Source organism: Passer domesticus, chromosome 10 (assembly GCF_036417665.1).
Source record: "Passer domesticus isolate bPasDom1 chromosome 10, bPasDom1.hap1, whole genome shotgun sequence".
Classification (NCBI taxonomy): Eukaryota; Metazoa; Chordata; class Aves; order Passeriformes; family Passeridae; genus Passer; species Passer domesticus.
Window position 1 is genome coordinate 26,094,626 of NC_087483.1, and position 530,241 is coordinate 26,624,866.

Consider the following 530,241-nt stretch of genomic DNA (forward strand, 5'->3'; position numbering starts at 1 on the left):
TGGGCTTTTGATGCTGACTGTGTCTGCTTGGACACCTGAGGTTTTCACCCATCTGGGTGGTTACATTTGTCACTAGGTGGGAATCTGTACTCATCTAAACTAAGTTTCCCACTTCTCATTTGAATTTCATCTCCCTAGGTGATTGCTGAAGGTGTTTTCCCCTGCCAAGCTTTGTTCTTGTCCAAGTGTTTTGGGGGGGGTGTCAGGGGAGGAGAATTCATGAGCATGGAATTTGACTCAAAACCTGTCTTTACTTTCTTGTCCTTTGTGCATTTGGACCACTATGACTTTTCTGCTAAAAATATTAAGCAGAGAGGGCCACTGAATGGTCTTTCTTTCATACGACTTGTTTTCTCTTCCCTAGACTCATACGATGCCAAGCCCAGTGGCTCACCTGTCTGACATGGACTCACACGTGTGGCAGGAATATGAAGACTAATAACTACACAATCCTGTTCTGAAATTTATTCAGAGTTGCAACTAGATGCATGTGATCTGGGGGAAATGACTTCACGACATGCTGTGATACAGCCTTATCACAGCCCACAGAACCTTGTGTGAAAGCATTTGTCAATAACCTGTAGAAGGTAAAATCTAGTTGCTTGCAAAAATTTCTAAGGTCAGTAGAGATTCTGTGCTCAAGCTACAGGACCTCTGTCTAATGGTGTTGCCAGGCAAGTTAAATTTTTTAAGAAGAGGTCTCAGCATCAGCAAGGGAAGATGTTGGAAAAATTCTTTTAACTTTAGCTCAATAGTGTATGATCCCTATATTCACAGTTAATGCCTGGTTTTGTACCATACAGTGTTTATTACAAACAAACCTGAGATTTATGTGGCCTTGTTTTAACTCCCTACATCTAAGATTAGTAAGTCTTGTGCCAGCTAATACTTCCTTATTACTTATTTTAGTGATTAATATGTGCTAGCAGATATCTTTTGTTTTGAGAATGAGAATTGTGTGTCAGATCAAAGAATGATAAGAGCAGTACATTGTGACCTGACCACATATTTGAGGTACTCTCAAGGAGAAAAGATTCATCAGAAGATCGAGAACCATACCTGAATAGGTCCATGGAAACAATCAGCATAAATGCATGTATTCAGGAATTGTGATGCATATGTATTAGGTTGAAGAATATAACCTGGTCTTTTAGGCTACTGGGCATGCATGCTTTAAGGAGAATTCTCCATGCATCCAGTGCTGCTAATAAAGTAATGTCAACTTTCTAACCCAGCAAATTGGTTGGAGGGCTTGTTTCACTGTTTTCAGTGACAGTGGCATCTGCCCATGTGTACAAATTTTGGGTAACAGCAACTTTCAGATACACTTTCCCTACTAGACAGAGATACTGGCTAAAAATTCAGAAGTTTTCTGCTACTGATTGTTAAGTTTTCTGGTGATTGTAAGTATCTAAAATAACTCTTAACCTGCTGGAAAGAGCTGGTGACTGCTCATTATTGTTCAAACTGAACTTCCTTGCACCATGTAGAAGTTTTTTCATCTCAGAAAATAGTGCAAGGATTGTCTTCACAGGCACAAATATAAACTAACAAAAGAGAAATCAGGGAAATGTTTAAAAATCTTTTTACTCCCTTGACTACTTATGCCTTCTCTTCAGTCTACACTAGGTCTTTTTTCCATGATACACAATACATCCAATTTTCTCTCTTCACTCACTGGTTAACACATGTGAGAATTATTGTGTGGGAAGGAAAAGAAAATCTGCTATTTGAATGACAAGTCACAGTAGACAAAATCTACACTCTGAGTATCTACTCAGGGGACAGGTACTTTCTCCACCTTTCAGAGGTCAGCAATCAATGGTGTAAGTTTTAGGAGTATAAATGATTATGTATAAAAAAATCTTCCTTTATTAATTATTTTCCTTTTGTTTCAATTTCCCTGCAGAAATTGATCTGGGTTGCAATTTTAATTTCAGCAGGGCTGCTTGGAAAAGCAAACCTGAAAAAGAGGCTGTCATAAGCTGCATATCATTATTACAAATTCATATGAGCAAGATTGGGGTTTGGAATTCTGGCTTCTGCAGACTGCAGAATTGGTATTATTAGCTGCAATAATACCAAAGTGAGTTGTAGCCTGTGGAGGAAACATGTCAGGCATGTAATCCTGTTCTTAATTTAAAGTTTCTTTCTTCAGGAATATTAAATAAATAGATTGTAAACAGTTGAAATTACCACTCACACTTGGACAGCATCCTATATGCAAAACAAGCACTGAAGGACATATAAGTGACCCCACAATCTCTAAAGTTGCTTTCTAAGGAACCCTGAGACATTTGAATCAGCTCCATTAAAAACAGAAAGCATAAGAAGGATAGGAGAACACATCAATACATACCATTTTCAATTAATTTTTTTCCAAACAGAATTTGTTTGTATTCTTGCTAGCCTGTCATGGTAACCAGCATGCTACCAGTTGTTATAAAAATGATAACTTGATAAGCTATTGAAACCTTATGGTCCTGTACCAGGGAGTTTTAAGTTTCAGGGTACTCCTCTCTATTAAGGCAAAGAATCATAATCAGCCAAAGTCCAGTTACAGCTTCCCCTGATACCCAGTGTAGTGTGATTTTGCTCCATGGTGATGCAGCGTTGCAATGATTTATATCAAAGCAAGCAAACTTCAAGCTGAATCTGCAAAAAATATAGGGAATGTCAGCAATAGGAACTGCTAACATGTTTCAGTTTCTATGAAGCTGCAGAGAAGCCCACTATGAACATTACAAAGCTGAGAACATTTCCCTAGTCTTTGATTTCTTACTTTTGAAAAGTTGTAATGGAGCCAGCAGGTAGCATAAGACAATCAGGAAATGTTTTAGCAGAAAATACCACATATCTAAATATCTTCTATAGCTTTGTACTATCTATACATTCCTTTGCTTTGTGGAAAGACAGAGAGCTGCTGCAAATAAAACTAAGGTCTCTAGAGGATAATCATGTAAGACAGCGATTATGCTCTGCAGCATTTATTTACCTGTCCACAATCATAGGCAGGTATTAATGACAATGGAAAAAGCAGTCAATGATAACACCAGATGAAGAAAGTATATCAGCATAAATATTAAAATACCTGACTAGAGTCAATCAGTTTTGTGTCAATTAGCAGAGGTGAAAGGGAAAGACATGCTCTTTTCTTCCTTATTTTTCCATGCTTTAAAAGTAGGACAAGTAAAACACTGTCCAGTCGCCTGATCTTCTTAGATGAATTCTGTTGTTGTATAGTTACACATTTGTGCCTGAAGACCAAAACGACCCTTAGTGCTGTGGATTAAAAGACACAAGACCAAAAACATTTTCTGAGTGCAGTTTCATGACATGGGGTTCTTATTTCTGGTCTCTGCCTTAACTGAATCAGACCAGAAAAATGTGATGTTCCAAATACAGCAGGCAGGAAAAGGACAGGAGTTTTGTGGCCTCCATTTCTTCCAGTCTACCCATGTGGACCAGTTCAGCTGTCAGGGACAGCCTCTCTACATCAATCCTCATTAGTTCCTTGACAATTTGAGATGTCAAGTTCCTTTTTACATTGCCTCAGTTTCCACATTTTCTGTGATTTACTATTCAGTCGTTCTCTTTCTAACTTCATTTCAAGGCAATATGTCTGAAACTCCTCTGACTTTGTCTTCTTGGAGCTATCTGAAACTTAGGGAAGCTCCAGTTTTATTTCTTGCCTAGATGATCCAGTCCAGAGCTGTCATCTGTTAGCTTTTTCCCCCTCTGAAATGATTCACTTAAAAACTTCTTTCTCTCTGAATCAGCCATCAGACACTTGAGAGCTCACGAAGTAGCAGAAAGCTGCTTTTTCTCATTCTTGTACCACTATCTCTGTGGTGTAAAATCAGATAGTAAAAAGGGGTGAGGCAGTCGAGGAGACCTTCATCATGTGCCCTAAAAATCTTTATACCAGAAAACAGTATGAGACTGCAGCACATATTTATTTACACCTTGACTAACTGAATTTATGTTAAAAGTGGATTTTTTACAATGATTCCTCCATAATCAGTTTTTTTTTAAAATGCTGATTTCATCTTTTCTTTTGCATTCAAAGGCATAAGAGAGAATTTTGTTGCACTCTAATAAAAAACATTCTTAGGGCTTGGTATTGCAATTATTGGAAACTGGGGCTGTTAAAAATGAAATGACAGCTCTGTATTAGCTAATGGCATATTTTAGGAATAATTCCTTTTTATTCCATAAAAATCTCAATATTTACCTCTATTCAGTCTTTTAAATGACATGATAAATTATTGAAGCTGTGTTTTTAAAATATGAGAATTTTTCATACCTTTTATCCTCTGTGGAGTCATTTGCCTTACAGGATTCTTATTGTGACTTCTTATATCTTCAATATAAACTGTTTCTACCAAGTTTCAAGCATTATTGGTCTTGTCAATATTATTTCAGGGTTTGTTGATTTCAGGAAACAGAGTTATCACTGTGAAAGCATTATTGGTATGCTCATTAGGAGAAAAAAAATGTGCTTTACATCTGTATTTATAAATTATTCCTTGATCAGACTGTCAGTACTGTACACTTAGAACAGCATCAGAGCACTGAAATAGTAATAATAAGGGGAAACAGCAGTATCACCTTTATCCCTTCTAAAAATGGTGCTGCCACAAATGTTAGGAAGGCAGGGCATGGGAAATACTGCTCGTGCTGCAGCATCACAGCTCTTAGGAGAGGGGCTCCAGAGTTCCTGGGAGAGCAGAGCAACAGCCAGGCTGGAAACACTGGGCTCAGGTTTGCAGTGCTCCTGCCTACAGTTACCTGGAAAAATAAATAGGCCAGCTCAAAATCTGGTTCAAAAAGTCTGTGTTTAAAAACCAGTGAGAACAGGTCCAGTATCAGCACTGAAAAAAGTTTGAAAAGGCAGCAAAGTCAGCATAAGCAGATGAAAGGTTTCTGAAGGAGCCAGCAAACTGAGAAGTACATTTACCAACTCTTGACAGTTCTAACTAGGGAGATTTGGAGCAGATAACAAGGAGATATTTTTAATATTATTGAAATATATCACAACAGGAAGGATATGTTGGGAAATTGGACTCTCCATGCGTCTTTGTCATGCAGGTTTGTCATCACGTCAGGTTGACATCCTGGGGATAAAGGATGCTGATGAGCTGGGGAAAGGGTGGGGAATCAGTAATGTTCCTTCCTGGTGGAAAAGCAGGCAAAAGCAGTGCCACAGCCAGCCCATGTGATGCTCTCAGTCCACACCCCAGGCAACACCTGCTGAGCAAAGCAGGACCTTCAGGGAGCAGCATTTGCACTGGGCAGCTCATGAGCTGATTGCTTTTGTGATGGGAGCATGTGGGGGTTTTAATCACATCTAATAACAACCCAGCTGCCAAAGGCAAGCAAGGGGATGGAATCTGATTCTTCTCCACCCAGCATTGTTGTGAAACTAGCTGTTGACTTCCATGCTAATAGAGCCAAAACCAGCAGACCCAGGTTTAAAATGTAGTTCTAAGATATAATAGCATGTTTGGTTTTAGTTTCTTTAATAGCACAGCCAGGAAAGTTGATCCTTCATGGAATACTTTGCTAAAATGAAAAGAACATCAATATTTTTCTTCCAAATAAATACATATTTGAATTTCATCAAACAGGATCCTTGTAAAAATAATTACGAAAATAGATATTAGCTGAGCATGAACAAAACTACCCCTTGTTTACCTGAATTAGAAAAAGGATGATTAATGGTAATGAACGTGTTACATTACTCATTTGTCAAAAAAGATCAATAATGTTAAATACCCCAAGAATGTCACAAAGCTGCCTCCAGTGCTGTGCAAGTTTTGTGAACAATTCTTGTGGAAAGCTGTCTGTCGAAGGGGCCACTCCTCCACACACAGAGTTCTGCCTCCTGCTTCTCTCCTACCTCCTGCTTGGTGCTGAGGAATGACCCCTGCTAACAGGGGGAAAAATAAATCTAGAAAATAAGTATGGTAATTTTTTTGCTTTTATTTGGTTATTTTGCAATTCAGATAATTTCATGGGGGCAGGAATAGCTACAATTAGGCAGAGCATTAATCCCCAGAAGGGGGATGGGGGAGGATGGGGGAACTCATCAGCGCTGCCCCTGTGCAGTGGAAGGGGCTGGGGGTTCCTGCTGGCCGCCCCTGCCGGCCCTGCTGCTGCTTGAGAAGAGCATGACACAGCCCAGGAGGAGAGGCCAGAGCATTGCTTGTGGCAACACTCTCTCCCTGTAGCTCTTCTGTAATTATTTCACAGTTTTTATGTTCCTGTGTGATGCAATGCAAATTCCTGGAGGCAGCAATGCTTGCCATGAAGGACCAATTAGTGGTCATCTCAGGAGAACTCACGTGGTTGTATCCAGTTGTCACTGAGTCACATCCAGAAGTGGTTTATGTGGTGAGCAGGGATTACTTTTCTCATTAAGAGTCTTGCAATACTGGGAAACAGCAATATGATAGAGCCTACATAGTAGTTTGAAGTCAGATACTTAGAATTCATAGTAATTAAATGTACTCTGACAAGTAATCATCTGACAATCTTTTTAAAGTTACTATAGCACTCACTCTGCAGATTTGAGGGCAGATGCCCTTAGTTTGTATAGAGGAGTGGGATAGAGATACATATCATCTTCCTGATTTTTCACTGTTTCCCCTTCTCATCCTGAGTGAGTTAATTTAACCTTCCCTTGGCTCACTTTTCCCACCTACAAATTATGTACATTGTTGTTTAAGTACCTCAGAGAGATATTTCAAATTTTAATTAGTGTTTGTAAAATGCTTTGGGTTATTTGGATCAAAATGTGATTTATTATTCAGTAATGTATGTTATTGTGTGGTAGGTGTACACTGCGTGTGCTGCAAAGTAGAGTGGCAGCAAATACACTCATTTTTACTTTGTTATCTGTTTATATAATGTGGGCCGCAAGATTCCCTTTCTTTGGTTTCATTTCCAACAAGTTTGATCAAAGTTGTTTTGATTTTTCACAGCCTTGCCCTTAATAGGTGTTCTAGTGCTTTTTATGTGAAAAAGACCTAATCATACGAAGGGAAGGGACTACTAATAACCTGATACAGTAATACTAATTGGACTCCTCCATATATTTTTACTGAGGTCTTGTTCTATATGGACATGAATGTATGCATATCATATTGCCTAAATGTCATGCTAGTATGTGAGGTCTGAGTTCTAGATTGTGATTTCAGGACAATCCAGTTAGAATCCCGTCCAAAAACATGCCAAAAAACTCTCTTCCCATACACCAGGTCCCAGGAACATGGAGCACACAGGGAACCTAGGACTGTGCAGGAATGGGAAATGAATCCTTCTAGTGAGATTTGCTTTAACTCATCCTTGTAAGGAAGACCCTGCAGACTGGAACAAACTGGAGATTGTATCTGTATTCTCAGAGAGATAATTTGCCAGTTGCAGTATCTCCAGATGAGGATATGAGCTCTGAATCAATCAACTTTGTTTACATTTTTATTGATATGAGTAGATTTCTCTGCAAGTTGTTTCAGCTAGGAATGACAGACCAAGCCAGAAAGCCTTTTTGAAGTTCACTGCAGTACAAACCTACGCTTCCAAAGATATCCTACCAACAGCATCACTCAGGTCCATCTTATGCACTTGCGCATTGATTTGTTTTCATCTCTGCCCTGTCCATTTGCAGGTTTATTTCCGTGATAATCCTTCTGAGCCCGCTCTGTCCTTGTTGGGCAACCAGCAAGAGAGAACTAGGGGAAGATGATCCTGTGCTTTTAGCTCTTAAAGAAAACAAGCTGTTAGAAATGTGCATATTAAGGGCAGAATAGGATATCCAGTTGTGGAAAATACACAGCACAATCCCTCCTGGAGGGAACAGAAAACGGGCTGCTAAGAGTGAAATCTTCAGGAGAAAACCCAGGGCTTAGGGAAGATGAGCAAAACCAAGTGGTGAGGGAAAGAGCACTTCTGCTTTGCATGATACTGTGGGTGGATTTGCCTTCAGTTATGCTGAGGCATCAAACACCAAGTTCAGAAAAGGAAAAATAGTATCAAACTGGCAGGGTGCAAATATAAACTCTTTATAAGATCAAGTGGAAAGATGAGAATATGACAGGCAGAGGGAAGCTATGGAGAGGCCACAGAGACTTGTGGTGATGCTTGCTGGGGCTGCAACACCATACCCCCGCCCCCCATATTTTAAAGTGTTTAAAGTCTGTAGCAAACAATTATAGCAAACTAAAATTCAAAGTAACTGCTTTGATTATGAGGAATTAGATCAAATGCACTGTTTTTGGCAGAATTTTAACAGAATGGATGACCTGCATAAAGAAAGAAAAGGAAAAGGACAAAATTACTGGGTGGTGTTGACCACAAGATGGATTGGAACTCAAACACAATTTCTTACAGATGAATTTTAATAACTATGAATTTATTGAAATACATATGTGTAAGTATGTACGATGTACCCTCATGTGCCCCACAATACATTCAGAAAGATCTGTCTCAACTTTGTAAAACACACAAAACTAAATGATTAACAGTGGTTTGAAACAGAGCTGACACTGGCAAATTAGAACAGTAATTCACTATGTCTTAAGACTTGAACTCAATTCTTCTACAAAGAGCTAATTCACTATATGGAGAGAAGGAAGAATCACTCAGGACAGCAGTGAGGTCTGTAATAACCTGTTGTCTCTTTCTTTCCTGCCTCCAAGGTTTCACTTTTCCATGTAACCCTAAAGAGTGGACACAAAAGACATGTATTTGCTTGAAAGGTGAGAAATAAAATATATGTCTGGACTTTAAGTGGCTCCACACAGCACTGGTTCTTGAGTTTGATTTTCTTACCTGTCTACATACAGCCCTCACTCAGTTCCTCTGCTATTGTGCTCAGTGTCACTTTTGCTGAAGGAAAGTGGCTGAAATGTCGCTTTAACCAAACATCTTGAGATTTTGGAGACAGGTCTGAAACTGAAAAGAGATTGATTCTCACGGGAAAATCCTGTTGTTGGACAAGGAGATGTAAATCACAACTGGCTTACAAAACTAGTGAGAAAACAGATATTTTTCTTGCTAAATTGGCAAAGGGGGGAGGCTAGGCTGTCAGGCTAAGGAATCCAGCTTTTCCAGGGCCTGGGCTCCTCTGCTCACCTGAATGCATCTGGGAGAAACTCTACTGCTAGTACTGAAGCTGTCATGTGGTTTTTTTCTCACAAGCATCTTCCCAAGGTGTCTTTGACATCACTCAGTTCCCACCAGTAGTGTACAACAACTCTCATCATTCTTATCATTGCTTATTTTAAGCTTCTAAATAGTTTTCTTTTCCATTGGAGGAATTTTCCTGAGTGCAGCAAGGAAACCATTCTACACATCTTATAAGAGGGCTAATGCCAAGCTGAGCCCACCAGGACCCATGTGCAGAAATGGAACTGCCCGAGTGGCTGCCTGCCATTTCCCATTGTTTCAGTGGCTCCCTCTGGAGCCATTCACTGCCCCTGTGAATGGAATTACTGATTTATATTTAGGGAGCTGGGTATAAAACTCTGGGAGAGAGCTGGGGGTACTAACGTGGTGTAGAAACCTAGTGCTCAGGAGAAGAATCAGAGGCATGCAGAGACAGCCCTTCCAGACAATCAGGGAATACAGGGTATCAGGCAAGGGGAAATGTAAGGTCGCTGGTCTGGGGACCAGCTGTGACTGCCAGCAGCAGTGTGCTGTCCTCACAAGTCCTATTTCCACCTGAGCAGGAACCAGTGGAGGAGGAGGCTGGATCTCTGTGCCCTCTGGCCAGCTGAGCAGAGGAGTATACCAGATATACACACCAGAGGACAGAGTGTCCAGTGCCTGTACCTCCTCTTGGCTCACTCTTCAGTTTATATTATAGCTCTTTTTCTACGACTTGCCCACTTTAAGCAGTCATTACTCTTTTTTTAATCTCCTAACAATACAGAAAATTTCACCTTCTGCATTTTATATGGCTCTGTCACTACCCTCTAATATTTTTGATTTCAAGAGCTTTTTCTGAACCTTTTAATTCTCAAGACTGGAAATCTTTTTCAGATAGTAATTCAGTCTTCTTTAAAAATCTCTACCTATATATTCACTGCTGTGATCCAGAATGGTTCATTCTTCCATTTCTGCCTAAATCTTCCTTTAGAGTTCATTTATTTTTAGTTTTGCCAATAGTAATTTTCTTCAATAGGAAGTTTTTGTATGCTGGAGAATAATCTGAATGATTTTTTTCCTTTCAGGTTTTAGCAAGTTTCTTTTTGTTTTTCCTTCAAAAGATGGTGGATAGATTTGCCATGAGATGATTCCTAGAGAATATGTGAGAGCATGCTAACATCATCTGACACCTGTCAAACCAGCCATCTTCCCCCATGTCTCGTGCTAGAAATCGAAGCCCAAAGGTAGGTGTCCTCTGAGATGGTGGTAATTTCCAGTAAGCAGATTTAGAGGAAAATGCTTTTTTTTTTCTTCTTCTTTCAGGGCTTTCCTGAAGAAATGAAAACATTCTCTCTTTATTTTTATAGCTCACTGTTAGCAGTTCTTCTCATTTACACTTACATACTCATACATGCATACAAATGTACGTATGCATACACTTATTTACAGTAAGAAATAACTGTACTAAAATCTTTAATGATACTGAGGAAGCAGTCACCTGTTACTCTGCTCTGGCAGTTTCAGCTGTCTAGTGAACTTGAGTTATTGTGGTGATTTATCATAACTGCTTTAAGCCATATGCTATATTCTGCACCTATATTTTATATTTATAGCTTCCTGTATTGCATACTTAAATTTTCATCTTCTTTTCACAATGAAAGAATTTTTAATGTGAAAAGCACTAACTAAAATTAGGTAATGATTACTCCTTGTCTCATCCTTGATACCTGTTACCTTTTTTTCAAGTAGTTGACCAAATTTGTACCCATTTTACCTGCATTCAAAAATTTGGGTCACAGGGGTGAATAATGTTAAGGTCAGCAACTGTTGGTAGTTTCCTACAGATTTCTGTATTAGATGTGTAAACAATCTTGGCTGAGGCTGAAGGTCTTTGCCTAAAGTCCCTGAGAAATGGAGCTGTTGATGATGGAGCTGCTGGAGCATGTGCCCTGCCTGCAATGCCTTCCCAGGACATGGCTCACTTCCCTTGGCTGTGTATTCTCACCTGATCAGGGCAGCTCTTTTCTCTCTTGGCTGCCCTGGAGGAATAGTTTCAGGGGTGGTTCTGCAAACCAGATCACCAAAATGAGCCAGGCAGAGGAGCTGAGAGGTCTCTGGTAACACAACATCCTTTCACCAGTCTGGTTTCATGGGCCATGATCTGCAGAAGCAGAATGGGGAGGGCTGGGGATTGGCAGCCACAAGCTCTTCCCTACTGGAAAAAATATCTTCACCACTGAAGGAAATATCAGTAACTACAGAGAGCATAAAAATAATGTAGGAACGTCAAGACCTTTATTAATTAATATAATTGATCTTGATAACTACTGTATCTGTGCCTTGAGGTCAGTTTAGGGTTTTGCCTAACTTTCTGCCTCTTGTTTTGCACAGAGTTACCAAATAATTTGCACTACCTATGCCATAGTTACCAATTCTTCCTTCCCCTGGTTACAATACTTGAATATACTGTAGTAGTTACTCAGATAGTTTAGTTTTCTTGTTGTTTCTATTGGAGGAGAGACAGCAGAAAGGAGGAGGTAAATAGCAGATTTGATCTTTAAATTGAACTCTGCAGGATAGGAGATGTTACAATGCTTGGTAGATGGCAGAGCCTGAAATGCAAGACAACTCTCTGCCCCTGAAATGCTACCAGCCTTCTTTACTTCGCCTTCCAAAATAAAACACAAAATAAATAAAGCTTCCAGCATCAGTAAACTTCCCACTGTTTGAACTGGCAGCTGGCCAACTCATTTGGACTGTTCTCCCCACTGGTATAAAACACGCATGCAAGGAGGGAAAAAAAGGTGAGGAGGCCCCTATGATGGCATATAAAAGAATGCCTTGCCAATTTTCTTATTTGAACAATATAACAGAAAATCTTGGACTCAGTGTTTAAAAACAAGCTTACTCACACTCTTTTATAACTCTAATTTTTTTTTTTTGAGCATTTATCACTTAAAAACATGCAATTGTTCATCTGAGTGAATAAATATACAAAACCCATTCCTCTTTGAAGTTTTAGCTGGGATTCAGGAAAATAGGGAGAAAAAAATATCTGCAAATAGATGCAGCAGTTTTCTGGGAGTTTAGTCTCCCTCCTGGACAGCAGTGGCACACGTGTTTGGATTCTCTGGTGTATGTGTTGGGGTTCCATGGCTGAATGCATGAATTGCACAGGCAGTGGACTGAGCTGCATTTTCAGCATGGTTTCTGCTCAGTCACTTATAGGTATTTATGATTTGGTTTTAGAAACATCCAGACTCTGCCCCACATGTTCTAGAAATTTAAAACCAGAAAGGTCCTGCACAAGTACTGGCTGCACATGGGTTATTTTTTGAATGCTGATGTATATGCAGAGATTATTGATATATGTTGATAACAATTGACAATTAAAAAGTATTTGATATAAGTGATGAAAACATCTACCTGGGAGGTTTGCTCAGTGTCAGCTACCTTGAGATCTGAACCCGGGTTACTGTCTGTACATTTCAGTCTGTGTTTCTGGATTTACACAGGTGAAATGTTGACCTAGAGGAATATGGAACAAACCACTACAGCTTTAAGCTGCAGAGGTTTATAAAAAAAAAAAAAAAAAAAAAAAGAAAAAAGAAAAAAAAGGGCAGAAACAAAGGCAAGCAGATGGCTAAAGATGAAGGTCACATCAGATTGAGAAGTTTGTCAAAATGTGATGACATAGGTAATCTGTAAACTGTTATTGCACCTAGCTGGAGGTGCTGAAAAACATTTTGAAATTACAAAAAACACTGGAGTCACCAGCACACAGGCAGGAATGATAGCCTGGAGTGGTTCTGCTCTATGGATGAATGCCAGATGTGGAAAGCGACATATCTGGAATTAATGATATTAAACATGCTTTTCTTTTATGCTCAATAATAACTCTATTATGATTGATACAAACCGCAGACACTTTATCTAGTACAAATGGAATCGTCTGTCATTGACTATATTAAATCATCAATTTCTGCATGATGAGAATCGTTTAGGGTAACTAATCATCTGTCTCGTTCTGAAGTCTTTAAGGCTGATCAGATAACGTTTTGAATACTGCCTGAGCAACCATGACAATCTAACCCTTCCATGTAAGGATTGAGAGGGGCCCATTATGCCGTCAAAGCCTGTGGAAATATCACAGCTCTTTCTCTACATAATACCCTGCTGTAAATAAATCACTCTCCACCGCAAACTTTATTGATCACAAGCACTTCCATGCTTGTGTCTAGTGAAGTCTCTACAGAATAAAATGCTGCTTTATATTTTGTCTTGTCAAAATATTAAACGGCTCTGTCAAGCGGAGTCAGGCTAGCAGTGATGGTGTAATTCTGCTGTAGCCCTTCTCATTCCCTCTTTCTATCTCAGCTGCCAAGCTTACAAAGCAGGATTTTTTTTATAAACTTTCCAATTATAGTCTCGTAAGATTATGAAGCCTTAAGATAAAGTGTCCTAATTTAGAGTGGTGGAGTACTGGAACCACTAGACAAGACCCTGCTAGATAAAATATTTCTCACAAGAAAAAGATAACCTGGCTTATTTATATACACAACATTAATGGGCAATAGGAGATAGCCTGGAATATCCCTATTATTTTAGCAAGTGAGATAGAAATATTTGAATTAATTCAAGCTCAAAGTGTTTATTATTCACAGACAAAAAACATCCCTCTTATTACGAGACAAATGTACCAAAGGAGGAAACTGAGAGGCTCCAGGTTAGCACAGAGCTTTGTATTTCCATACCCTATCGTTAGTTTGTAATTGTGTAAATAAGATAATATATCTGAAGTGATACTAAGCACCGTCAGGGTTTGGGGGGGAGGGAGGACTGCTCCTGCCTCCGACTTCAGCTCACGTTGTGTTTGTCGTTGGATGGTCTCACTTCAACACTGCTTAGCCACACAGAGCGCTGCTCTTCTTTAACACCCCGCGAATCTCCGGGGGAAAAACCTGGGGTCTTGCAGAGCTTTGCTGAGAACAGCCCGGGCAGATTGTAAGGAGATTTGGGGCTGTCCTTGGGAAGAAGCCGGAGTGCTTTCAGGGCTGCTTGACGTTGTAATAGTATTCACTACCTCAGGACTGCAGAATCTTAAGCTCTGTCAAGCATTCCCATATGCTTCGCTCTCCAGGAAAGGCGAATAAGAGCCAAAAGTGGTGGCAAAAAATTCTAACCTGTGCTGAAAATAAGGCTGAAACACAGAAACCGGGAACTGACAATGACTTCCTGACTTCTGGGCTTCTCAGGGAATCGGAGAAAATCCGGTCTCAAAATCACCATGTTTTATTCCCTTTCCCTGTTTGATTTTCATGCAGGTAGAGTTTCTGTTCAGGGAGCATAAATGTGGAGTTCACAACCAACCTTCTTTCTCTTGGTTGTCTTTTTTTTTTTTTTTTTTTTTCCCTGTGACAAATCAAAATCCATATTAGGTGAGAGAACAGCAGAGAGACCATCTGCAGAGGAAGATGGGCAATTGTGAAAAGAGGTCGAGAACAGAATAGGGAAGAAGGAGCAGCAGAGCCAGGGGTCAGCGGAAGGACAGAGGCCGTGAGATGGAGGTGTACCCACTCATCCCACACGTAAGCTCCTTTCTCTGAGGCAGCGGGGAGCGATCGCTCTGAAAAGCACCTACCGCAAGGAAGTCCTGACTCTGCTGTGCCTTACAGATATGACTCAAACAGAGATACTCAGTCTCAAAATGAAAGCAGGCAGAGTGAAGTTACTGATGTGTCGGACACTTGACAGTGAGGGCTCCTGAGCAGCGGAGTGCTGGCTGTCCCCATGAGTGACAGGCGCACCGTCAGGTTTTCCAAACTGCGTATGCAATCACCCCAAATAGTTCTTTTGTGTCATCAAGAAAATTTACTTTTTAAGCTATGCTAGCCAAAAAGTGTTGCAGTGACCTAAAGCAGACATGGGCAATCTCTGAGCCAAGTAACTGCAGGAGTATTTAGAAGTCCTAAAATGTTCTGGCCACTCTCCTTTGTCCTTGCTTTTCCTGGTCTATGAATTGTTCCCCTCCAAAAAGGACTTAAAGATTCCCTTACAAGACTTCAACAACTTCATTTTCTCCTTTTTTATTACCTTTAGTTTTGTCCAATTAGGGGAAAAGTGAGGAGCCTCTTACATCAGTAATGGCAATAGTTAATGACAGGAATACAGGCTGTGAAAAAGCAGTTTTTAGTAAAAAACTTCATTAAATATTTTTGAATAATACAAATTTATAAAATTAATTTTTTTGGAAATCTTGCAAAACACAGAAAGCTGCAAAATTCAGTAATTACTGCATTAGTAATTATTATTGCTCTGAATTAAAGAAAAAGTGAAAGGCATCAGTGGTTGAGAACTCTGTACCCTTCCAGTGCTTTATTATCTAAAGAAAAATTATTTTAAAATTACTAAATGAAATACTAGATTGCTCTTTCCCTAACTTTTTGTGTTCATGTCTCATCTACATTCTTAAGAAATTATGTTTACCTGGAATACCATTGCTTGCTTCCTTTGGTTTCATTATACAGTTTTGACAAATTGCAGTCTACCATCCAAACTTTCTTTTGAGATTTTCAAAGAAATCAACTTTAATAATAAGAATGGCTTGTGTTATGGAAGAGTATAAATACATCCATAACTAATAAACTGATTTATCTGTTTGTAGACATTATAGGACAGTTCTAGGTCATAGTTAAAAATGCATAGCAAAGAACCTAAAAAAGAAAATAAGTGCAGTGTTCTCATTATTTAAAATGATCGTTTTTATAAGTATAAAAAGAAGTCCAACAGTAAGCAGCAGAGTTTGCATGAAATGTGATAAAACATTTTTGTTATGCAAATAGAGTTAATGTAATTAAGAAAATGCACTGTGACTGTCTTCAAGTTAGAACTAAGCTGCAGAGCTCAGAAACAATGGATAAAAAAAACGAAAAAGGTATTACTCAAAAAAGGTAACTATTAGTGACAAGTCAGTCTATAGCAACACCAGAGATTACTCTGGTGTCAAAGAACTGCTTTTCATGGCTGAACAACTTCAGGATCAAACACCTGGAACAAGATAAACAGCCTTACTTAAAACATACTTCCATGAAGTAGTTTGCTGTCCTTTAACTTTCACTACTTTTGTGGGCATGGTTTGTAGGAGGAAAAAAGGAGGGAGGGGAAGGGAGAGAGAGAACAGATCCTTCAAGAGTGGTGTGGTTTGGTCAAAACCTCCAGACCTTGAAAATCTTTGCATACTAACATCTGAAACAGGTGGTCCTGGGCTCATTTTGTGAGCAGAAGTTGCTGTGTGTCGACCTTATGCTCCTGAGCCTTCTCAGATGTGTAGCCAGGAGGGATCTGTCTGACTGCGTGTGATTTTTTTATATCTTTCAGCTGAATCACAGGTCTTAATGCAAAATGCACTCAGGGACAGCACAGGGAATTGTGACACTCCCTATAGGACTTTTTCACTATAAACCAATAAATGGATTACACTGATCTCTGTAGTTTTTTCATCTATGATTGCTAAAATGTGGTTAAAGTCTTCATTTTAATATTTAACAGTAATAATCTTCATTTAATCAGCAATACAAGCATAATTTATTGGAAACCTCATAGACTCTCGTGAGTGGAGATTTTCTGTGGTAGTTACTAAGGGCTGGGAATAGGGCAGGCACATAAGAAAAGAAAATAAAATTCCCCTCAATGGCACGCAGAAAGCTGGAGATGTAAAGAGAGAAGGGAAGATGCAAATAGCAATAGTGGGTGAAAGCATGGGTATTGCTTCACATTTAATGACTGACTGCGTTAAGGACCCATGTCGTCTCCTCTGGCCAATCATTAACTGCTTGGAAATGTCCTCCCATTAGCTCTTATTGTTAACAACAAGTTACTAATACATATTTAACAGCATTCATTATTTTTTTAGCTGCCTCATAGCAGCCTCAGTGAGCGAGTGTGAGCAAATGGAAACTGCATCCCCCAAGCTCTGAGAGGCAGAGGAGAGGAGCAGAGCAGAGCTCCATTTTCCCCGGAGCAGCCGCGCTGCTGCCCTGCTCAGAGCCTGGGCTTTGTTACAGGAGCCCTCTCGAGTGCGTGTGCCCAGGCAGATGCAGTAGAAGCCTGGTTTTCTGAAACATGAGTAGTAGTGCAGATTTAAAACAGTGTTGAGCATGCAAACTGTCTTTTTTTCCTTTTTTTTTATTTTTCTTTTTTTTTTTTTTTTTTTAAATAACAACAAAAAAGAAAGTAGATAATTATGTTGCAAGTATATGACCATGAACAATTCTGTTGGTTTTTTTTCTTCCTTGGGATTTTCTTTAAAATTTTTTCTTCCAAAGTCTCTCCTTTCAGTTGGTCTGTATCATGTTTTTTTAAACAGTAGGAATTTAGAAAAACAACTAAACTACTGATGTGGTATTAAAATGCATTATTTTAAACACAGAGAGTAATGACTTTAGAAGTTATAAGTCTTCAAAATTCTATTAACTCATTTCCAGCTGGATAAACAGAAATGCGCAAACCAGACTAACTTGTAGGGAGTAACAAACAGGCCATGAGCCTGAAGGCCTGCCCTGTATGTGTGTCTCACATTGACTCAAAAGATCCCTAGGCAGAATTTGTTATCTGAGGAAGTGAAAGTAGACAATTTATTGCAGCTAGATCCTCAAAAACAGATTCACAATTATCAAATAACAGAATCTGTTAGTTCTGCTGCCTTCAGTAAAATATCAGATCTCCATGGAAATAGGATTACAGGAGAAACCATATTAGATTAGGGTTCATCTGGCTCAATTTCCTGTCTCTGACAATAGCCAGTACTTCAGAGCAGGGTGGCACAAATACAGTATTAAATATACATAATTTTTCAGTCTAACTGTATATAATCTGACTGTAAAATCATCCTTTCTCCTGCTCTATGCTTTGTCCTTTCACTTTCCTCTTATATGTCTTTGGCCCTTTGTCTCCTGAAGTGTGATGCTTTCTACATTTTGGGCTTTTCTGGGAAAATTATTGAATATTTGAACTATCTCTAAGTCATATGACATTGGTTAAATGCTGTCTGGAGTATAAAAACTTGACAGAGTGCATTTTTTGATGCTTGAGCTTTGTCTACTCACTTGGTGTGCTGTTGTGGCTACAATACCAATGCAATGTAATATTACTATTTTGGATCTGTAGACTAGTAACTCATAAAATCCCAGTAAAAATTCCACTACATTTAAAGAGTCAATAATCTTACATTGAACTAAATCCAGGACAGATAAATAATGCTGAACACATTTCCTGAACACAGCATCTAGTGCTGCCTGATAACCCATATCTCAAAACTTCCCTCAAAGTCCTTTTTATATCTGGGCCCTGTTGTTTGGTAGTGACTGATGGTTGTAAACTAATCAGTGTGAGGTGCCAGTGAGGAGGTCAGAAATCTGCTACAGATATTGTTTGCAATGCAAAGATCTGCTTGACTCAACTTTGGACGACAAGTTATGCTGGAACCCAAAACTCCCATTGTTCCCACAGCTCCAGGCATACCTCCTCCCCAAGGAACTAAAGGTAATATTTGTGGGTTTTACCATAATTATTTTTCTTCAGTGGGAAACCCAAGTGAAACAGATTGTGGCTTAAGATGCACTAAAATGTTCTCACTTTTGGAAACTCTTTGATACCCTTTTCTTTTGGGTATTTTAGGTTTTATGGGCTGGGTGCAGAAAGTTGCTTTTTTTTTTTATTGTAGGCTCCTATAGCAAGCATTTGACCCAAAGCATATGGAAGAACTGCCCCTGTGTTTGCATTGAGACCTCATTGATCAGTAGTTTAACAAAGAACAAAGACACCATGGTGCACACACTGGGAGCTGTAGTACCACTTGCCCGAGCAGCACACTGGTTAATTGTACGCAGCAGGACATCTTATGTGCTGCCAAAAGATGTTGGAGTAGCTATGAAATAGTGTCTTGAAGGGTTAGTAACAAATCAGTATTACCTTCTGGGCTTAGGCTGAGGAGAAAGGGCAGCTCCTTATGGATTTTGTTTTGTTCTCCCTAAATAAAACCTCTAGATCCAACAGGGTAATGTTTTGTCTTACCAATGCATCTGTTTCTTTCTTGGTAAATAATATTTTAATTCCATGTGTGGCTAATGTTTTAAAGATAAGTCATTAAAGAAACAAATTTTAATTCTAGATTTCCACAGACTTATTAGGATTATAATGAATTAAAACATAATGAAAAATAGCCTGATTAAGGTTATTAAGAGGTTATATCATCTTTAAGCCGTACCTCTGTAGAAAGAGGCTCATGAAAGGAGGAGTTTCTGTCAGCTGAGACATCTGCAATTTGATTAAAAGCACGGAAAAAGGTGCAAATACTTCTCCACCTGGAAGGATAAAAGACAAAGATTTACTGTCACTGAATACGCCAAAAAGTCCTTGTCTTCTGTGCCACTCAGTCTTGACAATGTTCAATTCATTTTTCATGTCCAGCTACAAATGAAATAGGGAGAAATTACTGTGATTTCTTCAGATGTTTGAATATTAACAAATGCTTGGAATGAAAACTATTAACACATCAGAAATGAGAGGCTTTTAAAATGGAGAACAGGAAGCTGCTTATTGTCTGATAGATTTTTCCAGGATCCTTATATTGTGCTGAAGCAATGGGAAATTAGTGAAAATCCACTAAACCAGCCATTCTGCTGTGCATGCAGAAAGCCGGAATTCCTTATCAAGCCTCATAATACCTCATCCATATATTAGAACTTGCCAAATAAACTAACAGTTACATCAGTCCTGCAGCTGTTTTCAGGAGGCCACAGCTCCCTGAACCTGAAACTTTGACTGCTGACAGCAAAGTTGCTTGAAGCAGAAATGTTATTGAGAAGCCACCTTCCCTGTAGCATCCCTGCTCCTGCTGCCACCTCCAGCTTGGTGCCTCCATCTGCCCGGTGTTCCGTGGGGCAGCAGTGCCAGCAGGCTCTGTCCACGAGGTCCAGGATGCTGCTGAGTTTCTCATCAAACACCCTGTGCTGCAGGGACTCTTTCCTCCAAGTGCTGCAGACAGCCCTGACTGTGAGTTTGACAGGCGTGCACTTGCCTATGTTTATAATGAAGATGCTATTGGCAGACCCTCCACAGGTTGGGTAAGGTGATTTCTTTAGTCAGAGATTTACAAGATTTTGCAAGAAAGCCTTCTCAGTTTTTTCAGCATTTTTTTAAGATGATGCCACAATGCAGCCATTGCCAATATTCAGCTTTGCGAAAGGTTCTTGAAATATTTTTAGCCTCTGACTCTTCTCTCTGCACTTATAAATATCCTTGATAAAGTACTAGAAAACTAGATATTTACTGGACCCCATACACTGCCAAATCTATCTTTCTCTGTTTACATTTCCTTATCTAATTGTGTATTTCTTACCCTAGGCTACCAATTGCAAGAGTTGCATGTTGTGAGATAGAGATACAATGCATTCCCTCGAGGGACAGAGTACAAAAGTAAGTTGCTTACTTTTTTTACTCCATTTGTGAACTATTTTCTTCTGTAAATAATTACTATTGAAGCAGTTCATTCTTTCCCTTTGTAGCTGTGCCTGGTGTTTACTGAAGCTGAAATGCAAACACAGTATTCATACCCCTTCCTAAAGTCTTCATGCATTCATCCTAGTATCCTAGCACTTAGTTGGACTAGGATATCAGACCATGTTTGAAAGTGTTTTTAATGCTGATTTTTCAGTGTATGTCCAAAAAAGGTAACTACCTTTTACCCACATTAATGTAAGATGTCGAGGCAGGATGCAGAGAAGCTGCCATACAGGAAGAGCTGTGACTTAAATGCAATATCTTATACCTTATGCACTGTAGGTAAATCATTCAGAGTTGTGCTTGGCCAGTTGTGCAACATCTTATCTGAAGGAGAAAAATTACCTTCTGACTCCCACAGAGTATCATTTTCTGCCCTAATGCATGAGAAAACTCTACTGCTCTTTGCTTAAAGAAATAACTTTTTCCTTCCAATCTTCTACTTTACTCAATTGGAATTAAGTATTTTCTGGAGTGCCCAGCAATTCAAGGGTGCACTTTTACCTGGCCTTGGATATGGCACTTTCAGTGCATTCTGTGCAATTGCAGCACTTTACCTTGTTTATGAAAATGTTGTTTGCTTTTATCTACCAAAGGTGGCATCCAGGAATGCTACATTTATGCTTTAAACACCAAAAGACTTTGAAATGCTAAAGATGAGAGTACGTTTTATTGTAAGCATGACAGTAGCAAGTTAAAAAACTTTTTCATCTTTAGCCCTCAATAGTGGCATGCTGCTCTAGCTATAGGATAGGCTGTGCAGGAGTAGGGAGCTGTGATGCTCCAGCTGTGCTCCTGTAACTCAGATATTTGCAGCTGAGATAACTAGTCCTCTCAGCTATTCTGTGCTGTAGGAAAAACAGTCAAGATCACTGCTGTCTAGGCACCATGACTGACTGCCATGGATTGATCACATAGCATCTCTTTTTTAGCAGCATTATTCACATGAATTACTAACTTCAGCCATCAAGCCATGCAGTGGATTGCAAAAGTCTGTTATCTCACATAATAAATTAGGTTTAGTAAACCAAGCCTTAAAATAAATGTCTCATTTGAAACTCAGTCTCAGGTTTTCAGGTCATATTTTTTTACAAATTAATCTGAATATACTTCTGGCATGAGTAATGTTGAGAATGATGTATATTTTCCTTGCTATGGGCTAAATCTTCCATCCTGCCATCTGTGCCTGTGAGGGCTGTGTGTGCAGAGGTAAGGCAGAAATGCCTGGCACCCATAGCTCCCAGCCTAGTGTGCACTGCAAAGCCTTGGTGCCAGGACAGAGGGCACGTGCTCAAGCTCATGGAGCATCCCAGGTTTCTGTCTCTTCATCTCCCCTCGACTGGGTGAAGGGTGGAGACACAGACACTTCTTTATCCTCAACATCTTTGAAGTGATGCAAATCTGGAGTGTATCTAAGCTGTCTTTTTTTCTTCCAGCTGATGGGTTTGCTCTGAATGCACCAGTCCAGAGCAATCTGCAGAGGAGAATGAAGGCAGGGACTTCGTCTGAAGCTGCTGCCTCCAAGGGGCCTTTGGGTCTACACAGCCAGAACAGCACACTCCTGGTAGGTCCTGGATTACAGAGTTTTGTTTTACAAAAGAAACAAACACAAAGCATTTTAGATAATGTTAGACACAGAGTGGCATTAAAAAGCTTTCCACCTGCAGTCCAGTTAACGTACTTAGTGTCACACCATTATGCTTCTTGTTAAGAATATTTAAAAGCCTGGAAGACTCAGCACTTCTGCTTCCTCGCAGAGGAAAGCACTCAGAAGAAAAAAGGCAAAATATTTTGTTTAGCATGAGATAAAAACTCCTTAATTCTAATATCAAAGGACCAGATACCCCTTCAGTGAAAGAGTTGCTCATTTTTTTGTACTGCTTGTGCAGACTATATTTGCTCAGGATACCAATGAGGTATTCTCTTTGAGTTTTTGCTTGCATTTCATTAAGACCTGAATCAAGACCACTGACTTACTTTACTCAGATCGGCAAGGACAACTGCCTTCATAATTGTACTGGTTGATAAATGAGACTTGGAGCAGTATTTAGGAAAAATTGTTTGAGATTATATCCCATTAAACACAGCCATTATTGATAAAATTGCAAATATGGAATTTGATTTTGTTGGATTCAGGAATGTTTCTAGAAAAGCCAATTCAGTATGTCTCTTTCTAATCTAAAATTAGGACCAGGATGATAATATCGTGATTTTCCTGTTATGTAATAGTGACATAACAGTGTGACAGAAAGTGACATAGACACATAAAGAAAGCCCATTTTTTTTTCCTAATCTACCAGAATGTGTTATGTCAACCAAAACAAATGTATTTTAACTAAATTTCTGAGAAAAAATCTCCTTGGAAAATATTCCAGGATATAGCCTTGAGAGAAAAACATAAGAAGGGACTAGAAGCTGTTTAAGTAAAGGAGAATAATAAAAAAGAAATGCATTGTGAACCTATAGAGGGTTAATGTATGCATGTATATACATGTGGGTGGATTTTCAAACTTCATAGCAGAAATTGGTTTACTTTTCCTGTACTTTAGTTAAGGAAAATACATGAAAATGCATGTGATACTTGTAAGCACCAAAAAAAAAGACTGTAAAGAAAACTCAAATATTTCAGAAAATTCAAGATCAAAATATAGAGCAAGGAAACTGGTAAAATTTAACAAATTTAGCTGAATGGTGAAGATAATGGTTCAGTGTTGACAAATGTAACATAAGAAGGAATAATTTAAGCCATCCAAATACATCATTATTGTCACTCAAGAGGAGACCTGTGCCTTCTACTGGATGGTTCAATGAAAGTCTCTGCTCTGTATAGAGTAAGGGTCAAAGAAGCAAGCAAACTGTTAGGATACAAAAGGGTTGGGAGAGAAATAATGCCCAAAATCTTATAATGTCATTAAATAAATCAGTGGTATGCCCTGACCTGGAGTACTGTATTCAGTTGTGGTTATCGTGCCTTGAAGAGAATGTATCATAAATAGATGAAATATAGAGATGAGCAGTGTAATTGATTAGACACATGAAAAGCCCTTCATTTCAAGACAAATTTAAAAGTTTCATTTTTTTTTTAAATGAGAGGGAAGATGAACTATATGGGTCACTAATAATAACAGGTACACAGTGTATAGAAGAGGTTATTTATTTAATAAGATAACAAGTTAAGAAGAAGTGCAATGAAGTTATTAATTATTGAAATTAATAAGTAATTATTAATTTTTTTCTGGAACTCAGTGCAACGTGGTGGCCAAGACTTCAGCTGAATGCAGGCTTCAGTTGGATATGTATTTAAATAAATATATCACCCATGCTGCAGCCCACAAGATGTAAAAGTTTTTTTGAGTTACAGACTACCCTAAGGGTGAACATTAGTGAAATTGTAAAGAGAGTTAAGAAACCTTTGCTGTGGGCAGGTTATTGCATAAATGCTTACTGCAGGGTTTCTGACACCTCTCCCTGAAACACACCTGGTACAGCCACTGTCAGGGAGCATATCAGAGGAGATGGACCACTGCTCTGATCCAGTGTGTCAATTCCTATGTTGAATCAATGATACAGAGATGAAAGGTTCGATATCCTATTATCAGTCTCTTGAACCGTCAAATTCTCCTCCTCTTCCCCATTCAGCTATTGATTAAATTAAATGCAGCAAGGTAAATGGGGACAGGAAAGAAATTCCTTATCTTAGCAGAGCTCTTTGTCTATGTGCTTTGGTCTGCATTGTAAGGAGATGGTAACCCCAAACTACTGGGCAATGCGTATACTAGATTTTTTCACAGCAGCCTTTCCACACAAAGATCCCACTATTTGGCTATTATTTTTAAGGCCATTTAAATTTGTATTATTTTTAGATATGTAAGTATGCATTTTCTGCTCATTACATGCTGCAGTTCTGGAGCAAAAAAGAGGTACAAAGAGTCTGTGAAGGACAAACCCCCACCATTCATCTGTACACATGTGCCATGCTGACTGCTGTATGTTTTGGAAAGATCCTCTGTAGATTCACCAATCTAAAGAAATAATGAGCTTAAAGCAGTGGAACCTCTGAAAACAGTTGGCAGTTAGATAATGATGGATATGCTACAGAACCCAGAGATCTTGGTGGTGGAGGATGAATGATGCATATAATGAAAAGGAGGCTGAAGCCGATCACCTTCCCTGTTAGTATAAACACGTAAAATGCAATTCACTGTGATGATGGTGGTGGTGCATTGCATAATAAATTATGTGTCTGGATCATAAAGGCAATATTTCATGATAGAAAAGTTTAATAGAAAATGTATGTAAATGAGTGTAACTTGCCAAATGATGCTTTTTGACTCGAGTGTAAGAGGAGAAAATAATTTCTTCTCCGGCACATTTGCAAGTCGAGCTAAAAAATGCCTGTGAGTTCCACTTTCCAATTTCACTCACATTTTCTGACATAGAAGGGTAATAGATTAGTTAAGAGTTGTGTTTTATTGCTGTAAAACTGCTCAGCATTCTGCAAAATTTTTGAAAGTGCTATGAGTGAAAGTTAGTGGTGAGGAAAATGTGGAAATTGCTGATTAATAGAGGAGCAGGACCCAGCCAAATCCTGTTCCAAAATTTCCAGGGCTTTGCATGGGCTCAAAATTAAACTGGAGGGCTATAAATGAAGATTATCCTTGCAGAGAAGGTTTAATAAGCAGAGAGCTCTAGTCGGGGAAAAAAAATACCCAGCCAGATAAATAAACCAGCCAGATAAATAAACAAAGTGCTGGACACTGGTGGGAGACAGGAATGCTGCTGTGTTTCCCCAGCCTGCAGAGGTGCTCTGCGAGGGTGCAGCCAGGCTTTAACAGCACCCTCAGGCTCCTGGTGGGATTCCCAGAGTTGTCCTGGGCAGGACCAGGAGCAGGACTTTGAGAATCCTTGTTGGGTCTCTTCCAGCTCATGGTAGGACTCTTCCTAAGGACCTCCTCTTCTTAAGATGAGTATGAGAGTTTTGAGACATGTTGTCCAGAAAAGAAATATCATTATTTAGCTAGGTTTAACTACTAATAAAAAGGGGGTTGGATATTTTGCTGAGAGTATAGGATTGGGTTGTTTTTTTGGGTTTTTTTTTTTTGGTGATGTTGACTACATTTCTAGTGAATTCATAGTGTTCAGGTTTTTTATAATTTTAGTGAAAAATGCTTTATTTTATATATTTATATATTTTAAAAGTATATATATACATACACAAAAAAGCCTGTGAGGAACTTTTTACAAAAAATTCTGTTATTATTCCAACAAAAAATTGTGATCTACTATAGAAAAGTAAAATTCAATAAAATTTCCTAAAATAAATTCTAAGCAAAATTTACACATCATAGACAGCCAAAATACTGATAAAAGCACCAAGTTGACATTTTGAAACACAGAAGCCTAAATCATTGTTTTGTTTTGACATTTTGAGGCAAAAAGTAGATATTTTTGTGTGACATTTCCAAAGCAAGTTGGGATTTTTGTGGTAACTGTCCTGCAGAAATGTTTTATGATTCAACAAGCAAATGTCAAATTTTCAGAATTCCCATGTAACATGAATTCCATTGGCTGATCAGCTCTTGTTCATGCCCTTTGAGGAAGAGCTGAGCCTATCAACATAATAGAAATCTGTATTTCCACACAAGAAGTTTCAGTTCAAATTTGAATTCTTGCATTCTCACATAATTATCCTTTTTGGCAAATTCTGTTGAGAAAGAGTGGGTGCAATATTTTGTCACTTTGAAATTTTTTTGAGGTAACAGCAAATCAGAGCAGAAAAGCATAAAAATCATATTTCAAGAGGATTTGAGGGAATTATTTCATTAGCTGAAACTGGAAGTAATTGTCTTTATTTAGTCAAACACTGTACTGCCCCCACCTAGACACAAGGTAAATAAATCATCACAGAAGGATTTTATCTTTGTCTCAGCAAAGCAGCATTCAGTTCTGGCTAGTGAGTAGGTGTCCCAGATGTGGAAGATGTATAAGGCTCTCTTGTTACTAAATGCCAAAGCTGAAGCACTGGTTTTCTAGAACTGCACATAGGTCATTTTAAACAGCTATAAACAACGGAAAAGCACCACATTTTTGCAGAAAGGATGGGTTGCCCATTTGTAAATCTTCCTAGGTAGGGTTAAAGCAATCTATACCTTTAAGGATGTGAAGAGAGTAGAACATGCTGCTTAGTACTGGGAACTCACAGGATTGGAGAAAGAGTTAGAATTTGGTTCTAGTAATAACAAGGACCTATGTGAAACTGGACCTTCCAGCCATTAGCAGTTGCTGACCTGAGAAGGAATTTGATTGTCTAAACTGAATCACTCTGACACAGATTGGGTTTCATTCATTTCTTCTGTAGAGTCACCTAAATTCACATAAATTAATGGAAAAAAATAAATTAAAAAATCATAATATCAATATTTATTTATCAAAGAGTAGCAAAAATAAGCCATTATTTCCAGTTTTATTTTCAGATAATCTCACCAGATTGAATTATTTTTGTATCTAGATCCACAGTATGTTTATTAAAAAAAAATGAACATGAGACAACAACAACAACTCTACTTGAAATTCCCTAGTAACACAAAAAGCAGTACAGCTGTGCCCTGCTGAAATGGTTAATAAGAAAAGGAAAAAAAGGAAATTAGACCCTTTATATTAGAGAGCATGCATTTATGCAAAGAGGATGTTTAGCTGGGGGTGAAGAGATGAGGACTTGGCCAGTTATGAACTTGTAGAATAATCATGGGAAAAATGATGAAGTGTTCATAGTGGTATAGTAATGACATACATAAAGCAAATGTGTTATGATTAGATCAAATTGCAAAGAGAAATGAGTAAATGTTGAGAACAATGTCGTGTTCAATGTGTAAACAACTCATCTCTCTCCTTAGCTGGGGTTGTTGTAAGCAAGCAAGAGTTAAAAATACAAGAGCAATTTTTAGAGGCAACCTCATGACTGGCAATCAGTGCTAATAAGATTCTTTTCCTCTTGCAAGATTCACAGAAAGCCCTCAATCCATGCCGAGCACATTCAAAGGCAAGGGACTAAGCGCTCCCCTTACAGGTTCATTATCATTCGCAGGTTATCCCAAGCCAAGTGAATCAGGAAAGCAAATGAATTAGTGAGAATTAAGGAGCCTCTGTGGTCTGAACCCTCTCCAAATCTCAGCTAAGATGAAAGGTAGACGCTGATGTCTTGTGTCCCGGGGTTTTCAGAATTGGAGCCCCAGTGCCGAGCCGCTTCCTCCAGAGCCTTGCAGAAATGTGCAGGCAGTTAATGTTGCCTAACGTCTCCTGACCGTGGGTTCAGCCATGTGGGAAAAGTTTTACGAGGCTGCAAAAACCAAACCCCCTTTCACTCACAATTAATTACAGGAGAGTTGTTATAGCACCTCGCTGTCAATGAGTCCGGTGAAAGCGCGCGTTCCTCTCATCTCGCTCAGTAATAATCAAAGATACTCAGGTAATGTCTCAGCGCATAACAATATCAAATGGGGTACTTAAAGGCACCTCTAAAGCACATTGAACCACTAACAGTATTGTTTCATTGGAAGTGATACCTTAAATGATAGGATTTGTACATGACATGAATTCAGGATATGAATTGGGATCTCCAGTGTTTACCTTCCCTATTTTCATCTGTCTGAAATGAAGCAGCAGCTGACTGTCTTTTAATCATATACTTGTTTTTAGTTGTTGTGATACAGTGATCTACTGGGGGAAGCTATGGCCTTAAAGTACAATGGATTAGAAAAATTTGAAAGGAAAGCAGTTTGTTTTAATTAAATACTTGTTACTGCTAATTATATTTGATCATTATAAATAATATAGTTTAATTAAAGAACCATGTCACCTAGAAAAAATATTTGTTTTCTGAAGGATAGCAGTATATCTTTGCACTTGCAAGTAGGGGGTGGAAATATCAAGTGAAAAATGTGCAGATGTATTTGTTTGTGTGTCTGTGTGTGTTTGCACGTAGGTATAAACAAAACAGTATTGTTTTGGGGAGACTACATGTTTGGTGGAAAAAATAAATGCATTCAAAAGAATTTTTCCAGTTCTGATAATGAAATTATATTTAAAGAGCTGTATTGCATCATATCAGATGATATCTTTATGTGTGTTTCAAATTATTTAACATAAGTAATTATCTACAATAAGATGACATTTGTCAAATGACATTAACTAATGTTTTCACAGCCTAGGTTTGTATCAATGTTCTCATCAGATATATATTTCTCTGCCATGATTTTTAATGCCAGCTGTTTCATGAATGTGAAGAGTTCAGTATGAAATTACATGTTTGTCATAATAAATGTATGGATTTAATTTTATTTTTTTGCAAATGATACTTTTTCAAGGTTAATTTAAAGGAAATTAATAGAAAATGAAGGCTAATAACTCTGCATGTAACTGAAGTCTTGAATTCATGTACCAATGTACATAATTGTTCCTTTAAACAATCATGTTGGAAAATTTTCTAGTTTTTACTTCCCCTCTTCATATAATTCCTGACTCATGACCTTCTATCTACCAGTCAGGCTTGATGTGCATGACTGTATCTCATTTATAATAATCATGATCTTTACAGAGAGATCGATTAAAATATTATGGTTCTTTTAAAATCAGAATGCATATCAAACGAAGCCTCACTTATAAAACAGCGAAAAAGCCCAGGCTTTTGCAGCCTCCTCAGTGTGAATAAGATGTTTTAAAAATCTCTTAATATTCAAAGACAGTTAATCATTAAAGAGGCAAATATGTTAATACGGTTTTATCACAATTGAAAATGCTGTTAGTGGTTCTATGGATTACACTGTTCTATATACACTACATTTAACACAGTTAGCAAAATGAGTCCTGAAACTCAAAAATCACCCCCTTTAACATCATATGTAGTTTAAATTAAAAGCTAAATAATTTAAAGAATTGTTTTCTTTTTGGTATGCACTCCTGTTTGTACTATAAGTATTTTAGAAAATACTGAATATTTTAATCCCTTCCCCCTTTTTTTTTTCCACATTGCTGAATTGAAAAAAAACGCCAACATTATTTAAACTGAGGTTGAAAATATCTAGAGGCTTCAACAGTGGACAATTTCTTTTCCTTGTAGTTATAATTAAATGTCTTTTTTTTTGGGGGGGGGGACGACAGGGGGGGCTTGGGGGAAGGAGGAGGAGGATGGTGTTAGTAATCCCGGCCACTATATTGCTTGCAAAGAAAATGCTCTAAGACTTAAAAGAAAGATAAATGTGAACTGCAGGATAGTGTTAAAATACAAAAATTCTCATTCTTAATTCCTTAACACTGCAGTGATGTTCATTTCCTTATATCTTTTTTATTTTCACCAAGCTTTGTGCATCTGTGCTTGGAATTTGAACATTTTTCTATTTTTTTAAATTAGATGAAAGAAACGTTTCAATTGATATAATTCTACCCACTCTCTTCCTATACCGCTGTATCACAAGAGGATTTTATTAATTGCATTTTTAAATGCTGCTCTTGTTTTTAATCAGTTTCCTCTAGGTTAGCTTATGTATCACTTTTACTAAATTCTATTTATGTTATCCAAAGAATTAAAGATAGCAGATGCAGGTAAAATCCTTTTCAAGAAGGCTTGAGCATAGGACAGAAAAAAAAAAAAAAAAAAAAACACAAAACAATTAGAACAATCTACCAGCCAGTATCAGCCTAGAAAAAAAGCAAAGCACACACAATACCCTCAAGTGTGTGTGTGTGTGTGTGGGAAGGGCTTCATAATACCAATATTATTTAAAATGGTGTGGATCTGCGGCAGCCTGCAGCAACAGCAGCTTCAGCCAGTGCTGCGCCAGCGAGGCAGCGGGCCCTGCCCTTGTGCTGGCCACAAATGACCACTGAAATCCCAGAGGCACTCTTGAATTTCTGCATTCTCATTTCATCAGCTGCAAAATATCTGTCACTCATGTCCCACACTGGGCAAAGTGACACCTGCCAGTCTCAAGAACAAGGACAAATTAATGTTCCTCCACCAACTGTGTCTCAGAGACGAGTGGCGAGCGGCAGCGCGAGCAATCAACAGCTCGAGTACATTGTTAAAGTTTGCAATGCATTGCTGGGGGTTCCTTTCAGACAAGGTAATTTGCAGCAGCTGTTGTCGGTTTGTGCTGTTATTGAACATGTGTTCTGCTGATTTCCCTCCTAATGAATCTTTTAAAAATATTTGCAAAATACGTGTAAAATTGCAAAGCTGAGGTTTCATGAAACTGCAAAACAAGGTGGCTCCTTTTAAACAATGCTTGGGAGAGACAGTGCAGCAGCTGCCAGACAAACATGTAAGCCAGGATTAAACCTTATCCACTCCATCTTCCTAGAAATCACTCTGAAATATTTTGGATAGTAGGTATAAAATCTCCAAAAAACCCAAAACAACAAAAAACATTTCTGATGTCTGTCATCATGTCACATCATGTTATGCGATATTATATCTTCTTGTGATGAGATGCAACATGACAGGATGTAATGCAATGTAACATATAAAAAAATGTAAATAATCCACTTTTGGGGATTAGATATCTGCTGTCAATTCCTATAGCAGGAACCTGAACTGAATTTATTGAGGCGGATGGGAGCTCAGCAAACACCAAACTGTGCAGTGGTGTTTGCAAACCAGCACACATCACAGTTCACTGCCTCTCCCAATTGCTTTTGGGTAGTTTGGCTCTTATATGACTGTATTACAATGTTAAATAGAAGTTCTTGTGGTGAACAGTCTTGTGACTCAATAATTTCGTTAATTATCACTGCCTACAGCAATCACTCCAATGATGACTTGCCATGAGTAGCTTTTTGTACATTTTAAAATATACTTGTTGGAAATAACTGTAGTGTTTTTCACAGCAAAACACACAGTGTGAACAGAAAATCATGTAGTAAATAGGACATAACTGGGGAGGAAAACCAGTGCTTTGGGCCAAATAAGAGACTGCTCAGGACAGTGTAACCTCCAGAGTTCTCCCTGAGGCTGGAGACCTTCCTTCCTTTGTTGGCACAGCTGTATCTCTCTGTAAGTTACTGATCAAAAAGCACCTACATTTTAGGATTGGACAGGCTCTGCACCCTTTTATCACAGTGGCAGCTCACCAGTGCTTTCAACCACTTCTGGAGGAGCAGGCTTGGGCACAGAGCAGGGCTGTGGGCAGACTGTGCCTGTGGTTGCCTGTGGAGCCAGAGGACTGTGCCATGGAGAGAGGGCATTTGAAATGTCGGTGAATGTGGCCTGGATGCTCTGGGGTGTTCTGTAACAGTGGGGAGATGGCTTTTGAAGTATTGCATAAGTTACTGATGATTTGGGGAAATTAAAAGATCTAGATTTGTCTTCACATAGCCATGGGTAGGGAAAAGGGCTTATCACCAGCAGTGGGAGGAATGCAGAGGGGAGCACCCTGACCTTCTCCCAGCATAGCCAGGGTCTCTCTTTGCCTCTGCCCCTGCCTTCCTTCTGACTCACTGTTGCAGCTGATTCCAGCCCAGATATCACCTATTTTTGTGTCCAGTGCCTGGGAAAAAAATCCAAGCCATTGTATTTCATCAGTAATTAAGTGCTAATGGATGTCTTAGAACATGCTTTTAATTTTCTTTCAACAGAAGACAAAATGCCGTGTTGTCTGAAGCTTTGACTGCACCACAGGCACTCTGCAAAAATATTTTACAGCTACAAGGGTTTCACCCCCACTATGTTTGACTGTGTTTGGAGCTCAAGCACAGGTGAGTGGACAGCATTTTAAGTACTATTTTTATTTAATGTTCTCTAATCAGAGTTAGACAATATGATATTTACAAAGCCCCATTCTCTGTACCTGTGAAGGTTGCCCACCTTGGTAGCACCGATGCCATTGAACTGGTGCTAGCAGCAGTGAGGGGTGGCTGTAAATTTTGCCTCGTGTGGACAAGGCTTACAAGGTAAGCAGGCAGACCCCCAGCTGCAACTGCGTGCCTGGGAATGGAACCTTTTATTTGCTGTCATAGTGATGACTTTTAATTGTCCCAATAAACAAGCTTTTAAAAAGCTTCTAAAATGTTCTCTAATAACACACTTTGGTCTTTAGCCATAGAAATGCAGAAATAATTAGAAGTGCCATTGTGTACAGTGCCTTCTGGACTGGGCTGAAGGTGAAGGAGAAAGTATCATGCTATCCTTGTCAGCTGCAAGGGTAATTACTGCTGGCTGAAATTACTCAACATTTGTTTATAAGCTCCCCAGAGCATGCTGTAAATAGATTGTCTGTTATAGTCCAATCACATTAAAACGCTGCTCCTTGCAAACTGCTACCTCCTGTTTTCTGTAAGCTAGACAGAGAAAGCCTGCTGCTCACTTATTGAGCACCAAGCACTGAAGAGCTATGTTTAATGTGATTGTTTTCATTAGCTCTTCTCCATCTGATATTACATTTATAGTTTGTTGGGCTTGAAGACTGGCATGTTGCATTGCTTTCATTTACTGTAGTAAACTGAATAGCTTTATTTCTGGAAGCTGTATGCAACAGTTGATGGGAATTTTGGAATAGCAAAAGCATGGGAATATCTACATGCAACTTGCTCTCTTCTTGAGCAATGTTGTTTTTCTCTTTGCCTTCTAAATGCTCCTGCACTGGTTCCAGCAGTGGTCACATTGCCTGAATTGTCCTTTAAAGGATGAGGAGTATTTTCATAAAAGGTTAGAAAGAATGTGTTTTCCTTAGCAGTGAATTTCACACTACAGCATTGTCCTGTCCATTATGACCTGAGTTGTATGAAATAGTGATGCAGCCACAGCCTGTCTGTTTGATTTGCTCTCAGCATGATTTACCACATCACATCACAGCAGCTCAGGTATTTCCAATAAATATGGGGACAAATTCATCGCTGACATATGCAGAGAGAATTCCAGTGCTATCAATAGAGTTGCATTTGCTCCCACCAAGGTGAATTTGGCCACTAAACTGAAGATTTAGGGGAAACAATTAGAATTTTGTAGAAAATCTCTAAATCCCAAAACAAAACAACAGATAAAAAAAAAAAAATCCTCACACCTTCTATCTCCATATATAGAAAAAAAAAAAAAAAAAAAAAGCAGTACATCTCCAATACTGGGTATCAGAGGCAGAAATTTGTAACCCCTGTTTCATGAGTAATTCATGAGAACACACACAAAGGGTATTTCAACAGCACTCAATTTATTTACCACTGATTATTCCCCAAAATCAGTACTGATTATATATAGAGCAAAGTGTGGACTCGTCATGTCACATTTATTTGAAAAGGTTAGTAACAACATGCTGCCTTGCATACTTCTATAGCTGAAAAAAAATCTAGTCATTACTGAATTTAACCTGATTTTCTTAAAACACAGGCACTTCATTGGTGTAAATCCTCATGGAAGATATTGCAGCTATGACAGTTTACACCAACACCTAAGCTTCCCTGGAAATAACACAACAAAGCAGCAATGTTAGTGACCAGTAGAGAATTATTAAAGGAACACAGATAATTGGAAGAAAATAAATGACCTGGGTAGAAGAGCTACTATAAAATGAAGTGCAGGTAAATCACTATACTGGACATCTTCCAGCCTCATGTCCTGGGTGCCTTTCTCCCTAATTTTAACATCTGCTTAAAGCTTCTGTTCTCTGCAAACCAATCAGAAAGAGAAAAGAATTGAAGTTTGGATATTCACATTTGTTTCTAACTGGAATCATTGCCTGTGGAAAACTGTCCTTCTGGGAAAGATGCTGGAGTGCTAGAAATGATGATTCAATTGCCCATTAAGATAATTCCAGGAAGTACTACTTTCTTGAGGCTGTATTTCCAGGAATGGCAATCATGGCATCACTGCTCTGACAGTGCTTTAGGTATCTCCAGAAGTGGACACAGCAGGTGAATATTTCCAGTTACTACAAGTAATACACTACAGGTTAGATCTCGTGGTTATCTTTATTTGCAAAAGCTGGCTAGTGCAGCATATTGCAGTCCTTTGATGATGAACTATACCAATTGTTTTGCAATAAGTGGAATCTTCTTTGCAATCCAGGTAACATTTTTTTATGTTCCTATTCCTGCTTTTTCGTGCTATTAGAGAAGCAGTGAATCTTTAAAGAGAAACTTCCTACAGCTAAAAAAGACATTAAGGGGGAAAAAAGCTGGGAGCCATAGTGACAGGTACAACTAAGGCTGTATCCTTCGGTTCCCTGGAAACCAGTCAAACACTATCTCATCTTGCAATGGTTGTGTCTGATCCTCTGCTTCAGACATCTTCCTAATAATGGCAACTACAGAGGTGACTCTCTGCAAATAAGGGCTTACAGCAACTGGACATCCATCATATATCTCCAGAGCAACATTAGACCACCCTAATGGGTACTCCCGTCTTCATTATGATATTAATTCTCTAAATTTCCAAAGTGATTTCATTTGTAAAATGACAAAGGCTGGCTGCTCAGGAGACAAAGTGTTTTCATCCCCCTCCTGCATGCTTACAAAGGCTTGCTCTCTTTGGTCTTTGGGGGAAAAGAAATTTGATAGCATTAGATCTCTTGTGATACACAAGGCTGCCTAACAGCTACACCACCTGCCAGCACCGCATGCCTGCCCATCCAGCCTGAAGATTCTAAAGCAATGGTTGATGAGTAGAACATAGAAATTGGGGGGGGTGGGGGCAGCGGGGGGCTGGTAGAAGCAATGCAGGGAGAAAATAGAAGCTGTATAAAATACTCAGTGTGAAAGTGAGGCAGGATTGAGGGTAAGGGTGAGGTCAGAGCCAAGGCTGGAAACTGAATCAATCTGACCAAGGTTGGTTTGGTTAGATTAGGTAAAAGCATGATTTTCTCCCTGGTGTATCAGAGCCTTTGCTGTGGCTACAAATTCACTGACAGCCAACCAAAGTAAGCTTTTCACAAAGAGACAATTCTTTGCATAGCTCCTGATCTCCAAACTTTTGAGGATTAAATAAAACAGAGATGGAATTAAAAAGAAAATCAGTAAACCTGTGACATCACTAAATGTTTTGTCCCACATAGTGACTAACTGAAGTGCCTGGCTGAATAATAGTGAGAAATTAGGAAGGCAGTGATGGTTGTAACCTGGCTTGTGAATGAATCTGGAAAGCAAAACAGTATTTTAATACACTGAAAAGCGTACAAAATACCAGTCTCACAAGGCTTTAGGCTGCTTTAAGAAACTAGACAATCCTTTAATTGGTCTGTTTCAGATTTATTCTGGTTTCCATTTCTTCCCCCCTTGCTGTCCGCTGTCGAGCTTGTGGAGGCAGCAGTGTGTGAGGAAACCATCAAGGAGCCCAGCTCCTCTTCCCAGCAAAGACTGCCTGCAGCAAGCTGCTGATTTTAGTGCTCCACCTACAATTTCATTCCCTTTGTCCATGCTCCAATGGTGGATTTCTATTGTACCACACCCCCTTTAGTGATGAATCTCAGTAATCAGGACCAGCACCTGGTACTGGTGTAGCTGCATGCCCCCAGTTTTGGGGCTTCCTCTATCCCAGGTGTCCTTCAGCTGGCAGGAAGAGAGCAGAGAGCCTGTTGGGGACTGCAGCCCAAGGCCACCTCCCATTTCTCATACTCACTCCCCAGGCACATGGGCCAGCTCTTGGGGTGACTGTGCTGGGCAGTGTGACACTCAGAGTGGCATGTGGCTCTGCATCCCACCACTGCCTTTCATCAGGTGTTTACTGCAAATGGAAATTTTCATTAAATTTTATAATTGTATAAAAGTGTTTCCATCTCACAAATTTGGAAACATCACTGTAAAATCTTGTTTAAAATTAAATTAATTAACAACATTAAAAACATTGAAGAGGATGACTTTTTTTCTTCCCAAAGGAAGCCTTCATGTTTAGTCTACAGTAAAGCTCTTTTTTTTTCCATTTCTCTTTCTTTCTGACCCAATAAATCTTGCATTCTTTGCTGAACAGCCATGCAGCTTCAGCAGGAAGCAGACTGCCCCCCTCTTTTCCCTTCTTTGCCCTCATTCCCCAAATCTCCAACAACTGAGGCTTAACTTGGTTGTCAGAGCCTAGGCTGGAACTGTAGATTTGAACCCCCTCACACTGAGGTGGTCACTGAACCGTAGTCAGCTCACCAGTTTCTGGGTGAGTGCTTTAACCACTGCTATAAAAGATGAGCAGCAGCATCACCACCATCCATCTTTAAAAATAAAGAGTAATCCAGTTGTCCAGCCCTCAAGGAACAAAGCTCCTATGAGTCAAAGCATTTTGCTGAATGTGAATGAGGGTTACATCTTAATACTTACGTGGAGGCTTGGTGTGCACAGGTTAGTTCTATAGGAAATATTATTTTGGATTATTAGCCTCTCTTCATAACTCCCTAGAAGATTTGTACATCACCTCAACTCCACATACTTTCTGATAAAAATCCTTGTTTCTAGTAGTAAGAATGTACCAGGAGTCTGTATTGTCAACTTGGATGCCTAAATTTTCCTCAGAAATCACATCTTTGAATGTGTTGTTTTAGACACCAGGGCTAAATTTTAATGCTCTAATGATCCTGCCAGATGATGACTGTGTTGTTTCTGTGTCATCTTTCTGTGTCATAGATGGGAGATGGAGATGCTCAGAACCTCCTGGTAGTATGCTACTTTCCAGTTCCACAGCTTCATTTTTCTGCACTTCTACTGTTCAGCATAAAATCGTAATGGTTTGAGGTAGGTTGGCAGTTGTCCCTATCAGTTATTTATGGGGTGTTTTTTAAATTTTGAATTCCATAGAGTCAAATTCAAACATGCTGTAAAAAACTCTACAGTGATTGCTTATCTCAGGGATAAACTTGTCTCCATGTTATATGCTTATGATGTTATTGAGGGCCCTTTGGCCCCCAAATTAAATTATTAATGGAAAATTCTTTGTCATTTGTTTCTCAATGTCACATGAATGTAAAAGTATTTTTCAGTGCTGCTTCATGGAGGAGACATTCTGCTTTTGCATTTAACTTCACCTATTCTGAAAGAGGTGCTAAATTATTATTACTTTCCATCCTTAGCTAAATACTGTAGTTCCCTGTCTAAGATTAATCCATTGCAGCTGCTAGTAATGAAAGCTCTGCTAACATCCCAAAGTCTTGCTTCTTATTTTTTTGCAAAAATCACAGGCTAATATTTGGAGGCTTGTGCCAGTCTCATGTAAGTTAACAAGTATAAATCCGCTCTGGCATCATATGGTTTCTGTCTTCCATGGCTGCCTTCCAAAAGCTTGAAACTCCAACCTAATGTGTCACTTCAGTATGGACAACATACCGAACAATTTGTTAGGGGAAAAAACATCCCATTTCCTGAGCATTTTGGATGCTTTGTATTAATCTAGTGTAGACCTGGAGCAATCATTATATTGTGTTCAGGAAGCCTAAACTTTACTATGGAAAGAATTTTTCCAAGGGTGTCTGTAAGAACCATAGTATTTTGGGTTGGAGGTCTGTGCTCAGGAGCAAGAGAAGCATTGCTTTGCTGTAATTCAGTGGATGAAAGCCCCTGTAAAAGGTGGCTCACCACCTTATTTGTGGTGAGGAAAGCCCAGATCCATAAGGAGTGGTGGCATAGAGATTTTGCTGTTAACCCCACATGTCCTTTCTGCTCTCATGTTAGGGGACAGCACAGCTATGACCACTTGATGTGGTCCATACTGGCAGTTAGGCATGGAAGGGTTGAACAGATTTTTTCTCTTTACATGCCCGGGGAAAGTTAAAACCTGGTGCAAATGATGTCTGGTCTTTTGCCAGGCTCAGATTCATAAAGACAAAAATGTGCCTGGAAGCCACTTTTATTTGCTCTCTCCACCCAAACTGTACTTTTATTGCTGAGCCTCCAGAAGGCACAATACAGCACCTGACCGCTTCTCTGCTCTCAGATGCCTCTCAAGGAGAAAACAAGTTGTTTGCCATTTTCTTCCCTTGTCAGATCAAGCTAATACACATACTCAATATACCTATCTTGAGAAGTTTTCTTTATTGATGACTCTCACTTTCTCTGCAAACAATATATTTTCTGTCGTACCCGTCCAGGTAAATAGGGTTCACTCTGGAAATAGAAGGAGCAGAACCATATGGGAGAGTATAAAAATGAACTGACCTGAACTACAGTTCTGAAAACACTGTAAATTGTTTCCATTCCTTGACAAAGTGTTCACTCTGGGTAGGAACACCTTTGTTGCTGTGACTTGTCCTCTAATTGTCTGGCACCTTCCAGGGAATAGTTTTCCTCATTTGCTAAATTATGACACGGGGAGATGATTTGCCAGCTTGATCTGGTCTTTTCTCATTACCAAGACTTTTTCATTGCATTCCAATAGAATCCAATACAAGAAAAAGCTCAAAGTTTGCTCAACTTTTTTTTATGTTTATACAACATCTGTTTTCAGTGGTATTTGCACCAGTGGTAGTAGAGAGATGCCCCAGGTTCACTGAACTCTGCAGCATGACTCCACATATATGTTGCTGGTTTGATACAAACTGTTTCAGGGATTCGGGGTGTAGAGTTTTCTGCACCGACTTATGCTTTCCCAGGCAGCTCTGAAGCAATTTGGCACCCCTTCCATGCAGGTATATTTTAAGAAGTCTCAAGCCTATCGCATATATAATAGCTGTGTAGTCTAAATATTATACATCAATATGATAAGTCTCTTCAGCACTGCCCTTTCAGAAAATTGTCATTCAGGAACATAGGTACACTCAGAAAAATTCTGTTAGCATATATAATTTACCATGAAAAATAGTGGTCCCACATTAAAAAAAAAGTGTGTAGAGTACAAATATATTCCAAGCTTGCTGCTCTCATCTTGTGTTCTTATTACTCTGTAGAAAATATTTGGTTTTTGCTATTTGGAATGGTAATAACAGGAATTATGTCTCCTTCACTAAGCAAGCTTTTTTAATATAAATAGGATTTGTATATGCTAATTAATAATGCATTGTATCTACATTGACTACTGGATACTGTAACCCTTAAAAGGAAAGGATGCACATAGGCTGGTCACTTCAAATCCAAGCTTGTCAGGTGTTCTCTGTGCACCAGAGTAATGCTGCCTTTTGAAGAACATGTCTTCATTATGCACTTCAAGATGGCCAACACCCAGGCCTGATATTCTGCTTCTGACCTTGTAAAAATCATTTGCTGTTCTGAAAGCAGGAACACCTCATGATAAAACCATATTAGGTGATAATGATATTTTGCCAGATTGTGCTGAGAATTGCTCTGAGAGGGAGGAAGACGTTTCCATTGATTGTTCATCAATCTTCAGATATGATAATGATAAACAGCTCAGGATTTCAGCCCTGCATATCCGTGGTGTGAACATACCCCAAAACCATGGGAGAGCGGGGGGATGTGGCAAGGCAGAAAGGGTGAGCCCCAGCCATGCAGACCCACACACAGCATGACAGGCAGAGGACAGAGGGCAGCCTTCAGCTTTGTCCTGAGGAGCAGCATTATCAGTGCTTGCTCTGCGGAGCCTTTTGCGCTGGTTTCCAGCGCAGGAAGAGGAGGTTGATAGTGATACTATTTACAATTCATTATGACAAGATTGCAGAAGATTGTTGAAGACAGGAACCACTGACCTCCCATTTCTCTTTCATCTGTAGGAGTACATTCATAAATGATAGCCCACTTTAAGGACACTGGAGTGGAGAATTATACTGGGCTGCTTCTTCTACAATCTTCTTTACCTTTTGGGTTAGCAACATCACTAATTGGCACTTGACAGCACTTCCAGATACTCCTTGTGAATCTCATAGTGTGACTGATGGTTGATTACATAAAGAGAAGAATTGTCTGTTCCATTTTAGTCTGTCAAAAACTAGATGCTGCATAGCATGTACCACATCTGGCAATTGATAGCACCATGTTTGTTAAGGTTATCTGATTGGAAGAGCTGCAAGCAATGAATAAGGCAGCAAAGCTGCATGTGATAACCTCTCCACATTGAAACTGCATGGCCTGACAGTTAGTTTCATGCTTGCCATTTCAGTATTCTGCATTTTTAAAGTGCAATAGGGAGCTAAAGAAATGCTCCCTATTTCTGAATGCACTTGCAGGAACAGACAGCCTTTAATGTGCTTAACAGATTCTTTTTTTATACTGCTGAATTTTTCAAAACAATTTTTCACATCCTAAAACAGTAGGAATTATTTTGATGCCTGAAAGCATTTGAGGGACTAATTCATTTTGCAGTAGAACTGCTGCAACTTTTCTCTTGATGATCAAAGAAGAATAATAGAAGTTTCATACCCTTTGTTATTACATTTCTAAGCCATAGCTCTTTCTATATATTTTATAAACCAATCTTTTCAAATGCTTGTTCAATACAGGAGAGTTAGTAACCCTACTTTTCTAATTTTCTCAAGATGTGTAGGCTGGTATATACAAAGAAGAAATTGCTATCAGCTCTAATGAATGAAAACTGTTTCAGTGTGCTTAGTAATGTGCACCTTCTTTGGCTCATTTTACATAGTTTCCTCTGGTGTGGACATCATGCTAGTTAACAGCATCTTCAACAGAAAACAAAAGCCGTACTAGTGCATGCAGTGGACTGGATAGCTCTGACCTGCCATTGAGTGATGGATGCTCTCACAGGAGCTGGGGAAAACAGCATAACAGAGAGAAATATTAGTGTTGCATTGCATATTTTTGGGCAATATTGGCTTTGAATCTCAAATGCCCCAACACTTGCATGCATTTCAGCACCAGGTCCCTATGAGTGCATTACATAAATCTGAATTCTGGGCAGCACAATGCAGACTTGCAAACCCTTCTTCTCTGAACTCTATTATTTATAAGATTGAAGCCCCCGAGGTTTCAAATGGCAGGTTTATTGTCAAGTACAATGTACATTTCATTCTGAATGGACAAAAGCCTTTGAGCTTACCTGAGTCTGCCTGGCTGTCCTCAGTTGCTACCACGTGTATCACTGGAGGCCAGTCTTTTCTCCAGGGGTGTGAGACAGGCATCCTGTAGGGCTCTCCACCCAGACCACTGGCACATGTAGCAGGACTCTTCCTCTGCAAGCACTGGGTGCATTGCCTCCATCCAGGGCTGCCTTAGATTTAGAAGCACTCAGAAAATGTAGAAAACAGATCCCCACTTGGTTCAGATTCTGGATTTCTTCACTCTACACTCAAAACCAGATTTTGAACCTCATAGATGTGTTCATTCTTAACAGCCATTCAATGAATATGGCATGGGATGGCCACAAAGTATTTGCTTTGTGGTTTTCTGTTGTTTGATATGCAAAGGATGTGGTGGTCATTAATGTCATAAATAGAAAAAAGAACAGAAATGGTGGATTTCAGAAAGGCTTTTTAAATCTTGCTGGTGCAGATCTCACAACTCCTCATGCAAGTATAGTTCCAGATTTCTTAGCAAAATAAACATTTAGACTGGGGTCAAGTATAATCAGAAGTTAAGGTTTTATAACTTTTTAAATAGAGAAGGCACCAGAGGCTCCTAGGATGGCCATTAATAATCATATTATGAGGTATTTCATCTGGGGCATTTTAAAGAACCATAGTTGGTTTTCCAAAGTGTCAAATGTCTTTCAGATGTGCTGGTGTTAATGAAACATATTCATCAATCTTTAGGGTGGGAGGTTTTTACAGCTGCTTGCCATTGCTACATATGCACATAAAAATCTCCTCTCTTCTTCTCAAATCACAGGCAAGGGAAAAAAAGAAATATTTTTTTTACCTAAAAAAAAGAGATATGTTCGCTTCTTTGACTTGTACTGCTCCAGCTAGTGATCTCAAAAAATTGCTGACCACCCTGCTTGCCACATTGGGTTTTTTTATGCCCAGACTTTTAGTATAAATGAAGGCATACAAATAGAAAGCAGTTGAAGTTTTGTAAGATCTAGGTAACTCTTTGTTAGTTTTTGTAACAAAGATAAGAGCTTTTGGACTTTGGACATAAGAATGAAATAAGTAAATAATGGTTAATATAAGAAAGGGCATACAGTTCTTATTTAATGGATTAATAGGAGCAGTTAACCTTGTAGTGCATTAACATTTTAGAACTGAAATGTTTGTAAGCGAGTTAGTTTTACATAAAGTGTCCTTGTAAAGGTCGAAGTCAAACTGTATTTTAAAAGAAACTTTAAGCTCAAAAGTTTGTATTTGCTGACATTGTCTGTCCAGTAACACTAGGAATGGCCTAAATTTAATACTAGAAGAAATAAGTGTTGTATGAGATACATAGTTGATCAATACAATTTGCAAGTCCCTATCTAAATTGTACTATGTAGTACTTCCAGAATTTATTCCAGAATTAAGGGAGGAATTCTAATCTAATTTTTATTTTGTGCTTCTAAGTCACAGGTATTTTGAGCCAGGTGTATGATGATTATGCCAACAGACCACTGGAATCTCTGTGTTATTTACCAGTAGCAGAAATCATGCTGATTTTAACATTCAAGCACACAGCATGTCCTAAGTGAATTTTGGTCACTTCCATGTGCCTGTTCACAGGGAAAAACTAATTAAAAGAACTGTCTGTGTTTATTGAATAACCAAGACCTTGATATAGCTAGGGTTTACAGATGCTTTGTATGGGCAGAGGAGAAATGATGCATGACCCACATGCTGAATCAGAGACTGTTGTGAGAATTTGTCCTCAGAAGTTTGGCTTGAAAAAAGAGTTTTTAGAGGTAATGAGCATTGATGTAATGATTTTAGAGAGTGAGTACTGCAGGGAGATAACCATGGAAGTTCTCTGTTTTTATAAGCAATTGTTTGGGCTGGGTTTTTTTCTGAACTCATACTCAGGTTTCAGCATAAGGCTTTCCTCCTCAGAAACATAGCAGGACACTTTAATAAAGTGTCAAATAAATTTTTACTTTGTTTTTCCTGTCTTTTCCATCTTCTGGTATACATTTTAACCTGTCTGTTGAGATTTTACCTTTTAAGCCTTCGTCTTGTTGGACATGGCTCCTGAAGGCTTGGGCAGTTTCTGTGGACCCTTCACTGCTGAGGTGGCAGTGATGACTTTATGGCTCATTTGTCTTCCTTACCTCCTCTGCCTCTATGGGGTCGAGCTCTTGGCTTTAATGGATGTTTCCTCACTGAGGCCCAGGAACAAAAGATGACAGTCCTTACTTAGCCTGCAAGTTCTCTGACTCTTCCATATCTGATGAGGAAAGAGGAGAACCCAGCAATAATTCTGGGATGAGCAGAATGTGCATAAGAGTCTGCTTTTTCCCCCAAATATTTTCAGCTTTCTCTTTACTTACTTGAATTCTCCTGTTTTCTACAGAAATTAAAAACCTTGGGGGCAGAAGCTGTGCCTTATATGGCTACAGTGACAGCATAGAAAGCAAAGAAGGAATTAGGATGCTATTTGTTAAGTGGGTAGCTTGCTGACATTTAGTTTCAAGTTCTTTAACCAGTGTTTCCCTCTCTTTTCCATAAGGCTAGTCCACAGTGGTCATAAGGCATTTTTTACTGTTTAAATTGTTAATTATTTTTCTATATGCTTATGATACTTGCATCTACTGAGCTAGATGATTTAGGAGAAAATTCTCCCTATTATGTGTCTCAAGCAATCTATGATATCCCTGCCTAGCCCTTGACTGCCAGCACTAAAATTAGAGGGCGACCAAAAGAAGACCAATTTGTAGGATTTGTGTAGGATAAGGAAAACACCTGGACACATTATTTACCATTTAATTATATATGACTGATGTGACAAGAGGTGGTGTAAAAAGTCTTGGCTCTTGCACAACAAATGTTCAGATTTGTAATATTAATTACAGCAATTGTTACAGGAAATCTACAAATGAAGAAGAGCCCAAACTAGACTAGAGAATACAATTTTTAAAGCCAAATGAAATAGTAAGAGAGAATTTCAGGTTCCTAGTGGGTAGAGGGGCATGGGGCTGGTGGCTTTCATGCTGAGTTTTGGGCAAAAGGGACAACTGAATCCTGCAGCAAAGTTTAATTCCCTAGTGTCATTTTTAGAGGGCTTGTCTAATTTTTAGCATTGGGATCTGCTTATAAAAGGGGGAAGAATCTTTTGTAGATAGGTACAGCTTTCTCATGTACTTTGCTACATCCAAAATATGAGAAGAGGAAAATTACAGATGCCTTTGAAGGGTCTCAGTGGCTGCCCCATAATGTCAAGGAAACAGCTTTGGTCCACTGCCATCAGAATCTCCCAGCTGTGGGGAACACAGCACTTGTGGTGCACTTGGCACCACAAAGGAGGGAGTCTTGGCTCTGAGCTCAGTATTATCTGTGCATTCTAAACAGAAAACTCAGATATTAGGAGATGATTCAGAAATATGAAGTTAAGATTACTGCAGTGTTACATCAAATTTCTAGTTTTTTCTTCAATCAGCATTTATTGTATGAATACACCATAGTAAAAATTTCAGAAATATGATGAAGCTGTACATTTGGAGAAAACTAAGCATCTGTGTTTATCACAAATCTTGCACAGGTTTGTGCAAGTTTAGTGAGTTCTGTCTGCATATTAATGTCCTTGTAAAGGTTGAAGTCTCTATATTAATTCTCTTTTTCTAATTGGGGAATGGAGGTGAGATGGTATTTATATCATTATTGTTATATGGCTGACATATGTCTAGATTGAAGAGGAAGCATAACACACACCTTTTGTAAAGAGAAAACAAACCAGTAAAAAAGCTGTCACATGAGCCTCTGCTTGTTCTTTTAAAGAACACCAAGTGCAAAATTTGTGCAACACAACCAGTTGTGTTGAAGACCTAATTATGGGAAAACTCTTTTCCTTACTTTGGATAAAATTTGTGCACTTCTACACTGGCCTGTTGTTGTATGTAAATACTTATATGGGTCTGGAATATATAGGGTATATGATTTCAGTCATTATTCTCTGCTTTTAGCTTTAACATTTTATTTAAAATTTCCTTACATCAAGAAAGTATCTTCCACAGTAAATTAATATCTGTATATAGATTCATAGAAAATGGCAAAGAAACACATATTTAATGCAAAAACTAAATCAAATGTTGAACTTACAAAAAGGAAGTGCATTAATAAATTGTATCCAGGTTTTTTTCTCAGCATTGAAGGTCTGTCTGGAATCTGAGCCTTTTTGAAAATGTCCTGTTTTTATACAGCTAACCAAAACAAGCCCACTCAAGCCCATTTTTAAACTGGACTTCTATGAATAATACAGTAATTATAAAATGAAAGTGATATTTTTATCCACTCAGCTTCTTAATTTCATTGAATTTTCTCAATTTTTAAAATGTTGCTGTGTCTTTTAAATAATGAACCAAACAATTTCATATATGGAAGTGTTCCACAAATTTCACAAATTATATAGATATTGCCACATAAATTTCAAGCCTTTGCTTTGGTAGAAATTAACTGGTAGCAGGAAAAATTGCAGCAGGTTGTCAATGCCTGCTAAGGATAAGAATAGCTTTATAATTACACATTTTCTTCTATCCAGATAAAGAGGGGTTTGAATTATCCATTTTTTTCCAGGGTGCTGTATATTTAAAAAGTATAGGAATTAAAACATGAAAACATTCTGCCTTTTGAAGCAAATTAGCAGTAAAAATGAAGTAGAAAAACATTTCTCTTTTCCTGACTAGCTTGCAACTAATGTGGGTTTCTTGAAGTTGTACATGCCCACAGCAAACAATAAATATATTGGAAAAAGGAAGGGAAAAATGAAAGAGTAAGCTGGCCACACGAAGCAGCTGATGTAAAGATGGAGAGACATAGCCATAGAAACTAGTCACATAAATAGTCATGAAATGAAAAGTTTCAGATTTGTATTGAAGTAAAAAAAAACTACTTAGAGAAAGGCCAACAGGCCAGACTAAATAATCCTCGACTTAACGTCCAATTCTGAATCACATATTAGCTGCAGAGATTTTAATGTAAATATGCCATTACACTGTCATTACAGTGATCAGGCTGCATGGCTCACAGGTCACATCTCAGCCACTGTTAATTTTGCAGGCAAAAGCTTTTTTTCTCTTGAAATGTTAATAACTTTCTATTAGTTAATGTAGCGTGACTAAAATTCAGATTAGATATAATTCATTTTAATATCTGTGACTGGCTATCCCGATCATTTAGCAATGGTTTCCAGCTGAATACAAGATGCTAAATTGGACTCATTTGCATAGCCCTGTTAAAGCAATGCCATTCTCTAAATGTAGGCATCTTCAAATTAATTTAAAAGATTTTTTTCCTGGTTTTGCTACCAGGATAAAATCTTTTGCTAACAACTAATTGAAGCTACTATGAGCCTAAGACACATCCTTTTCCTTCTTTTCTTAGGAACAAATCACTAGTTAAGATCATTAACCAGCAGAGGGGAAAAATCCACAGTGCTTTTGAGTGCTAAAATGGCCTAATTTGGAGCTGCAGACAGACCAACCACCACTATTTGCCAGCATTGAAATAAATACCCTTTCTCACTCTTGAGCATACTTAGCCTCCTTCCTGTGTGTCAAAAGTTAACATCAGACTAGCTTTGACATGATCACCAAATCCATTTGGTTTGTTTAAAGATCTGCTACAAAACATATATTCATTTAAGGTACAGTTGAGCTAAACTAGGCAGATCTCACTGGTCTTCCTAACTTATGACTTCAGCATGCTGGAAAACATGGGTCTTTATTAATCACTGATATTCTTCCCTGAATATGCACATATAACACCATTTAGTGGTAATGGGAGATACATTCACTGCACAAGGAGAGAATGGCCCTCCAACCTATCAAATCCTATCTTTCAATTCATTTCAACAAACTCCTGTTTGAGTTTTTTCTGGGACACTGGTCTGATGTAATCTTGAAGAAGTATGATCACGATTCTTTCTTTTAAATTACATGCAAATAAATAAATGACTTGATCACTTATATTGTATTAGTCAGTATGAATCACAAATTTGGCATACAATATATATTCCTGCATCCAGCTGTGAGTAATGCCTCTTGAATACTAATTAGACACTCACATATACAAGGACATAAACCAAGTCTGATTTTTTCTAGTATTTGTGTTGCCTCAGCACCTAAAAGTTCTCACAACCAAGGCAGGAGCCCCATCATTCCAGTGTGTGTACAAACACATGCAGTCACACTCTGAGGAGAATCTAGACAACTTGAAAACTTTCTCCTCATTTACATACATGTAGCCAAGAACAAGGTCAGAAACAAATAGAATATTGAAAATGTCATGGACTGACACTGCATCAGCTTATGTAACTGTAAAATTCTACATGCTTCTTGGTGAAAGAATTTACTAATCTTTAATTTAAAATGCTGGAGGAATGTAGAAGAAATAGTTGAGAGTGAGAATAGTGGTTAAATAGTGGTCCTTTGTTGCCACTAAGATCCCAAGATTGTGGTAGCTCTGTGTAAAAATAATGAAGCAAATATTTTTGATAACACATTCATTCACCTGCAGGACAGGACATTATTGCTCTTGTTTTCCTCTTGTTGTTAAAAACACAATGGCTATTTATTTAGGAATGTAGATACAAATTATGAAAAATCATGATCTCTCTGTCAGTTTTGGAGCTTGATGGCTCTGGGAGAAAAGGCCCCACCTGAGTACCAGGTATATGACAATTGTATGTATAGTAGGGAAGTGATATGTGACACTGTCAAATCTGTTGATTTGCTAATATTTATATACATGTTTTTATATATGTAATATCTCTTTACCTTTCTTTCAGCCACAGGCTTGTTCAGACAATGTAAAGGTGATTTTCTCTATGTATCATCTCCTCTACTTTCATTTAAGAGCTGCTGCATGTTCTGGAATGCTTTGGTTTCTGGAGTTATAAATGATTTCCAATGTTTTCATTGGGAATCTTTTCCGATCTCCAGCTCACTTGGTCATAAAAATGACCCTTCAAGCTCATGCAAATGGTTATGTGCAGGAATGTTGGACAGATGTGCTTTTGCAATTAAAATTAATTTGCACCCTGTTTTGCATGGGGGGTGAAAATTTCATATACAGGATTAATAGACAAAAATGTGCAACTTTACTAATTAACCAGCCACTTCAACAGCCTTGGTTCTGGGGCTCCTTTTTTGAATTTCCCCTGTAAAAATCAGACAGTTTTCTTGCTTTTTAGGAAGAACATCTATAGTCATGGATAGAATATTAACAATCATAAATTGGCTTCTGCTGGAGTAAATATTAAGTTTTATGTAAATGATGACTAATATTGCAACAGCAGAAATAAGGAATCTTAAATTACACATTTTGGTATTCATTTCAGAGGCAAGATAAGGTAAAACTGAGACCTGAATACCACAAACATTGAGAAAGTTTAAACTTTTTTGATAGTCTAGAAGGATTCAAGTGATTATTGACATTAGACAAGCCTGGCCTTTTGAGAATAGTTAGTTTTGAATTGGAAATATTGTTTTCAGATGTATTCCTAACTTAATCCTTCCATAAACTTTTTTTCTACTGTTATAACTCTGAGAAAAATAAGGTGTTGTAGGAAGCGGAAATGAACAAAACCACTACCAAATCTATGAAAACAGGTAAACCAAAAGCAACAATACTCCTTTCTGAACCTGTTGGGCAGCCAGCAATAGCACAGAGGATACCACACCTATTAGCTGTACTCCTCCAACTTGAGGTTTTCCACGATTGTGCTGGTTCTGGTCTGTCTGTCTCTCCAGAAATGTGGCAGGTAGGATTACTGCTAAGAAAGCCCAGATGAGCCTCATGTTGGAAGGGGAGAAGAAGGCTACTTCTAAATATTTTAATTGCTTCACTTTGGCTGGGAGTAAAAGGCTTACAAATGACATTTCTTATCAGCAACTACAGCCTCAAAGCATGTCAATCTGTTTTACCTTGTCAGTGAGCGAAAGGGCTTATGCACAACCCAATTTTACATTGACTAAGTCCATTGTTCTGTTCCAATGTTGCCATTTCTATTTTTCTCTGAGGTTATACAATTTCAAAATTATTTTGTATATATTTGATCTCTTCTATTTTCCATAGACCAGCCAGGTGATTTGTCAGCAATTCACTAGGAAGAAGGAAGGTAACAGTAACTGCTCTCTAGGGTGGGCTGTGATAAGAAGCAAGGGTTGGATTAAATTCTGCAGTGATTGACCCCAGAAAGTTCAGCCTCTTGCTTCAAGACCATTTCTTTCACACAGTCAGAAAGACACCACCCTTTCAAAACAGCAGAAAAATGCAGAGCTTGTAGTTGTGTTTGTTTACTCGTGCCAGGTATTTCCATATAGGAAATGCTTTGGGGCACAGGAGTCTTGGTTGAGTGGTTGATTTTCCTAATCAGGATAGTGAAATAAAACCACTTAAATTATCCAGTCAGAATTATCTTCATATAGCTCAAATAGCTCCAAATATTAAGAGAGAACTTTTATCAGTCGCTTCGCTTAAAAATAACATGTAAGGCAACCATGACTAGTTTATGGATATTTTGTTAGTAGGAGAAACTAAATTCAGCAGATAAATTATGCATTACAAATTATTCCCCCAGGATTCAATTCAGAATGCTATTATATTTCAAAATTCTGGACTGCATTTATATCTTTGTTTGGCTGATCATGAGACAGACACATAACAAAGCACTGTGTGTAAGCACGTTCCTAGAGCTTGGCCCGTGTAAGTCCAATGGTTAGCAGCTGTTCTTTCATGTTGTTTCCAGCCAACCTGATACAACTTACTTTTCCTCAAAAAGGTGGCTTCTTTCATAATGCATAAGGCATAAAGACTTTTGTGGCTCTCTTCTGGACTCAAGAGGGAGATTATTCCAGCTGCCTATATCTAAAGTCTGTGCTCAAGTGCAGAGGTCAGAAAATTCTCCAGCCAAGAGCTAATACAGCTTGTTGTGCCTTCTGAGATTTCTGGTTTAAGAATACTTCTTGCAATGTGACTGTCTGACTATAGAAATAAATAGGCCTATTCTACCACATTTGAAACTGTGCATCCTTTGTCTAGCTCCTAAATTGTAACATGAATATATAGTTAAGTGCTCAGCTTGTCCTTTTTTCTAGATCTATATCCTGTAGGGCATTGAACTGAAGTTACTTGTGTCTCAGATCAAAGTCATTTCACTTAGAAATTCAGGTTGAGCTTGAAGGCACAGTCTCTTAAGTGAAGGTCAATGGTTTCTCCATTATAGCACCCAACCTCAAATTATTTTTGCAATTAGTAATATTTATATCTGTTTTTATAGTGTAAAAGAATAAAGAAAGGATAGTCAGCATTTTCAAGAAATACAAGTTAAAGGTGTCCTATCATTTAAAATGATATATCATGTTAGAGAGGAAACTTAAAAGCTGGCATATGCAATCTAAAATTAAATACAGATTTTGAATTTCAGGCTGCGAAGCTAAAAAGATCAAAGGAAACTCTTTACAGTTCTTCAGAATTTGGTATTATACTTCCCAGGAGGTCATTTACTCCCATAATTTAGTCTGACTTATTTTGGCTTGAGTTCCATTAAAAGTATGTAGGAAAGTGAGGGTCTCTTTTTACTTTAATTTTTAACTGCAACCTGTCAGTTAAAGGAGAAAAAAAAAAGAGAGAGAAAAAAGAGTGTCTGGAAGAGGATGATCTACAGAAGTACTAATAGCTTTCAAATCTTTTGACTTTTTGAGCCTCATATGGCTAGAAACTTATCTGGAAAGATTGTATTTTAACCCTTTTGACTGTTCTTGGACATAATGTGTGCTTTTATTGAAAGGGAATATTATTCACTGCCCTTGAACATATTCTGTCATTTCCACAATAACATCTCCCTTGACAGCAATGCCTTGACTTGGACAAAATAATAGAAGGACCCAAAGTTTAAGGTTCCTAAAGGCAAACATCAAAAGAACACCTTTGTTAAGTCAGACAGGTATCCAGAAGTTTACCTACTGTCTGGAGAAACCCAAAAAATGAGCAGGATACCTGCTGGGATGTGAAGACAGTGCTGATAGGGCTGAATAGACTAAAACAGAGTTTCACTTCACTGCATTTTGGGAGCAAGAAAAGCAAGAGTAGTTTGGAAAAGATGAGAAAAATTGAAATAGCAATAGCTTTTGCCTTTTAAAAAAGATGTGATATAGTCCTGAGGTCACTATTTATTTTACTTATACCAGTTTCCACAAACAAGACGTCAAAAAATAAGATATAAGAGACACAAGTACTTTATCTTCTAAAAACAGATTAAGACTGCCTGGTGGAAGCAGTAGAGTTTGTATTCAGCAAGATTCCCTATGCTGAAGTAGGAAGTCATCTTTCCCCTCACTACCACCCCTTTTTCCACTGAGGAATGTGAAGAGGCTGAATTTTCCAACAACAGCTGAATTTTCCATCTGCAGGAGGTTGGCATTGGCCAGGCTTAAGGCTGGAGAATGAGGCAGTGGGATCCAGACTGTGAAAAGGTTTTCCCTCTGTTTGACTTTCAGACTTTGCACTGGTCCTGAAGAGTCCCACCAAAACTACCCAAAAGCTGTACAATCTCTTTACTTTTCTATATTATAGGATTTGTTTGCAGGAGTAAGTTTTATTTTAAGATTTATATTCAGTCACACTATATGTTTGTGTGTGTGTGTGTGTATATATATATATATATGTTTTTCTTCTCTTTTTTTGACCACATGATTTCATTATTTTGTCATTTTACACTTCAGCAGCTATATTGTACCCAGTTCAGTGAGATTCATGCATTGGTTGGTGACTCTTTTATTCACCCCTTCTCTCCTTGTTGGTTTTCATTTACCTTCTAAATTGTTACAACTAGAAGTTTTTGAGTAGGTTTTTTTTTTCCATCTCTTAAATGCATTATGGCAAATAAAACTACAAAAAAAAAAGTCATCTTGGACTGTAAAGAACATGATGGACTAGTCTTGTCTCTGGCACTTGGGAAATGTGGGGCTCTTGCTGTTCCATTAGAGTAGACTAATGACGGTCTAGTGTATACTAATAATTTCCCAGCAAGATACGTGCTTGAAAATATCTTCCCATATGATTAATACTTCTGAAAAATAGCTGTTTCCTTTTGACAGAACCAAATGGATTAGAAATGTTACAAATGCTCCTTTTTTTTTTTTTTTGCAGTAAAAAGGAGTAGTGGCAGCAAAGAGGTTAATTCTCATCTTTTCATGAAGGTATCTGCTTAGAAGAGAAGTGATTAAAGGAGGGTTTTTTGGCATAAAAGTGTTTTTTCTAATCTTGTTGAAGTGCCTAAAATGTGTTTGAAGAGCCAGATAAAAGCATGGACTTCTTTTTTAATGAGTTACCAGTTATATGTACCAGTGTTTTATTTTGCTTCTGTCATTGAAACATGTTTTCTTAAAATGTTTTCTCCTTTACCACAGTCAATAAGTAATAATGATACAAATTATTTAGAATAAATTTCAGCATTAAGTACAAAAGAACAGCTCTCTCCTAAACTTGTACAACTGCATAAACCAAGCCAGAAATAAACTCTCAATTTAAAGAATTCTGGGCATAACTTCAGAACATTCTGACAAAATCAGAATTTGAGTTGCAATTTCTCAGCAAGGTATCTACTAGACTGAGGGTATCCAGAAAAAAAAATAATCAACATATTCCTGCTAACTGTGGTGCCCAAAATGGTTATACTGATGTAATGCCAGAAATCTGATCCCCAGTTTCCTTTCCTTTCCTTTCCTTTCCTTTCCTTTTCCTTTCCTTTCTTTCCTTTCCTTTCCTTTCCTTTCCTTTTCCTTTCCTTTCCTTTCTTTCCTTTCCTTTCCTTTCCTTTCCTTTCCTTTCCTTTCCTTCCTTTCCTTTCTTTCCTTTCTCTTTCCTTTCCTTTCCTTCCTTTCCTTTCCTTTCCTTTCCTTCCTTTCCTTTCTTTCCTTTCCTTTCCTTTCCTTTCTGCTTCCTTTCCTTTCCTTTCCTTTCCTCTTTAATGGGGGGGTAAATTATTTTCTTTATTTAGATATCAAATAATTGAGCCTGGTAGAAAATTATTTACATTAAAAGAGCCATCACTTAATTTAAATCACAGATGATAGAATCCCCCTGCCTTCCACACTAGAAGGAAGAAAAAACCTCACTGTAGTCAAGGAACAGTCTAGCTAAAAAGACTAGCATTGTCCCATACTGCAAATGTTCTCTGCTGGTATTAGATCATTCAGTGGAAAATTAGGTGCAAACCTAGGTTGTTTATTGAACTTAAGGCATACATGTGTAAAGACAGCTCTCTGTTCTTACAAAGGTATCGACTGCTTCTATCATCATAGGACTTCCCACTATGCTTTACCACTGGGGAAGGAAGAGATCCAAAGCAGAGAAAGAAAAGCTGTCTGAGCACATGCAGAACTTCCCTGAACAGCAGTGGTTTTTTGTGCTTCTACCATGTATTAGAAAAACTATTATGACTAAAAAAATCATCTAAAGGCAGAGCTGATATAAGCAAAATGAGTCTTACCTGTGACCTCCGAGGACCCAGCTCTCTGCTAAGCAGCATCATTCCCTTGAACCCTATGTCTGCAAAGTCCTGTCTACATCAGGGCATCTAAACAGGCTGACCTTCATGGAGCACACAATAGATTGATGGATTAAAATGGCCGTGAGGAAACTTCACTGCACCATGGAATCTGGGGGACTTGAAAATAAATTAGTCAGTGTGGCATGTTAGGAAAAGTTCTAATTGTACATAGTTCCCAGAGAAGTAGTTAGGCCTTACATTAAATCTGTTCCTCTCAGTGATTGAGATTCTTCTCCATGTAAAATATTTCTTTTTTACTATTCCTCTGTCCTCTTCATCTAAACCTGTCTGCCCTCTCTTTCCCCAGAAATTGCAAGAATTGGAAGGCGCAGCGGTCCAGCTTCAGTATCCATTGAGATCAAACCTAAAGAAATGGACCCATCTCTATTCAAAATGAATTTCCTTTATACAAAAACCACAAAGGAAACTGAAGCTACATTTCTAAATACTGAAAAGCAAAGAATAAAAGGTGACTTTTCCCTTAAAGTGTTCTATGTCAACGTCATTTAGTGCTTTGGCAAATCCCAGGATATTCTAGGAGGACTAGTTTAGGCTAGCAAGCCATGCATGTACCTTTTCATTAGCCCCTTATTTTCAAACAGAGGCCTGCAGAAATTCCAGTGCTCTGAACCCTCACAGGGGGATGGAGCAAACAGAAAAGATCTTGTTAAAACTGTCCTTCTCCAAAGACTACCTTTTTTGCTTTTTTTTTTTTTTTACTTCTTTTTAAGTACTCTTCTGTGGGGAAAGTGAAATTAAGTTTAGCTGAATATGTCCTCACCATGCCAGCTTCCAGTATTTTTCTGTGTTGGGCAGTGGCACCAGTCAGTCGTGGCATTGCCTCCTGTTTGTCTCTGGTAGGGTGCATGAAAGGCTGCTGAAATGCCAGCTGAAATGACCTATGTACATGGACAGATTTTGTGAGATCAGACTCTGTATGTGCTAAGGCTTCTTCTCTTCCTGTGTAAACCCATGATTAGCTATCATGGCAATACAGTTACACAGAAACAGTGCTTACCCAAGGCCAGTGCTCTGCTCTGGCATGCTGCTTTCTGTCAGTCATGCCTCAATGTGGAATCTTTTACTTCACTTAGGAGCATCTGGAATATAACTCTGTCATCCCTAGCAATTCCTCTCTGCTTTGCACTATTGCCTTTCTTTTCAAGTGTCTCTGATAATTGACATTTTTCCTCTTTTCTCACTTTTTAATTCTTTATTAAAACAGTCTTTTTAATTCTTTATTTTCTGCCTTACAAACAGTGGCTTTTTTGTTTTGTAGTTTTCCCTTCTGGACTTTTCCCTTTTAAACTTTTGCTTATCTCTGGGTAAGCTAATAGATCTTTAGGTTATGGGCTTTCTCTTCACCACATTGGATCCTCTTCTTTGCTCTTAAATTTCTACCAAAAACTGTTTCAATATATTTTTTAAAATATTTGGTTGTATTTGGAACTCCATGTGGATGATTTCATGCAGAAATTACAGGCAAATTATAGTGATATTGAGATTGCAACATTATGCAATATATATATGCATAATTCAAGCCAATCAATAAGGGTTAATGAAAGCTAGATCTCATCAGAATAACTTGATATCTTTTGATGACAACCTTAGGATGTTACACATATATAGGGAGAAATTATATTTTTTATGTGCAGTGTTCTGATTTGATTTCACCCAGCAGTTTATTACAAAATGTGAATATTACAAAATCAATGTATAGTACTTATTAAGTTGGTTAAACCTGATGCTGGTTTCAAAATGTAGTTGGAAATGCTGGATCATCCACTGAATATGAACATTTCTAGTGTGTTATGTTACTGTATTTGATCTCTTAATTCATGACGTAGGAGAAAAGAATCACTATAAGTTGCAGAAAACACTGGGGCTGTGAATAGAGCATATAAATAAGAGATGAAGGAATAATGAAAACTGTTATGGGCTACTTTGGTCGCAATTAAGTTGGGCACAATGAAACCATGCATTTCAATGAATGTAAGACCATATACTGAGACAAAAGGAAGTGGGGGGCACTTAAAGGTGATTGAATTTATCATAGAAAATAATTACACTGAAAGGACTGGCAGCGAAGAATGTTTTGTGTAAAATTTCAGTGTGACCATGAAGGCCTTAACCTGGCGAGGAAAAGAAAGGACTATAAGTAGGAAACTCCTTTGCTTCTACGGTCAGTAGTGATGTCTCCTGAAATTCTGTGTGTTATTCCAGAAACCATGCTTGCAGAGATGTAGAATAATAACACAGGAGTCTAAGAAGAGACAGGAATCTCCTTAAAGGCCAAACAATCTGTCTAGAAATCTGGAAAGAACTGCCTGTCAATTTGTCAACCTAAAATTTAAGCGCTGATTTATTTGCAGTCTATAAGCACTTACACAAAAAGAGAGATGTGATAATATGTGCCTCTTCATTCCAGTTAATTAAAACCAACAATATTTAGTGAATCCAAAGGACCTCATAAACTCATGATTGAAAAAATGTATATATATTGTCCTGTTGAGGATCTTTAATCATTGGAACAATTTATGCAAAATATAATTTTTCCATCACTGAAAATTTAGACATTAGAGCTGGCTGTTTTCCTCTGAGAGAAAGGAAAGACTGAGCAAAACTGTATTTGAAGAACTCCTGTGGTATACAGGAGGTCAGACAAGATGTTTAGATGTTCCCTTCTGTTTTCACAGTCTATGAATCTAAGCAGGTACTAGCTCAGAGAATTTATCATCCTGTCTTCTATGGGATTACTCATATACCTTGAGTTGAACAGGTGTTTAAGTGCTTTGCTGGATCAGGGCCAAACAGAGCTGGTTTTGTGCCATTTCTGTGCCCCTTTTGCAGCTGTGGCAGAACAGGACCTGAGGCTGGTGTGGTACCAGCGGTCACGCTGCTCCAAGTAATTGGCTTACAAAATGGTGCAGATTAAATGCTGCAACCTGGAATAATTTTGAAAAGAAGGCAATACTGGAGTACATGTGGAACTCTTAATACATAAAAATTACATCTGTGTGGCTCAAGTGCTGCATAGAAGGGGTTTTTGGAGTCCTGTTGCAATATTAGTCTGGGATATTGTTATAAATGTATCAGTTTTGCAGGGACATGCCACTCCAAGGTTAGAGTTACTCATTATTCAAATAAATGGTATACACAGTAGAAGACTCTTCTAATCACTTTCTTAACTGGTGTAGCTGCTGTAATATTACATAGCTGTGTAGGCAAGCTCATAGTAATCTACACTAGTGATTGTGCCTTTATTTTGTTTGCTAGCTTTCTCAATCCCTATTCTATGTAATAACTAATTTAATGATCTGGATTATGTCCAGAGATGTAGGATTATGTCTGGGCAAAGGATGCCTGAGTATTTTTCACAATTGATCTGATTTTGATGTATAGCAGATCAAAGCTGAGTTATGAAAGGAACAGCTGTATGGAATGTACCTACTTAAAGACATAATCTTACTGCACCAAGTGATTGTTTTTTTCATCTGACAACTTTTTTACTACTCTCTTTATGCTCATAATTGCTACTGCCTGAAAAATGTTATCTTTTTCTTGTATCTCTCCATATTTCTCCATCTATCTATTTATTTTTGGACAATATGCTAATGCAGAAGATCTGGTCCCCATGTCCTGCAACTTTTCTATTACAGCTCTCTGTTCACTATGTGTTTTATTTGGCTAGACCTTCCCAAAATATAATATACATAAATTTGTACAAAAGATACATCAAAGTGATATGTTAAAACTGTGTGAGGAGATGTCTTCTCCTCCTGTCATCACCATTTCTATTGACAGTAGCAGCTAATTTAAATATATTTGGAAATTAAATTTGGAACTGTTACAGTTCCAACTTTTCCCAGCTTTCTCAAAATATGTTTGGGAATTGCTGGTTCAATTCAAAATGCTGTAAGGTATGGCTTGGCCAAAATGCTGATATTGAAATTCTTGCACAAAATTATGGCAGGCACACCAACCCCAATGGTACTGCTTGGTACCTCTGGGGTACCAAGCCAGCAGGATTGGGTCACATTCTCTGTGTTTTGTTCCTCCAGGTGAAGTTGGGGAGCTAGAAATGTACAGTCCAGAAAGTTTCTTAAGTGAGTGGGACATTTATACTGTGTTCTTCAAAAGGTGCCAATCTGAGCACACACAGCATGTTCTGGGGTTTAGGAAGCCTGTCTAACACACACCATGCTCTAACAATGCTGCCCTTCCACATCTCCTTGGAGGAGCAGAGGAAGCCAGCTTGTCTCAGGGCAGTCTGATCCAGCATCACCTCGGGCATGAGGCTCAGAGCTGAAAGGCCAGAAACAAGTTTGCCTCTTCAAAGTGCCCATCTCTTTCAGAGCCATGTCAAGCACAGCCTTACAGGACACAGCAGTCTGTGATTTTAAAACGGGCACACATTCTTATGCATATCCCACTCTGGAAAATCTTTGGATATTGTTATTTGTGTTTAAAAGCCCTCAAGCATCTTCCTTGATAGGTCTGTATGTACACTGCAATTATGCATGCATACATTAAGCCCTAAATGAAAACAAAAGGCATTTAACGTTAATTACTCTAGAAAGTCACCATATTGTGATCACACACAGCACCACTATTGCTGCCCAGCTAGATATCCCACTTTCCTGCAAACAACAGAACCAAATTGAATTACATAAAAAGAAGCTACATACTGACTCCCAGCAGTATGTTTTGACAAAACACTTTGTCTACTTAAATGATTTCAGAAGCTGTAGTCAAAAGCCTTGACTGCAAATAATGGGTTCATAAAACCTATCTTTAAAATTTTACCTGACAGTAATGCTGTGCAAATACCTGCACTTCTAGTTCACCTTCTCCACTTGTTTACATCAGGATTTTAATAGAGTGGCTGTCACAGAACAACAGCTAAAGGCCACTGTTTGATAAGTTACTGTAAAAATAGACTGCTTAAAATGAGAATTTCCTCCTAAATTCAGTCATCACAAAAAGGTGGTGGGTAGGAAAACAATGAAGAGAGACAATTTCTAGGAGGACTGCAATAAAGTCTTTTCAAGTTCAGTGACATTCTAACCTGCAATGACTTTGCAAGAAACTACATTTCCCACCTGTCTTCAGTTTTACTGAGAAGTGACAAAAATAAAAGGAGAACAGGAAAAGTCAGGAGAGACAGACAGATAGATAGATAGATAGATAGATAGATAGATAGATAGATAGATAGATAGAAAAATAGATTTTTTTTCAGATTAGCTCATTTAACATAATATTTGAAGAATATATTGACTAGGTCTCCTTAACCACCTGGAGAAAGAAACTAAAAACCCAGAGAAGTCTCAATGTTTACCTGAAGAGCAAAGAACTAATGAAAGACCTTCTTTGGCCCCTCTTTTTCCAATATTTTGGGGCACTAAATTAAAGGGCAGAAGCCATTTATTTGCAATGGTATCAGTTTAAGTGGAGGTAACTTCCCCATTCCATCATTTTAAGGGGTTCACTTGAAGTAAGCTCTCCCTTTTCCAGCATTTTAAGGGTTTAAATCTGCATTTCAGGGTGCTTCTACCCATGCCCTGGTACCAAATATCTTGTATAGGAGCAACTCTGGCACATACATAATCCTAACACCACCCAAGAGTCAATTATTTTTCTTATTTTTATTTATATGACCCTAATTAGAGATCCCAATGAGAGTTACGCTATTCATATAATTTTTATTATTCTCTACCAAACTGTAAGAAGGGTTAGGGTTAGGGTTTAGGGTTAGGGTAAGGGTTAGGCCCTTTTGGGTTAGGGTTAGGTGTGGCAGAAGCTCTCTGGCTACAGAGAGCAGCACATAACTTTCCCAGGCATCATCATGGGAAAGGCTCTGAGAAGATCAGAGAAAAGAATGAGAAAAAATTCTTATCTTCACTTGCTGCACCTGTTATTTTGAACATGTGGAATGTGTTATAGAGATTTGTTTACCAAAGGGTGGTTTCTTAATTAGCCAGTTGTGATTGTGTTTGACTGGAGGACCAGTTAGGTCCACCTTTATTGTCTATAAAAGCAATGGGTTTCTTAACAAGTTTAGTATAATAAAGTGATTGATCAGGGTTAGGGTTATTCATTGTTAGCTTGAACAAGTCAGTATATAACACTGCAAAGGCTTTAAACATTTATTTACATCTAAACCAATAATAATAGCTTCATAGCTTGGGGTTTTTTCCTCCCCTACTTTTGTTTTCTATGAGCCCATGCAGTTGCTGCATGGATTGGACCCACGCCCAGAGCTTTGGGTAGTACTGACCTTGCTGTGCAAAAAGCACAGAACTGGTTTGACAAACCCCTTGTGCACTGGGGTCCCTAAAGCTACGAGCCCCTTCTCCTGTCCTCTTGGCTCTGCAGGCTGCAGAATGCCCCTGTCAAGGAGATAGACACCTGTGTTCACCTTCCTCTCTCTACCTTATCAATACCTAGTGCTAACAGCACAAAATAGCTCTGCTTTTTTCTTTCATTCTAAGAAATGCTGAAGACATGCATTGGATACTGTGCTTACATCATGCCCTCAAATTCCTTTCTGGGCAATGCTAAAATGCTATAAATTCTCACCACAGTTATTATTAAATAATTTGTACCTTTTTTGACTTTTTGACTTCCAGCTAAGACAGTAAAACACTTTGGTGTTAAGAGAACACTCAATGTTTGCAGAAGAAAGAATTATTTCTGGTTAGGACCCTATGGGGAGATATTGCTGCCTTTTGGGTTTCTGTTGTCTTGCTTCAATTCCCTGTCACACTTTTTTGTCTTTTATTGTTATAATTATTACTTTTTATCACAGTAAAAACACAGCAAAAAGTCTGGACTATTTTTGAGACACTCTTCTGCCCACTATTTTCAAGGTTCCAGAGTATAAGAGCATAACTTTTCCTCATTTGCTGAATGTAAGACATCTTCATGGGAAAGGGGATTTTAGGTATAGATCTGAAATATAGATCTGATTTTTTTCTTTTTTTTCTTTTTATTTTCCTCCTAAAAGTGCTTTTCAAAAAACAGGAATGATTAAGTACATTCATACTCAAAGATCCTGAGAAATTGACTCATCTTATATGCTATGGGAAGGAATTTAAGGGTATGGCCCCAAAACCTGTGCTCTGATCATCAGTCAAAAGCTCTGCTTCTTATGGTAAGTTGTTTTTAAACCAACAGTACCTGAGAGATGTGTAAGGAAAATTAAGATTGCATATTGATGGAAAAAATGTAAAATACTCTAAAATATAGGAGATAGGGTGATGGAAACTGACCCCAGTCACCTATTATTTGTGTAATTTTAATTACTCTCTCTTTAATTTAAGCAGCTGACACACACTTTCAGTGGTGTTCAGAAAGTTAATAGGGCAGCTGAGTAAGGATTTTAAGGTCATATTCTTGTCCTTTGGTGCTTATTTTATTTATTAGCTGCTGCATTAATATTCTTATGATTACAGAAATGATCATTTATGTATATAATGCATCTTACAATAGTATACAATTATGAATATTGTAATATATATTTCTTAATATATTTTCTCATCCTTTATTCTTTAGTACTAAACTCACAAAACACAACAGCATTTAGATCAAGCTGCTTCTTTCCTTACAGTATTTCTTAATTACGGTATGTAGTCATCAGTTTGCTGACAACCATTTTCCTGGATGTCACTCTTTCTCTGATTCCACCCCTCCTGACTGAAATTAAAATATCGACATAAATAATTTTGCATGAGCAGTGGAAAATTCAAAGAGGCATTTAAAGCAGAGGAGCTTCTACATTTATTGTTTCTATATACATGCATTTGTCTGTGTTTTCCAGATATATAAATGGTAATTTAAGCAAAATTAGTGTGCTGTCTCATCCATGCCTTGCATGTAGATAAATGATGACTTACCTGCAGTTAATTTTTTTTTTTTAATAAAAAAACCCCCATGATTTGCATTACAAAACTAGAGGGAATCTGATGGTTCTGGGCCTTTTTTATCTTTATGGGTGAAAGGAATGGGGATTGTTAGACTACCAGTGTACATAGAGTGGTCTGCTCGTTTCTGTAAATACTTCACCCATTTTTCTGCTCCCTTCTTTATACAGCTCTGTCCCTCTTGATCAGTGAGAAAAGAGAGGCAAAAGAGGAGCATGGAAGTGGCTGGGGACCTAGCTGCAAGTCACAGCAAGGGCATTTAAAAATTAAAGGCAGGCAAGGAAAGCATCCTCCAAGCACTTGGTTGTCAAGCTGGAGATGGTGATGTTCTATAACCAGGAAGAAATGATGGTGATGTGCAGTTCTGGGGCAGCTCTGCTGAGCCCATTGCAGAAGGGACAGGGGGAGCTGCCAAGTAGCTGCCTAAGTAATTTTTCTTATGGAGACATCTCTGCACATTTCTGCCCCTCCAGACAGGTCCTGCTCACCCTCTACTTGGCCAGGTATGCAACCTGCAAAGGGAACCCCCGGCTCCCAGCCCTCAGCAGAGATGTGCCTCCATACAACGCCAGGCCTCTCACCCCTCAGGTTGGTGATCACAATATAAGGTACAGTAGTGAAATTGGTCAGAAATATTTAAACTGGACTCATGACTGTTAAAGTATTTCTCATAATTCATTGTGTTTTCATGGGAATTGGTTTTTTTACTGAATAGGCACAAATCATTGCTTCTCTGTTCAAGAGGTTATCTTATGATAGACCTTGCCAAACCTTGCAAGTTTTATAAATAACAGCGTGTATGTGATGTAGTGACGCACACCAGTAAGTATTCTCTGTTTTAAATTCATTGCAGTGAATCGATCTCATAATGTTAACAAATCTTTTTACATATCCTCCTGAAATGTCTATTCAACTTAAACAGCAAGGTTTAGACATTGAGCAATGGCTAATGAGATCATGGTCACCATTAGGATCTGAAGAGTTATTGAGATATGAGGGGGAGTATGTTTTCCTGCTGTCAATAAATGTTGTAAATCCTAAATCAGACAACACTGCAGTAATATCAAGGCCCAGAAATCTAAAGGTGGCATAAAAATTCAAGAGCAGGAAAGATTCAAGAGCTACTAAGAGCCAGAACTGTTTAGTACTTCACAGAATGTGCATGTATGGTCAAGGCAAGTTTCAAATATGATGCATTGTCATCCATCTATGTTTACTTCTACAACTGAGTGAAAATTCAGTCTTCGGTGCATAATACAGATAGGCCTGTGGAAACACTCATCATTTTAATCCCAGCATGCTAATGCCCCCGGTGTAAATACAGATTTCTCAATTAAATTGAAGTAATTTGATCCAAGAACAAGTCTCACAGGTGAAAGTAAAGGTTTCAGTAACAACAGCCTCAGCTATTCATTGTTGGAGAAATCTTTTCCACTGAAGGGTGTGTGGCTCAGGCTTAGAGCTGTACAGGACTTTGGACTCAGAAACACTCCAAAATGTACATGTTTTAGTGGGAAAACTATGAAATAGGCCACAGCTTGGCTATGCTATTGAGAGTGCACCTCTATATCCCATAGAGTTAAATTCCTGAGGCACCCTTGGATCTAGCACAGTGATATGAAGCTCTGATGCTTTTTCTGGAATCTCCTTTGATGAAGCTTGTGCCAATTTCTTTCTAAGAAATTTCCAGACCCACAGACTATTTTAAGGGATAGGACAAAACGTGAGTCTTCAGCCAAAGAATAGGAATCATAAATGAGTGAAAGGACCACACATTAATACAACCCATGTAGCCTTATTTACAGTATTTTGTATTTTTAACTGCTGGATATTTGTAAAAAGTCACCATCTCTATTGGCATTTGACAAAGGACACAGTTAAATGGACCTGGCATTTTCTTATTCATGTTGTTGATCTACTTGAATTAAGGTTCAGTCACCATATGATACCATGCATTTTATGGATTAAAAAGAGACCTTGTTCCCATGTAGACAAAAAGATCTAATATTTCTTCCTGAAAAGTTTGACTTAATTCTTTTTATAATTAGAAAAATATTTTTCCTAACTCTTCAGTGATGACCTCAATTTGTGTGCTTTGTTTCACACAGGTATGTGCCTTGCTTGTACATATCTTTATAGATGCACTTTCTGGAATACATGAAAATTTTATCTCAATCACATTTTTCTCTGAATTGTACCACATAATTTACTCACTTTCTTTAGTTTGTTCATTTTTAGGCCACAAATATTATTAACCCACAGAGATTTGTTTCTGCTTCCTTTAGTTAATTAAACACACCATTGGATTTATCTTGTGCTACCACCAGGAGGGCACAAAAATGAAATACTGTATCACTAGATGATTCATTCATTAGCATAAAATAATCAGGGCTTTTGAATATCTGCGCTTCTATGTCTCAGGTTTGGTCTTTTGTGATTGCATCTAAGAAGCAGCAGCATCAGTAAAGGGATAAAGAAGAGAGAGAGAGAAAGAATTACAGAGAAGGAAGGAAGGAAGGAAGGAAGGAAGGAAGGAAGGAAGGAAGGAAGGAAGGAAGGAAGGAAGGAAGGAAGGAAGGAAGGAAGGAAGGAAGGAAGGAAGGAAGGAAGGAAGGAAGGAAGGAAGGAAGGAAGGAAGGAAGGAAGGAAGGAAGGAAGGAAGGAAGGAAGGAAGGAAGGAAGGAAGGAAGGAAGGAAGGAAGGAAGGAAGGAAGGAAGGAAGGAAGGAAGGAAGGAAGGAAGGAAGGGAGGGAGGGAGGGAGGGAGGGAGGGAGGGAGGGAGGGAGGGAGGGAGGGAGGGAGGGAGGGAGGGCACAGCCATTAAAATTAGCAGGTTTCCTTAAGAAAAGAAACATGGAATTTGACAAAAAAGGAAAGTCCACAAGCTTGCCAGGAGGCAGATCTAATTGGCACCTGGAACATAACATGGGAGTAATCTAAAGTAATTCCCTACTCTGCTACTAACAGAGATTGAATAATTACAAACCCATTCTTTCTCTAAAATGACTTCTTCCTTTGGGTGACAAAAATCCTGGACTACCATATGGTCCTGACAAATATTTCTACTGATTCTACCTAATGTTTATCAATGCAAAGTAATATTATTTAAAAAAAAAAAAAAAAAAAAAAAAAAAAAAAAAAAAAAAAAGAACAATGCCCCAGGATAACATACATAAATATATAATGACACATGCAGATATTTAATGCATCTTGCACCTGCTTGGAGAGACCTTACCACAGAATGTCAGAGAACACAGATTTCTTCAGAGGCTGCTCACTGTCCCCCTTACTCCTCTGGGATCACAGTCTGATTTGCCTTCATCCTGGGACGTAAGGCTGCTGTTTGCTCAGACTTGGTGGAAGAATTTGGATCACCTGTAGAGAGAGCACACACCTAGGCATTACCTTGGGCCCCCTTCAAACCCTTCTCCCTAGGTATTTCTCCACCCTTCCTCTCAGTTTTTCATGATTGTATAAAAAATTAATAGGACTCTGATCCATATTGCCTTTTCTCCCTAATTGCATCAGAATGTAGGAAGGTGAAGCAATGATATAAGAAGGGAGGCTGAGGCTCCCTGCCCAAAGTAGGGAAATCCACTTACAGAGAGGACCCCTCTGTGTACAGACAGAGTTGGTGTGACCTACTTCTGGGACCTTTTTTCCCATTTTTGGGAGAGACACTATTAATTCATTCTTTCTTTCTGAGGAATAAAATAAGAACCCAGACACATTGATTATTAATCATTCATCTGGGGACTCTCCTCCCTCTTGACCAATGACATAATCTTCAGTGAACAATATGTATACTGCAATTGACATTTGCACAAAAAAAATCAGGTTATATTGTATGCATCTGCACTAATAAAAATAGTCATCTTTCAAATCCTCCTTTTCAAAGTCTCACTGAACAGACTTCGATATCTATATAGTATTTATTCTGACCTTCACCTCTCTGATCTTCCTGCACTGGAGAACTGTACAGCAATACAATAAAAAAGAAGCATACTTTATTAAAATACACATTTAGACTGCAGTCTTCAGAAGCTCCAAAGTTAGGTGTACAGGAACCATTGCATCCATTTGGAGGTTCAGCCTCTTTAAGCCTCACAGGAATGTTGAGCATAATTGTCACTCTGAAAGTCTGCTGCATAATTATCTTCCAAGCAGCACCACTGATGTGTTGTGTGATTGCAGTAACTCAACAATTCACCCCAAACTGAGGCTACGCTTCTGCTTGTTTAAGATCCTTATTTTTGATATCATAGGTGATTTAATTCTATCTGTTGTGGTGTCAAGAGTCATAGACAAAGATCAGTCACTCCTACTTGCAGATGAGTCACTCTTTCAGCATGTCCTACTTCCATAATTTCTTTTTTTTTTCTTTTTTTTTTTCCCTTTGCTTTGCTTTGGTTTGAGGGAGAATGAGGATGTATAACAGTTTCCAGTTCAATTGCATAAGCTCTAGTTTTCAATCATAAAAAACATCCAGATGCATATGAACATTTGAGCAATTAGGAGGCAGATATGTTCACTATTGTTGTATTAGCTTATGTAGAGATTCTGTTTTGGTTTTAGCAATTGCAATGAAAAACATCCAGGCTTAAAGCAAGCAATTAGCTCATGGAAATTCAGGTTTTTGTGAAAAAAAAAACCTGGATGTAAACCTCAGTATTCATGTTAAAATTATAATATTTAATTTGTGTGCTAAATAAAGCAATGATCTTTGATGCTGCTGGAGTAATCATGGAGAAAGCCACATGAGCCATGGCAAGATGAAGGGCAGTGGGAAATAGAACACTTCTGACACTAGGAAGGGCTCTGTGCCATTAGTATGGTTTTTTGTGAGTGTGGTAACTGCAGGAATCACAATAGAAAGTGCTGCATTTGTTTTTAAAATAGTATCTTTAAAAGAATGTTGCAGAAATTAACTCTATTTTAAAGATATTCTCTTGGATGATTAATCATCATGTGCTGTTGCTTTAACCAGTGACTCCCTGCAGAAACAAATGTTTAAATGTATGAGAAAATATTAGTCCTAATGATTTTTCTTGGAAAATATTGCTCATATAGTAATTTTAATTAAGGAATAATTTAGAACTTTTATATTTGTATTCCTAATGTCAAACTCTTTTGTTCTCACACTTACACCTCTGTTATTAATGTTAGCCATGGTTTGCAAAAGAGGAAAAGCTAGTTATCAATGAATAATTCAGGCTCCATAGCTGTCAGACCTCATTATTTTAAATAAGGCCTGGTAGTTCCAGTTGTAACTGGCTAATTGCATCATTTAAACTTAAACTGTTAGAATATTTCATATAATTAACAATTTTTAAAACTTTTAATACATTCAAAACTACTGTAGTACATAGGGCAATTTCCTTTAAATCAGGCTGAAAGAACAAAGAGAAATTTGAGTTGTGATACGAGTCCTCAAGTTGTTAAAATAAAAAGAAGAAAAACTGTGGTGAAATTGATGTATCCAGTAGTTAAAACAAAACCCTATCGGCAGAATAAAATGATGTAAAATGCTTTAAGAAGGGGAAGGTGAAAAAATTAAAACACCTGAAACTAATTAAAGTTTAAAAATTTAAACACCTGAAACTTATGAACGAAGTTGTAACCTGATACCGATGGAGTTCTTGGTGGCAAGATTGCTCCAGCGCTGTCAGTGAAAATGTTTTCTTTTGTGTGGCCATATTCTCTGCTCTGACAGTAAACATGTAATTCCCAAAGCTGCTACAAAGAGATGACATTATGAACTTCTTAAAAAACTGAACCAATATTTTTCCAAAAGAATCCAGGGAGTTATTTTAATTAATTAATAATTTTAATTTGTTTTTCGAAATTTGGAACAATATTTTAATTTTGAATCAATATTTACCCTTAATAATAAAGACTTGATAAATTGAGATGGAAATATACTTTACATCACATTTCTTCAGAGTGTATGGCAAGAAGGAAGAGTCAAGGGCCATTTATAAATTAAACTAATGTTAAAATGTTGTTTTATTTTTCTCCTTTAGCCTCATTCTCAGATTAAATCCAACAGACTTTTATATGTATCCAGCAATTGTAAAATGAGGGAGGTTAATATATACTTTTAAATAGAGCTATTAATAAAGACAATACAACTCAGGCTTTTCCTGAAAAGTACCTGCATGTAGTACATTAAGACTTGCAGAGTAAAGATTATCCCAACTATTTTTCAGTTGACATACTCAAGTTCCAGGCAAGGTATATATAATTTCTGCAGTCTCTGCCTTCCCTTCCCCTTACATCTGAAACAAGGTGAGTTTGTCTGGGGTTCAGAGTCTGGTTTACAGCTTTAATGGGAGGCTGTAAGAGAAAACATGGTAGAAAACCTGACTGCTGTAAAAAATAAAAAAACCTGTATCTGCTGTCTCTGGAATCACTCCAGCATATTGTTTCTTTCTTTATCTAATGAAACAAAAAATTAAGAAACACTACAACTTTCAGCTCTCACATTGAAACTATAAATTTCAGCCCACATAGCCATTAAGAACATCATTAAGGCTGTGGAAGTTACACAGCAAGGGCTTGGATCTTATCCGACATGGAGCAGCCTTGCATTGCTGGATATCTTGTAAAAGCCACCCCTACATTTCTGCATCATACTGGAGGTCATTACAGAATACATACAGAAACTGTGTGTGTTCTTGTGCCTCAGAGCAGAGCTGGTGCACCACACAGATTAGTTTCCTAGGTTTTCCACATGCTGAAACTGAGCCATTTTTATTTGTGCAAAAACCACATCTAGCAATAATTGGTCCCCACAGAGATACAGACTATCATATTTTCACATTCTTCTGAGATCTTAATGTTGAGGTTTCTTGGGAGATGTATCTCTTAAGAAGACACGCAGCATCAGGTTGAGTTTTGCAAATCTTTGCTTAAGGCAGATTTGAGGACTAAAATGATTTTTTCCCCACCCCTCAATTCTAAATCTCCCTCTTGGGAGATTTTCACCCCCGCACAGGAATCAGTACAAGGTTTCTGAAGGCAAGTCAATTAGAATTGAAATTTTCCATGTTACCTATATTTGGATAGGAAACATAAGCAAACTACCAAAATTGCAGGCTTGGAATGCCTTATTTTGACAGTTGTTACATTTTTGGGGGATATTCACAAAGACAATGGTTATCCCTTCTCAGAATGTAAGAAGTGATATGAAATAAAATGCTAAATGATTTCTGCACTTAATACTTTGAGTACCAAAGAGAAGTCATGCAATATCTGCTATGGTCAGGTAATATAACTTAAAGAAGGAGGTAGGAGAGACCAAAGATGATTAATTACACAAAATCTGGAGGTATAAAGTTGGTTGTAAACCTTTATCATATCCTTATGGATACTTCAACACCATCAGCTACAAAGTCCAAAGCTGCCCATGGTGAGGGAGCACTTTGTGGTGCAGGTGGTTAAGGGTAGTACTTTATCTGTCAGATTTGAAGTTGGCATTCTGAGGTGGAGGTGCCCCAACAGGGTCACAGCCTTGGCACTCTATGCCTGCAAACCCCTTTCGTTTCTGTTTTTTTATCACCTTAGCTCTGGTTTGATTAATTGAAGAATTTTTATTGGGTGAGTGCCTCATATTTAACAGTTTGGGAAGCCACATAGTCAAGACATGGAGACAACAGAGTTGTAGAAGCAATTAACTGGTAAAAAATGGAGCTCAGATGATATACATTTTGGATCATAGTGTGCCATTACATAGAAGAATATTCACAACTCTCTATTGGCGAGACAAAATAATCTAACAATACTCAAGCAAACCAAATTTGTAAGGTTCAATAAGAAGACCATTAAAATCATAATAATTTTGGAAGTTATGATGTTACAATGATATTACAATTTTAAATCTATACTGATACCCCTTCATAGCCTTAGTGTATTTTTTCCCTGTATAATTTCATATCATTGGGATACAGTCAAATAAAAATTAGTAAAACAAGTTGCATTTCAGAGGAAGAAAATATTTGCTCATCTTGTCTTGCAGTGTCTGGAGACTTCTGCAATTGTTTACTTGTTCACTTTCTGTAAGCTGTTGTCAGCTCAGCTGTCTGAACTACAGCTTCATTTTTAAATATTTTTCACTGAAAAAATAGCGACTAAGTCTCTGAATGTTTTATGTCTACAGCCACAGCAGATATCATGAAAAAAGAAGGCTTATGTCTTGAAATTACTCAGTGTTGGCTTCACCCTTGTCAAGGGCTGGCTCCCCATACGGAAGCTGACAGGTTTAGGGTACACTAGATATGTTTCATCAGTGAGAGGAATCAAGTTCTGTGTGTGTACAGAGCATGGTCTTAAAGTCAGTGATTTCACTGATAAAAAACAAAAGACATCTTTTTCCTTCAGAGCTGTAGACACCTGACTGAAAACCCAGGGTAACCAGACACACTGTAAGCGGGAGGTGCAAAGACAGCGGGTAGAGTGTTCCTACTGAGCACATCCACTCTGAAGGGTCATTCAAATGCCTCTCTGCAAAAAAGCCTGAATGTAAATAATGTCAACCGTCTATGAAAGCAGGGGATTTAGGTCACTGAGCAGTGTACCTTGGTTAAATTATGTTATTCTTTCAAATACTTAATGTACATCTGAGCTATCCACTTTGCTTGTCTATAAAACCTTCTCTAAGGAGAACTATCCACTGATTTAGAAGGGAAAGCAAACAAATGGAGGCTTGCAGTGCCATTGAGTATTGGAAAAAATGTTGGGTAAGGAAGACCACACATGATTTAGCCAAAGGAGAGCCAAAACTAACTGCAGGTGGTGAGAAGAAAGTGAAATGCATGTGAGCATCCCTGAGAACTGTGAAAGAGTGGGGCAAGTTTTTATTATTGGCATAAAAATATCACCAAATGTCTCATCATTCTTAGATCCATTCTCATTGCAGGAAAAGAAAGACTGAGGGGATGGTGGGTGCTGGAAGAAGCAAAACCTAATTTTTTAAAGAGTGCATAAAGGCTGGAAATTCAGTTAAATTTCAGGCTTATATTCCACTCTTTGGATTGAAATAAGACAAAAGTTTTGCTCAAGGATCTTGAAAATCCCATCTCCTTTCTCCACAGTGACTGGCAGTTAGACCTGCACAACTGGGCCAAGGAAGCTTCTGAAATTTTGACTTTTGCCAGTCTTTGAAGGAGAGAGTAATGTGGAACAAACAATCTCCTCCTCCTTCTATGTTTTGAATTTGACAGTTGCAGACTGTCCTCAGGGACTGTGACCTTAGCTCTTTTAGGAGGTCTGCATTGGAAACAGGTCCCCAGAACCAAACTGACCCACTAGTTGACAGAATCTTGCACAGCACCCAGGTTTGCCGTGGAGGAAGTCTTTCGTCTTTACAGACAGCTGCTTGGGGCATCAAGGTAGGGCAGCAGCTACCATTCAGTGTGGCATCTGTTGTGCAATGTGGCTGCTTATGAGCTTAGAAATCCTGTAATCAAATGTATTTCAGTATGGCAAGATGCTGTTACTTTTCTCTGTTTTAGTGCAAATTAGAGAGAACTCAGCTGTGGCTAAATACTTACTGCTTTTTGCTGTGTTTTCAACACAATCCTTTTATGTGTATGTACATCTTGCCTGCAAACATTCCTACACACTCAACAACAGATGCATTGAGGATAATTCTGCCAATTACAAAGCTACTAGGAGTGCTGTAGTTGAACTCTGAGTATAGAGCAGCCAGTAGTAGACAACAACAATTTTTGACACAGCCGGTCACAGCTGACATCTCTGCTCTTGATCCACTGGGTCACCTCAATCCTGTAAGAACACTCATCATGGAAATAGTCTGAAACAGACAAATAGTCTGAGCTCTCCTACAGAATATATTCTTGACCCAATCTGCAATGTTAAGAAAGGGCTCTGATAGCTGCATATATTCTCTTCACTCATAAGTAATAGGGGTGCACTGCTTACTGGTCCTAGTCCTTGTGGTCACAGTGGGATTGTCACTGTTTTATTAGTTACTTTTACACTTTCTGATGTTCCTGTAAAACAACATTCTGTTTCAGGAGATGTGCCTGTCAAGGAAGAAGGGAGAAGGTGGATGACATGATGAGTGGCTTCCAACACTTTGTTTATTTCTCCACGGGGTGGAAGCATTTTGTTAACTCTGCACTCTCAATGTGGATTAGTCACTGCTGCCAACATAAATAATTTCAAATATTTCACTGAGAATTGCTGCAAAGCTACAGGAGATTTTCTGCCTATATGACTGAGATTGTGTCTTCTTTGATTTCAACTTGATTTAATTTTGTAGAAGGAGAGGCAAATACAGGATGAGTGTTAGTGCAGCCCTGCAACTTGCATTATTGATACTTCCAAAGTGTCCAGTTCAAATGGGGGCAGAATGTTAACAGAACTGAGAGTATCAGTCTAGTGGCTGAAGGACAAAAATAAGCTGCCTTTTTGATCTTTGCTGGTCAACAAAAGCATGCTTTGCTAGCTCCAGAAGTCTTTCATGTGAGAGAAAATGGACAGAGATGAAAACTCGTGTCTGATCTAACACTTTGGCAAGCTTTATTTTCTTACACCCACAGGAGAAGATTTCTGGCTTTTCAAAAAAATGGACAGAAGTAAATCAGAAGTCCCTTTCTGCAATGCAGAAAGTGATTGTTAAAGTTTATTCTGTGTATAAAACCTGCTCTGTATGCAGAATTATAAACCTTAAAACTCTACCCTCCACTGAAATTAGATTGGTCAGAAAACCAGAGCCTCTGGGCATAAACCAGACCCTCAGTTCTCTGAATGGAATACAGTGTAAGATTTAGAAAAATATTTACTATTCTTGTCATCACTTTTCTGGCATATTTTTTTTGGAGAAGCTGGATCAGGCAGAGCTCAAAGCCTGATAAGTTTCTCTAACCACCGACTCAGAGTACCTATACCTGAAACTGAGCAAGTAATTCAAAATAATTTTCAGATAAATTAATTTTCTAATTTATTTTTTGCATGTAGAATACCTGTGAGCAAGTAATGAGTTCCATTAATTCACTAATTGTTTGAACATACTCCACATATTCTAAGTGATATTTCTATTACTTAGAATGGAGTGATTGGAAATTATTTGTTGAGTTATTTGCATTAAATATCTGTCCCTGCTTCGATGAGCTTTGCTGTCATTGTAAAGATAAGAAGATGAGAAATCTCTGAGGCTTTTGTATTTTCAGACAATGGGAACAGATTAGGGACAAGGAAGACAAAATGAAGATTAGGGGATTTTAGAAAAATAAACCTGTGTATTGCTGTTGGTTTTCATGTCAGAAAAAATGGATTTTTTTTGATTGCGGTACATTCATTTCTGTAGTGTTTAGAACCCTGTCTTGGTCTATTATTCTCTTTGGGTCACTCAGGTAAGGCAAAGACAAACCCTGATGCCCTGGACTGTAGCACAGTGCAAAGCAAAGAGCAAGTGAGAGAGTTTCATGGGAGAGGGGATGTCCAACTCAAGTTTCTCCTCTGTGAATGTTGCTGTTTTCATCCTGCTTGACATTTCTCAGAGTAAGCTGTATTTCAGATTAGTAGCCCTTGGCAGTAGGCTGGAGAAAGATGAGATTTTAGTGTGATATGTACACAGGCATGGGGGAAAGCAAAGAATATGTGCGAAAAATTGAAATGACAAGGTCACGTTGATAGCTTGGTTGTGGGAGCTGCCACGGTAGTTTGTTGCATTATGATTAGAGATGGGCCAACTAGCATGAATGAGATGAGAGCTGGTTTCAACCTTCATCCACTCCTCTAACCAGACTGAAGTGGAGCCCATGGTGAGGCTAAAACACATCTAGCACAGGTACATTTGGTTTCTCAACAGTATTTAATGAGCTTCTGCTTCTGATAATTTAGCTCTGAATAGGAAACATGAATCTAGAAAAATATTCAGGACATTAATCCAGTCTAAAATCCTTCAGTCTGGAAAATCTGATTGTATAAAACTATATAAAGACAATTTCATACCATTCCCAGCCTTCCATCTGTAACAAAGAGCTCCCACATCCTTGTTAATAACCATCCTGTTAACAACATGAAACAAAGTCTGCAAAGCTTTCAAATTTCAACACAGGATCTTTTTAATTATGAAGCCCTCAGATGAGATGCCAAGCTTCTGTCAAAGGGCTGAGTGTGAGAGTAGTCTGCGTACGAGGACTTGCAGTGGGAACTGCACTGAGCTAAGCGTACGATCCTTCTGTCAGCCCTTTCTCTTCTCTTTGGCTTTATCCTGTGGGAAGTAGCTTTACATTCCGCTTCAGACTACAAGGGATTCTGCGAAAGCTGAATTTCTGCACTGGCCGTGCTTATTCTGCAGTGTGTGTCACACTCCCTGTGGTGAGGGCTAAGTTCTCCCTATTTTGTGCAGCCTCTGTCTAATGCAGACAAAATTCCTCCTTCCCACAAGGATTCCAGGAGAAAGCAAAGGCAGAGAGCAAGGGCAAGTAGAGACAAGCAATGCAGTTTACCTTGGACTCCCTGTTTTGAAACACTTACTAAGCTCACTGAAGTAATAGTTGTGATTTGGTTGAATAACAAAATCCATATCCAGCCCATTTCTCAAAAGTGCAGTCAGTCAGCAGTGCAGGATTCTTCTCTTCCTTTTGCCTTAATAATGTCACTGCTTAGTTCTTGGTTACAGGTATTCATGATGATACGGTGGGGCAGAAATACACAGGAGTCCAGAGTGTTTTGAAGTGGCTCTAGGAGTCACTGAAATAATGACCTATATTGGTACAGGAAACTTTTTTCCTGACCATTTTCATCCTCAGTGTGCTTTACAGACCTGAGAACTGCATTTCTTTGAACTGTGGCAATGCAGAGCAGAAAGCAGCTTCTCCAGCTGAGGCTGCAGGGAACACTCTGCTGCGTGAGGACTGGAAGGATAAGCAGAGCTTCTCACCCATATCTGGATAAAGAATTGCACGTTAACATGCTTTCCCTTTCTTCCCCTCCCTTCCACTCCCCTCCCAAAAGTATACAGCAGTGAAAGAAGGTAACCAAAGACTCCTTTTCTCTTTTACTTGGAGGTAAATCAATCTGACCTACCACTTAATGAAATCTCCTTTTTACAGGATGAAGACAGCAGCTGGGAAAAACAGAAAAAGAAAAGAAAAAGGAGATTTTCTTCTTCATTTGTAAATTTTCTGTAAGGAAAATAATACTTGAAGTTAACTTTACCTGTGATTTTGAAACATATAGTTTGTTATTTACCCCCACTTATTTTCTTAATGGCTGGGCTTCCGTAGTCTAGTAAGTCACTGCACTTAAAAGGACCCTCTAGGAAAGGTGCTTGGATTTTTTAACCAATTATCATCCATTTCTGCAGATTTAATAATGCTCCTGCAGATTAAAAAATACTTCTGAAAACATGATGTAAGGCCTCAGAATACTGTCCATTGATACCTGCAAACAAAGTCCAATTTGCTCCTTGCTCAATACTTTTTTGACTATTGCAGTCTGATTTGTTACTGTAACAACTTTACTTAAATGGAAAAATAACAGGCATTATATGGCTGTCTATATAATACATAAATCATGCTTTCTTTTTCAAGGAGTTTAAAGACACATGACTTCGATGTTACTGAAGATTGTGTCATAATCATCAAACGGAGCTGGTGCCAAATAAACCAGATGGAGCTTTCAATCAACAAACTGCATTTATTATTGATATCTGTGTCTTATTTGTTATCCATGCACCTTTTAACAGGATAAGGTAAGAAAAAAGCTCTGCTCCCTGAGAAAAAAGAGAGCTATTAGAAGCTCTCACCTTATTATTTGACCTGACAGCACAAATAGATGATGGGAAAAAGTCAAAGTACAATACCCAACTCCAAGTGGAAGGGATTTGTTTGATGCTTTCTGCTGGAGCAGCTGATGGCATGAATGATTATTTCATCCACCCATACTATGAAAAATTTCAGAGCAATTTTATTTATCTGTGCACATATTACTCCTTAATTATTGTTGATTACATTGCTATTAGTATAGCACATTTCTTTTTTTTTGTCTCTTTGCAAGAAATTATATAATTTTATTAAATATATAGATTTTTTGTGTCTATATAATATTGCTTTTACATATGTCTTTGTACATACTGTATTACATTTTGCCTGTAGTAGGAAAGAGACAAAAGTAAGGAGTTTGATAGGTAACCAATACGTGTCACTTTTTTGTATGAGGCATGGCATAAAACAGCCCTATAGCTATGACTCACTTTGGCCTTCTAGAGACATGGAGAGACATAGGGAATACATATATAAAGAAAAAATAAACTCTCATTTAATTGCTTTTGTTTTGATGTTTTTCCTAATGCTTTTTTTCGTCTTCTTTTTTTTTTTTAGTGGTAGTCCCTGTCTTTTTTGCTAAATAAAGATGGATCATCCAAAATAATACTACCCCAAGTTTCTTTTAGCATTTGAATATATGAAGACTATTGTATGAAAAATTATGTTATTTCTCTGAAAGCTGTTCAGCCTCGCGTGTAACTTCCTCTTCTCTTTATTCACATGTGTTCTCCTAAGAGAAGAAAAATATCTGTTTGTGGCCTAGGATGTATTTTTGTTACTGAGACAGATAAAAATTCTGTATGCCAAATGTTCTCATGTTTATAGAGAACAAACAATCCTACACTTTCCTTCCCAGTGCCTGTACAACTCCCTTTCAGTCAGATCTCTGCACTCCTATAACTTTGGAGACTTTCTGCCCCACTTGCATGAGGCTGCAGGCATAGAGTGGAGCCACTTCCTTTGCCCTTCTGAATATAAAGAAGTTAGAGATTTCTATTTCTATTAGAGATGGAAACAAGGATTTTTCCATTTAATTTTTTAAATTTTGATTTCCTAGACAAAACTTTTGAACAAGATCTGAATTTTGCCTTACGGTGTGGAATGGTAACAGGATTTCATGGTAATGAGCTGAATGAATTGTAAAGGGAGGTTTTCATATTTGATGCTGTAAATAGATTTAATATATCAGTGCAATTCATATGATATGTGATTTTCCAATGAAATTTCTAACAGATTAAAGACAGAGTTTAAGACTGACGTATGAAGACTATTCCACAGAATTCAGATTCTGCATGGGGAGTTAATATCTGAGTATGGGCGAGTCACCTCTGTGGACTGATCTGGTGGGCCCAGGCCAGTGCCACTCACCTCTCCACACCCAGCACTGTAATCAGCAAGTCTCTACACAGAGCAGAAGAGTTAAGCAATCAGGATGACTTAACTATCAACTTGACCTTTGAGATCCCTTCAGAACAGGTTTGATCCACACTGATTTACTTTATCCTTCAAACCATCAGATCTGTATTAAAACCCTGATTGACCAGAAGTAATTATTTGATGCCTTATGTTAGCAATGTCCCAAGGCCCAGCATGAAAACTGGGGATGAAAGTCACACCTTACTGAAGTCAAAGGGAGAATTACTTTCAGAGGAACTGAAATTTCACCCAAAAAAATCATACCAACAGTGTTTGGGTCCTATCTATGTCTGAAGGCATGTGAATCTTTCTATGGTGCCCATCATATTATGTGAAAGGTATCTCACAAGCTACTCTGATGTATTTAAAAATAGGAGAATTTACTGAAAAAAAAAGTAGAGTGATAAATTATGTACTGTTTTACTACAAAATACTGTGCCACCTGATATGATAATTGTACTGTTCTGTCATTCCTTTGGTAATGAAAGTCTTCATTTATTTGTATGTTATTTTTTTACTGAACATGAGGAGTACATAGGGGGAAAAATGCAAAATCAACATTAGACATTTGTGATAATGGCATTTGTTATCATGCAGGCTTAGGAGCAATTAACATAGACATTTGTGATAATGACCAACATATATCCTTGGATTTCCATAACTACTTAGTAACTTTAGTAATTTATTTTCCTCCCTTAAAATTCCTTCAAAGGTCATTTCCATAACCCGCCACTTTCTGGGGCAGGTGAATCAGCTGCCTTTTTAACTCCCTGTTTTTTCTCTAGGGATAGTTTTCTACCTATATCTTGATCCAAGCAGGTTGGATTCTTTCCAAAAACTGCTGAAAAACTAGACCTCTCTGTCATGTAGGTGAAGCACTGATATGCAGTTAACTCAGTATAGTTCAAGTATCAGGTAACCAGATTTCTAGACCCGTGTTAAAATATATTTTGCTTATTCTGATTTGATTCTAATGATGTCATTTGCTTAGGAGACAGTTTGTAAACAATTTTAACCACTGTGTCCTGTATACCTACCCAAGCCATTGAGGATGGGTTACTGCAGAGTACTAGGACAAGTATATATATAAATTCCTAAAAGTCACAGAATAGTACCCAAGTCAATAAAATTATAGAAAACAAAGTTCTGAGAACACCTTCCCCAAAGCATTGGCATGTCCCATGTATAACTTTGTTACTGAATTTTATGCTATCATGGTGCTCCAAGTATGACATTAAGTGTGTACATTCACAGACAAGGCACTTCCTCCAAAGCCAGTTTCTATTTGTGACAGGTAAAACCAGAGAGGCTTCTTCATGTATGATTTTTTCCTATCCACCCAGAAACAAAAAGAAGTACAATGTAATATTTGCTGGGAAAAAGAGAATGATTTAAAATTTAAATAGACAGTTTGAAATAGTAGAAAACTTACAATTGGTCTTAAAAAAAAAAAAGATATTTTATAATTTATTATTTTCAATACTAGGCATATAAACATATACACTACTGCATATCATAACACATTGCATTGTATTAATACAATATACAATATATTAATTTACATGTTTTTTCTATACTATACTATAAGAATAATATATAGAAAATATTTCATATCCATTTATATATATTTTAAAGGGTATGTTATACAAACTAGAAATAAGTTATTAACTATAGTTATATATACGAATATGGTATATTCATTTATGTAATATATTTCCACACTCCCTGATGAATGATTCCCTCTCCTGGGCAGGATTTCTAGGATAATATCACATGATTCTAGGATGGATACATTCTGCAGGCACCAGTTTGTCGCTGAAGATACTAATCACAGAAGAAAGTGGTATAGAAACTCATATTGATGTTTTGCCTTTCCAAAGGAAGTGGATGACAGCAAAGCATAATTCAAGGTCTGGTTGCCAACATACTCAATTAAGCAGAATTTGGAGGAGGAGGAGAAGGAGGAGGGGATGGCTGGAAACTCCCAGTCATACTACAAATGTCAGCTATCTGCTGTCAGAGAAATGGTGACGTTGAACCAAACTGTGAAATATGAGTAATTCTTCAAATATTGCTGATGATGTAGCACCAGATTTTTATTTTTTTCCATGTGCATGTGACTGCTTTTGACCATGACAGGTTTTCATAAATCTGGTGTCATTATAGAACACATGACTTGTGTCACCACTGCTACAACAAGACAAATCCATCACAGATCAAAGTGCCAGGAAAAGTCCTATTCACAATATAAGCCCCACTTAAGCTTTCCAAATACAGCTTGAGTGGAATTTAAGTGGGCCATAGGCCATGTTTTTGCTCCTATACATAGGCATGAATTTTACAATGTGAAAATACATTAAAATACAATGCATTTTCTAATGTAACACAAAGCTATCTGAAGTCACAAGGCCATTCAGACCTCAATATCTTTGCCAGTATTTCACCTTGAATGCCATATTAATTTTTGTGGAATATGAACCTAAAATAATAAAACTGTCCAATATTATTTTAATATTAGACTTTCAACCTACATACTATACTAGATATATCTGAACAGCGCTCTCTGTAGCCTTCTCAGACCACAAGCTCTCTGAGCAAGGATCGTGTTCTTCTCTTTGTTTATGTGTTTCCTAAACTGTTGCAGTCTACAAAAAAACTTTTCTACTGTAAGACATTTGTTGAACTCTGAAAAACCCTCATTTATTTTATCTCAATATGTAGTATATATATATAAAAACTGATAAATATATATATTTGCTCACATGAAGAGATTGTGCTACTTCATGGTAATTCTTCCTGACTTAGTCAGACTCTCCATATAATACTACATTCTTTTTTCTCTTCCCAACATTTAAATGTAATGCTAACTGCTATTTTTAATGTACTTTTTATAATAAGAAAAAGCCTAGGACATTTTAAAATAATTATAGAATAATAATTTAAAAAAGTAACAACTAATTTAAACCCTATAGAGACATTTATGTCATCCCATTCTTTGCAATGAGAAAAATCCTTTTTGTGATTGATTTCAGTAGATTCCAGCATCTGCTTTCTTTCCCAAAATTAAAACATGTTGATTTTACTAAGCATTGCAACCTATTATACCTACTTCTTTTAATGCAGTAAAGTAGGAAGCTCTGTACCTATATAACCCAACAATCCCCAATGAGGTGCTTTGAGTTGACTGTGTGATCCTAACGATCATTTTTATTCCACTGCTATTAATTTCTCCTTATTTCAATAAAACAATGGAAAATAAAATATTCTGTTAATCAAGGCACATGTATCTAATTTCGTATAATATTTCACTTCAAAATGTCTCATATTATTCTCTCTGATTCGGTTAAAAAATCACTACAGTGGGAGAAAGTCAAACTAGAGATTATATTAGGCTCAGGCAAATGGTATTCACCTTTTATAGTCCCTATGTTTTATAATGAAGATACTTCATTGAAACAATGATGCATACTTCAACAGTTCCCTGGAGAGCAGTGAATCCTGTTTGGAGAGATTCATGAATATGTGCATTAGCACAATCCAACTGGAACTCGCCCTTAAAAACGAACCACGAGAGAAGCTGATCAGTTCCCGCTTATGTATATAATCAGAAGGTTATCATATTATCTCCCCCTCCACAGGGAAAAGCAGATGCATATTCTTCTATCACTATAAGAAGAGAAATGCCAAAGGAAACAACAATACCCCCCTTCTCTGCTTTCAGCAACGTTTACTCTATGAAGCCAGAAAGACCATTTACAACAAGAGAAGGAGCTTCTCTAAATGAGGATTTATTTTGCATACAATTAGTCAGAGTGTAAACATTTTTTAAAAATTACATCTGCATTAATTTAGTCAAGGCCATCAATAAACCAGAAGTGAGTTCAAATACTGCTATAAATGGCAGAGAGATGAGACAAACATTTCACAGAGTCAAGGTTTGCGAAGATATACATGAAGCTCTGTGTCCTGAAGATGAATGAGGAACACTTGGCAGTTCTTGAAGCAGTAGTTTATTTAAAGTACAAAAAATTCAGTGAAAAATACTTCTGGCCAGCAGTTGGTGCCCAGCTTTCAAGAAAAATGGCAGACCACCACCAAGCTAGTGACAATGATAAAGAATAGTCACACAGATTTGCAGATTTATCTTTAGGTTTGTAGCAACCTCAGCTCCGTGAAAAAGCATGTAGCAGTGAGGCTCCTTACCACCTTTGAAAACAAACTAAAAAGAGCTACTGCCTTATCATGGTGCATATTATTAAGTAGTCATTACACATACCAGACAGTAGCAATAAACTTTATCATCCAAAATGAGCAATCATTTGATCTAAGCTTGGAAAGATTAAATAGTGCAATGAAACCGGAAAGAAAAAACGTAATTGATCACCTTCTGGATAAAACATACCACTGCCTTATTACCACCTCTTCTATGGCCTCTCAATCTGTATCCATTATATTGGTAGGTAATTGTCCGAAATACAAAATAGATTTTGCTTAAAAAGATGCCTTCAATTTTATTATGGTTAAGAAAAAAGCTGATGCCACTGACTGACAAGTTTAATTTAAGTTGTCCAGAAGTCATTACTAAGACATCAGTGAAATATTTGGAGAAACTCTTGCAAGACATAGCTTCATATCACCAAAGGCCACAGAGACTGTAGCTTTTTATTTTTAGGAATTTTTTCAGGTATGTATCAGGAGTCCAGCCTTGTGTTTTGCAGCCCAAAGATCCTGCATTCAAAAGCTTTCTATGTCTATAGTATTTTGTGTGCTGGAAACAAAAAACCACCGCATCTCTATGTACTAGCTTGTCTGCTATTAGGGGAGAGGCATTATGCTTTCTAAACAAGATATATAGAGAAAGCATAATTATACCCTCTAAAGAGGATATAATCTCATAATTGTGCAGCAGAGTTATCCTCAGATTGCACCACAAACCATTCTCGTATGCCTGATAGACTGACACTGGGCTCAGCTACTAGTCTGAGGGAATTATTTTTCCTTAAAAGCTGGTCTCATATTGAACACATGTGTAGTCATATGTTGGTTCATGTGTATGGAGTACCCTATTTACTAAAACAGATCTGCCTAGCTGGTTAGTTTTTATTCACATGCACGTGAATATAGAGAAACCAAGCACTTGAAACACTCAACTGTAATTTTTTTTTTTTTCCCCAGCTAATAATGGCTCTTCATCACAAAAAAGAAAAACACTTTTTTTAAATGCAGTGCTGGGGGGAAAGGCTAGCAGGTTTATTTTGCTTAAGTTGCTGTGGTGTGTCACATTCAGCTCTAAACACTGCAGCTATTACCATATGTCATCAAATAACCAGCATAAGCAGCTGTGTTGTTCCTCCACAGTGACCCCATCTAGAAGTTTAGAGACCAGGAGCAGGATGGTACCTATTCCTAGCCCCACACAGCCATGCACATACCTATGCACAGTTCAAGAAAGTTTTTAAATGAAAAGAAATATTTCACCCTACTGAATACTTCACTGCTCCTATGTCTTGCTTTTGCAGGATGCATCATTGCACAGAAACATTTGCCAAATATATGGCAAAACCCATTAAATTCTGATGTTTCTCTGGGTGTAGTAAAGATACAAGACAATAACTACATATATATATTTATATCTATATATCCTTTTGTTCCTGCTGTTTGCTGAGTTTTTGAACTTGTGCAAAAAGCAGTTTTCACCAGTGTAACAGGGGTGTTTAGTGGAGACAAAGCTTGTTCATCACAGCAGGGGGACAAAGGGGAGGGGAACGAAGGTCAAAGGGTAAATTCCAATTGCTAAGACATGTTTTTATGAGTTGAATCTTAACCATGTGATAAGCAGCATTCAGAGTCTGAGCAAATGGAGTAAGGAATCTTACTTATCAGGGAGAACATTCACGAACCACTGTAGCAGTTTGATACCTGGCTGAAAAATGCTGGGTTCTTGCTTTCCTGTGGTTGCTTTCTCCTTTTGTTCTAGTTGTCAAATGGAGTGTTCTTAGGTAATTAACATGTTCCTTCAGCCTTTGGAAATGGAGAGGAAAATAAGTGTTTGGTTTCTGCTGTATGCATGGCAATTACTTCTGCTTCACAGGGTGCCTTTGATTCCCAAGATACACAAAAGGTGCTGGTGCTATCTTTTTGGTAGAATCAACATGCAAGAAGAAAGAGGCTCCCCTTAGATACAAAAACACCTTGGGCAGGAACTGCAAACACTCTGTGTGAAGGGGCAACAGCAGCAGCTGCTCCGAGGACAGGTGTAGCAGATTTTCCACTACCTCTTACACAAATAAGATAGGATAAACTTTTGCCCTCTTGGCAGATCCTTTCCCTGGTGGTGAGCAACCCCACTTCACATCTTAGTCTGTTTTCCGGCTAGCTACATGGTAGGAGTGCAGGAATCCCGCATCCAGTTAGATGGTGTTGGAAATATCCTCTGGTAAGATGGATACATTAAATGTAGCTGTGCTGCGACTGAACTGAGGAAGATCTGCTAACCACTGTCTCTGCACTATCTATGGTAGCTGAGCCAAAGGACCACAAAGATGGGATTTTGGTAAGCACAGACCCCATCCCTGCTGAAACTCCCTAAAAATGTGTCATTAGAAGAATTTAATTAACTGACTGTTAAAAGTAAGCTGGTTGCTCTATATCTGGCCTTGCTAAATCAATTTTTCAGCTGATATTATTGTTACAAATAAATGAGTGCATCTACATCAGTTTATGCTTGCAAAAATATTAATCTGTTGGTTTTGTACAAGTTGTAGGAGTACTGCCAGTGATACCACAAATTAGGCCAAACAAAAATAATGAGCCACTTAAATGTTGTGTTACTATATATGAAAGAAGATTTAGAAAACAAGGTCCGCTCCTTGTCCTGTTCTTAAAGCTCTGTGAACACTGACAGTAATTTAATATAACCAGAACCCACCCACACTGTTTGATTCCTGTGTTTTGACAGACAATTTACCAGTTCCTCAGTTGCTCTAAATCTGCAGTTTCATTTCAGTCACTGGAGCTACATCAGTTTATTCCACTTATGGACCTGATCCAACACCTTCAAATAGCTACAGGAGGAGAAGATTTCTGCCTATTTTGTCCTGCTTTACAGGATCTGCTCCCTATGTTTTCTCCTATAACAGATATGACATAATTTTCCCACCAATTACTGTTACAACTACCATAAGTGGCGGAAAACATGTCCTGCAAGCCTGATCCTAAAATAAGCACCTAAAATCAGTAAATGTTACTGACTTTTAAGGACAATTCTCTTGAGTTTAAGTTTATAGGATTATTGCTGAAGTTTGTGCAGTGGTGCAATACAGTCTATTTCACTTCAACAGTACAATTTATTAATGGGAATAATTGAAATGTATCTTTTGCCTTTATATGAGCAGAGCTGTAATATTCACATCCAAATATTGATGATGTCACATGTCCCCTGAAGGTCCAAATCTTTCTGAGTGCTTCAGGGGAGATAAGAGAGATTAACAGCCTGAAGAAATAGTCCTACTATGAGCTCTCATGTAAGCTTCATATTTGTCCTAGAAGAATTAAAGTATAGTAACAGGGCATATTTTTCCACTTCTTAGGTTTTCATTGCAGTATCTTTCTTCTGTACCACTTCTATAATTGAGTTTCCCTATTTTGGAATGGGTTCACTTCACCCCAGAATAACCTAAAATATTACTAAATTATTTTCACCATTTTCTAAGGAAAAAAATTATTTCCTTTACTCCTAGTGTCAGCAAATAATAAAATATTGTTGCTTTGCTGATAGCACAGCAGACAAAACCCATAAAGCTAAATAGACTTTTTTCCAATGCTAAAAATTGACTCGAACAGAAAGCAAAATTAACTTTTTAGTTTTATTTAAAGCAGAGATATTAAATAATCTCCAAAGTCAAACACTACTAAAAATCTTATTTTAAACTGGGAGCATTTGACAGCATTGAAGGTTTCACACAGCTAAACAAAAGCTTTCTGAGGGAAGTTTCAGCAGGCATTTTTTTATGCTTTGTCCATATTCTAAGTGCCCTCTACTGCCAGAGGAGCCGTACTACAGAGAAAGCCTGCGAGAGCGAGTAGGAATCCACCCAGGGACTGCTGGAAAGGGAGAATTGGATACTTCCCGCTACTGCTTTTCAGCCTATATGTAGCTGGACTTGAAAGCTATCAGCAATAAGATGTTGCGTTTTTTATAAGAAGAAAAAGGGAAATTAACCCAGTGGTGAATGGAAATATGTAATAATTTATTTCTCCTGGCAATGTGAGTTCCTTTCTGCAGCTTGCTGTCCTCCATTGATTTCTCTACCTATTTGTGATGTCTATTTCGGCATTCGAGAGAAATATTTCCCAAGTCCAGCCGGGATGTGCCCAGCGTGCGGGGGAGTTTTACACTTGTGCCCAAGTACAAAGCCCAGTCAGGGAGAAGAGCGAGGGAAGAAGCCCTTCCCGATGGAGCTGATGGGGCGCAGTGGCTGGGGAAGTGGAAGAAATGTAATCAACACGTGCACTTTCCCCCAGAAGAAATTCTTTCTGGGGCACAGGGAGGTGTCTGGGCCAGGACCTGCTTCCCTGGGAAGGAGCTCTCCTCCTTCTGAGTAAGAGCTGCTGGCCACGCACAGCCCAGCCCTCCGTGAGCTGCTGTGCACTCCGTTTGCACTGCATTTCTCAGCAGAATGACTTTCATTTTTTTGCCAAGCTTATACTGTTCAACAGGGACCAAAAGTGACTTAGGAGTTTCTGGGTGTTATTTCCATGTAAAGCAGTCAGACACAGAAAATGCAGGTCTGTACTATGAGGAGCTGCAGATCTGATTGTGAAAATCAGTTCTGAAAGCAGTGGGGAAAAAACGACTCACCTATGACTCAGCTTTGGCCCTTTATAAGTTAGAAGTGGATGTTTATGTATTCTAGATTGTCTACATTTAAAAATCTGTAGTGTGCATAGTGTAAGAACACGTACACGTATTAGTGCTTGTATATACAAACACATATATATACAAATATATATATATATATATATATATGTGTGTGTGTGTTTGTGTCTGTATTTACTGTGTATTTGTGGTGATGGATAGTCCAATCACTCTGGCCAAGCTGTGAACAAACATAAACTGCAATACTGAAGTCCCTGGTCTCTGATCAGATTAACCCTTCATCTCCCAGCACACCTGGCAGTGCACTGAAATTCCCTGACCGTTTCCTGTCTCCTGCAGAGGTCATTATGAGTTCAGGTACAGTCTCGGCATTTGAAAGATACAGGAATCCTTGAAAAGTGGGAATTATGGCTGTTTGTAGGTGATGTGGAGGCCTTGCTGGTTACTGAAGTGACCAATGCTGTGGGTGCAGCTCCATCGTGGGGACTATTGGAAGCTGTTGGGAGTTCCCAGTGCTCCAACAGCCAGTGTTTCATTATAAAGAGGTATTTGAGAAATTACACTTTTGGTGCTTTTTTCCTCCTTTTCTGATTTACAATATGAAAGACATTCCATAGACCTGTGTGACCTCAGGGTGATATTGGAAAACTTTAAAAGCAAGAACTCAGCTATATTCTCTGCTCTTCCTCATGAATGTATGAGATTATTTTTTACAGGATATTCTGAACAGGACAGCCATGTCCAACCTGGTTTAAATAAGGCAAACTACAGGAATGAGTTTGCTACTTTTGGGAAAGGCTTTGCAACCAGTTTCCCTTGCAAAATATGGGGTAGCAATTTTTAATGATTTTTGCTAGAATTTAAGACAGAATTCTGAAAAACGAAAAAAAATTAAAGTCAAGTAAGTCTATAGATTCATCAGATTATGAAGTCAGTTCTTGGACTTGCTAGCTGAGGTTCCTCAATAAGCAGTTCATATTGAAAGTGAACAAATTTATACACTGAACATAAGGAGGCAGGTGTTCTCAAGAATCTTTTGCTTCTAGAAATACTCTCATGTTTTACCATGCAATTAAAATTATACCGGCCATATGAGATAGAGCTGAATTATCTTCCACTCTATATATAATATACACACACATATATATATTTATATGACGCTTCTGTGCATGTAAGACTTCTGAGGCCGGCTGCACTTGAAAGTGAGGCACTTTGTTTCAATAAGAGTAACTTTCAGCATGACAGTGATCCTTCAATATTTCCAAGGGCAGGACATCAGCCCTTATCTCAGTGCAGAACTCCAAATGCTCAACAGATTTTATTGTTTGAATCTCCATGCTTTGAATCTCTCAATTCGTCTTTTGTCCTCTGTTGAGAGTGGAGACAAAGGTGTTGATCATTTCCTGCCTCTATTGATGGATTTTGTTCTGCATGCAATAGTTTGAGGTGACAAATTTTACTACAGGAAGAAAGCCAGACACTAAAGAGCTCTTTAATATAGTGTAGGCAGACTGAACAAGAAACTGTGATTTCAACTGGAAGTGGACAAATTCAACTAAGCAAGAAATTATGTATAAAACCAAAACCCATAGCTCTTCTCCAAGTTATACAAACTCCTAGTATCTTCAGATAAAAACTCGATACTTTTAAGGAAGTTACACTCTAGTCAAGCAGAAATTGTTTGGTTTACTACAGAGGTAACTGGGTAGAATTTGGTGGCTTCTGATGTCCCTGAAGTATGTTGGATTACACTGACCAATGGCAAAAGATCAGCACTGATGATATTCAGCACACTCCTCTAGCCAGAGCTCCATGAAACCTTGCACATGTAGATGCACTAGATATGAATGACATTGGCTGCTCACATTGGCTGTGTGAGATTTGATTCAGATATGAAAGATACGTGTAATGAGATACAAAAGTGACTGCAAGCAATTTACTTCATTTTGAATTCTGGTCGTTTAAGCGGGTCACTCTCCAGTGATGGATTTGATTTTCCAAGAATGGTACAGTTCCTGTCCTAGAGTGCTGGCCAAACCACCACAGGTGGCTGAAGAAATCCAGGACTGGACAAACTAGTCAGCAGTAGACTGAGGCCACTGCTAAAAAGTAGAACGAAACCATACAGCATACATCTAGCACTATGAGTGGAGTGGAAAAGGGTCAGACTGGTACTCCTGAGCTATTGCCTCAATGTTTCTCAGCTGCTCAGGTCAAGCATTCACAGCAAAGAGTTCAGAAGACGAGGATGAATGGTCAGAAATGCCATATCATTTGCCTTTTCCATGACTGGCTCACCACCCTCACTTGGGAGCTCCCACCCTTACAGCTCCCTAGTGAAAAAGGGGCACAGTGCGCATGCTGTTCATGGCAGCTCTCTCCTGGAAGACCATGAAGTTTTATAAGCTCCAGCTGTTTGAATCAAAGACACCACATTCCCTACTCTTCTATGCCAGTGACCAGCACTTCCCAGAGACTCAGCCTCACTAACAGAGAATGGCCCAGCCCCTCTGTCCTGGCTGAGGACAGTACTGTGCTTTGCCTCCCTCTTTGGCTTATGCCCACGGCTCTCAAGCTGGGTCTTGCTCATACACAGGCACACACTCTCACTCTCTCCCCATGTGTATCACCATGTTATGGATACATATGGTAAGTCATATGCATTCCAGTAATATGAATTCCTTTGGGTATTATTGCGCTCATAAATATTCTCTACATGCAAATACACAGCTAATGCTAATATTCCCTTGCACCCCTCTCCCTTCCACTTAAGACCTCAACCTTCAAGCCACTAAGAAAATCTCAGCAAAGGATAAGGAATGAAGCAATTTTATTTAAAAGATACACTACTTTCACTATACTGGACTGAGCCATAAAAACCTTAAAGTCAGATTATTAAAAAGTGATTAATAAGCCAAGTATTTAGAAGCTTCTTCTCAGTCTGGTTGCAGAAAATCTCAATAATTCCTAGCTTAGACTTAAATAAGTGCTAGTAAACCTTGACATTACTACGATGGAAAATCATACACAATATACTAAAGTGACAGTTCTGATTATATAAAGCAGTAATGGGGTGAACCTTCTCTTTCTGAAGAATTAAACAAGATAATTTAACGACCATTGATCAACTGCAGTTATTGACAGAAAGATATTTATTATCAAACTACCTGATGAAAATAAAATTTTGCTTTGCAACAGTACTGTTGATGCAATAAATCTATGAAGCATTCAATGTGCTTTTTGAAGGTTTGAATTGGGGATCTAGATCAGTATAAAATAAATGTTTTGCATATTATGTAAGTTAACCCTCAGCTCATGGCTCTTGAAGTCTAATTATAAGTGGGAAATTATCACTGAGTAGGATGACACTGGAATTTTCTCCAACTTTGTCATATTTTAATTATAACACATAGAAATCACCTAATCATATTACTTCTGATGAAGTTTTCATATAAAGAAAAGACTGAAGAGTGACAAATAAGAATAAAAGCAGATCACTTGTATAAAAAGATCTGCACTGCACAGAGATCTAGAACAGTCAAACACATGCTTCAGTATCAATGCCAAGACTGCAGCTGTTTCCCCCTTGCCTTCAGAAACATGTCCATACACAAGTCTGTCTCTGTGCATACATCCCTGGTGTGGGAAGGGACAGCTGGACAGCTCCAGGCTTGTGCTTGCCTCTGCCACAATGAAGTATGGAGGTAAGAGATGAAGGACAGAGGCAAAGAAAGGTCTTGTGCAGCACTACCAGCTTGGCTTGAGCTACTTGCTCCAATCTGAACCTGGGCATTGCTACCAAGAGCAGAGGTAAGCCTTTGAACTCATCAGAAAGAAGGTCAAAAGAGCAGATTTTCTTAAATCTGTAGTTATCTACATGGGGAGGAATGCACGGTTGTTCAGGCTAGCAGAAAGATATTATAAGATCCAACACCTGGAAACAGAAGTGAGAATAATTCAGACTAGAAATAAAGTCTGTATTTTTAACATTGTGGGTAATTAGGTATTGTGAATTAGCAAGTCAGGACTGGAATGTATTTTTCATCATGAGAAAATGCTGAGATTGTGTATTTCTCTAAAAGGTATATTCAGCTCAACCATTGCTGTAAGACTAGAAAAAGGAATTAATTCAAGGATGTTCTTTGACTTATGTTATGTGGAAAAGGAGGAGAATAGAATAGATAATCATAGCATGGCATTTTGCCTTAAAATGGGGATAATTGTGAGTTTGAAAAGAGAAGAGAAAATGCAAAAGATTTGTAGAAAAGATAGTTCAATTAAGTAGACGTACTGAGAAATTCTAATCTCTGTATGCACTTCTCTCTCTTTTGTGCAGCTGAGACTCCACCCAGTATATCTGAGCAGTCTTGCACTAGTACTGACCAGATTTATTCGGAAGCTGGAAGATAATGCCTCAGTTCAGCTTCCACTGTGGATCCACTGCACTTCCCTGAGTGACTGCACAAAGCTTCAAGTACGAAAAAACTCTCCAGGACTAGCAATAAAACACAAAATAACTGAGAATGAAAACATTCATTTAGGTAGATGGGAGAGAACTAAACATCTACTTAGACCTATAAGCTGAAGTTGTGGATGGCTCCACACTTCAAAGCAATAATTTAACCCATGACTCTGACAAGTCTGTCTGCTCTATTCTCTGCTTGCCCAAGTACTGAAATGCCAGTTCAGCAGGTGACCTGAACCACCCATTCCTATTCCCTGTTGACCAAAATCTAAATGATATTTCCAGAAATGTCATATTCTTTGCGTCATTTTCCGCCTTTCCACAGCTCTTGCAAATCTCTCAGACACCTGGAACTCTTGACCAAGGACCAAATCCTTCATCTCCCACAATGGCAATAAACGATCAGAATTTAGGAATAGAAATAGGTTGCAGCTGCCACATATAATGCCACAGATAACACAGAATGGAAAAAGTCAGCTTTTACTGCTTCCCTAAGAAAAGAAAAATTAACCCTTGCCTTGCAGTTCTACAGTCACCTCTTATTTGAAGCATTTTTTCTTCCAGTTTTTCCAGGAATAAAAGCTCAGAATTAGAGCCTGCTCTCACTTGCTGCCAGTTAAACTTTTAGGGGTAGTTTTAGAAGTTCTGAAAAAGAAAAGTTCATCTTCCCTGAACCTGTGCATTGCCTAACAATGCCCATAATAATTTGCTCCTCATTTCATCAATTTCTACATTTATTACATTTTTTATCACATGTTAGAGATAGCTAAGATTTTTTTGCATGGTTGCTAGACCCTCTCTAATGTTGGAATGAAGCTGGGTATATAAAGATTTCACAGATTAGGATCACTGCATGGCTAGTACAGTCCTATTTATTTCTAAGATATTGTAGCAGCTGAGATCAGATGAGGTATTTGGGCCAGAAGGTCAAGTTTCACTGGGAAAGAAGATGGTACTGTCTGTCAGGGAGCCTAAGCCCAAGCAAACAAGGCAGTATATAACACTGCAAAGTCTGCCAAATGTTTTTCATGAGAGACAGAGGTGGCCATCAGAAATCTTGGTTCTAGCAGAGCTGGCTTTTAAAAAGAGAAATATTAAATTGTACTGCAGTTCCAAATGTGCATACAGACAAGCTGAAATAATAAATTTCATCAAGACCCCCCAGGTGTTATTAACATCCTTATTAAGCTTCAGATAACGTTCTGTTTGGAAAATGCTCTATCAGTTACATGTATTCACATGTGGAATGGCAAAAGATGGAAAAATACATTACGCCACAACTCACAATAATGTTTTTCTGAATCACTGACTTCATCAGCAGTTTGGAGTAGGTGCTTTGAAGAGCCTTCTCTAGCAAGTCCCTGTTTTTCCCAGCTCTGTCTTTTGGGGACTCATGCCCACACACTGCACTTTTTTCAGCCACTGCCAACAATGGCTCCATTCTATGACACAGGAAGACCACTCACACACTGAAATGGCAGCTGTCTGTACAGCATCCTCTGGGGCAACTCCATGAATGTCAGCCTTGTCTTGGGCTCTGCTTCTCATATAATTTCTGCTTTATTTTAATTGTACCTTAGCTACATGTACATAACTCTTTGAAACACCACACTCTAATTCTGGTTTTGGACCCTCTTTCTGGAGCCATGCAGTTGATTCCTCATGTAGACTTGCCCAGCTTGTGAGTTAATTTAACCAAGGAAGCTTCCCAAGCTATAGAGACATGCAGAGAGCAGTCACAACTTGGTGCACTGCAAATCTTCCTGGCACATCTATATTTTTTATGTGCCCTTTGCTCAAATTCCTGCTGTACCAAACAATGTGATAAGGTCATCACCAAAAAGTAAAGCAGTTTGTGAGATTACAAGATTGGGTTATGGCATAGAGAGGATGCCATCTGAGAAAAAAGTACTAAGAAAAAAAAGCCACAGCTTCCACGAGGAAAGCACAAACAACCCTTAAAACTTGAAAAGAGTGCAAGAATATCACTGTCAGTTGCTGTCCCACTTATTTTGGGTGTCAAGGATGGAGCTGGTCTGAGTTCCTCACCAGAGAAGAGTGAGAAAACTGCAGACCAGTACCGGAGATGTAGCTGCAGAGATGAATTGCTAAGACAGCAGAAAAGAATAAGTCAAAACAAGATAATTTGGGAGTTTAAAAACATACATTTCCTCACTTTAACAAACCTTTTTATGCCAGAGCACCTAGACAACAAATTTTATCCTGGAGAAATCTTTCTCCAACTTCTCACTGATTTTTTTTTTCTTCTTGCCCTTTTTTCCCAAATAAGAGACCTTATATTCAACAGTATCTTGGTACATACTGGTGCATATTAAAGAAAGACCAGATTCAGTTCAAATTTTTCTTGTTTACAATTTCAGGCTGAATTCTGCCCTCCAGTCCTGACTCCAATGGGAGTAACACTTGTGTAATTGAATACAGAATGCAACCCTTACGGTTTTGGTCTGACCACTAACAGAACTTTATGTGTGTTTAATTCATTTTTAGGTTTAGGCATTTTTTCAAATTGGGGCATAAGTTCTGCTCTCGTGTGAGGAATTAAAATAATAAAAAAAAGGCAGAAACTTATATTTGGTTTCAGTAGAGTCGTGCATCCATGCATCCATCCATATATAACATGTAGAAAGAGAGGAAGGAACGTCTGGAAGATATTATTTTTAGAGGTATATAACCATTAGAACAGCCTTCCTTGCTGTTGAAAAATCTTCAAATCACTGCAGTAACAAAACATTCACTTGTTGTTTATTGATGAGGATGTTCCTGTGCCCAGCTGTACCAGGGTCCTGTTCTGAGGGAGAGAGCCTGCAGCAAACTCCCTCAGCGGCACTGGGAGCAGGATCAGGCCTTGCTGGTTTGAAGGTCACTGCATAATACATTCATATTTACAGTACTGAGCACAGAATGGCCCTTTTGGTAGATGTTTTGCTTTCCTGTAAGTTTTATATTGTGAAAATATTACAATATATAGGGTGGGGTAAAATACATCTGAAGAAGGAAATTAATGTGGTCATAAGGAAGGATATTTTCAGTAAGGAACTTGGCCTACTTAAATCTGTGCATGGATCAGTAATAATCAACCTCCTCCTGGAATGCTGAATTAATTCCCAAAGCTATAGTAAACCCTAAATTATCAAACTTTTGCCAGGCCAAGAGAAAGTGGGTACTGTACAAAATCTGAAAGCAAAATTGAGGGAGAGTGATAGAAAGGGCAGAGATAATGTAAAAAGAGACCTCAGAGACAAACATTAATTTAAAACAAAAACCAAAATAACACTACTTTGATTTATACTCTAAAAAACACCAGAAGTCTTGCACCAGTGCCAGTCTGGAAAAACAAGGAAATGGGAGGTTTTTTGCAAATTATAGCATCAGTACAACAGACAAAATGTTGGGACTTTTTAGCAGATAGAGATGAGAGGAAATTTCAAAGGCCAGATGACGTTTAACCAAGTTTTCTGAGAACTGATATATGAAGCACAGTAATGGTACTTTGGTTTAAAGCATCCACAGAGCGAGAGAAACAAAGTATGATTAATGCAACATTGATCTTCACTAAAGTTCCTGCAGTGCTAGTTATTGCAGGCCTGAAAATTTATTTTTGTGTCAGGTAAAAAAGTAGAGACTGTAACAAAACATCAGTATCATATGGGAAGAAGATCAAGATTAACTTTTGTGCAGCAGACATGCCCCAAAATCTTTTACAGTTGTTAGATCACATCAATGTGTGTATGGATAACACAGCCAGTTGATACAGTGTGACTGGATTTTCAACAGACTTTCAACAAAATCCCTCACCAAAGGCTCTTAGAGAAACAAAAACTTGAAGATTAGTCATGGGCTAAATGGAAGGTATTCCTCAGGATTAGCAACTGGTGAAAAGAAGGGAAACAAAGGGAAACAGTAAGTGGTCAGTTTTCACAGAGAAGGACAATTACTGACAGAATTCCACTGGAGAGCTCTCTTGGGATTCTGCTGTTCAATGGATTCATAAATTATCTGGAAAATGTTAAGTAGCGAGTTATCACTTTACAGTTTATGAGAATGGTTCAGGATTAAATCTATGATGCAAAGTGTTATGGAAATGACTCAACAATAAAAATAACAAATGGAATAAAGGGTAAAACCTTTGAGGTAAACAGCCTTAATATATACAGGAGGAGACATTCTCATCTCAGGAGATTTTAGATGACTGTGAGACTATTTGCAGGGCCAGAGCAATGTTATTGGCTACAAAAGGCAAGAAGAGAGTTAGGACCTACCAGAAGAAGAATAAAAGAAAGAAAATATGATTGTGGTTGTATATAGGTCTCTGGTACATGCATAACCAGAGCTCCATGTGCAGCTGGGATGAACAGCATTAAGGAACACCAAGTGGTTTCTGAGAGAGAAAGACTGAACATATCTTTGAGAGTCTCAAATGTGTCTTTTGTGCAACTGTTGATAACTCCACAGGCTGCAAATTGAGCCTATTGTAAAGCCACCCATCTTATTCTTCCTGTAGAGATTCTGAGCAGCACAGCCAACATGATGTGCTCAGGATGTATCTGTTCCCATGAGGAATACCCATCAAGTGTGTGCTCTATCAGCTAATCCTTTCTGGGAAGAGCTGCTTTACCATGTGTGTGTTGTATGGGTGGTTTGTGTAAGCAGAGCTATGCTTTGTTGAGCAGTGTGTAACTACACACTGCTGTCCAGGAAAATTATGCTGTCAGCATGGTGATCCTACCAAGTTCCTAGGGGGATTCCCTTGAATCTCCTCATGCTTCCAGGACATCCTTATGGTTCCATGTCAGGAAAATTTAGAGTGGCTGGAGTGGACTAAGATCTGTTTGCTCAAGGCAGGAATTGCTTAAAGGCTTTTCTGCAGCAGATGCTGTCCAGTTTTACAGAATCCACTTCTACATATCCCTACATGTATGTGAGCACGTCCAGCTAGCTGTGCTCACATAGCACACATTTGTGTTGATTCTCCTACGTGGCTGATAGAGACGTTCGATATAGATAGATTTATAGTTGTCTAATTGTGAAAATCATACCATGAGCAGTAAATCCTTTTGCTAAGTCAGATTAAAAGTGCTGTTACTCATGGCAATGTAATACTATCTATAATTTCTGTGTTAAACTTGACATTATAAATCCTTTAATCTGAGTATTTAAAAGCTGTTCTATGGCTCATTTTTCAAACGGCATTCCAGTTAACACATTTACTGCTAATGAACCACTAACTTGTTCTTTCTTTCTTGGATAAATACTGTTGACCAACATTATTATTTGCTCGTCAAATAATTATTTCTTTTTTTTTTTTTGCTTTTTAATTTAATTGCTTCAATAAAAATATACACCAATAATGCATTTTTAATTACACTTCCCAGGTGACCTATGCAAAAAGAGGTTTTATAATGAAGCCACAATAATTAGCCTGTCACAGTCCAGTTTGGGGCTATTGTGTAGTTGTCCTTTCCATGGTTCACCTTAGCCTGACTGGAATTCTAAAAGCCTTATATATTATCTCCCATAACACTTAGAAAGGTATTAAAAATGTGCTCAGTACTGGCAGAAGCAGGCTTTCTAATTATTGTCAACCATTTCCAGTATGACGTGTTAGATTCCCTTGAGAACTGAAACAACAGCCCACTCCAGGATTTGTAATAGGCCCTAGAGCCTAAGTAGTTGTAGACAGAGCTGTTTCCCTCAGGATAGATAATTGGTTTACATAGCAGCTCCACATCTGAACTAAATCTGTTTTTTCCTATTGTCATTTCCCTGTTAAATATACATAACTATTTGGGGGTATTAAATACAATGTGGCTGACTACTTAATAGCAGAATAATTTGCATGAGCTACTTTACCTGGGATGCTAATAACTGTTATCACCCTACATTTCCATGCATAAATGATAAATATTATTAAGGTGAAATTCTGTAGTCCTTAATCAAGAACACCTTTCACTGAAGCCACTGGGAGTTTTGCTCAATTAAATATTGCAAAACATATCTCTCAGTTTGTTGAAAGTAAGATATCATCATTAAGATATTCTACCTAATGTTTTTATTGGTCAGCTTATTAAATGAGTATTAATGTTAGGTACAGGTATAACCAACACTGTAGGGTGCTGATCTCTTATCATCAGTTTATAAACCACTTTTATGAAATGCTCAATTAGCAGAATTAATGGTTAAGAGACAAATATATTTACTGTCAGTGGGAATAACCTGATTCTAGCAACTAAATGTCCTGAGTTGCTATAAAGAGAAGAGAGACAGCGTAATGTATTTTTAAAATACATTTTACTTTAAGCTTGCAAATCTAGGAGCAGTATGTACTAAACAATTGTAAAAGGAATTAAGGCACCACAATAGTCATGGTCTCTTCCTTTAACAAAGGATGTCTCACTATTTCATGTAAGGAAGAAAACAATTGTAGATCATTTGAATAAAACTTATCTGCTCACTGCTTTTCAAGGAACATAAAATCCTGAGTCTGCAAGTATGAAGTACTTCAGAAATTCAGGATGTTCAGAAATCACAGGATTACATCCTAATCCTTGTGGTTAAATGTGATACCCAGCTGTGCAATGCAGTTAGAGATTTCATGTCTTTGACACTAAATGTGGTCATGTTGGAGTTGAAGGACCCTAACAACAAGATTCATCCTGCATTTCCTATTTGTCCCCTCATTTCAGTCAATATCCTGGGTGCATAAAAATTATTATAGTGCCTGTAGCTTTTTATCTGATGTACACAAGAACTTAAAATACCACATATATTTCTAGTGTCCATCATTCAGCACCAGCTCAAAAATCACATGGATGTTATGATTTCAAAAGCACTGCTTTGTCACTCTTTTTGTCTGATATTAAAATGTTGTTGCTAGACATTTTCTGTCCCTGAAAGGAAAAATTTCAGAAAAAGAAACAGTGGGAAATCAATTCACAAGAGTGGTCAAAATGTGATACCCTGAAGTTTACAATTCTTTGTAGAAATACCTAGGGATATTTCGTCTCATAAGAGGTACAGGTCAGACCCTGCACACCATGACCATTGCCATTGATTTCAGTGTATAGAGCCAGTGGCTCCAATTCTACAAAATACTCAAGCCCTTGTAAAAAGCTACTAAAGCATAGCAAAACCATTAAGCATGGGCTTAGCTTTAAATTTATGCTTAAGTTAAATAGGAGGCAAAAGGATCTAAGTTTGCATTTGCCTACTGCCAAGGAGTTCTTGTGCCCGAAACAAAGCACTGCATTGTGCTGGGAGAGGCAGCTCCTCTCCACCAAAACTGGTGAGGCTTGTTCCAGAGATATAGCTGTCAAACCTAAGTATTTTAATGAACAGTAAGCAATATTGCTAAAACAAATCTTAGACTAAAACTAATATGCCTAACATGCACAAATATGACATGGCATATGTTTTGTGTGTAAGAAGACTGAATTTCTTAGAGGAGGAGAAAAGATGTGTAAAAAAAATCAGTCATGTGAGTTGTCAAATATAACCTTTTGGCATTCTAATAAACTGTTGCTTGGATAGAAATATCAAGCTATTACTAATGGCTATTAATGTGTACATGCTTCATGTAATTTTATAGTATCTTATTTTAATATCTGTAATTGTAATGAATTGCAATTTAGGAAGGAAACAATTTTCATTTACTTTATATAACATAATTATGGACCAAATTAACCCCACACTAGTCTTAATTACATTTAGTTTCATTTGGCTGATCAAGCAATTAATGTGCCACTGTATTTTGGAAGTAAAAACCAAGTTGTTATGGTCTGTCTTCAAAAAACATGTACTCATCTCAAATGTAGCCACTGTGTAAAACTGTCCTTTGGAATATTTTTTTTTTCTTGGTTTACTGTACATCCGTATGTTGCAGCACAAGAATGTGAGTATAATGAGGCCCTTCTGCACCTGGGGTCCTGTTATACTATGCTGCTTAATAATCTTCTCTTCATGGCACCCTTTATCTTCTGTTCTCAGATTGTACTTGTACTTTTCTCTTTTAATTGGGAACTAATTTTAATTTTGCCATTAGATACGATAAAAAAGCCCACATATAAACTTGTGATTTCCTCAAGCCTCTGTACTGTCACTCAGCCTTTTTTTTTGAAGTCAGGGCTGGAACTAGCTCTTTTTGCTCTTCTGGCTAAAGAATAGCAGAGGGAGAATATTTTTAAAAGCCAAGACAAGAAAACCCATAAAATATTGAGCTGCATACTGATGTTCATATTCGGGTTTTCCTCAGCACTCCAGTGAAATCAATGCCAGCAGAATGCAACATGAAAACAGTGTAATGGCTTTAGGATCTGACCCATTAGCATTTAGCACTATCTATCAGTGTGTCTAATCCTTTTCAACTAATTGAGAGAGAAAACAGCCTTTTGCAATATAGGTATGTTGTGAATCTAATTGGGGTAGTACAAGGTAATTTAAGCACAACAACATAGGCACTGTATTATCTATTTATGAGGATTTGGAGGTGCTTTCAGAAATCAAGTGACTCATGTCATACCAATAGCTTTATGTTATTTTCAAAATTTGAAAAAGAAATTACTATTCCCATAACCTTCACGTTTCTCAAAAAACAGCAGTGCATTTAATAAAACAGCATTTTATTTATGCCGCTTTTTTTAGAGATAATTTGTGTAGTTTGGTGACTTAGACAGAGGTAATTTTCAGCAGCTTTCTTCCATTTAGAGGGTGGATGAAGCACCAGACCACACTATTTGCCTTGAGAGTGCATGGTGTTCTACTGGGATTAAGTCTTTGCTGGACCTCAGGAAAATCTGGGTCTTAATGTACTCTTCAGCTACTTCAGTCAAACTCTAGCAGTTTTTTAACTGAAGCAATTCAAAGTCATTTTTAAAGCTTTTTTTAGTGTCCTTAACAGCAATTCTGAGAAAGCAATGGCTTTACACTTCCTTTTGCTCCAGATAATGCTCAAAGCTAAATTTCTCTCCCTGAAGAACATTAGTCAAACTGACTTTGTAGAGTTCTTTACATGACTAAAATGAATTGGATTTGACCTTTCATTTTTGACTGGTCTGGATGACAATCATCAAGAATATCATATTATATTCATGTCAAAATCTAAAAGATATTCCCCCCACCTCACTCTTAGTAGTAGGAAAGACAGCTCTCTTTATTTTCCCCCTATGTGTCCACTGTAAATTTTCACCTTAGCAGTTGCAAAGAGACAATGAAAATTTGGATACAAGGAATGTCAAAGCATCTGTAGCCATGTGTTTCATCAAGATTTTCCTGCATTTTCCCTACTGGAACCAGCCCATCAGTCACTGCTTCTACTCAAGTGTGCCCAAAGCTGCTCCCAGTGGATGTGGGTCACCTCCCACCCAGACAGGGCAACGGGCTGCACACAGCACAGCTTGCAGCAGTTTGTCCTGCTCACACAAATAGTCTAACCAGGGTCACCTCGTTGGTGCTTAGCTGATAAAGCTCAAAGGCTGATGTAGACAATGCTTAGCAAATGATAAAAGTAAATCTGGCATAAAGTCACTCATGACTTCTCAACTGTAGGAGAAACCAATCTCTCCAAGACAGAGATAAACTCTGTATCAAGTGGATGACACAGTAGATTTTTGAGAATCAGGGGTCAGAGTGAAGTATATCTTCCTGCCTGTTGATTTGGGTCAGATCACGTGGAGTGTGGATCATGATCAAGTGAAGGTGGAGAAGCCTGGTCCTACGGGAATAGCCTGATCAATTGGGATAAACTCAAAAGGAATTTTGCTGTTGCTTTCACCAGTATAGGAATTTTACTCGCACACAAAGCTTCATGCAGTTAGAAACAGATGTTAAAGATGGAATTGATTATACCTAGTTTTCCCCTAAATTCTCTCTAGCAATATTTCAAAACTAAAAGAAGGCAGCATTTCCTAATGCTGCTATATACTAAATTTAAGGGAAATTTATATGGCAAAGTGATACAGTCTGAGGTCTAAGCACACTCATTATCAGAGAAAAACACAGTAAAATGAATTGCAATTGCTGTCGTATATTTTTTCTATGAAAAGAAAATGTACTGACTACTGAGAAAAGAACATTTCTTTTCATTTCTAATGCAAAAAGCTGAACTACTGTCCCATACCTCTTACTGAAGTAAGCAGTCCAGATGTGGAAATAGACAGGATTTTTAGCTGCATTTTTCAGCTGGTTACACTTAGGCATGTTTACAGTGATTTTATTTTCAAGGCACTACTCTATAGTTTTTAAAATATTGTCTGCCATGAAGCACAGTCTTGGCACGTCCTGGAAAACCTGTTGGACATAGAGATCATTTCTGAAGAGGAAACAACAGAGTGGTGGGTGAACAGTCCAAGTGCAACCTAGCCTTGAGTGTGAAAATGGGGTTATGGCTCCACGTGGCAGATGGAATATGACACCCCAGTTGTTCCACAGCATGTAGAACATACATCAGTAACTACTCAAACTTTTAATAAACTAATCCAGTTTTCTTTGTAACAATTGGTGAACTTGCAATACCCCTCCTGCACTACCCCTACGTGGAGTGATGGCGATGGGAATGCCACAATGCCACACTGCTTTCAGGCTCTCTTTGCTATCCAGAGCTATCAGGGAAATGCCACTTAGGGGTTGGATTGACTCCTCTGTATTGTACAAAAAAAAAAACCCACTGGAGGTAATAAAGGACAAAAACTAACAGAGAACAATAAAGCCATTCAGAAAAATTGCTGTTAACATCCTAAAAAAAGATAGCACAATGAAATTCTGAATTACAACTAAATTTAGACTCCTAATATTCTTCCAAGCTAGAAAGGCTCTTTAGGTCTGTTAGGGAAAACTAACGTGATGTCAACTACCTTCTCTTATTTGCAAGATGTCATTCTAATACAGCCTCCTACTGTTTATTTCAGAGGAGATTGAAGAACATCCTAAATAATATTAAATTACAACTGACAAAACAAGGATTATACATTTAATTTTACATTATTCTCGATTTTTTAAAATTTGGTTTTAGATTACACACTGTACATCATACATTTGTTCATTAGTTTGCAGAAGTAAGTCATTCAGTTTGATTCCTCCAGTCAGTCGTTGGTGAAAATTATCCAATGTTCTACTCTATTTCACACTCAAAGCACTTCCATTATGGTTGGATAATGGTTGTACCATCAATAAAGAGTATGAATCCAGTTATGTGGAGACCTCGGCTTAACCTTTCCATATGCTATTGATATTTATAGAGCTTCTGACATAATCAATTAGTCTGAAAACTGGCACTTGTGGAAGGTAAACCCATATAAAGGAACCATTGCATCTGCATTTTCATTAACCTTTCAGATAAGTACGTGGAAAATAAAGACAAATATATACCATATGTAATGAACACTAATCCCCCAAATTTTCTAATGATATTGCAGATCAAGAATAAACTTGTTTAGTGCTATTGTGATTGCTTAATTCTGCAGCTGCTTTCATGAGTGTTTTAATCTTCAGCCAGACATCTAGAAACATTGTGAGAGTGAAATGAGATTAGCTGACTCTCATATGATACTCCTCTGAAACTAGTGCTGAATTTAAAGTCAGATGCAAATCCCAGTTTCATGTGGTAGAAAATCGTATTTGAAGTCGGTTGCTAAGAGCTGACATAGCATAGACATGATCTAGGAAATATTAGACACACTACATACGAGTTTCAGGGGAATATGTAAGCAAGCCAGTTTTGATATCTGGAGGTATCTGGCCCTGGAAGAGAAGCTGGAACAACTGAGCCGGCCTTATTGTGGTTCATGAGAATTTGTACTCCCTTTCCACTGACACACTGCAGAACTACACTTTTGCTTTGTTGGAAGACTTACTCTGTTAAACACCTGATTTTTGTACTCTCTTGATGGTTCAGAACACAAATCATGATATTTTAGTCCTTCTCTAGAATAAAGATTTAGTCATAATGGATATATTTTCATCTTGAGAGAACAAGCTGTATCTAATTATTAATTAAAACATTATTACAGTAGATTAGTTTTCCTGGTCTGTATGTTTCACTCTATTAGCAAGTCAGAAGGAAGACATTTCAGAAGAAATTAGTAGAAGAGTTGAAAAGGAAAGCAAATCCTTGGTGTTGTCAGTGTTAAATCCACAGGACAGGTTCTGGGTACCTCAGTATTGACAGCCATGCCTGGCTGGGCTAGTCTTGAAAGGAGTCAAAAAGATTGCTTCCTCAAATAATGAAAATTCTTCCCTACTTCAAGAAGAGTGTGGGAGGTACAGCAGAAGAGAAATACAGAGGTCTCTAGGCAGGCTCAGGAAAGGACCATATGAGAAGCTACGACCATATTGACCTTTTGGGATTTACAGCTGGATCCAGTTATAGTAACCGGTGAGGTTGCCATTCACTGTTGAGAACAGTGCTCACCTCTTTTTGGACTCAAGCCATGTGAATTACTTAGGGAGACTTAGACAGATGGGGTGAGGTTCCCCCTGCTGCAGCTGAAAAAGAAAATTCACATAGACTTCAAAGGGGGCAGATTTTCCTCAGTCATCAAAGGATGTTGGGTCCTTCGTAATAATACCTTTACATATGCATAAGTACCAGCTAAAGAAAAATGGAATAGATTATATGTAAGGAAGAAAATGTCCTCAGAGCCTGATTATTGAGTACAAATTGTTTGGTGTGAGTGGGATATTTGGAACAGCAATAACTTTGGTTGCAGAACTACATGGCAAGACATTCTGGTGAAAGGAGTGAAATTTGTTCATTAGTTAAATAGATATATGGCTTTTACATTTGAATAGTAGGGCTAGAAAATGTAGTAGATGGAAGGCTTTTTAACTCATAAGATGGTGTTGTAGAAATGAAGGCCTTGTAACCTTATTTTTGCAGTCTGATGGGTTTTTGTTTCACATCCCATCTTATGCATTTAGTGCAGCTCTACCCTTTTATTAAAATGGGAAAATATATTGTTTATAAAGGGTACTCTTGACAAATAGTAACCAAAGGAAGGTGCAAAAAATGTATTGTTTCCATAATCAGAGATACACTGTAAAACAGAATAAAGTGATAAATACAGAGCGCCATTGCTTGTTGTTGTTATCTGTCTGTGCCCAGTGGCAAGAAAGTCTAAATGAATTACAAAGAAATTTTTAATAAAAGAAAAAAAAATAATGGGCTCCATAACCTGGAAGAACTTTGAATAAAAAATGTCCCCTGAAACCAAAAGTCCCTTTAAAATCTCCACATTTTCTCACCCTTTTCTGGGTTTTTTCTTTCCCCTGCTCTTACTTAAAAGCCTCTGGGTGATTTGTCCTATTCCCTGCCCAATAACAGCCAAACCATTGTTTTAGGGAAGATATTTTTAATGTTGTATATTTTAGGTTTTTGTTGCTTTTATTTCTTTTCCTTGGAAATTTCATCCACACACTGCAGAAAATGTGAACATAAGCAGCTGCAATATGAGATGAACTCTGAACACCAAATAGGTAGGCCCTAGAGGGGAGGAACTGAAATATGAGCTGCTTATTCTTGGAGCCCTTTAAACCCTCCAATCTGTTTTAAATTATTTTGGTGCCTCTATTTAAAGGTTAAATTTTTGTTGTTGTTGTGAGCCATAGTTTAGTAATACAAAACCTGGGCAACATCAGCATAGAGTCAATTCAGAGATTACACACCCAGGGTCTTTCCTGATCCTGCCTAAAGTGAAGCAGCATGTTTATACTTAGCAACACATTTTGACATGAATGAACTTTTCACGTCTCTGCTCATAAAATAAACACGTACATTCAGCAGGAAAAAAATCATCTCACTCAACGATCCAGCTTACATATGTTATTTACAGACCATATGTCGAAATCTAAATATGGTTATGTATATGCAAAAATTATAGATATAAAGCACTGACTTCAGAGCTGCGCATAAAACATCAAAACTTTTATATCTATCGTTAAATCCTTTTTTGGTGCTAAGTCTTTAGTACATTTGGTTTCACTAAAAAACCCAAAACTTATTTTCCTCTCTCCCCTTTTCAAGCGAAATCTTGGCACCTAGAGCATTTATGCTTTATTTTTCCTTCTACAGTATTTTGTTTCAAGGCACTCATAATTTGAACACTAGAGCTTAGATGTCAGCATGAACACAGTTTTGATGGCTGTTTTTTGCCATTGCCACTTTGAGCTCAGCTCTACTAAGTGCCAATGGGAAATTCCTAAAGGCCAAGGCATTTTCAATAAATTAGCATCAAGACACTGAGTCTTTGTATAGCACTTAGGTGAAACTTGATTCAAAATGCATATTTGGGGATTTCTGACAATACTTTCTTTGTTTTTTATGCAAATTGAAAAAGCCTTGGAATTTCTTGAATTTATATGATCAAAGATGACCACCGTGAATGTGTCTGGAAGCATTACCAAATTACAGAAATACCAGAGACAGTTATATTATGAAGATTAAAATAGACATCTTTTTAAAACTGTGCCTTCTAAAGAACATTGGGTTTTTGACAATTCATTAACTTTACGTATTTTTAATCAAACTAATTTTGAAGCATCACATTTGACATGATACACATCAAATGGTTACTGCTGGCTGGGGACTCAGAGGCTTCTAGAATGTAGCAATTAAAGGGTTTATGCTCCTCTCAATGGGCAAACTAAACTCCGTTACAATTAATTAGAGAGAGATTTACACATTCTTTTAAAGATGTGAGTATGGTTTAAAATATATTAAGTAGCATGGCATATACTCCTTCCACTACAGCCACCATGATACAAACTTGGTGCATGGATTTTTTTATTCAATGATAGGAATGTTTTGTGTTCTAATGGGCTATTTTATTTCAAAAACTGTAACCAGTTAATGAAGAAAGGTTTTCCTACAAAGATATTTCAGTTACACAGGTCCACTTCTCTATTTAAAGACCAAAAATACATTATAAAAATGCTAAATAACTGACTGGTTTGGTAGTCCAGATGAATAACAAAGTACATTTTGTCACTGGAAGAAAAAATGGGACGGTGACTCAATCACTTCCCTGGGAAGTCTGTTCCAATAACTGAAATGGGACTTTCAAAGAAGGCTGCCAATCTATGAAAGGTTTAAAGGACAGCAACAGCATTTTCAATCAAATATTATGAGGTTTAGCTGCAAAGAGAGCCATTGTGAGGAGTCAGAAAATCTCTATTGCAAGAAGAATTGAAAATACTGTAAACAGCTACCAATTTTTTGCTTGGTAGGCTGAATTTTTTAAGTTCTGATGATGCCATGAGAAGGATTTAAGGGCTTCTACTGCCCAAATAGAGCTATGCAAAGGTCAAATATATAGTTTACCTTCTTGTTTTTGGCCATGTGTTTAACACAGTGCTAAGAATAAAAAATTGTCTTCTTGTCATATGGCAACACCCCTCAGGCAGAATAATACAAATAGGACTGAATCTTCTACAATGTCTGGAAAGAGCTACCAAGAAGAAGTGAAGATGTTGCTCAGCTCATTTGCAGGATGTATTCCAAAATTCTAATCCTCATGAGGTTTCTACTAAATGCATATGTTTTTGCTGTTTTTTAGGAAGAAATTCTCTGTTTCACTATTGATGGGTCTCCATAAAAAAACAGAAATAATTCTTTTCTATATAATAACACAAAGGAATTTTTTCCTACAGATTATTGCAAAAAGTGTTCTTGAAGAATATTGAAATTATACAAATTGGAATTACAGTGAACAAGGATTGAGACAATGGGTCATTCACTACTGCTGGATCAATTTTTTAATAGATATTAAGCTCTGTGAGGAATGTTTCTGAGAATCTCACCAAAAATACATCATGGCTGATCTAAGTCTTAGGGCTTATATTGCTCATCCCTTGGCTGATTCTGATAAGGAGAGGTTATCATCTAAGCAGACTTTACTGCAAGCTCCTGAAGAAACTTTGAAAAATTGAAGGTTTTCAATTAAATTTGATTTCCTTTTATTTAGTTATTTCACAGAAATAATTTCACAGAAATTGAATAACTAAATAAAAGGAAATCAAATTTAATTGAAAACCTTCAATTTTTCAATTACGTTTTATTTCCTTTTATTTAGTTATTCAATATCTGTGAAAAAAAAGTTTTCCACACTCTAATCATAAGACTCAATGCTTTGTGGAATTTTGAAGGTACAAATTGCCACATTCTTGCTACATTATTTGTGGTCTCAGCTTGGACACTGTGGGTGAAAATGGAATTTTTTTCTTTTGACTTCACTGGGCCATGGAACAAGCTCAATATCCACAGCAGCTAGAGAAAAGTTTGCTTAATCAAAGTTTTTCCATTTCTTTTTATACGCAGATACATGGTGTCATTTTTTTTATTGTTTACCATAATTATGTCTTTACTTGAAATTCATATTTAAACCAATGCATAGTTGTCATGGATTTGTTGGTAATGTGTGACTACATTATGCTGTCTTTTGCCAGGACACTTGTAAATGAGACATTATCCTTGGAGATTTTCTTGGCTGAAAATGTGAGTAATTAAAAATGTAAACAAATATTATCCATTACATATGCCACAATAATAAATACTTCAATATAATGCAAGTTAATGACTCTTTAGGGATTCAGCCTAATCCCATTACAGAGTGTTTCATAGGTGTACAAACAAACAGTTAATCATTTAATATTTTGCCATGCTCATTATATTTAAATAATATAGTTCTCAATTGCAAAAAAAAAAAAAAAAGGCAAGCAAAAAGCAGCATTAATGCCTAATAATTATAGACCATGAAATGTAAGGGAGGTAAATGGAGATGGAAACCCAGAAGGTGTTCAGGACAGCTCTTGGTCTGCTTTTCAAAAAGACTTTGGGTAAGGAGGATGGATATGAAGATTGGGCATTTCTTTTGCTTTCTCTCCAGTAGAGAAGTTACTAAACCTCTAGTAGAGAAATTTATATCCAGGGTCTGAAGGGACATGACCCAGGAGGGATGTGTCAGTCACAGCCAGCCCTGCTCAGGCTGCTGCTGAGAGCTGGATGCAAGGAGCAGAGCACCCCTCTGGCCACACAGCAGCATGGGAGAGGGGCATGGATCTGTGGGAAAGGGAGGTAGGATACACTCAACCTTTTTGAAAGAAGCTTTTGGGTTTTTTTTTCTGTCTTTTAGATCTTGCTCTCAGAGTTAAAAAGAAAACTAAGCCATATGAAAATCCTCCAAGCACTGGGAGGACATTTACAAATGAGATAAATGAGAGCTGGTGTTGGCAGCACGTGCTGCGCTCAGGGCAGAGGAATGGTGCAGCTCAGAATGGTCCCATCAGTGATGGAGTTACAGGGGAGCCAGAGAGCTGGGATGTGCAGGGAGGTCCTGGAGGAGAAGCAGTGGATCCAGGCTGGGTGCTGGCTCTCGAGGGTGCACAGAGCTGTGTGTGGTCTTTGGCCCACCATGGCCCCCATGGACACCATGGCATGCTGTGGGCACCGTGGCTCACACTTGAAGCATGGATGAGCTGCTGAGTCCCTGGGCAGCTTCACTCAGTCTCCTCTTGGAGCTCCTTGTTTCCAGTGGAGTGACCCACACCATCCGTGTGCAGGGGGACCAGCTGATCATGCAGGTTCCCTGTATCCTGGCATCAGGGACTTGGCTTTACTGGGGTGCCAAATAGCACAGTGCCTTTCCTGTTAAGGTAATGCTTTACAGATGGCAACCAGCACATCGCATTTCCCTGGGAGATAAGCTGGCAGATGCTATGATGGGCTGGCAGCAGCAGACAAGCTGCCATGGTGTCCACAGCCATGGTGGGCCACAAGGGCCACGGGGTGTGTTAATTGATTAGCTAATTCCTATTGAAATGAATATCATTTCATGTCAAATTCCCCCTGGCTACGAATCCTCATCCTGCTAGTAACTTCATTTTTCACCTCAGTGAAATCACTAAAATTATTTGCTTCTTTTCCCCCATTTGTAAAATAGGAGTTAAAGTTCTCATTTCAACATATTTCAACCTAATCCGCTTCCAAACTTGGTGTTCACCAGTTTCTCACTAATTTTCATGCCTTTTCTAATGCTTTAATTTGCTTGGCCAAATTACCCCTTTGAATGGATACTGAAAACTCCTAAACACTCAGTAAATCTCAGAAATTTTCCATAATTATTTGCTGTAAAAGGACAGTGATCCTAGGAATCTACATAAGAACACTGCTGAGTCATTCTTACACCAGGCTCTTAAACCTTGCACAGAAATGCTCTTTAACAACTTTGAAGTCATATTAGCAGGGAGGTCTTATTAACTGCTCTATGGATTTGAAGGATCTTCTGGAGGACAAAGTTTATAGCAAAAGTCCAGGAATCAATTTTGGAGAAGAAATAAAGGCTCTTGTTTATTTGATTCCCCTTTCCCCCCACCCTTTCTTATCTGGAATGAGTATCTAATAAAGGCAAACCACCCGAGAACAGGAAAGAGAAAATAGCCTGTGTTCATGTTGTGGCCTTTCTCAGACGGCCAAGATCAGCTCTCTGACAGCTGAAGCCATTGTAGGTACTTTGTAGCTATCTTCTGCTTACATTGCTCTGAGTACCCTCTGACACAGAAAAGATGATTTGAGGACAGGCAGGCAGAAATCCCACCTGCACACTTTAGCAATGAAGAGTTTTAGTCAAATTAAGCCAAATAATCCCAAAATTACATGACCATGCCTAACCAGCATAGCTCCTCTATATTGTCACAGAAAATCCTGTCTCCAGTTTTATTTGAATGTCTCCTAAATAGAACCTCTTTTCCATCTAAGTTTCATCATTCCAAATTTGGGTTTACCATTGCCTTTGATAAGGTACTTCGGTTTATCTATTGGAATATGTCAGGTTTTCTTAAGGTTCACAGTAAATTCACAATTTTACAATCAAGGATTTACTAATCTCTAGGTTTGAGGTGTTTTCACTCTGATTCTTTGATTTACAGGATGGCCCTCCTCTCACAAAATGTAAAGAAAGACTTGGTACAGATGGTAATTGATAACACCACCCTGAATCTCATTACATCTGCATAGCCACATAGAGATTCCACAAATTCTAACCAATAAAACCAAAGATAAGCTATTCCCTTTTTCTAATCAGTAGTTTACCAATAAGACATACTTCAAAATACTGTTCAGACTCCTGAAGATATGGGAGTACAACCCACAGTGTGCCTTGCAGAGTGTGGTAAATGGAATTCCTGAAGACAGTTAGTATGCTGCAGTCTGAAGTCAGCTAATATCAGATGTTTGCTGCCTCATTTATTTTGATTAATTGCTTCAGTGGGGGTAGACCAAAGGGTAAACCAAAAATCCACGTCAGGGAAAGAAGATCTGTGTTTCACCCTCTCAGTTTTTAAAAAGTAAACATGCTAAGAAATGTTGTTCTCTTGACTCCCTTTAACTTCCACAATTTATTGTTAAGAGTAACAGGTGAAACCTGAAAGAACCATGGCCATGTTAGTTTTCTCCTGCTTTGGAGAAAGGCTTGGAACTTCTGTCTCCAGTGATCTGGGATCACTTGGTTGTTTCAGAGATGTGTGATCATCCCTAGTCTGTTTGGTTTTTTCCTCCCAGACCTTTTCTTTTGCTGCCAACTCTACCACCTCAGAGTTCCTGTAGCTATTTTCAGCATCATGTCAATCACAACTTCTCTTCCTACCACCAATACTTTAATTTCATCTTCAGTCCCCTCCTGCTACCTGCCATGAGTGACATGGCTGCACAGGTGGAGGCAGGGGCTGGTGGGAAAGACACATGCCTCCCTCTCAGCAGAAATCATGGATCTTTCCAATTCAGACATAGGTGATTACACCACCTGCAAAATGCAAAGCCTGTGGACATGGAGCCCTGGGTAGTGATTTCAGCCATAAACTTTCTGGTTTGTGGTGTTTACCTTTGCTATCCCCCATGACAGGTTTCTCTTCTGAGCAGTAGCCTATGGCACTTGGCTGGGGCAACGAGACTCCTGTGCGATGCACCACACAAAGAGTGACAAATTAAAATGACAGAGCTGTCTTACAAGATTGGGATCTAGTGAAACAAAATATTTCTCGTCCAGGTAACAGAGACAGAGCTACATGGTAATAAGTGGAAAAAGCCAGTGTGATTTTCAAATGTCTGTGACATAACTGAGTTTGTCACTGTCCCAGCACTATTGTGTTGCATCTTCCCCAGGTGTGGCTGAAAGTGTGGCTGGGGGGGAATGTGTTTGCAAAAATAACTCTATTTATAACAGGAACCTTTTTCATTTTTTTCACCTCTAGCTGTATTAATGGCAGCAGTAAAATGAATCCAAAGAGCCATCATGAGCTTAGAAAATCATACGGTACAAACTTCTTTACAATGAAATTCAGCATATTATCTGACACCATTTTCGCCTCTTTATTTCAAACTGAATAAGCTAAACATGCAAACATACATACAATGCTGCACTCTGATTTTTTGATTCCTATTGTCCTATTTAACTAACAGAAAATGTTGATCTTCTGCTATCAGCATTTCAAAATCCTGAATTTTAAATTAATTGTTCTGCATTTTAAATAAAGGCTTGAAAATTACTTTGAAGAGCTCTTTTCTCCCAATGGATCTTCAGTGAATACACACAAATATTTTGTATTCTTAAACATAGCACTGATGTACACAAATGGATAATTGCCTCTACAACTTAGGTATCTAAATCTCTGCCTTTCAAGTGACATTTTGCATGCTCATTTGTGTGTAAGATTACAATGAGGCTTCAAGTGTCCAGACTGCATCAAAATTATTCCTGAAATGCTTATGCCTCTGTTTAATTAAGTTGAAGTGAAATTCATGTTATTCAAGCACTGTTAAATCAGGCTGAAGTTAGTGAATCTGAATTACATGCTGTAGCATGATTTTAAATAACTAAATATGTGGCATTTATGGTGCTTTCTTTTTGTTTGAGAAACAAACCCCACATGTTTTGCAGAGCAACCCATGAAAAATTAAAGCCTATTTTTCATGTATCTGAAAAGCAGGAAAGTCTGTGTTCATCAAAGAAACAGAAATCCCTCTCAGAAATAAAGAAAATTCATGCCTTGCACTAAACTGGTAAGTAGAATTCCTAATTTCTGAAACACTGCAGTACTGAAAGATGTTTCTTGAATGAAGTAATACCTAACCAGAAGTGCAATGGTAGCTAAGTAGGATACAATTTGTAGCCCCCATCATTTAATTTCAACTTTAGAATGATTTCAGTCCATCACTGAACATGTTGAAAGGGATCTCATTATTAAGAATTCAAAATATATTTTCCATGATCTTTTATTCTAAGAACTCCCAAATGCCTCAATGTACAGAAACACACATTTTTAATGAACCAAATGGACTTGTTTTTATAACTGACAGGAGGTGCTGGGAATTAGAATTGGAGGGGGGGAATCAGCTAATTAAATCTAAATCACCAGCAGTGAACATAATTTCCTTGTCCAGTCACTTCCAGTTTCACCAGCTTCCTCATACCAGTCTCATACTTTATTTCCTTCTCTGGTTTGGCTTTGTTACCTTTGAATTTTAATTAGACAGCTTCCTCCGTGCTGCCCGGGTGCCACTCAGTGCTGCATGTCATGGTGTGTGAACGCGGCCCTGACAGGCTCCTGGCTGCCTTCCCCGGGCCGGGAGCTGCCTTCTCCCTTCCCTGGGCCAGGAGCTGCCTTCTCCCTTCCCCGGGCCGGGAGCCGCCTTTCCCGCAGCCCCGCGCTCCCGCGGGGACACCGCGGCACCTGCCATGCCACAGGACCCGCCAGGACTTAGCGGCTACAGTGGAAGAAGTCTCCCACCATGTGCAGCTGTAGCTCTTCGAGGCTTACAGCACGGCCAGATTTTTCACAGGGATAGGGAAGGCTGCCTCCCTGCCAAATTTCAAGTTGCTATTCTGAAATATGAGGTTGATGGATCTGCTAGGAAAGGAACTTGCCAGATTTCACCAGCATTTTTGTTCTTTTTTTTTTCTCCTAACAATATTCTTGAAACATCCAAATCTTCTGAGATGTTGTCATAGCTAAATGCACCTCAGATGGTTCAAATTTGGCAAACACTTGGGAAACAGAGTTTTAGAAAGGGACTTGCTGGGAAACCTTAATAAGAAACAGAGCTAACAACCCAGTCAATGTTTATACTGAAAGAACAAACAAATAAACAATTGTGCACTTTAGTTGCCTTGACAGTAAATCTAATCAACATAACAGATTGCAATAGATCTTTTTCCCATTAAAATGGGAGCTCCGAGTAAGAGTTAAGAAAGGTAAACATTAATTTTCTACTGGCTGAAGACAAATAGTGCATACAGCAATATTCCAATTTTAAATGGAGAGTAAAAAACTGTCTCACAGAACACACAAATGTGCTAGGGTATGTCATTCTTTGGAGAGAATCACTTTCAAATTGGACTCCTATTTTTCACTATGCCATGATCCACCCTGGCACCTGCATGACAAGAAACCTGCTTGTTAGATCTGCAGAAACTCTGCTCCTGCCCAGGTTTTCCCAGATTAGGAACTTTAGCTATAACATTTAGGCAGTTGCTGTAAATACACTTCAGGTTGCATTGCCAGAGGAATCCTGTGCTGGGAGGATAGGAGAGACACAGGGAAAACCTGGGGGGAAGCTTTTATGTAGTTCCACTGCTCAGCATAAATAGAAAAGGGGCGTTGCTGCAGCTGTAATCACTGAGCTGCAGAGTCATTTTTCAGTGGGATGGAAAATTTAGGGGCTATTCCTCCTTTCTCCAGCTTAACCCAGTGGGCAGGATACCAAAAATTACTTCCACATTTCCCTTCGACATCACACACGCTAAACCAACCTGGCCTTTTGAGTTTACTATAAGCTATCTGGAGCATGAGGCATATTTTCATTTTTTGTAAGAACTGGGGCAAATATGCAACAATGCATACACTGTAGTACAACAATGAAACTGAGAAGCCACTGCTTAAGTTAATTCAATATGGCCACAATATAGCTCAATCTAATTAAAATTGAATAAACATTTTTATATAAATTCAATTAATTGGTGTGGTCCTACGTGTGCATTCTATGTTGTGAAATTGTGACCAAGAACTCATTCTTCCAGCACTCCTAAATAATTGCCTGAAGTCAGAGGATAAAGAATAGAGAAAGCTGAAAATCCATTACGCTCTGTAACAGTCTGACTAAAACTAATCAGCTGCTATCTAAATTTTCACACCTCTGTTTCATGATCATCTTCTCTTGTAAAAATAAACACATGAACTCTGAAATGAGGTAAACATAAATGCTATTCAAAATATGAACATAGCAGGTCCAATTTTGAACTCTACTCTGGCTCCCTGATATGTGGCAGAGACAGTGGAGGGGTCAGGGGTTTTAGGAGGGGGATCCTCCCTGAAGGAAGACAAGAAGGGGAGTCCCCAAATAGCCCACCCTATTGGTGGACCAAATGTTCCCTCAGAGCCTCATAATTTCACAAATACAATGACTGTTTTAAAATCCCCTGACCAATGTGTATTGCATGTTGAAAATGTATGGATTGTTGCTAAGTTTAAATAGGTGTTGAAAGTTTGGATGATGTCATGCTGGTGCACCAGAGCACCTAATAGTTATGACTCCTATTGCTGTGGGTTGCATAAAGCATTTGAATAATTTGGGAAGTGTAGTACTTGCAGGGAGATGAAACCATATTCCTCTTTAAAATTAGTTCAGATTATCTCCAATTTTTGTAAACTCACATAGGGTCAGGAATCTACAGAGACACTTATTGTGGAACAATTATTAACATAATAAAACACTCATCTTTTTGCATGAAATTTTAATCTCTTCAGGAAGCAAACTCTTACACATTATCAACTGGGTAGACTTGGGATGCTATAACTCCATGTGCCTGTCAGAAAATGCCTTCTATTATGACAAGACAAAAAAGAATTGCTTATTTTGGTTTTGTATGCTGACACAGCCAGGTTTCATCAAGTTTTTCTCTAGTACTGTTATTCATAAGACCACATAAGCAGAGGTTTTAACATACATTGGTTTATCCACCAAAACTCAAAAGCAACTCATTCAGCTGGTTGTGCTTGATAAGATGGGGAAACAGAAGACCACTCTATGGCTAAATTCTTTATTATTTGCACTATGAAATTCCTAATGTGAAACTCAGAAGCATTTAGAACAACAATGCCTTATAGAGAGAGGAGAATACAGATTGTGAACTTGCTAAAAGGTAGGCCTTTAGGGTATTTACATTGGACACATTACTCCCAGGAGATCTGAATGAAGAGCTCTACCTAAACTATTTTTATTTAAGAATCATTTGTACAAGAGAGTTTATCTCACTGGCCTTCTTCAGCTCATTATAAATGAAAGTCTTAAAGTGCTTTCAAAAACCTGCGCATTTTCTTGGAAGCAATCAGTGAGACAGTAGTAGAACAGAGGAAAGCAACATTTTATCTTTCAGCAAGATTAAGAACTACCTTGCTTATTTATCATCTGAATAGCACTTTGGCTGCCCTTGAGACTGAGATGGAGTCACTATATTGGTAATTACTAGACCAGGGCATCTCCAGCTCTTTTGGCAAAGGTTTGGCCTTTATTGGCTCACTTTGCAGACCATGAAACTCAATGTAAAATAGAGTAATAATCAGTTTGACTGGGACATGATCCTGTTGAATCCCCTTTAGAGCTGCCTTTACAGAATGTTGTACATTACTTCTTTTGTCTTGCAACATATACATTTTGTATTACAGTAGCATAGGTACAGCACTGTCCAGGTTCAGCCTTGCCTATAATGCAGAAGTGAAGAGATCCATGCTGAAATACATTCATATCCCATCTTAGGCAATCTAACCCCAATGAGGCTCTGCAACCTAAAAATTCCACAAAGCAAGTGTTCCCCAACCTCTGCATTATTCTTTGGGCGGTAGGTACTATCTTCCCTTCCAGCAGTGCTGTGTCCTAGGGCTATGTCCTCCAGAGAGGGGCACAGCCCTAGCACAGCGTTTCCCTTCACTCCTAGCCAGCAAGGGAGGGACGTGCCGACGTGCCAGTGAGGAAACTCGCAGTCACTCCTCAGAGGGTGCTGTTGAGAGAGGAGCGATTTCTCCCTGTGGGACTACTTCTGTAACATTTTGCTCTATCCTTCCAACAATCAAGCCAGTGGCTTGTTGCCAAGCCAAGAGCCTGCCTTGACTATCAGATTTCATTTATGTCAGTGAGAAATGGCCTCAGTAAAAGAAAATGTTCTCAGTCAAAACTATTCTCAGTGAAATCAAAATAGTCAATGCATTGTCAGGGAAGAGTGGTGCTGCCCTACCAAATAAATGTCACTTTGGAAGCAAGTATATTAACAAAAAATATATGTGTAGGCAAAGTCCAGACACTTGTTTTGACAGTGTATGATTTTGCTCCCTTGTCAAACTTCTCTTATTACACATGGAATCACACACTCATTTTCAACAAGTACATGACGATGCAGGAGATTACCAGTACATCACAGCATGTATTTGCCTTTGGATTGGCTTAATGTATTTCTAGGCTTATCCAGCTGGCTTGGAGAATACACATGAACCAAATTCAAGCAGTGCTTATGCTTTAATTACAAAGGTTTACACTGGACCTACATTCTGCATCACCTCTTTCCACCGAGATACATTTCTGTAGAGTGATTTAGATACTTTATGTGCCTCAGTGGATCTCCTTGTTGTAAACATGCAACTTTATTTAAAATATAAATTCCTGAATTAGATGCAAATAAAATGTTAAATATTTTCATCAGTAATTATCTACCAATAAAAATAGTTTTATATGCTTAATAATGAATATAATTGGAATTTTTTATGCACATTACTGTGTAAGTATTTGCAATTATTGGTTTACATTATTTTTCTATCAATCTTTATATCTCTATGGAATAAAAAAGCAGAACATTTTTAACCTAAGCATATACATTTGTAAACCGGATAAATGTTGTGATTATCTCTTCCTGTATATAATTCCTCATGAGGGACTCAGTTAATTGAACATACCTTTCAAAACATAATCTATGGGTTAATTAAGCTCAGCAAATATAAAATTTGAAACCACATACCCTCTATTGGCAGCAAAGTTAGGGACTTTTTTTTGTTCCTTTTTATCCAACGCTACTAATGATTGCTTTGCACAGGCATATAATACATGCAGGTAGCGTGACTATATTCAAAACAGAAGTTAAGTTTTTGATTTCACTGTCAGGGATCAAAAGTCTTTTTTTTTTTATACATACATCAAGCCTTTCAATAACAAAATAAGAACTTATTGACGTTGAGTAGATTTCATAGCTTGTAGAAAAGACACATATCATTGTAATGTGTGAAATTTTAATCAGAAATGTTGTGAAGGATAAAGGTAAACTGACTGCTATAATTAATGTGTTCTGCCACAGATATTTAGCTGACACATTTGAGAAGTGTGGTTTATGTTAACTATTCCACTGCTTGAATTCTGTCCTTGCTAAATGATGGTACTGTTTGACAGTTTTAAGTTACGATGCTTTCCTGTCTTCAGTAAAGTTTTTCTTCATCTAGCATATGATCCTGTAAAACAGAAACTTGCAGTACTGCAGTGGTAGGTGGACAATAGACATGCTGATGTAAATGTACTTGGTAATATGTGTTGTGTGTAAGCCTGCTAGCAAAAGTTGTCAGGCTTGAACCACTTGAATATTGCCTTTCCTTTCCCTCCCTTTTTTAGCATTTCAAATATTCTATTTATTTAATCATTCAGTTTATGAAGCCATAGTCTCTTGAATCATAAAAGGTTATCTTACCCATGGAATGAAAATTACTAAAATCTATTACCACAACAATAACAAGGATAGAGTTATAAGAAGATTATTGTTCTCAAAACAAAATGCCTGCTAAATTTAAGGCATTTTTGGAAAAAGCCCAAGGCCCTGATTTTGCCACTGTTCCTTGCATTGAGTAGAACCATATGGTCCCATTGGAGTTGATCTAACTGCCTTTGGAGTATGCTACCACTCAAAATAAATAAGACTGGCAGGATCTGGCCCCGAATGAGCACATGGGCTCTGCACCCTGCCCTAGAGGTTAACAAACTGGGTAAGAAAATTCCAGGGCTGAAGGGGATTCAGCTGAGAAGGCCCTCTCTGATACAGGCTCCCACCCCTCCAGATGTAGGGCCTCTTAAGGGAAATGCTCATTCAACATTCACTTTAGAGGGTTTTAGAAGATATATTTTTTTATGTATAATTTCTATATTGTCCTATTTCCAGAAGCAATGAGCAGCTTGTGTAACTAATTGTTTTAAAGAAGGAATGTCAAACCTGGGACAGACAGAATTGCATTTGTCATTCTGAAGCAAGAGAAAGGATTTTCTGGTGCAGGTGATATTTGGTCTGACAACCAACAGAACTCATTTGCAGTCCTTAGGCACCCAGCTTCTCTCTGCCCAGTAAAGACTACCCTAAATGCATATTTCATTTTCCAAGCAAATAACATTAAAAAGTTGCTCTTGCAAATAGAAAAAAATTGTTCTACTTTTGCTGCATCATATACCCCCCTATCAGTACAGCACGTTACTGGGCATATTTTCAAAAGGTACTGAGTTATGAGTGTATGCGAAATAAATCCCTATGATCTGTCTGAAATAGATTATTAAAGTGATTTCTTCAGAGTACAAATAGAGAGAAAAATATCATTTACAAAAAATCCCATACTAAAAGTCAGGGATTCTGATTCTTTACTTTGCTTCTGCCTCAGATATATCAGTCTTACCTGAAAAGATCTACTGCAGGCGCCTCTTGCCATGCCAGTATGGGTGTGCAGCAGACAAAAGACATACCAGAAAGGGGAAGACAGATATGCCACTTAAATTAAATAGGAAATGAATTGGCCAGCAAGTTGGCATGTCTGCTGAGACAAATCATAGACAACATGTCTCTCAACAACAGAACTTATTTGTTTTCTCTTGCCAACAGATTCATCACTGCCCAGGCAAAACAGGCAAAATACATTAGTGTCATGGTAAACTGATAAAGAGAAGTGCCTCAATCTAGCATCCTCAATGGCGAAAGTCTTAGGGCTGTATTGATCTGTGTTATATAAATCTTGTTTTCTGTCTGCAGAAGTGAATCAGGAATGACCCTTAAGGTTAACAAACATTGTAATGTCTTTCAGCTGGGGCAGATGCCTATGCGCTCCACACATTGTATTTGGTCAAGTCCCATCTTGTCATTTTACTGCCAAGGAGCTTAACTAATTGCTGGCAATCATAAGACAGTTTGATGGAAGCAAAGAATTCCTACAATTGTTGCCCCTCTCCCTTTTTTCCCTCAGCCTTAACAAGCACTCAAAGCCATGTAGCGGAAAACAATCAACACTGAATTAGTCAGCAGGAGTCTTAGCTGAGCTGGAACTTTATGTAATTGGCATGTCATGTCCATACATAGCCAGAAGCAGGCCTGATTAAGCTGATGTATTTTGTTTCAGTAAACTTACAAAAGCCACTTTACCTCCTCTTCTTTGGTTGTACGTCATAGCATGTACTTAACATGACATTTTTCTGCAGAGCAAAGGCACTAGACAGTCACCACAGGCATTTGGGATTGGAGAAGTATTATCATACTGGAATGTGTAATATTACATAACAATCGAGCCTCTAGAAAGGGGCAGTAACCAAAGTTCATTATCAAAGCATAACTCTTACACCAAACTTCTTTGGTTTCTGTTCACAACTTCGTTTTCTACCGCCTATTTAAGCAGGTTTGAGAAAACAAGATGCTAGTTAAAGTTTTGTTAGAACTATTTCCAGTTAAACTTGCATAGTTTTCTTGGGGTTTGGTAAAATTATTCCCATGCAACAAGGAATCCTTCCAGCAGAGATACTACTCAGAGCACTTAAGCAGTCCACCCTATCCGATCCAATAAAATTTTACTGCGCGTTTTACTTTGCCCTACAGATAGATTTAGTCTTAAAATGCTAAAAATGCCAGTATGCACGGAAAAAAAGTATCTAACGCTTATTGCTAAAAGTAAATCATAAAGTTTAAGGCATGCCAGCTGTATTCTTTCGTAGTAGTATCCTTTTTGTCATAACCTTAAATCAAACGCTAGAGTTGAACTTGGCATAGATTATTAAAGCTAAAAGAGTGAGTATTCCATGCTTCTATTACGTCATAGTTGACAATATAAAGACAAGATTCAGGGAACTAATGGAGCTTTTTTCCTTTTGTCATAGAAAGGTCAAGCTAGTTTTCCACATTTTATATGTGTGTCATTCTCAATATAGCAACAGAATCTCATATAGAAAACAATGTAAGTAAATGTCTCTACGAAGCTACTAGTCACCTGATCAAAAGCCAATGTTGAAAAACACTTCTAATGACTTTCTCTTATGCATCAGTGCACCTACTAATGAGCTGCCAGAAAAGGCTTTCCAAAGCTTTGCTGAGATAGAGCAGGAATGTGAGAAGCCTGAGATCTAACTTCCCTGCTGTGATCCCTGCCTTTCTACTAACAGGGAGCCCAGGCGCGGAGCTGCTAATGAGCATGCTGGAGAGAGTGTCCAGCCCAGCTCTGGCTAGAGACAATCCACCTGTCTGCTCTCCAGTGCAGGGTATGGTGCATGACAGTAAGACACCCCGTTGTATTTTTTCCTTAAATAATTTAGGTATTTATTGATTTTCTTCACATTTTTATTTTGGGGCTTTTTTCTTATTGTTTTGGTTTGGTTTGGCTTATTTTTTTTTTTGCATTGACCTTGCTCTCAGTAGCAACTCTCACTGTCTTTGGAAGAAAGTAGCAAGTTTCAAATGCAGGTTTTCCCTCCATAACTATTATTTGATTTGATCTAAGGAAAACAGTGTTGTTATAGCACATATTGCTCTCCAGAATTTCAAGTTTATTCCTCCTATAACATAATCATGCATCCTTAGCTTGATATTACAAAAATGGTAAACCAATATTAACAACTTGTAAAAAAAAAACCCAAATGCCCTTTATTTGAAGAGGAAAAAACAAAAAAGATATAACAGCTGCCAGACACTAAAAATAATGCAAATTGCATAAATTAGAGCCCACATTTCAAAGGCACCACACTCAACATCTTTATCTACAGTCAAAAGCCAGCAGGATACTGGTATGAAACATTTACTTAACTCTGTTTGCAGAAATTCTGTATGAATGGAATAGTTACCACAGGATACCTTTCAACTCCAAGCTGCTCATGTAACACATGACCATACCTAGCTCCCTTTGGGCTTTTCTTGAGGTTGCCCTGCCATTTAATATTTTGTTAGCCAAAGAGACAGGTTTGCAGAACAGACACTAGTTAACATTGCCAGTTAGCAGGAGGATGTCACAATTACTCTGAAAGAAATACAAAAATGTAGCAATGGGAATCAGTGATAAATTTCCTGCATTATGTTCCAGACTGTCAATAGGAAAAGCTATTCAAGCCAGCCAAGTGATTTGCTATTTCCACTTCTTGTTTGCTTCTGCTTCCTATCTGAGTTTTGACATTAAAAAACCTCTAGTATGCTGCACCTAGGAAAAAAATGTGTCCTCAGTGCATTATTGATCTGCCATAGTTTCTTCAACTAGGTCTTCACCATTATAAAAAAGTATCTCAGGGATCTATAGTCTCCTGTTGATACAAATTCTCACTGACATTAATGGGATTTGAGTGTGCACACTGCATAGGGAAAAGAAAACACACTACTGATGTTCAGATCTAATACTTGGAAAATCTAGTATTAAAATACAATAGTATTATAAGCACACTCACCTCCACACTTGTAGGCTAGTCATTCTGAGTAGGACCTTTAATTTCCAACTCAGTGAGTTCTCTTTCTGACAATATTTTAGAAATATTTAATTTTTAAAAATTTTTTTTCCTAACACCTCAGCTTTCACCTCAGCTTTCCATTCTTAGAAGATTGCCACTTCTTTGCTGAAAAGAGAATTTAACAATTTACAAAACTTTCCTGATTTCTACCATTTCAGCTGAATTTACAGGAACATGTTGAATATGAAGCCTTGAAAAAATAAATGTTGGAAGTACATTTCATGCATGAAGAAATAAATTATTCTGGTGCATAAAAGTCTGAAAATGCCAGTAAACTTGCTTGGGCCAGACTTTTCTGAATATAGCACGTTTAATAAACGTATAGCACATTTAATGAAAAATCTCATATAAATGCTTCACTATTCTTATATTTGGCCTTAATAAATACCTAAATGGTGCCTGGTAAGGCCGTCCCTTAAAGATGCTGGAGAGAGTCACCAGATTTATGGAAGAAAAAAATACTGAAGAGGGTCCTGAGCAGCAAAACCCCATCTTCTAGGGGAAAATGCTGGGTCTCCAGTGCTTCTGTAAACACTCTTTTGCTGCTAAGAAATCTTTCTGCATGGAATTCTCATCTTGATGTTTCTACCATACTGCAAACTCCTCTCAGATCAGTGAGAAACAGTGACCTTGTTATGCTGAACTGGTAATGTTGGCTTGGTACTATCACCCCTCTCGTTGGGGGTTCTTTAACACTTGGTATCATTCAGCTTTGCACACTGAATGAGCCTGAGACAGATCTGCTCTGTGGGGTGGCACAGCTTACAGACCAGAACAACGCAGTGGAAGGAAATCAGGCACATAAAGGAAATTGGGTGCAGTTTCTGGCAACACACACCTTCAGACAAGGTCCAGGGAAGGGAGGAACATTCCTACACCTCTGTTCTTCTCCTATCCTATTCTGGTCTTCCAAACTCCCAGGATGAACAAAGTTGCCCGTATCTAACACAACTCATTTCATTTCCTAGGAACATTAGGTTACAAAGAACATGTAAAATCTACCCCTCTTATTAAACTGCAAAGCCTAGCTCTTACATGAGACAACGCATATAAACTCTTTTGCCATATTTTTCTGTAAAATGTTCTGTGCCCATTAGTGCATCAGCCTTATTCTCTGAGGATATACTGTACAATAGAATTAAAAGTGCTTTGACATTTCCAATCATCTTTCAGTCTGTGCAGTGAAGGAGACAGGTGAAAGAATGTAGCTTTTCTAGCTCTATCTCCTCAAAAATTAGTTTATCAAAAAATTTTGAAATATTTTCCCTGTGAATGCCCAGATTTTTCAGAATTCCAAGTGGGAAAACTTCAAAGAGTGTTGATAAAAATCTATTATTATCCTTTTGTAAATATTTTTTTATTTATTTGAATAAAAAAATACAATAACATCACAAATAAAGAACAGAGTATGTTATCAGAAAAAATTACCTTTCAAAATATTTCTTTTATCTCCCTAAGTTTTTAGCTACAGGGAAGACTTTTTAAAAAAGGATTTCTTACTTCTTCAGAATGAATGAAAATTTTAAAATTCAAGAATTGATATTGTTTGATAAACTCTGATTTATCATAAGCTCACACTTTTGCTGGTGGTTTGACAATTGAGTTTTCCTTCTCACATAATCCTGGCATGAAATAAATACTGCTTTTAATAATTTTGATTCATTAGCGGCAAAGGTTGGTTTCCCCAAAGTAGCTGAAATATATGTGGATTTATGAGTCAGAGCAGGAGACCTCTGTAAAAGATAGCAACAATTTACAGAGTGTTCCGAGAAGACTAATAGAAATGGTTATGAGGCTGGAAGACATGTATACATATAATTTCACAGAGTCATAAGTAAGACATATGGGGAGAATGATAACAGTCTAAATTTTTAAAGCATATTAGCAAGAGCGATAGAGAAAAAATTAGACTGAATATTAAAAAAAATTTCCTGAAAATGAGCTGAGTTAGGCAGTTGAATAGTCTCCAAAGGACTGATGGGAACCCAACGGCAAGATACATTACAACTAGACTAAGAGGGCCTTTGGGGTGACCTGCCAGGTTTTACTTTTTTCCATGCTGGTCTTCAAAGAACTGAAGTACTAGAAAGTCAGAAGAAAACAGAATGGAGAAGTTTCAGATCCAAGGCTGCCTTGATATTATTATTTTATATCTTAACTGAGATTTGCAATTTCCTGTCATATTATCTGGGTTCCTTGGTCAACTCTGGGTGTTAAGTCAATGAGATGCTGAATGACTTACCTTGGCTGCTGGTAAAGTTAATGTGTTATAACAGATTTTATATGTGATGATTTATGTATTTAGGATTTTTATGTCAATAATTACTGTACATGTTATACGACCATTTCATAAAATTACACATCACCATAAAATAACTGTATATGGCATATTTAATTTTGAACTTCCAAAGACAAAAAATGGAAGTAGTTACAATAATCATTATTTTCAATTTTATGTAGTTAAGTGGTTTTACAAAAAAAAATTAGCCTTCCAAATTACATAGTTATAATGTGTTAATGGTAGCATAACATGTCATTACATTATGCAGCTTAATTTCATAGATATTATATATAGTTGGATATTTTAGACTCTTTTATCCTTACAGTTATTACAAGACACTGATTTCTTTCAAACCATATTCTGCTTAACGCTTACGCAGTATAACCTTTGATGATCCAATTCATTTGGACACTTGGATCACAAAAGAAATTGGTGCTATTGCATTTATTTCTTATTATGAAATGGGAGCAGTGCTCCCATTCCTTGCAGTTTTCTCAGTGAACCCTTCCTTTTTTATTTTTCCCTACTTATAAAACATGTTCTTCCAAGACAGCTGATGGGACAAGAGTACTACTTAGAGAGAAGATGATGATGAAAGTCACCTTGTCTGTGCTCTTCTAATGGTCACCTGTGAGGCTTGGATGCATCCTACCTAACTATAATGGGATACCTAACCTAGGTACTTCAGTTAAGTTCCTGTAGTCAGGTGGGATGGATCTGGGAGTAAAAATCCCTAGACACCCCTAAGGTGTCTTGGCTACTCAGACCTTTATGCCATTGCACCCTATTGTCCTATTGTTCTATGTGTGACTTTAGGGGACTCAAGGGCAAAGAGGGTTTTTGTGTCAAAAAAATGAAAGAACAGATGGTGCAAAAATTCACCAAAACTCTCTGATGCTTACAACAAAAAAGAACTTCAAATATGTCTTCTGATGTTTTGCCTCAATTTCTTTACATAAATTTCATCTCTTTTTGATCCACCCTCAAAGCATTCAGACCCGTTTGGATTTTAATTTTCCATCTTCTCTATTTACTCTTCCTTTAAGGCATGTTGTCTAAAAATTTTAATTTGTATGGAATTCATTTTACCCTCAAGGTTATTAATGAATATACTGAATAATGCTGATTCCAGTTCCTGACCCCTAAGCATTCCCATCAACACAGCCTCCCAGTCACTTGCAGCTACATTTGCAATATCTCTTTACCCACTATTTGTAATTTCTTTCATCAGCCATATATAATTATGCTCTACAGGAGCATCCCTCATCAGCGTTTAAAAGAATTCTCCTTGACCAACCTGCACTACTGAAAAGGTAACTTCATGTCTGCTGCCTCTCATCTCTGTCTAGCCAGCTGGGCTGGAAGATGGTGTACAGAGAAGGGAGGCTATTCTGCTCCCCACACCTCCCATTTGGAATGATTTATAACACATCAAGTCCCTCAAACATTGCTCAGATATTTTCTTGGAAAGGTAAATCAGCATAGTCCATAAGTGGGCTGGGAATTCCACAGGGTAGCCAGCAGTCTCTCCCATGCCTGGCCTTTACTTCAGTTAGCACAGGGTAACTGAAACATACATATAACATAGACACAGACTGCTTCTTCTTGAAATAAAATGTGACTGGAAATGCTGGGCCACAGACAGTAACATAATCCATAGTACTGTAGATTTTTTAATCTTTCTCTTTTTTTTTTCTTTTTTTGAGAATTAGCAGCCTCTTTCACAAAAGCACCAGGTTTAGAAGAGACTACAGTTACAAGAAATCAATTATTTCAAACCCGTAAAGACAAGTGTTTCTCAGTATAAAAAGGAAGCAGAGGAGAGTAAAGCATCACACAGTACAGATAAGGAAACAAGATCTTTGCCCAAGGACCTTCCCCTTGCAGCATAGTACGACAGGTGTCATTGTGCTGTGGTTCTTTCACATGTAATCTCAGTCTTTTCTGCATGCTCTTCTTGTACTGTAGTTAAAAGCTTATAAATCCAGGATACCTATATACCCTTTCGATTATAAAGTAATTGTTTATATCTAAGTTATTCGACTATGCCCTCTTGGATGGCCAGAATTTGCAAACAATAATCAGTTATGATTTGACACTTTCCTTACAATTTCCTTCTCTGCCTTAAGAAGAAACTATTGTAACAACCTCTGCTGAAGGCTACTGTAGTCCCTTCTTGGGTTTCGGCAGTACTGAATTTCCTATGTCTGCTTCACACCTTAACCACGATGTCTGCAGAGTCAAACTGATCCATAAATCCCTCACCAAGTTGTAGAGTCACTCTGCTAATGGACTCTAATAGCAGAGCCTTATGCAGGACAGCAACAATTAAGACATAAAAAGAAATCTAGTCAAGTACGTCTCTTTTTTATCAAAATGCATTTCTTTGATTTGCTGGTATAAAGCAATACTTGTTAAACACATCATCTAAACAATAAAATACACACAAGAATTCTGTTGTCTGTCTTCAGACTGGGACTGTGCATAGTCTGCTATGTGATATATAATATCAAAGGAACAAACTAATCTTAAATTCATTATTAGAGCCCTGTTAATATTCTCTGTCTTTCCATCATCTGAAAAGCTGGCAAATTTATGCTCTGCATCATTAGTGTAACAATCTCCATATAACATTGCAATACATATTTCTGTAGCATTTGTACTACACACCAGCAAAAATTGTTCCACTCAGCACTCAGCAGTGTACATATTTTTTTAACAACTCTAACTAATCCCAACATTTCTGCAAGTGATTTTAACATAGATCACAAATGAAAAAAAAAAAAATGCAGAACTGAACGTGCACACAGCCACATTTTGAAGAAATATATTCTTTAAATCAACTAGGATTGATAAAAATTGTTCTTCCAAAATAGAAGGTGTACTCTGATTAATTTGACTATGAAGTTCTAAATGGGAAAGTTTTATTACTGAGTTTTTTTATATTGACATTTTTTGTTTTGCATTTTAGGGATTTGCACAATAGATTACAAAGCAATCCAAATGAACAATACCTTTCAATTTTCCTTAAAATCTTTGCTGACTCAGAGGACAGATCTACTGCTTTCCCATTCTATTTAATATGTCCCAGGAAATATGAAAGTCAAGATACAGCCAATTCAATAGAAGTACTGCCAAAGCAACAAAAATGTCTCTCTAACTGAACCAAGCTGAATGTTCCATAGAGATCCTTGCCACAGGCCCCTCTTTTTCTCAACATCTTCTTCTGAGATAACTAAGTATTAATAACTCATTATTCTGTTCAAATGGATGTTCAGACATCTTCAGTTAGGACTTATCTGATTCTCATACAGGTTAGTCTGCAACACCCACAGATTCTCCTCTTCCCAAATTCCACTCTTATACTTCCTCCCAGAAAGGATTCTTTGCTCACCAGGGTCACATGATGCACTTGTTTTCAGTGATAGAGCTCTGTGCCAGGCTATTACACATCACAAATATTTCCAGCTACTTAAATTCATGGAAATCAGCACTCCAGGAATTGTCTAAGATTTTGGGTATCTGCTGGGGTGTTGTACTAATAATTTTCACACTTCAAGGTCTACTGCTACCATGGCTAAATCAATGCAGCTGTTGATTAATTGAAGATCATGACTGGTACTTGAAAAAATTGTTTGCAAAAACCACACGTTGCCTTAGCCATCATAGTGGAAGACATAAAAGGTAAATGTTCAACTGAAAAGAAAGTTTGCAAGCATTTGTGACCAATACATTTTTTTTCCTGATGTGGTGCAGGAACACTAGCCTGCTGTCTCCCCTACAAGGCAATGTGCACCCTCTGGATGCTGCTGTGCATACAACTGCAGAATTCTATATTCAAGAAGTGCTAGACAGAGGCTTTCAGCTACAGCTCTGAAGATAATCTTAACAACAACAAACCCAGAAAGGTTTGTACAAAACCAGCAGAGATTATCTTTCCATGGTTTTGCTCCACAAAATTACGTGACCTATGGGTTTATGAGTATCAGCACGTTCAATTACTTTCCTTTGGAAAAGTTTTTCCCTCTTACTCTAAACTGCATATGAAGCTGCATCTTCTGATATGTGTTTATACATCATACATTTCCCTTCAACACTAACTCTTCTAAGGGAGATTTGAATTACACAATTCAAATCTTCAGAATAAGCCAGAAATTCCAGGCTTTAGTCATTTGCCAGTCAGCAAAAGTTGCTGTGATTATGAATGTCAACTACTCAGTTCATTTTCTTAGTTCAGCCACTTTTCTTGCAAGGCCATTCAAATGTTATTAGTACCTATCTTTCCCATAACATTTTTCATCAAAACTCATGTGTGAACACTTCATAGAGGAGGTAAATGTCTTGCCACATTTAAGAAAGAGAGAAAAATGAAGATATAAGGAGGCTGAGTATTTTCCCCAAAGTCTTTCAGTGGATGAGCAGCAGCAGTGCAGCCTAGCTTTCTTGGTGGTCTGCCCAAATAATGCCACATGATGATATTCATGCCTTACTCCTTGCTAAGAAACCAGTAAAACTATAATACCATCAGAGCTGCAGAGGCAATCAACACTTTCTTGAGACAGGTTTTAAGTATTAGTTCCTAACATCTTGCTTGGTTGGTTCATTTTTCATACAGTGACAACACATCACCTAAAGCACACAAGCACCCATTGGTACTATTTTCTAGCACTGGCCCTAAAAGCAGGACAAACATCAGTAAAACAGTGAACATCAGTAGCTCAGGAGCAATGTTCCACTAAATAGGATTTTACCCTTTCAAGTGAGCAGCAAGCTTAGTTTTACAACAGCTTAGGAAAAAAATAAAAGGTATTTTATTGAATATTTTAGATGTGAAACCAAAGAATGCAGCAGTGGAAATAGCTGCTATATGTGTTAGCTCTTATAGGAACATAGGAGGGTATTATGGCCCATTCATTTTAAATGGTGATCAATATTCTTCCACAACCATTGAATTGGAAGAAACAATTTAAACAAAGCTAGACCATGTGTCAGATGGGTCATTTAATTTTTTGCTGTGAAAGACATTAATAATATTCCTATTTCAGTAATCATCTGTGAGTTTTAGAATTTACAAGCCAATGAGGAAAAAAAGGGCCATTCAGAGTTTCCAGGTTTTCTTTTGGCTAATGAAATGCAACAGTGTTAATTTACACTTGGAACACATAGGCAAGGTTTTACGTCTGTTTCAAAACAAAGAGTATCATCTTAGAAAAAATTTTAAAAGGTAATAAAATGTGAATCATGCATATCCTATAGAGATAAGACTCTACTTTTCAGTGATTGGCAAGAGTGCATTCAATAGAAAGATTTTACTCAGATATTTTATCTCCATTCAGCATTTAAAAAAGAAGCTCTGGTATATCCAGCACACCAATTCTTCCAGTTCTTCAGGGCAAACTCATCTAAGTCTAAACAGTCATAACTTAAACATTCAATCACATCAAATTAAGCAATAGAAATAAAGAATTAACCCATTTTAGCAAGATTACCAGAATTCTTTTAAGTACTGCATTTTTTTAAATAGCACCTAATAGGTCTTTCATTTTATTATAATCACATGCTAAAACACTTTTGAAAAGAGTCCTACAAAAATTTCCTCTTTTAAACTGAAATAAACTCAAGCCTTGCATGCTTACAGGGATAACCTGGCTTTTTTGGTTTTTTACCTTTAAATATAAATGCTTTCCTATAACCACAGCCTCGCAGGGAGGCAATGCCTCTTGGCAAAAAAAGTTATATTAAGTGCACTTGCTGGAACTGTTTATACTTTGTTCCTGAGAAATAGATTGAGTACTTGATAGTATAACACAATGAGAGGTACGGGTGGTGGAGATCGGATCGGATGCTTGGGCGGGGGGAGCGGGGAAGTGTTGCTACCCCAGGAATTTATTTTTAAAGTGTCTGCTATTTCATGCAATCTGGTCTATTTCAAAGGCAAACAATTTGCTCTTCAGAAGTATCTTTATGAGCCCCAAGGGATGAAACTCATCCCTGGCAGAAATGATTTAGCAGTATCCAGAGAGGGGGTGAACTCCTTGAGAGGCAAGGGAATAATTTTTTGAAGGGTGGCAGAATTTTAACAAGGGCCTCTAGTGAGTTCTTGTGAACCCCTTTCAGCACATCACTGTTTTATTAAAATATTCTTCTCAAAATACTGAAACACTGACAGCTCCTGTAAGCTTGCCAAAAATTGAGTAAGGAATAAAAATAAAATGTTAACTTGACATGTGTGAATAATTTTGATTTGATGATAACACCTTTTGGAATCGAGGCCATATTCAAAGCTGACTCGTAACACATTCACATTTCTAACTTCCATGAAATAACTCAAACTTTTCAGGCATTGTTATGGTGCGGTGAAAGGAGGAGATGGTAGGAGCTGAGCTCAAGCTTCCCTCTAAGTGAAGATTAAAAATATCTTAGGTCTTTCTATCTGAACCTAGAGGGACCCAGGTCGTATTTGGTATGCAGAAAACAGGCTGGTTAATACACGCTGGCTGGTTAAAGTAACAAACTGCAACCAAACTGAGTAAACACCAAAAGAAGGAGGTAATTTTGAGATAATTGATTTCCGAATCTGGACAAAGTACTGAGCAGATATTGTAAGGAACATCCATATTCTGAGAGGATCCAGCATTGCACTGTCTTGTGTGGGTCTGTTCTGTCTCTGGGTCTCACCTGGGCCTCTTCACACAGTGAGAAGTCAGGCAAAGAGGAAGTTCAAATGAACTATAAGAACCTCTTTGGACAAACCCTTGATGTAATGATTTCTCTAAGACTAGCACCATGCATTATTTTCGACTCCCTACCACATTAGAACCTCGGATGGTCTACTTGAGCAGGGTGGCACTGAACTGACTTTATTTTTCCCTCTCTCCCAACACACTGCTGTCTCTGTTCCTGAACTCTTAACAAGTAGCCGCCACTTAATGACAGCAAGGATGGCCAGGGAATGGCTGTCAGTAGTGTTAATTTATATAAATCTCTGATCAAATGTTGTGGTGAGGAAACAAGGGAAGGAAAGTTGAAGTTGAAAAGAAACAATTTAAATGGATGAACTATGAATAAGTCCTACCAGAGTCAGATGTACCTCCCCACAGCTGTAATGACAGAAACAGACCTCTTACAGAAAAAGGGCTGCAGGTTTCTACTAGGTACAAGAGTACTTGTACCCAAAAGTCATTCTCCATTTTCTTAGTGAGAAAAGAGTGTGCTTAGGCATTATATTTTTAGACACTCCTAAGGGCTTTTCAAGGGACTCTGACCTCCTTTGGGACAGTTCCTCAGCTAGACAAGGCTGCTGCATGGTGTCTTGGGGTGTAATAGCATTTATCTCTAACTCATGTGACTTTCCCTTGTCTCCAGTTTATAAGTCAAAATGATTAGTCAAGTTCTCAGAGCTCAATCGATTGTGTAAAAACATACACGACATAAACCCCCCTCCCTTATTTGCTACTGACTCAGCCAGCCTGTAGATCCCTCAGCATGGCTGAATTATGCAGTCTGTCTTGTGTTTATGAACAGATTTAAATGCCACTCAGGACAAAACCACAGGTGAACATGGCGTATGTCTTTTGACTTGACATATAACTCTGTCTCCTGTATGTATTTAATTCATTGTGGATCTGAAGTGCAACATTAAGGTGTATAGTATTACTAATATAGCACAGACTATTTTCAGGTCCTACCCAAAGGCATGAGATAACATTGATAAAGACTGGCAAACATAATGGGCAAGCAATGACTGAAATGTGAACCACCATTCAATGAGTTCAGAAAAGTTTAATTGCCAGAAACCAAATTCAAGTGCTTTGTTTTTGGAAAGAGCATTAGGTCAGACTGGTAAAAGTTAGAAAACGGGTAAATGACATGCTCTGGACCCCACTTTTCTGCCATTTGGTGAACACACAAGATCAATGTAAATGTGTTTTAAATAGAGCCGGCTTGTACTTTACGAGGTTTCTACTTAGATATTCTCCTCATTCATATAAGTGCAGATTTTATATTTATCCTGTAGAGAGCATAGAACATGCAAAACAGTTGAGGAGTGAATGAGGAAGATTTAGGTGGATTCAATGAACAAGTTATGACACCTCTCTTTTCCCAAGTATAGAAAGTTTCTTTACACTATATGCATAAAAGCAGGTTAACAACATATTATGGCTGAAATGCTGGTGTCAACTAGTTAGCAAATTGGAGTTCAGACTCCACTGCATGTTAGACTCAGTCCTGTTAGATTAACAAAGGGTCTTCAAATCTATGAAGGCATAATTTGCAGACATTAGAGAAATAGATGTCATATGACTGTATATTTAGAAAGTATGTGCTAGAAAATGTGTATGCTGAGGAAATATTTAAAATCTCTGTTAGGATGTTTTTTGTCAGGAATTCTGATGACAGGAATATTTGCCCTGATTTGTATTATATAATCTCTTAATTTATCACCTAATTAGCTTTCCCAAATGCTGTATTTATCTGAAGTTCTCTCATCAAGTAATCCATCCTGATTAGATTTTCCTTCTCACTGGCTATAATAAACACTGGTTTTTTTCTTCCTGAATGTGTCCTCTCAACTGCTAATTTATAACTTCTGTTTTTTCTTTTTCTGTGATAAGTTTCCCTTTTGTCTTTTTTTCCATATATTCTGGCACAGCCTTTTCTCAACTGCAGCCTTCCAACTAGCTGTCTCTGTGTAATCACCATGACTCTCCAAAATCCTTTCTCTTAAAATGGAGCAACTAGTCCTGATCAGCTCTTCCCTAGTAATACGAAGTCCAAAATGCAGCAAAATGCCACACATAGGACTAATTTCAGTGCACAACAGTCATCTTGATGGGCTTGCCTAAAGACAAAACCAAATGCAGAACCATGGACAGGCATGGCTCAGAACTTGGCCAGGTAGTCCTCGAACCACAGACCACTGCACAGAGAGCTCTTGTGTTGTTTCCAACACAGATTAGAGGAGGCATTCACATAAAGAAATCCACTTTCAGCCCTTGGGAATGAAGCACACACAATGGTAACAGGAGCAAGGACAGAGGGGATGAAAGACAATAGTCAGCTGGTAGCAGGAGGGCACGAATTTGAGTCTGCTATGGTATTATGGCAAAGTTGCAATGTCTTGGTAGGATGGTGAATGACAGACTTGGGCAATGCTTCCTGCTTTTTACCAGAAAACAGTGTCTTAAATGTACTTCCTGTACCTTCTCAGAAGATTGGGACACATCTCTCATTTTACCTGAAGAATAAAGATGTGCTAGGTTCCCAATCTGCCCTTGAAACCTCTCCAGATTTTGACCATAAATAAAGGATATTAAAGATATTGAAATAAAAAGCTGCAGTGAGCCAGCACACCAGGACAGAGAGGAACCTGGTCCCAATAAAGGGTCACTGCACAAACCCAGCTCCGTTTCGCTGCCACAGGACATCTTTGGTCTACCAGCAGAGCTGCATGACTGCCTTGTGAATTTGCCATGTGGTTGCTCAGATCATGGCAACCTGTGATCTCCCAGCAGTCTGACACTCAGGACAGAACAGCCAAGTCTTTTTTCATCCCAAGTGTTGACCCCTAAAGGGCACCTAGAAAAGCAGTAGCATGTTTATGGGCTAGGGAGAGTGAGATGTGTATCTTGTTTCCACCTGCTCAGACTTGGAAGACATCACCTCCCTTTAACAGCTCATCTGGCTGCTTCAGGCTCTGGCTCCAGGCCACCTCATGATGGTACATGCGCACAATTATGTTATCATTTCAAATGACAATTCATGACAAGCTGCTAGTAGGGTGATAGTCCTTCTTGCATGGTCCGCGTCTGCAGATTATTATAAACACTGACTGTGAGACAGGGCTCAGTGCTTCTCTCAGTCTTATCTGTCCAAATGTACCGACTTCTATGGTCTTTATCAGTGTAACTCACAGATTTTGACCCATTGCTTTTAGCCACCAGAAAAACAAAATTAGATGCTATGGTATAATGCATTTCAGTTAAAAGTACTCTTTACTCTGCCTCGCCTTAAAGTGAATTTGCCAAGGCAAGTATCTCTGAAAGATCTATTTGTGAAATATCTTCTAGCTTGACATACTATATGAGACTAATTGAGCAATAGTGTTGCCAGTCATTGCTACTTAATTGTGTGATTGCTGTGGAACGCACAGCCCTGCAGCAAGGTTACACTGCCAGACAGCTAAGTGGGGATCCCACACACACCTGGACTGCAGGCCAGGGAATAATGAAGGGACCATTTTTAAACTGTGATCCTTCTTGTTTACATTCCCTTGTCAGTGTTTCCAACAGTTATTCACATAGAAGAAATTAGTTAGGGAAACTATGGATTTTTAGTACCCTTTCTGAAGTGAATTTTAACAGTTGAACCTTGCCCATTTTTTTTTTCCAGTGCATGATTTTTTTTCTACAGAACAGTGAATATGAACAAAGCTTCTAAAAAACATGCTTGCCCTTCATGCTGGAACATCCAAATTTCCATTTTAAGTTAATTTAGTTTCTAAAAGGCAGTAACAGAAAGAAAAATTATTTTTACAGTGAGGTCTTATACACTGTTGTGTACTCTCATAATCATTACAACACATATTTAAGTAAAATACACTCCCAGCCTCTGCACTGGAAATCAGACACTCTAGCCCCATTTTAGACACAAAAAGCTAAAAAATGTTGCAGTTTTGGTAGAAAGTCTGTAAGATTAAAAAAGGATATCTTAAGGTTTAGAGCAAAATGAAAGGCTCTCACATTGGTGTTTAAAGAGGCTGTAAGATGCAGGACTTCCTCTGAGAGCATTTCTTTAGGAGAAGAGCCAGTGTCGTGGTACAAAACAAGGAGCCCTTCTTAGCAGAGTGTGCTCACAGGCACAACCAGGGCTGGCAGTATCACTGAGACAGAAATCTTGTTCATCTGAAAATATGTTTCACTAACTATTTTTGGTAGGTCGAAGAAAAGAACAGATTTGTAACACCTGTGCTTGCTGCAGGCCGTGAGGCAAAAGGTCTGCTAGGCTTCCCTGAGAGGCTGGTCCCTGGTGCCATCTTGTGTCGAGACCGTATCTATCCCCACCGTGAGAGGCTGGTGGCAAAGCTCTGGCTCCGCTGCAGCCGCATCTCCTCCTCTCTAAACCCAAAATATCTCCATGCCTTCAAGTGTTAATACTGACTGGTTTGTTGATACAGGATGTAGCTCTGCTGCCACAGTCCTGTGAGACCTATTGCTGAACTCAAGGTTCAGGGATAAAAATCAGCTTTTTAAAAAATTTTAAATTAAATGACAGCCAATGTGAATATTCACTTTCCCTAAATTACTCTGGTAATATCATCAAAGTGATATTGGCTCAAGTGACAAGCCCCAGTTTGTAGAATTCCTTTCAGTCAGTGGTCAGTTGAATTCTTATCATTGTCCTTTGAGGCTGTTTAGAGGACAAGGTTTGAGAGCCCACTACTATATAATACAGGTCACAACTGAGAAATATATATCCTTTCTGTAACAAAAATGCACAGCAGGAAAAAAATCAATGCTGCACACCTGCCAATCACTTGAAATTTGATGTATTTAAAAACCAGTTATTTAATTTGCTTGCTTGCAAAGGTGCTGAGTGTTTCCTGGGAGCATTCTGAGTGCCATGATGCTAAAAAACCTCCGAGCATACTTATATAAAAATACCAAAACTTATTTAGGTTTTATGAATTTAGATACCTAACTTTGGCCACATGCTTTTTAAGGCATGGAGCTTTCCATGAAAATGGGCCTCTGCCTGACCCAGTTAGGAACCAGTAAAATGATAAAAGAGTGTGTCTGGACTTTCTTTGTGTACTGAAACTGATTATACTGTATGCAGCACTATTCTAAAGCATAAAAATGTGCCTTTGAGTATTTTATGTCTATGTGTTTTTAATATCTGTGTATCTCCTAGTTTTAACTAGGCTAGCAAGCAGAAACACTGTAGTGCCAGCAGAGCTGTTCTTCTTGTCTTTAATCTGACCCAGATGAGAAACTACTAAAGATCTCACAAGAAAATCCAATTTTTGGAAATTACCAGCATGAATTCTCAATCAAATAGGCCAAGGTAACTTATGATAAGCTTCTGAACCCAGCCTCCAAGGCTTTTGATGTTTGTTCACAGGATATAGTATCATCTATAACATTTGCTACTTCTACTCCCTGCAAGCATGGTTCACCTCTCTCACTACATCAGTTATTAATCCTATTTTTTTCCTTTTTTGAACACATAGCTGTGGTTCACTATGGCCCCCCGGGGCAGATGCCCAGCGGGGAGGCCGGTTGTCCAGGATAGCTCACGGAGGGTCCAGGATCGCCCAGCGGGGGTTCAGGCAGCCCAGGCAGCTATAGTGATTTGCAGCTCAGCTCTTTAGTGATTTCAGCTCTTTTAGCATGCCTGGGGCCGTCACCCTGGGTATAGCCGCAGCAGACGCAGAGAGAGAGGAGCAGCGCTGTATGGGTTCCGCAGGGTTCTTTATTGGGGTCCCCGCGAAGGTTCCAGGGACAGCTCTCCTCTGCCGAACCGGGCAGAGTTAGGGGTTTTTATACCTTATAGGGGGATTGAAAACTGTCCAATAGTAAGGGTCAGGGGAAAAAGTGGCCTATGGATCTACAGAGAGATAACAGGGTCCGAAGGCGGAAGAGGGGGGCTTCTAAACCCTTAGTCATGCTGACTTTGGTATTTCCTAGCTCAGGCCTCTGACCTCCAGGGCCTTGCAGGCCCTGTGCCTGCTACAACTCCACTTTCTGTATTTAGAAAAAAGGCGTTCCCTATGGTTCTTTTAAAACAGTGGACAAGGCATGAGAACATAAGTAACACGATGACAATTACAAGAAAAATCCACAACATTCCCTTAACCAAAGATGCAACCCATCCCGTTAATCCCCATTGACCGAAGAGATCATTGACCCAGTCTGGGGTCTGTTCTACTTTTAAGTCCTTCACAAGTCCCTTCAGTTTCTGGATGTTGGCGTGGATGGATTCCGAGCGTGAAGAGAGATTGAAGCAGCACATCCCTTCGAAGTCCTCGCAGCCATGTCCGTGGGCAAGCAGCAGGAAGTCAATCGCTGCTCGATTTTGGAGTGAGGCGTGTCTTGTGGTTTCTTCTTCCTTTAAGAGATCGCTCAGGGCAGCAGAAGTAGCGTTAGCTTGCTTACTGAGCCAGCACCCAAGGTGATTTATGTCACCCAGGGCCTTAGCTGCAGCTACCCATGGTAGGAATATAGAGACCGCTATCTTTTTAGGTTTGTTCCAATCGTATAATTTGGGATCGCAATTTTCATCAAATGCTGTGTAGGACCTTTTGTGGCGTTTTAACTCGCTCTCTTTTTTCCAATTGTGCAACAAGGTGATATTTGGAGTAAGGGTGGAAAGTTTTCCTAGGGTACAGGGACCTCCCTGGAGTCGGGAGGGGATCCCAGCCCATACTCTGTCACCACAGATGAGAAACGTTCCCTTGGGTAGAACTTTGGGATGGAGAGAGGACACAGAGATCACACGAGCAGTGTAATTACACCAATCGTGAGGGTTGTAGGCTTTGTTAATTGGCGATATATCTTTTCGGTATGTGTTTTTGTTCAGATCAATTTCAGGCAAATTATTCTTTGGACGTCTAAAGTAAAATTTGACACAGAAGGTGGCCTTAGAGGACCCCAACAGATCCAATTCCTGGGGTTCCTCAAGAGCATTGGGCAGTATTTTTGTCCACTGGTCCCAAGTTTCTACCTGGTGGGGTCGCTTACCTGTGGTGCGGAGAAGCTCTGAATTATAGGCGGGCCAATCATCGGCTACAAAAGGAATTCCTACTAGACATGTGGAAAGTGGGTTATCAACGCTCCCCATGGATAAGCACATGTTATCCTGTTTTAATGTTCTTGCTAAGGTTACCCAGACATTATGGCTCGGCTGTGGGCCGATCCAACCGACGGCACATGGCACGGTGAGGAACATCCAGGCAGCAGTGAGGACAGCACCAACGGAGATATTTTTCATCTTTGGGCAGGAATGGGGCTTCTGATAAGGAATATAAGCAAAACTTGTTATTTTTATGGTAGGAGGGGAGGGTTAGGGTTCCTTTCTTGTTCCTTTCCTCTGTTCCTTCCACCTCCCCCCTTTTATTTTTAGTTTTTTACTGTTTTTTGTTTTTGTTTTTTTCTATGGTGCTAAGGGTGGGGGAGTGGGTAAAAGTTAGAGGCTTTTGGTAAGGGTAGATAAAAGGGATAATAGGGTTTTTTAGGGTAAAAAGGGTAATAACATCTAATTCAAAGAACAGTTTTGTTTTCAGGCTGTGCCTGGTCTAGGGCTTGATGCCACAGAATGTTGTTCAGCTTTCTGGTTTGTCTGCTGCTGTGTGATGGGACAGTCGTCTCCTCCACTTGTGGATGTTTGGCGACGTCTTCGTCTCCAGGCCGAGCTGGTCTGGTTTTGAGGAGGTCTTGTGTTTGACTCAGGAGGATTCTTGTCACTGCTTGTGGAAGTGGTATTTGCAGTGCCTAGGTATGGTTTTATGTTTTTCCCTGGGTACCATCTTGGACCAGATGGTAGCAGAACACACGCGTATCCTCTTCCCCACGTGATGAGTTCGAAAGGTCCAGAGACTTTATGTGTTTCTGGGTCCTTCACCAGCACAGGTGGTTTCTCTGTGAGCTTTGCTTGGGTGGTATTTGCAAAGTGGCGAAGTATTGGTGGATCAGGCTCTGAGGTTGTACAGTTCAGGAAGTTGATGACATAGAGAGCCTTGCAAAGTCTTTCAACTGGAGAGGTGATTTTTGTTCCTCTCTGTTGCTGATTGAGGACTCTTTTGAGAGTTTGATGTGTCCTTTCCACGATGGATTGTCCTGTGGGGTTTGCAGGTATACCTGTCTTGTGTTGTATTCCCCACTCACTGAAGAACTCTTTTAGCTTACGAGAGGTATAGGCAGGTCCATTGTCTGTTTTGATCTCCTTTGGTACTCCCAGGGTGGCAAATGCGAGGAGAAAATGTTTTATGGTGTGCTGCGCAGTTTCTCCTGTATGTGTTGATGCAAATACTGCTCCTGAGAATGTATCAACCGATACATGCACGTACTTTGACCTTCCAAAAGGTGCAAAGTGGGTTACATCTGTCTGCCACAGCTGGCAGCTGTTTAAACCTCGGGGATTGACTCCCGTCCCCATAGATGGTATCTGGTAGTTTTGACAGTTCGGGCATGTAGCAACAATAGCTTTTGCCTGATCTTTTGAAAGCTTGAACATTCTGATAAGGGCAGGCACATTTTGATGAAAAAATGAGTGTGACAACTTTGCCTGGGCAAAGATGTTAGGGACATTAGCAGTCTCTATTGCCATGGCTAAGGTGTCTGCTTTCCTGTTCCCTTCTGCAATGAAACCTGGGAGGTCAGTGTGTGACCTCACATGCATTATATAGTAAGGTTGTTTTCTGTGGGAAATTAAGCGTGTTAATGTGGAGATCAATTGGTATAACTTTGGATTGGAAACCTCTTTGAGAAGAGCATGTTCTGCTCTCATAGCTATGCCAGCAACATAAGCTGAATCTGTGACCAGATTAAAAGGTTCGTCTTTGAATTTCTCAAAGGCTCTGACAACAGCTGCTAACTCCGCAATCTGTGGAGATCCCTCCACTATTTTTATGTCAGATTCCCAATTTTGGGTTTTAGGGTCCCTCCATGTCATCACCGACTTGTGGGATGACCCTGAGCCATCTGTAAAGACAGTTAGAGCTTTGAGAGGTGTCCTACTTTGGACTAATTTTGGAGTCAGATGAAATGTCACATCACGATTAAAAAGCTTATGTTTTGGGATATGCACTGAAATTTGGCCTGTATAGCTGTCTAAGGCATACTGGAGACTCTCATTGGTCTGGAGCAAATGCTCCAGGTCCCCAGTGGTCATTGGCAAATATATGCATGTGAACTCACACCCTGCAAGGGAACGGAGGCGAGTTCTAGCCTTTTTTATTAAATGTGCCATAATTTCTTGGAAGGTGGTAATGGTCTTTGTGGGTTGGTTATTTGTAAAGATCCACTCCAGGATTAGTAAAGGGTCTCGAAGTTGAGTGTCCCATTGGAAAATCAGTCCATAGAACCTAGGTGCTTTTCCCAGAATGACGAACTGGAAAGGCAGGCTGGGCTCAAAGCGATGGGCTTTGCGTGAAGACAGGGCTTCTTGGACCTTGGTGATGGCATCTCGGGCCTCTGGTGTTAGAGTGCATGGAGAGTCCAGATTCTCCTTGCCCCGAAGAAGGCTGAACAGTGGAGCGAGGTCCTCTGTTGTAATTCCTAGCAGTGGACGTACCCAGTTGATGGATCCGCACAGACTGTGTAAGTCTCTCAGGGTTTTTGGGTCGTCTCGGATGGCGAGCTGCTGGGGTACGATGGTCCTTTCCCGGATCTGGAGTCCAAGGTAAGTCCATGGATTGGTGTACTGTATTTTGTCCTCACGGATCTCAAATCCTGCCTTTTCTATGGTTTCAATAGTCCTTTTAACCGCTTTGTCCAAGTACGTTTTTTCTGGTGCACAGACCAGGATATCGTCCATATAGTGATGGATGATCGCACCTGGGAATAGGTCCCGAACAGGAGACAGGATGTGAGCAACATACCATTGGCATAGACTGGGATTGCATCTAAGTCCTTGAGGAAGAAAACACCAATGATATCTCTTGAGTGGAGCCTCTCTGTTAAGAGAGGGAACGGAGAAGGCAAACCGTGGAGCGTCCTGGGGATGCAGCGGGATGCTGAAGAAACAGTCTTTAATATCAATGATAGCAAGTGTCCAGTCTCTAGGCAGCATCGATGGTGAGGGCAGGCCAGGCTGAAGGGGACCCATGTCCTCGATGACCTCGTTGATTTTGCGAAGATCGTGGAGGAGCCTCCACCTGTCCGTTCCAGGCTTTTGTAGTACAAAGACTGGAGAATTCCAAGGGCTGGTGGTCTCTACGATGTGGCCTTTGGCGAGCTGTTCATCCACAAGGGCATGTAGTGCGCGCAGTTTGACTTTAGAGAGGGGCCACTGCTCGATCCAGATCGGGTCATGGCATTTCCAGGTGAGACGAGGAGTGTCTGGCAGTGCGCGCTCCTCAGTGGCCCCAATTAGAAATCCGGACTGGGAATACGTAGGGAGGCTCCCCACTGACATAAAATGTCCCGTCCATACAAGGTGATGGGGGCCCTTACCACAAATGGGCGGATGGTAGCCAACTTGCCTTCAGGCCCTTCGACGAGGATGTTGTTCTTGCTCCGCATGGAAACTGTAGCTCCACCGATCCCTGTAATCATGCCTGTCACAGGTTGTAGCTCCCAGTGTGCTGGCCATTCTGAGCGGGCGATGATGGTCACGTCTGCACCGGTGTCCAGCATCCCTGGTAGGTGGAACTTCTCTCCTCTGCAGGTAAGACCGCACTCGATGACAGGCTTACTCGGTCCCACAACTTGTATCCACATTGCTGTGGGGTTGAGAGGAAGCTGTTCCCTGTGATTCTTAGGGAGTAGAAAGGCCTGTGCAAATGGGGTACCCTTTGGAAGAAAATATGGTAAGTCTGTGCAGTACACCTGGACAAAGATTTCTTGTCCCGGGTGCACTGTTTGTACTTCTGGAACAACAAATATTTCCTTTGGGCTATGGAGAGAATCACCTATAATTAGGATGTTAGAAGGACCTCCTTTTGGTCCACGTTTGCCTGTGGGAACACGATAAACATTGTTATTTTTAAAGTCAATGGACAGTGCAGTTACCAGCTGACGGCGCGTTCCCTTTGGTATTGCTCCGTGTGTTGGATCCTCCTCATGTGGTCTGGAATCTCCTGAGATGGTGCGTGACTGGGTCTGGATGGCCTTTGATTTGGTGTCCTTGCGTGGGGCCCCACCACGCTCCGATGGAAGTTTCCCGGACGCGGCTGATAGTACTGCTGATTCTGGGGCCTTTGGTGGAAATTGCGAGGGTGCCTGGGAGGTGACCTCTCTGGACAGTCCTTTATAAAATGTCCAAAATCTCCGCAGTGGTAGCAGCGGACCTGATCTTTAGAAGCTATTACTGCATATGCACTAGAAACTCCTTCTGCAACACCCTTAGTAACTGCTTGGGCCACTGTGTCTTCAGTGGACAGGTGGCGTGTGCAGCTTTCCAGCATTTGCTCTATGGTAGGTTCTGTGTCCATGGGTAAGGCTCTCAGAATTGTTTTACATTTTTCATTCGCATTACTCATGGCAAGTTTACACAACAGTTCTTTTCTTGCCTCTGTGCTCTCTATCTGTTTTTCCAGAGCATCCTTAATTCTATCCACAAATTTGATAAAGCTTTCATCTATTCCTTGTTTGATAGTAGAAAAATATTGGGTGGGGGTAGAATCATCAGGGGTAAGAAGTAAAGAGGTTTTTGCTGCTATAGCCACGTCTTGTAATGTTGCCTTAGGTAAAGTATCAGCTTGGTCAGAGGGTTTCTGCAAATCCCCTTCACCAGCCAGCTGTTCGAGTGTAAAATTTGGCTTATCAGCATCTGCAGCATAGTTATCTGATAATGTTTTTAATTGCTTTTTCCAATGCCTTTCCCAAAGCATGTACTCGGCGGGAGAAAGGAGGCACTGGGCAATATTTTTAATATCGTGGGGTACCAGAACATGTGCTGAGAACGTAGCTTCTAGGAAATTTTTAAAAATATGTGAACTTCTACCATGTTCTGTGGCTGTATTTCTTAATTGCACAAGTTCTTTATTTGTAATAGGTTCCCATGTCTTTCTATTAGTGGCACCTCCTTTTTTTCCCTTCTTATATTCTACTGGAAAGGCAGTAATTCTCTGAGCTAATTGCCAGTCCCCTGCCTGTGTGGCTTCCATTTTTATTTTTGCCCAAGGATCTACATATTCTATTTCCAAATCAGAATCGCTGTCACTGCTGTCATCAGATGACGAGAAGTGAGAGCTATCAGGTCGTGCATTATGTTTCTTATGGCTGGCTGGAGCTGCATTTGGCAGAGGTGCATGTGGCTGGGCAGGGTATAAGGCAGCACATGGCAGGACGTGGCTACACGTGGCACATGGCGGGGTGGCCGTGCAATGCGTGATACAGCATGCACAGGACTGGGGGGCGTGGGGAGGGGGGGCAGAACTGAGGGAAGTCTGGGGGGTCCCGACCGGGGGCTGCGGAGCGTGGGTATGGGGTTGCGCAGCGAGGGTATGGGGGCAGGGGGGGTGCGGGATGGAAGGGGCGGCGGGACTGAGGGAGGGTGCGGCGGGCACGATCCCGGCGGCAGGCAAAAGCGCGGTGGTGGGGGGGGGCGCGGGTACCCAGGCGGGCTGATCCCGTGCCGCAGCAGGGATGATGCCGGGGGCAGGGAAAGACGCGATGGTAGCGGGGGGGGCGAGGGCGGGGGAGGGAGGGGGGGCGGGCGCGGCAGGGAGAGGAGGGACGGCAAGGGGGGTGGGGGTGGCCCCAGTAGGGTCGGGGGGAGCAGGGGGAGGGGTGGGGTTTGGGTCAGTCCCGGCGGGAACTGGCGCAGATGCTCTCGGAGATAACGCAGAGCAAGGAGGCGCGCAGGATGTGGCTCCCGAGGGGAAGGCGGGGGGGAAGAGGGGGTGGGCAGGGGCCGTGGGCGCCCTGGGGTCGGGTGGTTGCGGCGCAGATGGCGGGACCCTAGGACCCAGAGGAATGCTGGATTCCAGGGTGGAGGGGGTGTTATCTCCTCCATTAGCATTTGAAATAGGCGCTTCTGTTAAGTGAGATAAGAACTCTTCGTTTCGTTCGACAGAAGTTAGCCCTGAAGCTAAAATCTTTTTGTTAGTTTTTTCTACAGCTTTAGTGATAGCGTGGAACATAGGTACAAACTGAGTTACCGAAAAGTCTTGGTTAGTTTGAAACTTATATATCGTGGTCCCAATTGTATCCCAAAAGGAGTCTAAGGTAATAGTCTGTGTATTAGTATCTGGGAAGTGGCAGAGAATCCATTTTATAAAACGTTTCAGGTTAGTTTTTGAAAGATTACCTTTAGAAAAAGAAAAGTTGTTAGAAGATAGGATTTCTAGGATTAGGGAATATAAATCTCTCTCGTTCTGGGATCGCTTACTAAGCTTTGATCCCATTTTTCAGTTCCCGCCAGCAGAAAAAAGAGAAAAAAAAGAAAAAACCCAAAAAAAAAAAGGACCCAAGGAAAAATATTTTTGCGCGCAAGAGAGGCTGTGTTAAACTTACACTTTTCAGCCTGTTGTGGGTCAAAGTTCTGCTGGGGGTCGTCTGCTCATCAGCCTCCGCGGACACTCGCGTGCCCAGGTGTCGTTGTTGCGGGTCGGCTGACCTCCTGTCCAGAAGAGTCCTTCTAAAACGAAGAGCTTCTCCTTCCAGGATCTCTGGCGAGCGGAGGCAGTGACAATTTCACGAAGAAGTGCTGCTCCTCTGAAATGCCAGGTCCGGCATTCAGTTCCGCGGCCAGGCTATCACGGCGGTTCAGATGTTGGCCCAGGGGCCCCCCGCTGTTCGGGCGTCGTCCCTGTTCGGGCGCCAGCTATGGCCCCCCGGGGCAGATGCCCAGCGGGGAGGCCGGTTGTCCAGGATAGCTCACGGAGGGTCCAGGATCGCCCAGCGGGGGTTCAGGCAGCCCAGGCAGCTATAGTGATTTGCAGCTCAGCTCTTTAGTGATTTCAGCTCTTTTAGCATGCCTGGGGCCGTCACCCTGGGTATAGCCGCAGCAGACGCAGAGAGAGAGGAGCAGCGCTGTATGGGTTCCGCAGGGTTCTTTATTGGGGTCCCCGCGAAGGTTCCAGGGACAGCTCTCCTCTGCCGAACCGGGCAGAGTTAGGGGTTTTTATACCTTATAGGGGGATTGAAAACTGTCCAATAGTAAGGGTCAGGGGAAAAAGTGGCCTATGGATCTACAGAGAGATAACAGGGTCCGAAGGCGGAAGAGGGGGGCTTCTAAACCCTTAGTCATGCTGACTTTGGTATTTCCTAGCTCAGGCCTCTGACCTCCAGGGCCTTGCAGGCCCTGTGCCTGCTACAGTTCACTTCTAATTTTGTTGCATTGCTTTGTTTTTAATCACATTTACTGTTCATGGTGTTACATTGATGGGGCAGGAAACTAAGTCCTCCCTTTATTGAAAGGACAAGTGCAATACATGCATCAATGGAATAAATGAGTCCCTAAACTACCTCACCTGCAGCAAGCTTAGTGCAAACCAGAGACTGTACTGTTCAGACATAGGTGCCTTTAGTATAGGAAAATCAGTGTCAAATAATACAGTGAAAATTAAACTGCTGCCTCGGAATATGAGAAAAAATACTCAGATCCTAACTGCCTGTGCATCAACTCCAGGATTTAATATATTGACTTCTCCCCTAATGCTGGAAGAAAAGATGTGCTCACTCCTGCCTACTTTGCTGTGACTGTAAGCATGTACTCATTCACCTCAGCTACAGCATTTGGGGTGAACAGCTTCATACCACATCCACCCTGCATTTCACTGAGGTTTTATAATAAGCACTTTCTTTATGTGAGGGTGTATCTAGCAAGTTTTGGCATATTAACCTAGAGAAGTTTTCTGAATTATTCTTTATCTTTCCACGCTCTTTGCTGCACACTTTGGAAGCTGTTACATACACGTACACACTTAAGTGCAGCTGGGATTGAATGTAAAGAGTCATTATGGTGTTCTTCACAATCCCATTGCTGCAGAAGGCAGTAAGTACACCCTTGTGCCTAGTGCATCCCAGTGGCCTGATTCTTCACTGTCTTGCACCTGCAGGAGTTATTTAAACCACTACAAAATGGGCATAAATCATGACTGAGTCTGAATGGCAGGATTTCACACTCTGCAGAGGCAATAATGACTAGATGAAAGGGTAAAGCAGTGGAAGTATCAGAGAGGATTTTCTCCCCTTTCTGTTCCTGCCATTTGAGTGACTAACTCAGGGGAATTTCTCTAGTCTTGTAAAATATATCCTAACCCTGTGGGTGGGCAGGTGAGAAGAAAGGCCTAGGGCAGCCCTGGGGCACAGCTCTAAGTCCAGGTGTGCAGCACTGCAGTGAGGTGCTGCCACTCTGCCCCAAGTCTGAGTTTATCCGGAAGGGTCCGAGAACTCCAACACTACATTGCTGCAAATAGTTCAGTTTAACTGAAAAGTGGCATTCAGCCACACACAGTATTTGTATACTGGAGCTGGCACCAGTACTTATGCCACCAAGAGACAACATCAGATCCAGCAGAGCCTCTGATTCTCACAGCAGATCACAAATATGCAAAGACAGATACACAAGGAGACAGGGGTACCTTAACACTACTCCTAGACAGAAAGTTCTGAGAAAAACCCATTATGTTTAAGACAATTAAATTTGTATGAGGTGGTATAGACTGTGCTTTTTGCCCCTGTAGCCTGAGGAGCCCTTTAGGGCCTGATTCAAACCAAACCAAAATCACCATAATCTCTCTGTTTGCTTTAGTGTACTTTGGATCAGTCCCTGAAGCTGTCCAACAATAACTGACACATAGGGAAAGCATCTTTCTAATGAGGAATATCACTAGGATTTACGTATAGAGAGATTTCTAGCCTTGCACATAAACCTGTGCTTTTCTCCTTTAACTAAGCTAAGAAAACATGCATTCTGCATTTTGTGAAAAGTAATTAGCATTTCATACACTTAGAAGAAACTGAAAGTACGTTTCATTATAATCACTTACAAGATGTTATTCACCAAGTGTTTCCATGTTTTTATTCATCTTTCAAGCATAGCAAACAAGAAATTAATTACTAAAGGTCTTTCAACTATTCCAAGCTATATCTTAAATCATAGTAAAGAATATAACATTCCTCTGATTTCAAATATATCATTTCTGGTGAAATACTGGAATACGGACTGAGCTGGCCAGCAATGGAAGTCCTTCACTCTAAGCCAGCCACATCTAATTATAAAAGATGAAGGCTTTGAAAATTTACATAATTGCTGGCTCTGGTAGGGGTCGGTAACATATTTGCATTAGCTACTTATGCTTCATACCAACACTTTTAAGCACCACTTATCAAAAATAAGTCTACCAAGTCAGAGGTGCGTAGGTGGCTAAATAAAACCTGCTAAATATGGGTAGCACCACCTCTTTACGTCATGAAGAGATATATAGGCTTTGACACACAGGGTCTTTTCTTTGTCTTGTTTGTCACTTACACATTAGAGTAATAGGTACATTAGAAATGTTCTTGATAAGAATTAATACCTTCTGCTCCTTTAGTGTGCATTTGTTATAGCTATTTACTGTGTTTTTATATACAGAATTTATTTGGTTTAATTTGCACTCCAGAATTTCCCTCTGTTCCCCTCTCTGGCTCATTTTTCAAGCCATCAATTCTAGATGGTAGCATGGCACCTTAACACAGCAGGATAAAACCCTGGTAGTCTAAATAGATCTCTCTAATTCTTCCATGATTATTTCTCTTTTTCATATCATATAAAAATTCTGCCAGACATATATGATGCAAGAACTATACAACAAAAATGACAGACCAGTACATACATTTCAAAGGCTCTGTTTAGAAAAGAGTCACATTATGTTACAAACAGGTCTTTATCTTATTATGTTTGATGTCAGCAAGTGAGCTTTAAGGAACCTGACACTGTTTGAACTTCTTTTTTAATTTATTTTATTGTATACGTTGATTTGATGGTTTTTGAACTCTGGATCAATTTGGTGACATTGTGGCTGATCCATTTTATCCTTGCTTTGCTGGGCCACTGTTTCGTTCTGAGGCTCCAGTCTCCCATTTTCCTCGAAAGGCTCATTAGGCCTGATCTCTTTTAGCCTTTTTGCTTTTTTTCCTTTCTTCCTCACACTGGACTCTGGTTTGCTTTATTCCTTAGGTCCCCCTATAGGTTAAGCCTAAGCTCGTATCCCCTATTCTCTTTAACTCACAGCCAGCATTTGATTCTGATTTTTTAACCCTCTCCATGAATTACCCAGCCTGGGCACAGCCCCATCATGTTGGAGGTTCTGTCTGTGTGAGTCACAGCTTAATTTACACAATGAAGGGTAATGATTTTACCCAGAGATGCTTGACACAGAAACAAAATTGAGCAACTTCCAGAGAGGCTGTTGAACAAAAAATAATCTTCTGGGTTGATACAGGCTTCTATACAGTGAATAAAATGCCTACGGTCAAAAGTTTAAGTAGTTAAGTATTTTAAAGAATTATGTGCAGAAAGACTACAAATAAATCACTCTAGCACGAATCTGGGGACATAGACTTGGCTATTTGTTCTAGCACATTGTCTTGTTTTCTAACTACATCTCACGTAGAGAAGATGAAGTTCCTGCATTATTTGTGCTGTGCTGATGAATACGCAGACATAAGGCCATACTTTTAAGAGCACACAGATGAAATACAAACAAGAATATGCTGTTCCTCAAGCAATGATAAAAAGATGCAGAGAAATGAATCCATTTACCTGATTTTGGAGAAAAACAAAACATTTTAAGTTTTGTTACTGCTTTGATGTGAGGTAAAATACAAATTTAAAACTCTGTCTGCTTTATATTTGGTAAGGTCTCTTTGAAATGTGGCCAAAGAGCAAAGTAGATTCAGCAATCACCTTCATCTTCTCATCTATGGTCTTAAAACGGTGAAAGTACCTATACTTTATTCCCAGGTATATTACTTGCTGAATTTAGTAGAATTCCATGTAGAACGAAGTAAAATGCAAAATATTTGGTGACAACTCTGCATCAAGAGGGAGAAATTATTAGCATGGTCTCTTGACACTTCACTAAGAAACTTGATCCATCTCGCTCAATTCCACATATAAAAGAAATAATTAGTTATTTAGAAGATAATGAAATTATTGGTAATTTGGGAGACATTTTCACTTTTAAGGAAGTTAAGAATTTAACCACGTCTGAGATTGTTTTTTAAGATTTGCCTGTGTGGTTTTTTGGCTTTTTGTTCATTTTTTTTTTCCCTTGAAAAACCCCATTTACTGTGGGAGATCAAACTATCCCCTTCATGCTGACCTATGAAAAAATGTTAAATTCCTTGTGATCAAATAGAGTAATAAGATTAATAGATTAGATTAACAGAATGAAACAGAAATGTTCAGAAAAAAAATCTGGAAATAATTTACAAATAAAAATCTGATGTTTCCATGTAGAGATGTGAAGAATGCTTACAAAAATTTCATCTAAAGGACATGCAAAAGATCTCTGAAGATACCTTAAATAATCTTGTATTTCACTGACTTTTACAGTACATTTCCAATCAGTGTCCAGTGTTGCAAAGTTCATGAAGTTAAATGTAGGTTTGTGGGTTTCTATGATCTCTTGTCTTTACACAGCACAGTCTTTACAGAAGAGGATCACAATATAAAATTCCTGGTTAGGTAGCTCAGAGGGTGCAAAAACTCACATTTGCTTCTCTTAGATTCTGGTAGCAGTACAACAATGACCCTTAGATATACATTTTTCAAAAGAGATACAAGATTACTGATAGAAGTTCCAGACTAAAATAGAAGAAATCTTTCTTATTTTTAATAATGGAACAATTAATGAGGATCCCAAATTATGAGAATTTTCAGTCAAATATAACTGATTCCTTGGAAGGCTTAACCTGCTTTTCATTCTCTGGGCAACCACTTGTGTGTGTTTATACATACACACGGAAGAATCTGCCAAAAGCAAATACAGGGGAAGACTTCACAAACATCTTCAAAAAAACTTACATTTGAGACATTTATTTATAAAGGTTTCTATTGCTCAACACAGCAGATACCAGAGATGGAAAGTCTCTCCCTTGGAGAGCAGATAATGAAGAATGAGCCACCCTCAGAGTTCAAGTTTTTTAAGCTTAGCTCTCTTATTTAATGAGATTTTTTTTTTTTATTCTCTAGAAATATTGTTTTCTTTTCCTGCTATTGCAATTTTTCTGTCACTTTGACAGGAAATTATTCGTTTAACCTCTTTTCATGAAGTAATTCTGAAGAATTTCAATTGAAACAATCCCTCTTTACCTATATCTTTATATTGCTCTTTATTTTAACTGAAATTCTTTATTTCATGGCAAACTCCTAACACAGGAAATAATTTACAAAGGAAGTGACAGTACATCCTACGAATATAATTCCTTGTCTTTGAAAGTTTGCAAAGAAGGAGGAACTCCAGTGTTACTAAATACAAGACTGAATTTGGGGAAAAAATAACACTGTGGTGGCTCTCCACAGACTGTGTGATACTCACTGTAGTAATAAAATATATCTTTTAAAGCTATGTCAGAGACACCTTTGTGCACCTCGATCTCCCAGAATCTGTAGATGAGAGACCCTTTTTCCTCACAGAAATTATTGGAAAGCTCTGGTTAACTTTAACAGGGAGAGGATTCTCCCCACCATAGATGAATAGCTGCTACTACTGGGCCCTTTGTGGGGTCCCAGGCTGCCTGTTAACTGCACAGCAGCCACTTCAGCATTCCCAGCCCCACAGCCCTGAAGGATGATGTGGCTCTTGTGCTGGGAATGCCACGCAGGTTGAGGCTGGAAGAAAAGGAGGAGAGCAGAGGGACGAAGAATAGACATAGGAGGAATTCAGGTGTTTTGTGCTTCTCTTAAATTCAAATTGACTGTCTATATGATGGGGACAGTAGCCTCAACTTAAGTCTTAATTAATGTTTATGATCTTCAGATGAAAGGCTTTTCAAAATGACAAGGGATTTGTATAACTCACAGAGTGATAGAAGCTTGCGTTTCTGTAATACCAACTCTAAAACCAGAGGTCAGAAGTTGATCCTAGAATAACTTCATTTTCCATTCACAACTAAACAGGAAAATGTATTTTGGCAGGAGCGTGTCCCTTCTCCAGAGTCCCATTCTCAGGCTGCTCTCACCATCACCCCTCTGCCCACGCAGCTCAGCATCACCACAGAGCTACCCTGAGTGACAGCAGTGAGACTGCAAGTAAAATCAGGCCTTATTGTCCATCTAAAACATTTTTTACAGTTTTGTTTAGTGGTATCAGTCTTTATCTGCCACACAGTGCAAACCATAGAATGCATCGATCACAGCAGCTTCTCCCTGCACAAAACAATCTATTTTCAGCTGTTGCTTTGTGGCTCAGGACTAAGCTCCAGGTACTTTAAATCTCTTTTATTGAGTAAGCTTGTGTTGCTATGATTTAGCCAGGGTGTATTATTGCATGTGAATGATAAACTGTAGTTCATGACCTGAGTCTAATGGTTACTTTATCAGTTGCAGTGGACAATTAAGTGACTGAGTAGCGCAACTGACGGAGAAGAACAGATTTTGCCTCCGAGCTGCTTTCAGGAGTTAGATTTCGCTGTATCATGTTCAGAAAGGTCAGAGCTCTGGCCAGATGACCAGTCTAGCAGTGCAGATGGCACTGTATGTCACCTGGCCACTCTGGGCCTCTGCAACCTGCTGCACAGGGCTGGGGTCCAGGGAAAGGTTATGGCCATATGCAACTGCAGCACATTAGCAGCTCATGAAGAAAATGGTCTTTTTTTGCAAAGCAGATGAAAAATCAGTTCAACAGCTATGTCCACAACATCACAGCAGATCATGGCCATTTTCAGCTGCTATAGAAGCAAACACAAAATATTTGAATCCTTAATTGTGATCACCTCGGGAAATGTGACAGAGATATTAATAAAAATATTCACATAATAAATAACAATGCTCTCTTATACTGTGGCACCATTGACCTACTTTTTCCATTCTTTAAGCACGCAAAATATTAAGGCTCAAATTTAAATGGTAAATTAAGGAAGCATGTTTGTACTACAAGTCCCTGGTTAATACACATGGTTCTGGATTTTCATGTCCAAAACAAGTTACAGAAAATGCTTGGCCAGTGCTCTTTTTCCTTAGGAATTACCTAACCTGAATTTGTGTCTCAGCTTTGGTGTAAGTTTTGCAAATTAAAGCTGGTGTGTGGACAGGGAAACAAAAGGAAGTATGTTATTACTGACTTGGCTTCCAAGAAAGTTTGGTGCAGTATAGCCTATTCCATTCTGAAAAGGGATTCAGGTGTTCCCTAACCAAAAGGAAAAGTCACTCTTGGCTGTAATTGTTTCTACAAAGAACCTGAAGAGGAGAGAAGACCATCTTTTGGAAATTTTCTATACTGTAACATCTTAAAACTGTTCATTATTGTATTACAGATGGTTTAGATGTCATGGTGTTTGCATGCAAAAAACAATCTGAATTAAAAAGAAATCAAAAGAAGAATAAGGGACTGTTGCAACTAAAATAGATTATTCAGAAGCATGCTTTTGATGTGGCAGAAGTGTGGAACCAATGGTATTTAACTGATGATAGTCAGACTAGACAACCAAAAAACCAATTCTTTTTGTTGAGCAATGATGGAGAATTATTATTTCTAATAACAAAATAAAAGTCTCTAAAATACAATTCAGATTGTTGTTCTCAAATTAATTCTCCTAAAATGCATTTTTTCCAAGATGAAAGGTGCTATTTACCAAAGCTACACCTTTCTCCTCTAATTGATAGCTTATTTTATCAGGGTTTTAGATTCGAGGTCAAAAGAACAATGCAAATTGTTAATATAGGATTCAACTCTGTGTTCCTCAAGCCAAGCAAAAAAACCTACTGAAATTCTCAGGTGTTTTGGTCTATAAAAGCAAGGCCACGAACTACCCATCAATAATTTTTAGATTCTTTTGATACTATCAATGACCTATTAATAGATTCTTCTGGTTCCCTCATTCATGATGAGGATGACTTTCCTCAAGGGTGAAATCTTATTTTCAGCAAGACAGCTTGCTCTGGAAGACATACTAGTTATCACGACTGTCAGTTAGAAAAACTACTTTCACATTTTACAGCAAGTTGTAGTTTTTCTCAATTAAATGCATGGAGTATGGTGACATCTATAGGAGGTTCCAAGTCCCTACATTTAAGTTGCCTTTCCATGCTAACCTCTGTGTGTGTGTGTGTGTGTATTATATATATATACACGCACACCTCAGAGATCATTGTGATAATTTGTATAAAATATCAGAAATTAAATTAATTATCAAGATTTTAACTTAGTTGCTGTCTCTCCAGAGAATTAAACAGAAATAAAATGATTCTGAAAAATAAATGCTCTCAAATGCAGCTGCGAAAGCTGAGAGGAGCAGGAACAATTGCTATGGTAACCATGTTATGGGATTAAAAAAATCATGGAAAGTAGGAAGACAGTGAGAACAAGAGCATGGGAAATTTGTAATAGTAAACAAATTTTGAAATCGTCACTGAAACTTCTGTATTAAACATTTTTTACTTCAATAAATAAGAAAGTCATAAACATAAAGCACAACAAATTATGACAGAATCTCATGTATGACAACACATTGCTCCTTCCTCTACATGCACTGCATGATCCAATAATGTCCCACTGCAGCAAACAAAGCAACAAAAGCCAAAGGAGAGAACATCCCAAATGTTCCCCTCCCCAGAAAGAGCCTTGCTGGAAACATGAGAAGTAGTGTGACCCTCAAACCTCATGGATCAGGATAAGTAACTGGGAGACCCTGGCTCATGCAATCATGCAATAATGCCCCTCCAAACACCAACTGAATGGCATTGAGGGCTTCCTTAAGCTAACAGGACTCTTGCATTTGGTGATGGCCTCAAGGCTATTTGATTCAATGGAACTTATTCTGTATTTTCACTTGTGTAATTGAATACAGAAAATAACTGCAGATCTTTTTTAATTTCAGAAAAAAAATAAAGATATTTCTATTCTGCTTAAATAAGATGATCATTTTTATCCCTGAGAAATTCTTTTGTTTCTGGTTATATTTCATCTTTTGTTAATGTCTTTCAATTTTTCAAATTTCGGTGGACTGGTTTCAAATAGCTCTAAATTACAGTAGAAGTATTCCATACAAATGCTTGGTTCTGACAGCAAAATTAATCTTGATATAAAAGAACACCATTGACAAAGTTTTTTAAGTTCTATATAAAGATCTTTCATCATAAAAATGTAATAATATTTCAGATTTTTTAAAAAACAAACAGTGGTAAAAAAAGCATACCTGAAATATGGTTAAACACTGGCAAAAAAAAAAAAAATCTAGGCAAAAAACTCTCCTGGTCTGACAGTTTCATCCAACACTTCATGTCCAATGCCAGAGTGGAACTGGGACCACAGCTTATTCCTTTAAAAGTAGGAACCCCCATATCTCCTGGTATTTGTCATCCATTTATCTCAAAGCAGGCTGCAGTAAGGGTACTTAATTGTGGTCTCCCTACTACAAACATGAATAACTTTTTTCAGTTCTTCCTACTCAAATGAAGCCTTAGTCATATTTCCACCAATTTTCTACACTGCTTTTCATTTTGGAGATTCCCAAATCTCTACTCAAATGATTGCTCTAGGCCACACATTCCTCCTCCATTGTCTGATACATAAAATAGCAAAGACATCCTTTAGACCTCTGTGAAACTGCATGTCTATGTAACTCCTTTCCAAACACACCTCAAACTGGAGGCACATCACTGCCATTTCTGTCATACTGTGGCATCTCTTAAACTGCTATTCCTACCTTCCACCGTCAGGTCAGTACTAAATGTAACAGGGGTACATGAGGCAACAGAGAAGTAAGAAAATAAACATAATTATTGTTCAAAAAGAAAAGAGAATGGTTCAAATATATATAAGCAAGAAATTGATGTGAAAGACTGAGACATAATGGAGAATCTCAAGGATATTTCCTTTTGATGAAGGCACTTGTTCCTTCACTGGACTAGCAGATTTCACAAAAACCAAAATTTTAGTAGGCTTTGTTCTCTTATATTACTCATTAATAAAGTGGTAAAGACCTGTAATTCTCACCTCAGAGAAATCCTATGTTTCAGTCAGGCTTGGAATTAAAACATTCTTACATTTCCCCTCAAAAAAAATTATTTCAGTTAATTTGAAAATATTTTTACTTTTTTTTTTCAAGAATCCAACCCAACACTCTAAGTTTCAATGTTGCTTTGGTTGACAGCTAAATTGAAAAAAAAAAAAAAGACACTATGAGAATTGGAACTTCCAGCAGTGACTGAGTGGATTCTGAGTGTCTGCTTCTTACTTCCCACCAAAGGTTCCAAGTAAGTTGACACAAGTTTGATTTAATCAAGTCAGTGTGCTCTGACAGAAGAATCTCCTGTGATACACCTTGACACACCAGGGAAATGCTGTCTCACTGAAATTACTGTCATGTGGGTCCTCAGCTGGTTGGAAAAACTTCAATCAAAATGTTATCATCACTGCATCTACTCTGTCTCTAGCACTGCAAGGAATCCTTGTAAATTACACTCAGCAAATACTGAAGGAAACGCCAACAGGATGGGCTGTCACTACTTGGAGGATGTAACTAGAATGAAAGATCATGTTGAGAAATTGAAGAAATTATTTGAAATGCATGAGATAATTTAGTAAAGATTGATGCAAAATGCTGCGCTGAAGAAAAATAAATTGAATGACTGCAGCAGACCACAAAATGAATGGAAACCCAGAAAGAAAATGTAATTAGGAGAAGGATTAGTCAGACTGCTAGAAACAAGACTGAGTGGGTGATTATTCAAATCTATTCACCACTGGGAGGTCACAGCTGGAATCCTGTGTCCAGTTTTGGACACTACACTTGAAAGAAAATGTTAAGGAGGGTAGAGATAATCCACAAGGAAACTGTAACAATAGGTTGTTTAGAGGAATGACTGAAAGGATTAGCTCTGATGACCCAAGGTGTGACAGAAGGGCTGGTAACAGCCATCTCCAGGTAAACTAAGTAGGGTTGAGGATGATGGCTTAATGAGATTAATTTACAGATATATTAGTTAGTGTGCAACATTAAATTATATTTACACAGAGATGAGAAAACTGATTTTAACATCCTTTTTATGGGAGCTATACAAGAATGCCATAAAATTATATATGAGCAATGACCATCAAGTACCCTAGTTCATCTCAAGAAGTGTTTTAGATTAGCTAAAGTCTCCTGCTTACTCTCAACAAATTTTCTTTGATTTGTATGAATATTTTCAGCACACTGCACTGCTACTGGTTATTACATGTCATGTTGCATGCAATGAATTTCTTCTGTGTAGGAAAAGAAGCAGTAATCTCTGTATAACTGCATCTCACTGCGCAGCCAGACCAGTTCAACAAAAAAGCACTATCATTAGCTCTCCTGACTGCAATAAGACTCAAGTTTGTTAAAGAGCTGAAGGTTCTGGCCATAAGTCTATACCAGTTTGATTTTAGTTTTAGAATATGTACTCAAGAAATACTAAATCCATTAGAGACAAGAAATGAATTATAACAGACAAAAGCATTTTTGCTCCAGAGATCTCACCTTAGTATTTGTATGAAAATGCATAGGCTACATAGAATGCTGTTCTTTTGCATTGTCTAAATGGTGGGCAAAATAATGTATTGGAGATCATTTACCCTCTTTCAGCATTCATCCATATTCAAACTCTGGAATGTTCATAAAACTAGTCTACCCAGTCTATCACAAAAAGAGGACATTTTAGTTTCTGCTTCACTGGAGTCATGGCTTTACCCCAGGGAAGCCAAAGGAAGCAGGTGGGAGTGGAGCAATCGTACCTTATGCCAGCTACTGTTTCTCCATGTTTGATATTCAAATATGTTCCCACTCCTCAGACATCCAATTTTCTTTTTTTCCATTGTGCACATAAGCCTTTTTGTCTGAGAAATTACTTTCCACCCTGTATCTTTGCCCTGCTGAAGTTCTTGGAAGACTTTATATAAACTTTATTTAAAAGGAAGAAGACAAACTGCATCTTGATACCCAAATGAAACAGTCACTGCAAGAGAGATATAAAGGTATATAATTTTGTGCTACAAAATAAAAGAAAACTGCACAATGTGCAACAGTTTTAAGAATCTTGTTATTAAAAGGAAATGCAACTAAATCCCATGGCAATAAGTACAATGTGAGTGGTAGTTGCCATGGTAACCTATTAAGTAGAAAAAAACCTAAAAGAAATACACTTCCTTGGTAAGTAAGTTAAGGATGCCTCAAGGCAGCCGAAAGAATATCTATGGGCCAGCAAAAAAATATTTTAAAAAATCAAAAACAAGAGAAATATGATGATATCAGGTCATGTACATTTTAGATTTACACTTTAAAATAAGAGAAGGGGGTATAGGACAGAACAGCTGCTTAAGCCATTGTAGGTTTCAATTATTATGAAAGAAATCTGGGTTTAAATCTTTAGAAGAGTTCGAGAATGAGAAAATTGCAGTATCTTGCTCTTCCCTGAAGTTAAACTGGCATTAAGGTAACAGTAAAGTGGAACTGACTTTCTTGTTGTAGAGCCTTATTAAAGCACTTAATACCCAGCCTCCATCCCTTAGGTCCTTCACCCCAAAATCCTTGACAACAAGTCTGGCAAGAATGAACTCTCCTCTACCCCAAAGAAAATACCTCACAGAAATTTTATCATTGCCTCTCATACCTGCAGAAGATACATATGTATTATTAAAGCAACCAGCCACTGGATGTCATTGTTATTCCACAGAAACCTAATGAAGAAAAATCTCTTTAGCTGCAAAAATCTTTCAAGCCACTAAAAATGAGAGGTAACATACAACCTAGCTTCAATCATGTTCAAGCTAGTCTCAGCATCCTGCTTCCCAAACACAGTTTAACTATTTTTAAATGGATGAATAAGCCATGTGTCCTATATATGGGATTTAAAATAAACATCACATGAAAGTACAGTCAGTGGGTCCTGTATATTATATGCACGTCAAAGCCTCTTCACTTAATTTCATAAAGCATTTTGCATTGATTTGGATTTGAAGTTTTAGGAAGAGGGTATACTTGCTGCAGAGAATTTCTGCCCCACTTTGGGATGCAGGAAAGGACAATTTTTGCCCATGCTTATATATGTTGACTTGCTACATCTGCTACATCTCCATCTCTATGCCCAAGACTGAGAATGCACATTTCTCATCCCATTTTCAGAGAGGATTCTCAGCACATTAGTTGGAATTACTCATTATTTTAACTCATATGTCCCTTCTTTCAGAGTGTGAACAAAACCAGCAGCCCTATATCTGCATGTCTCTGTGCAGACCTGGATTTGTATCCCTGTCCTACACTGCCAGCGTTTGGCAGCAAATGGCTTTTTGTACTGTGAGAAAGGTTGAAAACTCCTTCCTCTAATGAATTGGGACCCTGTTATCTTCATTTCTACACCATTCTCCACCACCTCCAGGATAAGTCTGTGCAATGCCCATGTGTCTCAGGGTATGATCAAACCACAGAGCCATGCAGGTGAAGAGAGGTTTGGGAATCAGTGACTATGCGGACACCAGTTCCCATCTTCAGACAGCTCCAGTTACAACATCTCACACCAGTTTGCAGCCATGCTCTGCACTGAACAGGCACATCTAACTACTTACAGGATTCCTACCAGACTGTCTTCCTAGTAGACCTGAGCCTATTTGCATCCTGTATCTCATTGACTAGCCTGATTCTGTGATGTGTCCAACTCTTAAATTGGTCTCAGTGTCATGCTGTATTGCTTAGAGTTGCAGGTGTGCTCAAATTATTGACAGATGAACTGAAATGAGAAGGGAATTAAGTCTGGAATGAGTGAACACTTACTCCTCTTTTTGAGTTTCTCTATGGGATCTTCGGGTTCAATTCACTACTCTGTTTCTCATTGCACTTAGAACATGTTATTAAGGATCTGCTTCCTCGTTCTTTTCTGTACCAGTAGTGTTTCCCTGAGATGTATCAGAGGCGATGTAAAGAATCTCTAGGTCAAAAAGCAGGTACCCTCTTCAGCTGTTTGTCTAGTAACTAAGCAATTGCTGACAGATTTCTGCAAGTGGTGGTATAAACTCCCACAGAATTTGCAAAAAAGAGGAGTCCCTTAACCCTTGGCTTTTTTCTTTGCTCTTCCTAGTACTCAGAAGGGTAACTTATAGGCAGATGTGAAAGCTAGGAAGCTTTTCAATTTCCTCTTTTAGTAAGAAGTGCTTTTCACTGTGGGCAGTCAGATCTTTTCAGTCTTTCTCACAGCCACAGGAAATACCACAAGAAACTCACTGGGTGGTTAAGTAACTCGGTTTACTAGGGCTTGTGTCTCAGCTAGATCTAACAGACATATGCTCAGTGAAGCCCACTCAAATTCTCCTGCAATAAAAGTAGGCTTGGATAGGAGAAGATTAGTCTGAAGGCTAGGATACATTTGGAAGTTGGCAGGAAAGCGTTGATTTCTGTAAGCTAGTACTCAGCTTCATGAATAAAAATAGGAGATAAAGAGAGATTTCATGCCTGACAGATAAAAGGTTAAAGGACTAGTTTCTCAGAAATCAGCAGGAAAAATATATACAAGAAAAATAAGAGCACACATTATGGTCTCATACCCACATAGATGAACCATAGCTGACCCAATCCTAGTAATTACACCAGATTTGAGGGGTTTGAATACTCTAAAATCACACCCAAAAAAATTTGTAAATCATGAGTTCCTTTCTAGTGGCTTAGGTTTGCTGCCAGTGAAAGTGTGGCACGTTTGCTGTCCTGTAGAAATCATTAAAAATTTACCCTCAAGTAACTTCTCATGTAGATCAGTGGCATTTAACTTTGCACTTATACATCTGCTTTTTTTTTTGTGTGTGTGCACATGTGTGCGTATGTTGGAACTTCTTTTTCCACTATTCTTACTTTTTGCTACTAGAGATCTGACCTGCAATCTAGAGTATGTGAGAAAAATGTTTAGTGTCCCCTAATATGTATCCAGTGGAAGAAGGTTGTCTCCACTTGATATTTCCTAGGTAATTTGCACTGAAAGGAGCTGTCTTTAGCTTCTCTTCCAATTAATAGAAAACAGCACCTCAAGGAATTTCTAGTACCATTGAATAAAACAAATAAACAAACAAAAAACCTTGAGCACTGAAAGTCTTAAAAAATGAACAGTAAGATGTTATTATACGAGCTGCTTCCAGAAAGACTAGAAGGATCTGCTTGGACGACTTTTAAGGCCTTCAAGTTTAGCAGCACTGTCTTCCTCTGAATCAACTGACTTCATGAAGAGATGAAAGCTTGAATTTATGCTATGTCAAAAATGTATAAAACAATTCACCCTTAAAAATACATGGGTCATCAAATTAAACTATGCAGTGTACACTGAGGCTTTGAGATGAGAGTCAGATTTGCCATTCAGAAGTAACAGGCCTCTCCTGACACATGTAATGAAATCTGGGTACTCTACCCCATCATCATCTAGTGTTTTATCTAGCAATTTAGGATATCCTGTCCTTTACATCAATTCATTAATACTGCAGGCCACCATACCATGTAATGACCTTTGGAAGGTTATAGTTCTTAATTTGAAAACCATTTTCTGTTTTGCTCCCACTACGGATAATGCACAGCTACCTACTGTATTTTGACTTCATATTCTCTTCCAGTGAAATTCATCTTCTAGTTTCTAGTTTGTGTGCAGGTTCTATATCCATCCTTAGTCCCTGTTACACGTACAGAGATACACAATTTACCCAAGCTGTAAAGTGACTAAAATCCTGATGTCAAATACTACAGCTGAGCAGGAGCAGCAGTGAATTGCTGCAGTTGTTAGATGAGGTGGTCATACATAAGTGATAAATATGTGTATGACTGAATATATACATCCATTTATGCTGGATGTTCTCAACCCAGTCTCAAATTGCAGGGCCAGTTTCCAGTTTTGATAGTGACTTCCTGTGCTATTTTTGACAACTTTTACACTGAGAACTGCACAGCAGAAAGTTAGACCCAAGCATATCAGTCTCAAAAAGAAAAGACTTTGTAATTTGCTTCTCACTCTAGAAAATACTCATGTATTTTAAAAATGAAAACTGAAATCCCTGGTGAAAAAAACCCATGAAGTTAGGTTTATTTTGATTTGGTTCTTAGATTTTTTTTTCTTTTCTTTTTATTTGACTTCTAATTGGTCAGACTAGAAATAATTGGAATTTGGCATATTTCAGCAAGGAGAGAGGCAGTCCCTCTCAGAAGCTGCTGCTTGATTTAGCACTATTCCCTTTAACAATGTCTGGAGGTCTTTAGGCTGAATTCATAGTAAAAATGAATTAAGGCTCCTTTGAAATTGGGCTGTGACACTCTAGAAAGACAGTTCCATATAAAGACCCTAAAACAGCACATAGTGAAGTGCAATAATTCTTTAGCACTCTCTCCCTGCCATTCACACACACACATGAGGTTTGATACTGGCAGTGGTTGGTGGTTTGTATGTGGTGACTTCACACTTGGCTGCAGGAGAAGCTATTACTCAATTTGCACTAGAAATTGTAAAATTTGATGTTACCTTTTTTCCAAGGAACATACATGACTTACAAACAGAAATGTTCAATAGGCTCATAGCACTCTATCACATAGAAAAAATGGTCAATGTCACCTTCTTTGACTATTATACTAGTATTTTATCCTGAAAAAGGCAATTTATATTATTAATACTTAATTGGTCTAATTCATTTAAATGTATAGATTTAATCTAATTTTCAGTAAGTGTGGTGAGGCTTATCAGAGTCACTTCCTGACTTCAAATTACTTGGTACTTTCACCTACTGATATTTTATGTAATTCTTAAACCTAGAAATTTTGCAGGTTTACTAGGAGTCTAAACCACAATCTAAATTAGAATTATTACTACTTGTGGCAGGCCTGGGGCAAAATGGTCAAGAAGGTAAAAATATTGAAAAAACCCCCAATTTACATTCAATCAGAGCAGTCAGGAAATTAAAGCGCGGAGTTTCCTTAATAGTGCTGCTGTAGTTAGAGTTCCTCGTGAGGTCAGGGATGGACTGGAGGGTTAAGGACACAATGTACACTGGCCACTTACAGGTTCTGGCTCTTCCAAAGCGGCTTTCCGCAGTGCCACTAGATGGCATCAAATATCCTTTATTGTGTGCCAGGGCTGTTTACACCTCGTGTGCGCTGCTGGGTCGTGTTCTTTTGGCCGCAGCGATGGGCTTAGACATAGGTTTCTAGCTAATGGATTTTATGATAATATTTTCTCGTGTTGATTAAAAATGTTACCTTGGAAGTGGAAAAAAAAGTTCAGTTATCCTTCAGATATGCTTGTATTTTATGTACTTTTGTTACCAGAGTGACTGCTTTTGAATTCATAAATCTTTTGAGAATTATGAAGCCTTTAAAAGAGAAGCAGATCCCCACTACTTACACTGAATACCACTGCACTGAAAAAAAATACTCTACATTTACCCTGGTGTTTAATTCTGTAACTGTTTCAGGATACACCTCCTCCATAATGAAAATGTCAAGTTCCCTAAAATAAACTGTCTTTAAAGTGTCTGCTTTCCCCACTATGTATTTATGCATTTGATCAACCTGATTTACAAAATAGGTACACTTAAACCACGCCAATTTTCTTATGGCCTATCTGGTGGGGATAGAGGGTACCAACAAAAAAAAAAAAAAAAAAAAAACAAAAAAAAAAAACAAAAGAAAACAAACAAACAAAAAAAAAAACCCCACCAAACCCCAAAAAAAACCCTACCATAGTCAATAAATCACTAGAAGTGCAGGAACTTATAATAACAAAATTAAGCACAAATGTGTGGAAAAATATTAACTGAATAGATTTAATTTTAAATAAACCAGTATTCTTTTGAAACTATTATTTTCTGTCATTAGGAAGAAGGATACACTCACACTGAGAAATGTCCATTCCCAAATTATTCTATAACTTTATGCCTGTGTGCTAAGGATAACGCTCCCTTTGAACACATTAGTTTGTAAGAAGCAGAGCAGTACCACTGTGCCATCAAGCATGAGTCTCCAAAGCCATTATCTCTGTTAACACAGCTCTAGGCTTGGGGCTTCAGAGCTAGCTTGTTTGAAACAGGGCACCACACCCTAGGAACCTCTGTAGCAGATACAGAGGAAGAGTTGGTGCAAATGGTTTCTAGAGAAACTGGTGACTTTAACAACTCATATAACTGATGGAGCTAATTATTATTGAAAATTGGTAAGTTTGAACAAAGCTGTATTCTCCAAACCTCAGAGAGCACTGGCAGAGACAGCTTGAGACCTGCAATGCTATCCAGGCTGCAGGAGGGCTCAGAGCTCCAGAGAACACTGAACACACCTGCATCTGTCTGGAGAGGAGCCATTCTTGTAAACAGCTGATCAAAGATGACCTGAGTGGGGCTGCCCAGTCCACGTGAAGGAAACTCTGCACCTTGGCAGGGTTAATCCATTCTGCAGCATCATGCCTGGAAACTTGGCCCACTGATCATGTAGAATTGACTCTACCTGAATGCATATTCCTACTCTGATTATTTTGATAATTTTTCCTTTCCCTTCTCTATTTAATCTGTACAGAATCAAATACTGAAGTACAAATAATGAATTACATTAAATGAAGTTCAAATAATGAAGTACACCTATAAACACTTGCCAAGAAAAATATTTTCTCTTTCTGTCTTCTTCTTATGTGGTTATAAAAGAAATCGCTTAACTACTTTACAAAGTTTGATTCTACTACATAGTCTACTTATTAGGTATTAATTGAGAGAATTAACTGGTTTGAAGACATCCTTTCAAGTGGCTAAGTAGAGAGATTTTTGTCCTGTTCAAATTAAGTCGCAAACAGGAGCAGGAATTAGGAATTCAGAAGGTGAGAAAAATCACTTCTCTTATTCCTATTCCCTTCAAAATGGGAAATTCAGGATTGGGACCAAGTAGAAATGCCACAGGACATTTCCTCAAAGTCTCCTAATAACAAAGCATGCCTAAGTAAAAATTGCTCTCGTTCTACCTGTTATCATCCCACTATTAAAGGAAACGCTTTCCCTGAGTTTGCTCTTAAACCATTCCTCTCTTAGTTGTTACAAGTTATTGCAGCTTGGAAAACCTTTAGTAACCTCCTTCTTCTCTGTTATCCTGAAAGTGTTTTGCACAGTAGCATATCAAGAGATACTGCCACTCTCCTCAGACTAAGTTTTCACAGTAATAGAAATATGCTAAAGCAAATTTAAAAGTCAGTGGATCTGAAGATATCTAGCACCATGTTTAAGCCTTTTCTACCATTATTCACCAGTGTAAAAGGTAACACCTATCTTCTTCTAGTCACTGGGGAAGAAAGTGATATTTCTAGAACAGGGAAATAAAAATTATTGTTTTCCCTTTTTTGAGCTTTAGAATATGTATCAGAACCAGCTGGCCAGCTTCATTCTCTGGTTTATTGTCCAGAAAAAGGTTGTCAAGATAGTGTTATATATAGATGTACAAACACCTTTATTTTTAATTGTCTTATTTCAGCCAATATATATGATGAGTACATGGCCTGGAAACACTCACTTTCACCCTTAAAATCTTATCACTCTTTCAAGTACCTGGTACTTAAGAAAATGTGTCTTCCCTCTCCTGACATCCACTGATTCCACCATAGTTCTGATTCAGCTGACTTGCTCTTAGTATCCTGCTCCATTTGCAGAATTTATACTTTCTGCTTGGCCTCATTAATTTATTTACTTTTGCATTTTCTTTCATCATCTGGAAGTACCTTTAAATTCTGAGTTTTGCAGTCTAGATGTCAGACTTTTTTTACCCATTTCTCTTGTATGTTTTTTTTCCAAATATCTATCATTGCCTGCCTTAATTTCTGAGTAAACTATTGTGTCACTTTTTATCTTTCAGTTACAAATGACTTTGTTTGACTGCTTGCTTGAAAACTACACACAGCATGAACACACACATACAGAACCAAAGCAACCATAGAAATGTGCCAGAGGAAAAACATATCACAAGTCACAGAACTGTACCTAAAAGCAGGTATTAGTAAAGAAGTTAAGGTAAAATTGGACCTTGTTTCAAACCAACATCTTTTCTCTGTGCAGCACTGAATGTAGAAACAGCTTGGAGCTCCAACTGAATTTTACCTTCTTCCTGTAAAGAGTCAAATTCAAAACCAAAATGTTTGATGTGCCTTTTTTAATTATTATTTTTACACTTCGATCTTGCTCTTCATTTCATAGTTTTGACTAAAATCAAGGAACTCTGAGCCACAAAAATGTGTGTCCCACCAGTATTAGGTTGTTTTGGTTTTCTTTTTGTGAAAAGTCTCCTTTATAAATCCATAAGAATGCAAGGACTAAGGATCTATGTCATCTATTCAAAAAGCCTGAGGATTAAAATATTAATATGGAGGATCCTTGTCCTTGAGAGAATCCAGAAAACGCAGCCTTTCTGCATCATTTTATTCTCTTTGCTTCAGTTTCAGCTCTGCCAGTGAAACATACACTATTTCCTCTCATCGTTTCAAGTATAACTTCTGCCTTCAATGAACTAAAGACTTGCTGACATTTGCTGTCACGAGTAGAGCACCAAGTACACTGATGATCTCAGCTGTGGCCTGCAGTTGAAATAATAATAGTAGCTATGGCAATGTTAGCATATGACCAAGAACAAAGACATCCCACAAAACACACTAGCCAAATTGGGGGAACATACCAAAGAACAGTAAATGCTAACTCAGAAAGAGACAATTAATTATTCACTTTGTCATTCAAATATTTCAAAAAATTAGTGACGTTTGCCAAACATATGTCTTACATTTCCCTAAGATAGCAAGCTTATGTACAGTAGGAATTCAAATGACTCATATGCTATGATGTGACTGCTTAACATGGCTTATTAAATCAGCTCTCTGAAGTGTCCAGTACAATGACTATCAAATATCAAAGCATAGGAAATAGGGTCCTATTTTTTTCATTGGTGTGTGCACAAGCAGAAAGCAAATTAATTGGAATTCACGCAACTCACCTAAGACATTTCTTACAGAATCTCTGCTGAGAATACCATTAAGCGCAGCACTTAGTTCAGTAATACTTCATTGCTATGACAAAACACAGAGCCATTACCACAGTGAAGTAAAGATGCAGAACCTTCAAAACAAAACCAAAAACAAAGCTCTTGGGATAGAGCACTTTAATCTCTACATCAGATTATTCAGCAGGAGGCCTGAAAAGATCCCGGTGATTTTGACAATAGAATCAGCAAGAGGGCCACTTACTGCCTCATAGACTTTGAAGTTCCTTTGGACTTTTAATTAAACAAATATAAAACAAGGCAGAAGTAAATGTTCAAATTCAATTTGTATCTATTCATTGAAGCATTTATGTCCTTTGTTACCTTAGTACTCATACAGACTGCAAATATCTGGAAATTTTGTTTTACTTTTAGGTTAGGGAACCATTATAACTCCATTTTATGGGTAAGAGTGACATTCAGACTGAATGCCTTCCCACAGTAAGTAAGGACTGTAACCCAGTCCTCTCTAGACCATATATTAGTTTTCAGTAGTTTTGAATATATAAACAAAAAGACAAATTATGGAAAACTGTAAGCCCTCCTAGGAACATCTAGAACAAGTAAGTGTAATGACCCAGATAGAGGATATAAAAAGAAAATTTGGTCTTGTGCAGATTGCACCTTGGCATAACTATATCAGACCAAAACTTAAGTTGACAATTTTGAACAGCAGGTCGATATGGCACAATGCAGAAAACCATGAAAAAAAACCTAAACAAAACAGTGGCAATACCAAACAACCTTTCCACATCTCTGTTAACGTGTACAGAAATAGAATAAAGTGAGAATGGCTCCACATTTAAGATGAAGTCTGTAACTGTTTTTAAAATCAAAGTCCCAGATATCTTGATAAAGCCACTTTTGGGTCAAGTTATGTTCTTAATATAAATCATATAAATTGCCTTAAATAAGGGGTTTCTCAGCCCTCAGTTACACAATTCTTGGGTATCTTCCATTAGCCCTCTGATCTTGATTCCTAGAATACCTTTCCTGGAATCAGACTGGACCCAGGGCACTGTCCATTTGGTCCTTCAAATAACACAAAGCTCTTACAAAAAACCCAGGAGAGCTTCATTTCACAGAATTACTAAGTTGGAGGAGACTTTCAAGATCATGGAGTCCAACCTGTTCCCTGGCACCTCAACCATGGCACTGAGTGCCACATCCAGTCTTTTTTTAAACACATACTGGTGACTCCACCATCTCCCCAGGCAGACCATTCCAGTACTTTATCACTCTTTCCATAAAAAACTTTTTCCTAACATCCGACCTATATTTCCTTTGGTGCAGCTTAAGACTGTGTCCTCTCTTTCTGTCACTTGCTGCCTGGAGGAAGAGATCAACCCCCACCTGACTACAGCCATCTTTCAGGAAGTTGTAGAGAGTGATAAGGTCACCTCTGAGTCTCCTTTTCTCCAGGCTAAACAACCTCATCTCCCTCAGCTGTTCCTCAGAGGGCTGTGTTCCAAGCCCCTCACCAGCCTCATTGCTTTCCTCTGGATGTGCTCAAGTACCTCAACATCCTTGCTAAACTTGGGCTTGAGGGGCCCAGAACTGGACGCAGCACCCCAGGTGTGGCCTCACCTGTGCTGAGTGCAGGGGGAGAATGACCTCCCTGCTCCTGCTGGCCACACTATTCCTGATACAGGCCAGGATTCCATTGGCCTTCTTGGCCACCAGAACACAGTGCAGGCTCATGTTCAGTCTGTTTTGACCAGCACCCCCAGGTCCCTTTATGCCTGGGCACTGTCCAGCCACGCTGTCCCCAGCCTAAAGTATTGAGTGGGTTATTGTGGCCAAAATGCAGGACTGGGCGCTTGGATTTATTAAACTTCATCCTGTTGTACTCTGCCCACCCATCCAACCATTCCAGGTCTCTCTGCAGAGCCATCCTACCATCCAACAGATTGACACACGCTCCCAGCTTAGTGTTGTACTCAAATTTACTAGTGAAAGACTCAATCCCCCCATCCATGTCATCAATAAAAATATTGAACAGAACTGGTCCCAGCACAGATCCCTGAGGACACCCCTGGTGACTGGCCCCCAGCTAGATGCTGCACCATTCACCAGCACTCTCTGGGCCTGGCCATGCAGCCAGTTCCTAACCCAGCAAAGAGTGCTCCTGTCCAACCCTGGGCTGCAGCTTTTCCAGGAGAGTTCTGTGGGAGACAGTGTCAAAGGCCTTGATGAAGTTCAAATAGACACATCCACAGCCTTTCCTGCACCCACCAGGCGGGTCACCTGGTTATAGTTGGAGACCAGGTTGGTCAAACACGACCTAACCCTCCTAAACCCCTGCTGGCTGGGTCTGATACCCTGGCCATCCTGTAAGTGCTGCGTGATATTTGCAAAGTGATTCATACGCATGGGAACATGCATATGTCAGTCAGAAGAAGCTAAATTAGAAAATCCCTACATGTGCAAGCATATACTCAGTAAAAACAGATTTTTACTGCGTTCATGCACATTAAGTATAATCATGCTGTCTCAGCAGTTGGGAGTGAGACCACAGCCCCAGGAAACAGGGCCAGATAACTTTCTGAGACCACATCTCAAGGAAACAACCCTGTGATGGTAGTTGGATTGCTTAAGTGACTGAACAGGTCTTCACATCCCAGATTTTGTGGTACAAAATAGTTACAAATGCATATTTTAAGACTATTTTAGCTCATAGTTAACACTTTACCTGTCAGGGAAGTTTAATGTGGGGATGGAGCAAGAAGTATGAGCTATCATAAATGTGTCTTCTGTGGCTCTGCAATTTGAAGAGCTCACTTTTTCTGCAATAACACAATCCACCCCACACAAACAAAAATGTCTAACAGGATATTTTTGACATAATTCTTTTGTATAGTTTCCATCAACTTTATTTTTTTTTTATTATTATTATTATTATTTGCATTGAAATTTTACATCTTTTCTTTATGAACATTTTTTTAAAAATTGAGAAATTTGAGCAAGTAAAATGCCAGGCATAATGTTACTTATTACATTTATCAATGGCACATCATAATATTTTCAGAGCTATTTCTCCTTGAACCAATAGCCATTAATACAGTTCCATTATTCAGGTAATAACATTAGAAGGTATTTCTCTATTGCTGAAGTAAAAGATGAATAATTTTTGTCTTGAACAATACATGCAAAGGAGATATAAAGTGAATTTGAAGTCTCAGAAATAAATCTCTTAAAAACCTTGATAGTAAAGTACAGTTAACCATGGACAGGGAAAGCCAAACACATTTGCACTATTTCCAACATTAATTCCTTGAAATGTGCTCAATAATAACAATAATTTTATTCCAGACAGCAGTCAAAGTCTTTGGGAAAGAAAGAGGTAGATCAAATTCTGAAAAAGGAAAAGCTAGGAATCACCAGAAATAGCTTTCCAGAAAGCGATGTTCAGTGAAAAATAAAAACACTCACTGAAAAAACTCTTGGATAATGACTACACATAGTATGGGGGGAAGAGGGGTCAGAGAGTTGATGCACAATATCTATTTATACTGTCCCTTCCCTTTTGTGCAAATGTCCAGGAGGAACAAATGAAAAAGGGAAAAAATAGAAGGGGTGGTCACACAGACAACCTGAGTTTAATACACTAGATCAAGGAATTGAATATTTTCAAGCTATGGATAAATAAAATGAGGCTTGGCATGATTTGGTTGCTTGAGATGCAGCTGGGAGCTGGATCTCTGCAGCTCAGGCAAGCCCTGCCAAGGTTTGCCTGAGGAGCAGGAAATCAGAGATAACTCCAGGTACCTTCAAGCTTCATCAGACTCCTACTGTCTCCCTAGGGAGAATGGAAAACAACAGATACAGCTCTGCAAAGAGAAAACATTTCAAGAAGTAACATTCTGAGGTGGAAATTCACCACCAGCTGAGAGCAAGAAAGGAGCAAAGAGCAAAAGAGAAAACGTGGTTTCAAATAGCATGTGTCTGAAAATAGAGCAAATGTGTGCAAGAACAACGAGCTTTCTGCGAGTTGTGCTGGAAGCACAGCCCAGGGCCAGTGCATCTCTACTCATGTTTGGGCAGCTGGCCAGAGACTACACAAGTGACTTTCCTCCCATTATTTTCTCATTTTCATTAAACTGCATTTTAGGGCACCACAAAACAAGTCTACTTTCTCTACATTTTTCTCAGGCACATACCCTTTGCTCCCCGCATAAGAATAATCTCTCCTGGCAAATAAAGCAGATCCCCATTAATTATATCTCTCTCTCCACTTTTGCAGCTTTATTTGTAGGAATACTGCCACGACTATGGACTGTTTGCCAAGAGGCCTTACACATGCTTTTTTCATTATTAGACTACTATAAAATTTAACCATATAAGTCTCCTGTGCTGTACCCTCCTGACAATGCCAACAGCCATTCTAAAATAGTCTACTTCAGAGAGCGAAGAGACCAGGCCTTTTGCAACTCATTAAACTGAGGTTTATTTTTGCCTTGTTAGTAGATGTGATTCTGCTCCTGCTGATGGGCACTGCAGCAGCCTCAGCTCTCATATGAGCATTTTAAAAAACATCAGACCTTGTCATGCTCAGCAGTTACACAAAACTTCATTTAACTAAGTGGGAAGTTTTCATGTCAGGGCTAAAAACACAGCAAGAGCCGGATTTTACCATTTGGCATTAAAATTTTTTTTTCTAAATTGCTGGGGAAATAATGGTGTACAAAGATAGAGCTTGTTTTTTATTTTCTCTTCAGATCACAGAGCTTAATTGATTCTACAAATACAGAACTGTAACCAAAAACAAATGGATTCTGAAATAGGAGGTTTTATCAATAGGTAGCAGAGTACTTTGCAGTGGAACACGATACCATGTTCCCCTTGTAAAATGACCTCTTGAAGTAAAAAGAAATTATTTGCTTATCCAGAAGCTCACAACAGACTAGAAATATGGGACCAAACAACATTCAGGCTTTGATCGCTTTAGTTAATCCTAACAAGCAATAGTTCACTTGCTATCATTAATTTCCCATCAATGGTAAAGAATCTGTCTCAGAAGGACACAGCCTCTTTTTCCAGTGTGTGAAGACAACACACATGGTAGAGACTCTGGAATTTATTCTCTCAGTGCAGCAAAAGATAGAGTAAATAACACTGTCCCTAATTCAACTTTCAGGAATGTCAGCCAGAGCAGTCAGGGAAGGGCACCAGCTGCCTGTCCTCTCATTCTGATCTATTGCAGCAGCAAGGCAACAGTATCTGACACAAAGGGAAAACCCAAAACTCTCACACACCACTTTGCGCCAATTATAAAAAAAACCCCAAATAGTAACAATGTAAACTGGACTGATGAAATCAGAAGAGTGATGCCTCACACACGCTTGCTAACAGGTCACTCCTTTATTTTCATGTAACTTAATAGCTAAGATATGCGTTTAACAGCTTTGAAAGTATGATCAAGAGTCACCATCCTTGTTTCAAGAAGCTTACATCTATAGCAAGCCCTGAGCAATGTATAAATACCAGGGGAGCCATAAGTACCAGGGAAGAAAGGAAGAAACACAAGCCAGCGCCCATTTAGCAGACCAGCAGTGTCGGCACTATCCTGAGCATCACGCAGAAGCTGAGCACAGCACCCTTCATTAAACAGAATGTTTTCTGGTGGAATGAAGCAAAATAACTTGTAGCATTGTTTGTTCCCTGGCTTGTTGGAAGTGATACAAGAACCTGGTAACTTTAGGTTGAAGAGAGCATAAAGAGACCATAACTGCACAAGGGCAGACACCCTGTGCCCGATCCCTGCGCTCCCCCATCATGCTCACATTGCCTAAGGATGTAAAGCCCAGCACAGATGGCCCTGCATGAGTGTCTGAACATGCTGATAGAGTCATTCTTTCAATGTCACGGAGATTTATTTCTCTGTCTTAAATCTCTGCTGAAAAATACCCCCAGTTCCATGAAGTTGCCCACAGCTTCCCACAAATTCCAGCCCAGCTGAGCAAAGCAGGAAATAGCTCAGTGCTGGAGGCTTGTGAGGAAGGCAGCCAAGCCCCAGATTCCCTAAAATACTTTGAAGTTAGTGATTTCTTTCTCCCAAGGTGTTCTATCCTTAAAAAACAAGCAAAGACCGTTCTAAAACAAAAAGCAGAGAGATGGGGATTTTTTTTCCCATTCCACCAATTAAAACAATGAATCCCTTATAATTTTCATCATGGCTCCACTCCAGTGCCTCCAGCACTCCACAGGTGAGATGGTATACCCTGCATGACCAAGCCAGAACTTTTCCACTGAGAAAAATGACTGCAGCACTGTACCCATCATGGTCACAGTGAGATGATGTCCTTGCTGCACTAACAGAAAAGGATTGCTGGTGGCTGTCATACCCCCATAACTCTTCCCATCTCTCTATGAAAAAAAAAAGAAAGTACTGGAAGACTTCAAAAGATATTGTAGGGGCCTACAAAACTCATGCAGGTTGTTAACAGAACTGTAGATTGAGAGGAGAAGCAAAGAACAGTCCAGACTGGCCCTCACTCTGCGAGCAGCCAGCAGCACTGGGGGTGCCACACCCCGGGCTCTTTACTGGGCCACGCTCCCTCTGAGCTCACGCACCTGGCAGGGACCTGTGACAGCTTCCAACACCTCCCACTGCCCCTGTCACCTCTCACCAGCAGCAGGGCCTCTGAGAGCAGCCCCCCCACAGCTCCCCACGAGGGACAGCAGGGCCAGGGCCAGCCTTGACGGGCACATCTGCCCTCTCTGGGTGACACAAATTATTCCCCTGCTAAAGGGCTGGGACGACAGGAGCAGCATGTGACCTGGTTTTCTCTTTAGGCTTGTAGGAAGACTCTGTCTATCTCAACAGGGCAGTCTAACAGACAGCATCACTGATTAGGAATGACTCCCCCAACAATATTTTATAATTCCAAAGCTACATAAGTACACACAGTAGCCCTACTTATCCAGCTACGCAGCTCCACGCTAGTTAATGGGTAGATGGGGATTGGACTGAATTCTTCCACTGAATGTTGGTGACATTTCAAGACACAAATAACCTGTTTAAATTCACAGTAGAAGAGTCAGCTTGGCTACTAGCTCACAGTATGCTGCACCATCTACACAGACAGACACACATCAAAGAAATATTTTTCCCTTGTTGATTTACCAGCAACAGATTTATTTGCATCTAGAAAAAAAAAACAAAACAAAAATCTCCCCGAAAAAAAAAAAAACCAAAACACACCCAAAAAAAAAACCAAACAACAACAAAAAAAAAAAAACCCAAACAAAAACAAAGCTCTTGCTCCACCAAGAAATCACCTGTGCAAATTCTGCCACAATATCTCAAGCAGCATATTTCCATAAGAATTTAGGGAAAAAACCAATACTGTTACCCTTACATCCCTTGAGCCAAATCTGTTATGTGAGAAGGACCATTAATGTCAGCAGGGATTCATAGTGAGGAGGATTGGCTCCATGCTCAGTAATAAAGCCTTCTCAAGGAGATGAAATCAGACTCAGTGTAATGTAACAGGAGTGACTGGAAGACACAGTGGCACTGTGTGGACAGTCTGTACCACACTACTATTTGAGGACTATAAAGCAGGTAGTAGATCTGTTGTATGATTTTTCTGGAGATGATATTAATGAGCAGTGACTGTCTGGTGCCAGTGCTACTTCAAATTGCTATTTTAATACAGCTCACATCAACAGTAGCACTGACAAACATAATCAAAATGGCAGTACATTCAAATACAAGATAGGAGTATTGTCCTCATTTGAAAATGAAAAATAAAGCAAAGAGATGGAACACTGAAAAAGGAGGAAAAATGCTAAAGGAACAAAGAACCAGTATCATTTGGAGCTGAATCACAATGAACAGCTACAGTCTGACAATCCAAACATGGACTTCATGGGCAATAACATGGATACAGTGATTAGAATGTTATTTTTTATTTTTGTATAGCAATGAGATCAATGTATGCCACAACATAGGGAAAATGCTGCCACAAATGGATTCCTACTCTATATTTTTGAAGAGCACGGGCTTGATTTTGAGCACAGCATTTATTCAGCTTCCCCCTCCTTCCCAATCAGGTTCTTATTATGTCGTCTAAAACCTTGATTCAGCCAAGCACTTCTGTATGTGCATTGTTGGAACATGTAATTACTTCCCATTAAAGTCAAGGGGACTAAGTAGCATGGTTAAGTGCTTTGCTGAATCAGAGCCTAAATGACATCAGCTGTGCCAGTAAGTTACAGGTGTAAAAAAAAAAACAGAAACAAACAAACCCTCCCCAACCAACAATAACAAAAAAAACCCCAAAATCAAAGCAAACCAAAAAAACCCAGCCCTATGTTTTAAAAATTTAACCTTTTTTCAGCAAACTTTTATGATAGGCACATTTGTGATTTTTTTGTGGATTTTGCTTAGTTGACTGATGATATACTGCCTTTTACCTCTCTCAAATTTTGCCTTGCTGAATCTCTAGAAAACACGGTAATTTTTAGAGAAGAGAAAAAACAGTACTGAGGTGGCAAACATTGTTCTGGCTTGTCAAAAATGAAGAGAGAAATAGAAGGAAAATACATAGAGTTATTTGCCCTTGAACTATCTTAATGTGATGTATTTAGACAAAGATGCATTAGCCTTTTTTTTAAAAAAGACACCAAACACAAACACACAAAATCAAAACCCACAATAGCCCACAAAAAGCTTCCTGAGCCAGCTTATTCAGGAAAAGATTATGCAGGGTTTGCACCAGTTATAGGTATAAAGATAGCTGCATGCAGCCTGTACAGCAGTGAGAAGCACTTAACTGCCCAATCTTGGCCGCAAACAATGCAGATCTGTCCCAAAGTCCCCACACACAATCCTTAAAACTGTTCACCCAAATGACTTTACCAGGGACAGACTCACAATGTCATGATATCTGAAGCAAAGGTACCTTAGACACACATCTAAGGATGCTCTTACTCAGAGTTCTGATTAAAATCTTGTTTTGTGACTCTCAGCATGTCTGCCCGCATTTGCAGCAGCCCTTCTGAAGCATAGCAAAAACACAGCCACAAGTCAGTTGGGCAGAACTCATATCAGAGAAAAATGTATTTAACTGGGAGAAAAGTTCTACTAACAGCACCTGAAAGACTTTGAGAAGTTGTGGGAAAAGTACATCAAAGGCACAAATTTATACAAATTCATCATTTGTAACTGTCATCAAAACCAGGTTTACTTTGTTCTATTTGAGTCCCGATGCTGTGAACACAGCTTTGATATCTGAATACCTAGATGTCATATTCAGGAGTCTAGCATGGAAAATCTTATCTATGAGGAAGCAACGTCATGAGTTCCACATGACACAAAGCTGATGGATGCACCCACATCACAGAGGTGACACAGGGGACACACGGAAACACAAAGGAGTGGATCAATGGGAGCAAAATGGCATGTTTCAAAGTGGACAAATAGCTCTTGGCAAATAGCCAGGAGTGGCATAACAATAGGAATGCCTATAAGAAACCAACTATCAACCAAAAATTTCAGTCGCAAGCTGTGTAGGCACAAGACACCCATAATAGACACCAAGAGAATTTGTACCCTAAAAATACCAAACCAAAAGCAAAAGTACTATTACAACAGAGTTTAACCTTTAATCACTGTTTCCAGAAAAAAATATGTTAAGTGGTTTCTCTAAAAAAGCCTCCAGTTGAAGAATTTAACATATATTCTATTTATTCTATTTATTTCTTTAGATTTTAAAATGTGCCTCTCCTAAGGTCTAGGGAAAATATACAGATCATTTAAAATTACACAAAACATTCCAGCTAAACCAATGGTCAAAATAAAAAAACCTTCCCAGAACCCTGACCCTAACCCTTCTCAAAAAGGAATCCCACCTTTTGAACCCAGGAACTATCACATAGTCATTTTCCAAAGAAAATTCTTGGGAAAATAGTTGGGTTTTCCCACTACCAACCAGGAGGTTAGCAATTGGCCCATGTCTAACATCTAAGGCCATGACATGCAGTGACAAAAATTATTCCTGACACTCAACTTTCCCTTCTCATCCTCTTTTTGGTATTTCTGCTGCATCTGCAAGATTATTTTAACAAATTATTTTTATCAGCTGTTTATCTTCACCCATTGGTATTCTTTGAGACCTCCAAAATATGTCCCTGGAGACAACCATCATCCTTTTACCATCTCTACTCCTCCCCTTTTTTTCAGTTTTATCCCCAGAGATAGTCACTTGACATGATGAACTAAGCAGAAGTACGGAATACCAGTGTTTCTCAAAACTGTGATTAAAATTGCTCTGTTCCTTTCAGCTTGCAGTGTGCCATTTTGTAGATGCATAGAGACAGAATAAGAGTCAGACAGAAATAGAGTCAGCAGAAGAACTGGGAACATAATGCAGATCTCATTTCCCTTCGCCTTGGTTGAGGAGTTGAACTAAACAATAGGGACAGTCTATTTCAGCCTATTTTCAGGTACAGTTTCTTCAAGAGCTATTTTCATACTAGAGGTAAAACCAGGTCTAAAAATCTCAAGAATTTTTTTTTTGTCCTTCAGTCAGTGAAAAAGAGACAGGAACACTTAAGTCATAACACGTTAAAATGAAGGGGGAGGGTCAGCTTTTTTCTGTGCTGAGCAGCAGAAATGTTGCTGTTACGCTCAGATGAGCTATCATAGACTTTTTGGATGACAAGTTGCAGATACTTAGGAAAAAACCCTTCAACTGAATATATAATTCCACTATTAGTTTATAATTAATAATCTGTACTTTACTGAACAGAGCAGCCCTGCTATAAATTTAAAACACATTGCATGATAGCCCACTCTTTCCAAAACTTCATTTGTAATGGGATATGCAGTTCCCAGCTGCAGTAATTTATAACAATTACCAATATATATTGCACGTAGTTTAGGCTATTTGCTGTGTGCAAAACGGGAGTCAGAAGTGTCATACTTTAAACCAGAATTAGTTACCCATTTCACAGAAAATTATTTGTTCTTCAAACAAAACTGATAGGAGTAGAAAGATACTAAAGGCAAAATTTCATCACAAAAGGCAGCAGGTTGGTCTGTGTATTGATGGAAGTGTTAACTTACTTCAGGCAGAAGTTCAAGGTCTGCGCATTGCCTTGAGGAGAGAAAACTAATTCAAGACTTCCCTATTCTCATCTCTAAAGTTAGATCTTTTTCCACCCTATTTCTACAGATTCACTGAAGCAAATTACCAGCTGGTTATTTTCACTTTTACATGTTTATTATGCCCTTACTGATGATGGTTTTGATTTCACAGGAAGTTGATTTTTTTCCTGAATGCACAATTCTACCACCTAAGAATGAATGCAAATGTCTCCCACTCGATCTTATAATGAGTGCAATTAATTTTATTGGATTTATTGAAATATATATAAAGAATAGACCTGCAATTGGGAACAGTAGTCCTCAATTCCACCAACAGATGAGCCAAGAAATGCTGGAGCATCAAGGAATTGACAGTCAAATATTCTAAAGAAGTTAATTGTTTTGTATGTCTACCACAGACTATGTAGAGCAAGAGTTGTAATTATGTTTCCTTTTACCAGCTGCAATTCAAGCTTAGACACTCAAATCTATTTTCCAATATTATTCAAATCACAGTGATAGCAACTGTGTGTTGGTATAGGAGAGCCCAAGGATCATAAGAAAACTGTTCTTCAGCACTCAGAATTTGTTGCACTGATGAAAAAAAAAAACAAAGATGTGTCAACCCAGTGTCAAATGAAAAGACTTGGCAATCTGACCCAGGGAGTCCTTAGAGCTGAGTGCATTTCCTCGTAAACAGGGACAGAAATACATAATTTTCATGTTTAAAATTACTGGCACACATCTTCCAAGGACAAAACAAACAAAATCATGCAACTACATGAGATATGTCACAGCAAGAGATATTCCCATGGCAATTTATTTGACCCCTCAAAATAGAGCTGCCACAGCTCAGCTTGGAAACCACCTCACTGATTTGGAGAGATTCTAGTAGACAAGTACTTGCTGCAAGTCAATGGTTACAACTCACAGGAACAATGAATGCCCTTCCAGCCTGCATGGAGTTGGAGTAGGGCTGTATTTCTCTGTCTTCTCCAAATCCTTTCTAAACACATCAAAGACACATACAGCATAGGCTGTAAATTCAGTTAATGCATGCTCATTTTCTGCAGTTTATTCCAAATTCTTTAACACTTCAAAATGTGCACCCAGCATTGTTAAAGGCACCAAAAAAATCTGCTACTAACTTTTGCAGATGTCTACAGATCTCTTGTGATTTACAGAGCACAATTTACTTTTCCTCTTTCTTCAGAGGTCTTCCAAGAACTAACTTTGAGCCTGAAACACATCAATTACATGTATTTTCTTTTGGTTCAGTTTCCATTGCAACGAATCCTAAAGATTTTGGTTCCAAGGCAGCAGATTCATGTTGTCATTCTTCTGCCATTGAGATTGGCTGCACCCTGCATTGATAAGTACTTATATCTGATTCAAGGAGCAATCACAGTCCTTAGGAAATATTAAATTTTACATGTATTTTGTAGTAAACCATCAGCTAAAAACCAGAAGACTTTGGAAGAGTGTTTCTTCTGCCTGTGAAATACTTTAAGCAATAGGGTAGAAAGCCATGTGTTTGTTCATTTTATCTCGCTCTCTCTCTCTTTCTTGCTACACTTTAACTGTTTTTCAATTTTTGGAAATTCCTCCATTTTTATTGCCCAGAGTTCAGGGCAAATTAAAGCAGACTTTCTGTTTTCTCAGCACATTCTCTGAATGTCACTGGGCTATGACAAAGGTAGAAGCAAATTCTCTTCCACTCTCCCATGTTTATTGCTAAGACCAGGTATAAATAGGGAATTTGGTTGATGCTTCTAGAACTTAGAAGTATCTGTTTCATCCCTATTTGCAAAAGGGTCTCACTCTCCTTTCTAAGTCAGCGTGCACATACGCGCAACCTCTAGTGTCAGTGGAAGGCAATGCTTGCGGTTCAGTTACAGAGCTCCCCGTAATTTAGGAGCTTAAACTTTACCCAATCCTCAAGTTGCACAGACATGAATGTCTCTGGATCTTGTCCTGAGATCTTGAATTGCAAGTTCAGCAGATGCAACAGCAGTGGCTAATGCTAACTGTGAGGCACCATGGTTTCAACAGTCAAGTCATAGACAAATAGCTGTAGAAACCTGAACTAAAATGAAGTAATCTCCAGTCCATAGGGATTATACAAAGCAAATGTTGCACTATTCTCTGTAGCTTCCTAGAGGATAGGTGCAGTTTGTAAAAGTGCATTAAGATCTTGCCATTAAAGGGGTGGTGTAAATAGAAGGAGTATTTTTTCAATACGAGCCAAAGTCCTGTACTTCCCAGATGGAAGCATTGCTACATTTAATAGTTTAGACAGAGATCTTCATTAAGGGGGTTAATGCATTTATTATGGATATCCCAAGGGGTTCTCTTCTACTAAATTAACCACATTTTAAGCTTTCTAGATAAAGAATTCATTTTCTAAATGCCTAGAAATTAAGATCTTCTAATGTTATACTTGAGGTTATTGGCATTTTGTCATCTGAAAAGTGTTTTAGAAAGATACAGCAATGAATTTCCTGAATCCACAAAAACTTCAGTCCATACCTTATGAACTGCTGCATACAGCATATTTATCTGCAAACCCGAGGTGGGTTCCCATGGTCGCTGTATATGACATTCAGACATTCAGATTTGCTGCCTTTATGCCTCCCAGTTAAGCCTTTTAGACTTGGTTAAGCATCCAAACAAGATTGACTTAGCTTTTGGCACCATAAGCACTGCTTACGAGCCTTAATGCTCACTCAGTTTGGCCACATACTCCTGCATGGACTAGGGTTGTTCATCCCAATTTGGGGTCTTTAATAACTGACAGAAGCTGCTGCTGCCCCTACTTCCACCCTGTGTCACGGGTGAGAAGTTGCATGGGGCTTTTTCCAGAAATGTAGATAAATTTCATATTTGTAGGATCCTTCACAGTGACCCTGGGCAAGGTAAGCTACAGAATTACAAGGTTGGAAGAAACCTTCAAGATCATTGAGTCCAACCTGTTCCCTGACACCTCAATTAAACCATGGCACTGAGTGCCACATCCAGTCTTTTTTTAAACACAACCAGGGATGGTGACTCCAGCACCTCCCCGGGCAGACCATTCCAGTACTTTATCACTCTTTCCATTAAAAACTTTTTCCTAATATCTGTCAAAACAACAAATATCCAACCTATATTTCCCTTGGTGCAGCTTGAGACTGTGACCTCTGCTGGAGCAGTGCAGGATTCCCAGGATGCCCACATCTTTACACTGGCTAGCACTAAGAGCTCCCTGTCTCCCATGCTGAAGGTTTTCAGGCTCAATTTCTAAGTATGCATTACAACCTCACACAGACAGGAGGTTATCTGAAATCCCCCATCCTGGCTAACTGCTGTGCTGGATGCAAGGCAGCTGTTGTGGTCTGTGCTTGAGATAATGTGACCTGGCAGCAGCAATATGGCCATAGCTCAACACAGGGCAGTGCTCTCTCCTAAATCAAGCTTAGGAGGGGACTTCTCCCTGAGCTAGATGATATATTTTGCTTCTTCCCATATACTTTGTGAAGTTTGCTGCACCATGTAATTTAGATGTTTAAATCCTTCCTTACATCTCTTTCTACAAGCCTAAAATTTTTTTTCCACAAATGTGTCCTGACTAACACTTTGTTATAGAAGTTCTCACACTGGTGACTTTTAAAAGTGTTTAAGTTACTAGGTTCAAATTCAGTGTCTAATCAGGCACAGATTACTTTGTCCATCTGAGTAAAAAGTACAAGCAAAGAGAGGAAAACTATACACTAAATACTTTAATTCCACCTGAAGAATGATGCTAGGAGGGCCAAAAAGCCCAACATAGCAGTAACATTTACAGTAATACCATTCTGTATGTGCTGAAAGGTGTTCCAGATATCCCAAATTATAGAAATATAAAGCCTGAAAATATTTTTCTTGAAAAGTACAAGGGATTCCTTAGGAGCAGAAAAGTTTGCACTTTCTCCCAAAATTTACAGCGGCTGAAGTCTTTCCAGCACCTGGTCAATGTCTAGGTGCAGTTTCAAATACCTATCTCACAGTGAGTGATTTTGGATTAAAGTACTCAGTTTATCATTACAGCACATGAACACAAGAAAAGTAAATATTATTTCTCCTCACTGCAGATAGAAATGAGATTACAGAGCTGGTAGAGTGCTACTGCAAAACAGCTTCCTGAGGATTCTTTACTGTCAAATAAAGACAGCAAGTGCACCTAAAAGAATGAATGCTTCCCATGAAGACACAGTACTTTATAAGAACAAATTTTCAAAGTGCAGGACAGTGTGTATTTGCACTTGTTAGAATAAAAAACTGATTAAACAGATCAACTGCAGCAGAAACATCAAAATAGGTTCATTTCTCACTCTCTCATTATAGTCAGTAATTATTTATTAGCTAATGATTTGCATAGTGTTTTATCTCTCCAATTATCAAAGGACAGTGAAATTAAAGTGATGCACAAAGTCTTTACAAACTGTCTTCATCAAAGAGCTCTGTCCCTCAAGATTTACCATCCCCAGAGGAAGACCATAAGCCTCATGACATGATCAAGCTGTGTCAGACCTAAAGTCCATCTAGCTCAGCTTTAATTGCTCCTACTGGCTAGGAGCAGATGCTCAAGGAGTGTAAAAACAATCAATTAGTGCTTCAGTACATTGAATGCAAGAATCACATCTAAACCATCATTTTAACAGCCACTAATACATATATCCTTTATGAATTCATCCAAATTCTTTTTCAACCCACTAACGCTCTTGGCTATCACAGCTTCCTGTAAAAGGATATTCCAATTTGATTCCATATAGAGTGACAAGTACTGAAATTAGTTTTAAAGTTGTTGCTGGATACTTTTATTCTGTTTCTGTCAAAAAACAAGTGAACATAGCCTTCCTCATCCCCAGTGCCCGATCTTCTCTAGGGCATTCACAGTTTTAAACTCCACTCTCCTCCTTCAATCATCTCTTTTTAAAGGTGAAATTCTTATTTAGCATTTCCTTACACAAGTTTCATTCCACATCTTTTATCAACAATGTTTGGGTGTTTTTTTTTAAATTCAGCTCTGTTTAGCTTTTTCAGATATGGACATCAGAATTGTTTGTAGTTATCAAGATGTGGGAGCACCATAGATTTATTCTGCTGCATAATGGTCCTTCTATATTTTGTTATCAACCCCTTTTCTAATAATTTTTGGTATTCTTTTTTTTTTCTGCTATGAACAATGACCTAATTTCTATTAAGAAATAGCCACATTAACACTAAAATATTTCCTGCAATGCCAGGTTAGAACACATCACTCCTATACATTCATAAACGTTATTTTCCATGTGTCTTACAATTTACCAAAATTGATCTCTCCCCCCAGTTTATCATCAATTATGATACTTTTCTGCAATACTTTAGAGTTAGTTCTCCTATTAGACTTCTTATTCTTTTCATATTGTAAGTGGACTGTATGAAACACTGAACACAACACAATTTTCAATGGGATCACCTAGCTAATCTCTCTTTGAGAAAAAACCTAACAATTTATTCCCGTCTTCTATTTTCTAGCTTTTATATGGAAATAAATCTACAAAATCATCTTTCCTCTTATCCTACAATTCTTCAAATGCCTGAAAAGCCTGTTTTTGTTGAATCTTCATGTACCATTTTGGATAGATGATCCACAAGACAATTGATTAGGACATTAAGAGGAGCTGATTTCACACAAAAATCCCAAAATTAAATTGCAAGGAATTATATAGATTTTGTTCTGAAACTCAAATTCTCCATCAATGTGCTATCAGGAACACTAAGAAAGGTTCATTGGCATCAACAGGAGCTGCACAGATAACCGGAATGGGGGAAAAGGCAGCAGTGCTTTCACTCATTAACACTCATTATAGGCTTGCTAGGCACGGGCTAGGAGTCAAACTCTCGTGGGCAATATCTGAAAAACTTCTTGGCATGTTTCTGCTGTGAATGGAAAAGGAAATAGCTCAGCTCTGTGCCTGATAGCTCAACCACCACTGCCAATGACTGATGCAAGTGTAAATGGAACTTCATTGTCCTCCACACTCAATTAAATTAGGTGTGCACTGCATTCTTCAACACACTTATTTTTGATCAGCTCTCCAGTAAGTTATGAGTCCCTGAACCACATTTTTCACTGCAGAAGAATGAAAACAAGCACAAGCATACACCTAAGTACTGATGGCATAAAGTGTTGTTTAACATATTGACATTTTTAGTGGACTTCCTAATATCTCCATGCATGTTTTGCCCTATATCAAGATTCCTCATCACTCAAATTCTCTTTTTACATAGCCTAAACTCTTACTTAGATAGCAAATCTCAGAGAACACACATAATTCAAAATACAAAGGAAAGCAAAAATACAACTATTATGAAAAAAGATCTATGCTGTGAACAACACCATCTACAAAACAAAAGCCACAAATAAACAGCAAAAAGTGTTGAACTCCAGCTGAACAGTGACCCAATTTTTTTTTCAATATTTGTATAATAGCAGCAACTAAAAATCTTCTGTGCAAAATGGGGGAAGGGGATTTTGATATAAAGACAAACATGGAGGGGCAGTATGGAAATATATCTCTCTTAAGGTTATTCATTTTATTACAAAGAAATTCATCTGTAGAAGAAAAGCAATGGAACTGGTTGACCTAGTACTCACAAATATGTTTCTCCTGTAGCCTTATATCTGAGTGTTTTAACACTGTGGTTGGAGTCTTGGTTCTAACTATATGTTAGAAAAAAGCCCCAAAAACTAAGGATAGCAAGTTATTAAAATTAGAAAATGTTCAAGTGCCTGCTTGTACACCTCAAAAAAATAAAATGAAGTATTATTTCTTGGCCTGCTTTTCCTCACCATAGGCTAATCTGAATATGTTCAAAACTCACTGTGGATCAGTCAGTAAGGTATTTTATTCACACTTCTGGGCCTAAAATATAGATTTCTTCTTTAAGGGACACCACCTAAAACCAGGAAAAAAATCCCATCCAAACCCTCAAACTTTTCTTTATTTCTAGCAAATAAATAGCATTTTTCAGGGGCTTGTTCTGTCCTTGGCATGCGGAACAGAGCTCTAGCTATATTTACCACATTAATATATAAAACTATTCTGTCATCACTCTCCTTTTATGCTTTTAAATAAAGCTTACATAAAGTACTGCCACTTTATAATTTTGGCAGATCAATAAAGTCAAGAAAACAGCAGCCACATCTTTCTGGTAGCAATTACTAAGATTATATTAGTGGTATTTAGTGCATTTAGGCTATTAGAACAGCAATACTTATATTTTATATAGGTGGGGCTGGTAATATCAGCTATTAGTAAGATTGCTTAACAGTTCCTATTTTAAGATCCTGTCTTTAATGTTTTAGTTGCTCACAACTCTGAAAGTTTTCTGTAGACTGAACTGGAATTTTCCATCCTAAGTACTCTGCAGAAATATCACAATCATTTTCCTGCCTCAAAAAGCAAGGTAAACTCTTCTGTCCATGTTTAAAAAATTAACTCATCCTCCCCCTACTTGATGTACTTGTCTAAGAAATGTTCTGGTGCCTCCAAGATTTTGAAGAGTGACTTGAAATTTCCTAAGAAAAGGCTTGATAAATTCTGCTCCTGCTCAGCAGAATTTTTTTCAGTTTTGGTAGAAGTTGTCCGTGGAAGATGCCTCCTGCAAAACTACATGCCAGATGTAGGAATTTAGGAGGACGTGCCCTATGTCTTCATGGATCTCAGTGAGCTATTGTTATAATCAGATACAGAAAAGACAAGAGAAAGGGGAAAGAAGATGAGATTACAGAGAAATGGGATAAAAATCCATTAAAAAGAAAATTGCGGTTGATGTCCAGCACACAAACTGAGACTAGCCCTGGGAGAAGAGGAGGAAAAGGCCAAGAATGGAAAAAGCAGGAGGCATTAAAGGAGATATATCAGATAAGACACTAATGTGCAAAAGAACTGAAAGTTACTGGGGAAAAAAAAAATGGTACCAGAGAAAGGACCAGAGTTCCGGGGGCAGAAGGAGAGTCCTCAGGCAAATTTAAGTTTATCTGAGGAATCAGCTGTGATTTGGAACTAGAATTTAAAATGTATTGAATAACACAGTCATCAAAGCAGGGTTTGAGATCACAAAGAATGCCGACACAGGGTGGACAGCGTGGGAGGAAACAAAATACCATTTAGCAGCTGCCTTCACAGGCACCATCCAGCCTGTGGCCTGGCTGATGTCAGATACCCATAAAATTAGAGGTCAGATCAAAACAGCATAGGATGCTCCCAGAGATCAGTTTTGCATTCTTATGATTGTTCTTTGATTAGAACTTATGTGAGTGCACATGTATGTATGCTGTTAAATGCACCCACTTAAGAATAGTTTTTTTTTCTCTCTTACAAAGGGAGTAAAATAAACCCCATAATATTCCTCTTTCTGATAGAAAGATATTTTCCTCCACAACATCCTTGAAACCTCACTTGAAATATCAGAAACAAAAAAAAATATACCAAATCAATCTGGCAAAATTTTCCATCCATATTGCTGATTCAAGACCCCTTCCCAACACATTATATTAATGCCACTCACTTTTCAGAACACAAAGATGGAAAATATCTGAGATTATTTTCCTGTGCAACCTTTTTTGAGATTTGGTCAAGAATGTGGATAAAGAAAGAGATCAATTCATGTCCTAGGCTGTATAGATCCTAGTTATACAGCAGCTCAGTAAATACCACTGATAAAAAACATCAACATTTGCTTTGACAATGAGTTAAAAGCATCTTGTTGCAAAGCTGATCCATTACTGAGATATGCCAAGAGAAAGGAGAAATTTTAAATTTTTCTTTTATTGGTTTCCCTTCTCTGTCTACTCTCTGATACAAAATGAAAACACACCCTTTTTACCTTAGGAGTATTACTGTTACCCATAGCCCATGATACATGAAAACCTCAGACTGCAGGGTCAAATTGACACATTTAAGCAAGCCAGAGGTTACTCTTAGAGGCTTTGTACAGATCATCCATACTTCATCAATTCTGCAAGTCAGTATGCACAGACAGGGATTTATATTCTACTACCTTCAGTACAACCAAAAGTGAATAAAAAGAAAGCCCTTAGTTATCACTATTATTTTGTTTCTCATTTCTTAGCTGAGATCACATGCCACATTTGGTATTTTATCCTTGATTTTTCCTTTAACTTTCTGTCCCAGGGGCAAGAAAGGTAAGGGTGAGACTCAGTAAGTGTGTTCTGGAGCTTATAAGATTTGACCACTACAATTCAATTTAGGAAAAGTACACTTAAATAAAATAGCAATAGCATTTGCATTAAATAACATAATACAGCACCAAGGCTTAATTTTCTTATACTAAATATCAGTATTGCTTTTAGTTAATGCTGCATAAAATCGGTACCTATCACATTTCAAACATTACATTATTTGTCAATAACTAAAGGAAATACATGGAGCTAATTTCCAAAGGAATCCATAATCTATGGGTTTTAGAATCAAACGGATAGGTGCTGAAATAAGCAAGGAATTTTTAGCTCATAGACAAATTAAAGATTCATAAGGGATATCAACCCTTATTTTTTGAAGGTAGAGACTGGTTTCTAATGTCAGAAGAAAAATAAGAGCTACTTTGAGATAACTCTATGAGAGTGACTGGCACAAAGCTACATTATAAAACCAGTGTAACTTTGTCAGAAGGAAATTATCAGATAACTGCCAGTTTTGGGGAGGTAAAGTGCTATTTAATTTTTTTCTTCCCTTAAAGATAAGGCACATATACAAGAAGAACATCAGCTTATACGCACCACAAATCTCCACTTCAAAAAATCCAATGTCTTTCAGAACTTAAATAGATATTCTTGTCTGTACCTTTGAGGTTTTAAGGACAATGTGTTTGAGGACTTTACTTGGAAAGATATCTAGTTCTTCATTATTTTCTCTAAAATTTTGAAGAGTTTGAATGCCATATAAGAAAGTTTAAAACAAACAAACAAACAAACAGTTAACCAACCAACCAAACTAGTAAGAGAGCCATGATCATCAGATATCAAAATCTTTGTGTTTAACTTCCTGCCTTCTAGAGATAATGGAGAGAATAATGTATTTCTGTTCAAGATTTTTGAGACAGCCACCTGCATTAGAAGGGAAACTCAGAACAATGTATTGCACAAGGACAGTGAATCCACACCATGCAGCAAAAACCACTGATGTGTAGAAGCAGTCATTTGACCTTGTGCTCCAAATTTCTGGAGGTACCAAACAAACGGACTAAGTCCTCTGTTTCCAAAATACCTTCACGCAGAAGGAGACTTGCAGAACTACTCGTATATGACTATTTACTAAGCAAATCCATCCCTTATTTCTCCCATGGTGATTTTTTCCTTAGTTGCCTGGGTTCAGGGTTTTAGGTGGGTTATTTTTTTCCTCTCCTCCCTTTTGAGGCAAAAAAGAATAGAGTTGGGACAAGGTTGAATTTTGCAATCAATAGGCCCAGTGTGCAGGTATCCTCTTTACTAGTAGTGTTTGGGGAGTATTAGCATTTGTCTAATACTATTAGCAGAGAAGCACCCAGTCCCTTTCCAGGCAGCATATCTACATTTTTAAACTATGTGAGGGTGAGATGAGAGTCTGAAAATCATGAATTTAGAGAGATTCCAGCATGCAGAAGACAATATGGTTCAAGAATTCTCATAGTTTTGAATCAGCCACCTAAACTCCATTTGCATCTTGTTTTAAGGGCCTATGACCTTTTCAGACACTGAAATCATTTAAAAAATACTTATGTTTTCAGCATTAAGAAATATGATTTAAAATCCAGATCCTGAAACCATCTTAATGGATGTCTTAAACTTAATCTAGATTTGGAAATTCCTCCTTGACTTATGCCTTCTTCACTCTTCTCTAATTAGCAGTGCAGTCATGCTATTAATGAAAAGCAGGTTGTTTCTTCATGTGAAGACCATCTGCCAGCACATCACTGCTCCTACCCCAGATGGCAACTTCTTGGTAAAGCTAAGAGGTGCAATTATTCAATTGTTTTATATTCAGACACACACTTCAATTAGCTACTGATTATTACAATTCCACAGTATTTCTGCTACTTACTGTTCCATTTGCCAAGATATTATGTGTGACTTTTGCAGTATTCTGATTCAACAAGTTTACCATGTTGTTTAAGTATTTTAAAAGACAAAGTACTTAAAGGGTTTATCAACTCAAAAAGCAAAAATAATTTAATTTTGCCTAAACACTAACTAGTTCCAGTATAATGGCAAGCACTTGATTGTCTCTAAGTAATATTAGGGCCAGGATTCTCTGTTTGAAAGGATGTGTGTCCTGAGAAGAGAGATATAATGAAGCTTAGCAAACATTTTTGCAAGTCACACAATTGAGAAAATGAAGCAGGCAAAGAATATCTAAAAGTAATAAAACTATTTCTAATTCAAATTTAATCAACTCGAGCATCACTGTCAGCCAGTCACATATTTAGCTGTTGTATTTATGAGAGGGGGAAAGTAGCCTTTGTGTTTTTAGCTGTAACATTCTCCTCTATGTCCTCTCTTTGCAGTCATCCTGAACTGCCCTTGGGACTGTTCTGTGAGAGTGGCAGAGACAGCCACATCCCTGCTCCTGGCTGCAGCAAAGGGCCACGTGGGCACAAGGAATCTGTAACGCATTTAAACTCTGATGCAGAAAAGAGAGAAAAAACCCCGAAAGCCTAGAAAGTTAGTGCACTGCCACAAGTTTGTAGGTTTGTAACTGAGCAGAGGTGAACAGCATTGCTGTTTGCCACCTCACAACACAGAGTAAGACAGAAAAGCACAGAAGCATTTGAGAGAGGTTTCAAAGTTCTGGTGAAGACAGATGATTCCACCTCCTACAAAGAACTGCCACAAAAATACAGATGCAGCTCCAAGGAATTTCTCCCATTATGGTAGGTTAGGGTATTTTGTGCCACTTATTGTAACATGTATTTTTTTCCACCTTTTATAATTACCATTCTTTTATTCTAAAAATTGATAGTATTCCTATTTTGAGGCTAAATATGTTTTCCATCAGTATCATTTTTGTGGAGTAACAAAGAGAATGCAACTTTAGGTGTCAAATTAGATCTCAGCCCATACAGTCTGTGCTCAGAGATCTGCAGTGCTATAATGGATTTTAGTGAAGACCACTGGGTGTAACTGAAGATAAAACCAGGTCATGTGAACAACATGAAAAGCTTAAGATTACCTTGTACAGATTTGCTGAGATGTGAGAGTAGAGAGCTGAGATCTCCACCAGTCCTCTCATCAGCTACCCAGCATGTGTGGTCACACTGGGTGACACAGTAGTATAGCTCATTTGTTCACACTGGAACTGAATTTTTCCTAGCAGCTATGAGAAGTGTAGCATTTTTCATACTTTTCAGCCTTTTATATACTAAAACAAATCCCAACAATTTCATTGTAATAATAATTATACAGTATATTAACCTTGCTGTAGATTTCCATATAAAATATAGGTGAATTTATAGCTACATATTCATTTATTCAAACACAGAATAAAGACTAATGAGGCTGAGGTATATTGAGTCACAGTGCCCCAAAGGAGAGATTGGCAAACCTGAAGTTACCAACATAACCTTAATTCTTGTGCTTCTCTTTATGATACAGTCTCTAACTGAGAGCGTGCTGGTTTTACAACAGTTTTAGAGTACAAAGTACTTTATTCAGGTCATCACTGTTCACCATTTCTTTCAGTTCCACTGTGGGCTGAGTGTTACTCATTGCATACTACCCAAAAAACAGTTGGGCTAAAAAATGTGGGAGTTTCTCCTGGCTTTCCACAGGAAACATAGCCCCTGAGAGAAGAGACTAGATCAGACAAGAATCACATTTCTAGGCTTATTCTCAAAATCCAAACAAAAAAGCCCCACAAAACCCAATACTATTTCTTTGTGTGGTTAAAGATCATGTTAGAAAGATAACCTTAAATTTTAAACCTGGGACTTATTATTTTTTTTTATATGCAGGTGGTGGATTATAGACAAATTAGAAAGAAAATAAACTTAAAAGTGAACTGTAGTTTTATCCCACAAAAGAATACACAAAACCTAAACAATCTTAAGTGCAGTTATTAAAATCTACCTCAAAGATATACATACAAATAATGCATCTAGATTTACAGCGGTGACTTTGTGTTTTAAAACTATATATAGACAGCCATATAATTTACATTGTGAAAGCCAGATTGTCCCTCAGTAGTATCTCAAAGTCTTAAATCAATAAACATTATATCCATTTTTAGGAGCTACTAAATACTTATTCCAATACTACTTCCAATACTTATTAAGCCTCCCAGTGGGAGAGAATATTTGTGATGGCTCCTATCAGTCTGTGCACTATTTATACTGCTAATGGACACTGAAGACTGGCAGAAATTTCAGTCAGCTGAAACAAGTTTTCTTTTTACTCTCTGTTGATTACCCTCAACCAAGTCTGCAATTTGTTTTTTTAGCTGCTAGTCCCCCATGGACAGCCTCTGGGTCTTGTGGCACAATTTTGCTTGCTTCTTCTAAGTCATCACTTATTACTTGCATGGGCTGCTGGCTACAATAGGGTTTGTCCCCTTCTTCTCTAAAAGAGTTTGTCCTGATGACTGTCATGAGACAAGCTCTCTTACATTATTTTTGGCATAGGGGCTACATAACACCAGTGCTTTAGGAGAAACCACCAGAGAAACCTCAAGGACAGATCACTGAATCCAAATTCCTTCTATTGTTGTTTAGACTTCTCAAGTGAGTATATGTAATCCAGCTGATCCCTGAGTTCTTTTCCAGGTGTTCTCCTGGAAAGAAATTTTATCTGTATGAATGTGAGCTTTCTGTAGAGATATTTGCTTGCCAGATACCCTTGTTACAATTTGGTATCCACATATACTCAAGTTTATAGCCTGGGGACTTACAATGCTCAGTCCTTGGACCTTGGTATTATAAAGATACAACTGGCCCATGAGGACAGATTTGCTGATCTCTTATAATAATGAAGTCTGACTTATACTTGTGATAATTTTAAACTAATATTTCCTGCATAGAGTTGCCTTTCAAATCCACCAGGCAATGTTAGAAACTGTTTCATACTTTTGCAAGATGGAATTTCAGTGGTAGTTAAGAAGATGCTCAACAATGCTTTAGGAATTTAATTCCACAGTGCTGTTCAGTTACTGGTAAGGAATAGCCTAAATCTACTGCAAAGTCAAAGTTTTCAAAAAAATTATCTTAATATAATGATAGTACCATATTCTTAATATTTGAAGGCTTCTGAGAGTAATAATTATAATAATAAACAATAAGTATTCAGTGAACGGCTGAGCACCCTTTCCTTCAAGAAGCAGAGTTCAAAGGAACAGAGCTCTGCACAGCTCATGGGCTCCTCTTCCCTAAACCCAGTAACTCCAGTCATTAAATAGCTAGGCCCAACTGCAAAGTAGAGATAAAAGGACAAAAAACCCACTGTTCATTGCCAGAACTCCACTAAATCATGATGGCAGATGAAATAGAAACAAGACAATCACTGGAATTCTCATCTATAAATGTAAACATATGATAAAATATTTGTTTTAAATTAATCACTTGGTCATCACCTAGAAATGCAGCCCAGAAAATTGCAGACTGTGTCCTGCTGCAGTGTGTTGATGGGAAGGAGGGAGAAAGCAGTCTCCCTGCTCTGTGAATTTGGACTTGGAGATAAAAAAGCAGCTTCCATCCTGCTGAGCTCAGCTGCTGCAACAGCAGAAAGTTGTTCTAGACAGAGTGTGCACTCATAATTTATTGTTTCTGTCTCCTAAATGCATTACTTGTTGCTCTTTCAATTTTTCTTTTTATAATCCTTTCAGTTATTGACCTTCCCTCCAGCAACCATGATTTTGTGTGATCATCCTCACTTGTGTAGACTGAGTATAGAACACTGTTCCATGAGATTGGCAGCATATATCAGTCCTTATTGTTGGGTACCAGAGTAAAGATAGAGACAAATGAAGATTTTTATAATATTTTTAAAGCAACAACACAGCAAGATGAAAAAATGAAAAGACAGCAAAACTCCTGCTGCCCCAGCATGTCATGAGTTTATGAGGAAAACCAGAGCTTTGGGGCTGTCAGGTGGGAGAGGTATTATATAGAACACTTCATTCTTGCTTCTGCAATGCATCTCTGAAAGCCTGCACTATCAGGATAATTCCTATTGCCAAAATCCATAACAAGATCAGTAAAACAGATTTTCAGCCTCTCTTTTCCTCCACCAAAGCCAGAGACCTACAATCTAAGGCTGAGATTAGGCCGGATTTAGACAAGTGTAAACAATTCCAGGGAAAACAGCCTCCATCAAAAAGTCCAAGCAGAATTAAGGGTCCTAATTTAAATAACTTCAACTGCTGTTTTTCCACACAGTGCTATTTTTTAATTCTTCCTTCCTTTAATAGATGCCTAGTGGCTTGTAGCAGGTAGATGAGTCTGAACACTTTGTTTTTGAAGTGTGTTTACTGCAATGAAGCTGAATAACCAGCAAAAGCTGTTCTTTACCCACCTACAGCAGTTGTGTATCTGTCCCAGTACACTTATACTTTTACCCCCATCCCCAACAATCACTGCCAAGTGCATATCTCTGAAAAGCCAACCTTGTTCTATATTTGTCTGTATTGAAGTGTCATTGTCCTCTATTGATTTTAACTAAGTCTGTAAATAGCTAGCAATTGTGTTCTTCATTACTTACAGTTTCATCCATTTATAGTATCATCCATCTGTGATTTTTGTTTTTCCCTTACTTTCTTTCCTATTTTTTACTTCCCTGAGCCAATTTTCTTCTTGTTCTATAAACCCACAGAACTCTCCTAAAACAACGATCTGAAGTCAAAATAGCATCAACAAATTTGCACTCAGTGTTTGAAGCATTCCTTATGCACTCTCTACAGTTGCAGAAACTGCAAAAAAACCCTAGAAGAACTTTCTACAGATCATATAGAGTATTCATTGTTAAGTATAGTAACAAGACAGACACACTGTTTTTCTTTTGCTCAAGTCACAAAGTCATCATGATGAGAGACAGAAATCAAAATAGTTTGCCTCAAGCATAGATTTAGTCCTTGACTTACCCCATGCAGGTCTGACAGGCAGTACTCTGAGGTATTAATCAGATTTTTTTCACCTGTAAAATAAGGAAGACAGAATTTTGAAATTTTCCCAGTTTTTAAAACTAAAGATGCATTAGTTATTTTCATCTAAAAAGTTATAAAAAACCAAATTTACACCTATAGTTTTTACAGACATGATGAGAGGATCAAAAATTTATCAGTGGTGTTGCAAAATATCTATCTTGACCTACTTTTCAAGGAGCTCCCCAATAAGATCAAGAAGCCGAAAATCAAAAAAAAAGAAACTAAGAAATCAGGTTCTTCAGAGTAGGAGATGTAATTGCTTCATTATTAGAAAAAGGAGCTATTGAGCAATGACAAACACCTGTCTGACACTCCCTCACATGCTGTCCTGGCCTCTCAACCGAGTTTTGTCCTGCCAGTGACTGTAGGGATCTAAACAAATCTTCCAAGGCTCCAGGTGGCTTCCCCTCCACCACACCTGGGACTTTGACTTCATGTTTCCATGTACTGCCTGCAAAGGGAGCCCTCAGCCCTGGCTGCTCCTGGCCATATAGCAGGTGCTCTCCAGCACCACTTCAGCCTTAGAGCAGAACAACAAAGTTGCAACTATAAAAGGAAAAAAAAATTCCATCTCTCCAAAAGGAGAGAGATGGCTTCATTGTTTTGAAAATGAAACATTTCTTTTCTTTTTCCTTCAAGAGATTTTTTTCATTTTCTTTTACACAAACCTTGAGTATATTAGAATGCCTTGAAAGGAAAAACGATACAGTTTTGCCACTTGTACAAATATTAATGCATTTCAATCTAAGCAAGGTATAAAATAAAATTCTTCTATGATCTAGAGCTTAAATGAGGAAGAGGAAGGAAAAATGGGAAAAGAAATTTCAACTTCTCAAGATATTCAATAGAATCTTCAGTAAAAAATCAGTTGCAAAAAATTGAATTTGTACATTAAAGACTCACAGGAGAAGATCTATAGATACCAGGAGGTGTGCAGGATGGCTGTGCAGGATGGCTGACCCATTCACTGATTACATACATGACAAAACAGAAACATTTGCCCATGCTTTCTCTGGAGGATGCCTTGCCTCTGCCCAAGACACACACAGAAATATTTTGACACTGGGGTTACAGATAATGAGGCCCATGTCCTTCACCTCCTGTTTGAACCAGGCAGGCTCTGCAGATCAGCTTTTCTTCACCCTGCAAAGACTAACACCTGAGCAGAGGCACAGCACTGAGCACAGCCTTGACCTATTTTCAAGGGCAGCTAAGCTTGTTTGAAAATCATGTGAAGAATAGGGGGAAAGGCATAGTTCATGTAGGCTTTACAATAAGTAGTTTCATATACAGGAATGTAAAATGCTAAAAATTATTTATATGGTCTTACTAACAAGATACAGGTTTGGAGGCTGAATGAAGTCTTTTCTTTGCTGGAATAAACCCCTTATGATTATAGAAAATAGAGAACAAGAAAATAAACTAATATCAATGTGTGGGTGAATAAAAATGGAAAATAAAACACACCAAAAGCATGCCTCAGAAATTTCTTTTTTCTCATTATATGCAAAGCAGGTTAATCTGGTTAATCTCTCCCACATATTTTATAAAAGCCATAAGTTTTTCCAAGCTTCCACAAGTGCTGTGGAACAATTTTCTGGAAACCAAATAAATCAGTCCAATCAGTAACAAATAAGTTCCTCAGTTTTCCATGATCAGGGACAAGGAGAGAATGATGACTTGATGGGCAGGCCTGGCAGCGTGGGCTTCCCAAGGCTTGGAGTCTGGTGAGTAACACTGGCCCTCCCAAGCCAGTTCTGTGCTTCCCCTAATGCTGGTAGGTGTCCCTGTGCTGGGATAAGCAGAGAAACGTGGCTCAGAGATTGCTCTGCAGAAGCTGCTTCCAGTCTGGAAGGAGCAGTCCTATCTATTATGCAGATAATGGGCAGCCTGCTAAAGAATAGAGCAACCAGAAGAGGATTGGTCCGTCAGCATTTTGTATTGGTTTTTCACTGTTGAGCTGTAACAAAAAGTTATTTTTGGAAGCCAGAATTTTACTCCTTACCTTTACTTGAAATGAATTTTCTCTGCTGTGCTGTTACAAAAAGTTATTTTTGGAAGCAAGAACTTTACTGCTTACCTTTACCTGTTGGTTTTAAGGAATGTGCAGCACAGTTTATTTTGTTTGTACTGACCCCAAACTGTCTTCTATTTAAAAAGAATGATATTTTAATAGATATTTATATAATAGTTATATAAAACAAAATGGCAGTAAACAGATAAATTATAAATGAATTTTAATCATTAATATTCACTCAACTAAATGGATCAGTATCCCGAGAATGTCGTTATTTTGTGTTCAGCATTTGTATATGACAGGTTTTATTTACTTGTGTACTTGTGTCTACAAACCCCAGCTGAGTCATGGGGTTTTTATTACCCTGGGGAATGAATAAACATAGAAAAAGATGGTCTCTCAGGAACGGTATAGTCTGAGAAAACACATCAAGTGCAGAGCAGAGATGCTAGTGCACTCTCATGCCTTTCCAGCAAATGAAGAGTAGCTAGAAGTTCAGCTAAAATGTAGCATGAATCCTCAAAACACACCCAGTATACCATGGGGTACATTTCTGCAAAACACCTGCCCAACAAAAACTCATCACAACCAGTCCCTTATGATTATAATTGCAATATCTCTGTATATCTGTCCCATGTTCCTTGTCCAGGAGCTTTGTCTGGGACCCACCTGGATCTATGGCCAGATCAAAGTGTGGAGGATGTTGCAATAGTTGCATCTCCAATGGAGATGGAATTTCTCACAGAAGTCATGGTTGCTGATGTAATTTATAATACATCAATAGTTATCCTGCAGGAATTTTGAGGAAGTGACTCAGATGATTTCATGTTCCTGAAATTACCTTTCTCATCTCAAATAAATATCCTTTTATATACTTAACCAGTACTTTTATTATATCTGTTACATATTATTCCATTCAAGGCCTTACCTTTAGAATGAAATCCATATTTTCCTTTCTAAACCATAGTTTACACATTTCTGTATTTATATTTACTTCTAGTTGTCCTGGAATTCTAGTAAATGCATCATGAAATTAATATTATTAAGAGTCAACATCAGAGTGTTTTCTTGATAATTTATACAATATTTAAAGGTATCTTTGCTAATATTGTTAGCAATTCCCTATTCAGTAACACTTAAATTGCAAAAGTATCATAAAGGCATTAGCAGAGACATAAATGGTCTCAAAAAGGGCACTGTATAGAAAAAAATCTATTTGCAACTCCAAATTTCTTGAGGCCTGCGCATTCAAACACCAAAAGTCCAAACACTCAAAAGCTGATGCTAGTATCTATATTCAGAATGCTAACCAAGAGAATAATACTCTTCTTCTATGCCTTTACTTGCACAGACGTTTTTTGAATATAAACCAGTTTTCCAATTTTTCCACATCTATGTTTTTAGCATTATTTTTTAAAACAAAATGGAAGGTAAAAATAACTTTGCTTACATTATGCTGCAAATGTGGGCAGACCTCTAGCTTCAGCACAGCTCCATAACTGAAGCTGTCCACTGGTGTCCCTACAAAGACCTTTTTGCACAGTCAGCTTAAATTAATAAAGACATATGATGCATTAAGCCATGCACATTACACTGAACAGTGGTTCAGGCTTGAAAGTGCCTAATGTTGAAGAAAGTTTCCCACCAGCTGTTTTTGTGTTGTTTTGTGCTCTCATTTGAACTATTACATAATGTGTTGAGATAAAAAATTGGCTTATAGAGGTACAATGGTTTGTTTTCTAGAGGCCAATTAGTTTATAATTTTAGTTTATACTCACAAAATAAAGCAGACTTTTAAATCAAATAGAAAAAAAACAAAAGGAAGATATGGCAAATGACATCACAGACCATCACTTTCAGGAAGTATTCTCAAAATATGAAGGCCTATCTTCATCATGTCAGAGTCATAATTTATGATAGATTGAAATCAACATTCTTCTGCCTGAATTATCATAGTCTAAAGCCATTATGCACATTGACTTACTGTAACACAGGAAAAGAAGAGAAGAAAAAATAATAACTGATATGTTGCACACCATTTTTAATTCCAAAAATATCCAGTGAATGATACAAAGTGTATGCAATATTGAATCAGATAAAATAATGAGTGTGAAGGCACACACACACAAGATTTATTGCAACAGCACTAATGTTTTGTCCATGATATACTTGTGCACATACAAATGCAATCTACTCTGAAGTGGAAAAAGGAAACACAACAATTAATAGGTATGGCAAGTGCCCCAATGAATAGAATCTCAGAGTTACTAAATAAATGGGTTGCAGTACCACCAGCTGGTTTGTAAAAGCTTTGCTACTACTTAGGAAAAAGGCTGAATGTCTTCTTTCAGGAGAAAAGCTGGGGATAGGATAGCATCAGTAATCCCATCTTTGGGATCTTCTAGAAAGCATGAAGTCCTACCTCTCCTTTCCATGAACTACCTCAAGTTGTTTCCTCCTTGCTATGCAAGATTCTGTGGATCCCACTGCTTTCTCCACAGTAGAAAGGGAAGATGAGTGTCTGATTTTGATGGTAGGACTTCCTGATCTTAAAGGACTTTTACAACCTTAAGAACTCCATTATTCCATGATCTAACTTTAGTGTTGCAAAATTTGCTAGTGGCCCAACTTTATGAGTTCTATCATGGGTTAACTCCACGTGGCAATTAAGCGCCACACAGGAACTCACTCATTCCCACCACACCAGGATGGGGGAGTCAATCAGAAGTGAGAAAACTTGTGGGTTGAGGTGAAGGCAGTTCAGTAGGTAAAGGGGAAGCTGTGCACACAAGCAAAGCCAAACAAGGCATCCATCCAGCAGTTCCCATGGGCAGGCTGGTGTTCAGCCATCCCCAGGACAGCCAGGGCTGCACCACACGCAACAGTGACTTGGGAAGACAAACACTGTCACTCCAAACAAGTCCCCTTCCCCCTTCTTCCCCCAGGTTTGTATGCTGAGCATGGCACCATATGGGGTGGGATATCCCTGTGCTCAGCTGGGGGCAGGATATCCCTGTCCTGGCTGTGTCCCCTCCCAGCTCCTTGTGCACCCCCATTCTCCTCACTGGTGGGGCCGTGTGAGGTGCTGGAAAGGCTTTGACTGTATGTGAGTACTGCTCAGCAATAAAGAAAATAATCCAGAATTACCAACACTGTTTCCAGAAAAATCAAAAGCATAGCCCCATGATACATACTGTGAAGAACATTAACTCTATCCCAGGCATATATAACTAGAACATAGTAGCAGATTTTCATATCAGAAAGTTTTGGCTGCACAACTCATTCACAACATAAAGTGCTCAACTTCCACAGAAGTAAAACCATAAAAGATGAAAACAAAATCTTCAATGGGCATTACTTGAGACTTTAATTGGGAAGACATAAGAGATTTCAGCCTTTGGTTATTGCAGTGGGGCTTTACCACCATATACTTTCATTACTGTAATGTCCACGGGAGACATATTACATTCAGATTGAAAACCAAATCTATTTTTGATAAGAGGTAAGTCCAAAAGCTGGAACCATTAGTAGAAAGGCCCAAGAGGATGGAACTGCCGTGATAAATTAACCTTAGCACGAGGCAAGTGAAAAACTTATTCTTAATGCTGCCCAATCTTATATATATGTGTTTTGCCTAGAGACGATTTTGGGTTCAGTGTCAGAGTTTGTTAGGGAACATGCATAACACAGGCTTTTGAGACAGGGAGATGAAGAGTTGTCCAGAATTTATACAGAGATTTAAATTTATCACAAAGCAATTTTAATGGGACCCTTGGAACCAGTTATGTCTTTGGCAAAATACCAGCAACAGGAAAGATAAATTCGCCACCCATTCATGCTCACCTAAAGATAGATTTTAAGGTGAAGCAAAACCAGTGATTCAATTTCTCTTCCTCACAGGTGCGAAGCCCAAATGATCTGCGCGGTCTGTGTTCATGCATAAGTGGTACCAATTTTCAATATAGCTAAAAGTTACTACTGGCAGAAAGCTTGCATCCAGAATCAATGGAGAAATACTATCCAAGTAGAGATTATCTGTAACCTCATTTCCACAGAGTTATAATTTGTTTCAAATCTTTGAATACTGATAAGGGTGAGAACACCCAGAGTCAGGCAGAGTGAGATGACACTCTTTCAAAAAAAAAAGAGGTCAGAAATTCTTCAACATCAATTTCTATGTACTCAACACCCTCTTTTCTATTTTCAAGCACCAGGCAGGCAGGCACTTTTACTGGTAACACATCCACACAGGTTTTCTTGGCATCCCTCAAATCCTCCCAGCACTATTATATGTGAATGCTGCAATTTTCCATCAATGGAGAAACTACTGTTTCCACTCCCTGTAATTTTACACCCTCAGAAGACACTTCTGTTGACTGACAGACATCACCTTCTTCTTCCTTTTGCTGCACTGGGATTGGAAGCCTGTTCCTCATAACAGTTAATATTCCTGACTTTCCTTCTTACACAATTAAAAAGCAGTCACATGGAAGAACAACTTTGTTCAAGGCAGGTCGGGTTTTAAAATACAAAATCCCAGGAAAGAGGAATATGGAGAAGCACTTCAGCATCTTAGTTTAAATTCAGCCCTGTAAAAGCTCACATGAAATATTCATACTTTAATGTCCACAAAGTAGTTTAATCTGATCTGCAGAATCACAACACTGGCAGTATAATATGTCCCATGGCCATACAAAATGCTGAAGTGAGCAGAATACGCCCATTTTCCTCGGCCAGAAAAACTCTGACCTGAAGGCTCTGGTACAAAGCACTCACTAAACACCCTGTATAACTATTTAATATATGTGCCCTCTGGAAATGCTGAAGGCCTTTCTCCTTAGGTGTCTGCCTCTGATCCTAGCAACGGACACTGTTTCTTTGTTCACTGACCTTATGAATAAAAGTACTAGGAGCCAGATAAATTGCTAGCAGCATCACAGTCTTTAGTGAAGGCCAGTGATCCTTCAAATTTCATCCTAAACATAATTATGTGGAGAAATCCATCTACAGAACTTACGGGTTCCTCAAAACACTTCATCTGTCATCACCCCATTGAACCAACACTATTTATTTGCTTTCTAAAGGAAAGCTAATTGATTTATCTGTTACTTGAAATAACACCACGATAAATAAATTATCACTTAAACACAATGGATTACTAACATTTCCTTTTCTAATTATATTTATGACATATTACCATGTCTTGTTTTTTTTTTAAAGCTTGCATATGTTTTCTTTATCCTTATAATCTAATCTAAGGTGCAAAACCTGGACTTGTGCCAGCGAGCCCCTTTGTTAATATACTGCTGCACTACCAGAGTCCATCTGGAGTTACTGTTCTGCTTGATGTCACACGGCAGATCCTACCTGCACGGAGGATGAAAGGACATTCAAGGCACGTATCAAGGGATGACAGTTTTCTTTGTGATGAACCACAGAGTCACAGCTTGTTAAGTAAGACTGTGACAGTGATAAAAGACAAAGCCATCATTTTATAGCAGAATATGGCCTATCGGTACATGACAAGCCATACTATCTCTGCTCACACATGCTGACATCTCATAATGCATTCTCCCAAGTGCCGGACAGAAATAGTCCCTGAAGACAGCACCACTAGAGAGTAATAGCATACTGCTTATCTGGGAGCAAATGAATGGAAAAAACCTGAAGTGTGCAATGTGTCCCTACTAAAATCACAGATAAAGTGAGCTTTCAGCTGAAAGAATTTTCTAATTTCATTAGAAGTTCAATTGCTTTCAAATCAAAAAATAAGACAGTTATATTATCTTCATTGTCAACAATTTAGCCCCATTTCACTATGATATTTTTTAAATGTTGAAAGTAAATTTACAAAAATCTGTTGGGAGACTTCCTTTTTGAGAGCTGTGCATCCATACTGTGCAAACAGTCTTGCACTGTACTTAACATTCTTCACACTCGACATCTTCCCAGCCTGTCCAAATATCACTAGCTGGTGCTTACAGGCTCCCAAGCTGCCCTGCAGGGTGAAAGCCCATGGGAATGTAGGTTATGGTGAGAGGCTAACAGCCAGACACCTCCCAGAGCAGGCAGCATAGAGGGACAGGGAAAGGACACTGTCAGCAGAGGTGGCAGTAAGGAACTTGAGGCTGGTACCTTGCTGGAAGGAATGGGAAGACTTAGTGGCTTCCTGGGGAGAAAAAAAACCTGAAAGGAGCATCAAGAAGGAAAATATTTAGCTTGAAAGAATAGGAAAATATTCAAAAGGCTACCAGCCAGCAGGGGAATATAAGGAAAAGTCAGGCTCTCCTCTTGGTTTTAGCCCAAGCCTTTTGATTGCCCGCCATGCAAAATTCTTTATGATATATTGATGTTGCTATTGGAAGCAACTGCAATCCACCTGAATGGAAGAAACAAATCTATCTGCTCTAGTGATTCCTATGAAACCTCTGTCTCCCTACACTCCCACAGGGACACAGCAACTCTCCTGCAAGTGCAGCTCATGGGGAGGGACAAGGAACAGCAGTGCAATAAAAACATAAAGTGATGTTCACAGAGATAACCCTGTTTGACTGCAAAATTAGTGGTGACATGATGATGTAAGTGCTGTTTATCAGCAAGAAGCTGTCAGTGTGGTTAACAGGGGCTTTCAGGCTGAGCATTAATCAAATGGGCTTAACCGAGAAGTTCTCTTGGTGCTGCTGTACATTTGAGATGCACTGGCTGCATTGGCTGGGGATTGTAAATCTTCAAAAGTGCCAGTGAAAAGCTGTCAGGTACTCTCCTCTTTGGTTGCATAGTGCATAGATCTTCCCTTCCTACTGTACCTGCAGCTATCACCTCACAGAAACTGTCCATCTAGCGGAGCCAAGAATCCTGCTCTCACTTGCCCTGTAACTCACCCATAAATACCTGCAAAATTCATTGGTTAATCACCTGCAAATTTTTCCCTTGTGACACCTGGAAAATATTAGTCACAAAGGTGAAGTAGCCCATGTCTTGTGTGGTGCTTGCCATACTGATCAGCATTTACTGTTTGCTTGTGCCCCTCCCATCTGTTGACTGAATGGCTCTTATCTTCACAAATAAATATTAAATTCTTTGGTATAGTCGTAATACAATAAGCACAATAAATAGCAGTAAAGTTAACTACTGTATTTAACAGTAAGACTCTTGATGACCATTTATATTGCTGTTCTAGTTAGCCCAGCATTTCTGATTCATGTCACAGCTTTTGTTATATAGATTAATTGATTTTTTTGTTTGTTTGTTTGTTTTCAGTAGTTGTTGACAAGATCAAATAAGTACTTTTTAAATTTCTTCTCTTCTTGGTTCTGGACTTTAAAATCTATATAGGCACTCAGGTCTCAGTACCTTTATCTCCATTTCTATATTTAGAGTACCTTCCTCACTTATCCTTCTTCCATTCTCATTTTCATGTCTTCCTTTTATGGTGATTCTCAGACCTGAAACTGCTTTCTCCCCCTCCACTGATGTTGTTTTGCAGGAAGCCGTCTCTGCTAGATGGAACAGAACAATTATATTCAAAGACAAAATATTTCAGAATTAAACCCTGAAAACATTTCAGGCACTACATCTGATATTTGACTGTCACAGACAAGTACCAGGCTGGAAGGAATCTTAAGCAGAAACTCGTCCAATCTTTCTTGGCAAAAGCTTAGTCCATACAAGATGGCTCTGCATTCGGTTCAGCTGAATCTTAGAAGTGTCCAGTGTTGGGAAAGGTGTCCAGTGTTGGGGAAGAATCAGTATTTGAGTAATACAGAACATATATGCATGACCAAAATGGGGTACATAGAACTGTCTTGATAACAGATTAGAAAGATCCCATAATACACTGCTTTTGAGTAGGGGGTCCCCCCCCTCTGCTACACCTCAGTTAATAAATCCTGTCTCAGCTTCATATGAGCTTAGACAGATTGTTTCCCTTTCCAGACCAGCCACCACTCACAGCTTCACTGCTGCAGTACAGACAGTCACAGTTAGTCTGAGGCAGGTCTCCATCCTCTATAGTCTTAGATATGCATTTATCTGGCTATGAAGGATACTCAATGTCTTATCTCTTCTAATTTTACCGTGGTCATGTGTTTGAAAGCTCTTAATCCTGAAGTGGTGTAATTAGGTGACAATTCTAGTTTTCATTTGAAGAAAAATTCTTTAAAATTTAAAGAAGTATGTCCAAAAAATCTGAATTCATATAGAGGGGAAATCGCCTTTTCTTGTTTTTAACTTTTTCCTGATTTTTCAGCCAATCTAACAATTTTGGCATATTCTGTTCTTGATGATTTGCAATTGGAATTAGCTCTACTAAAACACTTCATTGAGTTGAACCAGGCTGAATTTTTAATTTGTAAGCTCATGACAAAGATCACACTTTTTCACGCATTCTGACATATACATAAATTAAAAAAGCCTATCAACATTAAATTCTCAAGAAATGTTATAGCTTCTTCTGTTTTCTTCTAGTCAACCCACCACACAATTTTGAAATTTTGGAAGGACAAGTTGTTTTATGAAGACAATCATCATTTCACCTGAAAAAGACTATTTTTAGAAATTCATAAAGCATAGCTAGCTTTTTGCTAGAGTTTTTAAGCTTTATGCACACTGTGGTTCCAACTACAAGTGCCAAAATGTCACAAAAAAGACTATTTCCTCAATACTGTCAGCTTAGTGAGAGACAGAAAGTGCTGGAAATTTTATAAAAAGAGACCTCATAGTGAGAATTACCACTCAGCTTTTAGACCAAAAAGGCTAACCAAGCACTGGAGGTTTTGGGAAGATTTTCAAACAGAATTGATGCCATAAATAATCAGAATTTTGCTGATCAACTTGGCAAACTTATTGAATATTGTCTTGCATGTGATCTTTTAATATACAGGTGGGCTTCATATATATTTAGAAAGAGATAGCCTAAAGCCTAGACCTGCCTAAACCTGACCATTGCTGCTGGGTAAATATGAAAATACAGAGAATGTGCATGTTGATGACTGAACCATGCTATTATTCAGGTTAGCTCTTCATTTTTTATCTTATTAAGAAACTCCTAGAATTAAACTGGAGATTGCCAACAATTTGAGATATTTTCCACGCAGAGCAGGAGCTCTTGCCTCTCTCTGTAGCTCCTGAGGGAGCAGAGGCTGCCAGAGTGGTCAGGCTTCACTCTGTCTGCTGTACCTTAGGACCTAGGCACCTGCATTCTAGGCCAGGTTGCAAAGAAGAAACCTGTAATACCAGAACACTTCCTCTACAGAGCCATGGGATGGAAGAAAAGCACATACCAGAAGCAGTGGAGGACTTGGGTTAGATGTCAAAAGACTAAAATTTCCCTATTTTCTGTTGTTTCTCTGTGGAAGTTGCTTTAGGTTCACTGATGTCTTGGAGCAGGAGCAATAATGAATGTTAGGAAGACTTGCTTCATGTCTCAGGAACGACTGGAATATATTTGAGACGCTTGGTCATTCCTTTACCTTGGCCCTGATCATATCTGAATATTCAAAAATGCACATGAGGGCGTTTTCATGCAGCAACTCTGATCAGAGTTTTTGGATTTGCAATGCACAAGTTACTCATGAAAGGCATGCAATGCACAGTGAATATGAGATAACCTCCTCCTTGTCAAAGATAAGGTGTGAACTTACTGATGCTTTTCGGAAGTGGAGTAAATTACTTCACACATTGCTAGCTAAGAGAATTTGCAAAAGGAGCTAGTGTGCAGTAGTTTATGAGTTTGAATTCACACTTCAATTTTTTTTTTTCTTTATGGTAACTTTTAATGCAGAGAAGCATTCAGACATCTTAATTCTGAGAGTCTTAGTTCAAAAAGTGACCAGAGTTATAAAAAAATGCAGTGTAACATTCCTGTCTTTTTTCTGAAATGCCACTTCTCCATAAGCTCAATTATACACTTTTTAGTTAATTCTGATTTCAAGGGTAATGGTATGAGATATTTTTCTTGAAAAATAAATATAGTGTTAACATGGGCTGTTGAAATATGTTACAGACAGCTGAAGTATGAAGAAATTCTAGGAAATTAGTATACAAATTAGCATATTAATAGTACTGAAGGTCTTATGTAACTTATAGTTTAGGTCTTGCATCTTCCCTGGCATCTTGCCTTGCTTAATAAGTTCAAAACCAAGAGACTCCTGCCTCTTGTAAATCTGGAATTTATGAATCCAGACCTCTTCGGCACATGAGGAAGAACCCAGCAAGACAAGCACTTCCCACCAAATCCTGCTGTCATTCCAGATGCACAAAGACTTTTAAAAGCAAGAATCTTGCTCTGGGCTTTATGCAGTCTGGTTTTGACATTCTCCAAGGATGGCAACTGCACAAAATCATCTCCAAAGAAGCAGGCTTTTAACCATATTTTTAATTGTTTTGTTCAAATTCACACTTCATTTAAAATGCTCATGGAGGTGGAGTGCTAGTGAACTTGTCAACTTTTTTGAAATGTGCTGAATCACACGAAAAGTGAGGAGGCTTACTTACAAATGATGTCCTGGGCTAGAAAGCTTGAGTAATATTTAACTTAGTAAAACCAGATTCTTTAAGAGTCCTCACAGGATCAACATCATCACTTTCCACAAGGTCCTAATACAAAGCATTTTATGCAAAATTCTAGGCCTTTCAACCTACTAATAACCTACCTGTAAAAACTAATTTGTATGACCCCAGACTCTGGTTAAAGATAAAAGGTCAGTCAATTAGATAGAGTTCAGTGACTGTAAGCAGAAAATGAGAAATAAAAAAACAGTAAAAAATAATACCTTGAATTTGCTTCTTTAAGTTTCAGTGCTCTATTAGATTGTTTTAGGTATTACTTTACTTAAATATCTCATAGAGCACAATTTTAGGTGCTTAGCTGAATATTCATCAATCAGTATTCTTCTTAAAATACATTCTTTGCAAGTTCAGCTTTGTTACTTGACATCTGATTTTCCAAAACGCTGAGCACCTGCAGCTCCCAGTGGCTTCATTTTCACCACAGTTACTCGGGAAATCAGTTCAGGGCGCACTTGTACTCACGTGGCACGGCCCCAGTTTTCAGTGGAAAACTATGCTTTTTGAAGACTAGGGGATTTTTTATTTTGTTACACCTTCAACTAAGAAGTGTCTATTTTTCCACAGCAGATGCTGGAGCCCTGTCCTTTTAAGCTGCCAACATCCCAGATTCTGTTTCTAAGCTTATCTATTTAAAGAGCAAGGATTGTCATGCTGGAAATTACCTTAAAAATAGGGGTCTTGTGCAGGGCCTAGACCCAGCTCCCTACTTATTCTGTTCTGTATGCCAATAGCAAGGAGAAATAAATTATGAACAGATGCTTGCTTCTGCCCTGCTCTGGATTCTGGCCAGACAGACAATCTGAAAAGGTGTAATACAAGCAGCTGCTGCTTTCTAAAGGTACAGATATTTATTCACAGGAACAAGAGAACTGAGATGTAAAAGGTAAAAGAATTAGGACTCTGAAAAGAACAATTTCTTAGAGCTGCCAACAAGGTGACAGAGCTTTCCACCTCTCCATATGCAGAGGCACCTTCTATAAATCCATAGTTGTGCTACATAATCCGAGGCACTTGGACAAATCAGGCTAATGCAGAGTTCCTTGTTTCAGTGACTCTGTAGAACACAACTGGAGATTAGGAAAATAATTATTCACTGCAAAAAAAGAGTGTATATGACATTAATCGAGATTATAAAAAGCTAACTACATCTGGGGCTAAAAAATTGTGCTATCCCAGATTCTCATTAATAGCATCCAATTACCGTCTGTGGTTATGTAACTGTTCATCTCACTATGTGGCCACTTACTGCTGGAGTCTGTTGCTGCTCAGCATAAATTGCATGGAGCACAGTGTGTAAAGGGATTAATGGCATTTACTTTACATTTTGCAATACAAGGATAAACAAAAATATATTCTGAAACAAAATTCCAAGTTGCAGGGAGAGGTCATTCCAAGCAAATTTTTAAAATTCTTTATTTTTAAAAATTATTTCAGTTGGGAGGGATGAGAATTTTGGTTGGTTGGTTTGGGGTTTTTGCAGCAAAAACATATGATCGTTATGGGGTATAAAAGAAAGTAAATGTTTTCTGTTTCAAATATGTAGTAAAAACTAGTACACTATCACATAAAACAAACCATTAATTTTAGAGGGTTTATTCCTCTGAATGCTATACAGATATTTCAGATCTCAAAGTGCACATCATTCGAATAGGGGAACTTTTACTGAGCAGTCTGCATGTGGGCACTGACCAAATAAAATGTCAATGAGCCTCTACTGATAAGAACAAGCAGAGATAAAATGGACAGAAAGATCTGTGAGTCAGTAAATACTGCAAACAACAATCATAGCAGGTCAGGCAATTATCACAAGAAGAAAAAACACTGATAAGTCCAGCAAATAAAATGTGATCCCCTCATAAACCACGAACATCAGAGAGAATGACAGCAGACTAAAGCTGGGGCTCACAGGACATTAACCTTTCTGAATGGAGGGCTGACTATTGCTTTGGAACCTAATCCAACAACCAATCTGTTTGCACAGCAAATTACTTATTTCCTTTGTAGAAGGGAAAACAGTGTTTGAGTAGTAAAGCTGCTGTGAGAACCAAGGAAACAAAATCAATGAGCTAAAACATCAGGGAACAGTTGCAAACTGAAACAATGAACAAAAGAGTTATGAAAGATAAAAGCCAAAGACTGGAGAAGCAAGAGAAAAAAAAAGAACAGGCTGTAATGATTTCTGAGAGGATGGTTTTTCATTTTCTTCATGGTTAATGGCAAGATTTCATTGACCTCTGCTGAAGTCAGACAAGGATTTTTAAGATGAGAACAAAAATGGCTGAGAAAGGACCAAAAGCAGAACAAGTAGTGAAAGGATTCAGTGTGAAAAAAAACCAACAAATCCTAATTCTTCCCCCATTATAAGCATAATTTCTGCCTCTGTTCTAATGGAGATTTCAATTTTCTGCTATCTACTAAAAAAATAATAATTTAGCAAGAGGTCACCACAGGGGTTTTTTGCCATAAAGTAAAAAACCTTCAATAACCCATACTCACAATAATAACATTTCTTCATCTTCAGCATGTTATCTGGGGTCTGAAAGCACAGAGCTGAACCTCAGCTCCTTCAGAAGTGCCTGCAAAATTCCCTTTCTAGAATGTAGTGTGTAAGGTATTCTTAAGGAAATAGACATTATACTTTAATGGTGCTATCTGCCACTATTGAGCTTAGCTTCTGACATTTTCTACGTAAGGAAAAATGCCTCCTGCTTTATATAAATGAGCATATATCATGAGTTACAATATGAGTTGACAGATATAATCATGAGTTGACAGATAGTCAAACTTATTTCTGGAAATAATACAGACACTCTGTTTTATTCAAGATTTTTTTCAAGAATTTTTTTTTTTAACTAGCCCTGACAAGTTTTCTGGGATAAAAGCAGTATTGTAAAATCAGGTTCAGACTTGTCAGTTATCTAGTACTCTGCTCTATCCAGCAGAGCCCCAAAGCATACGTGTATCATCAGCTATTCAATACATTTCTTTCAAAACACGTTAGCTTAACAAGAATCTATGTTATAAACCGTATTAATCATGTGTTTGCAAACAACAGGTTTCATCAACATTGATTATTTTCTTGATAGAATTACAAAATCAATAGGCAAAAGTTAGACAGTAGATGCGATATATTTAAATTTATAACGTATTTATATCTAAATTTTAAAATTAAACTTTAAAGAGTGGCTTTCATGAAAGGGTTTTGACAGATTAAAATCATAACTGAGGGGTGTCAATACGTGTCAATGCATCAGAATAGAGTAAGAGGCTAGCTAGAAAGAGGAATTTTTAATAGTAAAACATTTATGGTGAAATTAAAAAATGTAAAGATCATAGGTTCAAGAAAAAACAGTTTCATATATACATATACATAAGAAAAGGCAGAAATCCTTGACAGCAGACATTTTTGACAAAACTAAATAACAATTCAAATATAAATATTTAGTGTAATATAAGGACAAATTAAACGGGTGTGTGTTGCTCAGTTTCTCAAACAATGTTAAAACTCAGTACTAGATAGATGTACAAAACAAGAACTGCCTCAGAAAAAGATCTATGCCATGACCAAAGGCTCAGAAACAAATAACAAATGTGTAACTGAAATGTTCAGGGAAAGAAATAAATGCAGAGAAGAAATAAAAAGAAAAGAACAAGACTGTTTCTCATATGAATTTCCCCCCAGCGTTGCCAATAACTTTTTAGAATCTGAGATATTTCCAGAGGAAAAGTAAAATAAGTATGGGTAAGGAGATAGACTAACATGAGTGCAGAGACTGACCACATGAGTATCAAATACACATTTTGAATACCTGAAACTAACAATGGACCTCCAAATACTATATTGCATCCCTTAACTTCTGCACTTAATCAGGTCAGGATGATTTGTAGATGCTTCATCTGGAACACTGCAAGCTACAGCACGGCAGGGCCTCTGTGGCCAGAGACCCTGGCACTCCCTGCCATGGGGGAAGCACAAGTGCAACCAAAGGTTTTCACCTCTATTTCTCAAAAATGCACCTGAAGGCATGAAGGGTGGTGAAAGCACTTTCCTTTGATACACAGTCTGTGTGTTTAATGCTTCCTGAGGAAGAAACTGAACTCAGATCCTAATTTGTGAGCTGGTGAACTCTAGAATGTGGTAGAAAAGGTGAACATTGTCATTTTCTCCATTATCTTAAAGAAAGGGAGACTGCAGAAAAATGCAGCATGTTTCTGCAGATATGCTTTTGGTACACTGCAAAAAGTCTTCTTAGGGTAAGTCTCGGAGTCAGTTAAGGGGAAGGAATGTCTGCTTCTGGGGTTCCAGCCATATTTAGAAGGAAAATAAGTAATAAGATGGCTACATCGACATCATTTGCTCTGAGCATCTACAGAAGTACAAGTTTATCTGTTTAGGGATTTTAAGGTAGAACAGGGAGCTCCTTATTGAATTTAGGCTTCACAAACGTTAAATTGTGACTGAATTGATTTAGATAATTTGTATCTACTCAGCTGTTGTCTTGGGTGCCTAAATCCTTTCCTGGAACTGGACCAAGAGAGAGCAGAGCATTGTGCTGTTAAGTGCTCTGCTTTTACAGAAAATCAATGCCAATCTACCATATTTTCATTTAGAAGATCCTCCCCCAGCATTTGTATAGCTTGCCATTATACAACTAATTGGACACATTATAAATGCTTAAAGATATCAAAGCGCCTTAACAAGGAGGAAAACACAATTATTTAGTGTAGTAGAAGAGTATGAAAATCAGAAGAAAATTCATGTATGTAGGAACTACTGGGAATTTATTGTACTCAGATGAAGAACTACTGTGGACTTATAAAAATGGCAGAAACTTCATAATTTCGATTATTTTAAAAGAGAATAAACATACCACTAATGAGTAGAAGGAACATGATATTGCTAAGCAGCTGATGTTGTGTGTCATCTCTTCCTCTTAATGATGTGACCTGATGGAATCATCTCTCTTTTCCATTTTGAATATGTGATTTTTGAAGCAATTAGTGATTATCAGAGAAACCTGTGGGAACATGACCTGTCATGGGGCTGCTATTTTCTTGCTAACAACTTCAGAATTATCAGGTTTTACTCATTTGATCCAGGATGGTAAATCCCTGCCTGGGACTTTCTGAAGATAATATTTTTCTCAGAAGTAAATAATGAACATAGAACTAGGTGAGATAACACTTTTCGTAAAAGTGATAAAGCCACAAAATCAATAGCACAAATACTTTAAAAGAAAACATCCATTATCCTCTCTTAAGATCCAAGGGAGAGGAAATGTTGAGCTCCATTGTTCTTCAGATATGTTTCTCCATACTTTGGGAACATTTTACAATATAGAAGGTTGACCTATAAGTACTAAACTCTGAGCACTGATCTTTGCTCAGAAGGTGAGGATCAGAGCCACACCTCATGAAAAGCAAATCACTGAAGTCTGGTCCAGTGTAGAATCTCATTTTCCTTATTTCTCTGTAAGATGATTGGGTTGGCCCCAAAAGCCAATCATATTCTGGGCTGCGTCCAAATCAGAATAGGCAGTAGGACAAGGGAAGTGATTCTGCCCCTCTAATCTGCTCTGGTGAGACCCCACCTGTATCACTGCATCCAGCTCTGGGGTCCCCAACATAAGGACACAGAACTGTTGGAGCAAGTCCAGAGGAGGTCATGACGATGAGCAGGACTCTAGAACACCTCTCCTGTGAAGACAGGCTGAGAGAGTTGGGATTTTTCAGCCTGGAGAAGAGAAGGCTCTAGCAGATCTTATTCACCTTCCAATACCTGAAGGGAACTTACAAGAAAGATGGAGAGGTGCATTTGGCAAGGATATGTGATAACAGGACAAGGGAGAGTGAGTTTACGCCGCAGGAGGGTAAGTTCCAGAGAAGATGTGGATGCCCCATCCCTGGAAGTGTTCAAGACCAGGTTGGATGGGGCTCTGAGAAACCTGGCCTGGTGGAAGACATCCTTGTCCTCGGAAGAGGGGTTGGAAATGGCTAATTTTTAAGGTGCCTTGCAACACAAAACATTCTATAGAAAAAAAAAAGACAGAAAAATTATCATGCAAATAAAGCCACTGACCTCTGGAGATACATAGTCTTTTCTTCAAGGTAACTTCTTTGATTAAGGGAGTTATCCATTGGCCAGTTTGTCCAGCAAAGCACACAAATTTTCAAAAATATATTCATATCTTTCAGTAAATTAGTAAAAAAATAATTAAAAAACCACATAATTGGCAGGCATGACACACAAACTTGGATAAGCTATGTCACACAAAATATGTTCCCTAACAAATAATGCTAAAAAACCCAACAAAACCAAACCAGTTTTAGGAGTTATTCTGTTTTTAATATTTTCCTATTCACCCCTTTTTCCTACATTTTCTTCAACACACTATCTATAAAATTTTTATTTATTAAAACCTTATCTTTTTACTGAAATACACAGATTTTATAAAATGAAAAATGTGAAATCCGTATTGATAAAATATAAAATGGAAATAAAAATGGGAAATGGGTCAATCTTGAACTCTATTAAATGGAAAGAGCTTTAAAATTTCAGAACACCAGATGCATTTTGACAGGTAAATGTAGATAAACATATCAATAGTGAAAAGTTCACTGTATAGACTTCCAAAAAGATTAGCAAACAAAAGAAACAATAACCTTTTTTTCTCTGAATTTCTTTTTTTTTTTAAGCCAAACTTACCTTTTCTTGCCTCTTGAGTAAGTAGTTTTGAATGCTTACAGATGGGCAAGCTGTAGTCACTTTGCATTTAAGTTGTAGAGTGCACTATGAATCTGATAATAAATTATTTAAATGAAAATTGCTTGCATTTCCAGGAGATCTTGGGAATCTGGTGAATATAAACCTACACAGGAGCATTTTAAAGTCTCTGTTTATTCACAGCAAAGGCTTTAAAAAACACTGAATAAGAGTAAAAATGTTGATTCTCTGTCCTTTTATATCTATTCTATTAATGTTTTACTAAGCAGTGTAAAGGAAGGCATTTTCATTTTTAGAGCCCACTCAAATCAGAATAACTTCCTGAAGGCAATACACATTCCTGTTCAAACAGGGAATATTTCCCTTAAAAGATACTTTAATAATTTTCCTAGTAATTACCAAGCTTTGAGGAAAAAATATTCAAATAATCCCCAGGGTTCACATAGCCTTTTTAACAGGGATATCTGGATGCCTCCTTATTTTTCAATACTTCTATTTTACTAAGAGGAAATAGAGTCTCACAGAAACATAAGTGGCTTTTGTCTTCATTGGCTGCAGACTGCCAAGTGCATTTCAAATCCAAGCCAACATCTTAAAAGGCCAGGAAAAAGCTGCAATGCAAGTGTGAGGATGCACAGCAACAGAGCCACTCTCCCCACATTCTACGTTGTGGGCTCTGTTAGTAAACTTCTCTCCCCACATTCTACGTTGTGGGCTCTGTTAGTAAACTTCTCTCCCCACATTCTACGTTGTGGGCTCTGCGGGTAAACTTTAGGCATGAGGGGCCTTCTTCACCCATGCCACAGCATCTTTCTGCTTCTGAAGGCAGTGGTTGTCCTAAGCAGTGTCCTGCTCCACAGAGGCAGAAGAGCTTTTGACACAAAGGTGACAGGGACCTCACAGTAAATACACGAGTTGCATATAAAGGAATTAACTCAGCCTGTTTCTTGTCTTCATAACATTTCTTTTTCAGTAATAACAGGAGGAAGACTCAGATCAGTGCCTACAGTGTTTTCTGTTCTGCCATGCTATTCAGAAATAACAATTTCCCAACAAAATATTGGATGACAAAGTCCTGGTATAGCTAACTTTATATTATCCCTCCTTCACTCTTAAAATACAATAAAATAGAGCAAGCTTGTTATGAACTATCAGAACATACATGGCTACAGAACCTCTGCTCAGGTGCTTCTGTGCTCAGAGGCCCAGGGCAGTTGGAATTAGAACAGTCCCAGGCAATGAAAACATAAACTTCCACCAGGAGAACAATTTATGTCTTCTAGAGGACTGTTGTCATCAAAAACATAACACATTCAACTTCATTGCTGAATAAATGTGATTTCTAATCAGTTTTGCATGTATTGCATAATTTTACATGAACTCTGGCAAATCTTGGGGCTTTCTGCTCACTTTATCATCACACATCTCATGACATATAATATTCTGCCTAAAACTTACATTTTTTTGAACTAGTGCCCTATGAAGAAAGAGTCAGTCACAGCCTTCTTTATATTAAAACCTAAAAAACTGGGGTTACGCCTGTATGCATGTTTTTTATTTTTGTTTTCAATGCTACAAGTGGTTAATTCTATGTTAGTGATAACCAAGACCACTGAATGATTATTCATTATCTTTCAGAAGTAGACAAATAAAAGATGTCCATTATTATAATCAGTAATTATATTCCACATCAATCACCAAGCAAACTACTCAGCATTTGTCCCTGTTCCATAAATTTTCTTTACGTAATAGTTGTCAAACAAAAAAAGAATCAAGATGTGTTTCTAAATATCCCAGATAAATTATCCATATTTGGTTTATTAACCAGCTCTACTACCTCTCATGTCTCCAAGCAGATGTTAAGTATTCTCCTAACACCTTTCCTAAGCAAATTAATATTTGGTTACATATTTTTGTGTGTGTGTGTGCCACAGTAATATGATTTTAACTTCACTTTCTTACCTGTGGTCAGGTACCACTTCAGAGCAAATGATATCCAGTCAAGAGTCTTTATTGTCATCCAAATAAAATTTCTCCAAAAATGACCAAAGAATGGGTTTTTTTCCGTTCCTTAGTTCTCTTCCAGGTTCATTCAGATTAAAATACTGCTGTATATATAATTTGTAAGGTAAGGTAAAAAAAAAAAAAAAAGCCAGAAAATGCCCAATCTGTTTAATTAGTTTCTAATAACTCGTTCTGTCTGATGAGCTATTCACTTTCTCTGCTCAAAAGTGTTTAAATGTGTTTTCTAAACAGTAGTATGGGTTTCTTATATGCTGATCTTAAAAGAGAATATCCTAAAATCTATTTCCAAGTTGAAGACAATCAGGGCTGGGTCGAGTTAGCTCAGGATATTTCCAACTCCTAAACTTGGTAGCATCTCTTTGCCCTATTGGAGTGATACAGGCAGAAAGACTTCATCATTTCCCATAAATACATAGGTATTTTTACTCCTTCTAAAATAATATGAAATATTCTTTTTTAAGTAATTGGGAGAAACAAATGTTTCTAGTTTCAACACTAACCCTAAGCAGCTACAGCAGCTCAGGGACTCAGAGAAACAGGAGGGCAGGTGATGAGACATTTCCTGTTCTTGAAATGCAGCAGAGGAGACCCTTTGTTGGGCTGGTAATAGCAGGGTTCCCCCCAGTGCCCCTCAGATTTCTTAAGTAGCATCATCATTTTAAGCGTACATAATTTGGAGTTCCTGCTAAAAGAGAAAGTTTTATCCTCTACCAATTCTTTTTCTAGGTTGATTTGAACCTGAACTGTGAGTACATGAACACTTGCTCTGGCATACGGGAGTAGGCGGCACAGGAGCAAAACAAGAAGACAGAGATGGGAAAGGAGGGAAAGGATGGACTTTTTGGAAACATATATAATTAGTGCCAGCTTCTGAAGCTGTGATGTTAAAGTCAGCACCCCAAGACAGTGGTGCTCTGGAATCATCTCTCTTAGAACTACTAGGTAAGATGTGAACAAACTCAAACACTGAGATTTGTTTAGCTAGCACAATGAAGAAATACTTCTGCTGAATTATGAAGGATGAGGCACTTAAGTCCTATTACATAATTACATGCATGCAAAAAGTCTAAACTTCTTTTGCCTTAATAAAAAACTCGGTATTATGATGGGACTGTTCTAATGATATAAGTGGAATGACTTATAGAATCACATAATCATTAAGTTTGAAAAGACTAGTAAGATCATTGAATCCAAACAACATAGAAACTGCTGTTTCAGTATCATAGATTTCTATCTTCTGATGCTTTATATGGGGAGTGTATTCCTATGTATTTTAGTCCACCAACTTGTTTTAGTGTCTTTCTTAAGGTCAACATGAGCTTTCATGTGGTCATATTTCCAAATATTTATTTTTCAATAAAAATTAAAGAATTTAGCCAGATATCTGAATAACACAACATGGTACAGCCCTGATGAAATCAGCACATTTTTGATCTTTTCTTCCAGAAACAGATGCACTTTATAAAAATATTCTTTAAATATCTTGTGACACTTAGGGATTTAACATAGAAAGAAATAAATTTTCCATCAAATTGAGGGGTCATTGAAGAAAAAAAAGCATGCAAAATGCTTATAATCCCTTCATATCCTCAATGGGTCACAATTTTCAATTGATGTTTTTATTCTTGAATGTTTCATTGATATCTGATACCAATGAATAACACTGCATTGCTCAGAACTTATGCCAAGCTGATATAAAATGTCGTTAAATTGCTTACCTGACTATGTACTGAGCTTCTTTCTGGCAATTTTTTTCCTTTTTTCCCCATAGTCTGTGCATGGATCCAGAGAATTACCATTTTGTCAATTGTTACCCATTGTTTCTATGCTTCCTCTGTGTAAAACAGTTTAATTGCATGGTTTAGATTTCACTTATTCAATTGCCCCATTTTGTGACCGAAGTTGAAGTTTATTTGTTTTGACTATATTTTTAACCTAAAGCTAGCTAATATTTAACTCTACAGGTCAGATAAAACTTTCATGTTTAATGTTGTCTCGCATGACAAAGTTCAGATGATAATTAGTGAATAGGCATTTATAAGGAGTATCATATTTATAGTCCACTTTGTAATTTGCCATACTATTCTCATAATGGTTGGCATGATTTAACTGACAGCTCTTTGTGAACTCATAGTTACCTAACTGAAACTGAGTATTTGATCCATTTCTTTAAAAATAAAGCATAATTGATGTCACAGAGTATTTTCATAGATATAATGCTACTCTTTACCTAAAAATGTGTAACAGTACTTTTCCAAATTCTTGCCTATTTAAGTACCAAATTGTTTCTTTATTCTGAAATAATTTTTAAAAAAGAAAAATTACTATTTTCTCATTTGCTCTATGATAATGTGACTCAAGAACCAAAGGAATACTAGCATAAAGAGAAGAAATTTGGGTCATACATAAATATACAGCAACAAGTACCTGAAAAATTTAATTTATGTCCATCCAAGTAAATAACCTGGCTATCCCTATCAGTTTGCTGTTTTTTTTTTCTTCACTGGCAGTTTACATAATGAAAATAATGACATTAAATCAAACTGTACAAAATCTTACAGCGCCACAACTTTTTTCTTGCTGCCATTTCACAGAATCACAAAATATGCTAATTTTGAATGGATCCATATGGATCATCGGTTCATATTCCCTGCCCTGCACAGCACCATTCCCAAGAATCACACCATGTGCCCAAGAGCATTGTCCAAACGTTTCCTGAACTCTGTCAGGCTGGTGCTGTGGCCACTTCCTAGGGAACCTGTTCCAGTGCCCCGTCACACTCTGGGTGAAGAAGCTGAGCCTCTTCCAAGCAAGATATCAGAAATAGTGTAGCCATCAGGACTATGGCAGTGACTGTCCCTCTGTACTTAAAACTGGTGGGGCCACACCTTGAATCCTGTGCCAGTTTTTGGCCCTCTCTCCTAGACAGATACTGAGATGATGAAGCTTGTCCAGAAAAAGCCAACAAAGCTGGTGAAGAGTCTGGAGCACAAGTCACATGAGGTACAGCTGAGAGAGCTGGAATTGTTTAGCATGGAAAAAAAATATAGGCTTGAGGGGCCTTATGGTTCTCCGCAATTCCCTGAAAGGAGGTGGTACCAAGGTGAGGGTCAGCCTCTTCTCATGGGTAACCAACAATAGGACAAGAGGGAATGGAAACAAGTTGCTCCAGAAGAAGTTAAACCTCGATATTGGGAACAATTTCTTCATTGAAGAAATTGTCAGGCATTGGAATGGGCTGGCAAGGGATATGGCTGAGTCACCATCCCTGGAGGCATTTAAAGCACATGTGGTTGTACCACTTAGAGACATGATTTAATAGTGAACTTGTCAGGTTAACAGCTGGACTCCATGATCTTAAAGGTTTGTTTTTTTTCCAAACTAAATGATTCTATGATTTTAAGACTAATTTAAAATCAAATTCTTCACGTATGTTATTTATTCATTCCTATTTCGTTCTAATGCCTTTGGTTGGTGACTGACTGAATTGCAGTAGCCTTGCTACTGCAATGAAGTGTAGCTGTTACGTACTTCATTTCAGAGTGCTAAATTATCACTGCTTGGTTTCTTTTCAGCTTCCTGTGTATGCGCCATTTAAAAATGTAAACACCCTGCAAACATGATGTAAACATGCAAAGATTTTAGCTAACACACTGGTTGGGATTCCTCTCACATTAGCAAGGACAGCACAGACAACTACCAGCTCCAGGTGTTTAGATCTTTTAAAATCTGTAACACATATGCAGGAAAACTATGCCTCTCTTTAAATAAACATTTTCTATTAGAGATTTCTTACCCAGACTTGCATAACACATTTATTTCCCTGGGTCATTTTCCATTTTACAGCAAATAGATTATAGACAGAACATAGCAATCTGACAGCAGCTTTTCCCTCCATCAATAGCATTTCTATTTAAAGAAGAGGATTCAAAATCAGTATTGAAGGTACATGCTCTCTTTTTTAAAGGCAGTCAGTGTACCTGTACATAATTCATCACTTCTGTTAGTTTAGTAAGGCCAAGTTTAAAAATCAAGGAAAACCTGACACTAAGTCTCTTCATTTAAATGTCCATTGCTCTGCAGGTGTGAGTCCATATCTTCATCTAAAGCCACCTCTATTCTCTGAGCATATTACTTGTCTACAGGAATGCTGTTGGCACCAGCACTGTTGTTTTAACTGGTACCCAAGGAGAGAGTCATCTCCATTGTACCTTGAGAATACAAGGATCTTCCATTACATTCCACTTTCTTATTCTCCCACTTTGTCCTTGTGTTCTCTGATAAAAAAAAAAAAGACAAAACAGAACTCAGACCGATTAACAGGTATGGTCACATATATAACAGTGTGATAGCAAATTAGTCAAGCATGAGCTGGTATCAAATTCAGAAAACGAAGGAAACTTTTATGAGAAAATAAATTTTCACCCAATGAAATTAGAGTACATGAATCCCAAAAAAGCTACCATCACACCTGGCTAATGCTATTATGCGGTTTTCTGCTGCTTCTCAGTGTGAGAATACAGAAACCTGCTACAGTTACTTCTTGACATGCTTCCTGACATGCCGACTGATTGATTTAAACAATGCAGCCTTCACACTATTTTAAGAGTTAAGCTTAAATGAACAGCCTGGCAGAGCCATGATCCCCTCATGGATGATTTCTGATGAGCACAGCCCAGAGTAAACACACTCTTGTAGATTGCTTGTTCCTGTGATCATAATTATAGGTACACTCTCTTTCAAGGATTAACTACTGTGTAACTTGCAGATTTTTTGCTTTCATAACATAGTTAGCTTGGAAGAAAATACAAATATGAAAGTGGAATTGTGGTCACAGACACATTGAAGAGCCATGTGACTCTATGTCCAAAAGTTGGCACTATTTTCACAAAAAATACTGTCCTTGAGGCAGACATCTGTATCTAATTATAAAGTTAATGGTTTGGGCTATGAAGGTAGGAGACCACCACTGCTCCCAATAACCTACTTATTGGTGTAAAGTATTCATGGAAGAAACTATCCCAATAGCAGCAAGTGGAACTTATACCTAATTTATAAGAAAAAAATCCCAGAATTTTCAAGTCCTATTACACATTTTAATGAGCCTCTTACTGGATTCTTTCACTTTTTCCTCCATCTCATTTTAAAGACAGAAATAGAATTCCCTTGGAAGTTTTAATTTTAAAGCTAGAAATAGAATTCAATTTGATTTTGCTTAATTTGCTCAGCACCTAACAAACAGGTATCTAAATCTGGTGACAAAAATGGATAAAACAGTCTGGTGCTTTACCTTTAAAAGGCAAAGTTTTTAGAAACTGGGCTGGATATCAGAAATCTCACTTTGTGTAAACTCAGCTGCCTAATTACAGCTGTAGACCGAAAGAAAATATTTTTGCTATCTTTTTATTAACTTGGTATGCATATGTATAAACCAGTTAGTTTCTAATCCCATGGCACCTTTTTTTTTCCTTTTCACCAGAGGATCAGGAAACAACTGTTTGCCTTTATGACTCTAATTCTGTATTATATGGCAGTACTGACTTCAGTGGAATAACCCTTCATTCAGAAAATTCTCTGGAGAGAAAGAGTATAATTAGATCCCTTAAAATTATTAGAAGTGGGAGAGTAAAACAAGCCTTAAAGTAGCTGTGTTTCCATATTGAAATGCTTTAGTAGCAGTAGGTTGCAGGGACATCTATTGTCATTTGCTGCCTATGTTTTAGGCTAAAAATGCATATTTGCTGGGGATATTGTTACTAGGGAAGTATAAGTTACTAAATATATATATAAATGTATAAAAAACAGGATAGTGTTTAATAAAAAGAATGAGAAAAAATGGTTGTCAAGAAAATAACGTAAATGCCTCCAACCTAAAACACAGTCTGCAAAATGTTTCATGAACACAAGCTGGAATGGTGCCTATTAGAATGTGACTGATACATCAACCAATGGGAAGAGGGGGAGGGAGGGGCAGTTGTCCATGGAAAGTTAAGAATTCTGGAGAGATCTATAATAAACTAAGACCCCCTAAAAAAAGTATCTCTTTCCTCTTCTTTTATAAAACTCCAACCCTATAATTTTCTTTTGTTTTACTTAATCACTCTCATAGTAATTTGCCTAATCGAAACAAAATAAAAAATCTTCCTTCAAAACTGAATCCCTCGCTACCTCTCAGAAATTTCCTACTATTGAAGAATATCCCAAGTATACACATCTGAATCCCAGCTATCCAAACAAATAGGAAACATAGCAACTATACAGAGACATGATATAGCTTAGAGAGCAAACTATAGGTAAAATAAATTGGCTAGCATTTGTTAAAGACAGCAGATGTTAAGAAAGTCTTTTAATCACTAAACACAGAAGTGATTTGTTATTTATCCAGAAATGTCAATTTTTAAAAACTAAATAAGGTGCAAAATACAATTATTGACATAATTGTTTATAAATAATGCTAGACATTTTAAATTCTATATGTATTTTAGGCAAAAAAAAATATTATTTCCCCCCCTAATCTAACTTCCTCTTGGCTTGAACTAGATGTGCTTTTAGGTAGTGATTGTCACATATCACTATAATGCTCCCAACCTTCCTGAGGTATTTTCACATAGGAAAAGAGGATGGCATTATAGCCAGGCTCTGCTACCAGATTATCATATGCCATGATCTGTCTCAAGTGTGAACTATTTTGGAGGGATTTCAACGCTCTATAGTTTCTTAGATTCATAAATTGATAGTGTTCCAAGACCCACAGCTGTTCACATTCTTGTGGGTTAAAAATAATGCAATATTTTTGGCTTATCATGTATGTTCTACCTACTGATACCTACTGGCTTGTCTGAAATTCACCCATAAATGTGTGTGTGTGTGTGTGTGTGTGTGTGTTCAAGCAGCAGCTTGTAATTCTATTTATATTAAACAGAATATTGAAAATTCCTATATTTCTTTTCCTTTTCCTTTTTCACTTTCAGGAATCCTTTCTGGCAGTAAAATGTTCACTTAGAAGATCAACAGGAGAGACTAAAACACAAAACAGAGTCCTGAGGTTATTGATGTCTAAAGCAAATGACACAAATGGGACACCAATCTCAGACTCTTCTGGATGACAAAACATGGATCCCAAGTTAGTTTATGAGAACTGAGATGAATAAATTGTTCTCTTATAACTACGCATTCTTTTGAACATGACTATTCGAACCCAAATTATTCTGACTTGCACACTTTGGCTAATGCTTATCCACACACCCATCTCCTTTGAGCATTGGTTGGTGCACCTGCCTTCACTACTTCTCATGGAAACTGAACTAGAACTATGTTAGTTTACGGTCCTTTTTTAGAATTCATCAAGAGCAGTGCATATTTTTTTTAAACTCTTAGATGAGGAAGGCCAAGCAAAACTACAGAAAGCAGACAGTTTTCAATTATTCCAGGTAATAAGATCTGTCTGACTCTTGTCATCTGCACAGTGATTCTACTACTCCCTAACAGATCCCATTTCATATACTAACATTTAAACAAAATTAAATCAAACCCCTTGAGTCTTTACTTCTATAGCAGTTATTCAAATAACCCTGTTCACCTGACTACTGAAAAGGCAAACATGTCAGTGCTGAGGATAGAGAGACACAATAAAGAGGAAGAGGGAAATCTGGTAACCAAGCAATGTAGTCATGAGCTTCCATCTGTGAGAAGGATCAGCAAAGTTCCTGTGCTATGCCAGCACAAGGGAGCAGTGGAAGAAATTAAAGTCTTATCCCTGAACTTAAAGAAAGAATTACAGAACTGGAAGTACTTTATGGCAGATTAACAAATATTACTAGAAGACATTGAACTCTCATGAGAAAAGCAGTACTGATGCAAAGGAGCTCTGAGAGTCAGGGGAAATGCTGCTTCTGCCTAGATAGTTAAGAAAGAAGAATAAAGGGTACAAGCAAATGCTGTGGATTTATATTTAATGTTCCATCTGAAACAGTTTCAGATATCACAGACAAGTATCCTGCTAGTATACCTGTGTATGTGTGATGTGTTTTAAAATGTAAATCAATAATGTATCACTTATGGAACATCTCAAGCCTAAGGAATCCTATTCATACCATTGATGATTTCAGCTAATGTAGAAATGGAACCACATGAGGCTTCAGGGAGCCTTATGAGGCCAGCACATAGGTATAATAGAGAGAAAGAAGTGGCATAATTAAAACCTCATCTGCATATTCTGGATAATCAGAAACCAAATCTCAGTATACGTGAAAATATCAAACATACTATCATGGAATCATATGATAATATGATTGTGAGCAACCTCAGAAGGTGCAATGTCCTGCCTCAAACAGTGCCAGGCAAACTGTGAGGACAGGTGGTTTAGGGCTTTATGTAGCTCAGGCTTGAAAACGTCCAAGGATGGGCAGTGCATGGCTTTGGCAATCATCATGGCTAGGCGAGTTTGGCAGAGAAAGGACTACTGAAGCAGGATTACAGTTTTGTCCTAAACTGAAGATTTATTTTGTACCCCTTACCCTCAAAGGATGTATAGCCCTTGATCGGGTTACCTGACAAGGTTTGAAAATTGATATTCACTGTCAGGTGAATCACAGCAGTCTTGAGTTTTCAGGTGCCAGAATGATGAAATCTCTATTTGACATTATTACAAATTCTCCCTCAGTACAGTTGTCTGGTTTGGCATGTTCACTTCCCAAAACGTCAGTATTTCCTGGGGAAAAAAAAAAATCCTTAAAAAAATTAAAAATATCTTTAGGAAATATTTTCTCTCAATATTCAATATGACTTTATCAATTTGGTTTTTTTCATGATAAATTGGAATAAAAACAAGGCCTATGTTTTCAGTAGTATAATTTTGGGTCTGAATCTGCCCATGGATCTGTCAGGATGTGAAAGTCTGGAGGCAAGATTGGATAGGCAGTCAACTGAGTTGTGCATTATTGTCCTAAACTGACATAAAACCATGATGGATTTAAAAATCTTAGATGTGCTTTCTTTCAAGCTGTTGACACAGCATATGAGGAAAATGAGCAAATGAATATTTATCTAGCTTAAACAGCATAAAAATTAATGTATGTCTATATTGATTTTTTTTCAAGAGTTGTGAAATCAGACTTTCAAAATCACCTGTGAGCAGCCTGAATATTGAGCTAAAGCACAGTTTCTGAGTGATTGCTTTGGGTGCTACAGCATGTACAGAGGAAGTCCTCTTTCAAAAAGCATATCTAGATAGTTTGGTTATTATATTGTGAAACTAAGTATAAAGTATAAAAATAGCTTAAATTATAATCATCAACCAAATTAGTATCTCTACTGTGATCTAACATGCACCTATCTTAAATAGCTGAACAAAGGATGATAAAAAGAAAAATGTAAAATAAATAAATGTGTTATGATGAGATAATATTGCTATTTCTGAATATGTATTTTAGCATAGCAGTAGTTTTATTACTTTTTCCTGGCAGAAAATTTGACTTTCACCTGAAATTATTATTCATCCTGCCAAATATATTGAACTGTATGGAAGACAAGTGCTAGAAAAAGTAGACTGAAAATATATCTTATTTCTATTGCAACCAAATAGACTTAATGGTAGAGATCGGAAATACAGGAGAGATGATTTAAATAAATTCTATCTTAGGCAGCAGAAGACTTTCACAAAACAACATATGTCATTTGATTATCTCTGTCTGTCATCACAGATCATGAGCAAAACTCTCACTTTTCAATACCTGCCGTTCATATTGGCTTCAGTAGGGTTATTGAATACAGTATTTAAAACTGATGAAAAATCTCCCATTCATTTGCAGCTGTATTGATATAACTCTGGAGATTTGTATATTGCACCTGGGTTTGTATATTTAGCCTATAATACATGTATTCTACCTGCACAGAGAGCAGATCAGCTCACACTACTTTTGAGGAGGAAAACGCTGTTTCAGGATATGAGTATCTCTTCAAATGAATATAAACAAATGCCAATTTCTGTTGTATAATTAGACATGACCTCATGCTATGGTATTATGAAAGAAGAGTGGAAATATTGAAAAAGAAATATGCGAAATGGATATTTGCAGATTATTTTTGACAGCAATGTGAACAAAAGCACTGATAAGTACACTGTCAGGAAGAATTAGTCTATACAATTCTGGACTCTACACAGTTACAGAGAAATATTATTACTCTGAGAATAATACTGAAAAAATAAATGTGGAAAAATACAGTTGTAGGGAGAAAATATACATGGCAGGTGGAGAAAGCTTCGCCTACAGAACTGAGTGTTAGAATATGCTAATAATAAAATCGTTAATGACTAAGTGAGCACAGTGTAGAAACTGCAGTTACCTTATTTAGATGAAGTGACTGTGTAAAATATGTTAAGAGAATGCAGAAAGAGCAAAGAAGGTATAAAACACTAAAAATTAACATAGAAACAAAATGTACTACTACTGAGATATTTAGGAAAATTAAATTCACCTTCATCAAGACCGTATGGAGCCATTAGCACTAAAGCCTCATGCTATTTTGGTGAGGTTTATTTCTTATGAGTGAAAGAGGAATTTATTTGCTATACTGTGCTCTGGGACATATATCCAAATTCATCAAGCTTACTGCACTCTCACTGAGGTCTACAAGGTCTTTGGAGATATGTAACAAACATCCTTAGGAATAGCAAAAACATTCTCAAGCTGGAATAAACATCTGAAATAGTATTTAAAGTTGATGGAAGTTATTTCTGCCCACTAAACTGTTTCAATTTATATGTAATTTTGGCTCTAAAGTTCAGGGCATGTTATAATTTCTGGCCACTTTCAGGTCAGTTTCCAGTCCATTTCTACTTCCATCTCCCTGTTCATTCTATTCCTGTGCCTTTGAGGCTGAAAAGCACAAACAATTGACTATAATTTGTAGATATAGTAGTAGTATGGACAGTAGTCAAACAGTGAAGACAGAAGTCTGAAAACAATAGGAAACATGACAATAGGAAACATAAAGGGCAAAAGGGAACATAATTTATCCAAAATCATAACATAGCGAATCAGCCCAAGGAAAGGGAACAAAACAAACCCCATATTTATCTATTAAGATAATTTTTTTTAAATCTTCTTATATTATTTGTACTACCAGGATACCGGTGTCCAAACAGAATCAATTATATGCTTCAAAACTATATTTCATTGATCTTAATGTTTATCTGTGCTAGAAATATATTTGTATATGATTTGTATATGTATATGGACTCTTTGAGAGCATATCCAATCTGATACTGTCCAAAGGAGATAAAAGGTCTCACTGCCTACTGGTCACTCTCAAGAAAAATGTTACCATGAACCAAGTTCGAAGCAGCTGCTGTCCTTTTTCTCCCCTACAGCTGCTCAGCATTTCCACACTGCCAGTTGCTGCAGGGCAGAGGAAAGGAAAAGAGGAGTTCTGGCTATCTACTGCTTGCTAAACTAGCTCAGGAAATACCAGCCAAGCCAGACTCCAGCTCCTATACCCTGATCTGAGGAAAAAGGCTGAAGAGCAGAAATTATCTTCTTCATCTTGACCTCTCTGAAGTTAACCCCACCAGTAGAGAGGGGTATCTATAAAACTGGTTCAGAATAGTAATTCCATTTTGTGAAAGATTTTGATACGGCCCATTTTTAGTATTATTATTTAGAAACAAAAGCATTTTAAAATTATGAAAGGCAATTGTGCAAGAACAGAATGTGCTGGGGCTGCTCACCCTGAAGGTCCTAGTCCAGGCTACCTTCCCCTGAGGACACATGCCACAGAACCCTGCTGCAGCTGACCTAGCAGGCAAAACCAGAAACCTTGTAACCTCAGGAAGATCTGGGCCATTGCTGTACTTTTCATTGGCATTAGGATGAGAGCTGGAAACCACTAAAAATCTGATCCAAATGCAAGGTGCACTCTTTCATTATTATTGATAAAAATACATTCAGAATATGCAGATGTAGAAGAAGGAAATTCACCACAGTTTATTCGAGTGAAAGCTAAGTAAAGTAATGAGCCTCACCTGACAGATGGCAGTCCTAACAATTAATATTCGAATGCATTGTGGAGAAGGCAACTGGAATTTGGTACAAAGATAATTAATTTTAGAAATGCATGGATCTCGTTCAATTTGCAACTTACAGACAATAACTTAATTTTTCATGTTTTAGCAATGATTTTTTTCCCTTTCCCAGCTCATTTGATATTTTCTAGGCATATACTTCTAGAGATTAAAACTTAAGATTTTTGATATAATAAGCAGAGTAGTTCTTACATGAATTTGCACAAACTATTATTATAAAAGATCATACCTGGATTTATGTTATAATGGAAGACAAACTATGGAGAAAGCATATATTTTGTCTTCAATTACATTTCCCTGTGGTACAGAATTACTCACAATTATATGGAGCAGGGTACTGGATTTGTATACCATTAAAATTCCTTTATATATGGTAGGAGGAAACAAATAAATTAATAGAAATATGTTTCATGTCTTTCCTAATTACAATCAACATTCTTTTTGGAATGACAGCTGTCAGAATCATAGAGTCATAGCACTGTAATCCAGCTAGAAAATCTTGCAGAGGAACAGCACATGCTGGGATCATTCCTGATGCTCTAAATTGACCAGAGAAGGTCAGCACAGAATAGCCTGAAGCGCCTGTTCCAGGCCAAGAGCCCAGGGAAACACAGCGTGCATCTAAATGCTGTAAACCCCAAGGCAAGAGCCCACACCAAAACTGTGGCTTCATACGAGGGAATGAAGCCTTGTGGTGAGACAGGGAGATATTGAAAGAGTCTCTCAAGAGGAAGAAGTGCAAGCTTCATTGCTTGAATAATTTAAATCCTAAATGAATAATACAAATGCAAATATACTAAAGGGAACTATCCACTGGCAGGGCATTGAGTAAATGGATATATTGATGGTTTTTGTAATTCTCTTTTCATACCTGTACCTGCCAATTCCAAAATGATCCCAAGTCAATAGGTTCCGAATTCCTAGGCATGCTAATGTAGTACATAATAATAGCAATAGATACTGTAGAAAAACTAACTTTTTGTGAATCCTTACAGAAAAGTTGCTTGCTGCCTTACTGTTTTCCCATGTGATGTTACCTTTAATAGATTAGGAAATTTAGCACACAGAAGTTCTGCCTTATGGATTTTACATTTATAATTCAAATTCTTGTCATCAAATTACTGTCTCAGAGTGAATTACATGTAAAATATACATTGAATGAAATCCAAAATATAACTTTTTTTTATTACTGATTAAACTAGCTGTAAAAGTAAATAGAAATTTTTAATCACTTTTTAAACTGTAATTTCATGCAGACACTTCTTTTGTCATCCTAAAAACCCGCTAGTCTTTCTCCTGTGTAGATATCTGAAGTCCTGAATACTAATAAGACCCATATGCAGACACAATAATGACGTATGCCTTAAGGCCAGATATAATAATTGCCTCTGAGAAATCTCATTGACATTAGTGGTCTTGCCAGGTATAGGAGCCTTTATTTTAGATGGAAACAGTGAAACTCAAAATAACCATAACTAGATCGAATTCAGGGTGAATTTTTTAAAACCAGTAATGAAGCATTCCCATTTTTCTGTGTAGGTAGCTGTGTAGACCATGTGGCTTTAGGATTAAGAATGACCTGGTGTCTGAGGCATCAGCACAGTGCAAGCAAAGACAAAGTACTGCTTGAAGGAACCAGCTCTGGCAGCAGCAATTGCCACCACACTCACCCAGTGCCTTTCTCAGTAGCATCAGCAGAGATTTGCTATTTGGATGTTTATGATGTAGTTGATTTCTATCTTCTCCAACAGAAGTAATTTGGCAGTCTGCTGTCCCCAGCAATGCAGACTTTACCTGAGCCTGAAGTGCAGACAGTCATAATCTAAATGATGATCATTATTATTGTGAAGGACTAAAACAAAATCCAGAGCTATAACTTGAAGTTCTGGAAAGACATAAAAGAGTAAAGAGATGAGAAAGCAAGATTGATATAAATGAATGGCGATGATAAGAGACATCAACCTGTCAGGGAATCACAAAGGCCATCTTAGCCTAAAATGGGATTCAAAATAAGGTTTCAGTATTGCTCTTGACAGCTCTGAAGACAATTCCAGCCTTATTTAAAATTGCAAGCATATATAACATAGGTGGATGAAAAAATTTTAGGGGCGTGCAGGATATATGTGGTAAAAGCAACACAAATGTCCTATGCTAGCTGGAACAATAGAAGGGAAGGGAAGGGAAGGGAAGGGAAGAGAAGGGAAGGGAAGGGAAGGGAAGGGAAGGGAAGGGAAGGGAAGGGAAGGGAAGGGAAGGGAAGGGAAGGGAAGGGAAGGGAAGGGAAGGGAAGGGAAGGGAAGGGAAGGGAAGGGAAGGGAAGGGAAGGGAAGGGAAGGGAAGGGAAGGGAAGGGAAGGGAAGGGAAGGGAAGGGAAGGGAAGGGAAGGGAAGGGAAGGGAAGGGAAGGGAAGGGAAGGGAAGGGAAGGGAAGGGAAGGGAAGGGAAGGGAAGGGAAGGGAAGGGAAGGGAAGGGAAGGGAAGGGAAGGGAAGGGAAGGGAAGGAACTACCAAGAATTAACTGTATTTTGCTAGAGCACAAAAAGCGTATATTCAAATAGGAATGCACTTAAACTTCTGTGTACAGGAGGGCATGCATAAGACTGTGAAAAGTCAAATATTATAAGAATGCTGGACTAAAACTGATTTCTGGGGGTTTTTTTCCACACCCAAAAATATGATGGGAAATATTATTAGAGCTATTTCCTGAGAGCCATCTTTTCCTGACAATACCAGGTTTAATTGCTAACTGCCAAGGTGTCGAAAGACATCAGTAATACATCTTTAGGCATATATATCTCTAAATTCTCTTAAGGAACTTGAGAAGGAAGTAGTTAAAATGCCAGTGAAAACCGTGTAACCACTATTTCAAAATCAGCTGCTCTCCTTGAGGCCAGGAAATGCCAAATATAGTTCTGCAGAGGAGCAGGCGCGCTCAGAGAGCTGTCCTTGGGCTGTGGCGAGGGTGGTGCCGCAAGGACCAATGCCACAAGGGGGCAGAGGACACGGGCTCGGCCACGCCGGATGGGTTCGAGCTCCGGAGACACCCTGCCTCGGCATTTTGGTCTCTTGCAAAGTTAGCAACTGTACAGATTTTTAGATAAAACATATCTCTATGGCATTCTTCATTTCTTTAATCACACTAGAGACGTATATTTATAATGAATTCAAACTTTCCCACTTGCATGCATATTTTCCCAATCAAATGCAAATTCTTCCACATTACTTTCTCTGTGCTGGTTGTTAGCTGTCCAATTTTAATATATTTTCCTCTCGCACTTCTCTATTGGCTTGCTACAGAAAATTATCAAGCAATAAGCACAACGAGCATTAAGCACTCCAGGAGCAATAGATCATCTACAAGACTGCAGGAGTGTAAATCACCACAATGAAAGATTTTCAGATGTCACCTATTGCTCCTGTAGTTATTACAACCCATCATTCTTGTGAATTCATTCCCTGCTAAAAACCGCATCTCAGATCTTGTCTTTCAGTAGCAGTTATCTTGCTTTCACTGAGGTTATCTTGATCAGTTCTAAACCAACCAACCAACCAACTAACCAAGGTGAATAAAAAGGAAAAAAGAGGGCTATAATATACATTCACATGATCAACATTAAAGTTCAAGCTACCGTCGGGAGATGGAACAAAAAAGGTTTCCCAGAGTCATGGAGTTCTGGTGCCTCCAGTTTCCAGGCAAGCATAGTGTGACTCTCAAATTTAACCTAAAGATGGGGTTTCAGTGGAATTTGAATTCTAAAATGTATTTTTATATTTTAATTTCTTTTTCTTGTTTTCTTTCCAGACAGGCATTTAAAGCCCTGGACTCTGGACTCTACTGGCCTGTAGTTGATCTAGTTTGCTATTAATTGCTCAATACTAGAAGCAAACGCTGATTGTTCAATAAAGATCACAGTTTTATTGTGATTATTTTTTATTGCTGTTATAGATATATCAAAGTGATGTTTTTAATGTAAAAATGAGAATTATGTCACTGCTGGCCATTATGACTTAACTAGATGTTAGGTATCACAGAAAGTGTTAAAAATAAATATGTTCCTCTTCACTCCACTACTGAGTTTGGGAACTTGATTACATTTTCAGAGAAACATATGTTTTTCATAAAGACAAAGAGCAATAAGAGAAAAATTCAACTTGAAGCCTCATCCACTGTCCAAAGGAAAAGTATTCAAAAATATTTTAAGAGATTTTTTCTCTAGTGTTTATCAGAGTCAAAGGAATGAGTTCTCCAAATATTATTACCAAAAAAATGGATGTTTTTCCTTTGATTCATACCTCTGATATAGAGATTTTAATATTTTTTCCTACAAATAAGCAATGTTCACTTACTAAGATTGATTACGTATCTGATTATATATCCCTTAACGTAGCTGAGGCTTTGTAATTAGTACACAGTCAATTACTATGAAGCCATCTTAATACAGTTTATGTATATATAAATTTTATTTTCAGACACCATTCACAGTTGTGTAAATCCGGATGATTCCGCTGAGATTAAATTAAATTAGTCCAGAAATGCACCTGTGATAAATATAGAGGACGACACAAGGTAACAGTGACACAAAGGGCCACACCTCTGAAAAGCTCACGGGAATAAGGAAACACCTGTTTGTGCTGTGGAAGAACAGGTGGGAAGCGGTGGTTTGCCGGCTCAATATCCTGTGCTTGCGATTACAAAGAACGGTGCTCAGGTGCCTCTCTTTTTTTGCCCTATGAGTTTATTAAGAAGCCGCCGGTGCTTTGCACTACCCTGGAGATGCCTTTCCAGCACCGCATGGCTGCCCCCATCTCCCTGCCCGTGTCACCTCGCCGAGCCGTGCTGAACGCACACCGTTCTGCCTGCTGGGTACTGCAGGAAGCCTTAATTACAGCCTGAAAATAATACCCGCTTCCCCCGGGAGCCTCCCTAGCTATTCCTGTGGGATGGGAGAAGCTGAGAGGAGCCAGGTGGGGGGAGGCTGGCGCTCCCCGGCCGAGCGCGCCGGCGAGGCGGCCCCAGCACCACGGCCAGCTCCGAGCGGCCCGGCGCGGCCCCGGCCCCGGGGCGGAGCGCAGCGCGGCCCCGGGCAGCGGCTCAGCGACGGGGCGGCCTCGGCACCCGCTCGGTGCCGCCGCGGGCCGGGCGAGGGCTCCGTGCCGAGCTCGGCCCCCGCACCCGCGGGACCCGGCGCGCTCGGCCCCGAGCGGAGGCTGGCACCCGCTCGGCAGCCCGGGAGCGGCGTTCGGCGCCGGGGGAATCCCCCTTCCTCCCGGGAGGGGGTCGTGCGGCGAGGGGAAGCCCTCGCCTGGGTCACGCCGCGTAGGAGGCGGCAGTCCCTTCCACCGGGGAGAGGAAGGATGCCGAGGGCTCCGGTGGTCCCTTCCCCCGCTCCCCCATCGCTCAACATCGACCCCTACTCGCGCCGCCCCCCGCCCCAGACGGGGCGTGTACCAACTTCCCTCCCTCCCTCCCCCGGCCCTGCCAGCGCCTGGGGCTCCCCGGCGGGCCACGCTCAGGGGCCGCGAAGGGGCCGGCGGTGCCGGGAGGGCGGGGACGCCGGGGCTACCGGAGGTGGCGGGGCCCCCCCGCCGCCATCGCCCTCGGTCCCCGCTGACCCCTGCAGCCGCCGCGGTGGGGGATGTGGCACGTCGCGGTGCTGCTGGGGTGTAGCTTATTCCTGATGCCGCTGTTTGTCGCCGAGTTTTGAAGAGATTTATTGGCTGGCTCTTGCTAAACCACGCTTGAGTAATCCGAGCTGCTGCGCGCCGTGGTGAAGCCCGGAGGGGGGGAACGTCACTCCCACTGGCAGCGGAGAAACATTAGTCTTCCAGCCCTCAAACCACCACTACAGCGTCGGAAACTGCCGGGTCACAGCCATTTGCTTTGGAAAATTGGCGATGTTTGGTGCTAGAGATCGATTACCCTTGTAATCTTTCCCCACCCGCCACCTCCTCCTGCTTACCCCACCCCTACCCGCCCCAGACAATAGCGTCCGAGATCCTCCAGGAAAAAAATAGAAAAGAAAGCAAGGAGAGAAAGAAAGAAAAAGAGAGAAACTGGGGGATGAATCTGACTCCAATAGGAAAAGCGTGTCTCTAGAAGTGGTGCTAATGGGAAGAGATTTCCGAGCTCCAGAGGACGATGATTTGTCACAAAGGGTAGCTGGCTCGGTGCTTTGGGCTGGAGCCGTGTAGGAGATCCTTGGAGAAGTCATTGTGCACAGAAAACCGAAGACCTGTACAAACATGCCTGTTCGCAGAGGTCATGTGGCACCACAAAATACATTTTTGGGTACAATCATACGAAAATTTGAAGGGCAAAGTAAGTTCTCGCTTTCTATCTATTTTGCTATAGTAGTTTTATTCTGCTTGTGACTAAATGGACAGCAGCTCCAGACTATTTTTAAGTTTGTAGCTTGCAAAGAAAACCCCGGAGGTAAGGAGGGGATCCCTGGTAGAAGTAGCAATGTTTTTGATCTAGAATACAGATTACTAGCTTGAATTATTGGCCAGTGGGGCTTGTTTGGGTTTGGATTTGGGTTTTTTTGGGGGAGGGGGGTTGGAGCTATTTTCCCACCCTATTTCAAGGAATAGTTTTTATCGTTGACTGTATCCATATTGTACAGCTATAGAAGTTATATCTCTTACCTTCTTCTGAATCAGTGAAATGGCTTTAAAAGCAGAATGTAGAATCTTGCTGTCTTTGCCAGGTCTAAAAAATAGGCTAGATTTATTATGATGATTGTTAATACTGTTAATAATAATTGCCTTTTCAAAATCAAGCAGAACTTCAGACTTTGATTTAGAGGAAACAGAAAATATGCAGAAGAGTTATTAAAGAGGAAATACTCTCTTACCTTGTTGTCATGACTGCATTTAGATATAGCTGTCAAATTTCTCTCTTTTTTTAATGTAAGTCTAAAATATCTATCAAACCAGTGCAAATGCATCCTCAGGGAGAGTCTGTGAGATCTTTTCCAATGCAGCAGTTTACTACCTGTCGAGGAGGCTGAAGCTGAAGTGTTTTTTCCTGGCCAGAATTCTGGCTTCCTATTAGCTGCGAGAAGGTCACTTGATGCTTAAAATGAATTTAATTTCGAAACAGTAGTTTGATATATGTACATTGATTTAAATATTTAGCATAATTTTAGTGTCAGTCTGGTGTGAGCCCTTACAGGTAATTCCAGTTCGTATACATCCATATACTTAGACCCATATTAGCATGTGTAACATTGATATTTTTTGAGAAAAAAATAGAGACAGTGCTACTACTAATTTAACTATATGCTAAGTTGGTGTTGCTACTCCAAGATTTTATGTAGTGTAGATTTTTTGACAGTAATAATGCACTAGCTACTAAATAGGCAAGTGATAGTGAAAGTTCAACATGATTGAAAGATAGCAGAAAAAGTAAGAATGAAATCTCCAAATATGTCGCTGTGTTCAAAGACGGACATATTTAAAATTTTGAAGACTTGCACTGTTTACTTGGTGTTATGTAAAAAATCTTTTATAAAGCAAGCAATCACCTTGTGAATTTGGGTAGCTAAAAAGTAATGTTATTAGCAGTAAGTGTACCATAGTCACACATTTATAATTACAATGGCAATAGTGTGTTAAAAAGGTAAACAGAAACAAACTAATAAGAGTTGAAAACTTTTGAACATGTCTTTGAGATGAGAGTTTGGGAAAGTAGGATGGATGGAAGCAGACAACTTCAGTGAAATTTGCAAAAAGTTTCCAACATAACAATCATTTCATGTACCCCCCCCCCTTTTTTTTTAGGAACTTTTCTTCTGTTACATTCTAGATAGATTTATTAAAATACTATAAATTCACTGTCATTCACCTCAATGAAAACCTCTATAGAGTAGATTGAGATGGACCTTACATCAAGAAGCCCTTCACTAAAGTGGAACCCCTTCCCAAGGCTTTATTTTCCCCAAAAGAAGCTGCTAACTTTTCAAGGACTTTCCTGGAGTTGCGTCTGACGGGAGAGCATTCATCACTTGGGCTTCAGTGAAGCCTGAAACAGACAAAATTTTTAAGTCAAAAGGAGATTTACAGACACTTGCATAGTGTGGTTTTATTTCCTTAAAAAAGGAATTATATTCATCTTTAATGTATTCTAAATTAATTGAAGTTTCTTTAAAAGTTATGATTCAAATTGTCTTTATTAAATGACTGAAAATCTCTTTATTTCAGGCATTTCGTGAAAAGAAGGGTTGTTCAGCATTCATCTCTGCAATCGACCCCATAAGAAATGTTGAAAGAGCACTAAAAAATGCATCACTTTCTTTTATTGCAGATAAAAAATTCATCATTGCTAATGCTAGAGTGCAGAATTGTGCTATCATCTACTGCAATGATGGGTTCTGTGAGATGACCGGGTTCTCCAGGCCAGATGTCATGCAGAAACCTTGCACCTGTGATTTTCTTCATGGGCCAGAGACCAAAAGACATCATATTGCCCAAATTGCTCAAGCCCTGCTGGGGTCAGAGGAGAGAAAAGTAGAAGTCACCTACTATCACAAAGATGGTAAAGTCTGGTTTTATTTTCAAAACTTTTTGCGTGTTTGGTTAGCAGTTGATTGGTAAAAGAAGTGTGTGTGTTGTATTGGCCAGCCCCTTTGCTGGAGGTGTTGTCATTTCTCTGAAGTCCAGTGAAATCCATTTGTGTGGATCAGTAAGGGAATCTGCCCTGAGAGTAGTGGGTGTGTGGAGTATGTCACTGCACACTCACTCTACCAGCTGAATGCAGCCAGCGCAGTGTTTGCAACTCTGGAACAAAAGTTCTTCTCAGTTGGTTTAAAGATGTAAATCACTTAAAATAGTCAGCATAGAGGAAGCGTACCTTGATTTAAATTTTACCGCGAAGTTAAAAGTAGAAAAAACCAGCCTATCATAAAGAAAGCATTAGCTTATAGAGAAAGGGAAAAGCGTTTTTCAGACATGGGAAGTAATTATGATACATAATAGTTATATGTAGAGTTTTGTTGTTGGTTGGGTTTGGTTTTTTTTTTAATTACCCAGTTATTTACAGAAACACCCATCTTTCAAATGAATTCAAGTAATTGATAATTGTGGTGTACCTTATTTTGTCTCTTGCTGTGTACACTCTTGGGAGAAGGAAAAGGAAATTCATATTCAAATGCTGAGCTTAAATTAGTTTTGGAGAAGTGCCAGTGTGTTGTTTACATCAATTTTAGAATCACATGCAATGTGCTCTCTCATTTTAAAGTCATAGAGTTAAATCCTGTTCTCAATAATTCTGTTGTTATCTTGGAGAGACTTAAGTAATATTATTTTTAGCTTAGGCTGCTATAATTCAGATAGGACTCAGGCCAACCATTCTACCCACGCTACCAATATTTAAGCATACTCTTGGTAACAGATTCTCAGTAGAACCCTTTATTCTTAGATCTGGTTTGGTGGTCTGGAGCAGATTTCGATTAAGATTTTTTGTAGCTGTGCCTTGGACATAGATTTCTCAGGAGACCTGACACTGTGTGTCTTTTACACATCTACCCTGTGTTTGTGTTAACTTGGCATGTGTTAAAAATAATATTGCAGAAGGAGAATGCTATTGCTAACTTTCACAGCCATCAGCCTGGAGCACTGCTTGGAGATGTGGTAGTTTAAAAGTCCTAAAGTCTCCCAAAACATTAGGAGGAAGGAAAAGCCTTTAAAAGTACTATTTATCTGTAAATTACCAGAGAATGATTGATAGATAGACAGATAGATCCTTTTCTAAAATGCTGAATTCTGAAATCATGTAACACACCATAATCTGTTTGAGACATACCAAAGAAATACTGTCCATAAAAGTTGCCATATCCTACATAAATAGTTTTGAATGCTGAGTTAGAGATTATTCATTGTAAACAATCTTATGCATAAGGGTTTTCAGTAACTTCACTTCTATGAATAGTTACTTTAATTGCCTCTATATTTTACTTGTCTAAATTTGAGCATGTGAACTGTATGATCTGCTAAATTTAAACAGGTGAATCAAGCAAAAATTGTCAAAATATAAGATAGGTCTGACACTCGAATGGCGATCTGTCAGCTTAATTGTCTGTATATACAGATTTTTTTGTTTTGTTCCACATAATGTTCAATTTCTTTTCAAAATGTTATAGAAAGCCTTAAGTCTATGTGGTGTCATGAAATTGAAACTACCTGTGTGATGAATGTAATGAATGTTAGTAAACATATTCTATAGTTATTCTAAATAACTGAAAAATATATGCCTCACTTTTCATTTCCACTTTTTCAAATTTTCAGATTTAGTTTTTCAATATATAGCATAGATACATATACTTATATATAATATAGTCTGTATATTGTAACATTATACAGAATAGTGATATGTAACAAGGTTACATTCCTCGAGGTTACAAAACAAAGTCAATTTCAAGAGTTTTCTAAGAATGTGAGAGTTAGTCCCTGGTTAGTGGCTTATTTTGCATTTGTGCTCTGAGTGAGTATGAGACTTGAGGTCAATTTCAGCAGTTTTCAGTTTTCAGATGTCAATTCTAGAACAGTCAGAAATGTAGCTTTCTACATGTGAGTAACCCAAGTTACTCCAATGAACTATCCACTGCTTAAAAGGTTAACTGACATTTTATTTCATGGCAAGCCATTGTGTAATATTTAACATAATACTAAGCATATGGAGGAGGAAGGCACCTCAGGAAGGTGTGACTTGCTGGAGGTTCCAGTGACCAGAGGTTCTAAAGACCGTATTGCACACTCCTGACTAAAAGCCCAGTGAATTGCAAATAAAACCTTATTCCACATCACACTATCATTTACTCTACATAAGCCACTGATTATATTAAAAAATACTCTAATATTTTGAAGTAAAGCAAATGTCAGTGGGACCACTTTTAAAGCTAATCTGTCATCAGAATTCCAGCAATGCAGATATCAGAAAGGGAATCAATCTATAAATAATGCTTTTTCTTTTTGATTCTAAATATCACCTCATATAATTTTAAAATGTCACAGCTTTGAAGCTCAGCTTAAAAGAAAATTCTTGCTGTAGAAAAATGGTATTGCACACACACACGGGAATTAGGATTCTGATGTTCTCTACTAGTCTGTAGTCCACTTTTCTAGATGAAAGTGCAGGAAAGTCCATATTCAAAAAATGGCAATTGCTTGAATCTACACTGCCTTAAACATGATAGGCAAAAGATAGAGTGGTCAAAGGAGAAAAAATTTCTATGTATGATGGTTGTATAAATGAGTAACCTGGATGGAGCCTGTTTCCCTTTTCACTGTGCAGTGTGGGGAGGGTGCAGAGAAGCATTGAATGCTTGTGATGGTTTTGTGTAATTGTTTAGAAGGCCCAGAGTTGGGCATCCAGCATGGCCTGGGCACCCAGCAGGCCCTGTCCCAACCACACCAGTTCTGCCTTCACAGCAGCTTTTGACTGTTCTAGTCCTCTGTTCTCTTCAAGTAGTGCCACAGTAGGCAATTACATAGCTACCAAAAGAGTTAATTACTGAGAAGAATGGTTAATGGGAGCAGATGGTGCCAAAACTAAAGGTCCAGATTTACAGGTTCTCATAGCACAAGTAACTCCACAATTGTCAGTGGATGTACTCATGGGATTAAAGACACGTAAAATTGCTTTTTTTAAATGTAAATATACCTTTTTAAAAAGAGCAGTAGATAAATACAAGTCACAAGAAGTATTATTTTGAAACGGATTTTTTTTCCAAGGATTGCCCATTAGGCATTAGCATCTGCTTAATTAAAAAATTATACTCTGATATCAAAGCAGCAATATCATAAATTCCTTACTATTTCACAATTTTTTTCACTAATCTTATAGCTATATGATCAGAATTATACTTGAAGGCAAGATATTGTTTATATAGGATATCAGTTCTTATTTTAATAAAGTTATTTATGGTGAAAATATTTGACAGCTTTTCCTTTGAGGACTCCATTTTGCAGTTTAATTCATTATTGCATAAATCATTCTTGACAGATGTAAAATATTGCTTGAGGTGGTAAAGCTGTAAAACTTTTGGATAAAAAGTATAATTATTTTGGGAATGAGAATGAGAATATATATAATAATATTGTAAAGTGAAAGTATTGTACCACACAGAATACATTTTTACTTCTTTACTTGTATGCTCTGTGGACAATAATGGGATATGTCTAAGCTTGCAGATGATATCTATTAAAGGAAGGTAGGATCATTTAAGCTCAGCTTAAATTTAAGCTTAGCCATCAGATATTCCAGGGTTGAGAAGGACTAAGGTATAGGTTTGAGCAAAGATAAGATCAAGCAATTTGCAGAGTGTGTACAAACCTCACAAACTACTTGCCATTTACCAGTTTCAAAAAAGTAATTTGCCAGAACTGACTGCAAATTAAACATACTTGCATTTTCAAAGCACATTTCCAAACTAATATCTTAAGGCCTTTTCAGCTCTTCTTCTGAGGAGGAAAATAATAATTGTGCAAACATGGTAATGAAATAAAGCGAAAATGGTATTAAGAATTCTCAAGAAGAAAGATCAGCTCTTCATTTAGGAGCTCATCATCTAGACTTCAGTCAGCACAGGCATTTTAGCACCTGCTTGCGTGAACCTACCAATCAATAAAAAACACAACTGAAAAGAAAGCTGCTTACATATGTGTCAAGTCCCCTTAGATTTGTTCTAGTGCAAGGGTCAGCAGCTGCAGTCTTGACCATAATTTTAGTGCCTTATCCAGAGCTGTTGAGATAGGCCAATGAATCCAATCTCTCTGACACCCTACTGGCGTAGGACTCCTTGACAGAAGAAATACTATCTGTCTGCATTTTGATAAAGAAAGTATTTCCCCACCCAAAAAAAAAAAACCAAACCTGTCAAAAAACCCTTTCTTAATGCAGGGCTTTTTTCCAGGCATTCTTAAAATACTCCTTGGATGAAATCCAGACTGTTACTGAAGGTGTTGGACTATTGGAAATAAATGAGGATATCCATTCTTGTGACTGTAGTACTGTGTTTCTACCTTAGACTTCAATACTTACCAAGAAAAAAACATTCCTTGCCCCATTCAGTGTTGCTGATTTTACAGCAAGGAGAAGCATCAGCAGTAAGACAATACCTCAGTGATCCAGATATCTCATTTACCCATCCCCATTCTGCTCAGAACTGTGGGTCACTTCTGATTCACATTTCATGTAGGATATCTAATGATTATGATAAAGAACCTCTTAGATATCCTAAGAAAGCTTATTTATAGGTCAATTTCAATCTTATTTTTCAAATCCTTGACTTTCCAATATATTCCTTTTTCTTTCCAGGTAAAGATGAATTGGTTTTAAATAAGGAGGGAACTTTTATAGAAAGAGATAGTATCTGAATAAATAGAACAACAGTTAAATTGATTTCTAAGTTATTCTCTTTCTCAGTGTTTAGGGTCAGAAAGGTATGAATAGATATACATCGTTTTAATAACTAATTAAGAATAAAATTGCTGATATTTTAGGTACTGCATCTTTAACAGGAAAAAAAAGTTAATTTGGAAAAATCCATTCTGACAGTTTTGAGTTCCACTATGGCACAAATAAAAAACCTGCAGGCTAGTGGTTCAGGAGTCTTTCATTTCAGTACAGTGTTAAAACAGAACTCCTCTTACACTGGACTTCCATAGGATAATTTAATATCAGGATTCAGATTGTCACAGGGCCAATTTACACCAATCAAGGGGTCCAAATTTCTCTAGTCGAAGCTAAAAAGAAAAAACGATTGCTGGCTTTAAAAAAGTATGCCGTAGCAGTAAGAAAGGTGACGCATTCTAGATTGAAATGCTAATGTAAGGTTACAATGTGATACACATCCTCAAAAGAGCTTCATTTTTTAATTAGGCATTGCTGACAACATTTTTTATCTGCTTTGAATATGCTCGTTTTAGTTGTAGTGAAAGCTATTTTGGGTTTGGGTTATGAGACAAAAAGAACAGATGCTGTCAGTCTATTTTTGGTGTCGTTTCACATGATTTATTGTGTCCTCTCTCAATCTTTATCGTGCATCCTTTCTAATGTTACATTATGATAAGAGATTGCATACTCCTAATTCATGTTATTGATTGGTCCTTTCCCTTCTTCACCAAATTGGCCTATATATCAAAAAGAGATGCTGAGAGCAAATGAGACATCATACCTGGCAATAGACAGAGGGGAAGAGCCACTGATGTTCTGATAGCAGCCTTTTGCATGTTTGGTATGAAATAAACTTCAGAACATGGCACTTTGAGTAACACCAGTGGTGACATGAGTGCTGTTCCCTCTGGTTCCAAGCAAAGGGAAGAGGATAATGGTGTGGGTTAGATTTTATGTTAGTGCTTTCAAGTCCAGTTTTAAAGTGTTTCCTACATGCTTGACTTAGTGTATGACTCAGTCTGTGTACTAGGCAGTCCATGCTCTTCCCAGCTAAGTATGGAAAAAGCTTAATCAGGCAGTATAGGATTCAGAGTAGCAAGACAAAGCTGACTATGGAAATTGCTAATTGACTCTGGAAACTGCATATCTCAAAAGCAATCAGAACTGTAGCTGTGGACCTCAGTCCAGTCAGAGCGGATAAATGACAATGACAGTGGGGTATTGTGGCTCTATAGTTACTCACTCGTTTCACATTGTCTGCAACTCTGAAAGTTCACATTTCTGAGGTGGGAACTATTTGTCTTATGATTTTGTACAGCTTGAAGTTTTTAGTCTAGTATACTGGAGTTTTTTTAAAAGGCAATAACATGCATATTTGAATAATTTCTTGGAAATTGAACTAAAATTTCCTTTTGAAAGCAGAATTATAGCCATAACTCATCACTAAATGATTTTTGACCTCCAGAATTTCCAAAGATATGCAATTTTAAGCTTCCTCACCAATTTTCTCAATGTAGGCTTTTCATTTCTCATTTTGATAATTCTTTAATATTGAAATCACAGTGAAATCTCATCACGAAAGATCACCACAAAGAATACCGAAATTCAATCTGAGAAAAAGTCAGAGTAAACAGTGTAAAGGGAAGGTCTTATCTTTTTTTGTTTCATTAACTGGATTCCAATTATAGATCTTATTATACCTGGTTTTGATACAGCCTTCAATTATAGCATGGAAGTGTTATCCACACAAAGAACCTATTCTAGCTTATTTGTTAACAGAGCCATCATATAATCAAAATCTAAAGATGGTATTTAAGTGTCCACATTATTAACTATTTCAGTACTGATAGTGAGTGGAAATGACTAGAGGAAAGCTTAGGCCAGAAATCACAGCTGCGTTTAGTACTTGACTACATGGTGAAATTTCTTGCTTTCCTGTCCTTGTTCCTCCATAATAACACATTACCTCATTTAAACCTCTGATTTGCCAAATTAGACTGCAATGGAAAACAGAAGGTCTTGCCTAAACAGTCATTTCAGAGAACCACAAGAATTTACTTTAAATACTTGGAAATTAGGATTTATCACAACATCTGAATACTGATCCTTGACAGTACCAGTTTGTGAAATCTTGGCCTTTTTTGAGCAAATGCACAGGACTATTTGGCAACTGGTTGTTTCTGTGGCCACAAACACCCATAAAGGCCTGAGAGCAAGATATCAATGCCTACTGACACAGGAATTAACTTGCACACCAACAACTTTCCTAGAATTAAATTGCAAAGTTTAGTTTTTGTAACACTGAGAAATCCTGATCTTTAGGCATTGGAGCACTGCTGTACAGTATACCTTTGCTAAGTAGTATTAGCTGAATCTCCATTGCTGCATAAAGAGACAGCAAATTATGAAAGAAACATGCAAAACAGACAAAACTGTCCTACATTTTTATCCACAGGTTAGACAGGCAGATACAACTTCAGAACAAGGACATATTAGGGGGTTTTGTCTTATACCTAGGCTACTTGAAAAGCTGTTAATTATCATGTAAATGTGTTGCATCACTAACATGCATGTGCTAAAGCACTTTCTCCCAGCTGTTGTCAGACTTTGGAGCCTGTACCCTTTTGAGATTATTTCTTAGAGCATTCTTTGCTGATTTTCATTCAAATCAATGCAAGTGGATCTCTGAAAATAGCTTGCAAATTTCCTCCTTTCAAAAGTCATTTATGTCAATCTGCTTTACTCCTTCCTCTCTGGAAAAAAATTGCCAGATAATCTCATTAGTATTTTGCATGTTTGTGGCATTTCTTTTTATACTTTCAAAAGGACATGAAACTCAGTAGTCCATAAATCCTATTGTCATGGCAGTTAAGGTAAAATAATGTTGCAATTCTGTCTACTTGCTAAAAAAGTCGAAAGAAAGAAAAAAAAGACCCTAAAATCCATGCCATTTTAAATAATGAAAATAAAAGAAAGGAAAATGTGTTCCATTTTTTTCCATTTTAAGTGCCCAGTGTTATTTTTGCCTAATAAATTGATTCCTGGTACATTTTAACACCAAAGTCTATCCAACTGAAAGAACTCTTCCCAGAAGGACTGTTTCTGGGGTCATGGACAACATAACCATATTATGTGAGAGAGTGGTAACAGCCTTGAAGTACAAAATCAGGTATCTATAAATCAGCATCTGAGCCTTCTCTGTGCATTAACAGAGCAGCTCAGTAACTCGTGTGAAAGCCTATGTATAATGTCAGTCCTGAGCCAGTCCATGCTGGTTTGCTGTTCAGAGCATGCTTTGCAGAACATCCTTAGCCTTTTATAAGTTACAATGATTGTTTATAGCAACAAAAATGTGGGCACCTAATGCACATAAGCATATTTAGTGTTTTACCCACAGAGTTTTAAAGAAAATTTTTGTAGTTTTTGAGATAAAGAACAGTTTGAGTACTCTTTGTGGATGACCACAAAACTGTAATAAAACCTTGTTCTTCTTTATCCTAAAACTTGCAAATCCCTTCTTGTGTCAGGATTAGGAGTAGGATCTAAGGACCTGCTCCCAAATGCCTAAAAAGTTAATTAAAAACTACTCACTTCTGCTGCAGCTACAAGCAGAATTAGTGTCTGATTTTGTGATGTTTGTAGATTGGGGGCTGGGTGTGGGTGGCTTCCCCCTCCTGTGCTCACGGTTATTTAAAGAGCGGAAAAGAGGAAGGAATGCATGGTTCACAGACCACTCTTCTTCCTAGCTGATGGGTAGGCAAGGCTACCATGCAGATCTGTTTCCATTCATTTTTGATTGCCTTTTGACCTCATTTGTAAAAAAAAAAAAAAGCAGATCCTGCACTAGCAGAATTACCAGTAGCATCATTGTCTCTGCAGAACTCAACATATGCAAAACATAATTATTAGCCAGACAAATACATTGTGTGTGGCTGCTTGAATTTCAAACATAATCTCTTTAGCATTTAAATGTGCAAAGAGCATTTGTCCCTGCTTCATGGGAATTGATTGAATTGCTTCCCTTTTAAATAAAATTTTATTCTTAATCCCTTTTCACCTTGGGATATTTTTTCTGTGAATGAAAGAAATAAAGCACTTTATTTCCACTCTCTAAGAAATATCTGAAGATGCCAACTTTTTTTTTTAATGATGGAGAAGCAAGTTTATACATTTAATCTTGATTATTACCTGGAAAGTAGATTTTCTAAATGTTTGGGGCGCTGTTGCCTCATAGATGCCACAGGCACTAAAATATCAGATTTAACTAAGTTATCATAGCTATGAAGAGCACATTGAGGTTGAATTACTGCAAGAAAAAATAGTGACCTGAAGTTTTACATGTAAAATCAAATTAAGGAGTTAATTTCCAATTATATGTATATACTATGATATATATTATGATAGTGTATTTCTCCTTCTCAGAAGGTTTAAGAACCATTTTGAGGAACTACCAAAAGTACTTCCTACCCCATCACAGAATGCAAACTGATATTCTATAGTTCACAAAACTTCTGCTAATAAAGCACTTTTCTTCTTAAATACATTCAATCACAGGAAGTTTGAACTGAATGGCAAATTAAAGGGGCTTCTAATGAGCTGATTGGCTAATGCGGTGAGTCTTTTACCTCAAAAGACCCATTTTAACATCAAAAGAAGTATTATTCTGGAAAAGCTCACTGTTCCAAAACATTCTTCGCTATTGCATTTTCACACTATCCTCTTCTCTTTCCAATGCAGTACACAAAAGTTGCATTGTAACATTTCCCAGTGTACATATATGTATAAATGTCGCAAAAATCCCCAACATGATCAAGTCTAAAAAATGGATAACAGAGTGAGAATAGAAATTGGTATTACAGGGAATAGTTATGTTAAACTACCTGTAATAGGAATTGTACTTAATAGGGATTATTGTGATATGAGCACCTCAGACCACGGGTCAGGTCCAAGATGATAGCCTAGGTAATGCAGTGTCTCTCTCCTGTCATAATAAACAATAATTTCCAGAGAAACAACTTCTTGTCTTACAGAGATCAGACATGACCCTGAAGTGCTAGTATGGGGTTAGAGACAGCTGGGGCAAAAGTGTCCAAACTGAATGGCAGAAGTGTCCAAACTATTTCTTTTTCTTGACATAGGATTAAAAGAACACAAAAAGAACACAAAGGTGGAATCAACTCCTGTGTCAATTTCAGCCCTCAGCCTTTCCAAATTCCATATAGAAAATAGAACTGCCAAATAAATGACTTATAAAAATACAGGAGGCTTGGCTAAGAAAGTTCAGTGGCTGCTAAACTCATGCTTTTTTCAAACAGAAAAAAATTATCATTTGCAAGTCTCACATTGAAATTTGTTGTGATATTTGTAGCACTTATTCAGGTGCTACCACTAATCAGTCATAAAGAGCCTGTGCATCAATATTTTTAAAAAAGCAAAACTTAACTGAGTATTATTTGTGATTAACTGGTGCTACATGTATTATGCAACAAATAGCGCTTTATTTCCTCCTCAAAACAAAAAAAAAAAAAAATCACTTTTCAAAGTTCTAAAGAACAGAAATTTTATCAAACTTTAGCTTGATCCAGCTTTTTAAGTGTCCATAATGTATTCTGAGCTTCATGGTCCTGAATACTTGTGAGATCTACATGAAGTTACCAATGGGGGAAAAAAAATACATTTCCACAGGATATAATATATCTGATTAGATTCAATTACCATATCTCTAAAATTTATTGTTAACCAGGTATATCCTCATAACCTAGTTCAGATTGTAACTTATTCCTCTCTTGGACTTCACCCTTTGTTTGTATCTTTTTTTTTTTTTTTTAACTGGCACAACCTATATAACAAGTAATGCTTTGTTTCAAATGGGAATCATTAAATAGCAATCACTCAGATGTATTTGCTTCCAGAAAGCATTCTGTTAGCATAGCACATACTCTAATATATAGCATTTTACCATTCCAGTATAGGAAAGAATTCTTTTCTTAGATTGGTCTTTTATAACCATCGTATTTTCATAGAATCCAGGAGCATTTAGGTCAGGAGGAAAATTGGGAGGTCATCCAGTCCAGTCTTCTGCCAAAAGCAAGAGCAACAGAGAATTCAGAATAGGTTGCTTAGGACTTGCCCAGTTGGATTCCAGGATGGAGCCTCTCTGGGCAACCTGTTCCATAAACCATCATATTGAAACTGGTTTTTCTTTACACCAATTTAAAGCATTGTCTATCTTTTGCCATGCACCTCAGTTGAAGACCTGCTTCCATCTCCTGGTAATTTCCTCATGCCTATTGAAAGACTTCTATTAAGTCATCTGGAGCTCTCTCTACTCTAGGCTCACAGCCAAAGCCTGTTTCCTCAATCACTCTGCAAAGGACATGTGCACCAAGTCCACATCCACCTGGGTGGCCTCTGCTAGCCTCATTCAAGTTTATCACAATTTCTGTTGTATTAGGGTTCCAAAGTTGGATTCACTATTCCAGGTGTGGTCAACTGAGCACTGAGTAAAGGGGGAGTATCGCTTTCCTCAACCTACTGGCAAAGCTGCTGCTGATACAGCCCAGTATGTTTTATCCTGGACACGGCTGGAGTCAAATTTCTCAACAGATCACTGTCTGAGTGCTTTTTCACGACCTCAAGGTTCAAACCTTTCCCAGACTGAGGCAGTGAATCTGCATCCACTGTCACTAAATCAACTTTATCTGCATCCACTGTCATTAAATCATTCTCCCCCCACTCATTAGCAGACTCAAGTTATACTTGTTCTTTCTTTTACTGCAAACATACTAGCAACACAAACCCTTCTTGTTGTCCTTTATATCCCAAGAGTTTCAAATCTAGCACAGCTTTTCCAAAACCATCCCAGCATGCCTGGGCAGTGTTTTAGTATTTCTCTCTCATAGCCTGTCTTTGCTCCCATCTCTTTTAAATACTGTTTTTGTTGCAGGTGTTCTGCTGGTTTTTGTTTGGTTTTTTTTCGCACTGGAGCTCAGTCATAAGTTCTCTGTAGAGCCAAATGGTATTTGAATACATTTATTCATTTTTCTCAGTATTTGAATGGACTGATATGGTGCTTGAGAAAGCATTTTAGCAATACCTTCTCCAATGTTTGAAAAACTAATGAGTTAGATACCATACTTCTTTTATTTTTCTTCTCAATTCAGCAACCCATATGTGGGTATTTTACATATCTTTTATTATACTAAGTAGCATCTATGCTACTTTTATGTATTATTCTTATTCTTTCTTCAGTGGTTTAGTATGATGTCAAGTTTTAGATATTGAATTTTGCATAACTTAGATACTCTTATTCATGCATTTGGAAATAATTTTATATTACACATAGAAGAAGGCTGAAATTGCTACCTAGATATTTTTGGATGGAACAGCTTTTCCAAATATCATTACTGATGTGCTACGTGGTATAAATTCTGTGTTGCTACACCTTTTATTATGAAGAAATCAGTGTTTTCCTGTAATGGAGATCAATTAATCTGGCTGTTAGGCAGCTGCCTGGTTTTCTTTGGTAGATTTTTCATACAAAAGTGTTTGAGTTTAGAAGAAAAAAAAATCCTAATGCTTATTTTGCTGTGCATTACAGTTGTCCAAACCAACTTAATGCTAAAGAAAGTTGTGATGGACTACTAAGTTTTAGAACAGCTAATCAGTTGTCTTACACTGGAAGATAAATGCAACTTCACTGGCAACTATCCAGAGCATCCCTAGCACACATTATTGAGCACTTCATTTTCATCACTAAAGATATGAAAAAATCAGATCTAAGAAATATTTTTCACACTGTCGAATTATTTCAGTGACTTGCAGTAGTGAGGTAATATTACTGAAAAACTGTCTCATCTCAAAAGAAAAAGTTTATTGCTAACATTTCCTTAGCCAGGTCATAGAAAAGACAACATTTTCTTCTCCAGTTCTCTTCTGCCCTTTCTAATTTCATATTTTCTTCTGAAAATTATAGCTTTGTCCTATACCCTTTCTTCCAGTTTAGTGACTAGGGGAGGTAGAAATCTGTTTTCTTCAAGGGTTAATACCAGCTTTTTCCTTTAGCACAATATCAACTCCCCTTCCCCTACCCTGTGGAGCACAATCAGTATGGAAGTGTGCTACCTCCCAACAGGAGCTCAGCACATCTGCCTGCTGGCATCGATGGCACTCGGCATCCTGCTGGAGCTGGCCCCTAACGCAGACACAGCGGCAGAGCATCGGGAATCCTGCGCCTTGTGTGCCACTGCAGTGATGTCAGACCCACGGGTTTAAGCAGTACCTCTTCAAATGCCATCATTTAGGGATGTGATTCCATGTGAGGATATTAAAAGAGAAAACTAAGACATAATCCTACTGATTTAAGACACCCCAGCTGGGGAGCCTGACAGCCTATTCAAATTTGCAACCCATTTCATATTTTCTCTCAGTTCTTTACCTGTAGACAAGGACTGTTAAACAAGCACTATATGACAAAGCATATTTAATGAATATTATTAATGATGAGTTCAACTGCTGCTTGAAGATGTTGATAAGCTTAATCAAATATACTTCCACTGACTAAAACAGCACTGACAATATTTTAATTTTATTATTAAAATAATTTCTCTCCATATTCCATGCATATTTAACACTTACAGATCTCTCTGTTTCATGTAGGGTTTTATTTTTAATCATCCTAATGTGATGTTTGAAAATTCATAGATAAAACCTGCTTTATTGATTGCCTAAAAGGAACTTTCCTTTTGCTCTCTGCCTGTTACAGATAAAAGTATCTTGAGGTTGTACAACAGCAGTTCCTGGTGTTACATTAGAAGTGCTGGTTGCTCCTACATCAGTTAATTTGATGATGCAGAAGAGAAGACATCTAGCATATGCATTAAATATAGTATTATGCGAGGATCTTTTAATTTATGCATTTTTATTTAATTGTGTTTTTATTTCAGTTCATATGTAAACCATTCCTACATCTAAGGTAGTAAGTGAGAGATTCACACACTGAGGATTTAATTGCACCCATTTCTGCATTCAAGAGATAGAGTACAGTGCTCGGGGTAGCAGCTTGTATGTGCTTTATTTCTACATAGGATTAATTTAGCATGCATAGTACTGGGACATGTGTCTTATTTTTAATTTAAAGGAATGAGATTATACAAATCATTTCTCATTCTTGGACTGGACCAAATATTCCCTGTCAGATTGCCCATGACAAGCTGATTGCAAATGTTGACTTGTTTTTCTCAAGAACAGTTAAGGATACTTGGCCCTACAAGGCTCGAGTAAAGTCAGATGTGGGCAAGAGCCAAAAAGATGGCTTTTCTAGCCTTGTTTCTGATACTGTGCTTTGCAGAGAAACAGTTTTCTTTACACACAGTTATTACAAAAAAAATTCTCTTGATTAACATAACTTTCAAAATTGTGTTTACAACCGATTTATTTATAGTCTTTATCTAAAGCAAAAGACTTGTAAACTAAGGTTTTTGAATAACTGAAAACCTTTTATGTTTTTATATGGATTTGAAATGTTTGAAGTTATTCAATAGTTACATATTTAATAAAGGCTTTACAAATATATGCATTTTTGTGACTCAGTTGAAACACATCACACTTTTAATGATCAGCAAGTCACTGTTTTTTAGATACACAATATATTATAATGTACAGTTTGCAAACAATTGTGAGAGCAAAATAACATGCAGGTATTTTAAAACTGAAGCATTTTCCTACTAACTTCAACCCTAATCTTTAGAGTTATGGCATATTTGTTCTTTGAAGTTACATTTTTTATTCTGGTATACCCAGGATAATAATAAGAAATTTTAGAGATCAGGGCAGTGAGTTGAACCACTCAGCCCAGGTCTATTTGCTAGGAAAAAATAGGGTCTTATTTTAAAGTTTTAATGCTAAATAGAAACCTTTTTTGAGTACAGGATTGACAGTTCCATTAAGTCTACCTAACCAGCCTTTCTGAAGTGCAATAAAAAGGGTAAGCAGAACCTCTGGCTAAAGAGGTACCTTGCATCACCTCAAAATGCTTTTTCCAAATCTTGCAATGGTAAATTCAGCTTTCCTTTTGGCATTTTAAGGGGTATAGAGACCTTCATGCATCTCTTTGTTGGAGCTTGATATTGGTTTACATTTTATGGGAATAAAACACCAGAACTGTGATGTTGAACTAAGATCAGCAATCAAAGTTAACATTCTACTTCTGAGGTATTATCTGTAAAGGAAACTTCCCAAAACTGATTGGAGAATAGTAATGAAAGCTCCTTATTACCTGTCATAGACATAACATCTATATATTGCAGAAGAAAAAAAAAAAAGACTAAAGGAAAAACCAAACAAGCAAAAAAACCCCCCAAAACCAAAATGAAAGGTTTTTAAGTCTGTTTGTTTTGTGCTACCAATACTTTCAGCAAATTGATAATGTTATTATGTAACAGCAGTGCAGAAAGGAAAATTCTGCTAGGATTGAATCAAGTTAAAATCTGTTTTAGTTTTGCCAAGTGTATCAGCCTTATATATATATATATATATAAATATAGAATAATAATATAAAAGTACTATTGATATCTTTTTCATTGCTTCTACTTATTCTTATTTGCACTTATTGTTCACGTTACCTCTAAAATAAATATCAGAGAATGGTGAAACACAGAAGAGACAAATTACAAACTCACTGCTTTTCTACAACTGTTTTCTTCAGAGCAGCTAGCAAAATCTAGCACTGAATATTCTTTGGTTTTGGTAGCAATGTTGTTTTTTAACCTGAATACAGTTTGTGGTAAGTACAGTAAATAGCTTCAGATATATTTATTATGGTGTTGTAATCACTCATAATTATATAATTGGTTGCCTAACACTGTTTATCAATTATATAGTCAATATTACACATGAAATTGGCTTGGCTCTGTGTTAAAATGAAAAAGTCAAACAGAAAGCTTGATGTACCCCTTGAATTGGAGCCCTGGTCAGACTTCAGGAGTGAGGATACTCTGGAGAAAATGTTTATTACAGGCCACTCCAAAATGAAAGAAAGCTTATTAGGTTCTCTAAGAAATATATAAGCACAATAAGAAAACTAGTGCATAAATGACTGTACAAGAGTGCATGAAATAATTTGCTTCTTGGCCAAACTGGGGAATAAACACAATAGAAATGATTTTTTCAAGCTCCACCCTAATAACTCTCAGGTCATGGTTCAACTCAGTCATTTTTGCAAATGCTCAATTTCTCTGTGAAAGCTTGGGAGCTTAAGTGAGTATTATTGCACCACACAGAGAAGTTTGCAATATCTGCTAAGCCCAAAAACTTGGCTTCAGTCTGCCAAAACAAGAATTGAATATGACTAATATTTTAAAAATTTAGGATGAAGGCTTTTACTTCAACTTTGATCTTCTGGGCAGGAAAAAACAAACAAACAAACAGTAGAGAAAAAAATGACAGACATATATATAATTAAAATATCACTTTAATTTCATTAACTATTAAAAAAAATGTGACTAGTCCCATTGTATAAGTCTCATTAATATCAACAATTAATAAAACTTTATGAAATGTGCAAAGAGGAGTATAAATAATTCAAACACTGATCCCAAACATCCTATACTCAAAAACAGGGGCATAGAGTTTCTTGAACAAAACATTCTTAAAAACTCTCAAATGTAAAATTTATAATAATTTTGAAATTGGAAATGTTGTTGAAAGTGAGTCCTCCTTAAAATCTATGTTATATTCTTAAAATCTTCACTCTAAAGCAATTGAAGCATTTCTGTGAGATGAAAACTGGTAAAAAAGCTTTTGACCTAAAATGTTTAGCCTCAGATTCTCTGAAATTCAGTAAGTTATAAGCTGATATATGATTAGAGATAAAATTTACATTTTTTTATCTTTAGTTTTTACACATAATATAATATCTTCATATGATTTTAATATATCTTATGGGGAATAATAAAAATACTTATGAAGTAGGTCTATAATATACTGATTGTAAGATCCTGTACTATCCTTTGTATTGCATAGAAATCAAGGAAAAAAAATCTATGGTGCTTTCATTTGATAAATATATTTATAAATGGGGCAAACAAAAAAGTATTCTTTACATACCCATCATTATGTTATTAAATAATTCTAAAAGATTTATAACTACTTTTTGAAAATTTTAGAAAGCTGAAATGTCTGCTTTATTTCACCAGAAACACCATGCTGGTTTTATAATTCCTCAATGTCTAGGCCATACTTTAAATTTCTGTTTATCTAAATGAAGGTACTGATACCTAATATTTCTAAAGGTATTTTTCCTGCTGCAAACAGCAGACCAATTTCCAACCACCTTTTCTAGTTCTCTCTCTCTGCTTAATGCTCTCCTCTCCAACCTGTCACTTATTCTTGTCATTTGTTTAGTTGCATTTCATTTTAGTCCAGCCAGAAAAAAACAAGATTTTCCTAATTGTAGAGACATACAGGCTAGCACAGGGTAAATGGATATTTGATAGTTTCATGGGAAACTGGATTACAATTCCCATTATAAAACTGGTTTTTATTCCTTAAAGCACTTTCTGCCACTGCCCCTGAACTCTATGCTCCCAGGCACAATACACATGAGTCTACAAGGGAAAGATCATCTCAGGACAAATCTCTGATCTTTTAATAAATACTGAAGACATCAGTAGATGTCAATAGGTTATTGCACAACTTTATGAATGAGCACAAAATCAGAACAGGTCAAGACCGACAATTAAGTCATGATCAGCAGTAGTACTTATTTCAAGGTTATATACAGAAATCAAAGATTGAGCACATATTCCTATGGAGAAGCTTTTCATCAGAATTTGCAAGAACAGTCATTTTTTGGAGAAGGTAAAACAGCCAATATTTGTACATGTCCTTCCTATTATAAAATTTCAGAAAATTTCAGGAAATACATTTTTTCACTAACAACTACTAAAAGGTAAACTGTTGTTCCAAATACAAATTTCCTTAGAAATTATCTATCCATTATGCCTTAAATTATTTCATTGAATAAAAGCATTCCATGCCATACTTAGGCAAAGAAGCAGGTGGTAGAAGTTGAGCAGACAGCAGATTAAGAACAAGATCTGTATGAAGCATCCAGATACTTTAGGGACAAGGGCAAAATCTAACTAGGTACCCATAAATATGTTAATTAATTTTCCAGTCTTCCACTCATGTAAAATGAGTACATGGAAAATTCAAGAATCTTTATCCTTTGTGTCCTTATGCAAGAGTTGGTGGATGGTATTACAAGCTTTCCTATTTATCAACACAGTGCTACATGTTTTACCAATTTCAAAGACGGCAGGACTTCTACTGCCATGCCCCAGATCACCAGAACTCTTCGAACAGTCACTTTGGTGCACATTTTTTTCTTAAAACCTCTACAGCCCAGAGAGAGTGTTGGAAGTGAAAAACCAGAATGTGACCTGATACATTTATCCTCATCTCTGAGTGCTTCCCAAAATAGGGACATACCTATCGGATGTGTAAAAGAACAACTACTGTGTGCTCACTAACAGCTTGTAGGAGAATTTTTGAATACTGAGTAGGAGGAGAAATGACAGCTGACCAGGAAATAGGGTTATTATATGTTCTTTTTTAAAAGCATCATTTTGAACCATTTCCACAAAAACACTACTCAAGGTTAATGAAGCAAAAACAAACTTATCATTTCATCCTAAAGACTGAACATCAAATGCAGTATTATCTCTAATACTGCATTGCAGTATCACTTCTGGGTTTCTGTCCAAGTCTTGGTGTGGGGCTCGAACTCACGGTTTTCTGACGAGCTTAAAAACCTACCGTGATCTCAACCATAAAGGCATTCACCCTACTTTGAATTATGCAGCAAAATACTTACTGTTGTTGCACAAATAGTAGGAGTGTGATACAAATAATTGACATTTTATAGAAATAATCATAAAATATAAAAATAAGCAGGGCCCTAAATATTACAGAAAGACAGTTTAAAGACTAACATATACTGCATTAAGTACTTTTATTTCTCTTAAAAATATTTGTTGTATTGCTACAGCAAGATAAGTAGATACTAAATTACAGTGCACAGTGTTGTTACATCACTTGAGCAATTTCTTCCAGCCTATTGCAGAAATAGGACTAGACCCATTAAGCTAATCATCTTATTGAAATTGCATTACTAATATTTAATTTAATGCTTCTTTTAAAATGTAGCAGCCCTCCTACAAGAGCTAAATATTCATGTGTATGGCACAAAATGTTATCTTAGGACTTCACTTGTAGCATGTGGCTAAACTGTGGTACTCTCTTTGTGTTAAAGGTGACTGGTTTGAATTCTACAGAGATTGTTATGACTGCTAACAGCTGCTGTAATCCAGAGGTACAACTTAGCTCATGCCACCATCCAAATGAAAATAAGAGAAGACAACTGAGTAATGAAATTTTGACTGAGGGTACAGATACCATAATGCCTTATTTCACCATAGTGTTTGAACATGCAGGGAGAAGCCAAAATTAGTGCAGTTTCTATCAACTGGCAACTCTCATCATCCTTTTTTGAAAGCTGACCCAGAAGCAGAAGCCAGAGACAAAAGCTTGCTGATATATACAGCATTATTAGAGAGAAACACCATAGCACTTCTGCATTCCAGTTAAGGTTGGGAATGAACCAGTGTGAACCACTCATATTATGAACAAATGTGAGAATGTTGTGAACCACAGTTTGGCAATTCTTTTATTTGGTGAACTGAAAACTGGAGAGGAAATAAGGCAGCTCTGAGTCAAACAAAAGAGCAGAGTTGGGCTGGGGAAAAGAGATAGTGAGTGATAAAGAGAGATAAAGTCAAAGAAAAAAAAAACAGAGCTACTGCTACAAGGTGGGAAAGTTGTCAGTAGGAATCTTGCTAGCCACAAAATGCCTCATCAATGGTGTAATTTACAATTTCATAGCCTGAAGCTGTCTCAAGAAACCTTTTAAAATTTATGTGCACTTTCTTTGATGGAAAATTTCCCCAGATGAATGCAAAGTCATAAATAGTTTCTGGGTTCAGTCTGCATTTACTATTTATTTTTGTTTAAAATAATAAATTATATAAATTTAATCTAAAAGCTTTTTATATTGAACTTCAGAAACATTTTTGGCTAAAGTGATATATATAATCACTCTTTGTAATTTTATATATATATATATAAAATAATACCAAAACAAACAGCTTGATAGTATTCCTGCTACAAAGATGAACACAGTAGCCTTCTCTCCTCCAATGTACTTGGTAAAAATAAAATTATAAAGCCACTTATAGTGCTGTTATAATTGACAGCATCCCTTAGGACAACACAACTGGCTAGATTCTCTATGAGCACCTTGTATCATGCATGTAAAAAGTGCTGGCCAAAAGGGGAGGTGTAAAGAGTTTGTACAGCTGGATGCCACATTTCTGGCAGCTCTGAGTGTCAGCGCAGTCTCTGATATAGCCCTGATATGACTACAGCTGTACTTCAAAGGTCTGTGGGTATAACACATTTGTACACATGCTCCAAAACAAGTAGTTCAATTCCTGGCTTAAATGTCTTTGTTTTCTTGCTAATCCATATCGATACTTTTTAAGTAGGTCTTTGGATATGAGGATTGTAAATGCAAAGTGTTCAGGATGTTATACCAGCAGGAAGTCAGGAAGATCAGAGGAATAACAGACAGCAAAACCCACGCTGATAGAGAAGTTTGGTTCCTTACTAATTAACTTCAACTGTGATTGAAATTACTTGTTTTGAAAAAATCTATTCACATTTCTTCTTTCAAATTTCCTAGAAAAACTGTTTCATACCAGACTTTGTTAGGTGAGGAAACATGCACGCAGCTGAGACCTAATGAAAGGATTAGTCTCTTACAGCACAGATTGAAGTCACTTAGGCCTTTTACTGTGACAGGATAAACTGAGACTAAAACTTAATGCCTTTCAAGCTGTTAGGCAAGAGCTCAAAAGCACTTTCTAGCAGCTCCAATCAAAGCCTGTAAAGTTCTGATCTCTTTATTACAAATAGTAGAAAGGATTTTAAAATATTATTCTGCAATCTAACTCCAAAACTAGGGGTATGTATTTTGTCCTTTTCCAGTCAGCAATTCTCTGATTTGAATGAATCTTTGCAGCACCTCACTAAAATTGTCCCAGATGGGTGCATCAGTTTAAGTCTAATTAGAACGAGGGTTAAAACTGCATGCAAGTGCATATTAAGCTAACTTGGAGTGGTATTTAAAATCAAAAACACAGGCCAGGAGAGGTTTTATCAGAGCCGAGACTGATTTGTTTCTTCCTTGCTTTTAACTTCAGGATTAGAAAAATGAAGGAGATGCTTTGCTTTGGAATTCCCCTATTTGCTTTTGCTTATTAGTGAAGATCAAAATGTACCTGACCCTCTTACAGTACCCATGCTGCTTTACTTTCCTGATGTTGTGAATGATCCTGAACTAGAGCAGTCATTACTTGTATCCTTGTATACAAGTAATGTTTCCAGTATAGTTGAAATATTTTCCCCATATTCTGTTTTTTTTTTTTAAAGAATTGTGCTTTACTTCCAGTCAGAGATTTGTAGGACAATGAAAGTAAATTGCTATAGTTATCTTTTACCCCCTGCAAATATGAAAGAAAATAAACATGTTCATTCAGATACTCAAATATTCAAGACAGCTTCAATTCAACAAAAGTGTAGGTAAACCTTCCCTTTTAATGGCATAAGTTCCTAGTTGTATCATCTGAAATAATTTCTTTTGCTGTTGTATAAAGCATAGCTGTATATTTTCCTTTATGTTGCTCGGTTACAGAATTATTTTTTTTAAACTGCAGCATAATCGTGTTGCCTAATGAATAAATTATATAACACATTTAATCCTGATTGATATTTCAGTAAAGCTCAAATTATTCCTGCTACTAATTAATGAGCACTTCTGTATCTGCAAAAGATGATTTAACTAATCCAATGTATAGATTTTCTTGAGGCTAATTGTTAAGTTTAATGAACCAGATATCTCCCACTGAAGCAAGTGTCTGTGTTCTTACACCAAGCAGCTAAAAAAAGTTGTAGATCCCCTTGCACAATAGCAGTAGTTATGGATCAAAGCCTCTTCTGAACTGTCTTCTGCTTGTGAAGTGTCCTTGACTTTAATGGGAATGTGCAAGTAAAATACAGTTTTCTGCAGTGCTATGACTTCAAATGTGATTCTGTTCTCCTAATTTGTGTTCTGTTTAACTTTAGATAATTTTAAGTATCAAAAGTAAAATAAATACAATGAGGAAACTCAGATATGAAATTGAGTCTATCTGAAAAAACAGCCAGAGAGGAAGGCACTGGTGAGGATCTGTTTCAGGGAATGCACAGATTACTGACCAGCAAGCAAAACCACAATAAAAGCCTTTTCAATACACAGTTTCTCCGGAACTTCCCCATTTAAAGCCACAGATAAATTTAGCAGGAAAGAAATCCATTAGTAAAACAAAATGCAGCAAAGCAATTGAACACAACTGGAGTCTCAGACAGACTTGCTATCAGCTGCCATTACTGGCGTGCAGCACAGGATAAGTTAAAGACGGCTGATGGTGAATTATAATGACATGGGGAAATGGGGTAGAGCCACTCAGAACAGACCAGCAGGATGCACACAAGATTAAAAGAGCAGGTATTTGCTTAGTCACTTTTTTTGCTTCTCCTTGCTGACTGGAGTGCCAGATTATCCCTATCCAGATGTTACTTATGACATTGATTTTTTTTTTTTGATTTTTTTTTTTAGAACTTAGTTAAAATGTCAGGTGTCTGGAATGGAAAAAACCCCAACCAAATGAAAAACAGCAAACCAACAAAACCCAAAACAAATAAGCAGACTGATTTGAAATAAAACATCATGTCTGGAAAAGTGGCAGGTTAGAAATATGATGTTACTGAATCAGTGATGTATCATGACAGGCGTGTTTGGAGGGTTCTCTGTCATGTCATAAGGGTGTTGGCTCATAACTTCTCGTCTGTCCCAACAGCAGCAGCAACAGCACTAACAAGTAGGGAATAAAATAAGGGAGTTTTTTTAAGTCTTTGACTAAAAATCATATTAATATATGTGGATTCTAATTATATTTTTTAAACTATAACTTGCTTTTGGATAATGTTTTTTAGTTTTTTTAGTTTCGGTGCTCCTAGTTTTATTTATTTTTTTAATCCCAAGGTACATTGGAAAGACATTTCCACAGCTATGAAATTTACCTTTGGCTAAAATCTTGCCATGCACTGCATTATCAAACTTTCTATCAAAAAATGACCCTCTACAATTATATTAATTATTATCATTTTTTTATTGTTTACCATGAACACATTTGAAGTGGACTAAATAAAGGGGGTGAACCTTCACTGTTAAAATTTAATGGCAATTTCTATTTTCCCTGGCAGTCTTCATTAATCCATTTGGAAAGGACTAAAAACACTTGAGTCAGGGAATAAGAGAATATTCTTTAAATAATTTATTTTTTAAAAAAATATTCCTCTAACTCTCAAGCAGTATTTAATTTACTCAAATTGTATATAAAACTTTCTTTTAACCATGTTTTTCCTCATTTGCCAGCTTAGCTACACCAGTTCATTTTCATTCTTTTCAAGGTCTAGCTCTGAAACATTAACTCACACACCTTCATCTTGGCCATATTCTGATCTTTTATATTTTCCCTTTAACATTACACAACATCAAGCACAACAGACACTAAATACTCTGTTACAGCCAGAGGATTACTGCTTCTGTGCCACATAAAATATCATATGAAAAGCAGATTACTACCTAACTGTATGTTTCATAATATGGCAATGTTGCCAGTATTTCTGTGCCTGGGTATTTAAGAGGTATCTAAATGATTCTTACAAATCATCTATGTCTGTGTCAAGGAACATGGTTTCTGTAGTACAGGAATGCTTTTCTCAACTTTTGCTTCAGGATATTGTTGGACATAGCCAAGCACAAGGATTAGCTGAGAAGAAATTAGAAATAAAGCATATTTCTATTTTCCTGATATTTTGGGAGGTTGGCTCTTAAAAGCAAAGAAAAATGCAAAAATTGTAGGACGGTGTAACAGTAGCACATTGTTCAGCTCCTCAGCCCTCTGTGTGATGGTGGAGTTGCACAGACAAAATTGGAAGGAAAAGTCTGACACCTTTTAGCACATTTGAACTCATGTGGAAAGGGCCTCAGGACAAACTTTGTAAAAGCATCCAGAAGCATAAAGGGTAGTAACTGTAGCACATATATTAAACTGCTTGATACCTGCCATCTAAGAATCTCGGTTAATTTTTTATATTACCCTGACTTTTTTATATTTTCTGACCGCCTGTAACCAGATGGAAAAATATAGTCAAAGTATTCTTACTCTCAAAGAGTCTTCTCCCTTAACAAAGTATTAATGGTGTTAACTCCCTTAACCAAGTATTAATTATATTCCCTGATTATCCAGCAGTAGCTTTGCACGCATAAAACTTCTCTGTCTAGCAATGTGAAGTCAAAATTACTCCTGAAATCTGTGTGCTTTCAAAAATTTACTCTCTCTGTTTTTCCTCTCTCTTCTCTTGATTATAGAGCTTTAATAAATGATTGGAAAATGGGTGAATTATTCTACATTTAACAGCTGGCATAACAGCCTGTGGTCTTTGCTAGAGTCACTGAGAACATGTTAATGAACAGGCATGATAATTTTCTTTTTCAGCACCAGCATCAATAATAATCAGCTCAAGACAGAGACCCTGGGAGGTAAGCCACAATTAGTGGCTGTATAAACACAATGAAACTCAGGAATGCAAAATCTAACTTTATTTCCAAAAGTTAGTGGACAGTAAGTTAAGCAAATGCATTTTCTCAGTAACAGCTGATGAATTTTGGGAATCATAAACTGTGTCTGCCGTGTTTTCTCCTCTCATCTGTGCATTATTCCATGAGACAGTTTGCCTTTCCCTGTAATATACAGTTTAACACTGATTAATTCAGCCCATGTACCACCTTTATCCTGAGCAACAGCTGTCTTGTGTCACAGTCCAGCTTCCCAAGAACTTGGTGTATGATACAGTCAGCTGAGATACCACGAGTGTTAATGAATGGTTTGAGCTGTGCCAGCACCAATGGTTACTACAACTTCTTGGAACAATGTTGGGCCAGCCAGCTGGATTGTTCTGAGTTTGGACTATTTTCACTCAAATTCAGAGGGCTGCTCTGACCTGCCTTCTGTACCATTAACAGATTTTTAATAGGACCTGCCAATGTCACTTTTCCCTAGCAAAATACACATTTCCCATGTCCTCTGTTGCATTCAAATAACCATATTGCAGTGGGTGAATTGCTTGTAAATAGCACTTTAGGGTGGGCGTGAGAAGATTGGTTCCAGGCTGTTGTGCCATACTGTTTCCTTGCAAACAGCTTTTTGGTATCTACGTGCAGCAAACTTCACCTTTCAGATCCCAACTACTTCACAGCAAGTGGCTTTCCATAAATGAAGTGGCAGAAGAGCTATTCCTCTGCCTGTCATTGCTTTCCTGTTGAAGGTGCATACATTGCACTTTGAAACTGTGTTGCTTTTCCTAAAATTTCCTCTATATGTTTGTTGCTCCAGTATTACTGTTTCCTTTTCCCTGTCACCCATTTCTCCTTAGAAGGATTATAGGTATTCCTCCCATGGTCTCAATATTATCTTGCCTTAATTTCAAAACTTAAATTCTTGACTGATCATATTGATGGTTAAACTACTTAGTAAGGATCACTTTGGTGACATTTAGAAAATTTTTGAATATTTACTTATCTCCAACTTCAGCATTAGTAGATGTTATTTTTGGTCACAGAGGTTATTTTCTCTTTTCCTCACCCATCTATTCTTCCCTGAACCTGCTGTGACACTATCAGCTATTTCCCTGTTTTAGTGCAATTTTTTACATTTGTTTTGAGCCAAGTGGAAGTTAGGAGAGTAGGAAGAGTACTGTCTAAAGTATGTAAGATATGATCTTTTCACTGGGCCACTAGTTTATTTTACATATACGGCAGTGAAATATACTTCCTTACTTAAAAATAAATTTAATTCAGGCAATTGCTGCAGCACTTGTAAATGTTTAATGACACTCTTGAAAGCTCTTATAAGATTGATAAATTACAAAAAAAGAGTGCTTTCAGTGATCTTGTCACACTCTACAACGAGGATCAGGTATAAACACCCAGCAAATTGTCATGTAAAAATCCCCAAACACAACTATGTGTGTTATATGTCAAGGGAAGAAAAACAATGTTACAATTTAATTTTCAAGTGCTTTCTTCTCTACAACTTCAGCGCCTTAAAACATAGCGACACAAATAACATCAGACTTGGTAACTCCCCCAGATTTTTTTCATGCATTTCCTTATTTACCCTGGGAACAGCTTTTCAAACAGTGGTTGCTCTGCAGGGAGAATCAGGAGGAAAAAAAAAAGCATTTTGATAAATTATAGAAAGGTGATATACTTGGTTGATATATTTATCTCAAGTCTTCACTTTGAGGAAAGGTAGTGTGGACAGGTGGGTTCCCCACATTTCTTCAAACACAGGTGAAACAAATTAAAATAGGTCAAAACACTTATATTGTTCCAATCTACCTACCTATACTAGAAGCTTGTTTTTTCCAAGCAGACATTTAGTCTCCACCTCCTACTGTCCTTCTATAAGGATGACTAGAACCACAGCTTAGTTGCAGCCAGCTGTGTAAAACAAACTCTTCTGCCTATGCTAAGTGTTATTTAAGATATTGCCCATTGTGGGTGGAGATAACACCTGTATCTTCTGGGAACTGTACAGCAAATTATATACATCTGAAATTGCTTGTGTCCCCAGCTCACCATTACAAGTCCCATATCAACTGGTGATTGTAGTAGGCACATACTTAAATAAAAATTGGGCAGAAATTTGAGAAATTACCAATGCATGTTTTCTTTTCTCTGTGGTGATACGCTATCTGATTTTTCCATCCAGGCATTAATTAGGATTACCTTTGCACATACAGTAAGGAGATAAAGGCAAGAGAAATAACCAAGTCCTGATGTTCCTTCAGGATAAGAAATTCAACCTTTTAACCAATGAAATATGTATAAAACAGTCTTTGAACATTGTAACCTTTCCCTTGCGACATGATCACAATGGCATCTGATCAGTTGCTACTTTTTCCAGTCATCAAACCATTCAGAAAATTGGTCAGAGCTAACCTTGCTTAGAAGTGGGGATGTCAGGTTGATTTCTAGAAGGGCACAGCAGCCAGCGCTGCCCCCTCCTCATCCTAAACTGGAATTACAAAGCTCAAAACCTCTTTACAGCAGAGGCATTATCAACACTATTTCAAGCATGTGCGCATGGGCTGGTGCACGCCAGGGAAATTGTGTGCATTATATGTCTTCGTTATCTATTTTTGGGTATTTGTATGATTACTGCAAAGACCACACTGTTTTTCCTTGTTAAATATTTGTTTATGCAACCTTCCCCCTGAAGGCAACTGTGTTCATGGGATCCTTACTTTATAAGGAATTTCAGTCCCATATGTTGCTCCTGGCGCTTTTTGCTGCTCTACTGGCACCTCTGCTGCTTGCCCTTTAACTGAAGCGACAATTAAATCATAGAAAAACAAATCTTAAGCTTAACCGAAATCTCTCCAAGCCTGAGGCTAAAGCAACCAAGATCCCTTTCAGATTGTATTTAAAAGTTATGGACTGCATTTGGCCACATGACAGCAATGACATAAATCCATACGTTCCTTGAGAATTTCAAGACTGACTTTCTTCAGCTCAAGGAAAGCAAGTTTTGCCTGATGTACAGAACTGCTTTGATGTTAGCAGGAGTACAAAACATTCAAGATTAATTAGAGCTCAAAGCATAAATGCAACAAAGGGAATTCCCTTCCCTTCTGTTCTTTCCCAATGGAGAGAGGGAATTCCCTTCCCCTTCTGTCCCTTCTCTGAGCAGTGAGGGAATCCCTTTGCTATTCTTACTCATGATGACGATTCTTTTCTCTTCCTAAGAGCAATGGTTTGTTGTGGGGTTTTTTGGTGGGTTTTTTTTTTTTTTGTTTCCTCTTTCCCCATTAGAGAGTTGAGATCTCCTGGTTTTCTTATCATTTCTCTCTCAGAGGTGAAGAGGGATTCAGACACTCACTGTACCTGTTTTCTGCTTTAATATTTTAGTATGATATGGGATGGGGGTTTTTTTTACATTTTTTTACCCCTCTGAGTTCAGCATTTTATCCTACAAAAACATGAAAACAGAAGACCACTTGAAATTTGGTTACTGGCAGCTGTGATCTAAATATAGCTGCATCCACTTCAGTATGGCTAATTAATAATTAATACAGGGGATGGGGTTTAAAAAACAAGCCTGAACATCAGAATCCATATTTCATTAAAGGGGCTTCTCCTCCAGTGTAAAGCAAACCCCAGCTACAGCTTCTAATGCAAGAATTTAGTTATTCTCACCAGAACTGACTAAAATAATCTGTCCCCCCAGCCCTCCCCAGGAATTACAGAATACCATGAACTAACAAATTATTTCAAGTTCAGTTTGATGTAGGATGATGGCTCAGAGAAACCACCACTAATGTACAGATTAAGTTCCATTTCAGTTGTACACCACTGAAGCAAGTTTTGTGTTTCCCTTCACAGGGTAATGAGTTTCACCTGTGTGATTAAAACTAAAGAATAATGGATGATGATGTGAACTTTGTTCATTTACTATAGTACTTGTTGTTGGGTTTTAATAATTTACAATATTGCAGATCATAGATGGAGCTGTTCTATGACACCTTTGCTAAAAATAATGAGGTAATATTAATCTGAAACCTCGTTGTAATTTATGTCCTGAGGCTGAACTTCTAATGAAGAATGCATTTTCTCTGTTTTTAAATGAAATAGTCAGTTTTATGCCCTAACTGGTTTTCAACATCCAGGACACAGTCAGCAAATTTTAAATGTAAATTTCTAAAACATTAAGCCAAATATAGTAATAACTAAAATAAAAGAAGAAATACAGGGAAATAATTTAAACCCCATAGAATATCTGCAGGAAAAGACAGCCTTTATTCCTTAAACCAATCTTCTCCTGATTGACTGTTCACTGTTGCTTTCTTTAGGCACAGCTGTTATATTACTAAAAATATCATTAATATTTCACTCTAAATGTTTATAGGAAAAGATTGTCTCTTAGGAGCAAATTCCTGTACAAGTAAAATTACAAGCCTGTTGATTCTATCCATTTTCTGCCCACATTAGTTGACCAGGGTTTCTAGTCTCATAGATAAAGCACCACTATTGACACAAAACCCCTACTATATCATCCTTATACTTAAAGGACTCTTAACAGAACCAAAAATTTGGGACAGTTTCACCTTTAGATATGTTGTCATCAGCTATTCACTCATATCTTTAGAAAATCACTGTAGGAGGTATATCGCAAATAGGGTAAGAGCAGGTTGATGAAACAAGTGAAGTGAGTATAATCAGACCATTTTCAACATTTAATATTTTACTTCTTGTGAGAATTAATAGATATACATCTTGCACTATTGAAGTCTGGCATGCTCTATGCAAAAAAAAAAAAAAAAAAAAAAAACCAAAAAACCAAAAAAAATAAAACCAAAACCCCAAAACCAAACCAAACCAAAAAAAAAAAAAAAAAAAAAAGACCAAACAAAGATTGGTCAGTCAGGTTCAGGGAAACCAGTAAACCAGTAATCTCAACGGCAGCAAGCACCATCAAAGAGCTGAGAGCAAGACAGAAGCCGGATACATCTGAGTGGTAACTTACCAGTTTTAACTTTCACAGTCTCAATTCCTCCTCTTGAGACAGAATTCACTATGAGATCCTCAATACATTTTAAGTGTTTTTTTCAGCCAGTCTTAGCTGGCTAGAATTTAAGGCTCAAATGAGCCTTTGTGAGTAGACTAGGCATCTGAGTCAATGTGTTACTCATAAAAGTTGGGATTTTCAAGTGAAACGTTAGCTAAATTATCATCTTTTGCTGTGCTGTTATCTTCATATTTGTACGATCTCGAGCATTTTTATATCTGGACCAGTATCACTTCAGAAGAGAAGCACACTATCCTCTCCATACATAATTGTAATGAAATCATAACCAGGAACATTCAATATAATTTTAACCTGGTTTAGGTTTTTTTGAAAATTATAAAAATCCCAAGAGTTATCAGTTAGGCTTTTCATTTACTGCTGAATTACCTTTTTTTTTTTGGTAATAAAATAATAAAAGGTTTTGAAGGCCTTGTATTTACAGAAGCATTCTTAATCTGTATTTCTCTTGATGTCACATCCTCATAATTTCCCATTTCTGTCTCCAGCTCCTAAAACTGAAAAAAATCAACAAAATTTCTTCTTTTTTTGCTGCCTCATACAGTGAAGAAAAGGTAAAAATATATGAAGGTCACATGGAGGTTATGTCTCTAGGGAAACTCTTGTGCAAATTCTGTACATGCAAATGTTGTGCAAATTCTGTACATGCAAATGTTGTGCATGCAAATAGTCAACAAATTTTCAATCTGGTTATTCAGTTACTGTCAGCCCTCTGAGGGCTGCTGAGCTAACCCTACTGGCTTTGACATACAACAACTGTTACATGAAAAAGACAGTGTTGTCTGAGAACTAATTTGCTGTGAGTTTCTTTGCTCCTTCTAATCTGTGTTTATCTAGTCACATTTCTGAAAAGAATGTTCTGGCCACTGATACAGGTTTGCGTGCTATGAAAGGGCACTCAGCTTTGTGATGACCATCTGCACATCAGCTTTGAAGAACAGCTCTCCAAGGCCTACACTAATATAAATGTGATGAATACTCATCTTTCATGAACAAATATTAGTGGTTTTTTTTCTTATTGTTTATCTATTTCTAAATTATGTGAATGGTAGGGCAAAAAGAACTGCATTAAGGACACTATCTTCAAAGATATTTATAGAATGAGGAAAGTTGCTATTATATTTTGCTGTTAACCTGTAATACTACTGATCCTCAAGCATAAGTTCTAGTTACATTCTTCTGCCTTGAAATCAGGGGGCCGCTAACCCAAACCTTCTGGGTTAGAAGACCCAAACAAATTACTGATACAAAAGAAAAATACACAGCACAACACCAGAGAGAGTGCTACTGTTGCGGATGGCAGCCTTTTTCTTTCAGTAGGGCTTGATCTCTCCAAGCACCATTCCTTACGGTCTAACCTCCCATGCAGAGGACGCGGCGAAGGCGGCGCGGCGGCCGCAGCAGCCCCGCGGCGGAGGGAGCGGCCGGCCCGGCCCTGCCGCAGCCGAGCCGGGCGGGAGGGAGGGAGGGAGGGAGGCAGCTGCTCCCGCTATGTACAAACAAAGCCCCGGTTGCTGTAGCAACCCGGCAGCCCTGAGCGAGCTCCCCGGCACGGCACGGCCCAGCATCCTCCCCCGCGCCGCCCGCGGGGCTCCTCGCACGCTTCATCCCCTTTTGGACAAGGCGCTCCGGGATCCGCGCTGATCCAGCCCGCCGAGGTGAACGGCGCCGGACGCGCTGCAGCTCTGGCAGATGATAAATGCGTGCGGCTCTGCGGGCTTGTCACGGGCCTAGCTTGCAATACCTACCAACAGGACGTGCTTAAATATGAATATTGTGCATGTATGGTGGTAAAGAAATGGTAATCTATTTGGTGAAACTGAATTTTAGAAAATACTTAGCCTTTGAAAAGAGAAATGGACTGTATACAACAGCATGCTGCAAATTTTAATGCTTTATTTCTAAAATTCAGCATTTATAAGTTAGGTTCTGTCACCAAGCTTGTTTCATTCCTCAGTTATCAAGAGATCATTCCTAGATCCACAATACCTAATACTCGTGTCAGCTTTTGCAAGAAGCAAGAATCCAGAATAAAGAAACACACTTTTTTTTTTTTTAGTTTGCCCTTTGACAAACATATAGTACCTAAATAACAGACCAAATTATAAAAATAAATCAACACTACACTTATTATAATGACATTACTTAGATTGTTATTATAATTAGCATTAGGTATAACATAAAATGTATGTTTGCATGAATAATGCTAAAATGCCCCTCATTTTTGATGAGCTTGGAACACTATGCTTTAAGGAAGATGATGAGAGAGATTTCATGTGCTGAATTGGATACTCACAGCTGCATGGAAATCTCACATTATACTTTTAGTTCATTGTGAACAGATAATCTTTTCATGTCTCTGACAAGAAGTATTTTAATTCATGATCTCCTTTCAGTTGATGGCTCCTATCAGTGACAAACTCATGTAAAAATGTTCAGAATCCACCGTCACCCTATGTTACTTCATTATAATAGGAGGACTGTAGCTTTTAGTGTTCCATTTTTTCACAACATAAAAAGTAGTAACACTTTCACTGATATTTGAAAGTTTGTCCAGCCTGTCATGAGAGAGCTGTTTATAGGAAGAATGCTAATACCACATCAAAACTTGGCATACAGGAAAACTGATACTCTGGACAATGTACACATTTTCATTATGCATATTTGGACTGGCTCTGATAGCTGGGTCTGCTTATCAGGAAGGCCCAAAATAAAGATGAATATTTTCAATTGAGTATCGGTGAGACCTTCTCTAGTGAGACCAGCATTGTTCAAAAAGTTCTGATATATTCAGTCAGGATTTTTTTAGACATTCATTGTCTCTGATATCTTGAGCCAGAAATTAGATGCCTAACCTCTAATGAAAGGCAACAGTAGATGGACTTTTAAGTACCAGCCTTTGCTGGGACTTATAAAATACATGCTGAAATGTAATTAGTTCCAATTTATTTAAATAGTACTCAGTTCAACAGCAAATGCTTCCACAGTTAAATTTTTAACATGAATTGCTCATCAACCATTTGACATTTCTTCTCAACAAACAGTAAGATAAAATTTAGATAATTGAATATCCTTACCATCAGGATCAGTTTCAGCAATTTGAGCTCCTGTAGCCAAAATGTTCTCAATTGTGTAACAAACAATATCCTAGCCTGTCTCTCTGCATCACTAGAAAGCATTCAGCTCTACTAATGCCTTACATCGAAGAGAAGAGTTTGTTCTTAAAATCAAGATATGTAACACACAGCCTTGCTGCTCAAAAAAAATATGACACCATAAAAGGTTCATTATTATTATTAGATTAGTATTAGTACTAGTATTAGTATGCATCAGTACATTTAATCTAAGGGGTCATTGACCTATTTCCTTTAAAAACATCTTACAGTGCTTATGGAAAATGAGACTGAGTTCAAATCCATTCCGTGCATTTGAAGACCTGGATGAAACAGATCTTCAGGAACAAAGAAATCTTTAACATAGTTTATCAAATAATCAGCAAATTATGCAGAAAAAGTGCTATTACCATACTGACGAGATGTAAACCAATGAACTAGAAGTGAATGTACCAATTTTCCATTAGTACTCTTCTCCTGAGTTAAGTGACCACATTATTAATGTATAAAACTACAAGGACCTGATGAAATTAATTTCATGTTCAGGCTTTCCAATAGTTGCTTTTCAGATAAATCTTTGTAGGCTGAAAAACTCTTCTAAATCTCAGTTAGAGAGTTAGGATTCAATGGCAAAGTGGAATTAGACATAGCATTTGTATTCAGGTCAAGTACTATCAAACATTAGTTTCACTTAGTAAACATTGACTTTGCACCAAAGTATGACTGATGTGTAAATAATATATGTACCTATATAGAAAGAAATAAAATAGAGAGAGACCATGGTTTTAATGACCCTATTACATTCTCTGTCACTGTCTTGAATTTAGAACAGATCTGAATCTGTTCTAAATTACGGAAATGTAATTTTAGAGAACACTAACATTTTGAAGCCTCCTGGGCGACACACCTCAAAAACACTTCCCAGATTCAATGTGTGGCCTCAGCTCTGGGATCTGTGAATACACAACCACCAGTAACCTCTTTTGAGCATGACATCAGCGATGGCATCTCTAGCTAGGTATCAAAGCTTGCTTTTCAGTGAGATACATTTCTAACTTTAGACTCTATATGAGCAAGTTCTCTAAAAATATGACATATTTCAAACGCACAGAGTATGAATAAAGAAGTGTAAAGTGCATATAGAAAAGTAACATAATCATAAAGGAAAAATGTTAAGCCTCCTGTAAACTTTACCAAATTTAGGTGTCTTATGGCCCCAAAACTGTACTATCCCCCCCAAAAGACCATTATGTCATTTATTCTTATTTATTATTCTAATACTTTCTTGTCCAAACTTACAAAATACACAACAGCTTCCTACAGCAAAACTTTGTGTATAGGAGATCAGAGTCACCCTCCCATTCACACCCTGTAACTGGCAAACCAAACAGGTCACAGATGTTTTTACAGGGCTTTGGCTGGGTCAGGAAGTTTGACTGTGGCCAAGTATTCACTTGAAGTCAAGTGTGAAACAGATCCAAACCACTAAGACATTTCTATCATTTTAAATGAAAGGTGGTATGGAGTCTTAGATGGATTAAATGAGCTTCTAAGGAGCTTCCTAACACTTGCACTGTCACACTATAGCAGACTGCACTACCAAGGATACATTTATTTTTAAAAAACAAGAGACCTAGTACTTTTACAGTTTACTTTCACATATTTTACTTCCATAGTAAGTATCGTAAAGGATCAGTTCAGCTGAAAAGATGGGATGTCCCCTTGTTATACCAAGAGACAGAATGGGTTGTCCCTGCACCCACTCCCTGGGCCCATGGAAGCATTGCTCTCAAGCATGCCTCACTACATTAAGGAGGATCTCTTGCTTTTCTAGTTTTAAGACACTATTACTATGAAAAGATCAGGAACCACATTCTGCTCTTATTTGCACTCCTTTTTGGTGCTAGGTTTATATCAAAGTCATGGTGAGCTCCTTCTCTCATGCTAAGGTAAATCAAACATTTTTAGTGAGTCTCGTAATGCCACATCCTAATCCGTCTATGGAAACTTCTCTCTCTGGAGACATTTGAAATGTGTTTATTAGGAAGACCATATTTATATCTTCAGGGAAGCCTGTATACAAAATGGAAAAACCTTGTAGGGCAGATGTTGCAATTGGCTAAAAGATTGAAACCAAGCTTTGTTTTATGCAAACTAGAGCGTGAACATTTATCATGTAACTAGGATTTAAAAGAACAGAGTGAGAGAATAAAAGGATAAAATATGCATGCCTTTTTACACCCCTGTTCTGCATTATGAGAGCATTAAGAATGTAGTAACTGACATTTTATTCTTGCTGGTCAATGACAGTTTTTAAAAGCTACTCCGAATTCTGGTTCAGCAAACTATGTGTAAACTTACTATTCAATGGCACACACCAACATTCTACCTATGTTAAATGTCATGAAACTGTACTTTTTTCAATATAACCAGAATAATCAATCACATTCATTCAGCTAGTATGGCCCACAGGGCAGTGGGGACTCTGCTGTTGGAACTTAAGGTACATGTTAATTAAATGTGAAATGCTAACATGTCACTAAGGTGCTCAGATAATCTAATGTTTTATCTCATATTACATGGAGGCTTTTGGAAACTTCACTCTTGGAAACAGCAAAGACCCATTAGACTCCAAAGCCTGAAAAGAAATTAAATTCCTTGTTAGAGTTTAATATAAATTGTAAATTTCTAAATTTCATCAATCAGTCATTTTCCAGGTATTCTAGACACAACTATTGGTAATGGCTAGCATAAAAGCAAAAAAAAAACCAAAACAACAACAAAAAAAAAACAAAAAAAAAAAAAAAAAAAAAAAAAACAACAAAACAAAAAAAAAAGCCACACAACTAACCAACCAACCAACCAGCAACCAACAAACAAAACCCAGCTTTCCTACATTTCCTACATCAAGAGCACCCAGATGGCCAATGGTCACAGCATGTTTATACCCACGTTTCAAGATGTTCTGTGATCTTGTTGAGACTATTTTGGGGTAAGGGAAGAATGAAGAAAAAACAAGGTGAAAAGAAGTGTTTGCCACAAAACAAGCCCCATGGACAACATCAGCAAGATTTAGCAAAGTTGCAGCCACTCAGGTTTCACTTCAGTGAAGAAGTGAAAATAACATGTAGGGTTCACTGAATCCAGAAGACCTGAGACAGAAAGACCCACACAACCACTACCAGCTCAGAGTGAGTTTTATGTTTACCCAATGGAAAAAAATGTTAAACATTAACACCAATCAACATACTAGACTGATCACTGTAAACTATATAGAACCATGTTGATCATATTTAGGTCAGAGCACCTGCTCTTAACTTCCGATCCCTGCTCCTGGACTTTTGAATGGCCTTTTCTTCATCGATGAAATAGAGGGAAAGGAGATTGTTTTTATTATTCTGTCATCATTCGTCACACCCTAGCTGTATAGGCAGCTGATGATTTATTTTTTTAGTAATCTCAACAAAGAGAAAAATCTGGTGTTTCTGCTTTTGATTTGCCCACAGGTGAAGTACAAAGGACCAAACTGACACTTAACATTTAAGTCATAGTTATATTGCAAGAGTGTTTACAGTGGCAAGGACGGCAAGGACTGTCAGCACTTGAAAATCACAGAACTGATGATAACTGAGTAAACAGTTTTGAGAACACTGGGTCATCCAAAAGTCATTATTTGGCATATCAATACATCTCATTACCTCTCCTGTACTATTTCAACTCGACATGAGAACAACTATAGAGTACATAGTAGTGATACATGAACAATGCAAACAGTTTGGATCATGGGTCCTCTATTCATTATTTAAGAAAATCTCAACTTCTCTACCAAAACATCTTACTGGCTTTTCAGAATGGAAGTCACTTGTGGTATTGCTATAGTGCATCATAAAACATGAGACTAATTTTCTCTCTTTAGATGTCAGTGCTGTGTAAGTAAATTAAATTTACATGCTTTACTATGATGCTACCTACTGGTTTGCTTTTGTTGAGTGGCATATAGCTAAAATTTTTCACAGGACTATTTTCCCAGCAGCAGCACTGACAAAAGCTGAGACAATTGTGTTAAATCTGAGAGTCAGGAAGATAAAAAAAGAACAAATATAATATAGAAAATATGTGTGCCCTATTTTACAATGTACAAAATAGAAGGAATTATGGTTGGCAATAGACATTCTCAGTATTTATATTCCAACAAAAGAGTAATATTAAAGTCATTTTTATTTCTAATAAAAAGTTGTAAATATTACAGTAGCAACATAGATGACAACAAAATTACTTTTATTGGCCCATGAAATTATTTTGATGGTGTGTATTCAAGTCAGCAATTCACAGACCAGAATATCTGCACAGGAGATACCTTTTAGGACAATTGTTGATCCTTTTCAATTATATACCAAACAATTAAATGGGTACTGTGGATGAATACTGAAGGACAAGGACTAAGCTATATGACACTGGCATGTAAGTTTGTACTTCAGTTATTTCTACTGAAATTCCTCTACAGAAAGTCAAGGTTGCCAAGCTCATCAGTTCAGCTGGTAGTACTCAGAAGTAAATAAGAAAATAAAGTAAATAAGGTGTAATCAGAGGACATATAGGAAACAGGGCAAGTTAAGCACTAAATTTCTTCATTTTTTAAACTGTGAAACACATCAAAGAAACTCTCACTTCAGTCTGATTTCTGTGATGCTCACTCACCTTTAACCCTATCATTATGAATGTCTTGCAGAAAAATTGAGAATATCCAATAAGAATCACAGAAATTAAATTATTCTACCTGTGTACATTAAAAACAGGTCTGAAAGGAGGCAGAATCTTTGGTTAAAAAAGGGAAGATACACTACTGAGCATAAACTTGTTTGGCTTTTGAATATTTGGCATATTTTTATGCACTGAGTTGGACAGATGAGGGAGCTGTATTCCATAATTTAAAGCTGGACAGTGCATTTAACATACAGTTTATATATAGAAAAAGTGTGAAGCACCATTACTCCACAGGAAAAATATATGGCTGTATTAAAGACAATAAATTGTTCTTTCCAGTTTCATCAAGATACATTTCTCACATGACCCTTCAGTTCTGCTAGCCTGCACATGAATGTGAAAGAGTAGACTTTAGCCAAATGGCCACCATTCTTCCTCATGTTCCTGAAAGAATATAATGACACGACAGACTTGGAACAAAATTCACAGAAGAAAAGGAAGAAGACATACTCATACTCTACAGGACACTAATTTAAATCTTAAAGACAAACTCTAGTTATCTATGGAATAACTCCTATAAAGAGCATTATAAGCTCATCCTTACTTGTGGTGGTGGATACCCCCTTCTTAGAGGTTTATGTGGTTGCATTTTTGTTCTCCCCCACAACTCTATATCTATCAACATCTCAAGTTATTAATTTGTAGGTTCTATAATAAAAAATAAAGCTGCCTCTAACTAAACAAAATATTTCTGGCCAGTTCAAATACTAACATTACTTTGTCTTTATAAACAACAAAATGAAAGCATTTGCTAGATTGCCAGTGAAAAGTCCTTAAATACTTTTCTCTAAGTATAGTCCTTAATACTATCTCTGTGGAAAGGGGCCTTTGTTTCATTGTAGGTTCACACCAACACACTGCATTTTTAACAGATAATTAGGTACCATATCCTTCAATATCAGATGCTGTTTTCAGTCCAATATAGTATGCTCTTACTCTTCTTTTTTTTCCAAGGGAGCAGAAGACAAACCATTCTGGCACTAAAAGAACCAGATTCTTAGCTTAAATATTCTGTAGAGGTCTTTGCTACCCATGGCAGAAATATGTATCAGTCCAGATTGCAGAGACTGACTTTATTCTTTTCTCTGAAACTGTTCCTCTACAATTGTGCAGATCCTACAGCTAAAGAGTTAGTCCCTCTTTTACTTACACTCAGTGAAATCACCAGTTTAGGATTTTGGGGGTTTTTTAAGATACGGGAAGAGAAAGACCTATCCTCTTGTTAAATGGCTAGTGGTTTTGCTGGATGATAAATGCATTTTTTTACTGTCTTTTTCCTAGTTTCAGTTGTGTTTATTATCTGAGTACTCAGGTCATATTGCGGTTATTTTTACTTTGAGAAAAACTTCAAAGTAAAAGGAAAATCAGGTGCTTTCCTTATTATGAGTCATGATCTATACAAGTTTTGATCTCAAATAATTTGTTTTACATGACTGATTTTTTTTTCCATTGTATTGAAAGAGAGTATCATCTTTTAATATGCTGTCTCAAGGGAATCCTAACGCTTCACTGTCTCATATCTCAGCCTAGCAAGAGATCCTTAAATATACCCAACTCAAACTCTCAATGTAATAGGGGAGGATTTAAATCATGAATACGGAATATTTTATATAATACAAAAATCCTCATAGAACACAAGTCAAGTAGCAGCCAACTAACTCTTAGAAAATCTTCTCTTTATGCTGACACTCAAACATGTGTAGGAATGATATTCTATCTCTTATTACCCAAGCATAGTCAAAGCATCCTAAGAATTTCCTTCAAAGATTGTATTCCTTGGCCATTGACAGGTTTCTGTTTGTTCTGTTTCTCAATCCACAAGTATCACTGACTTAAACTGAAGTCTTACTGATTCCAGAAGATGCTTTCTGAACTGCCTTCCCATCAATAGCCTTCATTCTAGGGCTCAGTGTTGTATGCAAGAGTATAGACAATCCTGAGAAGTTAGAGCACCCTCAGGCTGTTCTTCCAAGGATGTGGCTGACTTTTCTCAGAATGATCTTATTTACTTTTCTTTGAATCATTTCTGTAGTCCAATATTTTGATTCTAAATAGATGTTAGTTTTCTACATTTATGTTTTATTTTCATTATCATCTCCACTTGCCTTTTAGGTGAACAAATACAGCAGGATGTGATTCAAATGAAAAATAGTGATTACATGTGTTCCCCTCTGCAGTTCTTCCACTATACAATTATCTTCATCTTCAAAAGCTGTACCTACCACAGCTAAGCTAAATCATCCAAGCTGCAGAACTTGTCTTTCAGGACATAGGGATGGGTTTATTTCCTTTGTTCCATCGAATGTCACATGTGTTGGCAATTTTAGTGCTCTAAATCAATAAACTCAGTTTGCTATATCTTCAGAAGTCATGCTTCTCTGCCTCTAATTGTCTTTAACCTGTCTCATCTCAACTACTTTCAGTTCATCCACATCTGACATTCTGCAGCCCTTATCAGCCTGCTATCATCTGCAAATTGAAGTGGACTTTTCAAACCATTAATGAACTAAGTTAGATAGATTATTCATATATTATTAATTATAAGGCATGTTATCTTCTCATCTGACTAGATAAGATGTCATTATGCATATAACCAAAATTTTCCTCTGTAATTAATTTGAAAATTTTTGTCATTTTTGGTGACCTTGAGATTGTGCAAATTCTAATATTCTGTTGCAGTTTAAGAAGCTTCATGTAAAAAACATCTACCATAATGAGATCTTTTTTCCCCTTTTTAAGCCCTTGAATGACAATATAAGTTTAGGTTCAAATGACATCTTAGCTCAGTTTCAAATTTTTTAGGATTTGGTGATTTTCCTCTGTATTTAAACACTTACATATTCACTTTTGAGTTCCCATGTGATATACATATATACTTGCCTCTCTAAGGCAATAATGTGTTATTAATCACATGACAATTCTCCCAATGACAGTTAAAGAATCAGACACATTTCAAGTGTTCTTCTATATGCATACTATTTTCTGTAAACATTTCTTGACCATTTGTTTTTTTTAGTTAATTTTATTTCTTTATTCTTTATTTGTTATTCAGTCTTGATGCAAGTAATTTGTCCCATCAGCCACATGGCATCAACTTTGAAAAAAGACAAGTAATGAATAACTAGTAGGGAATGCTGATGAATGAGGACCTGCTGAATATTATTGCATAAATATGGGAATTCCTGAGGGCTAGCTATTTTTGAAGTATTGCTACAAATGTATGTTGGTGACTAAGTGAAAATATACAAACTCAGCCCATCCATCTAGTTGGATTTTGAATTTACCCTTGCAAGTAGTAACCTTCAACTAACTTTCCCTACCTCTAAGACCTAACACCTGGGCTATGAATATTTAAAAATTCAGGTTTTAGGAAGTATTGCAGCTGCTTTAGTAAGTGAACAAGTAGGTAATTAAAGATATGTAGGTAAATAAACAAGTAGATAAATAAAAATTTAGAAAAATTAATCAAGAAAGTGTCTGAAGCATACTACAGCCAGACTTGAATTTTTGATGAAGGTTCAAATACCACTCTAGCTATCACAGTCAAAATCTGGTTCTTTAAATTTGAACAACTCAAAGATTGTCATGAACATTTACTAGCTAGCTGTGCAAATAATACTTCATTGGAAATAAGGAGCCAGAATGAAATTACATAAAGGTAGTGTTCCAGCAAGAAGCCCTAAATTCTAAGAGTACTCTTCCCATTACTCATAGGAAATAAGGTTAAAATGAATATTCTAACATTCCAGACAAGTATAATAATGGATTTCACTCTTTTTTTTTCTCTCCTACACCTTAGCTTTAGTGAAGGTGACAAAACTCTTGTTAAGTTTTACAGGTACAGGAACAGACCCACTTTTTTGGAAATGTCACTTAGATCAACTAGAGGAAAGAGGAAAAAAAAGCACTACAAATTCCACAAAACCACTACTCTTGGCATACATTAAATAAGTATCAGAACAAGTGATTGTTGGCTGGGGATTAAATTGTAATTTTTGTCTCATGATGAGCTTCTTTATTTCATACCCTGTGCAATACAGGGGAGCTAAACATTTTTTGTATTTTAATCTTTTCTGGCAGACAGACAGTAAGTCATATCTAAGGACAGAAGTGTACTGAGGAAAAACTTCAAAGCTATTTTGAAAAGTAGTTAGGCTTACTTTCTAGTTTTATAACCAGAAAAACTAAAAAAAAAAAAAAAAAGATATAGATATATATATAACAAAAAAGTTTGTTCCAGGAGGTAAGTCAGTCATTCAAAAATTAGCCAAATGAGGTCAGGGTTTAAAAAGATGTTACAAGTTGTCAGGTCCAGACCTTGTTACAGGTGTTGCTGCATGCATACTGGTTGTTTACTTTGAATTGTTTTAGGTTTCTCCAGTAATGGGAATTCCAGGTTGCCTAAAACTGTTACACTGTGATCTATCAGATGTAAATTAACACTTCTAGATGTATCCATTGTTGAAATAAAGTGATGAGAAAAGAACATCCCAGAGCATGAGTGTTGAGAAAAGCAGATTTTAGTGAAAAAGATAAGTGATAAAATATACTGGATGTTAGAAATAGAAGCACATACCAGGACGAAGGAAAATTGATTAAATATTCCCATAAACAAACAGTCTGCATAAACTTTAAAATCCCATAAGGGAGAACTTATGCATGGGAAACAAGAAAGCTGTTCCTATTTTATGAAATCTTTGTTAAAGATGAAATTCAATAGAGAATTCCAGGCATTCATGAATACCAAAGCATATAATTTTTTGCAACATTGCCTGTCTATTTAGATAGAGAATTTATAGCAAGCTTCAGGCAACACAGTCAGAGTAGGGTGAAAAAAGTAAACTCAGAGTTCCTCTGATTTCTCTTTGCTCCAAGTATGAAGAGTTGTCATCGTTCTTTCTGTTGTACAATTTCAGTTCTTTACGAATTCAGAAGAGATGATCCAATGCAAAGAAGAAAGTAATTGCTATTTGCCAGCAAATAGTGTTTTAGGATTCCTTATCATGAAGCTGATTATCTGAGAAGTGGAGTCTTTAAAACTTTTTCTAAACAAAAAAGCTGTCTCTGCAGCTGAGTACTTTTTGATATTCAGTGCAAACAGATACAATTTTTTAAAATTTTAAGTTTTAGTAATGTGTGAAATTATGTTTCAAATACAAAACAGACTTCATGACTACATTTTCTCATCAAACACAGCAAGAATTCAGCTCTATGCCTGCACGTTATTTTTATGATATGTTTATTCCATTGAAAACAGATCTAAAAATATAGTGTCTGTAAAAGGCAGCAGAGCAAGATGCAACTGTGTTAATTGGAACACAAAAAGAATGCATGGGTTTGGTTTAAGTAAAACACTTTCATGGATAATATATTTCTCAGCTTAAGGAACACATTTTCAGGAATAATATATTTAATTATTGTAGTAATATATGCCAAAATAGTACTTTCACTGCACAGTGTTTAGTTATTACAGAGCTATAAAGGCATCCTTAATCCATTTTAACAGGGCTCTGTAAGAGAACTGGATTTGTGAAAGAAAACCAAGATATTTAGATCAAGGTACATGACATTCTGAATGGAATAATAACAAAACCCCCAACAAAACAAACAACAACAAAAAACCCCCAAAAACCTAGAAGACAGCTGTGGCAGTGTAATTTTATCTACTTTTGGGAATGAACCAGAAATGAGTTTCAAGTGGGATTATGAGAGTGTCATGGGGCAGCAGGAAGGTTGGCTTAAAGATCAGTCATTAGTTCAAATGGCTTTTAGTAGCTGGTGATGAAAAAGCTGTGCTTGTCTAACAGTCTGGATTATTCTGCTTGTTAATGTGAAATAATTGTCCAGTAGACTGCAATTACCAAGAAAAAAATATATATTGCTCTCTGTATTAAGAATTTGTAGCTTGTCTCTGAGCAAGGACAAAAGATGAATGAGGATTATGAACTGCCCCCTGACCTTAAAATTATATGACAAAATTAAAGAGGTGATTTGATACTCTTAGGTACACAGCACTCCTGCATCACTTAATCTTTTTAACACAGAATGACTGTGTCTGTCCCTGAGCAGGTCTAATGCCAGATCTCCATCAGTCATTGGTGGAGGATAATTATTTTCCTCAGAGAAATGAAAGTGAAAATCTAGTATGTCACATATTTTCTCCAGCTATCAACACAAACTTAGCTTATTTTTAAAATGAAAATTCTATCCATATATTGAAACAAAGTGAATATTTTCATTTTCATGTTTTCACAGAGCTATGATAGTTTATTATATCCTTAGCACAGTTCCCACTGATCTCGAAAGGAGCAAAATGTTTGTGAGACACAGAAGGCACTGAAAACCACTGCTAGCTAAATAATGTGCTGCAATTGCATGTGCAAGTTAATAGCACATGTTCAAACTCATACTTAACTAACTTCAGCACTGTAAAGGCCTGCATTAATATTTTCATTCAATAAAAGCACAGCATTTTGTGGTTAAAACCCATGATACTATTTATCCACTTGGAGAATTTTTTAAGTGAAAACTTAATAATAACATGAATGTGTTTCCTAGGTAGAAAAGTAACTATCTGTAAGACAGCTTAAAACAACGGAATGCTGTTCAGATGCTCACATAATTGAGTGCACAGCCACCCTGAAAGGTCAGATGTAGTTAGAGGACAATCCACAAAGCATAGTTTGTTCCAGCAAGATTTGGTGTGCTTGACTCAAATATTTGACTGGATCATTAGCATTAGTGCAAATCCAAGGAGAAGCCCTTGTATTTAAATAACCAAGGAAGATGCACAGCCTAGTTCCTCATATATTTTCCTGATTTACACAATTACCCCAGACTTTCTGGTGCATTTTCTTAAGTAATAGGGTAATTTGTTCAGATCTGAGCGCATACTCTAAGCAGTTGAGCACATAATACTTTTCCTTACATGATAATAAGACAAAGATATTGTTCTAGTGAAACCATATGTTCTAGAATCCTTGTATGCTTAAAGAATGGAGTTATTTCCCACCCCATTCAACATACAGTTTTTAAACTACAACCCATGTAGCAATATGAAATAGCAAAATTTTAAAATCAAGCAGAAAATACCCCAAAAAAACCCCAAAAAACAAACAAACAAACAGAAAACCTAGAAAAGTGACAGGCAAGTCTATTGATGAATATATTACAGAAGGCTGAAATTTTCCACTGAGGGCTTCGAGTACAAATATTAGTGACATAAATGCAGTTTTTTTCATCTATTTCTGACAATCATCTTTTTCATCATAAAAATAAATATTTTTATCATTCTTGCAGTAATGTATTATGTCATCTGGAATTAGTCTGTCATGTGATATACTTCAGTTCCCCAAGCCAGGATAGATTCCTCTTAAGAGAATTGCCTTGATACTGCACACATTTCTCAAACTACAGTCCATTGTTTATTGTAAAAAACTTAAGGGTGATGACTTCCAAGTCCCATCTTCACTTTTTATCTCCTGTAAAGATCAGGAGATGTATGGCTTTGTTTAACCAAACTGAAAGTAAAGTAAAGTACTGAAAGTGGTAAAATTTGACTGAAATGCAAAATAATTTATCTTTAGTAAAGTATATTACATTTAAAACCAGAAAACTCATTCACAAAGAAGAGTTTTATCTGGAAATTCTCAAATCTTCTGCTTGTAAAGTTACTAAAATGGAAACAGATCCAGTAACCATTCATACCACCTAACTTCTTGCCCTATCTACAATCTCCATAAAACTACAACATCCTCTGACACTCCTTTTCTTTTTGGCTTGCATAATCCCACCAATTCCTCCAGGATGAATTCCAGGATGATTGACATGAGTAAAATAAACAAGCACACAAAAAATCATCAGAATTATGAATATGGCCGCCTAAGTATTTGATAATCATCTGACCAGAACCAGTTTTAAATGATCATTTAGATCATTTAAGGCTTTAACGGGTAATTTACAAGTTTCCCACCCTCCCAGTTCCCTCTTTCTCCATTAGCAAAAATTCACACCTTATACCTGGGTATAGAAGGTTCCTAATTTCTGCCATGCTTAGGTTGAAGAAAATCTTAAATATGGTATTCTATGGTACTGAATATCCTATGTACTGTTACTAGTTTTTCTGCAGTGGGTTTTCCGTGCTTCAAGCCTTCCCCCATATTTTCTTTCAGAAGCATCAACTGCCTTCGAGTTCCTACTCTATAGAAAGTGCCTCCACAGGGAGCTTTTTGAAATTAGAACATTGCAGGACAAATATATTGCTTTCTTAGCTAACAGATCTATGTTTTTCCCAGGAATACTCTCATTTGTTTTTTGCTTTCCTTCTATTAATGCCTTCTTATATTGTAGCAGCATCTCTGAGTTCTAGATTTTTGTCAGACTGACCTTTCCGGCTTACTGGGTCCAACTGTTTTTGTAATAAATCACTTGACTTTTCAACAGCTTCCTTACTTACAACGCTTTTCACTGGCTTTATTAGAAGTTGCAGAAGGTCAGTCTGAACCATTGGTTCCTAATACTAAATCACAAAATGTAAGAAATACAGGTTTTACAATCAGCATTTGTAAGAAAAGAAAGCTTACTAATTTTTTTTTCAAATTTCCACGTAACTCTTAAATGTGTCAGCATTTGAAAACATATGATCAAACTATAACGTTGCTCAAAACAGGGAAAACAAAGGAAGTTATAGCTGTTAGTGATAGCATTGGTAAAAGTCAAATTTTGCCTGCGTGAATTACATAGAGCCTACAAGTCCTTTGGGTTCTTATCACCATAAATATGCTGACATATCAGGAATAGTGCTAGTGATAAATGAATTATCTCAGTCTGCAGCTCATAGTCAGCAAGTCACTGTGGATTTACTCAAGTAAACTGATTTTTTATGTACTCACTCCACTTAGAGAGGTATTTTTGATACACCTGCTTGTGTAGCATATCTCTTCTACTCCAGGTACCATACTATACAATCCTGCTATACAGTAGAAGATACTTACAACTGTAGCTTTATGTCCTGAAGTGTAGATACCCTTTCTCCTGGCAAAGACTGTTTCCCACAAAGTAGTTATAGCCAGTGTCACAAATAGACAAAAGTTAACACAGCAAAACTCTTTTAAGCCCTGTAGGTACAGCTATACAAGGTCTTCTGCCAGTACAGAATTATGCAATCAAAAGCCTACCCTAAAATTGTCATAGTAAAAAAATTGAGCACAGGTTTGACCTAAGAAAAACATCCAGTTCCTGTTCTCAGGAACAGGAGGCAGAATGCTTTAAATTTTCTGTAAAATGGAAGATTCCAATAAAGAAAGTCCCAGGATCTCAGTCAGGAGAAGTGGTACACAAAGGCCTGTAAGGAAAAACATTCTACTCCAAACCCTGCTATTTACGTGTCATGCATATCATTAGGAGGGTAGATTACAGTGTATTCCTTCAAACATGCATGAGATGAATAAGCTGATCAGCACAAGCTTGGACTGCTGAGCCGTGGTCAGAATGGAGGAAAGCATGCAGAAGACCTAAGCTGTCATTCACTGCCTTCACTACCACCTTTGCCAGGTCTTGGCATGCAGAAGAGAAATGGGAAGATGATACTTATTTCTAGTTGAGTCTTTAGGTATTTACTTATTGAGGAAATTGCACAACAATCCAGGCAGTACAGGATTAACCCTTAGTCCTTTCACACAGGCTCAGAAGCACAAGGCTAAGAATTGTCACTTGGCTGGGAACTTGATTTTGATGCTGGGTTAGCTAAGGCTGCTTTATCAGTTTCTCTTTGCTAGTCTATGAATGACAGTTTGAAAAGTCTGCATTGCCAAATAATATTAGTATCCACAAGTCTCAGATTAATTTCAAGTTATTTAGATTAATGTTCACGTGTCCTACATGTAGAATTTTAAATTGGCAAGTTGGTCGAAATTTTTCTCCCTGCTCCCAAATGTAAAATGTAGATCTGTCAAGAAATGAAGATAAAAATGCAGGTCAGGATTAATATATTAGGAAATTTGAAAAAATGCAAAATTCTTACATTTGCCTAGGGAACTGCAGAATTAGGAAATGCAGAAAAGTGTATCTAAAGAGCCAACAAAAGTCATTGAGACTAAGAACAAATCTTAGATGTGCTGAAGTTATATTGAACACATCTAAAAATAAATCACAGTTGATTCAAAAGAGAGCCTTAAGACTTATGTTCACAGTGCTTACAACATAATGTGTAAATATTAAAATCATAGTGGGAGTTGGAAAAGAGTGAAAATTCTTAAAACTCAAATGCATGTTAACTGTAGAAGGAAGAGTTTCCAAAAGGAAAACGATAATAAATATGTGAAATTCAGAATAAGTGACTGACAAGGGAGCACTGCTGGCCTAGGAAGAGTTTGACTACAAAGTATGAGAAAATTGGTGCAGCAAGAAACTTTCCCCCATGTTAATATTAGAGAAAGCAGCTGTTTGTAACTGTAATGCTACCACTGTTCTCTGTGGGATTCTTTTTCTAACCTGTTCTAAAGGTACACTGATCATTTTCTTTTACTCCAGAGTTTCTTGTCCACAAACAAGAGAACAGAAACCCCAGGCAGTTACTGTCTTGAGATGATGCTTTATATACTAGAATGGAAGCCAACTCTAAAATGAAAGGCAGTGTTAACTCTCAGTTCATGGGTGTTGGAATTGATGGCTTGCAAAGCATGGCTCTCTGGGGGTCCTATCTGATTTTATTCCATTGCCAGTGATGCAGGATACAGGTATTTAAAATGCTTGTTCCCCTCCTTTCAAGAACTGAAAGCATTGAAACATGCCCTGTAATATTCTGTAATTGTCAGAAATGTGGTAGGATAGAAGGAAATTAGATTTATACACAAAGATTAACTAGTGTAATGTTCAAGATAATTGTGATATAACAGCATCCAAATATTCATCAGTATTTCATTAACTTCCCAATTAGAAATCTGTCTATGAATCTGGTCATAATACTTGCACAAAACATAAGCTGCATATAGTATTTGTGCATCACAAAATTCACCAAGAAGATAAAGCTTTAAGTTCATAATTCTTCCCTATCCTCATTTCTGGATTTCATTTACAGAATCATAGAATTGTCCAGGTGGGAAGAGACCTTCAAGATCATGAAGTCCAACCATCAAACCCCAGCACTACCACTTTGATAGAAAGCCCATACGTATCACCACCAAAAAAGATTAAATAGAACATAGACTAAATGGTAGACATGCAAAATACACCACCAACATTGCAGTTTAACAGAAAAACAAATAATAAGTGAACAGGCAGACAGTTCCGTGAGGACAACCACTGCAGATGGCTGACCAGCTGCAGGTCTGGTTAATTCAGGGCATACAGATGTTTGATTATGTTTGTTATGTAGGAGACCATCGTGCAGTGAGGTGTTCACAGGGTCAGGTAATGAAGCATTGTTTGATTATGAAGAATTCATAAGGTGTTATTATCACAGTGCTAAGGCAACTTGCATTATTCTTATTTCTACTTGTATGACTAATTTGAGCTCATTTTCCTTGAATTGCCACCATCACAATAATCAAAATTCTCTTTTAATATTGCAACACAAACATAGTTCACACACTGAATCTACAATATGTTCTTATTACATAGTGTTTGTCATCACTGTGGAGAAGACAGAAAAGAATGAGAGTTTAGTGACATTTAGCAAGAGCTTTTGCTTCTGTTCAGCTGAGAATCGGAGGTCACCTTGGTGAAGGCTTTTCTGTAAGCTGCTTAACTCTTCAGGGAACAAATATGTAATATCATCACACTTCACATCTCACACTTTCCATATGAAAATCAATTGATGAGTCAGGGAACTAAGGCACTCACAGTATTTATGGTTTGAGCTTTCCCTTTCTTTAACATTTAATCTTACAATCTTGATTGAAGGAGACAAGTATGAGCCAAGAGCATTAAGAAAGACATTTCCTGGAGAATTACAAAAGCATATGAAAAACTGCCACTCTAAGACTTCATTAGTGGGCTAGAGACACAACAAAGAAATTAAATTCATATTTCAATTGATTTCTAGACAATAAAATGAACAACTGCAGTACAGTATGGCTAGCAATATGTAGCTCTAGAAGTTTAAATGCAGTAGACATAATGTTGCCCTATGAGTAGGCATTGTGCAGCATTCAGAGTTTTCTGCCCACCAAAACTGAATAGCAAATAAATATTATAATGACTGAGCCCCAATATTAAATACAGGCACTCCCCCTCTTCTAGATTCTTTTTCCCTTGAAATCTCCCAATATCTGCAGGGCCCTCTCCCTGAAAGCACTTGCCAATGGATCTTCCAATGCTACACATCCAAAGAAATTTCTATTTACTCAATGAATTTTAACCTCTTGCCTATATGACTTTCACCTTCATCTTGAATATTTCCCCAACTTGCTGACACTCTGCAAGAGCAACAAAGCTCACTCGCTTACATGCTGTGCTCTCCAGGAAGGTCCCACTAAACTTACTCTTCCTCTGAAATCAAAATTTCTACTGCCTGCTCAAAAGTCAAATAGGATCTTTCTGTGGTCTTTTAAACAAAAGCCTAAGTCTTTTCTGGGTCATCCCAATAACCAAATTACTGGCAGAGATCCAGGTGCGTTTGTCAAGGCTTAGTAAGTCTTTTGGTTCCTTGTACTCTCTTGTTTTAAGTGGAGATTTATTCATCTTACTACTGAAGTTGCTATGTAGAAACACTATTGGCTCCCTGAAAATGAGACATAGGAAAGAATTAGAAAAGCAATCAAGTAGGAAATAAAGTAGGACAAATTAGTGATCTCCTAGTGATCTCAGCTTGTCAGTTTGTACGGAGTGCATGGTATAACTTTTTTTTAATTAGGCCATTATATCATGACAATTATTTTATTTTCATCAAACATATGTTAATGTGTATTAATGTGTATAATATCAATGTGTACCTGATAGGTGGAGTAAAGGTCATCAAGCACAGAACCCCAGAGAGGCTGTGGAGTTTTCTTCCCCTCTGGAGAACTGGGCAGTGTCCTGAGTAACCTTACTCTTAGTGACCCTGCTCAAGCAGAGGAGTTGGACGAGATGATCTCATGTGTTCCCTTCCAGCCTTAACTATTCTGATTCTGTGGCTTTGTCGCTCTCTGATCATGTACAACCAAACACCAAGAGGCTGTGGAGGGTTTATAGCCCTTCCAAGCTTTTCTTCTAAATATAATCACTTTTCACACAGTGACTAAGCGCATACACATTATCTAGTTCTTCACAGTGCTGGCACTATTTCTGCTGGCATTTCAAGTCATGCTACTGGATCATCCACTGGAGCACCAGAGACTCTCATGTGTGAGATAAGCTTGTGGACTGCTGTGATTGCAGCAACGAGAAAAGCAGTGAGCTATTGGAAATGCACATTCATGCATTTATTCCATCGTCTTCTCTTTTCTTGTCATACTTATGCACTTATGTGAAATCTAAGTAAAAACACTGTACCTAACCAAAACAACATTCATGTCCATAGGATAATATGTAATAAATATAAGCATCTCACATGCAACTCAAATATAGCTTCAAACAAAAGCACCTGTTTTCCTAAGGATTCAAAGACATTTTGGTAATCCATTTTGAACCAAACTTTTAATTGCCCTAGTCTGACTGACAAAAAGTCACTCATCCATAGACCACTGAAATAATTTTCTTTTGATTTGATTCCAGCAAGTTTTTTCAGAAATAAGAAAGATCTTTTAAAAGCATACAAATGACTACCATACATGGCCAAAGAAAGTGTTAAGAGAATGAGAAATTCTTCAAACTCTCTGCAAAGCAGCCTTTGTAATCATTGGACTACTTCTATTTCAAGGGTCACTCTGTGACATATATGACGTAATTATGAAATTAATAAAAGTGATTTTAAATAAGTACATTGATAGAGTAAGGTGCATGAGGTAAAAGAAAAAATGAAATATAACTATTAAAATGCAATATCTTCTATTGGCCTAAACACCGTCCTTTCTTAGGACATGAGAATAGTTTAATCATGCATTAACCTACTGATCTCATAACCTGTTGATTTTCACTACCTCTAGAATCATGGAGATGGGAGACAACACATAAAAAGAAGTTGCCAAAAAGAAAGATGTAAAGCCTATAAATGCAGTGCATATTATCAGTTCTTTAATGTAAGGATGCTTGGTTTAAATACTAAATTTATTATGTAACCTAACTAACTTAGTAACCTAAAACTCACTGCAACTGCCAATGCCTATTAAGTATTTGAGGTGGGATTAAAGGTCTCATAAAATGGGATATTGTGAGTGATGGTGAGACAATGATGATACTACTGATTTCAATAAGAAAATGAGATAAAAAGACTTTGTTTCTTGACAGAACTGCTTTGCATTTTCCTGTCAGTTATAGGCCAAAATAGAAGTGAAAATTAATTTACAGATACCTAGAGCATTGAAGGGTTTGATGTTCAGATATTTTAAGAAATATGGAAAAAAGATGATTCCTGGGACACTGGAAGGGCAGTACTTTATAATATTCTGTTTTCCATGTCTTTAGTTCTATTTTGGTACTGGAACCACATTTTTTGCTATTAAGATCAGAAGGCATTTGCTTTCAGATCTAACTTTGCAGAATATAATCATGCTTCGTGAATGAGAATTAACTAGCTAACTGATTTGAAATCAGCTAGTTGAAGCCAGACTTTTTATGTATCTAGGATGATCTGGAAGCCAACTGCTTTCAAATGGTTTCCATAGATTCTCAATGTAGAATAAAGGCTTGTCAGAACTTATCTGCTTTAAAGCACACATAAAAGCTTTTATCAGCATGTCAAGAGTAGTGAATGCTAGTATGGTTTAAATGATTCAAAATTTTGATTAAATTACTTTTTATTTCTTTCTAAGGTCTGTCTTGGGTCTACTGGTCTACCAAAGTAAAATTGGCACAACTGTGCTGGGTTTTGTTTCATTCACAGTATATCATTCCAATACAGCAATTCTGTGCATTACAGAGAATTACCAGTTTTCAGCTCACCTTTCTAATCTCATTTTATGAACTACAGCAAGAAAAAAAATCTTACAATTTCATGGCAGTTTATGAGCTTGAAATTTAATCTCCAGGTCTATTTCTTTATGTTCTATTTTCTGGTATACATCTGTCTCCTGTTACAAAAAACTGTACTAACAGCCTTCAAATCAAGGGAATCACCTGCACGCCATTCCTTTTAGATTATTTTTTTCCATGGAGACTAGGAAACTTTCTTCTTGTACAGAAACTGTTAGGCTGAAATGGGTTCAATGGGGAATCACTGGAGACATTATGGGCTATGCTGTTATATCACTCCAAAAATGAGCAGTACATGCCTCTGGCAAGCTTGTGCTGCCAGTTGTGGGATTGGATAGATCTCATGGCCAAGAAAGCTGCTGAGTGTTAGGTTTTATTTTTGAACACTAAAGAGTGTCTCCCCTACAAGACAAAGAGAAATATTCTATATAGGCATAACTCTTCAGTAAGCCATAGCTTCAATTGCTGTAGGCTAGATATGATTTTAATTTGAAAATTGGGATAAGCACAAAATTGGGCAGGATAATCTTGCAATTATTTGGTCCAGTGCCTATGATCATGCTCTTAGTACTACCATTATTGATCCCCTTTCCTAAGAACAGTAGTACTGTTTCTAGAGTAGTTACCTGTTCATTGCTCTGTAGATTGCTATACTCTGGATATGTTTGGATAAGCACAGAAAAGATTTCATAGCTTATATATCAGTTTTTCTGAAAAGCCCAGGGGTTATGATTACTGTGAAAGTACTGTGAATAATGAGTCTTCATTCTTTTTTTTCCCATTCTTACGCAAGTAATTTAAACTACATGACAACCTTCCTGATAGTTGTCAAGAGCAGCAGTGAGGCCCTGTCAATCAGTGCATGACTTGTGACTTGTTTCCTAAGCAGCAACAGACAAAGCAAACCCTACAGTGACAGTATTCTCTGCTTACTTATCTTGGCAGTAGCCAACAGCTCTTAGTATTTTAAACATGACTAAAAATATCCACCAATTCAGAGAATGATATAAATGGCCTTGCAATAGACCACATAAGGCAACATTATTTATCACCAGCAGGTATAGAGGGGAAGCACTGAAAGCAAATTTAGGAAAGATATATCTGCAAGCTCAGTTATCAATAAGCAAATAATTAAAAATAGCAGACTGCCTTAATGCTTTCTAATTAAGTAAAAAACCCACAGTTTCCTATTTAAAAATAAAACCTGCAAACATTTGGTTAACGGCTGTCCTCTGGACAATTCTGCTTGTCTCTTTATGGTGTATGCTTAGCTATAATTGTCAGGAAAGATTTATTTTAAAAACTTCCACTGCAATTCCATATTCTCTTAATTAGGGAGAGTTTAGTTTTTCATATAAATCAGAAAGAAAGCATACTCATATTCACCTCATTTGAAGATTTTACAAGGAAACAAGAAAAGGTTCCCACTATCCACAGTGAGTTTCATACCTTGGTTAACATTTTGCTTTCTGAAACTAGTCCTAGATTACAATATCTCATACACAAAGGGATCCCAGGAGTTTGCAATTAGGACAAGAAAGATACACATCTAATTTATATTCTTGAAGCTTGGGAAGACTAAAATAGCAATATTGCAGTATATAGTGCAATCAAGAGCAAACTATGTAAGATTCATCCCTGGTATTGGCATAGCACAAAATCTGAGAATGTGGGGGCAAAGCACAGTCAAAAGCTGTTTCTGCTGCAGTCTCCCATAAAAGACAAACAGTAAAGGGCAGTTTGCAATGAAAATTTCCTGTAAAATAAAAAATAAGGAGATATTTGGAAAAAATTATCTTTTTTTTTTGTTTTTCAATTTATTCTCCATATGGGATTTTAATAGTTTTTTACCAGCATTACACTTAAGAATTACATTAAAGTCATATAACTTCATCTTCACTCCTTCATCCTCTATGCAGACAGATTCAATACTGTGTCCATATGAAAGGAGGGGAAATAAGACTAAAGGGTGAATATGCACATAGTTGGAGACCTCATATATTAAATGGACTAGCATTGCATTTCATCCCAAGTATTTTTTATGTTCCTTCATAAAAACCTATGTCTCTGGCTTTTGAACAGCTCTGAACATCTAGCTCTTGTCAGGTGATAAAAGGAGCTAAGAGTTTTATAAGAAGCCTGGCTTTACTCTGGACACTGTTCAAGACACTGTGGGAGGTTTGATTTCAAGCAATTGATCCAATCTCATGAAAAGAACCCACTGCAGTGATAAGAAGCTCCCATCACTGATTGCAGAAATTTAACCACAAGATAATCTGCCTAATTTTCTATAATAATTTACCATCCAGAGACAAAACTACTTTCTGCTGTCAATATGACTTACACAATAAAATACTGGCCATTCTCATCACCACCTAAAGAACTTGCCAGGAGGAAATGAGAGCAATATCACACATAGATTTTTAATGTTATAAACTATTACTTTTACAAAGAAGATTTAAGTACAGTAAAAAACTTGAAGTTATTAATCATCATGTATTCTTAAGATTACTGTTAGCAGGACTAGCTATAGCTAGCTCTCTCATGGTAAGAGAGAGCTCTAATCTACATAATTTTACAATAAGAATTCTATTTGTCAAGCTACTGTTTCAATTCAACTAGATCTTGTTTCTGGCTAAGCTGTTACATGACCGGTTATTGATGAAACAATGTATCTTACATCAAGAAAGATTAAAATTACAGGAGCAGTGTAAGACAGAAATATCTTAATGACACTGTATCTAAATACAGGTTTACAGCCTAAGCTGTAACTTGACATTAAGGACCATTTTGTGCATTTGGTTTTTTTAAGGTAACATCAGTGTAAATTTTGAGACATGAAGGTTGGGAACTTGCTATAATTGTTGCTTTGAAAATAGAAAACATAGGAGGAACACAGCATTCTTTTTAAACTGGTAACATTACTGCTTTGTTCAGTCAAGTCACTATCAAAATGTTTATTTTACTTTTAGAATAGACTTTCCAGGAAAGAGAAGCATTTCAAATATGCACCACCCTTTAGGCTTCAAAACTTCTGTTTTGAACCAACAGAAAATACTATTTTTTACAACATACGTATTTTATTATTTTCCACAAATACCTGAAGATTCTGTCACCTTTTTCTCTAATAAGCATCTTTCATATTCCTGTTCACTCGAGTCACTCAGTATAGTATTCAAAGATGCACACATTATCACTGAATGGGGCACTTCTGTAATTAGGAGCAGGGCCACTGTTTTAGTGTGGTTCTCTGCCCACACTTATTTACCTTGCTCAATGACCAAATGAGCTAATCCCTAATAAAATCACAGCTGGATATATGTTTGCCCTAATTACAAGTTAATTTGTACTCTAACTCCCAAAATTCAACAATTTTTTACTAGTTACTATATTCACTAGTTTCCTATTTATGCATAAATTTATTCTGACAACATCTTTCAGATTCTGAAGACATCAGTAGCTATTACTATTTTCAGTATCTTTTTAATATTAATAACATTTTATTTCAAACTGAAAATTCAAAATTGTTGTTTTATTATAAAGCTTCAAGTCAGAGTCTTCCAGTTATCTGCCAGTTTCTCACTCCAGTCCCAGCCCCAGACTGAAATCTTACCAGACATCCTTAGATTTTTCGTTAGTGTTTGTATAAACTCATTTTCACTTTGTATGCCCAGGAAATTAGGATAATGAGTTAGATGTCTCTTGTGTAATATCAGTTCATGTAGACTGTGTTTTTAGAACAATATGAGTTTACAGTCATCTTCCCTGTCAAGGCTAACTGAAAAACATGAAACTCATTAAACTCTATTACAAACTAAGACTACCTTCAGTTTTTCTGGTACACTCAGTCTGCAAATAGAGAATGACAGTGCTGTCTGAATCTCTTTACATTGGTTTCCTATATCTAGAGTTCAAATGTGATCTCCTACATTTAGAGTTTCTTGGGAGTGTTTATCTCTTCCATTCTTTCTCTCAGGTTATTTTCTTCAGCCTGGATTTATTTCTGGCAATATGTGCTATTCAATTATAAGGTTGCACCAAAGAGAACAAAAGGCTGAAGCAGCTCTAATTGCTTCACCTTTCTGTGGTCTCTGCAGTGTTCTTTCTGAGTCTGCCTGGATGCTAAACCACCTGCACCTGAATCACTCTCTCTGTGGCATGTAGAAGACTTTTGCTTATGCTCCTGTAATATGTATTTTGGTGCTGCCAAGATCAACAGGAAATTTAAACTCATGGAGCTGCACTCCATAACTTGAACAAGACACAGTCAGATGAGGTTCATGGGACATGTTGTCTGTGTTTCCTTTGTCAGTGTACTTGTAAAAAGAAGGGGAAGTTCTCAGCTGCAGAATAAAGCAAAGATGCTAAGTCAGCAAAAATGGACTTTGGCAACAGCTACTTTTAGTAATACGAATTCTTAAAAGCATCCTACAAAATTTCCCATGAGGAGTCATATCATAAAGAGACAGTGGGCTATTAGATACACTGGGGATTTGCAGGGTTAATTAGAAAAAGAGAAATAATAAGCAAATCCCAAACTCATTATAAGATCTGAGAAACTGAACTGAGCACATCTTAAAGGTTGAGGAACAAAAAAAAGGAAAAAAACCCCTTATTTTGCATTTGAACGCTGTCTTTTCCAGGGTGTGAAGTGAATCACATATCCAACCTGTCTACCTATCACCAGCTAACAAACAGGACATCACAGATTTGGGCTTGTTCAGTATGTTCTTCCTGTTCTCAAATATAAGAAACTAAGTCAATAATTACTCTGCCTCTGTGTATTTTTCTTCTTTCACAGCAGACTGAATCCATGTAGCTACATTGCTATCAGTCCTACCACTAAACCCTTAATCTCTCTATACTCACTTTGTTTCATGCAATGCCAAAGAGATCAACCCTGCAACCAGTGTGCAGGTACAGACTTCTTCTTAGGGCACAGGCCTTGGCTCTTGCCTTTCCCTCTTTTTTTTCTGGCTGAGCTGTACTCATGTGGCAGCTGTCAAAGTCCTCAGCAGTCTCAGCCAAGAAAAGCTGGATTGACAAATTTCAAGATACTCACGGTATCTCTAATGAATATTTTGCAGAGTAGCAAGTAGGATTATATTTTTCCAGACATTACTGTCTTACAAGTGGTAGATACCATCACAAAATCTCTTATTTTCCATTTCTAAAGGTAGCTGTGTAGTAAGTCAACACTGGTCTTCACTCAGCAGAAACTTGGACTCCGAGTGTGGGAGAAACTAAGGAAATTTACAAGGGGAGAACAGAGTGACAAAGGAGTAACCCTCCTTCCCTTTCATCTAGTTTTTTAAAAGTTTGAACATGTGCCAAAGTCAACAAAGAAGCTATGATGCTTGGATAATTTTTTATCTGATCTGTGGGAAGGTTATTGAAAGATATTTTGTTTATATTGAAAGATATTTTGTCTTTGTCAATATTCTGTAAATGTTAGAAAAGTTTTGGTCAAAACATCTGTCCAGTTCTACTAGGAATATGTGATCTATTCCTGCCCTTGTACTCAAAACAGTGAGCATGCCATGAAGAACTTTGGGATGTCTAATCCCAGGCACCAGTACATGCTGGGGACTGACCAGCTTGAAAGTGGCCCTTGAAAGCATTCTTCTGGGGAAGAACAAGCTAAACATGAGTCAGTAATACATCCTCACAGCAAAGTCCAACTGCATTAGGAAAAGCATTTACTGACAGGTCAAGGTGGGTGATCCTTTCCCTCCACTCAGTGCTGCTGAGACACATTTGGAGTGCTGTCTCTAAAGTTCTGGGCTCCTCAGTAAAAGGAAGATAGTGGCTTACTGAAGCCAGTCCAGCAATGGGTCAGATCTAATTAAGGGACTGCAGTAACTAACATACAAGGAGAGGCTGAGAAAGTTGACTGCTTAGCCTTCAAGAGAGAAGGCTTGGGTGTGTCTTACAGAGACTAAAGTTACCCAAGACAGTCAGATCCCTGGAGGTACTGAAAATGTACCTGGACACGGTCACTGGAAACCTGCTTTAGCTGACCCAGCTTGAGAAGAGGGCTTAGATTAAGTGCCATCATGAGTTCCCTTCCAACTTCAACAATTCTGTGGCTCAGTAAAGCACATGAGGGTCTCTTCCAAGGCACCTGTCACTGGATACTTCTATTGTACCAGAATCCAAAAGGCAGTGCAAGCTTTGGGGAGTTCTCAAGAGGCAGCTTTGTCCCTGTATTGTTCTGCCTAACTCCAGCCTGACTCCAGACTTGATAAGAGGGCTAAACCTCATCCATAGGTGATGGATGAAGACATCTTGAGAAATGTAATTGTCATCTGTTCCTTTGGCAAGTGTTTGACTCATCATCAATACTTTACTTAAAATACTGTTATCTGATTTATGGGTCCAGTCAGATTAGAAATGCCTACTTTACTGAAGTGTCACTGAAAATATGATTTTTATTTCTTCTTAGTATTTTAAATTTAGGAATTTTAATTTTATATAAAGCTGTGCTGGAGAAAAACAAAAATAATTTCTTTAAAAACTGGACTAGAACATGGAAATTGTTTTCTTTTCCTCCCTATGTAACTGTTGAAATTTTTCCATTAGTCCTTCCTTTTTCTAATAGAGATTTAAAGAAATAATACTTATATCAAGCAGATAACATGCATTCTGAAGTAGATAAAAATGCAATTAAAAGAAACATTTTGGAAAGTAGAGGCATATAGATTAAGAACAAATTAAGAGGGCAAACAAGAAATCAGAACTGATTATTATTTGCAGTGTCTACACCAGGGTATTTTAACTGATTACACAGTGTTATTTTTTTTTATTATTTTTACAAGTCAAGAATCAACACAATGGCCTGAAGAATAAGATACCATAGATGAAAATATCTTTTCTCTATAAGCCACAATAAATGGAAATATGCTGTCATCAGTTCAATTGAAACAGAGAACAAAGTGATCTGTTTTAACTAGTCCTGGGCAAACGATATGCAAATAATTCATTATTCCAGCAATCTCTGTCCACAACCACTATTTGGTGTTTTGAGAGATTCTAAGACAAACTTTAGTATCTTCTTTTGGTCTAAAGATTTCTTACCAATGACAATTGTCTGTACTCAGAACCACAGACCAATACATAGATGTATCAACCTGTCTTTCCCATTTGGCATTTGCATGACTGCTGGGGAAAAAAAAATTCAAAATCATAATTAAAAGCATTTTAATACAACTTGGATTTTTATTTTAAAATTGCAGAATAGATCACACAACATAGGTGGACACTGCAGCAAATGTTTGTAACTGTCACAGGAAACAGAGCATTCCTAGGAAACACCAAAATACAATCTCAAGATTCAGAACTATTTAAGCCTCAAAACTCTCCACACATGTTATCATTAAAATTTTTATGAGACCCTTGGCTGAGCAGGTCTACAATTATTCTGTTCTGAGTTTTAAAATGTAATAAGATTTCCTCAAATCTAATGTCAAACATTGCTTCCAGCTGGAGCATTCATGATGTGATAAAATTAGAATGCTAAGAAAACACACTCAACGCAAATAGGATTGATTTAAAAGTCAGACGACACATTTCAGCATCTGTGATGATATCAGCTGTGTTCTGCTCAGTGGTATCTGCACACAGCAAAGCCTGCTTGGTATTGTGGAACTGCATCGAGCAGAAAACCCCTGGGAGGAGCAGGCTGTGCCCAGTGATAAATGCCTAAAGATGGGAGAGCCTGGTGTTTCCTCAAGCTCTTTCAGCATTTCCCAGGTTCATGCTAGGCTACAGGACCTTGGGCAAATGTCAGTGATGAAACTTCAGTGAATGTAAAAATGAAATCAGCAGGAAAAACAAACACAAAAATTAAACCATTAAATTATAACAAATCGACACCCTCTGTGAGAAAGAGAAGGAGGGCTGATTCTTCTCCCTGACTCAAAATCTATTATCACACTCTTCAAATATGTAAAAGGCTGTTACAAAGAGAAATACAGGAATAGTCTAATACATAATAGTAGAAGATACAATAGTAAGGAAGAATTAAGTCACACATAAAAAAAACACCTCCAAACAAACAAAAACAAACAAACAAAACAACAACAACAAAAAAACCCCAACCAACCAGAAAAAAATACCCAAACCTCTAACACAGTTAGCGATAGAATGCTCTGTGAAAGAAACTCCTTGTGAGACTGTAAATCCCTCATCACTGGTGCATCTCAAAAACAGGTATACAAACAATTGTCAGGAATTATTTGATAAATGTGATTCTGCCCTCAGCAGGGAGCTTGACTAGACAAGCTCTTACATACCTTTAGACTGCATTTTTCTGAATAACATGAAAACAAGGACAAAAAAAATATTTACATAAATTCTGCTGGTTTAGTATATAAGCCCACACACATATAAGGCAAGTTTTTTGAAAAAAATTTTTTCTCCTAGTAGAAACAGCTGAAATTTGGTAGAATATGGGATGAGCAATGAATCTTCTGAAAATCTGAAGCCAATTTATTGGACTTGAGACCTTGAAAAATATGATTACTAGAGACTAAGTCCATTTCAATGGAGGGAGGGTGATTCAATTTCCAGCATTAATCCTTACCCACATAACAGGATCTTAGCACTGCTTATAAGGGTAGCATAAGTGATTTTAATTTCATAGGGTATGATTCTCAGCAATGTGTCTTAAATAATTACAGGGGAAATCTCTGGGCTTTCATGGTTTGAAGCAAGTCACTGTCATGTCAGTGGAGGAACAAATCAGAAATTATCAGCTTCCAAAACCAAATTGAATTAATTAGAAAAATGACACTGAACTCCAAAGTAAGCTAAATTCCTACTCAGTAATTAGCAGGCAGGGACACATCAGGGGGTTGGGGGGGGAGGAAGGGGGAGAATATGAGAGTTCATTTTAAAATTAAAATAGTGAGGTGTATTTCTCATAGTAGGCTAGTAATCTAGGATACTGAAGATTTAGTGTCACAGAGGGGTCTTAAGTGCTTATATGAGCTACAAATAGTTGAAGTTCCTCTGTCATGGGCTTTTGCCATAATGACTTGCTCAGTAATAGATAAAGCTTTTAAGACTGAAGACCCATTCATTAGAGTGTTTCTAAAAAATTTTAACAACTAACTAGTGCAATACTAAGAATGAAATCCAGTCTCCTGTACACTTCTAGAGTATACCAGTGTCAAGACTCTCAAAGATTTCAGCATGAGTGACATTGAAATGTTGTTCCCTAAATCCTTCTTCTTAATTCTACTCTTTATTTGATATCAGTGTTTCTCGTAACAATAAAACTGTTTCAGTTAACAGACATGGCAGGCAGTGAGAAGGAACTTGCTGGTGGTACACTATGGTCTGCACCCCTCCTGGGTCCCATCTTTGACTATGTCTTGGTGAAAAATGGGAGAGAGACACATCCCGTTTCCTGCCTGGAAGTCAAAGATGCTTGACTTGAAAAAGATTCTTGACATTCACTCTTGAATGATCAGCTTAGCTAAGTGAAACAAGCCTGACCAAGCATATTCTGAAAGAACAGTTTTTAGTCATCTAGTCTAGGTTTCCTTGGCATATCGCAGTTTCTTACACATATAAAGAAAGTCAGCATATTTTAAAATAGAAATTAGAAACAAATATTGAAAAAAGAAAGTGCTGTCACATGAAGTGTATGGGTTTCATAACCAGCATTTCATGTAGTTTTCATATGCTTATATATGGTTTTGTTTTATTTGCCAACTATCTTCAAGGTTTTTCGTCCAGGACAAGCTTTTTAGATAAATTCAAGTGTAAATTTGAATACTATATTCTTTACAAAGAGAGGAATTTTGAGCCTCAAAATAATATTACCGTGCACTAGCTGGTAAATTGAGTATTTTTATAGATGGCTTTAATATATTTATGAAATAGATGGGGTTTCTGCTGACTAAACAGAAACCCCAAATCCTGTTAAAAATAACTTCATGGCACTTAAAAGCAAATTCTATATTAAAGCTACTGCACTGGATTATTATTACAGAAATGCCTTGCGTGATTTGTACTTCAAAAATTGACATTGTTCAAACTCTGAATGTACACGAGTGATGATCAGAGATGCATATATTTTGATGAGATTTTCTTTCAGTTACTTTGTTCCATGAAAGAAGTTATAATGCCTCAGAACACAAATGATAGGGTTCATGAAGAAAAAAAAAAAGTACTAATAGATGATCACACAAAGTTCTTCTAAATCTCTTAAGCAGTTTTCTCAGTGAGCTTAAAGAGAGCAACAGATCTTTGAGCATTTTGACAAGGAAATCCACCATCCTGAAGAGAGGAACAGATTTGTTTGAATTTATACAACCCATAAAAAATGAAACCTGCTTAGATGAGCAGAAGTTTAATTTTATTTTCTTCCCCAAAGTCTTTGACAGAATTTAAAAAGAAGCAGGCTTTCAAATGTTAGGAAAAAATTGAAAGCAACAGTTATCTTTTTTTATGCTTAAATATTTCAGATACAACCAGGAAACAGATTTCTCTAGCTTAAAAAGAGAAGCTGGAAAGATTTGCTTACTCTGTCACTCAGATACACAAAGACACACCAACATTTAAAAGAGCCAGAGTTTGTGTTTAATGTTTTACATTCCCTAACCAATTTTTTAACATTTCTTAATTCTGCCACAAGTAAATAGTCCCTGACTCTCTGAAGCAGAAAGTGATGCTGAAACTGACTGGCCTGATGAAAGTAAAGGAGTAATTATTTCATACATGCTCTTTTTAACCTCTCAGTACCCACAGCTACAGCCACAAAAACCAGAACAGCTACTGTAATATGAGCCCCATTGCATCTCAACCATACAGCCCTGACTGAAGATACACAGCAACTTCTTCAATTCACCAGTGCAGTGATTCTGTACCTTTTTTGCCACTGGGTGGAAGGCAATTCCAGAAGCTTCAGAGAGGAGCTAGGCTAGGGATCTGCTTGCTTTAACATTCATTTTACAAAGCACCCAACTCAATCCAAGGGACAAAGGAAACTTCAGTCCTCTCTGGCCAGTGGGGTTCACTGGCTGGGAGTTTATTCTTATTCATACAGTTTTCTGGTGCACTTATACAAGAGCCAGGCATTTTGGGAACTTAAGGTAGGTTACCCTGATTTTACTGTTGGCAAAGCACTCAGACATAGTAGGTTTGAAAGCACAACCCACTCAAACATGCTATTATTAGAGCCAGGTGGGAAATAATTTTCCCAATCTGGGAACACTTTTGAAATTAAGAAAAGAAAAACTCTCTTACTGTTGATTGGGACTAAAAGCCAAAACAAAATCTGAAAACTGGAAATCAGTGGAAATCAGTAGAAACAATTTGGCTAATTACAAATCATTGAGAGTTTGGAATGAAAAGTAATTAAATTTGGAAAAAGTGTTCAGAAGCTACAGATATGGCAGAAAACACATTAGGAGAAAAGGATAAATCCACTAGTGAAGACCATCTACATTTCTTGAGAGCATCAAACTCATAGAGTTCTCATTTCCTCTTCTCTTTAAATTCATATGCTTGCTCACAGAAATCAGTCATTAAATTATAGGCTCCCAACATAGTGTAGATCTGGGTCTAGAAATAGCAACAGCAGAATCTTCAGTATTTTGAACTCAAATTCCTTGATAAAGCCCCTGAACTAAAAGGCTGACTGTATAGGTTTGTATGCCTGCTTTTCAGCTTCAAACAGAGGTATGACATACCACAAAGCCTATGAGAGACTGGAAAGAAATATCACCTTCAAAATATGTCTGTAAATGAAGGAATGTGAAGAATTTCACTTCACAGAATCAGATGTCATGTTAATTCCATAGTACGGGTGAATATTTCCCCATAAGTATCACTTTCTGTGTTAGGCTGCTTTGAAAATTTGAGTAAAAAAACCACACAAATAAAACAACTCCCATTTAAAAAAAAAAGTAAGTTCTGAAAGCTGTCTAACAAAAACTCAGCATGGCTGTCTAGACGCATTTCATGATTATTTATTTGGCTATGCAATGTCACATACTGAATGCAAGGTCAGATTCACCTGTGATATTGGAGGAAAAAACTAAACCCTCACTTCATGCACTTCCACATAATAGAAAAGACACAGACACTAAAACTCAGGGTTTGTAGTTTCTGCAGTTTTTATGTTGTTCTTCTAGTTCCCTACAGATATTTATGAGAGGTATATTCAACAACAGTGTATTTAGCCAGGCAACAGAGTTCCATTGTCAAGACAGGGTGGCCTTATGGCAGAAATTGTAATATGCTTTCAAGTCTGGTGATGTGTTTTCCAGCTCCATGATGAATCTTGTTTACATTTCTCTAGTTCTTTGTAATGCCACTGCAAGAACAGCAGAGAAGGATACCCTCAGCAGGATAACTCATCTTTCAGTGGTACTAGGATTGACAAGGTGTGTGCTCCAGTTTTAACTTCATATTTTTGCCCCAGGAATGATGCCAAGAATAGAGTTAGAGCAAATAAGTTGAAATCAAGAGCAAAATTACCCCCATAAATTCAAAGATAGGTATTACCTAAACCAGCCAAAATAAAACATTCTACCTCATTTTTGGTACTATTTCTCTTCTTTTGTGTTCAGAAAAGGAAAACAGATAGGTTTAGTATAACATCAGGGTAAGAAATCTTCTTTTTAAAAATAATTTTCTGAACATTTTGCCATTAGACATTTCTAAGATGACAGTTTCACAACAGCAGATGATAAGCAAGAAATATTATTCAGCATAATTATATTAAAAACTGATGGCTGTAAATATATCTAAGAAAAGGCAAGTGAATCCGATATATCATAAGAAATATCATCATTTCTTTCCTTACATCTTAAAATATTTTCTAGGCAGCTATCTCCTTGCCTTGAAAAATATATGCTGTTTTAAGCAACAAAATATTCTGGTTTTATATGCAGAAAACTCTAACATGATCCTTTACTGTATTTTGCTAACATCCTGGGTTTCATATTCTGCAATAATCAATCATTCCCTGCTAGAGAGAAACGTGCTATTTCTAACGTTTTATTTTTAACAGCATGTTTCATAATAGATCACATTCAATTCCATTTGTGAGCTCTCCAAAGCCCAAAATAGCAGTAAAAGATGGACAGTTTCTGGGTAAGAAAAATATTTTGGCTGAGGATATTTACAACTTGGAAATATTTAATCCTTAATAAAATAAAGGTTAGCTGCTGTGAAGCTGATAACTAGAGCTCAAAAACACTGAGGCTGCCTAATGAATTCTGGTATGTAGGTACGGAAGTTCCATCTATGTTTTGATAAATCATGTTCTGTTCTCCAAATGCTGACTTGAACCAGGAGGCTAGGGCTGAAAGCATGAAAAGCTATTTTTAGCTCTCATTCCCTGTGTCAGGATCTAAATGTGCTACATAGACCCCACTGAATGGTCCTTATGAAACATTTGCATAGGGACAATCATGAAAAAAGCCAGAAGTATGTATATAACACAGAAGTACACATATGGTTCTTAAATTTGCCTAAGTAGCTTAGATGGCCACTGCAATGACCTAAATTACACCAAATGTATTGTGAGAATAAGCAAAGAGGATATAATACTGAGATTGCTGAAAGTTCAGCAACAGGAAAGGCCATATTCATGCTTTCTATGTGTTTAATAATGCCAGAGAGATGATTCAATATACCCTGACTGTCTAAGATTCAATGACCCTTTGATCTGTGCGGTCATGCTGTATTTTAGTATATTTCATTACAAAATAAAGAATCAAACAATTAACTGCTCAAACTACAGGGTCAGTTTGAAGTCTTCATTCTTGGGCACATAAACCTGGTTCAGGTTTTCAAAAAGGCTCACTCTGTCTGGGAGCTGAATATTTTTGATGTCTGATCAGTTAATCTGGCAATAAAAGTGAGTTGAACAGAGTTTTATTGATAAATTAAGACCTACTTAGTAGTGGTTGAAGCAGAAAAAGAAAAATGAGAGCACATGTGGAAAATTATATCTAAAAAACTGGTAGTCTAGAGGTATATAATGTTCAAAGTAATGTGCCCTTTCACCAGAACATATTACAATTATAGAAAAGGTGTCTAATTACATAGAAATGGTGAAATTAATATATTGATCCAGAATAGTAGTAACTTGAAATAATAAAAAAGAGGATGACAACATTAATCCTCTCTTAGAACTGAAGAACAATTACACCCTGTACAAACTTTAAAAAAAACAAAATAAGTATGTGTCAGCTGGAAGCAGGTAAAATTTTAAGAATCCATGGTGCAGCGCCACCAGATAACAAAAGAAATTTACACTGTGTCTAGAATTAAGAGAAAAAATTGTCATTTTAAATATACTTGTAATGCTTAATTAGATACTTTTTTTTTTAACTTTCTCTCATGCTTTCTTAAGGATGCTTGATAGGATTTGCGCCCATTTGCATTGGCTAGCCCACATCAATCCTTTGGGGACTTGTGTAACAGCCGATGAAGAATATTTGAAAATCTGATCTGCCAAAGTTACAGTCAAGGAGATGAATTTTCTGTTACTCTTATTTGCAGCTCCTTTAAATGTCTATTTGGGCATGTATTTTCCTACTGCTTAACACCTCTGAAATGCTTTGTTTGCTTGGCAGGGTGATCAGATATTTTATGAAAGTACTTTAGCAGAGTAAAGCAAACTGTTTTCCCTACAGCTGTCTGATAGATTTGCCAGTGGCAAAGTGTCATGTTATTAGTAATTATTTCCATGTTATCATAACATCTCTGAAGCATTTAGCAAGCCACTGTCTTCATTTACATTTTTAAATGAAGCATCTAACAGAGTATTTTAGATGCATGAGTGTTTTATAAAGGTTTTGGACATTTACTGCAGTCTTAAAAGTGTTTTTTTATGAGACTGTCTAGATCTAGAAAAGTCTTTTGATAAAGTCAATATTTGAGTATTTTAATGAAACAGAAAAGCTAGACTTTGTATTTCCCTCTGACAGAGTTAAAAAAAGGATGTCCATGCCTCCCTCCCTGTTTCATACATGATGACATAACAAATTGTATGTATCAAACCAGAAAAGGGTGTCAGAGCAAGGAGTGGGTTTATTTATGCTATATGTGAGCTGCGGCGTATGATGATTAGCCAAAAGCTCAGCAGACTCTAAAAACTAGAAAATTTCGATTGAAGGGTATTTGAATGAGTCAGTGAAGACTCTCATCCTTTCTGCTGTGGTAACAATGGAATTTAAGGCTTTTCTAGAAAGGACGTAGAACACACCTGCTCCTTTTTACCCCTCTGAACATTATGGCAGACAGGTTAGAGGGAATCATCACTTGGATAATTTTATCAGTGATGCAAGTGAAATTACACAGTAAGTTTACCATCTGTTGGGAAGGCTCTACGTTATGTTTCACTGTTTTCAAATACATTGCACCACTGCAGGAACACACAACAGGTCCATTTGAAAGTCAAGTTAATGTACATTTGATTATGATTATGATTTGATCTTGTTTATGGCAAGATCTCCTTGCAGGAAAACACACTGGCCTCTAATTCCAGTATTTTGATAATAGTGTCTATACAGAATATGTGGCCTTTTTATACCAAATATGTAATTTTTTTTCTTACATGTCCATGACTCCATGTCTATTTCAGGACTTCTCTTAGGATTATTCTCTCAGACAATATAATGAACTTTATTTTAATGTTTTACTGATATTTTCTTTCCAATGACCATAGTTAAGTGTCTTTTAACTTCATAACATGATATAAAAGACAAAGAAACTTCTCCATAATTAAAAAATAATAATAATTTTTCTTGACATGAGCATACTATAAACCTATATCTAAATAATAAGAATATAATATAAATTTAGTACATGACATTTCATAGATTACATAAACATTCTTTATATGGTAGCACTGCTGGAGGGAGGACATGAAATATAATTAGTCGATCCGTTTCATTTTTAATTGATAACCTTGTTCATAGGAAATCAATTTAATGGAACTACTTCTGGAATGAATCCAGGACTCCACATAACGCCAGGATTGCAGACCTCTATTCCAGTGAGTTCTCTCTAGCTTCCTGGTGTTATCCTGTGTGGTAGGTGTTAACATATCAATAGTTTTAAGATCTAAAAAAATCTTTGTACTGACTTCCCCATTCTGGACCATCTGTTGTCCTCAAATCACATATGCAGTTTACTTTTCCCTCCAGCTCTACATTTGTTTCTATAGTCAGCTTGAGCAACAAATTCAGAAGCAAGGTATAGGGTGCATATACCTAAGTATCTTATTTTTGTTGAATCAATTATATGATTGCATTTTGCCAGTGATGCAAAGAGAATTCTCAGTCAGAATGAAAATCATACTTTAATTCCTTTGTTGAGTGCATCAGCTTAGTTTCAAATACAACAGTGTTGACTGTGCTGTATTTGAAACTAAATTGGTGCACTGACTGTGAGTCACAATATGACTCCTCCTTTTCTTTTTTCCTCTTTTTTTTCTGTATGCTGTATAATGCTATTAACATAGACTTAAAGAAAATACTTTTAAGCTCTTTAAAGATTTATTACGAAATCATGCATCAGAATTGTGCTTATACTCCCACAACCCTGCAATATACACAATGGCAATGCATAGGTAAAAGCACAGTCATTATACACTTTGTAACCTTTTCCCAGTTTAGAAAATAAAGATTAATGAATAAAGAAAAGAGGAAAAGAGCAGGCACAGCAGTTTCCTCTTTCGTTCATTCACTGCCATTACTGTGTCAGATTCTTTATTTTTCAAGACTGATGTTTTCCAGCAAAGGGGAATGCTAAATTGGTCAAACCATGAAAAATAATCAGAAATAACTACATTAATCTTAGAGCACTAAGTCAACTTGTAGTAGAAAGTGAGAAAGAGGGGCAACCTGTTCCCTCTCCAATGTAAACAATGTGCCTGATTTTTATCTCAATTATATTGCTAAGAGAAAGGCTGAGTTCTTCTGGAGACTTCCACACCATTAGTTATATGACACTTTCCTGGGATCAAGAAGAAAAAATGCAAACACATTTTATTCTTGTATTCTTTGAAGAGTAAAGTTATCTTCATGGTTTGATATATAGCAATAATCCCAAACTGAAGAATAACTTTAGTGCTACCAAAGTTTCTGTGAGAGAAATGTATTAATGTTCTTTTATAGAAGACACATTTATATAAATGTGGTGGTACAATGTTACTAGTAAGAAGCTTGGTTATTTCTAAGGCTCCACCTTAAAAATGACAAAAGAGAAGTTCAGCAATTTACTTGACAATCAAGCAATGTTTTTTCCAGTTTAGCTCACTCAAACTGTGAAAATAAATTTGCTAGGGAAAAAAGGGGTTGTATGAGGAACTTAGGATATGATTATCTTCAAAGTGAAGAGAAAAAACAATTGCATCAACCTAAGAAGACATTCTGATTTGTAATGTAAACAACAAGAGGGACAACAGATATCATGTGCCACCTACAGCATGTGAAACTAGTTGTAACAAAGATTGTCTGATTAAAGCTTTTTCTAGTGGTTGACCTATCTCCAGAAAAAAAAAAAAAAAAAAAAATTACCGCAATCTAAACATCTCAGGTCCCCAATTTTTAAGACTTCTGTAGGAGCAAAACAGCACTGATTTAAAAGGGAGCAAAGAGAAATTATGTTTCTGAGAAAACTGTATCAAAGCAGAAAACTAGAAAGCCACCTCGCTTCCCTTCTCTAATTTCTTTTGGCATCAACCTTGCTTTTTTGCTGCTAGGGTGCTTTTGAAGGCAAGGAACTTTTCCCTTCTTTGTTTTTTTGGGGGTCTTTTTTGTGTTTGTTTGTTTGGTTATTTTGGGTTTTTTTTTGTTGTTGTTGTTGTTTTGTTTTGGTTTGGGGTTTTTTTGTGTGGGTTTTGTTTGTTTGTGGGGGTTTTTGTTTGTTTGCTTGTTTGTTTTTGATGCATTTGCCTATCGTAAGGCAGATCAGTTTCTGCATTCCTGCTATGCCTGTATCTCACAACTCAAGACTTTCCAGCAGGGAAACTGAGCTTCTGCAAAGCAGAAATTGAACATATATCTATAAAGTGGTGAGGCAAAACACTCAAAACTAAAGCCAAACACTCAAAATTAAATCATTTTTCCCCTCTACTCTAGCAAGTTTGCATTTGTTTACAACTTAGTTTAAATCAATCTGATTAAATAAGAACATAGCGATGACTCAGATGAGCATAACCTACATAACCTTGTCTGGAACGCTAACATTGTTATTTTTGCAGCTGAAGCATAAACTGCAAAAATTTGACAAATTAAAACCTTAGCTAAATCTATATGGCTTTTAATGTTAATGAAGACTTTACCATTCTTACTTCTTCTTACTAAAGTGCCTGTATTATCTCATGAGTATACATCAATTAACCATAAGGATGTAATTCAGAATAAAATCTTCTTGACAGGGAGTGTAATCCTGCCTAATATCAATTCTCCTCAGTTAAAGGTATTTCCTGTCCTGGACTTGCCACTGTGCAAACAATCCTAATCAATACCACAAGAAATCTTAGTCAGAGGGGTCAATATGCCACAGAAAAAAAACCACAGCACTAATTACTGCTAAGAATGATTTTCATTTAAATGTTTTATTTCCAGTCAACCTTGAAATTAATCTGATCCAAAATTAATCTAGAAAAACTGTTGCTTACATCACAAAACCATTATCATTTATTTGCAAATTATCATCAGAAAGAAGTTATAAGTTGAAAATCTTTTAAATTTGATGGAAGTGAGATATCTTCCCCTTTGGATCAAGATAAATTTCAAGATCGCTGCACTGTGGTTCTCCTTAACTCCCAATAGTCAAGCTGCTGATTTCACCATACATCATAAAACATATATTCATTAAATGTTAGTTCTTAACTAGAATCTAAAATTTCAAAACATTTTAGATAGCAGTCATGGTCTAATATTTGTACTGTGCAGATAGGACCTCAGACTGATATTATTCCTGATGGTTTAAAAAAGATCTTTTTTGGCTTCATTGTTCACAGTTTCAAGGTACAACTTGGATGCTGAACAGAGCTAATCTTTAAGGCCAGCCAAATTACAAGTGAACTGTGCAGCTTCAACTGGTACATCTACAGTGAAAGAAGGGTGGATGAACCAGAAGTGTTCCTTCCAACCTGCCTAACTATAAGAATTATTCCCCCATATAGTGCCACTATCCATCTTGATTTCATTCATTTAGGTAAATTTGATATGGAGAGTAAGAGCTCTTGTTCACTCACCTAGTTTCAGTGTCCATAATTACTATTTGAAGACACTTTTGCCCAGCCTCTGTAAATCATACTGTCAGTAAATATAACAGCAGGCTATGCCTTCCTTATTTCTTACAGAGGATTATGTTGATGCCACTCTTTTCCAAGCACCTCTATTCACTCGGTTTCCTCGGGTAGCCTTTTTTCTCTCTAGCAGTAAGGGGACAGAATATCAGCTTCAAGATATTGCAGATCATCTGCTTAACACGTTCAACGTGCACTGGTATGGCTGGTGAAAACAAGGAGCAAGCAGGTACCTCCCTGAGTAAACAAATTCAGTAACGGTGTCCTGTTTGGTGTTAGATACAAAGAAGGATTGACATAAATGAGCAGAGGATTTTATTTTATTTTTTTTAATCTAATAATATAACCATTAGTTTCACTAAGGGACAATCAATTCTTGAATTGCCCATAAATCTCCAGAGAATAATACACAATTTTTTCAGTATTTCACAGCTGTATTCTGCCCTCAGTGTATATGGGCAGCTCTATTCAATTACAAAGGATGTAGATGAAGGGTATGATATGTCCTGAAGTGATGACAATTTGATGATTATTGTGTTTGATTTGAAACTCTACCCTTACCATTGAACTTACTTTTTTTAATAAGGTCTATTTTAATGTGGATATAGAAACCTTTGTCTCATTTCACCCAAGGCAGAAAATAGCATGTAAGCCTAAAAGCAGTATTTTTTTTTTTCCACCAAAATTAGAAAAAGAATGTAAGAAAAAAGCCAGACATGTCTACTCTGTCCTCCATTTTCTATTAAGGCCTTTGTTTCTGAGATAGTGAGTCTTCATTTCAATAAATGAGGAAACAAATAGCCTGATGTGATCCTTTTCAGCCTTAAAAGATGCTTTATGAAGGTAGCTAATTTTTGAAAAAAATTTTTTTCCAGCAGTATATTTTGAGTTCAGCTGTGAAGGATTGACAAATCAATTTGCAGAAACTCTCTTCATTTGAGAAAGGAGAGAAACATCTTCCCATGTTCCTCCAAATCTGAAAGTTTCAGTTTCATCTTTGAAGCCAAATATTTGGTTCCTCCACTTTGCAACAGCATTTCATTTCAAATTTCACTTTGTTTTAACTTTAACATATGAAATAACCCCAAAATATTTTCTTAGATTCAATAACAATTTGTTTCATTATTAAGACAGAGTCTTTCTTTTTCTTTCTGATTCTTCAATATTTGTTGTGACTGGATTCCTCTTTTCTCCAAAATTTCTACAAAAGACTCAGAATTTATCCATAAAATCCTAAAAGGAAAATGTTCTAAAAAGCTATTTGGTTTGCTGCTCGCAAACCTACCTTTTTGGTTTAGTTTTAAATACATATATGTAGATGACCATATTAAATGCTTCCTAAACCTAAATACTCTCTTCTGGGTTGAAAAATAAATTTTCATTTGCCCAAGATATTAATTGGTGTCATCACATATTCAGCAAGAGAACCCCGTATCAAAAAAACCCCAAAATATACCATGTGAGTGAAATATGAATGTCTCTGTGGTCAGTGATGCTGACTTTCAATTTAATATGTACTTTCTAGCCGTAAGGAGATAGTTTAATTGTTCTCACCATTCATGGAAAGCATTTACTGCATATTCTGTCCAATCAGTGATTTAAAGAAGGACATGCTCATAGGGGATCTGTCTGCTATGTGAGATGATAATTCCAGTCTGAATAATTTAATAGAATATAGCAAAATAGAGACATCATGCAAAACAATAAACCAACAATTTCCATCAAAATAAAATGTAATTTAAACTCAATCTGAAGCTATAGCTGATTTCCTGGCATGAATAAAGCAGTATCAATGTCTTCTTTAAAAATAAAGCAACACCAAACACAAAAAAAACCTGTAATTTTCAATCTTATCAGCACAGAGGTATCTAATTAATTTGTTTCTTTAAATTATGAGGCAAATTTTTGATAACTGGATTTTGGTAGTTTTATAAAGAAAAAGATTGCACTGAAATATAAAAGCTAGATGTTAAAGTGGGAAATATAGTTATATTGCATTTCATTGGGAAACTTCAAAAAATATATATGAATGAGAAGTAGCATCAGGCTGTGTACAAAAAGAATTCTGGAGCTTTTAAGTTTTTAATTTCTTTCTACAAACCCTACTTCTTGCTTTACAGTAACCTTCTGATTTAATTACAAATTCTGTGTCTTTTTCTTTTTATGTATGATGTTTAGTCATGTTACATCCAATAGACATGATATTTTTGGATATATACTGACAAAAAAAAAATAGTGCAGATAGGGCAATTCAAGCATTGTTTGTTAAACTTCATTCTAAATAAACTGGTTTTATTTACCTCAGCAAAATTTCACATAGGATTGAAGCCTAAAAATCTTCATCTTCCCTTTGGGAAAGAAGTAGCGTTTATAGATAATCAGTGCTTTTTAAGAGAATTCACCATTCAATCAGGGGTTTACCAAGAAAATTACATAAAATAGTAAACCTCTATGGGCTTATGTAGGAAGTGTTGAAAGGAGAACCCTCTTCTTCACATATTTACAAACTCAAGGCCAAGAACTTGCCAGTTTAGAATGTTTTCTAAAGGAACTAGCAGCTTGGGATCTTCCATTTTTTTCAATGTCCAATTTTAGAAACTTATGGGCTCATTAAATTCCACAGTAGCACGTATTTATCTCATGAAAATCCTTTACTGAGGTACTCATAATTGCATGTGCTTATAATAATTAGTTGTCTATAAATGTTAAGTGATAAATTATAGAACATTGCCCAGTAATAATCAGATGTTTGGGTATGAATGCTCATGCTTTTCTTCTCAATTCACAGTTTTTTTATATGTATACACAAATCACTATCCAGCGGTTATTAAATATCATTAAGAATATAGAGAATCAGGAATTCTAAATCTCAAATAACACAGCAAAGTATTAGGATGACTGAGGAATTGTTTTAAATTTATCTTGGCTTTAGCAGCTGAAGAACTCTGAGGTTTGTTTTTTTTTCAGGTCTTTCAGTTTCTCTGGTCTTTTCTTCCTACATATGTTTGCATAACTACAGGGAAATTGTCAATGGTTTCATTGACAATTTTCTGTTTAACTGCAGAACAGAAAATTGCTTGGGCATTTTTTCACATTTTTATTTGCTTAAACATTAATTTGACATTATTTTCTGGTCCCTATCATTTATTTTGATTTTCTTTAACACAGAAAATATTTCTGTTTCTACATGTCTTCCTTTGTTCAGTGGGTTCTCTGACAGATGTGTACGATAATGTTCTTTTCATTTTCTTCAAATTTATATTCTGGAAACTGGTCTTTTAATAGCCTTCAAGAGTTTCCAAGCTGGGCCAATAATTTGCCACTTAACAGTGGAAGTGCAGCAACTGATCTTTCATCGTTCTCCTGTAAAGGAATCACTTTTGATAGTCAAATCTGCCTTTAAGTTATCAGTAACTAAAACTGTGATATGCATTCAGAGACATGGGAATAAAGAATTGCAGAATAAATGAGAATTAAATTCCAGCTTAATAAGTCATTTAGAAACAATACGTCTTCCCCAAATAATCAGCAATCCTCCCTGTCAAAACATAACTTTGCCAGACTTTTCATCTGACATGCTGTTAAAAGGAGACAGAAACCTTACAGTCTAATTTTCTAGTTCTTTTGAAAACTTCTCATTTTACAAAGGGAAAATAAGTCATTCACAATTTTCTAATTCATAAGTGCTTGGAGAAGTAAAAGTGACAGTAGAAATCAAGTATGTTGCTTGATTACAGCAAACACCAACTACTTCAGGAAGTCGCTAAGTGGACACTCTCCTGTTTTCCTTTGGTACATAATGGTTTGATGTAACAGAGCAGACCATTTCTGCAGTCACCTTCTTTATAAACTGAAGCCAATTGCATTAAAAGTGCAGTTAATGTTATTTTGGTTTGTATGACCTTATTTTCTTGAATGGGTAACATAGCCTGTTAAGCTCAGAATTCAGTTTTTCCATAAGCAGTTAAGGTTAGCCAAGAAGCTGAAAATAACCATTTTTTAAATACAAAAATACTAAATTCCACAAAGAGTATAGGCTAGCTCAATTATAAGTCATGTTCCTTGAGCAGTTACTATGTTTTCCTTAATGTGAGTGCTCTGTTTACTTGACAGTGATAATATCTTTCTCCTAGAGTGGCTTGAGAACACAATTTTCCTCAATTTCCCTCTGTAAAACTGCAGAAAAGAACCAATGCACATTTCTTCTAAGACAGACTCAGAGGAGCATGGATAGAGGCTAAATCCAGAACAAAACAGAGCAGATTTGATTAATGACTATCTTGCTCTGCTAAGTCACATTAACATACTAACAATGTGTAACATACAATGATGAAATGGGAGAAGAAGCAGGATAATTCACATCCAGCCAAATCAGCTAAAATGTTGCCATTGACTTCAGATGTGACTATGGTCATGAAATGTATGATACTTACAATTTTCCAGCCAATATAAGAGATGTGAGATAAAGACAAACTTCTAGCACCCCAAAATAATCTTATAATGGGTAGTGTTATTGAGAAAATTGAATAGTGGATGTAAATTGATGAATAGTTGTGGGATTTTATTACTAAATATAAGCCTTTACCCTCTTGGCAAATAGGGATCTGATTTTTGCAGTTAAAGATATAAGACCAGAGACCTCTGCCATATTTATTAATCACAACTTAAGGATCGTCTTATCAATTCATTACAGCACTCATATATCAGAAAACTTCAACATGTTCCCAGGTCTTTTCACTATAAAATTGAAAACTATTTGAGGATTACACTGGCGTTCTTCAAAGAGACAAAGTGTATGGTTTAACCCCAGCTGACAACTATGCACCACACAGCTGCTCACTCTCTCTCCTCAGCAGCAGGATAGGGGGAAAAGAACTGGAAGGGTAAAATGGAGAAAACTGTTGGGTTAAGATATGAATAGTTAAATAATAAGTTAAAAAGGAAAGTAATAAAGAAAGAGAAATAAAACCCAGGAAAGGCAAGTCATGCAAATGAAAACAATATCTCACCACCATCCAACTGATGCCCAGCCTGTCCCTGAGCAGTTGCCCCTGGAAAATCTGCCCCCTTTATTGCTGAGCCTGCTGCCACGTGGTCTCAAATGCCCCTATGATCAGTTGGGATCAGCTGTACCAGATATGTCTCCTGCCAGCTCCTTGGGCACCCCCAGCCTCCTCACTGGTGGGGCCACCTGAGGCACAGAAAAGGTTTGGATGGTCTGTAAACCCTGCTCAGTAATAACAAAAATATCCCTGCATCGTTAACACAGTTTCCAGCACAAATCCAAAACATAGCCCTGCACTAGCTACTATGGAGAAAAGCTGAGACAGTTCCAACTCAAGTATTTGATTAATGTAACAATAGAGGGCAATCCTAAAATGGAAGTCCCATCCCTGTTACTTCCAGCTGAAAAGATCCTCAGTGTGACTGGTGAGGTTCTGCAAACTTTGCTCTCCATCTGCCACCACTCATATTTTTTGGTAACTGCACAGATAACTCAAAAGGTTTTACAGTTACAGGATTTCCCACTCTGTTGTATGAGATTTTAACACTTTAGCCCAGAAAGTCAGAACAAAGTAAAATCCTGAAGGACAAGAGCAAATGTATGAGCAGAACTGTCACAGCATATGCCACAGTTGAGGTGGCCACACTACAGAGTGTCATCACACAATTTCAGAAAGTTTCAACACAAACAGAACAACACCACATCAGAAGACCTCAGGCACCTGCTCTTCTTGTTCTTTAGCCCAACCTTTTATACCTTCATGTTCATGCATTGCACCTGTGTGCCCTCTGCTCCCTTTGGTGACTGGTCAGTGCACCTGGGCACTCCACGGCTCATTACCTTCAATATTGGTCACCTGCTTTTTGCAGCTGTAGCCCATTAGGGATGAGGCTCAGCCCCAGCCCCAGCCCCAATTAGCACAAACTGTGTACCTACACAGAACTGTCTTCAGTGCCTCATCCCAAATCAGTCTGTGCCTAGTTCTAGTTGACATAGCCAGTTCCGCTAGTTTTTACTAGTTTCAGTCAGTTGTTTTTTTAAGGAGAGAGGGAGAGGAAAGAAAAGTCACTAAGGAATGTTATCTATTGACATAAGAATATGATCAGTATGACAGAGAAGGAACAGCAAACTGGACATTTCCCATCTATGGCTTTTTTTCTAAATTGTCTTTTAAAACTCTATTCCCAAATAGCAACAGTCTCAGTAGTATTAGTGACCTTTGGCAACAGCCTTTCTATCTTTTGGGACTACATTGATTTTTTTTTTCCCCCTTTGGCTTTCATATAGCAATTTGGCATTTTATTGACCCAAATCTACAAAGTGGCCGGTATCACTAGCAGCAAGGGAGTTTGAGAGGTTTTTTTAGTACAACAAATTAGAACATGAGCTGGCACAGGCTGCAGTGAAAAAAGCATTGATAGTACTCTAGATTCAGACAGCTCTAGTGGACTGACAGCTCTGTTTGGTAGATGAGCATTGGCTGATTTTTCTCAAGATGAGTTTGGTAGCCACACAGAGTACTTGGTAGCCACACACAGTATGTGGCTTGCTGGTCTTCCAGAGTGTGTCTAGGTCCCAAAGACTTTAGTTTCAGTTTTCAAAATACCAAGTGGGTAAAGTTTATGTGCTTATAGAGTGTATTAACATATTAACACATAAGAGCACAGAAATTATGAGAACTCCCTCAACTACTCTTATTTTCTTGTAATTATTGAAAAATTCCTAGGGGTTTCTTGTATAGACAATGGGCCTGGTACATACTTTATATTTTTCAGGGTTTTTTTAGTAAGGGTTAATGCATATTCCATTTCCCTGTAGAATACAATAATCTTTTCAGCAGTAAATATTTGGAATCCTTGTATAGATTTATTCTCATAGTGAAATTACCCTGTATTCCTATTTAAAACTCTCTGCAATGTATTGGCTTACTAAAGGATTGAAATGGATTGCTTTGAACTACATCCTGTGGAGGATAGTCTGCAGCTATCCAGCCCAGTTGATTTTAATCCTACTCAACACTATTACTCAGTAATTACAAATTAGATTGGTCTAAAACTGAATGCTTCTATCGCCTTCCAAAGACCCACACTGACACTTCCCAAGAGAATACTCTTCCTTGAGTACTGTCTGAAAGTTCTCTTATTATTCTGTTAGGGAAAATCAAGGCTGTTTTGTAGACTATTTATGAGAAAACTTTCTAATTGTTTAGCTTTACAGTGTTGTAAAGAACAGCATGGGTCATGTGCAAATCACAGCTTTGAGATTAGATTCTTACCATCTCTGTAAGCAATGGGTTCAATCCTAGAGCAACCCTTCTTTCTTTCACAGCTGTTTTTTCTACAGTTATATCAGCTATACAGTTATCTCTCTATATTCAAACAAGTGTACTGGAAAAACCCACAAAAATAACTAAAACGGGAAAATTAAGAAACAGAATGACCATCCTCAATGAGAAAATAACATGGAACAATGTGAGCTGTCTTTGAAAGTAGTGAGTTATTCCAACTGAAAATGTGTATACTTCAGTTTAGGATAGATTTTTGGTCACAACAAGCCTCTGTCTTTGTGTATGGACCCAGCTAAAGGAAAATAGAAAATAAAGGACATAGCTTCTGAGTATCACACAGAAAATAACTGAAAGTTTTATGTTTCTGGTAATAGTCTCCTTTGAATTAGGCAGATAAATTGCTGGAACACCCACTACCAGAGACTGATGTATTTTTAAAACCCCCAGTTTTACACTCTTTACTCAGTTGCAATTTTTCCAGATGTCTGCCTGAGGGTCTAAAAATTTGCTACTTCCTGCTATCCATTTTTGCAATTCTTTTTTATATGTTTAATACAGTTTTGTACTCCTTTGACATCAGTTCATTCCTGAAAAGCATAAGCATCTGACACAGAATTTTAGTGAGGTACTCCAGGAAATCCCCTCGGCACAAAAGGGATATAATACCTCTTATTTCCAAATCTGCTCATGCATAACCAGGGTTAGCATACACTTCCTCAGAGTGTATTTGTCTTCAGTAAGACAAGAAAGGAAAAGACTCCAGTGAATTTATTTAATAATTGATAGTGGAAATAGACTCTAATGAAATTTCCATCATCCAGAAACATGAACTCTACTTCATATATACTGTCATTCATTTGTTGGCTAATAGCTGACTTGGCAGCTTCCTTGAATTCCCTGCTTGGATACAAACAGCCCACTTCTCCTATGATAAAGCTCTTCAAATCTCAAGGGAACCAGTGAACTCTTAGGGCTGTATCTTTAGAGGCTCTGCACCCCCACAGAAGCACAAAGCTGCAAGAGAAGCCACATTATAGAAATAAAGCTGAATGTTTCAAAGTGTATTTATCTATTTCTTTGTAAATACTTTATGGATTGGAGATAACAGAGGACTCTCCAGACAAACACCAAACCCAGTACTTTTTCCAATCCAGATTCCAAGTCCTTTTAGCCCCTATTATTTACACATGGAAGATCTGTGGGCTGGAAAGTGGATATATTGAGAAAGAAACTCCTAACATATGATGGCAAACTAATTTCTCCATAGTACCCCTACTTTATTCATTTTGTGTCAGATGCAAATCAGTAGCTGCTGGGATGTCTAAAGACACCAACAGGCACTGTGTAGGTATTAAGTGCTATATTTTCATAAAGCTTTAATATTTATATACCTTCCAGTGAGTAAAAGTGCATATATTGTATATATGCCATAAGAAAGATGAAAAATATATGCTTCTGACTGTAAAGAGCCAAAATATTTGGAGACAATGGTACTACCTGATGCTTAATGGCTACCTATCAAAACATATTTTACAAGAAACACTGGTCTTAAATTTCCTATTTGATTATGTTTAAAATTTTAATACTTCCACTCTTTCCACAATTGAAAGAGATGAAAATTACACAAAATGCAATACTTTGATAAAATTATAATAATCAAAAATTATTACCACTATTCTTTCTTTTCTCAGCATTCCATTACTGTTCCATCTTACTATAAATAGTTTAATAAAATGTACTAAGTAGAAAAACAAATATATTGTTTTCTTATTAAGTATTTTTTGTATAATTTCAGGCCTCAAACTTGTCATCTTCTTACTACTTCTACAGTTTTCCTCTTTGATTTCAGTAGAACTAAACTTCTGCAGGTGTCTCCAGAACCAGGTCTTACAAAGCAGTAATATCAAATACCTTCAAAAGACTTACTAATGATAAATTTGTATCAGCTTTGTCATACAATAAGTAATTTTATGAGGCTTAAAACATGCATCTGTGACTAAAAATACCTAATTTATGGTGAATATTTTATTCTCTGCCGGCAGGTGTTCAATCCAAGCTTTATACATCTCCTTATTCATAGAGGTTTCAGGGCTTAGTTTAATTTTCCATGACAGCTAAGCTCTTCCATGGCTGACTACACAAGGTTGCTATTAAAATACTTCTTCACCTATTACACTCAGTAATCAATAGTCTACTCTAATATTTATACTGTTAAATACTTCAGCTCGTTATTGTAACTTTTATATTACCTGTATGTCAATACATGTACATGTGCATGTACAAACTCATAAAATTATACTTTTGTTAATCTCTAATCATTCAGTCTATTTAAATAATGCTTTGGAAGCACTTGTAAGACCTCCTAAGTTCAGAAGGCCCTGGGGAATATAAAAAATTCTTAAACTATAATTAGGAACCCTAGAGGAGCATTCCATGCAAAAAATACACTTTGCATACCCTGCAATTTATCAGATTCATAGCAAGCACCTTGAGGTCAGAAGCAAAGTGGGCAAACTGAAAAGTTGAGTATTATGAACACAAAAGAAAAATAAAAACCCTAGTAATGCATTCAAGAAATAGAACTGCAGCCAAACAAAAATAATTTAATAACCTTCATATATTAAAAAAATAGTTGTTGATCTGGTTCTCTTCCTTTTAAAGCCTTTAAGGAAAGCTTTAATTATTAAAAAATTTTACAGACTGAAGACAGAAATACCTCATTTTTCCCTTGTCCAAAATTATTCAATTTTGAATAATTTAAAATAAAATGTGATAAGAACAATAACTCTGATCTAGAAGGAATAAAATTATGATATCCATTAGCACTGATTGCACAGAGTAAAAGTGGGAGAGGACATGAAAAAGTGAGCACTCAGCTAATAGTATTATGCTTTTTTCCTAAAGTGAAGAGAAACTTTGCCCTATAGAAATTTTTGTCTACTTCCCTTCAACCTTGTAGTATCCTACTTATCAAGATTATTACAAACTTTTGTCATATATGCAACAGCTCTGATATACTTTAATATTCTTTGAAATATATATAATTTAGATATGATATTGAAAGGTAAAGATGAGCTAGACATTATGAAGGTGGAATGCAAGGCTCAGCAAAGCATGATATCATGAAGATCAGGAAAATTAACTGAAGGTTGAGCAAACAGAGTGTTTGATTGACAGAGGAGACAGCAGCCTTCAATATACAAGTGGAAGTGCAAGGGACAGACACCTAGCAGCAGATGCAACAGATCCTACGAGCTGACAGTATGATCCAGGTGAAATTTTCCACACTTCAACGGAGCACTTAATTCAGGCAATGGTCTCAGCAAAACAGAAGAAGAAAATCAGAAGGGAACTAAAATACAGGAAACTTAAGCACAAATAGAAGCGTTAACAAACTTATTTTCAGTGAATATTTTAGAATTATTCTGTAGCCAATGGCAAATGGAGTTCAGAATGTGCAGCATGAATATTTTATTTTGACACTAGGCAAATACATTTTGGAGTCACTGAATCTTCACTAAGAGATAAGAGGACTTCAGGCACAGACCAAATTCTGTCCCTTATCATCACTAGTAAATGGAAATCTTTATTTAATCAGGAGTTCTGCCAGTATAAACCAGATTACCTCCACTGATAATAATGGCATTATAATGCTTTACTCATCAAGAGATTGATGCCTTGAATATCTGAAAATACTAGAAAAATAATCTGTTTCCTTGGAAATAAGCATGACTGAGTGGTTCCAGGACTTCCAGATCCCACATGTGAAACTATCTGTATGTCTGCAGATGCTCTGAGATTTTCTGTGCAGTGCAACAGGAGTGAGGAATTAAACAGTGAAGAGCACAGAAGTAGTAGTTACATACCTCTGGTTGGTGCATATCCATTTTTAGGACTATATTTATTTCTCTTTTCAAATCATAACCAAATCAGCTGACAAGCCAGCTATCTGTCAAGAACACATACAGAGTGGTGAACACTGTGACATGCTTTTATGGAAATAGGATTAAGTTTCTGAACAGTCTGTAAGGCACACTCATTGTGGATTTTGCCAGCCAGGGCTCTCCACTTGGCATTGACTGCCTCTGTGTAGCTGGATTTTGTCTCATAGCATGACAGCCAAGCTCTGAGTGTTACTGAGCATAAGGGAACCATTGCAAATACTTTCAATTTGTTGGTAAAGTTGCAGAAGTCTGTACACTTCTGAAATACTTAGGCACAGGACAGGATCTGCGGCCTCAGAAACAGGGCAGAACCTGCAATACAACTGGAATGGACTAAATGTTCATAAACTGATAAAACCAGACAGCCTTTTGGCCAACTGTATAGACAAGCAGAATGCATTTGTCAATATATAGTAGCAGCTGAAAGACCAGAGAGGATGAATAGGAAACAATTCCCTCCCTAAAAGGAAGGAAAAGGGAGTAGATACATTTTTCTCAAATAAACAGAACAAACCTAGGCTTAACTCACATGATACCCACTCATGGTATCATGACAAAGAAAAAGGCAGAGCCAGGAACCTATTCTGGAGCTATTTGGTTGCATTTCACTAGATCAAGAAAGGTGATGCTAAAAATAAAGTATCAGATCAATATAGATGTATCTTAATATCCAAGAAAGTGTGAATCATATTCAGATGCTTGAATGGACTGGTAGAAATTGGAGTTAACAGTTGCCAAACTAAGTGTTTGAGGTTAAATGAAAGTCTAAAAATGGCAATAGAATCTACAGAGATTGAAGTTACCCAGGGAAGAAATTTCAGCTAAGATTACTAGTTAAAACAGTATGAAGATTAAGCAGTTTATGCTTATACAAAACTTAAAAGAAATAATAAACAATCTAACAATGGATATACAATCTTACTATAGCATCATTTAAATCAAATTTTCAAAACCACATTTCTTTATATTTAGCCCAAAATTATAAAAAAGGTACATAGATAAAAAACTACTAATCATTTAAATTATATGCAATATTTTTTACTATATAGCACTCAAATCAATCATACATTCCTAATCCTAATACTCTGTTTATATCTTGAGCAAGGTTAATGTCCTAGTCTTGGATTAAATGAATAAACACTAATTTCACCACCAAGACCAATAGCTTCCTAGCACTTCTTACAGAGAACTGTACTAGAAAAAATATGGGTAGCCCTTCATAAACACTGTTTTCAACATCTGATTTGTTAGCAATGACACTCTTAATATAGGTTTACACTCAAAGTATTTTGTTAGTTTAGCCCCTAAAATTCAAGAAGGTATGGAGAAGAAATCAGAAAAAGTGGTGGAGATCTCAAAATTCCTCACTGAAAACAACTCTGTGAGAAATATTTTTCATTATTTCCCTAATCAAGTTCTCTGACATTTCAAAATAATATCTTTTATATGGAAGTGAAATAAAAATGGGTTTTTAATATTTAAATATAAAATGCAAAATTCCAGTCTTGTATTTGAAAGGAATTTGAATGGTATATTTAAAGTTCACAGAATGTAAAGTATGACAGAATAAAACTGAAACTGACATTTTTTGCGATTTGAAAGTTATTTTTAAAGTAATTTGTCAGTTTATTCCCCTTATCCATTTAAATAGTATGGCAGAGGGAATATATTTATCATATTATGTGGTTCAGAAAAGATTGCTATTTGTACAGAAGTAATATCTGGCTGAGTAGCTAAGCACCTGAAACACTGCTGTGTTTATTATTTATTTATTATAAGCCTTTAAGGAAGATCATAATCATTTTTCAAAGAGAGTGATTAAGCAGAAGTACCATTCAAATATGCAGGGAATCATAGGAGCAGGCTTTTTATTTCCTAATAATAAGCAAACTTGCTTTATTCCCAACTAACATCTGGAAAATTTATGTTTTCTACAAATAATTGCACTAATGTAAGCCAGTACTGATATTTGGTTTGAGATAAGAACACAATATTATTCATTTTTCATTAATCTTTACTTGCTGTTTGAAATTTGTTATTCCCTAAAGCTATTGATAACTTTCATTCAAGCAGGAAGGGAAGAAAGTAATACTATACAACATCATTCACTCGTGAGAAATAAGAATTATTCAATAGGTTAAACAAGCAGTTCATAATCTATTAATTTAGAGATAATTTACCTGTCAATAATAAACAGTAAAACATACATTTTCCAAAAAATAAAACTGAAATAAAAGTAAAATCAGAAGCTCATGCACTAAAAAAAAGGGGAATTGATTCTTCTTCCTAGGTCTGCTGTGATATCAACTGAGATGGCAAGCTGAGAAAGAGGTTTCTGTTCTAATTCCAAAATCTAGATAGTAGAAGAATAAAGAGGAAGTGTTTTTAAAAAAGTAAATTTTTGAGGCAGAAATAAATGTAGGAAGTTCAATAAATTTTTAAACTTGTTTTGAGTAAACATTCCACATGGGTTTAAAAAAAGTTAGAAAAAAAAGACAGGTTTTTTAATTTGATGGCTTCATTTTCAGATATTGATCAAAAACTAGCATTTAAATGTTTTAAATAGTTATATTTTTAAACGCTTTATCCATTCAACAATCCTTTTATAGTTTATGCATACATTTGTATATACCAAGTCCTTTTCAGCAAATGAACTTGGAAGCCAGAAGAAACAAACATAAAAAATAAATTGTCTACTCAGAACTTCTCTGCCCTGCTACTCCCTCCACTCTTACTAAATATTTTTAGCTTACTTTCCCTGTTATTCACGAGTTACTCAGCCAGTGCTGACTGGCCTCCACGGATCTTTTGCCTATGAATTAGTAGCAAAGAGACTCCCAATTTCAAACGTGTGGAGACATGACTGACTGTGCATTAGAGTTCCATAAGCAGAGATAAATTAGACAATGACATTGCTTTGCTTTTGTCATGCTCCATCTGTTTGGGTCAGTTTATTTAGCTGAAAGCAAAAAGCAATTTCCACCAGAAAAAAATGCTGTAACTTTGACAAACAAATCAGAAGCCTGCAGTGGTAATGAAAGCAGAGCATTCAACTGGCTCTGCAGGCCACTTGCCCAGACACCATATTCATCAACTCTTAAGCTTCTGCTATACAAACACAATGTCTCATTGTTGAACTTTAATAAGGGGTTTTTGTGAGCTCTAGATCCTTAGCAAAAACTCTTCAACGTTTCAACAGGACTGGAGAGTGTTTTACATTGCAGCACATCTTTTCTTTCATGTGTTTCCCCATTGGAGCAAGGGTCTTCCTGACTTCTAATGAGTACTACATTTCGGTGTTTATCCGTGTTATTTTCTTTTATTTAGGATAACTCTGGACAACAAAAAGTCTTCTTGTGGTTCCCATGACAACAACCTTTCAGTTACTAATCCTGAACATATGGCTGGAGTAAAAGAATATTTCAGGGAGGCGCACCACTACTTACAGGAAGTAAATTTAACCTTAGGGATGGCTTACAAAGCCCCTTCAGTCAGTGGAATGACCCTTAGTCTGAGGGAAATTCAAGCAACTAGTGCAAAAACTTCTCCCATTTAGTCTAGTTGAGACATTTCAAAACTATTTTCTACATGCAAGAAATTGATGTTGGTTCAATTGACTCCCTGAATGAATAGAGCAGAAAGTAAAGTGCTAGGAATTTTTGCAAAGAGGTTGGCCAAAAACACATTTCAGGAATGACTAATACAATTTCTGTCCCAGAAACTTCATCAAAAGATACAAGCAAATCATGGTTTACAAAGAAAGGAAATTCCATTAGAATTAGTATTAGAACAACTACTGGGAAAAAATAAAAAAGGTTTTTTTGCACAAAATCTTTTAGAAGATATAACTGATTCTGTTCTCAGTATGCAACAGGTCCCGGCCCTGTGATTCACTGGTGCATAATTATGTGACTCTGCAGTGTGTATGCCTAAAGAAAATGTTTCCTAAAGTTACTCCTTTCACATTATCAATATTTTAGCTGCACATGGACTGCAAGGCTGAACGAGGCCTTTGTTAAAATACAACTTGTTTAGCTTGAAATAAAATATTCTGGGTTTTAGCCAAGAATTTTAGCAGACCAGTAATCTCAGTGGATCAGGCAACTAACACTGATCAACCAGTGTTGATACATTTACGTAAGCTTATCTTTATCTAGAGGATTTGATGATTTAATGTGTGGGTGAAAGGTGACCTGAAGCTGAATTTTCAAAAAAACCAGTAATCTTAAGAAAACATTTTATTCAAATTTTGAATGTATATCAAGAGATTATAAATACAATTCCTCACATATTGTTTTCTCATTAATGATCATCTCTTGTAATTCACAGTGATATTTCTGTCAATAGAAATGTTTAGCATCTCAGACTTGGCTCTGAAGCAGTGCAAGTTCTGAAATGTTACTGAATTGAATTATTTTCCTGAATTTCTCATGATCATCCAAACTTCCATTGTGATGAAATACCTGAATACATTCTTTTGAATACAATCTTTCAAATAATGGACACAAAGGAATTGTATATAGAAAACTTTGGCCAAGAATACAGTTAATTGGGCTAATTAATTTATGGGTGATTTTTGGGGTTTTTTTCGTAATTTAAGAGGGACCAGTCATAAAGAATAATACTGGTCTATTTCTTTTATTATTTTTTTTCAGAAATAAAACTGCAACCCATTTTTATCAAACAGGTCTGGAATCCCATTTACAAAAGTGAACATAAGCAATACAAAGAATCGTAGTACCTGACTTCCTTCAGAGCAAGAAAGTAGCAATGATGATGCAAGAGGCCCTTCCAAACCTGTCTTAAATGTGTTTATCTTAACTTAAATATCTTAATTGCATAAAATATTTTCATTCAAAATAGTTAATAATGTGTAATTATCAATATTTATGTATATACGTATAAAACATTAAATACTTTATCTTCTTGCTGTAATTTGCACATTGGTTAAGGAAAATGGAAGCTTATTTTATTGTCTTTGATTGTGGTATATCCACCCTTCACATATAAAGAGCTGGTGCCTGTGGTGCAGAGTCAACAGAGGCCTGGTAAGTTATATGTGCCTGTTGCAGATTATCACATTGGATTTTTTTTATACCTATGGATTAATCTGTTCTGACATTTGTATTTAATCATCTCCAGCTCCAGACAGGATAGGTGCTATGGATTATCCTTATGATTTAGCTAAAACAGAACTAATGAGAGAAGGTCTCTGTTAGCATTCAAAGCCAGCACATGCCCTCACATATGAGTATCAGTTGCTTTTGCCTAACTTTCAACACAAACCTACCTTAAGGTGAACTCTGACAAGCTACCTGATACAACTCCAGTTGAATGGATCCCTCATTTACACAGCATTCATGGGATTTAATAATTAGAAAAGTTATTTTGTTTTATATGAGCCCTTTGAAGCTAATTTTTCTACAAGAAAATTTTGAAAACTTTTTCCTATTGTTAATCCTAAATTTTGAAGAACAGAGATTTATACAGTTGAGGAGAAATGAAAAGAATGGTTGACCCTCTGACTGTAAATTATGTGATTATGTACTCCTAAATCCACAGAAGTATAAAGTAATAACTGAGAGAGTAAACTACTCCAAATTATTTCAACAAGTACTGATGCAGAGGCCAGAGATAATTTAAATGTCATTATTCATCCAAGAACATGTTGCAAAAAAGAGAAAATATTGCAGAGAACTACAAAAAAGCTAAAGATAATCCTAGATGAAGACACAGACAACACCAGATTTGTCAGCCTGAATATTGATTCATCATATTCCATCACATTAAGCTAACTGAAATGAGCAATGATTTAAAAATACATCCAGTGCTGACTATTAACACAAAAAAATACAGATAAGTTCATTTTGAGCATTAATTTTGAGCAGCTTTTTAATATAATCTAATTTATCATTCGTAGTAAAATGGCATAATGGGTTCGTCTTCCTGAAGGACAAAGCAGGTTGCCAGATTTGGGGCAGTAGAGCTGAATAGAAATTAACTAATAAAATCTGGTATTTATTACTGTAAAGTGTCTTTGGTGGAGTAGTTTTTTTCATATTGTGGAATAAAATTTTGAAGAATTTGCACTATATTCAATTGGAACAAAGTACTAAAATGGCTTTGCATTCAAGTTACCATAAAGTGCATATAGAGACAAGATTTGTCAAAACATTTTGAAATCTGTGGTGATGTCTTTAATGCATGTCAAAAAGGTATTGAACTATGACAAGCAAAGTTAAAATGTTTAATGTGCTAAAATGCTGCATACATATCTAAATAGATCTTAGTATTGAGCTGATTCTCTGCAAGGCTGTCACAATCAAATATAAGGTAAATAGCAATTACAAAAATATCTTCAAAAATAAAATCAGAACACTGGGATTTAAAATTATCTTCTCTTTTTCTTCAGTCACAAATTTCCCCATTTAAGACTAAAGTGAATTAAAGTTTTAGTTTTCAGAGTTAAATTGGAAACTGAGGGCATAATCTTTGTAATTTAACATTTCCCTGCTCATAGTGTTGTCTTTTTAAGGTGACAGGATACAGTACCAGTGTCTGAATGCCTTGTCTTTTACATCTAGTCTTGAGACGCTATTATGAATAGTATCCTATAACCATTTTTAGAATGTGCATTTGTCATTTTTGACTAATCCGTTTTATTCTCTTTTGTGGTCAGAAAGGTCACTACTGTGTAATGGTGTCTTTTTTTACCATCTAGATAAAATGCAGTTGGAAGACACACAGTTTTTTTTTTGCTTGGTTGGGGTTTTTTGTTTTTTTCCTGGGACTATAAAAGTGTATCCAATTGCAAAGGTCTTTCTATGATGAAGAATTTAGACTGTTTACTACATACAAACAGTGAACCATGAATATTAATACATCACATAGCAGGAAAATGTTTTTTTGTTTTATATAATATTTGCAAAAAAAAAAAAGTCTATAGGGGATCAGAGCCTTTGAGAATATAATTCATTTTTTTCAATGGAAAAAGTAGAAAAAGAAAATTTAACTCAAGACTGATTTGCATATGAAGACTGATGATCAGAGTAGGAATATTTTTATAAAGAGACATGAAAATAATCTTCAGCCAAGAACATACTGAGGTTACCTTCCGAAAGAGACCCTCCAGGAGAAATTGTACCTCTGATATCTTAGTGTCAGTCTCCAGAACCAAAGGCTTGCTTTGCCCCAGTATGATAAAAACATGATATATACTACTATATTTATGAAGACTATGACTCTTGATATGCATAAATCAGGATAGACTGAACTGTGGACTGCTGTTTTATTACTATTTCAGAATATTTTCCTCATGTTGTCTATTTCTGCATTTCTCTTTTATCCATCCTGGTGTAGTATTACATCATGGGTTCTTGAGGGCAGTCTTCAGCCACAAAACAAATTTTTAAGCTCTTGTAGCTGGCAGAAAATAAATCAGATTAGCAGGAAAGCTATAGCTCTCCTCTTGTACCAGAAATTTTTGAGTATCATAAAAACCAGGTGAGTACTCAGCCTACATGAATTCAAAATAAAACATGTGAATACACCATTCCAAGAGCAAATATTACTGATTGCCCATTTGACTTTGAACACTGAGATGGTTTCCCACAGCATACAGATTATAAACTCTGTTTTGAAGTTTAAAGAAATTTAGTTCTGAATATATCTTCTGTGCTGGGATGTTGATATACTGATATACACTGCACTGAATTTCTGTAGTAATTCTGGGTTTCTGACTTGTAGTTCATTTTGCCTCTCTTCACTGAAGCCAGATTTCACAGATAATAGACACAAGACTTTCTTTGGAATTCAGACACTTCCTAATAACTGTTAGTATGAAAATTTTCATTGAAGGAAACCTTAATTCAAAATTTCATTTCATTCTACTTTTCATTTAATTTTACTTACATTTCATTATATTTCACTTTACTAAACCACTAGATATTTGTTTCTTACACACACATCAATTTTTCAAAGACTACCAGAAGGCATTTAGTTCTGGGTCTTTTTTAATTCTGCCACTTTAGCCAAAAAGAAGAGAATGACATCAGAAACCAATATGAATTTTTTAAAAAAATCAAATATTTTAAAAAGCCTAGCAGTTTTGCAAAGAGAAGTTTGGTCCCACAGATAGAAGCATCAAAATTTCTCCTTACCTAAATGAAACCAGAATTTTGTGTTTTCCATCCTGTGTACTCTATTTTTACCTTATTGGTCAAATACATATAGAGCATAACTGGTTCTCTATTAATTTTCAAGGTATAAATGGGAATACAATAGATAGTTATATATCCAAAAAACTTATACACCTGATTCCTTAATGAACAAGACCTACTCAACCTTTCTGGGGCAAATATTTTCTTCGTGATTTGTATTGATTTTGCATATAGTCAGAATTATGAAAAATTTGGGCAGAATTATTTGCTCAAGCTTTGCTAGATAATCTGTAACTAAAACAAAGAAGTATCCTGTCAAATCCTTGATGTATCTTTCAGGAATCTTGGGAAAACTTACATGCAAATCTCATCTTAAAAGTAAGATTCTTTAGGAAGTGTGTAACTGATTATTCTTATTATCAATTAGAAGAATAGTCAGACTTATCTCTATTGATCTTCAGAAAACAGGCATTTTTGACTAAGATGTCACTGTCTCTTGGAGAAGCTGGGGTCTGGATCCTGCCACAAAGCATGCTTTATGTTACTTCAATTGTTTAAATAGTGCTTTAATATATACTAATATTAATTTGCCATAGAGCTTTCAGGATAATTGGACAGAAATTTCTTTGCAAACAAATCTGCATGTGGCTAGATCATGAAAATGTTTAATCAACTCTAAGTGTTTGCATTTCAAACTGAGCTAGAATCCTGCCATAATTGTTACATGATTCTCCTTAAGGTATAATTGGAACTCTGTACTGAGGCTGACTGAAACTATTTGAGAACTACTGTAAATTATTAACAAAGGAAGGAGCTGCCAAAGAACACACAAACCAGGTTGGCCATAGAGGCAAATCCTCAGACTTTGAAGATGGCCATGCTTGTCAGCTGAGTCCCATGAGTCATATATTTTTAATGGAAATGCAAAATTCTTTTATGTACAGGGTCAGGAAAGTGTAGTGTCTGCCTATCTTATATTCAAGTAACATCTTCTTTTCCAATGAAAGATATTTTGCTTTGACAAGAGAAGCATTTTCAGAAGACAGAACAAATCTTTTTAGTAGTCAAGTCTTCACTTTCATTTTCCACTTCCTTATATCTTTCACAGGTAAATATATGTGAGCCACTGCAACCACTCTGTGTATTGCAAAAATGGTTTTATTCTTATAAAATATCCAATCACAACAAAATTCAGATTTTTAATCTGGTTTTGAGCCTTTGAAAAACAACAAGAGTTTATTCCTAATTTGTAATTAATTAAATAATCTTATAACTTATTTATTCTAAATTTATAACTCTGGATCCAGAACCTGTCTTAGGATTATGTTCAATTTGTTTTCTATCAAATTACAGTCAAAATGCTGGATGAAAGAGCTATGATTTAAGATAGGTGATTTTACCCAGAAAATTTTGCAATAATTTTAAAGCAAATATATTCTGTACTGACTCACTGTTAGAAGTTTTAAAGATTGTCACAAAATTATAACCATGTGATGAAGCTACTGATAGAAAAGTGAATTTGTATTCAACTCCTACCATAGATCTTTGTTTCTCTTCCTTCTAAAGTTTTAAACAGTTATGGAAATATGACACATTTACAGCAAGCAAGCTTGGCACATAGGTCAAGTCAGCCCTAGAGGCAAGTATATGTTGCTGCTTATAATGCACTAAATCTATGAAAGCAAATATGTTTGGAGTCTTTTTGATGATTAATGCTTCTTGCCTTTCTCAATTAGAACATTGCGGCATAGCTGAAGGAGAGTGATACTCACTTACTGTAGAGAATATACAAAAAATTATACACCCAAGCAGGCAAATACCATTTGGGGAGAAACAGCAAAATAGGCACTTATGTGAAAATACCTTCTTCCTAAATCCAAGAAATGTATGGAATATGAGATGAGGAGTGGATTCCTTTTAGAAAGGCATTTACCACATATACTTGATAACTAAGGAACCTTTTCCCTAGGTGCAACCTTTTTGTTTAATGAGCAGAACAGGAAGACCAAGGACCTGAAGCTGTTTTATGAAGGCATGTCCAGTAAAACACTATATATAGGTCTGATTATTGAGGAGTAAAGGTCAGGCTTTGAACTACCTTCTGGCTTTCCTCCCAAAGCTAAAAATACAACCAACCCCAAGTGACAGAATAGATTTTCAATCATGATACTCATTTATGTCTTGTGAACCTGTGATTTTTCCTTCAAATCAATAAATCTTTATTTAGTATCCCAACATTAGAGAACAAAAGGTGTATTTACTGGAAAATAGTTGTGTTCAAATGCTTGCCTAAAAGTGTCAATCAGATACATTCAAACTAGCATCAAGATAAAATACATACAGGTGCATGAATCTATTTCTCTGCAGAATGATCTTCCTAGATTCACTTAACATTACTGATAATTTAGGATATGGCAGCATTACTCCAATGACACATAGGTACTGTTCCAGTTCTTGACAAATGTTCAGTAGAGGACATAGTTAATGTTTAATGACTCTCTATCCCTTGCCCACTAACAACTCTGCTAGCAAATATACTTAACATATAATGCAAAATTCTGCTGAAACATAATTTTTTTTTTTAATTTGGCAGTACAATTTGTGAATGATTTGTTAATAATTTTTTTACTGCAGAAGTTCTCAAGTACTCAATTATCCACTTATTCAAAGATTATTTTATACAATTATCTCCATATTCCATAGGTATGATTATGTGACTAAGAAACCATTTTTTAACTAAAAGTGGCACTTCAAATTTGTGGCGATGTGGCTGGTAATTCAGTATTTTATATTCTGAAGAAAAATAGATCTGAAGACATTAAATAATTTTGCATACTTCAAAATTTCTAATCATATCCACTTCTGTGATCCCACTTATCAGGACCTTCATACCATATTATCTTACAGTTCCACAGGTGGAGACAGGATCAGCTCACATCTCTTTATTCCCTTCTAAATGATGCCATGGTTTTAGCTACTCTTATGCCTTTATTTGTATAAAGGGAATTTGGGGGCTTAGAGATGCTGCTCTTCTAATTAAATATAACCTGAAGTTTCTCAATAACAGCAGATTTTCCATCGTACTCCCAAAGATGGTAGACGTGGAAAGAACTACTTCTCAAGTTTACAATTAGTTTCATTTTTTAGTCAAATTGTTGCAGCAGGAAAGAATACTCCAGTCTGGGCAGTAACGACAGATATAATGCAATGCAGATATATTAATTATCATAGAGACATTGATGAGGAGGTAGATGGAAATAACCATTGACTTGGTATCAATACTATTGCAAAGGATAAAAACAATCCTGTTACTTTATAAAGTGTTTGAAGAGATGGGAAAGCTAACTGAAAAGCAGATTTTAGAAGGTATTTCAGTTGCAACAGGAATGTTAAGGCTGAAAGAACTTTGATACCACTAGTGGCAGGACTCAAGAAATGGAGGAAGCTGAGTCAGGGGTTTAGGTTGGGTGTCAGGAAAAGATTTCTCACCCAGAGGGTAGCTGGCAACTGGAACAGGCTCCCCAGGGAAGTGGTCACAGCACCAAGCCTGACAGAGTTCAAGAAGCCTTTGGACAATGCTCTTGGGCACATGGTGTGAGACTTGCTGTGTTCTGCATGGGGCCAGGAGTTGAACTCAATCAATGATCCTGATGGCCCCCTTTCGGCTCCCTTCCTTATTCTGTAATTCTATGAAGTCCAACCTGCTACTATTGCAGAGAATCACACCAAATAAGCTGTTTACTAAACTTTAAAATTTCAGTTTAAACAAAATTAGGAGTTTTGGATCAACTGCTTGAAAGGCTATTTCAGAATTTGATTGTTGCTATGGTTATGTACATTTATTTAATTTTCAGATGAGGTATGTACCTGAGCTGTTAATAACTGTTCCCTTTGCTGTTGATGTTGACTTTGGCTCAAATATTTCTTACCTCATGACCATTGTGCTTCTGTATAAGACTTGTCTGCCTTTTTAATCTAAGGCTAAGGCTATATAACACCTTTTCTTAGCAAGATAAGCCTCTCATTCTCTTGCTTACCTTTCTCTGCATGTATGCAAATTTCTGCTTCATTTCCTGAACTAGGATGTCCAGAATGGTATTTAGCATTTCATAGTAAGTGTCAGGAGTGCCTTGTAAGTGAAACACATTTTAGGATTTCATTTTTCTATTATACAGCTTGTTTCCTAGATAGCTGCTAGGTTTGCATATCACCATCTTTAGTTATGTTGGAAGATATTACACATACTGGACAACTTGAGCAAAACTACTTTATGGAACTAGAAGTTGTTCCAAGGTTACAAAATCATTTCCAAACACCACTTATTCCATAGACTAGTATTGCACCAGTATGGATTTGTAAGTAGTTCTCCAGTGCCATTTAGATACCTACTCGACTGAAGTTTTAATAATCACAGTACTCCTCTTTACACTGTCATATCTACTTCATTGATCAATGCAGGAAGCTTCATAAATGTAGATAACATATTTTCCAGACATTTTGTAATTAGCATTGCAAGATGAGGTATCATAATTGCTTCCTTGACAGTAGTTTCTCATAACTTATAATGTCTTGATATATAATGCATGCCCTGTAATGCATTTCAACTAATCTGTAACTATTACAGTCAATCATCTTGAAACAGTGTCACAGTGTGAGCTGCTTTTAAGTCTAAAATAAGTTTTCTGTTTGAAAATTGAGTTGTATTACAGTAGGCAGCATTGTTTTACAATCTGCATAAACCCTGTGGGTATCAGTGAAAGCAATCAAAGACTAATTTAAAATTTACAATTTTCTGCTGTTAGTGGAATATGACTGATGTCAACAACTGTGTTATAAAATGGAAGTTTTGCATATGCCTAGAAAGAGTTGAGTTCTGACACATGTTAATATTATCATTTAAGGAATAATCCACAATGCCTTCTCAGACAAAAGGAAATCACATTATAGGAGCAAGAGATTCACAGCTGAGACAAAACTTAGGCTGGAGTTTCTGATATTGCCAAAGAAATGCTCAGTGCTGGCAAAAAAAATTGACCCTGTATAATCTGTTTAATTCTGAAAATGTATCTTTAACCATAAATAGCTTGTCAGTCATACAGAGACAAAGAACCCTGTACTCAGTCTGCTTCAAGTGCTTATTCTTGACCCCAGGTTTCCTGCTTACACAGTGGGATGTGTGTCTCTCTAGTGATCTGGAATAGGGAGGAGAATTGAGTAAATATTAGCCAGCCAAAAAACAGTTTAATTTTAGTTCACTATGGTTTCACAGTCATACAATCATCTGTATTTGCATGAAGAAAGGAGCTGAATGAAGTGGAAATGAGCAGCCCAAGATTGGCCAGGGCTGCTTCTGTTTGCAGAAACACTGGCTTACATTGATATGAAACTTCTGCAAAATTTAGCCTTCAGCTGCACTGCCCAAAACTTCTATTCACATAGATAGTGACTAATCCTTGAAATTGTTAACACTGTAAAAATATGTCAAGAAATATTTACAGAAAATCCATTAATAAAGAAGATACTTCTAAAGATGAGCAATGATTACCTACCAGCAATTTCTAAACATATACTCATGTATAATGATTGTATACGTTTGTGAGAAAATTTGACCACTGGGTATTCCTATGGTTTGTCAGTATATAAGAATAATAGCTTGTGGATACAAGCAACCTGAAGCTTCTCTCATCCTTCTTTCACTGTCACCAGTCTGCCTACTCTTGAATGACTGCAGTTTGTACTGGCTGACGCTGGGTACTGGTTTCCTTCATCTGTATTTAGAATCCTTCCTCCGCTTTCAAATGTAGTAGAGACAAACAGAATATCTGAGTGGCCCTGGCATCTTGTAGTACAAAACTGAGAGGAAAATATATTTTAAAGAAAGCACAAATTACACTGGATTGAAAAAAATTCAAATCTAGGCTAAGGTGTGGAGGCAACGGCATGAAATAAAAGTGCTAACTAGGAAACAAAATCTTGATTTAAAAAATGCTTACAGTCTCCTTTTGAGTATGTCTGCACATCTGTCTTACAGACGCCTCTCTCGCCTCTCTCCCCTTAGCCCTGCAGCATCAGCTTCATCAGTGGCTCCCTTAATCATCAATTTTTCTCTGAAAATTCCCACCAACCTAGCACCTTGTCAGCTTTAGGTGGTGTTGCAATTGTAGCCATGGGGTTCCTCAATTTTCTATATGGAGTAGTTCTGAGCTCTGAGATAAATCACAGTGATAAGATGCAGGCTGCTGCTCTTTGTAGCACATCATTGATGGAGATGCTTCAGCATTAGAGCAAAGGTTAAACAGTTAGAAAAAAATGTTAAAGAAATCTCTTTCTCCCACCTATGTGACTTGGCTAGTTTTTAGGTTTGGGCAGAAAAATCATTCATTTCAATTCCAGATGGAATATTACTTTACTTCACATTAGAATAACAACAATGTTACAGCTACTTTCAATAACTTTATTCTTTCTTGCAAAATATCTCCTGTGTTCATTTTGAAATAAAAATTAATATATTTTAATTGGGTAGTTATTTGTAGTTATTTTTTGTTATCTTTCATTTGATGAGAAAATAATTGCTCTTACCATGTTTTTGTACAACACTGAAATGAAATAAAGTCCATTTACATTTATTTTCTTGTGGCAAGAATTTAATTCTTTTATTCAGTATTGTGCTGGATTTTGTAAACCTCCTTCCCCCAAGCATCTCTCTAATTGCTTTCTGCTGAAAATATTTTTAGTTTTATTTGAAGATGTTATAACCAATAGTCTGAATTAAGTAATCTTTTGGTTAATAATGCCATATTACAATACCTCATTAACACTAGTAGATATTAAAAGACTAGTGCAAATGTGGCATTTAATTTGTTAGCATGATTGAGTATGTGTTTTTACTGAAGGAGTAAATCAGCAGGATTTACTAATCAGCAGGAAAATTTATAAATATGTAGTAATTTGGTGTCTAATTTTTTCAGCTTTTGTAGCAAAATAATTGAGGTTCAGACACCTAATTTCCATTTTAGAAATTTGATTCCTCCTTCAATATGCTTTTGGAGTTGTATTTAGATGTCAGGTTAGGTGGGAAGATTGACAGTGACAGGTAGATGCAAAATGAGACTTTCTTCCATCATGCAGATTCAAAGGTTTCTGAGTAGATATATGGATAGCCTAAAAGGATTGTAATGCCTTTTAATTTACTAACACTACTAAAATGGATTTTTAAAAACACTGTCTCGCAAACTATGTGTTGTAACTTTTACCAAACCGTGCTTTCCCATCTGTGTGATGTTAAACACAGTCACAATATAAGCAGCTGGAATTAAAACAGACTTTCATATCTACCAAACAGTTCAACAAAGTATTCTTAGGTATCACAATAATAAAGAAAAACCCCTCAACCACTAGTGCAAGTAGGAAAAATATTAATGTTTTCACAGTCTGAATTCCTTCCCATTTCAAAACAAGACTGTTAAATGGCAAAGGCAAAGAGCTGCTGAAGGGTTAAACAGAGCTAAAGGCTGGAAACATACAGTCACACATGTCTATGTGTATTCAGCTCCAACCATCTGCTGTTCATATGTGGAAGTCAGTAAATATGATATTGCATCATAGCAGAAGTTCTTGGGGGCAGGATAATGACTGTTCAAGATCAACCAGTTAGAAGAGGACCAAGCTGTATAGCAGATAAAGAAAAAATAATCCACAGTAAATTTAGGAACCTGAGACAACAGGATACAAGAGCAGACGGGTGAATTTACCAGTTAACTGCCATTCACTGAAATGTCATTATTTAATTGTAACAAGATGTTCAGGCAGACTCTTAGCTATCTGCATCATTAGTGAAAATACCAATTCAAAACAACGTCTGAGTTTTAGGCACTGTACTCTGAGTCCTTTCCTCTGAGGAGCTAATTTTTAACTTTTAAAACTATACAGATAACAGGGAAATGATTTTAAAGTTTTAGCTAGTACATTATACTTTGTACCAGCATATATTGGGTTTTGAGAGGATAAGTATTGTTATTAATATGAATATTGTATTTCCTAACATGTCTCCAACTTTTCTAGGAGAATAACCAATATATACCTCCTTTCTAAGATTCTTCTTTCAGCTAAAGTTTAGAACTTAGTCTGAGACCTAGAAAATTATCAAGGAAATTATTTCTTATTCCATCTCATCAAACAGATGAGAAACTTTATTAGTGTAAGCTGATTTGCAGGATAATTTTCTTTTTTTTTTCCAGTGGAAGGAAAAAGATTGGAGGACAAGGTACATTGCATGTGCCACCACCATTGCTTTTCAGTGGCATGACCAGTTTTCTCACATTGGCAGAAAGCACAGATGTTATGCTGCCCCTTAGGGAATATTCTGTCTGTGGTAGAGGCAAAATTTCAATATATCTTGACTGTGTAGAAGATTCTCCTTGTGTTTCCTGAGAATGTGAATAAAGCTGAATATTTCTGGCAGATGAAGTTGCGAAGGAAAAATTATAAATAATGATGTATTAAATAGTGCTGGACAACTTAAAACAACCTATGTGAGTCAGAAAAATAATGTAGACAGTTTTTCACATTTTGTACCTTAGTGCCTGACAATTGCAGATGTTCAGTATTGTGCTCCAATGCAGGCACAAAAGTATGAGGAGTTCACGATGAGAAGGAATTATACATAATTGAATGTTTATTATAAAAATATAAATTTGTCCTTCTCTGCATTAAATACCATGTCAGCTTATAAAATTAAGCCTAAGCCATTTGAAGGGCACATTTTGACTTTACACCCACAGCATTCTAAGAAACTAGGAAGAATTCTGCCTCTGCCATGTGAAAAGAAATACATATTGGATGATACTTGTCCAGAGCATCCTAGCTGCAAACTGGAACAGAACCCATCCACTGGACTGGATTTATTTTTTTTTTTTTTACTTTATTTACAGCTATAAAACAGTGATGTTTACTCTTCCTGTGGGTGGGAAATATAGGCAACAACAAAACAGAAAAAAAAACTTATTCATTTTGTTTCAGGCAAAAGGATAGGATTAGTGAAATAGAAAGAATACAAACAGCCTTCAGCAAAGTATCATATTCCTACCTTCATTTCCCTGCCTTCTGAGTATTGCATCAAGATATAACACATATGACCTTTCTGTAGGAACAGGTCTGAAGATCAGTCTAGTAAAAAATTAGTCCTCAAGTGTTACATACTAGTCTTTGCATTTCTGATGTAGTAAACTTTTCAATAAAGTTATCTCTATTATATTTCATAAGGTATTTATAAATATTCCTCTTATTTAAATTTTAATATATCTTCAAAATTTCCAACAATATATGCACATATGTTACTTTAGACTACATATGTTAATTTAGACTGTTCAAGTAACACAGCTCCTCATTTTCTAATGTATAGGTTTCTAGTGCTAGTCTTTGGCTTTTGCCAACTTTTATACCAACTTAAAAATTTTATAGCACCCTTTCAACCCTTTACATTGGCAAATGTATGCCAAAGGCATCGTTCAGACAGACAACAAATGGAAATAAAGATCCACTCCACCCATCACATCACCTCCCTTGTTAGTGTAACTTTAGTCTACATCCTGGGCAGCATTTACTGCTTTTGGTCTTCTGATGTACTTTGACTTCAAATGTTATATACCACTGTCATTAAAAGACATAAATTCACATTACCAAAAAGTCAGATAGAAGGTGAAAAGAATGAAACCTTCTTGCATGCCAGTACCTGTGTGTGGGCTTATGCTACTCAAAGAGTTGCATAGTTCTGCTTCTTAAAGCCTCCTGTTTTTGGAAAGCATTGCAGGCAAAATTCAATTGTAATTCCACATCTGTAGCATCACTGAAAGGAGCAGAACTTCAGTCCTTGTCAAAACTTGACATAGAATGGTGTCATTCTATGGAGTGATTTGTGGTGGTAACAAATTAAAAACAAGACGTATTTTACATTGCAACAAAACTCATGAACTGAGCTTTCTATACTATCACTGGTGTCATCCAATAATAGAACTTTTTAAGACTAAAATGTATGTAACATAGTCTAAACTACTGATGATTAAAACCTTGCCATGACAATTTTTATTTTAAAATACAATTTAGCAACAAGGGAATGCCAGCAAGTGCCTAAATAGGGTTTTTGCTACATGCATTTTACTACCGCTTAGAGGAAGCCTCATTGGCAAATAATATCATTTTCAGATTCTTTGGGGAGGAATTACCATGAATGTGTTTCTATGGTCTGTTGCACCACCCCTCAAATATATCAGTAATGGGAGTTTAAACAATGTAAAATAATAACCTTGGTTTTGTTAAATTAATATCAATCTGTAATAGCAAATTCCAGCAAAGCATAAAAAGTGAATTTGGCATGCTAATGTGCTAACATGAGTAATGGATGGATTAGCAGAATATAATTTGAGTTGGATCTGAACTGACTTTTTACTTTGCGGACACACTTTAATTTTGATTAATGCTTACCTTGGTTTAGGCAATAGGCTTTGGCAAGGAAGAGAGAGGATTTTCTTTTCTTTTCCATTGACTTTTCCAGACAACTCAATCTGTAATGCTTGCTAGACTTCCCTGTGAGCCTGAGAACTGCTGGCTTGCAGAACATGTAGTGTTCCTACTCTTTTTTCTCATGTAAGATTGATTTCTACTTTCATCCATGTCTTTGGTTCCCTTACCAGATATGATTTAGTGGAATTATTCTCTCTGCTCTTCTTGGGTGTCAAATGGCAGAACAGGGTTAAAAGGGAGTTTTAAAAGTCCATTGCAGTAGCAGCACAAGATTAGCCAGACCACACAATAAACATGAACATGGGAAGAGTAATGGTGTACTACTCCAAAAGTACATAGACTTGCATTTTCTGGTGTTAAATAATGCGTTTCTTCCAAAGATTATGTACATTTATTCTAGAGTCATCCTGCACTTGAGCCTTCTGACTTCAGAGTTGCTCAAGAAAAGAAAACAGCCTGAGTTTTACAGTGAGAGAATTTTCACCCCAACCAGAACTGTTGCCCTAGTTGAGGGATGAAAATTTGGACATGTTATTTACAACTGTATAGCACAGGTACAATCTACTAAAATCAATATTTTGCTGTTAGTCTCAGGTACACAAGCATAATAAAACTGAAGGAAGACCACACACAAATACATCTATACTATATATACAAAACATAGTCAGTCTAAAAGAAGCTAATATAAAACTTCTTGGAAAGGAAAAAATCAATGGAAAAAAATTTAATGTTTAATAAAGATTGTCCAAATTTATACTTTCCCATTCAGAAGAAATGGAAACAAATATTTAGACCTATATCAAAACAATGCCTAGAGAATTATTTTGTTTCCTCAGCCATTGTAAGTTTGGGTGGCTTAGGGTTCTTTGAAATATTTGTACAGTACTTTGCCAATTCAGTGAATTACTACATTATAAGGTATTATGGGAGATGAAGCACAATCAAAGAATCCAGCAAAAACAAGGAGGGGATAAATAAAATACAACTTAAACCTGGCCCTGTAGCAGTTTAGGAGCCTTATTTAAAAGAGTCCCCCTCCCAAGAAAAAAATTTTGTTACTTTTATTTGGTTCTGTTTCCAAGAAAAAGTAAGAAATTCTCCTTAGATAATGTAATGAACTTTCTACACTAATCAAAAATTAAGATGAATGAAATTTCATTTCTCTTAAATGAAAATATTTCTGTAATAACTTTCAGCGAGTCTTTAGCCTAGTTTGGAATCTTGAGAGAGATACAAAGCAATTGTGACATTGGTTTTGAAAATGCACAGCATGGGTAAGAAATCCTACCTCACATTTGCGCAGACCAAGGGCAGCTCATTCAAGATCTGTTATAACAAAAAGAAAATCAAGCTCATCATTTGGATACTGAAATTGATTCCAAAAAAAACTTGAACTGAATTAAATTTTCTGCTGTGTGGACACCAGTACACTTGATTTGATATCACTTTGCCCTGGGGCACAAAGCATGACTTTCTTCTGAGTTAAGGGATCACTACAGTTTCCTTATATCCAGATTTATAGGGACATATGGAATGCGTTGTAAAGCAAAGAGACTGGAGTAAGCACAGAGAGTTGTTTGCCGAAGTGCAGGTACTCTGCTGATCAAGACGGCACAACGGCATTCGGGGAGGGTATGGCCGCGATCCTGCCTCAGGGACTGAGCCTCACTGGGCTCTGGTGCTGCGCTGGAAACGGGGAGGGCTTCACCCACCTTTCCCTGCCTTTCCTGAGGTCAAGGCCCGATGAAAGTATAAATTAAATATGAGGAGCAAACTCCTAACTACAAGTTTTTCAACAGTAGAAAAAAGCCAGGGCAGGAATACAAATTTGACTTGAAATTATATGTTTATGGATGGATTGTTTTTTTCATAAATTTTTTTTAAGTCTTCATTAATTTCTCATATTCATAAGGGGCTTAGTAAATACTTCAGTTCTTCCACTGTCATTTCAGATATTTGCACAAAGCTAAGATTTTAATTGTAATATCTAAATAATATAAAGATAAACAAAGTACTGCACAAAGTCCAAATTGCTGACATATTCAGCAAGACACTTAAGTCAATGGGACTTCTCACAAGCTAAAAAATTGTCATCTGCTTAAGTGTCCAGCTGAATCACAGCCAATGGGCTTCATTATACCCTTTATTGGTTTTATCACTTTGACCTTTACTGCACAGTAAATTTTGCCCTTCTTGTGGTATTTATAACATGTTCTATGGCATACTTGCAAAGGAGATTACCACAGATTTATCTACTGCAATTTGAAAAGGATGAGCTTACAATAGACTGTAATGGTTTCACCTCACAGAAAAATGCATATTGTGCATATTAAAAAATTATTACCTTAAAATAAATAGACCATTTAAAAACTGTCAGAAATTACTTGAGTAGAATGTAATTTACACATTTTAATTTCTTGTGGTAAAGGTGACTCAATCAAGACATAAAATCTGTACAACTCATTACATCTTAGAAAAAGAATGCAATTTCAAGAATTTAAGAAAATAAATCTGGAGTTCATCGACCAAATTTTAATGTTATGATGAAACTACAATGTGAAGTTTTGACTGTTATTTTCTGCACTCATGTTTCTTCTTATTATTTTACCGTTCTTTTCTTTTTAACTGCTCAGTATTGCATATCATGAATAAATTATTCAATAATTCATCTAGGGTATTTAACTATTGCCTATTAAGACCAGTTTTCTTGAGATACATCCATAACCTGTAGAAGATAATTCAGAATACCTGAAGTTAAGTTTTGTTTCCAATTCCTCATCATAAATGCCCTCTTGTCTTATTATGGTTAATAACTTACTGATTCTATGGAATACCCACAAAGGTAGAGCTTTGGAAGAATAAAAGTAAATCTAAATATCTGAGCTGAGCAATGCAGCTGAAAATAGGATAGTTACACAATAAAAGGCATCAGGTAATCCTGACCTTCAATTATAGTGCTTTGTGTATAGTGTGTGTGCTGTGCATATTTTCAATATGTGTAAGATCAAGGGCGCTGTACAGGTAAAACACTGAAGTCCTCAAAATTGCCAGGCACCAATTTACATGAGATAAGTAGTTACATGTAAGTCACACATCCCTACTTTTTATGAAGTTCAATAGATGCAGCAAATCTAAAGTGAGGTGCTTGGAAAATACTAGTAAGCATTGCTCAGTTGCGCTGGGTTGTCATTTTAACAAACTGAAAGATAACCAATGTCTAGAGTTATTAAACTTCCAAATCAACAAGGTTTAAATTCAGCAAATAGATTATTATGAGATAAATATGCTTTGACTTACATTTGACAGGTTTCTGCTAAAAGGATATTTTCAAGACCGGATACATGATGACTTAGCATCAACCTTTTTTTAATTCTTGATTATTAGCCAGGATTTCATTACAATTTAGCCCATTAATAAAAGAACAAAATTATGAGCAGAATTCATTCCTCATACAGATACCTAAACAAACTATTAAAGTTGTCTTAAGAACCAGCACATGGAACATGCAATTTGAAAAGAGTGGGCTGTGGCTGTGAACACTGCATCATTTAGTATTATAAATTCCGTTTTGCACTGTACCTGAAGCATGTTATGTCTTAAGCAAGTTATTGTAAGGCATTTGAAACAAATGTCCAGGGAAGGCTGATGGACTGTTGCAGGAAACTGAAAGTCGAGATGACAAACAAAAAACCTTAACCTCTGAGTCTTATTCATTAATTTTCCTACAAAAAAGGTCTGTGAGTGGGGTGAATGTGCCATAGCCTCCCGCAGAGTATGTGAGGCAGATCACAGTCTTTCTGTCAGCAGTAACCAAAGTTTCATCTTCAGGAAAACATTAGAAAATATATTTCAGGAAAAATTGCATTCGTTTGCAAAAATATTCATTTGGGTTTTAAGTGATTTTGCCCCAGAAAATCCTCTACCGCATCTATATTTTTCCTTTTCTCTCTTGTCCCAGTAGTAAATCAGAAGTCAAAACTGTGTGTGCTGTGTAGTAAATTTGACAAGAGATGCTAAGGGATCTGCAGCCTAATAGGATCTCTTAGGAGGCATGCATATGTGATAGAAAGGAAATACACCAGGCAGAACATCTCCTGGAGGAGAGCCTGAGTCAATAGCTGTAGGGTTTGCAGAGACAGGACTTTGGAACTGCATATTTTCCTTATGTGGATTGAGCCTGGATGTGTGTTGCAAACTAGAATGCCACCCAGAAGCAGTTGGTAAGGAAAGCACAATTTTTCAACTTGTAAAACAAAGCTGGCAAAATAAAATCATGATAAGCAAGATGAAATACTATATGAAGACTCAAAAGTCTGGCCGTTTCAGGAAGGATACCTTTCTAAACCCACCTCCATTTAGTGTTTAGCTCATGAAAACTTCATTCTTGTGTCTGTTAATGGTCTGTCTCAAAATTACTATTTACCACAGACCTTTTTCTCCCTCTGTAGGATTTGCATTTCTTCCTAAGAAAAAATAATGCTTTGCTAGTAAACTGTTTAGATTTATATACCCAGCTTGGAAAATCCAACTCACTCCACGGAATTGCTTACCATTTTTCTATCAAAAACACCCCTATCTAAAGTTCTTCTGGGTTACATTTAGACTGTTTTTCCCAAAGCAAATTAGGCAAATACCTTCCATCCTGTCCATTAGAAGCAGGAGGGTTACAGCGCACACACGCACACGCCCACAGAGACAGGAAGTCACATAAGTATTTAAGTAAGCATTGAGTCCTCAGCCGTGTCCTAGGGCCAAAGTCCAGCAACTTGTGGGAGGGCACCATGCCAGCCTAACAGATGGACATACATATGGGTAGTCAGGACATCATGTGAAGCCATCAAGTATGGATACTAAGGGCACGATTCCAACCTAAGAACATGAGCTTTCTGTGAAGGTTATGGGATGTTAAGCTGGATTTACTTTCAAAAATAAAGAATAAATTCCACTGCCGTGTCCAGGAACAGTTACGCTCATGGTTAATCAAGTGGAGTTATTAGTAGATAAAAAGAGCTTTTATTCTAAAAGAATTATTGCAAAGGAAAGTTCTAACATTTCACAAGGGAGATTTCATTTTGATAGATAAATATGTATTATTTGTGGGGAAATGTAGTTAATGATAATGATTTTGCACTGGCAGTGCTTTCACCCTGCATCACCATCTGTCCTGTGCCTTTTTCCTAAAGGAGACAGGAAACCTATTTGAGCAATGAATGCAGCCCAGACAGTCAAACACACTCTCCTGCAACCATTATTGGGAGGGTCAGTGTTGGGAGCTGCTGCCCTTTGCTGATGAGGAGCGAATGAGAAAAACAGAGGCACAGCACCTCCATACACATTGCCCTGGAGAGTACTGACTTAGCACTGCTGATGCATCTGAGTGAAAAACAGGCATGTGCATCCACAGCCATCTGCTGCTGTGTCCATCAGCAGGAGAGAGGAAGAGATTAGGAATCATGCTTTGTGAATTTAATCCACTGCTACACCACAATTACAAATGGATGTGCCAAAACATGCTCAAACAGGATCCAAAGGAATCATTGAATCATAGAATATGCTGTGTAGGAAGGGACCCATCAGGACTGTCAACTCCAGCTGAGGTTTGACCACACAAAATGTCTTCCTACAGTGGCAAGTAGCCTCTCTGTATTCTTCCCACGTGACTTGGCCTTGCTTCCACTGGGATTCCACATCTTACTAAGATCAGAACATTGAAATCTGACAAAATCATGAACAGCTTTTGTAATTTTACCAATTCACTAAGGAGAGCATATGAAATTTTAATTCCAAATACAGGAAGGACAGAGGCAACGTCTTAGTTTGTGGAGTACTGTGTATTCAGAGAAAAATTGAGACAGAAAGGTCTGAAATCCTCCTTGACTGAAATGAGATACTAAGAAGAAATATTAGAACTTTATGAAAATTAATATTACATAGGTGGTTTTGTTGAATAAAAGGACTTGTCTGTTTCTTCCAATCTTGATTTAAAAACACAAAAAGAGGGATAACCACTGCTTCCTCTTATCCTTTGTATCCAGAGGATACAGCTTGAATTATCTGCTTTAACTTCTAGAGATTCAGGTTCTTTCTGCTAGACTCAACAGCTCTTTAGTATTCAGCACTCCTTCCATGAAGTTTCTGATTGTAATGCAAGTCACTTCTCAAACCACTTTTCACTAAACAATGAAGATTGACATCTGAAAGATGTCAATCACACCATTCTGAAGAATGCTATTCCTCTGGTCATTTTTATGCCCCCTTCCATTTTGCAATGGACTTTAAGAATTCAGATGCCAGAAAATGTATGCAACAATCCAGTTTTAGTCCCCTAAGTGCCATATATATAAGGAAAGGTTGACTTCTTATTCTGTTTCTTTGTTCAGGCTCTGTTCACCATTATTACATATTATCCTATTATTTCTTTTGTGAGACAGTACATTCCAGGCTATAGCTATCTTTTTTCATTTTAGCCTACATGCCCTGGTTCTTTAACTGTCTGACTAAATCTACCATTTCATATTGCATTTTTTGCATTTTATGTCCCACTTACAGAATAATTTAAATGCTTCTATTTTGACTCATTAGCACATCATTAGCCACTTCACAACTAGTTTATGAAGCATCCATGCATTTCATAGAAGGATTTTATATTTTCTTCACATCTTTTCAAAGCAAATTAATGCTACTGTGGTCATTTCTGTGGACTTTCACTAGAAACTGGCACTGAATTGTCATTCTCCATTAATGACTTTTCAGAAGTTCTCAGACAATTTGTAAACCATGTAATGAGCTTTTTTACAATTGTAGTTCTATTACTTTATTAGAATATTGCATAAAATTCAGTAGACTGCCTTATAAATGCATATGTCTGTAATGACTACTTGGTTGGGGTTTTCATACAAAGAATATAAATATAAAATGAGATTTATTTGTCCATTAATAAGGTCTGCATTACGACACTGAGTGACATTAATTACATTCCTGTCAGGTATTCTTTCTTAAATTAATCTAACATTACAGGTTTCCTTATTTTGCTTACAACTGATGTCAGTCTCACTACAATGCAGTCATTTCATTGCCACTGTATCCCTTTTATGGATGTTGGCACAATCGTAGATCCATAGAAAGGCTTGGGTTGGAAAGAACCTTAAAGAGCCTCTCCTTCCAATCCCCCTGACGTGGGCAGGAGCACCTTCCACTAGAACAGGTTACTCAGAGCCCTATCTGAACACGCCAGGGATGGAGCATCTATGGCTTCTCTGGGTAACCTGTTACAGAACTTCAGTACACCCAGAGTAAAGAATTTCTTCCTTTTTTTTTTTTTTTTTTCGCTTCTTGTATTCACTAGTGAGAGTATTCACTTTCTCTCATTAGTCTCCTTAGCTGTCACATTTCTCTGTCCACTTGAGGTGTTCCATACCTCTTAGTTTCCAGAGATGTGTATTTACTTCCTCTATTCTCCATTCACTAGGTAGCTTTTAATCCCTATTTGTTACACTTACATTTGCACTCAGTGCAGATGGACTTGCTAAGATCTTCAGCACCTTTGAATAGCTACTCTTTAGTTATTTAACATTCTCATTAAGAATTGCAATTTTTCATTCATGTGTTTGTCTGATTTCTTCTCCCAATTATTTCTGCTTACATTTTTCTCAACCATAGAAAATTACCCATTTAGAAAAACCACTATTTTGCTGCTTGGGATTGTTCTTTGTTTGTCTAAACTGATTGCAATCAGGTCATGAAAACCACCCCTAGGGCAGCCGTGAATTTCTAGTCCAGTAAGTTATTCATATTTATCAGTTCTAATGAGAACTTGAATTAAAAATACATTATGTTTGGCTTGGAAATTTTTCACTAGGAAAAAGATTCTTTTTACAAGAAGTTTAATATTTTGCTGGTGTGTTTGACAAACCTTCTGTACGTAGACCTCCCACCACATATATTAATATGCATTCAAAATCCCATGATTTTGTGTTGAAAAGAATTCCCAAATACCACTACTTTTTTGTCCTGGGAGGTTACATGCATTTGTTTTATGATCCAAATAGTTTGACTACTTCCACCAGCTTTCAGGGTTTACTTTCCCACAGAATAGGGTTTCTACATCATTGTCCCTGTTATCAAGACCTTATAATAGCTACTGCATGCAACAGGAATCCCTCATTTTGTGTCTGGCCATTCTTCCCCTTTAGATACTTTTTTCTGGATTACAGTAAACCACTGTAAGGAACACAATGACTTTAAATCTAGTCCTGTATATGATGACATAGTTTATTCTTCTTCTACAAGCTTGGGGTTGTGTATTTCAAGCTACTCATGATCAATTCACTTAGAAAATATCAGGAAAGATATGTTTCCATGAGTATGATTTTCCAGGGGTATGATTTCAATTAAAAAATCACCCATATTTAGGTGCTCCGTCTACTTGGGCAATGGAACTGAATGTACATTGCACTTGTGAAAATTTGCAGAAATGACAGCATTTCCCTTTTGCCTCAGGGGACCTGCTGTTTATCTGGTTTTCTGTATCACCCTTCATACTGCATGGCCATTTAATGACTTCTTTTTGATATATTTTAATAACTGTATCAAAAAAAACTCCATACTCTCTTTGAAATGGCAGAGTGTCAGTGAGGACAGAATATGGATCATGCTTTTACTGCACGTTGTATTGTGGACCAATACCTTGAATAAATGAAACAAATTACAAGAATGGAGTTCTAGAGGGGAGTTGTGGTTTTCATTTTGCGGTTTGGTGTTGGTTTTCGGGTTTTTTTCTGTTCCATTCTGTTTTACAAGGTTATTCAGTTAGTTCTTAAAATAGGTTTTGTAGTTAAATTTGGGAAAATAAATGACGTTACTTTAACAAAAAAAGTCTTAGTCTGCACATTTTCTGCAAGATGGGCAATATTCAATAAACCTGAGATCTTTTTTCTCATGAACATAATAAGACATTTCTCAGTTGAATTCCCAGAGGTGCATAGCTTTTAATGAGGGTTTAGAAAAGAATACCTAGGAGGAAAAAAAAGAACTAGAGAGGTGGAAATAGAGAAAAATTGAGGGGGAAAAGTAAAGAAAAAAGACAACTTTAATTTTAGCACATGTAATTAAATATTTGCTAACTCTTGTCCAACTAACTAAAAATAAGAGATTAGAACCATTATTTCTCACCTCATTGTTTTTGCAAAGATTTACGTTTAAGGAATATTTAAATTTGAAATTTTCACGAAAAGTATTTAAACAGACATTGGGATTCTGCAATTCTTTAATTTTCTGTTGAAAAACGTGAGAGAAAATGTGTCCTACCAATGTTTTCACCTTGAACTATACCTTTGGTATTTGTTTGGTGCAATGTTTCAAATAAGCTTACTGAAAATGTAAATTTAAAAAAAATCAAAGCATTTCCATTATTAAAACCAGTTGTTTTCAAACCTATTCCATTTGCACATAATTCTGCTGAATTAATGCAATTCCTACTATGACCTTCCCAAAATAAAATTCTCTGTCTTGTCAAAGACTGAAAAATTATTGAAAATTGCTTAAACTAATACAAATGCCTCTTGGTATCACTAAAAACATAGTGCTGCATCATTATATTTGAGCCAAGTTATTATGTTTTTATTTTAGAGATGAATCTGATCTTTAATCACTGACTCTTCTCAGGTGGTTCTGACCAAAGTCCAATGATGTTGGACTTCGGTAATTTTTTTATTCCTATCCCACATTGGGATGATTTATGTTTTAAGATATTACATTCTGAGTTCTGTTTTGTTAATAGACAGAAAACTAGTCAACTCTATATCCACATTGTAGTATCTAAAAAAAAATCTTTGATTAAAATTACCTCAGTTCAAGTGATTCGCACAGTTGAGCAAACAGGACTTACTATTCACTGTTAATGCTGAAAATTACTTCTCAATATATTGCAAGTAAAATGCACATTTAAAATATTTTCTCTCACAGGAATCATGTGCAATGTAGAAAAAAAAACCACTTTTTAATATTGTCCTTTAAAAAGAATCAATAATTAATTTTGAAAATTTCTCAGTGAAATATTTCAGTTTCTTTCTTTCTAAAATAACACTGTTTGCAATGTTTCCCTGTTAAAATCTTCAGTTGTGAAATTCATCAATTGTAGTACATCTCGCATTCACTATAACTATACTGCAAGTGTCTGCAAAAGAAGCATTTCTACTAAGCAAATAGGACAAGAAGCATTGGATTCACTTCTTTCATATAGCCTGCAACATTTACAACGCAAAAGAATGAAAAATCTTCCTCAGTTATTTCGACAATTGATTTGCAAAGGATTTACAGGCTTAGTAATTAAGTTGTTTTTATAGATGTACCCCTTTGTGCAATCTGCCCTGACCTTCTATGTCTGATTTCGTAGCATCAGGTAATAAATACAGTGTGCAATGCACTTAGAAACCTTACATAGGTGCAAGGATCTGGGCCCAAAATGTTCAGCTCTATATGCAGAGACAGAAATATCCCCATTAACAAGTCAGAGACATTGCTTTTCAGAAGTAACACTATTTGCTACATTCTTCTGGAATCAAAACACAACACGTAAGAGATTTTAGACTAAGTTTAGGGCCTGAATGATTCCAAGTAACACTCATGTTTTTGCATACCATCTTTCCAAACTTCCAGTAATGAGAACTCATCCAGAAAACTATTTCAGACCAGCTTTCCCCCCACTATGTATGTACAAAGAGTGTACCTCTGAGAAAGATCAGCTTGAGTGTTCAAGACTGACTGTCAGAACCAAGCCTCCTGACTTCAGTCTGTGCTCTTGACAAAACCCCTCTGACAAAACTAAAATGTAGTTTTCAGGCGAGCAGACTCAGAAAGAAGAAAGCCTACCTTGCACTCTCTGACCCTGTGATTTCAATACAATTATTCTACAGGCAGCCTGGAACCTAAACAAATCTTTACCCTCCATGTACAGTTTTCAACATTTTTCACTCTATGCTTTTCTACTTGGTCTTTTCTTTATGAATATGTCACTGCTTATGTATTTTTCACTTAATTTCTTTGCCAAATATTTAACTGCTCTGTATCTTCTGTACATGCTTATAGATGCTTAAACAACAAAGCAAGAAATTTTTCTCCCATACAAAATGTTTTTTCCACATTCAATTAATCACCATAGCTTATTAGTGTAGGTGTAGATATTATAATTAGGATGTTAGCAATAATTTTAGCAACCCAGTAGCCTAAGAAATGCTGGAATGAGATTTGAACAGTATTTATCTGTCAATTCAATTATATTACAAATGGGATTAAAAGGAGAGCAAATGAGATATTCATATTTGCCAGTCCAGTAATGAACCTGTCCACAGTTTCCAGAGGGCAATTTTTTTCTTAGTTTGTTACTTTAAAAATTCTTCCCTCACCTTTAAACAGTGTAAGTTAATACCTTACAAAATCTAAATGGTCCTATAAATCAAATCTTAGTATCAGCAACAATTCCAGTGACAGAATGAATATTTGCTAAGGAGGATGGAGTAAAATGCCAAAGGAAGTAGGTCTCATTTAATCACTGTAAGGTCCCTATAAATGTCAGCCAAATACATTCTTCTTGTCTCTACCTATCCCCCTTAAACACAGCTATTCAATTGAAAGGGTTATAATACATTTCAATCTAACATCTATTTTCAATTGCTCTCTGCATTGAGTCTTTCAGAATAGACAATCACACAGATATAGGAAGCATGTGGATTTCCCATCCTTGCCACTCATGGTGGCTCATTTTCAGTCAGACAGAATTGGAAAATGGTGACATACAGCTCAGAAGATATAGGTAAAAGCTAAAGAGAGTAGTATAACCCATTGCCCAAAGTTCTATATGGAAATTTATGAGACACAGTTTAATAGTGTGAGGCTGTTATCTACTACTTATTCAATTGTGAAAATGGGATCAAGAGTTTCTTTGAGTTATTCTTAATTTCTTCATTCATTTTTAATGTTGGTTTGATTAAAATCCTTTTCATCTCTTTAGTTTTAACACCTTTAGAAGAAAGTAAAATTATACCAGTACCACCAATTATCAGTATATATATATATACACACACACATCTAATATATATAATACATATACCAGTAATATAAATATATATACCAGTACCACCATTATACCAGTACTACCAACTGAAGGGCAGCAACAGGCAACAATTGCAATTCAAACTGCAATACTCAGAACAGATGCTTTTTGTAGCTACCAATATAATCATCTTTAGTCTTAGCATCAAGTTTTCTCTTATTCCTTATGTGTGCAGCCGCATTACAAATGCAGGGCAGGAAAGAAAGGAACATCCAAAGGTAATTCTTTGCTATAAGCTAAAGTTGTGACTAAATTTAAATGGGGTATTTACAAATCAGATGTCTCCAAAGGTCTGAATAAATTACATCAATTGCAAAGATGCAAAAAGCTGCAGGTACAAACAGGCAGAAGCATTTGTCCAATTTTTTCTCATGGGGTTGTAACTGAATTGAGCAAGTAATTATGTGGTATCTGTCTCCAGAGACATGGTTCTACATCAAAAAGTGCTGGGTAATATTCTCAGGGCCGATTCAGTCCTTCTTCCACTCATTTGTATTGTATAAACAAGAAAACTAAGTTGTGAAAATCTGTTAATAAATCTTAGTTTTAGTTAACAGAAAAATAGGTTTGCAAAGGTATCTGCTGCTAAGGGAAACCTTTAGCACAAACCATGTGAAACTATGCATGGCTCTTTTCAACACAGCATTACAGGAATAGACTTAGTATGATTTCAGAAAGAGTGTAAAACTTTGCATTGCTTAAAACAATATTCATTATGACATACTGCATTGTTCCTGGCTTATGCTTGAATAGAAACAGAAAGAATTGGGTTTTCAGTCCTTGATTGGGGATGTTGAGTCCCCACATCACAATACACATCATGCCTCATTATTTGACAAATTTGCTTTGCTTGATTATTCAATACACATCCCCAGTGCAATTGTCCCTAAATGCCAACTAAACATCACCTAACACAGTGTTTGCTTAGAGTGGACTTCAAAGTGGGGGTAAATAGGCTTCTGAATTTTAAGCATAAAAGAAAGGACTTTCTTCACAGTTAAGTCACAAAAAATCACACAAAGCAGAGCAAATATTCCCTGGGCACAGGCTTTTTTTTTCAATTTCTTTTTCTTTGTCTGTAACCTTTCAAGAATACAAAATACTTTGCTATACTGGTCTCATCAATAAATTACAACCAGTAGATTTCAGGTGTCATTCTTCTGCACCATTGACAGTATTTGTTTTCTAAAACAAGTTTTTTTAAATTTTGTTACTAGAACCTTGACAACATATCGGAAAAACAAAGGTTTTGGCTTACTGCCATTCCTTTTTTTAAAGTTCGGCTGAAAGTAGCTATGGAACAAGAGGGAATTAAGCCAGAATTACATCTCACACAAAGGTGTATAAAATATGAATATTCTCCCAATTCTTAGGGCATTTCAGGAATGTGAAAGTCTTAGCAGCTCTTTGCAAGCAACAGCTTTATTTCACAAGATATTGTGTCCCACTTCCCACCTTGCCTTCCAAGTAATTCCTCTACCCACAATTCCTGTGACTCTTCCTCGTTCCATATTAAAAGCATGTCTATGTCCTTTATCTGCCAACATTTAGTGATAAAATGGTTTATAAACAGCAGTTTAGGCCAGAGAACAAGACTTTCATTAACTGCATTTCACATGGTCCTAAGGGGCTTGTTACTACTTGTATGCTGAGCAGGGTGGATAAAGCTCCCCGTCTCAGCCTTCCTGAATGTCTGTACAAAGCAGGACAGTATCTCCTTTTCCAAGACTAGGACATAAATTTAATTTCATTAAGTTCCCTTTATGTTATGCCTGGAAAAATATTACACCTTTCCAAGACCATTCCCAAGCTGAAAGAAGTAGAAAGTGATGGGGTTTTTGGCCATTAGGAAGGAAGAGGATATTGAGTTTGTGAAGTTTAGCAGTCAGTAGAAAGCCATGCTTTGGCTCCTCATCCCAAAGATGAAGATTACATGATGAACAGGCAAAGACAGAAATGGTTTTCCGATCTTCCACATTAATTCTCTGTCAGATTAGCTCTTTTCTTTCCCCAGAGTTCTTATTAACATTGGGCAATCCCCATAAGCCATGCTATGATGAAAGGAAAAATAACGCTATAAACTGGACATAGGATAACAAAATAAGTTTGGTTATGTTTTGGAATGCATAGCATTCTTTGCATTTACAGAAATCAACTCTTGATTAAAAGAGCAATATTAAGTTTCTATGTATTATAATAGCAATCACACTCTAATAATTTCACAGTAACTAGTCAAAAAAGAATCTATGAAAACAGCATTTCACTTAATTACTAACAAAATGGGATCTATGTGGACTTTTCTGTGCCCCATGTCAGTAAAATTGTGACAGAATTAAGACAAAGCTTAATACACAATTGAATATTAAATATATTTAATTGCATTTCTACTATAATTGGTAGTTTTAAGCTTATGCCTCTGAGAGAAGGCATTTTGAGCATTTGTTTTGATGACAAAGTGAGAATTCTATTAAGGGAACTGGAGGGTATTTATTTCCAAAATAAAAATAGTGATTATTTTATAAAAGTCTAAAGAATATCCAGGATCTTTCTCTTGTCCCTGTATTACCATAAAATTGTGGTACTGCAGACATGTTTCATTCAGGACTGTCTGGCAAACAGCAAACAGAACAGTCAAGATCTGGAAATGCAGAGTGTCTCTGCCTCTATTTTTTTACTGTCTTTGGTCTTGTTCTAGTAGGCGAGCTGTTGTTGGCTCTTTCTTTGTTATGTTTTGATTTATTCTTTGTTATCTTCAATTTCAAATGAGCAGAAGTGGCTATGGATTGTAGAGATGCCTGCACTGAACTACTTGTAAGCCACAGAAGTAAAAAATTGTCACAATCCTGGGAAACTTGAGTATGAGGTCACTCTGCCCAGAAATTTCTACATGCGTGCAGAGGACATGTTCAATATTTTTCTTTCTATAGCCATAGTCAGTTGTCTACAGCAGCTCTAGTAACAAAAAATATCTGAGAAGTCATAAATTCTTTGGCACAGGCAGCCAAGATTGGTTCCAAAATATATTGAAACCAGTCTCCACCTTCTAAAGGCTGTCCTCAAATTTGTACTGAGTGCAGGAGTCTGAGTTTTTAAATGGGACAATACAGATAGCAACTGTAAAACCTATTCAGGGCAAGAGGGTTCCAGAGCCATCCTGAAGAATCATGATGAATTTTGAAAGGCTCTTGTTGTGTGAACCATGGCAATTCTGCAGAATTAACACAATCACCTAAATGCCTCATTTTTCAGGGATCCTTTGAGCTTGGCATATAAAATGGCATGTGAAGATTTTGTTCCCAGGAAGGCTGAATCAAATTAGTTGTTTGGGATTTGTAATTTTTTAAAGCTTAATTGTCAGAGTTTGTCATATGAAAATTTTGAGTGTCTTCACCATTGTACTAGATGCATTGTCCTCTCCAAATTGCTGATAACTGGAACTACCAAAATTCTAATAAATCAGTACAGTTTTATCTAGAAGATGCAGTATGATAAAAATCTGCCCAAAAATCTTCCATACAAAATCACTGGAAAGGTAAATAATGTTTAGGAATCAGATTAATTGGCTTGATGTTCCTGCCTTGTACTGATCTTTTGAAGCAAATCAGATTTAAACACTATGCAGACAGATAGATAAATGGGTTTTCCTTCATCAGAATTGCTCAAATGGTGCAATAGATCCTTATACAACCCTTCTATACCCTAAGTTGTTATTTCTAAATATTTATTGTCACTTGTGTATGTATTTTTACAGTTATTTGCTTGACACAAGTCTGTGTTGTCTTGTGAAATAATACTATTGAATACATAACCATGTACATCACATCCACACAGGAAGTAGGGGACTGAAATCTGTTCTTCCCATATAGATATTTTTCCACTAATTTAACTAGATGAAAGAGTGGGCTTCACAATGTCTTAAATAAAAGAAAACAAGTCCCTATAACCATGGAATTCAAGCCAATAAGAAAATGTCCAACTTGTCCTCTATCATCTCCAGTGATGATAACAAGAGAGCAAACCAGGTATATTTCATGATTACTCCTCAGTATTAATTATGAGAAAATTCAGATACATTACTGGATATTGAATTTATTAATTATAAAGGTATTATTTTCTTAGTTGTTCTCATTAAATCATCCACCTGACCGGTGCTGTTAGATAAGAAATGCAAATTCCAAAAACTACATTACTATTTTTGTTGCTCATCAGAAGCATATCTTACTTTTGAAATATTAAGCATAGAGACAAAACAGGAAAAACATGCTGAGTGCAATGAAGAGCAGTGGGATGCCAGAGTGCAAATACTGAATAAGATTGTTTGTAAACAAGCTTCTTATTATTATTTCTTTATTGCTATCAACTCTAACAACTCAAAGCTTATCTTTTAAATTTTTCAATGTTATTTGTACCCATCTCTTCTTTTTAAATCACACTAGAGTATTCCTTGCTATTTTGAATTTTGTATTTCTTTATTGTCCCTTCAGTAGAGCTAGATACTGAGATGTGTAAGGCAGATTGCAGTGTCTGTACTAACGAAACACACTAACAATGTCACAAACAGTGACTGTGACTGTCATTGTATTTTCGTTAACTTGCAGCTTTCCACTTCCAGTATTGCAAAAAAAGTAAATATTCCTTTTTCTTTTAAAAAGCCTCGTTTTCTTTGAAAAATTCAGACTAATGAACTACAGTGGGCTTGATTAGTCTATGGTGTATTTCGTCTTCAAAGGAACCATGTTAAATTATACCACACATGAACATTTCCTATTTTTTGTTCCTGAAATATTTCTACATAGAGCTTAAATTTTCAATCATCTGCTCTTTTTGCCATATTCTAAAGCTGTGGACTGTTAAACAACTCCTGCATCTCCCCAGAGATGCAAATCCCTAGCTCCAGTACAAATGAGGTTTGTAAATTCTTGAGGGAGGAATGTTCTACACAAATGGGAAATAGTGTCATTACTTAGCACTGTGGGAAGCATGTCAAAAGCTGAAAAACCCTTGGCCTTCAAAAGCAGGAAACTTGTTAAAGAAGTGTTCTCATCATCCCCCTTTGCAAATACTGACAAACCTCTGATCCACTGCAGTGTTATTCAAAGCCATGCATGCCTCAGCCAAGCCCCAGTTCCAGATATGGGGGGATACCTGCTCAGCCTATAAATCTTCATGTCTAAACCATCCATTGTAATTGCCTTCCAAGCAAATTAATAAATATAATTTTGACTTTTTGAACTCAGTATGTATTTTATTTGTTAGCTAAAAGCACAAAGATTATTCTAAATTCTCTCCAGCCTTTCTGTTTAACCAGTCTATGTTGCAATGGTTGGCCTGCAGCACTTCTATTTTTAGCTCTAATAGAACAGTCTTAAATTGCTTATTTTCTGTTTACTAAAGACATTGAGCTTGTAACCATGGAAACTGTGGCAAGTGCCACAGCTTAACTGTTTTATTAAATGGATGGAAGTTACAGCTGCAAAACTTGAAAGGCCAGCATGTCAATTTTATACATAACTCGAATTGCCAGAAATACCACATTATAACAAGTACTGCATTAAATATTAGAGGCCAGAGTCTGGTCTTGGTTGTAATGATATAAATTGTACTATCTCTCTCCTCAATAGAAACAAACAAAAAAAATACTCTTGTACAATCTAGATCAAGATCTGTTTTTGTCAAACTGCACAGGCTGTCAAGTTTCAGTGATTACTGCATTTGAGTGCCTAAATTGCAGATGATGTACATTAAACCAGTCCCTAGTTAGCATGGAAAGACCCTGTCTCACAGTTGTGTCTGCATGAAGTTTTTAGCACATTATTGTATTGCTTACAGCAATCACATTATTTTTGGAACCACTATGTTCTGTAACATTAATAGAAAGAATTAAATCAAAACTAATGACCTTGTCAACTGAAACTTCTAAAGCCATAGTGGAAGAATTAACACAAATAACTCCTTAAATCTGTAATTAGATTTTTAAACAAGAACATTCTGGGCACCAAAGGTATTGAAAGTTTACACTCTCTATTACTTTTAGTATAGGCAGAGTATGCTCCATACATGTGAAAGTTAGGGTATTTTTAAGTTCATACTTCAAATTGTATATAACACTTAAGTCAAACCCTTCTGAGAAGTATTGAAAATTATTAGCACAGTTTAGAAGATTTTTGTGATGAAGTATGAAACAACTTACAAATAAAATTTTTAACACAAACCTAAACATTTCCCAAAGTCCCCAAAAGACTGAGAGCTAAAATAAGAATAGTGGTATATTTACATCCATAAATAGTTAATGCATGACTCATCCTGTGTAATAGAACCAAATGCTTGAAGAATGTTCAACATTTAGAAGAATCAGGTCCTGCTTTCTTTGCAAGGACTGTGGTTGGAACAGTGTTCACATTTCTACTTTTGGTGTTAAATGTCTCTATATTACAAGTCAATTTATACAGGCCGTTCCAGTGAACAAAAGAAACCAAAAATTAAAATTTACATTTCAAAGACAACTTTTGGTAAAAGTAAGTCTCCAAGTGGTATTTCTTTCTATGAAAACATTACTGTTGAAATTAAAGAACAGTATGTTTAATGCTCAATTATTCAATTCAAATAAATACTCTTCACTGTCTCCTGGTGTAACTAGACCTACTAAAGTGAAAAAAATATGTTTCCATCCATTTATATATTTCTTTCTTTCTTTTTTAATCCATCTGCAGGGTCTACCTTCATTTGCAACACCCACATAATTCCAGTGAAAAATCAAGAGGGAGTAGCAATGATGTTTATTATTAATTTTGAGTATGTAACAGATGAAGAGAATGTGGCATCTCCTGAGAAGTGCAAGCCAATATTGCCGTCTAAGCTTGTAAATCGTAAGTTATGCAATGACTTTTTTTGCTTACCTCTACTTTTATCTGGTAAAGTAATCAACATGGGCAATAAGGTTAGCAAAGGATGAAATCTATTGACTGACACAATAATCTGAAATCATAAGAAGCTAAATGTAGCAAACCCACTGCAAGATGTTAGTAAAATAATCTATCAGATCTTTGGTAGCACCAACAGCCTAGATCTTGTGAATAGTACAAGGACATATAAATTCATGAAAACTAAAATCCTTCACAAAAGGGCATCACCCTTGGCAAAAATCAATTACAAATGGAAAACTTAAAAAAAGCATAGTGATATAGCCCAAATATTTCATTTTAGCCTATTCAAAATTGAGTACTTCTATTTTATAAAAAAAAAAATATTGGGGTAATTTGATTAATAGTTGGCGAAATGTGATTAAATTAGACTAGAAAATATAACAATCAGTTAAAACTTAATTAAATATCTTGATTTTATCAAATTGAAGTATTTAGATTGACTTGAAGGATGGGGGTGGATGGGTGGATGCAAAGGAAATGCTTTTGCTTTCATTCCACTCTGGAGCATAAATGTTGTCAAAATAGAATACTCAACAGAAATGTCTACTTATACAACTGCACTGTGTAGCTTTCTGTCTCTCTATCTGCAGAACATGTGCTCTTCTGCTGACCTTCACTGTGTGCAGCAACAGCACACAATCCTTCTGCTTTACATTGCCACTCACGTAATCTACTCTTACTACAAGATTTCCCAGAGCACATTTCTCAGACTGCATCTGTACACAGAGCATGTACAAGCTCTTAGTCAAGCACAGCATGCTCTAACAGTGAGCATTAACACTTGGAAAATACCTTTTCACAGTGAGATAATCTTTAACATTAGTACAATAAAGGAACATAAGTATTCCAATTGTTAAATCAACACTTCAGCTTTCTCTAGTTGAGAAATAAAGACTGGTACAATTCTCACTGGTAAAATTCACTGGTGAGAGGCAAGGAGAGAACTTTCTTGATGAAAACACTGCACAGTACCTACAACATCCATAGAACCCTACAATGACAGGGTGTATAAGAATGTGGCAAAGGAAATTTCCATTACTGGAAACTTGCAGTCTGCAAATAATTATTGTTCACCAAATATTACATTTTTAAAAAGCCTTTATAAATGGTCCTTACAATACATATTTAATATATTGTGCTTTTATGCTTCCTTTGCTTATTCTGTTTTGCATTGGGTTTGGGTTTTTTTTAATAAAAAATACGGCAGCTTTTGTTGGGATTTTTTAGGATAGCAAGAGAACACTTTTTTCTGCTAATGATACAGTTAAAATCCTATTAAGGGGTATCAGAAAAAAAATTATTATAAGTACATCAGGTAAACTCTACACATATTCTGGTTTTATTTTAGTATACCATGGTTTTGTGAGTTTGAAACATTTTCCTTCCTTCATTTAAAAAGCAATTTTATAACATAGATAAAATTGTTCATCTTGTCCATTCTTAGTGTGGTTTTATGGACAAAATAGAAGGTAAAATACCAACTGGGTAGAAAAAACAGGGCTCCATGTCTTGAAAAAGAACATTTTGTTCTCATATCTGTAACACATCACTGTATACTTTCAAGTGTTATGACTTGCCGCATTTTAAAGTGAAAAGCCACTAAAGAGGAAATCTGCAAAAATACCCCCACTTGTGAAAACATCCTTCTCTTGTTTTATGGTATTTACACCTGGCATACACAAGGGATTTCCTTGCTAAGAGTTCTTGAAAAATTAATAAGTGGACCTCCAAGCTCAGTACATAACTGATCTCTCTCAGAGAGAGATGAAGGTGCAAAAGGAGGCAAGGAAAGGTGACTTGAACCGTATTCCTGCTAGTGGGTACAGCCAGATGCCAGAAACTGGCAGAAACTAGAGCAGGCACACGGCTGCTCCGTCTTCTACCCAGTTGCTTATGGTTTCAGAGCAGACTGTTATGTGGGCTGGATGGGATGGATGGTGATACAAAATATGCTACATAGCCAAAAATTCCTCTTGGCAAGAAAGAGGCCAAGCTATGCAAAACATCCAGAAATAACTGCAAGATATTGTGTACAGTTCAATGGCGGTTTTAAACTAAAACAGAAAAAAGCCTTGAAATACAGAAAAGGCAGAGAGAGACCAGTAAGCTAGAAAAAAAAATCCAAAAAGGGGGATTGCTTACCAGTGCAAACATATTTTTAATGTCATGTTCCCAGCATAAGAAAGGTACACAGCAGATTCTCCAGGAGATAGTTCATCATCATACCCTATTTAGAACAGATAAACCACTGGATCACACAAAAAATGGACAGTATTAGGTACTGGTTCAGGGGGGAAAAAAAGCAACAAAATCCCTTCGAATTCAGCAACCAATTTAGGGAATAAAAATAGTGAGGGAACCAGACACATAACAAGTGCAATACATCTCTGACAAACAACCAGGAAAAGCAACAACTAATGACAAAAGACAAAAGATTTCAGATTACATTAACATCTACTACCCACAAGCACACAGATCATGAGAGATTTCTTTCCAGAGCTCCTTAGATTGACTTTTCTCATATTAGAATGCCTTTTCAACATGAGAGAAAGGAATAAAAATAAAAAGACTGAGTCAAGTTGCAGGAGAGAAGTAAAAATTATTAGGAAGCAAATAGATTGCAGCTACTTTCCTGTCCCTAGAAAAGAAGATAACTTTTCATATTCTCATCCTTCCCCTAATGGATTTATCAAGATTTGATCAAATTTATCAAGTGTAACTTTGAAAAGCCTTTCCTTTTTTCTAAAAGCATCTATTCTGCAAGCTGAAGCCAACAGTTTTGAACACTACCACTTACTGTAGGGTTCCTCATGACAGCAATTGCCACTGAGGTGAGCTCACTTGATTACAGCACAGTGCTAATAACATCAAGGATGAGGATGGTTGTTGATCCCCATATGGTCATTCACTTAAGAGTTATACTCAGTGATCCTTCCAATTCAGAATATTCTGTGATTCTGTAAAATCTAATATAACATAATAGAAGCATTTCATGCTGTGAAGAAAAGAGGGATTTCAATCTGTTAAATGGCTGAGCACCCTCTGAACAAATTAAGCCCTATGTAAGACAAGTAGCATTTTTTAGGTTTAGCTCAGTGACTGCATTTAGCTCTGGAAAGACAAAAAATTAAAAATGTATCAGCTGAAGGCTGATGGATGTTTCCAACAGTGTTTGTAAGCTAGTACAAGGATCCTGTCTTTTGTTATGTGCCAGGATGATGGCTAACACATTTAGGTTCTGATTCAGCACTGGGCTTGGCAGATGATGATAATGATAGATTATTAAAAAGAAAAAGTATTATTTCAGGAGTTTGAGGAGCACATTTGAGTATAAATAGAATTCTTTCTAGTGTGGTGATCAAGAGTTCCTATCTTATATGCAGCAAATGTCTGAATAGGCAGGGATGTGGAAAGTGAAGATAGTGGCTTCACAATAGCAGCGCAAAAGTTCTTTCAGCTGATCCTTTTCTTCCCCTAATTTTTTCTGGCAAGAATTTATCACCAGTTCTTACTGGCAGCTGGAACAGTTTTTGTATAACCAAATAGTGAAATTTTAGAATTAACTCTGTAACCCTGTAAATAAATCACAGCCAACTGATTTTTCACTCTTTTCTGTTTTGTTGCTTTTGTATTTTGCAGCAATTCTATTTTCCAACGTATGGCAGTTCCCTAGTAAAACTAAGGAAGTCTTTGTTCATATATAACTCTTCTCTTTTTTGAGGAAAAAAGGGTATAGCCTGAAACTTTTGCCATATCTTTTCTTTTAAACTTCTAATCAAACTTAATTTAATACTACCCCTGTTGCATCTTTGTATTCAGAGACATACAGAAATTTCCACTGTACGTACTTATCCCACAACTGGGTAACATCCTCTTCTCCAGGAAGAATATATTTGTACAATGTACACTTAAAAAGAGACTTAGAGAAACTGATTTCTGCTAGAGATGCCCATTTATCATTCCATTTTTCTAAGCTTTCTCTCATTTCCATATATGAGAATTCTGCTCATTCTTACTTCAATTATTTTCTAGTAAGTTTGCTTGTCTTTTGTGTTGCCTTTTCTTAAATCATGTAAACATTTTAGAATGCCAGAAATTAACATTTATACCCAAAGATAAAACCACTTAATAATTTTACCCTCATCTTACCTGTGAAACATTTGAAAACATAAATACCTGCTTTGTAAATGAAGGAATATTTGTGTAGTGCATTGAAGTGTTAAGACTGATAGTTTTGAGCTACATAAGCCCTAAAAATGGCTTTTACTCATCTCTAACATTTCGTCTGGACTGTTCTCTCTTACACCTTCTAAGACACTAATAGTTGCTTGATTGTCACTATAATGATAAAAAAATATTCCCAAAAATGTAGTTCATAAATTTTCATGAATCTAACTATTTGCAAAGCTGTATAAAATTTTGAACTCCAACTGAAATAATGCATAAATAATGTATATTTAGCAAGATACTCATGGTAAAAGAGAACTCCTTCCTGTTAGACTCACTATAAAAAAGAACACAGAGCTTTGAGTAGATTTTTTACAACTAACTAAATTAAGAAGAGATGTGATTTTATACCATTTTAGCAAAAAACTTCTTTGAACACTTGTAAATTATAATTTAAATTTATCTACTAGTAACAGTTGTTAACAAAAATAACATATGAATTCCCATCCAGTGTGTTGTACAAACTCCATTAAAATCCTTATTATAAAGTGTCAAGCTATAACTTATAACATATAACATATAACATATAACATATAACATATAACATATAACATATAACATATAACATATAACATATATATGTTATATGCTATATGCTATAACATATTCATATAAATATGTCTTTTATATGAATGATTGAGGAAAGGGATCCTTAGTGTCCAATTTTATTCCCAAATCTCTCAAACATTCCACTGTGGCGTGTTCGTCCATTCCGTTATTTTATGAGGCATTTTTACAGCAATTTACAGAAGAAGTGGCATAAATTACTCTTTGCTCACGGCACCTGATTCTATTCCTCAAAGCTGTGAAATTCTTCTTGTCAGTAAAACTAATGACTACAAGATACAAGATCAACCATGACATGGACTGAACTCAGAAAATCAACAGCCAATTAAAACTGAAGAAACCCATAGTCTGAGGATCCTGAATTCAATATGAAGAATGTGGCTACAATTTTCTATTGAAAAGAGACCATTTGTGGATTGCAATGAGAAAAAACCTTTCAGAAATTAATTCTCAGTTTTCTTCATTTTCTGCTCCACCTAGAGCATTCTACCTTTTTACTGACCTATAATGCTTTTTCTAACATTTAATCCAAGCCTGTCTAGATCACAACTTCTATTAATTAACTTCTATTAATCAATAGGCTAAAATGGCTAGTCAGATGAGGTAACTTTATCACAAGTTTTATTATTTTAATTTCAAAACAGTTTGACTAGCTAGAAGTACTAATCTGTAAGCTGAATTTTGGTTCCCAAACACAGTGTTTATTTATCTCATGGGAGAAAACAAAAAAAGTTATTTGATTAAACATATAATTGCATTCTGCTAAAGAGGGATATTTCAGGATTATCATTTCATCATTTCAAAATCTATAAGCCTAATATAGACACTCTAGAATAATTTCTTGGATTTCTTTCTGTGAAGGAAATGAGAGGATCTCTTATGCATCTAATAAATGGAAAGTAATGTTTTTTGGATAAGGTTCAAATAAAATGATATAATATTCTTAAAACAGCCAAAACTATAAAAAGAAAACCTTTGAATCAACTTCAAGGTGCTTACTCTTCAGCAAGTTTTCCTCTTTTCTGGCCCTAGCCATGGAGTTACATCTGAGAAGCAGAGAACGTTTCACACACTGATGCTGTAAACAAGAACAACTACAATTTAAATTTGCCTTCCAGTCAAAGAGCTAGCTTAAAAACACAGTATTTGCTTTCCTCTGCGCAAAGCACTTTGCTATATAAGTATAGCAGTTTAGTGAAAGGCAAGCCTACATTTTTAGTCCTAGAAATATTAGGACTGCAATGTTGTCATGAAATACTGTGTTACTGATTGATGCATGCAATTTTGCCTCATAGAATAAGTAAGAGTAAGCCCCTGACTTTGCTCAAAATGTAATGAGAAATTTGTCCAGGATCTTATTTTTAGCTGCACCACTGGAAACAAGTTCATCTTCAGTGAGGGCTAGTCAAGAAAAATTGTGTTCAGGAGGACAAAGATTTCTATCTAGCCAACCAGCAGCATAGTTCTAAAAACCCCAGTGTGAATTATTTGTATTTGTCTCCAAGGTAAATTACAGTAAATATTAGGCAAACTGAAACAGAGTTGAACTCTTAGCAAAGGAATCTGGCCAAACACCAATCACCAGTAAAAGACAGAAGAACCTCTGCTATTACCACCTTCAGTGCTCCACAAACACCTAACTGCCTAAATTAATAGAAAAGCCACAGAGATAAATAATTTTTCTTAGTCTTCTTCTACAGAGAAATATGATTGTAGTAGCTCTACTTCTATTTCCTCATGATGGCTGCTGTTGGGGCTGAGCTCAGAAAGGAAGCCTCCCTGGATTCCATGAACTGTAATTAGCTGTTTAAATTACAGCCTCACCCAGCTACGATCGCAGAGCTATTTTGCTATGTCTTGTACAAACATTCAGTAAAAAAAAGCAATCTCTGCTTAAAGAGATTGAAAATGAAAAAGAGGGAGTGACACAGCTTTCAGTAGCTTTCAGTGGAGGCAACTTATGCGTACCACACAGGTCTTCCAGTGATATATTTTTATTAATTGTTAACAGGTCTACTATCTATCTGTTCCTTTCAGGACATTTAAAACAGGGTGGGGGTTCCATGAGGTAACTTGAAGGCTAAGATAATGATTTTCTGAAGTCATCCCACATTATAATACATACCCTCAGGAAAGTATAAAGGTAGTGAGTTTTACTTCATTCTCTGATGGAAGAAAGAGACACATCTCTATTATTCATAATAAGAATTAGCACAGAGAACTTAACACATCTGTGTGCTTGCCAAATTGAATTATAGATTTTGACCTTGAAGAGGAAAAAAATCTGAACTATCAGGGTATCTCAAGCTTAGACAAAAATTACTCTACTAGAAAGCAGGAAAGATTTCCAATGGATATGAGAAGCTTTTAGATGGATGTTTACAAGAAATATGTTTTTTTTTTAATAGTCTTTGACATGAAAAGGCTCGCTTTAAGATAAGCAAACAAAACAAATTTATAGCTAAAAATGAGGGAGTTTACCTCCACTATGTCCTACTTCTCAAGCATAGAATCCTACCATTATTATTTGATTGTTTTAAGCATCGATGCAAGTTGGGCATATCAAAAACCTGAGAGCAACTGGCAAGGACACATGGTCTGAAGAGCTCTTGCCATGAAGAGATTAAATAAGTGAGGCCTATCAGGAACATAAAACTAAGCTCATATTCTGAACAAGTGTCAGTGAATAAAGTCTATTCTTCTGATTAAAATTATGAATTCTTCAACTTTTCAGTAAGGTTCATCCAAATAAAATTGTCATCATCTAGCAAAAAAAATTATCATTAACTAGAAGATTCATTTCACAAGAAATAACCTGTTAGTCTGTGTACACCTACTTTAGTTTTCTGTCTGGAACCTTAGCCAGCTTTAAAGCTTGGTAATTGGAAACATATATTGATCTAGTAATTATTAAATATTTCTTAATTTAATACTTTTTAAATTTTCCAATTAAAACACCAATGGACTTTCAGAACAATTCTTCTGCTTATTACATATATTGTATTTGAATTTAAGCTACCTGAATTTGCTTCTAAAATGTGTGCAAATTTGATATTCTGCCTTCTTTTCTTAATAGTCTGTTTATTTTTTGAATCTGTTTCAAGCAAAAGCTTTTTGTAAATTTAGTTTAATTGTATTTCAGATGGTAACAACCTTTCAAGTGGCTCTTCTTCAGGTAAATCTATCTTCTAAAATTCTATCTACAAAAGTCCTTTTATTGCTTTGTTCTGGCTATATTATTTCAAGATCTCATTACATTTTATATATTTCTAGAAGAGTGCAAGTCATAATATGGCTCTTGCTCTTACTGTCTGAATATTTATTTCTGCAAAAATATAGATATAACAGATAAACTATTAAATTTAGTATAATTATATGACATATAAAATCCAAATTTAATGATACTTCTCATCTTATTATTACTGAAAGTTGCACTATGCAGAGCATAAAAAAGCTTCAATCAATATATGAGACAAAACACATTGCAGAAATGGAGAGTGGTATATGAATTCAGTCTTAAAACATAGAAAACATCTTCAGGTTTCCTGCCTCAGAGAAAAGCAGGTTTTTTTTCCTATGAAACCTGGCAGCCAGGGTGATGAAGGACTGAGAACTTCTTGAGAGCTTGATTTAATAGATAGAATAAATTCTTTTTCCCAGCTGCTAAAACCCCCCCCCGCCCCCGCCACCATAGTCATACCAAGACAGCTAAATATTGCGCTAGGTAACAAATAATTTAGATAGAATATTTTCTGTGATGCTTGCTATTTTCTTTCATTGCAGTTGTTTTTCTTTTTCTTTCATACTTCTAATCATATTTAAGAAATAAAAATGCAAGAAGTAAAATCTCTTTCTGAGAGGACAAAAGATTCTTTTTTCATACAGCTTTTTTAGAAAAGCACTTCAACTCCTGTAAGTGTAATGAATAAGATAGTAAAATTACATTTCTATCACCAAGTGGAACAAAACATGTAAATCTACCAATTTCTGTTAACATTCAAGGATATCAAGAGCCCGTCTTTTGAGGGAGATCCTGTTTACATTGTTCTGACTAAATTCACTTATCAACCACACACAGCAGAGCCCCACAAGCAGTCAGAGACTTCATTCCCTTCCTTTCATATTCTGACAGAGTCCTTTGTGCAGATATCAAAGTTAAATCTTTCTCTCTTACAAGAGAACACAAAGAAGATCGCTGGTTTCTTATACTGATAGAAGACACATGCAACCTTAAATTTTACAGAAAACTAAAAGAAGTGGCAAAATTAAAGTAGACCACACCAGAGGATAAAAAAAGAAGAGTATCCAGTGTCTGAGAATTATGAGTTCTAGCTTCTAATATTAATAATTGCATATGCCTTACTTTTTTCCTCCTGAAAATAAATTATTTAATGAGCAGTGCAAGAAAATTATCCACTTAAGTATGCTTCAATACGTTTTGGGAAAAATAACTGAAAAAACCATAATTGTCTCTTTCTGTAATTCTTTGTCCCAAGGCCTGCTGTGCCCAGATAGAAAATAAGGCATCATCACATGCCACAGAGTTTGCAAAGAGTAGATTCAAGTATTTGCTGCTATTTTAGACTGTCAGTGTTTAGGGATTCCACTTCTCAAAAGAAATTGTTTCCTTTAGTCTGTTGCATGAGTTGCTAGATGATATTTCCAAGCCTTTGAGCAGCAAGTCAATAACTATCTGTGATGTATTTCTTATAATCTACATCCTGGAATTCTGTGACACTCAATTATGAGAAAATATTTCAGCAAAGGTCTGACTTGTGCTACTGTTGTGAAAGCAATTTTGCTTATTCTTTGGGAAAGGTTTCAGAACAAAGGTGTTATGGAATTAGCTTATGCTCTGGAGGACAGTCTGTCATAATTGACCTATCTTACCTGCCCTTGTCAAGGAAATTTTTTTTATAATGAGTTGGTCATTGTGGATATCTATGTTCTATTCTTTAATCTTATATATTGAAAAAGTAACATATGTTTCATATTATAGCCAGATCAGTCATTCACCATTGTAAAACTATCCAAGACCTGATTTCCTTCAACACCCTACCACAGACAATAGGTGGTTCAGCTCTCAGCCTAGGAAAAGTGGCACATCACACCAGGAAACAGTTCTGACAGTTTCTATACCTCATATAGACAATCTTCTACAAATTCTTTGTACATTTGAGCTCCTTTGATTTTATTGTGGTAAGTCTAAATGTAGAGAATGTTGAGACAGACTAAATCTAGCTGCAAGGTAGGGAGCCTGAGACCAGCTAATATATTTCCTTTTGCTTTCACATTCTGGGGTTTGAATAACTGCTTCAGCATGAAAATAACAATACTATTAGTGGTGCTACAAAAGCTGGCTGAGCAGTTCTTTGAGGGGCCATCACAATTTTTCTGCTGCCATGTCTTAGGATTACCCTTCTGCAGTGCTTGGGATAGTATTGCAGGAATCCCATTGACAGGGGGTAAACAAACTTTGAGAGATAAGACAGCATCTACCATTACCCAGAGACCACTAAAGAAATTGCAGAGAAGGTAAAACTCTATCAGTTGCAGGCACTTCTCTGACTTAGCCACTGTGTCTTGTATGTAAATATACATTTTCATCACTAGAAATTTGGGGAACACCTTCACTGTATCAAGACAACAATCAGGCCAAATTTCCCTTCCTTTTTATGAAATGTTTGCACAGAACTAACACAAGAATCACTAGCCATGCAAGTGTATTGGGTTATGAAAGAAGTCCTTGTTCAGATATTTTTGCTGGAATACCCTGTTTTGTATTGATGAGACAGAAAATTTGCAATTATGATTGTAGCTGTTGATAAGGTCTTTCGGGAACTAATTTTCACTATTCCTTTTTTTTTTCCTGACACAAAATTCCATATGGTTGTATTCAGTGTCTAAGAATAGCAATTTTCTAATAACATTAGCACTTCTTATTGCATTATATATGGAAAAAACAAGGATATTAATTTTTCTTATCAAGATAGGATTTTTCCCTGCATTTTTTCCCAAAACTATTAATCTAAACATTGTCTTTCTATAAATTATAAGTCTTCTCCTTTGATCTCCCAAAATATGAGACAGAATTAAAAAAGGGTTCCCAAACACGAGAAAAGTCAATTTGAGTTTGAGACTTTGGAGATAATTCTATTTGCAAACAGTTTAGAAGAGTCCTGTGTCATCTACAGAGATATTTTTGGACTAAGTTCTACTATTTAGAAACTTTAACAGCTGAGATGGCACAGAGAATAAGTGCAACCAACAGATTAACTCATTTGCAAATTACTTATTCAGTAAAGTGAGGTTTGAAAGGAGGAGGTGGAATGTACGCCTGGAATTGTGACTCAGACGCAACTGCTTTCCTCAATTGCTCTTAGGAAGACACAATCATACAAATCTCTGATTCAGCATTAAGAAGAATTTGGCAATATATTCTTTAATAAATATAAAGATTTTAATGTAACATTATCTCTGATTTCGTAATAAATAGCCAGTTGCCTCTGAAACATGTTTGAGAATTGTAAGCCGAATCCGTCTGCTCTGACATCATACTTACACAAAGCAAGGGTTGTCCATTACCAAACAAAAGATTTCACCCCATACACAGGAGGCCAGGAAAGCTCCCACTGGCACTTTTACTCTATACTGGGACAGCAGGCCTGAGGCCTGAATGAATTTTTTTTTGTGACAAATTGTGTTATTACACTTCCTTGCTCAGCTCAGATCAGTAAACTACACAAATTCTGAATGGGCCCCCTGATAACTTTAGCTACAGGAGAGAGATGAATGTTCAACACACCATGTAGCTCATTACCTGTTCACTGAAGAATAGCAAGACTCCTTCTCTTAGGAATATTCAAATTAAAAAGCAGGAAATAGGGTTTGAGACTATTTATTACAGTGTATAAAAGAAAAGCAAAAAGCTGCTCATTTAAGTTTTCTATTTTATGCCCAAAAGTCTTAACAAGAAGCAAAATTCTCACTGAGTATTCTTTCCAGCTGAACTGCAGTTAGACAGCTAAATCAGTAATGCAGTATAACGTGGTCATATTAACGTGGTGAGGCAGAAAAGACCATCTGCAGCACCATGAATATGACTAAAATAGAGTGCCAACAAAAAGCCTTGAATAGTGTCTAATGCCAGAAATTCTTATGAATGGTGTTTTTTAAGAATTTCAGTGTAATTGATAAAAAAAGAGAATTATAGTATCAGTTTCACTTTGGATGCAATAAGCTTTCAAAATTGATTTATAAGCTGCTTTACAGCTCAATTTTATGTGCATTTAAAAATAATAATTTTTTTTACGTTCTTCACTGATTTCAACTATGAGGAGTTGTACTGTTCAAGCTTAGTATGTTAGAAGAAATCTACACACTCCCAAGATTCACTCTGGTGAACATCACTGTGTAGAATGAAAATTGGCACTTTTAACTGCTGTTTTAAACACTCATTACTCTGGTTTATGTAACAGAGATTTCTGTTTATTTTACTGTTGTGTGTATATGCTTGGAGTGATAAATTCAATGCTAAATATTTGGAATTCAAGAAACTTTTTCAAAAATTGTCAAGGACAAAAAAGTAATATCATTGCATGGATTTATATTTTAAAGTAGGGAAAAAAGTGGAAATAAATCACCAGATTTCTAAACACTTGGATGTTATCAATAGTCTCACACATTTTTTATTTTATAGAAAATTTTGAATTACTTGGATAAAAAAGGTTCCGACGAGGTGAGAAAGTAAAAAAATTATTCAGACTATTATATGACATTCAAAGGCTTATGCAAGGATGCTGAGTGGCCAAGTGATAAAACAGTGAAAGCAATTTTTTGCAGACACAATATTAGAGACTCAGTTATCTATTACCAAACAACAACAAAGTTTCTCAGTTGTTGCAAAAATACCTTAAATTTGCACATTTAGAAAAATATTTTGAAAGTACAATTAAATATTGGTAATTGTAAGGAAGTGAGATAAAGGCAAAACAAAAAGCCATTATATCACTGCATTGATCCCTGAGTCTGGGGGTAGCTCAGGCCGTTGTCAAAAAGGATTGCATTAGAAATAAAAAGTAACTGAGAAGAGTGAGAAGGATGTTCAGAGGTGCACAATACAGTTACACAAGCACTCTGCAGCTTGCAGAACTTGCAGGTATACTGCATGCAATTGAGCAGATGTGTGAAAAACTGTAAACATTTTAAGACTATATTGAAACTATAAAAAGGAAGTAATTAGCTATTTTTTATAGGAACTAGAACCCTCCCAAAGGCAACAAGGGTATAGCAAGTAAGGGGAACTATTTTTCACAAACATATGGTAAAATTATGGAGTTCTATTGTATAGAATTATTTGCAGATCAAACTACAGCCATTTTTAAATACACTGAAACAAATTCATAGAATAAAGGTATGCCAAAAATTCAGTTTGTGATTTGAACAAACAATCTCTAGCTCAGGAAATTTCTGAAATTCTGATAGCTAGAAACTGAGTACATTTATCAAGAGAAATAACACAATGTAGTGACTCTAAATTTCTTTCTTCATGTATCCATCACTGGAAAGTATCAAGGTCCAACAGTTTGCTAGATGGACCTTTGGTGTCATCTAGTATAGCAGCTTTAGCTCTTAGACAGGTTTTCTGAGCAGGGTACTCTCACCTTAATTCATTTAGAATTCAAAATACAGTTCCATATTCAATACTAAATATATAGGACATCCATTTTAAAACATTAAATGATTAAGCTGGGTCATCTGTTGTTCTCCAATTACTGTCTGCCATAGGCATAAGAGAAAGACTATTTCAAAACATGTCAGTATCAAATGATAGATTACCTAATAAATGTTAGGTAGCTACAAATGCTGGCAATTTAAACTGACTTTTAAAAAAATCTTTTTTTAAAACACCAAACAGAACGTTTTATCCCAGAAAGAATAAGAATATACTTATATTATATACTGAAATATTCTCCAAGAAATCATTTCACTATTGATTCACTGTTTAAAACACTTATGTAGCAAAGTGATGAGATAAAAAAGTTATAAGTCAAACTATTTATACAATCACACCTGACCATTTAAAATTTTTAATTATTTTATTTTGTTAAACTTTCTTTAGCATTGCTTTTTCTAAACTGTTTAATATGTTTTCTGTACATCTGAAGTCCCCATGCCTGCAACTGTGAGTTGTGTTACACAAAACCTTACAATATTTGTTATTTAGGTTTGGTTTTTTAGAAGGGTATTCTGTACATTTTGCAATTTTTCCTCTATAGTTTCTGTCTATGTACCATGTTATACTCTTCCTCTCAGTTACTGATATTTCTTACCATTTCTAACCATTACACAGTGTTAGTTTTCCACACACTCAGGATAGTCTCCCCTGCCATTCAACACACCAAGCCTAACTCAGCCCATCCCATGCAAACATAAAGAATTATTGCATTGTATAGGTGCAACTGAGGCTTGAGAGTGGTGTCGCTCTTTTTTCTTTGCTTTGCTCCTTTACTTTTCATTTTAAACTTGTTAAAATTATTTCATCTAATCATCAGATGTAAGTATTGGAGAGAATTGTAGCAAAACTGATATAAAGCTTATTTCTATATCCCAAGAAATTAGCTCTGATATCTTTCTGTTTAACCTGAAATAAATGCATATGTCATCAATACATTTATAAGTACACGGAGTTCCACTAGTGTTAGAATCCACAAATATCTATTTCAGGCTAACAACTACCAAGCAAAGTGTTAGACATATTCTGTCAGTCTTTTATAGATACATAGTTTTTTAATTTAGAAAGGATCATCGGAACATCATGGCTTTTAAAATAGGCTGTGGAATGAATGCTGCTATTCCCATTCTAAGCTCAAAAACTTAGGTCTGACTGAATTATGAAAAATTTTAACACCCCCACCTATAACAAACTTGGAGCTATATTATATTTGTATATTCACACATTCCATTGCAAAGCATTTTAATTTATTAGGAATAGCTACTATCATTCATTTTATGTGAAAAAAAGCTGATTTGAATGACAAGACACTAATGTGTAATATTTTCTTCTGTTTCTGTGTATTTACATGTAGGCAGACTTTTTGGGTTCCGGCTACCTGGACTGAGACTTCTGACATACAGAAAGCAGTCCTTACCCCAGGAAGACCCCGACGCAGTCATAATCGATTCATCCAAGCACAGCGATGACTCAGTGGCAATGAAGCACTTTAAATCACCTACGAAAGAAAGCTGCAGTCCTTCAGAAGTGGATGATACAAAAGCACTGATCCAACACAGTAAATGTTCACCTTTGGTTAATATATCTGGACCTCTTGACCACTCATCACCTAAGCAGCAGTGGGACAGACTTTACCCTGACATGATACAGACAAGCAATCCACTAACCCATTCCAGATCAAAGGAAAGTATTTGTAGTATACGGAGAGCCTCTTCGGTACATGACATAGAAGGCTTTAATGTCCATCCCAAGAACATTTTTAGGGACCGTCACGCAAGTGAAGGTATGGTAGAAAGTCAATCACTATTCTTTGATGCATTAAAAAATGATTTTTTTCAATGTTTCATAGTAATAATCATCACTTTGTAAACAAAGCTAAATATAATAACGCAATGGTGCATTGAAAATATTAAGGACACAAATATGCCAGGCTTATGTACACTAAATATTGCTTTTCATTTTCAAGGAGACAAATGGAATCATGGTGTTGATGTTCTCTACAGGGATATAGCAAATATTGGGGCCAGCTTTCCTAAAGCTAATATTGGTTTTGGGGGTGGGGGAGATGGGGAAATCAGGAGATCAAATTGTAATTGCATGTACCGTTCTCTCCTCTAATTACATATATTAGATTGTCTTTGATTGTATGAAATCCTTCTTCAGAGATTGATAAGTTTATTTCTCTTAAATCTGTAATGTGCAGATTTTACATTCACTGATCCAACACTGAGATATGCCTTTTCTCTCATGCTGAAGAAAATATCCTCAGCACCTCCACTGACGTGCTTTGTGTAGTGAAAACTGAAATACTTAGTGAAATGGTGAAATGCTTAGTGTAAACTTAAGTGTGATTTCCTCTCCTTGTGCTAGTATATTCATTTTTCATTGTGGCAGATCTCAAATGGTCATTCTTCATCCAGTTATATATTTATGAAAATGCGTAAAGATCTGTTTGAATATTAGCTGTCTTTGATTACAGTGGTAGAAAGCTAATGCACAAATTACCACATAATTTTAATACTTGCTGAATTTAGAGGCAAAAATTTCTATCTCCATTTTATGGAAAAACTTTTTTCAAATGTTACGTACTAAGGAAAATAATTTCTGCTATGAGGAACCAATAATCCACTTGAACTCCTAAGGCCTCTCCTGTGATGTGATCATTTACACTGTAAATAGAAAACATACCCTCACTCTGTTTTCACTTTGCATAAACTACAAAATAGGCCCTAAGTTTTGTCATACACAGTCATTCTAGAAAAACTCAGCAGAAGAGAGGATGGCTCTCAGAAAGCCATTAGAATTAGTAAGCATCCTTGATGCCGTATGCTTACAGTCATGTTAGAATTGGACACCTTATGCTGAAAATATGTTTAAATTTATCCAGCAAGTCCTAATTGCCTAACCCAACAGTGAGCCATAAAACTCTATTATTGCTATGAAATTATCCATGCAAGTTCGGCAACCAAGATTCAGCTTAAATCATCTGCTCCAGGCTTGCAGTTTCTGAACAGGGAGAATGCAAAACCCTAAGTACAACAAGGAAAGTGAACTACAGTCCCAAAGGGCTCAACTCTTACAAAGGAAACATAGGTTAACATATTTTCTCATTTCATTTTTATTTGGAGTTTTCCCAAATCTTTCAAAAACTACTACTCTATCTGAAAATCCAAGTCAGGATTCATTTTTTCCTATCTTTTCCAGTTCAAAAAATATTAATTGAATCAATAAAGCAGAATTCTGAAAGAAGAGAATAACATTACTTTGATTAATACTAACTGCAGTAATTTACCTGCAGTCAAATTTTAAGATAATGCAATTGAGAATAGAAATTATTTCATATGTGAAATTAATTTATGTAGCCTTGTTTCCTATCACTTTAAAATTATCTTCACTGTGCCCATTATATGCCAAAAGATATTACAGTAGAAATGACAGCTTAGCATTTTAAATTCATTTGAGTATCCTGGATCAATTCCATTACAAATTTACCTATATGACAGCAAAAGCAACAGGGCAGGAACTTTTTCTACACTCACCATCCAAAATGCAGCCAAGCCAGCCTCATCTGGAACACCAGCAATCCAGTTTCCCCAGTCAGGTACAAGTTCAGAAATGTTATTGTCTTCAGAAAGTCGATTGTCTTCTGACTCAGCAGGATCACTGCATCCTTCTGAAACAGCAGCAGGCTTTTCAGCCCAACTCAAAATCTCCAGTACTGCTGCAGATGCCTGGCCCAGGAAGGCACAGGGCTGGGAGGAACCAAGCACCCTTCCACAGCCCGGGTCCAGAGGGCCCAGGCTGATGTGCTGTGCTCCCCGGTGCCCAGGAAGATGAGGAGAAGGCAGCGAGGCAGCAGGCGTGGCGAGGCCCAGCGCCATGTCCCATGGCCTCTGTCCAGAGCAGGGCTGACCACCCTCTGCTGGCACAGGGCTGCTGTGGCACAGCCAGGTCACAAACGCCTCAGCCTCAGAGGCGGCCTGTCAGCCCAGCCAAAGAAGGTGAAAGTCTGTGAGAGCCCAAAGCACATGTGGGAGCTGGTAACCCGGGCACAGCAGGTATCCGCACCAGGAGGAAGGCCCCATTCCCTGCCAGACCGCCTCACGCCCTCAGAGCCGCAGGGCACAACACAAGGGGACGGTGCCTGGTGGATCACATTGTTATCGCATGAACCAGCGTGACAGCATCTACCTCTGCACCTGTGTGGCTTCTTTAAAATGGTGGTAACAGCAGCAATAATAATATTATCCCCGAAAAGGTTTGATCTCACGAGAGGATTCAGGGCCAGGTGAGCCTGTGAGGACAGAAAACTTTGCCAATGTTTCCTTGTGGAAAGGCACCTAAGAGCTGAAAAAGGTTTAAGGTGTATCTTTCTCCAGCACTTGCTCAGGAGGGCATTGCTTAGGTTGCTGCCCTGTTAAAAGTGCTTCCTCACGTGAGTGCAGGCGGGCATGGCGGGGCCTGGGGGTCTGTGCCGGAACTCCTGTGCTGCCACCCTGCACTTCTGCCTCAGCTTCTCTCAATTATGTGGGACTAATTATTTCTTCTTGGCACTTTTGCTAAGAAGAAATATTTTTTTCCTGCAACCCATTGCCAGACTTGTGGAGAAATAATTTTATCATGTTTCTATTAAGGCAAGTTAGATAAAGCCAGTCCAACTGCCTGCTGATCTACTCCAGACACTTTTACACTTTATCTCAATTATCAAGAGTGACTTCACCTTCACTTAAAGTCTTCATAATACAGTCAAGGAGGTGCAATAATATTTCAATTCAAGCCATGCACACTTTGAAGCCATATTTTCTGCTTTTTCTGATGTAGATTTTAGTTGTCTTTTTTTTGTCTTTTTCTCCACTTTTATTATGCTGAAAACCAGACAATGGTCGCAGTGTCAAAGGTAAAGTATACATCTAGACTGTACCTTCCAGTGTTTCAATCAGCCACACTTTTTGGCACGTTACTTTGCCTGCTGTATGAAATGTTCAAATGCAACATTCTCATGTTGACCTCTCTACGGTCATAATTACATAAATTATATTTGTTAAACACATAGTTATTCATGTAATTCTTGTCTCAAAGCACTAACTACGAATCACTGGAAAAAGTGAAGGCATAGTTAAACAGCCTGTTGATTTAATTATCTGCTAATTTAAAAAAAGGAAGGGAGGGAGGTAGAACAACATATCATAGTTATTTAACTCAGTGCTGTTGTCCTTAAGCAGTCAAAACTTCTGTTGAAGCTACCAGGAGTTTTACCTGTAAAAGGATGTGTGATTTTTTGAGGACATTAGCAAATGATCCATTGTTACAAGGTACTTAGTTTTCAGTTAACTCTCTCAAAAATAAATAACTGAAAATCAGGACCCTTGTGGAAGTATCTTCACTTGTTCCTCTTTTGTCTCTTTAAAACTAGTTTCACGTTCCTGGATGGCAGGGGGTATGGTTTCAAGCTTCCTGTAGCATCAAAATGTGCATGCATGAACTTCATTGCCAATTTCATGTTTAAATAATATTAATGCAATTACAAAACTGTGTCTTTTCACCAGCATTGAGCTACATGTTTTAGAAGCAATTTGAACATAATCTGTAAATTACTTCCTCCATTTCTGAAGATCACTTACTAAAGTGTTCAGTTTAATTGCCATATTTGTATCTGTGGGAAAACTGGTTTGTGACTTCATGCATGATGCAAAAAGTGTGTGTACCTGGTAAAATCTCTCCAAACTGCATGCAGTGCATGACATAGGTTCTGTAAAACAATTTGTGGACTGCAAGAACATTGTGTTTGCTTCATGTGTATGTTGGCAGAATCTTGGGGGAAAAACATGCAGTTTCTGTGCTGTACAATAGATTTTATAAATGTATTTACTGCTGGTGAAAGATGATGAATTGGCAGCTCAGGAAAGTGAAATAATTTCTCCTAGTAATGCATTGTGTAAGCAAGGACAATGAAATCCTACCATCAAAATGGGGATTTCAAACTTAACCTGATTCTCCTTTTTAGGCTAGGCAGAAGCAAGTCATTCTCCCTGCTTATTCAGTTCTCTGCCTCTCTGCTGAAACTGTCAATCAGGGTGCCAATTAGTATCAATTGTGATTGTGATTTGTTATGGCCCCCTTTTCCCCTTCCTTCTACGACAGTATAGCAATGGTCCACCAGCTGTAAAGTGTCAGCTCAATTTCTGCCAGCCTGGGCTGTACTTAAGCTAATACTGTCTTTCAATCAATTACCATTGTCAATGAGGTGTATTATACCTTTCACCACTTTCTAAAGCAAAAAAAAGGTGGGGGAAAAGAAGCGATGTTCTATTCTCATGTGCAATGAGCTTAAGCCTAATATCATGCTCTAGGGCATGAGTATTAGGTAGCAAAAGAGAGAGTAATCCCCTTTGGAATGGAAGCGATAAAAGATGTAAATCCCAGAAACCAGGAGTTCAATGCAATTTAAGTATCTACAAAGTTATTAATAAAACAAAATCTTGCCTACTATCTAATCACAGATTTGCCTAAGCTATCTTAGTTTCCTCTTACCTTAGAATTCCTAAGGTATGAAGAATCTTGTTAATCTGACAGATGGTTTCAACTTGAAATCCTGCTTATGTCTGATTCAATACTCAGAAACTATTGCTCAAAATAACAGGGAAGCAGGGCTGGAAACTGCAATCCGACCACATGTCCATTAGCACACACCAGCCAGATTAGCCACTTTGCTCGTTTGTGAGAAGATTGTGAGCCCTGATATATTTTGAGCACTAATATTTAGTAGACTCATATAGATGATGTGAAAGATAGATTCAGGTCCCACCTGAGCAAAAAGGCATTTAAATATAGTATCACAATCCCTTAGTGGTGCCCTCAGTAGCAGGCTTTTTTACCATTCCTTGCAGGTGAAAGATAGTGCTTTCTTCCCTTTTCCAATGAAGCTGTTCCACAAAAAATATATAATAGAGAAAAAGAAGCACTGTTTTGCAGTTTAATGGTTAGAGAACTCAGGCACAAATTCTTTTTTGTACCCAAACTTTTAGTCTAGAGCATCATGCCCTCCCTTGTCATCTTAAATTCCTTTCTGCACAGTGACAAAATTTGAAATGGAATAGAGATAGTAACAGTAATCTGTGTAATAGTAACAGTAATCTGTGGCTCAGATTAATATGCAATTATCATGAGTCTAGGAGAGAGAAAACATGTATAGATCCTTATAAGCTTCAAAATAAAATAAAATGTCTGCTTCTTCAAAAAGAATTTGAAGCCAGGTGTGATGGAAATTCAGCCCTCACTTAAAGAATTTTGCCAAAAAAAAAAAATCAACACAGCATAAAGCATTTCCCCACAGCCATCCCCAAGCAGCTGGTTGCTTTGAATTTCATTTGTTCTCACCTTGAAAATAAAATCAACTGTTCCACCGTTGACTTTGCATTTACCCCACAGGCCTAATCCTATCCCACTGACTGTTCCTGAATCGACATACACATTCTTGTTTTCCTCTGAGGAAGACAAAAGAAAACCTCAAAAAGAAGAAAAAGAGAAAAGCATCACATTGTTGCCCTTAATAGAATTAAGGCAACTTTAAATCAGGTTCTCATGTGGATCTAATACCCTTCAATCTCACACTTTATGTACGTTACTACTGACTGCAAGACCTGGATTTTTTCTTAAATCCCTAAGTAGATTTAGTTCTCACTGTCTAAACATTTTTATAGTTCTTTTTCCAATATTGTTCTCAAAAGCAACTTTTCCTTGCAATGAATACTTTTGTCTTCCCAATGAACCTTATGATGACAGTACAAAACAAGTATTCTGGTCAGTTATATTGCTTTCTTGTTCAAGCAACTCTGTGTGTATGAAAAGAATAATTATAAAGAATATGTATCTCATTAAGTACATTCTATATAATTTAAATGATACACTAAAATAGTATAAGATGGCTATATATACTCTGTTGATATTCTACCCATAGTTATATAGGTCATACAGGTATATACAGTATCCCTATAGTTTCCAATATTTTGTTAGTAACGACAATTGAAGAAACATAATTTGAGAGTCTACTCAATTTTCCAGTTTCTTTGAACTATCATGTGAGCATGAGCAAGGTAGGGATGTGATAATAGAGCCTTTGCTAATTGCAGGCACTCTTACATAACCGTGCGTGTCCTATTTCCGCTCTTATAAACAAATGAGCATATAGTCTTTAAATTCAGCCAGAACTATAATAAGAGCACACCACCATTCCCAGTAACATGAAAACAAGTAAGGATAGCTGCATTATGCAATTTGGAATCCATCAACTTTACAAAAAAATATTGAGGGTTATATGTAAAGGAAATGTTATATTTATAGCCAATATTAGGTTTAAATCTTATTAGAAAAAGTTATTTTTTAAAATGTAGATAGTTTTTATTATTAACAACTAGTATACAGAAAAATAATTTTTAATCACTCTTTTAACATATCCCACCTCAACATTAATGATAATTTATTTCCCTTAATTTCCCAGATACTAAATGTGTGTTCTGATTTTTCAGGGCCTTTTAATCATATCAAGTCAAGTCTGTTGGGATCCACATCAGATTCGAATCTCAACAAATACAGTACAATCAACAAAATTCCTCAACTCACACTGAACTTTTCAGATATCAAAAGTGAAAAAAAATCTTCATCTCCTCCTTCTTCAGAGAAAGCAATTATTGCACCTAAAGTGAAAGACCGAACGCACAATGTAACAGAGAAGGTTACACAGGTAAGGTAATACACTTATTTCAGTTCATTTTCTTTTTTTTTCAATGTATTCAACAGATTCTTACTCTTTTAATGGGTGGCTTGGCTATCTCCAGGATAATTTGAAGGCTTTAAAACATCATCTAATTTACCTTCAATTCAGTTTCTTATGAGGTAGTCTATAACATTAGATGATACTGCTAACAAAGAAATCTGCTCCCTTTTTTTTAATGGAAAAGGAATCTTGTAAGCATCATGTGTCCCAAATAAGACCATTAATTTCAGTGAATCCTGTCATTCATAAATGTTAGTTTCATTCTTCATAATTTTGTCTCAGCATTATGAATTGCTGATTAGTGTGAGGCACAACATGATAACAAATAGTAGGTTATTGTGGCACTGTATCATAATTACATCTCATAATTTCTGTTCAAGTTCTTTGGCTCTTCATAATGCTCTTTCTTATGGGTATCTTTTTCCACATCTGTGCATCCATAAGGCTGTCAAAATGAAAAGCAGGTACCTTTGGACTGGGTGTACGATATATCTTGTGAACAAGGCATAAAATTGAAACAAAACTGAAAATCATTTTAAAAAGCTGTCTCTTCACTCTAAGATAGATGCAGTACCCTCTGAAGTCAAAGGAATTTTTCAGCTAATTTCAATATTATTACATTTGTGTTACAATCTTATGTGGAAAGTGACTGGGACAGGCTAAGAATGTGGAACATATTGAGAAAAATACTAAGACATGACAGTATTCCAAATAACTTTTATAGGGTTAGTAAGCAGAGGGTTGGCACTTAAATGCCCAGACAGACTGAAAGAGGAAAGAAGTGCTTTGTAGTAGAATGCAGATAGATATTCCATAAGGAAGATCTTGCCAAGAGTATATTTGGGCTTAGAATCATAGAATTATAGAATTTAAAACCAGCAAGCCCAACCATTAACCCAGCATGGACAAGTCCACGACTAACTCATGTCCCCAGGTGCTGACCAGACTGCAGCTTCTCTACATTGGTGCTTTGCCAGACAGGGTCCATGTTCCTACTCCCTTTGACAGATATAAAAAGGGATGTATTGTACATCCTCCTAAAGAAATAGAGATAAAAGTTCTATCATTTCTGTTTTGAGATCAGTTAGTGCCTAAAAAGTAATTGGATTTTTATCTTTCATATATTTTGTCTTTAAGAACTAGCTTGAATCTGTAACCATTGTCCTTTCTTCTGTGGTCAGTTTTGAAAGATATAATCTCTTCTGGATCCATTTTGATATGTTTTAAATTATTCATAGTAGTTATATATAGACATCTTTTCATAGATAATATGGCAAAAAGTCAAGTTACATAAAAAAGACTAATTTTTATCAGTTATATAAGCATGAGGCAAGGTAGGCTTTTTGGGAGTTTTTCTTTATTTTTGTAGGGTTTGGTTTTTGTTTGTTTTTTTTTTTTTTTTAATTCTGACTGGCTAATTAGTACTAAGATGCTGAGCTTCTATGTACTAGTGATGCTGTTGAGGACAGAAGTTTTTTTTAATTTATGTTTATTCTCCAAATAATTTAGATTTTATGAAAAGTCCAATGGAAATTACATGGATCAGCTTATCTTTCCATGAAAATTGATACCTACTAAATTCAAAATTAAATTTGAAATGCTCTATAAAATCTTTACACTTCACAAAGCCTTCCAATTTAATTTGACATTGGTTTATGTCCTTTTCTAGAACAATCTCAACCACTGTGCAGAGCACAATTTGCATAGCAAACTTTGATGCCATATCATTCATTATAATTGGAAATAGTTCCCTGCAGCTGCTGCTTTTTCTGTTATTACATTCACTTATCAATATTTTTTGTTGCTGCTGCATCCTAAATGCTAGAATTAGATACAGGTAAAAACTCCTAGGAGGTATAAATAAGTGTACATCTATAGTATTACAATGGTCAAGAATCTAGTTAACTAGAGATTCATTAATTAGATTGTAAATAGACATTTAGAAGTTTTAAGTGGCTAATTTTAGTCCTGTTTATGTTTCTATTCTCAGTGGTTTTAATATATGTTGTAAGAGTCAGCTCTTTGAAGCTTCTGCTTCATGTCTGACTATAAATTTATTCGTAAATCTTTTCTTAGGCCATAGATCCATTAGCAATCTATCTGCAAAGCAATGCAAAAATGTGCTTGGAAGATTTGAGCGCAGTGTTGAGAATAAAATATGGTGGAAATGTTAAACCAGGTAGTTAAAAATGCTCATGCTAGCACAGTCTCTGATAAGGAAATCTCTCAAACAGCATCAAAAACACACAGAGGGGAATATGACCTATTTAATCCATGGGGCAATATCAGTAAAAGAGCAAATGAGTATAAAACAGCCATGGTAAGTTTAAAGGTCACCCTTAATCAGAGTTGTGACACTCTGAAACCATCTTCTAACGAAAGAAGTTAGAGCAGGAATTCTAAGTGTTGTTAGAAAGACCCTGAGAATGTAGTGAAGGAGTACATAACATGCTGTATTTTCTGGATTGCAGGACTTGATGACATTAAATGCCACATATTGTACTATTCAAATATACACCCATCCATTTCTCTTTTTGTAGTCCTTATTTTCTATCTTTATGCCTTTCCTCAGTTTTGCTGAGAAATTTGGTCCTGGTGTTAAAATATGACAGTTCCACTACTGTGGCTCCTCATGGTGCAATGCAGAATATATCAGTGAGCTTTCCTGTTGGATCATGCAGTCTGGATTCTCTCTAGTGTATCAGTAATATATCAAGTATCAGCATCACAGAATGCAACAAGTTCTTTCCAAAGACAACAGCTCTGTAACTTCTTTAATATCCGCAAGCTGGAGATGTAATTCGGGTCTTGAAGAGAGTGAAAAAGGAAAGGATGGCACATAGCCACCTTCAGAGGGAAGAGGAAGAATAATGAATAAAGTAAATAAAATAGTCATTGGCCACTGTGTTTAGAGGAAGTGATGCACTTCGAGAAAACATTTAAAGAGGAGTAAGATACTTCAGTAGAAAGATTTTAGTGGAATGAATTAGAAATAGAAAATAGAATAAAGTTTAGAAAATCATTTTAGAAGAAAGAGGAGATGCTGTAGGACAGTAGTTTATACATTAAGAGCAAAATCGAGGTTATACATTTTACTGCAAGAAACCTTCTGCAGTAAAAATACTGTTTTTCTACTTAACAGGAGGGTTCAGGACATTATGTAGAGATGAAAAATGCCTTAAGATATAGCTTGCGGTGAAGTGCTGCACATGTGATGGTCCTGAATAAGTAGATTCCCTGATTGCTTTGCCTGAATTTTCACCTGGGGCTTCACTGATCATAACTCCTTGGGTAATGCCAAAAAGAATAACATTTTCTGGATGCTTGCTTCTTAATAACGTTGACTTTTACTCAGAGAATTAGTCCAGGTCTAGCTGCCAGATAGCCCTGATTGATAAATTGGCATTGTTATATTCCAGTTCCAAATGTAAATTATATTTACATTTCCATTCCACTTAAGAAAAAATTGTTTTTTAAAATGTTTTTCTTTATAGTTTCCAGAGGTGTTAATGTCACTCTGTTCTAGATGAATCTCAACTTAGTTTTTTCCATTATTTCTTTTTCTTTACAGTGTGTTCAGGAGGACAGTGCAATTTCTGCACTCTTTTGTACTGACAGGTTCTGTTGGGGTCCTGACACTGATGGTTAGAAAGAGACAAGTCTTCCTAGAGGCACAAAAGTAGACTTTTATTAAAGAAAGCAGTAGGGCAAAAGTCTGACATCTGTCCCTTAGCATTTTTTATGAATTCATAAAGGGGACTTCTGGCCTTAAAATTTCAATGTGCAAAGAAACAACAGGAACTGATTTATCTTTTGTTTAAATACTGATTTATTTTAAAGCTTCTTGGACATCAGTTTCCGCTGATGTACAGCTGCAAAATTGTGAACTCCATTGCAAACAGACTAATGAAGACTAGAATAGTCAGTATCTGTGCTTTCTTATTAAAGAAAAGAGAGAATTCCTGAATGCCCATAACTTAATACTGTCTACAAATAACTGTTCCAGTTAATAAAATGTAAATTACTGGTCTCTATTGTGTTGTTTAAGAAAAACTGTGTTGTTGCTTTTGATCACTAGTGTTCAGAGATCATTCATCTTCTTGAAATTCATCAGTCTGAAGAAATACAGAATGTGGTTTGAAAGGGCCAATATTCACTATTTCATAATGTTCATAATTTCTTAATGTCCATTATTTGTCTCAATAAATGACTTACAGGAAAGTAAAACTCTTTAATCTTTTAACTTCTTGTAATAATAATTTTCAGAAGAGTTTCATTATCCACCCACCTCTAGAAAACATATATATACCCAAACTGGTCATATGGCTGATGAAATGATAAATATATACCTTGACAGGCTACACAGAATATTGTGATCTGATTTGCAGACATGCTGAACACCCACAAATCTTCTGAAAATAGAGCTGCTGGTGAGGGGGGTAGGGGTGGGGGGGGGGCTGGGGACCATGTATGAAGTGATAGACCTTGTAGTTTCACTGCATGTTTTTGTAATCTGGCCAGACCCTATTTTATTCCCCAAAAGATTAGGAAATAAGTAACAATATCCTCCCAAGGCCAATAAAGCTGTTGATATAAAAAGAACTATTATATGATCATGACTTCAAACTGACCTTCAGGTTTTCAGGCTAGAAGAAGACTACCAGCATCTAGGACAGAGAGGGGCAATATAAGACCTAAAAATAAACCAAATTATTGATCTATATGTTTTCAGCAGTCTGATTCAGCTGACACACTGTGCTGTTTACATCCTGCAATAACTCACATACATATAACATTTCAAAGCTGTTCATTTTCCATTCTGAATAATGCAGAAAATTCTCAATAAAGGGGAAACAATTTGGATGCCTTCCAATTACACAGCAAGAGATACATATAATAGTGAAATTAGGGGGTAAGCAGGGCCAACATTTCCCAGTTAATGTATGGAAAGTTTAAATTTACTCTGAAATGAGAAGCTTCTTTTTCCTGTTATTTGTGAATTGACACATCTTATACAGGAGTCATTCCCTTTTTTTACAATAATAGTTAGCACCCTCATGCAATAAAATTTCATCTTTTATTGTCATTACATAATTAGGCTTTGTAATTACTAGAGATGTAATTATAGAAATAGTATAAATGTGTGTAATTTCATTGTAATTTAGAAGGTGTGACACACTCTGTGAAATCAAGAAAAGCAAAAAGGCCATGGTTAAAACCAGTAAAAATACCTCAGTCCCACTGTGGCCATTTAAGCCTGTGCCACGGTGTCACCACAACTGGAAAGTAGTATATTTTTCACCAGAGCAAACAGCTATTCCAAGTGTGTGGGAGCAGAAAATAAAGCTCACTGTTTTGATCAGTTTCAGAAGAAAACATAGTATGTTCATTATAATTATTTGCTGTTGCACCAAGTAATAAAAATAAGATTCACAACAGTTGTGGAAGGTAAAACATTCCTTCCTTACAGTAGAGTCTCTTCTTTTTGCGACAGCTGAATAGTTCAGGCATCTGAACTGCTGCAGTGTTTTGAGAAGATTTCACAACATATGGTAGAAATGGAGCAGTCAGAAAGCCCAGCTGCTTTGTAGCATGTAACCTGGATGCATCCTTAATTAGACCATGTCCTTCCCCCAAGATCTGCTCTTCTGAAAAGGGGATTACCTGATTTTGCTGAGTTGAGAAAAAGTGTCCACTGTCTTCTATGAATTACAGTTTTGAGTAATCAATACTTTGTGTGATCTCTTTGTACTTACTGCCTTGATGCTAACATGGAATAAAGCATATGACCTTTGTTAATATTAGCTCATTTGCCAAAACAACATTCCTCTTCTAGTGGTAAGAAATGTGAGAAAACAGATTTCAGATGACATTGTAATTTGTTCTGATAATAAGGAGTTGAGTGTAAGAACTAATACTCTACAAAGCAAGCAAAGCTTATTGAAAACAAGGTGCTGGCACATTTAGGCAAGCCTCATTTCTCTGGTCTAGAGCTATAAACACCCAAAGTCCCACTTCATGGTGTATTGACCTTGGAAGTTTCTAAACTTGGTAGGTTACTCTGCTGAAACCAACAGTTTTGATGCTCGCCAGAACAGTCTCACCATGAACTGCAAGTCAAGCCCAACTAAGATCCAAAGAGCTGTGAGATCCTCTGATGCATTTGGCATGCACAGTCTGGAATAATAGCTTTCACGTACACAGTCAGAGTTGCCTTAAAACAGCTGTGAAAGAAGTCGTAGTCCCTCTTTCGTGTAACCTTAGAACCGTACAAAAGTGTAGTGTGGAAGAGACCTCTAGAGGCCATCTAACCCAGCCTCCTTTGCAAAACAGCACAACTGCAAAGTCAGATCAGGGTCCAGTGGTTACCATGTTAACTCAGGGCAGTTTCTATCTTTAGGAGAGTATATATTTTCCCAGATATAGACAGCAATAGCAGCTGACATAAAGAAAGAAGAATGGAAGAGGGCAGAATGCGGTGGATCTCATGAGTCAAAAAAAGCTGCTATTTTTCAAGAACACCACTGGTGTAGCTAACATTCAGGACAACCTCTTAGAAAGAGGCAGTCCTGGACTGTAGTTCCAGAGTAATTTCACTGTTACTTATCTTACATAAATGACCATCTGTTAAAAAAGCCACAAAAATAACCCTGGGCACTATGGACAGACTCAGGACTCCCTCCCTCTCTAGGTGCCCTTACCCTCAAATGGTCTGGATTCTGAAATCTGCTCTAGTGCCAGGTGCCTCACATGTATATACTGTAGGACCAGTGTTGGATCTAGTCACAAAATGCCATAACCTGGACAGGCAATGTTTAGCATTTACCTGAAATTATATAGTCACACCTCTTAAGAGTAATTTTCCTAAGGGAAAAAAATGCAAGTGTCAGCTAACAATTTTAATTCTTTTCTCTTTTAATGTAATACTGGCTGGTATACAAACTGAAAATTTTGTGGGTAATCTGATGATTAGTTTTTTCAAGGAAATTTCTACTCTCCCACACATCACTAATGAAAGAAATTGACGAAGAAACTAAATTTTAAAAAGAATATTCCTGCAATTTTCAGGTAGTATGATGATGATTATAAAGCAGTTATGTTCTAACACTAATTATAAATGAGGTCAATAAGCATATTAACAAGAAATAGCAATGAGGTTATTATTCTTTTGTCCTGGGTGGGGGGAGAAAAAAAGCATGTGGATTAGTTGTTTTTGATGTAGTGGTAACTGAGGAAAATATTTTCTAGTTGAGGTCTGATAAGGTTTAGCATTTTTTTTAAAGTAGTGGAAATAGTAAGAAAAAGCAAAGACCATTAACCCCAGTCAGCATAGTGTGTTGTTTGATGAATTCTGAATGCCTTCAAAATTAATAAGCCAAATAAGAAGGTCATTTTTCTCATCTATTCCCTGTCATGTGTTAGAACTTGGATAATGCTTTCAGCTGGTAACTGGTAACAGGATCAATAAAGAAGGGCAAACCCAGAATAGTTCAGAGTTAATGCTTTTCAAAAAAAAAAAAAAAGGAAGGGAGTGAAAGGGAGAAACACTCCTTAAATTATATTTATGGATGGTGTTGGTGTTACTGAACATAAAATCAATAAGCGTAGCACAACGAAAATCTCTAGGAAGTATTTATTAAAAGTGGCTAGTTCAGGCCATCTGTTACGAACCAGTTTAAACACAGAAGAGTGAGGGAAATGAAGCATTTGTGAATAACAGGGATCAGACCCTGAGAGGTTTGAAATATACCCAAAAACATTGTTAAAACCAGATGAGGTTAGATGTTGGCACCAAAAAAAATTTGTATATGTCATGTAATAGTAAAAGAAGCAAAGGGGGAGAGAGAGAGAGAGAGAAAGAGGAGAGAAGAGAGAAAGACAGAAAGACAGACAGAAAGACAGAAAGACAGAGTTGTGCGTGGGGAGTGGGGGGACAGGGAGAGAGTGACAGGGGTTAGGTAGAAACATATTGCCCTTCCTGGGGTCCCAGCCATGTCTCATTGTCCCTCTCCATCTGGTCTTCTTGGTGGCGAGAGTTCCCCCTCCCCGTGCCCCCTGCCACTACACCAAAAAGTACAGAATGCAGTGGATTGATGTATGTTTGGGCCAGGTGGGCACGTCCAAGGTGCCTTCCCTAAGGGGGCCAGTTTGACACTGTCCCTTACAACACTTAGGATATTTTGCATCGTGTTTCAGTGCTCTGCTGCAGGATTTAAGGACGCCTTTGGGAGAGGCCTTTGATGGGCCATGACACTTCTGCTGTCCTTCATGGGGATGCAGCTTTTTCCAGGGAGAAGCGGCCCCACAGCTGAGCTCTGCACAGTGCAGGATGGGTGTTCACTGCCTCTGAGCAGAGGCTTTTTCACCTCACACCCAACACCTCTGTCCCCCCACCTTTAGGTGCGAGGGTCTGTGTGAGCCTGGCAGCTGACAGCCCTGAGGCTGTGGTCTCCACCCTGACGGTGCTAAGCTTCATCAAGCTGTGGATGTATTCTTCCCCCTGAGACCAGGCCTGAGAACTGTCTTCATCAAGGAGTGGTTCTTGACCCAGGCAAGGAGTAGCCTGGGTCAGAAGGCCTGTTTACGGTGTGGTGGTCTTCTCTGCAGCTTTTCTAGTACAGTTTTGCTATAATAGGCAAAAGTCCTTTATGAAGATGTTTAAGCCATAAATTATAACATTCAATTTCCAAAACCATCTAAAGTGTAAAAATATACTATAAAATAAAAAGCTATCTGAAATAAAGTACTGAAATAGTATGAATATTTACCTGATATTCATAGTATTTAGAAAACTCAGTTTTTTCTTCTTCTTGATATTTGATTTACCTTAGGTAAGTCTGTTTTTCTTTGACAATTGTATAAATCTTGCATTGTAGCACATGGTGAAATTGTCCTTAAGATACTTTAGGTTTATTTACAAGCATAAAAATTTCTTTTTTGACTCAAAGAATTGCCAGTTTTACATTAAGGCAGCATCTTTGTAAATATGGAAATTCCAGTAACTACTCAATATCTTGGAAGCTGGCATGAAAGGGTATGTTCAGCTTCAGATAGGCTGTTGACTATACTGCTACTGATAAATGAGAAACATTTATTAAATGGGAAGAAAAGTTCTTCATTTCACAGCTTTGTATTTTTTTTCTATTCTAAGTATCTATCTTTGAAAATGTTCTACCTTCTAAATGAATTCTATTAATTATGAAGAAACCTTTCTTTTGAAGAAAAATAACTTCTGAATTATATGGGATCACATTTGTACCAATTTGTTCTGTTCAAGGAAGTTTAGTTTCACTAGGTTTGTAGGTGAGTTACAAATGGAAGACTATAACCAAAGGAGAATAACACATTTTGCTGTGTCTTAATCTCTGATGCTGTTAGTTGCTGGGTTTAGAATTGAGAAAAAAATCAGAGCCTGTGGCTCATGGCCATTCGGCAGAACTTGTTAGAGGCCAGCTAATTTATTTTGACAAATTTTATTAGGATAGGATGCAGACTCTAACCTTCTTACAGGTTTTCAAAAAAGCTTGAAGAATGAGTTTTGTCTAGGATAGTTATTTGCAGATATATTGTGCTGTCTGTTTTCTCACTTCCTTACACCCACAATATCCAGTAAGGAAAGGAAACTGCAGTTTGCACAGTGTGATAAATTAGTCAATATATCTAGAAAACAATGATCAAGGCTTACAGGCTTCTATTCCAGGCATTTTTTCCCACTGGATTGAGCTTTCAGTAGCACCAAAAAGATTTCCATATTTCCCTGGTTGTCACAGTTTAATCCAGTTGGCAACAAAGTATCATACAGCAACTGTTCAGGTCCTTCCTGAACCCTCAGTGGGATGGAGGGGAAAGTCAGGAGTGACATAGTACTAATAGCAATTGTAAACAAAAGGAGGGAGGAAGAGAAGAAGGGAGAGACAGAGATACGGGGAAAGAAGATCCAAGAAAAACAGGTGATACAACACAATTGCTCCCAGCCTGCTGACTGATGCCAAATCCATTCCCAAGCCATGATAAGTCTCTCTTCCTGGTAATGCTCCTCAGTTTGTAGTCTGGCCATGACGTTCTATGCTACGGACTATGCATTTGGCCTGATCAGGTCAGCTGTCCTGGCCATGCTTCCTCCCAGCTTTTTGTGCACCTGCTCACTGAGAGAGCCTGGGAAACTGAAAAATCCATGACTTAGGGTAAACATCACTTAGCAACCAAGGCATCAGTGTGTTGTCAACATTATTCCCATATTAAATCCAAAACAGAGCAGTGTGTCAGCTACTAAGAACAAAAATTAACTCTCTTAGAGTTAGAACCAGGATACTGGTTTAAACCCATAAATAAAACTTCTTGTTTTCTCCAAAACATGAGCTTCATTTAGCATAGCATGGGCAAGGTAGAGCTTCTAAAGGACTTACTTTTGTCTCACTGATTCTGTGCTATTTTTGTTTTGTTGTTGTTTCTGTTGAAATACCAGAGTATTTAGTGAAGAATCATCATGAAGATCATACCATGTCTTGCTACAATTCCCCAAACATAAAATAAGTTTCTGCATTGTAAAATAAAAAAGTGTCTAATCTAAGATCCAGCTGCTGTCTGAGCAAAGGCAAGTTTGTCTTTTCACTTCTCCATGGTCATAAATCCACCCTTTTTCCATGCCTAACTAACATTTATTGAATGGGTGGCACTAGAAATCTGGATCATGCTTTTATGGGTTGGTTTTACTAATTAAATGTAATTTGTATCATCAGATTGTCTGTATCTATGTATGCAATCTGTTCCATCTACCCTTGCCAAATGGATTTTTGGTTAAAATATTGATGGCCAATTTTATAGAAGTTTGGGTAACAACTTTCCTAAAAGTGGTGTTGAGAGCAGTACTTAGGCAACCTGGGCAGAATGCTAAGACTAAATATCTCCTTTAAGTGAACAAGACTGGGATGTGCGCATTAGGCATAAACAAGGAGAGCCACAGGAAAGATGGTAATTTTTAAAGTAAGCTTTTCTCCTTACCAGAGCAGTTTCAATTGCAGTTCATACATTTTTAAACACTGTGGGGTCTAATTACAAAATGCAGATTTTTTAGAAACTAAAGTTTGCTTTTTTTGCATATTCTGGAAAGATATTTACCACAAAACTGAAAGTTAAATATGACAATATGCATAAGGATCTTATCTTCCTTTCTCCTGTACTCCTGACAGTTATGTCAGTGAGTACTGTAATCATAGAACCAAACCGTGAATGTAGCTACTTCATTATCTCTCCATGCACTTCAGAAATTCTTATAGCTTTTATGCTGTTCTTTATCTGATCAAAGTATTTGACAGCCAACAAACCAGTCCAAATGTATAATAATGAAAAATGTAAGAAGGAGGAGATAACACCAACAAGAACAAAACCTGCTTCTTTTATTGGCACTCTATAAACAGACGATAAAAAATATACTCTTGATTACTGAAAACCACACAATTATTTAAGCTCTTATAGGAAATTTGACCCTTGATATTTTGTTTTCAGACATATAAGTGCTTGTCAGCACTTAGTGTTGCCAGAAGAGCAATGAATAACTCACAAACTCACTAGAATGTTGAACAATAGCATTTCCTGTCTTCTGAAATAATATCTCATAGCAAATTTTAAATAAGAGGGTTACACAACTTTTAATACATATTCTGTCATTAGCTTTTGCTAAAAGAAGTCAATATCTTCTTTGTAAGTATCTTCTTTAGTAATCTGTATACCCGTAATTTAAGTTTTAAAGATCAGTAACGTGCTCTTAGTAAATCTATGTGCTTCTAAGTGTTGCTCTGACAATGCATTACCCACCAATGTCGAAGTAATTATATACTGACTGGCAGGAAGAGGCTCCTGAGGTTTAAGATTATATACCATTTCTTAATATTTTCGTGGAAAATGAACTATAAAAATACCTCCTCTCTTTTAATATCTAGCTTAAAAATAAATTATAGATTAGAGATATGTATTCAATTTTGGTGAGTCTTGTTTGATGGTAATATCTGATAAATATCATTTCCCTGAAACCCAAACAATTTTACTTAACAAACAAGAGAAAAAGTCTATTCTACTATTTTCATCACGGGACACGCATAACTTTCTTTAACCATTTGAAGATTTTGGGTTGCTGTGTATGTAAATATGTGTAGCTGAATAAGATATATAATTATTTGATAACTTCATGGAAGTTCAGCCCTTCATGGCCTCAGCAAGGCACTTAGCACTCCAAGGAAGTCCCATTTCTCTCAAACAAGCTTCTGTAGTGACAGATGGATATCTGGAACAAAAAAAAAATTAAAATACACTCTGATAATCTGAATTGTCAGGTTCCACCACTACTAGCAGAAGTTCTGTTTCAATATTACACTTGGTGAATATGAGGATGTAGAAAAAAAAAAAAAGAAAAACTTTCTGTATAAGACCACATTACTTTACTAGAAACTGTCTCACAGAGAGTGTTTTATCATTCAGCATTATATACAAATAGTCATATTACATAATTTAAAAACCTTTAATAAAGACAAAGGGAGTAAGACAAGAAGGTAAGTATTATTAGCATTCCCCACCATTCCTATTTCAAATGTGCTTTGGTAGCTTCCTTTGAAAGACATGTAAAAATATCTTTTACATGTAAAAATACCTTGTAAAGCTGATATATGAAAGCCTTATGTAATGCTGTGTTTGCATCAAATCAGAAGCACTTCAGCTTTCTTTCAGTACTGGTGTAATCTTCTTAATTGTTCATGTCTGCATAAGGAAGACAATCATCAAGATGACTGAAATATGAAAATCCATTAAAGTCTTTTGGGGAATTAGGTAATGCCTACTATCAGAAAGTCAATGTTAATTTAAATTCCATTTGTTCATTAATACTCGTGTAATATTTATTTTTAGTTGGTTTTAGATTCAGAAATCTCCTTAGGAGGTCCAGTCTTAAGATGTCTCATAGTAATGGTATGAATAGGGAGGAAAAGTCAAGAGATGTACTTGCTAGTTATAGCTTGGCAGCTTCAATAGAACTCATACACAGGAGAAAAGAGAGACAGGAGAGGTTACTTCAAGAGAAGAAATTTCCACAGAGTCTGTGAAAATGATTTTAAAGCTGAAGCAATTCTGCCTCATTTTGAGTGCACTATCATTCAGATTTAAAGTCAGGGCAAAAACAGTCAGTTACAAGAATATGGCCTTTGCTTACAAGTCTGATTCATGTTTCTCATTTCTTTTCCTTTCCCAGTTTTTCCTGTGCAATACTGTTATTAACCTTGTTGATAAAGATCTGAAAATTAGTTCAAAACTACCTTTTAAAAGGAAAACATTGTATTGTATATTTGGATTAGATCTAAAGAGACAGATGTTACAAACTCTTTCCTTTTCTTCCACTGGCTACAATAATGTTTACAATACAATTATCCAGGTTCAGTTTCTTCTTTACATTTTCATGTAATTTCATATTTTGATGTTGAATATGCTTTATACAATGAGTCCCTTAAATCACTATTCATAGTAGATATTCAAGTCTGTCAGCAGATGAGGAGCTGATGTGCTCCTAGATTTGCAACATCCTTCCTGGCTTAAGGATGCAGGAGTGATCTTCCACTCAGTTCTCAGGGCTGTGTGCTGAGCACTGGATTACTGCTCGAGTGAGTGCAGCAACACCTTAGCAAAATAGTATTTTTTCATGTCATATAGTATTTCCTAGGAATAAATATTTCAACTTTGTATTTGATCAGGTACCATCTTCCATAGTTTTACACAAGATGTTTTACGGATGAGGTAAATGTTTGTTTTAAAGTTCCCAAAGTAATTTGGGACTATATTTATAGTTTGAACTTTATTAAATGTTTATGAAATTCTCTTAACATGAAAGGTGCTATGCAGTAGCTAACCTTGTTAGTACAAGATTTACTTTAATTCATCTGTTGCAAAAGCAGCAGTGACACAACAGTATTTAGTACTGAATATCACTACACCATTTAAATATACATACACTTCATATGAGGCACACTTGGTCATGAGACACAGCAAAGTACCATCTAATTTATTAATGTTTGCAACCATCAAACTTCCACATCTATTTTTCACACAGATATCTGTGTCCATCTACCTTAAAATTGTTCAGTTTCACTCAAGCCCTTATACCTCTTTTGATATTTTGTCACCAGTAATGTAAACATTACTATTTGTTCAAATTTTCTGGATGTGCAGTACTTCTGTCTGAGATGAAATGTGTTACCTAAACTATGAATATGTTACTTATTCTTTCTGTGAGTGTACAATAGTCACCTATCTGCTGTTAGCTTGGAAATACACAGCACAAAAAATATTGTGACTTCTTAGCAGAGGTGAAAAAGGTCCAATATTTTCTGCATAACTTGCATTTTGCATTTGGTCCATGCAATTGCAATATGTTCATGGACTGAGTTTAGTGCTTCTTCAATGCATTGGGAAGGTTTACTGGCTCTTTTCCTTCTTCATCTGCTTTACTTAGCTCTATAGTCACTTAAAGAGCCTGGGTGCAGCATGTAGTAATCCTGTGCTAGACTTGCTCTCATCCAGTGGTAGGATAACCATACTGTTAATCCATGCAATGATTTGACAGAAATATTTATTTAACAATTCATGGTGGCATTAATCATTTATTATTTCTGCTATGATTTATTCATATGCTACTATGCTTCTTTGTTTCTAGGTCTTTGGTTTTTACTGTGTGCATTTGCATTCTTTAATAAATTTAGAATGAAAATGCCTCAGAACAAAATTTATGAATATACATGTGATAGCAGTATGGGTCTCTCAGAGTGTCTTGAAACTACAGTTTGAATAGTAGAATCATAGAGTGATAGAATGGTGTGGGTTGGAAGAGACCATGAAGATTATCTCATTCCAGTCTCTCTGCCATGGGCTGGGCTGCCTTCCACTACTCCAGGTTGCTAAGGCCCCATCCAGCCTGGCCTTGAATACTCACAGGGATGAGACAACCACAACTTCTCTGAGCAGCCTGTTCCAGTGACTCACCACCCTCACAGTAAAGAATACTTCCTAAAATGTAATCTGAACCTGTCTTCTGTCACCTTAAAACCATGCCTCCTTGTCCTCTTGCAAAAAGATCCTCTCTGACTTCCTTGTAGTCCCTCTTTAGATATGGGAAGGTTCTGTCAGCTCTCTTATGACCTTCTCTCCTCCAGGCTGAGCAACCCTAACTCAGACTGTCTTCATAAGAGAGGCGCTCCAGCCCCCTCCTCATCTTTGTGGCCTCCTCTGGACTTGGTCCAACAGGACCATGCCCATCTCATGCAGGGCACCCCACAGCTGGATGCAGCACTCTGGGTAGGGTCTCATGAGAGTGGAGTAGAGGGGGAAAATCACCTCTCTTGACCTGCTAGTCACAATTCTTTTGGTGCAGGAGAAGAGGACAAATATTTTTGTGAATTAATTTTAAAAAATAAGAATAATCAACTAAATTTAGAGAAGAATTATGGGAGCTCATGGCTGTAGCAAAGCAGCTTTTATGGAAGTTTTCTGCTTGTTATCCTTTAGGATACTTCCAGATGTAAATATTATTTTTCTCTACTTAACAGAAATTAGAGAGATTAAACAACATCTTGCCTAAGATTACTGAGAAACTCAGACACCAGAGTAAAATTCCCAGGTCATCCAACATCTTGTATAACATTTTGCCTACATATTATATTTTATAAATGAACCTGTACAGGGAAGAAGAGTCAAATATTGTTTCTGCATGTGATGCTGCAGAGCTTACAGAAAAAGTCCCCTACACAATCCAGTTATCCAGTGAAGCATATGGCCAAAGATCCCAGTTTGGCTCTTTGAAACTGCGTCAAAAAGCACTATTCAAAACAAGATCTTTAAAACACAACACAGGGCAGGGAAAAGATGATAGAACTGCCTCAAAAAGACTACACCATGAACAGTGTAAGGCTTACTGAAACTTTTTTTTTTTTAAATTAACTGTCACCTGATATTCCCTCTGGGACACCTCTGGTACCTACACTTCCTTTCTCCTCTTGCTTAACAGAAGATAGGCAACCAAGCAGCCAATAATAAATTTTCGTTATCCTTAAATATATTTTCTTTCCATTTCAGCGAACTACTGGCATCTTTAAGGAACTGAAAACTACCAAACAGTTCAGAAAGAAAATTCTAAAACTGTGCTATTTTATGACAGTTACTTTGATCTCACTCCGTATTTTGCTGGGTATCTGATTGCAGCCCTTCTATAATAAATGCCACCCTGAACTTGTGATTTTAAGAAGTGAGTGCAGAACCTAAAAAGTGTAGAAGGTGCTCACCAGCCCTGTCTTTGTGCAACACCTCAAGCAATATTCACAGAATCAAAAATTAGTTTGAATGAAGTCTTCTAACTTGCAGAAGTGCTGCTTCAACAGTGAATGAGATACACATGAACACAGAAAAGTTTAATTTTATATCAGAGTTCTTTACTCAAAGGCAAAATATAGCAAAGTTTATTTAACCTTGAAATGTTTTCATTTTAAATAGATTAAATCTTATCGCCTAGTACTGCTTGTAAATCATGCCATATATAAATACATTCCTGCTTTCCCCAGGAAAGCCAGAGTGAGGTGGTGTTTAATCAAGTTTGAATACTCCTAATTTTTCTTAAAAGAAACCGATTGCAGCTGGTATGACTTTTTCTGCTTTGCATTATAATCTTCTTTTTAGTAAGATGCAAGAAGGCTTGGCTTTTTCATCATGTCTAGTTCCAAGGTTCAAAGATGTTTTAACACTGTAGTACTTCAGTCTTGTCCTAGTCACATTTCTTACTCTTAAAAATGTTTCATTCCCTAAGCTACCTCTTTTACAATCCAAAGTATGAGTTTTACTGTCCAGAAGAGATAAGATAATACATTTTCTTTTTACTATCAATGAATTTGATGACATCTATTTTAAGGAAATTGACATATTAAAGGTCTTCTGAATGAATTTCTAAGTAGACTGAAGTCTTCCACCTAGCCAAGATGGCCAAAATTGGCCAACATCAGTACCCAAACTTTGCAAGTATGTTACACAATAAGAAAAAGGATAAATTCATCTCATATTCAATGAGTCTTTATTGAAACTGCCAAAATAAAACTAAATAATGTGTTTTGTCTTTTTTTGTGTGTGTGTAACTGAGATTTTTTTCATTTGAGAAATCAAGTCACATCATTCTCATGATACAAAAAGCAATATAGTTATATGAGTGCTTGTTTTCACTTCTCATTGCATGGGAGTAAGCAATGCACAAATGTAAAGTTTTATATAACATTATGAATATGAAACTCACAACTATCAGTTCAGCCTCTCCTGTATTGTGTGTCAGAGAAACTACTGCTAAAAAAAAGTTGGATGCATTTCTGTTATGGTCACTTTTATACTGCTATTCCCTTATTTTGTCCATTTGTTTGGATTTTTAAACTCCAGTTTTGTCTAACTCAGTTTAAACCAATTTAGGAATGAATGTAACTGAAATTAGATTTGGAGTCAGATTTCAGGGGAATTAGTTCAATTTACATTATGCCTTACTCTGAAATGAAGCAGAGTGTCTGGGATTTTCAAGCAACAGAAAGAAACATGTGAAGTAAGCTTTATTGTCCTTGTTGACTAATCCATTTTCTTCATTGTCTGAAAATCCAGCAGAACAGTGATATAAATTTTATAAATAGCAGTTCACTTGGCACATATACTCACTGTTCTCAAATACTAAGAAAACATTCTTGTCAACTCATCAGGTGGGGGACTAAAAATATTAAGACTGATTAAGAGACTAAGCAATGCTTCAACTTGCTGTCAGCTAATATGTTTAAATGCACTAAAAAAATAGCCAGCACCATTAGTTAAGTGCAAGTCTTAGTTATAATAAAAAAATTGATGAACAGCGTCTACCTCAGCAGAGTGCTCAGCCCAGTGCTTGGTGGCTGCTTGAAGCTAACATATTCTTTTGGATGATTTAATCACTTCTTTCTTCAAGCTCAAAGAAGAGTGGTTATTAACACTCATGTTCTCACAGCACTTTCAGAGTAGAATTTGACTGAATAAGATTAGTGTCACTTATATTACTAAGGATAGGATCTAAGATTTATATAACTATTTCTGTTGGAAATTTAAACAGAAAAGTGTGCTGACCCTTAGAATTGTCTAAGATTATGTTTGAGGAGCATGGATTCCCTCAGTCTTGAACAAGCTGAAATCTCAAGTGCCAAAGTACTAACTGTAAAAAGAAAGCAAATAAAAGCAGACAATATCACTGAAAAGGGAAATCCCCTTCCAATCATCATTTCATTTGAGTAGAATTATTCATTTTAATAGCTTTTGAAGTAACCTATTTTTAAAATAGAATTGTTTTTAAATAGCAAGAGAATAAGGAATAAGCATAAGTAACTGGTGGAAAAAGGGTATAAGAACATGAATGTTCCCCAACTGAGTAATAACTGAAGGTTGTCACCATCTGATGTTTGTTCACCAGTCCATGTAAAATGAAATGGTGTTCTGAGTCCCATAGGATTTGGAGATCGTTTGCAGCACAGAAGGCAATAATTAGCATCATTGCTGACAATCCCAAACACTGAATAGAGACAAAATATAATTTACCTTTTTATCCTTAAAGGTTTTGTTCTTTCATGTCAGAATTCATTCAGACTGAAAGAGCAGCCAAAGGAAATTTATCTGGTGCTCACACAATGCTTGCTCTTTGCAACAAAGCAAACATTTCAGCTTCCAGAGCCAGCAAATTAAGCAGTGCTTACAAGCATAATACTTCCAAATAAAATTGAAATCCAACTTAGATAACACCAGCAGATAACAAATCCATACTTTTAAAGGAATAATAAGCTTTAGGCATTGACAAAAGTAGAAGTGGAGCAAAAGGCAATACTCCTGTGTTATCCTTTGTCACACTTCCAGCAGAACTAGAACTATGGCCTCAGTGCAATTTGTCTGCGCATGAAGGTTTCTAACACCACAAAATTTAAAGTATAGATAGATGTCAAGGACGCTAACAGATCTTTCTCTGACTTTTTAAAATTTTTGGTTGTGTACACTTTCTAATGAGAGTAAACTCTTTTGTTGGGAATGTGAGCCAATGAAAATAGGTTTACTTCGGTAGAAAAACATTACATCACTGCAAGAAAAGTCATTCACTGGCCCTGAGAAGGCTGGCAAGGTTATCATGTGGTGCATAAATGAATTTCATGACATGCTTAATAATGCAGATTTTATGGATATAAGATATGCTTCTTAATGTTTGCTACAGGGGACTAGAATCAACCTACTGTGCAAAATTGTCAATGAATTTATTTGACCTGGCAGACACCACGAATTTCACAGAAATCTAGTTTGCCAAAACACTAAGTAATTGAAGCTTAATTCTCAAAACTACAATGAAGTACTTTTTGTCCTGTATTTGCTATGTTTACTGGGAGTTGGAGTAGATACACTGTCTGATTATTGATGTGGTACATTTCTTATTCTAGGTTCTATCCTTAGGGGCTGATGTTCTACCAGAATATAAACTCCAGACACCTCGCATCAACAAGTTTACTATATTGCACTACAGTCCTTTCAAAGCTGTCTGGGACTGGCTCATTTTGTTGCTGGTCATATACACTGCCATATTCACCCCTTACTCGGCTGCCTTCCTTCTGAATGACAGTGAGGATCGGAAGAGGAGAGAGTGTGGATATTCCTGCAGCCCACTGAATGTTGTAGATTTAATTGTGGATATTATGTTTATCATTGACATTCTAATAAACTTCAGAACAACATATGTAAACCAGAATGAAGAAGTGGTAAGTGATCCAGCAAAAATAGCAATTCACTACTTCAAAGGCTGGTTCCTAATTGACATGGTTGCTGCAATACCTTTTGACCTGCTGATTTTTGGCTCTGGCTCTGAAGAGGTAAGCTTACATGAATAAGAAATCTTAAATCTTAATCTGTTACTTCATGATGATATTCTGTGTATCCTAAAGTATTTTTTGCTTGTCATTTAATAGCTGCTTAGTACTTCCATCCCATCTTTTAAAGTTAAAAAAAATGGAATCTTCCTTTGCAGAATAAGGTACAATATTAGCTTTCATTGACAAGAGAAAACATTGAATAATTCAGCTAGTGTTTTTTTCAGTTATACCATATTTGATACTGTCTTTAGCAATAATAAATATATTGTGTATGAAGGACTTGGTCCAATGGTTTTAAATAAGAACTGCTGCTTTGATTTGTCACTTTTTAAAAACTGCTCATGATGCTTGTAAATGCTGTGTTGGCATTGCATCATTAAAATAACTTTTCTCTGGTCAAAATGTTTAGGTCAGATGTTTACTTAGCAGAAAACAGATTAGTTGTAGCATAAACTATATGAGTCATCAAAGAGATTTGGCTGTTGTCAATTTTATCAAGAATATGAGCTATCAAGAGAAGGAAAAAATAGATTACCTTGACAGGCATGATCTATCTACACAACAGAGTAAAAAACTGTTCAATATATGCATCCAAAACTGGCCTAAAGGTATATCAAATATATGCTATATACTAGATTCCTGACCCAGTCCTTCCAAACAATTTTATTTAATTTAAGAAGGGATAAAATCATAATTTTTTTTCTGAAAAGTAGACAGTTGGGTTTGGCTTTTCTGTCATGCACAGAATGCAGATTTTTTTTTTTTAAGCAGCAAACCAAGCAAAACATAAATGAGGAGTCTAGAGAAACATAAGATAAAACCATGCACTAAAAGTAAATGTTACTAAGGAAAGCAATAAGAAGAGAGAGAGTACTATAAAGCACAGAGGGAACATATTAATCGTTCTCTTACCAGAAGAGAATGTTTTTTATTCAGAAGGTGACTAAAAAGCCCAGAGATTTAAGAGAAAATTTGATCACTTATCTGTGGCAGGTATCCTTCTTTTGGCAAATAACTTTTTCTGTGGTTTTGTAAGCACAGATACATGAAAGACCAACATTTTCATAATGGCATTACTTCTAACTCAGATTACAACATTGCCCTCCAGGCATAGTCTACATCCCTTTCTGATCATTGATCACTTGTCATTGCCAAAAATTATTTTCAATGATTAGAAGTGTGGAACATAAAGGATTACAGCAGGGATCAATTCTAAAGTTCATTGAAGGAGTGCCCCTGAACATCATTCTTCCACACCTCCACTGTTACAGGTGTTCTTAAGAGTAAAGTGCCAGGTGCTAAAGTCATGCTAAAGGGATAACTTTAACATAAGATAACATTACAGATTACAGTAACAAACAAGTGCATTCTTGCAGATGAGTAGACAGATATAAAAATGTGGAAGTTGAAACAGAAATTATTGGACCATGTAATGACTTTTTCACTATTGCAGAAATAAGTAAATTGATTCTTTATTCCCTCAAAATATAGTAATTGGCCAGTTTCTCTACCTGGAAAAAATGGGTTTGTTTATCTAAGCAGCAATGATGCTATATAGATTATGTTCCATTCACTGTGCCATCATAGCTTGTCTCTCTCATTCATGGTATTGAATATGTCAATCACTTTTCTAAGCTGCTACTTACGCTGTTTTCCTTCCTACATTGCTGACTATAATATTTCACCAATGATCCCTTTTTCACAGTTTAGCAAGAAGAGGGAAATGTAAAACTGACAGAATGGAGCATTTTTCATTTAATAGAATTTTTTCAGTCATGAAAGCTATCTTTTTTGTGAAATAGCTCTTTTTTGTTATCTAGAGATTCTTCAAATAAGATCCCCAGTGAAAAACTGTATTGAATAGTCTTTTTATTAAACAACATAAGCTCGAAAGAGAGCTCCATGTGTGCTCATGCAGCTTTAAAACACCTTGATATCAAATGGAGTCTTGAAAGGGCAGGAGATAATAATCCAAATACCTCACACAGCATTATCCAAATGCTCTATTTGAGCCATACTTTTTCATCCATAAGAAAGCAACAGAGTTAGACTGTTAACTTTCCAGTTTCAAAAATAGGGAAATAATGTAATTTTAAAATTTTTTTCTGCTTAATGAGACTCAAAAATATTATGATTGGTTGTAAATAATTGTCTCTTTTTTGTGTGTGTGTTGTGAAAGTTAGGTGGCTTCCCTGATATTTGGGAAGATAAAAATCATGAGTAGATGGAGAGGAAAGAAGAGAAAAGAAAAAAATCTGATGCAATAATCCAACTACTCTTGAACTTGTAGTCCAGCAGATAGGTATGATGGAAAGAGAGAAGCAAGCAATCCAGAAAAGAGAGCAGCATCTATCAGGTTGCTATTTGCAGATATTAATGGCTGGCACCAGATGGGGTAAGGTAACTGACAGAGTAGGATCCCTGCCTTCTTGGGCGTTGTGCTGATCAAAGTATTCCAGGACACCAACAAAATTATGTTACACAAGACAGTTCTGAAACCAAGAACTTCTGTCCCTGGCCAAACAACACATGGGAGGTGTACTGTTACTATGTGAAGGCTACATCTATGCTGAGAAGTGGACAGCATGTAAGGCACATCAAAATTTGTGGACCATGTTTTCACCTCTGCTGCCAGCTCTGTTTTAGTGTTAAAGCCTCTTTTGATGCTTTAAGCATATCTAGTCTCATTCATGCTGATTTTATCCTTGAAGAGATGAAAATTTCTTGTGTTATATACCTTCCACATACTCTAGAGCTCAAACTGATGTATCTAAGTATAGGATTGACACTGAGTATGAATAATATTAGCAAGTTTTATCTTAAGAATGCGGTGGAACAGTGATGACATATTGTAGATTAACAATCTACCATCTGAACTCTTTAAGGGGCACTGTAAGAATATGTGGTCTCTTGCATGATGTAGACATATGACTACATCTGTAATAGAATGTTTCAAAAACACCCCACTAAAAACTAATCTTAGCTTTTCTTAAGAGTTCATAAATATATAACCTTGATCTACCTACAAAGAAAAAATAACCTAATCATAATATTTACATGTTTCTGAATCTCAGCCTAGGCATAACATTTTGAAGGTTGTGGTCTTTCAGACTATTGAGGTCACTAACCTTCTTTATGTGGCAATGAGAAATTCACCCTGAAGTTACTATTTGGGGTGTTAAACTGAACTAAGGAGTGTTACCATATATTATCCTCTTGCTCATTTACTCAGAAAATATGAACAATTTATTGAGTTGTCCACTGATAAATGCAGCCAAAAAAGACTTGTTTTTTTCCAAGAGTTTTGGGGTTTTACTCAGAAACATGGTAAATGCAAGGATTTAATAAAACATAAAGACTAGTCTAGTACTTGTTGCAAAAAAAAGCTTTAATGTGTTGCATACTACTGTCAGAGTGGTTTGTGAGGCTTGGGAAACTTTTTTTATTGTGTCATGTAATATACATGCGTGTTAAAAAAACCCAACAAATAAACAAACAAAACATTAAAAATGTATACACTCTTGGTATTTACTGAATACTTTAATGTATGTTCAGACTTAATGCAAGGAAAAAAAGTAGCTGAGTTTTTTTAATCCAGTTTTTCCTCTTAACAATGCTGTCTATTTCTTCTACAAGGAATTAGCAAATATGAAAAGTATTTACTAATTGAAATTTGAAAACTTACATTAATAACCTCTAGATTCCTTTAAAAAGGCCAATGCCTCAAAGAGGCTGCAATGGATAATAGCACATGTCTGCACTAAAAATCTTGAAATACATTCCTGCTTTAAACTTCACCAATTTCTTTTCTTAATGTGTAGTACTTTTATCACTGTCTCTTGCCACTACTCCTACAAGATGCAAAAAGATTCATCAGGAGTAACTTTTCCATGATGTTCTGTTCACAGTGCTTTATCTTCTTTCACCTGTATGAATTTTTTTATCACTACAAACAGAAGGAATCTTGTAGATATACTCTTTGGGACACTTCTGCCCTATTATTTCTCTTTTCCAGAATATGTGTGTCAGGGCATTGCAAGGAGTTTCTAAGTTAGGATCAAATACAGTCACACAGCTTTCTTCAAATATACTTATTACCTATGTGGACAGTCATATTGTTATGAATAGTTCCAATAACTTACACACTTTATCATGTTAAAAAATCATTAATCTATTGGATCATTAAATCCATTATGGTCAACTCAGGAGTCCAGATCAAGTGAAATATTCAACATGAAAGGGTATTTAGCACATAATGACAACTTCAATATATCTTGATTTTAAATGTACATTTCTTATTTTTTTTCCCCTGGTTTTAAAATGAAATTAATAGCTTAAAGAAAATACAATTAAATTTACATTGAAATGGATTCTTCTACTCTTTGTGTTGATTCCCCAAAAATGGAATTTGTAGTGGTTTATTCAAGCTTACTATCCATGAGAATACATTTGCTAACAGAAAATTAATTCCTATCTTATTTTTACAGACAACTACATTAATAGGCCTTCTGAAGACAGCTAGACTGCTGCGTTTGGTGAGGGTAGCACGGAAACTGGACAGATACTCCGAATATGGTGCTGCAGTTCTGATGCTCCTCATGTGCATATTTGCACTAATTGCACACTGGCTTGCTTGCATTTGGTATGCCATTGGAAATGTAGAAAGACCTTACTTGGCTCACAAGATTGGCTGGTTGGATTCTTTAGGAGAACAACTAGGAAAGCATTACAATAAGAGTGATGCAAGCTCTGGACCATCTATCAAGGACAAATATGTTACAGCACTTTATTTTACCTTCAGCAGTCTGACAAGTGTAGGATTTGGAAATGTGTCTCCAAACACCAACTCAGAGAAAATCTTTTCCATCTGTGTCATGTTGATTGGCTGTAAGTAACTTTATCATGGATTTTAATTTTTTTTTCTCTCCAGGTTTGAGAAAATGGCTTAACATTCTAAACTAATAAGATTATAAGCATGCAGCCGGAAGGGCAAATTCCTAGGGAAAAGAATGTTATATGCAAAAATATGTTGTGACTCATTCAGTGTCAGGAAGTAATCAAGTTGCTTGACTACTCAAAATCTGTTATCCAAACTGTTAGAATATCTGTGTTGTATAGCAGTGTCTGTAAGAAAATCCTGTATTAGGTACGAAGGTAGTTTGGAGAGGATTTAGGAAATTATATCCCATCATATTTGTATAATCATATTTTATCTATTTAAAACGGAACCCATAAATGTATGCATACCTTTTTAACTCTTCCCTTTGTTCTTAACTTTTGCTTAGCCGTACTCGTCTGCAAAGCCCAATGATATATCTTAAGTAAGTTTTGTTTCTCCTTAATCCAGCGTTAATGTACGCAAGCATTTTTGGAAACGTATCCGCAATAATCCAAAGGCTGTACTCGGGAACTGCACGGTACCACATGCAGATGCTGCGAGTGAAGGAGTTCATACGCTTTCATCAGATCCCGAACCCCCTGCGGCAGCGACTGGAGGAATACTTCCAGCATGCGTGGACATACACCAATGGCATTGACATGAACATGGTATGTTCTTCTGTTTTTCAGGCAGAGATGCTGAGCAATAGATAAATGCATGAGAAATTGGAAAAAGGATTTAAGTCTTTAGTATTTATAAACTGTAAAAGTACAAGCTTAAGACAGTGGATATATACCTCAGTTGTTTACAATCAAGCCACTACATGTTTGACATACAAACATTTCACTGCCTAGGTTATTGACAGGTATATCAGTAATCTGAATTCTCACTGTGAATAGGAAAGCTTGAGAACTATATGCGACTTCTGTAAGTTTAAACAGAGAAAAAAAATATGTAGGTTTCTTATTTCAGATATAGGTGTTCTGGAATTTTGTTTGTTCTTCGCCGTAATTTTCCATTTCCAGTATCAAACAAGAGAACCTGTGTTGATATCTACACAGCTACTGTTCTATAAAACCTGTGGAGATCAATTCTTTTTCCAAATCCTTCCATGTAATTTAGAACAGGTATATTGGGAATGGGTTGAAGAGAGGAGCAGGCAGGTTTAGCTGCTCTTTTCAAAGAGAAATATTTGAATCACATGATAGTCTGAAAAGTAATTCACTTGCATTCCCAACATGTAATTCTGCACTGAAAATCAACAGTATCCATTTAGCCATCCACAGAAACTCATTTCTAGGGACTGACAAAGAATAACACTCATTTTTTCTGGTTTTGATAAAAAAGCCCCTGTAATCGCTATAAATACATGGCTAGCTAAAAAGGAATAACAATCTGCTAGTGAGCAAAAGTAAGCATCTATATGTCTGTCATTTTCTGGAGATAGAAACATTTTTTTTGAAAAGTCAACATCAATTTGAAGACACTGAGGGCATTGTACATGTTAAGGACCTGTGAATCTGTGTCTCTGTAGGGATGCTTTCCAGAGATATTCAGAGCTGCAGATTAGAAACTGCAGAACTCTCCAGAAAACTGTCAAGAACAAGAAAATCTATACACTTTTGTAACAATTTAGCTAGAAATCAACTTCCAAAATTTTGACATACATTCAAACAGCTTTCATGTGATATCTATACATACATTTCTGAATGACTGTCAGAGTACAACATTTTTATGCAGCGGACAGAAAAAATGGTCTTGATTAAAATCTTTTATAAAGGTGAATCACTGATAGTTTGACTTTATGGTTACCATTAAGTAAAGCAGATCTTAAAAATACAATAGAAAATTAATATATTTGGCTTCACCTGCCACTTCCATGTGCCCCCTCCAGAGGGAAAATATGTCCAGGGCAGGACAAGGACAATTGTATAAACCTCTGCTGGGGATTACTGCAGTGGAAGGCAGCATCAGTAGCTTCATCCTGTGTGGCACTGAACAGCCCTAATTCCTTCTGATGGCAATGGAGCTGTGGGGTACTCAGAACTCTGCAGGATCAGGCCCTTAAGCTGCAGGTGTGTTCAACCTAAGCCTAAAGCAGCTCACTGAATTATTTCTGAAGATATTACAAAGTCATATATGCCTTAACTAATTCATTACCACTAATGGATGTACTAAAACCCCCTGGTTCACATGAAATAGTAACTATAACTGGATGTTGTCACGTGAAAAGTTGCATAATTTGGAAACTGGTGTACAGAAATTAGTCTTGGATTTGTCATGACTGTGAAATAACAATTAAATGGATTAAATAGCCCATATTCTGCAATATGATTGTGAGGCAGTATGGAGGATTTATTTTTAATAAAGTGTGGAAAAACCCTCAAGTTTAGTACCTTGTTTCATTGTATTTTATTCCTTATTCTGTTCACATTCTATCCCTCAAGTTTTTGTCAATCACCTTATTTCCTTTAAGATTTTGAATGTATTACACTTAGTACAAGGATATTATAAGAATTGTGTGATTTACATTGTACTTATGAAAGATTTATCTCTTTCCTGTCTGCTTCACACCTAAATACATGGAATAACACCACCCACTGGTAAGAGCAGGAGGTATTTATATCAAATTTAATTCCAGTATAAAGTGTGAAGAATATCCATGTTATCTGTTGGGTTTAGAGCTTGTTCAATGCTTTCTAATTTTAATTGTAACTTTTTGCATGGTGAAGGGGTAGATAGCAAAGGGAAATAATCCAAGCAGAATCAGATGTGGGGCAAAATGGTTACTAAAATTTAGACATTAAAAAATGTTAATCTAACCATGTTTATTAATCACTGTTTTACCCCACAACTCAAGTCATGCTTCTCTGCCCAAAAAAGGTCATGTGCATATTGGTTTGCATTAGATAGTTGCTCTGTAGGAATGTCACTGACAAAATTGTCATGCTGCTGATCATTCTGCATTTTCCTTTGTGTGAATGCTCTTGGTTTACACCATATATGCATGTATACACACGCATCAATGAAGTTTTCTTGGCTATTAGCCATGTGCATATGAGTTGGACTTGCATGTGGTTTTTTTCTTAATTTTGCATGAAATATTTGCATTTACAGAACAAAGGACAAACATTGTCCTCAAACAAATGTATTTGACTCCTGCTCATGTCTACTTGGAGATTTTTGTGAACTCTGAAGGCAAAATTTCATCCAATATCTTTTTTTTTCTTCATTTCATGACTGAAAGCTGAAAAAAAAATCAAAAATGTAGTCCTCTTTCTCCTTTGAATTATGAAGTGCATAATCATTTACATTATATATATATATATGTGCAACATATACACACACATACTTATATATATATATACATATATATATATATAAAAATAACATGGAGATTATATTTCAAAAGATGAAGATGCTTTAAATTATCCTCAGTAATATATTTAAGAATCCAGGTAAAGTGGAAAATAAAATTTATAAAAATTTATTAAACAGAAACCCTTTTAATCTCAGGAGTAATTGTGCACTAAGACTAAACTTGAATTCTAAACAAAGTTCTACACCTTAGATTGCAAACCAGAAGATAATACTGTATGCTTATTTGAAATTGTTAAAGTTAAAATTAGCTTTAAAGACCTACAAATGAAATATGCTGAGACCTTGTTTATTTGTTCATTTTCTCCCTTCTGCCCCATTTCTACATATTTTTGATTATATTTCATTACATAATGTATTTTGGTTAAAAACAGTTCCGCATAATTATGCATGGACTGGATAAACAGGATTTGGGATTTATTTTAATCTGGATAAAAAATCTTGAGTCTATAGAATAAGCATAATTTAAATCATGTCCCTATGATATACACTGGCAAAGTCAAATTACAAAAAATATGTTTACATTGCATATTGTTTCATGAAAGATGTCACCAGTCCCAAAGATTCCAATTCTTGTAATATTTTTAATTATCCTGTTCTGGTTTTCCTAAATTCTTTTTGCCTTCTTTTTCCTCTTTCATTCCTATGTTATCAGTCCAGCACTGATAATAGCATGCCTATGATGCTTACCCTAAAAAGATTAGTTATTTAGTGTTTGAGATTTTTTTTAAGTTATGCATGAATTTTTTTAAATCCTGTCCCACCCTTTCCATGGATCTTCTGTGCATCTGAATAGCTTTATTGATTTATTTTACATTTTAAAAGAGTTTGAAGAAGTAACTAAGTGGGAAAAGCTGAAAAGCATTTAGCCCAGTGCAAATATTTATTAAAATTTTGGGTGTAGGACAGATGTCTTTTTGGTTTGGGTTTTGTCCTACAGCATGAAAGGGGAGAGCAAGTCAGAATTTTTATGAATGAATGATTTCTCCTGCAAGCATCCAAGTAAATGGTTCATTTTACCGTTGTGATAATTGTGTTGGCCACTGTGATCATACAAGTACAGTAGGACACACACCTACCTTGAACCAGCAATTCTATAGTGGCAAATAAAACCAGGTTCACCATTGCCTTGAACAGGCTTCTTTTGTAAGAAATTGGCCACTGACACCTGCTCGACGTCACTACATTTTTTCATTCTTGCTTTTCCTCCCACTGTGATCACTTCTTACAACACAACCCGTTTTAACAATAGAACCAGTGCCTTAATATATTTGAAGCAGAGGATTAGACAAGTAAATTAGGCTTTCTAAAACAGCAAGGAGAAATTCTTTGTACTATCAAAAGACCAAAGCAAATTAGATGTGTTTGGAACAAAACCTAGCAGTAAATTCTTAAACCAAGGGAATATGTAATCGTGTTGGAACTTGGTACTGCTATTTGCCTATATGTTAGAACAGAAATCACGACATACAGACCAGCCACAAAGTACCTTATGAGTAGCCATAAACTTGTTCTTTTATTTTCTAAAAAAGGCAATTTTAAAAATGTGATCGCCTCTATTGAGTTGAGCTATAGAAAATAAGACCTCATAAAAAATACTTTCAAGGATGTTTATCTATTTCTAAATGATCCTTTATCAGTTTTTCAGTGCATCGTATTTGGTGGTATAAAATCTCAAAAGCAAGAGCAATTAATGTTTCAACTATTGTATTTTTTGAAATATACAAATCTGGTCAATATTCAACTTCTACAGACTTAAAACTTTTCTGTTAGTAAGGGAATCAGTTGAAGAAACTGAAATAATTTTCCATCTGCCTTGTTCAGCAATGTATCATATCACAGAGATCACTTTTCAGATGTACTCAGAAACTGTAAGAGGACTGTAGAAGAATGGTCCACTGCAGCTTCACTAATTTCAGCATAAAGATGTCACACATCTGTGTTGTGGCTATGATTGAAAACAAAAGGTCCTATTCTTGATAAGGTTGTCAGGCTTCAATCTCATTGAAAGGTGAATTAGCTCATTATCACATACTGCTTCTCTCTCTAAACTGTTGAAAGGAAACATACTGAACATTTTTAAAAAAATCATTCCGTACAAAGAAGGGATTTTTCAGAAATATTCTTTTTTCTATGTGGAGCCCAAGAGCTTCTGGAGCAGTATGATTGCCAGCTGTGACCCTGTTCTTTCTTTTCTAAATGCTGAAAACACTTGGAAATGTTTCAACCTTCTACTTACAGAAATAACTAATTTCTGTAATTAATTATCACAGGAATATTGAATAGTAAATTCTAAATTCTTTCTAGAGATAAAATTGCTGAATTACAGAAATGTATAGTCTAGATAATGTTATTCAATTACAAGAGTCAAATGTTTGTGATGGAACTAAATCCCACACTGTTCTCCATCAGAGGAAACAGCTAGTGGGGGACAGAGATCCTAATTCAAAATCTAAGCAGTGCAATTTGTGCAGCTAGAGAGTATCAGGTCAGCCTTAAAATTAGGTGGCTGGCAAAAAGATGAAAATTAAGTACACAGGTTATTTCATCCAATATATGAATTCATATTAATTAATTTCACTAATTCTTTCTGAACAAACTAAGACAAAAGGTTAATGAAAATAACAGGTTTTAATATAAAGTTCAAATTTTATTATTCAAATATTTTGAGAACTTTATTCAGCGTTTAGTGTTGCCAGTGTCAACATAGCCTGAGATCTCACTTCTGAAGGTGAGAATGAAATAGATATTCAGTACGTGTGGTCATGACATAAAGTGAATTTACTCCTGCCTCTTTGTACTTTCAGCTGCTCAAATTTTTTGCTGTGTTAATTTTTGTTATGGATCAGTTTCTCAAACCATTTCACAAGGAGAGGTCATGACAAGGCAGGAATAATCAGACAGAGTGGAGGACCAGAATACTCTTCCAGTTTATGCCATCTGAAATTCTCAGATGAACTTGGGAGTATCCCTTCATCTTTCCCTCTATATGCTGGGCACCTGCCACTCATAAACAAGTCTGACTGGTTCTAGGACAAGAAAGCTTTAGTCACTTGTTTCAACATATCCCAAACACAGCACAACACACAGGAGCCCTCTTGTGCTCTCTTCAACTGCTGTTTGGTATTTAATGATCCCACCTATATTTCAGCAGAGAAAATGTGCAACAGAAGATTATATGCAGAATTAAAGGAGTATCTTTGATTGTAAGGCTACAAGCACTGAAGAATCTCTCATCCTAGGAAAGGGAATAGTTCTAGTTCCATGCTAGAACTGGGACTGCTCAGCCACATGGGAGAAATGAAGGCTCACAGTGGATCACATCAATGTGAACAAATACCTGAAGGGACAGTGTAAAAAATGTGGAACGAGTTTGATTTCAGTGGTGCCCAGTGACAGGACCAGAGGTAATGGTCACATACTGAAACTTTGACCAAAGACCAGTAAACACATTTTTACTCTGAGGATAACTAAGCACTGGTAGAAGTTGTCCAGAGAGATGGTGGCATCTCTGTCCTTGGACGTATTTGAAAGTCATTCTGGCATCACCCTGGCTACCAGCTCTAGGTAGATCTCCTTCAGCAGGGAGGATGGACCAGATGATCCTTCCAACAAGATCATTTCCAACCTCGATCATTCTGTGATTTTGTTGGTATGGAATGAGGTATTTCCATGTTTAATGAAAATTATTGTAGCTAATATCCTGGTTTGCTTCAGGTTAAATACTTTCTAAATATTTTCTGTGAGTCATATGTCAATACCTGTTCCAGAACTGAGGATTAAAAATCTAAAAATTGTCATGAATTTTATAATTAATGCAAAAAACCCAAGGTTATCTTTGTCCCAAATAGTTGCTTGTTGCGTGAGATTAAGGCACAAAGATGCGTCCAAACCTGTTGTCACAAATGTGCCTGATAAATATGTGATACCTTGCTGTCATCCTGAGAAAAGAAACTAATGAAGCTGGACTCCTTCTCCTCATATAAGGATCGCATTCTTCAAGGCAGTATGAATCATGTCCTTACTATCCTCACGAAACAATCACTTATTGTATGTAAAATGTTCTACATCTCTCTAGATGGTGTTATCCTCCTCTGTAAGCATGCCACCTAGATAAATCAACGTTATTTGACATGGAGTAAGTTTTATTCCAAACAGGAAGAGATAACTGAACTTGGATTTGTTAACTATCAATGACAGACAACTGGAGCCTCTGGTCACAGCATCTAAACTGATCTTCCTTTACTTTTTCTTCATCAAAGGGGGAAGGCTAAAGCTGATTTTATGTCTTATACACATATTTTTAAAAATATCTGTGTGTATTTCTTGCATTGCGCATGAGTTCTGATTCCAAATATGATTCTAACAATGAGAATCCAAGATTTTTCTCACCAGGGCCCTATGGAATCATAACTGAGGAGATATTGTGTATAACAATAGAAATGTGTTAGGAAAGAATGAAACAATTGAAACTCAAATCAGTATTTAAATGATTAATTAATTTTGTGGTTTTCATTTATAATAATATTATTAAACAGCAGTTCTAATTTTAGAATTTTTAATTTTTTTTTCTTCTGAAGACTGCATGGATGATTTTCTAATATTTAGTATGGCAGAGTGTGTACAAATTTGATGTTGATTCTCACAGTATAACATAATTTTCAATAAAATTTCAGTAATGAATTCAGAATACGAGAATGAATGTAACAAATATTTGAGAGTTTGGTTTGGCAAAATGTCTGTACTGCACAGCATAAAACTTAGTCTGGAAACGTCAAGTTCTGTATTATGTCACCTACTGGACTTAGATTAAACACCTCACTACACACAGTGTGTGCAATATGGTAAGCTCTTTTTGGTAATGTAGGTTTTGCCATTGTTTTAACAAATTTATCTTCCAATCAGCTTCTTTCTTGAATTTCTAAGCTTGTATTAATGGAATAATCTCCATTGGAAACCAATGTTATTTAGTCTTCCTTTTAGGCACTTTAAAACTGTGATATTAAAGAGTAGATGTCTTTCCTCTCTGATGTATAAAACTACTTTAGAGTGTAAGCTCCATGGAGCAGGGACTTTTTAGTCACAGATGCTCGAAAAGAGGCTGGTATATTTCAGATGTCTTTGACATAACTATCAACTGATATGCAATGATTTTAGAACAATTTCATGACAAATATAAATTAATTGTAAAAATAATTGTTTCTATAAGGGAATATCCAAAGTATCTTCAGAAATATAAACCAACACACATTGTCTGCATGGGTTTTGCTTAATGGTAAAATACAATCCCTTGAAAATCAAATAAACAGCTGATGTGAAAAATTAAAACTATTTATTCTAAGTGTAATCTAACTGCTCATGACTTCCTAACAATTCAAATACACTTTTCTTGTAAGTACTTCTGAATTCAAAATACATTTCCTTTTTCACATCTTATAAAAAATGGAGCTCCTCTAAATTGTATTCAGATACATGCCTAAAAACAAATTAATTCAAAATAGGTCTTTTACACTCACATGACTAAAGAACAATTTCAAAATAAACACAATTCTTCTTCTCCTGTTTCGTTTGGTGAACGTATTTGTTTCTCAGTTTTTCAATATCATTGAGCAAATATGTTCCTACAACCGACAGCCTTTTTATTTCAAAATAATTCCATTATATTAAAAAGCATAATTGGATACTGATATTTCTAGTGATGTGATAGATACTGAAAACAGAGTGATGACACAGAAGCTTTTCATTTATCATATTTTCTTTTGCTTACTGTTGTTGAATGCTGGCTTTTTCTGATGATGTATAAATTTCACGTGGTGATGCCATAAGGCTCAAACAAATTTCTATATCTGTGTGTTAAAACACTGTTTGTTATTTCACAGCATTGATTTCCATTAGCAATCATAAAAACATTTCAATTCTGTTAAAGGTTCTAATTCTGTTAAAGGTTCTAATGTCTCATTTTTAAAACATAGCTTGGGTTGTGCAGACAGAAACCTCATATCAGAAATGTGTTCATTTTCACCAGCAAGGGATATGAGTTGTGAATAATTTCTACAACGAGAGTGAGTGTACAGGATTTTTTTGTGCTGAAGTAGAAATTAATATAGCAACAAGTGAATGAATTTTGGATGTATCTTTTCTCTGCAGAAATGTTTACACATGTATAAAAAAGTGCAGAGGATAAACAAGCATGAAATAATAGACTGATCTAATAACAAAGAGGCACATCCTGTTCACATATTCATGAGACTTGTGGCATCAGTACATACTTTGCCTTTAGTAATATGCAGCAGTTGTAGCTGTCCCTAGGGAAAGCATATGACCCAATCACATCACTGACAGCAGACAACAGGATATAACAAAGAAAGGGGATGTGTCACGCTGTGTCAGCACGCAGAGTAACAGTACTCCCATGAAGTCAGTAGCAGAAATGTTTATAGATTCTAAAAGAATCAAAGGTGTATTATCCTAGAGAACTTAGAAAAGTTCACATGTAATGACCATATTGTAAATATTCCTTTCCTTCTAAACAAAATTAACATGTTGCCATGGTACCCAAGAGGAATCCCATGATTCTACTTCCGGCAAACTCCTATTGTTCTGAGTAAAAAATGAGCAAGGACCACAGCAAGTAGCCCTGTTGTCTGCTGAACAAATCTTCTATCTATGTAAATCTGCACAACATTCTTGTTTCAATAGGTCATGTTTCTTTCTTTCTGATAAAAATCGAAGTCCTACACTTGCAAGTAGATTGTATTTAACACAAAAATCCTAATAAAATGCCCTCACTCTGAAAAATATCTGATCTTCTTCAGATAGCTCTCATTTTACAAATATCATGGTTATTTCAGCAAAAGCCTCTCTTATAATAAATGTAGTACTTCGAAAATTGATAAAAAGGAAATAGATATATGAGTCCAAATAAGTGAAATTTGGGCAAGACTTTCCCTTTCACTGTCTTATTTGTTATTTTTCTGCAGTATAGTCATTCATGTACCCTGATACCATTTCTTGCAGTAAAAGAAATCTTAATAGCGCATTTTGTAACCACTATATAGGTTAGTATTTATAGGAGTACTCACATTGTAAAAGCTTTGCAATATAGATTACACTTTGAATTTGTTGAATTTTAATACTCCTACACCTTTTAGAACCATGTCTATTTGTAGGTCACTTCTTTCTTTTTGCCCAGGAAGAAAACAAAAATTATATTAAGAACTTCCATAGAATTTGCATGAAATATTTATGCTTGTCTTTCCAGGTCCTGAAGGGATTTCCAGAATGCTTACAAGCTGACATTTGTCTGCACCTCAACCAAAATTTGCTTCAGAATTGCAAAGCTTTCCGGGGGGCCAGTAAAGGCTGTCTTCGAGCTTTGGCTATGAAATTTAAGACAACACATGCACCTCCTGGAGACACTTTAGTGCACTGTGGAGATGTTCTCACTGCTCTTTATTTTGTGTCACGAGGCTCCATTGAAATCCTTAAGAGTGACATTGTTGTAGCCATTCTTGGTAAGTACACTCGTACAAGGCATATCAAAAGAGTCAGATTTAAAAAAAAAAATAAAAAAAATAAAAAATTTATTGTTTCTCCTGGAACAGGAAATTTGTAAATTTTTACTATTTTTTTAAATCAAGCAAATAATTTAAGAAGGAAAATCTACATTACTGCAATCATTCAATCATTCACCAAAGAACCCACATCTTTGGATTTCTAAAGATTTATCTTTAGTCACATTAATCCCTAAGTGAAAGATAAGCTTCAAGTTGTGGCAAGGAGGTATCCAATTATTGCAGTTCTGATTATGCTGCAAAATCAAAAGTCAAGGCCACCCTGTTCTTAAACAGCGATGAAGATATTGAGACACACAGACTCCTCTATTTGCTAACGGGAGCAATCTACTCTGGGCATTCGAAATGTCTTCTAGAGATTTTCAGAAATATCAGTTTCTGCCCACTAGGCATAAAGGAAAAGAAGAGAACAACAGATTAATTTTATCTAGAAGTAATGACACCAGTGTTTTCCCTATATGTCTTATTAACACATTCTTGTTTGTATAGCATGATGCGTTACTTTTTTTCTTTCCTAACAAAGTTGGCTCAGGACAATGCTCAGTCCAGCTGGGAGCTCATCTGCAGCTGGTTAGCTACAGCAATATGAAAAGTAAAATAACTAAAACCTTGCATAACATGACTACAGTTTTCTCCAATTTTATATTAGATAATAAGAATGCAAAGAATGTACAGAAACATATATCAGCTGCAATATCATTCATATGTTGTCTTTCTGTTAATTGGCCACTGTAGGAGCTTACACTCAGAAAAGCAGCTGAAGCAAGATGTGGACTGGGGGCAGTATGTTGCTATACTTTGACTGATTATTCTGTTTATACTTTGCAGGGTGGATATGTGAGCAGAACAAAGGTGTGCCTAAAGCAATCCTTCCCTAGGTTTAGATAGTGTTATCAAGATAATTTATCATCTCATGCTGTTGCAGCTCATCAGCTGTGCCAGCTTTAGGCACAAACAAAGTAGGGAGCATGCAAGTATAACACTGTGAGGTTTTTACTTAACTGTGTAAGAGTCTTGCCCTGATTATGAGCAGTGTGGTTCATCAAGGAATTCATCTCTCACATCAAAAACATGTACATTTCTGTACTATTTCTATTGCACTTGCAATCAAGACAAACTGACAATTTTATGGATTCATCAATTTCTTCCTGGGCCAAAGATGCAGACTGGACAAATTTATCATATCATGCACATCAGATCCCTGTGCTCTTACACTGTGGCAGAAAATCAGGTATTTAGGTATTTGCAGGACCATGCCACTATATCTCTTCCCACCTATAGCTGCCCACAACAGCGACTGCAGTCTGGAGCCCCACTCTCCCAGGGAATGGTAGGTCAGACAGGTGTGCACAGCTGTATCCAAAATAAACTCAACCCACATCTGTTGTGTGATCCATGAGGTAGGAATCTGCCTATAGCTGGCTCCAGTGAATGAGTCCCTAGAATTGTGAAGAATCTACAAAAAAGGATAGATTATATAAATTATATATTATATTACTCTGCATAAAAATCACTCAGAAACCTAAGAGTTTATCAATAATTAGCCAAATCTTTTTAGTTAATCCCTCTTTCTGAAAAACCTACACACAGGAATGGACATAAATACTACTTAGTGCGATGGGAATCTGACTGTATCACTTCATGTAAAACCAAGTATTCTATGCCTTTGTCATAAAGAAATACATCATTCAATGTAATGGCTTATTCATGTTTAAAATAATAATCTCTGTTTAATTTTCTTTCTGCAGGGAAAAATGATATTTTTGGAGAGATGGTACATCTTTATGCAAAACCAGGAAAGTCAAATGCAGATGTGAGAGCTTTAACTTACTGTGACTTACATAAGATCCAGAGAGAAGATCTACTGGAAGTTTTGGATATGTACCCTGAATTTTCTGACCTCTTCCTCACCAATCTGGAACTAACTTTTAATCTGAGAGATGAAACTGCAAAGGTACATATAATAAGTGATTTTTCTCTCTTCATATTGGGCCAAATCTGTCCCACAGTAACAAAACTTGAAAATAGCATTTGAAAAACTAAGGTTAACAAAATGAAAAGCTAAAATCCTATATTTAAAAAAACATACTCTCCTGATTGCTTCTACTGAAGTCAGTTAAACTCAGTAGAAGTCTGAATTGAAATTATTCAGATGATGTTAATCTAACAGGATTTGGTTCTATATTTAAATAGTATTAAGGTTTCACCCAGGGGGATTTTGTTAAAGCCATGGAAAATATGGTTTTATTAGATGACTATAGCCTAGGTCACCATAAGGGGTACTTTTGACACTAAATGTAATTGTACATCCATAAAATAAGGATAAATCAGATTATCCAGGTTCCTTCTATGTCTAGCAATAGAAAATATTTAATTGCCTTTCAAATAAGAACTGTTAATTCCCTTATCTTGGCATGCACTCTACTTCCTAGGGGACTAGAAACTTACAAGGAACTTTTCAACTTTCACTGTCTTCAGATTTGCAGGCATTTCTTGGTCTCTTTTTCCCACAGTGACTGTTCTAAATATCCCCTTTTGCACAAATTACATATTCAGGAAAGTCAAAATGTTTCCTAATTTCAGACTGACAGGATTACTCTGACTTGGGAAAGAAAGGGGACATTTGGGTTCAGTGAGAAGGAACTAACATAATTTGGCCTCAAAGGCCTTCTAAGAAAAAAGGAGAAAAAGAACACTAAGTTTTGGGCTGCAAATCATAGGGACATCTTTGCTAATCAGGTGGAGATCCTTATTTTTTTTAAAAAATATAACAAATACAATTTCTAACTAGAAACTTTTTATATTATGACCATTTTTTAATAAAATATTATTCTGAAAATAAAATACCTTTTTTTTTTTTTTTGGTCATGCCTTTGTGTGCATTGAAAAGGTCATAAATATTAATTACCTATAAAACACAACACAATGAATGTATAGTCTAGTGATAAATTTAAGTTAAAACTGAATGTCCATATATTTGAAAAATTTCTTGAGGATAATTTCACATTAATGATTTAACTCTGAGCAATTATTTCTTCCAATTACATTGTCATCAGTGTTTTATCATTATTTTTTCCTTAGATCAGAGACAAGGAAGGCAGGAGAGGCTCGGCCATGCTTCTGAGCTTGCAAAATCACAGTTTTTCTCGAGCAATTCCACTTTCTTTCTTTCCACTCTCTATTGCAATCCAGAAACTCATCCCGCAAAAGAAGCATTGAGCTCTTTCTCATATTCAAAACATCACTCAGATCTAAATTTGTTATCAAAATAATAGGTGCTTCTGCTTCAACTTCTGCCCCTGCCCTCTTGTTTGTATGAAAGTACCTTTTTCTTCCTGCAGTTATTCCACCAGTGGGCCGCCACTGAAACACATTACTCGCCAGGTTTAAAGTGAAGGGACAGAGAAAGATGAAAATGCTTCCCAGCTCCCCTCTGCCCTTTTCCCACATGCAAATCTGCTTACTTGAGTGGTATGGGAGACCTCACTAGCACAGGGAATGGATATAGGTTGAAGCCAGTGCCATGGGTATGTACACAAAGAGCAAAACTGGTGTTGTATTTGGTAATTTGTAAATTTCTTAAAGTAGAAAAAAAAAGAGTTAAATACATCTCTTACCTACTGGAAAAAACACTGCAATCTTCTCAAGGGGGATAGAAAAAAACAACATTGTGTTCTGGTACAGAAATAAGTATCTGAATGATCTAAATCTGATAAAGAGGAAGGGAGGGTCTAGAAAGATAAAATAATGAGGTAAAGTGCCCGATGCTTGTCAGGCCTATATTTATTGTAAAATATAACCGTTGTAATCATTGCAAACTGTAACCTTTATAATCATTACCATTAGTCAAATATAAATATAATTGCAATCAATTACCACTTTACTTCTTGAAATAGTATACATTCTCTGTTAGAGGTTAATTTTTTTTCATTAATTTGTCTAAGGTTATGTAAACCAGAACTGTACAAGTTCAGAGAAGTTGATAACACACGAACACATGTATTTCCATGTAAACTTATTATCAGTATAATTTTATTTCACCATTAGGTGACAACAGTGTTGGTTTTGCTCAATTTGCATAAGCTTTTTTAATGTTAGCCTTGGGCAATTCCATTTATTAGCTGGTGATGGAGAGGCTGATGCAGACTGACTTTAATATTGCCTTTTTTAAAGCTCGAACATGATTAACAGTCAATCATCTATTGCAAATCTGCCCTCTTTAGATGGGACTAATCTGTCATTTTGTTTCATATTTCATTCATCAAGTCTGACCTCGTAATAAGATCACAAACTACCAATGATACGGATGGAGATAACTGCAAAATACGAAGACGGAAATTGTCCTTCCAAAGTGAAATAGAGAAAGGTAATTAACTTCATTTCTTACATGAGACAGCACTGCCTCATTATTCACTGGTATTTCACTTGGTAATGCTGGGTGCATTAGGGTCCATGTTGGCTGTTACTGGAGCAGCCTTTGAGAATCCAGCTGGGCAGCAAAACTTCTCTGTGCATTAACCCCTATATGCTTATGTAGAACTAGAAGATATGTTTTACCCTTCCATGACTTCACACCTTCTGTGAAGAGCTGTTCCAGCATTAAGCTACCTTATTACCTTTGAGGCATGCATATATATATATATATGTATATTATCTCTTAATATCTATTTTCTGATACACCATGTTTTAAACTGTGTGGACAACCCAGTCTGTGGATTATTTTATCTCCTCAGCAAAGCGCTTTGTTAACTTGATGCTAGGTGGTGTTTCTCCCTGGAATTGAAATATTTTAAAAATTTAAATTTTAAATATTTCAGGACGCTGTAGATTCACCATAGTCTGATTTTGATCCATATGGTAATGTGTAAAAGGTTGTCCTGGCAAAAGTTTAGCTATTACTTTATGTGCTTACATTTACATTAGCAGCTTTTGGGAATAAACCTAATGAAGGAAAATTCAGTGAAACATTAAACTTTTTCACCACTATTCAGTACTACTAAATACCAGAAACTGTAGACAGTAGATCTGGTGAGACATCAACAGTAATGAAGACAGCTAAGTTGATACACATGGATTTTCATTTCTATGTGGGAAAAACACAACTCCTTAAATACCATTGCACTTTTATGGTTGAATGGTTTGTCTGACAAATTACTGTTTCTGTTATGCCTGTCTTTCACACTCCACAGCTAAACCTCAGTCCTAAATGCAGCATAACACCAATTTATAGAGTAACAGAGTAACTGATAATAAATGGGAACAGTTTAAATATCCATAGCAGGTATAATGCACAATGAAGAGACTCTAATCCAGAGTGTGGCTATCCAGAACAATGACATTCCTGTTCGATCAAAGAAGCATCTTTAGGGCAGGAAGCCAAGACTGACAACAAATCTGTCAGGAAAATGTCCCCATGAAATATTCAATCTGCTCTTCACAAAGAATCTGTTGACAGAGATACTTTGCCTGACTAACCTTCACATTTCTTATGAGAAAACATATGCTGCTACCTAGACAAGATGGAAGTGATCTTTTATGTTGTGCCTGCTGTAGAATTACAAATAGGCTACTCAGATGTCAGTGAAGTTCCAAGACCCCTAGGCTTTTATGGTTCTTGCCCAGTCAATTACACTGAACATCCTCTTTGAAATATTTATTTGCATTACTTTTGAAAGAACATAATTTCCCACAGTTTTGTCTTTGAAAAAAAATCCTTGCACCACTGGGGAAGAAGAGGCAAGCTCCTTAGCCCTGGCAAGGATTGTACAGCACCTGGTAATATGTGGGTTAGGCAGAAGTGAGGTTCATTGGAATTGGAAGTCCCTCTGAGGAGAAGATAAAACAAGTAGGAGTCCTTTGCCAAGTACTGAGTACACTTTTGGTCCAGTGGCTTACTGCCCCTCTCTGGTCTCTTTTCAGATTCTCTACGTGTTCCCATGGCCACAGCAGACACCTCATAGTCATAGATCTTCAGTGTTACTTTTCTGTGGCCCTTCCCACATCCTCTTTGAGGTTGTAAAGTAGGTTCTACTAGAGGTACTGCTGGTTTTTAAAGTAATTTTCTATTGATTTCAACCCTTTATATGTAGGAGGGAGTGGCACCTTATTTTGATCCAGCATAGTCAGTCTATAATGATAAATATTTGGAGATGATCCTGCAGAGTTTTTCAGAACTGGAGGAGAAAAGACAGTTTCTGAACAAACAGCTGGAAAATGCATTTCTGGCCACAGTGTGCCAAAAAGGTAAAAAATACGTGTTGTACGAAAATCATATTTTGGTTTCAGAACTATAGTTTGATCAGGCTAGAGACTCACAAAATTCTTACTGTTATATTTTGATATTTTATTTTGCAATTATTAGGGGCACGCTTAGTAAATGCTGTCCTTCCTCAGATTCTTTACTTTCAGCTGTTGACCTACTAGCATATTATGTAGCCTGAAATTGTATTTTTTCCATCTTTAGTGTGATCATGATGTTTTCTCTGTTTTGGAGTGCTAAAAATGGGATTGTGTTATCTCAGCCTTTAGTTCATGCTAGCCTGATTTGGACCTTGTTTCCATGGTAACTCTTCCTGCACAAGTTTTATCAAGGGTTAAACAAAATCAACACGGCTCTCTTTTATGCATCTGCAGTTAGTACCCCCGGTTCTCCAATTTCACACAAGGCCTCCCTCCACATATACATAATTCCACCATTTCTAACCTGTGTCAACAAAAACTGATGTTAACTAGTAAGGCTTATAAGGGCTCTGTCATAGTGCGATTTTAGAGGCTATGAGACTATTTGAGGGACCAAGTTGTTCTCTGGCTTCTAGAATCAGTTGCAGTATCAGAAGAGGTCCCCTGCAAAAATGAATGCACACACTATATAGCAGCTTACACTTTCTCCCTCCCTAAAGAAATTCGCTGCATATCTTTCAGAATAATGGATGGTACTTCTTGCACAGGTGCAGGTGCAGACTTAGCCAGCTGCCATAGATCCTTGACAGTCAGCCAAGAAACTCTCTGAGACTGCTTAAAATTAGCAGCATTCCTGCCTGGCAGTTCCAAACAAAGCTCTTAGCTAGGTTGGCAAGTTTTCTCCTGCTGAAAACTTTGTGACAATGAGCTGCTCCATCTGTATTCAGTTGTCATTTTTAGCAGTGCAGAATACAATTTTTTCTTGCCCATCTCTCATTTACTTCTAGCAGTTCTGTGTGAGTTAGCTAATTTCAAGGGAAATACATTCAGGCAAGAACTGCCTTTTGTTCTACTAGTTCTGAGTGCAGTTCTATTATCCCATGCTGAATAAGACATTTCTAGAGTTGTTTATATCAATATAAAATCCAATATATGGGTGGAAAATGCACAGAGTAAGAAACTCACTGAAAGCTTGAAACTTGGGGCTTTGAAAAGACTCTTCTGAAGTTCAAGCACTATCATTTTTGCTAGCAACTTTTTTAACTTTTTGTTAATATTGGCTCTAAAATCTTAATCTTCTTGGGACTTTTGTGATCACAGCTGGCCCAGGAAACTTATAACAAGAAAATTTTAGTTCCATGGATGTGATTTTAAGTGGCCACTAAGAAAAGTTCTCACAGATTCTTGTTACCCTGGGGCTTGCACTTGCCCAAGTCGACACAGACTGTAACAATCAAGTGGGATACAAAATATATTTTGTTTCATTCTCAAAATACTATTAACTAGTAAACTCATATATTGCTTAATTTGAAGAGTTATGTTTCCTGATCAGACTTTTCAGAAAGTGTCTACTGATCAGTTCTCAAAGTAAGCACAAAAGCCAGAATTCTAAAAATCTTCTGAGTCTTGATTAATAAAACTACCCTAGGTGTTCATTGCTTGTAGGTGTCTTTCAGGCTAAGAAGCCAAGCCACATTAACACAGCTTTATTGCACAAAGTATCTGGAGGCCATGGATCTTGATTTATATATAGAAGCCAAGGAAATGTTTCAGGAAGTTATTCTCCTACCTGAATCCATGGAGTTCTAAGAGAATGGGGAAACACCCCCTGCCCTCCTCTTTCCTATTCTTGTGCCCTCTCTCAGTTTATTTATGTAAATGCTTACTTTATTAATAGATGCTCAGACAAACACTATGCCATGATCCCAGAAGGAAAGTCAGGTAAGAATGTGAAGAAAAATTGAAGCTATTACTTAACAGTGTTAAACTGTTAGTATTTTGCTGATGAAGTTGGCTTGGGCTTAATTAGCAAAGAGTTTCTAATATTCCACTGGAGTGTTAGGTCATTAAACAGCCAGGAAACAGCTAATGTGTTGGCATGCATCATTTGGCTGGAAACAAGACTTCATGTCCCCAAAATCTTATTTAATCATGAAACCCCTACCAAAAAAGTACCTGGTCATCAGGGAGCCCACCAGTGCATTGTTCCATCTGCTCCTATTAGTGTTACAACTGTTATCACACTGCCTAGGTGCCACTTCAGGGAGCTTCCCTGCAAGAGTCTGGTTTCCAGGAGTTATTCCCAAAGAGGCTGTTTCCAAAGGCCAAATCTGATCCAAATCATATCCATAGCTATCCTTTGAAAAAAATATAGTAATAATAGTACTATGGTGAAAGCTGAATCCCTTGTAAAAGAAAAGAGAATTCTAAATTTGATAAGAAAATTGTTTTGATCTATGCCTTGAATCCATTCTGAGGTGCATTGCTATTATTCTTTGTTTCTGACTGTTTTCCCCATAGCATTATTTCCTGAAATATAAACTAATAATTGTCCTTCCATCATTATCTGATTACCATTGACACAAAACCAAACAAAACAAAGAAAATGGAGATGGAGGGCTGTCACACCATCCCTAACATCTCATTGTGCTGAAAATGGCACAAAAGAATAAATGAAAAACTTCATATTCCCTTGACCTTTGAAGGTCTTGGGTTTTTAAATGTGTCTCAAATTTGGTTATTCAAAACCTAGCTCTTTTCTAAGCCCTTGTAAAAATAGGGACACGGATCCTTATGGAAAAGTCGATAAGGACTTCAGTCCTTCGTGATGCGGAGGTTTCAGTACCTTCTGCTGTTCCCTATTTCCAAAATCACCCAAAATTTCATGGGTCAGAGATGAAACACAGGAAAGCACAGATTAATTTACCAAATACTCCCAAGCAGTGCTGATACAGACAGTAATTCAAACTCTCTGCAGTACAGTTCATTTCCTCCACAATCACTATTGAAGCTACTTCAAAATTTCAGCAAAGTTGCCAGAAATTCCATAACAATGGAATCTCACTAGTTTACATCTATATTTATATATAATTTAATTTATTATATCTACCCATAGTAGACTTAGGATATCCCAAATAATGAATGAAATTGGAATTAAACAACTCCTCCATCATTAAAAACAATCACAGGAAAAAAATAGAAACTTTTAACAACTGAAAAACAAAATGTTTTAGCTTTCCCAAAATACTTCCAGCAACCTACTTTTCTTAGGATTAGGGATCTTCCTGCATAGTTACTAGACAGACAACATTTTTCCTTGGTGTTAGTCAAATACCACACACATATCTCTGGCCCAGACTTGTGACAACCCCACTTCCTCCCTTCCTTTGCCCGTGTATGTGCAAAAAGCAGGACACAAATCTTCTGACAATTACTTTGAAGATTTTGGAATTTCCAGACAGCAAAGGTCAGAGGACACTGCCTGTAAACTTGTCAGGCACCCAAAACACACAGCACACCAAAACAGTCCCATAAAGAGTGTCAATTATGTTTATACATTTTGGTAAAGCAGGAAAATAATCATCTCCAGTAAAGCAGTTTCTAGCTGATTCAGAATCAGAAAGTGAAATTTTTCTAACTGGAAAAGGAAAGAGAAAACACTAGAACTGGTGCAGGGGGAGGAGAGGAAGATGGGGTTTAATGATTACATTTAGAAGAAGAACAGAAAGAGATAAATAGAACTTTTAAAACACTTTTCTGTGTGGTAGAAAGTGAACATATCCATACATACACAGATGTCTTCTCTTATGAAAAATCTATTCCAAACCAACAACTAAATTTCATTACAAAAGGAAGGAGAAATTGGAGAAATTCACATTCTGAAAAAAGCCATACCTATCTACTATTTGTAATTTGCTTTCCACTGAGCTACAGAGGCACTGCTAAGGTGTTAAGCAGAGGTACAGAACTTGCACCATTATCATGTCCTGAAGAGTCAATAACACAGAGCCGTTTCTATTTTAATTCATACCCTAGGTGCAAAGTTCTCCAGAGAGAATAATTTTTAGCATTAAATAGGAACCTTTAAAAGGGAAAACAACTTCTGAGTATAGGCAGATGCCCAGAAGATAAAGCAACAGCAGTAAAGCCAAAGATGTCCATTCTGAGATAGATCATCTGATGAACAAATCTTCCCTGATTTCAATAGGCAGCAGCCTACATTCAATAGATCTCTGCCTTCCTTCTCATGCCAGTGAGTTCATAATACTTGGACAGCATTTGGAAAATTATGTGTTCTATTGTTCTTTTATAGATGGAGGGATATCAACTGAATTACCCAGGTTTTACAGCACAGTAATTATTAGCAGAATCTGGCTTCGTGTTTCTAAATATTTTAGTATTTTATGACTATAAAAGAGAAGACATTCTGCTATATTTCAGCTGCTAAACGATTTTTTTAACTAGAGTCTCAATGACCCCTTCTTAAAATTAGTCCACTGCTTGATTTGTATTCCACAGAGTACTCATTACAGCTGCCATTAGTGCACAAAATCCCATGAACATATAAAATTACCCTAAAAATTGGTAATTTCAAGCTTTCATTAGAAGGTCTTTTTCACAGGTTGAAGTCAGTCAAACATTAAGTAATTAAGGCAATTTACTGTAGCGTGACTATGTTTTCAATATATTCCCACAAGAAATGCCATGGGAGACATCTATAATAAAATTTTCTTATGAAGATTTCTTTTGCTTTTGTACTGTTTTGGAGATGGAATTGCTGAGAACATGGCACTTGAGTCTGAGCATTCCCCAAGAGCTTTTAGCCTGCCAGTCTATTTGAAGTTGTTTTGACAATTTTGCAGCAACTGAGCATCACCAATATCACTTAGAGACAGTAGTCCTGCTTAACAAAAGCCCAGTAAAGTCACCTCTATTTAGGATTGTGTTAATTTCCCTTAGAGACTCTAGAGGGTACAGGTATAGAAAGCCTGCTTTGCTACTGGGTTTATTTTGCTTTGTTATTGTGTTTATTTTCTTTACCATTATCTGCCCTCACTGCTCACAGATGTCTGGACCCTTGAAGGGTGCTCTTTTACAAATACTGCATTCTTTTTATGTGCAGACAAAGAAAATTAGATGAAGTCACAGTTTCATTTCCTTATAGTGACCAGAAAACAGAGAATAAACCAAGGGAATATACAGAATGTTGGATTAGCCACTGCTGTAGGCTATAAAGACTCCAGATATTCTAGAACTATGTTGATTAGTAATTAGCACAAAGCAGATGGGAAATCATGCTGTCTCCCCAGGAACTTAATGCAAACTAGTTCCAGTATTTATATGATGTTGAGACTACCCTGCTAAAATGTGTTTTAAATAAATAGCAGAACTGAAATTATCTTGACATTTCAGTTAAAAATAGGTAAAACCAAATATTGAATTGGAAATTAACTTCAAGTTTATGCTGAAAGGAGATCAAGACTTCTTTATATTAATAAATAATTATTATAATTATTCTAGGGTTTAAATCCTATTTAATTTTTACAATATGCTTTTAAAGATATCTGCTTTAAATCTAGGCTTATTTGCCATTTTTTAAGAGGACTAAATCTGCTCCTGTTCAATACAGACTTTGAATATGATTAATGAAAGATTCATTCTCAACTTGACTGGTATACTGCTACCATATATATCACAGAATGTTGTTTACTTTTGTTATTCAGAAGATTGGATGTTCAGAGAATTCCAGCTCTAAAGGCTAAGGAATTTGGGCTATTTTGCAAAGTTGTTCTGAGGTGATCCCATAAGTCAGACTAGGAATTCCCTCCTTTTATTTCTTCCTATCATATCAATCCTGTTATAAATATGAAGAAATATGCTCTCTGGTTAAGTGGGCCCAGAAATTTTGGGGATGAGTGGATGATTAATACTTCTAGTATTAATTAGAGGTAATTGATTAATGCCTTTTATGGGAAAAGAATAATCAACAAATATTCTCTTGTGAGAATAACTTAAATTAGTATTTCTGATACCAAATCTAACATACATTGCTGTTAGGCTGTCAAGACTGTAATAAATGCCCAATAATGAGAGAAAATGGAAGACAGGATGAAATATTTCATATTTTGTAAACTTTGAAATCCTCAAATTTCATCCTCACTGGAAAAAAAAAAAGCAGTACACAGGAGGGTTATGTTGGATAAAGTCTTTGTTGTTTTGATACAAACAAGTTTTGTAAAACAAGTTATGGTTTATGGACTAAGAATCCTTACTACATACATACAAATGCCTTCCAGGACTTCAAAAGAAATATAAAACTCCTCTGACAGAAGAATAAAAAAAAGCTTTAAAATATTTTTCTTCTACATCCTCAGACCATAATAAACTAGAATAAACTTTCAAGAATTGCTTATTTTTGTATACAATTATTTCTCTTTCACAGATTGTTTCAAAGAGAATGATCAGAGTGATCCTGAACCCTCAGGAGACAGCACCAGATACTATCAATCTATTAAGAAACATTTTGAGGAGAAAAAAAGTGGGTCATCATCTTTTGTGTCCTCCATTGAAGATGAGCAAAAGCCCTTGTTCTCTGGGATAGCTGATTACCCACCTGTAACAGAGAAAACCACAGAGATGGACTTTGAAGAAATTGATCACGACACAGAAGAAATTCTTATTGACAAAAGAAGCAGTTCTTGCAAAGGTAATCTGGCTGTTTCTATTTAGTAAAGTTTGAGCAGACATCTTTTTAGTCTGATTAACAAAAATAATTTTCAGAATGGTTCTCTTGATCCTTTACATAATATTTAGTCCAAGAGAAAAATATCTTAGATCAAAAATCATTATTTCTCAAGAGAATTAATATAGTTTAATTCAGTAGGAACTTGATTACAATTCTGTGGGACTGGCTTGTACACCATCCAAAAGGTCACTATACAATCAACTTGTAACTGAACTACATAAGTAATTTAAACAAACTACAAAATTATCCACTGGTATTGGACTTCACTGAGTGCCCATTGATGATAGCTGCACTCAAAGCAGTACAGTATCTCCCAAAGGGTATTTGATGTGCCAGGGCTGATGACAGTAAAAAAAGTATAGGTAATGAGAGCCAGCCTAACTAAACTTAGTGATAGATGCACATGCACCAAAAAGAGGTTTTCAGATAGCTATTTTTAGTCTCTGCAGTGAAAGGGCACAACAAAAATTAAGTGAAAAAAATCATAATAGCTTGAAAGAATGCTATCCTGTCTTGCTGCACCTGTTGGTTAAAGGAGTGCTGTTACACCAGACGGAAGAAAATCATGACTTCCATAAGTAACACACAAGAATAAAGATTTGAGCTTTCATATATGACAAATGATCAGGAACTATTTAACAATCTCAGATACTTTCACATAGAGATAAGTCACATAATTAAAATTACATCTAATATACTAAAATATTAATTTTCTCAGTGATGTGAAAGGAAATTAATGAAAAAACCTGTATTAATATACAATTTAAATATCGCTGCAAGTTCATTTGTAATTCTTTCAGTCTGAAGGAAAGAATTACATATTTATTGTTTAATGTTGTTTTCCTGAGCAGTTTCCATTGAGACAATTCAACCATTTAACCATCATTCAATAAACTTTAGGCTTCTAGGCTATCATTTTAAATAAGCCTAATGTTTAATCTGACCAAACAATGATTTTAACATCTCAGAGTTATGAATATATGAAGTCTGGTCTCTTTAAGTTAAGGCCCTATAAATCCACACCACATAAACTTGTTGCATACATACTGTAATTGGAAACCTTTCCTTTCCCCTACCAATAGCCAGAAATGTGTCCTTGCAGCTATAGCAACATTTTCCAAGGCAACCTATTGCAGATTTTATTTGAGCTAAATTTAGCATATCTAAAGGTTACATATTTTGATTAAGACCACAATCTTTTTCCCACTTTGTAATTTAGCACTTCTAGTAACGTTATGCAAGGTAATGAGCTTTCTTGCAACATTTATAAAACCTTCAAGGTCAATAAGATTAGCTTTTCCTGATATATGTTTTAAACTAAATTCTTACTTCGGCTATTAGAGATTGATTATGACTTACCGTAAAAGTAGTTATAAACATAATGAAATTGTGAAAAAAACTCTGCTTTTATGTACCCTAATATATTATGGTACCTAATAAATCTTGGATACAAATGCACTTGTATAAAGCTAGTCCAATTCGTTACCACTGTGACTGATACATATTTAATTATTTTTGTTTTGCTTTAAGCTTTGGTCATCACTTCAATGAATGGAAAGAAAATTAATAATGCATTGTATAATTTGGCAGAATCAGTATAAATGTCTCTTTCATAATCTTAGAATGGAACTTTTAAATTTTGAACATATGGCTCTTTTGTGAAGATCTGGGAATTTTTCTGTAGCTGTTAGCTCACGTGAAAGAAAAATGCTATTTTCACTTGGTCATTATTTGGGCTAAAAGACAGATTATTCAATTCTTCTGGTGAACCTAGTTATACATTTATTGACTTAGTTCCCAGTCTTTTCAAGCCCTGGAAGACCAGAGTTGGTTATACAGCTGTAGCTGCTGATGGGCTTTTCTGAGGTTACCAATGAATATGGAATACCTGAAAAGACATTTAGATGAGTAACACCATATTTTATAGAGTATTAACTTGCTTACAGTGTGTGAACTTATTTTGTTGTTTCAGTGTCAAATCACTTGCTTTGTCACAAATTAAGTGATTTGACACTTAATTTGTGACAATATTATTACAATATTCTCCAAATACATATTCTGGGACAAAACCAGCTGTGATTTCCCCAGGATAATCCATGTCATTGAAAAGCTGTGATTTTAATGAATGATTTATTGTGTAAAATAACCAACATCTTTTACAACATCCATGTTTTACAGGACATTAAAAAGCAGTGAAATGCTCTTGAAATTCACTGCTTATAAGTCTACTGGATTTACAAAACCCATTGCACCTAAACTCATAGTTTGAGACTTTACCCCTCAATTTTTCATAGTATATTCCATTCAGTTTGCAGAGAGATTTCCAGCTTTTCCTTGGACACTGCAAATTGTACTATGTGTGCCTCCTAAAACCAAATTACTAAATGCTTCTGTGACACCTTTTATCTCTTTTTTTCCATTGGCTCAAGCTCTGGGGAAGCAGAACAGTTTTTTTGTGTAGCCAAGATGAAATCTATTTCCTCTTCCTTCTGCCCAGTGCATAAAATCAGTTACTGGTGGTCACATGAAATTCAAACACTCTACAGCTCCAGGAAACCTTCTACCACCTGCTAACCAAATATCAGATAATACAATAACAATCTTTTTCTGGTAAAAACAAAAAGAAAGACAGAGAGAGAAGAAAGTCTCTTACACTTGAATCATGTAGTGAGAGCTCCCCTTCCTGGCTAAATATACTTAAAATACTAAATCTGAGTGGGAACTGCTTTTTTTTTTTTTTTCTTTACTTAGAGAAACACTGCTCAATGTCATGTTTGAAAAGGATTAGCTATTAGCATTTGGACAAAGCTCTTACATGTCACCCACACTGTGGGGTTTTTTTCTCTTTTCTTTGAAACATGGCTCTAGCTGCTATGGTTACTTAGAAAAATTTCACAAGTGTGAAATGAATGTAACCTATGCTGAGTTAACAGCATGCAGTGCCAAGAGAAGTGTAAGGAGAAGCTCTGAGCAAATCATTCAGGGACTGATGTGGGATTCAAATCCAACTGCAGATGCCTTATAAGCAGTCAAGAATTTTGCCCAGCTGTATGCTGAAGCAGCAGCCTGGGTGCAACAAGAAGTTTAATTTGTTGTATAACTTCCTGTAGTTAAATAATTACAAATACAACTGTAATGGGAATAGTATTGAGCAGATGTTAAAATTTAAACAGCCTTTTTTATCACATCAAAGAAGAATGAGTGATTCTGACCAGTTTTGACTGTTTGCATGACAGATTAACTCAGAGTAAACAAGGGCTATGGGGAGCAGGGTGAGCTGTAGAAAAAGCACTGTTCAACCTAAGTAAGTCACCTGTAGGCTCTGCAGAGGTCACAGCAAGATCTTCATTCTATACTTGATAAGTCCAACAAGTATATCCCCATGATAATCAATGTGTAACGTTTCAACAACTTGGTGAACAGGAGAAATGGCATAGAGCCAAGAATGTAACTAATTAATAAATCCACAGATGTGTAAGTTAAGTAAACTGAGAGAGGAAAGAGAAATAGCGCAAACCAGAAGTCCAAGCAAAAGTAGAGTGTCCCTGAGCTCTGTGTGGTAGTCATGTGTAGTGCTTGGTCACAGAGATCCAAGAACTGGGAGAGTCAAGAGGGATGAAATTTGGGTGCAGCAGGTAAGATCTGGAATAATCATAACCATTTTTTTACAAGGGGCTGGAGTTAAACAAATATAAATACTCATATAAGGAGTATTTTTACATACATCATGTTTACCATGAAGCTTCATTTAATATCAAAGTGATCTCTGGCTGACCCAGAAATGCTGAATATTTCATTCTTTTAGGAGTCTGAAATCCTTAAGCAAAATGAACAGGCACCTTTCACCCCACAGTACCGTAGGAATTTCAGAGATGTGCTTTATACAGAACTGAATGGATTGGGTGGGAGAGTAGTGATGCTAAAAGCAAGATCAATGAAAATCAAATTCCTTTATGAGAATAATAAGCAGTACCCTTTTGAAAGCAGCATGAGCTGCATTGTCTCAGAGAAAACACATTACACTTCACCAACCTTAGTGTTACAGTTATGGGTAAGAAAGGCAGCTCCCTGAGGCCTGGCACCTTTCCCTAGTGGGGACATTCCAGTGCACTGTACCACATGCCCAGTGCTGCAAATTCAATGCAGCAAATCCTTCTTTCACACCAAAGAGCTAAGCAGTGAATACACTCCAATAGCACATTCAAGGGCAAGAGAAGGCTTCTTAGGCCTCTGAAGCACACTATCAAATCACATTCAAATACATCATTTATTGCCTTTAGGTTAGAACAAAAAATTCTATTTTCAGTGAATAAAAAAATTGCTAAAAAATTTCTGAGAAAATTTGGGATCCATTTGTAAAATAATAGAAACAAAACTAAAGAGAAGCTTTCAGTGGCAAAATTCTGATGATGCTGACTAGAAAAAGCTGCTTGTTATTTGCAGCTTCAAAATGTTAGCATGTATGTGACCACTTTCATCTTTCCTTAAGGAGTGTTAAGGAACAAAGAGAGAGGTTCAGTCTCTCTGGCCAATGTACTAATTTAACTTTCCATGTTTTGAGAAACATAGTAAGTGGGATGCTTGAGAAGTGTCAACCTCTCTCTGAATCTATGTATATAAATCTATATTTTTTATATCTTGTTGCTTTTGTTGGTTTTTTTTCATCAGACATCAACAAAAGAAACTGGGAACAGGAGAACATCCAGGAGTACCAGGACTCCCCAGTTCAACCAGCATTATCCCATGTTACATGGGGAATCTGTGAAACTGAAAGTGATTTTATATATGGGGAAGTGGAGAATCGATTAGATTTACTTCAAGAACAACTTAACAGGTAAAAATAAAGAGAAAAGAGCCTATGTGTGAAAGAGTACATAATACAACTGATATTGAAGATGCTACAGGAGGAATGAGTTTGTGCAGGATCTTCAGAAGCTCAAAAGTACAAAAATATGCATGATGCAAATATCACTTTTTCATGTGTCTGTATTCTGAGAAGGCTGCATATCACCTAAGTTAGGCTTTCCAGAATCTTGGAAAAACAATTCTGGAAATCTGGGTACACAATTTTTAATCGTTGCCAGAATATTCATGTCGTTTGCCTCTAGGTACACACATTAGCTACTCGGAATGGCTTTGCAGTAGAGCCCTTTTCCTCAGGTAATTGTTTTAAACCATCTTTTTAACTAAGTTGTACTGAGACACCTTAAATTGTTAAATTTAAATCTCACCTCATCAAGAGTGCTGTTCCTAGATCACAGAACCATCAAACAATTTGGGTTAGAAGGCACATTAAAGATCACCTAGTTCCGACCCCCTGCCATGGGCAGGGACACAAAAGAGCAATTTTCAGTATCTTCAAGATCTGAAGTACTTTTTCTTTCCTGGAGACTCAAAGTGCACTAGCTGCCTGCTTTTTAAAATGTATTGCATATGAATTCCCTTTTTGATGCATTAACTCTTTTTGCAACTCTGTAATAAGACATGGGAGTATGCAAAAGCACAATACTTATACCTGTTACAAAAGAAAAATTATACTTTCTTTATCAGAGACCAGAATCACCTTTGCTTAATATATTACTTTTTACTGGCAGCTAAGCAGCACAGCTTAGAGCATCTTAAAAATATGGATACACAATTTTGATCCATCCTGCACTGTAATTTACCATGTAACTTCACTTAATTTTAAATTTCCCTATGCTCAGGACCATTGATTTTTTTCATTATTTTCACTCTGTAATTCCATTACTTTTAATATTTTTCCATGACAAATACTATGACACACACTCAGTCCTAATCATACTTTAGTAGTTATTCAGTGGCATTCTGGGCTGTATATTTTAGCAATCAGCTTAAAGCCAAGTTAACTGCATATTGATTCCTTCATCCACCAGAAGCCAATCAAACAAGAGTATTTTTCATTCCTGAATATGGCATAATGCATTAAAAAGACATTTTTAACACTTAACCCTAAACTGCTGTAATTTCTAATTAAAGTCCAGTAATCTAAGTAACTGTAAATGTCACATAACTAAATGCCTGCAGGATCCCCGTCAATGGTGCATAGTCTTTTAGTAACATTTCATTTCCTGCAATCTTAAAGCTCTTGAGACTGAACTTATACCTCAAAGTTACCATAGTTTTATCATGCAAGTTGTCAGTATTTTCTTCTGTCAGAAAATATAATTTGCTGATAAATTAAGAATTAAATTCTTATGATGCATTTTATTATATCACTTTATTCTTTAAACTATTCTCATGTTTTTAAAGCTTTTCATGCTTTTGGTATTTGGGGCCTTGCTGGATTTTCTACAAATACAACAGACAATATCCTTTCCTGCCTTTGTCACTTCTGACTTGCTAGCTTTAAAAGCATGGTTACGGCTCCATGAATTTTTCCATGCCAAGTTAGAGGCTTGGCATAACACTCAATTATTAAATAGACATAGAGGGCTAGAAAGGAATATGTCCCTAGAATTACCTCTGTTTCTCTTCTTTAAGCAATTGGAATTTCATGGACACTATGAGCCAAGCATTTAAGGTTCTCTTATTTGTTTGGGTAGCATGGATTTTTTTTAATTTTGGAGAATGGAAAGTGAACCTTATATGCAATGATGATGAATAAACACTACCAGAGACACTCTTTCATTTGAAGTACAAGGAAACATTCAAGTACTCACAGAGTAAGAGGGGAGCAATTTTAGAGGTAATTCAAAGCAAAAAATAATCTCGAATGTATATCCTCCAATGCTCTTATTCACTGAGGGGTTAAGGCCCAGGTACAGCAGGTGGAAGTTCTCTGGATGGTGGCATGCTGCTGCTCCTGCAGCCTTTTGCCCTGTGGTATCAGCACTGTGCTTGTGTGAGAACAGTACATTGGCAAGTAGCAAAGAACCCAAGGGTGCTGACCAAGAGGGCAAGAAGGGCATGTCTGACTCTAACAGAAGTCTGGGTTTGGGCCATTTTTTTGGGGAACTGATGCCACAAAACCATCTTTCCCCCATGAAGGAAGAAACAGCATCCCAAATACACTTTGGTCATACCTTTTGGATTCATTTCACAGATGCTTTTATAAATAAATGATACAGGCAATGGACAACTCCAAGAGGATAAAAAATAACATCAGTGCAGCACATGGTAAAAGCAAAAATCTGACAGCACGAGATCAATTCTGCTACTGTAGGGAGCCCAAGTAGTAACATTCACAACATTAAAGGCTGCTGACAAAGATTTGTTTACTCTGTCAGAAGCTCAGTTGCTGTACAGAAGGCTGTATTATCTGCATTACCATCTGTCAGCATGTGCTGTAGCCCTCCAGCAGCTGGGAAGGTACAAAAGGCATTACCTTTTCCTGAGTTTGTCACAGATTTTGGCAAGACCATTTAAAAATCATTTCAGTGCTGTGGAATTGTAAGTATGAACAACATAACCAACTCAAGTGTTTCAGAAGTCATATACAAAATTATAAAAAGGTGAAAAACATTTTTAAACATACAAAATTTGAACATTAGAAATGCTGACATTAATTCTGAGGCCTGCATAAGTTTGAATAAATTTTCACAGTAATGAGAATTGGGCAGTTGTATTTTTGATGGTTTTGGAAGCATCCTTCTTTTTTCTAACTGTGGAAAAACACAAATGTGGTTTTCTGCTTAGTTCAGTGCATTGTATCAGCATGTCAGAATTCATTGTCAGATGCATCAAAATAAAGTCCCATGCCAGCCAGCACAAATCAATTTAGTTACAATGAAGAGAACACATTCCAGTTATTTTCAACCAGATACCCAGTCCCCCGTGCTGCTTCTTGTTGCAAACCTGAGGCACAGTGATGAACTCATTCTTAGTGTAGCAAAAACCAGAGAAAAGCTTGCAGGCATGTTCTGCAAAGGAAAGGGAGAGTCAGAAGCTTTGGAAGGACTCCGTACTCCCTCTACTGTTCTCTCCTATTTAATACATGTTCAAGCCACATCAAGCAATGGTTTCACTGGTAAACTGCAGATCCCTCTTGAACACCTCTGTAATCAGTGTGTAAAATACACCTTTTCCTGGCCATTAGCTAACTGATTTCATATTCCCTCTCTAGGCTTGAATCCCAAATGACTGCTGATATCCAAACCATCCTGCAGCTTCTGCAAAGGCAGTCAGCACTCATTCCACCTGCCTATAGCATGGTGACAGCAAGTGCAGAGTATCAAGAGCCAGCAGTCCAGGTCATACAAAAGCTTCAGCCTTCGGCATCAATTAAAACAGACAGAAGTTTCAGTCCTTCATCTCAGGTAAGTACATGTTCATAAGATCAAAAGAGGTTTCCTGGCTTTTTTATTTTATGAGAAAGAAATGCACCAGTCTGGTGCTGGTTCACTAGTTTAAGGAATATGAAATAATTATTTTGACCTAGCACCTCCACAGTGGGCTTAAACGCCACAGCTTCAGAGGCCACATTTTCTATGAGGGTTGTAGAGACTCATAATCAGACAGATTTACTTCATTGTCAGTTTTTTCATAACAGTTAGCAGAAAAGGAATCCAAGTGGTTAGAATGTTCAGAATTATGCGATTCTGGAGTTATGCTCTAAAACAGAACTTCATATTCCAGAATGTTGATATTCATACTCTTAGACTGGGTCTCAAGAGTAATCAGTCCTTCAGAAAGGGCTGCTAATATGTGTGTCTTGATGTCATATTAGCAAGTCTGAGGGGAGGAAAAGATATGCAGACTTCTACAATTAATCAGCAGTATTGCATTCAATTACATTAAATCAAATGCAATACCATGTAAAAAATGTTTAATTTTCGAAAATTATTTTCCGTGGACCATCTGAGTGTGCTAATTTTGAACAGAACAAGGGCCTGGAAGAGACCAATGTAATTATTACCATCTTGGTTTTTCTCTTCCCTTACAGTGTCCTGAAATTTCAGATGTTGAAAAATCAAAACTGAAATCCAAAGAATCCTTCTCAAGTGGAGTGCATCTGAACACAGCCTCAGAAGACAACCTGACTTCCTTTTTAGACCAAGAACGCGACCAGTCTGTAGAGCATCCCCCACAGCCTTGTAAAACTTGTCTCCCGCCAATTAGGCACCCTTCCTTACCAGAATCTTCACTAAGCACTGTAGGAATCTTGAGTCTTCATAGGCATGTTTCTGATCCTGGTCTTCCTGGGAAATAGTACTTTTATACTATTACTTCACATAAAAATGTAAGTGCTTTTAATGGCTGTTTCTCCTTTTTTTTTTTTTTTAATTTAAATCCTCTATACTTGACTCAGGGGCTACAAGGAATATACCATTATATGCAAAAGTACTGTATATTTTCCTAAATCTGAAGCTTGTAAGGTAAAGTTGAGCAGTTCTGATGTAAATATATATATACACACACTAACTGTATGTTCCAAATGTAAAACTGCCAGCATTCTCAAGGCACCTTATATTTTTATTTTTTTTTAAAAAACATGCATGTTCTGAAATTACAGTTTACGTTGCATGGAGATTACCATTTACTGCTGTCATGGAAATAGTATTTTATTGTGGATATGTCTCCAGAGCAAATAGGAGACCAATAACAATAATTCATATAGAAAAACTCCTACCTGACCAAGCTAAAATTTAAGAAAAATGCTCTTCTAGCTCACTTTTGAAACTTGATTTATCTTTCTTGTAGTGAGCTTTTTCTAATACATCACAATGAGTCTGAATCTAAAGAAAGAATAAAGTAGCCAAGTCTTCTGGGCTTGAAACAATTAGGACAGAGAGCACAGCCTCCTTCCAAACTAGTTGAAGTAGGGTAGTATTTTAACAGAGAGGAAAACTGCCATATGGTGGAAAGTCTCACCATAGGTCACATCCACAAAACCACATTAAATTGAATCATTTGTTTCCATCACATATTGGGTTTTGGTTTTTGTATTGTTATTTTTTTAATTGCATCATAGAATTCAGCTGTGATGAGCAGACAGGTACTCTTCATCTGTCACACAAACATAATCGAATGCAATAAACCTAATTTCTATGTAATGCAGAAGACTGTGTTCCTTTTGTTCAATACAAATTATTAACAATGTTTTAATTTTAAAATACTTTACACATTTTTGGTTTGTAATTATTAGGGTGGCTGTTTGCAGTTACCTCTTTGTACTGACTGGCCCCTCTACAATGCTCTCACACACACACACGCCTCACACACGCTGTGGACGTGTGCATGTGTGTATTTTATAGATGTACATAGGTGTGTATGTATGTGTATGTGTATATATATTTATATACACACATGCACACAAGTGTGTGTATATACCTACACTTACATGTAGGAGTATAGATATAGAGCTATATATATATATATGTATATATGTAAAATCACTTTCAGGAACAATTGTAAACTTTCTTATTATAAAATAAGTAAGCTTAGCTTGTGTCCAAAGCTGACTACATTAGAATAAAATGATCTAAGGTCTGTAGGCTTTAAATACAGTATGTACTGTATGTGCATAATGCTTTGTGAATACTTAGATTTAATTTTATTAAAATATTATTCTGCTTCAAATGTTGTGTTTATTTTAGAAGGAAATGACATTTTTATGACTACTTCCAAATATTTTTAAATGTCCAGATGATTTTCTAATCTTATAGTTTTAACGTGAAGTTCCTCTAGCATGCGTACTGTTCACAGAAAAGCATGTAATCCAGTTAGAGGGGGAGCACTTAAATTTTGCCTAAAATCAAGGTAAACCCTCTGTCCTAAATCAGTGCTACAGAGAGATGCAATAGTGGCTGTCCCTCATATAGATACATTCCTTGTGTATTGGGGTCAGAATGAAACACGACACTTCAATCATACACAGGCAGTAGATAAACCCAAGGTAGTGAATCTTTCCCCATTTAAAATTAGTGTGTGTTAAGCTACTGAGCATGGCTCTGCTTTACCTTTGCTTTTAAGGATACCAAAATTAAGTCAATACCTTTGTCACTGAAAAGATAACCAACCCTTCCCATACAAGATCAAATTTTCTACTGTGTCAGGCTACTATTGGTTGTTGAAAGTGCCAAATGGCACAACAGGCTGACTGTTCTTCTACCATGATGACACGGAGGCTGAACTGCTCAGTGCCTTGCAGGATCAGATCCTAGTATCAGGAAAATTAATACACAAACTCCAGAGGTTTATGTCCAAAAAGGAGACAGAGAACTCCTGCATCTTTATTCGAATAAAGGGAAGAAGAGTCCCCTGGCGCACTTGCCTGCGGGGTTTTCTCTCTGTTTCACAGGGGGCAGCCTCCTTTTATCCCGAGCTCCGGGCCGCACGTGGCCCTCTTCTTTTCCCGTTAGCTGAGGTACTAGGAAGGCACTGCCTTCCCGAACTGCCTACCACATATCCCCCCTGGAACCTGTCATTTTACCCTAAAGCTCAGAAACTCAGGCTCGTGCAGTCCCTTGTCTATTTCAGGAGCAAAGCTGTCTGGGCTCTGCAACAAACTTGCTGCTTGAGGTTAGTAAAGACATTAAGACCCATTTCAAAGACGTTAACATCCATACCCTCATCCATGGAATTGTTTGTAAAGACATTAGCACACATCTTTCTTCCCACTAGGGACCACTCAGAATCTCTGCCTGCATATACTTCAATTGAAACAGGAGTGTTGGATAACAAATACCTTCTGGGAGGTTTTGTTTGGGTTTTTTTAAATAGCAAGTGTTGAGGACTTCTGCTCTGTCTCAGCCTGGTAACTAACACTAATGTCTGTTACAAGAAACAAGTTAGCACATTTTCTAAAAAGGCATTTGTTATGCTGCATTCTAAAAAGAGTGGTATAAAATAAAAATAAAATTAATGAGAAAAGTATAATGCATGAGCATTGCTTTACAAAAGCAACTTTGTCCAATTTTATCACTTGGTATTTCTCATTACTGCAAAGAGATTGAGCAAAACAGGTGGCCTGAGGGAGGAGCATTGAGGAGGGAAGAGGAAGAGTGACAACTACTGCAGTCAATCAAAGTGAAGGAAAAGCCACACTTACTCCATTTTTTTTTTTTTTTTGGCTCAAAGAGATGTTGTTCTTTGCTTTGTCCTTGTCCCGAGGGAAAAAAAAAATCTCAAATGGGTGCAAATAAAGAAGACTTAAAGTTATGGAGATTCTAAGCTCTCTGCCAAGGAATGCAGAAAAGATGAAAGTATAGTTGCAACACTCTAGCTGCCCCTCTCTTGCCACAGAAAGATCTGATTTCTCAGGTAACTTTTTCCTTGTTGAAGTTCCATGAAGATCCACTGCTTCAAATTTTTTTTTCTTCCAGAAAGAGGTAAAAACCAGTGAGTATGGAAATATATTAATTTTCTAAACAGCAAAATTTGCCCCTTTGATTTGCAGGTGATTTTGCTGGGTGTTTTTTGGGGTGAGGTTTTGAAGGGGTGGGCCTCCCAATAAGTCCAGTCTTGTTTTCACTTTATAGAAATGGGTCTGTGTTATCCAAATCAAACTAAGAATAATGTTAAGGGCTGTATACCCAACAGAGTTATAACACATCCATAGAAGCTTTCAGAACTTTAGGAGCAAGTTTTGGGTTTGCTTGAACTTAGGAACAGTTGGCTATGTATATTAAAAACCTGTGGCTAAAAATACATATGAATTATAAGGTGTAGATATAGAGAAGTCTCCTGGAAATTCAGGAATAGCTAAAGTAGCTGAAGTACAAAAGCAATGTGGACAATCACTTCAAATGTGAGAGGTGAGACTGTACATATCAGCACAGCTCTTGATGAAGTTAATTGGCTCCTAGCAGTTACGGGTGTAGTTCAACATTTAAAGCAAAGGACAGGTTGTGATGCTTTTCGATAGTTAAGCTGTGCAGCAACCTGAACTATTTGGATGTGCACATTCATCTACAGGCACAGATTTACTGTAATACACAGTAGTCATGTGTCTCAACCCAGCTGCTGTTTCCTGGAAACATACACCCAACTGCATGTCTCTTTCCATGTTCTCTTGTTGTTCACTTTGCAAGTGCATTTTCTGGTCTCCCACTTCACTGCTGGCTCTCCACAGATGAACCTCTCTTCCCTTTTCCTGCTGAACTGTGCCCTAGCAATTTCATCTCTCTGGTGAGCACTCATCAAAGTTCCTGTCTCATTCACCAGCATCATAAGTAGCATGCAAAAAGCTGAAATGCACTGCTTGGCATAGCCTCTGGTGCCTGCTGAGGTGAAGCAAATGGAGTCTTGCCCACTGATAAATTGTAAGTCACTTATTGGAGCTGCTGAGCTCTAAAATTCTGAACACAAATAGAATTGTAGGAGACTGCAATACCAGTAAAACAGAAGGAACAATTCCTCCCGTGACTGGTGTACTTAATACCACACCTGCAGATCAGCACCCCTAATCTTCCCATCCTCTCTGTTAAATATTTATAAATATTCACACACTGTGAGCACTGTGTAAGAATGTACACTGCATGTTGCAGTGTGGTGATGTGCTGTGCAGAGCTGTGCTGGGCAGTGCAGTGATGTGCAATGAAGTGCAATGGTGTGCAGTGCTGTGTGCTGATGTGCAATGACGTGCGGTGCTGTGCAGTGCTGTGTGTTGATGTGCAGTGCTGTGCAGTGCTGTGCAGTGCTCTGTGGTGCTGTGCAGTGATGTGCAGTGATGTGCAGTGCAGTGCTCTGTGGTGCTGTGCAGTGATGTGCAGTGATGTGCAGTGCTGTGCAGTGCTGTGCAGTGCTCTGTGGTGCTGTGCAGTGATGTGCAGTGCTGTGTTCTGAGGTGCAGTGCTGTGCAGTGCTGTGTGCTGGTGTGCAGTGCTCTGCGGTGCTGTGCAGTGCTGTGCAGTGCAGTGCTGTGCAGTGCTGTGTGCTGGTGTGCAGTGCTGTGCAGTGCAGTGCAGTGCAGTGCAGTGTTGTGCAGTGCTGTGTGCTGGTGTGCAGTGCTCTGCGGTGCTGTGCAGTGCAGTGCAGTGCTGTGCAGTGCTCTGTGGTGCTGTGCAGTGATGTGCAGTGCTGTGCAGTGCTGTGCAGTGCTGTGTGCTGGTGTGCAGTGCTGTGCAGTGCTGTGCAGTGCAGTGCAGTGTTGTGCAGTGCTGTGTGCTGGTGTGCAGTGCTCTGCGGTGCTGTGCGGTGCTGTGCAGTGCAGTGCAGTGCTGTGCAGTGCTGTGCAGTGCTCTGTGGTGCTGTGCAGTGCTGTGCAGTGCTGTGCAGTGCTGTGCAGTGCTGTGCAGTGCTGTGCAGTGCTGTGCAGTGCTGTGTTCTGAGGTGCAGTGCTGTGCAGTGCTGTGTGCTGGTGTGCAGTGCTCTGCGGTGCTGTGCAGTGCAGTGTTGTGCAGTGCTGTGTGCTGGTGTGCAGTGCCCTGCGGTGCTGTGCAGTGCAGTGCAGTGTTGTGCAGTGCTGTGCAGCACAGTGCGGTGCTGTGCAGTGCTGTGCGGCAGCCGTGACAGCTGGGCCACGTCCCAGCTTCGTCCCTGCGCTCCAGCCGAGCAGGGAAGGGCAGCGTCGGGTCTGTAGCGGGGCTGGGCGTTGGCACTGCGCAGCCTTTGTGATAGCCGAGGGGAAAGCTGAGTGCTCCTCCCCTGCGTTGCCAGAGCGACTGCTGTGAACCCTGACACCAATTTCAGTTACATCTGAACGGGACAAAGGTCTCAGAATTCAGTGTAAATGTCCAGGAGAGCAATAGTCAGAGTATTTCCATTATTCGCTGTCAGAGCAGGAGCGCAGCCATCATCTGTGCAACCTCACACTAACTGGAATAAACAAGTAGAATTCTTTATCTCTGGAAGTTTCAAATGTCCTTTTAATGTAAGAGCACAGTACTGGCACTCTTAGAGCCAGTAAATGGTTGTTTTGGAATTAATATGCAGCCTGATTTACCACCACAGCGTACACAACAAAGCAAACACACAAACAACCCATCTGCACACACTGAGTCCTGCAGGCTCCTGAGACTGAGCAAGGAAGGCTCATGGATCTTCTAGCTAAGGTGCTGGAGGCAGAAGAAAAAGTACTAGGGGGAAAGAAATTATGATTTTTACAGAAATCTTTCAAGGGAAACTTGCATAAAGTAGAAATGAAAAAGTAATGATGAAGTAACAGTGAAACCGGAGATAAGGAGAAAGAACAATGAAACGAAAGTAAAACCAAATTAAGTTATTCTACAAAAGAAGCCTCCAGCTAAAGGAAGCTCCTCTGAGAGCAGACTACTGCAGCACATCTCAATGTGACAAGCAGCTGAGGGTACAATTTGAACCCCAGAATACTTTAGGCTGGGAAAGGACCTCTGGAGATAGCTGGCTTTCTTTTAAAAGCATGACATTAAATCAAGGACACTGTCAAGCAAAACATTGAGTATTTCTATTGAGGAAATTTCTGCTATTTCTCTGAGCAATATATTCCAAAGTCTAATTGTTTCTAGAGTGGATAATATTTTCTTCTTACACCTGGAGATATTTTCCTCTAAAGAAACATATTCCAATTCCCCTTTGTCCTCTGTACCCCAGTGAAGAATCATCCAGCTTTTAGAAGCTGAAGAGCTATTGGTGTCCCAAGATAGGTTCTCTCACCCAGTTTGCAAGATGCTGATCTACACAGAGAATCAAGGTATTTGATTTATTTACAGTTCTGCCTTGCACAGAAAGAGGTGCTTGGTGGCAAATTCACAAAGTCAGCACCATGACTGTCAACATTTTTTTACATTTTAGCAGACAAAGGCATTAACGCTCATTGGCCACAACCTACAAAGTTTTTCATATTAATTAGTATTTCTTCTATTGGTTAGACGATTCCCTCGCTTCTTATACTGGTTAGTCCACATACCCAGTCTTTCCTTTCTTCCGAGTCAGGGTTTCCCAGATTGGTGGTCTGTGAATCAGTGGTCACAATCTCCTCATGCCAGGATTATCTTCTACAGCTGATCTCAGCACAATTACTGAGCTGTCTTCATTAGTTTTTGCTTTACCTTGGGAGTTCTGCCAAATGTACCTGAGGCCCATAAATTGTGTTCTTTGGGTCTGCTGTCAGTGATACATCCTTATTCCCAAGCTTTGTTACCCTCTCCCTAGCTCTGAGATCATTGAAACATGCCTAAACCCTAGACTTTAACAAGGCAGTTTTACCAACAAGTTATCTTTCTAACACCCAGACATCACTGTGGTTGGATCTCCCCTGACCCTTATTTTCTCCAGGCTTTATAAACGTAGTTCCTTCAAACATGTGACAGGCTCTCCAATGCTGTTTGCCTCTGGACTCTACAAATGTTCAGTCTCTTGAACTGTCCCCGACCAAAACTGAACATGGTAATCCAGACACTGTTTATCATTGTGCCTTACCTCAGAATCACACTGAGGTTCCCCAAAACCCCACGATGGAAACCAAGACTGCTTCTGAAGCTCAGTGACATGTACGATATGGGTGAAATCTCATCTCAGGGGAGACCTTCCAGTACCCTCAGACACCAACCAGGCGCCTCACTGCTGCCTCGGCGTGCCAGGGCGCCCAAAGCTCAGAAGCGCTGTGAGCAGCCCGGGAAGTGAGCTCTCATGAGCCGGAAAGTGAAAGACATGTTTCCGTTTATGATCGGGTTTTTCAACCCACGGTTACTGCTAAAGGTTTCGTTACTGTCAAGGGTTTCGTTTCCACCACTGAGGAGTGGCACTGAGCGCTGCCGGCCGCGGAGCTGCCGCCCGGCCCCGCGCGCCCCGTCCGGGCCAGCCGAGCCCTCACGCACCGCCCTGCCAAGCGAAACCGAAAGCGGCGCCCGTGCCGGGCAGGGCAGGGCGAGCCGGACCGGACCGTGCCAGCGGAGGGCTCGCTGAGGGGCCGCGGCCTCGCTGCTCGCCGGGGCCCGGGCGCAGCGCCCAGCAGCGGCCCGCGGGAGCGGCGGGCGCCGCCATGGCAGAGGGCACCCGGGACGAGCGGTTCCTCTACATGATCTCCTGCTTCAGGCCGCGGCTGAAGCAGTTCATCCAGGTGCAGCCCGTGCTGGACCGGCTCCCCTCGCTGAGCGCGGACGACAGGGACAGGGTGCGTGCGGCCGCCGTGGAGCGCGGCGCGGCGGCGGGCGCGGAGGAGCTGCTGCGGGCCGTGGAGCGGGGGCCCCGCGGCTGCGGCTGGATCCACGAGTTCCTGCAGGCGCTGGAGCACGGCGGCTGCAGCCTGGCCGCCTGCTACGCCAACCCCAGCCTGAGCCAGCTGCCCTCGCCGGCAGAGGAGGCCGAGCACGACCTCTGCGTGCACCTGGTGCAGCTGCTGCACGGCACGCTGGTGGACAGGATGCGCACCGTGCAGGTGGCCAACAAGTGCCTGGAGATGGGAATCTTCCAGGACGAGGACGTGGATCGGGTGAGTCCGGGCGCGGGCAGTGCCACAGGCACCGGCCACCAGGGCCTGTGGGGCAGGTAGGGAGCCACAACTACAAATGGCACAGTAAACGCAAAAATGAAAGGGGAGTTCCCAGACCTGGGTGAAATAGATAAAGGGTCCAGGTAAGCCCGTGAAGACTGTTGACAGTGGGCCAGCAGGTGGGATACCAGCTGAGAGCCTGGCAAAGAAAAATGCCAAGAACAGGGGGTTGGACCAAGACAGTGTCTAAGTGAAGAAATATGTCAGACTTTACTTATCATTTTGCCACAGACCTTAGGCTCAGAAGATCATTGTCTTTTGGCCCTTGAACCATACGAGGAAGTAGTGATGGTCTGTAAAGTCCTAAATAATACTGAGTTAAAATAAAACAAGATTTTCTGTCCCCTTTTTTGCTATAGGTTCACTAAGGACTATCACACTAGACAGTGACGTGAGCAGAAATACCAGTTGGACAAGAGCAAGGAAGTGTTAACGTTTGATGAGAATATTGGCCAGTGTTTATTCCACTTGGCTAAGAGTCACTTGCCTGGAATGTGAAACCTACTTGAAGCTCAAAAAAAAAATTGATATCCTGAAACAGTGTTAGAACAAATTAAAATAATAATTGCCATAGGAATAAGGGGAAAACTGGTAAACTAAGGGTGGAACTAAGTCACATTTGCACTCTGAGCCTTTGCATTCACTTTTGAGGTACTGCATCTCAGTTAAATGGCTGTAAGATACATAATTTTGTCTTGTGACCATCAGGTGGCAGCAATGATCAGATGCACCCTTATTATTAGTAGGGAGACAAACATGGTTACACAGCAGGCAGATGCAGAGGCCTTTTAGGAAGCTGTTGGCTCCATTCCCTGGTAATAGGTCCTCATGTTCCCCTGAGTCATCTTTTTGCTGCTGGTATTTCCACCAAACCGTGTAATACCCTTCACAATCCTGCCAGTTTAAACTCCAGTGGAGTTTAGGCTTTCCTAATGTCTCCCACTTTCCACACACTTCCTTTTAGTCATGTGTCTCAGTCAGGTGTTCCCACTGCCATGCCTGCCCATTTCCGTGCATAGCAGAATGGGTGATTCTTGAGCCTTGAGAAAATGGCCTTGAGACTGAGCACCTGTCTCAAGCTGCTTTGCTCCTGGGGTTGTGGTTTTGTTCCTCATGTGATCACGTCAAATTCTGCTTGTGACAGCCTTGGACACTGTTCCATAATTTCTTTGAGCGCAATAACCACTTTTTGAGGCTCAGCTATTGCATTTTTAAGTGGGAGTTGAGATGACGAAGCCCAAGTTTAAGGGAAATGTTCTATTTTATGTATGAGGTCAGGTTAAGTCTGAGCTTGGTGAACTGTGTGACACCATTTCTCCTTAATCAAGGTTGCCTATTCCCTAAACTAATCTGAACACCATTTGTTGTTCCACAATACTAATAATTATTATATAGCAGTTACTGTTGTAATCATTGTCTAGTACTACCAGTCTCTCCAATTAAATTCCAGATCTCATAGGTTTTATATATCCTACCCAAAACCATATGGTATGAACATGAGGTTGGACAATAATTCTCTTCTGATGAGTGGCAGGTCTATTTTATGTCTTTATTTTTCAGTATGCTTTAATGATGACAGAGAAATGCTTTTGCACCTATACTATTCTTATGAACTTCCTCAGACCATTTCCAAAGTCTGTGTGAAGGTTGTTTCTGTTTTTTTTATTTTTGCCAGATCCAGGCTGTTACTGACAATCGTGGGAACAGAGATGGTGCAAGGGAGCTACTGAGCAGAATAGTCCAGAAGAAAGATTGGTTCTCTTCTTTTTTGGTTGCTCTCCGTGAAACCCAACATGAAGACCTTGCAGATGATTTAAGTGGAAATACAGGAGGTAATCATCTTCTTTCACTGGTACCAATGTGTGGATTTTTAACATCTCTTCTCTTTTTTCTTTTTTTTTTTTTGGTACTGTTACTTAAGAAGCAATGCAGGATTCCCACCATATTGTTTTACTGTGACACTGGGACTAATGCTTTTGTTTGTCGAGGGATTTCAAAATCAAGTTATGTAACAACTTAATTGATAGATTTCTAAATACTGAAAATCCTTATTAAGCAATATGAGAATTACAACAGTATGGATTTAGTTACAATGAAACTGAATCTTACTTTTAAAACCCTTTGGTTTTCAGTGTGATTTTTATAATCATTCATAAAACATACTCTGAAAATTAATTTGAACAAACAAAACAGACTTAACCTGAATTTCTTCTTCAATTCAAGTGTTTCCTTTACAGAACAGTTTACAAATATGTTTGGCATTTCAAAGTACTTTGCATACTTTAAGACATTCATAAGTCTCAAAACATTATAAAATTTACAAAAATAATGTAATAAACTACTAAAGTGGCTACTCCTTTTCATTCCTGTATAGTGTTTATAGTAGCGTAAAGTTATGCCAGTGCTCTCCTGCATGCTTAAATATAAAAAAGAAAGCAGCCCCCAAATAATTCATCCTTTATTTTTAGTCCCCATATGTTTTATAAAATTTAGAGACTAAATTACTTTAACAGATTTCCCATTTAGCAGCTTCAGCCTGCTCACTTGAGGAGCTCACCAGAGCTGTCTCTGTGCTTTTAGTTGCTGCGTGTGGGTCAGAGCATGAAGACTGAGGTAAGAGGGACATGAAGGTGTCTCTTCCAGCTTTGGACAGGAATCAGATGATATTCTGCCAGACACACACAGGCAGCTGTGATATTTGAGGATGCAGTTCAAAGATGGTTGAGTGTTGCAGTCTCCAGGACAAGACCATCCAAGTCAGAGCCTCAGAAGATCATTTTGAGTGGAACTCGGGTGCTGGGAATAGCTCAGCAGCTCTTGTGATCCGAATTTTCATTCTGTGTTGCAGCTATGTGAGGCATAAATTCTTGTCTTCACTACTTTGCCATCAGTAAGGTAAACAAAGTAACAAATATACAAATTATTAATATTGTTTTCATATTTTTGTTTTAAATTATTTTCTCATTTTGCATTTCTGAATTTTCAGTATAGTGCAGACTATATAGGGTAAAACTGAAGATTGATTCAGTTGTTTGACGGACTACTGAATTAATGCATTTATTTCACAGTTTCTTTGTAATCTTGAGCAATGTAGGCCTCAAAACAAACTGTTCAGACTAATGGATAAAGCATGAATGGTGTTGCTCTTATCAGAGGATAAGTAACTTTCCATCTACACAGTCCTGGGTGTGTGTAGATGTGTCAAGTGTGTGGTTGCAGGGTTGCAGGAGCATGCCCTGACATAAGGTCATAGAGAGGAAACAGCTTCATTGGGCACTGTGGATGAAGAACACTGATGCTACATTTTGTCATTGCAGCTTGACCCCCTGTGATTTGTTACAGTAAAATATGTTGTTATTAGCAAACACCTACGCACAGAAATTGAGAACTTCATAAAAATAAATGTATTAACCTCTTTAAGTTTAGTTTGTAATTGTAAATTAGTGAATTTTTATGTAAATATTTATATAAAGGTCAAAATTCCAAACTATATCATTTGAGTCAAGACCAAGACCATATGTTATACTGTTATGTGCCTGATAAATACAGGTTAGTTCTGTGTTTTCTGTGCTTCACACTAAAAGAAATGAAATGTTTTATAGAACTGCCTTAGAATTTCTCTATATTTTCTGGGAACAGAGAATAAACAAAATGGGATGGAACAGACTACGAACGAAGAAACAGAAGTTACCAGTCAACCAGGATACATCATAGAGGAGAATTTGAAACAGGAAGAAAATGTTGATGATAGTTTCAGCAGTGAGAACAGTCTGTTGGAAACATCCACGGAAAAGAATTCTGTGATGTCAGGTTTGTTCACTAATTGGTATTTTGATCTGGTACCTTTGTGAATAAATGTGTATTTTGAAATATATTTAATACTTTTGATAAAAATATTAATGTTATTAGGTTAGTATTTTATTTCACACCCATCCACAGTAGGCTTATACTAGCCAATAACAATGTTAGGTTAACATTGTTGACTCGTACTGTGTTGACTAAGTTTAAGATAAGAGGAATGTTTTTATGCCACTGAAACTGCAGCTGTATGAAGTACTTCTTTCTAGAAGGCTGGAAATGCTATATTGAAAAGCATTTTTTGTTTTGAGAAGTCGTTCAGTGTTGTCCAACAAATAATTTTTTCTGTTCATTTTAAAGGTTTTTTTTAACTTACAAAACATCAGACCACCTTTTTCATGTCACATACACACTCAGAAGTATATTTTTAGTAAAAATGTTTAAGAATGGTTGTGGCCTGTTGTTCATATACAACACTCTTAAGAACATGCCTTGGAAGTTGATTATGAGTGACAGCAATGACCAGCAGCAATGCCCAAACACAGCAATGCCAAAACGTTTGTGATTCAAACGTGCACTGCATGATTCAGGAACCATGTGTGTTCCAAGTTCACATGGAGCTCAAACAATAGTTACAGCTAAGGTTAATCCTGCCTGAAATTATACTAGTGGGCTTACTCAGCCAAAGGAGTTAGACAGCTAAGTCTTCTCTCTTTTTATGAAACATGAATATATTTTTTTTTAAATGGCTCTGAAAAACTGCAGCCTTTCAATGTGCAACAGTGTAGCCTATTTCTACTTTTGCATGATATTAACAGGATATCACGCTGCTTTGTAGCAAGTAGTGAATTACTAACTGCAGCAAAATTGGTTTTCCTGGGTTAGGATGTAATTTGTCAATATAAAGAAGAGGTGCCAAATACTTAATGATAATTCAAAGTAGATGAGACTGGATTATTCTTTCTGGATAAAGCTAAGGCTCTTATTGGGCCTTCTAAGGGTAGGTTTTCATTGCTGTTAGCCTGATCTTCTACTTGCCTCTTGTTGGGTTGAGAATTACAGAAAATTAGACCTATCAGTTATTAACTAGTGTGCTACAAGCTAATTGTAGCTAAAAAACTATGGTCTCAGCACAGAACTGAAATTAATAGAGTGGGTATTAGCAGTTTGGGCACTTGAGCAGATCTGTGCAGTGAAATGGCTAAGGGAATACAGAGTACATGTATTCCATCAGCTTGGTTCAGATTGACTTCAGTCTCATGGGTACTGTGTGCCTACAAGTAATTAGAACAAATCTTACTTGGTTTCAGCTGGCAATTCATTTCTTCTGATCTACACCAGCTCCATGTTATGAACCAAAGTTGTGTGAGTGGGGCAATTGACAAATTCACTGTAAACACACAGTTCTGAGATGAACCAAAGCAGCTGTGTCGGTGCAGGGTATCAAGTGCTGCTAGGAGGCAGTGCTGCTTGGAGATTTCTGCAGAGGAACTGCCTCACATTCAGCCATCCTCAAGTGCAGAAACCTCTGATATCAGTGCACTTGTACTCTCAGACTTAACAGCGCTCCAGTCTTTATTCATTTCCTATTTCCATCCTTTCGTGTGATTTCCTAAAACAGTTATTTTAGACCAGGCAGATTAAAATACAAGTGGAACCCAGATTCTACTTCCAAGTGAGCAGGGAACCCACCTAGTTTGTAATTTGATGCTGTCAAGTGTTGTCAGTTTTTCAGTACACTTCCACAATTCCTTTATGTCTTGAAAAGGTCATATTTCAAGAAGAAAGAAGCTTTTCAGGGAATTTGAAATTACTGCCATTTGCATTGTATCTGGAGCTTCCTCTGACCCTTTTATTTAGGTAGATGAAACAGAGACAGTCAGAAGGTATGAGAACAATAAGGCCATAAAAACAAGTAGATCATTTAGCCTAAGAGATAACTAGAGAAAAATTGAGCATGCAAAAACAGAGATGAGAAACTTCACACGCAAAATTATACTGTAGCAAGTTCGCAAGGACAACACGGATTAAGTTGCTACAGTTACCTATATAAACAACAATTTAAATAATAGCAGCTCGTTTTCAAGGCTTGCTTGTCATTGCATTCCATTCCATTGTCTCTCTACTTATTTAGTGCTCAGTGTAAAGTGACTGAAAATCTTCCTGTGAAATCTTCCTGTGCAATTCCACATTACAATGTGCAAACAGGACTCTAAAGGAAGATTAGCAGAAGTGGTAAAAATAACTGTTAACTCTTTTATCTTCATTATTTTGGAAATGCTTACTGATTTGGGTTTTTTTATAATTTATTTTCTTTTAAAACAATTAAAGTAAGTTGCCACAGTTGAAAAATGAGAACGTTGTTCTATTCAACTTTCTTTGGAAGATGAATATTTTGCATTTCATGTCTCCACTGATGTTTTCTGTTGAGAGATTGTTGTATAATGAATGCATGCTGTGCATTGTAGTTCAGATAATTGTGTACAAAACACTTTATGGATTTATATTCTCAGGACTTTCAGAAAGTCATTTTAGATGGGAGACCATACAGAATAGATGCACAGAATTTTAATTTTGTCCTCTCTTCCCTATTTTATGTGGATTCCTGGAAAGTGAAAGCAAGAGATAGTGGTGTCATTTGCATAGCTGGGAGTTCCTACTAATGCTACTAATTAGTTTGTCACTGGTCTTTGAATGTGGCTTGTAACTGGTGAGGTTTTCTTCTTTTTTCTGCCTTTCTGTTGATTGCATTCGTTTGTTAGAAAAACTACTAATACCTGACTCCTAGTGGTAGCTAAGATAGCTTCATAATTTTACTGAATACAGACTAGTTTCAATTTCAGCCTCTCTCACCAGGACTTTATAGTGTATATTTCAGGCATTTCTTTCTAGGACACTGTATCTTCCATTCAGTGCTAAATTCTCATTCACAGAATCTGTTTTGCTTTATGAATAATTTTTTTGGGCAAAACATTGGTCAGCAGCACTATTATCCTGACTGATTCTATCCGCACGCTGTGCGCTCAGTTGCCGAGCGCTGCCGGCAGGCTGATAGCTCAGGGTGGTGCTGTTCGCAGCAGATTTCCCCGGGAGAGCTGGGTGTATCTCTCTCCTTGGATAGAGCTGGGTGTATCTATCTCTCTCCTTGGATGCTAGAGGGGCTGAGTTGTGGCGAGTGCGGCTTTCCCGGCAGAGGGCGAGCGCAGCGCGGGGATGCGCGGGGCCGGGCTCGCCGCGTCTGCTCCGCGCGATTCAGCCATTCAGCCTCTCGCCGCTGCTTGCGTTCAGTCGGGAGCTACGCTTTGCGCCTTTCGTGCAATACGAGGAAACTTTAAAAAAAAAAAAATCGCAGTCCTGGTTTTGTTTTTCTGCTTTCTGTTTTTCACCTCTCATGGCTTGCAGCGAGTCAAAGAGAATGCTCCGTTTGCCAGCAACTTTATTTTTTTTTTTTGGCTTTTCACCTTTCTGGAAAGATGCGTTAAAATAGGACTAAAGGGGATTATGCAGGTGATGATATCTGGAATCCCTGGTTTTAGGCAATAAATCGTGACTCATAGTGCCTTACCTCTGCCATGCTTTGGATATCTTCCACTCCATATTTTCTGCCATAAGAAAATTTTCTTATTTCTATTCATTTTTTTAATCTCTACCAAACATAAAGAAAATTAGATCTCAGCCATCCCCACCTGACATTCATCTACCCTACTTTAACAACTTAGGGGGAGAGCAAACAATGTGCATTTGCCATTAATATTTGTACAGCAAATATATTATGCTACATTTCTTTGTGTTTATTATTTAGAGTCAGATGTCTCCATAGGAGATGGAAGTGTCACTAACTTGAATGAAAACCTGGAACAGAGTTGCACAACCAGTGATTCAGGTACATTTCCCTTCTGTTATTATTTAGTAATTGCAAAGTAAGCTCTGGGGGAAGTACTCTGTGAGTGGGCTAAAATGAAGAGCTTTCTTTCACTGTAAACTCTAGTTCACTATATTTAGATGCCAGACTTACTTTTACTTTGTTGGAAAACAGATGCCATTTTGGGTATTTTAGGTCCAGACCAACTGGTAATGGTCTGGTCCTAAGTCCTAGCCCCAAAACAGTCAATTTACTGAGATCATCTGAACCGGGCTCTAGTCATCATCATGGTACAAACTGGTCAGTGAGGCAGAATGATGAAATCACATAGGCTGAAGGGACTCAAAGTCATCCAGTGCAGTCACCTGGACAGATATTCGTAATGCTGCCACACAGACGTGTTTCATTTGCTCTCAGAGAGGAGCTAGATTGTGCCTGGCCCCCACATAGGGTGAGAGGGAATGGGGATGTTTTAGAGGCAGCAAAAGGTGAGCAGGAGCATCTCCTGGGTACCTGCAGAACAGTAATGAAGGTCCACTTTGGATCCAAGTAATTTAGTAGCCCTATTTGTAAAAACAACCTGAGCAATGGGGGTTGCTGTCTGAAGACCTTTGTGAATCTCACATTTAAACACATGTGCATGTTCTAAATACAGTTTTAAACTAGATATTGGACTGTGTTTAAATGATACTTAGCAGACAGGTATTATCTTGCTATGTATAAGTCTGAGTGAAACTATACGCTGCTGTTGTAAAAGACATCCCAGCATTTTTTGTCTTTTTTTTTCTTTTTTTCAAACCTCAGGCAAAAGAAATTGTGAGCTATCCACCATGGTGATCAGCCTGTTTACCTATCCAGAATTCAAGAACCACTTTTTGGAATCTAGCCTTTATAACATTTGTGCTGGGACTATGTCTAGTACAAGGGCTGGAAAAAACTCTGAACACCTTTCAAGGCAGCTGGGCCTAATAAACCTAGTATTACAGCAGTAAGGTCACTGTAAATGTTATATATCCCGTGCCTGCAAAGTGTTTGTTATAAATACTTTTTAAATAGTTTCAAGCTTTAAAGTATTAAAATCCACATATTTGTAAGTACACAGAAAATTCAGGATAGCTCAGATAAAATTGCTACACTGCAGCTAAGATTTTAGTCTGTGTGTTGCAAAGTCCAGAGAATTTACTTTGCACTTCTTTAGCAACTGAGGACATTCATCAGTCACATTGTATTTTTTGACTCACTCTGTCACATGCAATGTCTGGGCATGGGAACTTCTCTGTTCTGGGGACAGGCAGACACGCTGTGTCCAATGCTCAGGCTGAGCCAGGCTCCTGACATTTGGCAATACTTCGGTATGTATGAGGGCCTTATCCTTTAAGATTCCTGAAATATCTCTCAGTAAGCAAACTGGGCATTCGCTGTGTCCAGTAATCCAGAAAAAAAACCAAAACACTGCAGTTTTGTGAAGAATGGAGAACAGATTTTTTTCACAGTGTTTACTTGCTATATATTCTGTATACATGTGACTTTTAAAAACAGAAGGGATGTTAAAAAGTAACTAGGTGACTAGTTAAAAAGTTTTTTAAAACATCCATGCTTTTTAAGCATGTCTAGTAAACTCAGTGAGAGCAACAATGAGAAAAAATTACTAATAACATGCAGATGCACTATGAATGGATTTTATAATTTGAAATGTTACAGGTAGGCTGTTATATTAACAAAGATGTTTGGATGGTGTCCTCATATATGACATGATTTGGATTTTAATACAAAGAATCATGTGGATTCAGCTGCATTTTATGTGCAAGGTTCATTTCACATTTTATAAAATTGTGTAGTTAGGACAATAGAATAATTATCATGTTTCTTTTAGACCAGAGCAGCAATTCACATGAGCCTTGTATGAAGGCAGACAACTTCCCTAATGCTACATTGTGCATAATGAAAAATCTTTAAGTATTTAATTCTTTAATCTGTGAAAAGATTCCTGTATTAGCCTTTATCTAAACAAGGGCTGAAGAAGCTAGGAGAGAGCTAAGTTAAATATTTTTCAGGCCTGGACTGTTAATTGAGGATGTTAAGGAACTGAAATTTAACCAAACAGATGGGTGATAAAGTGCTAGTTTCAATATGATTGAGCTATTGAATTTAGCCAACCAGAAAGCAAACAATGTTCTTCCTCAAAAGAGAGTAGTAGAAGTCAGATAAGTAACAGCAAGTACTCTCTGGTGCAAATATTCCTGTGTCCAGGTAGCACTGCACTCACACTAAAAGGCAAAGCAAGCAAAAAACACTTTAGAATGGCATTCAGATGTTTCCATCAGCAGTGTTTTATCAAGCTTCATTACTTTTTGCTAGTTTAATTTTATTTAATGGAATCAGGAATACTAGAAAAATATACTTACTTTGTGGGTAATGTATCAGTGATAATAAAATTCTCATGATTCTGCATTGAATGATATCATCAGGAAACAAAGCTAGGGTTTTTCTTCCCTCATTTTTAATCTAGTAGAATGAATTTGTGCATTTTCTTCACTGAGAGTTAATACTTGAAGACTATAAGTAAACTTATTTGTAGGGAAAAAAACCATGAAAAGTCAATTGAAATAAATCCTTCTGATGCTGAGATTTTATATATATATATATAAGTTCTGACTCCCTAAATATATGTAAACTCAAGAGATTTGATATGCTTTTCTTACTAAAAATAATTCAGCAGTATTTTTTTTCACTTTTACATTTAGAACATTGTTTGTTCTGCGAACCATAGATCTAAACTTTGCATTGCATTTCCAATAACAGGTGGAAGGCTTTAGCCTTAGGTGGCAAATGTATATGGCTTTCTAATGAACATCCAATTGCATTATGTGTGTGTCAAGCTAAGAAGCAATGTAATCTACCATGAGTAGGTGTGATACATTCTGCAGTTAGCTCCATCTTGTATGGGCAATTGAATTTTCTTATCTATTTGGTCTCTATACTTTATAACTCCCTTAACCATTTTGAAGTGTTCCATATCTTTTTTTCTTTCTATGGCTCAATTTTCATTCTCTGGGAAATACTTAAAAAGGTAACTCCTTTGTAACCAAATAAATTTCAGTATTGATAAAGGAGAATGTCATAGAAGCTTGGCTAGGTTATAAATACTGCAGCTCCAAACACAACCTTTGTAGGTCCCAGTGCTACTGAACTGTATCATTTGAATTTATACCTAATAGTCATTTCAATGTAGATAGGTGAAACTGTACTGTGGCTTATTCCACCTGCCCTGAGTGCTGACTGGATGGAAGCAGTTCTGATCCAGAGCTGCACAGGTCCTCAGAGCAACATTGTCTGTGCTAGTGTGCTGTTTCTATTTAGAAGATACTTCTGATAGTAAATTAATATTTTTCCCTTTGAAATTTTTTCACTCCTCTGATACATGTTCTGTGCCTCCTGTTTGAAATTTGTATTTCTTTGTTCCCTTAGATGAAGATGAAGTGGAGAGGAGAGCCTCACCTGAGCCAGATCTGACCCTGAGAGATTACCAGATGGAAGTTGCAAAGCCAGCATTGAATGGGGAGAATATTATCATATGTCTCCCTACAGGCAGTGGTAAAACCAGAGTGGCTGTTTACATTACCAAAGATCACTTGGATAAGAAGAAAAGAGCATCAGAGCCTGGAAAAGTCATAGTACTTGTTAATAAGGTAAGTTGGTCCATTTTGTAAAGAATAGTATTTTTCAAACATCATGCATTGTTAATACAAAAATTTTAAAATTAATATAAACACAATTCTCAGCTTCTCCAGGTGTATTGTGTTTAAAGACATACAGATCTAGACCATCATCTCCATTGCACCATCAGCCTTGTGCAAGCACAAATTACATTAGTGTACCCCAGTGCCAGTGCAAATTTAGATATGCTGTAATAACCACATTATTGGGAAAAGTACAATTTTATTTTGTAATGAATTTTGAAAAATAAAAATATTTTTTGTATTCTGTATTTCAGTTTGTTAATGAAGGCCACCTAATGAGTCTCACAGTAGTTAAGGAACATTTTGTCAGATTTTCTGATAATTGCTTTAATTTTTGCAGTTAAATTTAGCACATATAAATTAATATTCAATTGTAATATTAAAATATAGAAATACATTAAAGAATTTTATTTACATTATAAAGAATATCCATATCCTCTTATAAGATAAATGTGAAAACACTTTATAAGCTCAGCTAAATACCCAGAGCATGCATGGTTTGTTCATTCTTTCAAAGGTTCAGTTAAGCCAAAGTTCTTTGGACAAAAAGGTTTTATAGGAGAAGTTTCAGGGGGAAGTTGGTTTGGGGATTTTTGCTGCTTACTTTTCTTTTGTTTATCTAACAACATTTGTGGCAAACAGGCATGTATTTTTAATCCTGTGTTTAATATGTTTTAAATTCTTTGAAAACTTTTGTTCAGGTTCCATTGGTAGAACAGCATTTAAAAACAGAGTTTAGTCCATTCCTGAAGCGTTGGTATCAGGTTATTGGTTTAAGTGGTGATTCGCAGCTGAAAATCTCATTTCCTGAAGTTGTCAGAAGAAACGATGTCATCATCAGTACAGCACAGATCCTTGAGAATTCACTGTTAAATGCATCCAAGGAAGATGAAGAAAGTGTCCACTTATCAGGCAAGTATTTTATTCTGAAATTTCTACACAGGGTCTAAAAGTATGTCTCTATTCTGAAAAATTGCAGAGTAAAAATGTGCCACATTCAGTAGGTTTTTTTTTCAATTTACTCGTTTTATAAATACAAGCTGTAGTCAAAATCAGATCTCAATTAACAAGCATGTGGGCCAAAATTAGACTCTGTGGTTTATTTGTACTAAATACTTGTCATGCTTCCTATTTTATCTAAATAAATTCTTAAGCACAACTTTATGCGCATGGTTCCATTTTCCAAGCTTAAAAGAGCATTGAGTCATGTCTCATAGAAGACATACAGAGGATGAGAAAAAAACTATCAAAACTCAAATGCACTTGGTAGTTTGAGAAGTGCAATGGAACACAAGATAAAAACCAATCTGTTGTAAAAGTTATATTCTTTAAACTCCTGTGATTTTGCAATATACTGTGATATGATGGCTTATAACTGTGTCTCTCTGAGCTCAGCAGATGTAATAGTTTCCTACAACACATGAAGGAAGTTGAAGAAATCAAAAGATAAAGAAGGCAATATTGTTTTCCCAGAATGCTGTAGTGGCAGGTATCTCTGGGAGATCAGAAAGGAAATGGTATTATCTCTCAGGGAGGTGCAATTAGAACAGCCCATGAGGTCGGCTCCCGGGCCTGGGCTGCAGTGACCCTCCTCTGTGAGATGTTAGCTTCTCCCTCTATTTGCCTGCAATCAACTCCTTTTCAGATGGTGAAGGATGTAGGGGAGAGCTGTGATATATTCCAAATAATGGCCCTGAGGTAAAAGCATTGGTCTGGATGTCACAGCAGAGAAACCTGAGGGGCTGGTCTCTGTCTGTCAGTGCCTAGTGCTGACTAGGGTACTGCTTGATCCAAACTAACTCCTGCAGAGCCACTTGGGTGCTTCAGAATTGCATTCCCCCCTTCAGAATGCCTTGTTATTAACCTAGGCAGAATACCAGCAATTTTCTTAGACTTATTTCCTCTCCACTGCATCTAAGTTAATAAACTTTCCTACATCTGAATCATTTTGGAATGCTGTATGGAGGCATCTGAACATTTCTACTGGAACTGATGGCCTGTTTAGAATTGGGCTGAGTCCCAACCAGATTGTGTAATGAAGTGGGTTGAATGGGTTTCACACTTTGTGAAGTTTCCTTCATAAGGAGCTACATTTTTCCAGAACTCAGGCTGCCCCGCACCTCAGGGGTTTTTTCCGTGCTGTTACACCTGTGCTCGTAGGTTCAGCTGGACCAAAGCCAAGCAAGCATGAACACAGCCAGCTCCATTTCTATAGCTGTGATTTGGTTAACTCACAGCCTTTATAAATCATCCTAATTAGTTACAAGTTTTTTTCCAGATTTCTCTGCGTACTTTTTTCATCTGTTTCCACAGAGATCTGCATTACATGTAATATGGAATTCCAGCCTCAGTGAAATGGAGGGGACTCTCTTATTTGCATTTTATTAAATGTTTACTCTCTTTACCAAGGGCTGAAGTCACTGTATGGACTTTCTAAAGTATCACTTCCTTAGCAGAAGAAACACGTCTCTTCTGGTGGGTTAGTTTCTACACAAGTAGTTATAGAATATGCATGATGGAGATGATGGTCAAAATCAGAGGCAGTAAGTTCATGTTGGCAGAATAACTGAGAAACTGCCAGCACTGCTTCTGAAATCTTGCAATGTGTAGAAATCTTGGAAATAAATAAGATTTAAGTTTGAAACTACGTCACTCCTGTCCAAACTGGCTTCCCAAACCAGTGTGAAGGGAATCAGCTTTCCCTAGTGACATGGAGCCTTGGCTTCCTTTCCTAGGAGAAGGGTTTGGTGTAGCCTTTCCAACATAACTTCCCTTGTTTAGTCTCCATCTTTCTTAAGGTTCTTCAATACCAGCTGAGACTGATTTAGCTCTCTGTTAATTTCCAACTTCTGCTGCCAGTCGTTGAAAACTGACTTGTAGTGGTGCAACAACTTGAGCACATCGATATGTTTACACATCAATGTGTAAACAAGACCATGGAAATTGTCCACATTAAAAAAATACGTGTAAAAGATTAGCCCTGATAATTTCAGTGATCTTCTTTACAGTCCACAAACTGTCTTCACATTGTTGGAAACAATGTAAAATTAGAGAGTTACTGGCCAGCTGCGGAAGGTCTGGGAGCTCCGTAAACCATTTTTGCTGCTAGAGAAACAGAAAAATCTTCATGAATCTTTCAGCTCAGAACCTTGAAATATATGTCACTGGCTGCATGTTCAGAAAGATTAAAAATATGTTTTCTATATCTTTTGAGAAATTTGAAACAAAAAATAATTTTATTTTTCTTCGTTGTATAGTATATTGTTTGCATGTAAATATACTGTGACCAAAAAGCACATTATTCTTGTCTGAATTTCCACTGGTTTCCTCCTCTACAAGAGAGAGATGAGTAGTAGTGCTCCCACTAATCTGTTTGTTCTTTCCAATAACACATCCATAAAGTAATATAAATGTTTTAACTGGACACTAACAGGGAGGAAATCTCTGTGTTGCTACAAAATGGAAGCATATTTTGACCACAACAAGCCTTCCAAGAATGTCTGAAAGGCTTCTAACATATGTATCTTCTCAAAAGCAAACAATATGTAGTTTGTCAGATAGTTAGGGATATAAAAGATAGCATTGAGTTCAACTATGATATGTTCTTACCACTGGTAAGCTATGAAAAATGCTTCTCTGAAATTCTTTATATAATTAGATTGTTTTTGCAGAAATATAAAGTCTCTTTTTTTTCCATTACATGAAATGCAAAACTACTTGGCACATCAGGACTGTAGCAAAGGTTCCAAAGTCCATTAAATATATTCAGCATCCACCCATGCCTTCCTCCAGTACTTCAATTTCCTAGTACATTAGTTCTCAGACAAACTGATGGGCTCTTTTCAACACCATTCTTACCTGTTACAAGATTTAGTCACAAAAATTGTGCATTTGAAGTAGAATTATTCACTTCAGGAGTCTTTTTTTGTTCCAGATTTTTCCCTCATCATCATCGATGAGTGTCATCACACTCAAAAGGAAGGTGTCTACAATAATATAATGAGACGTTACTTAAAAGAAAAGATGAAGAACAGGAAACTGGCAAAAGAAAACAAACCGCTGATCCCACAGCCTCAGATTCTGGGACTTACAGCCTCACCTGGTGTAGGAGGTGCAACATCCTACTCAAAAGCTGAAGAGCATATTCTGAAAGTAAATACCCCTAACACTTACAAAACATCAAAGGGATATTGTCTTGTTCAAGTAAAACTTTTAAAGTCAGTTTTAGGCTCCAAATAGACAATCTGATTTTTTTGCCCTTGTGTACATGGAAGTTCAGCTCATAACCATTAAAAAATAATGGAAATATATATACAAATAAATGTTACTTTACAGGAGGAGTAGGGTTACTGAAAAGGGAAGTTAAATGGTTGCCTCACTTGAAAAAAAATTCCCAAGTTAAGATCAGAGGCAAGAAATGCACAATGTAGTACAGTTTTATGGTTACTGAAAGTCTTATTGTTCCATTGATGGCTTTTAATTACTGCATATCCTTAAATACTAGGGACAAAATGTATTTTATATCTGTATTTCTAGGTGACTAAGTTAAGCATTTTTGTGAGTCTGAAAAATGGAAAAACAATGTTGAATACTTAAACAAAGCAGAAACAACTTGTGAGATACAGGTAGCATTTTTGTTTTTTTTAGTTAGAGATACTCACTGAGGTTGCATGAACACCTGACTAAAGATAGTCTGTTAAATTCTATACTTAAAGAAACTGTATTTTACTTGAAATTAAGTGGTTTTACATTAGTAATAGAAAAGTAGAATTTAGCCCAGTATGGCAGTGAAAACTCCTGACTGGTAAACTGTACCAGAACAGAATGTGATACTGAATAAGTGAGGCCTGCAAGAATTTTTTATGCTGTATTGAAGTAGACAATTTTGACACAAAAATTTGCTGGCAATAAAAACCAGAAAATTCCTTTTCATCAGCTCTGAATTTCTAGTGATAGGATTCTGGGATTTGTATCTGAAGATTAAAATGAATATGCAAGCTGAAATATACAACCACGACTGAAGACATTAAAAAGATCACCTCTCAGTCTCCTTTACTGTTTTCTTTGCTCAGAATAATGTTATGCTTTCCCTTATTACTTAATTACTTAATAATACATATTTTCTCCTTGGAAGAGGTCAAAAGCAGAAAAGTCTAATTCAATTGTGCACTTAGCACAGAAATTCTCTCTATGTCGTCCTGTTGCAGGAAAGATTGTCTCAAATTATTTTGAAATCTCACAACAACCGTTACATTTATAATTAATCCCTAATTTTTTTTTTAATTTCACCATTATTTTTATTTATTTGTGCTCCAAAATCTGTTCTTCCATAGTACTGATGCTATATTTTCCTTCTCAAAATACTTGGTTTGCATCCTGATCTACAATTTTTTTCCTGTATGCTAGGATCACTTCTGGCAACTTGTGCAGCTTATCTCCAATGTTTCTCAAAGACTTAGACTTTTCTTGTGCTGATACTGCCTTTATCCAATTTCTGTGGGAAGAAAATCAAGTTATATAAACCTCAATAGCTAAACAAGAAGCTCTGTTGCATTAATTCAGTTTTCATGTGAAATAACTCATTCAGTATTAAAGAAATAGCATTTTGTTTTCTCCCAGATCTGTGCCAATCTTGATGCATGTAGGATTATGACTGTTGAAGAGCATGCCTCCCAGCTAAAGAATCAGGTGAAAGAACCATCTAAGAAGACTGTGATTGCAGATGACAAAAAAAGGGTATGTTTTTTCAAAAAAAATCAGCATTAAAGTTATATTTCCCTTTAAAAATGTCTTGTACAGTATCGAAAACTTTTGCCTAATACTCTTTTTCTATAGACTTTTGATGATCCAGAGTGCTAATTTGAATATTGTTGCTTTCCTCTGTTTCAAAAAGCATCAGTAAAATAAAATAAAATTAAATTTTTACTTATGTCAGTTATATTTGGAGTTATCTGGTCAAAAGGCATTCTAAAGCTGAAATATAACTATTGATGTAATTATACATTCAATTTTTTTTTTAAAGTGCTATTTCTCAGTATAATTTTTGTAATATTCTAAACTCTATATTTCCATATCTCTAAACACACTTAACAGCCTTACTTCTTTAATTTAAGGTTTAAGTTTTTTTGAAAATTACTCAATGTGGTACTAGCCAATGTTTTTATTGCCAGAAGGTGCTTACTTACTTTGCCTGGTCAATTTATTTCTAGGATCCATTTAAAGAGAGAATTATTGAGATCATGACAGAAATACAAAACTATTGCCAGCTGCATCCGAGCTCTGAGTTTGGAACTCAGACATATGAACAGTGGGTGATCAGAGAAGAGAAAAGAGGTAACTGCATAGCAAATATACCCCAGATTTGGATTCCTTTGCGTCGTTCTATACTAAGACTTTTTTTGTATTTTTGTTCCCTTCTAGCTGCAAAAGAAGAAAAACGCAGGGAACGTGTCTGTGCAGAGCACTTGAAGAAATACAACGATGCTCTCCAGATAAATGACACCATCCGAATGGTGGATGCCTACAATCACCTAAATAACTTCTATAAAGAGGAGAAAAGTAAGAAGACAGTAAGGAGTGATGATGATGATGATGATGATGATGAACCAGCAGTATCAAAACAGGATGAAACAGATAAATTTCTAATAGGTTTATTTCACGGTGAGTTTGAAATACATTGTGATATTTAATATTTGAAATCCATAATTGTGCACTAACGTGGTTTGCATGGGCCCATTAGTTATTGCACCCTAGAAACTGCTGTGTTGTTTATTATCACAGTGCCTTGATATTCCACTTCATACTTTTGAATGTATTAAACAACATCTTAGTGTGATCATGTCATAATATGTAATAATGGTTCTTCCGCTCCCACCTTTGTTTTTGCTGCCAGTTAGTAAAAGCTGCTTTCTGCTTTCATCCAGTGAAGTGTCCCTGAGGACACTCTTAACAGATACATAAAATATGTATTTCAGTAGACGCTCTTAGGGGGCAAAAGGTTGAGCAAACAGAATACAAAAGTAATGAAATAATGAGTTCTTAACCAACCTTTTCTGCCAGTTTGTCTATATACTAAGAAAGGAGAGTGCTGACTTTAAATTAGTTTCAGGTAAAGAACATTTCGTTAGAAAATTAAACAAAAGATCAAACTGCAAAGACCAAAGTTAGTTGCTTTTTTTTCAGATCAGTCACCTTGGAACTAGGATTCATTCATTAATCTTTTTTACTCTTTTTTTTTTCTTTACTGCCTTTGCAAGGAGAAAGAGCTATACAAGTTTGTTCCCATCACTCATGGCTCTTGGGTGGTACAAACAAAAATAGATTATACTGCAGAATGTGACCCAGCTTCATGTATCCAATGAACTACACATTTTTCTCACTATCACTGAGAAATTAAAAAGAAAAGATTGAAAACTATAAGTTCGATAATGTCAGCATGGTTTTAATGACTCTTCATACATGTCTATTCCCCCTTGTTTAGGGGGAATTTTCAGTAGTGAGCTGTTGCTGAGAACCAAAAATTTAAACTAAAAATAAAACTCAGTTTCATTAGTGTAATTTCTGGTTGCTTTTATTTCTGCAGGTAAATGAGGTCCAAAGAACCTGTCAATGAAAAATGAATTCCATTTTGTTAGGATTTTACCACTGAAAGTGCTAGGTGTATTAGAAGAAAATCTAAAATTTCTCAGCTTTAAGCAGAAATCATCTTTGGGTGAAAAGCGCCCTGGGGCCCTTAGCATAGGTTTAACTAAGGTGGAAAATTGCGAGAGTTTGTTACGTTTATCTACTTTTTATATGTGTTTCTATGTTTGATTACATTCTAAAATATGAATAAGACTAGTCATAAAGTCGCTGTCTAGGTGGAGCAGCAGTTTGTGGTGCATTGAGTATGACTGCCTTGGATTAGGTACACCACAATAGTCTGCACAGGGTCATGACATCAGAGTGTACTAACAGACAAAGTCCCTGCCTTGAGGTGGTCTTGTGTTTGCATAATCGTCTGATAATGACATAGGTTTTTAAACAGAAGTTTTTTAAAAATTTAAAACACATTGAGGAATCCTCCCTCCTTCTGGTCAATGGAGCCAGTTGAGGAGAATCATTCATTTGACAGTTCACTGAGTGCATTGAAATGTCTTGGAGCTGCAATATCAAAAACAACATGCCCATGCTGGTGACTACTGTACTGCATGTTTCTAGTGAGGCTTCCTACTTTAATTGATGTCCCATGGACAATTTATGTCTAAATTTATAAAACCATTATCAGCTTCAAGGCTGTGCATATTAATTCTGTTCCTCCTTGTAAGACTTTTTTTCTGTGATTTTGAAATAGCTTTGTAAATATCATAAGCTGTGACTTAGCTCTTTATTACAGTGCATTTGACTTTGTACCAACTTTGTGTGTATAGGCAGGCATTTTCCTTTGGCTTATTCTTACCATGAAATATAGGCAAAGTGGATGATAATGGTGATTTATTTTGGTTGATTAGTATGTTTTTAGTGACTATAAACCGACTTCAGAAATAATTGGTATGCCCCAGCTCTTCAAACTGAATGTGAATTAGCCCTGTTGGGAGAATTATATAGAAAGTGGCTCTTTTCTTTGTGGGTTTTGGGGTTTATTTTCTTTCGAACTGCTTTACATGGCTACATTTTCTTAATTTACATCTGTTCTTTTTAAAGCAAAAAAGAAACAGCTGAAAGAGTTGACTAAAAAGCCAGAAAATGAAAATGAGAAGCTAACGGAGTTGAGAAATACTTTAATGGAGGAGTTCACGAAGACTGGGAAACCTCGAGGAATCATTTTCACAAAGACTCGTCTAAGTGCCTGTGCTCTTTTCCAGTGGATTAAGGACAACCCAAAATTTGAAGAAGTGGGAATTAGGGCCCATTATCTTATCGGTGCTGGACATAAGAGTGAAATGAAGCCCATGACTCAGGTATAGAACCATGCATGTCAACATTACCTCTTCTACATGATTTTGGAAAGCAGATTGTCTTAGTACCAGGCCAGTGAACTGAAGTTCAGAGCCCAGAGTTCTGGTTTCATACCTGCCAGCAACTTAACTTCATAAAGATATGTGAATAATAATGTTGGAATAATTTTATTTCCACAAGTAACAAGTTTTTTTGGTTTTGGATTCTATGGCAATAGGAGTAGCCAGCATCCGTTGCCTAGAGTAGCATATAGTCAAAAAGGACCCAAGTTGTAGCAAGGCATGGGAAGCAAAAGTAAAAAAACTGGAAAGAGCAAAAATGCAATTAAATGAGTTTATGCTTATCTGGACAACAGTAATTCACATTATATTTTGGCTGCTGAATTGAAAAATTAAAACTACAAAGGTGATTACTCCTGTCTTTTTGTAATATCATTGCTTAAAGCAAATTACACCAATTTCTATGCATGCCTCACACTGACACATAACCATTGAAAGAAAACTTGCCAAAATTCATACCGAAAATATCACAACTGATCACTCAGTTGTGTCCATCTTGTGCCATTACGTTGATTTCATACACCACATCTCTCTGGCAATTCATACCTTCATTTAAAACATTTTCAAATCAAAGTACTTCATGTCTCTTCTGTTCTGGTCTTTACTCCCCATATCAGCATTTAAGCAAAAATGGTGTGTTTTGCTTAAACAGTCCATTTTCTTCTGCTGCCCTGAGTTTCAAGGAAACATTCTCTCAAAAAGTTGCTTGAGTTGTATCAAACTTGGAATTTAATTTCTGTGGCACACTGCACAAACAAAACAATAGCTTTTGCATTTTGAAACTGAATATAGCAGATAGCAAGATTCTGTTCTTCTGCTCAAGCTGGTAACAAACACCCAGTTGATTCAGATGTCTGTGATTTAGATGTTTTCTTTTTAAGTGTGTCATTGTTGTTCTTTTGGGTGCTATGAGATCAACAGAGTTATAGCCTCCATATATTATTGGGAATTTTAAGTGCTCTAGAACTAGAGCTGGAAGTCTGTATTTTAATCAGAAATTACTGAAGTGATAGAAAGCCTGTCTTATGAGTAAGTACTTAAAAAATTTGAAAACAATAGAACAACTATATTATCAAATCTCCTTGTACCTGTGACAGGCTCCGAAGTTCCAAGCCCAGTTACCATAAAAGGATTGTCTTCTGCTCCCTCCTCCCTCAAAATATGGTGATGAACTCATGTTATATTCAATAGAAACTCCTTCTTTTGCAAGATGCTTAAATGCAGTTGTTAAGGCCACTTAATGTTTGGCACTAAGCTGAGAAATTATGGGATTTTAATTCCTGAAACTTATTAATTAGAAGTAACTGGTAACAGAAACTAATACTGAAAGTTAATTTAATTATTTTAATTTACAGAATGAGCAAAGGGATGTTATTGATAAATTTCGATGTGGAAATATAAATTTACTAATTGCAACTACTGTAGCTGAGGAAGGCCTGGACATCAAAGAGTGTAACATTGTTATTCGCTATGGCCTCGTCACCAATGAAATTGCTATGGTGCAGGTATGAGTTTTCTGCATACATAACTTATTTTTAATAAGTTTTCTTATTTAATATTTAATATTAATAATTTTTAAATACCTGAATGCTAAAAGAGAAAAAGTTCTTGCAACACTGTTCATTTCCAATTTCCATCCTCAGTCTGTATACAGTATAAAATTTGCCTCTCTCTGTAATGGTGTAGCATCAGTTCAAAGATCTATACAAACATTAAGCTTATTTAATAGAAGAGATACAAGAATATGGTCATCAGACCAATTGATACAAGAGGCATTTGTACCACCAGTGTATGGACACCACACTAACATCAGCTAAAGAGAGATTATTACATATCAGAATACCAGTTTAGTACATGCTCTCCTTTAACTTGTGAACACAAATATTTATATATTTAATATTCAAATGCATGCTTATATTTTGGTAACAAAATATAGTTTTGGCATTGCAAAACGTGCTAATTACAAATCTCCTGAGCAGTTCTCACAGGTATCATGGATGATACTGCAGAAATAGTATGTGTTATTCACTGATTCTTTATCTGAGTTAAATGGAAAAAACTGCAATTTGGAAATAGTGCATATGGAATAGTGCATGTCTTCCATTACAAAACTAGGAAAAATTGTTGTGTGATGTATAGGGAGTACTGTGGTGTTTATTTTTGTGTTCCTTGCAAATTGTAGGCTCGTGGTAGAGCTCGAGCTGATGAAAGCACCTATGCTCTTGTGGCTTCAAGTGGCTCAGGGGCTGTTGAACGTGAAAGTGTTAATATTTTTCGTGAGAAAATGATGTATAAAGCCATTCAGCGTGTCCAGAAGATGCCACAGGAAGAGTATTTAAATAAGGTATTCACTGCAAGTCTGCACTTTCCCTTTAAAGAATACTGATTTATATTGTATGGAATATTTTCTATTTGAAATCTACTTAGAGGAGAAAAACTTGAAATAATATGAGTTACTACATATGGCTTTGAATTCTTTTGCCAATATTTGTTTTATAATCTGTTTTCTTGTCCTTTAGAAAAGTCTGGTTTTCTATTGGTAAGGGGAAAACACACAAGCAAGGGAAAATTGACTAGAAGTCATGTTGACAGTGAACTCAGTAAAATAACTGAGAAAGAAAACTATAACTGTCATTCCACCAGAATGTTACAGTGCTCTTACTGATCTGTTTCTAGATTCAGAGTTTCCAGTTGCAAAGTATAGTGGAAAAACAAATGAAGGTGATGAGAGATCAGCGCAAGACATACAAGAAAAATCCTTCACTAATAAAATTCTTATGCAAAAATTGCTCCAAGCTGATATGTTCTGGAGAAGACATACAAGTTATTGAAGACATGCATCATGTCAGTGTGAAAAAAGATTTCCAGTAAGTGTTTATGAACTGCTTTATCTCTTTCAGGCAGAAACAGATTTTCTTTTCATCAAGGCTGTAACAGGGCCTGTAACCCTCTGGGCCCTGTGAGAAAAAAATAGATTATTCCAATATTGTTGGGTCCTAGGCTCTATAGAGTTTATAGTTAAGGAGCTTGAACAAAATGTTTGTTCTTATTCCTGATTTCAAGGTGAATTGAGTTTAAGACTTAAAAAAAAAAGATGCAGCTTCTGTGGTACTATTAACTAGGTCACTTACTATGTAGTATGGTGTATATTCCATTCTGCACAGGCTAATAGTAACCTTCAGGATCAAGTACTCCCTAAATAAATGTACACATAATCTGTGCAGGTCTGGGTAGTCAGAGCCAAATGATTCTGTTAAGGGTTAAGGTTGAACTACAGGGAACAAAAAGAAAATTTTCAGGGATTATTTCATTGACAGTTCCATTGCTCCTGAAAAAACAAGCTAGATCTGTCTGTTATTAGAACAAGAACCTGCTGCTCCCACTTCAAGATGTATGAGGGAGGATGCAGCTCCTGAAATGCAGTGAAGAGGGATATGGAGTACATGTGTATTTTATCATTACTTAGGTGTATGAAGCATGACCTTGCATTTTCTCAAACAGTCTGTATCTTTTTAGGTTTCATATCTGATTGCAGCAATCTTAGTCACTGTTTATATATGTCTGTATGTAGCATGGAATGACTAATGGATTCTGATGGGTGCTGTGTCTTTTTCAGAAGTCTTTATCATACAAGAGAAAATAAAGCACTGCAAGATAAGCATGCTGATTACCAGACAAATGGGGAAATTATATGCAAAGACTGTGGACAAGTGAGGAACATCTTATTTTCATACTCTTCTTGTTGTCTGTGTTTGTTTCTGTCTAATGATCTTGTCTTATTTTATCTGAAATGCAATTTCCTTCTACTTGCAGGCTTGGGGAAATATGATGGTTCACCGAGGTCTTGACCTGCCTTGTCTAAAAATCAGAAATTTTGTGGTTGTGTTAGCAGACAAGAAAACAACAAACAATATTTTTAAGAAATGGGGAGACCTGCCCATCAGGTTTCCTAGTTTTGATTATGCAGCTCATTGTCCTTCAAGTGATGAAGATTAAAGATTTGGAATGAAAACAAAAGCCCTTTTCAACTTCTCTCTGTTGATCTGAAGCTCCTGTGTCCCATAGAGAATGCTGCATCTTAAGCACTGTGAAAGCTCCTGGACATACGGAAACTGTCTTGAAGACAAAAAGTGAAACAAGAAAGGAGAAGGACAAAGTCACACAGCTGCTATCTGCACACAGATTTGTACTCCTGAACAAAGATGGCAAATGCATTGCAGTCGTGTATTTATGGAACAAATGCCTGTCTCTTTTCACTACAGGATGACAACACTGTCAAAAGTGTGTGAGATGACCTGTTGTCCATCCCAGAACATTGAAAAGAGACCTTAAGATATACCATGGTCATTATTTTCTTCATGCTATAACCATTTTGAAGATAAAGTATCTCAAAAGAGGAGCCACGTAAAGAAGGTATCACCCATTATTTCTGGATCACTGTTGCTACGTCAGTGTTTTCATGACTGAATTCCTCCCTTCATAAACACAGCTGAAAGCTCATACACTTTGACAGACTAAAATTAGGTTTCCCTTAGAAGACGTTTCAAGAAATCAAGCCCTTAACATGAAATTGATTATTTTTGTGTCCAAGAAGCACATTGCCAAAGTGACTCTCTGTGTGTCAGTTTCATAGGACTGTTAGCCTGGCTACATAATGAGGTGTGTATTTTTTTCAATAAATCGCTATAACTAATGTTTACCAACTGTGATACTGTTAATTCTCTTCCACTGGAAGTATTTAGACAGTAATAATACCATAGCTTCACCCTAGAAATTTAAAGGATGGTAGTAGTCTCACTGTAAAAATAGTATAATGATTCTCAATATTTCTCATGGACAGATTTCTCTCCTCCCCTCACCCCAGCCTTTGCAAGTAAGATATTGGAGAGTGGAAGGAAGGTTTATTTGTTGTTACAACAGTAACTGAATTAATTATTAGAATAGCCTTGTGGGAAGTCATCCAGATATCATTCATCATCTGAGTAATCTCTGGATTTCTGTATTAATGAGTTGTTACAGGTAAATAAATGCAATATAATACACTGTACATAGCATTTTCAAGTATCTGAATTAGTTTAAAGTGTAAAACACTGGTAAAAATACTACATCATTTCATAGATTTCTGGGTCTTCAATCAAATAAATTTCCATGCTGAGTAGGTTTTCTGAAATCTGAGCTTTTTTACTTCCCTTTACTGAAGCAACGAAAGTATATGCAGATGAATTTCTGCACATGTGCTACAGACTTGTGTGACAAACATACCTGGGCTTCTTCCAGTTCACTTGGGTGCTGTTACACTCCCAGTTCCGGCATGACTCTGCCACATTGTCACCAAAGCTTAAAGAGTATTTGCACAGTCTCACTTCAGCATAATGCATAATGAACCTCTAATCAATCCTGCTGGTGTGTAGGGTAATGAATTTCCAGTCAAGTTATTTTCTCTGAATGGGGTTGTAAAAGACGCCCCTATTGCCCATCCAGGAAGTGTGAATTTGTAACAAACAAGGTAAATTGCTGTATTTTATCTTCTGCTTAGCTCTGCATTTATTGCCTTTAGGGACCCAGCGTCCTCTAGGGAGTGTGACAAATCTTGATTGTATTTACTACTTACAGATTTTATTAGTTCACAAATGTGGAAAGAAGAAAGTCACTGGGGATTTGTCTAGCTGTGTGTGTATGTTCATTGCTGTCTCCTTTTGGTCTGATGTCATGCACAACCTACATCTGTAAATCTGCATTTCCTCACATGTGAAGAGTAAATACTTTAGTAACCTTCGAGTAGGTGCATAACTGGTTGGATAGCTGCTGGCCAAACTGTTCCATAATTTGTCCATTTCTCCAAGTGACTTACCCTCTTTCTACCTTTCTTACACTTTTATTTCTCTTACAAGTTAGTAAGAGTTTGGCTGTTGAAAGAATTGCTGTTTGCTTCTTCACTGGTACTAGTCTGAACAGTCCAGAGAAGGGAGTTTAGGCATCAGCAGCAGTTCTACAAAGCTTGTAAATGTCATTCTCTGACAGGTAATTTTTTTTCCTAATCTGCAGCCATTGTGAGTCTTATTTAAACTCGTGCCTAAATAATTTGATTCCTGAAGTAGACAAATACATAGTATGCAGCACAAAGTCATTTTGTAAAGCCTTTTAGATCATGTGAGATTGAATCATTTCCTTTGAAGCATTCTCTAAGTATGCATTCATTAGAAGAAGCTGCACATGTGGAATGGAAAACTAGCCTGATCAAAAACCTACATTTGCAATTTTGTGATGTTCTGGTTGTCAGAAATAACCAATGTTGGTAGGAAAAAATGTATTTTTCTGAACCATGTTATTGAAAATACAAACAGCATTAACTATGGAATGCTAGGAAATAAGTAGCAGTTTGGAAATATTAATATGAAGCACGAGTTACAAGGGGAAAAATTCTTTTGTCACTATTCTTTTCTGTTATGGAAATTTTGAGTAGCTGCAGTTTTATCTTGTTAGGAAAGCTACTGGTTTTGAGCTGAATTCTGCCCTTATTAGACAGTGTATTTTAGCAAAACAAACAATATACATGAACAATGTATATACAAAAAATGTATATACAAACATTGTATAAACAAATATATATGTAAACAATATATTTTAGCCTTCTCAGCCTTTTTGTCCTGCATGTCTTACATGACCAGGATGGATCTTATTCAGAAACTTCATCTTGTTTAACTTGTAATTTATTGTTGTGACAAAAACTGCGGAGAGAGGGGAACTGAATTTTAATGAGAAAATAAGTCATGTTTCATATCACTGATTTTTCCACATGATAAATTTGAATATTTTCAAAAATTCTCTCTCCAAGTCTAATGCAATGAATATTGCCAAAATACAACCCAGATCAGTTCTGCCTCACCAAGGCTGGTGTAACAGTTAGGATTCAAATTCCAACCCATACTGTTAAGCTAAGGCAGTAACTTGGCCACTTGAGGGGTAATATATTAAATGTTTTTTCTTTGTGATACTCTGTAATAAATTCATAGTTAGCCCAAGTTCTGCTGGAAAATTTGATGTGACAGAAAACCTATCTCATCTACTAGATTTTCAATTTTCAGAGAAGCCTGAGGATTTGTTAAACCCATCAACTACTGAATTTCAGTAAGATCTGGGTGCTTGGTCCTTGTTAACCTCCTCTAAAAAATCAGTCCCCGTGCCTGACTTTCACACAGAGGCACCACCATTGCAGACTCCTTTCCTCAGCAGAAAATGAAGTCTGTCCCAGCAGGGAGAAAGGCGAGGTGAGCCATCAGACTCTGCATGCAAAATGAACATACCTAAGCCCAATCTGCAACTTCCAGTCACCAGCCCTAAGTTTTATGTGAATATTCTGTCAGACTGTGGCCTTCTTTGGCAGCTGACATTTCCCACGTGTGTGGGGGGGGGAGTGTATACATGTGTGTGTATGTATACATATGTGTGTGTATACATGTGTGTGTGTCTGTGTGCGTGTCCATGTATATGTGTATGTATATGTATGTCCATTTGTGTGTCTATATTGTGTGTACACCCATGTGCATGTGTATTATGTCCCCGTGTGTGTGTCCATGTCCCTGTGTCCGTGTCCCTGTGTATGTCTGTCCCTGTCCCCATGTGTGTGTCCCTGTCCCCGTGTCCATTGTCCCTGTGTGTGTCGCTGTCCCCGTGCCCGTCCCCGTGTGTGTCCCTGTCCCTGTGTGTGTCTCTCTATCCCTGTGTGTGTATCCCTGTCCCCGTGCCCGTGTGTGTGTGTGTCCCTTTCCCTGTCTGTTTCCCTGTCCCCGTCCCCATGCCCGTGTGTGTGTGTGTCCCTGTCCCTGTGCGTGTCTCTATCCCTGTGTGTGTGTCGCTGTCCCCGTGTCCCCGTGTCCGTGTGTGTTCCTGTCGCTAGAGGGCACAGAGCCGGGCTCTGCCGCGGAGGCGGGGCCGGGTCCCTCGGGCCGGGTCCCTCGGGCCGGGCCGGGCCGGGCCGGGCCGGGTCCCTCAGGCCGGGTCCCTCAGGCCGGGCCGGGCCGGGTCCCTCGGGCCGGGTCCCTCAGGCCGGGCCGGGCCGGGCCGGGTCCCTCGGGCCGGGTCCCTCAGGCCGGGCCGGGCTCAGCGGCAGCCGCGGCGTGTGGGTAACGTCGGGGACCGGGCACGGCGGACTTGTTCTTCCCTTTTCCAGCCTTTCTCCGCTCTCGTGAAGGATGGATTATGTAACCTGACACTGCGGTCTCCAGTTTTCCCAGTTTTCAGCTGACCTCATTTCAGTGGGCTAAATAAAATAGGTGTAATTGGCGGTTGGAGAACTATTTCAGAATTTCCGCTGGGCTTGTATGTATTTACTTCTGTAAGCTCTCCTACGTAGCCTATAGATGTGCATAGTTTTCAGGGGAAAACAGCAATTCTCCTCACATGTGGAAGACATTAAACAGTACTGTTTCTGCTGCTTGTTTTACATTCTTGTGCCATCATTTATTATTTCTAAAAGTAAACATATGTGAATTCCACATAAGCAATAAAGCTATGGGATTTTCTTCTATTTTCTCTGTAGAGAGTAGAAATACGGTCATGACTATGTCCCGAGAAAGTGGGGAGTGCCAAAAAACACAGTAGATACTTTGCAGAGAAAAACAGTGCATGTCAAGTATCTGATGAGTCACAAAACCTCAAGTTAGTGTAAGCAGATGTTGGTTACAGCTCACATTGATGGGAAGTACATAATCACCACCCCGATAGCCTCCCACTGTCCGTTTCTTGTCCAAGAACTTCCCCTGAAGTGTGGTTTCAATTTTATGGAAAGCCTTTGAAATTTGGCACAGTTTCCAAAAGTATGTAGGAAAAAAAAAGTCTGCCAGAGGTTTGGCCTCCAACTGTGAAAACAGACACTGCCTTTTCGAACTCCTCTCCCAGATCTACTGACCAACACCCAGAAGAGAGAATTTACATTCTTTTAGAATACGACAGGAAAATGAAGGTCTGTATGCTCCTGAATTCAACTTTTGATAGCATTTACATCCTTTGTTTTAAAATGTCAGCTGTTAGACAAGACTGGCTCTGATGTGAAAATATTTGCTTTAAAGAAGGAAGGGGAATTCTTTTTGTATGTACTGCAGGGATGTTTTTGCTTGTTGCTAGGACGGATTACAGCAGTTAGAGAGAAGGAGGATTTCATTATTTACCAGCCATGGAAGGGCACTTCAGACAATATTAAAAATGTAATTATTGTTTGTTTCTCTTCTGCAGACCCGGCTAAAAATCATATTTGGCGTGGTTATATGCCTTTTGCTTTCCTTATTACTTATGTGTATTATACTGCTTCCATCAAGAGGTAAGGTATTTTTAATCTAATGTAGTGCAAAATGCAGTATCTTTGGCTATTGTGACTTCTGAAGTTCACAGAAGTTTATCAAATCATGTTTAGGATTGTCTTGTCAGAATTGTTATGGCTTTTTCCCTTTACAGAAATGTACTGACAGCTGAAATGTCCTGAAGGTAGAATTGAAATGCCAGCAGATGTTGAAACAAGGAACTCCTTGAAGTGAAAAGCACCTGAATTAACTTCATTGTGCATGATATATAATGTTCTTAGTCACCACTGCAAAAATAACTCTCAGATCTTCCCATATTATTTTTCTGTTTTAGGGGTTAGGAGACTTTTCCGAACTGTTAGTAATTTTCTTTAGCTTGGTGAACTTGCATTTTGTTTTAAATGCTTGTGTAATAATTACAGAAGTTCTGTATCCAATTACAAGTTAAACTTTTTTTTTTTTTTTTTTGTAGATGGGGTTTGCTGAATTATTTGTGAATATATTCAAGCTTGCATTTGAAAATTAAAAGTTGGCATTGTATAAAATAGGGATGGATAGTTTGCTCTAGTATTATAATGCCAGCTGTAGGTAAATCAGCCCACTGTGGTCTGCTGAGTGCTCTGGCGAAGCTTGAAATGAGTTTTGAAATTTTGAACATGAGTGGTGCTGACTTGGTGGTTATTGTTTTCTATGACAAGATAGTAGTGGCAATAGAAGTATTTACATTACCTTATCACTTTAATGCCTCTGAAATAATTAAAATATTAATAAAAGGCTTATATTCCAGTAACACTATCTATTTAAAGACTATTTTTTCTGTTGTTATTCTTTTTTTCATGTGTGGGCAGGGGGACTGAGGTGGAGAAACAGTTTTGTATTTACAACTAATGTTATAAAATCAACCATCTGCTTAAATCTTGTGAAAGTTAAGTCCTGCAGTTAATATGCAGGTTTTGTGAAAGGCGAAATCTCTTTCGTATCTGATATTTCTGTGACTAATGTTTATCCCGGGTTGTTGAGAGAAGGGTTGAAGGTTTCTGAAGCAGTTCTGGATGATTTTGTTATGTAGCATTTTAATATGAGGATAGATGTATATCAGTTATATATATATATCTATAGATAGATATAGACATGCATATATATTATGCAGTGTTGGAGAGATAGCACCTCAGAGTGACAGGTTTGACTTTTACTGTCGATAGTGGGGTGCCAGATTTTTTGTCTAGCTAAGCATGGTCAAATCTGAGCTTTCACTACAAGGTAAATGCATGGTGTCAAGTCAGAGTTGCTCCCATCAGATCTGCATTTTATGACAAGGAAGGCAGATATAATTTTATGATATTTAAATTTTTAAAATAGTAGTCGACCAAAGAGATTGGAGACCAAGGATCAGTTTGGCAGCCTGAAGAAGTTGATAAAGATGATGGAAGGTACTGCAGGAAAAAGTGAATGTGGGTTTTTTGTTGTCAAATACAGCTCTCTGGCCTCTTCAGTACCTCAGCAAATATGGAGAACTCTTGTTGCGTATCTTGGAATAGTGGCTTGATAACCAGTCATACCAAGCATCATATTTAGATCCAGCAGGATGATAAAGAAATTATCTTACTTCACAGGATGCTTTTGGAGGAGCATTTTAGACAATTGACAAATGCAGAGTTATGTCCATTGCACAATTATTTGGATGTGTCATATTATGGCTTCTTATTCTCAGGTGGAACTGCAAGTGCTACAGTTACCTGTTCAAATCCTTAACCTTTTTGAACTGTAAGTAGTCTACTGATCAGTTGTAGATAGAAGAAATATAAATGAGTTTTGCAGTTACAAATTTTGCAAGCTGGAGACAGACAGGAAATGGCTACACAGCTGGAATGTTGTTTGTACATTCCGGCTTTACCACTGCTCAACTCAAAGGATGTGGCAATCTAGACAGACAATTGCATATGAGAAATGTATAGACACAGACCAAATAAATTTCTACTTAGGAAATCTGAAAAGAAAAATGGAAGGAGCATTTAATTCTGGTTTTGTCTGCTAAGTTTCTAGTTACATCATGTTCTTCTTAAAATGTGGTAGGTGGTTTTGATTTACACATGCAAGTGTATAAAAATGTCAAAGATTTTCAAAAGTTAACAGGAAAATAATTTTTTGAGATGTTATTAAGAGGCAAATACTTGCAACTGCAAGTATTAGACAATTTCTATGAGGCTTGGAGGAGCAAGGTGGGCAATATCAGTGTAGCAAATGGCATCCATGCCTGAGAAATCATGGACTGTTTTTTGACACATCTTTGAATTAGGAATATGTGGTGGGATTTACCTAACAGTGATAACCCAGCTATGAAACTGCAACTCCAAATGGTTCAGAAAGGAGCTTTTCACTTGTACACTGATGTACCTACTCCTTCTGCTGCATAAAGGAAGAAAATACCTGTCTGCAGTTGAGAAGCAATAGTGGAACCCCAGGCAGAGTTACAATTAACTGTTTGTATTGCTTAGACTTCAAATTAATCTCTTCTGCTATTTTTAATGAATGTCCAAAGTCTGTCGAAGTTTCTGTTCCCTGTGTACCCTTGGCCTAGACCTGAGGCCCAATCCCTGTGTCTCTGATTTCACAGGTGAGGTCATGGAGCTTACTGCTCAGCCACAAAGTGGTGAGCAGCCAGTTTCTTATGAAGAGGTAGTGTCCTCTGCAACACCTCAGCCAAATCCAAAAGTGGAAAAGCAGGTTCAGTTGATGTGAGTTGATACTGAATGTGACCAAAGTTTTGGAGCAGGGTCAGGAGTGTTGGAATTAATTTCTGGTGCTAAATTGAGTTTTGTGTTTCCTCATGTTGGAGGAGCTTGTGCTTCAGCTATTCAGCATCAGCGCACAGAGATGAGAATGGAAATTCTAGTCCAGAAGCTGACAATAACGCTAAGCAGTTTTCCTTTGTCATGTCCTCTACTTGATGTTTAGTAGTGGATGCTAAATAAAATACTTATAAAAATACATACATGTTAAATACATATAAAATGCATATATATATATATATATATAAAATAACCATATACAGAAAAAACAATACCTTCTGATTGTTATGTATGCTTACTGTAATTTGGCAAGCCTAGACACAATTTATAAGGATGCACATTAGAACATGTGGAATAAGCCATAAGCCAGGAGAGCTTTGAAATATAAAGGGTTGTGTTGGTTTACCCATATCTATTCTTTGAAAGTGAATAATCCTGGTAGTACAACCAAAGCTGTTACCTAAAAACAAGCATTCAAAATTGTAAGTGCTCAAGTGAGAAATAGTTGTTTTCAAATTTTTTGCAGTACAGTGGTAAAAGTTCAGATTTTAGTGGGCACATTTTGAAAATCAGCAGCCATAATAAATCCTCATGGAATATTAAGTATGTAAGGGTGAAATAGCTAACACAGGGAAGGTTTAAATTAGAGCTGTGAAAATTAGATCAGTGATGAGATGTTTGTGATATTGCTTGTCTCTTAAGATGAGAGAAGGAACCAGGTTATTTTACCAGATTAAGGTAACAAAAAGGACTGCAAATTTTAAGCTTTATATGCAAGCAACCTTGGAAATAGATCTTGATTTCTTTTGCTAATAAGCTTATTCATTTAGAGAATTTTAACTGAGAAATAGTGATAAGTAATCATCGTTCAACATAACTAGAACTAGATTCTTTGGCAATATCTCCTAAGCATTTTTTTAAGTCTGCCATCTTCTATGTTTATCATTAGTGTATCAAAGATCTGTAATATGCAGTCATAGTATTAGCAAGAGGGATTAACTTCTTATTGAACTTCTTGGGATATTTTCTGGATATATTGCTAGCTCAGAGTTTATAGGGATAGGTTTTTGCCTCTGGATTGGCATTCAGTTTTATTCCTTGTGACAGCTTTCTTCTGCATTAGTGCAGACAAGGCTTGTGTCAACAGTCAACCTGACGTGTGTATTCTACAGTAAGTAATAGTCACTTAGCAGAAGAAAATATGTGTTATCATTGCAAAGTGCCATAGAAGGCAGTATGAAGAAACATTTCCCAGGAAGTCAGTGTGATCTTAACAGAGAGGGCAACTAATGAGCAAGTGATGGAGCATGATATGAAACCTGAGAGCAACGAGTCATCTTGATTATCTGACTGTCAACTGAGAGCTCTGAAGGAACAAACAGGGGAAGTGGCAAAGATTACTAAGCTGCAGTGTGACATCTCTAGTACCTCTGAAAACCCTGGCAGGAGTCCCTTTGATTTTAAAGGAGAAAGCATAGCGTCCTGAATGCCTAAACCTGAAAGCTGCCATTATTATGCTATTGAACTTTAAAAACTGGCCTTTATCAGAACAGTTCATGTGTCTTTTGAGGATTAAATATTTTGATTACTCTTGTGAATTGCATAGGTTCTACACAGGAACTGCACAGCATAATCCTCTTCCTATCCAGTTGATTGACCTTGAATTTTCTTTTAAAATCTACCCTATCTTAACCTGTTTAGCTTTGGGAAAAAATATAGCCAGACAAGATCCAGAAAACCAGCCTCGACTTGCATTATTTTAATATTAGTTACTAATAATCAGTTATCTGACCTGCTTAGAAGTCAAATATTTGAGTATCTGTCTTCTTTCAATAATCATTGTCAGTTTTCTTTTGCAGCATTAAATAAAAAGTTCAAGTTTGGGTTCATTCATTCATTACTTTTCATTATTATTTTTACCTGCATTCCTTCATCAATGTTATTCAAGTGACTACTAAGAAATATATGTGGATGGTGATTATTTTGCAAGCTATCTTGTAACAGTAGTTAATGAGACATGTACAAAATTTGGAAGTTAGGGTTTGCATCCTGTTGTTTGACCATTTGCTGAACATGTGAAGGCCCTGATTAAAATAGTTGCCTCTACAAGTTCATGAAACCCATGCTTAAAAAAAAAAACCAAACAAACAAACCACCAAGCAACCTTTAATTTGTCTTTTGTGTGGAAAAGGCTTATTCGGACTCACAGGTCTTCAGGTAAAGGTGTCTAAGTGAATAAATGGTTGAAATAAATTAGTTTGTCTAGTTAATTTTCCATTCCCAAAGATGAGTTTTTCAGAGGCTAAAGGACCTTATCAGAACAGTAACAGGGAACTTTCCTGTCTGCTGCACCTACAATTTTCATATCTCCAGGACTATGGTATCCTCACTGTTGCATGGCATTAAGTGCAGAAAAAACAAAACACTGAACTAATAAATTTTTTTCCCTCTTGTCATTAATAGAAATTTTTTGTCTTATGCTTAGCTGTCAACACAGATGATGGTCCTAGAGCTCTTACCTTGGAGGATTATTTGAATGGAAACTTCCAATATAAAACATTTTTTCCATATTGGGTGTCAGGTAGGTAAAACCTTTTCTCAAACATAGATAAGCCTTTCTAATATGTATTTCCAGACTGGTTTACACAGACTGAGAAATGTGTTTTCCTTCCAGCTTTACTTTGAATGAATGCTAACTATGAAATTAAACAATGTGTTAGTCAAAACTTATGGTTGAAATTTACTGTTCTGTCAGTCATTCTAGAAAATCCAGGTATTTGATGTTTCAACAGACATGTCTGAGTCAAGTATAAACTATAATTTTACAGAGGCCTTCAGTGTTTTATTTCTTTTACTGTCATATTCATTGCAGCAAGTGAAAGAAATTTGTCAATGTGTCAGTCATTCCTTAAGCAATCTCCTTTTCATGCTTTTCAGAGCACTTCTTCACTTACCACTTGTAATGATTGAGGTAGTCTGTCTTACAGGCCCTGTTCTTTGTTTTCAGTAGTACCTGGCTCTGCAATGAGGCCAGCTGTTCTTATGTCATTTCAGGAAGTGCTGACACTGCTGAAATTCCTGAGTTCCAGGATATGGCATAGAAAATAAAGCTGACTTTCTAAGTTCCTTAAGGTGGAGACATGAAGTTAATTGCTGCTGATATAAATGTGTCTGTGTGTGGCTGAAGTGCTGCTCGCGTTATCAGTGAATTGCACAGCCCAGGGAGACTGTAGCTGGCCTGATTACATTCTAGCACTCATACTACTCCCATCTCTGTGCTGCCTCGAGCACTGTTCTCTGCCAGGAGCAGGAAGCAACACAACAGCATAGTGCCCATTCAGATGGAGTCTCACCAAGCTAGTTTTAGCCCACAATTTTAGAACTGAAGTAAAGCCTTGTGAGCGAGGCTTTGCTTGAGTGCTTCAATTTTACAATTAGCAGTTTGAACTATGTAAATATCACTTGTATGATTTAAAAATTAGGTCTCTGTTTGTTAGAATTCTGTCTGAATATCTGAAGAATGTAGGCAGCATATCACCTAAACCTAATATTCTTCTTCTCTCTTTATAGCTTTCTCACTTAGACTTATCTTTCCTTTTAACAGTCACAAAACTCACACAAAAGTCATGCCATAGATTCCATAGATAGTCATGCCTACAGCATTCCATATGTCTACTTCTCTTCTGAAACAAGGAGTTAAAATTGTATATCTCATCCTAAGGATGATTTTAAATACAAATACTGTTACACAAATCACACAAGAGTGCTCAGAAGATCCAAGGGTGATCTAATTTCCTAAAAATGAACATCTTCACAATGTTTCAGACTCCTATTTAACTTTTAGTCTTGTTTTTTTTGCTACCCCACATATGTAATTCATTTTCTCTGTTTATAGCAGTGAAAATAACAATCTGAAGCTAAAACTCTGATCTTTATTCTCTACCAAAGTATAGCTCAGATCTTGAGCAAAGGCAGGGTTAAATTCTGTTTTCAGTGAAGCCCACTCACCCTTATTTTGTAGGACTCTTGTGAGTAAGGACAGAGTCATGCAGTGTCACTTGTGTGGTACTGCTTTTATCTGCAGAATATACAAATGAGAATGTTCTTGTAAAATGATAAGCAAAGGTATTTTTCTTTAGAACATTTACATTTTGATACTGACTTTCTAATGTGTCTGTCACTGGCATTTTTGATCAGACATAAGAATAAAATCTGGCATTTACTTGTAAAGTTAAATAGTTGATCCTCTGTGCAGTGTATGATCTTGAAAATATACTCAAGAACCTGAAGACAGTTTCTTGATAACTCTGCAACTCAGCATCATTAGAAGAAAAACATTTTTTATGTAGATGCCAAAAGATATTTGCTTAAAACATATTCTTTGAAAGAGGTGAGAATTTGTTGATAAACAGATATGTTGTGTAGTATCTTCTGTGAAGGTAACAAACATTTTATCTTGTTTATAAAGATAATGAGTATCTCCATCAGTCTGCAGAGGAAGATATTATTCTTTACAATGTTGAAATTAATTATGCAACCACCATCCTGACAAACAGCACAATGGTATGTACCTTTATCATTAATAAAAAGGCAGAAAAGTGCAATTGTATTTCAAGTTACAGTTTAAAAGTGAATGAGAATAGAATCTAATCTAGTTCTTAATTTTTCAGAAACAAGTTAATGCTTCAAATTATGTGATGTCATCAGACCAATATTTCATAGCTCTGGAAAGCAATTATTCAAAGGTAATTATTTTAATATACCTCTTAATTTAATGTTTAATTTTATTTAGTATTTTGTTAATTGTGTTCACCATAGATAAATGTTTCTTGGTATTTTCTTGAGAAAGGGATAGGTTGTGAGGAGACAGCTGATTATTTGTAATTAGGTTATCTTTTTCAAGGCTAATAAAATTCTCTTGCTTCATTTATGCAGCTGTGGAGATACTCTTATACAGCATCATATCACATTTATGATCTCATAAACGGGTAAGGCCTGATATTTCTTACAGAGAGCTGTGGTGCATACACTGTAGTGCTGTGCTTGCAAGCATTCACTCCAAAACTGTAGTAATGTGACTACCAACTTGCTTTGCTTTTGCTTAGATCTGTCAGGTTACTTGTTTGCTTGAGAAAAAAATATGTTCTCTAGGAAAAATCATACATTCTTTTCATCTGGATTGATTTCTATTTCATGCCCTAAAACTTTCACTGCTCAATATTCTCTTTTGTCTCCATCCCCTTCTACTAATTCATTCTTTTTCTCGTTGGTCTAATCTTCAGCTTCCCTAAAACTCTTGTAACAGCCCGCCCTGCATTCCTCAAAGTCTATAGCTTTTCCCATGACATTTGGTCTCTTTCCCAAGATTGCCCAAACCACTCCCCTTTCCACCCAAATCCAAAGGAAGCCATCTGCCTCTGCAGTCAACCTGTTTATGCTGAAAGCAGCAGCGTGACCAAATGTGCTTAGTTCTGAGCAACAGGGGCTGCACTGAGCTGCACCATTCTTGGGCAGCTGTTGGCTCAAGGTGACAGGAAGAAGTTGCTGCAAGCTGCTGTGAGTAGAGAGGTACTGCACGGGACTTGGGATCCGCAGCAAGTGCTGGGCGTGCTGCTGTTGCTCCTGCCCCAGTGCGTGCTGAGTTCACATTTCCCAATAACCTGCTGAGACTGTAACACAGACTGCAGCTACAGCAAATGACTGTAGGTGCTTGTGCAGCATTTGGAAACAGATAAGGCTGGCTCCTTAGGCTGTTGGATAGGTTTTCAAAGGAGTAAGTTTAAGCCTTGGCCAGCACTGGTGCACACCATGGTGTTAACTGCATGTCTCTGCCTGCCTTAATTGTGCATTGCTTGAGAAACAATAAGCAGTTAGAAAATGACTTTGTGACTTTTTTAATAATGTAGAGTATAATGATTCATTTGCACTGTGCACAAAAAGCCATTTCAACTTCTTTCCTTTTTTAGTGGTTTTGTAACAGAAAATCAGCTTCCACATAAAATTCAGTATATATCCTGGTCACCCGTTGGACACAAATTGGTTAGTAAAGATAATTAAGTCCTAGAATGAATTTGCTTTGTATGGCTAAAAGACATTTATATTTGTTCTTTGGGGTTTTTTAAAAATATTTTTGGCCATATTTTTGACAGGCCTGTTTATTAATCTTGGTTATGAGAAATAATGACAAAGAAAACAGTTTTAACTTGTTCAGATTTTATTGTCTGTGTCTCAAGAGAAGAATAATCTATGTTCTCAGGTACATTATGTGTTTCAGTCTGCTCACCAGTCTTTATCCAGAATTGACCAACATAATTTTATATAAGATTAAATGCCATTTCAAGGCTGGAAAACCAATTGGTTTCCCTTTGATGCTGTGTAACACATGAATTTAAAATGGAGATTTACAGATGCAGTATTTAAAATTGGTTCTAAAACTTTTACTGAACACAGAATTTGGCCTGCAATGTATAATTTATTTGCTGAGATACCAGCCCTTGCAGAATTTACAAGGGCTATTAGTGTACCATTTCATGTTTTGTATTCATTAGGTCTTGGTAGTGTAATGTAGAAGTATTGACTGTAGAAGATCTTGCTCTAATCCTGTTATTTGCTATACTCTTAAAAAAAAATCTTTCTTGTCTTTAGGTATATGTATATCAGAATAATATCTACTTGAAACAAAGTCCTAGAGAGGCACCAGTTAAAATAACTAGTGATGGAAAACAGAATGAAATATTTAATGGGATTCCTGACTGGGTCTATGAAGGTGAGTAAATCTCGAAGGGCAACAGCATGATAAATGCTTTGTTTAGATTGGTTCCGGTTTTCACAATCCATTTTAAAATATCCGTGATGATTTTTTTTTTCAGCCCTAAGGATTACTTCTTTTCCATATTGTATTTACTGTACAATGTATGAATTTTGTATTCATAACACGTAACCAAAATCCTGAGTCTTTGTTACTGAAACTGTATCAGAACTCTACAAAGTTGTCTTCCTTCTAATCAAAGGCAGAGGCTGGGAATTAAGATTTAAAGTTTTAATTTCAGTGAAAATTCGGCACTTCAGTGCATCCAAAAAAATTTTAAAAAAACATGTACACAGAAAAATCCCAAGTGAATTAAGTGGGATCTGTGTGCATATTTTGATGCTATTTATTTAGTGTAACTGTCTTTATGTGTCTAGATTGCTGAATAGAGTGCTAAAATAGATTGGAAGATAGATTAGAGTTATAAACTTTTTTTTTCCTCAGAGGAGATGTTAGCAACAAAATATGCACTGTGGTGGTCTCCAAGTGGAAGATATTTAGCATATGTACAATTTAATGATTCCGACATACCAGTTATTGAATATGCATATTTTGGGGAGGACCAGTATCCTAGAAAAATAACTATCCCATACCCAAAGGTATGTTTTATCATTCTTTTGACTTCCTTTCTGTTGAGAGATGAGTTGTGACAATGAGAATATTAACTGTACTTAATTCCTTAAGTATTACTGTGGTTAAATCTGTTGTGACTTAAATAAAAGAAAACAAGCTTGGTCTAAGTTCTGAAAAGCTATAGGTACATATAAAATTATATAATACCAGTGAAATAAATGGAATTACTCACATAGGCAAAAAGTATGTGCAAAAATGCTTAATATTTTTCAATTCAGTTTTCCTCTACCAGTGTGTAAATGATGCAGTTGTTATTTTTCATTATAGTAAATAAATTATGAGACTAAGTTTATATATTTTTTTTTTTTAAATAAAGCCTTTGCTTTATTTGCACACTTCTTAGTGCTTTTTGATCTTAAGGGGCTTTGGATTTTAATTGCTTTCAAGTGCCAGATCTAAGGCAAGAAGGTTTTGGGTTGGCATTTCTTCTGCATGTATTATAAAGCTCTCCTGACTCTTATCATGTTCATATGATTGCAAGGGATCATGTTAATGTATTTAAAGAATTTGCTCACCTGTCAGCTGGGTCATAGTTCTAAAGTAAAACTGGATGGTTTAGACCACACATGGAGAAGAATTAAAAAACTGATAATGTATGCAGTGAAGAAGCAGCCATGAAATCAGTTTAAGCAGCCATTTCCCAGTTGGGATGTCAAACAGCACTTGCAATCATGTGAATAAACTGGAGTTTTATGCTGAAGTCAGTGTAATGTGTGCTGCAAAGGCCCTCACTGCAAACAGAACAATCATTACCACCAAGCACATTTTCTGTAGAGAAAGGCACTAAACTCAAATGTTTAAAAGGTTTCCTTCTTTACATATATAAATATAAATGAAATAGTGAACTAAGTATGTACTACTGCTGTAGTGTCACTCTTAGATCTTATAGGACTATTTGCTGTATTATACTCAATTCATATTTTGTAACCTGTCTGCTTTCCTGCAAAAAGTGTTTTGGTTTTCCTCAATCTGAATTATTCAGAACCTGGTTTTAATGACCTCAAACATTTTCTTTGAAGGCTGGAGCTAAAAATCCTACTGTTAAAGTGTTTATTGTAGACACTATTTACTCTGAAGCATTTGGTCCTAAGGAGGTGCCAGTTCCTGCAATCATAGCATCCAGGTAGTGTGCCCTCAAATATGTCTTTTCTTGGCTGAAAAAAAGCTTTTATCTATTTCTTTTAAATGCTTGAACCTCTGAGTTGTGCTTTAACTAACAGTGTACTGCCATATTAAACCCCTAGAAGGATCAGCAGCTAACTAGAAATATTGCATTTTTATTTTGGCTGTCCATATGATACATTGTTGCAAAGGATAAAAAAGTACCCTAAAACGGTGAAAGTTTTGCTGTTGTTTTTTGGAGAGAAATGTGGGGAATGCAATCTGTAGCAATGCTTCCATACTCCTGTTGCTTAATAACTGCCATTTCTCCCTTTTTAATTTTTTTTTTTATATTTTAGTGATCACTATTTTACTTGGCTTACTTGGGTAACAGATACTCGAATCTGTGTGCAGTGGCTGAAGAGAATACAGAATTTTTCAGTCTTAGCTATTTGTGACTTCAAAGAGCATTCAAATACTTGGGACTGCCCAGAGGTAATGAAGTTGGAAATATAAATTTAAAATTACTGAAATTAGCATTTTAAAATCCCTGCCATAATTGTATTTTTCAGTGTTTTATCACAAGTTTTTACTAATAGTGATACCTTTTTCAGTATTTTAATTGCTGGAAGAGGGATGAAAAATACTAATTACTCCAGGAAATAAACTTTTTTTTTCTGTGTGAAACTTAAATAACAACCAAAACAAAAAACAACATCAACCACCTAAAATGCTGTTGAGAGGCTTTCAGTAATGCTGTTTATTTCCTTCTTCTGTTAGCATGTTCAAAAGTGAAACCATATAGGATCTGTATTTTTTAAAGAAAATCTTATTATGCCATGTTGAAATTCCATACTAAGTCTGACTAAATCATGTTCTTTTAGATTAGGTTAGATTATTTGAAAGAACATACACATTAATAATAAGGCAGGTTTTTTGGAAGAAGAAATTCTTCTGTTTTATCAAATCATACAGTTCTAGACAGTAGGCAAGTTTTCAGAAACACAATCTTTTCTTTCTGAAAACTTCAGCCTAATTGCAACAGTAACTACATTTGGTTTCAATATGTCATTCTATGATTTAGTCAGTTGGGAAAGAAGGCTGTAGAACAGAACAGAGCTTTGTAAAGCCTGAAAAGATAGACACACACAGATAAATTTATATAGATCCTGAAGGAAAGACAGCCCTGAATTTCAGTAACTAATACAGAGATCTCATTTGTTGTCTTTTAGTATTCGTGTTTCGGCTTGTCTTGTTCGTACGGTTCATGGTACAGAACACCTATTAAAGCTAACATTAGAAGAAACCTTGAACTAACTGGAAATAAAATGCACAAATATTTATTAAAGTATTCTGTATAACTGATAAATTATAAATTCAGAGTTTATTGACACAGCCTTTTCAAGCTGAAAATAATTTTACTCCTCTTTAACATGAAAACTGTTGCAAATTCAAAGGGAATTTAAAGTCCTGTTACTTCAAAAACATTGTCATTGAAGTAGTATTCCACAGAGAAATATTGTAATTTAGTAGGGAAAAAGCCATCTTTCATACAGCATTTGCTATATTTCCTAAATAATTGTTCCACTTTATAGGTACATTAACACTGAATCTCTACCTTGCCTGCAAGTAAGCTATATTTTAATAATTATGTATTTTAATGGAAACAAAAAAACATATAAGGTTTCTAGGATTCTACCACAACCCAGTGAAGTACTTTAACACAAGCTTAACTTCTAGCACATAACCAGTTTTATTTACTTCAGTAGATCTGTTTATGTGTTTAAAATTAAGCATGTGCTTAATTGCTTTGCTGGAACCAGACCAGACCAGACCAATTAACATCTTTCAGGACTTTGTTCGTGATCCTTGTTTAATTGCATTTCTCCATGAAACCTTATTTATGGAGTCACTACTGACGTTTCTATAATTCTATATTTATACAGTGATACAATGCTTTTATCACATTAAAGTTTGCACAAATGGCCAGTCGAGGGAGTGTGAACAGATGGGACTGCTGCATTAGCTCTATTTGCCATCAGAAAGTATATCTCTGAACATTTCCTTTGGCAAAAATAGTTCTCTTGTTGAATTCAGATTGCATTGAGTCTAATGTACAATAAACTTGCTATGTTTTATGTATCTGAAAATAATAACAAAATATAATCTACAAGATGTTCCCAAAGTATAGATTCATCAGAAATGTTCACATGTTCAACTCTTTCTCATGTGACTAGATCACAGAAACCAATATGAGCAGTGGAACTATTCATATGAGTAAAAGGTAGGCATATCTTTGTGAAATTGGGGCTACTCAAATGAGAGAATTTAAGTATATCCCTAATTTGCTATATCATCAAGATTGAGTTTTAATTTAAAGAAAGGAAAATAATGTTAGGATGCATATATAAAACAATACATCCCATTTTTATTATCTTAAAAAGAAAAAGAATCCATTTTTTCAATTAGTAGCTCAGTGGAGCCCTTGCAAAGTGCGAGTCTTCTAAGGGACAAGGACCTGCAACTTTTCCTCAAGTCACTTTGTGGGGATTAAATTAGAAGGGAGAGCACATAATTTTAAATAGTAATGAGATTATGCTGCGGGTAACAAATACAAATCATATTCCTTAAAAAGCAAATTTGTTAATTTTATTCCAAACTGTGAAGAAATACTGTATTGAATATATATTGAATATATACTATATTGAGTATAAAGAAAAGAACAAGGAATTAAGATGTTCTAAATGTATATTCATAGTCTCAGAATACCTTAGTAGTCACTTCACCACTGCTCTAAATCAACATCTCACCTCTGAAATCAAAGAAAATACAAACAAGCTGAAAATCTAAATCAAATGTTTAGCATTAATATTGCTGTTATAATTTTACTTGAATTTTTGCCAAAAAATTAATGAGATTAAGTAGTTTTCCATTCTTGTTTTCAGTGAAAAAGTTGTATAATTGCTTTAAATTTTATTTAGGTCTGACAGCTGTTAAAACAATAGTTTAATTAATGTAATTACCTTAATACAGCAATATTATTTACTTAGACAACCTCCCAACTCCTTGAACCTTCATAGAAAATATTCCAAAATTCTCTTTTACAGGCAGCTTCTGATTTTTTTTAAGATTTGGAATCTCCTTAAACTCAATCTTCTTAAAGAGTGTATGTTTGTTTTCATTTTTCAGAATCAACAGCACATAGAAGAGAGTCAAACAGGATGGGCAGGCGGAGTAGGTTTTCTTGTTGTATTCTATTTTAATTCACTTAAAAGCTACAGCTTCCTGCATCTTCCCATCAGGGTTTGGAAACATGAAGCACCCTTCTGAGACATACAGCACTACTGCTTAGACTTGTTGCACAGTAGGACTGAGGCTTTTAATGCTGTGCTAGACAAAGTATCTCTGTATCTGCTTTCTAAACTAAAAAACCTATTTTTGTCCCAACCAACTGACTAGACAGGAAAGTTGGTCGAGACAGAAATTAATGAAGGGAGGAAAGTAATGAAAGGAGGTAGATTTACAGTGCAGTGTAATCCTTAGAGGCATTCTGGATGAACAGATGTAAAATTCCTCTGGTGACACTAGGGCAAGGGATAAAATGGGCTATTACAGTATCTTAAGAATAAAACCTGTCCATTCAGAACAGTTTTAGTGCCAGGTGCTGCACATCTTCAGCTAAGGGGGAACCATCAAGGTAAGATATGCTTCTTAGAATAGCAGGTGATACTTCTCTGGAGTTACCTCTTAGCAAAAGATGTTTTCTCTGCCCAGTAATCCTAGACAACCACATACCTTCGGAAACTTGCAATAAAAACAAACCTACCAGGAAATTGTAAGATCATGAGATCAGTATTTACAGTCATACAGAGTGTATTTCAACAGTAAATATGTAGTGTTTTTACTTTCAGGGGAAGTTAACAGAATCAAGTGTGTGAACCTCACACTGCCTGAATATCCTGTAGTGGACTTAACAATGAGATTCAATTTTCAGTATACTGTCCCTTGAGATGTTTTAATGAGAAGATCATATATTTACAAGAATTAGTTCTTTTACTTGGTCCTTTTTTTTTTTACACTTCACTTGAGATTCTGATGACAGATTTTTATTAGAGCTAAAGAATTTGCACACATGCATAAATCCCAGCTTTTGCCTCTACAGGTTTTCAAGTATTAGGAATCACAGATACAGTCTCCAGGAGAATTTAACTTGTGATCAGAAGTCTTAGTTGAGCTTGAGTTAATATTATTCAAAAGGTATACTTACTCAGGAATGTTTGACTATGTTTGAAGTGCTTGCAGGTCATTCCTATATCTTCATGTTTTGGAAACAAAACTTAGAGTTGCAGTAATTCAACCTTGACTGACAATTTTAGTAAAGACATGATTCTTTGAAAGGAAGTCAAAGTTAAATGGTCTTATCTGGAGTAACCTGTTCCTTAAAATTAGTGGAATAGTATGGGAAACTTCAGATATCCATTTCTATGATGCTGTGTTTTCTCAGTGAAGCAGACAAACTGAGGTCCACAGAATACTCAGTCTGGCACCATTCATGAACATTAGCTTTATTCAGAAACTTATTTGCTTATTTGTTAAAAATAATTTCTGCCTGCTTTTAAATAGCTAAGAAAGGTCATTCAGAATATACAAATTATTTTACTCACAAGTAGAGAGCTCACATCTGTGGTATTCTTGAGGTATCTGTATTATCAGTTTAAGAAATCCAAAATGAAAGAAATTGTACATGATCACAGTGAGATTGAATACCACAGGTACAAACCTGTGCAAATTTGAGCTGATTAAATGGTCTTGTTACTTTTAGTATTGTAGTACAATCTGCTAAACCGCTTGGACAGTCTTATATCTCATCTTCTGTTTTTCTTCCATTGTTTCAGTTCTTTGTTTCTGCACCATATTTTACATCAGACAGCAGTTCATACTACAAAATTTTTAGTGACAAAAATGGTTATAAGCATATTCATTACATCAATGGCTCTGTGGTAAGTCAAGGCAAGTGTTCTACAATTATCTACTGTCCTGAAGGAATTCTACAATATTCAGTAACTTAAATGTCTCACCACACAGGAGAATGCAATCCAAGTTACAAGTGGAGAATGGGAGGCAATATACATTTTCAGAGTAACAAATGATGCAATGTAAGTATCATGAAGTAAAAAGGTTAGGAGTATTGTCAGTAAAAGCAACACTTAATCATTTGAACACCGTTTGTTAACTCATCAGATTATAATTAGGTGTAATTTGTTTTTTATCTGAATACATCCACAACAAATTTGTATGCTAAGGCACGGCATAGGTTTGTAAACATGATTTACTTATGAAAGATTCTTTGCAAATTGCCCTCAATTTTCTATTTATTTTTATCACCCATCTTAGAGAGGCTTATTTAAAAACACTTTATTTAATCATGTGCTTAACCCTCACACAATTTGCAGTTACTTGTCTTTTTATGATCTCTCATTCAACTTACTGTATAGATAGAAGCAGCTTACATAATTGGAGAGATTAGCTCATGAGAATTAAGATAGAACTCCGATTTATATGGCTTATGTCACCTAATCATAGTCTGAGCAAAGATTTATTAAGATGAAAGGTATATAAGCTTAACTACTCTTCCCTCGCATGCAGAAATCTCAAAAAGTCTAAATTAACTTCCAAGACAGCTTTTCATCTTGATGCTCATTCATAGGTCATGACTTTATGGATTATTTATTAACATATAAATGAATTTGCAGTTTTTATTCAAGCAATGAATTTGAAGGCTATCCAGGAAGACGGAATATTTACAAGTAAGTGTTATTAACATTGTCTTAATGATAATAGGTTAATAGAAGACGTCTCTGGATTTGTCAATAAAACAATTTCGTTTCAAGAAGTTTAATGTGTAATTTCACAAGCTATTTTAACTAAATCTTAACCTGAGATTCTATCTGACAATTGAGAGAAATGCCATTTAACATTTAAATATACTCTTTGGGGAAAAAGACCAAGCATTTATTTTTAAATTAACTGTTCTGAAAGTACAGGGCCTGCATCCAAGAATTTGAGATAGACACATCTAAAGTTTATTTTAGCAAAATAATGATTGCTTTGTTTGATTTTTTTCTTAGAATCAGCATTGGAAGTAAACCTATGAGAAAACAATGCATTACTTGCAATTTAAGGAAAGAGAGATGTCAGTATTATACAGCAAGATTCAGTGAACATTCGAAGTACTATGCCTTGATCTGTTATGGTATGTATGGCATGGGACCAAACATATAACCAGTTGTTCTTTAAAATTTATCAGCACTGTCAATGCTGATTATCCCAAATGATTTTGGTATGACTCACAAAAATTTCACAATAACCAGGAAGGATTTCCAGGAAGAGATTTCCCATATTCAAAAATGTTGTGATGTTTCAGTAAATACGGATCTATTAATGATTTTTTTTTTACTTTTTCAAGAAAAAGCTTGGGATTTTGTGAATTAAAAATGAATTTATGAATGTCCTTCATGCCACAAAACAGATTTTAATCCAGCTCATGAAAGGCATGTTTTCTCTTGCGGCTGCCAGAACAGGATTTAGAAACATATACTGTTTTCCAGTTTGTGTGATCAAAGTTAGATGTGAGAAACTACTGTACTGTGTTTCCCAATTGAAATTAAGACCTGTGTCAGCCATGAATATTGGCTATTTAGCACCTGAGAACATTTTTAAGAAATTATCTGAGAAAAATTCAGTTCAAGATATGTGGTCATTAAATCTGCTTGCAAGACACAAGTATTAAAGGAAGTCTTAGCTCTTTTGTAATAAATCAGGTGGTTTCAGTGACCTGCGAGTTCATCCACTGGTGTACTCAAAAAACAGTGACATCACAATCTAAAAAAAAGAGGAAAAGGATCCAAGGTTTTCCTTCAGTGTACTTCTTATGAAGTTTACTGTTCTTGTGATTCTGCACCGACTGATCAGCTGAAAAGTTCCTTAGAACTTCTGTTGAGGAGAGAACCAAATGCAGCAAATAACAACACCTTTCAATCATTCTTGCACAAAATAGTCAGTAAGGTCATCACCATGTGAAAGGCACTCACCTTCACAAATACGATGTGACATGTTCTCAGAAGAATGTTTCACATTGTTAGTTCTGCATTCACCTTATGTAATCACATCTCAGGTATTAACTAGATGTCACTTCATCTCTAGGGAGGAAGCGTTAGTAGATTTAAAGTTGCTTCTATTATGTTTGCTGAGCAATGCCAAGTCTTTGTCCACACAGTACCTTATGTATTGTAACACGGACTGGTGACTTATACAGCAGAGAAGATTCAGATTTTTGCATCAGCTTTGAGCTCTTTAACTCCTGTCATTTATCAGTATTGATGTAATACACACTGCATCACCAAATTCCAGCTTCAAACTGTAAACTGACTTTCTGTCATTCTTATAACAGGTCCTGGGATTCCCATTTCTACTCTTTTTGAGAACCGTGGTGATAGAGGTACCGCAAGTATCCTGCCTATTTCTGAGCAATTGGTATATTCCTTTGCCTCTAATCCAGATCAAGGTCTTCTAGTACAATACTTAGGATTGTGATCAAGAAGCCTTTCATCTTGTTTGGTATTAAAATAACTAGTGTCTTTCTAGATTTCTTCATCAGTAAAATCCAAATGTGAATGAACACACGGATGCATTTATCTTAATTCCTGAGTCCAGCACTTTCATAGCATCCTGCTGTTTTTCCTCTTTATACAGTATAGATAAAATGGTCAACTCTTTGTCTACCAAATTTTGAGTCAAACTTTGTAGAAAACATTATTGTGATTTCCAGAATATTCCTTTTCACATTTGGATGAACACAAGACTTTCTTTTTCATGGGGCAACACTACCTTAAACAAAAGACAATAGCATACTATTTAGAGTTTACAGTTTGACCTGTTGTGCTGTACTAATTAGAATTTGGATCAATGACTTCTTCAGCCATCAGTAGAGATGTCAGAGAAGAGCAGAAGCTCTTTCAGATGATCAGTTCAAATAACTGCTTCAGACGAGGTGTAATTATTGATACAAAGTGTGATCTTCAGCAAGAAACATTCAGAGCCCTTTTTCTTTAAGTAGCCTGTTAGTGAAGACTGTTTGCAAGTCTGCAACAAGCCAAGCAAGAACTTTCTAAGTATGAAAATATTAATTGTTCTGCAGAGAATCTTCTCTCTCTGTCCCTTGTTTTTTTACCTAAAAGTTCTTCTCCAACTTTAAGCCTACAGTTCCTGGAATGTTATGAAAGCTACCATGGTTCTGTATAAACTTCAGAGATTTAGCATTCCCTTCCTTCCCCAATAATCAGTGGAAATGAGCTAGTAGTTGTAATGATCCTTACAGTTCAGCCTGTGTTGATAACCCACTGTTAACAGAGTGATTCATGTAGAATTCAGTGAATTGCAACATCGTATTATTTGGACTCCAGTAGCAGTTGGTACATCTTATTTTATAACCACTTAAAATTTTTGCAAATGGAAAAAAAATAGGTTAACATGTCTATTGCACTTATGGTATAGAAACTCTGTGTTCTGGTATTTCTTTTGCAGAAGATTTAAATTTAAAGGTTTAAATACAATGCATGCATGGACTTTTTTTTTTAATTTAATCCATTTTTATACCTCTCTGTTTTTTCTAATTCTGTTACCTTTTATGTAAAGGGCCCCTACTATCTTATCAAACTATGCATTTCTTGAAATGCAACTAAGTGCCCAACTGCAGTTATGTGTTTCTTAACCTCTCTGCAGCAGAGAACAGTTTCCTGTAATGGATTTTCACCACTGGTTTCATCATGCCTCCCTCTTCTGTGATGTTATTCTCAGGAATAAAAACAAATTCAGGCTTCTCTTTAAAGTCTTCATTACCTTTTTAGAATTAATTTTCCTTCAGTTCCTTGCTTTCGTAATCTCTTCCATGGTGCAAAACTATTTTTAGTAAATCCATTTTCATTGCAGTTGGCAGCATTTTGAAACTATATCACCCATGAATTTTAGTAGGAGACAGTTAAACTGACATAGATCAGTTTGGAAGTTCCTTCCACGATGCCTACAATTCAGTTGTGGTAATGGGAAAGTTTCAGGAGTTTTGAGGAGAAGGCTGGAAAAGTGTTCAGCTGAGTTTGCATGAGCATCCAAATGCAGAATGATCTTTCAGCCATAAAAAAGCCCACTTGAATCTGCAAAACTTGTCAGGAGTACTTTGAAATAGCAAATTCCAGTATTATATTTCTGGCATGTCTTAAGCACTACCTAGCTCAATATATGTTGAGAGAAGAATACTTCTTGTACTTTTTTGAACATTTCCAGAAACAAGGAGAAGGGAAAGGTAAAGGAAAAAAGAAAAAAACTCCTGCAGTTTTAAAAGGTTCTTTCATTCTGAAAGTGAAGCTAAAAATCACATATTTCCATTATGTTTCCAATATTCTTCATCCCTCACTACTCATGGGAAAACACATAAAGAAAGAGAACCAATGGATTAATAATATACAGTTCTGCAATCTGTCCTGTAAGTTAATTAAATTTTAAACAGTAATTTTTAAAATGTGTAACTGAATTTGGTCTAAAGCAAGTAAAATGATAAATGTTAGATTTAAAAAAGAAAAAAAAGGTTTAGTAAGTGACCAGTAATACAGACAGTGAGATGGTAAGTCTGGTGTCTTTGTGTAGGAATGTATTGTGCAGTGGTTATATGAAGCTTTGCCATAACCCCTTGACAAATTGAATTTCCTGCATTACCCAGAAACAAGATACTCCCTGAGAACCACACTGCCCAAGGGTCTCAGGGGTTAAACTGATGTTAGTCTGATAAGCAAGAGGGGAAATACAGGAGATACAGGACTGTGTTTTGCACAGTACCATGAATTTTGCATTTCTAGCTCCCCCATTTTACAAAACTGGGATGAAGGATCTGCAGGAGAAAGCTGTTTCCTCTTGACATGCGGGACTCTAACACTCAGAGGCAACATGTGAAATGATTTGCATTGCAAAATGTACGTCCTATAAAAATCTAACTAGTATTTGTGCTCTGCAATGCCAGTGCTTTTCTTTCATTTAGATACGTGATCAAGCCAAATTAGAAGTGTCTGAGTGGATTTCATTACTCTGCTTGTAAAATTCACAGATTTCCTTTCTGTTCTAATAACACAAACTAAAGGAATCTTAATTACTGAAGAGAAATTAACAATAAATCAGTTAATAATTCAGGCATTTCTTTTACTTAGAGCTCAGAGTATTGGAAGACAATTGGGAATTGCAGTCTGCTTTGCAAGATATCAGACTGCCAAAAGAAGAAATTAATAAGCTTGAAGTGGATGGTTTAAGTAAGAATTACACATCTTCATTGTACTTTTTATTCTTACCATTTTAATATTTTGCCTTAATTTTGTTATAGTAATTATTGTCTTTCTGTAGAACAAAGTTGTTGGCCTGTCATATTGGGAAAAATTGGCCTGGTTCTGCCCTGTTCAATAACAGCTGATTTGTCTATGCCTCAGGGTATCTCTCAGTAAAATTATAGTTAAAATACATTTGTTTCACAACGCACATTTTTAAAAAATCTTCATACTATTGGTAAGGAGTTTCAATATTGTGTAAAAACAATATAATATGGTGGTAATCAAATGGGAAATGTAAACTGCTTTTCATGTGTTGTGCATTATATTGACTTGCTTGCACTGTTCTTTTCAGCAGTGACTTACCAACAGTATCCCATGGTAATAAAACAGTGTAAAATTTCAAAAACTAATATCTGATTATTTTAAAAGAGTTAGGCTTTTCTAGGCATCTGGAAAAACTGAGAACCTAGACTTTTGTGAAGTAATAATTTAGCATAGCTAAATTAAAGTAAATGTGGGTTCCTTCAAAGCTGTTCTTCAACAGCTCAATATAAACAGTTAATTGCATCAGTTCTGTGATTCACAGTTCGTGCGCTGTGTACTATGTGCTGATTCATGTTCATATACTGTTACACCAGACTCTGGATTATGCCTAGAGGAATCATTTCAACCATTAAGAATCTAATTTTAATTTGTCTTTTCTAGCTTTGTGGTACAAAATGCTTCTACCTCCACAGTTTGATAGATCCAAGAAGTATCCTCTGCTTATTCAGGTGTATGTAACTCTTCCTTTCTTTGACTCTTCTTGTTTTGTTAGAAAACATACTTTTTCTAATTTAACAAAACCCAGGACATGTGCAACATTTTATAAAGCAAAAACAAATCTTCTTATTTCTGTTTCATTTGTTGTGTTTTTTTTCAATGTATTTCTGGAATGTAAATTCATCCCAATGGAGATCAATAAGGATTTTAATGTTAATCTTAGCATGGTAAGTATTACTTTCTCAGAGAAAGAGAAAAGCTAAAATTATGTCGGTTACTCCTTGTAGATCTTAGCTCTGTTGCTTCTTCTGTTTATCATGAGGCAGTCTGAAAGTATTGATTTCAGGTTTGCTAATATGAAAAAATACTAGAGCCTGCTTCATTTTTTAAGATGAAAAGAAAACTAAGCCATGTGGACTTGCTTGTTAAGAGCACTTTACATAATTTATTGTAGGCAGAAAAGCAATAAAAATTGCAGTGGTGAAAAAAATTTAAAAAATATGCAGAAAGGAGAGCTGAGTGGTGTAATAAACAATTACATCATTTTTTATTAACCAGCGATTATCCAAAGGTTCAAGAATGCTAAGTATGTTTGAAGTTTAGAGTAGAAGAGTCCTGTCCTTGAGGTCAAATGTGGACTTTGCATTAGGCCATTCTCATGAGGAGTGTCTCTGTTTGCTCAGCGAAGCGGGGTGTGTTCTGCCCGCAGTTCCAACAGCACATGATATTCCCTGCTGAAACAAATAAGGTCTGGGGATAGCCAAAAAGCATAAGGAGCAGTACTTCTTAATCTTGCTCTTTTTTGGCATTACTGACTGTATGTGGAAGTCAAATACAAAAAAGCAGAAACGCACTAAAAAGGGGTATGTTAGTCCTAAGGAATTTGGAGAGAGCAAAGAATTGAATCTTTGAGGGATGGCTTTTCCAAGGATTCCCCTTAGGACAAGCAGCTGACATTGCACCACTTAGTCTGAGCTGAAACTAATTATTTCCCTTAGGGATAAGACCTAAATGAGTAAAATGGATTTTAGATAGCAAAATCTCATAACTACTTGAAAATAGTAGTAGAACTGTTTGTCTACTGAGCTCTCTGAACCACAGTCATGTAGCAAAATACATGTGGAGGAAATGTTATCAGTGCCAATAGCTATAGTCCAGTGTCCAATAACCATTTATAAATTTGTAAGTATGAGTTGAAAATGTGTGAATTTTCATCCTCAGGTATGGAGGACCTTGCAGTCAGAATGTAAAGGAAACCTTTAGCATTAGCTGGATAACCTATCTTGCGAGCAAAGAGGGAATCATTGTTGCTCTGGTGGATGGCAGAGGGACAGCTTATCAAGGTGACAAGATTTTACATGCAGTGTATCGAAGACTTGGAGTCTATGAAGTTGAGGACCAAATCTCAGCAGTTAAGTAAGTAGATTATCTCCCTGTATATCTGTTGTATTTGCACACTGAGTAATAAGGTGAAAGAAATACTGAATTCTCAGGCTTTCTTCTGAAGACTTGAGGTCTCCAGGATATAAGACAAAAACATTTGTAAAAATAAAATATTCGTGTTTGCCTGATGTCAATGAGGTTTTGTCTGGTATATTAAGTCCATATACCACTAAGTTCACATTTGGACCTCACCACTAGCATTGCATAAGAGAATCATCAGAGGCTTTAATCCTAAACCTAAAGAAATACAATTGTCAGTGGTGAAAGTTAAGCCAATTATCCATTTTTCTGAAGTTATTTCCTGTAGGGCAAGCCTACTTTAGTGACTACCAGAGATCCATAGGGATTTACCTCGCTGATTAGCTAAAGGTTACATGAGATGTTTGTAGTGAAACTGAAACCAACACAAATGTTCTACAAGTCAATTAGTCACAAACTTGCATTCTGTGCTGTTATAGGATAGTTAAGAACAGAAGGTACCTTGATAAGTGTTCCCCAACAGCTGCTCCTTTGCATGAAAACACTTTAAAGTGTTCCAGGGGAAACAAATTCCCTATGCAGAGATTTTGGGAGAAAGTGAAAGATGAGGATTGCAAAGAAAGGTTGTCTTTCTTACAGATGTGGTAGCACTGCTAAAGTGAGCATTTGAGGAAGTGTTAGTTTGAACCCCACAGAGATGTCTGCAAGGCAGGAATGTAGCCGAGCCTTTGATGTGGAATTTGGCCCATCAGAGATAGATTGGATGGATTCCAGAGTGATCAGAGATAGATAGATGGATAGATTTCCAGGTGCAACAGTAAATGCCCTATTTCCTCCAGACTCCACTAAGATACTGGAGTATTTTAGCTGAAAATTGGAGGTAGCAACCCAGGTTTTCACAGCTTTCTCTGCTTGTTTGAGAGCACTGCCCATACTTACAAATGTGTGTTAGAAGGATTATCTGTTCCTTCCTATTTCTGCTTTGTGATAATTCATTTCCTCCTCAATGTTATAGATATAAATGCTTCATTATCATTTTCAGTGATAAATGAAACAGAATAGTTGTATATCATGTTAAGTTTTTCTATTATTCTATTATTTTATTTTCTATCTTGAAACTTTTAGGAGGAGTGGCATACTTCAAAATATTAGAAGAATGCTTCTATATTATTCTGCATCATCAGTCAGACACAGAATATCAGAGGGAACCTAAACTGATTCTGCAGTTGCAAAATCTGCTGAGACAGGCCATGAAAAAATGACCTCAGACTTCACACTTCCCAGTTTTCTGTCAGCACCTAGACTAAATTTTTATTCAGTTAAATGTAGTGCATTCCATCTTCCTGATCTAACACATGGATTAAGATGGATGATTTTTAGAGAGCCTCTGTACTCTAGTGGGAAGTTCTTGGAGGGAATTTTACTGTAGGTGGAGCCCCAGGGATTAAGACAGTAATATAACAAAACTGAATAATTTTTTGGCTTTTCTAACTCTGTCCCACCCAGATAGTATCCCACGTTTTGGGTGTTGTCAATTACTTGCCCTTGTTCTAGTAAATAAGGCTACAATGAGTCCTGATGTGTATCTGAACCTGTTGTGTTTATCTGTCACTCTCAACCCTTTGTGGTCTTTTGCCTCATCCTCTTTTCTTTGCTATTGCTAATACATCTTTAGAAATACAATCTCCACACTCTGATACAGGATAATTGTAGGAGTCCTAATATTTGACCTGTTTGACTCTTGGGAGCATAAGTTTTGCACCTTTTATACATTTCAAGATTACCTGCTTGGAGCATTAATAGATGATTCCTTCATTATTATTTTTTTATTAAAGTAGCCATAAGAGCTTTTTGCTTTTCAGGCACATTAAAAAAAAAAAGCTTACTCTCCAGGGAATCCCTAATCTTCTCAGAAGTCGATACTATTCCCGTTGAGAAATCAAACAATCACTGTGACATCAGTATATTGGGCATCTTACACAATGAAGTCTGAATGTTAATGGTAATCCTGCACCTTTGGCACTAAAGCAATGAAAATTATCCTCATCCAGTGGAATAAAACTTGTTATGATGAAAGTATTGATTTCAGTTGTTTTTTTCTTTCAGGAAAAAATTCTTCCTCTTCCCTTTCAACACCTATTGATTGAATAGTTGATGCTTTGTAGAAATCAGGCATGCTATGTTGATTGTCAGTTTGCTCAAATTGGTGGGATGTGTGGAAAAAGAAGTGCAAGAAAAAACAATTTTTTCCTAAATTGTTATTGTACTAGCAATTTTTTTGTAATAATGCATTTATTTCTGTGATTTCATTTTCCACAGAAAATTTATAGAAATGGGGTTCATTGATGAGAAACGAATAGCAATATGGGGCTGGGTAAGTGATTGGAGTTTTTATATCTATCTGTAAATAATCCTGCAGTATGATTTTTTTTTTTATTCTTCCTGGTTCTGTCTTATGTATATATAAAATTTCTTCTGCAAATGTATGATGGTATTGCCAAAGGGGATGGTTCCTGCTGTTACTTATATACATGCAATTGCAACAGTTCAAGCCCCCAAAAAGGAATCTTTGGCAGCTCAAGAGGGAATTTTGAAAAGCTCATGTCTAATACATTGTTTTGACTGGAAGTTAAGCCAAGTTAAGACATTTTATTTGGCTTTACTTTTAATTTAGGGACTTACTGTCAAAATTCAAGTATTGTCCTTTCTGACCTGAGTTTAAAATAGTGAGAAAAGTCCTATGACTATCTCTCATCAGAAAATGTGACCCCTGCATCATCCTGAATCACTGTGTACTTGGCTGGCTTTGCAATGGTCATCAGGGATGAATCTGGATCTGAGGGGTTTATAACATTGACAGCTTCACCAAGACGTGGAAAAATTGGGCAGTATGGGAGTCATACCAAATTATTAGCCAGTCTATTTTTCATCTTTGCTTTTTTCATGTATTTCTCTTTGTAATGCTCCCAAAACCTTTAATAGCCAGATATATTGCCTCATTTTAGACAGCACATGAGCAGAGTTGCTAAAATCTTTCTATGAAGCTTCTACCAACCAATATTTAAGTTACTTTGGTACAGTTACTACTGTAACACTAGAATAAAATGAGTATCATATGGTGAAATTAAATGACACAGATACTTAGAAGTGAATAATTCTAAAGTAACATTAGGTAATTTAAGGTCTCAAGAAAATATTTTCTTTTTTAAATCACATCATATTTTATTTCACCACAGTGTTTCCAGAACCAACTAAGAGCTTGGACACATTGTATTCCAGTAGTGGGTATAATATTAAAATAAAGGCACTACTGCCAAACCTTTCGACCTTTTTTTCCAATTTATTTCCAATTTATTATACCATTTCCTAGTCTGTAAGCTATGAAATGAGTTGAAAGGTGTTTCCTTATTTATAGGCTGCAGATTGGTGACTGTGCATGAACTCGTGCTTTCAGACTCAGCAAACTCTTCAAGATGGCAAAAGCTCTTAAATAACTACCAAAGTAATTTGGATTGTGAACTCTCTCTCTTGGCCTGTTACAGTGAATATATTTATCTGCCCAATCCTAATCCCTTACTTTTTAGCCTTGTGGACTTATTTTTTGAAAGATCAAATGAGCAAATCAGATGAGTTGGAAAAATTCTACTAATTATTGTCTCTACTACTATATCTCTCACTATCATTTCAAGCTGGAAAGTTAAGAGGATGGACTAAATTAACTTCTGTACAAAAAAAAAAAAAAAAGCTTATTTCCCTTAGTCTTTTAGATGCTACTGAAGTTATCCTCAGAATTTTTCATGACACACCATATTTTTATTCCTTCCTCCATTCCAAAGTAAACAGAAACCCATTATTTTGCAAAGACCTTATATGAGTTTTTCCGACCTCAGTTCCACATCCTGTGGAGAGGCAAACCAAAGGCTTTTTATTTACATTATTTTCCTTTCTCAGCAACTAGCCCCGTTCAGTTTCACAGATCTATTCTTATATCCAGGCTTACTTGCTGCTTTACCCTTCTTATGGCCGTGAACTTTTTCTTCCTTTCTGCATCCCAGTTTGAGGAATCAGGCCAGAAAATACTGGGAATGGTGGCAGGCAGTAGGGAGGAATCGCTCCATCCTGAAGTAATGAGTATATTAGTACTGATGACTGAGTCAGTTCAATATGCTGATCTTGGGCAAAACCTAGGTAGTTTATTAAGGGAGAGGAAAAAACCTCTACTCTTCTTGGAGGTGCACCTTGAAAGGATGAGAGGCAATGATAACCAGCTGCCAGAAGGAAGGTTTCTGTTTGGTTTTAGGAAAAAAAATATGACAGCATTGATCACTGTTGAAATAGATGGAGTGGAGAGGATGTGTGCTATGGATGAGAGTGCAGTATAATTTCCATCTGAAGTTAGCCCTATTTTGAGCTATAGGGTGCATTAAATTAGCATGAAGGACGCCACAAAATTCAATTTCTCTGTGACTGTAAGTGCTAATGAAAACAGTGATAAACATTGAAGAAGCAGCAAAAAAAGAAATTATTTGATAAATTTGTCTAATCTCTCTCACAAGAAATTACATCAGATCCATTTGATATCAATAAATTCATTTCAAAAAATTCTTAACCTTTTGTTACTTTTTCCTCCATGCATGCAAAGCAAATTAGTTAATTTGGAATTAGTTTATATGAGTTTGATTCAGAAAACAAAATTATAGTACTAATTTTAAACTGTCTTTAATTTCCTCCTAGTCCTATGGTGGCTATGTAGCTTCTTTGGCACTTGGATCTGGTAGTGGAGTATTTAAATGCGGAATGGCTGTGGCTCCTGTTTCCAGCTGGGAATATTATGGTATGGAAACTTGTCATAAATACTGACTTGGAAAGCAAGATGTAGCATTTAATGACTTCTTAAATTAAATCATTGCAGGAGACTGGCAATTTGAAACATAAAGACATTCAAATTACCTAGATTTAAAACTTTTAAGACCTTAAGTTTAATGTTTTTCTTGCTGAAAATAACTGAGTGCAACTGGCAGTTTGGAACTGATTTTGTCACAGAGAAGGTATGTCTGGATAGTTCCATATGCACTTCTATAACAGTAAGTGTATAAAGCCCTCTCAATAAACTGCTATTAAGGAGTGATCTGCCTTAAAGTCCTATTAAAGCATTATCACTGAATTCAGAAACAGCTGAAGTGATTTATCTGCCAGCAACAGAATCATAGTACATTTCAACTTCTGAAACCACAGATGACCTGTGTCAGGAATCAGTATTTCTGATGACTGCAGTTGTTTCCAAAAAGCAGTGAAAAAAATGAAAGAAAATATTATATTGTGTTCAATATAATATTTTTAATTAAATACTTTTCCCTGTAAATGTTTCTCAGCCACACCTGTATTGTTGTACAATAAGTACAATATATATTCTTATTTATATTTATGGAGTTAGGCTCCAAACCGTTGAGAGGAAACAACAGTGGGTGTATGTTCCCAAGGCCTTCCTGTGTGAATAAAGCAGGCACATACTCATACTTGCCGACCTGTTAAGCTTTTGGCATGGTGTTAAGGAACCTTAGTGTAAAAAAAAATCATGGCATGAATATTTTCAATGAGTAGAATGTAGCACTTTGAACACATTTACTTAGCATATGGTCGTTTTCTAAGAAGTCTTGGTTATGAGAAAAATTTTTGGTTAAATGGGAAAGATTCCTTCCCTGACTGCTAGCACAGACATTCCTTGTATTTATGGTGTTTTGCAAACAAAGGAGAAAATATTTGTATGACACAGGAAGCATAGTCTTCATGTTTTCACTGGCATCAAGATTTTTTTAAGACATTTTTACTTATGATCGCAAAATTATTTCCAGAATGCAGGCATAAAACGCTGCTTTCACAAAAGTCCCTTAATAAAAGACGTGTTATAAAAATTTGTCCCAGCGTCACAATTCAAATGAAGCTTTTAAGTTCAAGCAGATTAGACCTGCACCATTGCAATCTCTACATCCCCGTATTTTCAGGTGGCAATTAAAGAATCTTGCTGAAAACACACTATAAAATCCCAACAGGCAAATGTACCTCCACTAAGGAAGGAAGGAAACAAAAGGAAGTCATGAGTCATAAGTTTTGGCAAACAGATCTTGTTAACATTAGGGTGAACTGTGTTAGGGGCAAAACTACAGGATGTTACATCCTTGAGTCTCTGAATAGTATGTCACAGGATCTACTGGCCCCTAGAGTTTCTAAATTCTGTCCAACCCTCTTTTAGGTGCACAGATGAGATTCTGGACCATAATCTTTTGTCAGAAGCTGTCCCACCCCCCTCCATTTTGAGTCAGAGCTGAACAGTTGTAAGATGGAAACGAAGATTCCATTCAGGGACGATGTCAAGTTAAAAGCATTATGATCTGTGACTGTTTAATTAAAATTTATTTAAATTCATCTGCTTTTCCTTTCTCAATAATTGACAAGCTGAATCTTCCACTTAGTCATTATAATGCAATTCTGCTGACCTCTGTGGACTTGTTGTAGCTATACTGGTAGAAGAGGGTGGAAAAATTGGCTCAAAATACTGTAGAAATGCCAGCAATTCAGAAAGAGTCTATTTTATTGAAAACTTAAGCCCAATATGGTTGTTTGACACTGTGTTGACAACAGATATTGCACATTTTCTGTTTTCATGGAATGATAAAGGACTTTGATAAAAGATAGGCTACTTATATTTTTTCTGTACTTATATTGCAAATTATCTTCAGAAGCCTTGCTTGGCTGATCTGGGAGGCATAGTACACATCTTTAGCTCTCTGTGGTAGCACACATAAATGATACATAATAAACTATGGGGACGAGAGTAAATTGATACATTTTCTTTTCCTGTAAGGAGTCTCATTTCTTTTTTTTTTTAATACATTGTATCAAACTGGACAAGATAGACAATCCCAAATCCTTAATGATTACAATGGCCATGAACTGTCTTTTGAGAGGGAAAGATGACAGCTCTTCTTTGTCAGAAAGCCCTGACTTCCTTAAATAAATAAAGTCCTTGTAATACTGCAGCTTGACTGCTCAATATGTGTCAGTTCCTCTTTCAAGGCAAGGTCATAAAGAAAGTAATCTTCTGGTAGTAGCAGCTGCTGTGTCAGTTTTCCATAAATTTTCATACCAGCTCCTAGTTAAAATACAAATACCAAGGCAGCTCAAAGAGAGATGTTTCTACTGATTTCTTGGTGATGGATACTGTTCAGTAATTCACATTTATTTTGTCAAATCTGTTGCCAGTCTTTGTTGTAGTTAGAAAAAGGAATTGAACAGAGACCTGGAAAACAATGGGCCGCTTTTGAGTTCATGCCTTCATTCTTTCCTGCTCCCAATTGCTGCATATATACATTCAGTAGAAAAATTATGCATATTCATATTTACTGTTAATACACATGTAAATCCTCAGCTCCTCTTTTTAAGGTGTCAGAATTAGTCTGCACCTTTACTGGCTCATTGCCTTATTCAACTGGCTTCTGGAGTTCAACCCAACAGCATAAAGCTGTATCAATTAATTAACTTTATCCCCAAAAGCTAGATGAATATAAAACCACTATTTCTTCAAAGATGGTTTGGAGAACAGTAAATAATTAGCCTTCGTAGCTGATTTTTAAAATATGTGTATATTTAGTGTTATGAGGAAACCAAGAACAGACAGAGTTAAACATAATTTAATTTCCTATGTGTCACTGAAGCCACAAAACAGCTGCACTTTTTTATCTATACTTTTTTCTTATTTAATTTCAGCATCGATCTACACAGAACGATTTATGGGTCTTCCTATACAGTCTGATAATCTTGAGCACTATAAGGTGAGAATTCTGTTTCTGTGCCATTCTGCCTTAAATTTGAATAGCACTTATATGGATAAGTAGAACTGTGAAGAAAGAAAGTGGCCCACTCACTCTCATGCTACAGTCCTTTTGTAGCAAAGCTACTGCCATGAAATTCTTATCTCCATAATTAATTGTGGGTTTGTATTTAGAAATCCCAAAAATGCTAAATGGAAGTCCTTATTTTCTTACTTCGACAAGTCAGACTGTTCTGCCAGTGCAAACAATTAGCCTAGAAAAGAACTGAAGTGACAGGAATTAAAATGTTACTGTTAATAAGGATTTGGTTGCTACTGTTAGCTGAGATATGCTGCTTCATACAAATTTAGCTCTCTGATAATAAGATCATAAGAATACAAAATTATCAGAGCGGCTACCCCTACCTAGAACAGGTTGCCATTCTTTTCTTGACATTGATAGGAAGTCTGTAGTTTCCTCTAGCAGCACACTCACCAGCTCTGGATACAGAGAGGCCTGAATTAACATCCAAAGAACTTAGTGGAAACACTCCTGTTAAAATTTGAATTGTGTTCTCAGTATGTATTTCCATCCCAACTCAAAGAACAGAAATGTTCAATACCAAACAGCCCTAGTAGATCTGTCTGGGTTGCCAGGAATTAGAGCATTCTGGGAATGACATGACTGGTGCTGTTCTTTGTATGAATTGGCCCTTAGAAAAGACACTAAATATCAAATCTGTTTCTGATAGTGTAGAGACATTTGTGACAGCACAGAAAGCTACCTGCTGCAAGCCAAGCTTGCACAGGGACCTTTTATGGGCAGATATCATCAATATGCTGCAGATTTATATTGTTTCTTCTGCTGGTGCTTTTCAGAACACATGCAAATGATGTAAGAAAAAAACAGTGTTTATTTATAGGTATTCCTGTCCTGAAGCCAAAGTCACAGATGCACAGAACAATTTAGTTTGGAGAAGACTTCTCAGCCATTAACCTTACACTTCCAAGTGCACCACTAAACCATTGTCCCCAAATGCCACATCTACATATCTTTTAACTACCTTTCCAGATGGTGACTCAACCACTGCCCTAAGCAGCTTGTTCCAATGCCTGACAACCCTTTCCATGAAGACATTTTTCCTCATATCCAGTCTAAACCTCCTCTGGAATAATTTGAGGCCATTTCCTCTTGGGCAGTTGACTCTTGCCTGGGAAAAGAGGCCAACCTCCACCTGGCTAAAACATAATTTCAGGGAGTCATAGAGAATGTTAAGGTCCCTTCTGAGCCTCCTCTTTTCAGGCTGAACACCCTCAGCCACTCCTCAGAGGACTCACTCACTCACCCTCCCCAGCTCCACTGCCCTTCTCAGGATACACTCCAGCACCTCAGTGTCTTTCTTGGGGGGCCCAAAACTGAACACAGGATTTGAGGTGTGGCGTCAACAGTGCCCAGTAAGGGGGATGATCACTTCTCTGGTCCTGCTAGCCACACTATTTTTGGTACAGGCCAGGATGGCTCTGGCCTTCTTGGCCACCTGGGGATGCAGTGGCTCATGTTCAGCTGTTCTCAACCAATACCCACAGGCCCTTTTCTACCAGAGAGCTTTCCAACCACCCTTCCACATGGTCCCTTGTGCTGCATAGGGGTGGTTGTGACCCAAGAGCAGGACATGGCACTTTGCCTTGTTGAACCTCAGACAATTGGCTTTGGGTCATTGATCCAGGTTGTTCAGATCCCTCTGTAGAGACTGATATATATACACACATATACAGCCTTATACCTGGTTTCTATTGTAATGTCAGACTGATGTGAAGTCACTGCTGTCATGTCAGTGCAACTGTTTGATTGTTTTTCTACTAGGTAATGAAAGCCTTTCAGCACTATAAATAAGTGGTTTAAATTATAGTTGCTGAACTGTTCTTTTTTCCTCTCAACAGAATTCAACTGTGATGGCAAGAGCAAAGAATTTCCAAAATGTAGAGTATCTTCTCATCCATGGAACAGCAGATGGTGAGGTTTGCAAATGGCAGAACAAACACAGAGCCAGAATCACTTTGTTTGAAAAACATTAAGCATCTATCTTTGATTGAGTCAGGACTTAGATCTTTGGTAGATTTCCATATGACCTATCATAAGATGCTTACTCGTTCTTAGTAATGTCAACTGTATCACTTGATAATTAGTGGACACAGCTAAATGCACTATAACTTTATGCTTTGTGGTATTAACACGTTTCAACAGACAATCTCTTTTTTTTTTTTCTTTTTAGATAATGTACATTTTCAGAACTCAGCACAAATTGCAAAAGCTCTGGTTAATGCACAGGTGGATTTCCAGGCAATGGTAAATAATAGACTATTTTTCATTTTGAAAAGTGGTTCATAACTTTATCAATAAGCTTATCTGACATTTGGCAGTGTTTTTAACTACCCTGTTCAGCTGAACATGCTTAAAAATTTGGCAATTGCTAGCTCATTTGTTATTCTTCATAAACAACTTCTCAATTTCTTCCCCAAATGATTTGTCTGCTCTTTTTTTTTCCTTGCCCTTTGCACACTAGCAGGATTTTCCTCTTGTCAAGAATAACTTGGAGGCTTTTAAAATGAGCCAGGGAGAAGAATAAAAATGCAGCCTCCTTATAAGTGTTTTTGATACCGGGTAAAAGAGGAAGGTGAAAGAGCTGAGTTCTGGGGCCAAATTGTCACTAGTTGTGGTAGAGTCTATCTTAAATTGGACTGGCCTGCTACAGGCAAGAAGTGAAACAAGTGAAAAGCGTGTAAGATACCCAAATATATATCCAGAATCAGCAAAAAAAAGTTCTCTGAAAAACTTGCATGGGATAGCAGGCGCAGACAGAGAGAGAAACACATAGACAAGATGTTGCAGGATATAAAGGAGAAATAAACAGGGGAAATGTAGATCTGATTTATATGCTAACCTCTGCTTCCAAACGTTTTTTTTCTCAGGGCTAATAAGCAAAGTGTTTGCCTGCTGTCAAACATACTGGTCTTCTGCCCGAGTCTGGTTTCACAGGGCCATGAACTCCCCAAAAAGGGATAACAGGGGTTTATAGGCCCTTTTGTGTATTGCACATTTCTGCCTCTTTTGCTAATCTTTAGCAAATGTGGGTTATATCTTAAGTATTTGGAAAACTGTATGCAGTTGTAGTCATTCTGGTTCAGAATTCATCACCATCACAGTGGAATAGCAGATAGTTTTGAGTTAGCATAATTCATATGTGTGTTTTATTTCCAGATCGTCACTCACAAGATTCATGGCCCTGCTATAATGCTGGGTTGTTTTGAATAGAGCTCAAACATTTAGCTGAAATGTTGTTCCTTAGAGCTCAGTACTTATTCCTAAGCAAGACTCTTACCCCTATTACCCAGGCCACACAGCAGGTCAGGGGGATTTCATCGGCATTTTAAGGCTCTTTTGCCCGACTTGATACAACTGGCCTGTAAGTACTGAGGCAGTAATGCTTACTCTTAAATAACAGAAGGATTAGAAACTTTTTCTCAGCAAGAATAATAATATATTGGGAACTGATTAAAAAAAAATATCAGGTTCCTCGTTTTTCTTGAGCCATCCACTTTCTTGTGTGTAGCAATAAAATACATTTTTTGTATTGTTTAACTCTTGCATAATTGAAAACATGACATAAGGGGTTTATGTTTTGTTTTTGCTTTTTCTTTCAGTGGTATACTGATCAGAACCATGGAATTCCAGGCCTTTCCAGCAAACATCTGTACACACATATGACCCACTTCCTCAAACAATGCTTTTCTTTGTCAGAATAAGCAGGCTACTCAGAGCATGCTAAGGCGTCTGCGACGTCTTTGGGAGAATGAAAAGACAGCACTGCCCAAGTTGTATAATGTTCAGGTGAATTGATCACAGGAACTTTGAAATTTTAAACTTGATGTTTACATCCACTTTTGATATTGTATATTAGCAAATCTTATGGTAACAAATGTTTTGACACATTTGATACCTGTTTGACAGAAAAAATAAAATCTGAGTGTAAAGGGTCTTGTGCATTTTGTGCTGACTTGCTTAAATTTACAATCTGCAGTCCAAGAAGGGTGGTTCATTGCAAATGCACGCTGTCAGATTAATATGATTGCATTTGTTAACTAGAACTGTAAAATGCAGAACGACAAAGGAAGCAGTGCAAGTACCTAATTAGCATCCTAACAAGGACCAGTTTCTCAAAATTTATTTCCAACCTTTTGTAAAGAATCCAAGAAGAGATAGGAACAATATCTAACACTGAAGTTTGGATACTTATTGAGAGTATTGAATATGGTCAAATTTTATTCAACTCTTATTTGAAACCTTGATTCTGCAAAACTCTCAGTGTTCAGGTTTAAACATGAAAGCAGGACACTCATGATAACTGTCATATATCAGTGGATTTTCACCTATATTCAAAATATGTGAGCCATATTGACCTATTTTTAATTTCTAATCATCACCTCAGCATTCAAATTGATCTCAGTGTCATTCATCCCAGACTGGAGGGGAAGGATCAAAGGATTGTGCAAGCTTTCTTTGTTTTATTTCTAGTGCAACTATTTAAAAAATGGTGGAAGTTAATAATGATTGGAATACTTGTATTCTTTTCATTAGTAATTAAATCAGTCTGGTCATAATATAAGAATATTAACAAGATAATTGGCAAGAGATCCACTGTGCATTAAACAATTCCTTGGTCATGTGTTTAAAAAATTCTGAATTAGTCTACTGCATAAGAACCATGGTCTTTCTGACACAATCTCTGCTATTAGCTGTTGAGAGTGCAAAATAACCTAAAATAGGTTGTGTTGCCTTCCCACAAAGCAAGATGCTTCATAACTCTCAGTCAGAGACCAGTTGCTGCTTCTTTGTGGAAAAGCAAGTGGTTTCATTTGACTTTCTTGACAAAAACATGGGGTTTGGCCAAAATAATTAAAATGTGGAAGTGATTTGCTATGTAACAGCTTCCTTCGTTTGTTAATGGCAATATCAAATCTGATTTTCCACACATGAGAACATTCCTTAGATACATCTTTATGCAAATGTAGTTGCCAAGCTGTTTGTAATGGTTAAATTATACTTTGATGGGAACTCTTCAGAAAATACTCAATTAGTTCAGGTTTTTTTGGAAACGCTGCCAATTACGTGATGTTAATGAGCTTTTTGTTGGTAATGTAATTAAAATTCAACTGCTATAATGGCTAAAGGAAAAAATTATAGCTGTAAGAAAGTTAAAATTAAGCAAATATAACATGAAGTGGGCCTAATTAGATGTTGATTATATGGTCCTATGTGCATTTGCTGCACACAACAGTAGTCTCAGAAATGTGGTTATCTTACAAATAAGGAATACAATTCAGTTGAAATAATGAGATTTAACTCTCAATTTGCTATATTGATACAACACCATGGAAATTATTGTAATGTTGTGGTGAAAGAGAGAAAAAATTAAGCTCTTATCTGAGATGCTTATAGGTTTAAGATACCTGAATATGTCAATGAGAACCTAAGTAATTTGCAAAAAAGCATATCAGTCTTACATAAATACCAATACATTGAGGTCCCTTTCAATTTCTGCACTTTTATTTTATTTATTCTATTGAAAATCCTCTAAGTTCTGGAAATTTGGGCAGATAGATTGGCCCTTTGTCAGTACTGTAAGTAATAAAATGGTGCAATGTGTTGTTCACACCCTGCCCACAGGTCTGTTGTCTGAAGCTTTTGGAAGTATTTGAAATAAGGAACATTTCAGGAAAAACAGTCAAATAACATAACAGAAGGTACCTCTTTCTCAAGGGGTGCATTAGCTATTTCATTATTAATCTGCCCTGAGGTCCGTTTGTTTCCTAAGGCAACCATAGTACACATCTTCCAAACTGTTCACCATCTACTTTGGCTTGTAGGCAGCAATTGTGGGGATTAAAAAAAATTTAAAATAAGTGCAGTTGCTGGCAACATTTTTCCTTCTTTGTTTTTCTTGTTGTTAATTTCTTTGCCTTACACAGCGTTCTTGCCAAAGAATGGGAATATGTCTCCAGCAGAGTGTGACATTTACACTGAATTGCTGAAATAATGTCTAACCTGAAAGCTTTATGATAGAGCAACCATGTGTTTTGATGACCTGGGAGAACATGTCCTAGGATGCTGTGAGTGTCAAAAAAACCCTCTTGAAAATACATCAATGTCAGATTGCTTCCTGGCCTGTGCTTATAACAGGAAATATCACAGTCAGTCACTAGAAATGGTGCAGAGCACTGCAAACCTATCCTTGTACTCTAACAGAATCACAGAATGGTTGGGGTTGGAGGGGAGCTTTGGAGGCCTACTTATCCCAATTCCCTGTTCACACAGGGCTACCTACATCCTACAGCCCAGGACTTGGTCCAGACAGCTTTTGAACATCTAAAAGCCATCTGGATGCTCTACAACCTCCCCGGGCCACCACTGCCAGTACTTGGTCACCCTCATAGTAAAAAAATGCCTCCTTTTCCTCAGACAGAACATTCTATGTTTCAGTTTGTGCCTGTTGCTTCTAGTTCTGTCGTTGGGCACCACTGAAAAGAGGTTGGCTCAGTCTTCTTTGGAAGATGTCATCCCTTCAGATATTTATATTCGGTGATGAGATTCTCCCAAGCCTTTTCTTGTCTAGAAAGAGAACGTGTTCCATTCTGCCTTGTCTACAAACACAATCCATGTTAAAGCATTACCCCAAACATTTACTGGACAGGTATTTGCCCCATTCTGCTTCAGTCAGAGAGAAGAGCCTTAAGACACTACAGGATAGGCTCTGTTGTAACACATCTTCAGTAGTTCAAGATGAAAGGGCTTGTCCTGAGGTATCAAGGTGAAGCTAACAAAGTATGTGAATAGAAAGTATATATAACTATACTGCAAACATGGAATATGGTATGTAAGAGCCAACACTAGGACACAATTTGAATTAAGCTCTTATGACAGGAATTAACATCCTCAAAGTTTTTCTTCCCACTTTCAAATGCTTTAGATGATCTAATTTTCAAAAAATGCTGAGCACTTTCTGTTCTTTTCTCTTTTGGATAACACTCTCACACTTCAGATACTCAAACATACCACTTCAGACAATGAAACATGAGTCTTCAAATACCTTCGAATATGACAGGTATTCGAAGACCCATGTTTCACTGCCTGAAGCCTCTGAAGATAGGATGTATTTTTTCTGAATTAGGTAGAGAGGCCGTTGATAAATAGCCACAAATACAGTTGTTTAAAAGTCAGTTTCCACTATTAATTCTGTCTAGCTTTTACAAATTAAAACCAGAGCTGAAAAGGAAAAATTGCTTTATTCTAGGAGCTGAAGTGTACATAAATAGTGGAAAGTCACTGATTCCACTCCAAACCTGTCCTCGTCATCTACCTTACTCGTGCTGCATGAGCTGTGCACATGAAAGAACCTGCAATCCTTATACTTCAAACACAGACCTACATGATTTGTTTCACACAGAATTACTGCAGCTGTAAAGAAGAAAAGTCTTGAAGAGAAATTTAGCAGAAACCAGTCAGGTTCTAGAATATGGTTAGTGTTATGCTCATTTTACTCAGATATCAAGTCCAATTCAGACTGCATTCAATACTTCCCAGTTTGCCAGTCAGTTCCAATTACAAGGCACAGCTGTTTAGAACATTTTATAGAGTCATTTGAAGGCTCTATATTTAATCTGAATAATTCATAGTATTTGCAAAGAGCATTTGGTATTACTTTCAATTATGAACATTGTCTTCTCAGAATGTAAAACAACTAGTACATATTGGGCCAGCTCTTCTGCTTGCGCAAATTGATGCGGCTCCATTGACTTGCAGTGGAGCGACTCCAACTTATGTGAGCAGACAGTGTGGGCTGCAGCTCAGTTATAATGGCTGTGCCTCCTGAGGTACAAACCTCTCATCCCCCCTGGCAGAGAGCACGGAGCTGTGTGCTGTGGAAAGGCCTAGAGACCCCAGACTCACTCTCCATTTCAGAAAAGCATTCATGCTCCCCGAAGGGTGCCCGTGGAGTACACTGTGTGTGTTCTGTACAAGCACAGGTTTATGGATGTAACGTGGTGGGTTTTTTATGTGTGCATGTGTTTACACATATATTCCTCCTATATTGGTTCCTATTCCCAGGAGGGGAATGATCTTTGTAATTATCGTGTAACAAAGACAGCAAAACGGAAGGGGCTGCAGAGCCCAGCCCTCTGAACTCGCAGGAGAGTGAGAGAGAGAATGCTTGCTGTGTAATATGAGAAAGTAAAGGGTGTGGGCCTGTAGTCATACCCCAAGATACATACTCCTCCCTTTAGACATGTAATGGATAATAATACAATAGCAATAAATATGTAATGAAGAAATACACAGAAGAATTTGGGGAGGTCACTTTTTTGAATGCATTTGCTGAGGGTTTTTTTTTTTTTTTACTTTTTACTGTCAAAAGCCAGAAAGTTCCTAATTCATTTAAATGTTCAAATCTTGACAATTTTAATCAGATGATGGTGTGGGAAACTTTGATAAATTCCAGATACAGTGAACACAATCACTCCAATTGAATAATGAGAAACATGAAAATTTCCCAAAGGCAGGCCACTTTCAGCTGCTGTCTCTTAGTCTGACGCAAAGTATTGTCTCATTTGAGAGCAATGACATAGAGGACAGTGAGCTTGCCCTTGATTTTGCCAAGAGGTACCATCTAACTGGTATATTTTGAAATGTGAGAGGAACAAACCTGAGTGTATGTGCATGTCTCATACACTCGATATAATTTTCCACTTTTGTCTGGAAACTCTTCTTTGCTGTGTTCCTGAAATATAATTATAGACTCAGTTATGGCAACTGAGGGTTGCATGGCCCTGCTCTTGATGTTGCATGAACTGTTCTTGATGGCAGTTCACTTCTTTTATGTACATTTTATTTTCTGTGTACAACTTGAAAAACGAATAACTGGTCACCTTCTAGATGCTAGATGACCTGCTCGATGATACAGCTCTGTGACAACCTGCCCAACCAGGTGCACTGAGGTGCTCTGTCTCATTTTTTTTCTGGAATCATCCTACTGTAAACAAAGCACTTTATATGACACAAGAAAATAAACTGAGATAAAGAAAAAGAGAAAAGCTGTCTGTTTCCTGGAGAAGAGGATATTGTCTCACATTCCATACTGCCTCTTTCCAAAGTATCTTTAACTCAGCATGTAGAGGGATGATTATAGCAATCCCTGTAAAGCTTGTGCGTGTCGGTCCAGGGGCAGGAGCGGTGGAAAGGGCCCTTGGATCCCCATCTGCTGCGCTGTCCCGGTACTGCAGGACACACTGCTGGCCTCCGCGGGAGCCACCGGGTGACCCACCCCGAGGACTAGAAATGGAAAAAATAAACCATTAATCTCACAGATTGATTCAATAGCATAGAAAAATTGCACATAACAAAAATTAAACTTGATGATGTGGACTGTGTAGTGAGACTTAATATTTCCCTGAACCCCTGCCATGGTACCATAGCCAGGTGTTTAGGATAGAGCTCTAGGAAGGATCCAGTAAATTTTGTTTGCCACTCTAGCATGGTTATTAAGTTTATACACTACCTCAGTTGTATCTTATGGGCAATGCCAATCTGGCTGTGGTCAGTCAGCAGACAATTGCCTCACTGAAGCACATTCTTTGCTGGCTTTGAAGAGCAGTGTTAAGGGAAATATGTTTTGTTATAATATTGTATGTACCTTGTGCCACAAACCAGACAGTGAGGAACTCCAGACTGGAGCACAGGCTGTCATTAACACTCAGTCAGATGTCTATTGTGATTCCAGAACCTTCCTCCTACCTGACTGTCTCCCCTACCTGTCTCAGTCTCTGTGTTGTTGCTGCATGGGTGACCATGGCTTTCTTTGGCAACGCTGTGCCACCAGAGCTATGAAATTGTCTCCACTGAACAACAATAACTACATCCAACATGCACTAGTACACATCTCAAATCTATTTTGTTTAATTTTTTTCCTTGTAGGGAATGGAAATGTGAGCAAATGGTTTATCTTGCAAAAATCTATAGTGCATTAGATTATCTTGCATATAATCTATAGAAATCTATAGTTTCATAGTGTGAAACTCAGTTTATAGTGAATGTTTGGTATGCAGTTCCAAGTGTGTATGAATTTTCTTACAGTAGCATTTACAAATTTAAAATTTTATATCTAAGGCTAATCAAAAAAATTTTAAATTTTATCTGTGCTAGGCATAGCCATCATTGCAATATTTCACATCTCTTCATATTCATTATATTGGCACAAGATTACCTGAAGAATCATTCAAGAGATTTTGGGAAAGTTGTGCTTATTTTTAAAAATTGATTAAATTTATAAACTCTGATTTAAAATTGATAAGTGAAAATAATGCTATTGATGTCAATAGAATCAGGACTCTAAATATTAAATGTGGCAAATCAGAAATTGGAGAAATTGCTGCCTTTTGATCCCAGGCACCTTTTGCCCACTGTTTGTCATGTTAATGCCCTTCTGTTTGATATTTACTACTTTGGACATTGCTACCTCACTCCTTCTGCAAATCCATGTTAGCATTGATGTCATAAAGTAAGCAGAATGAATGTGTGAAATTGCTTGTAAAATTATCAAATGAAATGAATAGCAAATATGATGACTTTTTTTTAAAGTTGAATAAGGAAACTGTCAGCAATGATGCACTCCTGTAATGCTTACTAGAGCTGAACAGTATATATATAAGTCTGTGCAAAAGAGGCAGCTAGGCAGAGCTCAGGATCCTCAAGGCTTGCCATAGTTGCAGAAGAGAGAGTAGCTCTTTCTGCAACTGCCACGTATCACTTCTAAGTATAATAAGGTAAGATTTATATGAGCTACCAGAAATTTATTTGAGAAAGCCGAGTGCATTATCTGCATTTTGTTGCCCAAAGTTTGCAATAGAGGTGCAGATCTTTCAGCAGATTGGTGTTTTCTTCTGAGGTTGTACTCATTGATACTTGGAGTTAATGACATCGTAATTTAAATATTTTGATGTATTGATTATTTCAACAGAGAATGAGCCGAAAAATGGAAATCAACAATTTGTGTTGCAGAATTAATTGAAAGAAGGAAGATTAACAATGAGAACATGAAAGACAAGCATTGTAGTAAGAATTTAAATGAGATATACAATTTTTGATTTTATATTTTTATCTTTAGTATCTTCTGTAAAAATATTTAATTAATGTGAGTTTAAAATTATTCACTCCTTATAGATACTGTCTAAATATGAATCAATGAGGATTAAGCTAGAAGCATGGAAACAAATTCAGTGGGTTTATGTAGACACTGATTTAAAACTGTCCAAGACAGATTGTCACTCTGTCACCCTACAGACTGTCACTCCACTGCCCCACTTTTAGATTAGTTTGTCTCAAGCAACTATTATTTTCATATCTCTGTAAGATCAGAAAAGGAAATTTTATAGCACAGAAGTAAAATTAAAGCCTTTCAATAGTTATTGGGATTATTGCATTAAATTTAGTTTCATCTTCTATCCTACTCTGGAATTCTTTTGACAAGAACTGTTGGATTTTACAGAACTTTGTACAAGGCATTATAGCATGGTGGGTAAATCAGATGTAAAATACACCTGCCTGAAAAAGTAATTTCTTTATTTATAGAAATTATTGCTATTTGCAGACAGTTTCATTTCAATAGAAATCTATTTTGTTCATTCATGCATGTTCATATGAAAAGATTTCCCTTTTTTTCCTGCTTTTTAATGTAACTTCATAATTTCTATTTTTTAACTGGAAATAGATACAAATGTGACTTTTGATTTTTTTAAAAACTCAATGAAATTAAGCCAGTTAAAACTGTACATAGCTAAAAAAAATCTACTACATCTGTAGTAGAATATATTAGAAAACTAGAAAAATCAGGTTGGTCAAGAAAATAATATTCAAATAAATATCTCATCAAGATTTGAGAGGTATATTTGTTACATATTTCTGGTGATTCAAACTGAGATGTCTTAATTATTTTCATTTTCAATCAGAAAGATTTGAAAATATTTTCATTAGTCTAATATGCATAGGAATAAAAATTTTCTTTGTGAGATTAGCTTTAGTTTTCCTGTGCCTTGACAATAGGTTTTCATGGGTTTTAGCAGTATCTACTGGTGATATAAATAACTTACAGCAAATAAAACCTTTTTTCTGATTGAGAAATTAATTTATTAGCCAGCATAATTTCTGATAATTTATTTTTTTCTCTATAACACATGCCTATATTATCAAGAATAAAATAACAATTTCTTCTTTTAAAACTGTATCCTGTTTAACTTATCAAGAACTTCTGTTGATGGTTTAACTTACCAATAGCAAATACTAAATGTTGAAAAAACAAAATTTTTTTAAAGACATAGTTGACATAAGATTAATAGTTTTTGGAAAAGCTAATTTTATTAATAAGGATTCTCAAAAATTTTTTGCATTTCAAAAACTGCATTTATACATATTTCTTTTTTAATAATCTCACTGTTTTGATTCTGAAAATTTAGAAAGCAGCTGAAAATGCATTTGATTTTAATGCAATATCTTAATACTTAAGGAATAAAGTAGCCAGTGGGACTGTTCACATCTGAAAGTTCTATAGGCCTGAGACTTTAAAGCCAAGATGAACTGAAATTATCTCTTTACTGACTACAGTAACTTTGAATTATTTTTAATAACTTTTATATAAAAGAAAAGCTTTTGGTGTTGGACCAAAACAGTGACTTGGGTTTATGGCTAATCTGGATTGCAGTTTAATAAAGCTACAGACAGCTGTAAACTAGGACTATTAAGCAGGGAAAATTTGCTTATGTATGCTGTAATAGCCAGGCTTTATCTGATGTCCAAGTCCAGGTTAACTCATTTACAGCTGTATCAGCTACCAGAGGGGTCAATCAAAGCATTCTGAAATGGCCACAACAGAGTCATTTCCTAAAGAACAGGCAGAGCTTTTGTTCCATTGCCAGAAGCCTATGAAATGTGAAATTATGCATTCCTTGAGATAAACATTGGATGTCAGTGTTGCACTGCCGAATTACAGCTCCAAATGAAACAGTGAAAGCAGAGTTCAGTACTACAGTTAGGGTTTTTATAGGACTGACTACATGACCACTGTGGTGTATGTTGGTACTGTAGCAGGCTATGCTCAAATGAAGGGGTCAACTCATATACCAGGACATTGCACAAGGCAGAAACCAGTCTCCAGACACTGATGAAAAAATGAGTAAAAATGGCAGTGGCTTCTGGTGGAGAGAGGAAAACTGACTCCATTTCTTAATACTAATATCCATCAGAAAATATTATAGCTACACATTTATTTTCCTGAGCTTGATCTTTTATTAAGATTTTGATTGCCTCAAGTATTTTGATACTGATACTGAGGTATTCTAGTAAAATATTCATATTATTCAGTAAGATTCTCTTAAAAATCGGGCCTCACAAAGCACCAGTCCAATAGATTCTTCCTAACCATTGGTAAAATGCCTGCCAATAGTCAAGCTTTGCATGTCCGACTGTAAGTTATTTTAAAACAGATGGAAGAAACAGGTTTCAAAAAAAATCTGCTATGAAGGGGCACACTATGGGGGCAGAGCAGAAGTCCTACAGCAGTAAGATTTTTGATGCAGGAGATCACCTTTTCAGAGGTGTTCATAAAGCCCCCTCACTGGCATTGCTCAGTGCAGAGCCAAGTCTCAGTCTCAAAATGGAGTAATCTGCACCTTCACTATACATCATTCCCTCATCATTTTCTAAGACTTCCTCCAGCCCATAGTATATTTAAATTCAGCCTCTTGTGACAAGGCATTAAAATAGAGAGGATGTATATTTTCACTCAGACTGCCTTATTTTATAAATTAGTAAGCAGTAAGTAAATCAGCTTCAGTAATTCCTGAAGTGGGGCCACAGGAGTAGGGTACAAATTACATTTAGTGGGGAGGGTGTTTTCAGACTGGGACTTACCTTGCTACCACTTTGCTTCATGTGTTCTATCTCCCTTTGCTTTTCAGACTGCATCATAAACCTCCATAGGAAAATGCCATGGATGGCAGAAAGGCTTTTTCAAATACACAAGTATTAGCCCAAGTACATGATGAAATTATTTCCAGTGATATGTTGCTGATGTGAACTCATTGCAACTTCTGTGAGAAAGATGGATGGGGAGCTGCTAATGTGACAGTATTCTTGACAAAGATTTGCTTTGTTTCTTTCTCTAGTGAATGACCTGGGAAAAGAAATCATAGCCACATCACTACCCCTAGTTTTGCAATAGAACTGTATTGCAGATCTAGTGCTTGCCATCAGCAGAACCCAGAGAAAAGGAGAGAACAGACCTTATCCTCACATTGCAAAAGACAGTGAGGATGCAGTTGCTCTCAGATCTCCTTGCATTCTAGAATATAAACTAGAGCTGAAAGACTAGAACAGAGACTACATCTGTTGAATGCCTACCCAAGGCCCTAAAATGTCATCCACTGGACACGAAACCCATCCTAGAAGGTTCTTTATATTTATCTTCGTGTTTAGATCAACACTAAGAATGTCTCTTTTCGACGTAATTGATTCAGACATGTGTAAGCATGATAACATTTTTCTTTGTTGTTTTATTTCTGTTTTGACAGGCAATGAAAATGAAAAGCATTTACTTTGTTGCTGGTCTCCTTTTAATGATAGTTCAAGGCAGCTGGCAAAATCCTCTTCAGGATACAGAGGAGAAATCAAGGTAAATTCTTTATACCAAACTTTCACAAATACTTGGCCTGAACTTTGTTTTCTTACACTTTGAAGCCAAACATACTATAATTTAAAGACCCCTTTATGCAGTTCTTGATCTACCATTGAAATCGACAGGGTTTTTAATACTGCAAAGCTTAGCACAGAAATTTGGGGTGTTAAAACAATGGCTGCCTTATTTATCCATGAAAACTGTGTAATTGGGCAGTGTCCAGTCTGCTATACAGATTCCTTTTACCAGACAGCTACTAATCAATATGCCACTTGCTTTCACTTTGTGGGAGTAAAAAAAAAGTATTGTTAAAAGAAAAATCAATGCACCTGTAGACTGTACTGCAACCATTGCAGATTAACAAGGTCTAAACTTTTCACAGATCATTCAAAGCTTCCCATTCTGAGCCAATAGAGGAATCTAGACAGCTGAATGAAGTGAAACGTCACTCACAAGGCACATTCACCAGTGATTACACCAAGTACCTGGACACCAGACGAGCTCAGGACTTTGTGCAATGGTTGATGAGCACTAAAAGAAATGGGTAAGCATTTTGGTCACATTGATACAGATCTCCACAAACGGAAACAGCCAATAATCTAGCCAATTCAGTTTCTTGGTATCAGCTCCCCATCCCAGACCATGGATAAACCTCAAATAAGTACTTGAGGAAAATTTATGTATACAGTCATAGAGTCATTTAGTTTGGAAAGGACCTCTGAGATCAAGTCCAGCCATTAACGAATATTAATATATTATTAGAGATGAGAAACATGCAAAATCAATCAAAAGGATTTGACTAAATCAAAGTGCAGTATCTGATATGCCACCTAAAAACATTGTCTCAGCCTCTTTGAGACAAATTTTCTCAGTGAATCAATTAAGTTCAATAAAAATAAAATATATAATGTACAATTCTGGGCCATTAGGCCTCAATAAAACTTTCCTATCTATGGATACTCTAATCCTGATGTTTCATTTGTGAAAAGGCAGCTGAAGTGTAAGTTTTGTTGACCACTGCATAATTTACCAATATCCCCACTATAAGTTGGCATGTTTTTTTTTAAACATACTTTGATTCAACTCAAGCTAGCAAGGTGAGAGCAAGAATAATGTATAAGTGTGTCAGTCTTGTGTTCTAGAGAAAATCTGTCCAAAAAGAATCCAGAAATATCCAGAAGAATCTATTATATTAATGCTTTTAAACCTCTGTGGAAATCTTTAAAGTATAAAATAACAATGTCTACACATTGCACGAATTTAAATTCATATGTCTTAAATATAATTAATATAATATTAATATATGAGTCATGGGGGCTTACTACAATATTCAAATAATAACTAATAAAGCTTATGCAGGCTCTGGAGTGTACTGGTAATAATGATCTAATGATTGTGCAATTTCACTACAGCCAACAAGCACAGGAGGACAAAGAAAACAACAAAGTCCCTGACCAGCTCTCAAGGTATTGTTTGTCATAACTTGTTATTCAAAACCAGTTTGAGTTCATTTTCAGTTAAACAAGAAAGAGAACAACTAGTGCTCTTTGAAATGTTACCACAATCAAAGAAATATCAATCAAATGCATTATTTCACTCCCGCTTTTTAAGAAGAAATAGGATATGTTATTTATTCCTGCACCTGTGTTCTATAGCTATAGATGCAAGTAATGCAACAGGATGAGAATAACATAAAAAGAAAAACTTGGTATAGAGAAAGGCAGAAAAGAAATAAACAAAATCAACCACATTATGCTGAAGAATAAAAAACCGGTGAGAAGATTAGTGAAAGGAAGGTGGCCAGGAAAATTTGCAGAGAGCTCATTGAACATGATGCAATGTTCAGCCCTCAGTCTCATGTTTCATAAACCACTTATTACAGAAAGGAGAGGACTGCTGAAGGCCAGAATTCTGTTTCTTGACTGTGATTTTGGGAAAGGGTTAGAGAGATTGGAAATTTTAAATAAATAAAGGAGAAATTGAGTAAGTGTTGTTGCAAACAGATTAAAATACCTATATTAATTCTTTCTCTCGTCAGAAAATCTAAAAAGGATAGCCCAGATCAGAAAGAGCCTTAACGTTCACACTGTCAATATTAATAACAAATTTGTAATAATGTTTCCGCTTCATTGAAACAGCATATCTCCAAAAATTAACATTTCATTAAAAATGTTCCAAACAACTCTAGTTAGCATGCTGATGAAAAGTGCAGATGGTACTAAATTAGGAGGAATGGTGACATCCCAAGAAGAAAAAATAATAGAAAGAGCTAGATTTGGGCAGAAAATAGCAAATTTTGAAACAGAAATGCTAGGGAATTTATTCATGGAAAATATTCCATAACGTGTCTACTTCTTAGAGCAGTTTGCCTTCCCAGCAGCCACTGTAACATAATTTTGTGTTATATCAGAGAAAGAACCACAATGAGGTGTAGGGAGGGAGAGGAGAATGCCTTTAATAAGATGGAGTTGATCAGGCTTGAAAGTTTTCCAAGATTATGACTTGGTCAGAGTGATGACTTAAAAGGTTCATAAAACAACTCAAAATGTAAATTTAGAAGGAATTAATTCTGAATAGTTTGGCTCAGAAATAATGAAGGTGAAGGTAGGGGGAGCATTAAAGGGCAACAAAAAGCATGTTTGTATAATAAAATACAGTTTCTAGCGCATACTTAATTAGTAAGACCATTCCAACACAGCTGTAATTGCTTTCCACACCTGAAGTGAGTTGTTCAGAACTAGTTCAGGAACATCTGCATAAAACTGTATTGCACAGTACAAGCCACACCTTCAGCACTGAAACCTAACAATAAAAAATACATCAAGATCAATTTGAGGCGCAGAAAGAACCCCTCTCTCCTATAGAAACACTAGTCTGGCAAGTGGGAAATTAAAATCAATGAAGATTGTTAAAAAGTTAAATTTTTACACGGTCTTACACACTCTTACCCACTCTCCTTTCAGCAATGCAATCTCCAAGCGCCACGCGGAATTTGAGAGACATGCTGAAGGCACCTACACCAGCGACATCACCTCTTATTTGGAAGGTCAAGCTGCCAAGGAGTTCATCGCTTGGTTAGTGAATGGACGAGGAAGAAGAGAGTAAGAATCCATCCATTCCTATTATTAAATTTTGCCTAGTATTTGGAGTTAAAAATCATGTCTGATGAAACTTTGATGTGTTTTTGATCATTCTTGCTGTACTTCATGTCTTTCCTTTGTATTAGAAGATATTATGTTGGTGATGGACTACCACTTTACATTATTAAGTTCAAATACAGATTAAAACCTGTTCAGTATGCTGTTACACTTTAAAAGGTCAAGTTTTATTTAAGGTCAACACATCTAAAACTAAACCAGATCTTCTTCCTCTAATTACCACCTTTCCCCTTCACATAACATTGCTTACAGTCTCCTTAACTGTCATTGAGATTATTCAAGCCAGTGTCATCTTAAATTGCTTTCTCTTTTTTTTTTTTTCCTTTTACAGTCCATCTTTTCCTCTGCAATATTTCCAAGATTGAATTTTTACCAATGTCATCAGGTGTACTCTGTGTGCTGATGATCATTCCCAGCAGTAACTAATAACTTCTTTTCCACTTCCCGTGCTTCTCAGAGTCTCCCCAAGCTGCTGCTGCCATAACAACTATCATTTGCTATAACTTATCTTCCTTTTTAAGATGCCTCTGATTCTTTTGCCATGGGTTGCAGTTCCCTGGGCACAAAGCTCCACTAATGGTTTTGCCTACCTATGATTTCTTTAATTTCTACCTTGTTCTCCACAAACTCATTGCAGATTTCTATGTCCTATCCACTTCATGTACTCCCTCATGACTTTACATCTTTTGTCATGATGGTCTTGCACTTAGAATGGCATTGCCTCCAGTCTCCTGCAGGCATCTTCTGCTCATCTATTTCCAACTCTGCATGGTTAGGAGCTACACCATGCAGCTGCCACTCCCCACCTTTTAACTGTTCTGTACTTATTTGTGCCTTTAGACTGTAAGCTCTTTGGGGCAGGGATTTCAGCTCATCCTCTGATTAAATATTCTGCCAGCTGTAAAGTATTATGTAAGTCTCTCACTTTACATAAATATAAATAATAAATAATAATAATAAAATACAATCTGTAAGACAAGATTGTGTGTTGTAGTTAAGGAAGACTAAATAGGAAAAAGTAAGTAAGTTTTGTCAATATTGACAATTTCCTGAACAAAACCAGAGTTAAATAAATTAGGTCAGCTATATAGGGAAGGGAAAACTGATTCCCCTTCCTAGTTATGTTCAGACTTCCACTTGTTTTTCTGTCATGTTTTATTTTCATGAGCAGAAATAGGGTATTTCTGTATCCATTTGAGAGAAATACAACCTCAATTGAACTAGGAAACCTAGATGAGCAATTAATTGTAGACAACACTTCTGCTTTCCAGCATTTAGTACTATTTGTGGTTGAAATTGTATAGAGCCTTCCTTGAAACAAACCAGTCTGCCTGTCATTGGATCCAGGACCCAGGGTGCTTCAGCATCAGCCCACCTTAATGAAATCCATCAAAATCTTCCTATATTTGATGGGATGAAACAAGAGAGGAAAGTTTTCTAAATCAAACTCTGGCTTTGACAAACTGGTTTTCCAGCAGAAAAAAAGAATGGGAGTGAAATTCAAAAAAAGAATGGAAAAATAATTAGGATCTGATTCCAAGTATAAAATGCAACATTCTACATGGATTTTGCATCAAACAAGCACATAGGTTTTATACAGGTGCTTTAAGTGAGCTATTTCAACCACCCTTCCACAAAAAAAAAAAAAAAAAAAAAAAAAAAAAAAATTTGCTGCTCTTAATAATTCTTATTAAGAATCAGAATTCTTAGAAAATATAATTTTAAGTAAATAAATAGGCCTTATGTCCAAATAAAACAGAAAAAAGTATGAAAATTTTACTGTAATGTTTTAGTAGTGGTATTTCTTAAATACCAATTCTTAGTAAATGTACTGGTGCCTAATATGCATGACATTAGACATTGCAGACTGAGATATATTTTTGCATGTGTGGCTTTCTCAGAACTGCTGGAGAAGAGTTTAGGCTCACTGGAAGGAATGGCTGTGTGTTTTGAAAATTATGCCTCAAAAGATGTTCTGACACACATTGTGCTGTACTGAGCCATAACATTGGGCTCAACCCTTAAAATGACAGGGAATGTGCAGTGTACTGGCACCCTGCAGTAAGGCCCTTTTAAATGGTTTGTTTGTTTTGATCTGCACAGTGCTGATAATTTCTTGCCTTTGAAGTTTCCCAGAGAAAGCTCTTGTGGCTGAAGAAATGGGTCGAAGACATGCAGATGGCACTTTCACCAGTGATATCAACAAAGTCCTTGATGACATGGCTGCCAAAGAGTTCCTAAAATGGCTAATTAACACAAAAGTTACCCAAAGGTGCCTGAATTTTATACTATTCTTAATATACTGATATTTAAAATGCATTTGTCACACCTGGGGCAAATACTACTAATTTTTCTCTTAGCTATTGATATATCTGTAGTATGTTGCAAACTTTGTTACAGACAGATGAGGAAGGATAAGACGCTAAATGGAACTTATTCCAAATATTATTTGAATTTTTATCAATGCTGAACCTCTCTCATAATAGCATATTTAACTTGAAAGTAGTTCTGCCACTGAATGTTACCAGAAGTAAGGTCATATTAAATTAGTGAAAAAAAAAAAAGCTTTGCTTTGCATGGACATTATAAAATCAGAAATATTTACTGGTAACATTACACCAAATTGATTATTCTTTAAAGACTGTGATATAAAACACTGCATTAATCTGTGGCTTGTCATTAGGGAGGGAACAGTGCTGTAATCTGAGCTCCTGACAGGTGACTGTTTGGGAACCCTGCTTTAGTTTTTCTGTAGGTAGGCAAAGCAGCATTTCCTAAATGAGCGCTGTGAACAGGTTAATAATTGGGAATTATTTGTTAAAATTAACAGAGCATTTAAAAAAGTAATTAAATGCCAACTCAAGACACATGTGAGCGGCCAGATTTTTTTAACGTTAGATATCCCATTTGGATTATTAAAGCACCCCAAAAGACTAGTTAATTTTGGAAATCTGAAACAAAATTAACTAAAAATTTAGAAGGTGTAGTTAAAATATAGTTTTTATTAAAATGTTACTATTTTTATGTTTGTAGTTCAGTGATGAAACAAACAATTTAGGAAAAGAATCTATTAGAACTACTAAAATGCTTTTCCTTTAGGAATAATTGTTTTCAATCAGTTATTAGAGAGAGGCATTGAGAGGTCTGTGAAACTAACATCTGCTCAGTCTTAAACAGAAAAAATATGTTCCACACATATTTCATAAATCTTGGGAGACTTAGAATATTTCCTAATTGCTGCTGCTTTTTTTCTTTTTTTTTTTTCCCAGAGACCTTTTGGAAGAATACCAGTAAAAATGAAGAATAAAATGGGATAAATTAAGATCTTCATTTCATCAACTGCCAGTTATTAGGAGATTCTGAAATCTGTATTCTGTCATTTACATTTGTTGTAACAAAGCTATGTCACCTTGCATGCCAGGAAATAATTGTACTATAGTTTAGTGTTGCCAAAGGTTTATATATGGAAAACCTGTTGTCTAAGGGATGGTTTTCTTAACAGCTTTAAGACTGTGGAAGTTCTATAACTTCATGTTTTGCATTTATTAGGACTAAAGTAACTCCCTTTATATTTAAGGATAAAATTATTTTTCTAAAAAATTTACTTCTACACAAAAATTATTCAATTACCAATTATATGTGTTATTCATAAGGGGCTGGCAGTTACAAATGCCTGAGAAGTGAATATCCCTCTTAAAACCTTTGTTATAAAAAGGCTAAGCTTTAAGGGTATTAAATTATAGCCTTAAATAAATTTTTTTCAAGCTTCTTTTCTGTTGACTTCTCATTGTGTATATGCCACGTTCCTTGTTGCACGCCATTTCATTTTATTCTAATATTTTAGTGTCTCTGGGATCTTAGAAGTGGTTTGTTTGGAATGATACACTCAGCATTGTTTTGTCACGTTTTCTCTGCAATGATTCCCAGAAAAGAGCTGTGTGAACTCTGAACCATATTTAGGTGAAAAATAAATCATGCAAGATGAAGCTAGAGGAGGAAACATGACTGAAGAGACAATTACTCTTCATTAGCATAAATTCTGGCTCAGAACAGGAGGACAGCTTTGAAAATGTTAAGTGCAATATACTTCATAAATGTGGAAACTGCCCCAGAACTCCTTCAAATTTTGTAAGATTGCCAAATCAAGCCAAGGCCCTCTAATCTGTGTTATATTCCATCCTTCCTTCCTTCTTCCTCTGAGAATCACTTTTATGGGCTGCTGCTCCTACTTCCAATGACTACCCAAAACCCCTTTTCTTCCTCGTGTTATTTTAGGAATATCCAGGGATCTATATTAAAATGTCTTAAAGGGCAAGTGGTTTAAGAGAAATCCAATGGTCTCAACAAGTATCTAGCAGAAGTTGATATGGAATAGGACCAGAATCAGAATTAGTACCTATAATTTTGCTAGGAATAAAATTTTTATGGGAATAAGTTTTTAAAAGCATCTGAAACTTCCACTTAGAATCTAAAATTTCTGAGAAAATATTAGATCATTCTTCCAAAGTGTTATAGGAATGAATATTCTGTAATTTCAGATCAGAACAGATCATACCCAATTTGGCATTTTGATCAGCTTCTTGGCAACAACAGAAAGCTGTTCTAACATCCCAACTTTAAACAATTTAAACTCAAAAGAATCTTGCACTAAAAAAAATATAAAATCATAACATCCAAAATATCACTGTAGATAAGAAAAGAAAAAGTAAAAATAGCTGAAGACTATGTATACATATTATTTGTTTATTTAATCCCATTTGTACACAGTGGTTTGGGTCCAAGTGGAACTGGAAAAGATTCAGTTATACATAGGTGGATACATATGGACCAGGATAAAATGGTATGAGGTAACTCTTCTGTTCCCACAGACTGAACTATTGCCTTTGAATTTTTTCTATTTCACTTTGTCCAGGATGTTTTGGTGTTCTGAAGGACAGGATTCCTCAGTTACAAATCCATTTTTCTGCAGTGTCTGTCACCAGGGATTTCGATCCTCTCCTGGTGATGGCTTTGTCAGCTATGAAAATACTGGGCTTTCCACACTTTTACATATTATATGCTTTAGGAACAGAGGGATATAAATTATTTTCTCAAGTTTATGCTGCTTGTCTGGAACACAACAAAAACATTTAACCTCTAATTTTCTAAGTCCCAATCTAGAGCATGAATAAAAAGTAACCTTTTCTTCACAAGTGAGATGAAACTGAGTTTATAATCAGAAATATCAAACACATGTTTCACCTCAAGAGGACTAGGATTTACATTTCCTGAAATCACAGAGCAAGTCCATATGGCATCAGTAATAAGGTATGCCCTGTATATTTCTTGCACATGCTACATGAAATTCAGTGAAGACTATAAATATAGGGAAAAATAAGTCACAACCTCTTTGTCTTTACTACAATAGCTGGAGTCCTCTGTGCATTGCACATGTGCTGCCTTGAACTTCCAGATGGCCTTATATTTAAAAGTGTCCCCACTGCATTTTATTTGCTGAGTGTGCAGCATATTTTCCGTACTATTTACTAAGTATCTGGAAAAATAAGTATATTGCATTAAAACAAGACAACTACTTGGAATTAATATTTAAAAAAAAAAAAAGAAACCTGAGATACTTTAACCATTCAACTGTAACATGATTCTTACATGTCAGAGGACATATAAGAATCTGTAGTTCCCAGGAAAATAATCTTCTAAAGAAAAACATACAAACTTGAAAGAGCTAAGTGACAGCTGCTATTAACCGCATTGAAATTGATGTCCCAGTGGCATAATCACATAAACCAGGGATTTTTCTTTCTTGATTTACAGTTAACACTCTTCACAATCCTCTCCAACAGAACCAATGTAAAGATGTGCTACAAAACTGTCATGCCATTTCAACTTCAAATGCAAAGAAAAAATGAAATTCCACTATTCACTGGGGCCACTGAATCCATACAAAACTTCATCCAGCCCATATTTTGTCTCCCACAGCAACACACTGAGAAATCGGGGATACATCATTGCACCTGTAAAGTGTACACTTTAATCTGCAGAGAGCTTAAGTTTTCCATATTTGCAGTTTGACTTTTCCAAATATTTCTGGAGGAAAGGCTCAAATATATAAACAGATGTCTACCAAAGTTCTGAGTTTTACTGAGGCTAGAAGTCTGAGGAAGACATTGCATCTGGCAGGTCCCCCAGCTGTTTGGGAAGGTCAGCCTCAGGCTGAAAGCTGTATTTTCATTCTTTTCTAGTAAGTAGCTCTTTTCAATCATGCAACTTCTTTATGAACTGCTGTGTTGAACATACAATAAGAAGCTACAGCTTCTCAAATTTCATCACGTAGCAGCCGCTGCTGGATAGTCACTTGTTTAATTTCTTGGCAGGGTGCTAATACATATCTGATTACAAAAGACCACCACAGTATGAAGTCACTTGAAATACTTGGCTGGAAGAACTTTTTTTAAGTCTCAGGGTATCACAAGAGACAATCTGACTGAGAATCAGAAGCATGACCATAACAATATTTTTGTGGGGATCATGGGTATTTTGATCAGTCAGGAGGAACTTGAGATTTTTTTCAAGTTGTAGAGAATCACTGTTAGGAATTATTACAATTAAACAGAAAACATATTCTGCTTTACTGACCATTACTGAATCACTCAGGTGGTTCTGCCTACAGATTTGGGTCCTGTAAGTCCCTCTGGCATGACCAGAGTCAGAAGCACAGTAGGTCAGTAAAAATTTCATCTAGACATAGGACCCCAGATTTCCAAAGGCACTTAAAATGGTGTTCCCGCAGAAACCAGGAGTAGCCAGCCATATGCATTGACAGTACTGCTCCTTTTTTCTCTTTAGA

The 530,241-nt window shown here is 37.0% G+C and overlaps 4 protein-coding genes and 7 long non-coding RNA genes across 20 annotated transcripts; 9 read left to right on the top strand and 2 right to left on the bottom strand.

The window, feature by feature from the left end:
• Positions 1 to 8,557: 8,557 nt before the first annotated feature.
• Positions 8,558 to 11,324, bottom strand: LOC135308753 (uncharacterized). Its single transcript, XR_010369126.1, has 3 exons — positions 11,156 to 11,324; positions 8,833 to 8,955; positions 8,558 to 8,720 (listed from the first exon to the last, which is right to left on the bottom strand). It is a non-coding gene; the product is annotated as an uncharacterized LOC135308753 (long non-coding RNA).
• A 9,211-nt stretch (positions 11,325 to 20,535) lies between these two features.
• Positions 20,536 to 32,653, top strand: LOC135308968 (uncharacterized). The gene is made up of 4 exons (XR_010369329.1): positions 20,536 to 20,625; positions 22,146 to 22,273; positions 32,338 to 32,457; positions 32,558 to 32,653. It is a non-coding gene; the product is annotated as an uncharacterized LOC135308968 (long non-coding RNA).
• An 872-nt stretch (positions 32,654 to 33,525) lies between these two features.
• On the top strand, positions 33,526 to 80,225 carry LOC135308966 (uncharacterized). Its single transcript, XR_010369327.1, has 10 exons — positions 33,526 to 33,561; positions 33,937 to 33,992; positions 34,082 to 34,272; positions 37,297 to 37,404; positions 61,190 to 61,336; positions 62,276 to 62,693; positions 75,191 to 75,264; positions 75,671 to 75,831; positions 77,138 to 78,235; positions 79,074 to 80,225. It is a non-coding gene; the product is annotated as an uncharacterized LOC135308966 (long non-coding RNA).
• LOC135309314 (uncharacterized) lies at positions 52,784 to 54,669 on the top strand. The gene is made up of 2 exons (XR_010369636.1): positions 52,784 to 52,831; positions 54,491 to 54,669. It is a non-coding gene; the product is annotated as an uncharacterized LOC135309314 (long non-coding RNA).
• A 39,642-nt stretch (positions 80,226 to 119,867) lies between the features above and the next one.
• LOC135308410 (uncharacterized) lies at positions 119,868 to 127,681 on the top strand. Of its 3 annotated transcripts, none has more exons than XR_010368847.1 (4): positions 119,868 to 119,946; positions 120,152 to 120,247; positions 124,308 to 124,437; positions 127,515 to 127,681. It is a non-coding gene; the product is annotated as an uncharacterized LOC135308410 (long non-coding RNA). The 3 variants fall into 3 exon arrangements; XR_010368848.1 differs by having other exon boundaries at positions 124,312 to 124,437; XR_010368846.1 differs by lacking the exon at positions 124,308 to 124,437.
• An 85,299-nt stretch (positions 127,682 to 212,980) lies between these two features.
• LOC135308967 (uncharacterized) lies at positions 212,981 to 221,289 on the top strand. Its single transcript, XR_010369328.1, has 3 exons — positions 212,981 to 213,084; positions 214,951 to 215,166; positions 221,196 to 221,289. It is a non-coding gene; the product is annotated as an uncharacterized LOC135308967 (long non-coding RNA).
• An 11,195-nt stretch (positions 221,290 to 232,484) lies between these two features.
• KCNH7 (potassium voltage-gated channel subfamily H member 7) lies at positions 232,485 to 437,248 on the top strand. 6 transcript variants are annotated; one of them, XM_064434691.1, is made up of 18 exons: positions 232,485 to 232,624; positions 234,611 to 234,841; positions 355,522 to 355,677; positions 363,671 to 363,703; positions 370,617 to 371,045; positions 374,139 to 374,159; positions 374,676 to 374,699; positions 377,788 to 378,002; positions 397,529 to 397,954; positions 402,442 to 402,841; positions 403,302 to 403,501; positions 413,473 to 413,725; positions 415,534 to 415,739; positions 418,052 to 418,151; positions 426,408 to 426,671; positions 431,379 to 431,544; positions 434,794 to 434,986; positions 435,613 to 437,248. In XM_064434691.1, the coding sequence occupies exons 1-18, from the start codon at positions 232,549 to 232,551 to the stop codon at positions 435,877 to 435,879; spliced, it is 3,660 nt and encodes a 1,219-aa protein (XP_064290761.1). In that variant the 5' UTR covers positions 232,485 to 232,548; the 3' UTR covers positions 435,880 to 437,248. The 6 variants fall into 6 exon arrangements, with proteins under 6 accessions (XP_064290761.1, XP_064290767.1, XP_064290763.1 ...); XM_064434697.1 differs by having other exon boundaries at positions 397,529 to 397,843; positions 403,302 to 403,502; positions 413,471 to 413,725; XM_064434693.1 differs by lacking the exon at positions 374,139 to 374,159 and having other exon boundaries at positions 403,302 to 403,502; positions 413,471 to 413,725.
• A 5,028-nt stretch (positions 437,249 to 442,276) lies between these two features.
• On the bottom strand, positions 442,277 to 443,257 carry LOC135308969 (uncharacterized). Its single transcript, XR_010369330.1, has 2 exons — positions 443,010 to 443,257; positions 442,277 to 442,662 (listed from the first exon to the last, which is right to left on the bottom strand). It is a non-coding gene; the product is annotated as an uncharacterized LOC135308969 (long non-coding RNA).
• Positions 443,258 to 443,439: 182 nt separating this feature from the next.
• IFIH1 (interferon induced with helicase C domain 1) lies at positions 443,440 to 469,176 on the top strand. The gene is made up of 16 exons (XM_064434709.1): positions 443,440 to 444,021; positions 445,757 to 445,913; positions 447,721 to 447,891; positions 451,682 to 451,762; positions 455,210 to 455,430; positions 456,183 to 456,393; positions 459,416 to 459,633; positions 461,101 to 461,217; positions 461,691 to 461,814; positions 461,902 to 462,141; positions 464,164 to 464,420; positions 465,833 to 465,982; positions 466,660 to 466,821; positions 467,154 to 467,344; positions 468,094 to 468,187; positions 468,291 to 469,176. The coding sequence occupies exons 1-16, from the start codon at positions 443,572 to 443,574 to the stop codon at positions 468,471 to 468,473; spliced, it is 3,027 nt and encodes a 1,008-aa protein (XP_064290779.1). The 5' UTR covers positions 443,440 to 443,571; the 3' UTR covers positions 468,474 to 469,176.
• Positions 469,177 to 472,554: 3,378 nt separating this feature from the next.
• On the top strand, positions 472,555 to 509,304 carry FAP (fibroblast activation protein alpha). 2 transcript variants are annotated; one of them, XM_064434710.1, is made up of 27 exons: positions 472,555 to 472,796; positions 473,376 to 473,439; positions 473,709 to 473,793; positions 479,048 to 479,143; positions 481,031 to 481,125; positions 481,233 to 481,307; positions 481,498 to 481,550; positions 482,529 to 482,601; positions 483,208 to 483,328; positions 483,815 to 483,969; positions 485,023 to 485,126; positions 485,464 to 485,599; positions 488,294 to 488,338; positions 490,000 to 490,104; positions 490,190 to 490,260; positions 490,858 to 490,911; positions 491,233 to 491,357; positions 492,555 to 492,602; positions 495,358 to 495,456; positions 496,177 to 496,246; positions 497,455 to 497,649; positions 499,975 to 500,029; positions 502,390 to 502,489; positions 505,420 to 505,484; positions 507,404 to 507,476; positions 507,736 to 507,809; positions 509,165 to 509,304. In XM_064434710.1, exons 2-27 carry the CDS (start codon positions 473,434 to 473,436, stop codon positions 509,264 to 509,266), a joined length of 2,280 nt encoding a protein of 759 aa, XP_064290780.1. In that variant the 5' UTR covers positions 472,555 to 472,796; positions 473,376 to 473,433; the 3' UTR covers positions 509,267 to 509,304. The 2 variants fall into 2 exon arrangements, with proteins under 2 accessions (XP_064290780.1, XP_064290781.1); XM_064434711.1 differs by lacking the exon at positions 473,376 to 473,439.
• Positions 509,218 to 527,166, top strand: GCG (glucagon). 2 transcript variants are annotated; one of them, XM_064434741.1, is made up of 7 exons: positions 509,218 to 509,351; positions 520,136 to 520,236; positions 520,622 to 520,783; positions 521,652 to 521,705; positions 523,203 to 523,340; positions 525,526 to 525,669; positions 526,667 to 527,166. In XM_064434741.1, exons 1-7 carry the CDS (start codon positions 509,283 to 509,285, stop codon positions 526,689 to 526,691), a joined length of 693 nt encoding a protein of 230 aa, XP_064290811.1. In that variant the 5' UTR covers positions 509,218 to 509,282; the 3' UTR covers positions 526,692 to 527,166. The 2 variants fall into 2 exon arrangements, with proteins under 2 accessions (XP_064290811.1, XP_064290812.1); XM_064434742.1 differs by lacking the exon at positions 509,218 to 509,351 and adding an exon at positions 516,223 to 516,337.
• The last annotated feature ends 3,075 nt before the right edge of the window (positions 527,167 to 530,241 follow it).

Excerpts from the sequence above, each read along its gene's own strand:
- GCG (XM_064434741.1), top strand. The coding sequence starts at position 509,283 with ATGCTAAGGCGTCTGCGACGTCTTTGGGAGAATGAAAAGACAGCACTG. Across the intron at positions 521,706-523,202 it reads GTCCCTGACCAGCTCTCAAG|CAATGCAATCTCCAAGCGCC; the intron begins GTATTGTTTGTC and ends CTCTCCTTTCAG. Across the intron at positions 525,670-526,666 it reads AACACAAAAGTTACCCAAAG|AGACCTTTTGGAAGAATACC; the intron begins GTGCCTGAATTT and ends TTTTTTTCCCAG.
- FAP (XM_064434710.1), top strand. Across the intron at positions 483,329-483,814 it reads TCCTGACTGGGTCTATGAAG|AGGAGATGTTAGCAACAAAA; the intron begins GTGAGTAAATCT and ends TTTTTTCCTCAG. Across the intron at positions 488,339-489,999 it reads AAACAGGATGGGCAGGCGGA|TTCTTTGTTTCTGCACCATA; the intron begins GTAGGTTTTCTT and ends CCATTGTTTCAG.
- IFIH1 (XM_064434709.1), top strand. The coding sequence starts at position 443,572 with ATGGCAGAGGGCACCCGGGACGAGCGGTTCCTCTACATGATCTCCTGC. Across the intron at positions 445,914-447,720 it reads TTTAAGTGGAAATACAGGAG|AGAATAAACAAAATGGGATG; the intron begins GTAATCATCTTC and ends TTCTGGGAACAG. Across the intron at positions 459,634-461,100 it reads CTGAAGAGCATATTCTGAAA|ATCTGTGCCAATCTTGATGC; the intron begins GTAAATACCCCT and ends GTTTTCTCCCAG.
- KCNH7 (XM_064434691.1), top strand. The coding sequence starts at position 232,549 with ATGCCTGTTCGCAGAGGTCATGTGGCACCACAAAATACATTTTTGGGT. Across the intron at positions 371,046-374,138 it reads GGACCGTCACGCAAGTGAAG|ACAATGGTCGCAGTGTCAAA; the intron begins GTATGGTAGAAA and ends GCTGAAAACCAG. Across the intron at positions 431,545-434,793 it reads CTTCAAGAACAACTTAACAG|GCTTGAATCCCAAATGACTG; the intron begins GTAAAAATAAAG and ends TTCCCTCTCTAG.